This window comes from Phyllostomus discolor, chromosome 3 (genome assembly GCF_004126475.2).
Source record: "Phyllostomus discolor isolate MPI-MPIP mPhyDis1 chromosome 3, mPhyDis1.pri.v3, whole genome shotgun sequence".
In the NCBI taxonomy this organism is placed as follows: domain Eukaryota; kingdom Metazoa; phylum Chordata; class Mammalia; order Chiroptera; family Phyllostomidae; genus Phyllostomus; species Phyllostomus discolor.
In genome coordinates, this window is record NC_040905.2 from 115,653,971 (window position 1) to 116,174,911 (window position 520,941).

Below are 520,941 nucleotides of genomic sequence, written 5' to 3' on the forward strand. Positions count from 1 at the left end.
CACAGGACGCCGTCCATCTCCTAGCGCTGACCTGCAGGCCCAGACCCTGGTGTTACAGGCCAGGGTCGTTGTCCCACTGGGGACACCCAAGGGGCATGAGGTTCAAGTTCTTGACCCGGTGGTGGTTACACTGACACTCAGTTTGTGAGCATTTTCTGAGCTCACGGATTTTGTGGGCGTTTTTGTGTGTTTCGTTCTGGAGTGTCAGGCCCTGCTTCGTTCCCGGTGCTCTTGTCACAAAGAGCACGGGGCTGGGTGTCTGTCTTCACGGGCGTGTGTGCGAGAGTGTCAGCAAACAGGCCTGTGTCCACCCACCGTGACCCTCGATGTGACCCAAGTTTCACCCAACTTATTCTGTGTTTCAACTGACTGTGTTTTTTCTTTGTTTATTGCCACCTCTCCCCACCTTCCCTGTTCAGTCTTTAGAAACATTTTCTCTTCCCTCAGTTTTTTCTCTTCCCTCAGGTTGGCCCACAGTCCAACCTGCTGCGGCCCAGGTGGGGACTCAGACAGAGACTTGGAAACCCTAGATGCCCCCTCCCAGGGCATCTTGTCAGGGTGACATTTGTTTCTTCTGTGCACATAACTTGCTAAAGTCGTTTGAACCCAGCAACGCGAGCAAGCCTAGCAAAGCCCCACTCAATGGAGAAGAGCCAGAGGCCACCCACACCTTGCATTCTAAGGCTAAAAACCACGAAGCCTATGCTAGACAGAATCAGCAAGACGAGATGATGCCGCTAGTCTTTCCTCTCCTGTCAAGGGGCAAACGGACTCCACTGGTCCTCAGGGAGGGTCGTCCACAAGTCATCTCCTTGCGCTGGCTGGGGGGTGGGGGGTGCGGGGTGAGCTGCACCTGGGCCTCCAGGGCAAAAGTGCCAGCCCTGCAGCTGCAGGCCTTTCAGTGGTGGGCGTGCATTTGCATCTCAATAACTCCTGATTAATATTTAAGGAGCCAGCTGTCTGGGCCACATGGAAAAAAATGGGGAAAAAACACGCCTTGTTCCTTTAAGGGGTGGGCTCCAGGCTCTTCATCAAGTGGCCTCATCTCCTCACTCAGCTTTCACACTTACACAATTCTTCTAGATGAAAAAAATATGAAGCGCCATTAGCAAGTTATCAGGGACCAACTGTGTGTCCCCATCAATGCCCCTCAGTCCATTGTGGCCGCCGCGCAGCTGCAGGGCTGGCGCTGAGCAAGCCGCTGGGCTGGGCTCCATCTCTCCGTCCGCCCGCTGCCATTGGGCACCGCGTGCCCCGTGCCCTTTCACCTCGCTGTGAAACGGAAGTGGACACCACATTCAGAGCTTGTCGTAGGCTTGAGGGGATGCACCTTGGCCAACACCCTCACCCCACCCCCACCCCGACTCAGGGAGTTACAGGCCCCATCACGGTTGTCCCTCCCAGGTGGTTGCACAGCCCCCAGGGGTCCCAATCCTCCCCCAACCTGTCGCAGGCCGGCCACTAGGAAGGATGGGTGGTCCTTGTCAATCAAGTCGGGCCGCCCATGCAGAGGGCCCTCCTCTCACTGACCACAACCCCTGGCAGGGTGGCCTCTCACCGCTGGGTCTCAGCTCACTGGGTCTCGGCTCACTGAAAGGCCTTCCCCAGCCACCCCTGGGTGTCCCTCCGCTGCGCTTCTCTGGGTGGTATCACTGCCACCTTCTGCTTCCGACTGCCCGGGTCCGCTCACGGAGGCATCAGCTCCACCAGGAGGGCCCGTGGTCAGTTGTAGTGGGTTGAACAGTATCCCCCCAAATTCACAGCCACCCAGAACCTCAGCATGTGACCTTTGGAAATAGGGTCTTCGCAGCTGTGATTAGTTGAGAGGAGGTCGTGCTGGACAGGGTGGGCCCTAAACCCAGTGTCCGGTGTCCTTACTGTACGAGGAGACGCAGAGGCACCGGGGAGAGTCATGGGACAGCAGGAGAGACTGGGGCGATGCAGCCACAGCCCGAGAGTTGCAGAGCCTCTGGGAGCCGGAAGAGACAGAAAGGACCCTCCCCCTGAGGCCTCCAATGGAGCGAGACCCTGAGACACCCTGGTATCAGACCTCCAGCCTCCAGACAGTGAGATGACACAATGCTGCTGTTCTCAGCACCCAGCCTGCGGCCCTGCACTCCCCGGGCTCCCTGACCCACTCACCGCACAGCAGCGGGGCCGCGGCCCTGGCCGTGGGAGAGCCTCCAATGCCAGGGCATGAGAGTGTGCAGCCTGCTGCCGCCCTCCTCGCTGACTGGGGAGGCGGGTGGCTGGGTGCTTCTTGAGAGGATCAGGAGTGTGAGGCAGCAGGCCCCCCCATCAGCCCACCAGGAACCCCCAAGCATTGCCTGGACCCTCGATGTTCACGGGCCCAGGGAGTCCCGGCGCCCCTCCCAGCCCTTTACACCCAGCCAGAGCCCACGGGTCTGGTGCCTGTCCAGGGGCATATTGTCCTCAGTACACATGGGTTCCTGCCATAACAAGTCCCTAGAGGAGGTTGGACACTGTGGAGACCCCAGGGACCAGCTTCTACCTGGGGAAGGGGAGGGTCCCAGGCCCCAGCGCCTCCCTGCCCAGGTCCTGTACTCAGAGCCGGCAGGATTCTGCTCCCAGAGCTACCAGCAGAGGGCAGGTCTAGAGAGGGGACTTCATGAGCCCCCCTCCCAGACAGCACGGCTGCAGAGCACCTGCGGACAAAAATCACTCGCCAGGTTCAAACGCACCTTCCAGAGGTAGGTGGGCATTCCAGAGGTAGGGGTGCCCTCAGCCGTCTGGCACCTGTCCCCACAGTCTCACTGACCCATCCCCATGTCCTCACCAAGGATGCCTGGCAGCACTGTGTCCACCAGCCCTTCTCAGGAGCCAAGATGGCACCAGGAGGACACCATCTGGCTTCAGGGTTCCAAGTGCCCTGCTCACAGCTATGGCAGCCCCTGCGAGAGCCCTAGCCCATCTGGGCCTTCAACAACCGGCCCACCCAGGGCAGCTGTGGCAGCGATGAGCCCAGGCCAGAGCCCAGGGCCCCCACGGCACACAGCCCCCGGGCTCATTCCACATTTGCTGGTGTCACCGGGTCTTGGCTGGTGGGATACTGTTACCAAGGCAGGGCCCCCTCTATTGTCCTGGAGAGCTGGGGCAGGAATGGTGGCAAAGCCTGGAAGACCTCCAAGTGGAGGCAGCAGCTCTGGAGGCCTCAAGACAGCTCGCTTACTGAGACGTAGCACTTTAGTATTCCCCTTCTCATGCCCCCACGGCTGGCAGAAGGTGCCCTGGAGGGACTCTGAGCCTTCCTGGGCCCGGCTCTCCCCGGCCCTGCCGTGCCCTCCAGGCCCCGGGGCAGAGCTACCAGGAGAGCAGGTGCTGTCCACTCAGACTGTGGGGCACCTCCTCCACCTGGACCGACGGAAGATGCCATGGTCCCTGGACTCGGTGGAATGTGCCTTTCTGGGGGGTACCCGCCTCAGGCCTGAGGGAGTGAGATGTAAACGGAACTCGTCTTCCCCAGGCAGGTTGGCGAGACAGTGGGAGAGCAAGGACGCCTGGCACAAGGCTGTCCCTCTGTCCAGGGCGAACCCAGCGGGCAAGTGTTAAACGCCGCAGCGAGAGGGATGACACCCCACCCCAGGGCCGGGGGACAGCTGGCCCATCACCTGTCAGGGCTCAGGCACCACAGCTGTGCCGACAGCAAGAGCCCAGACTCCGACCCAGGAAAACAAAGTGCCCACGCTGTGCTTGGAATTCCAATCGGTGCCGACGCAGCTGGCAAGAGCTGAGGGCAGGCCTGCGGGGCCGCACGGGCTGGCAGCGCCCACTCTGGGCCCGGATGGACACCAGGACCACGCATGGGTCCCCACACAGGGTGGGGGCTCTGAGCCCAGGTCCCTGTGGACAGCAGGCAGTGCCACAGGCCTGCCCCTTCCTGAGAGGCTCCTGGAGACCCCACCACCAAGCCAAGCGCAGCCTCTGCCACTCCAGTGAAAACAGGGAAAGAAGCGACGGGAGACGGGCTGAAGCGCACAGGTCAGCACCGAGCTGGTCCTCCCCAGCCTGTGAGGCGGAAGCCTGAGCCCCCTCCCAGATGGCGCCGGAAGCCGAGGAACGGTACGGAATGACTGGCCTGCCTGACGATCCTGCGGCCAGAACCGTGCACTCAGAGAGCAGCCAGCTCTGCCTTTCCAGGGCCTGTGGGTCCAAACTGAGCCGGGAAGGGGAGGCAGCTTCATTTCAGCGTTAGCCCTGTGCACCCCACAGCTGGGGCACCCCAAAGAGCAGCCCTCATGGCCACTGCCAGAGACCCATCAGGGCAGGCTCAGCGGTGTGCACCCAAAGATGTACCATGTCCTGACTCCCAAACTCTGTGGACGTGACCTCATTTGGAAAAAAGGTCTTTGCATTTTCATTAAATTAAGGATCTCGGGACGAGATCATCCTGGCTTACCAGGACAGGCCCTAAATCCAAGGACCTGTGTCCTTAGAAGAGACGGAAGAGGAGAGAAGCAGACCCAGAGGAGAAGCCGCTTGGAGACGGGGGGGGGGGGGGGGGGGGGGGGGGTACGAAGTGTGGAGTGACACGGCCACAGCGCAACCCTGGGCTTCTTGGTCCCAGACTTCGGCTCCAAACTGGGGGAAAACTAAAAACTAGTCACTGTGGGTTTGGGCTACCTGGCTTGTGCCAGTTTGCGATGGTGGTCACAGGACACCCAAGTTCTGTTGGCACAGACAGAACTTTCAGGGTGACGGGACAGATGCACGCCCACTCCCCACCATGGTGTGGACCAAATGGGAGCACCCGCACCTCCCCGGGCCTCCTGTGACTCCCCCCACCAGCCTGGAGGTGCAGCTGCTCCTCGCAGCCCCGTCAGGACTCACTCTGGGCCTCTGGCTGCACCGGAGTCAGCTCTGGGGCTGGCTGGCTTCTCCCACCACTTTTGATAACTTAGAGGAAATGGAGGAACTCCTCAAAAACCACAAACAACCACCCCACCTAAAATGTAGTAGATACTGAGTAGTCCCAGAACTATTAAAGATACTGAATCTGCCGTTAAAAATGTGAGAGTGATGTCCAGGTCCAGGTGGTTTTACTGGTGCCATCTATCGAACATTTACAGAAAAAAATAGCACCAATTCTACCCAAATTCTTTCAGAGGAGAAAAGGAGGGAGCACTTCCCAGTCCATTTCGGCAGGCCAGCATCAGCCTAAGGCCACAGCCAGGAATACAGCACAAGTAAACTCCATCTCTCATGAACACAGACAGAAAAATAACTTCAGCAGAACATTAGTAAATGAGTCAGCAACATATACAAACAATCACACATCACAACCAAGTGAGCTTCACCCAGGAATGCAAGGCTAGTTGAACATTTCAAAACCAACTAAAAGACTAAATAAGAAAAGCCATGTGATCATATCCATAGATAAAAAAAAAAAAAAACAGACAAAATTCAACACCAATTTATAATTTTTTAAGAGCCCTCTCTGTAAACTAGGAATGGAAGCGAACCCCCCTCACCCAACGAAGGGCACCCACAGAGCCCCGCGGCTGTCATCGCACCTAAGCAGGGAGGCAGACGGCTTTGCCCTCGAGACCACAGCGGGACGAGGCCACCGGCTCGCACCGCTGCTGTTCCACACGGGGCGGGCGGGGCTCTCACCGGAGCAATGGGGGTGGGGGAGAGAAGAGCGCGGGCAGCGGGACGGGGCGCAGAGGCATCGCGCTAAGTGGAGGAAGCAGACCCCCGGGCCGTTTACACGCAGTTCCGGAACAGGTGGGTGGAGCCTACGGTGGCTCCTCGGGGATCACTGGTGGCACAGACAGAACTTTCAGGGTGACGGGACAGGTGCACGGGATCACTACCGATGGATCATTTGTCAAACACCAAACTCAGCACAAGACACTCGTGTTTCATCATGAGCAAGACACCTTGATTATTTTGAGGAGCAGATAGAGCAGGAGCCTCCGCATGTCTCTGGTCCTCTGTGGGTCTGTTTCCTCACCAGGACATGAGGGCACAGCCAGGTGGGTGCTAAGGCCTTGAGGGTCTCAGTGCATACCTGATCCCTCACCCTTAATTCCATCTGGAAAGACCATATTTCCAAACAAGGTCACATTCACAGGCTCTGAGGGACATATCTTTGGGGGGTACCATGCAGCCAGCGCAACCTGTAGGCCCAGAGGGTCCACGAGACTGGGGCCCCGGCACCTGGTGTGCCCCAGCTGCCCACGTGGAGGCAACGCCCAACCCTGCATGGTCACACGCAACCTGTGGGGCACAGACACCCGCCCCCCAGGCAATCCCCCAAACCCTGCTCCCCCCATTATGTCCCTTTTGGGACCACCCACACAGCATGTGCAGCAAAGCAGCCTCTGACTCCAAACTTTCCCCGTCCACCCTTTCCTTGTATTCACAAGGTCATCCTGATAGGCATCCCCAGCCGTGGTTTCCCACCCATGGGTCTGAGGTGCATGTGACCACCTGGGTGGCCTTTCAAGCTCATAGGTACACATCCAGGTGACTGGGAGGACAGTAGTACCATTTGTCCACACAGCAGTGGGCTGGGAACTGGCCCCTTGGTTCTGAGGAGCTGGGGTAGGGGCAGGAGGGAACAGTCCAAGAAAAGCAGGGTGGCCATCACCCCAGGTGGAAGAGAACGGCAGATGAGCACCATGTCGCAGAGTGTCACATGAGGGCCACCCGCCCCCGGCCAGGGCATGGAGGCCCAGGGCCCAGGAACAGCCCCCTGCATCCCTTGGCCTACTGCTGAGTAGAGCCTGCCGATGACTACTCCCCACCCCTGGGGCCTCAGGGGCCGGTGGGAAGAGGCTGCAGTCCCCAGAGCGGCCTCCCCAGATCCAGGCTCATTCTGAGTAAGGGCTCTTGGTTTGGGTGACCCTCAGAGGGGCATCACTGCGTCACCATGATTTAAGGGGACCATCATCCATGACAACTGGAGGTGAGAGAGGCTGGTGCCAGATCCTAAGGCCCCGCTTGACTGACTGGTTTAGGCTGAAGGGATCTGGCCAGGCTGCCTCTTCATCATCATTGCAACATTATGACATTCTTGCAAAGATTTTAATCCTTGTGAAAGCAAGACCTTGACAAGGCCTGTGCTTTACGCAGGACATCCCCTGGAGCCTCAGCCAGAAGGGCCATGACCGGCATCAGGCCCCGGCCTCACCAGGGACTACCACCCCACCCCCGGGGCAGCACTCGGGGACAAAGGTTTTCCAAGAGCACCGCCTCCCCAGCCCAAAGGAGCCGCTGTCCCAGCTCACGGCCTGACATCTCTTAAACCTGGAACAGAACCACAGTGAAGCTGCCTGAGCCTGGGCCTTCCTCTGTGTTAAGTTTCTAAATGACTAATTTAATCCCTTTATTCCTTACAGGTCTATCCACACTGCCTGTTTCTTCTCAAGTCAGTCTTGGTCATTGGTGTCTCCGTGGAAATTACCCATTTTATCTGCTATCTAATTTGTTGGCCTGCGGTTCTCACTGCGTCCCTTGATTTATGAAAGTGGCAGCGAAGTAGGGCTGACAGCCTCCAAGACGACATTCACAGAAACCATGAGAGTCGGTGCCTGGCCTGTTCTTAGTCTTACAGCAAAGCAAGCTCAGCTTCCACCATCACCTCTGACATCAAGGGGCCGATTTTTTTGACACACCCACTTCGAGTTAGTGACATGACATTCCCAATTCTCTAAGCATTTAATGATTAATAAAAAACGATTTACCATAAATCATTTTCTTTTAATTTAGGCATTGTTTTTTAAAGATTTTATTTATTTATTTTTAGAGACAAGGAAGGGAAGAAGAAAGAGAGGGAGAGAAATATCAATGTGTGGTTGTCTCTTGCACTGGGGACCTGGCCTGCAACCCAGGCATGTGCCCTGACTGGGAATCGAACCAGCAGCCCTTTGGTTCACAGACCATGCTCAATCCACTGAGCTACACCAGCCAGGGCCATAAATTGCTTTTGACAGTTATCAAATACTTTTTCAGCATTAGCTCACAAATAAACTGCACGGATCAATTTTTCTTTTTTTAAATCCTTTATTTTTCAGTGACAGTTAACATACATTATCATATTAGTTTCAGGTATACACCCCAGTGATTAGACATTACATAACTTACTTATTTACCCTCCCAATAAATCCTGCACCCATCTGACACCATACACAGTTGTTAGAATAATATTGACTATTTCCTATGCTCTACTTTACTTCCCCATGACTATTCTGCAACAACAAATCTGTACTTCTTAATCCCTTCACCTTTTTCACCCACCCCTCCAATCCCCTCTCGCCTGGCAACTGTCAAAATGGTCTCTGTATCCATGAGACTGTTTCTGTTCTGCTTGTTCATTAATTTTGTTTTTTAGATTCAGTTGTTGATGTATATGTATTTATTGCCATTTTATTATTCATATTTTGGGTCTTTTTTTTTCTTTTTCTTCTTAAAGAGGACCCTCTAACATTTCCTATAATACTGGTTTGGTGATGATGAACTGCTGTACCTTTTTGTTTACTGAAGTTCTTTTTCCATCCTTCGATCTAAATGATAGTTTTGCTGGATAGAGTAATCTTGGTTTTAGGTTCTTGCTTTTCATCACTTTGAATATTTCTTGCCAATCCCTTCTTGCCTTCAAGGTTTCTTTTGAGAAATCAGCTGACAGTCTTATGGGAGCTCCCTTGTAACTAACTAACTGCTTTTTTCTTGCCGCTTTTAAGATTTTCTCTGTGTGACTTCCAGCCAAGATGTAGGCATACGTAGATATACTTTGCTTCCTCACACAACCAAAAGAAAGACAATAACAAATTTGAAAACAAAAAATAACCAGAACTGACAGAAAATTGAACTGTATAGAAGTCCTATACCCAAGCAATTAAAGAAGAAACATTCATCCAGACTTGTAGGAGGGGCGGAGATGAGCAGCCAAGTGGAAAGGAAGTGCAGCAAGACGGCAGCTGGAGGACCACAGTGGGTGAGGCAGCAGCTGGTGGATCCAGCGGTCCCACATCTGCATGCAGACAAACCAGGAGGAACAACAGGGGAGCAAGACACACTGTACAACCCAAGGTTCCAGCTGGGGGAAATAAAGCCTCAAAACCTCTGACTGAAAAAAACCTGTGGGGGTTGTGGCAGAGGGAGAAACTCTCAGCCTCATATGAGAGTTCACTGGAGAGACCCATAGGGTCCTAGAACGTATACAAACCCACCCACCCAGGAATCAGCACCAGAAGGGCCCAATTTGCTTGTGGGTAGTGGAGGAAGTGACTGAAAGCCGGCAAGAGCTGAGCAAGTGGCATTGTTCCCTCTCAGACCCCTCCCCCACATACAGTGCCACAACCCAGCAATGTGAGTTGCCCCACCCTGTTGAACACCTAAGGCTCTGTCCCTTACTATGTAATAGGCATGCCAGTAAAAAAAAAAAAAAAAAAATGGCCCAAATGAAAGAACAAATCATAGAACTAAATCAAAAATAGAACTAAACAATGAAAAGATAGCCAATTTATCAGATGCCAAGTTCAAAACACTGATAATCAGGATGCTCACAGAAGTGGTTGAGTATGGTCGCAAAATAGAGGAAGAAGTGAAGGCTACACAAAGCGAAATAAAGGAAAATGTACAGGGAATCCACAGTGACGGGAAGGAAACCAGGACTCAAATCAATGGTTTGGACCAGAAGGAAGAAATAAACATTTAACCAGAACAGACTGAAGAATCAAGAATTCAAAAAAATTAGGAGAGACTTAGGAACCTCCAGGACAACTTTAAACATTCCAATCTCTGAATCATAGGGGTGCCAGAAGAAGAAGAGGAAGAGCAAGAAATCAAAAACTTAATTTGAAAAAATAATGAAGGAAAACCTCCCCAATCTAGCAAAGGAAATAGACTTCCAGGAAGTTCAGGAAGCTCAGAGAGTCCAAAAAAGGAAGCACACACCAAGGCACATCATAATTACATTAGTCAAGATTAAAAATAAGGAGAGACTCTTAAAAGCAGCAAGAGAAAAGGAGACAGTTACCTACAAAGGAGTTCCCATAAGACTGTCAGCTGATTTCTCAAGAAACCTTGCAGGCAGGAAGGGGCTGGAAAGAAATATTCACAGTCATAAAAGGCAAGGACCTACATCCAAGATTAGTCTACCCAGCAAAACTATCATTTAGAATGGAAAGGCAAATAAAGGGCTTCCCAGACAAGGTCAAGTTAAAGGAGTTCATCATCACCAAGCCCTTCTCATTTGAAATGTTAAAGGGACTTATCTAAGAAAAAGAATGTGATCAAAACTATGAACAGTAAAATGACAGCAAACTCAAAACTATCAACAACTGAACCTAAAACAAAAACAAACAAAGCAAACAACTAGATCAGGGTCACAATCACGAAAATAGAGATCACATGGAGGGTTTTCAGTGTGGGGGAGGGTGGGGAGAGAGGGAGGAAAAGTACAGGGAATAAGAAGAATGAATAGTAGGTGCAAAAGAGACAGGGGGAGGTTAAGAATATTATAGGAAATGGAGAAGTCAAAGAACTTATATGTATGACCCACGGACATGAAATAAGGTGGGAGGAATGCTGGTGGGAGGGAGGATGCAGGATGGAGGGGAATAAAAGGGAGAAAAAAGGAACAATTATAATAGCATAATCAATACAATATATTTAAAAATAATTTAAAATATTGTCTTTTTTAATAATGTGAATTTGCTTTTTTTAAGATTTTATTTATTTATTTTTAGAGAGGGAAGGGAGGGAGATAGAGAGAGAGAGAGAGAGAGAGAGAAACATCAATGTACAGTTGCTGGGGGTTCTGGCCTGCAACCCAGGAATGTACCCTAGCTGGGAATCGAACCTGGGACACTTTGATTCCCAGTCCACGCTCAATCCACTGAGCTACGCCAGCCAGGGTAAAAATACTGTCTTTAACATTTGGCACTTTAATTATGAGCTGTCTTGGTGTGGGGCTCCTTGGATTCATCATCTTTGGGACTTTTTGTGCTTCTCAATTTGGATGACTGTTTTCTTCACCAAGGTAGGGAAGTTTTCTGTCATTATTTTTTCAAATAGCTTTTTAATCTCTTGCTCTCCTCACTTTCCAGTGCCACCATGATGTGGATGTTGTTAACACTTGATGTTCCAGAGGCTGCTTACACTATTTTTTTATTCGTTTTTCTTTTTACTATTCTGATTCAGTGTTTTTCTGCTTCCTTATATCCCAAATCACTGATTTGATTCTAGGCTTAATTTACTCTACTGTTGATTCCCTGTGAATTATTCTTCATTTCTGTTGGTCTATCCTTCATTTCTGACTGGTCCTTTTTTATGCTGTTGAAGTTCCCATTAAGTTCATTGAGCATCCTTATAACCAGCGATTTGAACTCTGCATCTATCAGATTGCTTATCTCCAATTTGTTTAGTTCTTCTGGAGTTTTGTTCTGTTATTTCATTTGGGACGTTTCTTTGTCACTTCATCTTGGCAGCTTCCCTGTGTTTGTTTCTATATATTAGGTAGAGCTGCTGCCTGCCTGGCTTGGTACAGTGGCCTAATGTATTATAGTAGGTGTTCTGTAGAGTCCAGTAACACAGCCTCCCCAATCGTCCAAGCTGGGCACTCAAGATGCACCATTCCCACCCCATGTGGGCTGTGTACACCCTCCTCTTCTACTTGAGCCTTGATTGTTGTTGGCATGTCAGTGGGGGGTATTTGCCCCCAGAGCAGTCAGCTGCAAGGACTGGTTGCAACTACCAACCACCAACCTCTGACCACTGTGAATTATCAGCTGTGCAGGGTCAACTCTACAGAGCAGGACTTAATTCATCCAGGCTCTGGTGCCCACTGAGTCTGCCCCTTGATGAGTGTGTCACTTGTGGAGGTCGTTGGGTGGAGGTGCTTCGATGTGGTCTGAAGCTGTTCACTGGGTGTGCTGGCTCCAGAGCCTTCCAGAAGGTGCAGGCCAAGGTCAGCCACTGCCTGTGTTTTGCCCAGGGCCACCTGGCATGAGCTACAAAGCAATCTTTAGATGGCTGCTACTTGTGCTGGGCTTGGAGGTGCCCAGGCAAGGCCAGGCTATGAACCATGGCCAGCTGCTGCTAGTGCCCAGCCTGGAACCACTTACTGAGGGGTATAGGGCATGTGGAGGCCAGATGCTGCTTATTTGAGGCATTTTAGAAAAATCTGAAGCATGGGCCAAAACAGGCCATTTGTATGGAAAACACTGCAAACACTTTGGGTGGTCTGAAAGTTAGGTGGGGCAGAGCCTTAGGGAATCACCAGGATGAGGCAAACTATGTTAGCCAGATTGATGAAGTCTCAGATATGGTGCCCACCTGCCAGCTCTGGGGGGAGAGGACTCATCAAAGGAACAATGACCTCTGCCAGCACTTCTGTCTGAGAGCTGCCCGCCAGCTCTCATCTCAATGCCAAACAATTCAGTTCCTCCCCATATGTCCCTGTTGCCTTTCAAGCTGCTATCCCAGTGCTGGAGTTCACAGGGAGTGAGTCTGAGTGTGTCTGCGCATGGGCCCTTGAAGAGGAGCTACCTGGGACTTCAGAAACACTCTGTCTCCCTCAGCCTCAATCCCCACCAGCTTTTATGGCCAGAAGTTACGAGGACTTCTCTTCCTAGCCCTGGATCCCTGGGCTGTGGGGCCTGGTATAGGGCTGAGGCCCCTTGCTCCTCACTTCTCAGGGTATCTCAGCAGCCAAGATATCCCTCCCGATTTTTATCTGCCACACATGAGTGTGGGACCAGCCCATTCCGGATCTCTGCCCCTCCTGCCAGTCTCCGTGTGGCTGCTTCTTTAATTCCCTACTTGTAGGACCTCCATTCAGCCCAATTGCAGGTGGTTCTGAATAATGCTTGTTCTCTAGTTGTAATTTTGGTGTGGATGTGGGAGAAGGCAGGCACCGTGTTTACCTATGTCACCATCTTGACCAGAAGTCTGTACTGATCCATTTTTGATATGAAACCGTATTGTTGAATCTCTGGAATAACAACTTATTAAATAATGATACGCATGTTTATAAATTCACATTTCTAAATTATAAATATTTATAAATAGAAATAAAATTCAGTTTATTAAGGATGGCATTCTGATTTTCTGTATCTTTGCTTACTTTGTTCTGCCTGTTCTCTGAACTTCTTAGAGGGACGTGTTCGAGTCCCCAAGGACATTTCCACTCTGCTGTCCATCTCGCCTTGTCCCCAGTGGTAACCTGCCACAGTGGGGCAGGACAGGCACATGAGCCAGTAGTCCCATCTGTGTCATCTTGTCAGATTCCTGAGGCACTGCAGGCAACACAGGCAGTGTCTCCCCTTCTGGACTGCCCTTCCTACCAGTCTCGCAACATGCTTTGCACCTACCAACTGAGCCATCTTGCCCTAGGTATTGCTGTGAATATATTTATTCATTTCCTGATTTCTATTGTTCTCTGATTTTTTGTATTAACAAGGCAGTATTGCTGCCTTCTGCCATTGCATGGAGAAGTTGGAAAACCCAGGAAATGGAGAGGAATTACATCTGAGCCTGGCACTGAAGCAACAGATGAGATCAGAAAGTGGCAGACATTCGTTTCAAGTTTAGAGGGGCAGCCCACACCATCTTCAGGAGGACCAGGTCTGCCCTGGGCCTCAGGATAAAGGGAGCACAAGAAGCAGCAACCGTGGGGTTCTGGGTGGAGAGAGCTCAGGGGAAGGAGGGTACGGGTGCTGTTGCCCCTGGCAAACCTGCACAGGTGGGACCATTCACTGCATCTTCAAGGTAAAGTAAGCTTTTGACATAGAGAAAAGACAACGATAAAAATAACAAAACCTACACCGATGCAAGTCTTCCTTCAGCATCTTCTGGTCTGGCTTACACATGCAGGAAGCTGCCTCCTTCCTGGCTATTTTCTGACTGGGACTCAAACATCCTCTCTCCTGAATGAAGTCATCCCAAAAGGATGTGTGGGGAGGACTTTGCAGCAAGGACTTTGCTGAGCCCTGTCCAGAGCTGGTTTTCTGCTCAGGGATGCCTGTCTGTGGTCTCTGTCCTATCAGGACACCTCCAAAACAGGAGGGTGGCTGGTACCAGTCCAACAGCTGGTGTGTGGTCACCACTGGGAAGAAGCAGTTGGTGGCTCCCTCGGGGTGCAGACTGATGAAGGTTGGGGCCCCACAGGCCCCCCAGGGGGTGAATCCATGCTCCACTTGGCAGTCCTCTGACAACCAAGTCAGAGCCCCCCACTCGGCTCCTGCAGATGCCCGGAGTCTGCAGCAGCAACTTTCTGGGCAGGAGAACACAGCACCCACTCAAAGAGTGTCACAATAGGGGAGCCTATGCACAGCTGGGCTCTGAACCAGCCTCCCAGACAGCCTAAGCCAGACTGAGCCCATGTGGTGCTGGGGGAATGGCTGACCAAAGCCCCCCCAGGCAGCTCCCATCCTGCTGGGCACATCCAACTACTCGGTGACCCCTCCGCCTCACATCCAAACACCTGACACCTCTGTTTTCCCAGCTTCTCCCTCACCCCGCAACTGTCCCCAGCAGTTGCCACTGACCCCACCACAAAGCACATCCCCAACCTCAGCTTCTGCTGCCCTGCCAGGCCCATGGTCCCCAGGGCCATTTAGAGGGACTTCAGCCTTGCCTCACCTTGTTCTCCCACCTTCTTGTGGCACCCTGACAACACTCACCTCATTCCCTGTCTGGCCTCTGCCCGAAGCTCCCTGCTCACACTGACCCTGCCCAAAGACCCCTTACTCAGCATGTCATCTTTTGGGTGAGACCTTCCCTACATCTGTTAGCAAGGAGTTCCTTGAATTCACGCCTGTGTTCACTCAGTTTCTCCCCAATTCAGGAGACACTAAAGCAGATCAGAAAGCCTCAGTGTCTGCCACTTAGAAATAAATGGCTGCAGAAACTCACGGGAGTGCATAACCAAGTATAAAACAAGCCACCTCACAACACTGCACAGGTGTTCCCTGGGTGAACCTCTCACCTGCAACAAGTGGGAGACGCTGCAGCCAGGACTGTGCTGACCCCACCTGGGCAGCACCTGGGCAGCACCTACCGCAGGCACTGGTTGGGGTGGTGGGAAGACAGGCTGGGGAGGGGTACAGGATGGGGTTCCAGAGGAGGGAGGACGTGCCCCTACTAGTTGCAGCCCAGGCCCCACCCAACCTGCAGGCTGCAGCGCCCCCTGGTGCCCACCCAGCTCAGGGGCACTCCTGAGCCCTGGTTGCTCTTGGTGCCCAGGAGCAGCACCAACCCTCAGAGCTGGGGATGCTCATCTGCAAGCCCCCACCTGTGTCCTCCCACCCCTCACAGCTAACCCACACACCCTCCGTTCCCCCGGCACACACATACACTTGATCGCAGTCCTCTGCCCAGCCCTCGCAGCTCCTACCAAAGCCTCTTTCTGTGGAAGGAAAACAAGACACCATAAACAAGATTCCAAGGTTGCTTTGCTATTAGGAAATCCGTTAACAAAATTCAGTATAGGAACAGATCAAAGGAGAAAAATCATATGGTTTCTCTCCATTGTTGCAGAAAAAGCCTTTGACAGAAGCCTAATGTCCATTTCTGATAAAAATATTAAAAGTAAGGAAAATAGGAATTGATAGATATTGTCTCAACATAATAAAATATATGCCTTTTCCTAAGCCCACACCTCACTGAACGAGGCACTGCGGTGTCGTTTCCCTGGCATCCAGAGCAAGGCAAGCCCACCTGCTGTCTCCACTGCCACTCCTCACTGTCCGGAGGCATCGGCCACTGAATCAGACCAGAGGAACCGGTTAGGACTATAAGACTGGAGAAGGAGTGAAACTGTTTATTCGCAGAGGCTCCATGCTGTACCTGGGACCTCTACAAAAATGCTGTCCTGTTACACGCGTGATGATGGAAGCACCCCATATCCTCCATGTCCCCACCAGTCACATGCAGCTGCTGAGCATTAAAAATGGGGCCTATGTGCTGTTCTGATCTGCCATCTGTTGTGGAATCACCGCCAAAATGCAGACTTTCATGACAACCCTTATGGGGAAGACCATCACTCTCAAGGTTGAACCCTCGGATACAATAGAAAAATGTAAAGGCCAAGACCCGGGATAAGGAAGGAGTTCCCCGATCAGCTAAGACTGATCTCCGCTGGCCAGCCCCCCCGCAGACGGGCGCTGTGTCTACTGCAACATTCCAAAGGAGCCCACGCATCACCTCATGTTGAGACTTCGTGGTGGCGCTAAGAAAGGAGGAAGTCTCACCCCACTCGCCAGAGTGGTGTGAGCGCAAGTGAAGACTAAGCCTCAGTGAAAGGCTAAGCTGGCTGTGCTGAAACACTACAGAGTGGATGCGAACGGCAAAACCGGTCGCCTTCGTCGGGAGTGCCCTTCAGATGACTGTGGTGCCGGAGATTATATGGCCACTTTGCCAGACATTATTTTTTAATTATTTTATTGTTGTTCAATACAATTGTCTGCATTTACCTCCAACTATTACCCCCAACCCCAGCCATCCCTACCTCCCTCCCATTTCAACCCCCCCTTGGTTTTGACCATGTGTCCTTTGCAGTTGTTGCTGGAAACGCTTCCCCCCTCCCCCCTCATTCCCCCCCCCTTCTGATTACTGTCAGATTGTTCTTAATTTCAATGTCTCCGGTTATATTTTGCTTGCTTTTTTCTTTTGTTGATTAGGTTCCACTCATAGGTGAGATCATATGGTATTTGTCTCTCACTGCCTGGCTTATTTCACTTAACATAATGCTTTCCAGTTCCATCCATGCTGTCGCAATGGGTAGGAGCTCCTTTCTTCCCTCTGCTGTGTAGTATTCCATGTGTAAATGTACCATAGTTTTTGATCCATTCATTTACTGATGGGCACCTAGGTTGCTTCCAGCACTTGGCTATTGTAAATTGTGCTGCTGTGAACATTGGGGTGCATAGGTTCTTTTGGATTGGTGTTTCAGGGTTCTTAGGATATAATCCCAGCAAGGGATTGCCAGGTCAAAAGGCAGTTCCATTTTTAGTTTTCTGAGAAAACTCCATACTGTTTTCCACAGTGGCCTCACCAGTCTGCATCCCCACCAACAGTACACCAGGGTTCCCTTTTCTCTACATCCTCACCAGCACTTGTTGTTTGTTGATTTGATTATGATGGCCATTCTGAGCAGTGTCAAGTGGTATCTCATTGCAGTTTTAATTTGCCTCTCTTTGATGGCTAGTGATGTTGAGCATCCTTTCATATGTCTCTGGGTCCTCTCTATGTCCTCCTTGGAGAGGTGTCTGTTCCAGATTCTTGCCCATTTTTTAATTGGGTTCTTTGTCTTCCTGGAGTGGAGTCGTGTGAGTTCTTTACACATTTTGGAGATCAAGCCCTTGCCAGACAGTATGGTAGCAAATGCTGTCTGACCTGTTGTCTCAACAAGCCAGAAGACAAGTCACTGTATTTGGGTTAATAAAACACATGGAGAAACAAAATAAATTTTAAAAAGTAAAAATGGAGCTAATGTGACTGAGGAATCAAGTGCTTAGATTCATTTCCTTTTATTTTATGTACACATAAAGGTAAGTGGCCACACGTGACTGCTGTGTTAGACAGCAAGGACAACCCTACAGGATCGATGGAGGGAAAGAGACTCACACAATAAGCAAACTGTGCAAAATTAACACAGAAATCAAGAGCCTTGATATTGACACAAAATGAGTAGTGGGAGGATGGAATGGTAGAGAATCCGAGATCAGTGATGGAAATCAGAAGATAAAATACTCAGGAACAAAGCTGACAGGAAGTGTGCAAAAGTTATAACTGGGACAGAGATGGAGATTTAAAGATGATGAACTGCAAACCGGAGCCTGTGTAGAACCGAATCGGTGTTAACGTCCAGTGTGGACCATGGCACCCTGGTTGTGGGAGAACTCCCTGTGCTTAGGAAACATTCCCTGGGATATTTAAGGTGGGGAGCGCCATTCCGCAGCTACCCTCTGACGGAGCAGAGCGAACAGGCTGAATGTCAACATTGGGGCGACCTGGGGGAAGGAATACAGGCATTTGTTGCACTATTCTTGCAACTTTTCTCTAAATATGAGATTATTTCAAAATAAAATGTTAAAGAATTAAATTACAAGTACCGATATGGTAGTAAGGGGGTGGAATACAACACAGATTAAATCTTTTTTAAAAGCCAGACAAACAGGTGCCTCTGTACTGAGACCCAGAGCTCTCCTCCCAGGAACTCAGGCTCTTCTGGGGCGGGTGGGCGTGGCCTCCGCAGAGATGCACTCTTCCCAGCCTGCACTGTTCCAGTCCTTCTAAAGGTGGACTGACGGCTAAGTTGCCTACTTCCGTGCAGTGGCTCCTTAAGATGTAGCCACAATAAAACCTGGGCAGGTCCAGATGTGCTGATACCAAGTCCCCACCACATGTGGTTGGATGAAGAAAAGAATAATTGAATGACCTCCTGATGTGTGTGGAAGAAACAAGCAGGGCTCTGCTTCAGCGGGAGGTGCAGAGCAAGACACCCGTGGCACACACAGTCTCCACCTGCTTTCGTAAACACAGGCATCCTGCACACCCATGCACATGCACACACGGACACGGACACAGACACACCCCAACTTCGAGGGCTCACCAGGCACCGAGTTATGCCTTTAAATAAATGACTTTACTCCAGTGACAGAGGCAATGTTATTCTCCCTGATTCCCAAAGGAGGAAACCGAGGCACAGGAATGTGACTTTGCACAGCAGTTGGTGGTAGAGACAAGGTCCCCATTGGGAGGCCACACCCTCATCCTTGTTCCCTTCTGCCTTCTGAATCACTCTGAGCAGAAGCCAGGGAGACAGAACAGCTCTGCCCCTTTCTCAGTGCACAATCCTAAAACCCCTGGAGGGGCAAACAAGACAGGCATCCTCACTAGTGGGGCAGGCGTTGTGAGGGCGGAGCTGGGAGTCCGGTCTCGAATGGAGGGCAGAGAACACAAGTGCTCTGAGCCCCATGGGAACAAGATTCTCACTGCTGGGGTCTTTCATCACAGACACAGAGGCAGAAAGCTGGATGAGGCCTGTAGTCACGTGGAGCTGGAGGTATCAACACAAGAACACATACAAATGAGGGTGCGTGTGGTCACGTATTCTTTAGCTGTGTCCATCAAGAGGGCCTAAAAGCAGTGACACCCCAAAAGTTTCATTCACTGAAAGCTCCGGGCTCTCTGAAGAACAGGTGGTCCCAGTGCTGACAGAGACCCCAGGAGTACAGCCTGACGGTCTTCAGCCCCAGATAGTAAGGAAAGCCCCCCAGAACAAGAGGCCCCCACCAGCGAGGCCCCAACTGCCAGAGCAGTAAAATAAAATGGTAATTAAGTGAATGAATGGCAAGTTTGCTGAGGGACGGGACATTTGCAGAGTTTCGAGGTTACTGGGGGAAAGAAGCCTGGTGGACACCATGCTGATGGAGCGATCAAAGTGAACGCCGCCAGACACAAGCCACGCACAAATTGTGCCCTCCCAGTGGGACGTGCCAGGCAGTGACCCTGCTCAGGTGCACCGAGGCGAACCACCCGCCCGAAGCAGCACTGCTATACAGACCCGCTGGGGGGCCCACTCTTCAGTAGCCGACTGTCCGCAAGTCGATATCCACGGGAGCCGGCCCAGAGGGAGGGGGAGGGGCCCACACGGTCGGCCTGCTCCTCCAGAGCCCCCGGCACTCCGCAGACGTGCCCGAGTGCCCACTCAGTGGGCTCGGGGAGTGCTGACTGGCCACAGCTTCACTCCTCCGACAGAGGACCTACAGCACAGACCAACTCCTACATTGGCTTTACTTTGCTTTCTCCCACGAGTTTAGTGACTCCTCCCCTTGGCATGGAAACTCACCTCAGAATCCAGTCAGGCGTCCTGACCCAGAGGAAAGACCCCGGTGACTAGTCTGCGCACAGAGAATCAGTGGCTGGACGGTCACAGCAAGGTCAATGCTGGTCTGCAGTCAGGGCAAGTAACCACCTCCCAGAGGACAGAGAACCAGGGGGCCGGGGCGGTGGAACTGTCAGTCCCTTGGCCAGAATGCCCTCCCTCTTTTCCCAGCCACCCAGTGTGGCCAACGCAGGCGCTTCTCACAGTGTTTTCTAGGAAGCTGTTTCTCCATACTCTAGCAGGCTCTCCGTGGTGTTGAACAGCACCCCTGAGACACCATCACCTCCCTGTGGCCACAGCAGGGGACAAGGACTCGAGGCTTGCACAGTGCCAACAAAAGGATCCACCTCTAACACCTGACCATCAGCACAGCCTGACTGCGCATGGGGACTGTCCCTGCAGTGGCCCAAGGTGGGATTCTGGAAGCAAGGTGCCGGGCCCTCCGGCAGGCGCTGGCAGGCCAAGCTCAGCTCCCCCTGAGGGAACGAGCCCCCAGCTCCCCAGGCTCATCCTGCTGCCTGGCCCCACGCAGCTGCCTGGCGTGATCAAACCCACTTCTTCTCTTCTTTGTCTGTATTTTCTCTGGAGCCTGACTCAGGCTTTTCTGCATTCTCTTTGAGATAAAAATCAAAAACAAATCTTTAAAGGCCATCTCCAAAAACCACAGAATGGCTGGAATTAAATGAAAATAAAGCTTGTGGCTTTCCTCTCAGGAACTTCCTGCTTATCTGAAATGCGCCGAGTCAGCAGCAGCTCAGAGCCCAGGCGGCGGTTCCCGGGCCTCAGCCTCCAGATGCGGCCAGGCCTGAGGGCCACAGACAGAGCGCAGGCCGGACCACAGGCAGCAAGACAGAGTTCTCCTTCCTGCTAAAACTTCTTCCTAATAAAACGCCCTCACATTGTCATGCCTCAGCTGAGGGAAACGGGGGCCCGCAGTGCACACTCGGAGGCCCATGCACAAGGGCAGGCGCCACGTGGGACTCCGCCCAGAGCTCACATTCCTCCGCCTGGCGTACTTTCGGGGCGCCCAGCCTCCCGAGCCTCCCCACCTAGAGCCTCACTGAGTCAGAAGAGGGAAAGGCAGTGAGCCGAGTTTACTCACAGCCCTCCTGACACCAAATGTGTGGGTTTTCTCTGGACACCAACCAATTCCCAACTCTCTAGATACCAGCTGGGTGTCCTGGTATTTAACTCAGTTCTGACACTAATTGCCCGGCATTAACCAGACCCCACAAGCTGAGGGCTGAGCCAAGGCCGCCCCCACTTCAGGCCCCAGTCACAAGTCCAGGTTGTCGCCTGTGCTTCTGACTGACCAGCTATAAAACAGGGTGCCCACGACCCCTCCTCAGGTTCCATGATGTGCCGGAAGGGCTCCCAGAACTCAGGGAAACACTTTACTTCCGCTTACTGACCCGTCATAGAGGACACACCTGGGGAACCGCAGACGGCAGATGCCCGGGGAAGGTGTGGGAAGGGTGCGGAGCGTCCGAGCCCTCTCTGGGAACACTGCCCTCCCGGCACCTCACGCATTCACCTGTCCAAAGGCTCCCCAGCCCTTCACTTAGGGTTTTTATGGAGGTTCCATTACACAGGCTGATTAAGTCATTGGTGATTATCTCTGTCTCCAGTCCCTCTTGGGATTCTGGGGGTCGAGGGTGGGGCTGAAAATCCCAACCCTCCAATCACACCTTGGTCTTTCGGGCCCTCGCCCTCCCCCGCACAAACCAAGCCTAGGAGCCCCACCCCTTCCACCTCATTGGCTCACAAGAGACAGTCATCCCCCAGCGATGCCCAGGCTTTTAGGAGTGGGTGCCAGGAACTGGGACAAAGACCAAATACATACATTTTACTATTCCACAGTCATCTTCTGACAAGGTCCATGAACACTGTTTTCACCTACAGGTGAATAACAGGACCCCCGCAGAGACTGCGCAGGAAGGTGCGACTCCGCCTGTGGTCCTTCCTGCAGACGCTCTGCCTGGAATTGCAGTCTGAAGGCCGCCGCCTCCTGAAACCGGCAGCAGGAGACAGGCACCACGTGGTGCGGCCTCTCTTATCCCGAGGGCAGACCGCCCACCTTCACAGAAGGGGCCCCTTGGAAAGTTAAACATAGAATCGCTACATGGCCCCGAACCTCTGCTCCTGGGGACACCGGGGAACACGCAAGCTCATGCCCATGTAAGACTCTGTACACGATGTTCCTGCAGCAGGAATCGCAGCCCAATAGCCAGAGGCGGAGACACCCCAAGTGCCCACGGACAGAAGAACAGATAAACACAGTGCAGCCCACCCAAACAGGGGAATATTATTCAGCCGTAAAAAGGAAGGAGACTCCAACACAGGCTGCAATGTGGATGAACCTGGAGGACATCGTGCTCAGAAAAATAAGCCAGACGCACAAGAACAAATCCTGCATGGTTTCTCTTATGTGAGGTCCTGGAGCAGGCAACTCCAGAGTGCCAGGAGGTGGATTAGAGGGGACCAGGGATGGGGAAGGGGGGATGGGGAGTGAGTGCTGAGGAATGTGGGTTTTCATTTGGAGGATGAAATGTTCTGGAAGTCGATGTAGGTGGTGGCTGCACAAAGTGTGAATGCACTATAGCAGTGATGCGTTTTAGAAGTGTACGTCTGAAACCTGTGTAATTGTATTAGCCGATGTCACCCAGTCAATTCAATAAAAATGCAAAAATAAATGAATAATCCAAAAAACCATCGTGAATGTACCAAGTGATGCTGTGACTGGACGCCAGGCAGCCCCAGCCCAAAGAAAGACAGAGAGCCCTCTCAGCACACAGGCGGGCCCCTCAGCCTGCGCGTCCCCGTGAGGTCCCGCATCGGACCCTCGCAGACCGCAGACCTCCCCTCTCACGCTGTGTCACGCGCAAGCCCTTTATTTCTCTGTTGTTTTCTTACCCACCCCCACCCCACCCCCCATCCCCACACCACACACCCCAACTGACACCGTGTAAGGATGGGCCTGGCCCCAACCCCAGGATGTGGAGCACCAGCCTCTTCCAGGTGGAAGGTCAGGTCTCACACCCCAGGCCCCACACAGGTCCTCTCCCTGCTCTCAGCCTGGGGCCTGAAAAATGAATTCTGAACCCATTTGATCATGAAAGTCCTGGACGTGCAAATCTACCTTTACAAAGCCCTCTTGTGGGCAGAGGACTAATTCTGCACTTGAACGAAGACTTGGCTTCTGTCCCCTGAGCCCCAGGCATGTCACTCGTGTCACATGAATGCACCGGCCTGGGGACGGCCCTGAAAGGCTTCACCTGGGCTTTGGTGGCCCGGGTGGGGCTCCAGTGCGGTAGGGTCTGGAGGCAAAAAGCAAGGCTTCCTGGAAAGGACTAAAGGGGAATTGTGGAAGAGCCAGAGTCCCTCCAGGAGGAAAACAAAGCTGGTCTCCCTCTCCTGGGTGCAGACCTTAAGGAAGCGAAGGCGGGTGTTTCGACAATACCTCACCACCATCACAGCAGCACGGCCCACAAAGGCAGAGGCGACCAGTGTCCCTCAGCAGGGGAACAGAACAGGTGAATAAAACGTGCTCATCTGCACACTGGAGAATTATTAAGCCATAAAAAGGAATGGATAACATTTAAAAAACCAAACTATTTCATTTAAAAATAGGCAGAAGACCTGAATAGACATTTTTCCAAGAAGGACACACAAATAACATACAAAAAGATGCTCAACATCACTCATCATTAGGGAAATGCAAATTAAGACCACAGTGAAGGGAGCTGTCTTCCCCCGCCCCTGAGTCACAGAGGCGGCCACCTTACATGCCTAAACCAGTTACTGCAGGGCCGCAGCAGGACCAGGAAGCAAGCAGCCACAGTCCCCACACTCTGCAGACACCAAGGATTTAACTGGAGCCAAAACGTGCGTGGCCCTCCTCAGTGCCCATAATCGTGGGCCTTTGGACCCGTTAATCTGTAAAAAGAACTGGAGCCCTGGCCAGGAAGCTCAGTTGGTTAGAACATTGTCCCACTATGCCAAGGTTGAGGGTTCGATCCCCAGTCAGGGCATATACAAGAAGTAACCAATAAAAGTGAAACAGCAAAAATCAATGTCTCTTCTCTCTGTCTCCTCCTCCTCTCTCTTTCTCTCCTTTCCTCCCTCTCTTCCTCTCTCTAAATCAATAACGATTGTAAAAAAGAAAAAGCAGAACTGGAACTAGAGTTGTGGAATGGACAGTCTTAATGAAGCCCAGAAGCTTCTGGGAAGCCAGATAACCCTCTTTCTGCACAATAGATAAAATTCCTTGTATATAAAAAAAAAGACACAATGAGATATTGCCTCACACTTGTCAGAATGGCTATCAAAAAATCAACAAACAAGTGTTGGCAAGGATGTGGAGAAAAGGGAGCCCCCTTACTCTGTTGGTGATTGTGAACTGGCGCACCACTATGGAAAACAGTATGGAGAATCCTCGGAAAGTTAGAAATAAAGCTACCATATGACCCAGCAACCCCACTTCTGAGTATCCAAAGAAAACAAAAACACTAATTCAATAGATGCACCCCTATTTTCGTTACAGCATAACCAATTACGGCCAAGGTATGGAAGCAAGCTAGATGTCCATCAGTAGATTCAATAGATGAATGGATAGAGAAGATATGGCATGTGCGCACACACACACACACACACACACACAATGGAACATTATTCAGCAACAAAAAAGAATGCAATCTTACTGTTTGTGACAACATAGATGGACCTGAAGAGTATTATGCTAAGTGACATAAGTCAGAGAAATACAAACACCATTTGGTTTCACTTATATGTGGAATCTAAAAAAACAAAATAAAATGGAAACAGACACATAGATACAGAGAAAAAGCTGATGTTTGCCAAAGGGGAAGGGGGATGAGAATTTTTTAAAAAAGAAGTGAAGCACGGATACCCGCCACAACACGGACGAACCCTGAACACGTGCTGCCGAGTGAGATAAGCCAGGCACACGAGACCACGCAGCGCGTGCCTGGCTCCACGTACGTGACACGCCCAGAACAGGCAAGTCCGCAGAGACAGAGCGGAACAGGGGCCGTGGGGGTGGGGGGCGTGGGTATCGATGCTGATGAGTGTGCAGTCTCTTTTTGGAATGATGAAAGTATTTTGGAATCAGATGCTGGAGGTGGTTGAATAACACCGTAAGTGTGCCAAATGCCACTGAACTGCTGAATTTAAAATGGTTAATGTTATGGTACGTGCCCTTCGCCTCAATTTTAAAAAGGAGAAGAACCTGGTAAAAACCCACTTGTTCTGATTGGTGGAAAAGTGGCAGTGGAGGGAGTCGGAGGTGGAAAGGGGCTGGTGTGTCTCCCACCCCTTCTGTGGTCACCACTCAAAGGGGGAGGCCCCCGCAGGGGACGGTGCCGCTGGTTCCCACCCGGGCTCAACACTCAGCGGGCGGGGTTCTCGGGACACATGACTGACTCAGACAGTCAGGACGGGGGACAGGTCCATTTTCCCTGTGAGGCTGCCAGCCTGTCACTTCCCTGCCCGTCCTGGTGCTGCGAGGCCTCCACTGCCTGGGCATCAGCGGGAAGCCGGCCGGTCCTGACTGTGGGCCACGCGAGGCCCCTAAAGGCACATGAAGAAGAACAAAAGTTTGGGCCCTGGGGCCCTGGGCCCAGGGTCGGCTGCACCTGTGTGTGCATGTGTGTGGCTATGTGAACATGTGCTCACATGTGTGTGTGGCCATGTGTGCACATATGTGTGTGCACGTTTGTGTGTGATCATGTGAGCCACAGATCTAATTTTAAGTTTTCTACTAGCCATGCGCATTCTAAAAGTAAAAGGAAACAGATGAAATCAATCTTAATAATACATTTCATTTCAACTGACATCTAAAATGTTACCATTCCACCACGTGAATAAAAAGTTTATTAATTTGTTATCATTTTTTTGTGCTAAGTCTTCTCACCATGTGTGTGTTTCACATTCAGAGTGCCTTGGCCCAGACCAGCTGCATTTCCGGGGCTCAGTGGCTGTGTGTGGCCAGTGACACAGTGTGGGCAGCGTGACCCTGGGAGGCAGGTCGTCTCTGCCCACTGCTTTGTGCCAGGCTCCTCCTAAGGTGCCTGCATGGGGGACAGTGAGTGGGTAGCAAGTCGACCAACAACCAAACAAGACAGCACATGGCCACCGTTGGCCCCGCAGGTGATGACAAGGTAGGTGGCGGAGGAACTGTCAGAATGGCCACCGTGGCTCTCACCAGGCATCCTCATGCATGTGACTCGTCTTTAAACCCTGCGTGGCAGTCCCTGATGCATCCCCACCGAGATTTCCAGGGAAGACGGGGCGACCTGGGAGTCCAACTACTTCCTTAAGATCATCAGACTTCTAGATGGCTATCCAGAGTGCGTCACTGTGCGAGCAGACACTGGGGGCTCCACACAGAGGCAGCAGACCCGCGTGTCCCTCCCGAGAAGGCTGCGGGGCTGATGGGCAGGAACACCGCGATGCACAAATCCATCCGGGGAAGCTGGGAAACAGCGCAGCAGTTTCCCCAACCTCTGGAGAAACTGTTGCCTCATATCTGGGGGAATGTGGACTTTGTGTTCACCAACGGGAGCCACACTGAGATTAGGGACGTGCTGGGGGCCAATAAGGTGCCATTGCCCCCTGTGAGGTCATCGTGCCAGCCCAGAACGCTGGCCTGGGGCCCAAGAAGACCTCCTTCTCCCAGGCTCTAGATGTCACCACTAAGACCTCCAGGGCACCACTGAAGTCCTGAGTGATGTGCAGCTGATGAAGACTGGAGACAAAGTGGGAGGCGGCAAAGCTACACTGCTGAGCACCTCCCCACTCTCCTTTGGGCTGATCATCCAGCAGGTGCTTGACAATGGCAGCATCTACAACCCGGAAGTGTTTGACATCACGGAGGAAACTGCATTCCTGCTTCCTGGAGGGCGCCCGAAGTGCAGCCGGCACACGTCTGCAGATGGGTGGGTTACCCAGCTGTTGCATCAGCACCCCATCCTATCATCCATGGATACGAGTGGGTCCTGGCTTTGTCTGCAGAGACCGATGACACCTTCCCACTTGCAGAAAAGGCCAAGGCCGTCTAGGCTGACCCGTCTGCACTTGTGGCTGCTGCTCCTGCTGCCACAGCCCCAGCCAAGGTTGAAGCAAAGGATGAGTCAGACAAGGACATGAGATTTAGTCTCTTTGACTAATCACCAAAAGCAAACCAGCTCAGCCAGCTTTATTGTGAAACAAGGAAATAAAAACTTACTTCTCTTTAAAGTCAAAAAAAGAAGAAGAATGTTCGCCGTGACCAGATGGGCCCCAGTGTCTCGTCCCGAGCCCACGGGGCAGCCGGGCAGACCGCACGGCAGTTGCCGGATTCCTCAGTTCAGGGCCTCTGCCTCTGGGGCTTCACCAGTGTCCCCGGCTCCCAAAAATTTCCAAGATATTTGGGCAACGACACCAAGCAACCAATGAAACTGCCCACTAAACTCTCCTTCAGCTGCCAAGGGACACCCTTTGGGACAACATTAGAATTCGAGGGGGGGTGGAGGGAACGCCCTCTCGGTGGGTGTCTGTGAGTCTACAGCGACGGCCAAGACGCGCCGCAGGAGGAAAACAGCGCAGGGAAAACCGAGGAGGTTTCCATCCCTGGGAAAGTCGGCTCGTTTACGACCAGGTCGTCTGACCACAGCGCGCCCTGACCGCACATTCCTCTCCACTCGAGGGGAACACGCACCCCAGATCTCCCTGCAGACGGCGACCGCCCGCTGTCCGGCTGCGGCACAAAAGGCTCCTCTGCTGCACGTGGGCTCCTCCTGCCTCTGCAACGCTGATCTTCAAACTCGAGGAATTTAAGATGCTGCGACACGTCAGGGTGAGGCTGTCTGAAATTTGCTCAAGGTCTCCACGGAATTCCACACGGAATTTAATGTAAAGACCCTGCCAGCCCTCACAGGAATAACGCAGACATGTGAGCCGGCGGCCCTCGCACCCTCCGCCACCGGCGACCGCCTTCACGGTCTCCTCCAACGGACCTCAGCCCCCGTTTTCACGCAGAGTAATCCTTCCTTTCTCGTCCTGCTGCAGTAAGAAGTAACAGCTGTTTTTAAAATTCACCATCCACACACAGTGACAGGAGACAGCCGCCCATCGTCACCTGGCTTTGCTAAGAAGTGGCTGGTTGGGGTAAACTCTTAATTCTTATTTAGAGAGAAGGGACGGCCAGTTAACTGCCAAGAAGAGCAAGGCTTGGGAGAGACGAGGAGAGGCAGACAAGGAATCAGATTAACTTCTTTTGTGCACCACAGTGTTCTACCAGCTTACGACTGTAAAATTCTCACAAGCTTTAGAAAGAAAAGAAAAACCACACACACACACCCGATGTCTGCAGAGCCCAAGGCCCAAAGCTGTCCTGACTTGAAAGTTGGAGCAAAAGCAAAATCACACGTGCAGTAAAAGCACAGAGGCTTAAAGGAGACACAGGCACATCAGCGACTTTAATGAATAAACACCCACGGGTGCCTGCTTGCCGGGAACTGGGAAGAAGTGGAGGCTTTAGAACAGAGCAGAGGAGTGAGGGGTGGGCGGTGGGGACTAAGAGGCATCTAATTTTATCTGGCTCCTTTCCAACAATAAAATCTAATCCATCATTTTCTCCGGGTGAAGGCTCTTAATGAAAATTTAGAGAGTGTGACTGAAATTTAGAACTCTCTGGGGATTCTGCTGGGAAGACGTCTAGCAGCCTCGCAAAACTCGCTGCAGCCGAGCCTGCCGAGAGGACGGCTGCCTGCAAAGCCGTGGGGCTGGAACGTGGCGCCCCCTCTGTGTCCCTGGGCGTCACAAGAAACCTCCCTGAAGAGCAGGTCACAAGGCATTCACTCTACATCCCCCAGCCTCCCCTGGCCTGGGGAGGAGGCGGTGTCTCCTCCGGGACCTCAGTTTACAACTCTTGATCTGTGCAACCAGGTGGGAGGGGGACAGAGAGAGGCAAATTCTTGGCTCGCCCATCAAAGCCATAGGCTGTCACCCACGACACCGCCCCCGTCACCATCCTCACTCAGACGAAGATGGGGAAGGAGGTTAGCTCTTCCCTGCTGTGTAAATGCCCCTTCTATCCAACCGCCACTCCGATCTAGTCCAAACATTGCCACCACCCCAAAATGAAACCCTGTACCCATGGCCATCCCTTCCCCCAGCCTCTGGAAACCACTAATACCCTCTACCTCCCTGGGTTTTCTTGTTGGGACATCTCCTGCAGGTGGAGTCGCACTGACACGTGGCCCTTCGCGTCTGGGTTATTTCACGAAGGTCCGTCCACACAGCGCACCCGTGCTTCTTTCTCTTCACAGCCAAATAATATTCCACTGTGCGAGGGGCCCGTTTTGCTAAACCGTTTGTCCCCCTGGAGACATCTGGGGTGATCACTGTCAACAGTGCTGAAAGGGGCAGTTCACGTCCCTGTTTTCCATTCTCTCGAGGGGTCACCTGAAAGCGGAATTGCTGGATCACATGGTAATTCTATGTTTAACTTTTGAGGAACTGCCAGGCTGTTTACCACAAGCGGCTGCTCTATTTTACATTCCCCCAGCGATGAACGCATGTCCGTTTCCCCACATCCTCACCAGCGTTTGCTACTTTGCATCTTGTGTTGTGACCACGTTCATGGGTGTGAAGTAGTATCTCATGGCCGTTCAGATTTGCATTTGCTGAGCGGCTTTTCAGGTGCCCGTTGGCCTCTGCCTCTCTCCTCTGGGGAAACGTCTATTCAAGGCCACGGTGCCCTTTTCGATTGGGGGTGTTTGTCTTTTTGTTGTTTCCACTCATCTGTCTTAAGCCCCTGTAACGTACATGCTCTGGGCGAGATCCTCCCAGGGTCCAGATACGAGTGGGACCCCCGGTGTTCAGTGAGAGGCTTGCAGGGCCCCCAACCACAGCCCGCCCCCTGGAGTGTTGCAGGCTGGCTGAGGGGCAGCCACCGGTGGTCAGTGTCTGAAAAGGGCAGGTTGACACCTCCAACCAGTAAAACAGCCACCAGTGCTTCCAAACCATCAAAATGCAAGTTCACCACAACCTCACACCCTGGAAGGGTTGTAAGAACCAAGATGCGCCCTTAGGCAGAGGGAGAAAATGTTACACTGATGCCAATTGCCCAATAATACAGAGCGATACAGATGCACCAGTAAACTTAAGAGTGGCAAATGTGAAACCCAAAAGATGTTTTCTACTATTTCAAAGTTGAGACACCAAGTCTGTTCCCTGCACGGCAGGCTCACTATTTCTTTAATTTTTCTGCCCATGATAAACAGGCAATTTGGACTCATTTCCACAAAAGCAGGACCCACGTAATTCTCAACAGATGTGCTCCAAGCACATGAGATGCGAGAGAGCTGCGTTGAACACTTTGCATTTTAAACCTGCAGTGTCTCTCCCTGAAAAGCCAGCCTGATTTAAAAGGAGCTACCCAAAATTCAGAAACCACATTTTTCGGCATCTACATGAAAACACAGGCACGGGCCCTGATGCTAGCGGCCTGACAACAAAGTCTCTGATGATGAGCTCTGCAAGTCGTGTCAGCGTGCCTCCATCCAGCAAGACCGGGCTGCTGTGTGCAGGGCTGCTCCCAGGTCCCCCGAATACCAAGAGCTTCCCTGTAGCTGACTGAGACCCTTGCATCTCCTGATGGCCCAGGCACCGGAGCCACGGACTCCTGGTTCTCTCTGAGTAACAAGGAGTTGACAAGTCTGGATACAGCAGTGGCACGCAGCAAATCCCCCTTTTATTTCCTAGGCAGGACATTATCAATGCAATTAATACCACAAAAGAAGAACAAAAGCAATTTAAAAATTTCCAGTGTCTGTAGCCACTCAGAACCACGATGAGCGCCCTGCCCTGAGGAAGTGTGTATCCTGTCTCTTCTCCACCGGCCCCTTCTCTCCCTCACAGGGGACCTTTTCTCAGCTCCACGACACAATACTGCTTTTTTCCTAACGAAAAGTTGTCATTTGTCTGCCAAGGGGATCATGAGCACTCCTGATCTTTCCACTCAAAGTTTGATGAGCACGATGTCACACATAAGGGGAGGAGGGACAGACGAGGGTGCGGAGGTCCTTAAGGCCAGCACCCACCCTGACTCCTTCACCTCCCCACCCCCATTTCCGGCCAGGTCAGGGCCTCAGTGGTGAAAGAAGCTGTAGGGAAAGGAAAGCCTTTTCCTCTACCCTCTGAGGTCAGTGACTGGGGCCTGGGGATTAAACAGACAAACAGCAGATTAACAGAAGAAAAAAGTTTATCCACATGCACATGGTAGCTAACAGAAGTAGCTGGCTGGGTAAATGGTTTCAATTAGATGCTTATATACATGAGTAGGGATAAGGGAGGGGAAGGAAAGGGCTCTTATGAAAAGAACAAATATGTTTCCTTAGGGAAGACAAATGAAGTTTTAGAACAATAGGGACAGAAGCAAGTTCGTGTTACTGTCAGCCGATGCAGGTACAAGTGGTCCCCCTGTCTCCTTCGGGCAGTGCGACTCCCGCAGAAAAGGGATTTGCGACAGGCTTTTTCACACTCTCTCTGCGGGGAGCAGACTGCTGTGAAGGAGAAATTTACAGCAGCCTTATTTCCCAGAAGTTGCTGCTTTTAGTCTGATGAGGGAAGCTCCTAAAATGTTGCTTTCTGCATCTATTGATTCTCAATTGCGTTCACCTCAAAACAATCCTCATGCCAAAGCAATATACTTCAGGGTGGCAGATCCTAATGACATTTGCCCCATCACCCAGTGCTGTGACCAAGTCCCCCTGGGCCAACAGGAGTCACTGCTGGGTGGGCTCGCGCTGCCCTTTCCTCTAAGAGCAGGCTGCAGCGGAGCCACACAAAGGTCAGGGACAGTCGCAAGAACGTCCCCTGACTGAAACTGTTCAGCAGGCGGCTTCCCGGAGCCCCAGTCACACCAGTATGCTGAACACGCACCGACGTCAGCTGCCCTTCCATCCTCCCCCAGCGCCCACTCTCCCCTTGGTTCACTCCTCCAGTAAAACCGTGGCTGTGTTTAGGGCACCTGATAAAGTATCGTGACCATTACAAAACTCAAGGTTTCTGTCCTGACAGCCTGGAGTTTCTTCCACTTGGCAGAAGGTGAATAAATTCCCCTCCACTTCCAAAAAATACAGGCCTATCCCTGAAACACCAGGCCATTTGCGAGCCTAGCCCCCAGGCACAGGAGGCACGAGGGGCCACGGTGAGCGGGGCCATCCTGCTTTCCTGTCCCTTCCTCTCCCTGGTCTCACTGGGAGCTCAGAGCTCACGGGCAGGGAAATGGTTGCCCGTGTCACGAACAGAAAAGCTCCCCGCCCCCACAGAGAGGAAGAAAGGAGGTGTGTGCACTTCGAAATGGGAAGATCTACCTCTTCATCCATAGATAAAGCGATCCACAGGAGCCCCACTCAACGCTTGGTTTGCTTTTCTGAAGGCAGACCACAGAAGTTCAGCTTCTGGGGAGCAGGGCTCTGTTTCTGCTGTAAGTGCTTAAGGAAACCTCAGCTGGGGAGGCCACGGGGCAAGGGGCGCAGAAAGGTAGAGAGTCTGGAACAAGCTGTGACTTGACAGAAATGAAGGGTCAAGACACGCTCTCACGAAATGCTCTCACTGTGGTCACATCCCACCAGGCTCACGAAGGCACCGCAGCTGCAGGCCTGGAGACGGGGGTGTAAAATCGTCCAGCAGCCCATGTCTGAGGGACAACGGGAAACACAGGCTCAGTAAGAACTGTTAAAAGCCAGAAACCTCCACCACCATTGTGTCAGCAGAGAGTGGAACCCAATGCACTTTTTCTGGGAAGGACACAGGCTCTTCCACAAACCGGGTGCACCAGGAACAGCGAGGTATGAGGCCCAGATGGCCACAGGGTTCCAGGCTGCTCCCACAAGTGCTGAGCAGGGAAGAGGATGGCCTGGAGGTGGATTCTAAAAGTGTCAGGTCTCCCAGCACCTTCCCCACCTCCAAGTCCAACTCAAGCCACTCAGCCCTGAGTGTCACCTTGTCACCTCGTCCCCGCACACACGCAATCTCCCCTCTCCCCTCCTGCCTGCTCCTGCAGACCCGCCTCGGCAGAAACCGGTCACCCATGACCAGCAGCGGGCTACAAGAACAGCTGCCCTCTGCCGGGTCCCCTGCACCAGCAGGGTCAGGGTCCTCAACCCTCACCTGAGTCCTGAGAGGTGAAGCAGCACCTCAAGGCCCCGAGAAACGCCACCCCCCCAGCCGGAGTGAAGCCCCTAACAAGCCAGGCTGGCCGGGCAGGAATGCTCGTTGGATCCTGGGGGTCTGAGGGGCTCAGGCCCGGTGGACTGTGCTCCCTGGGCTGAGCCTGGCCACCAGGGAGTGGACAGCCCCTTGCCAAAGCAGAGCCTCTGCTCCCCCTGAAATGAGGCCCCATGCCGGGAGGGGCTGCAGGGTTCCCTCCAAGTGGTCCCTGCCAGGAGTTCCCGCAAGGTGCTCCCACCAGGTGCTTCCAGCCAGGTGCTCTCAGCAGATGCTCCCACCAGATCCACCTGCCAGATGCTCCCACCAGATCCTCCCACCAGGTGCTTCTAGCCAGATTCATTCACTAGGCACTCCCACCAGGGGCTCCCACCAGGGGCGTGAGGGAGTCTGGCCCCATCTCAGCAAGACTGAGGGGGCAGTTTCTTAATGCCCAGAGTAATCCCAATTACAAATCCAACTTCTGCAAGCTCATTTCTCCCCATTAAATTACATGAAATATTTTATGTCTGACCCTCCTTGTCTTAAACAAAAGGAAGCAAAAAGCATAAAATCAATGTGGACAGAACATCAAAAAAGGAAATGAGATGGCCATACCTGGTCCTCACAGTGGATGTAGGACATGGGGTCTGAGGAGCCAAGATGCTTTTCAGGGGACTGAACTCCCACTCTCCTGAGAGTGTGCGGTGCTCCCCGTCATCACAGGCGGAGGGCAGCACAGAGCAGAGAACGCAGCTCTTCCTTTAAGAGATCTACATAAATGTAAAACAATGCCTCTGAATTTTCTGAATTTGTTAAGGGAAAATATAACTGTTGTCATTAAATGTAATGTTCACATACAGCGGATTTATTATTATTAGTTTTAAGTGTAAAGTAGAAATATAACAGATTTCTCTATTTTCATTTCTAACACGGTAAAACACCCCTAGGGATGACCACGAAACAGAAGCTTGAAATGCATAGGCACGTAGGAGCGTTTCAGGGTCCTGAGTTGGACCGCCAGTGGGCTGACAGCCATTCGAATCCGGAGTGGTGACGATGTGGGCCTGCAGCTCCACCTAGAGGCGAGAGCCAGGCAGCTGGGAACACAGCTGACCACAGACACTACCCATCACACCACCTCAAGAGGCTTCTGTTTTCAAACTCTATCTGGGCAGGGCTGCTGGGACCCTCCTCCAAGACCTGACTGTGCATACCCTGGCCTCGGGCCTTGCTCAGGGTCCTACAGATACCATGGAGAGCATTTTTCACAGTGCACCACTGTTAGATAGGGAATCCCAGAAGGTGGGACTTGGCGGTGTGCACATCCCTGACCTCGCCCAAAGGCTGGCCAGAGGCTAAGGAGGGAAGAAAGGCATGTGTGAGTACATACCGACAGGTGACAGGCGGGGACATAGAGGGACTCAGGATCCATCAGGATAGGACAATGGTGAAGCCACTTGGGGTATGTGGGTGTCGAGTTGCACGCCAGCCTCCAACCACTAGATGGCAGTAGCACTCCAGTCGTGAGGGGCAGAAATGCACCCAGACCTGGCCCAGGATCCCCAATAGACCAGACAGACCAGATCACCACCTGCACCATGTCACAGATGGTGCTGGGCAGGATGGGACGTGGGTCACGGGGAGAGCAGGCTTCGCAGGGTACAAATGCCACAGCTCCTTTTCTTGTGTCTGACTAGACTATTCTTTCTCCAAGCCACACCTCCCCGCTTGCCAGCAACTTGCCCTCACAACCTGCCTCCTCAGTGTCCAGAGCCACCAGACCCTCAGGGACATCACCTGAAGTCCTTGGATCGAGTAACGTTGGGAGACAAGCTTTGCCTACTGTCATCCACCTGTCCAGCATGAAAGTTTTGCACACTCGACTGCCTGGTGTCTCTGAGGAAGACCTTCCAAAAATTAACTGTGAGCAACAATTATGTAGCCCACTCAGGTTTCTAGAACAGCCCTTTAGGAGAAAAGAATGGTGTCCACTGCCCTTCACCAAAAAGGCCCTATGGGTGAAGAGACCTGAGTGGAGAGACCTGAGTGGGGAGGCGTGAGTGAGGAAGCCTGAGTGTGGGGAACAGGGGTGAGGAGACCTGGGTGGAGAACATGAGTTAGGAGACCTTGGTGAGAAGACTTGGGGTAAGAACCTGGGGTGGGGAAATCTGTGGAGAGACGAAAGTGTGGGGGACCTGGGTGGGGAGACCTGGAGTGGGTAGATCTGGTGTGGGGACCTGGGTGGGAAACCTGAATGAGGACACCTCAGTGGGAAAATGTGGGTGGGAAGACCTGAAGAGGGGACCTAGGTGTGGCCTTGCGGGCCTTTGTCATCTTTCTCCAGTCCTGCTCCACTTCACACGGAATCTCAACCCACTCGCTCACAGGGCCAATGGCGGAAGCGCCTGGCTCCCTCCAAGGCCTTTTGTCAAAATCGTGTCAAAATTTAACACAAATCTGGAAAATCGCTATGTCCAACAAATTCCACACACACAGAGGTCAACGTGGACTTCACCCCAACTCCACCCTTCCGCCCCCGCTGACACCGCTGCCAGGCTCCAAGGTGGCTGCCTCGTCACAAATGTGCCCCTTTTGTCTTTGACCCGGAAGTAATCTCCCAAGGTGGAGGGAGTGCGCAGGGATCGGAGGGCAATTGAAACAGCGGGACAGCACTGGCGGAGGCTGTAGTGCACCTTAGGACTCCACCTGGGCAGGGCAGAGCCGGACCAGTGTCCTTAGAGGGAAAGCTGCAGGAGAGTTGGGCCGTGGTTGGAGGGTCCCCACAACTACCTGGAGGATGCCTGCGCAGGTGGGGCGTGTACTCGGTGGGGCTGACCAGACAAAGGGGCACGGAGGGGCGACAGGTGAAGCTGGGGCTGGTTAGCTTTCAAGAGCGGATCCAGAGGAGGCGGAGGTCCCGCAGCTTGTCTCTCATTTGAGCTACCAGGCATCTCTGCCCTTTTTTTAAGGACAAGGACAGAGACACAGTTAGGCAGCCAGTGCTCAGTCCAGCCTCCCTGTAGCGAGGGCAGAGCCACCCAGACCCTTTACCTCCCTCTTCTCCAGCTTTTGTCCCTTCTTTTCTGAATATTCTCTAGCCGGAGTGGGTACTGGGCCTGTTTTAGTAAGACCTTTGAGCTAACAGTGATTTTTTTAAAAAAACAAAACAACAAAACAGAGCCTAGCATCCATTTCTACACAGGAGCCTCTCATGCAAACTGCAGGTCAGGGCACTGAACTGCATGTCTGCATGTAGTTTCGCCATCTGAGCATGCCTTTGTAAAGGAGTTCCTGGATTCCTATTTCAACCAGTAGGACTGAGGCCTTCCGCGTGGAGTGGGGAGCTGCACAGCTATTTCTCCGTTCAGGCCCTCTCCCCATCACCTTCTTCACCAACCAATCAGAGCTGCTTCATTCTGACAAATCAGAATAGTGCCTTTTGGACCAATCAAACTGTAAATACTTGGAGGTCTCATTCACAGGAGGATGGGCCAATCAGGGACCAGGGTTGAGGACATCTGTCTATATAAGTAAGTTCCATTCTAGCTGTGGAGCACCTTTTTCCTCCCAAAGTTGAGGAGTGTGGTTTTTCTTCCTGGAGCTGAAGATGTGTCACCAGAGCAGACCCGCACAGAATGGAGCACACCAGAGCAGAGTGGAGCAGACAACTGCAGGGCGAAGCAGACCAGCACAGAGCAGTCTAGCCAGAGAGGAGCCTGGCCCCAGGGCCTCCTCACAGCTGTGCTTCATCACAAGTGAGCTGTTTAGCACTGAATAAAGTTTCCTTCACCACACCTCAAATTGGGGGTTCCTCTTGGCATTGAATTAGTGCCAACGACCAGTCTGTTCTGCAGCTGCTACAGAGCAGCTTCTGTCTTTGCCCTGGCTGAGTGGGGCTATTTCCTATCCTAGAGCTTGGGAGAGGTGTGCAGAGCACAGCTGTCTGTCCTCAAGGTCTGCGCCTGGTGGGTTTGAGGTTGGAAAGGGGCAAGGGTTCAAGGACGCAGTGCCCTGGCAGGTGCACTCTGGGGTAGGTGGTCTCTCCACCCCTGCTGGTTTGGGCTGTCCTTGGTGACTGTCCCTGGTGTTTGTATAAGGGCAAGTCAGCCTGGTTTTCCAACAGAAGGAGTTTGCCATCTGGCTGGGCACCAACAGGTGCTGGGGCTCTGACTGCCGGCACCATGGGCCCAGCAGACACTGTCCTCGACAAGTCTGTGATTTGGACCAGTGTCGATGAGACAGTGTGGACACAGCTTTGGAAACCCCACCCTTCTGGTGGAGCCTTCTGGTATGTGGTGCAGGCCAGGGCAGTTTCACCCTGGATATGGTGTTGTGGGTGACCTGTAGCTGCCTCTGCCAGGCTGGTGAGCTGGGTGCATCCGAGGGGCCAAACGGCCCTTCAGGGAACCTCCCAGAAACACCCAGCGTGTGTTCATAAAGCAGTGCTACAAGAGACTCACGCAGAACACTGGGGGTACACTCACTGTTCAGGTAGGTGGCCCAGCCCAGCAGGGCCAGCTTCGGGGCCCAGACAGGGTGGGAAAGGGCCCAGCACCACGTCTGGGACTTTTTCACGGTCCCGGGGTCCTCCGAGGACCCTGGCACGTTTGGCAATTAGACAACTGTGGCCACAGCATGTTCCCTGTCTCCTTTCCTGCTGATGTGGTCCTGGAGGAGAGGCCACCCGAGGAGCTCATGGACAAGGAATGCGAGCTCACAGCAACTTTCTGCAGGAGACAGAGCGTGGTACCCCACTCAAGATACACATTGGAGGGCGTCTGCCATGGCCAGACCCACCAAGGGGCCTGGAACCTGGTGGGGGCCATTTCTCACCAAACCACCCCTTCGTCTATAAATCTTGTAGGTTGTCACGCCAGCTCCATGTGTGACTTCTCGGTGTGGTTTCCACTGGGGCTGCATGTGTTTAGACTTTTCTAAACTAAAAATATTTTATGTTGAGCACCATTACACTAAAGGTCATTACAAAAGGTACCAGAACCTTTATTTGGCTCTAAGTTCTCCGAGAAAATGGACTGTCAGCCTCTGTCCTAGAAACCCTTTGTCTAACAGACACCTTTTAACAATGGCATTGGTTACAATACAGATGGTGTGCTACAGAACTGTACACCTGAAACCTACATGATTGTATTAATCAATGTCACCCCAATAAAGTCAATAAATAAAAACATAATTAGTACATTTACAGAAATTTTATGAGATAAGTATATAATTTTAAAAAATTAAAAAAAGACATTTATGCTGGCTGGTGTGGCTCAGTGGATTGAGCGCTGGCTGCGAACCAAAGTGTCGCAGGTTAGATTCCCAGTCAGAGCACATGCCTGGGTTGCAGGCCATGACTCCCAGCAACCACACATTGATGTTTCTCTGTCTCTTTCTATCTCCCTCCCCTGCCTCTCTAAAAATAAATAAAAATAAAATCTTTAAAAAAAAAGACATTTATGGCATTGGGATTTCCTGTCAAAATTCCTGCCTGAAGGAAAATTTGTAGGAATAAGCCAAGGGTGCTGGCTGGGCCTTGTGTATGGCCCACGAGTGCTCTAGTCCCACGTGTTTCAGGCAGACTGAGAGTGCGACAGCCCTTCCCATTGGCCAGAACTTGGACACATGCAGCCTGTGCTACTGCTGCACCTGTGACAGGCCCGCCTCCAAGGCGGGTGTGGGCGCGGAGCCAACGCAGGGTCTCTGGGTCTGCGGCTCAGGCACGGGAGGCCTCGACGGGGAGGGCCTTGCCTGTGCAGTGGGCTCATTTCCAGTGGGATGCGGCTCCTGGTTCAGATTAGCAGTCCTCACAGGAAACTGGGGCTCCCTTCAGTACTGTTCCCCAGGTCATTGTGAAGCTCGGGTGACATTTCCAAAGTGTAACAGGTTAGTTTTAGGTGAAGCTGCGGAGTAAGCCTGGCACACCTCAGGACCATGATGAACCTGGGGAAGGCCAGCCTGTCTCCCCACCCAGGCAGGCCCTGCCATCTGGGGCATGGTCTGAATGAGGCCACAGGCCTGAGTTTGCTCCTGTCAGGCACTCCGGTCAACTTCACTCTCTCCCATGTCGGAGATACCCTCCTGGGAGGTTTCACTGGAAATGGAGATGTCCAGATTCCTGTAAATCTAGTGTCTGCCTCTGAGACCAAGTTCCCCACCCTGACCAGCAAAAAGGCCATGCTCTGTACAGGCTGCATCCGGGAAGTGGCAGACAGGACCTGGGCAGGTAGAGGGAACCCCACGCTGAACCCATGCTAGGGAGGTGGGTGAAAGTCCACAGTCCCCAAAGAGACCCCTGTCACCCAGGAGTCCTGTCCGGGAAAAGAGATTTTTGTGATAGTTGAGGGTCCCATTCAACCATTCGGGCTGTGCGGTCACTAAAGCTTCCCATCAGCTTCTGATGAAAAAAAAAATAGACAGCCAGGTGTCCAGATGTTTGAGGAAAACCACCAATGTGAAAGACACAAAAGCAAAAGAAAAGGCCCTGGGGGTGTTCTCAGAGAGGACAAGAGTTGGTGTCCAAGAAGCAAGGAATGCAGATGTCGCAGAGGAGCAACAGGACAGAGTGCTGCCTTAGTCTCCCGGGCTGATGTGACCATCCACCCCAGGCAGGGGCAGGGTGCAGCCTAAGACTGCAGAGCGGCCTAGAGTACAGGTCAAAGTGTCAAGGGGGCACACACGCACACCTCCCTGGAGCCCTGGCTTGGCTGCTGTCCCCCATCCCCTCGGAGGCCTCAAGAAATGGTGTTTTCTAAGTATGTTATCTTTACCAGCAAGAGGCATTCTTCACAATGACTAAAGCGGCTTCTGTGTGCATCGTGGGAACGTTCCCGGGCAGCATGAGTTCAGATCAAAGTGTAGCCCTGGCTGAGCTCAGTGCTTGTGACACGGCTCTGTCCAGGGCCCCCTCCTCCACCCCTCAGTGCCAGTTCTGGACACCATCAGCCCTGTAATGCTGCAATGCCCACAAGAGGAGGGGCTGGCTGGAGCAGCGCAGCCTGTCACTGGCAGGCATCCGTGTCACCTTCAACTCAGAGCTCTTAGAGATTGACAGAGACCTGTGGTGTGGGGTTGAGCAGCTGAGCGTGGGCCCCAGGTGTCTGCAGGGTGCCATCAAGGTGCTGACAGCCAGCCCCACCCTGCCCCTTCCAGGAAAGCGTCTGCTGCAGTTTGTGCAGGAGCTTGCCATGCTGTACCCACATCACCTCCACGGAGCGACACCACAGGACTCACAGGCCTGCATGTGTCAGTTATGGCCACACTCGAGATGGTGCCCTCTCCACCAGCAGTGCCAGGCACCTGTGCACCCAGGGGGTGGCTGCCAAGCGTCTGGGTGTCAGGACCAGTGGTTACATGGAAACGGACTGTGCCCCTAAGCTCCAGAGCAGAAAGTGGTGCTCCCTCCGCTGGCGGGTGGGGAATGCTCCCCTGCAGGCACCCACGGTGGCCTCATAGGTGGGGATCAAGGACAGGCTCCGAGAAGTCCTGACAGCTGCCCCCAACTTCGGGGGTCAGTTTGACATTTAGCATCCAGAAATGGGGCTGCTGAGTGGTGCTCCTGCTTGTCTATCAGTAATGCCTCCTTAAGTTGGAAACCATGTAAAGGTAAACTTACAGTGCTCAGTTACACCTAATATAAAGGAATTGGGCACTTTTTAACTCTTGGGACTCTGGGGTTGGGTTGGTTTTGTTTGTTTGTTTTGGTGGTGTCTTCGCTGGAAGCCAGGCACAGCAGGAGCACCACAAGGCATCCGCCATCGCGCTGTTGGGAGACCTTAAGGAAACCGCACCGCACGAGGACACTTCCCTGTAAGCAGTCCCTGTGCTGCTGCCCGTGTATGCCCTGGCCCTGGCCGCGTGCCAAGGATGCTTACGTCCACAAGTGGTACCCACTGTGTCCTTTCACAGTGTCTCAGCAAAATGCTAGAAGCCCCGAGTTGGCAGTGCCTGTGCTCATGGCCAAGTCCGAGGGCCTGAGATGGCTGTCACGCCTGCTCTCCGTGCAGGCAGCTCCTGCTGGTACTATGGCCACAGGCTAAGCCTCAAGGGCCAGCTACAGACTCTCAGGCAGGTGGCCTTCTGCAGTCTTGAGCAGGGGACCTTTCCAGATTTCCCTTCTGGCTGTGAGATGCGTCCAGGTGTTCTGTTGGACAGCCAGTGCCCACACTTCAGTTTACAGGCATTCATTCTGGGCAGTTAGAATCTGTCTGTGCTCTTGTGCTGCAGGGTGTGTGTGTGTGTGCATGAGGCATGTATGTGTGTGTACACACATGCAAGCCATGTGTGTTTAGTGTAAGTGTGCATGGGAGATGTAAGTTCACACAAAGCCTATGTGAATGCATGAGTGTGAGATGTGTGAGGCATGCACGCATAGTGTGCATGTTTAAGGCATCACAATATACATATTTTAGGCATGCACACATGGAAGGCATGTGTGTGTGCCTGTGAGATGTGCAGTGTGTGAGGCATGCATGTGCACATGTATGACTCACATGAGGTGGAATAGCCCTCACAGGCTCACATAGTCACCTCCCCGCCCTCTGGAGCTGAGTCACAGTCTGGAATGCAGTGGTCCAAGGAGGCAGCGGGAGGGGGGTCCTGGCCTTCACTAGCAAAGGAGGCACCTCTTGACTGTTCAAGTGGCAGGTCCCTGGGCCCTCTTCACCAGGGTTCTGTCTCACTCTTGCTCATGGTCTGCACAGGAGATGGTCACTGTGGCCTGCCTGAAGCCCAGCGCCAGCCCCTCCTCACTCACCCAGAATTACGTGACACCTCCAGCAGACAGTGGTGCTCAGTGACTTCCCCCAAATTCTGAGAAGCTCACCTGCTTCTTCTAGTCAGTCTCCCTCCCCGATTTCTCTCCCCCAATCCCCTGACTGTCCCTTCACACTGCTTCAGCTTCACAAACTGGTGAGTGAGCAGGAGGGGGCTTCTTAAAACTCTGAGGGCTGTGGTGGGCTGGCCCAGCGGCCCTGTCTGTCTGCTCCACATGCATGCTGACCCTGACTGGCTGGGCACTTGGCTCACTGTGCACCCAGCTCCCTGGGTAAGTGGGCCCTGCTGTAGCCTCTGCTCACTCTTTGAGCCCATTTCCCAGGTGGACGGGCAGGTGGGCTTCCGCGCTGACTGTGGGCTGATGCTCTGGTGGACCCACTGCCTGCATTCTCTGACCCTGTGGAGCAGCCAGCAGTGGAGCTGAAGGCAGGGCCTGGGCGCTGCTGGCCTGGGCGCTCACCATCCCTGAGCAAGAAGATGAGGACTCGTTCCCAGGACCTATTGCATCTGTCCACTTTTCAGTGTGAACATTGTGCTGTGGGACCACATGCTGCTGACCACAGTTTGAAAAGGCCAAAGCACTACTAGACAACTGAAAAAGAATGGAAACCAGGAGTTTCTCTGGAAAGTTTTCACTGTCAGCAGAGCCAAGCAGGATCAGTTGGAAAGCCAAACGGGGCAGTAAGTTCTCAAATTCAGTCCCAGGTGTGGCTCTGTGGGGGTACCACAGGGGCAGCTCTGCCTGTCCTGCCTGCCAGTGCTGGGCAGCGCCTGCCGGCCCCTGACCAGCACCTGCCAGCACCAGGCGGCAGCAGTCCACGCAGTCTCTGGCTATGATGTCCTGGAGCCCCCTGCTGGGGGACCTTGGCGCAGGGGCTGTTCTGGGCAGTCTGGACCCCTCACGTTCATGGTGGTTATTCATCTCCCGAGCTGGGGTTCATGCAATACCAGGAGCTCTGCATATTGTCAGTTATAAAACTAGCCCTCACAAAAATCTGTGGCCTGGGCAAGGCCTGGGTGGGCCAACTCTTCACCCCTACCCGCCCTGCTGTTCCGAGCCCCAGAGTGGGCACCGAGGTCCGGGGAAGCTCCTCTGGCCCCTCCCTGCCCGCTTCCCCCGTGTGACCTGGTGCACACGGTGTGGCTTAGCTCCCCCACACACACACCCTGGGGTTCTCTCGGGCTTCCAGACACAGGGACGGGTGGGGAGGGCCCTGGCATCCAGGAGTTTTGCCGGTTTTCCCGTGGTTTCATCTGCATCATGCTGGTTTGTGAAGGCAGCAAACACCTCGCACCCTTACTGTCCGCCATTCTTCCCAGTATGTACTCTTTACTTCTCTACAGAACTCTTTAGTGTTGTCTTCTGCTCCTGTTCCCAGTTCTGGGCCCTTCTTAGAAAGGCCTTCCCTGCTGCAACATTATCAAGAACAACTTGCTATGTTTTCATCCAAAGCTTTCCCACGGAATTTAAAGCCTGCATGGCCCCAACTTTATCTGAAGTCTAGGGCTCCAGCCTGCACCAGCTCAGGGTGAGAGGCTGGTGTCTCTGGGGCATCTCCTCCCTCTCGCTGTCCTACGCACTGGGGATGACGGCCATCAAAGCCCACACGCCCACTCAGTAGCCACGAGGGTCCTCAGGGGTGTCTTGGTGACAGGGTTACCTCTTCCTGCCTCGGTTCAGGTACAAAGAACTCCTCTGCTGCTTGAAAGCCGTAAGGTGTGAAATGCCATTGGCTGAGAAAGGAGCTGATTTCTCTCTACACATGTCCCCTTTCTTCTCAAGTCTACGTGGCCTTTGAATCCAAATGATAGTTGTCACAATGAATCCCAAGTGGCTTGTGCAGAGAGGTGTGTGCCCCTCCCCAGAGGCCCCTCCTCCCTCCACCCGAGGCTGCAGGAGCCCCTTCTACTTGCGTGGTGCAGGGACTCCGCCGTGCTGACTGCAGGCCCCTGGCGTCCCTGAGCAGCTGGGCCTGCTGCGCCACCTGCCGGCTCACGCCCGCCTACTTCCAGAACTACCTGAGGATGCTCTGGCTAACCAGCATCCCCACAGGAAACCACCTCTACAGCCGAGATAAGGGGGTGGTCCACAAAGGTGACAAGCTGCTCAGAACAGCACCCCGGTTTCTGACTGTGTCTGTGCCTGTCTAATCGGTGCCCACAGAAGGGCACCAAACCTGCTGAGCTCGACCCAGGCTTCTTGGCCCAAGGCCCCCAGTAAAGCTCTGGGCCGTCATGAAGCAGGCCCCGAGGGTACACTACAGGAACCTGTCCCTGTACAGAGGCAGTGCTCGCCCTACACACCCTCCTGCATCACCAGGCAGATGTGGCTCACACATTCCCTTGGAAGCCCGACGGGGGCCCCTCGGGCCGCACCCACTGAGCACCTGTGTCACAGGGCGTCCTGCTCTCTGTCCTGGGCTGCAGTCCCACCCAGGAACAGCATGCCCCCCTGACCTCACTGGCCCTGCAGGTACCCCGGCCCTACTTGCAGATGGTAAGCTTCTCCTCCAGCCTGGGAAACATTGTCCAGTTACAGCAAACGTGGTGTCTGCACTTGGAGGCACCCAGGCCCTGCACCCCTGGGGTTGGTGGACCGTTTGGTGTCAGGCCATGGCTGTGGCAGTTGGCCTCCTGAGTCACTCCTCCATCCCTAAGCCCTTCCCAACAACGGCATGAGGGGCCAGTCTCTGGAGAACCCAAGTGGCACTGTGCCCCCACATGGAGCTGCAGCTGACAGCAGCTGGGTGTGGCACTGGGTGGCTCAAAGGTGACCTGGTGAGAGACAGGCCAAAGGTCAGAGCCACCTTGGGAACAGGTGGGGACAGCACCCGTGTGTGGGTCCTGTCTGGTTGGGGAATTTCCTGCCCTTCCTCTCTGAGCCCTCCTCAGGACCCTGCCCAGAAGGCGTCAAAGCAACCCATGCACATGTTTTGATTCTTCCTGAATGCAGAAAGCATCACTGCCACAGGGCCTCACTGCCCCTGCCTCCTATCCTTGCCACGCCCCCTGGGAGGCCTAACCCAAATCACCTTTCCCATGAGGGGCCTCTGCAAGCCTGGGGTTTGGAGCAGCCGTTTCTAGGCCAGCGAGGAGCTCCGCTGGCTCTCACCAGCAGCCCAGTTACTGGAGCTAATTTCAGAAAGGCGGTTGTCTCCCTGGACCCACTCTGGGAGTCTGTGTGTTGGCACTCAGCCGGAGGACAAGCTGCCCCTGCTTCTTTGAGCCTCCCCCTCCCACAACGAATCCTAGAGCCTCTGAGCACTCTGCACCCACCCAGACCCCACAGGCGGCTCCAGCGAGAGGGGCCCTGGACCTGGATGTGATTGGGGCCACCAGTCCGCCTCCCAGGAAGGTGGGGAACAGGAGTCACAGGGCTCCCCAACTCTCACCTGGGGGCGGCTTCATAAGCTCACACAAGCAGATATTCTCCAGCTTGGCCCCCAAACAGCTGTGGCCTTCATCACATGGGTCCGCCTGAGTCAGCTCAATGACCACTTCCTGACCCCAGGTGTCTCCACAGCAGCGCCAGAGACTGTTCCAGCGTGTGGTGGGGAAGTGCTGCACCCCACACAGCTCCCCTGCAGGCCCGGGCCCCGCTATGCAGAGCCGAGGACATCCTGGAGAACTCCGGCACTGTGATCACGTAGAACTTTCTCATTCCACAGCGAAGAATCCAAACAGCACCTGAAAAGCAGGCCCCTGGAGCCAAGCACAGTGGTCCACACCTGGTGAGATCACACCAGGGCTTCTCTTTCGGGGGGGTCTCTTGGGATACTGTCGGGCCACAACCTGTCCCGGATGCCCATCTACTTTGCCATCCAAGGGGAAGGTGTGATGAGGCAGTGGAATCTACGCAGCCTAGGTCTCAGTCCAAACCCTGAGCCAGTCTTGGGGACTGACAAGAACCCCTGCCCTCAGCCTCCTACCAGTGTGAGCAGGGCCCCCAAGTCCCAGGAGAGGCCCAGGCAGCTCAGTCAAGGCACCAGAGGGGCCAGGCAAGTAGGTGAGCGCAGGCCCCAGGCGGTTGGGGGATGGGGGGGAGCGGGGGGAGGGAAGCCAGCACTGTGGCCATCTGCCCTGAGAACGAGGACGCTCTTGGGTCTAAGCCCTCACCCCCACCAAATCCATAAAATAATCCCTATTTTCCCCGATATGCCCCAGTTCCAGAGCGCCTCTTGATCTGCCATCGAGTACAGGCTCGAGGGACCAGGAAGCATCACTGGCTCCTTTTACAGAACCACAATAGGAAGGACCTTGGTGTCTGAAGGGGCAGGGGCACCCCTCCTGCCTTCCAGGTGAGGCAGAATTGCTGGTCACAGACCCTCAGCCCAGGGGAGACCACAGGAGCACTTGCTAAGGACCTGGTCCAGGCCTCACCTGCCCCAACCGGGGAGCCTCAGGTCCAGCCTCCTTAGAGACCTTGGGTGGAGAGCTGGGCTCTGCTACCTGGGAGCCTGCTCAGGATACAGCCTGGCACCTGCGTCACCCAATGGCCCTGGGGGCACAGCTTCCCTTAGAGTAAGGCACAGGAGCAGGCCCACTGGGCATGCCCAGGGCACCATCTGAGAAGGGAGTACAGTTCTGGCCTGGGTGGCATCTACTGTGAGAGCTGGAGGGCCAGGAAGGAGGGCCCCACCTCTCAGGGCCAGAGCTAAACTCACCCTGCATCTCCCACTCTTGGAGACTAGCAGGGCCAGGCCAAGTCCCCAGGGTCAGCTCAGCCCTGAGGAGGGCGGGTGGAGGGTGGGGGCGGGACCAGGGCTGGGCCCCAGGTGGCGGGAGTGGGCGGCACCTACTGGGCTCTGCCTGTGTGCCAGCCTCACTCACCCATCATTTAGTACTTGCTGTCACTTTGCCATCACTTGGCCCTCATCATCACTTCTCCCTCACCATCACTGCCCAAGGTAGGTCTGATGGACGGGTGGTCCCTGAGGCTGAGCGGGGAACTGAGGCCCGGGGTTCCGAGACTTGCCCTGGTCTCACTGAGCTGACCTGGACAGACCTAACCCAAGACGAGACACCTCTGCCTGTGTGTCTTTCAGCCCAGGGCAGCCGCAGAGTATCCCAAGGGACCAAGCCAGATGCTGAGGAGGACCCCTCTGTCTGCGGGCAGAGTAGGGTGGGGCAGCCCACAGGAAGGGGAGCGGAGTTTGCCCCTGCAGTGCCTGCCAAGTACCTGGGGGGGGGGGGGGGGTGCAAGTTGAGGGGCAGGCAGGGTGCATGGGGCTGCAAAGCCAGGCTCAGCTGCACACAGGTAGGGCCAGGTGGCAGCAAAGGGGATTGTGTATAGGACCACTACCACCTCCAGACTGCAACGCCCCGCACCCCCCAAATGCACGTAGTTGTCCACGTGAGAGCCTGCTCTGGGGGTTGAAACTTGGGGTCTCTGGAAGAGAAGCCACTGCACACCCCCTCTTAGATGCCCGTCAGAGCCGCCCCACCTCCCTGGGCTCTCACCCTCGCTCCCAGCTGTCCCACAGCCGCTCCCAGTCTGGCCACTTTCCCCAACCACCACAAAGACCAGGGCCCATCCCCCCCTCCCAGGATGGAGACCGTCCACCGTCTGCAGCAGGCAGGGTCACGCTCCTGTCAGCCTGCGGCCTCCCGGCCCACCCTCCCAGTCAGGAAAGCCAGTCCCCTGGCTCTCAGACTCAGGGATGAAGTAATGAGGCTCCCTGGGCTGCTGGAGTGGGGAGGCAACAAGTGACTTGCCCTCACGTGTCCCAAACTAGGTGGTCTCCTGGGGGACTCGTGGCTTTACCAAGCAGGTTCACAAAGTAGCCCCTGCAGTTTGTGAAGCTCCAGGGGAGACACTGGGCAACAGATGTACCTATTCCGAGTCTGGATCTACTGATCCCCCAAGATCCCCAATATCCCCAGCCCCCAACCAGAGATGCAAAGTGCAGTCAAATCTCCTAGCCCAGGGATTAAGTTGCATTCAGTGGGGGCTTTGCCCATGCAAAGCACGGGAGGCTCACAACAGGGCCCGGCAGGGTCCCGTGCCTTACATGACAGTCCAAGCTCCACCTCTGCAACCAGTAGGGAGTGGGCCTCACAGTTGGAAGGTGGGGGGACTGGTATAGCTTCCTGGGAACCTGTTTGTGCTGTGCCAGCCCTGCTACCTCCCCAGCAGAGACAGTGCCCCAAACCTCTGCAACCCAGAGGCTCAGCCTTGGTAAGGCTTTGATCAGATGAGGATGCAGCTCCAAGGGTAGAAAGTTCCCTCTGCAGTTAATTAGCCCCTTGGGGCAGGGCGGTCCAGGCACATGGGACCTCATTAGTGGGGCCTCACATCCAGGCCCTGCACCCCGTACTGCACGAGCTGGTGGTGTAGCCCCCAGGGACAACCCCAGACAGCAGTTTGGGTGTTAGTGTGCAAGGATGGGGCCCCTCCCTCCTTTCGTGTGGAGGTCTCACCAGTGGGGAGGGACCACCTGGGGGTGATTAAAGGCCAACAGCCCCGAGGCTCTGTTACTTCTTCCCATGTCTTCCCACCCCAGGCTGGCTACTTCCGAAGCCCCCGACGCCATGGAGGAGTGGGATGTGCCCCAGATGAAGAAGGAGGTCGAGAGCCTCAAGTATCAGCTGGCCTTCAAAAGGGAGATGTCATCCAAGACCATTCCTGAGTGAGTCCCCAGACCGAGCCTCGGCCTCACCCCAGCCAGGGCCGGCTGCTGATTTGCATATCACTTCCCCGCCCTGCACTCATCTGCATAAGCCAAGATCTATCACTCTCACAGCCACTGGGCAGCTCTGAGGGCCTGCTGCCTACCTGCTCAACCCCATCTCCCCACCCACAGGCTTCTCAAGTGGATTGAGGACGGCATCCCCAAGGACCCCTTCCTGAACCCTGATCTCATGAAGAACAACCCGTGGGTGGAAAAGGGCAAGTGTGCCATCCTGTGAGACCCCCACACTCCCGGGTTCATGCCTCTTTGTGAAAAGGACAACTCTGTCAAGGTGTGACTTTTATAAAAACTTCCGGGGGTGTCTGTGCTTTTGTATATTTTCTAACAGAGAAAGCAATGCTGGGCATCTAGCGTGGATCTGGGGCCAGACGCAGACGTCAGGTTATCTGGGAAGGACACTTGGGCATCTGGTGTAAATCTGGGCATCGGCATGGGTCTGGGTGTCCACGTGGACCACAGCGCCAGGCATGACCCTGGTCGAGTGTGGCCTGGGGTGTCTGGGGTGACTCAGCTATAGCAGGTCCCTGATATGCAGGCTGCGTCGCACGGCGTTGGAGACGCCCTCTTTGAAGCGGAACCAGACGTCACTCCTGCCCACCGCAGTGCCCATGCGCCACTCCACTGCGTCCGTCTCTGGGGCTGTATCCTCTGTGGGGCCACAGGGTTGGTCTTCTGCCTGGCCCAGCCCCTCCCTCCACAGCTCCCACCCCACACACACCTGCGCTCAGGGCTGCTGCTCTCTTGATGACCACACGGCCGAAGAAGTCCCTCTCGGTCTGAAGAGGAGGGTGGTCAGGCTCATGGGAACAGACAGAGGACACGCCCCACCGCAAGGGGAGAGTGTCCCCTCGAATGAGGGGAAATGGGTCTCACGGCACCTCCAGACAGCGGCCCAGGGTGGGGAGTAGACACCTCCCCCAGCCCCTTCCCCTCATTCTGTGCTGCCCTGCTCAGCAAGTGTCCCCTCTGTCCCTCACCACCCTCATAGCTGCCAGCTCCATCGGGGCCAGGGCAGGAAGTACCAATAGAGCCCACCCTCCTGCCCAGGTGGGAAACAGCCCACGTGAAACCCTGCCCGGTCGAGTGGTAGGGGAGCTGCACCTCTACGTGGGCACCCAGAGCTTAGAACCAGGCTGCACCAAGGCCACACAGCCCCACCCTCACGGCCACCTTCTGGGCCCCAACCTGGTCCTCTAGGGCTTCTCTCTTCAGGATACGCTCCAGCCGCTGCTCATGGCTGCGTGGAGTGGGTAGCTGTGCCTCTTTTCCCCCAGCACCCCTCTGTGGACCTTTGGCCCTCGGGGGACTCTTGTCCGCCTGCAGAAGTGAATACAATGAGAGATGACGGGCAAGGCCAGTCCAAGGGCAGTGTCCACTCGGAAGACACTGCCCTACCAGGCACTGCTCTGCCCAAACCAGAGGTGGGCTCACCTGGGGGCTGTCGCCATCTCTGACCAAGGCCTCCGCCCGCCGCATCTTTTCCATTTCGATCTCACGGGCGATGAGCTGCTTCGCCTGGTAGGTGAGGGGCTTCCGGGCAGGCAGCTCAGGAAAGCGGCAGACCTCCTCCAAGTTCCTGCTCAAGGTGGGCAGGGCAGGACACCCGGGCACCCACTCAGTGGTGATGGGCGGGGGCAACTCACACCACCACCAAATGCCAAAATTGAAAAGCTGCAGGGTACGGCTTTGCCATGCCCCAGCCCCAGGCCAGCAAAGGGATTATCCCTGAACCTCAGTTTCCTCAGCTGTGTGTGGCCGTGAGACGGGACCTCCTACCTCCCTGGGGAGGGAACAAGAACACGTGGCAAGTCTGGGCCAGTGCTCAGGAACCACCGTCACTGCCTCCTCGCCATCGACACGGAGGAGCATCTGCATCCCAGACGCACTGGGGGCCCTGCGGAGCAGCAGGACCCCAGGGCAGCGCTCCATCCCCACAGCCATCTCAGGACAAGGAAACAATGCCCTCGGGAGCACGAGGGTCCTCTAGGGAAGCTCCCAGGGCACACTCGGGCAGTGAGAGGTTCTGCAGTAAACCTCAGGTCCTGGAGCTCTGCCCAGCCTAAGGGCCCACTTCACAGTCAACATGAGGGCAGGAGCTGAGCAGGGATGCCAATCCCCAACTTCTGACAAATGGGGACACTGAGACTCACACACCTCACCAAGGCGACGCTTTCCAACTCCCAGCCCAGCCCCCCGGCACCCCCATTCCAGGTGGCGCACAGACTCACGGCTCCAGCCTGTAGACATACTGCCCATCAGGCGTGCGCTCCTGGCGGTAAGTGAGGCTGTAGGCAAGCATGGTGCCCACGAGGGTAGCCAGTTGCAGCTTCTCACGGGCACTGTACAGCTGTGTGCTCACCTGTGGGCAAGTACGCAACAGGCAGGAATGCTAAACACACCCAAGAGCCCAGTTCTGCTGGGAGCCACGCCCTCCCCTCTTGGGTAAGGCACTCACAGGGCGAAGCTTAGGCATAAGGATGTCCAGCAGCAGGCAGAAGGTGTCCAGGACAAGGGTCTGCCGTGCCATTCGGCTGCGGGTGGCTGGTGCAACACCAGACACCAGCGTCTGGATCAGGTTCTGCATCTGACTTATCCGGTTCTGGGCCTGGGGTGGAGGACAACCAGAACCAGATCAGGCAGGACACCCCCAGAGCCCGGGCCCAGCCCCAACAGGGGCAGGGTGCAGGGCACACCTCCTGCTGGCTGCTGGGGAAGGCAATCCTCGGCACATGGCTGGAGGCGAACAGCAGGTGGAAGGCCACGGGCAGGAAGGGCTGATAGCGCAGCAACTGGAAGCTCTGGCTGTGGTAGGCGGCCTGGCCCAGCAGGTCCTCAAAGGCCAGCCAGTCGAGGGCCACACACACGGTGCCGAGGCTGGAGTCCCGCAGGCGCAGGCGCAGGAAGTTGTCAAACAGGCCCTGTGGGCGGTATGACCCTGAGCCCCTCCGGCACCGTGGCTCCCCCATAGGGGGCCCTCACCGGGCCCGGCACTGCCCATCTGCCCAGCCGAGTCCGGGGTCTCAGGACAGCAGCAAACGCCAGTGAGTGGCCACAGATCACTGAGTGGGGGACCAGGAGGGCCCACCTGCTGCCCCACTCTGGTTTCACCAAGACCTGGGATGTACAGAAAAGAACCCCCACCCTCACCCCTACATACAAGAAGTTCTGTCCACAGAACTGAGGGACGAGCCCCCACTCTCCTCCCATGAGGAAGTCCCGCCCTCCTGCTACTGCTCTGTCCTCCTCACCGTGGATTTCTGGATTTGCATGGGTCCCTGACCACTACCCCAAAGCAGCTTAGAGATACAGCTTAAGTTGGGCTTTTGGGGTAGAGGGACATATCTGCCGCCTGCTCAGATAGGCCAAAATCCCCACCTGCCCTCTAGCCCACATGTCCCCATTCCCGCAGCTCATGTGCAGAATCAAGCCCCCCCCCGCGTCTGCCGGGTCACTGGATCGGGCTGCCCAGCTGCTCCTGCTGTCTCTCCTGTTGGTTCCCAACTGGCAGCCAGTGATCCCATCAATCAACGCCCCACACCCCCATCCCCAGCCCACTGCCTCTGCCTCCTCGCCCACGCTGGTGGCCATTCCCCTACTACCTAGCACTAGCCAGCCCCTCCTCCGGCCCTCTGCCCTGTTCACAGGCCCTGCAGAGGGCTCCCTGATGCTGTTTCCGCCCCGCCTCACTCCCACCCCACCTGCTTCTCCTGGAGCCTGGCATTACCTGAACCGTCTCCTATTCACTGGGAACAAAAGAACACACCCCCACCCCACGCCCTGAGAAGAAGGTTCAGGTAGAGTGTGGTTACCTGGACTACTTTCTCGTGCTCGCCCGCAGAGGTAGCCACATGCAGGATGTGGTAGAACCGCTCTGCAGCCATGGTCAGGGGTGCCTCGGCAGCCTGGTGCCCTGAGCCCGTGAGCCCATCGCCCAGCAGGAGCGTGTGGGGAGGCAGAGTGGGGTCCTGGCCCACACGTCTCCTGCAGAGGGGGTGCTGAGGCTGGAGTGGAGCCCCCACCCACCTTCTTCCTCCTGGCAGCACCCTCCCAACCCGAGATGGCCCGAGGAAGGGGCAGTGGGGGAGGCTGAAGCACAGCCTTGAAAGCAGGGCCCAGGCAGGTCTGGGCCTGTTGGCAAAGGGGGGCCAGACTGCACATGTGGGGTTTGGTGTCCAGGGCCAGGGCACCACAGATGTCCAGGTGGAGGCTGGACCACCCGCTCATTCTGTCGCCCCATCTACCTCTGGGCCCGGGGCAGCTGGAAGACCTCCTGCCACACGGAGAACAGCCCCTTGCGCTGGTCCTTGAGGCCGACTCGTGTGGTCTGCACGGCCCGGACACTCAGCTCCCGCTGGCCCCGCCCGTGCAGGAACTGGACAGAGGGTGTGGGAGGTGAGAGATCATGGACCCCTGCCCCTCCCCACCACAGCCGGTGTCCCCCTACTCACCTGCAGGGTGTTGATGCAGGCACGAATATCATTGTCCGTCTTCTCACACAGGGCTGCCAAGGCACCCGGGTCAGCCTGCAGGCCCTGTCGTAGGGAGATCTGCAGGAGACGAGAGCATGGGTATCTACATCCCCTCCCAACGCCCCCTTATGGCCACGTCCTCCCTGGAAACAGGTGAGTAGCTGCTCTTGTCCTAGAGGAGACAATGGTTGCATGCCCTATGAACTGGTCTTGTTCCCTGCTAGGGACCACCCACCACCAGAGACCAAAGTGACCCAGTCACCCTTCACCCTCAGGACCTGGGCCAGCTGGGGTAGGGGTAGTAGCAGTGACAGCAGCAAAGGGGATGGGGCCCTGGATGCAAGAGGGAAGGAGAGGGAAGGCCATATCCACACCCCATCATGAGATAGGTGGCCTGGGCTCTGCCCCCCCCCCCCCCCCCCACAGACCTCCTGCAGCCGCTGCACGAGTCTAGCGGGCACTGTAGGTGGAAAGTGAAGCAGCAAAGCCTGCTGTTTCAGCTGTCGCAGAGAGGGCGCAAACCTGCGGGATGGGCACAGAGTGTGGGGGAAACCACCCTGCCAGATCCCAGCCTCAAATCCACCGGGGTCCTCCACCCCCCTGTGGAAGCCCCGCCCAGTGAAACACCCTCAGGCCCCCATCCACCCCCCTGCCCAAACTACTCACTGGTCATTACAGATACAGATGACTGGTCTCATCAAGACACCCCCCTCTGGCCGCAGCCGCCGCCCCTCACCGGCCAGCATGGCCAGACTCCCTGGCTTCGCCTCCTTCGGGCCCTTGCGCTCAATGATGCTGAGGAGTACGTTGATGGCAGCCTGCGGGAAGGTGCAGAGGATGTGGTGAGCCACAGTCCCCACTGCCCGCCCACCCACCAGTCAGGCCCCCTGGCTCACCGTGGAGGCCCCATCGATCTCGTCAATGACCAGGCAGTTGGGCTTCCCACCAGCACCCAGCACTGACTCCATCTGTGTCGCTGCCTCAATGTGTGTGCGGAAGGCCTCGGGGCTGCGGTCGTCACTGGAACCATGGAGCAGGGGAAGGGCCATCAGGGCAGCTGTGGTCTGGGCAGGGCAGCAGCCAGTGGCAGCAGCCAGTGGCCATCCTGGCAGGATGATCTCCCAGTGTGGCCAAGCTGCCACACTTACACCTTGAAGCTAGTGCAAGCGGAGAGCCTGCAACATGGCTGCCCCAAATCCCAGAGACCCAAGGACCCCAGCCCCGCCTCTAACCCACCAGTCTCCCAGACTCAACCAGACACATGAGGATAGACGAGAGCCCCAGAGACCAGGCCTTCTCTTCCACTCACCTTGCATTCATTTCCACCACACAGTACCCAGCATGCTTTGCTATTACATGGGCCAGGGTGGTCTTGCCCAGCCCAGGGGGTCCACACAGCAGCGCCACCTGCAGCCGAGACACGAAAACAAGCTGCAAGCTGCACCACATTTAGGTCTTCACAGCCCCACTACTAAGGCTGCTAATCCTGTCCTGTGAAGCTTGGTGCTGAGGAATGTCCTCCCTACCTCACCTGTCACTAGGTGAGGACCCAGCATGTTTGTGGCTCTGAAGCAGCACTTTAGAATGAGAAAGCCCTGAATAAAGCCAGTGACGGGGAGGCCTGACAGGAACACATCTGTTACTGATGTGACTGACCCCCCAAACCACCCACTGTCCATCACAATCACCCTTTGGGAGGCACAGGGCCCTTCGAGAGACACTGACTTTACCTAAGTCATTAAAAGAACAACTCAAGTCTCACTCACGTCGCTGACACCCCACACCAACACATCATGCCCACAGCCATGGAGGCGGTAAATGTGCGGTGGCCCCCAGATGTACAAAGGCACCAGCCAGTGAGTATAACCCCGGGCTCAGGGGTGTATACAGTGCAGACAGGAAGGGCTCACTTTCTGCCGGGGCCGCCGGCTCTGGTCCAGCTCAGCCTCCAGCATCTCCTCCAACACCTGCTCGTGGCTTTTCCACTTGCTGGTGGTTGTGGCCTCCTTGCCAGCCCGGGCTGACTCCACACTGGGCCTGGGCTTCCGGGCCGGCCGCTCTTGGCCAAACACCACCTGGTCCCACAGCTTCAGCCACTTGAGGAGGCAGCGGTTGGTGAACTGTGGGAAAGGAGGCATTGCCTGGGGGACCACCAGTGCCAGGGACCCACCACATCTGTCCCTCTAGCTGACATAAGCCCAAGGACACGCACATGGAAGCTGAGGCTGAACAGCAAGTGACCAACACCCACTAACTCTGCTGGTGAGTGGCAAAGTGGTGTTCACTGAGGGGCCTCCATCCCCACAGTCCTGGTCCTGACCCCTCCAGGAGCCCCCACCATACCCAGGGGCATCCCACCCAGGGACATCAGCTGCTAAAAGGAAAGAAAACAGAAGCTCCAGGCATGGGGTGCTATGGATCCCCAGCCTGTGTTATAGGTGACCAACAGCAAGCTGGCCCTGTGCTGGCCTGTTTCCCCACCTACCATTCAGCAAGACAGACCAGAGCCGTGCCCTTCCTTCTGACAGCCCCGTGGGCAAGCAATATGTTATTTGGCTGGACCCTGAATTCCCTTCTCTCAACAACAAGAAAGCCAGTCAGTTAAGCAAGTACAAAGTCTCACATCATCACTGAGCAGCTCAGTGTAGCGCTGGGGTGCAAACTCATCCACCCAGAGGCAGTGCTGGGAGTCATCTTGGCTGTCGGCTGACACCTCCTCAGGAACCTCCTGCTCCGCCTCCTCTGTCCTGAGGCTGAAGAACACCGTGCCCTGAGCTGCCCTGCCTCAACTCCAGCAGGGATTACCGCTCACCCAGAATTCAGGCTGGCAGTCAACAGTTCAAGAACCAATGAGGTTCCCAGGAGCAAAAGGACCCAGTGAATCACCTGTGGAGTGTATCTGAGAGCCGCTGGGCCTCTTCGAGTGACCGCTGCCGTCGCTGTACACAGGAGGAGTTTCAATCAGGATGGCTCAGACAGCCACGGTCACCCCAGGGCTACATCACCCCTCCCAGCAAACCCCAGCAGACCCCACCTCACTGTCAACCTGTTCCTTCAGAGAGGTGAAGGACACACCCAGCAGATCCAGCTGGCCACGTCCACGCCACTGGATGTCCAAGAAAGGGCTCTGGGGGAGGGAGAGTAGCAGTCACCTCTGGACGCCCTCCTAGGTAGGTCACAGGGCTACCCACGAACCCCTCCCAACAATGCTCCGGGACCCAGGTGGCATTCCCGAGCAGCAGCAGGCCTAGGGATAGAAGAGCTCCCTCTCTACCCAGGGACTCAAAAAGGAAGAGCTATTGGGGAGGGGGGCAGCTCAAAGGAAGTGAAGAAAAGTGGAGGAGGAAAAAAAGGGGAAAAAGGAGAGAGAGAGAGTGCCCCTTAAGTCAAGTAAATTCCCTGAGCAGTCCCCAGGGTCCCAGTGTGGATATGCTGCCCGGGACCCTTTCCTGGGCAGCATGAAGCCTGCCAATCCCATAGGAAGGCTGTGGCCAGCTTAGCTAAGCCCCATGGCCAAACGGCACCCACCTGTACCCCAGTGCCCACTGGGTCAGCCCGTAGCACCAGAAAGGCCCGGTCACCACCCGTGGAAGTCACATTGATGTAGTCCTCCAGGACAGGGGGTCGCCTCAGGACCGGGTTACGAGTGGCTGGCGAGGCTGGTATAAGACCCATGTCAGCTTCAGCATCCACAGTTCTGAGAAAAAAAAAAAAAAACAGAGCTGTCTTGGGACTCTTGCCTCCTGTTACCCTCAGGCCAGAGGACCAGATCCACCCTCTGCTACCAAGCCTTCCCACAGGCCTGCAGCCCCAGGCTTGGGAACCTGTGTGAGGAATGAGACCCTCCTATGACCTGGGACACCTGTGCCCAAGCTACACACCCCTTGCCCCACAGCTCAGCAGGGACCTCAGGACTCGGTGGGGGGGTGATGTCCTGAGGAGGAGAATCAGGAAGCAGCAACTCTTCCATCTCATCCTGCTCGAAGTTCAACCTCTTGACTGCCTCCAGCCTGGGCCGCTTGACCCTGGGACCTGGGGAGACACACACTCTGGGAAGAAACAGAGGCACCCCACTCCTGCATCATCACACCCCACCCTGTGGGGACTGCAGACATACTGAGGGGCGGGGATCGGTCCCTCTGCACGGCAGTGGCCAGCTGCCTCTTGCTGGCACCGCATTTGCGGTTCCCTGAAGGTCCAACTGGAGAGCCGAGAGCTGCAGCGTCCCCTCTAGCTATGGCCTCCTCAAACGTCCGCCGGCGCCGGCCCCTGGATGGTGATAGGGCCGCTGTCCCTGCTGGGAGAGAAGATTCACGGCAACCGCCTCAGCGCAGCCGACATCGACAGAGAGCTGCCCTGACGCTGAAAGGCCCTTCTCTCTCAGATGCGCCCCCGCCCCAGGTCACGGCTGCCTCCAGCCGTCGCTCTCCTACCCTCCTCCGAGTACCCATCCCCGCCGCGGCGTGAACCCGGGCCCACCTTCCAGCTCGGCCAGCACCTCGAGCTCGGCAGCGAACTGGCTGTGGAAGTCGTCCTCGACGCCGTACAGCTCCCGCTCGTAGTCCTCCATGGCCACGCGGACCAGCGGACTCCTCTAGGCTCACCATCCACTCCGAACCTCCCGCTACAGCACCGCGCGACGCTCCCGCCTGCAGCGTCCCAGCGCCGCCAATCAACGGCCGGAGTCCCGAACAGTGCTCGTCATTGGTCAGTGGGCGGGTTGGGGCGTAAGCGTGGCTGCGCGCGCAGGTCGAGTGGGGCTGTGTTATTGCTTAGACTCGCCGCTGCAGGTCTCGGGACCTCACCATTGGCCCTCATGGCCGTCCGTCTGGAAGCGTGGGCGGGGCTGCGCGGGCTCCCTGGACTCGGAGAAACGCAGCTCTATGTAGTCCGCGGGCCTTCGGTCGCAAGGCGCCGGGACGCGGAGGCGGGATCCGGAGCAAGTCTGCGGCATCCGGAGCCCTGACGACAGAGCCAGACATCAGGTCGGTTCCGGAGTGGGTGGAGTCGTGGGAGGAGCTTGCAGTAGTGGTCCTTCCGAACCCCTCGGCTTGTGCCCACACACGCAGGAAGTTGGGGCTTCTGCGGAGAGCAGGTAGGGGATGAGTGCCTGCGTAGTGGGATGTAGGTGGGCAAAGGTAGATTGCACCCAGTGCCTCTCACCCTTGCATCTTGCTGACCTGTGCCACCCCCGATGTGGTGGTGGGGGGGGGGGGGGGCGTAGTAACCTCTTTCTATGACCCTATCGCCACTCAGAAAAAGGTCCCAATCGCGCACTCCTGATCTGTTGGGAAGGGTCGGTGGGAACCGGCTGGAGAGCAAGACCGCTTCCCGGGACTTCGGAACTGCCCCATAGTCAGAGCAGCACTGGCTTCCCTCACCTTGGCTACACTCTCGTCGTATCTGACTCTCCTATTTGCTTCAGGGGTGAGAGTAGTAAGGGGCCCAGTGGATGCAGGCACAGGGGAGGTGCATATGCTTGCCTGACACAGACTCTGTGGCTTCAGATCCAGAACTGGGGAGAGCAGTAATTGTCCGTTCCCGTTGGGCAGAACCCTGACATGGGTTGGTCACCCCATGAACCACCACTTCATATGCTTGCCCTGCATTGCAGGCCCCTGCCATGGAGCCAGGCAGCATGGAGAACCTGTCCATCCTGTACCAGAGCCGTGACTTCCTGGTGGTGAACAAGCACTGGGATGTGCGCATCGATAGCAAGACGTGGAGGGAGACGTTGACCCTCCAGAAGCAGCTGCGGCACCACTTCCCAGAGCTGGCTGACCCAGACACCTACTATGGCTTCAGGTGTGTAGGAGTGCAACACAGGCAGCTCAGGGCAGCTTCCACTGGAGGGAAGTGGCCACCACCAGCCCAGCCACTTCTTTTCCTTTGCTCTGTGCCAGGTTCTGCCACCAACTGGATTTCTCCACCAGCGGAGCACTCTGTGTGGCTCTAAATAAGGCAGCTGCAGGCAGTGCTTACAAGTGCTTCAAGGAGCGGCGTGTCACCAAGGCTTACCTGGCTCTGGTAAGGGCCAGGGCATGGGGCCTCCAGTGCTCAGCCCGCTTTGGCAGGCCCTGAGTGTCAGGGAGCCTCCCCTGCCTTGCAGGTTCGGGGGCACATCCAGGAGAGCCGGATGACCATCAGCTATGCCATTGGCAGGAACAACACAGAGGGTCGGGCCCACACCATGTGCATCGAGGGCACCCAGGGTACAGTGGGCAAGGGGGCAGGGGCCACGGGGCATGTTTCACCCAGAGAGACCTTTGGTGAGTAGGGCCAGCCCCAGACAACGGACTTGTGCTGGCATGGACTGGGGCCCCAGGGCTGGCCTAACCAACCCTCATAGCCTCCCTTTCTCCTCCCCAGGCTGTGAGAACCCAAAACCAAGCCTCACGGAGCTGGTGGTCCTAGAACATGGCCTGTATGCAGGTGATCCTGTCTCCAAAGTGCTGCTGCAGCCCCTCACAGGTATGTTCAGGAGCAGGGGCCAGGAAGCTCCCCAGGCCGCTCACTTTCAACCGTGTCCTGCCCCTGGTGTGGTGGGTGCCTGATGTCGGCATTTTCTCAAGTAGCGCCTTGCAGCATCCTTGTTACACAGGGAAGGAAAGGGAGTCCCAGAGGCGGAGTAGCCTGACTGGGGCCACCCCAGCCATTGCTAGCAAAGCTGATCCTCTCCCAAACACTTAACTCTGCAACCTGCAGCCCTTGACCTACAAGTGGTCTTGCTGGTCTGGATGTGAAGCAGTGAGAAGTCTGGCCTGAGTTCTCCAGTGGACTGAGTCCACCCTGGCTCTGCCCTCACCAGAGGTGACCCCAAAAGTTGATTCCCATTCCGAGCTTTTACCCTTGTCTGTAGCAGGAAGCAGGGAGGGTTGCTGTCCCCGGGCAGTGCCTGAAGCAGTAGGTTAGCAGCTGGGATCAGTGGATGGTGATGGATGGTGATCGTGGAGTGGCACCCCCATCTCACTGACCCTCTCTCCCCACACAGGCCGGACACACCAGCTGCGTGTGCACTGCAGTGCCCTCAACCACCCCATTGTGGGGGACCTGACCTATGGGCAGGCCTCGGGTCGGGAGGAGCAACCGTTCCGCATGATGTTACATGCCTTCTACCTGCGGATCCCCACACAGACTGAGTGTGTGGAAGCCCGCACTCCGGACCCCTTCGTGCCTACCCTCGACGCCTGCTGGAGCCCTCACACTCTGGTACAGCCGTTGGACCAGCTTGTCCAGGTCCTGCAGGCTGCTCACGACCCTAAGCCCACAGAAGGGGACACTGGGCCCTGCAGCCCCTCCTCATGCCTGCCAGGGCCGGGCCGGCCCCCACCACACCCTGCCACTCCTCCTGAGACAGAGGCACAGCGGGCCTCATGCCTTCAGTGGTTGTCAGAGTGGACACTGGAGCCGGACAACTGAGAGTATGGGCCTGGTGTTGGGGTGCAGGCTGGAACTTCCAAGTGGATGGGGGCTGTGGGTCAGAACCCTAATCGTATCATCCCAAGGCACAGGTGTCCCAGCCACTGAGGACTGAGACTCCACCCCAAATGCAGCAGCCAAACCTGGAAAAGAACGGACAGGGCCAGCAGGGGGAGCCAGGCAGCCATGATTATGGAAGATGAAGGACTCATGGTGGTGGTACCAGCCCCCAGGGGAAACCTAGGCCTGTCTGTCGTCCCAGAATGTTTTTCTGGCTCCAAAGCTTCACCTCCAGGACCAGTTTTGTAGATTGTCTGAGGGTCACCCTGGAAAAGGAACTGGCCAGCCCTTTCCTGGGCAGGCTCCTCCTGGGCTCCTACTCCACCCTTAGAGCACCCTGCTCCCAATTCTGCTCAGACCCCCTGTGATATCACCCCAGTTCCACTGAGCCCTGCAAATCCTCACTTGTCCCCTGCCTGGCCAGTCCTGCTTTGTGCCTTGGCTTCTGCCAAACTCTGTCTGTAGGCCTCCTGCCTCCACCCACTTCCGGCTCATCACACATGGGGGAGGGTCTGTCTGTCCCTTGTGGCCTGACATAATGCTGCCTGGGGGGTCCTCCCACACAGCCACCCATTATTAGACTGCAGCCTGGGAGCCAGGGGAGCCCAGCCTCCACCTCTGTGCCCCATGACACGCCTGTATCACTCCAGCCACAACTGGGCTCCAGGACTTCAAATAAAAGCTCAGTGACTAATCTTGTGAACAACCATGAATAATTCTAATGTGGGGGGTCGGGGGAAGCCCAGACTTCTGCCCCCTTCCCTACACCAGGCAGAGCTTTGCCCCAAACTCCCCTGTAAGAGCCAGGACTGCCCTCCAGGCTGTGCCCCCGTGCAGTGAGCATCTGCCTGCCCTGCTGGGGAAAAGCTGGAGCACCCCTGGCCCTCCCAGCCGAAAGCATTGCAGCATCCGTCTAGTCTCCCAGGATCCCTCATAGAGCCCCTGCCCCGACTGCTATTATATTGGCTTAGTTAGGGCTCTCCACCATGTCAGAATGCCATGGGAGGGCCATCACCTGGACCACCAGCCAGTCTAAGGTCATATGCTATGCCCTTGCACCTGGCTGAGCTGGACTCCTCTTGCTGGGTGACAGGTCCTGTTTTGAGGCTCCTAAGCTAGATTTACCTGGGATCACAGCAGGAACTCAGTTGGGGTGGAGCCAGCAGCAGCCACCATAGGGCTTCTGCAGAGAGCCAGCTCCCAGTCCCTGTTGCCTGTGCCTCTGTTTCCTCATCCTTATTGGAAAGGTTCCACAGGGTGCCAGAATTGGTAGCCCAGATGGTTCCTGTGGTGTGCCCAGCTTGACTGGCCAGGGGTGTGATGGGATAGCTTCACCAATCCCCAGCCTGGCACACCCTGCTTTTTCTAGTTCTCACTCTTTCACATCAGGACATATCACCTCCTTGCTGAGACCTGACCCACCTCTCCCCATCCACTCTCTGCCCCTGTCCTCACACCCATGCTCCCATCACACCCCACACGCAGGTGCCCAGCCTGGCCACAGGGTCTGATCGTGCTCCCCACTCTGCTGTGTGGCCACAGGGAAGTTGCTCAGCCTCTCTGGGCCTGAGTTTCCTCATCTTTGAACTGGGCATGGGAACTGTTCCACGGGCCAAGGCCAACTCAGGCATTGCGTGGAAGAGCCAGGGCAGGATGCAACTCTCCAGCCCAGCGATTGCTCTGTGGCCAAGGTCATTTGTGTGGCCTAGGCCTGGGGCTGCCCTGCCATGGGCAGGCCAGCAGGTGGCCTCCCGCACACACTGCCTGCTTCCTGCTCTTATCTCTCCTGACCTGTGGGAGTCTCCAGCCCTGAAATGGGTGGAGACTCCACTACCACATGACATTCTGCTACCCCCAAATCCCTAAGTGTGTAGAGCCCTAGCAAGCCAAAAACTGGACTTCCATGGGGCCTGTGTACAGCCCAGGAGCGATCCGCAATTGGTCCCTCCAGCTCTCGGCCCGCAGGCTCAGGTTGGTGCCTCTGCTTGGCCATGAGGCTGGCTTGTTGGGCACATACGACCATGTGATGCAGATGGCAGTCATCCAGCAGTGGGACCCGGGCATGGGCAGGTGGGGAAGTCGTTCCTTCAGGCACCCCTTCTGCTGAGCCTCAGGCCTGCCTGGTGGGTCGGCCCCAGGGTATGTGTGGCACACTCTCCACCATCAAGGCTGCCCACCTTGTACCCACATACCCTCCCTGCTTCTGGTGTATGGCCACACGTGCCTGGCTTTGCTCCAGCACCCACAGAAAAGAAATGCACCCACACATATCAATAAACCTAAGTGCCACCTTGAGTCTGCGTATGCCTCATACCCCTGCAGGGGACACACACGCACATGTGTGTGCTCCCAAGCATGTGTGTATAGGCCCCATGTGTACACACACCAGCACACACAATGAAGGCAGGGGGTGGTGTGGACACACACACAACCCTCTAGGCACAACACCTCGGTGGGAAGGGGGAAATGCTGGGCAGCTGCCAACCATGTGCTCAAACTCCCACTCTCCTGGGGCTGGGAACAGGTGCCTGCTGTGCTGGGCCCCAGGGGCTGACACAATAGCGTTGCCTGGCACAGCCTCAGCCCCTGCCCTGTGCATCAGCCGGGTGGACGTCACTGCAGGAGTGGGTGGCTGCACAAGAAGGGAAATGAGCGGGGACCCTGGCGCCCCAGCCCTGCACCACCACTGTGCCCCAGGGCTTGGCTGCAGGGACGGACACACTCAGTGGGCTGAGACTGCTAGTGTCTGAAGTGTGTGGTACCTGGTTACAGCCCTCTGCACCCAACGGCTGCTGCCTGGTCCCGGAGCACCACCCGCTACCACAGAAGGTCTTTGTACTCAGGTGAGGGCTAGGGGCCGGGGTGGGGGCCATTTCTAGCTGGACCCACAAGGTCAGGCTTCTAGTCTGGTCTCTGCAGCCCTGGGCAGGTAGCTGAGCCTCTCTGAGCCTCCATTTTGCCCACCTGTATGGGGTAGTAAATGCCCTGTCTTTCTCCTGGGCCAAGTAGAATCCAGAGGCCCACAGTCACCCCAAGCTGTGAGACTGTGCAAGGCTGTGCCAGGGAGTGGGCAGTGTGGCCAGGCTCCCTGATGCTTCTCACCTCCCAGGACCTGCATCCCCAAGCCTCGCAGCTTTGGTCTCCACCACAGCCAGGGCTACCCAGGGGCCCATACCATGGGTTGTATCTGGGGCCAGGTCTCAGTCCCACAGAGGGACAGAGAGCTGTGTGGGCCACCCAGGTGTGGGGGTGAAGCCATGGCCGCCCCAGGGCAGGTTGGGTAGCCACCAGGTCTCTCCTGCAGCTTTCTGTGGGGACTGACTGGGACAGCTGTCCCCTTCCCTGTAACTCAAGAAGAGATCTGTTCATTGGAGACACCACACTCCAAGCCACAGCCTGTGGTCCCCTGAGCCCCAACCTGTGATAAGAAAGGCCTGGCTCCCCCTCAGCAGCTCCCTTTTGTTGCAAAGAGGTGTTGTTTGTGGGGTTGTGCCCCTCCCCAAAGACAGGTAGACACAGCTGTGGCCCAGCTCAGGTTGCCTGCCCTCAAGGCACCCATCCTGCGTGATCCTGGATGGCACCCTCCTAGTCTGTGCCCCTCGGCCAGAGCTGGTTGGGGAAGACTGTGGGGCTGGCCTCATCGCTTTCTGTCTCCTCTCCAGCTTGTTCTGGACCTGCTGCCCGAGACCCCGCGCCTTCCCGCCGGAGCAACCTGTGCACGTCCTGCAGCCATGGGCCCCAGAGCAGGTGATGACTCCCCTCAGGGAAGGGGCTCCCGGGCAGCGAGATGGCAAGTGTGGAAAGTGCTTACACTCCAGCCACCACGTCCTCCCGGCCTGTAGTCCGGGCTCCTGCCCCAGGGTGCCCCCCTGCAGCCAGCTGAGGGGTCCGGGAAGGGAAGGAGAAAGGGAGGCAGGGCACTGGGCCTGGCTGTCCAGGAGGGGACAAGGCAGGCACAAGAGGGTCATAGCTAGCAGGGGCTCAGGAGGAGGTGAAAGTTGAGTCACTCTGCTTGGCAGTCTTGGGGCTCAGACTGTGAGGACAGAGCCATGAGGATGGGAGGTACCTGTATGTAGGTGCACACTATATGTCACATGTGTACATCATCACACATGTGTGGACACCGTCAGGAACACATACACATTATCACATATGTGCATACATGCTTACACACACACACAAAGGTACATACCACCAGCTACACATGGGAACACATCATCACCCATGTATGCTACCATTCATCAGACACTCCTCAGGTGTACTATATTTGGCAAGCACACCACAACAGGTGTGTACACACCACCACACATATGTGTGTATCACATATGTGCACTATTAGGAACACACACATAAAATGTCAGGCAGACACGTATATAGCCAGACACACTCCCACACGCACATCCATCTGGTCGGACACAACCCCCCACTACTCAGGCCCAGGCTGCTACACACAGGTGACCAGGCCACATGGCTTTTGAGGTCTCCATTTGGGGGCAGCCACAGACCCACCCAGGACACAAGGACCCCATTCACACACTTCCCCTCAGGTGGGGCTCAGCCTCTTGAGGAGCTAGTGGCTGTTTATGGCCCATTCTGTTCCAGGTCCCCGGGTGAGCCTGGGTCTGCTCCTCTTTGTGTGGCTCACTGTCTACTGCTCTCGTCCCCAGGCCGCGGGCTTCTCCCAGGAAGGGCTGGAAGCCAGCAGGGCCAACCTGTGGGCCAAGTGAGTGCCAGCCTCCGCTGCAGGCTCTGCGTCCACAAACCATGTCTCCTGCAGCCGATTCCCTGGCAGGCCTGGGGTGGGGGCGCTGAAAAGGGAGGACCACCTCCAGGGTCTGCACGTGCCAGCCCAGGTGCGGCTGTGGCAGGACCGGTGACTCCCGGCTCTGACCTGGGGAACCTGGCCCGGCCTGCCTGCCTGCCTGCCTGCCTGCCTGGCCCACCTTGCCTTGGCATGGCCCAGAGTTTGGTGTCCTGCATCAGGGTCATGTCCACATGGCTGACAGCAGCTGCCCAGGTCATCATAGCTATCTGGGTCCAGGGTCCCTCCTGAGTTCTCTGGTGCTTGCGCTGCCCTGCTTGGACTGGCAGGCAATTACTGCCCATCCTGAGTCCTCATCCTTCCTGTACCCCGAGACTTTGCTGTCCTCCCAAGCCCCAGAACAGAGTCTGCATCACTTCTGTGCAGTTTCCAGGGGTTTCATGCTTAGGCTCAGCTGTCCTCTCCTTCCCTGGGGGTTGGAGTTCACTGGTCAGCCATCAATCAATTGATCAATCAGTTGACTGACCCAGCAAGGTTGGGTGCCCAAATTGGACCAGCTGGGCCCAAGTTAAAGTCCCAAGAGATCCCCTCCTCATGCACAAATTTTATTAGACTCACACCGTGAGGAAGGCTCAACGAGAAGATGCACCTGGCTGCAGTGGCCCAGCAGATGCCCAGGCCACACCTTTAAACACTCAGCCACTGCTGGGACCAGCTGGGAAGAAGCAAAGACCCAGCATCTGGGCAAGGGACACCCCTGCTCAGAGCTCAGAGCCTGAACGGGGTGCTTATAGGAGGAGGGAGGAGGGGCAGGTAAAGCAGGAGTCTTGCCTGTATCGAGGCCCTGCCTGCCACACTTCCTGTGTCTCGTTCCTTCAGTGTTGGGAGTCTGACCTCCACCCTGCATGCTGCAGTCCGGACTGCCCCTTTTGCCCCCACCCCCACCCCTCACCACCTGCTTCCTTCTGCTCAGTGCCAACGCCTCCCTTCTGCAAGGCTTCTGGTGCCAGCCAGCCAGCCAGCTGTCCCGGGATGAGCTTTCGGCTCTGATCAGGAGGATGGCGTCGCAGCAGGTGCTCCTCAAAGCCTGGCAGGTAAGAAGCCCTGGTTGGCATGAGCAGGTTGGGGTGTCGAGGGCAAGAACAGGCTCCAAAGAAAAGGCGCCTGGAGATGGGTAGGAAGGGAGTGTCCCCAGCAGAAGACACAGGCCAGCAAGGACCAGGGCCATTCGGCCGGGACACGGTGTGCTCACAGGAGTCCTAGGGCCGTACTGGAGACACTGCACACCGTTGTCTCTAAGCCAACCTGCCAGTTTCACAGCCACCTAAGAGGCCTCTGAGGTGACAGAGCCTGCCCACCCCCTCGGGTGGTTTTCCTGTACATTCCTCTTTGGACCATTTCTAGGACTCCTTAGCCAGTTGCCCAAAGACCCCAGCCTCCTCTTCCTGGTTGGGTAAGGGGCTTGGCCACCTGGCCTGTGCTGGCCCCTTCGTGCCTCCATCTGCCATACTGTGCCCTCTTGATGTCCTCGGGCCGCTGAGGTAGATCTCCCAGCCTGCTGGCCTTTCCCCAACTTGGGCCATGAGAAGGGTCAGCTGAGCTCACCTCAACTGACAGCTGACCCACGAATACCCTGCCCTGAGTTGGAAGGAAAGAAGGAAGGAAGGAGGGAAGAAAGGAAGGAAGGAAGTCATTCTGTCTCATTATAAAGTTAGTATAAAACTAGTAATAAAAGGAAGAAACACACACAAAAGAAAAGAAAAGAAAAAAAGAAAGAAGAAAAAACACCAGTAATAATTTTTTTTACTCCTCACCCGAGGACATGTTTTTCATTGATTTCAGAGAGAGAGGAGGGAGAGAAAGAGAAAGAGAGAGAGAGAGAGAAACATCAATCAGTTGCCTCCCATATGCACCCCAACCAGGGCTCGAAACCACAAGCTAGGTATGTGCCCTGACTGGGAATGGAACCCATAACCTTCCGGTATATGGGATGACGCTCCAACCAACTGAGCCACTTAGCCAGGGCAGAACTAGTAATAAATTTTAAACAACCCCAACATAGGCTAGGCAGGACAAGAGGTCTGGGCATGTGACATCGGGATGAGCTTCCATGGTGCAGTGGGGCTGGGGGTAAACCCAGGGCCTGAGTGCCCTCCCGGGGTAAAGGTAGGGGTGGAGGGGCTGGTAACGTTCAGCCTGGGTTTGACCCATTCTGAGGCCATTCTGATGCGGAGATTGAGACAGGCAGAGGATGACAACTAGTCCAGGTGACACAGAGCAGACAGGTGGGAGGAGGGAACTGGGTGAATGTGGGGATGGGAGTAGGGGGAGGTGCTGTGACAGAGCGGAGGGGCTGGGCAAGGCAGTGATGCGCCCCCCACCTGCCCAGCTCTGCTGCCTGGCCAACCTGGCTGCCCTACGTGGCCTCCAAGGTGACTTTTTGCTCCACCCGCCCGATCTGTTGCTCTTCTACAAGTGAGTATCCCCCACCGGGCCACCCGACATCCAGCAGTCCAAGCATGCCTCTCTGGGTCCCGGGAACCCCAGCTCCCCATGGGCACCTGGGCCACCCTAGAGGACCCCTGGCTGGCCCCACCCTCCCAACAGTTCCCCACCTGCCTGCAGCCTGGAGCAGGTAAGGGAAGCTGACTGTCGGGCCTTCACTGGCCGTGCCGCCCGGGGGGACACAGAGCTGCTGGCCAACCTGCCTGACCAGAGGGCCGCCCTGCAGCATGCAGCCTTAGCCTGCCTGGTAGGTCCTGGGGTGGGGCCAGAGGGGTGGGAGGGTCAGGGGGCCTAGCTCTCACCAACCTTCTGTTTCCGCAGGGTGGGCCCCACCGACAGCTCAGTGCCTCAGACCTGCTGCTCCTTGGGGTCCTGGTGTGCGACATGGATGCGTCCAGCATCGTGGCCTCGGACCCCCAAGTGCTACAGAACCTGCAGCGCTGCCCCCAGCTGACCCCTGCCCAGCAGGCTGCTATCAACACACTACTGGCCAGTGGGAGGACCGTGCTTGGGTGAGTGGGGGCCCCACCCCCTCTGCCCAGGCCTCCGCTCCTGGAGACGAGACCAGAGGCAATTTAGGGTTCGGGCCCAGGAGTTCACCGAGTTCCAGAGCCCTGCTGACCTCCAACTTCTGATGCAGCTCACAGCCCTTCTCAGACCTTAGAGCCTTTGGGGCACACAAGTTTGGGGATGCTACCAACACCAAGCGGGCCCCTCAATCCCCCTGCTCCAAAGCCTGAGTCTGTCCTGGTCAGGGAAGGTGTCCCACCAGGTCAGGCCCTGGGAATTGTGCACTCAGGGAAGGGCAGGTGGCCTCCAGGGTCTGGGGTGCTGCTCCAGACCCAGACACAGCTCCCTCCTTCCCCACACCAGGCCCCCTGTCTCCTGGAACCCAGCGGGGCTGCAGGCTCTGGGACCGCTGGCCACCTACATCAGCCCCAGCCTGTGGGCACAGGTGCAGGAGGTAGGATAGTGCCCTGGGGCAAGGTAAGGGAACTAAACTAACCCTAGACGTAGGGGGGAGTGTCCAGACGACCATTCACCAGCCTGGTCAGGCCTGAGGGTTGTTCACCATACAACTCCAATGCCCACATGTTGTCCCCGGTCGCTCCTGTCACTGGGTTTTCTCAGTGGGGCGGGAGGAGAAACCAGGTGGCTCCAGGGTGCGGAGCCTCCAGCACCCTCTGCCAGGCCGTGGGCCTGGACTTCTTCGGCAGTATGGTGGCCGCATGCCGGGCAGGACAGCTCAGCCAGCGTGATGCCAGGCGCTTTGTCACCAGCTTCCTTGAGGCTGAGACCAAGGCCAAGTCGATGTCCTCACGGCCCAAGAGGGGCACAGGTCAGTGTGGCCACAGTGGCCTGGGGACACTGGTCTGCACTCTGGATTCTGGGGTGGGAGCACCCAATACGTGGCCCACCTGCTGCCATACCTCCCGAGCTCAGCCCGGCCATCCGTGTCTAGCACAGGGAGGCTCAGGCTGTGTGGCTGGACTTCAGGGCCAGGTCCTGGCTAGGAGCTGAGGTCAAGGTCAAGCTTGACTCAGTCTACTCTGAGCCAGGTTCCCGGCTAGAAGTCAAGCTTGGGGACAGAGTCAAGGGTGGGTCAGGGTTAGGAGCGCTGTAGAGCCCGAGGTCAGCCGCAGTGGCCGGCTCAGGCCATGGCTGGGTCGTCAAGCCCACCCCACCCGCAGCCACAGTGAGACCCTGCATCCACGGCAACATCACGGCGGCCACACTGCGGGATGACCTCTTCCTGGTGCGCTATGACTGCTCACAGCTCGAGTCCTGCCTGGGCAGCCAAGTGCTCAAGGCCAACCTGGACCCCCTGCTGCAGCACCCACTACCTGCCGAGTGCCAGCGTGTCATCAAGGCCAAGCTGGCTCAGGTGCACTGAGGACTGGGTGGAGGCCAGTGGGTCACGGGCCCTAGGGGTGGGATCTGACCCTCTCGTTGGTGCAGATCTACCCGAGCAGCGTCCCAGAAGAGCAACTTCGTCTCATCACCTCACTGGTCTACCTCTACACTCACGCGGAGATCAGCCTGTGGAACATCACATCTCGGGACACAGTCATGGCCCTGCTGGCCTCAGACGTGGCCCTGGAGAACCAGACAGAGGTGAGGGCAGTAGAGGTGGGGCAGGTGGCAAGGATGGGGGGTAGGGGAGCCCGCTGACCCTGGCCCAACAACCCCAGCCCCACCAACCCCTGTCCTGCCCCCAGGCCATCCTGCAGAAGTTCCTGGACCACAAGGGCAAGATCACCAGTGCACTGCTTGTGGCTATTGGGGGCTCCCGCCTCTGCTGGATGAGCCCCCAGCAGATCCAGGCCATCAGGCCCTCAGAGTTCCGGTGAGCCCCACCCCAGCGACATGTTCGCTGCACCTCGGCGTCAGCTCCACTGCTCCCCACGGAGAATTAGAGGGGAGACTGAGGCTCAGGAGTGGTCGGGGCCAGGCCACCACAGGTGTGTTAGTTTCCTACAGCTGCCAAAGCAAAGTACTTCGAACTGAGTTTTAAAAGAACAGAGATGCATTCTCCCACAGTCCAGAAGCCAGAAGTCTGGGACTAAGGTGTCAGAGGGGCCGGGCTCCCCCTGAAACCCGTAGCAGAGGTGTCTTCCCGCCTCTTCCAACTTCTGGTGTTGCCGGTAGTCCTTGGCCGTTCTTGGCTTCTGGCCCCATCACCCCATCTCTGCCGCCATCATCATCGCATGGCTGTCTCCCCCACAACCCGTGTCTGTGTCTGTGACACCAGGCGCTGGATTTTAAGGCCCACCCTAGTTCAGTCAGACCTCGTCTTACTTTAATTATATCTGTCAATAGAAAAGACCCTATTTCCAAATAAGGTCATATTCTGAGGTTTTGCGTGAATGTAAATTTTGGGGAAATGCTATCAGCCCAGGACATAGGACAAGGGGACCCCTGTGGTTTAGGGAGAGAGGGCCAGACCCAGCCAACCAGACAACCAGGGCTCCCAGCCTGCCCATCAGCTTCACCCCCTCCCCAGGCTGGCCGGGGCCCTGGATGTCTCCTCCTGCCCTCAGAGCCGGAAGGATGTGCTGTACTCCAAGGCCCGAGAGGCCTTCAGCAGCACCAGGAGCTCAGCTGCCTACTACCACTTCATTCGCCCCTACCTTGGTGAGACCCCGCCCTGTGTGCAGACACCTTTCCTCCTGAAGCCCCCCTCCCCCCTCACCGCTTCCACCCCCAGGTGGTGCCCCCTTGGAGGATCTGCAGCACCTGGCCGAGGCCAACGTCTCCATGGACATCCACACCTTCACCAACCTGAACCCCCACGTGCTGCAGGTGGGCCCTGGGGGCTGCCTCTTGGGGGCGTGGGGCAGGCTGGCCAAGCCAGGGGAGCCCCAGGCCACAGGTCCGCGGGCACCCCAAAGTGGGCCTCAGGTCACTTCCCTGGGCTGATTCTGCCAGTCCTCGCCCCCGCGCCCACTCCTTGGGTGGGCACTGCCTGTCCTGCCTTGGCCCCGAAGCCGGGCCCCTTCATGACTCTCTGTCCCTTCCCACCTGGCCGCCTCACTTCCCTCAAAGAGCCTGAGTGTCGACCACGTGACGATGCTGCTCGGGCAGAACGTGGGGGACCTGCAGAAAGCACGCAGCCACCCGACCGTCAGCTCCTGGCTCCGCAGCCTGAACAGACTGGCTCTGGGCAAGCTGGGCCTGGACACGGACCCTGCCAGCCCTGCCAGCCCCACCGGCCCGGTCCCCTCGACCCCTGGGACTCGCGACACAACCCTCTGGGCGTCCCATCTAGCCGCCACATCGGGCGGCTCTGGGAATGATGGCCCCTACTCAGGTACAGCCTCACACCCAGGCTACCCTGCCTCTGCTCAGCCCTGTCTGCCCACGGCCTCTATGGGCCCCAAACCACTGCTCATGCCCAATGTCGTACTCCATTGGCCAGCTTTTGCCACTTGCTTCTCGGGTGACATCTGAGTGACATGCTTCACCCCGTATCTTCCATTGACTTACTGAAGGACACAACTGCCTCCTCCAGACCCACTGACTGCATAAAGTGGGGACCAGACACCAGGGAAGGGGAAGCTTTAAAATCTTTGTTGGGGTGCAGAAGAGTGGTCACACATGGCCTTTCCCACCCACAGGGCTGGTGTGAGCCCGGAACCCAGAAGGAGGGGCTGCCCACAGCTGCCAGGACAATCCTGGGTGTGGCTCCCAGCCAGGACTGATGGGTGTTTCCTCTCTGTTCCACCCACAGGCAGCCCACCAGCCCACCTGAGGTGTCTGCCACTTGCTGTGGCCCTGCCCTCCAGCCTCCTGTGGCTGCTGTACTGGGGCAGCCTGGGGCCCTTTGGGGACTGCTCACAGGGCGCCTGCACAGCGGCCTCTGAAGACAGCACTATGCTGGCGCCACATGCAGGAAAATCGGGGCCGGTAGGTGGAGCTGGATGCCAGCCCGGACCAGGGCACAGGCCCCAGGTCCAGGGAACCCGACCATCTCCCACATCCTAGGAGCCTGCAGGGCAGGGTCCCACCCACATCCAGCTCCTAGGACCTAGAGCTGGTCCGAGGGCCCGGGCAGAGCTGGGACTACCGGGTCACCTGGGCCAGCTGAGGGAGATGCTGCCTCGGCCCTCTGGTCTCCTTCAGGACAAGGAAATGGGGCTGGAGAGGGGGAGGCTATGGCACTGCGCTGATTTTAATAAAAGACAAGGTGGTTTTCCTGTATGTATCCCTTTGCTCTGGTCCCGAGGAAGGGCACGGAAACCCTCTTAGCCAGGAACAGGACTCTCACCCACCATCTCCTGGGGCGTCACCAAGGCCACCCTGGGTTTCTCGGCCTTGCCTCAGGAGAGATGGGAGCAATGGAAGGGCATCAGAAGGCCGTAGCCCTCCCCCAACGCCTGCTTCGGGTCCCTGCCCCGCCTCTCCCCACCCCACCCCCACCCCGCTTCCAAGCACAAACTGGAGGGGCTGCAAGTCAGGGAGTCTTGTCCACAGGGTTACAGCCCTCAGGCCCCCACCTCTCAGAACACCACAGCCATAAAGGCCTCCCACGCTGTCCCCAGAACACCACAGGTCACCTCTTTGGAGGAGGAACATGTTCTCTTTTATTAAGCTCCTGTCCCCTAGGGTGGGGCAGGGACCACCCAGGCAGGCCTACTCCCCCAGGTGGGAGTCTCCACAGCAGGGCCCAGTTCAGCATCCAGAGCATCCTGCTCAGTTCAGGTTCAAAGCCAGGAGCAGAGCTGGGATCATAATGAACGCATATCCAGGTCCAACGAGGTGGGATCCCCCTGAGAGGGCCTCTGCACAGAGAGGGGGTAACTCAGACCCTCCACCTCACTGTCCCAGCCCCACCCAGCCAGCCGCCCCAGCCCACCTCGAAAGCTGAGGTCTAGGACCATATAGCCGTTGGGGATGCCGCCATGAAGCCCCAGCCCCAGGCTGTCCAGGTCATTCTGCTGTTGTCGCAAGATCCAGTCCCGCACGGGGCTATTTCCCTCCTCTGCCTTCAGGCCCTCCAGGTTTGGACCCAGAAGTTTTTGCACCTCAGCAATGGTCAGTGGCTGCCAAAGCCCCAGGTAGCCGTCAGGGTCTCCCTGCCTCTGTCCAGAGGGCTGCTGGACTTTGCCCTGTCCAAGCCACCCCATGCTTCCCTAGCTCATAGACCCTGCCAGCACCTCCAGGCTTTGGAGCAGGTCCTGGCTTAGCAGCTGCTCCTCCCAAGACCCCGCCCATTCATCAGCCCCGCCCACCCATGGACAAGCCCTTCTCCTCGGCCCCTCCCTCCCCTCAGCGGCACCTTCCAATGGCCCCCCCCTCTGGTGGCCATACCAGTAAGGCCTCTTTCCTTAACCTCTTGAATGTGGCCATGTCCATGCTGATGTTTTGCGGAATGAGAGCCTGCAAGTCCTCCGTGGAGGCCCCACCTGTGGCCAGGGAGAGGGAGCCCTAAGTGTGAGAACTCACAACACTACACCCACTCTCACCCTCTGAACACAAGCTGTGAGAAGCCTGCTACCTTTACCAAGATTCCCTTTTCCTAAGGAACTCCTGGGCCCTGGTTTGCCTGGTGACCACCTGACTCTCCCAGAGTCAGGGGAGGGGCTGGAGGTGGTCAAGTGCATGAGCGGGAGTCAGAACTCACAGGACCTCAGCCTACACACACACTCGGAAGGATGGAGGGCACCCCGAGCCCCGGTCCCAGCACCAGGGGAAGGCAGCACCTATGGGGACCTCCGGCATCCCGCTACCCCACGTTCTCCCGGCTCACCCAGGAAGGGCTTGATTCTCGCAAAGTACATGGACCCGCTCATGTTCCGGAAAGCGATGTGGGCCTTGTGATAGAGGACGTCCATCTGCAGTGGGTGGCACGCATCCAGGTCCTGGGGCCTGACCCCCCTGGAGGGGCAGTATGGTGCTGGGAAGCGAGCTCGCAGCACAGCACACCCCCCCCACGGGCAGACCCCTGGGACTCACCGAAGAACATCGTCTTGCACGAGGCCCAGCTGCTCAGGACTGAGGGAGCAGAGGTAGGTGGGATGAAAGCTGGCCAGCATGTCCAGGGTGACCTTGTCCAGCTGGCCCCCTCCCATCACATAGCGGGCAATCAGGGCAGCCACCTGTGGGAGGAGCCCAGTGAGGTGCCTTGGGGCGGGGAGAGAAGCATCCCCCAAGGCCTGCACAGCCTCACCCTCTGCGCTCCCCTCCCAACGGGTGATCACCTGAGGATCCATTTTCCGCCCTTTGCTGACTTTGAGCAGAGATTTCACTGTCTCCAGGGATGTCACATTCCATTTGTGGATGTCCTCGGGGGTGACCTCAAGGAAGAAGTAACTCAGGTTCTGGATCAGGGACTCAGGGTACCCCTGTGGGTAGAGCTGCCGGGGAAATTGACAGTGAGGGCCACAGCCATTCCCCAGTCAGTTGGGGGAGGCTTTGGCATCTTCCGCAGGCAGAAGCCAAATCATGAACTACCTGGTCCAGTTTGTGCTTTAAAATGGCAAGCTGCTCGTTGGTAAAGGGAAGTGCGTTCACCAGGTTCATTTGCTCGGCCAGCAGGGCCCCGCTCACACAGGCCTCCAGCTCCCACTCCTCATAGAAGACAAGGTCTTCATCCACCATGTGGACCTCCTTCCCTGAGGGGCAGGCCTTCTCTACAGGGGCAGGCAGGGGGTCAGGGGGCTGGGCTTTTCCAGTCAACCTCCTCTTCCTTTCACACCACGCTGAGACCCTGGGCAAATCATGACCCTCTCCAGGCCTCAGTTTACTCATTGGCAAAATGAGGAGATTCTGTCCCCTCTCCAAGGTTTTCACAATTGAATGTGCTGAGCAGCCAGAAAAAGCCACAGCATTAGCTGGTGAGACCCCATAGTGCCAGCCCCCACCCTCAGGTCTCCCACTCGACGGGGCTGGGCCCTGTGCTCACTCTCTGTGCCCTGCAGAGCCCTTGGGAGGACGACGGCTCGCTCAGGCTGCTGAGCCCAGGAGGTGCGTTGCAGCCATGAGGTCGTGACACCCTGAGGACACAGCAGGGTTGTGGCTGAGCCATGCGTGGCCCAGCATCCAAGGACCCCCACCGAGGGCCAGATAACCCTCCCCTGTCTCCCCAGAGAGTCCTTACCTGTCCTGTGTCTGCAGTCTTCGCCGTGGAAGGTAGTGCCCACCCTGCAGGGCAGGAACACAAGGTTCAAGAGGGCGGCTGAGGGCTTCTGGGTGTGCCTGCTGCAGGCCCTACCACGGGGAGGACAGAGGCAAATCCAGCCTCTCCCTGGCCCCCAGCCCTGTGCACACCCCACAGGTGTGGAAACAAGGTCAGGCCCCTGTACCCCATATTCGAAGTCCCCCATGACTTACCCCAGGCCAGGGCCTGCACCCCACCAGGGAGCACAGGCCTCCCACATCCTTCTCCCAGAACCCCACTGCTCTGGGCAGTCAGACACCTAGCCCACAAACACCCTCCCTTTGGCTGGAGGCCCCATCTCAGCGCTGCCCTAGTTCAGCCTGCAACCCTATGGGGCAGGGCAAGAAGAGACGTGCCTGACACCCTGCCCACAACTCAGGCACCCGCTGAGATCTGTGACACCTGTCAGAACTTGAGCCACCTCCCAAGGATGGGGGCACTGTTCACAGACCTGGGAGGAGGCATGGGGCAGGTAGAGCCTCTCCTGAGGTCCCCACCCCCAAAGAACCCTTGGCTGCCCTCCAGCGCACACTGTGCTCTGGCAGTCCAACCGTTCGCCGCAGCCCACTCGCATTACTCACTGAGGCTGAGAAGCAGAAGCAGGAGGCTGCCTCGGGTGGGGGTTCTGAAGGACCCCAGAGTGGGTCCAGAACTCTGCAAGGCCATTGGTCTGTGGAGGACAGCCACTCTGTCATTCCTACCACTGGCCCACCCGCGGCCCTGGGCACAGCCAGTGAAGGGGTCTCAGAGCCCCAGAGGGGTGCCAGACCAACCTCGTCAGTCCCCTGCAGCAGTGTCTGCGGTGCCTCCAGCCCTGCGGCCCTGCTCTCCAGACCAAACAACCCACCTGGTCTGCCCCTTTCCGGGGAAACAGGCCCCTCCTGCCGGGGGCTGTAGAGTCTGAGTCAGCTCTGCCCCCGCCCCCCCCCCCCCCCCCCCCCCGTAAGGAGGGTGGGCAGGCAGACAGCTGGCCCCACCCCCTCTCTTGGCAGGGCAGGGCAGGGAAGGCAGAGGGAGGCAGGGCTGCCTCTGGCTCAGGCTGGCCTCAATTTCCCCATTCACACCAGGGGAGCTAAGCAGCCCAGGGCTGGGAGCCCTGCTGGGTGCCCCACCTCAACTAGGGGCTGCCCCCTGGCTGAAGGCCATCTGCCCCCTCCACACCCACAGCCGCAGGCACTGGCCTTTGTGCAAACCCAGGGCCCTGGCAGGTGGACAAAGCTGGGTGGGGCCCACCTTCCACTTTCCCTTCTGAAGTCCCTCTCAAAACAGAGGCCGGGGTGCGTGCCAGAGGGCGATGCTGCCTCCCACTTCACAGCCCCCTGGGTGAGGCGGTGAGTGGGTAAGCGTTCCTGTGGGGGGTGGGAGATCCCCTTGCACTTTCTACAGTGGGGAGATGGGTGGGGAGGGTTGTCCCAGGGTAGGGTGGGGCCTGAAAAACACCAAGCCTCTTGTACACTTGCCCCTCTCAGGGAAGCCCAGAGCTGGAGGCTGCAGGTGGCCCTGCGGAGCAGAGCCACCCCTCCCCCAAACCTTTGTCCAGGCCTGTGTCAGCCGTACCCCTGGCTCCTCAGAAGTGGCAGGTGGTGGGGGGCGGGGAGGGGGCTCACATTCATGCTTTAGCAACCCCTTTCAGTTGTGCAAATAGCCAGCCTGTAGGGAATGATGTTGGGGAGCAGCAAGGCCCCAGAGAATCCCTCTCCCCTCCCCTCTCCCACCAGGCCCCAGAGGAGGTGGGAGAAAACCAGGCCCCAGACCAGAAAATAGGCAGGGAGTGGGACCAGGCAAGAGCTGCACCTCCCTCTGCATCTCCCCTCAGCCTGCACCCAGCATCTTATAACCAGGGGCCCCCAGCACCCCAGGTGGGGCCCCCTGGGAGCCTCTGCAAGCCACTGTGGGCCCTGGAAACAGCATCCTTCCCTCCCCACCCAAGGCCAGGTTGGGGCCACAGAGACACCTCAGCTGTTTCAAGGCCACAGCTTCCAGACTGGCCAGAGTGCCACAATCGAGTCATGGTGTCTCAGCCAGTTCAGGGCATGGGTATTTACATGTGACATGGAAACAATTCCCAGGCAGTGTGGTGGGTCCCAGCGGGAGCAAGACAGGATAGGACCTAGCATGGTCCCCTCTCTGACCCTGAGTCCTCCAAGACCAGCATCCACCTGGTCAGCTGTTACTCATGAGCCACCTGCACACTCACTTGGCACCTACTGCATGCCGAGCCCTGCTCAGACACGGGGGCTGGAGTAGGAGAGATTCAGGCTCTGGCCAGGACCCTGGATGTGGGGCCTGGCCACAGAGAGGGCTGGCCCTGCCCTTGCCCTCCTGTCCCTGGCCCTGCTGCAGCCATTGGGGTCTGAGTAGACCCTGAGCTCCTCAGAGGAGAGTGCGAGCTAAAGGTGACTGCCTGAGAGGGAGGAACGGCCAACTCCTCCCTGACCCTGAGAGTCACGAGCTCACAGTCTCTGTCAGGTGCTTGGCTGCAGGACACTGGCAGAGGCTGTCCCCGGCCCCTCCTGTCCCACGCCCCTGCAGAATCTCCCACCCCAGCCCAACCTCAACCCCAAGGTGTCCCACCTCAGCCCAGCCTCAGCCCTCAAGTGATGGAATATGGTCAGACCATATTCCCTGCCAACCACAGGCCTCTCTGGAGAGGGTGGGCAGGGGAACGAATTATGGGCTTAGGACAGGTCTGATATACAGACGCCGTGCAGCAAGCCCAGGGGGCTCACAGCACGTCAGGAGCGACTGGTACTAGGACAGAACTGGTGCTCCATGTACAGAATGAGAGGTGGGGCGGGGTCCTCACTGCTCTCCAAGTGCAATGAGGACTCAAGAGGGGGTATCCATGGAGGCAGAGGCGATGGCTGCCCCACCTCCCCCAGCTTGCTCATTTGGGGTGGTCAGGGGCCCCTCCCGGGTGGATCCCAGTACCAGCCTCAGCCCACCCCCTGCTCCCACCCAGAGCTGCTTGGTTCCAGAAGGCGCTGACAGGGTTTTCCTGGCCCTCACCTCCCTAGGCAAGACCACACACATGACCCAGACCCTGACCAGGCCCCTAGCCACCCCCTAAACCCCACAGATGAGGTGTGGTCAGCCCCTCTCGAGCCTTAACACTGAGCTGGGTACCGTGAGGCCCCTGGAAAAAATCCTGGTGTCCCCAGGTACCTCCCCAGGGTCCAGGTAGGCCCTGCTTTTGGCGGCTCTGATGTTCCAGAGTGATGAACCAAACCTGAACCTCCTCTGCCTCGGTTTCCTCAATTGGTAAATGGGTGGTCAAGAGGCCGGCAGCCTCTCAGGTCTGTCGGGAAAAGAAATGAGGCATTTCTGATGCAGCTGAGAGCAGCGCCGCTCATGCGCCAGGAATGTATGGGTGGGGACCCCGAGGAGGGGCCGCCCAGGGAGGAGGGGTGCAGGGTAGAGAGCTGCCTCAGCCCTTCCCTTGGTGGGCGTGGGTGGACGCTCGGGCTGACCATCATGTACCAGGCATGTGTTGGAGCCAAGTCCTTGCTTCCTGCTCTCTTACCCTCCTGTTTCTCAGGTGGAGAAACGAAGGCTTGATGAATGGCCAAAACCACACAGCACAGCCAGGGCGTGGTCTCCCAGTGGTGCCCTGGTAGGGTCTCCACAGGCCACCCCACAAAGCCATTCTCCGTGGTGGCCACTCAGAGTGTCAGCCACAGTGTGATTTCTTTTGAGTGAGTTCTGGGCTCATAGCACTATAGTGTGGATGTCACCAGGGGGTGAAGTGGCCGGATGGGGGACTGCAAGAGTGCAGGTGTTGGGGAGACAAAGCCAACCCAGCTAGCCGCAGTGAGCACACAGCACTGCCCCCCATGATGGTGGGGCCAGTGGGAGCCCCCCCGCTGTCTCCCAGGCAGAAAGAGGCCTCCTCTCCAATGTTCTGGCTGCTGGGCGCTGGGCGTGGACAACACGCACCTCTCTGGCGGCTGGACTCCAGGGCTTGCTCACCAATTCCTGACTTTAGCCCACAGCTTTCATGGTGTGACCTTGAAGCCGAGGTCCCTGGAAGCTCCCTCACTTCCCCTGTGACCTCATTGATGATTTCCTACACAGGAGTTCCCTGTGGGGGACTCCTATGAGTTTAACACCTGAAGATATTTCTGTTTGCTGAGCTGAGTACGTGCAGCTGCCCCATCTCTGACCTTTTCTATGGGTGGGTTTTTTCTCTTTTTTTTTTAATCATTTTTTTATTGTTGTTTGAAAACAGTTGTCTCCATTTTCCCCACCCCACCCACCCCTACCTCCCACCCTCAGTCCTTCCCCCCTTTGGTTTTGTCCATGGGTCCTTTATACACGTTCCTTGACAAACCTTTCCCTTGTCATCTCCCTCCCCCCGCCCCTCTGGCTACCGTCAGTTTGTTCTTTATTTCCATGTCTCTGGTTATATTTTGCTTGCTTGTTTGTTTTGTCGATTAGGCCCCACTTAGAGGTGAGATCATATGGTGTTTGTCTTTTACCACCTGGCTTATTTCACCAAGCATAATGCTCTCGAGTTCCATTCACGTTGTCAGGAAGGGTAGGAGCTCCTTTCTGCTGCGTAATATGCTGTATGCAGTTAAACCAAATGCTCATTAAGTAGGCATGCCTTGTTTTCTTTTGCTTCACAGATGCTGCTTTTTTTTTTTTTTGACAAATTGAAAACAAGACCCTTCACTAGCAAAGATGAATGACCTGCTGTGTTGCAGCGGTCTGGCACTGAACCCGCAACATCTCCAGGGTGTGCCTGCATGAAATTCAGCGAGGCTGCCAGGTACAAGAGTCAACTTACGGAAGTCGATAGAGAAATTAAGTGCCTTTAAAAAGCCCTGTGAACAGACAACAACTGCAAAGTTTTGCACAGAATGTGAAACTCCCACTCCACAAGGGCCCTGGGGAGTTAACAAAAGTCAGATTTTGGAGGGGAATTGCTATCTGGGGGAAGATGCCAGTCTGGAGAGGTTTTCTCCGTATGCGTGTGGCTTTGCCCTACAGACAGCTGGAGGCATGGCCACGGTGGTGCGAGCACTCGGACTCTACCTGAGACTCTTGCTGGCCCCTGAGTCAAGTACATGCAGAGCAGACTGGAAACAGCTCAGCCAAAAATGAAAAATGGGCCGAGACTGACCTCTGCCCACCTCAGGAGCGGCAGAATTCACAGCTATAGTCTAACGAAGTTCATGGCCCACCAAAACCAAAGAAGAAATAGTCTTCACAGGAATATGATGATTCAGTGTCTATACAATGTAATCATCGCTATGTTCATGAGAAAATCCACAAATATTCAGCATAGAAAAAGCCAGGAAAGTGTGACCCATCCTTAAGGGAAAAGGATCAGCTGAGGCCAATGCCAAATTGAGTCAGTCAGCTATTAGAATTATCGGACAGGGATTTTAAACAGGCTATTGCAACCACATCCAACGAGGTTGTGGGAAGTAGGCTCTCATGAATGAGAGGTAGAAATATGTTTTTTAAGAGAACAAAATAGAAAATTTTAGAAATGAAAAATTCAAACTCTGGAATTTTAAAAATTCACTGGATGGGCTTAATAACAGGACTAGTCACTTCCAATCGAGGGTTAAGTGGGAGCTTCTCAACAATTAAATGGATTTTAAAATGTGGAAATTTCCTTTGTGTTTGCACCGAGAACAATAGTTAGAGCTCAAAAGTTACAGCGGCTGCACACGTGCGTGGGAATGAAGAGTTCACTGCTTGTTTTAACTGTGACAGCTGGGAAAGTGCATGAAGCGTGCCACTTGTGAGTCACACAGCATTAGTTGTCAACGCAACGGCGACCCATCGCACATTTTGTATGTGAGTGCTGTTTTCCCTTGTGATTTTAGGTCGTCATTATTAAGAAACATTATCAAATCTGAAGCGAATGTTAAATTCCAAAGATATTCAGTGTTCTGTAATTCAGGTTAAAGGAGGGTCTTTGTGAATATACTGACAAACATTGAATTGTACACTTTGTTTAAAAAATTCATTTATTTTTAGAGAGGGGGGAAGAGCAGTAAAGAAACATTGGCTGGTTGCCTCTTACACGCCCCCCACTGGGGACCTGACCCACAACCCAGGCACGTGCCTTAGATGAGGAATTGAACCTGTGACCTTTGGGCCCATAGGCTGGCAATCAATCTGCTGACCCACACCAACCGGAGCAATCTGTATTCTTTAAATGGATGAGCTATATGGTGTGTGAATATCTCAGTAAGCTGTTTTTAAAACACAGGTTGATGATCTGAATGGACATTTCACAAAAGATGTGTGAATGACCAATCAGCACATGGAAATATGCCCAACATCACCACTCATTAGGGAAATGCAAATCAAAACCGTGGTGAAATATGCTACACACCCACCAGAATGACTACATTTAAAAGGACTGACAATGACAAATGTTGGCATGAATGTGGAACAACTGGAACTCTCAAACACAGCTGGTGGGGGTACAAATTAATGTGATCACTTTGGCATTTTTTTCTTTTTTAGTTACATTTTACATTCAGTATGATTCTGTATTAGTTTCAGGTGTACAGCATAGTGGTTAGACAATCACACACTTTACAAAGTGGCCCGCGCTCAATATTTCAAGACCCACCTGGCACCATACGTAGTTATTATAGTATGATTGACTACATTCCTTATGCTGTACTTTACAGCCCCGTGACTATTTTGGGATTCCCAATTTGCACTTCTTATTCCCTTCACATTTTCGCCCAGCCCTCCAAGCCCCCTCCTCTCTGGCAACCACAAGTCTGATCTCTGTCATGAATTGGTTTCTATTTTGTGTGTTTATTTATTTTGCTCTTAAGTTTCCACATATAAGTGAAATCACATGGTATTAATCTTTCTCCATCTGACTTATTTCACTAAGCATAATAGCCTCTAGGTCCACCCATGCTGTCACAAATGATGAGCTTTCATTCTTTTTTATTTCCTTGTAAAGCATATTTTATTGATTATGTTATCACAGTGGTGACATTTTTTCTCCCCCTTTTTAAAAAAAGATTTTATTTATTTATTTTTTAGAGAGGGGAAGGAAGGGAGAAAGAGAAGGAGAGAAACATCAATGTGTGGTTGCCTCTCACGCACCCCCTACTGGGGACCTGGCCCAAAACCCAGGCATGTGCCCTGACTGGGAATCAAACCAGCAACCCTTTGACTTGTAGGCTGGCAATCAACCACTGACCCACACCAGCCAGAGCTTTTTTCTCCCCTTTGTCCCCTTCTGCCCTGCACTTCCACCAACATACCTCGCCCCCCCCAACACACCTTAGTTCATGTCAATGGGTCATACATACAAGTTCTTTGGTTTCTTCATTTCCTATACTATTTTGACCTCCCCCTGTCTATTTTGTACCTACCATTTATGCTTCTTGTTCCCTGTACCTTTTCCCCCCCTCTCCCCCTCCCACTCCCCACTGATAACCCTCCATGTGATCTCCATTTCTATGATTCTATTCCTGTTCTAGTTATTTGCTTAGTGTTCTTTTCTAGGTACAGTTGTTGATAGTTGTGAGTTTGTTCATAGTTTTTATCATATTCTTTTTCTTAAATAAGCCCCTTTAACATTTCATATAATAAGGGCTTGGTGATGATGAACTCCTGTAACTTTACCTTAGCTGGGAAGCACTTACCTGCCCTTCCATTCTAAATGAAAGCTTTGCTGGATAGAGTATTCCTGGATGCAGGTCCTTGCCTTTCATGACTTCAAATATTTTTCTCCAGCCCCTTCTTGCCTGTAAGATTTCTTTTGAGAAATCAGATGATAGCTTTATGGGAACTCCTTTGTAGGTAACTCTCCTTTTCTCCTGCTGCTTTTAAGATTCTCTCCTTATCTTGGGTAATCTGATTATGATGTGCCTTGGTGTGTGTTCCCTTGGGTCCAACTTCTTTGGAACTCTCCAAGCTTCCTGGACTTCCTGGAAGTGTATTTCCTTTGCCAGATTGGGAAAGTTTTCTTTCATTATTTTTTCAAATAGATTTCCAATTTCTTGCTCTTTCTCTTCTCCTTCTGGCACCCTTGTGACACGAATGTGGGACCTCTTGAAGTTGTCGCAGAGGCTGCTTATACTGTCCTTGTGTTTTCTGGATTTTTTTCTTCTTGTTGTTCTGATTGTTGCCTTTTGCTTCCTTATGCTCCCAATCATTGATTTGATCCTCACTTTCATCCACTGTACTGTTGTTTCCCTGTAAATTGTTCTTTATTTCAATTAGTGTATCCTTTGTTTCTGACTGGATCTTTTTTATGCTGTTGAGGTCCTCACTATAAGTTTTGAACTCTGCATCTGATAGATTGCTTATCTCCATTTCATTTAGCTCTTTTTCTGAAGTTTTGATCTATTTTCATTTGGGCCATATTTCTTTGTCTCCTTGTTTTGGCATCCTCCCTGTGTTTGTCCTACGTATTAGGTAGAGCTGCTTTGACTGTGTGTATCTTGGTAGTGTGGCCTAATGTAGTAGGTGTCCTGTACGGTTCAGTGGCACAGCCTCCCCTATCACCCAAGCTGCATACTCAAGTGGGCCCTTCATGTGGGCTGAGTACACCCTCCTCTTGTAGTTGAGCCTTAGTTGCTGTTGGCAGATTGATGGGAGGGATTTACCCAAGCCAGTCAGCTGCAAGGACTGGCTGTGACCACTTACTACCAGCCTCCACCCTCTGTGGAGGATCATCTGTGCAAGGGCAGGGTGGCGGTGCTCCAGCATGGTCTACAGCTGTCCACTGGGTGCACAGGCTCTGGGGTTTCCCAGGTGGTGCAGGCCAAGGTCACTCCCACCTGTGTTTTTCCTAGGGTTCCCCTGCCTGAGCTATAAAGCAATCTGAGATGGCTATACATATGCTGAGCTTATAGTTTCCCAAGCAAAGCCAAGCTGTGAATCTAGGCTGGCTGCTGGTAGTGCTGGGCTTGAAGCTCACTAAGGCCAGCTGTTGCTTATTTGATAGGATTTTTTTTTTAAGATTTTATTTATTTATTTTTAGAGAGGGAAGGGGAGAGAGAGAGGGAGAGAGAGAGAAACATCAATGTGCGGTTGCTGGGGGTTATGGCCTGCAACCCAGGAATGTACCCTGGCTGGGAATCGAACCTGGGACACTTTGGTTCCCAGCCCGCGCTCAATCCACTGAGCTACGCCAGCCAGGGCCTTATTTGATAGGATTTAAGAAGTTGTGAAGCATGAACCAAGACCAGCCATTTATATGGAAAAGCAGCTTGGGTGGGCCTGTAAGTTGGATGGAGCAGAGTCTCTGGGGATCTCTAAGGGGGGGGGGGGGTTCAAACAGTGTTAGCCAAGTTGATGTAGTCTCAGATATAGTACAAGTTTTCCAGCTCTGTGAGGGGAAGGTTTACAAAAGAGACAATGACCTCTGCTCACCTTGATGCCAAACACTGCAGTTTCTCCCTGTACGTCACTGGTGCCATTCAAGCTGCCACCCCGGTGCTGGAGCTCAGAGGGAGTGAGTCTGAGAAGGTGAGTCCATGTGTGAGTTCTTTAGGAGGAACTGCTGAGGCACCAGAAGTTTCTTCCAGTCACTCAATCCCAACTGGTTTTTACAGCCAGAGGTTGTGGGGACTTACCTTCCCGGCACTGGAACCCTGGGCTGAGGGTTTTGTGGAAGGCTGGGACTCCTCACTCCTGAGATATCCCTCCCAAATTTGTGTCCACCACATGTGGGTGAGGGATCAGCCTGTTCTGCATCTGCACCCCTCCTACTAGTCTGGATGAATATGTTTGCTTTAATTCTGTAGTTGTCAGACTTCCATTAAACTCGATCTGTGGTGGTGGTTCTATATTTTAGTTGTAATTTTGATGCGGTTGTGCGAAGAGGCGAGCCACGTCTGCCTAGCTGCCATCTTGACCAGAAGTTCCGCAACTTTTTCTTTTTCCCAAATAAACCCTTTTTGGTTACAAAACCCCTACTTGATATTATTTTTCAGTAGACAAAACAAGCAAAAGAAAATGGACTCTCAGTTTAGCACCAACCCATAGGTATACCAGCCTTGTCGACATCTTGAGACAGCTGTTTATCTCTGACATCAGCAGCTTCTTGTCCTCTAGGAGTCTGATGTCCATGGACAAGGGCAGATGCCCACTTAAGATGAGGTCCCTAATAAGGTCCCTTCCAATGAAGTTGGAGAGTGTTTTTTATTTGATGTTCTTCCCAATAAATAAAATCTCCATGTGTCAGTCAATGATCTTTAAAGTCTTTCTCTCCTGGGAACTTGTTGTGAAAGGCAGTGGTTACCAATTTGGCATTTTCTTCAACTGACTCTACCAAACCTTGGCAGTAATGTAAGGTGTCTCCTTTAAATAACATCAGCTTAGCCCTAGCTGGGTGGTTTAGCTGATTGGAGCACTGTCCTGTACACCAAAAGGCTGTGGGTTCAGTTCCCAGTCAGGGCACATTCCTAGGTTGCAGGTTTGTTCCAGGTCGAGGTGCGTACAGAAGGCAACCAAACGATAGTTCTCTGTCACATCGATGCTTCTCTCTCTATTTTTCTTTCTCTCTTCCTCTCTCTAAAATCAATAAACATATGCTTGGGTGAGGATTAGCAATAAATAAATTAAATAAATAAATAAATAATGTCAGCTCATAAGTTCTCATCTAAGTCCAGCTTAATGCACTGTAATGATGCCAGGGAGCCGGGAGGAATGAAGCAGGGGTCTGAGTTTCCTACAGCCTTGACTTCTTTAATTTACAACCACTGTGTACCTACCCCACACACCCCAGAAGTTTTTCATTACTTACTTTAGAATGCTTATAGAACTAAAGCTCTTGAGGCATTCCAGGGGCCCTTCGGAAACACTGCAGTATTCCTACCTACACTGAGACTGCAGCCCTTAAAGCCTCAAAGTCTAATGAAAACCAAGAAATAATCAGCATTCTTTAGCTTGGCAGGTTTATGGGGACATTTCATGCCTCTAAAACATGTTCTAGAGTCAGGAAAGTTAGTTATATTAACATTGGGTTACTTTTGTAAAAGCCAGGCAAAATAAAGGCATGTCTGTTTTATTTAAACCAACAAACTTAAGCTAGCTTTTGTTTACTAAAGATTAATCCTAGATCACGTGAACTTGAAAAGCATTTGAGTTAGTTTCTATATTTCTGAGAATATTAGAATAGTCACCCCTTACAAGTGCTTGCCTTTAAATTAATTTTAACAATACCATCCAGAGGTAGAAAATGATGTCACATTGACAACATACACTAAGACATACACAGGCAGACACAAACAGAACAGCTGGATCCAGATTTTTGTCTTGGAGGCATTTACAATTCGTACCTGTCCTTGGCAAGTCAAGTTCCAAGTGACTTTCCCCTTCTAAAACAAGGACAACCATGTTCATACCTCCGAGAACTGGGCTGACCTCTAAAGAGCAATGCGGCTTGATCCCTGTATCTCGATCCTCTTTCGAGGATACAGCTTTGAGAGACCAATTAAACCTGTTTTCCAGTCATCCTGCCTAATTTGATAGCTGGCTTTTTTCTAATTGTGTACACCAAAGACTAACTTTAGAAGTATCAAATGATTCTTATCTTGGCCAGCTTCACATTAACAGGAGGCTGACCGCCCTGGGCCTCGCTGGCCTGAGAGGCACGATTTCCCGTGTTCCTTTTGAGATCTGCGGAGTCTGAAGGAACTTCTAGGGGGATCCAGCCCTTATGTGCACATCTGCAGATGCGCCGAATGCACTGCATATCCCCATAGGACTGCTTTCCACCTTAGAGGGAACTTCTCAGACAACCCACAAAGATTCTTAGCCCCCTGAGAATACCCAAGCAAGGGCCAGCAAGAGCCTACCAGCTGCCCCTCGAATCATAATGCTTTGCAAGGCATGGGCCCCTCTCTCAGGTCCCCTTCTCAGGGTGAACCCATTCCAGGGCACCCTGCCCTTCTACCTCAGGCTTCTCTGGAACCAGCTGTGCCACTGCACCGAACAACTCCTGGCACCCACCTCCACCACTCCCTAAGTGGGGCTCTGAACAGTTATCACCACCCACTGGCTATTCAGGCTGGGAAAGCAAGTGGCCTTTCTCTTTCTGAGCTAAAAAGAGTTCTGTCTCTCACTGAACCAGCAAAATTATTGCTCAAACTCTCAGTAAGCAGTCCAATTAAAAAGCCAAAATTAAAAGAAGCAACCCATTTTTTCCCCCTTTCTCTTGGTCATCTCAACCCTTATCCATCTCAAGGATTTTCTAAGAACAGCTCGAACAAACCCATGGCCTACTACTTGAAGCACGAAGGCCTGAAACTCCAGAGATTCAGCCGAGCTCACATGATGCAAAGCAGGGCAGTATGGAGCACAATGGGCCCCCCTACTCAGCCGCAGGCCCAGGCCCCGGGGTGGTCCTGGGTGGGCTTCTCCCAAATCCTGCCACACTGTGCCAAGTAAGTTTTGCCATAAGAAATGTCCAAACTATAGAGAATTTTTATGAGTGTGTTTGAGCCAAACGTACGACATATGCCGAGGAGCAAGACCTCAAGTGCTCCTGGATTGTCTGCTGTCAATGAATGCCTTTCCCGTACATAGATTAAACCATGATTAAATTGCTTTAAAAATCAGCAGCATAACAACCCTTGGTGAGGATCTGCAGAGAGTTCGGCCCTGTGCACTGCTGGTGGGAATGTAAAATGGTGCCACTGCGGGAAAACAGTGTGGAGCTCCCTCAAGAACGTAAACACAGAATGACTACATGACCCACCGATTTAAGATATTTGAAAGCTCTGACAGCAGACACCCCAACAGACACTTGTACAGCCATGTTCATAGCAGTGTTTATCCACAAGAGCCAAAGGTGGAGAAACCTAAGAGTCCATTGACAGGTGAATGGATAAACAAAATATGACATATACATACAATGGAACATTATTTAACCATAAAAAGGAATGGAGAGAGGGGAAGGGAGGGAGGAAGAGAGGGGGAGAAATGTCGATCAGTTGCCTCTCATACACACCCCAATAGCAGGGGCCAAACCTGTAACACAGGCATGTGCCCTGACTAGGAATTGAACCAGTGACATTGCTTTGCGGAAGGACACCTAATCAACTGAGCCATACCAGTCAGGGCTAGGAATAGAGTTCTGATATGTGCTACTGCATGGATGAACCTTGAAAACATGAACCTTACTGGAAGAAGTCAGACACAAAAGGACAAATATCACGGGACTTCATTTACATGAAAGATCCAGATTAGGGCAATCCACACCGACAGAAAATATAATACAGGTTGCCAGGATGTGGGGAGGCAAGGGAAAGGAGGGAGTCAGCATTTCATGAGTGCTGAGTTTTGTTTGAGAAAATGTAAAAGCTCTGGAGACAGGTGGTGGTGATAATGGTACGACACTGGGAATGTGCTCACGCAACTGAATCATACCCTTAAAAATGATTAAAATGGTAAATTATATTTTACGACAATAAAACATCAGTAGCACTTCTTTTTTTTAAGGTTTTATTTATTTATTTTTAGAGAGGGAAGGGAGGGAGGGAGAGAGAAAGAGGGAGAAAGAGAAACAGCAATGTGCGGTTGCTGGGGGTCATGGCCTGCAACCCAGGCATGTACCTTGACTGGGAATCGAACCTGCAACACTTTGGTTCGCAGCCCGCTCTCAATCCATGGAGCTACGCCAGCCAGGGCCTCAGTAGCACTTCTTTATGTCAGCAGTAATAACAAATTTAATAGAAAACATGTCATTTCTAATAACAACAAAATCCACAAAGTCCTATGAATCAACCTAACAAATAATGCAGAAGACCTTTCCGTGGAACAACCCTGCAGGACAAAGAGGTTAGTGCTCCTGAAATTATTCTATAAATTCAATTCAATCTCAATAAAAATTCTAGGGGATTTTTTTTTTCAGGAACAAAACAAATTCATTCAAAAAATAAAGAAAATAAATACCTGTGACCTCCAAAGAAGCAGCAAGCTCCCAGATGTTAAGACAAAGCCATAGTAATTAAGATAGAAACAGGCAAAGAGACAGACCAGAGACTCCAAGCAGAAAATACCCACATGCACGTGAGGACTCCGTACTTAGAAGCGCGGTCCACAAACAATGGCAGGGAGCGCGGGGAGGAGCAGATCTGCAGGACAGACTGAGTTGAAAACCTGACTCAGCCTTCTCCAACATCGAGGCGCCCTCAGGGCCTGCGGGGAGCAGGACTTCTACAGTGATAACCATGTCTGGAAGGCTGTGGCCCGAGGCCATCTTTGCCACCTACAAGCAGGGTCTCAGGAATGAGAGGGAGCACACAGTCTTCTTAAAATTGGAGGGTCTCGAGATGAAACTGAATTCTATCTAGGCAAGGGATGTGCCCATGTGTACAAAGCAAGGAACAACACAACGACTCCCGGCGGCAGACCAAACAAAGCCAGAGTCAACTGGTGAGGGGTGACTTGTGCTCCCGGAAATGCCGGCCGGGCTCATGCTAGGTTCCGAAGCAGCCCTCCTGCTAAGGCATGGGACACAGAATCTGTGTAATGCTGTGCCCCACAAGGATTTAAACTTATGGAAAAGTAAACAAATAAAATGGATTTGTAACATACACACACAACACATTGTGTCAAGAAAAATAAAGCAGACCCCTAGCTGACGTCATGTATAGGTTGGATACCAAGTGCATTAAAGACATGCTTGTGACCAGGGAAACTATATGGATAGAAAAAGACTTGGCAGAATGGAGGAAGATGCCAGCACAGCGACCGCACTGCAAAGGGTGGGGGTACATTTGACTTCATCAGAATTTAAGATTCCTATTCAACAGACAAATTGGCAGCTAACAGAGAGGAGCGATTTCTATCACCTAAAAGCACCCATGGCTTGGTAAGGGAGAAAACAAACCACAAATCAACAAGAAGAACAGGAAACCAACAGAAAGGGGACAAGGGGATAAGCAGGGATTCTCATAAGAAGAAGACGGGACGGCTAGTGGTTTATGAAGACAGGCTCAACCTTTGTAGTAACCATGGAAATTCAGATTCAAACAAGGGTACTTACAAAATTAGAAAGGTAGATAATAACAGGTGTTGACCATTTGGAGAGACAACTCCAATAATCAATTTTTTTAAATAAGCAAAAGTAAGTGATGATCATTAAAGAAGGAGTAAAAATTTGCCCTGGCTGGTATAGCTCAGTGGATTGAGCACTGGCCTGCTAACCGAAGGGTCACCGGTTCAATTCCCAGTCAGGGTACATGCCTGGGTTTCCGGCTAGTCCCAGTAGGGGCATGTGAGAGGCAACCAACTGATGTTTCCCTCACACATCGATATTTGTCTCCCTCTCTTTCTCCCTCCCACTGTCTCTGAAAATAAGTAAATGAAAGCTTAAAAAAAAAGATGTAGTAAAAATTTGGACTGTGGAAAGAAGACATTTGCCCTGGTTCCCATCTCCCACTCCTGCAGCCTGGAAGTGAGCTTCCTTCTGGTCTTGGTTTAGCACTTTTCAGGCGGCCCTGGGGCTCACAGCTGGCTTCCTGCACACCTGTCATCACTTACGCGATCCCTGCTAGTCCTCGCTCTCCCTCAGGGTTGGCCACTAGTACCTGCCCCCGGGCTACCGTTGGCCTTTTCCCTCTGAGTGAACAAAACTTGGGGGTTGTGCATTCTGTACATATTTTAAGCTTTTTTCTTTTATTTTCACCTGGCTAACTCTGATACCTCCAGTCATGTCTGAGAAGTCTGGCTTTGCTGCTCTGATTGCTGGTGTGCACACATTTAGCTCTAATGTGATCATCCCCATGAGGCCAAAGGGGACCAGCCAGCTCCCCAGGCAGGGCCATGTTCTCAGAGGGCAGGAGCTGTGCCCTGAGCTCAGAAGATTGGCTCCTGCTCTGATTTCTAAAACAATAAAAACTGTACCCCAACATGAGCAAAATAGAAAAGGAGACCAGAGTCCAGTGGCCTGGAGCCTGAAACAGACCTGTCATTGGAGTGCCGCCCTAGGTTGCCTCTTCCAGGAAGCTTTCCATGGTTAGCCAAGTTGTCTGGACTCTGGGAGCTCAGTCCTTCCCCCCTCCTCCCAGGGGGCTGCACTGTGGTCCTAGAGGCCACATTCCTCTGCTTTATGTCAGGTTCCACCTCTCTATGGCCACCACTGACCTCAGGAGCTGGTTCTGAGGGCCACTGACCCTCTTCCTGGCTTCTATGGCCCCTGCCCTGTTCATTTCCTTGCTCCCATCTGGAGACCATGTGCATCCCCTCAACAGGTGTGGGGCTATAGGCAGAGCTGGGACTGCTTCACCCAAGGTGGGGATCACAGGCCAGGTCCCCAGGTGGGGGTTGTGGGCCCACCCGGGACTGCCCTCCTGGGCTCTTCTGGGACTGCCAGGACCTGAAGTGGACACAGGCTGGGCAGAAGCAGCCATCCAGTCTGAGCGCCTGCCTGCCTGCTGCCACTGCTGCCCAAGACCTGGGCTGTGAGGCCCAGTGGAGCCTATGAGAGTTGCCCCTGAACCCGTGGTGCTCCGGAGGGCTGTGAGTTCCTGGACCCTCACCCAACCATCCCCCTCACCATGACTGTCCAGGATGCAGCCTTCAATGCTTTCTTGAAGGAGCAGAGAAGGCTCATGCACAGCTGGATCCAGGGCCCAGGCCACCCCTAATATGACATGGCAGAGTCTGGTAGGGGGCACAATCCTGGGGTTGACCCCATTCTCTGCCTGGGCACTGCTGACCCCAACCCAACCGGCTGCACTGGCTGTGAGCCCAGCGTGCTGGCCCAGGAGGGGCAGTGCCCCCAGACACTCCTCCTTGCCCTGGCCAGTTTCTCAGACAGGCTGATGCACATGAGCGGCCATCCTGAGTTGTTGGGTACAGGGAGGGAGGGCTGCCATTTACCCAACTGACCCCTGTCCCACAGGCCCAGCTCCCGTCACTGCCCCAGCTGCTGCCTACTGGACCGCTCCTGCACACTCTGGCCCCTGCCTCCCAGGCAGTGGCGCCAGGACATGGGGCTTCGGTTCCAGGCTTGCGTACGGCCCTTCCTGCAGGCTGTGGGCAGTGCCATCCTGGCCCAGATCCAGTGGACATCTCCTGTGACACCCTCCAGCAGTTGTAGAAGTGAGAGGGGTGGGGGGATGGGTGACCCCAGCACTAGGTCTGAGAGAGACTGGGTAATGACCCCACCCACATGCCCTGACCCGAGAGTGAGGGGCTACAGAAATTTCCTGACCTACAAGGCATCTAGGAGTGAGGGAAGATGAGGAGGGCCACCCTAACCCTCTGACCCCCCCACCCCCCAACCGTCTGGACCTGGGACAGTTGCTGGGGACAGCAGATGGGCAGGGCTCTCGGGGGCAGTCCTGGCTGGGATCAGAAGCCAGGCTTGGACCCCGACAGTCCTGCTCTAGGGCTTAGGCTTGGGGGCTGCCCACAGCCATAAATCTGAAGCACACTGGGCTGTGAAGGGCCCCCCCAAGGACCCTCACGCTCACACATGTCCCCATGCCCAATGGCATGTGGCTGTATGAGCACCTGGGAAACAGTGTCTTCAACTACCAGCCACCTGCTGCACTGGAACCTGAGGCTCAGTGGTGTGAGCCAAGGGAGGGGACAGCTAGGGGAAGAGAGCGTGAGGGGAGGGGTGCTCAGCGGGGATGGGTGCCTTGGGGTAGGACAGGTGGCTCACTGAGTGCCAGGAGGACAGACTCAGGGTGTCAGGACTGGGGAGTGGCCAAGGTGGTGGGGCAGTGCCTGCCACCGGCCCAGGCCCTGGTTTGGCTTATACCAGCCCAGCTGGCCACCTTCCCCGTAGCCTCGGGCACCATCCTTGGGACCTGTATGTGGCCAGGCACTGGACTAGCTCTCCTTGGAGCACCCCCAGTGGGTCTGAGGACTGGCCCCTGGCCTCGATATGACAGGTGTCTTCAGACAGAAGTCTGAGGCCACTTCAGCCAGGGCACTCAGAGGGGCTCACCCAGTCCCTCCCACCTCGCTCCCAGGCTCAGGTGTACCCCACCCAGCACTGCAGACCTCACAAGGCTGTCCTTCTTCAGCCCCCTCCTTGCCTGCGATAGCCTTGTTTAGCTCCAGGACAGCTTCAGAAAGCACCTCACCAGGTGCTGGCCAGGGCTGGCCCTGGTGGCCATTGGAGGGTGACTTTGCCTCCCCAATGTCCTCTGGCTCCTGCCGTGCTCCCCCCAGGAGAACACATGCCACGCACACTCACAAACACGCCTGCCTCCAACGTGACCACCCACCGTGTGCGGTCAGGATGCCTCCAGGAGCAGGAGCCAGGCCGGGCCCCGAGCTCTCCGGGGAGAGTCAGAGCTGGAGCGTGTGGCTGAGCCCAGAGGCGGCCCCAGGTCGCCAGCTCCACACCTACCATGGACGGGGAACAGAGACCAGAGATATCGAGAACCAGTACCTCAGTGGAATTTGGGTGAAGCAGTAGGAGACACCATGGTGGGCACACAGAGTGGCTCCCTACACCCCCTGCACACACATACACACACACCAAGGTGGCTGGCTCCCTTCTCTAGAGTTTCCAGAGCCCCCACCATGAAAAAGACCTCTTCTTCCACAGTGTATGGGAGACCCCCGGCCTACTCCCAGCTTCTGCAGCTGAACTGGGTGAGTTGGGGGACAGCCACGAAGGAGGCCGTCAGGGGCAGAGAGAAGGGAGCCCAGGCGGGGTCTGCCGGGGAGGGCCCACGATCTCATAGGCAGGGAGCTCCTGAGGCCAGGCTGCAGGGGGCCAAAGTGCACAATTTCCAGGGTGACCCTCTCACTGGCAGCAGGCCAGGCCTGACCTTCGCAGACCAGTAAAAACGTCACACAGAGAAAACCAGCCAGGCTGCCTGGGACCGAGGGGCTCCCAGTTTCCTGGGCCTAAGGGAAGGCCCTGGAGCTGGGGGCTCCCATGGGGCCCCCGGCCCCACCCAGCCACCCCACGACTCTGTCACAAGGAACATGCTTCCTCAGATGCCCAGATGGTCCCCGTGTTGACTCGAAGGGCTGAGCACAAAGTGTGAGTGCAGTGGCACCTCAGGGACCACTGGCAAGCCCAGCCTGGATGCTCCGACACGGCGGCCGTGACCATGATGTTGTGACACCGTGGGCTGAGGGAAACACCCCCAAACAGTTAGCCTGCTGCCACTCATCCCAGACAGGGAGTTGAGTAAGCCCCCCAGAGAGGGCTGCTCTGCACAAGCTTGCTGATGTGTGACTGGACTCTGCCTCACCAGCTGTGTGTCCACTCTCCTGAAGGAGCAGACCAGGCGGCCTGGCCAGCCCAGGCCTGCAACCCAGAGGCCCATCAACAGAGCGGGGAGCTGCTCTGCCCCCGGACCCTCCTGCACTCTCCCTCCAGCATATAGTCAGGCAAAGAAGGGGGCTTCCTCTCTCAGCCTGCTCGCTGGTACTGCTCAGTCCACTGTACCCACAGAGCTGTGGTCCCTGTGTCCCCTGCTGGGCCTCGAGGGGCCGGGACAGAGCCAGCCTCACATGCCCGAGGACAGGCGTGCAGTGCACCTGTCCTCCCAAAGGTCTTGAATGTCCCCACTGCACAGTGAGGCCCTCTCCACAACCTGCTCTTTCTGCTGCTTCCTGTAGCCCTGCCCGGGTGGGAGCAGAGGGAGGGCCGCTGACAGGCCGCTGAAGGGCCACGGAGCTCTCTCTGAGCCTCCGCCCTGTGCTAGCCTCCTCATTAGCCGCTAATTGCGGTCTGTGCGGGGCCTCCCAGGGCTGTTGCCCCCATCACACCTGTTGACAAGATGTGGCGGCCCCAGTGGGAAGGTGCTGCATGTTGATTACGGCACTAATGGTGTGCTCATCGCCCTTGGTAATTCCCCAGACAAAACACCGTGTCTGGGATGCATATCTTGCTTATAAAGTGGGGGGTGAGGGGCTGGGTTGTGGCAGCTCAGGCTTGGGCCAAATCACCAGTGCTTACATGTTTTCCTGGGACAGGCCACTTTCTATCTCGGATTCTGAGAGTGACGGGCACAGGGACTCACACGTACAGGCGGGCTGTGTGGCTTTCTCACCTCTCCTTCCTGCACCCAGTACTCAGGGCCTGGAGAACCCTCAGAGACGTGTGGAAGGGTTTGCAGAGACAGGCCCGGAGGCTGTACCACTACATCCGCCCAGACGGGCAGGGGTCAGTGCTGATCTACCCAGAACACCTGAGCGCGAAGACCCCCTTACCATACGGAGACCCCTAGAGGGCCACCCACACTAACAAACTAAATAGCCCCTGGTTTATGAAAAGCATGGGGGTGGGTTTGGAAGGCGAGAGCCACCCAGCTGGGTAGGAGGCCAGCCCTGTATGCAGAGGGTTGCCTGAGCCGGACCTCTGAGAAACCAATCCTCTGTTCCACGGGGCTGTGTCCCCACAGGTGGGAGCTCATAGATCCAGCCCACCCCCACTCCTCCCACCTGGCAGTTCCTGGGCCCCCAGACTTAATATGGGCAGTTCTCAGCAGCTTATCCTGCAGTGCCGGGGACAGCAGAAGGAAGCCTTCTCACCCATGGCCGCGGCTGCCCCTCCCTCACCTGTGCCGGATACAGGGGTATCTCGGTGGATCCTGTGGGCCTCACCCTGGATGCACATCCCTCCTCCTACAGTTCAGCCATGCAGAGCAGGAGAGGAGCAAACCCCACTCTGTCCAATGTCTTCAGGAGCCTTGACCCACCACACAGTAGCACTGGAGCATGCAATAAATGTTTTGAAATCCCATGTTTAGGGTAAACTTCAAGTTATTTTGGAAAAGACAAAATACCTTTCACTTGTCCCCACCCTGGGTCATTTCACACAGGTTCACTGCCCCAGAAAGACACCTGCTGACCCAGCCCCGGCTGTGCAACACAGCCCATGGGACTCGGAGCCGCTGGGATGGCCTGAGCTGTGTCCCCTCTGTCCACCAATTCCCTGAGGGCTGGCCCAGTCCTTGGGAGGTGGGCTGCAACCTGGTGAGATGCGTCCCGTCACGTAGCTGTCCTCCAACCCCTGAGGATCCCATGAAAACATAGACGTGTGGCTGCAGTGGGCTGCATGTGACCCCTCAAGTGATATGTCCAACCAGAACCTATGAATGGGAACCTATTTGGAAAAAATAGTTTTTTGTAGATGTAATAAAGAATGCCTAGATGAGGTCATTCTGAGTTAGGGTGGGCCCTACATCCAATGACAAGTGTCCTTACAAGAGACGGGAGGACACACAGGAGCTCCATGGCCAGAGTGAAGGCAGAGGCTGCAGTGATGCTCCCCAAGCCCAGGCCACCTGGAGACGACAGAAGCTGGACACAGGAGAAGGAGCCTTCCCTGGGGCCTCTGGAGGGGGCACCAACCTGCCCACACCTTGCTTTCAGATTTCTGGCCCCCAGAACTGAGAGAATAAGTTTCTGTTGTTTTGACTACCCCCACACCCCCAGTTTGTGGTCCTCTGTTACAGCAGCTCCAGGACACTAACACAGGGCCAACCCCTTGGAGAGTGAAACCGACACCCAGTTGGGGGGACAGACAGCTCTACATGCTTGGTGGGAACCACACCTGCACCCACCAGGGGTCAGCTGGTTGTATTGGGCAAACCTGTGGGCACGTGCAGAGCAGAGGCCAAGCTCTGCACTTGTTCCAGCTCAGGTAAGTGGGCACACACACAGTCACCGCGTCACGGCAGCTGCACAGGCTGGCCAGCTGGCCTGGCCACAGGAGCCATGGCCTCTCCATGAGTCCTCAGCTGGCCCCTGAGTTCCTGCCCCCCACCACATGTGTAAACTTATTGCACATGGGAAGACGTGCACAGCAAATACTCACTAATGATGATGATGAAACAATTTGCAAAATGTGAGAGCAGGCACACCAGAGGTGAGGCATAATGTTGGCGCTAGAGCCTGAGGGTCTCTAGGGACACAGTCGCCCTCACCCAGACACTCCTATGGGACCAATGGGTCAAGCCTAGGCACACCAGATGTGCTTACTCTGTGGCCTCTTGGGGTCACCTTGCAGCAGCCAAGTTGAGTCTAACCCCCTTATTTATTTACTTGCTTACTTACTTACTTACTGTTTTAGAGAGAAGGAAAAAGAAAGGAAAACATCAATCAATGTGTGGTTGCCTCTTGTGCGCCCCCTACTGGGCACCTGGCCCTGAAACACAGGCAAGTGCCCTGATTGGGAATCAAACCAGAGACCCTTTGGTTCACAAGCTGGTGCTCAGTCCACTGTGTCTCACCAGCCAGGGCCGGCCTCTTCATTTTTAAAAAGAGTTTTACTAAGATATCAGTTCACATATTAAACAATTTGCCTATTTAAATATTGAAACCTACCCTGCACACCTACTTGTTAAACTCCTCTTCTCCAGTGTTGTGGGAACTATCTCCCTACCCCAAATGGAGACCACCCTCTACTCCCCAGCCAAAGCCAAAGACCCCTCCACTGTAAATCTTTTCCACCACACCTGCCTAACTGATCCCTATCCTGTCCCCAATCCCAACAGCACTTGTCACTGTCGAGAACTTTTGCAAACCCACTCTGCAGCATTTCAGTGAAACTAAGTTTATCTTGGGCTCCACTGGTTGTAATAATTAGTGGGACTGTTCAGATTTCAGAAATCACATCTCAGCCCTTGCTCAAGTATAGCCAAGACAGGGAGGATGGGCGTGGCCTGGAAGCCTACCTGGGGCAACTGCTGGGAAAAGTTCTGTCCTGGGAGCCAAGGGGAGTGGCTGCAGGGCTTGAAGAGGTCACACCAGCAGGTGGTCTCGGGTCCCTGTGTTACAGTACAAAAGGGGGGGCCAAGGACAGCCGAGGCAATATACTATTACCCGAAAGGAACCCCCCAGGTTCGTTATGTCCACCGCCAGAGGAAAGACATCTCTCAATGCCAGAGATTCATGAAAAGGAATTTATTATTCATTTGAAATAACACAAACTAAAGTTCCCCACAAATGCACAGTCCTCCCAGCACCCTCCACGTGGCAAAAGGGAGCACTTCCAAAGCCTTGTGGTCCCAACCAAGACACCAAAGCCGCATGGTCCTAAACAGATGTGTGGTCCCAGAAAGACAGACACCCGATGGCTGCTGTGCCTTTGTTTAAATCCCAGCACTAATCTTCCTCTGCAGCCCCATTGCTGGCTCCTCTCATAATTGGCTACAGCTGCCAGATTCTGGGCAGCTGTGGCCCTGTGGTGTGGAGCCAATTATTTCCAAGCTCTTCTGGACCCTATTACAAATCCCTATTTGGGGCTCCCCTCTTGGCTGCACCCTGTTACACCTGGACCATGCAGTAGACTCATAGGCAGGTGTGGGAGTCATCAGGTAGTATTGACCTCAGGGCAAGAACCCCAAGAGCAGGCCCCCAAGCTAGGCTGGCCCCTCAGAAATTTCAGATTACCACCAACATTCTGGGGCTGAACCTGCCAGTGCACCTACAGGGCTGGGCCCACCTGGAGCCCAGGGACGGGCCAGACTCAACCACTGCAACTTTCTGAAAAGCCCTATCAAAAAGTGTTAATTAAGAGTATAACTGTACTTAACACATTTAACAAGGGGTTTAAGATTGAGCCTGACAGCGGCTGTTTCGGGTTTTAAAATCTTACAGGGAGATGGAGTTTTCTCAGACTGGTCTCCAAAAATAACAGGAGATGGTGTGGAAGCCACGCGTGAGCCGCAGAGTTGTCAGGAACCGCTCCCTATCACTGTCACTTTCATTTTCTTCAGTAATGTCACCCTGGTGTGACAGGAGCCCTTCTGGGTTCTTGGGCTACAGTCGTATGTGAGAGCAGGAACACCAGAAGCGTGCCTCCACCAGCTCCCGGGGTTGGAGACCCCGTGGCCGTGCACCTGGCTGGCGGGTGAGCCCTGGGTGAGTGAGGGAGATGTCATTCGTGTCCACGCAGTCCCTTCAGTCGCTGCCCGGTAGGCTGACAAGGTGTAGGGTAGGAACTCGGCTCCACAGCTGGATTGAGTCCGTCGGCAGGGGGCGCGCGCCCTCCAGGCACCCGCTCAGGGGGCCATACGCGCATGCGCCTAGCGGGGGCGCTTTCCGGCAGTGTGGCGGAACTACCCAATGGTTTTGCGTTGTTTGGCGATCCCCGCGCGTAGAGCCGGACGGTAGTGTGGCCACCATGGCGTCGCCCTTCAGCGGGGCCCTGCAGCTGACGGACCTGGATGACTTCATCGGGCCGTCTCAGGTGGGGCGGCCCAGGTGGGCGGCATACGTGCGGGGGGATTTAGAGGAAGTGGTAGCCCCATCCCGTCTCAGTTTGTCCCCCTGAGAAATGGGATAGGGACCCGGAAACCCCGGCCTGTGCCCCTAGGGCCTCTGGCCCTCTGGCCAGCTTCCTGCCAACTGGGAAACCGAAGCCAGTTTCGAGAGGGTGGTGCCCCCACTGGGTTCCTGTGCTCTAGGCCAAGTCCACGGGTTTGGGGTCGGAGGTTTGCCATCCTACACAGCCTAATGAGACAAGTAGGAGCCAGTTATGATGCCCTCAGGACGACCAGGTTAGGGGAGCACGGTGTCCCCCTTCACGGATGGGTACACGGAAGCCTGAGGATGCCAGGCAGTTGCCGCCAGAGTCATCAGCTGGATAGTGGTGGGCTCTGGATTGGGGTTGGGAAGACCCTGCCTAGCTTGTCTGAGCCCTTTTCTAACGTGTAAACAGGCAAGACATCCCATGCCAGTTGTCAGAGCAGGGAAGCTGGTCCGTTGGAATCTCGCACGTGATTGCCCAGTAAATGTTAGGGTGTGTGGTCACTGGCATTGCTGTCTTTCTGGAGGACAGAGCTTGCTCCTAAAGGAGTCAGGCAGCTGCCCATCAGTTGCCTCCAGTTGTGCAGGCCCAGGGCTGTGAGGGCCATAGTTGAGTCCCAGGAAGAGGGTGAGTGTAACACCCCTGAACAGGGATGAGCTGGGACAGGCCTCCTGCCAGGCCTTTCTGGGGCTGGTCGTGTTTAGAAAGACCAAGGTCAATGAGGCTCTCCTAGTAATGATGAATCAGACAGGAAGGTGAGGAGAGAGATGAACTTTCTTTCTGGGGCACTAGGCAGGGAGGTGAAGTTCAAGCAAAGCATTCTTGCCAACTCCTAGGCTTCCTCTCAGTAGCCAATTAACACTGGCCACTGGCTGTCTGGGGGGGTGGCCATGCCTCCTGTTTACAGTAAGAAGGGTAAAGGTCAAAGTTGGCAGGTGTGTGCTGACAGGTTAGAATACAGACCCACTTAGCACCAGTCTTTCTTTCTTTCATTTTCTATCCTCACCTAAAGACATGTTTACTGATTTTAGAGAGAGGGGAAGGGAGAGAAGAAGGGAAACATTGACAGGTTGCCTCTTATATGCGCCCCTACTGGGAACCGAACCCACAACCTAGGCATGTGCCCTGACTGGCAGTTAAACCTAAGACCTTTTGGTTTGCGAGACGACGCCCAACCAACTGAGCCACACCAGCCAAGGCAGCACCAGTCTTCATCTGACTCTGAGCTGCAGCGACCCTCAATGCAAGCAGGGTATCAGAATATGTGCCCAGGGTGTAAGCAGGCCACCCCTCTTCTTTAGGATACTCTGCCCACTCAGGCCTGGTTTGGGGTGTCTTTCTGGTATAGGACTGCATCAAGCCTGTGAAGATAGATAAGAAGCTGGGAAGTGGCGTGGCGAAGATCCACATCGAAGATGATGGGAGTTACTTCCAAGTCAGTCAGGTAGGTTCCAGCTCAGGTGATCTGAAAGTCCTTTCACCGTTCTGTCCAGTCACAAGTACAGTGGCTGTGAGACCTTCCACGTCTGCTAGCCCTCTGTCACGGGTCAAACTCACTGACTTTCAGGAAGCCTGAGAGAGCAGGTACGGGAGGGGCCGGACACAATAGAAGCTGAACATGGAGCTTGATTTGTTCTGCACAGGAGGCCCTTTTTGCAGAGATGGTGGTTCCCGTCTTTCCATGTCTCCGTTTCTGAGTTCTAATTGCATAAGATTTTCCAGTTCAGACTGCTTGTTCTTAGTGAATACCTGCTTAGGGTATAATTAGCAATGACAAAATCCTGAACTAATGTTGTTAAAATTCACCCCACCTATCTGCCATTTGGACTTTCAAGCACATCTGTGTCATCCCATGGACTGCCCCTGGCCCAGGAACCCTTATGAGCAGGGGAAAGAGCCCCAGGGTGACTCCTGGTGGGGACAGACAGTATGGACCAAGGATTTACAGGGAGAGAGCTGGCTATTCGCTTGGTGCAAGAGGGTGAGCCAGCAGCACAATAGGGCTCCCGCCCAAGCCTGTCGCAGCACGGGGTACTGGGTCCTTTTTAGGGAAGAGACACCTCAGGAGGGGTCCCACGAATGAAGGGACCCAACTGAGGCAGGGGTGCCAGTGTGCCCCGCTGTCCAGAGCAGCAGTGCCTCATTTGGCGGGAAATCAAATAGCCACTCAGCTCAAATTATGTGGTTTTGTGAAAAGTGCAGGCCTGTGAGCCTGGCTGGGAATTTCAGTCTTCTCAGCTCTCTGATCATATTGTCAGCCCTGTAGCTCACCTGGCCTGGGTTCAGATCACTCCTGCTTTTGCAGGAGTAAAGGGGCTCAGCTGGGATCATCTACATCTAAGAAAAGTCGCTACATTTCAGTCTGGAGGCTTAACCCAAACTCGAAGCTCTGTCTGCTTGGTAGAGTCTGACTTGTTGCTGTCTGCTGTGTTCCTCCTTGACGCCGGTGCCGGTGCCGGGTGGGCAAAGCCCACGGACACAGGTTCCACCACCTCCTCCCTCTGCCCTCTGTCCTTCTTCCTCCCTCCTCTCCCTTGCCTTTCTCTTCCCCTTTCAGAGCCTGCCTTTGGCATTTTTCTGTCCTCACAGCCCCAGGAGTACAGCCTGGGGACCAGCAACTCCTCCAGATCTCTGTGGAGGGTCACAGGCCTCCAGCTGAGTTTGTACCAAAGTCAGAATTTGATGGTGCTATTTAATTCTAGAATGTGTGTGAGTACTCCTGGAATATGTAACCTTTGACAATTTAGCCGCACACAAAGCCAGCCAACTGCCGTGTTGGCTGTGGTGTTGCGTAGGGTCCCGTAGGCCCTGTTATCCTGAGAGCTCGGTTTCCTCATGTGGACGGGCCCTCTGCTGACCAGGTTCTTGTGCTTCCAGGACGGTGGGACGCGGAAGCTGGAGAAGGCCAGAATCTCACTGGATGACTGCCTGGCATGCAGTGGCTGTGTCACCTCGGCAGAGACTGTGCTCATCACTCAGCAGAGCCATGAGGAGCTGCGGAAGATTCTAGATGCCAACAAGGTAAGCAGCGGGCAGTCTTTGAGACTCCACTATAATGCAACATCAGCCGCAGCAACCTTCATCCCTGCTGTCGGGGGCAGCTCCTCCCTGGTGCTATTTGTCCTGCATCTCCAGGTACCCCCCACCCCTGCATTTTTAAGTCTAGTCCATGGGCTCTCAGAGAGTTACTCATCAGTATTCCGACAGTGAAATATCGGACCCTAAACTTCGGGTCCTACGTACACAAAGATGACACCCTGATGGAGCTGAGGCTGCTCTCGCCACTCCTGGCCCACTGAGAATCCGTGTGAAATGCACAGTGAGCAGTGCATCCTTTGCTTTGCAGACAGCAGCGCCTGGTCAGCAGAGGCTGGTTGTCATTTCCGTCTCGCCCCAGTCCAGAGCATCCCTGGCTGTGAGATTTCAGCTGAATCCTACAGACACTGCCAGGAAGTTGACTGCGTTCTTTAAAAAACTAGGTAGGTGAGGAACTTTGGGTGCAAGCTGCAGGGCGGAATGCGGAGGCACTGGCGGGGTGGGGTGGGGAGGGCTCTTCACACCTCCGAGTCACGGAACTTAAACATGTCACAAACTCTATTTTGAGTTTGACTTCAGCTTGAAGTTTTTGCTTGATGTTTGGAAGCAGTACCATTAAGAAAAAGCCTGACTTTGCAGTCTCCCATTTCTTAGATTCCCCCACTTTTTGTATTGCTTCTGAATTATCATTATCAAGGCACGTTTCCCAGGCCCGGCTCAGGTTGAACGTGTATGGGGAGGACGTGGGGTAAGCCCGATGCAGACCAAAGTCCTAGGCAAATGAAGCCAGTTGTCACACGCAAGTCTCCCAGGCAGCGGCACAGGCTGTCCACAGCATCAGCGTGTCCTGTGACACTAGAACAGCATGCTTTCTGTGGCCACTGTGCAAGGCAAGGCCCCTGCTGCCGGCAGCATGCTCAGCAGCACCTCACACTTAGGCCATCCTTCATGGGGCTCAGAGGGGTGCTTGCCTTCCAGGGGCGCACTATGTGTTCGATACTGCCTTCTCGAGGAACTTCAGTCTCCTGGAGAGCCAGCGAGAGTTTGTGCGGCGATTCCGAGCACAGGCCGACTCCAAGCACGCCCTGCCCGTGCTGACTTCCGCCTGCCCAGGTATGCGCACATGCTGACAGCACGTTAGCTGGACGTGGGTAGTGGGAATGCTGGGTGGGGGTGAGAGGGTTCTGCCAGCCTAGGATGGTTCCTTTAGCAGAAGGAGCTACTCTGAGAGTCACCTGTAGTCATTTCAGGTCCCCAAGACAGTAATCACATGGGTGCTAGAAATAACAGAGTAGAGATGTTCTTTAGTGGGAGGGACTCCTTGTACAAATCAGTCCGCCCCCAGAATGTCATGTCACAGCCAACAGTGAGAGGTGACTTATGAGCCACCCCCATTTGTTCTGTGTTGGCTTTAGGCTGGATCTGCTATGCAGAGAAGACCCACGGGAGCGCCATCATCCCCTACATTAGCACCGCCAGGTCCCCACAGCAGGTCATGGGCTCCCTGGTCAAGGACTTCTTCGCCCAGCAGCAGGTAACAGGGACAGTCCAGCCCTGAATGATTCAGTGGCATTGTCTTGAAAGATGAGCCAAGACCTGCAGTGTCCCAGAACCCACTGACAGACTCATGTCACTCCCTGGCTGTTTCAGGCCATGCCTGCAACGTCAACCTGTGTCACCCTAACGGGACCCCTTTACTGCTGGGACCAGGCAGTGACTCCATGTTTCCACATCTCTCTGTGCAGCATGTGACCCCCGACAAGATCTACCACGTGACGGTGATGCCCTGCTACGACAAAAAGCTAGAGGCATCCAGGCCCGACTTTTTCCGCCAGGAACACCAGACGCGAGATGTGGACTGTGTCATCACAACAGGTGTGGGTCCTGCCACCCTGAGTCCCTGCACCTCCAGCTGTGGTCCCCACAGCCAGGGAACAGCTCTGGCCGGAGCGGCCATCCCCTGTGCAGAGTGCCTCGAGGCTTGGTGCAAGGCAGGGGCCCTCCCTCGGAGCCTGGTTGGCATTTGCAGCTGTCTAGTCTCAGGGACCCGAAGCACACAGCGCTCTCAGCACTAGTGTTTGCTCTAAAATAGTCTGCAAGGGGATGGGTAGAGAGTTTTGTCAGCCCTTCTGGCTCACGTCGTTTTCCCCATTTCTGAGTGAAGCAGCCCCACAGAATCTCCAAATGCTTAAAAAAAAAACCCAGAAAAGTAAATGCTGGAGAGCTGAGTCAGAGGAAGGGCTACATGCGTGAGCACATGCCCAGATGTGATGGCGCACCGCTGTAGGAGCTCCTGGGAACAGGTCGTCGGACTCTGCCAAGTCACCGTGGGGTGGGTGCGGTCCCAGGGCAGCACGGCAGGTCCCCTGAGGTCTTCCGAAGTGTACCTTCCCCCTCACCCCTGTGGCCGGGTTTGTCTTCTGCCCACAAGCCAGGGAGTGGACATCAGGCCTCAAGTACCAAATTACAGGCTGTGAGGCAGGCAGATAACACGGTGTCCTGTGACATTCTTGGTTTTTGCTGAGATCCCAGCTTATGAGCATCTGTGCTGTGGTTCCACCACAGGAGAGGTCTTCAAGCTGCTGGAAGAAGAAGGAGTCTCATTAGCAGAACTGGAGCCAGCCCCCCTGGACAGTCTGTAAGTCACTGCCTGTGCAGTAGAAGGGAGGAACCTGCGTGGGGTGTCAGGGCCCTCTCGACACTGGGGTCACAGGTGTCCTGGCAGGCAGCTGCAGCACACAGTGATGGGCAATGTCCTCTCCCTACCTCCTCCCACCAGAGCTTCCTTCTGATGGGTTCCACGCCTGCCCTGGGGGTCTGTCTCAGTGTCCACAGAGGCAGTCACCATCGAAGCTGACCTCAACTTGATATAGGTCTGAGGTCACCAGGTACAGGTGACTCAATGGAAGGGGCCGGTCCTCTCCCACCTCTTGATACACCAACAAAGCTCCCAGGGGTCCATGACTCCTTACCACTCAACCATGAGAGACAGAGGCCACCTGGAAGCCTCAGCAGGTAACAGCCCCACTGCCACCTAGGGCCTTACTCTCTTCCCCAGGTACAGCAGCACGTCTGCCCAGGAGCCCACCAGCCATAGAGGTGGGGGCTCCGGGGGCTACCTGGAGCACGTGTTCCGGCATGCAGCCCAAGAGCTCTTTGGAATCCACGTAGATAAGGTCACCTACAGACCCCTGAGGTCAGTGGGAAAGGCTGCAGTTGGGAGCATCGTAAGCCCTGGGTCCCCTTGCTGATGTGGGCGTGGTGGAAGACAGTGCACTGGTGTGGTGCAGATCCCGCGGCACTGGATAGGGGCTGGTCCCCCCTCCAGCTTGCCTGAATGGGCTTTCTGGGCCTTGGTCTTCCCATTGTAGAGGTTGGTGACCCCTGCCCATAGCAGTCCAGAACCCCAAGGGGCGAGTGGTGGCAGGGTGGTGTGCCCAGTACAGGATGTCCCACTGGGACCTCCTGTCCCACAGAGGGAGGTGAGGGCTCTGAACTCACCACGCTGCACAGCCATTCTTGGGGAGCGGGGTTGCCATTGTACAAACCAGGACACCGAGCCTGGGGGTGGAGTCACCTGCCAACTTGTGGAATTCAGCTTTCTGCCCTCCCTCCCTCCCCGTCACTGCCCTCCCCCGGGGAGCTGGTAAGGTCCGCAGCCGCAGCTGTGGGGGTGGGGACAAGTGCTGTCTCTGCCCTCCAGGAACAAGGATTTCCAGGAGGTGACGCTAGAGAGGGAAGGCCGAGTCCTGCTGCACTTTGCTGCAGCCTATGGCTTTCGAAACATCCAGAACCTGGTGCAGAAGCTCAAGCGAGGGCGCTGCCCTTACCACTATGTGGAGGTCATGGCCTGCCCCTCAGGTATTCCTAACAGGCCCACTCTGCACAGACAGTACAGGGGCCCCTTCTGGGAACATCCTGAAGGGCAGGAGGGGTACATGTGGGGCCCTGACCCCTGGCATGCGAATGCCCTTCCCATGACCATGCCCTCACCCATCCTGCTCTGCCACAGGTTGCTTGAATGGCGGAGGCCAGCTCAAGGCCCCTGAGATGCCCAGTAAGGAGCTTTTCCAGCACGTGGAGAGGCTGTACAGCATGGTCAGGACGGAGGCGCCAGAGGACGTGCCCGGGGTCCAGGAGCTGTACCAGCACTGGCTGCATGGCGAGGGCTCGGAGCGGACCGGCTCTCTGTTGCACACGAGCTACCACGCGGTGGAGAAGGCCAGCTCCGGCCTCAGCATCAGGTGGTAGGAGTGCTCACCGTAGCCAGGACCCCGAGACCCCGGGGTTCACCTCTAAAATGCGAGGGGAGCTGCGAGGATGTGCTAGAGCCCACACGGAGACGGGCCTCTGGGCCTACAGCCTGTGGAGGTGATGTCCAGCCTGCGCTTGCCCGGACCCCCCGGTGTAGGCCAGCGTTTCCACAGGGCGCCGGGACCTCGCCACAGGCCCACGTCCACGAGCAGCGCCCTGCTCTTCCTGGTTGTGGTGACCCAAGTGTGTGGCGGTTTCAGCCAGTCCCATGAGGGAAACTGGGGTTCCTCTCCCCCATTTCTAGATTTCTCCTGAAGCTGGGGTAAAGATAAGCCAGACCCGCCTGGCTGGTCCAGCATGCAGCCCAGCACGGGGAGCCCTACTGCACTTGGCGGCCAAGGACTCTGGCAGGGAGGGGTGCACAGCCTATGACACCCGTGCTGGGGACACGGTGCCCACTCCACCTGGTGGTTCCACTGGAACCAGGTGTTTGTGTTGAGGAAGCTGTGGCCCCTGGAGCCAAAGAGCCTCAGTTCTTCACAACTGGACCCCCACTTACCAGGGCGGGGAAGGGAGGCAGAGAAGATGAGCCCTGCCTGTCAGGCCCGCCCCTACTGAGCTCCACCTGTAATAAACAGGCCTCCCTCTGAAAACAGCTTTGCTCTAAAAGCTTCTGCCAACAATGAAAAGGGCCTTTCAAAGCTTTAAAGTTCAACAGCCCAATGCACTTTGCTAGACTTTTCCCCCAAACACTCAGGTCTTAGGGCTTAAGTGCACCACAGAGAGGGACCCATGGGCCCACCACCAGGAAGTACCACAGTGCCCACCCTCCGAGGCCGGGCAGCCAGTTGGGTGGGGCTGGGACCTACTACCTGGCTCTATAGCAGGTCCACGAGGGACTCGCTTTGATCACGGTGTGTTCAGGGCCACCCTTCTGCATCACCAAGAGGGCCTGGGACTGCGGCTGCCGTGGTTCAGCCTGCTGGTCAAAGCCTGCCCGCTCCTTGCAGCGCACCTCCAGGACCTCAGCTGAGGCCACCTTCCCAGTGCGTCTTCGCAGGCTCCTCTGCCGGGAGACAGGGTGCCGTGGCAGCTCAAAGGGAACTACTGGGCAGGTGCTGGCAAAAGACACTTATCGAGCAGCTTCTCCCCAATGCCAGTCAGCCTGATAACATGGGTCCCCCGACACGTCCCTCCATGTCCAAATGACTGCCAGGGAGTCCCCACAAACTGTGGGCTGGCTGAGTCAGCTGGCTCTGAGGGGCAGCCCCTGGGGAGAGCACAGGACCTCCCAGGGCACACTAGCTCAGGCCTTGCCATACGCTCCTAGCCTGCCCCACAGGGAGGCCCGGGACACTGGGCTCACACCAGCCTCCGAAAAGGGTCGTGGAGGAGCTCCTCCCCCAGAGGGGATGGCACTGAGGGCATGTCATCCCCACCCCTCTTCGAGTATAACTGCAGGTCCTTGCTATGGCCTTGTCTGAGAGCACCAGCCAACCTGCCTCAGCCCCAGGCTGGCCCTTGAGGGCAGCCACTCATGAGCCGGTCCAACAGGCTGCCCCACTCCCTGTCCAAGACCCCAACCCTTCCGCACACCAATGGGAGCCTCCACCCCAGGATACCCCAGGCTAAGCCAGGTCTGGTCACCCTGGGTGACCCTGCAGTGCTGCTGCTGGGTCCCCACCATCCTCCAGCTCTCACCACTGGGAGGGGAGAAGTGGCTGTGCCTTGGCTCCTGACAGCTTTACTTTCACGTGGACATTGCAGGGCCCCACAGACTCAAGGTTGCCAGTGTGTTCTCATAGCCACAGGACACCTGGCCGGGGCAGCTCAGTTGGGTGTCATCCTGCAAACCAAAAGGTTGTGGGTTCAATTCCCAGTCAGAGCACATGCCTGGGTTTCGGGTTTGGTCCCCAGTCAGGGTGCGTGCAGTGTTCAGTGTTCCTCTCTTCCTCCCTTCCCCTCTCTCTAGAATCAAAAACAGAAAAACTTTTCAAAAAGTAACACCTTCTGGAGAAAGGAGACATGTGGGGGACACAACACTGCCACAGGCAGATAGGGGACGGGCACTCACCCTGGCTGGCCTGTCCAGGCCCATCCCCAGTCCCCAGCACCCTCCTGTGCACCCATCACCACACCTAGCCTGCCCTGTCCTCCTGGCACAAGTTAGGTGCACAACCTGTGGGTTGTGCTAGGAGGCTAGACCCCAAGAAAGGAGAGGGGACGGGCCACTCACTCTCTTGGGGCAGGGTGCCCAGGGTCTCTGCCAGGCTCTGGTACATCTGCTGAGCCGTTCTCTCTAGGTGCCAGTTGGAGGGAGATGGGTCAGAGAAGCTGGAGCAGGTGGATGCAGGGCACCTGTATTGGAGAAGAGGACAGGCAGGTCGGGGACACTTGTCTTCCCACAGGAAGTAGCTCAGGTAGCTGGAGGTTGGCTGGGCCTCAGGAGGCAGCACACAGAATGGCACCAAACTGCCACAGATGGGTGGGTGGGTTAGGTGGGCAGACCCGGCACCCTTCTGGCCCTCCAAGGCACGTGCTCATGGGGAATTTCTCACCATGTTCCAGCCTGTAGGTCAGCGCACAGATGTGTTCATTGGCGTCCAGCACCAGCCCAGGCCACAGATAACTCCATCTCTGCATGTCCTTGCTCCTGGTCCCTGCAGACAGGTGGGAGCAGAATCACACAGTGGCTAGGGTGGAGTGAGACCAACACCCTTGGGCCTCAGCCCACCCCAACCACACTCAACAGTGATGGTGAATGGTCAGTATGGTGGTCAATGATACCCCCTTCCAGCCCACAATCTCCAGCTGCTGAGAGGAATGGGAGTTAAGGAGTTGCAAATACTCCAGGTGCCCCTAGCCCATATTGGGGCTCAAGGTCTGGTGTGCACAGTCCCCCAGGCAGGCCGTTATGCTGTACGGGGGGAGGTCTAGCAATTAATTACTAAGCTCCCAGTGTGTATGGAACAGTTAGGCACCAGAATAAGGAAAAAAGAAGGTAAGAGTGGTTTTAACCCCAGGGGAGACCCAAGGTACTATCAAGGAAACCTAAATGCAAAACAACCACAGATTAGAGAGCAGAGGAAGGCTCTGCTCCAACCAGGGTGGGTGGTCAGGTGGGGAGCCTCTTTGAAGGGGCACTGTCTGGCCAGTTGCTGCCCAAGATGCCTGGGCCCACCTCCTACCCTCACCCTCTTGAGCATCGTCATGTCCTTGGCCACAGCCAACCGTGTGTGCTCCTTGATGATTAGGTACATGTAGTTGTCCTCAAGCACAGGGATGGCCTTGACGTTCAGCATTGCAGAGCTCAGCCACGCCGTGCCTCCTCCAAAACAGGCCCACAGCCTTCCTGGCTTCTTCCTCAGGGTGGGGCTTCCCTCTCCCGAATTTAGGCAGGGCTGGGTGCTGTATGGGTCAGCTCCACAAGCATAACACACACTAGGGGCCAGAAGAGGAGACCTGCTCCCTGCCCCAGGGATTCCTGGGAGGGCCCGCGTGGAATCCCTCACGCCTGGTTCAGCTGACCCGCAGCTGTGGACTCTTGCCCTTGGTCACGCCACTTCTCGCTGCAGACCCTGCGCCCCTTGGGCCACGCCCCGAGTTTGTCATCTCTGCCACGCCTTCTCCCCAGCCCCACCCCAGCCTAAATCTGGGACCTGGCGAGCCAGGCCGCCTCCAACGGGCCCTGCCCCTACCAAGGCTTGCCCCGCCCTCCCGACGCCTCCATCGGCTGTGGGATCCCAGTCCCGGACAGCTCCCTTCCCCCGCCGCCCACTTAAACCGCTCCAGCTGCATCAGCCAGCTTGCGGGCTTGCGGACAGCATGAAGGGCGCCTGACAGAGGCGGACTTCGGCACTGGTCACGGGACCTGGACAGAGCACACTGTTCAGCTCTGCCACTGCGAACAGGCCCCACACCACCCGGCTTTGCTCCTAGCAGGGAGCTCCTTCCCTCAGACTAGGGGATGCGGGGATCTGTCCAATTTGTTCGTCTACCGTCTGCCCATCCCAGAGCTCAGCCACCCCCGGAATGCACACAAAAGGCTTCTAATGAATATGCGACCCCATATTGTAGGGTAACAGGAACAGCAGAGGAAGGTCCTTTTCGTGAGCACTGTCCCACAGCTGCCCAGGCTGGGCGTTTTCAAGCACCCCTGGTTTCTTTCATCCGCGCCCCAGATAAATGGAACGTCTGCATTTCTTAGGTGAGGAAACTGAAGCCAGGGAAAAAAATGGATTGCTGAGAGTTCTTCCCACCTCCCCAACCACTGAACACCCTGTCTGCCTGTGTGTGTGTGTGTGTGTGTGTGTGTGTGTTAGTAGGCAGGAGACTCCTGGCGACCAACAGGGACCTTGGCAACACAAGACACCTTGTCGCAGCAACAGACCAGTAGGCAAGGCTGCACTGGGCTCCTGGCAGCCACAATTCCCTTTACCTATGGAGCGCGCAGCAGCCCCAGGCCCCAAGCTAGGGGTCCCATCTCAGGCCATTGAGAATGTGAGTCCTCCCAAGACACTGCTGCTTCTTTCATGGGGTTGGGGTTCCTCCCTGACCCCCTCAGGGGCCAGGAGGGGTGCGAGTACCCGTGTCCTGACCCTAATCTTGGCTATGGGCCTGGTTTCCCCACCTCTGCTATGCTAGGTGTGTGGGAGTGGATGGCTCTAGCTCCACAGGAGTGGAGGCCACAGCCAAGGCCTGAGACCCACCTGGGGATGGGTGGTGGTTCCTCCCCAGGTTCTACCCCTGGCTGAGGGCTGGCTGCCAGGAGTCCCTGGAGATGCCCCAGCCTGGGCCACCAGTCTTAAGACAGAGCTTCCATCAGATCTAGAGCTGAGTGAGGAGCACCAGCTGCAGGTGAGTGTGGGAGCCCTGAGGAGCTAGGAGGCAGCATACCCACAGGATCGTACAGGTACCACTTCTCACCCTGGCCACCCACAGATCTCCAAGGAGCTGGTTGACATGCAGATCACAACGCATCGTCTTCAGGTGCAGCACGAGGCTGAAATCTTTGAGCTGAAGAGTGAGGTGGGTGCTGATGTGTGCCCACATGCGCCAGCCTGAGAGCGCTGGGGGGTGCATACACAGGACCAGTGCTGTTGGGGGCAGGGGGCATGTATGCCCCATGTGACAGGGAACTCACACAGTATGAGTCCCTGAATGTCCTGCACGTATTGTATGTCCGTGTATGCCCAAGTGGATGTTGATTTGGCCCAGCAGGCAGGCGCACCTGCTCACCCTGGTTATCCACAGGTCCTGCGGCTGGAGAGCCGGGTGCTGGAGCTGGAGCTGCATGGAGACCATGCAGCCTCAGCAGAGGCTGGTCCAGAGCACCTCCAGGCATTTGCACAGGAGCTTGAGCAAAAGGCCAAGGGTCAGGGACATGGCAACCACCACATCCTGCAGGTCACCACTTGAGTGTGTGGAGGGCCTGGTTGGGTGGGAGCCAAATAGGGATGCAGCAGGGGTACAGTGAGGCTAGGACCCACTCTCCCATACAGGCAAAGCCTGAGGACTCCCAGCCCCCTGCAAATGAGCTGCAGAAGCTAGGAAATGGCGTGAGTATGCAGCCACCTCACCCAGGGATCTGTCCAGGTTTCTCTCAGCCCAAGGATGGGTGGGGCAGCGCAGGGGACCCAGAGCTTGGAGTCTCATGCAGCCAGTCCTGTGTACTCTGCAGCTGCAAGGAGAAGTGAAGTGGCTGCTGGAGCAGCATAGGATCAGGCAGCAAGCACTGGAGAGGCACGTGTGAGTGGCCACCTTACCTGTCACAGTGCACGGAGCAGCTCTTCCCAAGGGGCAGAGGGAGTCCTCTACCCTGAAGCCGACTGAGCCTCACATCCATGTCTGCAGGTCAGCCCTGGGCCGGCAGCTGCAGGGAGCCCAAGAGGAGGTCAGAATAGCTGGGCAGCGACTGGCTGTACAAGCTGTGGTGAGGCCCAGCCGTACCCACTTTGAGACCCAGGGGAAGGGGTCCTACAAACTTAGCAGAGGTCTACCTCAAGGAGTATAGATTCAGGGCTGCCTCTGTTCCCCAGGCGTTGTCCACCTGCCAAGGCCAACTCCGCCAGGCTGAGGCCGAAAATGGCCGGCTACAGCTGCAACTCAAGAGGCTGAATGAGGAGTACACTGTCCGGCTGCAGCGCTGTGCCCGAGCCCTGGTGGTGAGCCCTGTGCAGGATGGCCCTATTGTGGGTGGGTGGGCCCTGGGTCCAGGGAAGCCCAAGCCTGGCCTGGGTTTGCTGGGCTGCTTCAGGGGCTCCCTGGGCCTCCACTGCTGAACTGCAGGGCCTCCACAGAGCTAGAGGGGAGCAGTATGGACCCTACCAAGCCCAGGCCCCACCCCACCTCCTCCAGGAGTATGCAGATGGTGCAAACCAGGCACCAACAGCTGGAGGAGCCCTTCAGACATTCCTGGAGACCACTCTGGAGGACATCCGAGCAGCACACCACAGCCGTGAGCAACAGCTGGCCCGGGCTGCTCGCATCTACCGCAAGCGCCTGGCAGATGTGAGCCGGAGACATGAGGAGCTGCTAGGTGCCCACAGGTAGGCCCCTCCCCTGAGATGTGAATATGGGGCAGGGTGGCTCTACATGACCTCCTATGTGTTTCAGTGTGCAGCAGGTGCTGGCGGACCTACATGGGGCACCTGGGATCCCCAAGGCTACCTCTGATGCGGTTACCTCAGACCTGGAGCCACTGCCCCTGCCCCTGGTCACTGAGCCTGGCCACCTTCAGAAGGATCAGACAAGGCTGGAGACACAGTTCCAGAAGCTCCAAGTCCAGGTCAGCCCTCCCCGCTGCCCCACACTGGCCTTGGGGCACACAGCCCAGAACCCAGTGGGGGCCCATCCTCGGCTACGCAGAGCCCCCACCCCAGGGCCTGTGGGCAGCCCACCTTGTTCAGCTGACTGAGAATCCCTATCATGCAGCCTTATTCCAGAGGCCTCAAGATGCTGCTCTTGTTCCCACAGAAAGGACCTGACGAAGCCTCCCCGGGGAGCACATCAGAGCCACAGTGAGTGCCCTGATGTGGGTGTGGGGGCAACCTGCAAGGGGGTAACTCATTTATCCTACCAACTCTGCACTGCGGGGTGGGGTTCTGGTTGCAGCAGTGAACAAGGTGGTAGGTCTGTGCCCTCAGGTCTCAGTCTGTATGGGAGACACTAATAGTCACAGAAAAACCAAATGCATGGGGTGACAGGAGAGGGGCTGACCTTGAATGGGTTAGAGAAAGCCCTAGAAAAGATGTTCCAGTTGACCCCACAGGACAGGGCAGCAGCAGGCTACCCGGTGCCCCTCATGGCCCTCGCCCCTGGGCCTCTATGCTTCCAGCTGTGCAGTGAGCAGGGGCTTATGTGGGCCCGTCTCCCGGGGTTTTGAGAAATGAACCCCCAGCACAGGGGAAGGCCCTCCATCAGCATCCTTAAAAACACTGGGGTCACTTTCCAAGCTGGGCTGTGGCTTAACTGTCCCTGGACATGGCCAGTGGGTTCTTTTGGCCCGGCTGCCCTGCCCCCCAAGCGCAGATGGCTCCCATGCTGGCAGGGTGGGCCCATGCTGTCCTAAACTAGCCCCCAGCAGGGGATCTAGGTGCCTTGAGGATCTAGGTGCCTCTACTTGAGCAGGGTCACTAGTCAGCTCCCAGGACTACACCAGCCCTTGTGTCTACCCCACTTTTGGCTCGCAGGAGCCTGGAAGCTGCATCCTGGGCCCAGATCTACCAAAAGCTCCAGAACTTCTACCGTGACACTCAGGTAGAGTGTGGGCAAGGCCTGGCCAAGGATGCTTCTTCATAGTCTGTCCTGGCTCATGGCTTATGCCCCTCTATGCCAGGCAGAGCTGGAACGGGAGCGGGCACAACTGCTAGTCCGAGCCACCAAGGCCGAGGAGCAACTTTCTGAGCTTCAGGAGTATGTGGACCAGCACTTAGGAAGGTACGCTCTGGGAAAAGTGGGATGGGGATGGGCCCCGAACACCAGAGGCGGGGTCTGTTCACAGCCAGGCAGGGGACTAAACTTAGTCCTTCCGAGCAGGTACAAGAAGGAGATCCTGAGGCTAAGGAAGATGGTGGGTTCAGGAGACACCCAGAAAGTGGGGGCCATGCCTCCAGCCAAGCCTCAGCGCCCCAGGACCCGCAGCCGCTAGCCGGTCATCAGATAAACTTGGAGCACAGCTCCTCCCAGCCAGCATGGAATCCCCGCAACAGCCCCACCTTGGGAAGTCCTGTGATCCAACCCTCCACACAATAAGAGTCAGGGTAGAGCCCACTGAGTCTTTATTGTGTCCACATGGTCAGCCAGCCTGAGGATCAGGGGCCCTAGGGACCGAGGCAGGACTGGGTGCAGGGGCAGCCTGACCAGCTGGCCCACCACTATGGATGTCATAGGCCCAGACACGGTCCACGCCCTCACCAACCACAGCCACAGGCTGCCAGGTGGGGAGAGGGAAGCGTCCTGACACCACACGGGCCCCCTCAGGCAGTTCTGCCTGCAGCTTTTTCTCCAGCAGTGGGAGCTGTAGGAGAGAGCAGAAGAGTAGGGTGGGCCGGGCAGAACACAGCTGTCCCCTCCCAGCTCCCCCTGGGCATGGCAACCCCCAGACCTACCACACTGGGGGCCAGGAACACAGACACATTGTGGCAGTCCCTCAGGCTCACCTGTAGGAAGAAAAGGTCACCCCAGTAGGGGACGGCACTCCAGCCCTGAAAGCGTTCTGACAGGCATGGGGTTACCTCAACTTCTGAGTGTCTGCCCCCTGCCCACCCAGGAGGGAGGGGCATCTGGGGCTCTCAGCAGGGTAGCCAAGCCAGAACTGGAAGAGTGGAGATCAAGTGTGGTGTCTGAAGAGGTACAGGACTCCCCAAGTTACCTTCCAGAGGTCCTCACGGTGGTAGCAGACGCTGCCAGCACAGCCTGCCCTCCAGGCATACAGCCTTGCCAGCCCCACCAGCCATGGGTTTAGCTCATAGCCCACAGCTGGGCGGAGACCGCATCTGTGGGCCGCCAGTACCTGCGGGCACCGCCAGTATCAGAACCCGAAGGTGGAGAGGTGCGTTGTGAGGAAGGTCCAACCCCCCCCCAATCCCTCTACTTACAATCCTGCCATCTCCAGAGCCCAGGTCCACCAGCTTTCCAGAACGGCCTCGCAGCAGCGATAACGTATGCTCCACCTGCCTCACACTTGCCCCAACATAGGGCACCTGGGCACCGAGACGTGGCTTAGAGGGCTAGAGTCCATGAGCCACTCAGGCTCTTCACATCTCTGATCCCAAACCTAAATCTCACTGGTCGCAGGACAGAGCCTGCCTCCTGGGCTCCTTTCTTTGAATGGGTTGTTCTGCCCCACCCAAAACAGGTCCCAACCCACAACCAGGCTGGCCCTTAAATGCAGCACCTTCCCGGCTCCACCATTACGGGTCTAGGAGCCTCAGTTTGGGCCCCGCCCCCAGACTTGGCCCCGCCCACTGGTCCGAGCCTGGGGCCCTCACCGCCGCAGGCAACTACTCTTGTTGGTCTGCCCTGAGTCGTCCCTCCGTAGGCCCGGCGCCTTAGGTCCTGCCCCTCACCTGTAGCCGCAGCGGCACCCGGCGGAAGCCGGGCTGCAGTAGCAGCGCCCACACGGCGTAGGCGGCCAGGCCCGAGCCTGCCGCCACCTGCAGCAGTTCAAACGGACCCAGTCGCCTCTCACGCAGCTCGGTCAGCGCCTCGGCCGGGTCGTCCTGCTCCATGGCCGCGGAACACGCTGCTGTTATCCTTCCCGAGGTCCGAGACCCCACACACACCAGCAACGACGCCCGCCGGAAGTGGCTGCGCCAAGGCTAAGGCCGGGCCCAGGCCCGGGCCGGGGGGCGGGGCGGAGCGCAGGCGGTGGCGGCTGGTCCCTGAGCATTCCGCTCCGCCTGGGCCCAGGATCCCGTGTGGCACTCACCCTAAAGCAGCGATTTTCAACCCGTGTGCCGCAAGAATGTTTAAAAGATGCAATACCTGACTATTTAGTCCGGGGCACTGACCTCTTTTCCCTTAGATTGTCTAAAAAATGACAACAGCCAACACAATACCTGTCTGTGTGAATGAATCAAAACTATACCTATTCTTCTGTCAGATGGGGAAAAATATATTTTTGGTGTGCCATAGAATTTTAGCAAGTAGTTTATTTGCTAAACTACGTGAGATGAAAAAGATCGAAAATCACTTCCCTAGACCATCGTGAACGCCATCACCCCACAGGGTTCTACAGCCAGCAGCTAAAACCCTGTGAACACAAGGATAACCCTCTTGCCTCAGAATCCTTTTATTTTTTTAAAAAGTACAGCCAGTGTCATTTTATTTTTTAAAAAGACTTTATTTTTAGAGAGAGGGGAAGGGAGTAAGAGAGAAACATGGATGTGAGAGACATAGATCTGCCACCTCTCACGAGTGCTCTACCATGAACAGAACTCACAACCCAGGCATGTGCTCGGATCAAACGGAATCGGTGACCTTTCTCGCTTTGAGGAACATCACCCAACCAACTGAGCCGCACCGGTCAGGAACCTGCCACGGATCTTTTAGTTCAGTCCACTAGAATCATCATGGGATCTCTCCCCCAGGGCCCCACTAGAGGCCCTCCTGCATTCTCATCACAATGTTTCTGCCGGTTGTCTCACCTGTGAAATCCTCCTGCTGACAGATCTTCTTGTAACTGTCTCATAGCTTTCTCACTGTCTTAATCTTGATGGGGCTATTATCCCTTCCTTCACTAGTAAAAGCCCTCAGGACCTTTTGACACCCCATGATAACTTATAGGTGGTTCCTTCGACCAGTGTAGATTTTGCCTGGTTTACTGCTGGTTCTTATTTACACGGTAAATATTGGGCTGGGTATGCTACTGTAACTACTTTTCAAGTTATCAAGGCAGCACCTTGGCCTCTGGCTACCTCTGCCCAGCAGGATGAATTATACATTTGCTCTGGCTTGTGTTCTAGCCAAGAGCAAAACCACAAAACTTATGCCAATAGCCACTATGCCTTTAGGGTTGCTCATGACCTTGGAATGCTATGGAAACCTCAAGATTTCCTTACCTCTAATGGGGATACAATTCAAAATAGCTCTGAAGTCCAAAACCTATTAGATGCCATACTCCTACCAGCTGCCTTGCTCTTATACCTGTACATTCCAAACCTGAGTCCCTGGAGGCTAAAGGAAACCACCTTGCTGATGGTCCAAAGGGACGTTCCCCCAAATGATAATTCAAAAAGGTTGAGTAATACCCTGGCCAGGTAACTCAGTTATGTTATCCCAATACACCAAGGTTGCAAGTTCAATCCCCAGTCAGGGCACATACAAGAATCAACCAATGAAGGTATAATTGGCACAACAAATTGATGTTTCTCTCCCCCTCTCTGTAAAAGAAATTTTAAAAAATTTTTAAATGAGAAGAAAAACTGACTAGCAATGCTCTAAAATTGGCTCCAGAGAAGGAAAAATATTGGAACTCTAATAACTGTTGGTTTGAAAAAAAATCACTCTGGCTTTCCCCCACTCCTGCCAGAATCTCTAAACCCCCATTACCGACTGTCATGCATACACTGCAGCGCTGGTCGACTGGGGATCTGACCAGCCTTATAAACCAGTCCTGGGGTGAAGAGGTCAAGAAGGCTGCAAAAAGCACCTACTTTTCTTGCCCCACCTGCCCCCCAAAAAATCCATAGAAAAGTGCCCACACCACCCCTGGACATTTTATTTATTTATTCATTCATTCATTCATTCCCACCCGATATTTTTTTTTCATTGTTTTTGAGAGATGAAGGGAGAAAAAGGTAGTGGAGAGAGAGACATCAGCTGGTTGCCTTCTCAGATGTTCCCCAACCAAGGACCAAACCTGCAACCTGGGTATGTGTCCTGACTGGGAATCAAACTCGTGACCTTTTGGTCTATGAGACAACTCTCCAACCCAGCAGCACAGGCCAGGGCCACCCCCAGCTATTTTTAAATTGTCCAGTGGAACATTTAAGAGTTGGCAAACGGCCTTTATTCATCTACCCCCATCTTGTGGGGACAAGTATGTTGTGGTAATGATTTGTGTTTTCCTGTTGGGTCAAAGCCCTCCCAAGTTGACAAGCTACATGCCTCTTCAGTGCCTACTGGGGGGAAAGACATCATCCCTACCTGGGGGACTCCTCCTGAGCTCCACGGAGACCAGGGAACCAGTTTTACTGGTCAAATATGGCAAGACTGTGCTTTTTGGCCAGTACTATAGAATTTTTGCTAATCATCCTCAGTCCTCAGGACTAGTTGAACCAACAGCATCATCAACACTCAATGGGCAAAATTTGTGGAAACCCTCCAAAACCTTGGCCAAAACGTTGCCATTGGTCCTTCTAAATCTCAGATCCACCCACTTTGGGAACTCATAAGCTCTCACCCTCCAAGAGCGCCACGGGGTGCCTGATTCATCTAGCCCCTGCCTCTTTTTTTTTTTTTTAAGATTTTATTTATTTATTTTTAGAGAGGGAAGGGAGGGAGGGAGGGAGAGAGAGAGAGAGAGAGAGAGAGAGAGAGGGAGAGAGAGAGGGAGAGAGACATCAATGTGCGGTTGCTGGGGGTTCTGGCCTGCAACCCAGGAATGTACCCTGGCTGGGAATTGAACCTGGGACACTTTGGTTCCCAGCCCACGCTCAATCCACTGAGCTAGCCAGCCAGGACTAGCCCCTGCCTCTTTTGATCCACAGCTGATAAAAGGAGACACATACACCACAATGTTGCAAAAGTCTAATTATGTCCATTGAAAAGAACCACATTTCAGTTTGCAATAGCAAACACCATCTACGGCACACGGATACATTCTTCAGAAGTAGAAACCCAATCACACAGAATTAGGGAACGAGCCCATTGGTTACAACAAATTTCACCAGGTTCTCCATGGTCCTCTGGCCTTTATAGCTGATTACCTCAGGCTTGAGCTCCTGACTTAGGGACCATTATACAAACTGGATTTTATTCTGCTCATTTTTTTTGTATACTTTTCAAACATGGTACCTGCTGCCTGTCAAGCTTCGGCAGAAAGGATGCACTAAATGATGCAGGCTCAATGCTTTGAGATGGTCTGCAGCACTTGTGACCCCTGATAAGATAGACTTTAGATGGGAATGCCTGAGCATCCTTCCTCCTAACCTTCCTTGTCACTCAAACGTGACCTCAAACATTTCCAATCTCTGTATACTTTTCCTCCTACATGGAGCATGACAACCAGGAAAGGTCCTTCCTGACACAGAGGAACTAAACTGCTAACTGTGAGAAAACTGGTCAGTGGTGCTTTCAGAAAGGTCTTGATCAAAGTGGAAAATGTAAAGGTGAATAAAGGAAACCTCATAAAATCAAGTCAGGAAGCTTTGCACGGGACACCGACCTGCAGTTACTGCATGCTGCAGACTGCAAGGAGAAGCCTACTTTACCACTCCAGCAGTAGGAAGAGTTTTCTCCTTACCCAGCAACAACCCAACCAATGAGAAGCCACCACCACCCTGAATCCTTGCTCTCTTCCAATGATCCATTGCTTATAATGGCATCTCCCAACTTCCTTCTTTTTCTCTATAAAATAACATCTTCCTTTGTTCTCCTAACTTGCCTGTGGCTCACCATGGAGTGTATGCCCAAAATTGCACTTCCTCTGCTATTCCCAAATAAACTCTTTTTTTTTTTTTTTGCTGGTAAAAGTTATTTTAAGGTTGACAGCAGGAATTGGGCTCACTGGGGGTGGGTAACATCCAGGCCTGACTACCCTGAGTCACAGCCAGGCCCCATACAGCTGTCTCTGGGAGGCTGGTGGGGGCTCTGCCAATCAGAGGACCCCAAAATCCAGCCAAGCCTAGGAGTAGGAGCAGCTGAAGGGAGAACACCCTTTGGGCTCCCTCTCACGGTTGGAGGCCATTAACCCAAGTAGGCAGGAAAGAGAGGATATGCTGGTGTTTGCGGGAGAGCGGCCGGGGAAGTTGGAACTCAGCCAAGGGGCAGGGAGGAGGGAGCTGATGTGAGGAAGATTGAGCAGACACAGGAAGACAGATGTTGGCTCTCTGTGCGTGTGGTGGGAGGAGGCTGGACGTGAGGGCTGTTGGCCACTGGCCCAGCTGTGGCGGTTGGACAGAGAGAACCAAGAGTCAGGGAAACCATTCTCTTCTCCAGACAACATCAACAACAAAAAGATGAGTTCCCAGAGGTGGCCTGACAAAGCCTGGGGGTAGGAGAGACAACTGGGGGGACAGAGCCCCAGATCAAGTGGTAGAGCTGGGATCTCCTCTTCACCCCACCCTGAGGCCAAATGGCCATGAATGTCAGGGGCTTGTCTGAACACAGGACCTGGCCTGGGAACCCCAGCAGGGACACAGACTGCTCCAGACACCGGCCACACCCAAGACCCTTGCCCCTACCTCCCAAGGGCAGAGCGCCTCCTGCGCTTGCCAGTACTATGTCCCAGCCACCACCAGTCCTGAAAGATAGGTGTCCCTGAGTGGCAGGAAACTGAGGTGCCCTGCTCCCAAGACCTTAGCCCTGGGGAGGAGAGCCAGCCTCACCTGGCTTAGAGTATCCTTAGAGCCCCTTGGGGCTGTCACTGTGCCCTCCCCAGAAAAGGTGTGTCCTAGACTCTAGGCTGGGGAAGTCTTGCATAGCACTTGTCTCTTTCTTTGCATTATTCCCAGTGCACAGAGCAGCACCAGCACCTAGCAGGCACTCCGTAAAAGCTTGTTGACTAAATGCATGCATCTAATTGGCCTCCTCAGCATACACACCCCACAACTCTCTCGGGCTCACACCTGGCACTCTGCTCCTCAGCCTTCAGGCACTGGGCAGCAGGGAGTGTGTCCGTGTGAGTGCACACACCGCAGGGGCCCCAAAGGGCAGCTTCCACAGCACTGGCCTGCGTGCTCACTCGTGCTGCTTCCCTCTGGCCACTTCCCCTAGGGCAGGCAAAGCCCCTAGCCCAAGACTTCCAGGGCTCCAGTGGCTGTTGGCCACACCCACTCCTGCCCTCTGTGCAGCTGAGGAGAGCACCGATTGCAGGCAGTGTGTTCATGGGCAGCTCAGGCATGTTGTGGGGCAGGTGGGTGGATGCCAGTGTTGAGCCTAGAGCCCACTCCACAGCAGCTGCCCATTTTTGTGAACAGGTAGTCCAAGGCAGTCCAGTCACTGCTGGATGTGGCCAGGGTCTCCTCCCAAACAAGAGGCTGCGGGGAGCTGGCCACAGAATGAGGGCAGGGCCAAGGGCAAGGGTGCTGATCAGGCCTGGGGGAAGCCCTCTGTGGGGCCTGCTCGAGACAGAGAGGAAGAGACCTGTCTGGGCACCCTCGCTTCCTCCTCCTCTGATCTTTGCTGAGATACTTACTCCCTGGTTGGGGGAGAGAGGCTGACCGGATGCTAGGTCTGCAGTCCGGGGGAGAGGTCCAGGCTGAAAACCAAAACATAAAGGTCATCAGCACATTGACAGTATTTAAAGCCATGAGCCTGGGGAAGTGAGGAGGAGTGGTAGGAAGCCTCAGGAGGGGAGGAGAGGTGGAGGTAGGAGGAAGCCCACTGAGGCCTGCCTTCTGGGGTGGCTCTGCTCCCCACCCCATAATTCTCACCAGCCCCCGTGAGTAAAATGACCGGTGCCCCATGCACATGCTTCCAGAGAGCCACTCTACAGGAAGTCCAGTGTTCCCCACATCCGGAGGAAGGGGTCCTGTGTGTGGGCCCTGCACAGCCTTGTCCCTCTCCTAACCTCAGCTCCTGCCTGGAAGACAGCAGGGCCCCTGGCTTCTACATGCACCCATAGCAGCACCCAGCAATGAAGGCAGGTGAGGATGGGAAACTGTTTCTAGGGTTCAGCCCAGGCTTCTCCCCAGACATGAGCTTTTTTTTTTTTGCCCAGGAGCTATGTGTTTGGGGTGAGTAGAGTGATCTCATTCAGGGTTCAGAAGCCCCGCACCCAGGGCGCTCTCAGTCTCAGGGCTGCCAGCTTTGTCCGGAACCACTGACTTTCCGTGTGACTGAAGCCAGGGGAAGGTGTAGGCAGCAGCAATGGGGCCTATGGAGGGAAATGCTCCTTCGAGGCCCTGTTGTGTGTGCCTGCCTACCAGAAACAGCAACAAACAAGACACCAAAGAGGTGACACCACACCCCCTGGGCTCTGCACCACATTAGGATGCTCAGCCCTTTGCAGGGCCTATGGATGGAGGGACCCATTCTTCCCTGAGGGCAAGATGGTGTCAGGATGACTGTGCTGGGCCCCCAGCGAACCTCGGAGGAAAGGTGCCATCCCACCAGACTGCAACCCCTTCCCCCCAGGCTGGGAACGATACTGGCCTTCCTGTCCCCACATGAGACAGCCTGCCTCAGACCTTGGGAGTTACAGCCGCTTTTCCACTACCACTGGGAAGCACCTGATGCTGGGGGCAGGAGTGGCAGAGCTGAGGTTCATGTGGCTGCAGAGTTCCTGCACGTGTCCCTGCCCAGCAGCAGCCCCATTCCAGGGTGTAGGCATGAGCCACTGTTCCAAGACATCACTGCTCTCAAGCCTCAGGCTCCAGCAGCGTAAAGCAGGCTGGCCTCAGGCACAGGACGCTCGACCTACGCTGACTGGTGAAATCAATGTCCTTATTGGTTATTGCTGCTCCCTCAGGAGCAGATGGTATTGAGGTGCCCTTTGGAGGTCACTCGCTCCCCACCCACCCTCCTCCTGGCTTCTCCCCAGAGCCCCGCTCCCAGACCCCTCAGTCCAGCGCCACCTCGCAGGGGTAGAGGTGGTTGGCATGAGCAGCTGCACAGGCACGGCTGAATTCCTGGATGCGGGGAGCACAGCCAAGCCAGGCCTCACCGGAATGGCTCCAGCCCATGAAGAGGAAAGTGCCAGGACCAGGGCAGACACCGCAGCGTAGCGGGGTTCAAAGGGAGGCCTGCACCAGGCCCCCAGGGCCCTTCACCTGGAACAGTGGCAGTGTCTGGTTGAGGACACAGGCAGCTGCCATGGTGATGACAGTCTCCTGCAGCTCTGTGTCGTGGGCAACCCCGTGGATGGTCCCATGGATCACTGCAGGTAGACATTGGCCCGTGGCTGGCGTGCAGGGGAAGGGAGGCCCAAGGCTCCCCCCTCCCCCGACTTGGCGTGGCTGGCACTCTCACCGAAGTCACTCGTGCACAAGGCCAGCAGGAACTCCGCATCACTGCAAGGCCTGCAGGCACCTGGGATGCAGGGCAGATGGTGAGTGTAGGCCCCGCCCTCTCCTGGACCACCCAAGGCCTCCTTCCACCAGCCAGAGGGAGAGGGCAAGTGATGAGACACTCCCTCAGGGCCATTAGGCAGTTAGAACCCCAGGAACCACTTATGCACAAACCCTGAAGACTCCCTGCATTTGGGGTGATGCACGTGAGCTTGTGTGTGCACCCCACACATTTGCAGGAGACAGGAGCTTGAGGGTTGTGCCCAGTACAAGAGGACCCACCCACCTGAAGCTCAGTGTCCCTGTGCATGCTCTGGCACACTGATGGGGTAACCCTGTGGCTCCCCAGAGCTGCCTCCAGGACCAGCCTGGGGTGGGCAGCAGGAGGGTAAAGAGGGCTCTGAAGTCTCCGCCCTGGAGCCAGGAGGCAGAGCAGAGAGACCCCTCATCTCCTATGGGGTCAGTTTTGTAAGCTCTAGGAGAGCAAAGAGTTGGGCCTGCTGCTTTGCCGGGAGGAAGAGCTGTCTCCAAGGTGACAGGCTCACACTGGACTTTTGTTATGTTTGGGCTGGGGGAGGGGAGGGAGGTCGCCCCAGAGGCGGGGCCAGGGAGTCCTGGACAGCGTTGGCCTGAGGTTTTGATCCCCTTCCCCATCCGCAGCCCCTTAAGGACCAGGGCCCGGGGTTGCCCAGTCTGGCCTCCCCTTCCTCCCATTCTGCCCCCTGCTGGCTCTTTCCCTAAAATGAGTCACGGGCGACTGCCCTCCCTCCCTCTGACCTGTCCTGGCACTGCTGCTACCACTCAGTGTGGCCTCTGAGAAGCGCTGGTTTCTCCCCGTGTGGTGGGGACAGCAGGCATTTCCCACCCGCCCAGGTAGGGCGCGAGTTCAATGATTCCTACTCCTCCGCATGCAGACCGTCACTCACCATCCTCATCCAGACCGTGGGCCTGCGGAGGCAGCTCCGGACTCCCATCCTCTCGCAACTCGAAGCGGAAGGAGGCCACAGGGCGGCTGATGTCACGGTGCAGGGTGGCCTTCAGGAAGAGGGCCCGGCGCTCGCGGGGACCCCAGTGCGCGAATCGACCCCCAGCTGGGCCCAGGCCCTCAGCCAGCAGCAGCTCCAGGACGCCGCCTGCCCTCTCAGCGAAGACCTGGACGCCAGCAAAGGGCCGCACCGGCCGCAAGCAGGCGATGGCGGAGCCGCGCGCTACAGTCAGAACTGCTCAGGGTCAAGCGCAGCGCACCAACAGGGTATAGCCACTCGATCCCGCCCTCTGCACAGGCCAGGGCCAGCCGCCCCACGCTGCTGGGCTCCTGGGTGAGACCGCTGGGGACAGTCGCGCGGGGTGAGGTGGGCATCCCGTGTCTCCTCCCCTGCAGCCGCTCCCTGCAGCCCCTCCCCGCAGCCACACAGCTGCGTCCACTCTGTGGCAAAAGAAATCAGACCTACTGTCCTCTGCACTCCAGTGTGAGGGCAGGGATTCACTGCCAGGGCGGAGCGCTCCCCCACCCCCAACCCTAAGGGCAGGCTATACCATCCCGCGGGCTCCTCCTAGAGGTGAATGCAGCGCCAGTGGCTGACCGCGGGGTCTTACCTGCCTCTCCAGCTGCAGCGATCCCCCGAGAAGCCGGCGCGGGCGGCCGCGGCCAAGTAGCAGCATCAGAACCCACAAAGCAACACAGGCGGCGGCATGACTCAGAGACTTTTGGCGCCGGGAGCAGCGGGTCAGCTGCCCCAGGCGCCATGCAGCCCACTGCCCGAGCCACTTGGTTGCGCAGCCCTGCGGGGCCCACGAGCTGCTTGAAGCAGGTTGACCAATCGTGGCGCGACCCTGGAACTTTCTGCCAATGGGAGCGGTGCTGGTGGGGCCGGGGTGACAATCCGGCGACCCAGGAGGTGTCGGGGAAAGGGCTCCTAGCTCTGAGTCGTCCCCTACCCCCCCCCCCCCCCGGGCACCCCCGCTTCAGCCCTGTGCACGCCATCCCGGTTGGCCTGCTGTTCTCCTCCGCTAGGGTGGGAGTGAGTATGGTTCCCAAGGGAACCTGGGGGCCAGGAGTCCGGTGGGGAAAAGGCTCCTCATGGGTAGCCCTTTTCAAGATTGTGACCTGGGCTCATCCCGCCCCAACCTGCGCCCAACCAACCCTAGGAGGCCACAGATACCCAAAGGAAAAGCGGCCAGTTGCTGGGGCTGCCGGCACCTGTTTCAGGAGCCGAGGGGCAGTCCTAAGACGCAGAATCAGGCCCCAGGAGGTCCTGAAATGGAGCCAACTCTTCAAAATGAATAGAGAGAAGTGTGTGTTGGGGGAAGGGGGGCTGTGCTCAGAGAGTTCCCACAGCCAGGATTCCCCCTGAGGGGAGGGGCTGGGTAGTGGCTGGCCAGTGGGGACTGGAGAAATTCCAGGCCTGTGCAAAAGGTCTGAGGAGGGCCAAGGGACCAGGGCCCTCAGCAGCCCAGGAAACTCCCAGGGTCAGCTCACACAGGCCTTAGACACAAAGCCAGAAGTCCAACTTCACGCCCAGTCACTTGGGGTCATTGAGAGCCAGCATAGACTCTCTGTCATCTGTGAGTATGAGCCCGCTGCCCCACTGTCCCCAAACCCCAGCCCCCCTGCTACCCCTGGGCCCGAGGGCATGGCTGACAGATGAGAGCAAAGGGCCCAAGGGGAAGGGGGAGATGGGAGCAGCTGCCCGGCTGAACCACCCAGTGCACTCTCCCCTGGTCCCAGGGCCCCCCTCCCCCCCTCCCTCCCCCTCCCCCGGGCCAAACAGGGTCGAGACACCTACAAGGCCCAGCTGAGGCAGGAGATAGTCAGGAAGGAAACTCCAGAGGCCCCGCAGGGCTGAAGTGGAAAACATCCATACATGACAAAGACCCCCTAAGACCGGTTGTTCCTGTTTTCTGGGATAACTCGGAATCATGGAATGCTCCTGCGCGCTACCCCTGATTCATTATAATAACATTATAATAAATTAACATTGTGGGACTCCCTTCTCCAGTAGCCAATCAAGAAAGTCATGGGAAACCACACATGCGCAGTAGCTTTGAAATCCAACTCCTTGTACCTGCGCAGGAAAAGCCCGCCAAAGACTAGCAAGGGGGCTTCTGCCCTATAAGAATAGAATCCCCCAGCCCACGTGTTCCTTCTCTGCTCAGAGTTGGCCCACTCTCATGTCCTGTGGAGTGTACTATCACTTAATAAATCTTCCCTCTTTCTTTATGCTATAAACTCTGTGTGCTCGGTTCAATTCTTTGTCCTCAATCACTAAGAACCTGGTTACCTGTGCACACCTGTGACAGTTTTGGCAAGCCAGCCTAGGAGAAGACGCCGGAGTGGTAAGTCCCTTTTGCTGCTCTGACACCCAGGATGCCCTTTTCCGTTGCCACCTATTCTGTTTCGGGGAGTCTGATGTTCCGTGATGGAAGGTCGGCCGCCAAATTGCGGGCACAGGTCGGGCAGTTAAAAGCCACAAGGGCGCCCGCCACTTGAAGACTCCTGTAACAGGATAACTTGGATGCGGAACGGGGTTAGCTTTAGTCCCCGCCAGGTACAAGAAAATGTCCGCACAACGGTCAGGCACACTGTGGAAAGCACAAAACACTGCCCCACCCCGCGGCCACTCCCCCAATAGGCATAGTCGGACCTTCCATGCGGGATATCAGTCACCACCTCACCTGCACTATGACTTCCTTTTGCAGCCTCTTCATCAGGCCCACAGATAGTGTTTTATACTTTTCCTCCCCAACTGACTTCTGGTCTTTATATCTTCACTCATACCCCTGCCTTTTTTGTATGAAGGGTTCCTGCTGTCTTTGTACTAAGATATCTACCTTGGGGTCATTGATAGGCTAGTGCTAAGTACAGTTGCAGGAATGAGCCACTCCCATCTTTGCCACGTGTATACTATCATTGTAAACAGCAACATTGCTCAGAACTGCACAACGGGTGCCTGCTGGTCACTGGTTACTAGAATGGCCATGTGGAGCCACTCTTACCTAATTAATTGAATTTGGAATTCTAAGATGGTTTATTTGTTCCCATAAAGGTATTTTAATTTCCCCTCTCATTTCATTGTCCCTCTGTGAGATCCACCTCCAGTATGAAGGGTGGTGGTATAAACATCTCTTGAGGTCCCTTCTGGGAAATTTCAGATGCAGGTACAATTTCTTAAAGCTCTGGAAAATTAGATAAAATACTTGAGGGTCTTCTTTGTGATCTGGAAAAGTCATTTTTTTTAAGATTTTATTTATTTATTTTTAGAGAGGGGAGGGAGAGAGAGAAACATCAATGTGCAGTTGCTGAGGGCCGTGGCCTGCAACCCAGGCATGTGCCCTGACTGGGAATCAAACCTGCGATGCTTTGGTTCACAGCCCGTGCTCAATCCACTGAGCTACGCCAGCCAGGGAAAAGAGTCATTTTATAATAAGATCATCTTGGTGCTCCTCTTAATGGTTTACAGGGCCAGAAACTATTTTTCTAGTAAGACACTTCCTTTGCCCCAGATCTGAAAGTGTACAGGAAAATGAGGGTCCCGGTAGATGAAGAATACAGAAATGGAAATGTACTTAGGCCATCAGGGTAGAGTCTGAGATTGTCAGGATTATAGGCAATTGCTCAAGAATGCTGGACTGGTTCCATCCTAATAGTTCTTTGCAGCCTGGACACTCAGTATAGGCAAATGGTGTCCAGGGAACTCAAAACCTCTGAATCACAGAGAAAGAAACAGAAGTAGACTGTGGTGGTTCTCTCAAGTCTTTTAGATTTCTGTCGGCCGACACTCACTAGGATTTCTTTCACCAGAGATGTCTGGTAGTTTGGTGGGATCCCAGGGTACGCCCATGGCCCACTAGGAAACCTCCTGAGGCAAGCAAAGAGGGATGCCTTTAGTCTGCAAAGGAGTGTCTTTGTGTTTCTTTTCCTTCTCTTTAGGATCGCCGCAGTCGAGATGGGAACTACATCTTCCATCCCTTCCAAATCACCATTGGGTTGCATTCTTAGCAACTGGGATAAATTTGACCCAAAACATTTGAAAAAGAAGAGATTAGTTTTCTTTTGTAACACTGTTTGGCCCCAATATAAATTAGGGGATGGAGAGATATGGCCTGAGAATGGGAGCAGAAATTATAATACTATCCTACAGCTAGATCTATTCTGCCGGAGGGAAGGCAAATGGTCTGAAGTTCCTTACGTGCAGGCATTTATGGCTCTGTACCGAGATCCCTCGTTTTGCTCCAGCCCCACCCTGACAAAACCTACAGGCCCAAGTGTTGATCAATTAGAAGATACCCTCCTTAGCTTCCCACCTGTCTTTCAAGGGAGATTAAGAGAACCCCAGAGTTCCGGAGTCTCTGCCCTTACCTTAGAGGGAGCGACCTCTCCACCACCTTATGCTATGGGCAACCTAAAGCCACCAGCTGAGGAAAAACCCAGCCCTGCAGGACATACTAGAAGTGGCACTTCTTATCTCCCTACCACTCCTGCACTCCTACCCTTGAGGAAGGTAGCAGGCCTTGAAGGTGCTATAAGGGTACGAGTGCCCTTTTCTATAACTGATTTACAACAATGTAAAGACAGGCTAGGGAGTTTTTCAGAGGACCCTTCACGTTTCACTAGTAATTTCCAGACTCTTACTCTAGCATTTAGTATGTCATGGAGGAATTTGTACATAATTCTGACCACCTGCTGTTCCCCAGACGAGAAACAGCGGATCTGGGAGGAGGCCCGTAAATATGCAGATCAGCTGCATACCCAGAACCCCGGCACTAACCAGCCTGCTGCCCAAGCTGTCCCAGACCAAGAACCTGACTGGGGATACAATACTCAGGCAGGGATCTGGAGTAGGGATGCAATGATAGGTTGCTTACTGGCAGGAATGAGAAACTGCATCAAGAAACCTGTAAATTATGAAAAGGTTAGGGAAATCACCCAGGGCAAAGAAGAGAACCCGGCTCTCTTCAGAAACAGACTAGTAGAAGCCTTCCAAAAATATACAAACTTGGACCCTTCATCCCCAGAGGGTCGAATCTTGATAGGACAGCATTTTATAAGTCAATCTGCCCCTGATATTCGCAGGAAGCTTCAGAAATTACAAATGGGCCCACAGACCCCCCTAGATCAGCTCATGGATACGGCCTTTTCAGTCTTTAACAATAGGGATTTGGAGGAAAGAAAACAGGGAAAGAAGGAAAGGGAGAAGCAAGCAGAGCTCCTTGCACTAGCCTTTAGTAGTGCCATTGGCAGAAACCAGCCCCATCAGGGGAGCTCGGGGAGGCCTCAAAAGAAACAGGGGCAAAAGGATCAGACCTGTTATAAGTGCAAGCGCCCTGGACACTGGTCAAAGAACTGCACTCAGCCACCTCCGGGACCCTGTCCTCTATGCAAGAACTTCAGTTCTGATCCCTGGCACTGGAAGGTAGACTGCCCCCATTCCCATAGTGGAAAGGGGTCATCTCCCAAGGCCATGGCTACTCTTGAGGACTGAAGGTGTCCAGGGAATAGTTCGGCCCCAGGGAATACTCATATTCCCATCTCTACCGAGGAGCCCCAAGTAACTCTAGATGTGGCAGGTAAGAAAATCAACTTTCTTGTTGATACAGGGGCCACTTACTCTGTCCTTAACTCTTACTCTGGCCTCTTTCCTCCATATCAGCTAAGGTAATGGTCGAAAGAAATCTTAAGGCATATTTCTATACATTCCCTATCACTTGCCAATTTTAGAGTCAAATATTCAAACACCCCTTTTTAATTGTTCCTCAGTGCCCTATTCCTCTGTTAGGTTGGGACCTTTTAGCTCAAATAGGAACCATCTTATTGTTCCCTGAAGTGCCACTTGAGTTAAGTAAGGTGATGATAATCAGTAGTGTTCAAAACCAGGAGGAAATCCCAAGTTCAGTTCTGGATGCAGTAAACCCACTAGTTTGGGAGTCAGGGATTCCTGGGAGAGCAAAGACTGCATTACTAGTTAAAACCCAGGTCAGATTACCCTCACAGGAAGCAGTATCCTATTAAACAAGAGGCTTTGGAGGGGTTACAGCCCATCATAACTAAATTTATACAACATGGGCTCATAGTCCCTTGTCAGTCTCCTTGCAACACGCCCATCTTACCAGTGATAAAACCTATAGGAGAATACAGGCTAGTTCAGGACCTAGGGTTAGTCAATGAAGCAGTAGTCCCTTTACATCCAATAGTAGCTAACCCTTACACCTTGCTCTCGCAGATACCAGATGATGCTCAGTGGTATTCAGTGTTAGATCTGAAAGATGCCTTCTTCTGCATCCCTTTGCATCCTGACTCTCAGTATTTGTTTGCTTTTGAGTGGACTGATCCAAAGACGATGATACATCAGCAATATACTTGGACTGTATTGCCACAAGGGTTTAGGGACAGTCCCCATCTCTTTGCTAGGGTATTAGAAAAGGATCTTAGAGATTTACAGCTACAAGGAGGGGCCATTTTACAATATGTAGATGACATACTAATCTGCAGCCCCTCCAAGGAGGCTCCTGATCAAAATACCATCCAGACTCTGAATTTCCTAGCTGAAAGAGGATATCGGGTATCAAAGAAAAAGGCTCAGGTGACCAAACGCAAAGTAAATTATTTAGGGTATATTTTGACTTCTGGGTGTAGGCAATTATCACAGGAAAGAATTAAAGCCATTACTGAATTAACTCCACCTGCTACTAAGCAGCTTTGCTCCTTTTTAGGAATGGCAGGATTCTGTAGGATTTGGATCCCCAACTTTGGGCTAATCGCCAAACCTCTGTATGAAGCTACTAAGGGGCCAGACACTGAACCCATTATATGGGAAAAAGAATGTGATCAGGCTTTTAATAAAATCAAGCAGGCTCTAGTCGAAGCCCCAGCCTTAGGCATCCCCAACTTAAACAAGCCTTTCTCTCTATACATAGCAGAGAAGCAAGGAATAGCTTTAGGGGTCTTAGTCCAATGACTAGGGAATGAACCTCAACCAGTTGCATGTTTCTCAAAAAAACTGGGCACTGTAGCAGCTGGGTGGCCTCCGTGTCTAAGAGCAGTTGCAGCCACAGCCATGCTAACCGAGGAAGCTAGTAAACTAACTCTCGGGCAGAAGTTCGAAGTCTTAACTCCACATCAGGTACAAGGTGTGTTAGAAATGAAAGGCCACCTCTGGCTAACCAGAAATAGACTGACCAAATATCAGGCCCTTCTTCTAGACACTCCTGAAGTAACTGTAAAGATCTGTAACACCCTAAATCCAGCCTCCTTAATGTCTACAGAATCATTCCCTGATTTGATCCATTCCTGCTCAGATGTCATTAGTCTTACTCAATCGAGCAGGACTGACTTATCAGACCAGCCCTTAGGAAACCCTGATGATGAGTGGTTCACTGATGGGAGCAGCTTTGTACAGAATGGGCAGCGAAAAGCAGGATATGCAGTAGTTAGTTTATATAACACCATTGAGGCACAACCCCTTCCACCCTCAACCTCGGCCCAAAAGGCTGAAATTATAGCCCTTACCTGAGCCCTCATCCTAGGACAAGGAAGAAGGGTCAATATCTATACAGACTCCAAATATGCCTTCCTTGTTCTGCATGCTCATGCTGCCATATGGAAAGAAAGAGGGCTCCTCACTAAGAATTCCCCTATTAAACATGGACCAGAAATCTTAAATTTATTGGAAGCAGTTAGGCTCCCTAAGCAAGTGGCAGTTATGCATTGCAAAGGCCACCAAAAGGATATGTCCCATATCTCTCAGGGAAATAGGAGAGCAGTCTAAGAAGCAAAGAAAGCAGCGCTAGGGACTGATAGGCAAATGGCTTTATTCCCCTCTGCAAACGTCTCAGATACCAAGCCCAACTATAAATCTGAGGAAATATCTTGGGCTTTGGAGTAAGGAGGTGTCCATGAAGGACCCTGGATATATATTAGCCAGAGGCTCTTCCTTCCTCAAGCCTCCCAGTGGAAGTTCTTAAAGGCTTTGCATGACTCCTTCCACATTGGAAGGGATGCTACAATGACGATGGTTAACAAATTATTCATAGGTAGGGGAATAGCTACTACCATAAAGAATATTTGCCAGGCTTGTACTCTTTGTTCCTATAACAACCCTGGGCAAAAGCCATCCCTACCCCCGCTGATAGAACCTATTCAGCGAAGAGGGACCTATCCTGGAGAGGACTGGCAGATTGATTTTACCAAAATGCCTCCTTGTAAAGGATACAAATACTTACTAGTCCTGGTAGATACCTTTACTGGATGGATTGAGGCCTTTCCGACAAGGACAGAAAAGGCCACAGAAGTAGTAAAGGCTCTCCTAAAGGAAACAATACCCAGGTTTGGTCTTCCACAATCCCTACAAAGTGATAATGGGCCATCCTTCACTTCTAAGATCACTTAAGCAGTTTCTGAAGCTCTAGGCATAAAATATTATCTTCACTCTGCTTGGAGACCACAGTCCTCTGGAAAGGTAGAACAAACAAATCAAACTTTTAAAGAGGACATTAGCAAAACTTTGTCAAGAGACTTCTGGGGCTGGAACGGGAGTAGGGGGGAGAAAACTGTACTTGAACAATGATTGAAATAAAAAAAAAAAGGAAAAGAAAAAAGCCAATCTCAAAAGGCCACATACTGTATGATTTCATTAATATAATGTTCCTAAAGTAGCAAAATTACAGAGATACAAGTAGTGGTTGTCAGGGCTGAGGGTTTGTGGCAGAGTAAAGAGAGACAGCATCAGGCACATGTTTGTACTGACAACATAATCCAGTATCCTGATAGCACTGTGCTTCAGTGAACCTCCAGGTGTAATAAAACAACTGAGAACTATACACATACATGGTACCAATGACAATTTCCTGAATCTGATCTTGTACTATAGCTATATGCACAATGTGAGCTTTAAGGGTAACTGGGTGAAGGTGACTGGGACCTTTCTGTATTATCTTTGGTCTTCCTGTGAATCTTGAAGTACTTTAAAATAAAAAGTTTGTTTTTTTTTGTTTTTTTGTTTTTTAAAAAGAGACTTCTGAAAACTGGGCTAAGTTGCTACCTATAGCCCTCATGAGAATTAGGGGCTCCCCTAAGGCCAATACTAAGCTCAGCCCATTTGAAATGTTATATGCCCAGCCCTTTCTGACTCTAGATCTAATATTTTATACGGAAACCCATCAAGCAATTAAGTATATAACAAACTTAGGACAAGTGCAGAAAGCTTTACAGGAATATGGAAATAAAGTTTTATCAGCCCCAAAAGGGAATTTTCAAACTACCATATCTCCGGGAGACTGGGTACTCCTTAAAACCTGGAAGGAGGGATCACCAGCAGACCATCTCAACCTTAAATGGGAAGGGCCTTACCAGGTAGCCCTGAGTACCCCTATGGCTGTGAAACTCTTAGGGGTCAATAGTTGAGTTCATATTTCCAGGGTAAAACTAGCCCCCACGGATCCCAGTCTGACTCAGGACCAGCTGGAGATCCAAAGCCCAGACTATACCTGCGAGCCACTGGAGGACCTCAGGTTCCTGTTCAAAAGGAGGAAGCCCTAAAAAGATAAGTAATAACCAATAACAGTGCACTAAAATCACCATTGTTCTGGATAGTTGCACTTCTTGAAAACTTCCTATTTATACTGGTTCTCTGCTTCATATAAAGGCTTGCTTACTTCCTTCTGGGTGGAATCATATCTATGATTGTCTAAAATGAAAATGTCTTTGTTGTTTCTATTAACCATTCTCTACTCGCCTGCACCCTGTATAATGGAATGGGATGAAAATTTTCTAGTGGATGCTTCTCGAACCTTAGCAGCAGGAGAAAACCTGGCCCAATGTTGGATATGTCATCCTAACCTGGAAACTCCTTCCAGATATAATGCTCATATAAAAGCCTACCCAATAGCTAATGAATCCTTAATCAGTGCTTTGAATTCCTCTGCCAATTACACGCATTCCTCTTTTTCTTTAAGAGTAACATGGGAGCGAAATCCTCCTTTGTGTTTCCGTATGACCCCACTAGAATTAAAGCCATTTAATTACTCCAGCACCTCTCTTAAATGCGACAGTATGATAGGATTCACACCATGTTATAATAATACTCATACAAGGGCCATTGACCCATTTAAAGCCCTCGCCTCTCTTTCAAGTTCCAGCTTTCTAGAGAATCTTTCTGAGGGAGAAATTTTCAAACCTTTAAATTGGTCACACATAGTATGCTACCCGAATTATGATTCTAACTGTGTTCCTAATAGTACCCATTGCTGTTTTGACAAAACTCACAATGCAGATACAAACAATACTTCTAAATGTGTTACTTGGAAATTGAACCAGTCCCTTCAAGGAGTATTAGCAAAATTTCTACCACCTCCTGCAGGAGGGGAAGATCAGGGAAATAACTTAGGCCCTTTTAAGGACTGCCTTTCCCCCTTGCCATATGCCCTCCTTAACAAATATAACTCCACCAATGCCACAGTTATTACAGCACCCCTGGGCCTCATCTGGCTATGTGGGACTCCCAATAACTGGCTAACAGATCATTCAGAACTTCAAGAAGCTATTGCTTATACACATCTCAGCAACTCTAAACATGGGGGTGACTGTACCTTAGGGACCTTGGCACCCCGAGACCTTACCATTATAAATATAACCATGGGTCCTGGGAGTCCATCTCTCAGCAGAAAAAAAACGAGCTTTTGGTCTAGTAGTGGCTGGAGCTGCTGCCACTATAGCCGCTGTAGCCCCCTGGGGAGGCTTCGCCTATCATGAGGCCACTCTAAGGGAACTCACTAAGATTATAGAAGAAATCTCCAAAAATGCTGCTAATACTCTAGCTGGACTCTCAAGATCAGTAGACTCATTGGCAAATGTAGTCATGGATAACCGCCTTGCCCTTGACTATCTTCTAGCAGACCAAGGTGGGGCATGTGCTGTTATCAATAAAACCTGCTGCACCTATGTAAATCTGGAATGGTTGAAACTAACATAAGGAAAATTTATGAACAGGCAGAATGGCTACATAAATGTAATCAACAGGGCCAAGGGATTAGGGAAGCCCTGACCTCCTGGTTCCCTGGCTTAACGTGGTTATTACCCTTCTTAGGGCCCTTAATAACACTATTGCTTTTACTACTTTTAGGACCTTGTTTATTTAATTTACTTGTTAAATGTGTTTCTTCTAGACTTAAGCAGTTCCACATCAAATTGATGACGCTCCAAGGTTTCCAACCAATCCCTGAGAGCAATGTCGAAGCTGACCAACATACAGCATCTGCGGTGGCCTCAGGAATTCCTCTTCAACCTCTAGATAGAATAGGGCGAGAGTTCCGTGGTTCTCAATAGGCAGGGTCTACTGTCCCATCCAAGCCTGAAGCAGCTATGGAAGATGGACCTTCACCCTTCAACAACCCCCAAAAGTTTTTTGAGAACCATGTCTCTCGGGGGTAAGTTGAGGCAGGAGATAGGAAGGAAACTCCAGAGGCCCTGCAGGGCTGAGGTGGAAAACATCCATACATGACAAAGACCCCCCTAAGACCACTGGTTTCTGTTTTCTGGGATAACTCTGAATCATGGAATGCGCCTGCTCGCTACCCCTGATTCATTATAATATCATTATAATGAAATAACATTGTGGGACTCCCTTCTCCAGTAGCCAATCAAGAAAGTCATGGGAAACCACACATGTGCAGTAGCTTTGAAATCCAGCTCCTTGTACCTGCGCAGGAAAAGCCCGCCAAAGGCTAGCCAGGGAGCTTCTGCCCCTATAAGAATAGAATCCCCCCAGCCCATGTGTTCCTTCTCTGCTCAGAGTTGGCCCGCTCCCGTGTCCTGTGGAGTGTACTATCACTTAATAAATCTTCCCTTTTTCTTTATGCTATAAACTTTGTGTGTTTGGTTCAATTCTTTGTCTTTGATCACTAAGAACCTGGTTGCCTGTGCACACCTGTGACACAGCTGGTGGGGTGAGAACCGCCAGCTGTCATCACAATAGCCAAAAGGTGGACGCAACCCAAGTGTCTGTCAGCAGACGAACAGGTAAACAAAATGTGATCTATCGATACAGTAGAATATATATAATTTGGCCTTAAAAGGGAAGGAGAATTTGACACATGGCTATGGTACAGATGAACCTCGAGGACATTACGCTTGTGAAACACGCCAGTCCCAAGATAACAAATACTGTATGATACCACTTCGGTGAGGAATGTCCTAATTCACAGAGATGTGGAATTGTGGGTGCTGGGGCTGGCAGAAGGGGTCTCAAGGAGTTAGTGCTTAATGGGACAGAGCTTTAATTTGGAAAGATGAAACGTTCTGGAGATGGCAGGTGGCAATGACTGCCTTACAATGTGAATGTGCTTAAGCCCTACTGAATTGTACAACTAAAGATGGTGGTTCTACATTGTGAGTATTTTGCCCAATTAAGAATAAAGACGGGTGGTCAGGACCTGGGGCTGGGCACTATAAAGCAAAAGAGGCTCTGTAGAAGGAAGGATGGGGTCAATGGGTCAGCTACTATGGCTGTCCCTGCCAGGGCAGTGGGTCCACTTATGGCTGGTCACTAAGGCCTTGGCAGCACCTGCCCAGGCCTCTGAGGGCAAAGAGTGGGCTCCATGCTCCCTCTAGTGGCAGCGTAAATAAACAGCCTCAGCCCTGGCTGGTGTCGCTCAGTGGATTGAGTGCTGGCCTAGGAACCAAAGGATCACCAGTTCAATTCCCAGTCAGGGCACATGCCTGGGTTGCAGGCCAGGTCCCCAGTAGGGGGTGCACAGGAGGCAACCATGCACTGCTCTCCCTTCCCCTTGAAAAAAAAAAAAGAAACAGCCTCAGTCCCACCTCCAGCCAGCCTAGGGCCCTAGGCTCCTGAGTCCCCACCCCTATGGGTCAGTGTCTGTGGGTGCAAGGGAGAGGTTCCTGACAGTGACCTGGTTCAGAAGGGGCACACCTCTGGCTCTGAACTGTCTCCACCAGGCTTCCCCTTCCTGTGCCCCAGACTCAGCTTTGAGGGGCCCAGCAATGATGTAACCTACAGAAGACCCAACCGAACAGGGGCCACCTGTCCTCACACTTGCATATTGTTACAGGTTTGGGTCCTGTTACAGGACAGGGAGCCCAGAAGGCCTTGTCTGGCCTCCATTGCACCTGATTGCTGTGGGTGCAGAACCAGACACACTGCAGGTGCCCAGTAAATACCTGAAGAATGAGTGTGTACACCAATGAGTGAATGGTATTCCAGACCACAGGCAAATCCCCTGGTGTCTATGCTCAGGCTGGGAGCTCCTTCGCACATCCCCGCTCCAGACCCTCAGCACCCTGACTGACTCTCTCCATTTCCACACAAAACCTAGGCACTGGCAAGGGGCTGGCACTGATACTGGCACAAGCAGCTCTGTCTGAGGTGAGCTGTGCCCCCAGCAATGCCTGGGACAAGTGGCACCACCCTCCAGCAGGGGAGGCAACCCCACTGGTTGAAGGGCACCTGCCAGGAAGCCTGTAGTGCTGGGGGTACAGGCAAGGAGCAAGGCAGGGTCTGGTCTGTTCAGGGGCCTAGGGGAGCAACACAAAAGCCAAGAGTGCCCCAAGGCCAGAGAACAGAGGGCAAGGGCTCCAAGGCCAGAACAGAATGCAGGGCAAACCAGGAGCCATAAAGGTAGCCAGTGGGAGGTAGGCTGGGCCAGCCCCACGCCCATTGCCTAGGGAGAGTTTGAACTTGGTTTTGAGAGGACAGCAAACAGAGCCCCTGTGGAAACAGAGAGATCCCAGAGGGATCAAGCCTCCTGCTTGCTCAAGACCTCTGCCTTGGGCACCCACCCCAGGAAAAACAGGGCAGGAGAGATGTGGGCCAAACAGAGGCCAGCCCCATCCGCGTCACCAGCTGAGCCTGTGGCCACCCAGAACCATGCAACCAGGACCATCTGCACCCCTGGATGGGGCTGGGGGCTAGAGACAACAGGTACTGTTTCCACGGCTGAGGGCCAGGGGATGCCAGGAGCCTGCCAGGACCTGGGCTGCCCAGTGACCTACACTGGCGGCACCATGAGCACAGGCCTGGGTCCCCATGCCCAGCCTGACCTCGGAAGCCAAGGGTGCTAAGGTGGTCAGTCCTCCCAGAGACCCTCATCGGGGAGATGGCCTTATCTGCCAACTCCTCTGGGCAGCCTGTGCAACCTCTATCTGGCTCCCCTCCACCTGCACCCACTCCCCCACATCACTCTGGTCAGAATCTGGTCTCACAACCTATGAGCCTGCACCTTGGGACATGGAGCAAGTTCTGTAGCTGGCATGTGTTCCTCCCTTTGACAAGAAATACACACACACACACACACACACACACACACACAGAGGCACACCTTACATCTTCTCCGGGAGCCAAAAATGCAGTTGCCATTGATTTGCAACTGAGCTAAAAATAACTGCCAGACTCTAGCCAGGACTGGGAAAATATCCCATTGCTAGGAGACATCTGTTACCAGGAGACTGCCATTGCTAGGCGACAGGGTTGCCTTAGTGACAGCTAGGCCTGAGTCATCCTCAGCCCTAGCTACTCCGCCCCCTTCCCCCGGTAGGTGGGACCTGGGTCCCAGGAGGAGGGGGAAAGAAGGCCAGGAACAGACTCTAGAAAGTGGCAGAGAGACCCACCACCTGCCATTGTCCACCCAGGGCCACCACGGCCACCCCAGGCAGGGAGGTTCTCATTCTTGTAGGCATCCATTCCGACTGTGGAGTGTGGAGCACCGCCAGAAACATCTGAGGCCTACCCACCCCACAGGGCCCTTCCCCAGGCACTCTGGGGACCCCTACCTCTGGGCAGGGCCTGAGGCAGTGAGGACACAGTGTCCATCTCTTGGCTGCATAGTAGGAGGCTTCAGAGACATCCTAATTGCTATCGGGCATGAGGCTCTCACCGTGTGCTGTCCTGGGATCCTCAGGGCACCCCTGAGACCCCAGAGCCATTTCTAAGGGGGGAATACTTGCCTAAGGCCCCACTCAGGGAGAGATTATTTGGGCCTAGGCAGGTGGCTCCAGGACACACGTACCACCCCAGAGCCCCCAAGGAAAGGCCTGATGCCCTCCTGTGAGGAGGCTCAGGGTGTTTCAGAGCCACCGCCCCAGACCTCGAGAGCCGTGAGGTGTGACCCCATTAACGGCATCCCCATTCCCTGAAGTGACAGTGGCTCCCTCTCCCTTAGTCCCAATGCCTAACGGCAGGACGGGTCAACAGCCTTCAGTCCTCTTTCCCATGATTCCAGAGCTGGAATCCCCCAGCAGCCTGTACTGGGGAGACTCCTTCATGCCCAGGCACCAAGATAAGGGAAGGGTGCTCCAGGTGAGATGTGGTCCAGGTGAGTTCATGCTGTAGATGAGGCACTTAGTACCCTCCTGCCCTGGAGGAAGGCCACATGGTGGAAGCTCCAAGAATAAGGGGCGAGTCTGTGGGCTGGCAGTTCTGGAGACTCAGGGCTTGGCAGTCTGCAGGACAGAGACTCAGGAGGAGGGGGACCACATGTGCACTATAAAGTGATGCCTCCACGCCACGGGGAGAAGAGGTAGGGGACAACAGGGTAGACCAGTGAGGAGGAAGCTGCCATCAGCCAGGGAGAAGAGGGACGCTCGGCACAGGGAGCGGTGACAGAGATGGAAGGCAAGCCACCCACAGGTGTTCGGGAGGCAGGCCTTCTGCAGCATGTTTCGTGTCCCTCTGAGTAGCTCCTGTTCACTCAGATTTTTCCAAGACAGGAGGACTTCTCTGGTCCCTTTGGGGGCACAGCTTGCTCTCTGCCTGAGGCTCTGACACCTGCTGAGGGGCAAGAGCCACCCTTCCCCCAGCAGTCACTGAAACCCCGCCCGCCAGGCGGGGCAACGCCCATGAGGGGCTGTGCCAGCCTGCACCCCGGCACGTGGGGTAGAGGCTGAGCTGGAAGGCCAGATGCCAGACTCGCTCGCACTCTGGAGGTGACTGGATGGGTTGGACAACTCTCTTTTTCAGTCACCCCAAATGTCCTCAGGCATCCCAGCCTGCCTGCCCACGCCACACTTCCTCCTTCGATTCGTGTCAGCACAGGGACGAGACTGACTCCTCAGTCCCTGCCACACCACACAGCCACCTGCACCAAAGCCAGCGCTCCCCACGCAGCAAGAGCAGCGCCAGCCCCCAGACCAGCCAAGGTCCAGCCAGCCCCGCTCCCCCTGCTGCCTCCCCCATCTTCGCTGGGCCCTGCTTCCCGTTATAACACTGCAAACACCAAACACCAGCTGGCTTCAGTTCTGTGAAGAAACTCTCCCAGGGGGCCACTTTCCCCACCCTGAGGCTCTTTCCCTGATTCGAAGACCCTATTCTGCTCTCCTCACATCTGGCCTCTTTCCCTATCTCTGCTCCCAAGAGACCTCGGAATCCATACTATTAGCTTCCGACTCCCTCCCCAAGTCTGCTGGGAGGCCTGGCAAGATGGGCCAGACAGTCCTCCACACCTACTTGCGGCATCCCACCTCCTCTGCCTTCTCTCTCAGCCTGGTCCTTACAAAGCAGGCGCCGCCCCCGCCTCCAGTCTATTCCAGAGGGAGCTTGCCAGGCTCCTTAAGGCCTCTGCACTTTCACACCCGGTCCTGTACCACTTCACTATTTCACCCTTGGGGTCTCAGCTCAGGTGGCAGGCATGTCCTCAGGAGCCCTACCATCACGTGGCCCTCTTCAACTTCCGTTGCACTCAAAATAAATCACTCAGAAATTATCTGCTGGTCACTTGTTTTTGAGCTCTGTGGGTGTGTGTTCCCCACTAAGGGGTGTTCCTGGGGCCTGACGCCCAGCAGGTGCGCACATGTGAGGGCCTTGGAAGGGGACTGACCGCCCACTCTGCAGGAGGTGCGGGAAGAGTAAGGGTCAGACCCTTCTTGTCCCTGCAGGTGGCAGCCAAGGGTTAGGACTATCGGGCCGGCCCTTAGCAACACAGGACCAACCGGGCAGCCCTGAGCCAACCGCCGGTGCCGAAGGGCTTGAGTCTTCTTTGCACCTCAGGATTGGGGGTCCCCACCGCTCCGCGGAGCCAGGGCTAGCTCCAAGTCCGCTTTCCGGCCACACGCGCTGCCCTCCCCTCGCCTCCCTTGCTTTCTTGCCCTCCTCTTGCCCTTCCCTCCTGTCCTCGCGCAGCCGCGCGCCCGGGTTTGTTATTGTGAGGGCGCCCGCGGCGAAGGTGGGGGCGGGGTGCGTGCCGGAACTGGCGCGTGCCAGTGGGCGCCGTGGCGGGAGCGCGGTGCGCGCGGCAGGGCGGGGCGGGGCTCGGCATCTTCGTTGCTCCTCCCGGGCTCCCCAGCCCGGATTGGCTCCCGGCACCGGGAGCGCGCGAGGGCGCGGCGTGTAGGGCCGGGCGGGGGGCGCGCGAAGCGCGGAGGAGCGTAGGGAGGAGGGTGGAGGAGGAGCGCGGGGAGGAGGGCGAGGGGAGGGAGAAAGCGCCCGCCTGGCTCCCTGCAAAGCGGCCTTATTTATCTGGGCACAGCCTCAGCCTCCCCGGTGGGAGGCTTGGGGCGACTGATCCTCTCCCACCGGGGAGCTTCTCTCGGGGTGCAGCCGAGGTGGCCGAGGTGGCCGGCCAGGCCGGGGCACAGGCACGGGGTGCGGCCGGGCCCTGCTGGCCAGGCCAGCACCTCTGCCGCCTTCCCGCTTCGCCAGCGCCCATGCCGGGCTCCCCATGACGGGAGGACACCCGGCAAACAGCGTGGCATGAGCCAGGAGTCCGGGCCGAGGTAAGGTGTGTGCTCCCGGACAGGCTGCGGGGTGGGGAGGGGCCAGGCTACCCCACGGAGGCGGCCACAATGAAAGGATGGGGAGGGGGCTTGAGACCGCGCCTCTGCCAACCCCCCCCCCCAGGGCTTACGTAACCGCAGCCCCTTCGCTGACCGTGGCCGCTGGGCGTGGGGCCCTGCCAGGCCTTGCCACAGCCCCCTTACCCCAATGGAGGGCCTGGTCGAGGCCCACTCCCCATAGCAACTGGACCTAGACTATGGGTCAGTGCCATCTGACCATGTCCCGTGGCAGTGGAATTGCAGGCCCCAAGGTGGCCTGGCTAGGTAAAGTCCTGGACTGCCGCTGAGCCCTGTGCTCCCGCCTCAGCACCATGAGCCCCTGGGCCTATGAGAGGTGTTACACTTCGGTTGGAACCTTAGCCTGAGAGGCTGTCTGTCCCCTGAACACCTGGCCCTGTATGGAGCTGCCACAGTAGGAGAAGGAGGGGACAGGAGGGGGCTGGGCACATGACTGGTTCTGGAGGAAGGGTCAGGCCATGGCCAAAGCTAGAGGGCCTCACAAGAGGAAAGGGGTACCCTTAGACTTGTTGGGGAGGGGTCCTGTACTCCTGGAGTTTGAGTGGGTGGGGAAAATGGCACATCAATCATTCCGGAAGGAGAGAAGTCCTGGCTGTTGGAGCCTTAGGGAGCCCACGGCCCAGTGGCCACTCCTCCAGCCCCTCCCCGCCTCTGCATAGGAAGCCTTCCCTCCAGGGAGAGAGCAGATGGTGGATGCCACCTCACCTGCCCCCTCCATCAGGTCCCTCCCCACGGCAGCCACCTCCTAGGGTCCAGTAACCAGAGTCAGCTTAGGGCCTCCCTGGTGCCAGGTGGGCACAGGGCCCCTTCTTCCACCAGAGTTTTCTGAAGGCTGCTGGACAGCTGCCTGGGCACAGAAGGCCTGGTCTGGTTTGGGGTCCCACAGGCCAGGGCAGGAGCCCAATGGAGACCTGCTGCTTCAACAGGGGGTGACTGCAGGGCTGGGCCAGAGCTGTCTGAGAGGAGGAAAAGCCATGGCCCCATTGTGAACACGGGCAGTGCAGGGCAGGCTGTTCAGGCCCCGGGGGACCCCAGGGTGCAGCTGCCCCAGCGCCTGCTCCCCCCACCTCAACCACCCCTCGCCTTGGGCCAAGCCTATGGGTGCCTCTAACACTGGGGAGGTTCATGGGAGAGGTGCCACCCTCTGCTCTGGCTCACACCCACTTCCAGGGCACTTGAGCGAGTCCTATCTCCCACTGATGAGAAGAAAACAAGTGGACCTGAGGTTGGGGGACCTGGCGCCCTCGAAACAGCTGGGCCCGGGCCCAGGACGGCCTGCACTGCTGAAACCCAGAGAGACATCTCACCCTGAGGTAGGGGAAGGAGCATCTTGGCTGGCCTGCTCTACTGCCCACAGCCCCTGTTTTGTGACATGCGTCTCAGAGGCTGGCGTGGGGGAGGAGTGGAGGTGACAGTGAAGGAAGGTCTGTGGGGTCAGTGGGTAGCCCAGAACATTCCCTTCCCACCAGTGGACTTTAGCTTCAATCAGACCAGGCCCAGAGGGTGGGCTTGGACCACCTCTCCCCACTTGGCAGGGAAGAGAGGGAGGGATCAAGGCAGCTGCCCGAGCAGCATACACTAGACACCCCAGGCCTGGGCCCTGGGGGGACCAGGTCGTTGGGAGTAGAGGGTCTGAGACGAGGCCTGGAACCCAACGTCCACTCCCCAAGGCACCCAGTCTCACATGGCTGAGCTGCCCTGAGTGTGGCCAAGAGACTGTTGGAGCATGAACCCCAGTCTCTCTCCGGGCCGTGCTCTCCCTTCCCAGAGTCCCTGGTGCCTGGGTGGGGCAGCCTGCACCCCAGCAGCATCTCCAAGCTGGGGGTGGGCGGAGAGCGCTGCTGGCAGGACATGTGCAGAGTGGCAGGGATGTGAATATGCCTGAGTCACGGGCTTGTCATGGAGCATGTCAGTCCGCACCACGCCCCCAATCCCAGGCTGCCCTGGTCGTCACCCCAGCACCTGGGGCTTCCACCACAGATTGATCTACGTGAGCTTCCCTGGCTCCGTGGCCCTCAGAAGGCAGGGGCAGCTGGTCAGCGCGGGCTTTGCTGGGGCCGGGTCAGACTCTCCAGGACAGGCTGCATCACATGGGGGCATCGCGGACGGAGGAAGAGTCCTCTGAGGTGGGGGTCACAAGGGGTGAAGAGATTTTTTGAAGTGAACAGTCTAGAAGAAGAGTGTCCCCGTAGTGGACGTGCAGCTTGCAGCCCCCGGAAGGAGAGCAGGGGTGTGACGGGGACAATCGTGGGAGAGAACACCGGCCCCAGGATCCCAAACTGGGAAGGCACAGGGATGGAAGGGCAGAACAGGGCAGAGAACGGAGGCCACAGCGGGTGTGCCTGGCCAGCGACGGGCCAGCCAGGGGTCCTTGGTTGCCCTCTGGACCAGTGTGCTTGGCTTGCACTTTGGGGGTCAGACAGATGGAGATCAAATCCCCATTTGGGGTCGAATCCCAGATTTGTGCAACTTCTGAAAATTCACTCTCTGAGCCCTGATTTTCCCATCATGGTCAGGCAGTGCCTGAAGGGCTCAGGCCAGCAGTGAGGACCGTGGTGCTGCAAAGAGAAAGATCACTAGCTTCCCTCCCTCCTGGTGGTGCCTGTCCCCTTCTCCTTAGGTCTAGCCAGATTACAGGGGACAGGCAGCCAGCTTCCTTCACACTGCAGCTCCAGAGGGAGTCTCAGCCAAAAAGGAGATTTGAGTTGTCCTCCTCCCAAGGGTCTGAATAACTGCAAGGCCCACCCCAGGCCTCAGGGGGCCTTCTCAAAGGCTCTGACACAAACCCAGTCCCAGTGGCCTCCTTCCCTTGTGGACATTGGCCTCTGTCATATCCAGTATTAATGAACTGAGCTGCAGCTCCCCCACTAACTGCCCTCCTCTTTCTCTAACCTGTCCTCCATCAAGCCTCATGGGCCTCGAGAAGCCATACCCTTTCTGTGACCCTGCTGACTAGACTGCCATTTCTCATTCATTCATTCATTCATGAAGCACTGGGAGGTCCCTGAGTCATGGTGCCATCTGTCCTCAAGGAGCCCCTTGCCAAGGGGAAAATCCAACAGGTGTACAGTGATGGTAGCACAGCTATGACTGAGACCCTGGAGATCTTTCTCAGTGTTGGGGGGGCGGGGGTCCCCCGGGGGAGGCAGGGGTGGTGCTTATACCAAAGAATGGAGGAGAAAGAGCTTGCAGGGTTAAGGGGCAGAGGCCTACTGAGCAAGCAGGAGGACCAGCATGTGCCCAGACAGAGATGGGACGGGGAGGAGGAATGCAGGACCAGAGGCAGGGCTGGGGAGGTGTTAGGCGAGGCTGTAAGGTAGGCTTGCTGGGTCTGAGGGCCTAGTGAGAAAAAGAGCTGCAAAAGAGGCAGCTCCTTATGAGGCCCCAGCATGGCTCTCTGCAGACTGGCAGCCTGGAAGTCACGAAGTTCCAGAGTCCTCCCAGGAGCCCCCAGGACCCCACCATGCTCCCTGAGTCCACTGGCCCCGTGCTTCACCATATGTCTGCTGGGAAAACACAGAGGCTCTCCCAAGTGGCACCCTCAACCAGCTCTGGCTCAGGCTGATGGGGACAAGACAACGAAAGTAGTGGCCACTATCCCCCTCCTTGCCCTGTGGGGAGCCCAGGAGCCCTAAGCCCCCAGGACCTCCCTGGAATTCTACTACACACTGAGAGAACAACCCACGGGGCTGAAGCTAATGATGGTGCAAGTGTGGCCACCTTTTCAAAGAGCCTCTTTTCACATCATTAGCTCCTGGTATTTATCCCTAAAGGGGGAGGCAGTCACCAGTGGACTGGCAACTGCCCCTACCCCTTCCTGGCAGGAAACTCCAAGCAGGCCCTCCAAGCCCCACTAAGTGTAGTCACAGGTACCAGGAAGGTAGGTGCCTGCAACCATCTGGCTAGGTGGATGGGGCTTGGGCCAGGCAGAGGGACCCTTGTCCTAGCCCCCTAGGAACCGCTTGCTGAACTGGCAGGGAGACCCACCTCTGACCATGCATGAACTCACCTTTCTCCCAAAGCTCTGGCCCCTGGGCCAACGTGTGGCTGTTATCGATTTTGAGCTACAGAGTGGGGGAGTCTCAGGCCGGGTCAATGAGGCTGGATTGTGAGGAGCAGCTGGAACCCATCAGGAAGGACCCCGACAAGGCTGAGGAACAGCAGCAGAGCTGCCTTTGTAAGGAGGGCTGCTGGACAGGCCGGGCAGTACCTTCTGGCCAGGGATGGGGGTGTGGGATGAGGGGCAGACTGGCCTCAGACACTCCCCCCAGGCTGCTGAGGGTCATCTGGGCCTGGCCACTCCGTCCCATGGGCTTTCACCCAGGGGCGAGTTTATTTTCACCAGCTCAGCCTTGAGCCCCAGAGGGTGGCGATGGGGCCATGGATGGGAGTGTACAATGTGAGCTCCAGTTGGGGACAGGAAGGCTGCCTCACTGTTGCCGGGGCATCCACGTGCATCCCCCACCCATCTCAGGAGCTCCACGTGAACACCCATGGCTAGGAGCATTTTCAGCCTAAATCTGCTCTTGAGTTATTTCTCCCCTTGTGCCGCCTCCGCCGCCTCCTTGGGATCTTAGATGAGCGGGGCAGCTTCTTTCCTTTCCCTTCCACCTCCCGCCCCCCTTCCACCTCCAGGGCCCCACCCTGCTAAGCCTGGTTTTCCGGATCCAGCCCCTACACACCACACCACCAGCCGCTGTCCACGGTGGAGGCAGCTGAGCCTCACCTCAGAGCACGCGCACAGCGGCTGCAGGGGCGCTGTCCATGGTGCTGCGCGCTGAGGCCCGAGCTGGCAGCGCCTCGTCTGTGGGAAGCAGCAGAGATCGGATGGGCAGCGCGCCCTGAGCCGTGAAATCATGGAACCGTGTTCCATGGACACAGGAGGTGCTTGAGCTTGGGCTGCCTCTGTGTACTCAGCAGCCCAAAAGGAGTTATCGCGACATCCTTTTCCCTAGACAGAGGAGTGAGGGCCAGTTGTGGGCTTCATCCTGTTCCTCCATGAAGCACTGCTGGCCACGATGGTCCCATCCTCCTGTACTGGCATTAAAGGAAGCCCTCATGTTAGATCACCCCCACCACTGTGTGCACACCGTAACTCCTTGGAGCCTCAGGCCCCTAATCTGGCCCCTAGAGCTGCTGTGAGGCTGACATCCATGACGATCCCAGTGGGCGATCAGCAGCCGTTATGGATGTCATGTCGGCCTCTGTGAAGTCACAGACTGCAGTGAGGGGCCAGTGCAGGTGTAGGAGCCTCTTCTGGGGAGGGCCCAGGGTTGGGTTGGCAGGCATGACAGCCACATGTCCCAGGTCTGTGCCCCCTCTCTGGATGTGGAGTGCTGGCTAAAGTTGTCCTGTCCAGGCTTGGAAACAGTGGAGGGCGTGGTGCTGGAAAGAGCAGGGTAGGACTGTCACTTACCTCCCTCGTTCCTGGTGGCTCATGTCCCCCTCAACTCTGGCAGGCCATGGGGCTCAGAACCAATGTCCATGTCACTTTCCACATGCTCACTGTAGGCCATGCCCTTTGCACATGCGGTCCAATGACAGGATCATGTCAACTTCTAGGCATCTTTGTGAGGAAAGTGAGGCTTGGAAGGGAAGGCCATGCCCAGGCCACACAGCCAGCATGTGTGGCCATGTGGGTGAACACAGCAGACAGCCTCTTCACGGGTGTCTGGTGGGGGTGGGCAGAACATCTGGAATGTGGAGCAGAGGGTGGCACTGTGACGGACCCACTGCGCCTTCCCTCAAGAGCCATCTGTGGCCTGTGCCCTCTGCCAGCCATTCACAGCTTTGGAGGCTTAAGAGGAGCCAGGTGGTCTCAGCCCCACCACTGACTATGACCTTGGGCAAGCAATTCACACTGTCTCGGCCTTGGTTTCCTCATCTAGTTAATGGCTACAGTCACCAGAGCATCATCCTCAATGAGGTAGGTGGGGGATTAAAGAGAGAGGTGTCCAGGGCTCACTGCTGGCATCACAGTAATCTCTGGGAAAACACCTGCCTTGCCCTTTCTTTGGGTAGATTCTTAGCCACAGAACCTCCTGCAGCCACTGATATTCTTAGGGACTGGTACGTGAATCTCAGAGTATTAAAACTACTCCAGAGAGCCATGCTGGCAGCCCACAGTGGAGGGGCCAGAGACTGCCCCAAACCTTCAGTTATGCAGTGGAGGCAGGCCCGGCTGGCACTGATGGTGGGCATCAGGGTAGCAAAGGGAGCTGTCATGGGTGAGTCTTGCTTCTCTCCCCCTCTGTTCTCTCATCTATAAAGTGGGAACTGTTGTACCTAGGTGTCACAAGCTCTGTGAGTGGGAGCAGGGTGACCTCAGTGCACACAGTAGGCACCAGGGACCAGACCTGTCCTGCTGCTGCTCTGTGGGGGGAAGCTTGCACTGAGATCCTTTTTGTCAAGCACTTCTGGAGTACCATAGGAGAGGGCTCCCAGGGACAGGAAGGGGCCCAGCTCTGCCCTGCCCCCCAAAGAGAGCATGGAACTCACTTTGGGCCTCTATCTGCAGAGTGACGGAGGAAGATGTCCAGCCCCGGAGTTGACGGCGACCCCAAGCCCCCATGCTTGCCTCGAAATGGCCTGGTGAAGTTGCCAGGCCAGCCCAATGGCCTGGGTGCAGCTAGTATCACCAAGGGCACGCCGGCTGCCAGGAACCGCCCCTGCCAGCCGCTGCCCCCACCCACTCTCCCACCACCCAGCCTGGCTGCTCCACTGCCCCGAGCTGCCCTGGCTGGGGGCCTGTGCCCCACAGCAGGGATCCCTCTTGGTGGACCACCCTCCGCCCCGGCACCTGGGCCCCCAGTGGAGCGGCCACCGCTGGCCACAGATGAAAAAATCCTCAATGGCCTCTTCTGGTACTTCTCGGCCTGCGAGAAGTGTGTGCTGGCCCAGGTATGCAAGGCCTGGCGACGTGTGCTCTACCAGCCGAAGTTCTGGGCAGGCCTCACGCCTGTGCTGCATGCCAAGGAGCTCTACAACGTGCTGCCTGGTGGTGAGAAGGAGTTCGTGAACCTGCAGGGCTTTGCTGCTCGTGGCTTTGAGGGCTTCTGCCTAGTCGGAGTCTCTGACCTGGATATCTGTGAGTTCATCGATAACTATGCCCTGTCCAAGAAGGGTGTCAAGGCCATGAGCCTCAAGCGTTCCACTATCACTGACGCTGGCCTGGAGGTATGTCCTGCTGCTAGCTCACTGGCTCAGAAGGGACAGGGATGCGGGGCAGGACCAGGCAGCAGCAATGGAGCAGGGGTGAGGGTAAGGGGAGGTGCGGGGGAGGGAGTGATGTAACTGAGGGCTGAGCTGGTGCCCTGAGGGGGATCATGGCTCAGGGAAAGCGAGGAGGCAGGACTAGTTATATAATTTGAGCACCCCAGCCCAAAACGAAAATGTGGGTCTCTTGTTCAAAGATGATTAAGAATTCTAATACAGCTACAGAAAAGAAGTTCATTACGTGTGAGGCCCTTCTGAGCAAGGGCCCTGCGTGCTGGTGGGGAGCATACTGTTGGTAATGGGGGAGCAGGGGCAAAGGGCAGAGGTGCAGGCAGCCCCTTCCCCAGGACCTGGACCGTGATCATCAGATCATCGACACAACTGTTCTGGGCACCTGCTGTGGCCAGACCCTGGGTTTCCAGTTCCCCTGTACCCTGCCACCTCTTTCAGAGTGTGGCTGAGGTGTAAGACACACCGCACAGTGAACTTGTCTGAGAGCACAGCTCCGTGTATGTTTACGCATTGGGTTCTTTCCACCCTACCTCCTCCGCACGCCATGTGGGGAGGGCCACACCCGGCAACCTCGGTGGGTTTGAAGGTCAGGTCTCTGACTCCGAACCTGCCTGTCCACAGGTGATGCTGGAGCAGATGCAAGGTGTAGTGCGCCTTGAGCTGTCCGGCTGCAACGACTTCACTGAGGCGGGGCTATGGTCCAGCCTGAGTGCGCGCATCACCTCGCTGAGCGTGAGTGACTGCATCAACGTGGCCGATGACGCCATCGCAGCCATCTCACAGCTGCTTCCCAACCTGGCTGAGCTGAGCTTACAAGCCTACCACGTGACGGACACGGCGCTGGCCTACTTCACGGCGCGCCAGGGCCACAGCACGCACACCCTGCGCCTGCTCTCCTGCTGGGAGATCACCAACCATGGAGTGGTCAACGTGGTGCACAGCCTGCCCAACCTCACGGCACTCAGCCTCTCTGGCTGCTCTAAGGTCACAGATGATGGTGTGGAGCTTGTGGCTGAGAACCTGCGCAAGCTACGCAGCCTTGACCTCTCATGGTGCCCCCGCATCACTGACATGGCTCTGGAGTACGTGGCCTGCGACCTGCACCGGCTGGAGGAGCTGGTGCTAGACAGGTGTGTGCACCCCCACCCCTAGGCCAAGGAGGGAGGGATTGGAGGAGGCCAGGGGAGCCGGTTAAGCAGGCAGCCTTGGTTAGTGAATGGATCTGTAAGTAGGGTGGGGCTGCAGTGAGGGTGGGGAGTGGGTTGAAGGGCAGGCCCTTAAAACTCTGGCCTAGTGTGTGAGGCAGAGCTGTGGAAAGGAAGGAGCTATTATGAGTAGGGCAGAGGGTGAGTTCACACCAGCGGCGCTCCAGGGAAAGAAGTAAGGGGTTGGAGCTGAGGGGCGAGGAGAGGTGTTTTGAAGGTGGGCAATTCCTGCTGTGTTGCAACCACAGGTGTGTACGCATCACGGACACTGGCCTCAGCTATTTATCCACCATGTCGTCCCTCCGCAGCCTCTACCTGCGATGGTGCTGCCAGGTACTGGCCCTTCACGCCTCCGGAGACTGGGGAGTAGGTAGGGGAGGTGGGGGGCTCAGGGAGTGACCTCCCCTGGACAGCCCTCTGATCTGCTCCTGGCCCACTCAGATCCTGTAAGGAAGTCTGGGATTCCTCCATGCCCAGCAGCCAACGTAAGCGGAGCGTGCGGAGTCCCCAGGGCCCTCAACGGCACTCCCCAGCTGCCTCCTGGCTCCCTGGGGAGCTGAGGAACCCCCGTTTTGAACCCCGCTCCCTGCCCCTTCAGCAGCTGCAGGCCAGCAAGCAGCCTGACCCAAGGAGTGGGGCTCCTACAGGGCACAGCGGAAATAGTTAACTCGCTCCGCCCTTCCGCCCAGGTGCAGGACTTCGGGCTGAAGCACCTCCTGGCCATGAGGAGTTTGCGTCTCCTGTCTCTGGCAGGTGAGACTCCCCACTGGCCGCCCTGCTGGACAGTGACACACACCCCCGCCCTCCCCACACACACTGTTCAACTCCGCCTAACTTGTGAGGTCCCTTGTGCGTCTTTGTACTTGGGGCCGATTAGCTGTCTCAGGTCCAGGTCAGAAAAGAGGTCCGGATCCACATTAGGCTGGGCCCGCCCCTGCCCCCACCCTTCCACGGTCCTCGTCCACTTAGCCGCCCCCCTCCCACTCCGGTGTCTCCCAGGATGCCCACTGCTGACCACAACCGGGCTGTCGGGCCTGGTGCAGCTGCAGGAGCTGGAGGAACTGGAGCTGACTAACTGCCCCGGGGCCACCCCCGAACTCTTCAAGTACTTCTCACAGCACCTGCCCCGCTGCCTCGTCATCGAGTAGCGCGGGGTCTCCTCGCCCCCGTCGCAGGAACCTGCCAGGCTCTGGGCGGGGACGCGAGGGCGCCACTGAGCCCCCTCTCTCCGCACCCTCTAGTCTAGCGCGAGAGGCGGAGCGAACCAAGGGAAAGCCCTGCCCTGCGCCCGCTCCTCTCCTGGCCGCGCCCAGGCAGGGAGGGGCGACGGGCGGTGCCCGCCCCACGCACGCACGCACACTCGGGGATTTGTGCATGCCCCTCGTGCCCGCCCTGCACGCCCGCCCGCCCCGCCACAGCCACCTCCCAAGATTCGCCTGCCCGCTGGGAGGGTGGGGGGCCGGGCCTAGTCGTGGGGGGCGCTTTAAGCTCGTCAGACAGCCGTCCTTACCGCCTTCCCTGCCACACCCCGCTGTCTCCCGGCTGTTCCCCCGTCTCGGGCAGGGCCCAAGGGGATGAAGGGGGGCTGGGTCCCCCAGGACACAGGGGCCTGGAAGAGCCCCATGGGCTGCCCTCATCTTCCACCGCACGGCGCCTGGAGCCCTCCAGAGGTACAAGGGGAAACAGGCCTCCGCCAAAGCCATGGCCCACCGAGGAGCCCAAGTCCCACCCACCCTTCCACTTCACGCCAGCCTGACCCAAGCGATCTCCCCTCTTCCTTGCCACTGTGTGAGACAGTTCCCTGCTCGCCCCACCCCCACCCGCAGGCCTACAAGTCCTTGGGCCCTGGCTAGACTGGGGCTGAATTTGGTTGGGAGAGGGGCAGAGTGTGTAACAATAACCTTGGCATAATCAACGTATCCAGTCCATCTCAGCGCAGAGGTGGTATAGCTACCTTGAGAGACCCCAAGCTGGAGTGACACTTAGGGCCCACAGGCCTTGGGAGAAATCCTGGGTGGACCCTACACTGCAGCCCCTGTAGCCAACTGGGCCCAGGCCCCTCAGCACCATATTTCACCCTGGGCAGTTCTCTGTCAGGCAGAAGCTAGTAAAGTGGGCCCTGGCTAAGGCTCAGGGTCAGCGGCAGCCAGTGACTTAACCTGCCAGCGGCCAGCACATCCTTAGCACCCAGAACAGGGAGGGCTCCTTTCTAGCCACCCCCCCACCCCCTCTCCAGCTTCCCAAACCTGCTTGCCCAACTGGGCTCTGACCATGTTCTGCCCCATCCCAAGACTTGGAAGTCCTAGGGGATGCTGGCACATCTTGGCAATTGCTGAGGAGGGGGCTGGGACCCCTTCCCTTCCCAACCTTGAACCCCAGGAGATACAGTGCCCACATCTAATCTTGGGACACCCCACCCCCATCTGGTTGGAAGAGAGTAACCAGTTTCCAGAGAGAGAGAGAGAGAGAGGACGAGAGAGTGAGAGAGAGAGATGCCATTGAAGCAGAGAAACAGTTCAGCAGCCCAAAGATCTCTCTGCCCCTGGAGTGCCCGCAGGAGACTCCTGGGCTGAAGTGGTCAGAAGCCAGTTTCTTCAGCCTTCCCCACAGCTCCTTAGTGGGGAGGTGGCAGCTGTCCATTTGTCCAAAGTATTAATGCAACTGAAGCTGTGATATTTCCAACGACTGTAGGAGGAAAAAATTTAAGGGGAAAGAGGAAAACAAAACCAACCAACCCCTAAAATCATTTTCTTATTGTACATAACGACCTCATTCTCCTGTATATGCGGAAGATATAACCTTATATTTGGTAAGTGTTTCTTGTGCTATTTTATCATGTGACCTGTTTATAAAAATATATATTAAAAAAAGTTGTAAAAACACGTGTCTGAGTTGTTTTCAGGTCATCAGGCCCTGGTGGGGAAGGTATATCTGCCCTGAAGGGCCTAAGTCTCTGGATTCTAATGCACCTCTCAACAAATCAAACTTATTGGTTCTCTTAACAAACAGGGACTGGAGGCCACAGTGCCAGACTGGAAACCCAGCAGTGACCAACAGAGGTCCCTAAGCTCCCTGCTTAAGGGGGAGAGAGATACTAAAGTCATTACACATACTATTCCCTCCAAAATACCTAGGATCTAGCCCATCCTTTCAGAAGGGGAAAATGAGCCCTGTTTCATGCACACGGTAAACGAGGTTAATAGAAAGCAGGGATGTCCTAAAAGACCACATAAGTGCATCAGGGACAGATCAAAACTCACCCAGGAAAAAAAGGGAGATTCACGGAGAAGGGTGGTCACTTGAACAGGGTTGCGTGAACAGGCAGTCAGGCACTGGAGTTTGTGGAGACCAAATAGGTGTGATGACTGCCTGGTGGAGCTCATATTCTTAGGCAATAGACGATAACCGGTAAACACAGGAACGAACGGGTTGTGATAAGTAGAGGTGGCAGTGATTGGAGAAGCCACGTTAGACGAGATGGCCAGAGAAAACCCTTAAGAACAGAACACTTAAGCTGAACCCTCAAGGGTGAGAAGATGTGTTCTGGAAAGGAGAGAGCCTACCACAAGTGGTTTCGAGACAAGAAAGAGCTTGGCTGGCTGCAAGAAGTAATGGAAAGCACTGTGGCTGGGGGAACGCAGGGAGCGGTAGAAGCCAGAAGCTTGGGATTTATTCATGATGTGGTGGGGAGCTATGAGGCGTTTTAGTCGGAAGAGTAGTACCTGGCTGCTGTGCGGGGTTCAGATCACGGGGAGCAGGGGCCGGGGAAAACCTGATTTTGAGTTTCAGGGTAGTGGAGGAAGGAGATAGAGACGATTGGAAGGATTCCGGACTTGTTTAGTGATGCATGGACTTGCTGAAAGTCCACGGGGAAAAGATGAGCACCGGTAATAAACACTGCGATAAAAAAAAGACCAACCACCGAGGCAGAATTGGGGAAACCCCTCCTCCTTAGCCCTGAACCAAACCTCTGCCTTCACTGGGCCTGGTCCCGGATCCGGAACTGTTGCTGTGTGGGAGCCGGCTTCCGGCGAGGAGCTGACAAGAGAGGACCACTTCTGGCGATGGGCGGGAAAGAGACAGGCTATTTCCGGTGCGTGGGTTCCGGCTCGGCTGGGCAATTTTACTAGATGGTTTGGGTGCCCGCAGAGGAAGAGGGCTCTTCGGTTCCTCTGGCAGTGTTACCGCTGCCGCCGCTCTCCCAGGTCATCGCAACTTCTAGCCAGCGGCGCCAGACCCCTCAGGCTCCTTAAACGGCTCGGTCTTTACGCCCCTCCGGGACCCCTGCGCCTGTCCTTCGGGCCTCCCTAGCCCTTCTGCTTCGTCCCCGAACACTCCAGCCGACTGCGTGGATGGTGGTAACCACCTCACTTCTCTGTCGGGATTGACTGATCGAAGGTCCACTGACCGCCTAGATTTGACTGGGGGAGGGGCGGGTGGAGGATGGAAAGGTGGGCTGGGCTGGGACTGACCATGTAGGGTCTTCCCCACAAGTCAGACATGGGACTTACCAGCTTCAGGGCAGCTATAGCACCTTCTGACCGCCTGGCCAGGGTAATGGGACTTGCCTGTCAGACTGACTGACTAGCCCAGGTCTAAGCAGTTTTGGGGTATCCATTCAGGGGGAAGGATTTGAACTGACAGTCCCCCTGCCCTTATGGTGACCAGGCCAGCCAACTTCACTGACCTCCTCCTGTGTCCATTACCTGTGCAGCCATGGAAAAGATGTCCCGAGTGACCACAGCCCTGGGTAGCAGTGCACTGACAGGCCATACAATGCACTGCCACCTGGACGCTCCAGCCAACGCCATCAGTGTGTGCCGTGATGCGGCTCAGGTGGTTGTGGCAGGCCGCAGCATCTTCAAGATCTACGCCATTGAGGAAGAACAGTTTGTGGAGAAGTTGAACCTGCGTGTGGGCCGCAAGCCTTCGCTCAATCTGAGCTGCGCTGATGTTGTCTGGCACCAGATGGATGAGAACCTGCTGGCCACAGCGGCCACCAATGGTGTGGTAGTCACGTGGAACCTGGGCCGGCCGTCCCGCAACAAGCAGGACCAGCTGTTTACAGAACATAAGCGCACAGTGAACAAAGTCTGCTTCCACCCCTCTGAGGCCCATGTGCTGCTTAGTGGCTCCCAGGATGGCTTCATGAAGTGCTTCGACCTCCGCAGAAAGGACTCTGTCAGCACCTTCTCGGGTGAGGCCCTCAGAGGCGGGTTGGGCAGGTGTGAGTCTTTGAAGGTGGCTGGCATGTGCAGGAGGTTAAGAAGTGCTGCAAGCATCAAAGGCACTCAGATGTGCTCCCAGGGGGCTACCTGGAGGACGAACCAGCTGAGCTGAGACTGAAAGAGAGGGTCGAGGAACAACAGGGGAGGGACCGAGGCTGACCTGGTTGAAGTGTGAACAGTAGCTGAAGTGTGGCTGCAGTTCTCATGCACCCAAAGGGCCAGCAGGAGTTGAGGCTACGAATGGGATAAGGAAGAGGACAGAGCCAGAGCAAGCCCACAGCCAACGTGGGTGGTTGAGCAGATGGTGTTTCACTGCCTCTTCCCTTACCTCAGAGCTCCAGGCTGCCTCATTGCAGGAAGTCCTCTGGGATTTCCAAGGTCCTCAGCCCAGGGATGCAGAGGAGGTGGGGTGCACTGCCTGATCCCCGCCATGGTTCTTTTCCCAGAATGCCCAGCTCCCTGGCAGTGGTATTGAGACAGTTCTCCCTTATCCACCTTGATGGAACCAAGTGAAGCACAGGGCAGAGGCCTTGGAGAATTGAGGGTGGAGGTCTCTTAAGACAGACCCCGAGCTACCTGTGCTGGGGTAAAGCAGGACACTGCTCTCAAAGGCTCTTGGTTTGGCAGTTTATGGGGGTGAATATGGATCCTCAAAGCTTCCAGTCCTCTGGAGTTGACCGGGAGCTCCAGCTCAAGGTGGAGGGACTGGGAAGAAGCTAGGGTACCCTCATCTCTGCCTCCTTTGGGGTCCTCAGTACCACTTATGGAGTGTAGACAGGCGGCCCAGTGAGGCTCCTGTTCACCCAGTGCTCTGATAGCCAGTCCTGAGGCTGGGCCCCAGCTTCGTGCAAGGACTGACATCAGAGGAAGAATCCAGGAAAAAGCAAGGTCCAGGAGTTTGTGTCAGAAACTACCAGATGTCTGGCCCTGGCTGGCATGGATTAGTTGGTTGAGCGAGGTCCTGCAAGCTGAGAGGTCGCCAGTTTGATTCCTGGTCAGGGCACATGTCTGGGTTGCAGGCTCCATGCTCTGTTCCTGGGTGGGACATTTGCATAAGGCAGCCAATCACATCAATATTCCTCGGCCTCTCTTTCTCCCTCCCTTCCCTTCTCTAAAATAAAATAAAATTAAAATATATTTTTAAAAAGAAACCACTCAATGTCTGGTGTCCTGCTCCCCAGCCCAGGCTGTTGTGTCTGTGAGGCCTCTCCTCTTGGAGGGTCCACAGCCGCTCCAAGGACCCCTTTTTGGCCACTCTCCCTCCTGGAATGCCCAGTGGGCTGTCCCCCTCATCTTCTCTCTCCATTGACGTTCTGCCCACAGGCCAGTCTGAGAGTGTGCGGGACGTCCAGTTCAGCATTCGGGACTACTTCACCTTTGCCTCCACCTTTGAGAATGGCAATGTGCAGCTCTGGGACATTCGGCGCCCTGACCGTTGTGAGAGGATGTTCACAGCCCACAATGGGCCTGTCTTCTGCTGTGACTGGCACCCCGAGGACAGGTATGGGGTGCGCTAAAGGCAGGGGCAGCAGGGCGGGATGGGTGGTGCTCACGGAGGGGCTCTCTCACTGCCTCAACTCCTGTGAGCCAGAGAGTCGGGGAGCCATCTCATCCTAGGAGAGGAAACTGAGGGCTTCATGGGCCTTCCATAGGGGCTGGCTGGCCACAGGTGGGCGTGACAAGATGGTGAAGGTCTGGGACATGACCACGCAACGTGCCAAGGAGGTGCACTGTGTGCAAACCATTGCCTCAGTGGCCAGAGTCAAATGGCGGCCTGAATGCCGCCACCACCTGGCCACGTGCTCTATGATGGTAGACCACAACATCTACGTGTGGGACGTGCGCAGGCCCTTTGTGCCTGCAGCCATGTTTGAGGAGCACCGAGACGTCACAACAGGCATCGCCTGGCGCCATCCACATGACTCCTCCTTCCTGCTCTCTGGCTCCAAGGACAGCACACTGTGCCAGCACCTGTTCCGTGATGCCAGCCAGCCTGTTGAGCGTGCCAACCCTGAGGGCCTCTGTTATGGCCTCTTTGGAGACCTGGCCTTTGCCGCCAAGGAGAGCCTAGTGGCCACTGAGTCTGGGCGCAAACCCTATGCTGGTGATCGGCGCCACCCCATCTTCTTCAAGCGCAAACTGGATGCTGCTGAGCCCTTTGCGGGGCTCGCCTCCAGTGCCCTCAGCGTCTTTGAGACAGAGCCTGGCGGTGGCAGCATGAGCTGGTTTGTGGACACTGCTGAGCGTTACGCCCTGGCTGGCAGGCCACTGGCTGAGCTCTGTGACCACAATTCCAAAGTGGCTCGGGAGCTGGGCCGAAACCAGGTAGGTGGGGCTGGGCTGAGGTGGGCCCAAGAGCCATGGCCTTGGGTCAAGGTCAGGGGGCTTTTCCAACTGCTGCACCTAGACGCTGTCCCAAGTTCAGTCCGCTGACCCTCAACCACCCCAATAACTGATAACTGAGGGTACTTAAGACTGCAGAGCCAGGCAGACACCAGTGCCACCCTGGGGATACAGGTCTGGGGCATCAGAGGGCTTAAGCCCCCATCCTAGCTTTGGACTTCCCAAGGTCCACTCTGTCATTTTCTCCCTGGGACCCCAGGCTCATTTTGATATTGGCCAGCTCCCACATCTGCTTCCCTCTGTGCCCTGCAAGATAGGGGCTGGGATTTTTTTTTATCATTCCCATAGGCCTTGGTTTCCCTACCTGGGGTGGGCCAGGACATTGGGTCATTGGGGCGACTGAATGCTGAGAGTTTTGGTTCCATCCAGGGTGGGGACCTGCATGGGGCAATAGGGCCCATGGACCTTGTGAGTGACTGGTGTCCACCCCTAGGTGGCGCAGACGTGGACCATGCTACGGATCATCTACTGTAGCCCTGGCCTGGTGTCTACTACCAATCTCAACCACAGTGTGGGCAAGGGCAGCTCCTGTGGCCTGCCACTGATTAACAGGTAGATCCCTGGTGGCGGCTCTCTCAGAGGGTGGGGCTGCTGGAGCCTACCCACCCATCAGCCCTCCCTGCCCCCAGTTTCAATCTGAAGGATATGGCCCAAGGACTGGGTAGTGAGACCCGGCTTGACCGCAGCAAGGGTGACACACGGAGCGACACGGTGCTGCTCGATTCCTCAGCCACACTCATCACCAATGAGGGTAGGCTGGAGGGCAGCACAGGACATTGCTGGGAGTGGGGCTGGGGCATCCCAGAGCAAGCCGGCAGTGGGAATCCCTCCCTCCCCTGGCAGATAATGAGGAGACCGAGGGCAGTGATGTGCCTGCCGACTACCTCCTGGGCGATGTAGAGGGCGAGGAGGACGAGTTGTATCTGCTGGATCCAGAACATGCACACAGTGAGTCGGGGCTGGGAGGGGCAGAGCTGGGAGGCAGGACCAGAGGCTCATACCTTGCCTTACTGGCCCCTGCTTCGCAGCTGAGGAGCCTGAGTACGTGCTGCCCCAAGAGGCCTTCCCCCTGCGCCATGAGATTGTAGACACGCCACCAGGCCCTGAACACCTACAGGACAAGGCTGACTCGCCCCACGTGAGCGGTAGTGAGGCAGATGTGGCCTCCTTGGCACCTATGGACTCCTCTTTCTCGCTTATCTCTGTCTCACACGCACTCTACGACAGCCGCCTGCCACCTGACTTCTTCAGCGCCCTAGTGTGTGACATGCTACGCTTTTATGCTGAGCAAGGTGACGTGCAGATGGCCGTATCTGTGCTCATCGTGCTGGGTGAACGTGTCCGCAAAGACATCGATGAGCAGACCCAGGTTGGTGATTGGGCGGGGGACGGTCTCCCTGCACACTTGTGTTTGCACCCAGCACGCTGGGGTGAAATGCCTCAGTGTGCCCACAACCCTGCCCCCCCCCCCCCCCCCCCCGTCTCCCTCCTCCCTTCCTTGCACCACCAGGAGCACTGGTACACGTCCTACATCGACCTGCTGCAGCGCTTCTGCCTTTGGAACGTGTCCAACCAGGTAGTCAAGCTCAGTACCAGCCGCTCCATCAGCTGCCTCAACCAGGCCTCCACCACCCTGCATGTCAACTGCAGCCACTGCAAGCGACCCATGAGCAGTCGTGGCTGGGTGTGTGACAGGTGCCACCGATGTGCCAGCATGTGTGCAGTCTGCCACCACGTAGTTAAGGGTTTGTTTGTGTGGTGCCAGGGCTGCAGTCACGGGGGGCACCTGCAGCACATCATGAAGTGGCTGGAGGGCAGCTCCCACTGCCCGGCTGGTTGTGGCCACCTGTGCGAGTACTCCTGATCCACTCGTCCTGTGGGGGAGGGGAGAGGCTGGGGCTTGTGAACCAAATAAAGGAAATGGAGCCACAGTATGAAGCCGCCTGTCACCCTGTCGGTAGCGCCACAGGTTACCCAGTAATCACTGGTGGGTGGGGGGCAGTGTACCCATGAGAACTGGCAGAAGTCACTAGCATCTGCCTCATCTTTGCTTTGCTTTCCGGAAATTCCGCCTTAGTAGGCGGGCCAAATGAGGCGGGTTCCGGGAGTCGTACCAGTGCCCGGGCTGTTGCCATAACAACGGGGCTCCCGTCATGCCTCGCTGCGAGGGGCTCATGGCGCCCAAGGTGCGTCCTCTCTTGCTGCTCATGCTCTGGATGCTGCAGGCTCCTGCCCAGCTCGATCCCGCAAACGAGAACGACGGAGGGTGGTGAGCGCGGCGCCGGGCAACCGGGGGAGGGGAAGCACCGCCGGATGGCCCGGGTCGTTGACTGGCTATACCCACAGGCAGCAGCGTGGATCCGGGGCGCCGGCAGCCGTGGCGGAAGAAGAGCATTGCACAATAGAGCGACGGGCCGACCTCAGCTATGCCGAGTTCATTCAGCAGTACGTAAGCCTTCCCACACACCCACACCTCCCAAGCCCGAAAACCTGTCGAGGAGATCCGTCACCCTGAGTCGATGCTGGCACACTGTTTGCCTGCCGCCTATTGGCTCTTCCCGAGGCCACCTCCCGATGACCTCCTCTTCAAGTGACTACGTGGGGGCGGCAGTGGGTGAGACCCGACCGTGATTCTGCCCTTTCTTCTAGCTACGCCTTCTCCAGACCTGTCATTCTGCTGGGACTCACGGACAACTCAGTGAGTGCTTGTTACCCTCTGGCCAAATTTCACCCCCCGTGGAGTTGGGTGCTTAAGTCTTCTTTCCCCCACTTGCCTGCAGAGGTTCCGGGCTCTGTGCTCCCGCGAAAGGCTGCTGGCCTCATTTGGGAACAATGTCGTGCGCCTGAGCACTGCCAATACCTACTCCTACCAGAAAGGTGAGCTGCCCCACCTCCCTGCCTAGCCTGCTGACCAGCTTCCTAAAGGCAGCATCGGTCAGTCCTGACCAGCCCTTTTCTCACAGTGGACGTACTCTTCCAGGAGTATGTGGGGCAGCTGCTGCACCCCCAGGATCCCAACTCCCTGGGCAATGGTGAGCAGTTGGATTGGTGGTAGTAGGGTGGAAAGGAGGCACTTGGGAGTGCTCAGGTGCCAGGATCCCTGCACCCTCCTGTGTTCTTTCTGGCAGACACCCTGTACTTCTTTGGGGACAACAATTTCACTGAATGGGCATCACTTTTTCGGCACTACATTCCACCCCCATTCAGTCTGCTGGGTACCACTCCTGCTTACAGCTTTGGGATCGCAGGTGGGTGCTTTTAGGACCAAGGGGTTTGGGGGACGGGTCTTGCACTTGAGGTTTTGTCACCAGCTGCTCATAAATGACCCCATAGGAACTGGCTCTGGTGTGCCCTTCCACTGGCATGGGCCTGGCTTCTCAGAAGTGATCTACGGTCGCAAGGTCAGCCCAGGGTGGTAGCTGAGACTTGGGGCTCACTAGCCACAACCCAAAGAGTAACCTTGCTGCTCCCGCCCTTAGCGCTGGTTCCTGTATCCCCCTGAGAAGACACCTGAGTTCCACCCCAACAAGACAACTCTGGCCTGGCTGCAGGATACCTACCCCACCCTGACACCATCTACACGGCCCTTGGAGTGCACCGTCCAGGCTGGTGAGGTCAGTGGCTGGCAGGAGGGAGTCAGCCTGAGTCGGACTGAGGACCCCCCACTAATCCCCGTGCCCCACCCCATCCAGGTTCTGTATTTCCCTGACCGATGGTGGCATGCCACATTCAACCTCGACACCAGTGTTTTCATCTCTACCTTTCTCAGCTAGCCAGAGCGGGCAGCTGGCGAGCACAATCGCACACCAGCACACACCCCTAAACTGCTCACAGGTTTTATTACTGGGACAGTGGTGGCAGCAGCAGCCTCAGCCCAAACCACCCTGGCCTACTATTTCCGGCCCAGAAAGAAGATGGGGGGAGGGGGGGAGCACTCATAGCCTACCAGCAGAACTGATGGAAGACAGGATAGGGACACCAGAGCAGGGATCCAGGTACACAATGTGTACAGGGGCTGGGGGCTCCTGCCCCGAGGCTCTCCCAGGCCAGGGTGCCAGGCAATGTGGGACGATTGGCCCTCCCACTTGCCCTGCCTCAGTAGTCCTCCACCCAGCCATTCTCAGAGATGAACGCATCGATGACCTCTTTCATGGCCAGGTTGGGGATGAGCTGTTCCTGGGTCAGAGGGCTCCGGGTCACAGGGTCAAAGTGGCCCACACGCTGCAGTGACAACAGGGTCAGAAGGTGCTTGGTGGGCCCAGGCCCTGCCCCCAGCGCCCATGTGCCCTCACCTGCAGGTGCTCCTCAATGTCCTTTCGGTCATAGGTGATGCCGCTAGGTGTGATGCATGGCTCCCGCATCAACTCAAAGCTGATTTTGCCACACAGATAGTCAGGGATATCTCGCTTCTGTATTACATGGGGTGAGGACAGGAATCAGGAACGGGACACCACTCCAGTTCCTACTGCTTGTAGGCCCCAGGCCCAGAGAACAGACAACTCACCTTTCTCTTCTCATCTACCTGGGAGAAGAGCTCGTCCATGTCTGCTAAGTACTTGTCCTGCAAAGAACCAAGCAGCCATGCATGGGCCAGACATCCTGTCTCCCTTCCCCAGTCACAGACCCAACAGAAGCCAGGGACACCCTCATGTCTCGTGCACGCAAACACATAGACCCACACATGGGCTGGGGCACCCTCACGTGCTTGGCCTCGATGCAGGCCTGCTGGGCCCGGATGTGGCCATCATCCTCATCACCGTCGTGGTTCCGCTGACACTCTTCCAGTTCCCTGGAGGTTGACCAGGAGCTGGTCAGGGAGGTCTGGCCATGAAAGGTCAGACTCCACCCCAACCTCAAGCTTGTTCAAACTTTGTTCCCCTGCCTCTTGTTCACCAGGGTTGGCCTTCAATAAACACTTGCATTCATTCATGACTTAAAGTGGTGACTTGGTGGGAGTGGGGGGGTATTGTTCCTAGAGGCTGTCACCACAACCCACCTCTCACGCTCGGCCACGATGAGTCGCGTGAGGTAGGAGTGCAGCTCGTTCTCCTGGTGGATGCGCCGTTCCTCAATGCTATTCCAGCGCTTCTTCTTGGCAATGCGCAGAGCACTGGGGATGTCATCCCCAAAGTTGAGCCGCTGCTCCTTAGCTAGATTGTAGGCTGGGGGAACAGAAGCTTCAGGTCACCTGGCCAGTCTACCTGTCTGGTCCCAGGTACCCCAATAACCAGTCAGCTTGTAGGCCTACCTCGCTGCAGGTTGGCAATTGCCTCATCGTAGCTCTCCATCTCCAGCTGGCATTGCCCCAGGAAGAAGTGTGCCTTCACAGACTGCCCATCCAGCTCCAGGGCACGCCGGCAGTCAGCCAGGGCCTGCTCGTGCTGTTGCATCTTCAGGTAGCACAGGGCCCGGTTGGTGTAATATACTGCCACCAGGGGATTCCGGGTCTGGGTGCCAAGGCAGGCCAGTCAGCATGAGAAATGAACTCACCTGCCACCTCTGTCCCAGGCCCTGTCCTGGCTTGGGGTCCACAGTTGGAGTCAAGACATTAAGGGATTTTATAGCTTCAGAGGCTCTGAACCCTGAGAATGGGTGGAGGACGGTGTCTGGCCCTGATACCTGCCTGTGCCCTCTCGACTCTAGTAAGTTTTGCAAAGGTAAGTTTCCCAAACTTGTGAAGATCAGCTTTTGGACCTGGGCCTCCCTGGCTCCGCCGGCCTCAGGGGCCCTTAAGCTCCCACCCGTCGTAATTCTCCAGCAACCAGCACTAGGTTTAAGAATTGCGGCCTCGGAATCCTTGAGACAAGACCATCACTGAGTCCTGAGAGCCCAAGCGCCCTTCCCCGTTGAAGCCAAAACCCTCCGAAGGTTCTACGAGTGTGGCTGGGCAGGCCCCACCCCCCTCCCCTGGCCCTGACGCCGGTTCCCTCCCCCGGCAGGGGTACACTCACGATGGCGCGGCCGTAGCAGGCCGCCGCCTCCGGATACTTGCGGCCCACGAAGAGCCGGTTGCCCTGCTCCTTGAGCTCCTGCGCACTCGGGCTCTTCTCCGGGCTTCCACCAGCGGCGCCCAGCCGCGCGCCGCCCTCCTTCTCCTCTTTGCCCTTCATGGCGCCGCGCGGCACAGCCTGGGCTCCGCTCCCAGACTCCGCTCCTGGCCTGTCCTGCGCCCGCAGCACAAGCTCGCAGCCCGAGCCCGCGATCCGCTCGGGCCCGGTCCAGCGACCCGCCACCGGAACTTCCGGCCGCGTGGGGCGGAGTAAGCGCGACGGACCGACAGGAGCAGGTGGGCGAGGCCACGCTTGCGCCCCACGCTCTGCGGGGCGGGGCTGACGAGCTTCTGGGGTGGGACAACACTAACCACGATGTCGGAAGTCTGGAGCAGCTCCCAGGGCTACCCTGGCAGGTCCGCCCCTCACATTAGGGAGGTGTCCTTCCAGAAGCCCGCCCCACCTACGCCCCGCTACCTCCCACGCCCACCCAAGGCCCCGCCCGAGAGGGCCAGAGTGGTTAGGCAGCCAGTCTGGCAGGCCGCAGGCAGGTGGTGTGGACTAGCACGGCCCCCAGTAGTAACTGGAAGCCCTGGGCGTACAGTAGGGTGGTGGGGGCTTCGGTAAGGCGGGTAGTCCCCGTTGCTCAGCCTACCATCACTGCCCTACCACAGGTATCGAGAGGATTTGCAAGAAGCCATCGAGGGCTGAGCGCAGAGAAGCACGTGACACCAGACGAGCTGAAACGGCTGCTGGCTTGGAAGCTGGCGGTGAGGGATTTCCACATAGGGGGCGGGACCTCGGCCGGCTGACCCGCCCCCTGGCGTTGGGGGCGGCCCCTTGCGCCATGGGGTGGGGCTTTCGCCTGGGGGGTGGTTCCTTGCTTGTGGGGTAGTCCCCCCTGTTGAAGTCCACTACCAGTGACCACCCACCTAACCCAAGTCTGCTGCAGGGGGGCCTCAGTGAGGAGAGCTGATTACATGGACGTGGCGGGTGGAACATGTTAGTGTTGTTGTGATACGAACCAATGACCATGTCGGTAACACAGAGGGTCACTGGGAATGGCACCCCACACTGAAGTGGTTCTGATACTGGCGGGGTCTGAGTGCTGGTCCTTCACTTCTTCCAGCAGCCTTCATGTCTGATGCGGCAGTGCCAGGCCTGCCAGCCCTGCAGTATACTCTCAGGTACTACCTGTTGGTACCTGGGCCAGGCGCAGGGCATGCCATAGACCAGAGCTGAGGCGAGGGGGCTGTTGGTGGGCCAGGAGGGCATCCAGGACTCCAGTCAGGGTGGAATGTGCAGATCTGTCCTGCAGGGCAGGGTGGCCAGTGCCCCGAGCCCCAAACTCCCTGTGCTCTTCCCTAGGCAGCACATTAGGGTTGTGGACCCCTCACCAAGTGGCAACAGCATGATGGACCTGGGCTGTGGGGCAGAAGCTGTGCCTCAACCTGTTCCCTGACCTCAGCCCTAGCCCAGCAACCCCTGAGAATACCAGGCTAGCCAAGAAGTGCAGGACCCAGGCCAACTGAACTTGGCGGTGGCCTGCTTACCTGCCATGTGACTGTCAGAGCTCAGTAAAAGCTTGCTGGACTCACTCAACTATAAGGTTCACAGCCCCTCCCCAGGGGCTCCCACCTCCCACACAGACACACCTCATACAGGTGCAGAGGAGCAAGGAGGAATCCAGGCTGCCCACACGAAGAGAAGAGCCCTCATAGTCTGCTCGGTGAGTTAGGGGGTAGGCCAGACCAGCCCCCAGAGGCCCGATACAGCCACTTGGTGCTGTGTAAAATATTTATTTATTCTCCAAAAAGGCTCAGACTGCAAGTCCTGGGGGGGAAAGGCCAGGATAGGGTCACCTCTGAGGCCACCCTTGGGACCTCCACTGCCCGGCCTGGCCCAGCAGTCCTAACCCCCACCCAGGCCTGGCAGGGGGGCCAGAGCTGGTGTAAGGCTTGGCCTGGACTCAGCAGGCCACAGGGGCCATCTGCCCTCATGGAGAAGCAGTCTTGAGATGTACATTCACAGAAGGTGGACATGCAGGCCATGCCCTAGCCCATGAGGCCCCCAGGAACCCCTCAAGGTGGTGGGGGGATGTGGGCACCCAACAGGTCATAGGCGAAGATGTTCCAGAAGATGGCGAAGAGCAGGAAGGTGCCATAGGCAAGCAGTACCACCCACCAGCCGCACTGGTCCCGGAGGCGCTCCTCATAGCTGCGCAGGATGGTCAGGCCCATGCTGACCCCCACCACTGCACCAGCCAGGTGCGCCATGAAGCTGGGCTGTGGGCCCGAGGCAGGCAGTGGTGGGGAGAAGCGCAGCCACACAGCCCGGCCCACCTCGGAGCTCACTGCAGAGGGAGTTGGCACATAGGGAGGTGCCCTGGCCCTGGGCTCAGCCCTCCCTCCATCCCCCTGCCCTGACACTCTTTGCCCCTACTTACTGCACACCAGGGCCAGCACCATTCTCAGCAGCTTGTAGGGACACCTCATCCCAGCCCAGTTCTGATGGGGCATGAGACAGGCCATGAGGCTAGCCTCGTGGGCCCCTCCCACACCCACCCAGGCTGTCTCATTACCATGACGACGTTGGCCAGGTGTGCAGAGCACAGGGCGTAGACTCCGCCAGAGCCCCCCACCACAGGGGCCCGCATGTCAGTAATGGAGACAGTCAGGGAACCTGTGTGAAGCAAGGGGGCAGCTATGAGGGTGAGGCCTGTCAGTGAGGTGGCCAGGGGCTATGAGCCTGCCTCACCTGCCAGCACGCCAGCCAGGTAGAGCAGGCTGATGCGGAGCAGGCCGTGCACCATCTCCAGGGGCACCCCAATCATTAGCTGTAGGAGTGCGTTGAACCCCAGCTGCTCCAGCCTGGCCATGTGGGGGCAAATGGGTATGAGGGGTGGGAACAGCCATCAGGCCCCCAGCCACAGCCACTTCTAAGTCTGGGTGCCAGAAGTGGGCCCTCACTCACCCGACGTGCATGAACATGTAGGTGAGGAAGCGCCAGGCCCGGGCACGGTGGCCAGGATGGTATACGAGGGGGCTCTTCATGTACTCAGGGTGGTAGGTCTGCAGCACCCACTTGTTGAGGCGGGCCCCATAGCACAGGAACACGATGATCTAAGAGAAAATGACTTTAGGACTGGGCCAGGCCAGGGATGTGGGTGGCGGACAGGCAGGCAGGCTCACCTGGGCCAGGGTGACCGAGGCCATAAACACAGGTGGTGGGCAGCTGCGGTGCCGATAGAAGTACCAATGGCGGTCCACCTCTCGGGGCAAGATCTCATAGGCCACGTAGCGCACAAACCGCTTATAGACACCCAGGCCTGGCTCATCTAGCATCCCATCCTGGGGCAGTGCCCGCTGTCCATTGGCGATGGCCCGTTTAAAACTGCTGGAACGCTTGCTGCTGATCTGGGGGGCGGGGGACATTGTACCACCCTCATGACCTCCATGCCCGCCTGCTCTGCCCAGCTCCTCACAGGGTGTGAGGCCCCACCCCATGGGAAGGGGAGGGAAGAGGAGCCACCTGCCCACCCAACTCCAGCCAAGGCACTATGCTGGCCAAGTCCTGGGCCCCCACCCTGCTGCCTACCCACTGTAGCACTGACCAGGTCCACCAGCTCCTGGTAGCAGACCTGGCCCCGCTCGTTGCTCTGGGCCAGGGCCACCAGCATGTCCAGCTTGGCTGGATCCAGGGGCAGCTCATGGCTGTGCACCAAGCCAGTGAAGGTGTCCGCACCGATGAAGCCTGTGTTCTCAGGGTCCAGCTGCTGGGGTGGGGGTGGGGGGTGGGAGGTGGCGCTGGCCAAGGCCTGAGGGTGGACCGAGCCCACAGACCTAAGGGCTGTGGCAGGCCAGCTGGAAGAAGCAGTCTCCCAACACCCTTGGGCTAGATCCCTGTGCCCACATGGTTCTAGGAGCTGCCAGGGAACTGGTGCCTGGGTCCCAAGCCTCCAGTGGGCTCCCTACCTCATTTTAGCCCTGCCCATCCTGACAGGGTAGGGCTATGGTCTGAGAACAGTCGCCCTCCCTCCTGCTCCTCCCCAGGCCCCCTGGCCTGGCTCACCCTCTCCTGGTTGGGGGGGGGGGGGGGCTCAGGCTGCGGGCCAAGGTCATGCAAGAAGGGGTTTGAGGAGTGGACACGAGTGGGGGGCTGGGCTGGGGCTCTGCGAGATCCGTTTGCTCAGCCGAACCCAGTGACGGAGGGGCGCGGCAGGGGCGGTGCCGGCGCCCCTCTTCCCCAACGCACCTGCTCCTGAATAAGCTGCAGCAGCGAGCTTCTGTCCATAGAGCCGGGGCCGGGGGCCGGGGTCGACGGCCACGGCCGGGAGGGGCTGCTCTGCGGATGACTCCGCTCCGCCCCGGCCCGTGCGCTCCGCCCGCTCCGCCTGGTGCCGCGTCACGGAGCCGCCCGCCCCTGCCGCACGCGTGGCCGAAACACAGGCGTGCCCTGCACGCGGATAGACGCACTCCCAGGATGGGGACAGATTAGCCACAGCGCCTTGTACCCCTCGCCTACTCACCGCATCCCAGTTCCCCCAACCCTGACTCCCTCCCTGGCGGCATAGCTGCTCCTCCCGAAGGGACAGCAGCTGGGAAACAGCCACAGGCGGCACGCAAGCCCCTCCTGCGCACGCCCTTCTCCTGGAGTTGAGGCTTCAGCACCCACGCCCTCTCTTTGGGGAAGCCCCTGCCTGCCACACATGCTGGTCCATCCGCAGTAGGGCAGCCTAAAAGGCGCCAGGGCCCCACCTATGGATGCCAAGGCCAACAGGGCAATCAGCCAAGGGCAGAGAAAGCTCCTGCAGCCACAGCGCTGGCCAGTGACAGTGGGGGCTGCAGCCCCAGGAGGGCACTGTGGGGCCCAGGCAGAACCTTGGGTATTGGGGCAGAGCCCCCAAGGGGCAAGGCTGCAGCTGAGATAGAAAGGGGCCATATTTCCTGGGGTAAGCAGGTAGACCCCCTTCAACAGAGGTTACAGACTAGGGATGTTACCACAGCAACCCTTACACCGGCTACTCTAAAGCCCAGAACCACGGAGCCATTAATCCTGGCAGCTAGGCCTCAGAAGGATAAAGGCCCAAAGAGCAAGAACACCTCAGTAGCTGTGAAGATGGTAGGACGTTGGAGGTACTTCAAAAGTCTGACCCCAGACCTTTCACCCCTATAGGGTATGTAGCCCCACCCCCACCTCTAGGAAACAGCACTTTAGGTGCTGTTTCCAGTAGCTCCAGGAAAGACCCTCGTGTGGAAGGAGCTGTCCTGCAGGGAATGACCAATGGCAGGAGGGGCACCTATCTGCATAGCCAGGGTTTTCCACCCAGGTCCACTATGGGCTGTCTCTGCTCCAGGCCCCACAACACTAGCAAAGCAAGCTCCTGGGACAGATGCTGAAACATAACCCCAAGTAGGACCCCTTCCTCACCAAGAAGGGTTTTGTCCCTCTCTTCTTAGGCTGGGGCCTCTTGCTGACCCCAGCCAGTGTGATTGAGGCCTCTGGTCAGTGTGAGGAGGACGGGGCAGCTCCTCCACACCAGCAGACACCCCACACACGGGGAGCAGGGCGTTTTGGCACACGTCAGAATCCCGGATCCTCCCCCCAGCTCAGGCAGGCCGCCAGGGTAGATGCTGGGGCTTGGGGAAGAGGCAGGCATCAGGAGGCCCTCAGGAATCAGGGCCCCAGGAAAGCATGGACCTTGGTGTGGAGGCTCCCAGGCTGCAGCTGGGCCACAGGTGGACCTCATATGGGACCTGGAGGGGGGCTGTGGGGGTGATGTCCACGCCAAGATAAAGGACATGATTGAAGAAAAGCCGCCTTCAGAAAGTATGGTCCAAGATGGAAAAGACTTAAGTTTAATCAGGAAATCCAACCTCACATCTTCCGCAAGGGGTGCAGCCCTGGACCAGTCTTCCAGTGGCGGGGGAGGGACCAGCACAATAGTCCAGCCACTTCCTGCCCACACCTCCTTTGGCTCAGTGCTCTGCTCTCTAACCCCCCTCATACCCACTGGCTGCCTGGGACCATGAAGGGTGGAGCTCTGAGAATTCAGGTCTGGGTCACTGGCTTCCTCACCCCACAGTCTCTGCAACACCACGCCCACAAAAGCACCTGGGAGCCCACCAGTGGGGCTCGGCAGTGGGCAGTCTGCCCTCAGAAGCAACATTTAGACGGAAGGAAACGCCTCAAGGTGGCCTGACGGCAGCATCCTGGGGCCCTGAGACCAGGCTGCAGGGTACCAGGGCCTCATCGGCTCTTCACCAGGACCCTGTAGAGTGAAAAGCTGAGGACGGCAGCAACAGCAGCCCCGACAGCCCCCAGTGTCAGCCGGAGCCAGAAGGAGGTGGGGTGCAGCTCCCCATGGACCAGGCACCTGCAGGAGAGAGGCGCTGGCTGGAGACACACTCAGGGTGCTGCCTCGATGCCTGCTGCTATACCCCCTCACCCCTCACCTCCTGGAAGGTCACAGAGATCCACAGAGCTGCTCCCTGTCAGCGGCCAGCGGGCAGAACCATGGGGCAGCCAGTGAGACCAGGCCCCAGAGGGCCCCGCTACAGCATCAGCACCTGACCCGGGCCCACCCTGCAACCCTGGCCGACTCCCCAACCATTCCCCTCTCCTGGTGCCGGAGACCGTCAGTGCCCTGGGACAGGCCTCCCACCACAGGGGCTGTGGTGCTGGTACCCACGGGAAGGCGGCCATGGTAGCAAGCTGGGTGAAGATGGCTGTGTTGGGCTCTCCTGGGCTGGCACAAGAGAACACAGTAGGGGCAGGCAGCCGGTGCCTGCGGCAGAACTCAGCTGGAGACAGGCCAGGCAGTGAGACACCCTCAGGCAGGTCAGCCTTGGAGGAAACGAAGAGGCAGGGGGTCTGCCCATCCATGTAATGGCGCTATGGGGGGAGAGGCCACATGAGGCACAGTCCTGAGGCAGGCAATGTGAGGTGCTGGGGGACCCCCACCCATAGCCGCTCTGTCCAGGGGACCCTGGGGTAGGCGGGGGCTTGCCTTGTAGATGTGGGTGCAGAGCGCAAAGGACTGGAGATCACTACCATCAAACATCAAGCAGGCGACATCACAGGCGGCATCAGTAGCAGAAGACAGCAGGCTGTCTGCATCCATCTCACACAGCTGGACAAAGGGTGGCCTCAGGGGCAAGCCCGGGGCTCCATTCCCCAGGCTGCACCGGGACAGACCTGCCCACATGTACCTGGGGTCCACCCCAGAGACCCCCACCCCAGCACTCACTATGAGGTACTTCTCCTGCCCGTTGGCCTGCACCGTGTTGACAGCGTAGATGGCAGGCGGCCTGTGGAGCTGCCTGGGGTCCTGATGCTGAGGAGGGAGTTACCTAAGCTCACCGGCCCCAATGCTGCCCAAGCCCCTAACCTGAGAGACCCCAGATAGGAGCTGGGGCCCCTCACCCAGCAGACAGTGAAGCTCACCACTAGGCCACGGCCGAGGAAGGCCTGCAGGAAGGCAGACTTGCCCACTCCGCGGGCCCCCACCACCTTGCAAAGGAGGACGTTCCTCTGCGTCTGTCCCTTCTCCTGGTCCAGCCACTTCTCACGGGTGACTGTGGGAGGGTGGAAAGGATAAATGAGAGTGAGGGGCTGCCAGGGAGGAGCTGGGCCAGGACACTGTGAGGGTGGGCGCCCACCTGTGATGGCATGGGCCTGGGAGTCCTGCTTGCAGAGGGTGGGGTAGCCCAGGTAGCCAAGGTGCTCCAGACAGCGCCGGACGTCCAGGTAAGTCACCAGGCTGGGGCGTTAAGGGGGGGGAGCAGCATCACGAGAGGGCGACATTGTTTGGCGCGTGGGGGCAGGTGGGGGCAGCGCTTACGTCCACTTGCAGAGGTACCCGTGCAAGGGCAGACGGCCTGCTTTGGTTGGGACCTCTTGCAGGAGCTGAGGGCCCCAGGGGGCTGCTGGGAACACACTGAACAGGCCCTCCAGCTCCTCCGGGGAGAGGGCACCATCATGGTCCTGCAGGCAGAGGGTCTGTGGTGACAATGGCTGGGAGCCAGGATGGGAAACCAGGACAAGTAGCACAGCAGGGTGACAGCGCCCTCACCTGGTCATACTTCTCAAACACCCTCTGCACAAACTGGTAGCCAAAGTGGTTGAGCTCCGTGCTGCAGCCAGGGGGCACGTGGAGCCTGTGGGGTTGCCGTGGGGTTGCCGTCGCGCTCCACACACCTCCCACCTGTGCGACTGGACCCCCATACAAGCTGGACTGAACCCCCAAGGTTTCTGCATCCATCCCTCTCCTTTGGCTGAACACCACAGCAAAGAAGCAGGCAGGAACACGGTTGGGGCCAGGGCCCACCGGCTCAGCATGAGTCCAAGTTTGCCTGCCCACAGGCCATCCTCTGCCCGAGCACGGGCTCCATCCCCACCCTGGCACCATCAGACAAGAAGAGCCCCCTCCACCACTCACGGAGGGGAGAGGTAGTCAGCGGACAGCTCGAGCGTGTCGCCATAGCCAAAGCGCCGCAGGATGGTCCACGTGGTCTCGTGGCGGCCACGCTGGATGAAGAGCGTATTCAGGAAGAGAAAGCCTGCTCAGAAAGGGGCAGAAAGGGTGGCAGTGGGTGCTACCCAAGCCCCTCCCCACACCGGGGGGACAGGCAGGGTCCCAGGCCTCACCGTCCAGGGTCAGCCGGTCGTCCCGCACGCCTCCTGCCACATGCTTGCGCACCACCATCTTCACATCCTCTAGGGCCTGCGGGGCCAGGGGGTGCCCAAAACAGGACTTCTGCCTCCAAGACAAGGTTGCTGTTAGTCAGCCAGCCGTGCCATTGACTGCCTGGCCTGGTCATTAATGTCATGGAGCCTGGCTGCAGCCCAAGAAGAGTGGGCTCCACCAGGAGGTGGATGGGGGCCCCACCTGGAAAGTGTTGAGCTCCTCATCACTGAGCGCCTGGTCCAGATCCTGGTCTGAGAGCCTGAAGATGCGCGTGAGGGCCTGGGTGCACGCAGGCCTCAACTGTGGGGACAGCCAGCTCAGCACCTCCCCTCACTTCCACCCGTTAGCCACCCCCATCCTCGTCAGCTACCCACCTGCTTGGTCTCAGGGTCATAAAGCGGAGCTGTGGGGTGCAGCACGGCCTTCTGGGCATAGTAGAACAGCTCCGAGATGTTCCTCAGATTCTTGGCTGAGCACTGGGAACCACCAGGACAGACTCAGAGAGGTGCCCGATGCCTGGGGACTCAAAGGAGCCCCAACAAAGATGCAGGCAGAGGTGGTCAGCGGCCCCCACCCCAAGGAAGGCCTCAAAAAGACAGCTTGTCTGTCCCAATGTCCCAGGCCACAAGCACCGAGTGCCCACTGGGCAGCCTGGCGCTGCCCCTTCTCTTCTCCACCACAGTGCCCCCTGCCCGGCCCTGCATGCACGCCTGCTCACCTCCACACAGGTCTCGATCTCAGGGAACTGGCTCATGATGGGCAGCACAGCCTCCATGGAGCTTCCTGGCCGCAGGTCTGACTTGTTGCCCACCAGGATGATGGGGACCCTGTGGGGAGGCCCATGGTCATCTAGGATGAGGGAGCTGGAGGAGAACAGTCCTCTTGGGTCCTACTCATTACCTGGGGCCCTGCTCAGTCCCTCCATTCACCAGTGGGATCCATTTGGTTCGGATCTGAAAGGCAAGGGCTGGCATGAGGTGAGGGGGCTTGCCCAGCCCACAGCTCCTGATGGAACTTAAGCCCACCCAAGGGAGATGGAGGGAAGTCGAGGCCCACTGAGGGCCAAAGTCACAGCCACTGAGAACAGGTGAAGAGCACAGCTGACAGATATGACCTCATCTCATCCTAGCAATTCCCAAATATCCAAAAAGGACCTGGGGTCAGCAGCTCAGAATAGCCCCCTCTGCAAGCCTAAGTGGTTCAGACTCGTGGCTGTCTGCACTTTCTGCAGGAAGATGGGATCACAGGGGGCTCCCCGGGGAAGCTGTGGGGCCTTGGCCACAAGCACCCAGCACCCACAGTGGCTCCAGGAGGCTCCTTGAAGCACTAGTTAGAGGTGGGGCTGGCCGTGGGTGGGTCACCCCAGAGCCCGCATCAGGTGGGCATCTGTCTGGGGTCTGTGCTGGGGACAAGTAGATGACCCAGTTGGGCACCAATGGCAGGGACCCAGGACAAACAGCCACTCTCGCTCACCTTCTCGATGGTGACCTCCTTAGACACATCATACACCACACACACCACGTTTGCCTGCAGGGGAGGGAGCATGGCACAGCATTACCAGAGGCTTCCTGTCCACACCACCCCGGCACTCACAGGCAGGGCAGGGCAGGGCAGGGCCGGGCCCAGAGACCAGGAAGCCATCTTTCACTGGTACTCCTCAGCCAGTGCTCCTTGGCCATGTCTCTGGGACTGGTGGTCTGCTGTGCAAAGTTCACACAAGCCCTTCCCTGCTCACTTCCAGGTCCCGGCACTGCAACTTTGGTCCATGAGTCCCCTAAAGGGCTCAGGACAGACACAGCCACCCCCAAAACTTGGCACACCAGCTCTAGTCTTGATCTTCTACTTCTACGTCACTGTGGCCAGAGAAGATGAAGAGGACAACAGCATAACAGGCAATGGTGGCAAGAAGGCTGCTCCTCAGTAGCTGTGGCCTAAACCCTGGCCCAGTGGCACCCTTTGGACACAGTAGAAGCTGCAGAGGAACCGGGCAAGGCTGCAGGTGCAGCTTCCTCCCAGGGTCTTGCTCAGGCACATGTCCTCCTGGTGACAGGTGAACAGGGGCTGTGCAGCCTGCAGCCCTGGCCATGGCACTGTGGCCCAAAGCCCAGGACGGTGAACTGCACTACAAAGGGGGGGGCAGGTAGGTGGCCGGGGCACATAACTGCTCAAGGGGTCACTCTGAAGGATAATGAGATCTGTTCCCCAGTGTCCACTGAAAGAATAAATGCTGGGTGGAGAGAGCTGTGGGGTTGGCCAGCCGCGGGGGCAGGAGGGAGGGATGGTCCCCTTCTCCCCAGCTCCCAGCAGGGTGCATCACAGGAACCCCAAAGACTCAGTACTGAGACAGAAGAGTTATCGAGGCTGCAGAGCCCTGAGCAATTTAATCCAATCCCACAGAGAGAGAAGCAGGATCAGACCTAGGCAGCAGACCACCCCCAGGGCATAAGTACTAAACCCATCCCTCCCCCTTTTCCTGAGACCTCAGCACACTCTGTACCTTATGAATCTCATCCTGGAGTTCCTCCACCGTCTGCTCAGCTTCTGGACGGAAGAAGAGATGACACTGCAGCCCTCCTGCCCGAAATGCGGCTGCTGGGCAGAACCCTGGGGCGGGGAGCGGGGGGCTCTACCTGAAGAATCCACGATGTGAGTGGGCACCTTCTCTGGGGTGACGTCTGCGGGAATTGTGATCTCTTCTGCTCGGGGTGGGACCTGAAGCAGACCAGCCGTGAGGGTGGTCCAAGGAAGTCCGCCCCTTCCTCTGCGCAACCACAAGAGGAGCGCTGAGTACCACCATCCTCACCTCTTCGGGGAACTCCTCGCTCACCAGCGACAGGATCAGGGACGTCTTCCCCACCTGGGCTGCGCGGGGTAACAGGTCAGCGCCACAGCCAAGGTCGCGGCACCCCCACAGGCTAGGCCCAGCCCCGCTCCCGGTGCCTACCCTCACGCAGTCCCGCCCCCAGCGCCTACCCTCGCCCAGCAGCAGGATGCGCACGTCCCGCTTCATAGCAGCCCGCAAAACCTGCAGCTGGACCCCTGCCCCAGCCCGACTCCCGCGGAGCCCGCTTCGGGTTCTTTGCCCACGCTCTCCCCAGCCCGCACTTCCGGCCTCTTCCAGACGCCGCACTAAGCACTAGCGAGTTTACAGGGCCAGAGCGGCTGGGCTACGCGGTGGCGCCGCTGTGTGGGCATGCCGGGAACTGCTGGCACCGCACGGGACAGAAGGGCGGAGCGGTGGAATGGGGTGCCATGCTGCTTTAGCAGCTTTCCGCTGGACCAGGACTAGCCCAAGGGGCAGGATAGCCCTTGCAGGTGGACAGGCCAGGGCCTCAGTTCTTGGCAGGGAGCAGGAGGTCTGGGGTTGGGGCAGAGGCTGAGCTCCAGCCAGGCGGGAGAGCCAGGTCCAGGGCAGTAGGAGCCAGAAGTGACCAGCAGACAAGGCCGAAATGCAGTGACCATGCCCATGTTTATTTCAACTGTACAGGTGGAAACACAGAAAAGCACTGCGATGCCAACAAGCACTTTACACATGTTCGGGGTCTTGACAATTTACAGAGTCCCGAGCCCATCCAGTGTGAGGGGGCCCAGCCTCCTCAGCCTTCCTGGCCTTGTGCGAGGTTCTCCACTAACCCAGCTTCTCAGCAGAGCCTCTGCCCAGGCCAAGTATCCAGCATGACCAGCCTCGCACACTTGACCCCGAGGTCTCCACTTTGGCTCAGCAGTCTGTGACTTCCCACACCAAGATCTGGTTGTGGGCCACTGTGAAGAGCAGGCTGGCAGATGGGGCAAACCTACAGAGCTGTACCCCGTCATCATGGCCTGGAAAGTCCTGTGCCGCTCCTGACACACAATCCACCAGCCTCAGCACTCGCTCTGCAGGCAAAAGGTACAGGGTGGGTCCTGTGCCTGAGCCTGCAGGTCCAGGGTTCAAGGTGTTCCCACCCGTCCTGGTTCTGTCTCCGGCTGGACGCTGGTGCAGCTTAAGAGAATCAGTGTTGGATGGCCTGTGTCTTCCACACCCAGCGCCACCTGTCACTGGGACTGGGGCAGCAGAGCCAAGAAAGAGCCCATCATTGTCAGGGTGTTCAACAGTATGTAGCTTCTAAGGCCCCAAGCTGAGCTGCTGAGTCCCTCTGCTCAGTGCTGGGTACTGTACTCAGTACCCCACTTCAGAGATGCGGAGCCAGGGTGCAGATGTGAGGGGCATGTCTCAGTGTGGGGGCACAGGCAGTCTACTCAACCCACCTCAAGACAGGCTGAGTCAACGCCCACCAGCACTTACCAGCAAAGCCGACGGCCATGAGGCGGGCCCTGGAGGACAGGCTCAGGGACACAGCAAAAAAAGGCAGTGGGATCTTCTCTACCACCTGCAGGCAGTGAGTGTGAGAAACCGGGTAGGGGTTGCCACGGCCCAGGACTCTCCCTTCCCAGGGTCTCGGGGGTGTGCACATGCCTGCTTCTGACAGAGGCTGTAGAAGACCACTTCTGGATGTGGGCCGAGACCTGCACACGCCAGCAGTGCCCTGTCCCAGGGGCAGAAAGCAGCGAGGGAGGGTGGAGAGCAGTCTGGAGCCTGAGGAGAGGCACAGTGTGCTGCGGTGGGGCAGACAGGCACCATCCCCACCTGAGGTGCCACCGGGACCCTCACCTTCATGAGCGTGGGTGCTGGGAAGCTCAGCCAGTCCACAAGCTCACAGTGGTCCCTCAGCCAGTCAGAGGCCCAGATGCTGACCCGCTGGTCCCTGCTGGCGGCCAACCACAAGTCTGTGCCCTTCACCCCGAAGCCTCCATACTGGGGGGAAGGTAAGGGCAGGTGGATATCTCCTGCCCTACTTTGCCCAAACCCCTTCCCAGCCAGTACCCCCCCAGACGGGGCCCTGCTGGTTCACAATGCCACCTCACCTCCTTGCTCGTGCTCTGGATGGTAGAGATGGGAGCGCCCCAATGCTCTCTCAGTACTCGGAAGGTCATCCCTGTGCAGGGGCGGCTCACAGCCACGAGTCCATCCTTGTCTCCAGAGAGGATGGTCTGACCTGTGCCAGGCAGGGGATACTCTGTTACCCTGTGACCTGCCAGCCCAAAGGTGTGACCTAGGCCAGGCCAGGACCATGCCATCACCCTGTGAGACCCTGGCCCCTCACCGTCAGCAGAGAAGGCAATGGCCGTCAGTGCAGTCAGGTGCGGATGCATCTTGAGCTCCATTGAGATTTGGGAAATGCTGAAGACCCGCAGCGTGCCATCGCTGTAACCCGCTGCCAAGCGCTGCTGCTCTGGGCGCCCGCAGGATGGTGGGCTCCAAGCCAAGCAGAGACAGCTCTGGGGGTCCCCGGTGAGGAAACATTAGCACTCCCCTGGGGATTGAGATGGTGGCCCGACCCCAAGGCTGAGGACAGACACAGGCTGAAGGGAGGATGCAGCTCCCAGATCACTGCAGTGGACAGGCAGGGCCCCGCCCCAAGCACACTACCCCAGCCCCTGGTGCCCCGAGTACCTGGTTCAGCACCTGGAACTGGATCACCAGCTCCATGCTGGCCAAAGACCACACCCTCACGCTCCCATCGTCTCCGCATGTGGCACAGTGGGACTCGCTGGGGCTGAAGACCACCTCGTGCACCTGCAGGGAGCCAGGCAGCTCCACCTGGGGCCACTCGGCCCTCGGGCAGAAACAGGACACAGCGGGGCCACATGCCTCCTCCCCAAACCCACCTGGCCGCAGCCGCCCCCACGTGGAGTAAAGAAACGTCCTGACCCTCCTCCTCCTGAGCCCCTCACACAAGACCCGGATGGAATTTGAGTCACAAGGAGCCTATCGGCCATTGAACCTGACTGTCCTCTCGCTGGGGCAACAGAGACTTATTCTGAAAGGACCTAAAACGTGAAGGGACAACACATCCCCAGAGGAAGGCACAAAACACATTCCAGGACATTCCAAGACTCCAGGGCTGCACCCCTGGGGGTGCTTTTCCTGAGACTGTCCTATGTGCACTGAGGGAGAACAGAGGCGTGTGGTCGCTGAGAATCAGAATGTTTGGTGTGGAAGGGAAAAGGGAACACAGAAACCATACACCAATGAAATGGCCTAGTCCTGTATTAAAATTTCAAATGTAAGTACGAATTCATGATATATTTTATCTTTAAAAATAATAATTTAACTCTGGCTGGTGGAGAAGCGATGGACCCCTCTGGGAAGAAACAGCCAAGGCCAGTCCATGAGGGAGCTGCGGAGGAGAGCCTGGATGCCTCCGTATGTCATTCCGTAGGAGGGAGATTACCAGTGACCAGCAGCTGAGGTCACAACAGAGGACCCAAGTGCTCGCACCCTGATGGATGGACAAACACAGTATGTTCTGCCCGTGCCATGGAATGGCGTCTGGCCATAAAAAGGAGGCACTGACACATGCTACAACACAGATGACCCTGGAGAACATGATGCTCAGTGGAAGAAGCCAGGCAGAAAGGACCTCAGTGTGTGATTCTGTTTATGTGTAAAGTCTAGAACAGGCAAATTCATAGTTCGTGGTTGTCAGGGAATGGGAGGTGAGTGCTTAATTGATATGAGGTTTCCTTTTGGGGTGATGAAAATGCTCTAAAGTTGATTGTGGTGCCCTGGCTGGTGTGGCTCAGTTGGTTGGAGCATCATCCTGTACACTGAAGGGTTACGAGTTCTGTGCCCAGTCAGGGCACATACCGAGGTTGTGGGTTCAGTTGGGGTAGGAGGCAACCAATCAATGTTTCTCTGTCTCTCTGAAATCAATGAATATATCCTCATGTAAGGATTAAAAAAAAAAAAAAAAAAAAAGCAAGCCCTAGCTGGTGTGGCTCACTGGATTGAGCACCAGCCTGCAAACTGAAGTGTCACTGGTTCGATTCCCAGTCAGGGCACATGTCTGGGTTGCGGGCCAGGTCCCCACTAGGGGGCACAGGAGGGGCAACCACACATTGATGTTTCCCTTTCTCCCACCCTTCTTCCTCTCTGTCTAAAAATAAATAAAATCTTGAAGAAACAAACTGAAAAAAAATCTCTCATCCTGGCTGGTGTGGCTCAGTGGCCTGCAAACCAAAGGGTTGGCAGTTCCATTCCCAGTCAGGGCACATGCCTGGGCTGCAGGCCGGGTACCCAGTAGCAGGTTCTCGAGAGGCAACCACATACTGATATTTCCCTTTCTTTCTCCCTTTCCCTCTCTAAAAATAAATAAAGTCTTAAAAAGTAAAAATTTAAAAAATCTCTCTTTAAAAAATAAATACCATATTTTTAGGACCATAGATGTACCTAGGTTTTAGAGGAAGAAAATAGGAAAAAAATTTTGAAGCAAAAAATGTGGTAAAATATTTAAGAACCCATGACCCCACTCCACTGCCACCCCCCCCACCACAGTGAGCCAGGTAAGCTACATTCAGACTATAAGACACACACCCCTTTTCCTCCAAAATTTGGGGGGAAGAGCATCTTATAGTCCGAAAAATGTGGTAAATAATAAAATTGATTATGGTGATAGTTGTATAAACCTGTGAATATATTGAAAACTGACTCCTTTAAAAAAAAGAAAAACTTTATTTATTTTTAGAAAGAGGGCAAAGAAAGGAGAGAGGGAGAGAATTAACCATGTGTGAGAGAAACATTGATTGGTTGTCTCTCACGTGCCCCCCCAACTGGGGACCCAGCCCACAACCCAGGCACGTGTCCTGACTGGGAGTCGAACCAGCAACCTTTCAGTTCGCAGGCCAGTGCTCAGTTCACTGAGCCAGACCAGTCAGGGCTGAAAACCACTGACTTTAAACAGCTTAAGCTTATGGTGTATAAATTATACATCAATATAAAACTGTTACAAAAGAAAAAAAAACAGAAAAAATATATAGTCCTTACTCCTCTCAAACTTAATTTCTTTGATGGCCACCATTATCTCCAAATAAATAAATATTACCAAAAAAATAAAGACTTGGTAGCCAACTCAAAGAACCTGTCAGTAGCCACAGCCCGGGCTCAGGGAGCAGTGACCAGGGGTGGGGGTGGGGGGCCAATCTACATATACACCCACCTGCTCTTAAAGACTTGAAAAGCAGCCCTGACTGCTGTAGCTCAGTGGCTTGCGCATGGGCTACAAACCAGAGTTCTGGTTCGACTCCCAGTCAGGGCACATGCCTGGGCTTCGGGCCAGGTCCCCAGTAGGGGCCATGTGAGAGGCAACCACACACCGATGTTTCTCTTCCTCTTTTTCCTTCCCTTCCCCTCTCTCTAAAAAATAAATAAATAAAACATTTAAAATTAAATTAAAAAAAAAAAAGGAAGACCTGAAGTAAACACTGGCTGTTTTGTCAACAAAACCAACCCAATCTCGGAAACCTGCCCGCAGGGGACAGGACCAGCTACCCACCCAGGTGACCGGTCACTCTGGACCAGAGCAGCCCTGAAAGGCAAGCAGCCCCCATTTAGCTTCCTGGTGGGAGACACGGCTTCCAACCAGCCCTGACCCTGACCACATTCTGGCTTAAACTCCAGATTCTCAGACCCCAGGGAACAGGGAGTAGAAAGGCAGGCCCAGCTCTGTCTGTGGGAGGCTCGGGGATGGACGACCTGGTTTCTTCACCAAGTAAATTACGAGGGAAAAAAGCAACAGAAAAAAGAGGAAGGACTGAAAAGAGGCCAGGCCTGTGGCGCTGACACAAGTGGACACTGCGGACCATGCCAACACAAGATGGACGTGCAGTTCTCCAGTGAGTGGGACCCCTATTCCAAGAACCTGAGATGTTTATGTGGGAGCCACTTCAACAGCTGGGCTTGACTCAGAACAACCGGGGGCAGGGGGACACAATACAGAGGAGGGGAGACTGTGTGGCTCACAGCCCTGCCTCGGTCCAGGGTGGAAACCCCCTCGGATATCTCTGACAAGGAGCCAGTGACCCGGTGGCCTCACCTTGCTTCTGTGGCCGCTGATGAGGCGGGTACTGGTGCCCTCAGCCCAGCTGACATACCAGAGTGTGCCTGCCGTGGTGCCCACCACACCCATGTCCATGCTGTCGTGGAAGACGGCACTCACGATGGCACCATCCAGGGTCAGCTCGTGCTCCATGAACACGGAGCTAGACCTAGTGGGGAGCAGTGGGTCCTAAGAATGGTGGCAACGAGAGCCCAGGGAGCCGGGTGCATCTGTGTTCTTGCCCTGGCCTCATAAAGCATGTCCCCACAAAAGGCAGGCCCAGCGGGCAACAGAGTGCTGGCTTACAGCCCAAGGGCACCAGCCTGACACACAGGCTCACCTGGCTCCAGAGCCCTTGCGCCTCAGCTCTGGCACAGCTCCCACGGCCCACAGGCGCAGTCGCCTGGTGTTGCTGCCACTGACCAGCCGCGATCCTGAGCACAGCAGTACTCCTGGGAGGCAGGAGGTGGCATGAGCTGCTTCCCCAGACGCCCAGGACTCCAGACAGGGTCCGACCGCCCCAGCACTGGGGCTCTCGGGGAGAGGCCGAGTCCCTAGTTGAGGGGGGTCATAGGGGCTCCTCAGACACCCACCGATCTCACCGTCGTCCGCCTCCCAGGCCAGGAAGCAACGGCTGGCACTCGTGTCCCAGACACAGACTTGGCCAGCATTGGAGCCGCAGTACAGCAGGGGCGCAGCCCCATAGCACAGCGACGTCAGCTCGCCTGCCTCCACAGCCTCAGGGATGGGCTCCCGGTGCACCTGGAGAGACTCAGGGCAGTGTGGGTCAGTGACGTCCCAGAGCCCGGCCAGATCCCATCCCAAACCACCTCTGCACCCTGGCACCTGGAAGCTGATGTCATCTCCACGCAGCTGTAGGCGCCAAAAGGTGAGGGTGCCCTGGCCCACACAGGCAAGCTCACTGGCGTCCCAGGGGCTGAAGGCCATGCCGTGCACCGGCTCGGGGAGGCGGGTGGAGGAAATGAGCTCATAGGTGTCCATGTTCCACAGGGCCAGGGTTCGGTCACCATAGTCCCCTGAGGAGATGCATGGTGGTCACACCAGCTGTGCAGGGGTCTTAGAACAGGCTGGGGAGTCCAGACGCCACTGGTCTCCACCCCCAGCCCCAGCCCCAGCTGACCTAGTGTGACAAGGAGCCTGTCATCCAGTGAGAAAGACAGGGCTTGCACAGCGGTACAGTGGTGAGAAAGGAGCTGCTGGCAGTGACCCCCAGGCACATCCCAGATTCGGATCTGGCAGCCAGAGGCGGCGCCTCCGCATCCTGAGGCAGAGGCCAGGACCTGACGGGCCAAGCAAGGGAGAGTGGTGTCAGTGGGATGGGGGCAGTCCAGGGGCCTATCTGGCTCTGGGTGGGTAGGAAGCCAGAAGAGCATTCCCCGTGCTGCTCTGGAGGCCCCTAGAAGCCACACCATAATGCGCAGGACCAGCACCTGGGCGTCATGGCTGAGAGCCAGTGTAGAGATCTCCTCGGAGTGGCCGAGCCAGTGCTGCTGGGCGCCGGAGTGCAGGTCCTCCACCACCACCAGGCAGCCGTGCGTGTAGGCGAAGAAGCCTGCAGGGAGGGGGGACGCCCCAGAGCAGGCATCTGTCACCCGCCCTGCCAGTTTCAGTAGCCAAGGGGGTCACACTGATCCCTTCCAGGAAAATGCTTCGAGAGGGTACAGAGAGCATGGCTGGAGTAACAGGAGGTGTGACAGGGAGATGCCCCCGTAGCCCAAACCACCCTCCATGTGCGTGCTCACTCGCTCTCCTGGGCTCTGCCCTGCATCTTCAGGGCTGGGAGCCAGGGTGGGTTGTGACCCCTACCTGTGTCTGGCCGCCAGATCACGTTGGCCCGCCCATTCCCATTGTAGCCCACGACAGCCTTCAGGTGCAGCCACTCGCCCCCAGCAGGGGGGAAGGAGACATTCTGTGAGGAAGTGGTCCCAGGACGCTGGTGTACGGCCCAGCACCCAGCCACCCCACCTCCACCTCAGGCTGTGTCCCATCCGGCTAGAGCCCGGGAAGTACACATTCCCGGGATGGGACAACAGCAGGAGCCTCAGGAGACACATTCTCCTGGAATGGGACAAACAGCAACGGCATGGGCTTCAAAGCCTACACACGGGAGACCGTCTGGGCGTGACAGGATGGGAGCTGCGGGTGCAAACAGGGAGGGGGGAGTGGGAGAAGTGGGAGGTCCCTGGAGTCCCGGGAGGCCAGGCAGGGGCAGCAAGATCCAGGGGGCTCTCAGGGACAGAACACTCAAGGAGGTAGGAGGGAGGCAGGACCATCAGGCACAGTGTGGCTTAGCAGGACACTGCCCGGGTCCAGTCCAAGTGTCAGCATGGCTGCAATGGCACAGTGTGCAGGGGGGATGGGAACCTGTGTGGTGGCTACTGTTGAGGTAGGGACTGCCATCAGCTTTGGGAGCAGCCCCAAGGAGACCCTGGGGGACCCATGTATTAGGGAGAAAAAATGCTCCCAGAAACCACAGCATTGTGCCACCCTCAGCCCCAAGCCTCTGGAGCGTCCACCTGTGGTACAGTCTGTGAGAATCCCACCCCCGGCCAACCTTGGCCATCAGGGAGGCCTTGTAGCGCGCTGTGAAGTGCACGTAGGAGTCCGGGCGGGCAGCGGCCTGGGTCCTGGCTCTTCTAGTTCCCTGGATACCTGACAGAGAGGAAGAAGAGCTCACAGGAAGTTGAACTACCCACAACCACTCAGAGATCCTTTTCTGACAGTCTCCCAACCCAAGAGACGCTCAGTCAGAGAGCACAGGTGAGCCACACCCCTCCGCCGGGCCCAGCAGGGGCCTCAGGCCCGTGTACTTGTTCTTTAAATGACCAGGCCTCATCTCCTGGGGTGGACTCCAGTCTGGGCCCATGGGCACCTGCGCCAGGCACGGTCACGAGTGTCCCCACCCTACCCTGCTTACTGGGCTGGCCACAGGGGTAGGGCAGCATGCTGAGGCCCCAAGGGCCCCCTGCAGCCCCCCGGGGCCTGTCTCCGGCCCCACAGGCCTTCTTCTGCACCAGCATGGGTGGGCCTGAGGCCTGGCAGAGCCCCGTGATGCTGCAGTTCTCCTCAGAGGGTCGTTCTTCATCTGACACAGAGAAAGTACCTGGGGAGGAGGGGGGGCAATGAGAAGAGGGCACTGAACCCCCTGCACCCCTGCCCTTCCCCCATAGGCCTGGAGCAGCACCCAAGCATGCTGGACAGGAGCAGTAAAAACAAGCCTGCCCAGGTGCTCCGGGACCCCTGCCCTTACCATCACCGCCCTCCGAGGGCCCAGCACAGATGCTCAGCTGGGGCGGGGTTGCCTGGGATGGCACAGGCACCTGCTGCCGAGGAAGTCCCTTGGCCCCAGACACTGCATCCTCCAGCTGCGTTGCATTCTGGCCTGAGGACAGAAGAGGCCAGGCTGTGCTCAGAGCCTGGGAAGGCAAAGCGCAGAGGGGGAGGTGTGCCTAGTCCCCCCACCCCATGCACTGGGACCCCCAAGAGAGGAAGTGGCACCATGCCACTCCCAGTGTCTACAGTGCCGGCACCAGATGTCGCCACAGATGTTCCATCGTGGTGGGACCACTCACCAGCCTCACAGGGTGGGGGGGCCCCAGGAGAGCCTCGGGCACTGCAGAGGCAGTAAGAGAGGGTGTCAGGCGGGGAAGGTGCAGCAGGAAGCCTGGCAGACGCATGTCAAGGGCACTTGCCTTCCTGGGGGCGACCTCTCAGCAGAGGCCAGGATATCCCAGAGGAAGATGGCATCGCCCACACTGAGAAGATGCTGCTGGTCAGGGGTGAAGGCCACAGCCTGCACGGGCTCTGAGTGGCCGATGTACACCTGGGGACAGCACATGTCACATACAGAGACCTCACTATCTTCCCATGCCCAGGCCTGGCCAGGCTGCTGACTGGGTGAGAGGTCCTCATGAGGTGTACAGCCATGCAGGTCACCTTACACCCTCCCTCCAATGCACCTGCCTGTGCCCACCTGCGCCCACCTATAGCACACACCTGGCAGCTGGGGTTAGACAGCGTCAGGTAATCCCACACCTTGATGGCTCGGTCGGCAGCTGTCAGCAGGAAGTGGGCATCTCTACTGAGAGCTAGGGAGGGGCAGACCACAGGGTGGACGCCACACAGCTGCAAAAGAGCATTCTCATGGGGGAGATCAGAGCACATGAGTCCCCTGAACTGGGGAAGCTTCCCTTCTGAAAGTGCACGTCTTAGGAGTGGAAGGTGGCCCAGCGCCTTCCCTCCTCGAGGCCCTGTGGACACTAAGGTGGGCACCAAAGGAAGGCTAAGCGCCAGCCAGGACCCTGGACTCACCTCTCGGACCACTCGGCCCGAGGTGGCATCTAGCACCACAATCTTGTTGGATGAGGTAGAGACCAGCAGGTGGCTGGGGGTTGCAGGACTGAAGCAGACAGCCACAGCTGAGTCCACGTGGTCACTGGCCAGGTCCGGGGCACTGATATCAACCCGCAGCAACTGGGTGAGAGCAGCAAATAGCCACTGGCCATAACCTCTGGGCTGAGTTCACATCCCCAGAGACAGGGCACAGGAGGCAGGCAGCCTAGGGTGACCCCCTACACGCTGCCCTGGCCAGCCCATACTGGGCACACATGTCCTCTGTGCCTGCAAGTGAGGGCAGCAGGGTCTGGGCCTTCTCTGGAGTCAGCATGGCCTCCCACCCCCTGATGCCCTCGCAGTCCACGGGGGGCCAAGGAGAGGCTCCAAGTCTTGGCAGAACCCAGGGGAACCATGTGGCAGCTAACTGAGAGACCCACAGGTCTGCCAGTGAGGCCGGTGCTGCCCACCCACACAGGACACATGGAAGGTTCTGGCTGACTCACATCGTCCAGTGAGGCTGCATCCATGATGGTCACTGTGTACTTAAAGGGACCCACGAAGGCCAGCAGGCGGCTGTCCCCACTGACTGCCAGGGCATTGGCACTGGGGCGGGCATCCTGGCACACCACGTTAGCTGCCGGCAGCACAGGAGCAGGTGGTCAGCTAGGTGGGGATGGGGCGCCCACAGCAGACACAAAATCTGCCCGTAACCTCGGGAAGCAGCCCAGGGGCCTGGGCATCGGAGAGCCAAGAAACCTGGTCCCCAGGGACTGCCAGAATAGCTGGGGTTCTCCTGGGCCAGGAGTGACCCGAAAATGACCACCTGGCTGGCTATGGGAGGGGCAGATGCCCTTGGGTGGACTGACCCCCTGTGAGCCTCATGCCCAGGCTGCCCGTCTCCTTCTTGGGTGGAGCAGGTGCAGAACCTCAGACCTTTAGTTTTGAGGGCCTGGTGTGCCCTAGCACCATACTTGCCCTGGGGGTCTGTGAGGCCCCAGCGGGCAGTTTACTGCTGTCAATGGATACTAGGCAAGCCCTACCCCCCAGGTAAGGCCGGGAAGGTTGGGAAGCTGGGGTGGGGCTGGGCACAGGGGCCTGACCTGCAACGCGCAGGACGCGGCAGCAGGTGGCAGCACAGCAGTACTGAGCCAGGGTGCCCTGGGAGCAGGCACTGAAGAGGAGGCTGCCGTCAGGGCTGGCGACCAGGCCGGTGATGGTTCCTCGGTGACACCTGCCCACACAGGGATGCCCGCTGCCTTGGCCCTGAGCTGCACCATCCCTGACCTCCCGCAGTGGGGCCTAGCGGAAGCGTCCTGTAGACACCCCTCCTGCACTCCACCTGCCACCCACACCCCAGGGGGCCCCACCAGTTTCCACCACAGGCGTCCGCGGGGCCGGGGGCCAACTGGGCACCCACCTGTGCTCCACCAGGGCCACGGCAGCCTCCAGGCTGAAGGAGCGGAGGGCCCCCCTGCTGAAGCCACAGAAGAGGACTGGCTGCGTAGGATGGAAGGTGACTGCACACGGGGCTTCCTCGGGTGACACGAAGTCATAGAGCTGGAGGGTGGGGCCGTGTGAGGGCGGGCAGGGTGGCGGCTGCCAGCTGACCAGGAGAACCTGAGAGCTAGCCTCTCTTCAGGTGACCCAAACCTGAGGGTCCCCAACTCAGGACACAAAGCATGCCAAAGACCCTCCCCACCCCCTGCCCGCCTGAGCCCCGTCCCCTGGGCCTCCGAGTCAGTGGCCTGTGGCCCTCTAGTCCTTCCCTCCTGGCCATACTCTACCTGTTGCAGGGTCGCCAGATCCCAGACTCGGACGGTGTGGTCCTGGGACACAGTGGCCAGCTGCCCCTGGTTGTACTCGGTGGCAAGGGCCAGCACCGGGGCCATGTGGGAACGCATCAGCACACTATACTCCCGGGACGGTATGTCCAGGAAGCCCAGGTGGCCCGAGGAGGTGGTGGACAGTACACGCAGGCCATCAGGGCTCAGGCGGACCGAACTGATAGGGCCTTCATGCTCTGCAGGTAAGGTGGGTGGGTGACCTCACAGACCCGAAGCGGAGTGGGCTGGGAACCGGTGCAGGCTGGCCACATCCAGGCTGCACCTCCCGCCCAGCCCCGCAGACACAAACCCGCTTCCTTACTGCCAGAGCCCCATCTTCCTGTGGACAGGGACACGCAGCTCCCCCAGGGCTACCCACTCCCGGGCTCAGCAATGGTGGAGGTCAGGATGCAGCCCCTCAGAGCCCGGTGACTGCCATCTAGCCCAGGGGTGGCCCGGGGATGTGTCCCCCTATGGTGACCGCGATGGTGAGGTGCCGTCTTGCTCCTACCCGCCTCCAGGAGCACAGAGGAGAAGTCCAGGGGCCAGAGGCGCAGGTAGCCATCCTCCGAGCCCACGGCACACTCAGCTTGGGAGACACTGAGGCTGCTGATGGCAACGCCAGGACCTGGGGGACAGGCAGTGTCAGCGTAAGCATCGGGACCGCTCCTCCCACACAACAGAGGCCACCTACCCGAGCTGAAGGTCTGCTTTTGTGGGAGGGGGCTGCTAGGGGTGTGCGTGGACAGGAGACGGCGAGTGTGCCGCACAACCATGCGCTGGTAGTCCATCTCCAGGATGTGGCCACTGCGGCTGCAAACGTACCTGCCCGGGAAGGCGACAGGTGAGGGCCGAAGGGGCAGACAGGGCAGAGCCTGACTAGTTAGGGGAGGAGAGCGGCACTCACAGCGTGCAGTCATCCCGGGCCTTCCCAAAGGCCAGGTCAGTGAACTCCAGAGCATGATGCTCCCCCAAGTCCACAGGGCAGGAGCGCAGGGCCCCACCTCGAAGTCGCCACAGCCGCACACTGCCTCGCCCACACGATGCCATCCTGCAAAGGTGTGTGAGGGCGAGTGACTTCCAATCCCTGTAAGGAGACTGGGCTGCTGTGCACAGGGGCCCCGAGCCAGAGAAGGGCACAGGCTCGGTGGTCTGGCCCCCATCCAGGCCCAGGTGCTGTCAGGCCCTCATCCGAGCACTTCAGGTGGGCAGGAGGGCCAGTTACCTGGTTTCATTAAAAAAGGCAATCTCAAACGCCTGGATGTCGATGTCGGTGTTCACCTTCGCAAGAATGACAGCCTCACCGCCTCGCCCCACCTGGTCGGTGCCCCACGCCACTACCATCTGCAACAAGCCCCTGCTGAGCTCCTGCTGTACCTGCTGGCCCCACTGGACCCTGCTAGGCTTCTCTCTCCTACGGGAGCTGGCCTGAGCACTTGGCTGGGGAGGACTTGGAGAGGGTGGCCCCCATGGGCCATGGGGACCTACATTTGCCCAACCGTTTTCTGCAGACATGTGAAGCTGACTCATTCGCAAAAACAAACAGAAAACACTGACCCACAGGTAGAGAGGAGGTCCAGTCGTGAGACACCACTCAGAACCTGGCTGCCCTATGACTCGAGAACATCCCTCCCAAGAGAGTAAGGCGAGTTGTTTAGACACTGACTCCATCCATAAGGAGTGTAAACACAAGACACCCTGCAGTGTGCCGGGGGCGGGGCCTCCCGCTGGGGCCAGGGTAACGCCACTTCCTAAGTGGTTTGGATCAACCCCCAGCCCACCGTTACCGTTTTCCCGTGGTGGTCCTTGCCCACACAGCAGAGCAGCGCCCCGCTGTCGGAGAAGCTGTGGATGTGGAGGAGACAGTCAGTGCTAGCAGGGCTGGCTCCCACCCCCCTCAGAGGTCCCTCGCCCACCTGAGGGAGCAGACAGTATGGACGGGGCTCTGGAACAGGGATAGGCAGCCCCTGGTCTGGAAGTCCCAAAGGCGCAGCACGCTGGGGGCCCGTGCCTGGGCTGAGGCCAGCAGCAAGCTGCTCCCATCCAATGCCAGGGCAGAGACCTGGGGGGCGGCAGGTTAAGAGAAGCTGTGTGGCCTGCAGGCACAAGCCTCCCCTGGGCCAGGCGGTACCCACCTTGTCCGTGTGGCCGAGGAAGAAGCGCTGCTCCCGGGTGTCAATATGCAGGACCACGATGACTGCGTGGCAGGGGTACACGACGGCAGCCCCATCCTTCGTCCACAGGGCCTGTGCATGGGGGCCCGAGGCTAAAGTCACAGGCTGGCTGGCTCTGTCTCCCCACCCTGGTACACCCCTTCCTGTGTAATGTCCACAGGAACTAATGGGATGAACACACCAAAAGGACAGAGAAAACTTACAGACTTGTGAACATGCATGCATGCACACTCACACACATGCAGACTTTCCTTTGAGCCCTGTCTGCAGTACAAGAAATGTTGGGGTTCAGGCAACAATAAACCAGAAAGCCCACAAAGTCTTAGAACCTGCATCCAGGAGAGCCTAATAATCCCAGGGCCCCCTCCCACACTGCTTCCCACCCCACCGGGACCCACAAGCCATGCCCACACTGGCCCCACATGGCTGCAGCAAAGCTCTAAAGGGTGATAGTTCGAGGGTCTCTGGAAGCTCAAACACTTAGACCAACACTGACCCAGCCAGCACGAGTGAGAACAAAGGGACACGTGGGAGTGAAGGTCACTGAGGAAGCATTGAGCCACGGTGCAGATGTGGGCAGGGCTGGGTATCCTCGCAGCAACCTGAGGGGGTCAGGGCCTTTCCACCACTGTCTCCCTCTGTGTATGTGGTACTCATCCAACCCAGCAGGACCACAGGACCCCTTACCCATTTGGTGCTGTGGCCTCCAAGGCCAATGACTCCCTTGAGCCTCAGAACAGGATCCGGTAGGAAGCTCTGAAACAGGCCAAGTCACAGTGAGGCCCCAGAAGGCAAGACCCCATCCAGCCAGGGCTGCCCCACTGGGCTGGTTCCTGCCTCTCAAGAAGCTGCTTAGTCCTAGGTAGCTTCTGTTGGCTGCTCTGCAGCAGGAAGCCAAGATTCTGGCCACATTGCCAGACCTTCCAGGGACCCCAGGTGCTGCCCAAGGCCCCCATAGACCTCTCGGAGCTGGGAGTTGGGGGCTAGGAACCACCAGCCCCTCTTCCTTATTCTTTGCTGAAAGGGATTTTTGCCTGCTCTGCTCTCTGCCAGGGGGCTGGATAAGAGGGGGCACTCAGAGGCCCATCTGCCCCCCACACACAGTCCATGGTGGGCACAGACCAACTGCCCTTACCCACACCTCACCAAGGCCCACCCTCCTCTATGGCTTGGTCAACCGCTGCCTTCCACAAAACGTGCACTCACCTTGTGCTTGCTCACATTCTCTGGGGCTGTGGGCACCACAGCCAACTTGCAGACAGACATCTGAAGGCCATTGCCAGCAGCATGTTTGTCAGTGGCCTTCATGCAGGCCAGGAACTCTTGGTTATTGCCATTGGGACCACCCACAACGGAGACTTCTGAGCACTCACAGGACAGGCCATCCTCTGGAAGGAGCCCCAAGGACTGTAGGGAGATGGTGGCCGTCAGACCCTGGGGCCGCCTCCCCTACCCCCATCTCTGAGAGCACAGGCACTTACGGCTGTGGGGCCAAGCAGTGGAACCACAGAGGACGGGCTGTCCTGCCTGGACTTGGTGAAGGCCACCAGGCGAGGGGGAAGAAGCTGTGGCACGTGCTTTGGGAAGACTGCAACAAAGCAAAGAGACACAGAACCTTCTGAGCAGAGTGCAGAGGCCTGAGGAGGATGAGCCGAAAGGCACCGGGCAGGGCAGCACTGCACCCAGGCTCCAGAGCCCTTCCCAGCTGGAGAGCTTGAGGCCCCTGGTATCCTACCCACAGCCTCAGGGTAACTTTCAGGGTGACCTTCAGGCTAGCCCCGGCCCCTGCAGGCACTGCACCTCCAGGTTCACCACCCCAGACCCAGTGCCAGGACCCCTCCCGCTGAACTCTGTACACCCCACAGGCCCACCTGCATCAGGAGGGGAACAGCTCCTCTGAACTGGCTCGGAGGCTGCTGAGCTGCCGCTTGGAAACCTCAGGTGGGTGGAGGGAGTCAGTGTAGGGGCCACCCTACCCTCCCCCGCCAGCCTCCCTGGAACAGGCACAGCTGCTTACCAGATGTGGATGTAGTGGTCGTGCCAGCTCTCCCCCTTAGGCACTGGGAATGACATTTCTCGAGGCATGGGGGTAACAGGCAGCTTTGCCCGCCGGGCCTCACCAGCAGTGACAGCTACAAAGAGCAGAGTTGCTCCAGGTCCAGGGAAGCCCATCCAGCAACCTATCCCAGCTCAGGCGAGATTCAGCACTAAGCGCCTGCAGGGTATCGCCCAACCACCTGCACAGCCACCACCTCCCTGGGTGGGGAGTTAGGGGCTCAGAGAGCATGGCACAGGCATCTTTACCAAGTGACAAAGCCTCTCCTGGGAAGAGAATCTGGGGGCAGTGATGGGATTGGAGCAGCCCACATGTAAGCTGAGTGCAGGGCGTGGGGTGCAGCCCTCACCTGGGTCGAAGCACAGGTCGCTGATGTAAAGGCTTCGGACCAGCAGGTTGGCACACAGTCGAACACTCTTGAGGTGGCTGTAGCACCGGTTCAGGTAGACAAGGAGGATGTCATGGAGGTCCAGCTGCAGGCAGGTCCAGCGGGCACCAAGGGGAGCCACACCTGCCAGGTCTGCAGGAGGCAAGCCAAGGTCAGCAGTGCCCATCCTCTCACCAGGCAGCCCATGATGCCTTCTGTCCTAGGCCTGCCCCCATTCCCATGGCCAAAACCATGTGCCCCCATCCAGGCCACAGAGGAGCCTGTCTGGGCCTGCCCCACCTGCCTCTGGGCCTGCCCTATATCTTCCTGTCCACCTTCAGGCTGCCTCTCCTGGACCATCCCTATGCCATTCATGCCCCATCTTTGTGTCACCTTTCCTGGATGTCTCAGCCTCACAGATGAAGGGAAACTGAAGCCATGTGGCTGTGGACTTGAACTCCTTGAACAGGTTGGAAAGGGACACACGGATGACTTGTTTGTCCTGTGGTGGCAATGGGTGGCCGTAAGGAGACAAAAGAGGACACCAGGGGTGCAGTGCCCCTACCACAGACTGCTCCTGAGCTCAGCACCTCGGTGGACAAGTCCAGGTGGATGACAAAATGCTTGGTGGACAGGGGTCGGAAAAGCAAGTACAGGAATCGTCCAGTCAGGCCCAGGGACTGGGTGCTGGTTTTGGGGAGCTGGATGTAATTGCTGGCACAGACAGAGCCTCGAATACGATACACAGTGCACTTTAGGGTCTTGTCCTGGAGAAGCAAAATGATTCAGTGTCCTCCACAGAGTCAGGGAGCACCAGGAGAGGCGCTGCCCGCATGACTCTTGGGTGGTGGGGCTAAGTGTCTCAGGCAGAGAAGAGAGCCCTCACCCATCCTGCTGCCAGGTTCCCCCCCCCCGCCCCCCACTTACCATCACTGTGGCCACATCGCCCTCCTTAGTGGACCGTTTCCACTCATCTACCTTGAAGTGTCTGAAGACGTTGAGGAATGGGTGCTGCCACACTGGAGGGACAGGGAAGAGTGGGGACCTGCCCTAGGTGCCAGACCCAGGGAGGGGCCGCGGACGGGGTCTGCACGCCCCCAGCAGTGGACAGCAATCAAAGCGTGCGTACTAGGTTCTGTCCCATTCTCAGCACCAACCCGCCCAAGGCCGCAAGCTCAGTGCGCGCCAACCGCAGGACCCCACCCGCCCCTTGGGCTGCTTGCCCCGAGACCCCAGATCCCCACCCCAGGTCCGCGGGCCGCGAGTCTACCTCGCGCCATGACACCGCCACTCGCACTTCCCGCCTCGGCCGCCGCGCCCCCACGCAGGGCACGCAGCGCGCGCCTAGCAACGGCCGCCTGGCAACGGCGTCACTTCCGCTTTCTGTAAGGCGACGCCACGCGACCGCGGGGCCGCAGCCCTCACCTCAGCGGCGCCGGATTCCGTTTCTGCAGTCGTTTGGGGCTACCAAACGCCCTGCACCTCCTGCTCCGGCCACCCCTCCGCAGTCGTACCCTAGGGCAAGAGCCTTCGCCCCCAAGTTCCTGCGGCCACTCCCAAGTCAGGACCCTATTGGGGATTCTGGCACAACCAGCTACGGGATCCAGGGAGGTTCCTAACTCATTCTGGGGCCCATCTCTGTACCTGAAGTGAAACGCAACCCCAGGGGCGGTCCACACCCACTGACAGCCCAACCCTCTGAAGGGGCGTGCACATCTGGGTACTCCATTGCATCCTTTCAGCTGCCCAACTAGATAAGCAGTGCCCCAGAAGCCCCTAGAACCGAGCAACCCCCGCTCCCACACTCAAGCCCAGGTCTCCTCCAAATCCGTGGTGCACCTTTGTCCACTGTCCCATGCCAGATCTGGGAAACAGGACCATGGGTCCTGAGACCTGGCCCCAATCCTAGGGCTCTGGGACCCCACCCCAGGGCCAGTTATGTACAATAACATCTCTGAGCCTCCAAGCTGGGCTTAGGCACCTGCCAACACCAAGGAGAGGAAATAGGAATAGGGGTCAGGTGGGGTAGGGTGGGGTTCACAGATCTCCAAGGAAGATGAGCTGGCCCCAGCACTGCTGTTAGGACATAGGAGGGCACCCAGGCACAGCCAAGAGGACACTCTACCCCCCCCCCAATAAAAGCCACTCTGAAAAGACAGTTTCTTGACTTTATTAGTCTGGAGCTCCACCGTGCCAGCCCCAGGGGCTGGTCCCCAGGCACAGTGAGCAGGATTGAGGTCAGACAGGTTCAGCCCCTGGCACCAGGCAGCCTGGGACAGCTGGGCCAAGGGGTCAGAAGGTACAAAAGTCCAAAGCTGGCACTTCAGGTGTGGCCGGCATCCAGCCCGGCCCGGGGGAAACACGACCCGCAGCAGTGGGTATACAGGGTGCCATGGTCCTCTCCTTGCAGAGGGCCTGCCACAGAGCAAAGCCAGGCCTGTGCAGGCAGTGTTCCTTCCAAGGCAGCAGCTAGGAGCAGTTAGTGATTCTAGCCAGAAACTGCTGTGCCCACCATTCGTCCAGGTCGATAGGCACGAAGTCTGTGGGCAGAGTAGAGGGCTGAGCAGTGATGATGCCTCCCAACCTGTCAGCATCTCTCCCCTCAAGCCCCTCACCCCAACTCCAAATGTGGCAGGTAACTGTGAAGATGTGACTCAGGTTCAAGTCCCCTCTGCTATCCCCTGGGGCTAGGACATGGCAGGAACCAGGTCAGGGTGGGAGGGAGTGGAGGGGACTTCCTGAGGGTGGGGAAGGGCTCACTCTGCAGCCTGGGGTTGGGGGTCCTCTCCACATACTGCACAGGCCTCGGACTGCTGTCACCGGCTGGGCCACCACCCAGTTGCTGCTCCACTTGCTGCCAGGCTGTAGGGAGAGGGCAGACAGACTAAACCAGGCCCCTGGGGCCCTATCTACGCCCTCAGAATCTAGTGGCCACTCTGGACCACAGCCCAGAAGTGGGAGTGGGCAGCCTGCTGGATGGTCACAGGATAAACAGGCCCAGAGTCCGGAAAAAATCCAGCCCTCTGGCAGCTGCCAAGTCAGGTTACAGTGGGGAAGAGGACCAGTGGCCCAGGCCATACCCTTGGGCCTCAAAACTACCTTCGGACACAAAACGGACGTTCTCCTCGTGAGCCAGTGTGTAGGTCTCCTGGGTTGCCTCGATGGATGGGGATGTGGTGGGGGGCCGCCGGCCATTCACTCGATTGAACACGAGCCTCGGCCCTGGGCTGTGGAAAGAGGGAGGAGATGGTTAGTGACTGTCCAAGCCCAGGTAATGCCTGGGAGAGTCCCAGGAGTGGCTACAGGCTGCACCCACCACCCCCAGGCCAGGCCCAGCCTTGGCCCTTCCTCGAACCACAGCCTTCCTACAGCTGGTGGCCAAGGCTTCTCTCCTGCCAGCCTGCACCCCCAGCAGCTCAGCTCACATCTGCAGCCCCTGGCCGTGATATACCTGTGTCCTGGTCCTCCAGCAGGGCTCCATGCTCAAGGCTCACAGGTACCCTTCCAGAGGCCTCTCAGGCATGCCCTGCCACCTGCCTCCCACCTCTCCTGGACTAGCCAGGCCTCCAACAGCCCAGATTCTGACTAGAGCTGTGACCAGGTCACTCTGTCCCAACCCCACCCACCAGGCACGGTTCTTGGTCATCTTCTTCTCACAGAAGCTTCTCCATCTTGCCGATGCCCCAGCATGGGAAGAAGAGCCCAGAGAAGAGCCCATTGGCCTCTGCTCCAGGATCCATAGGGATGAGCCCCAAGGGATGGCACCCAGTATGGGGTGGGCCATCCTGCATGGGGAGGGTGTGACTGCAGCCCTAGCCCATCCCTGCAGGCCCCAGACAAGAGCAAGGCTCTTGCCCACAGGGGTGGGAATGCTGAATGAGGAGAATGCCCCCAGGTGCTGCAGCTTGGCCCAGTGGGCATACTATGTGCAGTGGTCCATTGGCCCCATCCTTGCCAGCTGGACCCAGGGCAGTGATGGGCCGTGGAGGGAGCAGGGCCGCACCTACAGCAGGAGGTGGGAGCCAGGAGTCCTGGGCTGCACGTGCCACTCCGCCAGGCACTTGCCTGCTCGCCATCCTGGGCTCAGGTGCCCCACCGCCGCTCGGACTTCCTCCTCGGCCAAGAGGGGCACTAAAATAAAGAGGAGCGTCTTGAGGGGGCACCAGTCCTGCCAGCTCCGGGCTGCAGGGAATCTAGAAGGGCAGAGCTCCTACCAGTCTGAGCTGCACAAACCAGAAGGCGTGACTTGGACAGCCTCCTGCCCACCCTGCCCCGCCCCCAACCCCCTGCAAGGCTGCAAACTTCAGGTAAGTTCGCAGGCTGGTAATTGAAGAAGCGAACACAGGAGGGACTTGCAGCCCTGGGCTTCAAATCACAGGGACCAAGGTGGTGGCTGTCACCCGCCTGCCCCTGCAGCCTGGCTGCCCCTCGCCCCCTGCGTGCAGTTATGGTGGTTATATAAAGCCCATACTCAGTCCCTCTGGGGGAAAGGGCTCTGGCTCCCACGTGCTCCTGTGGATGAGGCCACTCCGTGCCTGCTCTCAGGGACACTGCCAACAGGCAAGCTCCACCCCACAGCACTCAAGTCTCTGCTCGGCACCAACAGGGGCATCCTTTCACCTAATCTCCTCCATGACCCCCAAGGTAGACCACCTGCTGGTTTGCAGCCCAAGAACCTGGGCTCAAGAGGGAAGTGGCCTATCCGAGGTCACATGCTGTGAGTGGGTGGCAGCATCAGGACTTAACTGCACATCTGTCTGACCTCAAGGCCCACTGCTCAGCACAGGCCCCAAGCCCCCTTTACTACCTGCCTGATGGCTGTCCCTGGACTTCTGGTGGTCACCTGGCCCCATTTTATCTTCTCCCAAGAGTTTCTATCACGTCCATTGATCTAATTCTCTCCCCTGTCTGTCTCTGGCTGGGAAGAAGAGCTGTCAGAGGTACAGACCCATGTGGCCTGTTCACCACCATGAGCAGCACCCAGGCCCCATGACCAGATAGAACCCAAGCCCATCCATTTAGCAGGTCAGACACTGTATGCATCTGCAGAGCACCAGGCCTGCAGGGTGGATGTAGCAGTGGCCCAGACAGCCCCCTCCTCTTGGGCAAATCGGGGTGAGGGATGGGGGTTAGTGAAAAGGCTCTGCAGAGAAAAGAGAAAAAAGCAGGGAAGGTGGGCAGGAAGTCAGGGTGGTTAGCGAGTGGCCCTGTGAGAAGGTGTCGGAGTGGAGGAGGGCTGGCTATTCTGGCCTCCCAGTGGGGTCTCTTTAAGGCCAAAGGGACTGGGAGGGGGCAGTTCAGGGAAGGGGGAGTGACCTAGGAAGGAGGGTCAACCAGTACAGCCAGCACACACTCTTCCTGCTCACCACTTCTCTGTACCTGGCAGGACACAGGGTTACCCTGGATAGGCAGCCCAGCTCCCTCAGGTGCAGCATGGCAGAACCCTACTGACCCGGGACCTGTCCCGGCAGGCTGTATGTGCCTGGCTGGCTCAGGGCATGCTGAAAGACAGGTCAGGCCTCTTTGGGAGGTTTTTTTTTTTTTTTTTTTAATTTATTTATAGAAAGGGAAGAGGGGGAAACATCAATGTGTAGTTGCCTCTCATGTGCCCCCTACTGGGGACCTGGTCCAAAAGCCAGACCTGTGCCCTGACTGGGAATCGAACCTGTGACTCTGGTTCATAGGCCGACACTCAATCCACTGAGCTACACGAGCCAGGGCAGGAGTTTTAAGGCCTCTGTACTATCTTTCCCACATCCTTTGTCAGCACTCCCAGCCCTGCCACATGGCCTTCCTCAGCAGGGGGGCCATGGTGAGGAAGGCAATGAGTTTCTCTAGGTAAGAATGTAGGAAGCACTCCGGGCCATTCCAGCCCCAAGCTCCCTGACTGGGTGACCAATGATAGCTCACACCCATGCCTTACTTCCACCTCTGGGAGGTAGGGTGGCTGTGATGACTGAGGTCCAGGACACAGAGCAGTGTCACAGCACAGCCTGGGTCCCAGGAAGCAGGCCTGAAGGCCTGCTCACCTCCCTCCCCAGGAGGTACTTGTGGTTGGCCTAGAACATTCTCCTCACCAGGATTGTACCCCAAATTATCAAAATGTCCCTAGCAGAAGACCCCTGGAAGGAACTCAGCCCAGAAGGGCCCACACAGGGTGCCCCCACCTGTGGCATTGGAGGCTTGTAACTGAGGGAGAGGAGCAGGCTGAAGGCCAACCCAACCCCCCCCTTCCTGCATGTGCACCTACACATCCCTGACCTCCTGGCCAACCTTGGAGGCTGTTGGTCCTCAACTTGGGAAGACCCCTCGCCAGCACCCTCCCCCTCAGGCCCTCCTCAGCACTGTCTCTGGGGGCCCTGAGTGTGCTGCTCTCACCCACAGCCTAGGCCAGGAGCCCTCAACCTGTGCAGGCCTAGACCAAAGCCAAGAGCCCAAGAAACGCATAGATTACTTGAAGCCAAGGCCAGGACTTGAGCCAAGTAAAAACTTCAGCTGGGGGTGGAGTGAGGCGATGTGACCACCAGGTCCCAGTAGTGTGGAGGCCAAAGCGTCTAGCACTGAGCCTCCTGTGGCTAGCCTCAGGCTCTTGGCACCGGCAAAACTGCTGGTCAGAAAGAGCAAAAACTGCTGCCTCCAGCAAGCCCTGATCATCTGCGGGGCAGCCCAGTATGTTTGGGGTGAAAGGCAGAGGAGGACAGTGGTTTGGCAGGGCCAGAGGGAACTACGTGCACCCTTCACCCAGTGAGCTCTGCAAGTAGGAAGCTGGTAGCCAGAGACAGCATCCTTGAGGGCCAGCGCCCTGGCCCTGCTGTACCCGCGGAGTCCTGAGCAGCTCGCCTTAAACCCTGGCCTCTAAAAGCCCAAGGTCGCCGGAACATCTGACTCAGACGCCGCCTCAAGTCCCTCCGATCTTGGAGTTAGTCGGATTTCTTCCGGGGTCCCACAGGGCCCGCAGTAGGGGTGTCTAGCACACCGAGCCCAGCCCCCTTGGACACAGTTAGGTGCCAGGTGAGGCAGAAACGCTGAGGTGTCGGGGCCAGAGAAGCTCTCGAGGGCGGGACGGACCGGGTCATTCTGCCCCGCCTCTCTGTGCCCGCCCACCCCCAGCACGTGGTCGGGTCTCCACTAACCTTTCTCCAAGGTCACCCTCCCGGCCCCAGGACGGCTGAGGGGGAAGGGAAAGTTGGACTCCGGCCCGGGCTGCACGAGTCTTACCTTGACAGGGGCCAGGGGCCTGGTGGCTGCGCCCGCGTGGGTGGAGGAGTGGGCGGCGTGGGCTGCCGGCATTTCAAGAGCTCGCCGAGCCTGCTTTCCACTTGCTGCTGCGTGGGCCCTGCGGGTACAGGGAGGGCAGGTCAGCCGCCACTGCGCTTGGAGCTTGGGCTGTCCAGACTCACAGACCCCTATCTGGCCCAACCCGCCGCCTGCCCCTGGGCACCTGTGCGGCGCTGCGCAACCAACTTGCTGGGCCCCTTAGTAATGGTGTACATTGTGCGGAGGGCTGCGCCCGCGCGTTGCTTGGACACACGCCCTCGCCTTCCTGACCCGCGGGCAGGTCCCGCGCCCTCCACCCGAGCTCGCGCTGGGCGAGCGCAGTGGCGCTGCCCCTTTAACTGACGTCCAGGCGCTGCGGGGAGGGGGCGGGCCCGCTACACGCCCCCTGGCTCTTAAAGGGCCCACGCGCGCTTCTATTTGGCTCCGGCTCTTTGCCGGATTTGACCAGAACTGACGCGGGGGAGGGCACAGAGCAGGCGGCAAGAACAAGCGTCCCGCCCCACATGGCCAAGGGCCAAGGCAGAGGTAGTGTCATGGGACCTGAGACGCGAGTCCACTAAGCTGCCTGGAGGCCAGGTGAGCCAAGGGGTGAGCCTCAGAGAGTAGATGAGTCTCTCACCCAAAGGCCCTTGCTGGGTCAGCAGTGATGTCCAAGAAGCCGGTGTCCCTGCCGTTGACAGGCGCTGCGGTGCTTTGTGTGCACCCTGGAAGGGAGGGTACTCCCACTTTTGTCGGTGGCCTCAGCCAAGGCGCCTGGGTGGGCGGGGCCAGTGTGAGGGGTCCTTCTTGGCTTGGTGTTGGGACTGGGGGGTTAGAGAGGAGAAAAGGGGTTGGCCCACTGGGTTTGGGCAGTTAACAGATGCCCTGGGAACCTTCCTTCCTCCTCATGGGACAGGAGCAGTGGGTGCATTCTGCTCTGTGTCTAAACCTCCATGCACACGTGCACCCCCAGCTCCAGGGTTGGGGAGGCCATTTACCAATCCAAGAGCCAAGTGGGACATGGCATGTGGCAAGAGAGAAGGTGGGTGAGGCCACCCAGCTTTCCTTTCATTTTGCAGGGAGAGAGCAGTTACCCTCCTACCCTCTCCAAGGCAGTGAGGTCTGCCACAAGACCCACTGCACTGACATAGCCTCAAGGCCCAGGAACCAGGCCTGGGGAGGAGGGGGTGGTGCTGCACCCTAACCCACCTGGCAGATCTATCAGAGAGAGTTCTACCCCACAGGGTTCTTTCCTGAGAATCAGATAAAGGTGACCTTCCTCCCAGCTCACAGGCTGCTCAGGGCTGTCCCAGCCTGTGAATGGAGGACCTAGTGCGGGGAGGAGGAGCCAGAGCACTCTGGGTTCCGGGTTTGTGAGCCAGAGGGCTTAGTCGTTCTGCATTTGTTCCATATTCAATCCTTAATATCCTCTCACCCAAGAAAACAAACTCTGCCCTGCATTGTCCAGGGGTGGTTGAATCTGCCCCCAGGCTTATGCAACCACTTCAGGCCTCCTGCATGGCTCCTACAAATATTTGAGGAGGCTATGGACAATTGGTACCAGGGCCTGGGTTGTCCAATGCGGCCTTGCCACGACCTTGGAGTAGCTGCCCCTGGGGAAAGGGGGCTTTCCCTCAGCATAGTGAACCAGTGGCTTTCTGGAGCAAACCCAGCCCTTTACCCTACACTCCCACCTTCAGAGCAGAATGGTTTGAAGCCTCCCTGCCAAGCAGAGCTGAGAAGCCAGGGCAGACAATAGGCAGAGGCCACAACGGGAAGAGGAGAGGGGTGTAAAAGAGAACAGACCAGCAGGAGGGACCCATCGCCCCACATGCTCTGTGCTGAGTCCCTCCCAGGCCACCCCAGGTGCCTGTGTAGGGTGACCAAGCCTGCTCAGAGACCCTCAAGGGAGCTTGCTTGCATCCCAGGGCTGACTGGGCCGTCTTTCCTGTCATGCCTGCCCCCCACGCCCCCCACATACACACAGACTTTTAACCCTGCATCTTCTCCTAAGCAAGGCTCAAGGATAAATGCAACCCCCCCACCCCCAGCTGCCTCCTCAGGCTGAGCTAGGCCTGTGACCCTGAGGGGCAACATGGGGCTGGGCCTCTCAGACAAGAGTGTGGACAGGGAGCCCAGGATTCCCTTTCCGCCCCTGCAGTGCCCACCCTTCCCTGCAAAGCATCAAGGCCATGGTGTTCCTGCGTCATCTGTGCTGGCCTTTGTGGTGGTCTGCAGCACACTGCTTACTCACACTCTGGGGAACACACCACAGGGTGAGGGTCTGAGGGGGCCTGTGTCCTGAGGGTTGTGTTCCTGGAAGAGGGAGCAAGCCCGTAGAGCACATCCCCACCTGACTCATGGGTTCTCTGAGAGCTCCTCCTCCCCAGGCACCTCCTCAGGCTGGCCTGGATGAGGGGAAGGACAGGGCCCACTAACAAGCAGACAGTCCCAGCCTTTGCTGAAGCTGGTGGCCAAGGCCCCAAAGCTGTAATGTCCCGGCCCTGCCCACAGGCCTTGTCTGAGGTCAAGGTTTGGTTCAGAGCCCTGGGAAGGGCCCTGGGGAAACCAGCTCGACTGGAATGATCCTGACAAGTGGGAAGGGAGGGGGTGCAGGTCAAGCAGGGGGCTGGAGGGGTGTGAGAGAGCCCAGTGGTGTCCAAGAGACCCTAAGCCAAGAGGACAGGGAAAAACAAGGAAAGAGGAAGGCCAGGTTGTGCGGGGCACCTGCCAGGGGGGCCCAGGCCTCCCCCAGAGGGGCCTTACCAGCTTCATTGCTCCCAGAACCTTATGAGCACAAGACACGCCCTGGCCTGGGGACAACGCCTGGCATCCAAGGGGCACAGCACGGGATGGGTCTGGCCAGAACCACCAAGAACTCAGCTGGGTTCTCCTGAACCAATAGGAATCCCAGTCAGAACAAGGTTCTGCCCTCCCCTGCCCCGCCCCGCCCCCACCTCCCTGGCCTTCCCCTGTGTAGAGAGACTGTTCAGTGACTTCACTACTGTGGGACCCTTACACTAGATCCAGCTGGAACAGAAATTTCTTCCCCTAAATCCCTTCAGAGACTGTACAACAGACCCTTCTCCTGTGCTCCAGGCATGCTGGGTTGTGCTGGTTCCCAGAACAGGCCATCATCGCCCTTCCCCAGGTGAGCACGTGTTTCTTCCCTTAGCTTGGGCAGACTGCACACCAGTACCCCCACCCACCTTCCACTGTCCCATATAACCCCTTACCCTGCCATATTAATTGTTAACCTCTCTCTTTGCTCTCTCAGCCCCAGGAAATTTTATGTAACACTGGATCATCCCGTCTGTAACGTTGGGCCCTGCCAAGGCAGCGTTTTGCAGCCAGCAACTTTCCCCTATTAGAGACGTTAGAAACCCACCCTGGAGTTGGACAGGGAGGGGCCTCAGCCAGCATGCAGAAAAAATGGTTGTTGGAGTAAAAAGAGGCCTTTGCCTCACAGACCCCGGTTATTGTAATAAAAACAGGCACCGCTTTTCTCTTTACAAAGATGCTAGGGGGCTCTGTCTGGAGCATACCCCCACCTTTCCCTCTCAGGCCTGCATCTTCACTTTTCTTCTAAACTCCAAGGGTCTCCTTGAGACTTGCAACCAGGAGAGCAAACAGGCAGCAGCAGCAGCAGCAGCTCATCTGGGGCTAACCCTCCCCCGCCCCAAACCTGTCCCCAAGGCCCCCTTTCCTCTGACTTTCCAGTGAGCTAACAGCAGCCCTGTCTTGTCTCACTTCTTTCCTATTAACATTTCTAGAAAGCCAAAGCAGAGCACCGCCTAGGCGCTCTCCCGTTGTATCTTCTACCCTAAAAAAGAGCCCTGGCTGGCTGGTATAGTTCAGTGGATTGAGGACGGGCTGTGAACCAAAGGGTCACTGGTTTGATTTCTGGTCAGGGCACCTGCCTGGGTTGCAGGCTGGGTGCCTAATGGGGGTCACGTGAGAGACAACCATACATTTATGTTTCTCTCCCTCACTTTCTCCCTTCCTTCCCCTCTCTAAAAATAAATAAAATCTTAAAAAAAGTTTCTAGATACAATACTAAAATTTTATGTAAAAGAAGAAAGAAGTTTACCTTTTCAGTCATCCTTAATCACTTTCCAGCTCTGAAAGCCATGCCCTCACCAACCCAGACTGGAGAATGGACTCCTGCTAGCGGAGGAGTGGCCAGTAGCCCGCAGAGAAAGGTTCTGGCTGGATGCTCCCACATCCACTGTCCAGCTTCTAGGGACTGCCCAGTCCATTCCCAAACCCGAGTGCAGTGGGTTGAACGGTGGTCCCCAAAAGACATGTGCACCACAAACCTCAGAATGTGAACTTACTTGGAATAAATAAGGTAAAGTTTGTGAGATACAGTCATCCTAGATTAGGGTGCGCCCTAAATACAATAAGTGTCCGTGTAAGAGAAAGGAGAGGGATATTTGGTCATAGAGACACACAAGGCGATGGCCAGGTGAAGATGGAGGCAATCTGGAGTGAGGTGGCCGCAAGCCCAGGAATGCCGGGAGCCCTCAGGAAGTGGTGAGGAAGGAAACTCCTATGGGCTTTGCGGGAGTTGACACCTTTTTAAAAAATTTTTTAAAAGATTTTATTTATGTATTTTTAGAGAGGGAAGGGAAAGAGACAGAGAAACACCAATGTGCAGTTGCTGGGGGTCATGGCCTGCAACCCAGGTATGTACCCTGACTGAGAATCGAACCTGCGACACTTTGGTTCGCAGCCCACGCTCAATCCACTGAGCTATGCCATCCAGATGAGTTGACACCTTTATTTTATTATTAGTTTTTATCCTAACCTGAGGACATTTTTTCATTGCTTTTAAAGAGGGGTGGGGAGAGAGAGAAACATCCATCTGTTGTCTTCTGGTACACGCCCCATTGAACCCACAGCCTTTAGGTCTACAGGATGGCGCTCCAACCAAATGAGACACACCAGCCAAGGCTAACATCTTTATTTTGGATTTCTAGTGTCCAGGACTGAGAAAATAAATAAGTACTGTTTTAAGCCACCAAGTTTTAGGGTAATTTGTTACAGCAGATATACCAAGGACAATGAGAGTGGGCAAGGAAACTGGAGGGGAAGCACCCAGGGTATGTGAAGGACCTGGGAGGAAGCGAGGACCCCAACTGGGGTGGTGAAGGGGGCTCAAAGAATGGTGGGCACATAGGCTTGGGCCCTGCTGTTGGCTCTGGCTATCTTGGGGCCAGCACTGAGGGTTGCTTCCTCCACAGCCCCTTTGTGGGGGAGTGTGATAGAGGAGGTAGGCGACCTTGCCCAGGAACCTCTTGGTCACTGGGCACCTCCTGAGCACCTCCCGTGCACAGGCCCCAAGACAGGCCTGGAGGTGAAAGTGCAGTACTGGATGTGCCTCCCTTGAAGGAGGAAGTGAGTCCGGGCCCTGGGCTGAGGCCTGAGGCCAACACCAGAGGGAGGTGCTGCGCTGTGGGCACTCCGAGTCTGACGCACATCCAAGATGACCCAGAAAACATGTGCTCACATGTGTTCACATAAGCTCATCCATGCACACATTCACACTTTCCAGCAAAGGCGGCCACTCAGCCTCGTCCAGCTGCATCTGTCCCAAGCTGAGTTTGGTGAGTACTGAGGGCAGATATTAGCTCACACAGTGTCCAGCCTAGAGTGATGGACGAGACAGGTAGTTATCAACCTGAGATCAAGTACTATTAAGCCAAAATTGTTGATGGGCATTTGGGCAGTTCCTTAAAGCAGCCCATATGACATGGGGGAAAGAGGCAGATGAGTCAGTCTCAGGGTCCCCCCCCCAAAGGGCATGGGGTATAAAGGAAAACTTTTTCTATATAACGCTTCTGACATCAAATGTGTCATCACCAAGCCGTTCTCCAGTTCCCTGTGCTTTTGACAGGCCAGCTATAAAGTGGGGTTCCCACAACTGACCTGCTTGGATTCCATAATCAGAAGGGCTCCCAGAACTCAGGGAAACACTTTCGTTCTGTTTACTGACCTGTCATAGAAGACACACCTGGGGAACCACAGACGGTAGATGCCCGGGGAAGGTGTGGGAAAGGTGTGGAGCATGTGTCTTCTCCAGGAGCGCTGCCTGCCCAGCACTTCACGTTTACTAACCCAGGTTCCCAAACCCCTTCATGTAGGGTTTTTATGGACATTCCATTACACAGTATGGTTGATTAAGTCATTGGTCATTGGTGATCAGGTCAGTCTCCAGCCCCTCAACCTCCAGCGAGGTCAGGAGCCGAGCTGAAAGTTCCCACCCCCTGGCAAGGTGCATCCCCCTGGCAACCAGTCCTCATCCTCTAAGAGTCGCATCAGCGGTATAAACCCAAGGTACAGCTGAAAGGGGCTCATTAATAACAGAAGCTCCTCTCACTCCATCACTCGGGAAATCTCAGTGTTTTAGGAGCTTTGTGCCAGGAACTGGAACAAAGACGGAATACGTATTTATTATTTGACAATATCACGAGGTGGCCGGTGCCCAGGGAATCCCAGGTGAAGCCAGCAGGAAGCTGGTGCCCCCAGGTGGACTAGGAATGTTGAGGGGCCTGGGTGGTGAGAATTGCAGGCAGTGAGACCACCGGTGACCGTCACTGGTCACGGGTGAGGGGAAGGGATGTGCATTGAGAGACACCTCTCTCCACCCTGAGACACGCAAAATGCTCAGCCCACAAACCGGGAGAAAGTGAGGCAAAAAGCGAGTCAAGATTGTTAAATGGGAAAGAACACACTTCAAGTCTAGTGGTTACAACGCGGAATGCCAGCGGGTCTTCTGGGAGGGCGGGAGGCCCGCCCGCCCGCTAAGTGGAACTCTCCCAGGGGGCCTGCCCCGACCAGCCAACCCCGCACCACTCAGCTCCCTCCACGTCTGACCGGACCCACACCAGGGCCCCTGCTCAGACCTTGCACGCCCCCTGGCGGGAAATCCCAGGCTCGGGTCTGGGCTAGGGTCTGAGAGCCGTCGATTAGAGGGTACCGCTCGTAAAAATCTTCCAATCAAAGGAGATAAGCTCGTCTTGACTTGCAGGGCACGGCCCTCAGCCTGCGAAAAAGGGCTCCTGTGAAACACAAACCCTAAGCTGAAACCGAGGAAGGACTCTGGACACAAATCAGCCTCCAATTTGATTTAGGGGTCACAGACCCCTCACAACATCTCCCGACCCCGGGCTAGCGATGGTCACCTCAGTGTCACACACAAACCGTGAGAATCACAGAAACCCCTCCCTCAGGCCTGACCAGTTCCTGCAAACTGGGACCACCCGCCCAACCGCAACCTCCGAATGCTCCGCCCCAATAGGAACCCGCTGTGGACCCCCGCCCCCTTCGGCTCCGGAAACCCCCCGGTTGCCATGGTTTCCAGAGCATAGGTCAGAATTCCGGCAGACCACATTCCGTGTGTCTCATCCCTTCTCCTTCCCCTCGAGCGCCGCGCGCCTAAGCGACACTGCCACTGCGAAAATTCCCACTACCGTAGACGCTAGCTGAACGGGGCTCCTACCCTAGTTGAGGGCTGCGACACACTAAGCTCTGCAGCGACTGTAGCGGTGTCGCGGCGCGCGTTTGAACGTTAATGAGCGCGAGGAGGTTGCATCATAACCTCCTAAGTCTCGCTCGCGGTAGGCGACGCAACAGGCGCCGCTGGTGTAGTGGTATCATGCAAGATTCCCATTCTTGCGACCCGGGTTCGATTCCCGGGCGGCGCACTTCCTTACTTTTAGCTTTTTTCCTGCCCATCTCAAAAACAAACAAAAAAACAACCAAAACAAAACCAACTATGGGAGACAGCAGAAATTTCGAGACAAGAAAATTGGAAGTATATGGGAACCATTCATTCCGGAGCAGCACGAACAACAGCTTCAGGGTCACAAGTTCTCTGAAAATGTTGGGGTAGCCGTGGCGAGAGGGCGCTGAGCCGAGGAGCGTCTACACTCCAGCGGCCCAAACTCTTCACCCGGTACCCCACTAAAGATGCCACTCCCGGCACACCTCCAGAGGATTGTCTGCCCTTTAAGCCGCTTCATGTGTCCTGCTGGGAAGTGTAGTCCATGGAGGCGAGTTTTGAGGCCGCCGGACTACAACTCCCGGCGGGCCTCGCAGCGAGAGGACTACAGCTCCTGGCTTACTAGCTGCGCGGTCATGATGGTAGCTGCGGCCGCCGAGCGGAACAAGGAACCTATCTTGCGTGTGCTGCGGCAGTACATGGACCCAGCCCAGCGCGGCGTCCGCGTACTTGAAGTGGCCTCCGGCTCCGGCCAGCACGCGGCCCACTTCGCTCGGGCCTTCCCCTATGCTGAGTGGCAGCCGTCCGACGTGGACCAGCGCTGCCTGGACAGGTGCAGGGGAGGGCGGGCCCCCGCGTGGTGAAAGTGGGCCCAGTCCCCGAACCCCGGCCTCCCACGCCACTGTGACCTCTGTGAGCTGGGCTGCAGGTGGTGTCGGGAACGGGTGTGCAGACCACTCCCACAGTCCGGCTTCCTTCCGACAGCATCTCGGCCACCACTCAAGCCCAGGGGCTGTCCAACGTGAAGGCCCCGCTGTACCTGGACGTGACCTGGGATTGGGAGCACTGGGGCGGGATCCTGCCACAGTCGCTGGATCTGCTGCTCTGCATTAACATGATCCACATCAGCCCCCTGAACTGCACCAAGGTCTGTGGGAGCATGGACCAGCCACCCAAGGGCCAGCCACCTGCTCCATGCGTCACCCTTTCCTCTGCATTGGAAGGGAGCGGGGTGCTAGGCTTGCCCCGTTTCATAAGGCACTGAGGCCTGGAGAGATCAGGTTGAGTCTCCAGCCCCAGACAAGTGCTCTTTTGGAGGCCTGGGGGAAGTTTCTCACCGCCATCCTGCCTCTCCCCTCCCCAGGGGCTCTTCAGAGCAGCAGGACGCCTGCTCAAACCCAAGGCGCTGCTCATCACCTATGGGGTGAGTGCTCCTGCCTCAGATGGAACTCCCCTGGCCAGATGATTACAGCCAGCCTCAGCTGTCCCCTCCTTTCTGGACTCCTATCTCAGTATTTTCAGTTACTTTCTCTCCCACTACCTGTCACCATTGAAACAGTTCCAGATCTTCCCCTCTCCAACAGTCTCCTTGGCCCTGGCTGGTGTGGCTCAGTTGGTTGGAGTATTGTTCAGTAGACCAATCTAGAGCCATCCAAGTTCACTTCCAGTCAGGGCACATGCCGGGAGGCAGCCATTGATGTCTCTCTCTCTCTCTCTCTCCCCCTTCCTTTCTCTATGGAATTTACAAAAAAAAAAAGTCTCTGTGCACCCCCTGGACATCCAGGGGGAGCAGTGTGTCCTTTTCATCCTCTGGGCACCAGTCTGCCAGTCTGCCCAGTGGCCGACTGAAGAATATCTGACCCTGGGGCGGTGGACAGAGCTATGCCCTGTCTCCACAGCCCTATGCTGTCAACGGGAAGATCTCTCCACAGAGTAACGTGGACTTTGACCTCACCCTCAGAAGCAGGTTAGAGCTGGGAGGGGGAGGGGCCTGTCTGGGAGGGCAGGTGAGCAGGGTGACCCCCCTAACTCTACCTCTTCCCTTCCTGCAGGAACCCAGAGTGGGGACTTCGGGATACAGCCTTCTTGGAGGACCTGGGCTGTGCCAGTGGCCTGCTCCTGGAGAAGATGGTAGGTGGGAGGGCTGGGGGGGCCTGGGTGGCCACCCTGGGCAGCTTCTCCAGCCAAGCATCTCTCCCAGGTGGATATGCCAGCCAACAACAAGTGCTTGATTTTTCGGAAAGAATAACCCCTCCTTCTCTCGCACGCCTGTGTCCCCAGTGGGCCTCTTCTGGGACAGACCCAGACAGCCAGCCCCTGCCTCCCCAGACCAGGTCATGGGGACTAACCCTGCCCATTTGGGGGCCTCTTGGTCAGTGTCCACAGGGCTGCTGAGAGCCTGGGAATAAAGTGCTTCCTGCTGTCCTATGAGTCTACTGTGCCTCCTGGGAGCACCTCTGGTGGTGCTACGTGGGCAGGCTGTGTCTCTAAGGCCTCCATTCCTGGGGGCAGGTGGGGTCTAGCCTGTGGGGTCAGGGCTTGGGGACGTCTTGGGCCCTGCTGTTCCACTCAGGCAACAGAGAAGGAAGGGAGAGGACCCAGGGACTGCTGAGGCAGGACTGAACTGGCTACATGGCCCTACCAGCAGAAGTGGTGCCCACCTCCAGGCCTGGTGCAGGTCTGTGCTTCTGCAGGGAGACAGGAGGCTCCCCAGGAGGGAGTCTCTGGTGATCTTGGACTGGAGCCAAAGCCCCAGTTTGGTGGCAGGACCCCAGCTGGATTACAGACTGAAAGAGGGAAAAATAGTAACCCTGGGAGGCTCAGCACCAGCATCCACAAGTTCCCTCCTGGGAAACATTTTTATTTGAGGGGGCTGGGAGGACTGGATGACAGGGACAGGTAGGTGGGGCTAGTCCTGGAAGCGGTTGAGTAACTCACAGGCCCTCTTCTCTAGCAGCTCTGAGATCTTCTTGATGCGCTTCTCGCTGGCAATGCGGACATAGCTGCCAGCATCTAGGACGGCCACACCGTCTCGCACTTCACCCATAATAACCAGTGGACCATCACCCGCTGTCACATTGGGGCAGGGGCAGGCCCGGTCCATGCCACTCAGCGTTACCTCCAGATACTTGGTGCCCAAGAACCTGAGGCCCATCTTGTCATCCTTGAGCACATCATCTAGAGCCACGCGGGCAATGCTACTGCCACCCGCCTCGGACTCCTCCACTACCTCTGTGAGCCGCCCTACAATGGCAAAATCACTGCGGCACAGGCTCAGCGCCAGCTTGCTTCTGAGACGGCAGGCCCGGCAGGGTGGCATGCGCGGCACGGGACAGGCATCCTCACAGCTCTCTTGGCTCTCGAAGTTGTTGCCATTGCCTTCACAGCCACCATACACGAAGGGGTGGCACTGCTGCAACAGTGGGCTGTAGGCCCAGCGTGGCTCCCAGCCCTGGCAGGGGCCCTGCACGGCCGGCAGCACACAGTTATCCCCGGGTCCGTGGGCACAGGTTTGCTGGCACTCCTCGTAGGTCTCAAAGCCCTGGGCATCTCCATCACAGCTGCCAATTGGGAAGGTCATGCAGCCACCCCGCTGTGGGTCAAAGTGCCAGAGGACACGGCCAGAGAGGGGGCCAGCACAGGCCTGTGTGTTGGGCAGGCACTCAGCAGGGGTGCTGGGGGCCCTGTCCCTGGCTGGATCCCGCTGGACCACGGAGAGTGGGAAATCAGCCCGCAGCAGGCCAGCAGCGTTGCGCGCAGTGCAGGTGTAGAGACCAGCATCCTCAGGCCGGGCATTGTAAAGCACCAGCTGCCCAATGCTGGTGACTACCACATTGCCATACATCTGGTCTGGCCGCATGATCAGGTTCTCCCGCTGGTCACTCTGCTTCTCCCAGGTCACAGCGGGTGGTGGACGGCCACTGACATCGCAGTGGAGGCTGGCAGTGCCCCCTACATACACCACCTGTGGGGAAGGGCTGCTATAGAGGGCAGGTGGCACAGGGGTGTCCCCAGGTGTCGGGCGGGCAGTGGTCTCAGGTGGCCCTGGGCTGCTGGGTGGCCAGCTGAGGATGTGTTTGCAGGGCACGACGTGCAGGCGGAGGCCACGCAGGCAGGCCTCCGCATCCATGTAGCAGCGATTGTAGTAGGTGAGGCCATCTGAGGCACAGGTGAAGCTGGGCTCCTTCTCACAGCGGTCACGGCAGCGGCACACAGGCTGCCCGTCCCAGATGTCGCAGTCAGAGCCCTGCTGCGGGCACGAGAAGCCCTCGCACGAGGCCACCAGCACAGGCGTAGCCAGGCCACCCTCTGGGAAGCGGGCAGCCACACAGCTCTGCAGCCCGCACACGTTGGTGCAGCACTTCTCAGTGGCCAAGCAGTCCTGAGGGGTGGGGGGCAGCTCAGCAGGTGCCCAAATGCCCCCCAGCCCTGCCCAGGGCACTGGCTTTGCCAGATAGGGTGTGCCCCTAGTGTGTCTACCTGAGCCTCCGTTTCCCCTCTGGAAAGCTGAGGTTTGTACAAATGTGCTTTATATCCAGTGCTACAGCTGCCTCCCTGACCAGTCCTGTGTGTCATCTCAGTGAACCCTCAGACCTGCCTCCAGAGCAGGCTCCGTTATTACTCTCAGTACAGATGAGAACCCTGAGGCCCAGGGAAGGCAGGCAGCATGTTCAAGGCCCCTTCCGGGGACGCACAGCCGGGCTGTGAAGGTGGGACTTCAAAATGTGTCTCCTGCCTTTCTATCTGGCTAGTCCTGAGACTGAATATGCATAACCTAATGGTGGTATCTGATTAACTCAATTAAAAACAATACACACGGAGGGGAAAAGACACTCAGAGACTATTTTTCTTATTGATTAGTAGGGATGGGCAGGTTTGGAGTGATGAGGACAAAGACTGGGGGTCCTTGAGACCCTCATAGGAAGCATGGCCTAAAACCCCTGCAGGAGTGTAGGAGGAAGTGGACTGCAAAGGCTGGGGGCAAGGGTGCGGTCTGGGTTCCCCCCTGGTCACTCTGGTTTCCTGGAACCCCCACCCTGTGGGTGGGTATGGTGCCCACACTCACCTGGTCCCCGACGCACTGGCGCTCACATGTGCTCTGGGCATCCACCCACAGGTTGGGGCTGAGCTGGTTGGGGCACACGCCTGGGTGGCTTCCAGGCCCCTGCAGCAAGCTGGCCCCCGAGGTCAGCCCAACCACGAGGAGTAACGGCAGGAGCAGCCTCGGGGCTGACATGGGGACCACGGGCCCAGGGGCAGGGGTGTGTGGCTGCCAGTGCTTCAGGCCCTGCTTTGCCTGATCCTTTCAGGCATCCACCCTCCCAGGCCTGTGGTCAGCGCCCCTGACCCTGGGCCCCTAGTCGATCCTCTGGGCTCTTCTTTGGACCCCCAGGTCTGAGCCCAAAGCAGATGCTCTCAACGCCCTTATACGAAGGGCTGGCTAGGTTCCAAATCTCTCTGAGCTCTGGCTCGACCCCTTTCCCAGCCTGGCCCCTCCAATCAACCTAGGGCAGGGGCGTTAGTGGGGGGAGGGGCTGAGGCCCCGGAGCAAGGAGGCACTGGCCACGAGGGTTACCGAGGGGCGGAGAAGGGCCGGCTATGGCCGGAGTGGGGAGGGGAGGGGACACTGTAACCCGAGGCCCTCCTCCATCCAGGCCTTGGGCTCTGGGGATCAAAGCTGTCTCGTAGACCCTCCCAGCCCGGGTTCAGGACCTGGAAGGAGGGGGAAGGGAGATCAAACACAGGGGCCGCCAGAATCGGCCCTTCCAAGCCCTTCCCTGGGGTCTGGGGCCCCAGGAACATCTGCTTTGAGATGGAAAACATCCCTGAGACCCTGTGTCTGACCTTCTGATCCAGGAAGCAGGGTGGTAAGAGCTTGGTCTGGTCAGAATTAAGACCAAGAGACACCCCATATTGCAGAGGACACCACTGGTCTGCCCTGAGAGGGGCCTCAGGCATGGGGGTGGGGGGGCACCAGGCCAGATTTTGGACAGAGCTCAAGGCTCAGAACCCTCCCACAAAGCTGTAGCCTGAGTAGGCCCCAAGAATGGGGGTAACATTCAAGTACTACGGGTGTCCCTATCCCCACCGACCTCCAGGGCGTCCAGTGTAGCCCAGGGCCCCACTCCTCAGGGCTGAAGTCTCAGGGCCGGCCTACCGCCTGCATCTCTGGGTCTGTGTTCACCGCCCTCTCGGGCAGCAGTGAACTCACCAGTTAGGCCCTGCCAGGCCCTCAGCAAGGGTTCAAGCTCCCAGGCTCCAGCCCGTGGGGACATAAGGAAGCAGATGGTACCCCAAGCCATCTGCTTTGCTACTGAACAGGGAGGAACAGGCTGGGAGGGATGCCTACCTGGCCCACTGAGAAACATAGCTCGCCTGTAACCCGGGAGGCTGAAGCAGCCACACTTAGGCCTCACGGCCAGGGTGTGTACCCTGTCGGTGAGATTGGTAACAGGCAATGGAGGGATCCACAAAGCAGTCCCAGATCCGACCCATCCTGTGAGAATGCAAACCCACTCCACCACATCACACCTCCAACCCACCAGCCAGGTAAAACCAGAAACTTTAATTCACATAAAATGTAGCCTGAAGGTCAGAACTGAGTTACATTTACTGTACAAAGAAAAAAAAAAATGTCCCAAATGAGCTCAGGAATGGTGCCAGTGTCAGCAGCAAAGGGTAGTGTTTATGTGGTGAACGCAGGACCGTCCACACCCTCAAAATAAAGTCCAGGTTATTTGGTTCAAAGTCCACGGAAGGGGCTCCACTGGCAGGACAGGACAGCCGGAGCTCCTCTGCCTCACCCTGCTGGTGGCCAGGCCTCGGTCAGGGTCCCCAGGCGCCCCAGCTCTCGTGGGCCACAGCCCCTGCCCAACTTGCCTCCCGGAACAGCAGGGGAGGGCTCCCCCGGGGCACCCACCGCAGAGGAGTCCCAGAGTGAGGGTGTCGCAGGCCCGGGGAGAGCCCAGCAGGAGGTAGAGTTGAGCACCAGTGACCAGCAGCCATGTCACGAGCCAGGCAGGCGGAAGGAGGCCAGGCCCCCAGCTCAGGGCTGGCTGCCAGGTCAGGAGGAGGGCCCCTGCTGTGACTGCTCCAGGTGGTTTAAGAACTGGGTCAGAATGGTTCTGATGAAATGTGACCTCAAGGAGGGGCAATCCTGGGCAAGGAACAGCTATGGGGTGACACCCAAGGTCAGGGAACAGAAGCTGGCGAGCCTGCGAAGCCCGGAAGGCAAGTGGGCTGTGACTCAGTCCGAACCTGCAGAGTGCCTGGTGGCCCCTCGAGTGTTTGTCACCTACAGACGGCTCTGCATCTCTCTACACAGCGAGGCTGAGCCTATCTCACATAGCGACACATGTAAAAGTGACCAAAGGTGCCTCCACGCAGGGAGGGATGTGGGGTGCACCCCACTTCTCCTCTCCCAGAAACACTGACACCCTGCTTGGAGTCCACGGCTCTGCTACACTTAGGGACGTCACCCAGGAAGCTGCAGCCCCACTGTGCGGACTGTTGAGCCCATACCCGCACCACTGCCCGCACACTAGCCACCATGCTCAGAGGCCAGCACGGGTAGCAGGGTCCAAGATTGCTGCCCAAAGCTCCATGTGTCTCCATTGGCCCCTACATAGCCCACATCCCATGTGAGGTGTATGTGACAGCAGATTCCTTCCCATCTTTGCCTCCAGTCCCACCATCTCATATGTCCCCAAGCTCATGCCCACAAGCGAACATGAGCTCACCCCGTGGCTGCATTAAGGCTTCCCTGTCGGCCCTTAAAAAAGGTATAAAAGTGGTGAAGTATCTTCTATATAAATAAGAAAGTGAGCAAGGCCTGCAGGACCTTGAGGTGGGACCGGCAGAGCATGTAGGGACTTGGGCTTGTTTCAGAGCGCGGCCTCTGCTGTCCTACGGGCCTGTCTGGCCAAGACCACCTGCCTACTAGGTGTGCCCCACGCTCCCGGGAGGGGTCGTGTGGCCAAAGTCTTCCCTGCACACGGTGAGTCCCAGCGCCCTGGCAAGGAGCTTCCCCAAGCCTGAGACCTCGCTCCCCGAGCACGTCCAGATGGGCAGCACCTGCCTGCCCTGCTAGGAAATCTTGCAGTTGCTCCTGGAGCAGTTCTGGGGGGGACTCTGCGGGGGGCGGATAGACTTAGACCTCTTGAGGCTGTTGCCCTTGCTGCTGCCACCCCCCGCCCCACTGGCCAGCGAGTAGGAGCGCCCGTGCATCATGACGGCGTTCATGCCATTGGCCATTGAGAAGGACTTGAGGTGGCTCTTGATGGTGACGGGCAGCGGGAGCTTGTCGATGAGGTGCACAGGGGTGCAGGAGACGATGGCTCGGCAACAGAGGTCCTGCAGGCTGAACACTGTGGGGGGGTCAGAGAGGGGGAGTCAGATGACAAGGGTCAAACCATGGGGGAAGGGGGTCAGTGATGGGGAAGGTATCAGGCGGCGGGAGGATCCGACTATGGTGGGGGTCAGACCACGGGGAGGGTGGGCAGAAGAGGGGGGTTCAGACTGAAGGGAAAGGCAGTGAGATGTTAAGAGATCTCGGAGCCTAAGGACCTAAGGTGGGGGAAACACTGAGGAACCAACTGCCATCTGTCCAGATGAGCACAAATGATGCTCATTGGGGGCTGGAGGTTTCCAGACCAAGAGTCTGGATGCTCCACTACTCCACTCCGTGCCAGGCACCATCGGGAGCAGCCCCTAGATGGCGCCCTGCTCATGCTTTCTCCCTAGAGCTGCGTACTGAGAAGTGTCTTTTGGGACCTCACTTCTGAGGGCTTAGCCAGCCCACACCCACACCTAAAGACAGCCTCAGCACCTCGCAGGAGGCTGAAGCTTCCAGGAACACTAGCACCTCTGTGGGATGTGGCTTGAGCCTGAGGGACAGGGTAGTACACAGGGATTAGAAGCCATCCCCCTGCTTGCTCTAGGACACACTATGGCCCACAGCATCCGCCCCACAGCACAAGGGCATCATCGTGATGCAATGCACAGTTCCCTCTCATAACTCTGGGGCCCCCATTCAAAGCACATACAGGATGGGACAGCTGCAGTGCATTGTGGAAGTTCTACATCTGGGGAGCCTGGACACCTGGGAGGGACCACAACCTCTGAAGGTCACCTGTCCACTGCCTGCCACACTCAGGTCTCAGGCGCAGCGGCCCGCCTGGCTGCACCTCACCTCGGTTGGGCCTCCAGATCTTCTCCATGCCATGCCGCATGAGCACGATACGGGACAGCTCAGTGAAGGACTCGGTGACATTGAAGTTGCACAATGGGCTGACCTCGAAGAAGGTCATGCAGTTCTTCTCTGCATAGGCACGTGCCTGCTCTGTTGGAACTTGCCGCTTGAAGGCCAGGTGCAGCCGGTTCCCGACCAGGATCCGGGGGACCCCAGGTGCATGCTTGAGGGGGCAGAGGACTCAGCACAGGCATGAATGCAGAATGCCCCCCGCCCCTGAGCTGTCCCCATCCCCTGATTCTATGACAAGGTAGGGCTCAGACCCATAAACCATAGCTTTTTGAGGCATGAGACCCTGACCTTCAAGTGCAACGGTGATCAGTGTAAGGAATGACAGGCAGCACATGGGAGCGAGAGGCTCCAGTGGGGGATGGGAACACACGTGCCCTGGGAAGGGGGTGCCCATGGAAGGGGTGTCTTCAGGGATACCTACCTCATCGATCTCCTTGATCCACCGGTCAATGCCATCAAAGGACCAGCGGTTGGTGATGTCATACACCAGGAGGATCCCCTGCAAGGAAGACACGGGTGTCACCAGGCTGAGGGGTCAGCCAGATGGAGGCCTCTTGTTCCAGCACAGACTCCCTCAGGGACACACATCCTTACTCCTAGCAGAGGCAGGGTGCAGACACTTGGCACAGCCAGACAGCTTTCAGGAGATCATGCAGGTTACTTAACACATGGCAGTGTGGACCACACACTGAGGCGTCCGGTCATATTTAAGAGGGGTCTCTGGTATTGGGCACTGTGTCTCCTCGCCATGGCTGGGCCCACGTGACCCTGGATACCCTCATGTGGGATGGCAGCAATGTCACAGATAGTCAAGAATGTCACAGGCTCGATGCTGTCTCCTCCCTCTCCTTGGTGGCTTGGCTGGAACAGAACTGACAGTTTTTTCAACTTTTTTCCTCCAAGCACACCATAAGCACTATCCTGTGACCACGTAGAAGTCACAGGAGCTGAAAAGAGGCGCGGCAGATCTTGGGTGACAGGCAGACTCTGTGGACAATCCTGGCAGGTGGGTGTGGACAGTGCCCCTGACACTTTGTCCAGCAGCATACTCTGTTTTGGGGGCACCGGGGCAGCCAAGCAAAGGGGTTTGAGTTTCCTGCCCAGACTTGCAGAGCAGGACATCAGTCACTCAGGCGGCTGCATGTGCAGCCCCACCGGCCAGCAGAGGGTTTGCTATGGGACTTTTTTGTCGCATCCCTTAGAGATTAGTAACTCAGAACTCAGCTCTGGGCTGTCTCCAACTGCCCTGAATGTCTCAACAGTGACCTGTCACAGGCACGCCTCAGACCTCGCGGTGGGAGCGCCGGCCCCAGACAGCACACACAGTGTGTGCTGTAAAACAAAAAGATCAACACCCAGCATACCGCACGGAAAACGTTTCCAGGACGTAACCACATTTTGAAAGGTTGGATGAAGGTTTATCTTCTTGCTTATGCTTACCTATTAATATTTAAAAGCTTAAACTAGCCCTGGCTGGTGTGGCTCAGTGGATCGAGTGCCAGCCTTCGAATCAGGACGCTGGTTCCACTCCCGGTCAGGGCACAGGCCTGAGTTATGGACCAGGTCCCCAGCTGGGGGTGTGTGAGAGGCAACTAATTGGTGTATCTCTTGCGCATAGATGTTTCTCTTCCTCTCACCCTCCCTTCCCATCTCTCTAAAATAAATAAAGAAAGTCTTAAAAAGGGCCCAGGCTTCCCCTCTGGGCTGCCACTCACTAGATTGGGGTTATGACAGAGGAAGACCCCACCCCCCAACCCACCAGTCCCAGGAAGGAAGGGTACAGAGCTCATCATATGCAACAGGGACCACAGTGACCGTGCAGTTAGCAGGGAATCGATGAGGGTCTTCAGTATCAGAACCACGCCCCCATGGGGGTCACTCGTGTGTCTCAGAGAGGCAGAAGGAGGATGGCAAACAGATTCTCACTCTACTCCACTTTTTAACTAATATAAGGAATACATGCTCACATTTTAAAAAATCGGTGAGCCTCCTGCCAAGCTCGTCAGTCAGTGCTGCCACTGGCTCTCAATTAATTTCACCTTATTCTCATATAAACCTCTGAGTATATGTAGCTCGACCTGTAAGAAGTAGAACTGCTGGGCCTAGAAGTGGGTACTCTTGTTGTCAAAGTTACTTATGAAAATGCCATGTCAATGTACAGAGGGTCAACAAGAACCTCCAGATTAAAGTGAGGGCAACGACAAGCACAACCGACTGGACGGATGCTTTGGAGAGAACCAGGATGTGATGACATAGCGTTTGCGTCCCCCAAACACTCATACGGGGTATCCAACCTGAAGCCTGCAGGCTGCATGCAGCCCAGGGTGGCTGTGAATGCGGCTCAACACAAAATCATAAACTTACTTAAAAACATTACAAAGTTTTTTTGTGATTACATGCTACAATGTATTTAATGTGTGGTCTGAGATAACTCTTCTTCCAGTGTGGCCCCGAGACGCCAAAAGTCCAGACACCCCTGCTCTGGCCGACGCCCTAGCTGGTTAGGTGCCCCTAATTAGCCGAGCGTGAGCGAGCGCCCGTGCCCTGCCCCTGTCCCTGCCCCGGGTGTGCAGGCAGCTGAGCTTCTCAGGGTTGGTCTCAGTGCCCTCTGACGTTTCCTGATGGCCTTTCATTCCTGCCCCCCTATCGCTCCATTTTCTTTTTTTAATCACAAAGTCATCATGTGTTTGTCATAGAAAAATGAGGAGATATTCTAAAGCAAAAGGAAGACAACAGAACTCAGTCGCCCTGTTGTTTGGGGCGACCAACACTGCCACTTGGAATGCAGCTTTCTCATCCCGTATGCAGAAAATCTTTTTTTTTAAATCCTCGCCCAAGGATATGTTTATTGATTTTAGAGGCAGAGGGAGAGAGAGAGAGAGAGAAACAGACAGACAGACAGACAGACAGAGACAGAGGGAAACACTGATGTGAGAGAAATATTGATCAGCTGCCTCCTGTATGCATGACCCGACCAGGGATAGAACCCACAACCCTCGGGTGTACAGGATGACACTCCAACCAACTGAGCCACCTTGCCAGGGCTGCAGTCACTCCTTTAAAAATAAAGAGGGACCCACAGTACACACTCATTTGAAAGGAAGTGGATTCTGCAGGCAGTTCTTGCGACTGAAGCCCACCTCTGGTGCAGAAGTGGGGTGCTGACAGATGCCTCCAAGTGACCCATGTCCTGATTGTTTAGGGTCAGCTGCTCCAGGTGGAACTGTTCAGTGAATCATCACCCCTGCAGGACCCCCAACACCAGCACAAATGGGGGGACCATCAAGCTAGGGCTCCAGGTGCCACCATGCACACCTGTGCAGGAGCTCCCAGGACAAGAGGCGCCAGGACCTGGGGTCCTCGGCACCCCCCTTCAGCAGAGAGGAAGGCCGCACTCAGCTTCCCGCTGCCTCCCACCATGTCTGAAAGGCCCCTTCGAAGGCAGGCCCTGGAGGAAGATGCAGGTCAGAGTCCCCAACACCTAAGCAGATTCAGCCAGGCCACTGCCTAAGCCCGTCGGGTCTCACGCAGCAGAAAGATCAGCAGGAGTGCAGAGTGCCAAGGTGGCCGCAGACTTCACCAGTCCTGACTAACAAAGCAAAAGGGAGCCCAAGCCCGAGTGAGGGGGTGACAGGAAGCCCCATCTCCTGCTGACTACAGACCCATGTGGAGTCACACCCCACACAACGAGAGGCCCCAAAACATGCCCAGGGGCCCTGTCTAACACCAGTACATGCTCTGGTGGAGAACTGCACCTGGTGCATAGAGCAGGGCTGGGCAGGTCTGAATTTGGGGGTCTCCTAGGCAATTCCAGAAGTCTGAGGGCATCATGGCCTGCTCTACAACGTTACAGACAGGACCAATCAGACCCCTCATGCTGACACAGCAGCGACAGGCTACAGCTGGCCTGTCCATGCAACGACTTCTCCCCTCTCCTTCAAGCCTCAGGTCATACACTGATCCACTCAGCACACAGGCATGCTCAGGGCACCCCAAGGACACAGAGAGGTGCAAGCGAGCCCTCACGTTCTCCCCTAGCGTGCCCCTGCATAGCTTCCAGGGTGCCCTCCCACCCCTGCACATCCACCCAAACTTGGGTGCACTTCCATGGCAGCCCTGGGATAGCCCTCATCTCCTGCTCTTCACTGACACCCTGCCTCTATGAGCAACCCCTCCCACAGTGGCTCCAATGCTTAGGCCCCACAGTCCTATGTGGGGATCCAGCCCAGCCTGCCCGGGGAGCCCCAGCCCTGAGATAGACCTGGCTGCCCCAGGAGCTTCCTCACTCCACACATGGAGGTTCTGGGTGACCAGGAACTCACTTTGGGTTCCTGGTGAACCAGATGACCAAGTGGTGTCCCCACAGACAGGGTCTCAGCACCAGCCACTGGAACTGGTGGGGACACATAGCAGAAAACAGTGTGAGGTCACAGGGACCTGGTGCCCTCTGACACCTGTGGCCCCTCACTCAGAGGGCAGCCTAGTGGAAGGCTGATGTCCCAACATCAAAGCTTCTTAGAAGGAGCCACGCAGGTGGGGTCTGACAGCACAGAAACATGACCTGTCCCTCTGGAGGGCAGCACCCGCAGTGTCGCTGGTCTTACCTGTGCACCCCTGGAGTAGGACCTGAAGATGGTGCAGAACCTGCCCTGGCCCGACGTGTCCCTGAAACAAGGGATAGTCAGTGAGACGCAACGCTGGAACCATGGCTTGTGCAGCACGATCCCTGCAAGGCACTCTCCCTCCCCCACAGCTTACACCAGCCAGCCTTGGTGGGCTTGAGTGCCCTGGGAGACCACTCTGTCAGGCTGGAGAACCCCAAACCTATGGGAATTTACATCTAGATTTCAAGGTTCTGGAAAATGCTCCTTAATGTGTAGCCCTGTAAAGGGCAAGAGGAGAGGGGCCATGGCTACTGTGGAAACGAGTCTTTGTGGGCAGAGGGAGCAGGGCTATATCAGAACAAACAAACAGCCCTGGGTCTTCTGGCTTCTGCAACGCAGAGCAGAATCCATTCCCCATTTACACAGGATCTCTTTAAACAACCATTCCACATAAAATGTACACAGGACTCCTACCTTCCTGTTCCTTTAAGGGTTCTTGACCTGTTTCATTTAGCTTCCAAAGCTCTAGCAATAACCCTGAAGTGCTGTGGCCTCCCACCCCAAGGCACCTCAACCCCACCCAGCCCAACTCACCAGAGCTCCAGCTTGACCCGTCGGCCGTCCAGCAGGATGGTGGTTGTCTTGTAGTCGATCCCTGCAAGGAAGCAAAGGGCAGCTGGAGACGACGCCTGGAGATGAGCCTGCCAGGACCCACCTCTCCAGGGCTCAGTTTCTATAGTGATGTCAGATGGAGGGGCAGGTTACCCCCAGCTGGAGCCTTTCTGGTGGCTCCAGCCCAGGAACCAGGCATTCTGGGCACCACAGCACTTCCGGACAGGAAGCTGGCACAGAAGCGGAGTCCAGCAGGTCCATCTCCAACTGACCTGCTTTGTGTGGATCTCAAGTTGATACATTTCTGGGTTCTTGGGTTCACCATAGCCCCCAGGTACTGACAACTAGAGTGTACTTGGAGCATTATTAAAGGTAATTTCTAGCCCTGGCCAGTGTGGCTCAGTAGACAGAGTGCCATCCTGTGAACCAAAGGGTTACTGGTTCGATTTCCAATCAAGGCACATGCCTGGGTTGTGGGCCAGGTCCCCAATAGGGGGCACACAAGAGGCAACCACACATTGATGTTTTTCTCCCTTTCTCCCTTCCCCTCTCTCTAAAAATAAATAAATAAAATCTTTAGTAAATAAAGGTAATTTCTAAAATGCCATCTCTCTGAAGAGCTAGGGAGCTCTCCTATGCAGAACCTATGCATGCTATAGTTTTTAGTTTTTTACACTTTTATGGGAAAAAATTAGTCCAAAGAAGTTCGTAGGACCAGTGCTGGATATACTACCTATAGGACATGTAAGAGCTTCAACTGGTTTACGGACCGTCCAGAAACTTCCTAAAAGCCCAGTGTTGCCTCCTCCATTCTTAAGCTTTAAAAAGGTCATCAGTTTTGTGACTTTTTGTAACACTTGCTCTAAGAGGGCTTGGAAATGAGCATTTAACATAAGTGTTTCTCTCACACAGTGTGTGTGCGTGCGTGCATGCATGCGTGCGTGCAAGCCAACCTCAGTCTGCGCAGAGCACCTCCCGGCGCCTCAGGCATCGGTGCCTCTACCCCCACTGTGCTTCTGCCGGCCAACTCCTAACTGCAAGTCTGACACTGGCTCCCATGTCCCAAATGACACTCAGCAGAAAGAAAATGCAACCCCTGAAATGAGAGAAAATATCTGGAAATAACCTATCTAACAAGGGATTGCTATCCAGAATATACAAAGAAATCCTACAATTCAACAACAACAACAACAACAACAACAACAACAAAACAATTAAAAATTGGGCAAAAGATTTGAATAGACATTTCTCCAAAGAAGACATGCAAATGACCAGAAACACACGAAAAGATGCTCAACACCACAGATCACCAGAAAAATGCAAATCAAACCACAATGAGAGATCACCTCATACCCACTGGATGGTTCTTATCAAGAAAAACGGAAAATGCCAAAGGCTGGTGAGGATGTGGAGAATTCGAAATCCCTGTGCACTGCTGGTGGGAAAGTAAATGATGTAGTCACTATGGAAAACAGCACGACAGTTCCTCAAAGAATTAAACACAGAGCTACCACACAATCCAGAAATTCCACTTCTGGGTTAATGTCCAAAAGAAACGAGAGCTGGAAATCGAACATGTATGTATTTGTACACCCGGGGTTCCTAGGAGCGTCACTCACAACAGTCAAAGGTGGAAACAACCCAAGTGTCTGCTGAGGGTGAATGGACTAACAAAGTGGTCCATACATGCAGTGGGGTACAATTCATCCGTAAAAAGGGGTGAAGTTCTGACACATGCTATGGCACGGATGAACCTCAAGGACACTAGGCTAAGGGAAACACGCCAGTCAGAGAAGAGCAAATACTGTGTGACTACACTTCTGTGGGGTCCCTAGAGTCGTCAGTTTCATAGAGACAGAAAGTAGGTTAGAGGTTACTAGGGGCTGAGGGGAGGCAGTATTTTAAAAAGATTTTATTTACTTATTTTTAAAGAGAGAGGAAGGGAGGGAGAAAGAGAGAGGAACATTGATGTTAAAGAGATACTCTGATCGTTGCCTCTCAGATGCACCCCAACCAGGGACTGAACCTGCACCCCAGGCATGTGCCCTGACCGGGAATTGAACTGGTGACCTTTGGCTTTGCAGAACGACTCCCAGCCAACTAAGCCAGACTGGTCAGGGCTGGGAGTCAGTGTTTAATGAAGACAGAGTTTCAGTTTGGGAAGATGAAAAGTTCTGGAGATGGAGGGTGGTGACGGTCACACAAGTGTAAATGTACTTATGCCTCTAACCTGTACACCTAAAAATAATTAAAATGGTAAATTTCATGTTATGTATATTTCACCACAATGTTTTTTTAAAAGTGAGAGAAGACTGCTATGGGAGTAAAAGGCAGAAAACTGTACTTGAACAACAGTTAAATTAAAAAAAAAAAGAAAAAGAAAAAAGCAAGAGAAGATTCTCTTACACATATTCTCACGTGAAAGAACTATTTTTCAGGAAGAAACAAAACTCAGGCCTGTCTCTACTGTACCGCCTCTGCATTTGCCCTTCACCCAGCTCTCAGCTGCTGATAACCAGCTTCTTTGGCTGAAAGCTCCTGGAATTCTGTCAAACAAGAAGCACAGATTTGGTCCAGGACTCCCCTCTTCTTGGTCCTGTCTTCACAGCCTCTGTGAGACGGGGCCCTATGAGAGTAATTTCAGGAAGGCTGTGGATGTGGATGCCCATCCTCTAGGCAACATCAGATCTACCTCCATGTGGCAGAGCAGCCCCCAGACTGCTCTGCTCCACTCCCCCAGGCCAGCCCCTTTGAAAGGAGCTGCCCTACAGCCAAGCAGCCCAGAGGTGGCACTGTGGCCCAGTGGCCTGGCAGGGAACTGGGCCACTGGGATGAGAGGAAACTCAGGAAGGGCTCAGGGATGAGAGGGAACCCAGGTAGGGCTCAGGAGGAAACAGGGTCCAAGGAACTGGCTCCACCCTCCACCCACCTCTAAGCTTCCTCCCATAACCCACATCGTAAATGTTGTGTGTCCTGGACAGCCTGCTGACCCATCTGCTTGAATCCCACCCAGGACAATAGGATGTGAACTTTGGTCGGAGTCAGAAAGGACACCTAGTCTGTGCTCTCCAGCAGCTCTGCCAAACACACCCGTGGGACGTGGGGACAAGCACTCAGAGCTGGGACCTGGTAATGAGATGGGGCCACTGTCATCCTGACAGCCCTCCTGCTGCACAGTCCTCAACCCCCACGCCTGCTCATCAGAGGGTTCATTAGAGAAGAAGCTTTCTCAGCGAACACTGCAGAGGAGAAGCTGGAGTTCAGCTGGATGTTTAAGCAACATCACCACTGAAGCGATTTAGACTGAAAGACAGTGACTGCTCTCTGGAGCCCTCTGCTGCTGGCCCTGGCTTCCAGGGAAAGGTGGTCCCCATGCCTGGCACCAGCATAAGCATCCCCAGGAAGGCTGAGGCCTGTGTGAGAGGACTAAGGAAAGTGGGCATTAGGTCCCTAAAGGAGAGAGCAGGGTCCAACTGAAAGCTGCAGACAGCCCCATAGCCAAGAGGTCAAAAGGGGAGGGGATGGTGGGAAGATGGCATGGGCGGAGAACCCCTCAGCTGACATACTCACTTGGATATCGAAAATTCAAATTCAAACATATTCTTCATGCTTTGCTCCTCACCTTGCCACATCCCAAATCTGGGTAAAAACTGTTTTTTAATTATATTTTATTGCTTGTGGTATTACAGTTATCCCAATTTTTTCCCCTTTGTCTCTCTCTACCCAGCACCCCCACTCCCTCAGGCAGTCCTGACACCATTGTTCATGTCCATGGGTCATGCTTATAAGTTCTTTGGCTACTCCATTTCCTGTGCTGCACTTTACATCTCCATGGCTATTCTGTAACTACTTCTGTAAGTACTTTGTACTTCTTTAAAAGATTTCATTTGTTTTTAGATAGAGGGGAAAGGAGGGAGAAAGAGAGGTAGAGAAACATGGAATGATTGCCTCTTGCATGCCTCCAGCTGGGGACTTGGCCCACAAACCAGGCATCTGCCCTGACTGGGAATCGAACTGGTGACCTGCAGTTCACAGACTGGCACTCAATCCACTGGGCCACACCAGCTGGGGCTATCTGTACTCTTTAATCCCAACCTCTTACCCATTCTCCCACACCCACTCCCATCTGAAAACCATCAAAATACTCTCTAAATCCATAATTGTCTCTGTTCTTCTGGTTTACTTTGTTTGTTTTTTAGATTCAATTGTTGATAAGTATGTATTTATTGTCATTTTATTTTTCATAGTTTTAACCTTCCCTTTCTTAAATAAGTCCCTTTAACAGTTCATATCATAATGGCTTGGTGAGGATAAACTCCTTTAGTTTTTTCTTGTGGGGGAAGCTCTGTATCTGCTCTCTGATTCTAAGTAAGTTTGCTGGGTTGAACAATCTTGGCTGTAGGTCCCTGCTTTCCATGACTTTGAATATTTACTGCCAATCCCTTTTAGCTGACGAAGTTTCTTTAGAGAAATCAGCTGACAATCTTATGGGAACTCCCCTGTAGGAAACTAATTGCTTTTCTCTTGCTGCTTTTAAGAGTTTCTCTTTATCTTTGGCATTTTGATTATGATGTATATTGGACTAGGCCTCTTTGCATCCATATTGTGTGGGATTCTATGTGCTTCCTGGACTTGCATATCTATTTCCGTTACCAAATTAAGCAAGTTTTCTTTCATTATTTTTTCAGATAGATTTCCAATTTCTTGCTCTTTTTCTTCTCCTTCCGGCACCCCTATGATGTGAATGTTGGACCTCTTGAAGTTGTCCCAGAGACTTCTTACACTGTCCTTGTTTTTTTGGATTTTTTTCTTTCTTGTTTTTCTGATTGTTGCTTTTGGCTTCCTTATATTCCCAGTCATTGATTTGATTCTCAGCTTCACCCACTCTACTGTTGTTTCTCTGTAACTTGTTCTTCATTTAATTTGTGCATCCTTCATTTCTGACTGGATCTTTTTCATGCTGTTGAGGTCCTCACTAAGTTCCTTGAGCATCCTTATAACAAGTGTTTTGAACTCTGCATCTGACAGATTGTTTATCTCCATTTCCTTCAGCTCTTTTTCTGGAGTTTTGATCCATTCTTTCATTTGGGCCATGTTTCTTTGTCTCCTCATTCTGGCAGCCTCCCTGTGTTTGTGTCTATGTATTAGGTAGAGCTGCTTAGACTCCCTGTCTTGGTAGTGTGGCCTAATGTAGTGGGTGTCCTGTAGGGTCAAATGGCACAGCCTCCCCTATCATCCAAGCTGGGTACTTGAGGTGCACCCTTTGTGTGGGCTGAGTACACCCTCCTCTAGTAGTTGAGCTTTTGTTGCTGTTGGCAGGTCAATGGAAGTGATTTCCCCCAGCCAGTCAGCTGCAAGGACTGGCTATGACTACAGAGCACCAACCTCTGCCCTCCGTGTAGGATCAGCTGTGCGGAGCAACGTTGCTCTGACGTGGTCTGTCACTGTCCATTGGACCACTGTCACTGTGCAGGCTTTGGGGTTTCCCTCGATGATGCAGGTCAAAGTCAGCCCCCACCTATGTCCTGCCTCAGGCCACCCTGCCTGAGTTATAGAGCAATCTGAGATGGCTGCTACTTGTGCTGGGCTTGGAGATTCCCAGGGGAAGCCAGGCTGTGAATCTAGGCTGGCTACTGCCAGTGACAGGCCTGGGGCCACTTAGCTGTTGCTTGTTTGTTAGGATTTAGGAAGTTGTGAAGCATGAGCCAAGACCAGCCATGCATATGGAAAAGTCACGGTTAACAGCCTGCATGAGTCCATTAGTTGGGTGAGGTGGAGTCTCAAGTGATATCCAGGGCAGGGCAATCAGTGTTAGCCAGGTTGACAGAGTCTCAGATATGGCACCCGCCTGCCAGCTCTGTGGCTCCAAGAGGGGGGAGGGCTCAGAAAAGTGACAACGGCTTCTGCCTGCCTTTCTGCCTGCTGCCTGCTGGGAGAAAGCTGTCCCCCAGCCCCTTCCTTGATGCCAGACTCTTCAGTTCCTCCCTGTATGCCACTGTTGCCCTTCAAGCTGCTACCCTGGTGGTGCTGGAGTTCAGAGGGAGTGAGTCTGTGTAAGTCCATGTGTGGGTTTTTTAAGGGGAATCGCTTGCAGCTCCAGAAGTTTCTTCCACTGACTCAATCCCTGCTGGTTTTTGCTGCCAGAAGTTATGGGGACTTATCTTCCTGGCACTGGAACCCTGGGCTGAGGCTGGGATTCCTTGCTCCCAAGGTAGCCCTCCTAAATTTTTATGCACCACATGCAGGTGTGGGACCAGCTCATTCCGCATCTGCACACCTCCTACCAGTCTGGATGGGTGTGGTTTCTTTAATTCAGCAGTTTGGTCAGGCTCCCATTCAATTTGATTTCTGATGGTTCTAACTGATGGTTGTTTTATATTTTAGTTGCAATTTTGATGTGGTTGTTTCAGGAGGTGAGCCGTGTTTATCTAAGCTGCCATCTTGACCAGAAGTTGTTCTTCAATTGGATAAAAACTTACAGTGTGCTTTTAAAGCCATAGAAAATATAGACATAGCAAGTCCATAGAGAGGCCTGTAGGTACAATCTCCCTGTGGTAAAAAAGATAGGGTCCAACCAAACTTCACTATGAATCAGCCCTGACAATTGTTTTGTCTGAAGATTTGTTGCTAAAGAATTTCAATCACCTACCCCAGAGGTGTCAAACTCATTTTCACCAGGGGCCACATCAGCCTCGAGGCTGCCTTTGAAGGGCTGAAATAATTTTAGGACTGTATAAATGGAACTACTCCTTAGCTGTTAAGGAGCTGAATTACATTTGGCCCTTTGAAGGCAACTGGGAAGCTGATATGGCCCCCGGTGAAAATGAGTTTGACACCCCTGACCTACTCCCTCACTTCACCCTCTCAGTCCTTAAATATAGAGCAGCTCTTTGAAAAATTGATGACCAGAGATGTCCTTCACAACATTTAATGGCTTGTACAGCACCATTGTGACCATTCAGAACAGAAATCGGCCATTGGGTGCCAGAACCGCTGCTGGCGCACAGGGCTTGACCAGGCCTCTTGGGGACTAAAGCAGCTCACAGATGGGGAGGGGTCACATGGGATGACCAGGTCTCAGACCCTAGGACAGTAGACACTCCTTGGATGGACAAAGGGCTTGCACAGTGGCAGGTGACCAGAGGCTCTCAGAGGAAATGGTGTTCTGCTTCTTAGCCCTTCTTACAGGACCGTTCACTCTGGAAGTTCTCAGGACTTTATCTGTCCAGTGTTCCAGGGGTTATTTTTCACTTTCTATGCTGGGAGCCCAGGAGTCCTTCAGGTCACCAGTTCACCTCTGTTCCACATTCTGGCCTCCTATTAGCTAGGGAGTGACCTGTGGGCTAAAAAGCTTTCTCATCTTTTCCATCATCACTGTCTTTTTTATTTTATTCATTTATTTTTAGAGAGAGGGGAAGGGAAGGAGAAGGAGAAAGACAGGGAGAGAAACATTGATGTGCGAGATACCCAGATCAGTTGCCTCTCACAAGCCCACCATAGGGGACCTGGCCCGCGACCCAGGCATGTGCCCTGACTGGGAATCAAACTGGCGATCCTTTGGTTCACAGGCCCGCACTCAATCCATTGAGCCACACCAGCCAGGGCTGGAATATTCCTTTCTAATAGCATCTTGTCCTTGGTTCTTGGATGCAGTAATCTCCGTCAACATTAATTATTAAATTGTTAAGGTTCTTCAATATCTTTCCTCACCTTGTGGTAGCCCTTGGTTGTCCATTCACCCCTGAGGAATCTTAAAAACCCATAGGAAGTTCTGGGTGACTTGGTCTTGTGAACTGGGTTCATAGTGAACCTGTCAGGTACCTCGGGGAGTGTGGAGCTCATGTATCTTGGACTGATAACTATTCCAGCAAAGACTGTTTGCTGCCACAGGGCTCCTATCTCAGCACTAGGGGTGAGAGGTAGTCAAGATCTCCCCATTTGGAATGGACTTATACTCAGCCCTCTATTCTGCCTGATTCTCCCAGAGGGGAAACTGCCTATGTACTTGTGGGCCATCCAGCCATTCAGCCCATGCCGTGATTTCAGTCTATCCTCCTTACACTGTGTGCAGAGGGGCCTGGGGGTGTGGGGTCCAGGGTCTGGAGCTGCAGGATCCCTGCTGGCCCCTCACAGCCCAGGCTTTAGCGCTGCACTCAGGTGTGCAGTGGCACCTGCTTCCCAAATTGTCAACTTCTCTCACCTGATGGGTTCACAAGTTTTCTATTGTTCCACAGGGCTCTGAAGGGAGTGGTAATCCAACACCAGGCACTGTTCCAGGAGCTAACGGGCCTATGCTGCCCAGCAGCCCTGTGCCATGTTTTGCAGAGCTGCCAGCACCTTGCAAACCACAGGAGACTAGGTTTTGTTTGATCAGAATCTTACCAAGAGTTGTTTAACAGCCCTAACTGGTGTGGCACAGTGGGTTGGGCATCATCCCACAAACCAAAAGGTCACAGTTCGATTCCCAGTCAGGACACATGCCTGGGTTGCGGGCCAGATCCCCAGCTGCGAGCGTGTGAGAAGCAACCGATCAATAATCCTCTCCCATGTCGATGTTTCTCTCCTTCTCTTTCTCACTTCCTTCCTTTTGCTCTAAAAATAAATAAAAATCTTTTAAAAGCTAAGGAGTTGTCATCATTTTAGAAAAAATCTCATCACCCACAGTGACACCTACACCAGATACATTTTTATTGTCACTTAATGAGCATCTAGTACGAGCAATGACCTACTGAAATTCAAATGATCTTATGACACCTTGCACTGCTTTCACTCTCCTTTATACTGCAGATACATGTATATGTGCATGTCTGTTTAGTTCTGAGTGTAAGTAGAATTGATTAGCTATGAATTTCATTCCCTTTTTTAAAAAATCCTCACCTGAGGACATGCTTATTAATTTTAGAGAGAGGGGAAGAGAGGGAGAAAGAGAGGGAAAGAAATATCAACATGAGAGAGAAACTTCAATCAGTTGCCTCTTGTACATGCCCTGACCAGGACAGAACCTATGACCTAGGCATGTGCCCCAACTGGGAATCGAACTTGCAACCTTTCAGTTCACAGGATGATGCTCTGACCAACTGAGCCACACTGGCCAGGGATGAACTTCATTCCTTTTCACCACGGTGAAGGGGATTAGCAAAGCACTGGTCCAGAAGGACATGCCTGGGCTCAGCACAGCATGTGGTGGAGGCCTCCCCACACTGTGCCCATGCACCACTGGCCTTGTAGCCTAGTGATGTCCCTCATGACCCTGTTGTCCCCTGACAACAGCCAAGGCAGGGAAAAGCACAAAGCAGTTCACCCACTCCAAAAAATCGCTGATGGAGGCTGGAGTTGCAGGAACATCGTAATTACCTGTCTGTTGACTGCCATCCTTCAAAGAGGTATTTCAAATTCAGAGAAAGGAGGTAGAGGAAGGAGGGATGTATCAAAATGATCATTAAAGTCTCAATTTTCTGGAATGGCACTTCATTTTCTGACAGTTGCCACATCCTGGTGATCTGGGGAATTTACCAGGGCAGCCCCTCCTGCCTGCTGGGACCCACTTCATCAGGAGCTGTAGGCAGAGTTGTGGGGACACAGAGGAGGAAGGCTAAGGGCTGGGTGGCACTGATGAACATGACATCAGCTGTCTTCACCTGGCCACCCGTACTCAGGAGTGGGGCATCCACGGCTACATGGCCAGACTGTCAAGGACAATCTGGTGCTCAATCCAGTCTTCCTGGGCCAGCCACTCTCCAGCACAGCACAGCAGCCGCTCTGCCGGCTGAAGTCAAGGCATAGTGTTCCATCAGAAATCTCAGGGCAGAGCAGGCCTGAAGTCACGAGTTCCTCCTGCACATCCCTTCTTTCAGGGTTTCTAGATGCTCTCATGTCTGTTAGCACTGATGCAGGACAACAGACCCCCGGGAACCCACGCTCACCACAGCCCTAGGACGTTATGAGGTAATCAGGGCAAGGGACCGACACAGGTGAACAGGAACCAAAAGTTCTCAGCTGTCGGTTGAGATCCTCCCTCTCGGCTCTGTTTTGGGTGCATGAATCAAGATTGTTGGATGTTTTTAAGTTCAATGTTCCGGTGTTCAGTGGAAGCAGGGGCCAGTCAGAATAGGGACCGCTACTGACGCCCTGGCAGTCCTCTGAGTGAAGGCACTTCCCACACAGCTGCCCAGGTAACACTTGGGCCGTCTGGAGGGGCCGGCTGGAGAGACGCTGCCTGCCTGGATGGCACGTTTGCAACCCCCTCTTTTCCAGCAATGGTGACCCCCCAGTGTGTAATGATGCAGCTATTTTCCAACATGATTAAAAGTCACAGGGAGACTTTTTAAAAATCCCTAACAATGAACAAAAAACGAGTAATAAAAAATTGGATTTAAGAGTGAAACAGAAAATGCTAACCAATGTCCTCTCCTGAAGTGTTTAAAGCAACCACCAGAAACTACAATGCTGGCTAGTGGCTGAAGGAAAGGAAACCATTCCCAGTAGGCTCTCCCCACTGCAAGGCTCTACGATGGGGCTGGGAGCACCCCTGGGCCAGGGGAACTGTGAACATCATGCCCTCACGGCGAGGCAGGTGACCCAGCGGAGCCTAGGCCACCTAGTGACTTCGGGGAAGGCTCCGTGCAGCGTTGCCCCTCCACACTGGCAGGCGGTGCTGCTGGGCTGAAAGCCCAGGCTGTTCATAGTTCCCAGATCTCACCTCCTGGGAAACACGGTCCCAGCCAGGATGTCTGAATGAAGTGCACTCCTGTGTTTTCAAGATGACATCCAATGCCCAGAGTGAGGGTACCACCCCCAAACCCAAGACAGGATGCTGTTTCTTAGTGTTACTTCTTAGGCAGGGAAAATAAGCCCCGAAAGGCACACAAAAGGAAAAAAAAAGGAACCAGAAAAAGCTTTTCATAACACAGGGAGACACAGGGAAGTGTCCTGGGATCCATACAGCAGCCATCCAGGCAGGCTCGGGTGGCCATCCTGTACGTGCATGCAGCCCAAGACACATTCCCCTGGCCTGTGAAGCCTTCACCTTCATGTGCTATGGCCAAGGAAATGTGACTCACACCATAGGGCGCGCTTGGGGACAGAAAAGGCAATTCTACAAGTCTCAGTGGGCACACAACTTTGTGCAACCCCAAGGAGGCAATACTAAGCAGTGTGGTGGACACTCTCAGTGGGTCCAGGATCCTGCCTCCTGGCAGTCATGCCTCTGGGTACCTCCCCTTAAGGGTAGTAGGAGCTGATACTTGCTTTTGATCCTGAGTAGGGCCAAGTAATAGATGCCCCCTCTGTGATCACATTACGTGAGACTCCTGTAGGCTGATTCTCTCACTTGATGGTTCTATGAACAAGCTGCCGTGTAGAAAGGACCATGTGGCCAGGAACAGAGGGTGGCCAGGTGCTGCCAACAGCCATGTGGGTTTAGAAGGGATTCTGTCCCACGCCTCAAGTGACTACAGCCTGTGAAAAACCCTGAGGCCCTGTAAGGACCTAGCTAAGTTGTGCCCAGATTTCTGACCCCAAAAAACTATACACTAATAAGTGGGTGTTGTTTTAAGGTAGTCAATTTGTGGTAATTTCTTAGCTGGCTTGGGATGCTATAACAGAATATTACAGATCGGGGAGCCTATAAATGACAGAAACTTATTTTGCACCGTTCTAGATCCTGGAAATCCAAGACCGAGGTACCAGCAAAGTCAGTGTCTAGTGAGATCCCACTTCCTAGTTCACAGACGGTCAGCCTCTTGCTGTGTCCTCACGTGGCAGAAAGGGCAAGGGAACCCTGTGGGGTCTCTTGTAAGGTACTGTTTCAATTCACAAGGTTCTCCACCCTCAAGACCTAGTCAACTCTCCAAGGCCCCAACTCCTAATACCACTGCCTTGGGGGTTAGGTTTCTACATATGAATTTGGGGGCAGGGGGCGGGTCCCAAACATATGGTCCATAGCAATAACTAATACCAGTTATTGCACACATACACTCCTCTGAGCAGCCACTATACCTATGAAAACCCATCAGAACAAAACAACAAAAGAACTTTTTATAAAGGTGTGGTGTTGGAGTAACAGTCTGGAGATGCCCACACCCTAATCCCTGGGACCTGTGAACACGCTTCCTACAGGGCTGAGGTACTTTGCAGGTACCACTGAGGCCATGGATCTTGAGAGGGAAGAGGATCCTGGATTATCCTGGTGGGCCCAATACCATCACATTTGTCCTTAAAGGTGGGGACCCTTTCCCGCCTGAGTCAGAACGATGAGTTTGGAGGCAGGAGAGACTCAAAGCCCGGGAGGGACCTTGATCTGGCTTTGAAGATGGAGGAAGGGGAACACAAGTGAGGAATGTGGGCAATCTCTAGAAGCTGGCATGGCTCTCAGTTCACAGCTAGCAAAGAACGGGGACCTTGGTCATACAGCACAAAGAACTAAATTCTGCCAACAACTCAATGAACAAGGAAGAAGACCTGCAGAAAGGAACATGGCCTGTCAACACCGTGACTGTTGACCTAGGGCCTACATACAGAACCGTCAGACAATGTTATAGCAGTAACAAAAAATTAGTATCTAGGTATAAAAGTAAGTAAAGGCTATCTACTACTTACATAAGTCTTTTATTATAAGTAAACTGGATACAAACTAAAAAAATCCATCCACTGTGGAATGTTTAAATAACAGAAGGTGACCCACAGAGCAGAGCATGTACGGCCCTTACAGAGAAACAGGCAGCTGCTGAAATGAAAGCAGGATGTGGGGCAAACGGAACTTTTACACCCTCCTGATGGGACAGAAGTTGTTCGGCTGCTTTGGAAAACTGTTTGGTGGCATCAACTAAGGCTAAACATATATATACCCTACAGCCCAGCAATCCCACTCCTCAGAGGACCCCCTGCCAGAAACATGTGCATATATCCATCAAAAACACATACACATAAAAAACACATAAGACTTTGTATTATTGTTCTACACAGTGTGTATTTTGTTTTTTTAGATTTTATTTATTTTTAGGGAGAGGAGAAGGGAGGGAGAGAAACATCAATGTGTGGTTGTCTCTCATGTGCCCCTTACTGGGGACCTGGCCCACAACCCAGGCCTGTGTCTTGACTGGGAATTGAACCCACAACCCTCTGGTTTGCAGGCTTGGCGGCAATCAATCAATCCATTGAGCCACACCAGCCAGGGCTGGTATGCCTTTTTTACAAACTAAGGCAACACTTTCCACCCGAAAAAAGATTACAACTTGCTCTACGAAGGCAATCTGGAACTGACCCTGCAATATTCCTGAGGTGTGCCTGTGTGAGAATTTCCATAGGAGCACTATTCAGAATAACCCCCAAACCCCCCTGCAGAAAGTGTGAAGTCTACACAATACAAAGGAGTGAACTACAACCACACATGATAACGTAGCCGAATCCCACAAAAACTGGAGACACAAAGAAGCCAGAGACACAAGAGTACAAATGGTGGGATTCCATTTACAGAAAAGCTCTAGAAATGCAAGCCAGTCTATAACACAGAGGTCAGCGGCTGTCAGGTTGGGGGCCAGAGGGGCTGGCGTGCAAACAGCACAAGGACGGTGTGTGCACACCTGTCAACGCTCCTTCTACTTCTAACTTTAAATGCATACAGGTTTTTGGTACATAAATTATACCTCAATAAAGTTTATCAAAAGAAAGAAAGGCTGACAATATCAAACGGCGGCCAAGGTGTAGAGCACGGAACCCTCATGCCTTGCAGGTGGGAACTCCCAGTGACAGAGTGACTTTAGGACACAGTCTGGTGAGTTCTTGTAAGTTAAGCAGACACACAAGGACTTGTGCATTATGAATGTGCTTCAAGAACCTGAATCACCTGGCTGGCATAGCTCAGTGGATTGAGCGCGGGCTGGGAACCAAAGTGTCCCAGGTTCGATTCCCAGCCAGGGTACATTCCTGGGTTGCAGGCCATAACCCCTAGCAACCGCACATTGATGTTTCTCTCCCTCTCTCTCTCTCTCTCTCTCTCTTCCTCCTTTCCCTCTCTAAAAATAAATAAATAAATAAAATCTTAAAAAAAAAAAAAAAAAGAACCTGAATCATACACTCACAAGTGGCCAATGTGATAAATATGCATATTTTACCACAAAAACTAAATTTTAAAAAGTGTTTAAAGGACTTATACAAGAATGTTCACAGCAGCATTATTTACAATAGCCAACAGCAGTACCGACAGGTAAACAGAAAAACAGATTGGGATATATTTATGCAAAGGAAGGTAGGAACAAAAAGAAAGGAACGTGAGAATTTCACATACATTATGCTGAGTGAAACAAACCAAAGATAAGGAAAACCTTATTGCATGATTCAATTTACAGGAAGTTCTGGAGAGGCAAAAGTACTCTAGAGGGACAGGAAGCGGACTGGTGAGGGCTGGGGCCGGGGGCCAGACTTTCAAGGGGCAGGAGAGAACCTGAGGGGTGGGGGAGGTGGACATATTCTAGGTCTCTATTCCAGAAGTAGTTATGTAGGCGTATACACTTGTCACACTCACCCGACTTACACGTGCACTCTGAATAGGTACATTTTATTGTCTGTCAATTATGCCAATAAAATCTATTTTTAAAAAAAGTAAACCCACTGGATATTGACCTGCTCAGAGTTTAGATTAGTAGGCCTTTTGACCACAAGGGCCTGAATCACCCCACAAGATAAGTCTGAATACAGAACAGAGCCAGGTGTGAACACCTGCCCCTAACGTGCTGATCACATAGGCATTCTGGGGAAAAGGACGATCCTCGGGTGACCCATGCCTGCCCTTCTACAGGCGAGGGTCTACCACCACAGGCGCACGTACAAGCCGGTCGCTCGGGAGAAAAGAAAGGGAGCTGCCTGGTGAAGGACGAAAAGAAAGCGGAAGTTACCTAATAAATTTCAAAATGCTTTTGTGTCTCCACTGGCATGCTGGGTTTCAAGAAAAACGCTAGGGCAGTGAAGAATTTTCCTTAATGCCTTAAAAACCACACCAGACCAATTCAAACCAAAGCTTTCTGTTGTCCATAAAGGAAAACAAGCACGTCTGTACGCAAAACCAGGGGAAATACAGGACAGCTGCAATTAGTCATAACCCCCAAATACACAGATAACCACCGTTTATGTTTTCGTGTATTTCACTGCACGATTCTCTTTCATCTGACACTCACTGATACACTATATAATTAAGCATACTTCTTTCCCACTTAAGATTTCAGAGACTACCCCGTATCACTGAATATGCATTAAATATTCCTCCAAATCAGCATTTTAAAAGGCTGTATAATAATCTGACCCTATGACTATGCCATATTTCCACTCTTGAATGCGTAGGCTGTTTCAGGGTTTTCATTTTTAATAAAAAAAACAAACCACAAAGCCTTGATTTTTCCTAGCTGTGTCCCCTATCATTCCCCAGGAGAGATCCTAATTACTCGGTCAAAAGGGGAAGACTTCTTCAGGCTCTGGGTACAGGCCATGGAGTCCCTTACTGAGAGCACCCCACACGCGCTTCTGCGGCCCTCTGTGAGCGCCGTCAGTGCTGAGTGTTAGCGGACTCACTCTGTGACCGACTTGCAGGCGATTGTTCCATCCTGTTCAATTTTAAGGTTACACATCTTTCCATGTATTTTTCATCACAGCGATTTCCACCTGGTGCACTGTGGCAGGCAGGGTGGTATGCCACGGGAATCTTTACAACATGTGGTACCTGACTACTGAGTCAGCCTCCCTTAGACTGTCCAATCCAAAAAGGATGATGGCCAACACAACAATAACAACCCGGTATGAGTGAATAAAATTATACCTATTTTTTGGTCACACTGGCACAATATATAATATAGTTTTTGGTGCGCTGTAGAATTTTAGTAGTTTATGTGTGCCATGAGATGGAGAAGGTTGGAAACCGCTGTTTCATTATAATCTCCTCTCTTTGACTCTTTGTGTGGCCAAGTGACTTAAAATAAGGAAAATACTCCTACTGGCAACACCACCACTGAGGGGCCTGGTCACCTCTGACCTGGCCCCACTCAAGTCACTGCCAGCTCCAGTGACCAAGAGTGCATGCCGGCATGAGTGTGTGTGTCAGCCTGGGGCCGCCGACTCCTGCGGGAGATCTGTGTCACGGACCAGTGCAGCAGCTTCTGCAAGCTGCTCTGTCATCCGCACTGCTCCTGAGATCTGCACCAGGGACAGGCCTTCCCCTGCCCAAATGGTGACTTTAAGAAAATCGGACTCAGCTCCTGAAGCCTTTCAGCAGTTTGAGCACTGACAACAGTGGACCAGAAGAGAGCGGACCAAACAACGGAAAGCAGAAATCAATACAAAGTGATTACATAACAGTGCAAACACAAGTGCTAAGTGTGCATCTGTAATAGCCACGCAGGGCCCAGAGGCTTTGAGGCGGGTACCAGTGATGGTGCACATGCTGGGTGGACGGTCATCACTGCTGCCAAGTTGCAGCAACCGACTCCTATGCAGTGATTCTTGGGCCTGCACACAGAGCCTCGGCACCCCATTAGATGGCACCATGTTCCTTCAGTCACTCAAGGCTGTACAAAGCATCGAAGTCCTGAAAACATCACTTCACCTGTCACCCATCCCTCCCAGCAGAGACCTGAGTGGCAGGCACTTACCCTACCCTGGCCCCGTCGACAGGCAACTGCTTCCTGGGAAGGTCCAGGCTGGCAAGACACAGCTTATGACCCCAAGAAGTGCCAGATGGAACACAGGCCCACCTCAGCCACAGTGCTGCCACCCAACCTAGGAAGCACCTGGTGGCTTCTTGGGCTCACAAACACATGGTCCTCACCCAGCTGAGTAGTGTCTAGGACTGACACTAATGTACTTGCCCAGAGATCTGGCACCTGTCTGCCTGTACTTTGACACTTTTCAAAATCTGTAAAGTACCTGCCTTTCCACACTTGGGCTTTCTTCATTCTCTGCTCTTCCTCAAGGATGCTGGGATGCCCTCTCTGAGTGGTGGACTCCCTCTCTCAGGATGCCGGCCTCCTGATACTACACCCTCTGCACTACTTGGTTAGGCCACTCCTCCTTTTCCCTCCCTCTTTGCAACCCCGAAGGCCTGTCTTTCCTAGCAACCCCAGCCCCACATGAATTGCTTCCCTCTTGTGAGTTTAGACGAGGTGCCACACCCCTCTGCCACGTCAGCACCAGCACCTTGAGGGGGCAAAGCTTGTCTGGTCCCACCCACCATCCTGCTCAGGTCCTTGGATCTTTCCCTTCTCCATCAAATGCTGAGTTTACCGGTCCCTGGTCCCTCTTCTACCCTCTGAAGGGCATGTGGCCACAGCCGGTGAGATTATCTTCCCGTTTTGGCAAAAGACAATCGCTGTGGATATCAGAGTTTGCCTGTCACTATTGGCCCTATACGAGCACAATCATAGCCAGGAAACCTCAGAAACCTCGGTTAAAAGTTCAAGTTCACTTTACTCACTTGTATTTACCCTCATGTCCCATCCTAATGATGAACCCACACACCTGGTGTTGGCTCAGCCCCTCCCCTGGTCTCTGAGGCCTGTGCTCACAGTCCCAACATCCTGCTCCTGAGGGCCCAGGGCAGGAAACCCTGCCCCACAGGCCAGCTCCCCTCCCTCTCCCATTCTTTCTGCAGCTTGCTCCAGGCCAGGGTCCCACACACTGACACTTTTCCCCACTTTCTCCAAAACACCCAATGCAGGACACCCTGACTCATACAGCCCCAGGCCCCACAACACCCCATCGAGGGAGGGGCATGCCACCTAACTAGGTGCCGCCCACAACTCTGGCCTGGCTACACTCCATCCCTTCTCTTCCCCCTCACCCAGAGCAGCTCAGTGGCCAGGTTCTCAGGAACCAACAATGTCACATCTTGCCAATGACAATTCATTCAGAACAAGTGGCAAAAGTGCCTGCAGGACCCTCTCGCTTTCTTCTTCACTTCCTGTAACATGTTTCTATTTAATTCATCATCCAAGCCACAAACATTCTTGGTAATGGGAATGGTGACGTTAGACATACACAACACAACAAAGCAGTGTCACTGCAACCACACAACCTTGAAAGAGTGACCCAACTCTGCACAGGAGTGTGCCTGCCATGGAAGCACTTACCTGTTACCTGTTTAGCTTACGGAAAGTGCTAAAGATTGGGAGAAACTTAACATTGAAAACATTCTACCTACTCAAATGTTTTCTGAAAATTTAGGAATGGTCATGCCAGTACAAATTACACATCAGCCCAGTTAGCATAACCTGATGCAGATAAGGACATCTGTCTCCCCCTGCGCCCCGGCCTGCCACCATCTCAGGTGGGGCGAGTTGATCTTGACACCACACACAGCAGCTGAGTGCCTCTGGCAACAGGGCCAACAGACACAGACAGATCTGGAATGGCCCTTCACAGTCTTCTGGAAACCTCTCTGGAAACCCATGGTTTGCTGTCCTGGCCGGTGGCTGACCTGGGAGCTCTCAGGGCTCTGCTGCTCTGCTAGATGCAGGCAGGAGGGAGGCAGAAGGGCAGAAGCAGTGCAGTGAAAGGAGAACAAACGAACCTCAGTGACTGGTCCCGGGCCCCAGAGCAGAGGGAGGAGGCAGCCCCAAGACCAGGACAGAGGTGCCAGGAGAAGAAAAGAGTTCAGTTTGGGATGCACTGAAAACACACGCCAAATGCACAGGAGGCACCAGGGAGGAGGGCTATGATCACCAGAGAGAGGAGCCAGGCCCAGGCCCAGGGTGGAGGTGAGGGCAAGGGCACAAGGAGAGTGCCCAGCGAAGAGGGTCACTCTCACTACTCGAAGCACCGAGTTCCTTAAGAAGGGGGTCAGACAGCCCACACGAAAGAAGACAGGGGTTCCAGGCTGTGTGCTGCCCGAGAGCTGCAGGCCCTCAGTGTGCCGACCCTTGGCTCCTCATCCACAGAATGGAATGGTGAGGACACCTCCACCGCAGGGTAGCAGTGAGAACCGGATGAGGAACAGCGCCGAGGGGCTCGGCCCCACCTCAGACCCTGGCATCTAACAAAGAAAAGGCAAAGCCCAATAAACTGCCCAGAAAATGGATGAAGGCCAGACATGTGAGCCCAACCAAGCACAGAAAGAGAGAGGGACTGTCAGAATGGGGACGCTACACACAAGCTGCACCTTCATTCAGAACACATTCAGTTAGCGCCTCCTGTGTGCAGCTCTCATGCCAGGAGTGTCGAGGACAACACCGTATCGACTACACCAAATCTTCCTGTTGACCCTTGTCGTGAAGACGTGTGGGAACCAAGGCTCAGAGGACACGGCCGTTTTAGTCAGGACCTTCACCACCCTGGGAAAACAGGACGGGCTGCGAACCAGGGTGTGCCCAGCACACCGCCTCAGGAAACAACAGCCTTGGAGCAGAGTCAGATCTGGCAGTGCACTCGGGAGCAGAAGCTGCTCGTGGAACACTCTGCCTTCTTCCTGCCAGCTTCCACAACCCAGACTCTTTAGGGCTTATGTTCTGGAGCACATTTCCCTAGCAGATGGCCCAGTGGAACCTCTACACAAAGTGTTCTGCTCTGTTGAGGAGAGCACAGGCACTCTAAAATCACTCCTGTGCAGTTAAGAAAAAGGGAAAGCAAACCTCCTGAGAGGAAGGTCTCCAGATCTACGGAAACCAGTAAGCCCAGAGCACATTAGTATCACCAGACTCCAAGAGCCACTGTAGGCTCCTGCACGGTTGGCACATTGTCACGTGTGGCTCGTCACTACTGCAGGCATCAGTTCTAATAAAGGCTGTTTGGATGACTCATATGTTTATAAAGCAAGGAGAGCAACATGCACTCATGTACATGTCTGAGGAACAAGCTAGACAAGACTTCCATGTGGGTAAGTCATCTGAGTAGCCCAATGAAAGGGGTTTGGTTGCATGCTTGTCACTAGTGGGGACCTCACTGCCATGGGTCACCTGCTCCTAGTCAGAAGAACCATGAAACTTTAGGCTGAAAACAAGAAGGCTAGAGACGTGCTGAGGGATTTTAACAACACAGGGGAAAAAGAAATAGCGTGTATATCCATTGTAAGAGGATCAGAAATTTTAAAAAACTCTTGAATATTACAACTTTTTAAAAAAAGGTTTTATTTATTTACTTTTAGAGAGAAAGAAAGGGAGGGAGAAAGAGAGGGAGAGAAACATTGATCAGTTGCCTCTCACACGCCCCCCACTGGGGACCTGGCCTATAACCCAGGCATGTTCCCTGACTGGGAACTGAACCAGCGACCCTTCGATTCGCAGGCCAGTGCTCAATCCACTGAGCCACACCAGCCAGACCATGGATATTACAACGTTTTTAAAGGAAAAATTCCCATGTTGCTGAATCCTGAGAACCAGTTGCTGCAGAGCTTCCCAAACCCCCAGCAGGTTCCCTTAGGAAGCCTTAGGAGGAGCAGAGAGTATGCACATGCCCACCAACTTCACCCTGATAAAGAACAGGGGGCCCTTAGATCAGTGAGTGGTGGCCCTGAGCACAAAGGCCCACTTCTCATATTGCATACATCTCAACCTCAGGGACCCCCAGACACAGGGGCCAGGCACTCTGCCTTCTCTTCTCTGCTTACTGCTATGGGGAACTTGCAGTAACCTGTGAGTATGTCCTGGCCTTAACAGCACATGGAACCTTTCTAAGAGTGGTTTCTTCTCCATTTCTGGCAGGTGGTCCTCGGTGGGACCAAACACCTTCGCTATCCCAGGCAGGTCTCTAGGTTTTACTCAGTCAGCATGTCATAGGAAGTGTGGCAATGCACTGCAATCTGACAGAGGGGACAGAAGGTGGTTCCTATCTCTCCAGCTAGGCTCTGTGTTCCCTGAATGCTCACCACACCCAGCTGGAGTACCTGATGGTGAGGCTAAGCTGACCCTCAGAAGTACAAATCTATGTCCCAGGAAAAGATGCCCCTGAAGAAGCCCAACCCCTCTCACACTCTTCTCACATCCCACCAGCAGCCCAGAGGCAGCACTCCAGGAAATAACACTGCCACTGGAAAAGCAACTCAACCACCTACTGATTGAGTCATGAGGGGCACCCCTGACAGTGGCTGCCAAGTGTCCATAAAGGTGGCAGTGGCTGGTAGAAGCCTCAGCAAAAGCCCTCCCTCTCATGTCCCTGGCTGGCCTCATATTTTCCTCACCTATAAACAAATCCAGAGTTCCTCCTTTCTTGCCCTTCCAGGTGTCTTCTCTCAGCTAGGACTGAAAGCACATACTTTGGGAGGTGGCACAGCGTGCATCTAGCACAATTGCCCAATGCTGAAGCTGTTACAACAGGAAGGGCATCCAGCCAGTTCAGGTGATCCAACAACCTTGACAAGTCCTAAATCGAAAGGGTCGGAAGAGCTGCGTCCGCACTCTCAGCTGCCCAAAGGTAAGCAATTTGGCAAACAGTAAACGCTCAGAGCAGTCAGACAGGACTGACAAGAGCCCAGGAAACAAAGCAACAAAGAGTGTGGAGGGCAAGGACTTGAAGTAAAATTGGTGGGACAAGACAGAACTGCCAGAAAAACAAAAGATCCTTGGAGAGACTGGACACTGACATACTATAGGCAGAGTCCCTGGTTCTCCTAAGGAAACACCCTTTGTGGCCTGGGACAAGGGCCCCATCGCAGAGTGGGGATAGGCCACACTGCTTCTTGACTGAGATAACTATGTTTTTCTACATTAAACATGTGAATTAAGGGGAGCTCAGACAAGTGCTGATGATGTGTACCTTAGCCATGCAACCAGAAATTTTAATCCTCACCCAAGGATATGTTTTTTTATTGATATTTTTTTTTAGAGAAACATCGATGTGAGAAACAGATCAGTTGCCTCCTGTACATGTCCTGACCAGGGTTTGAACCCACAATCTAGTTATGTTCCCTGACCAGGAATCGAACCCTCAACCTTTTTGGTGTATAGGATGATGTTCCAACAAGCTGAGCCACCTGGCCAAGGTGCAACAAGAAATTTTAAAAGAAATTTTAATAACACCATGAACGGGAGGGGGGGGGAGGGTGTGTTTTCTTCCAGCACAAAGTGTTGATTCCCCTGAGCAGTGAGTAAACATTTCAGGGGAAAAGCCTGCCTTTGGGTCCCACACCCCCATCTGTGCACACACCACAGGGTCGTGAGACAACCCTGGCCGTCCACCACAGAACCACAGCCTCCATGAGACTACTGGATGCTCCCCCCTCAGGTACATCCTTTCTCAATCCCCCGAACATTTTCTTCACACACCTCCTAGGTCAGTTGTCACCCAGCAGCCACCAAGCTGCTCTGTGATTAAAACCCTTCTCCAGGAAGCTCACAGCAGAATCTCAGCCTCCCATTAAGCCCTTAGCCTCTAAAAAGGCCCCTAGGCCTCGAGCTGATAACTCAAACTGCCAAGTTGATTATACAGAATCCAGCTGCTTTTTCCCAGCCTCAGGCCTTTATTAGAGTTGAAAATAGTGAGAAAGAAAACAGATTGCAAATTGCCACAGGCTTGCTCCTTGCCAGGCAGTGTTAGGCTTTAACCACAGTGAAGAGATGAAGAAAGGCAAGGCGCTGATCCTTGGCTCCTAATTGCAGTCTAACCGGGTAGGGCAAATGGCTGGTTGGCGCAGTTCTCATTACAGACCCGATGTGACAGGAGGTGGCAGCTCAGGTCCACCGGGAGAGGCACCTCCCAAGCCAGCTAACTGTGGGGACTGCGTGGTGCTCACAAGGCTTCCGAGCAGCCTTGGGCCCAGCAGGGAGAGCCCCGCATACGAGGGCCCTGCGCCCTTCCCGGGAGGGGACGGGGAGCGGCTCCCCGAGGACAGGCCAGCTGCGGGGCCTCCTTACCGTTGCTGTAGGCGTATGGGGATTCGGCCGCGCCGTCCTGCAGGCTCTCCAGGATCTCGCCCTTGCCCACATCGCTGTCTCCCACCAGCAGGAACTTGAGCAGGTAGTCGTAGCTTTTGACCGGGCTGCCCTGCGTCCCCATCCTAGCTCACGCGCGCGCAGGCCGCACCCGCATGCCCACGGCGCCAGCCGCGGGAGCACGGCGGGGAGGAGGCCTCTGACCGACCTGCGGGGACCAGGGGTGGGTGAGCGGGGGCCGGCGAGGCTCGGTCCGCGAGGGCCCGACCGCACCGACTGCCGCCCCGACCGCCCGGGGCAAAGCGCCCGGGGCCCGCACCTGCTCCGCCTCCCGCTTCACCTAAGCGCTGCCACCGCCCCGCTGCTTCCCGCACAGCGCCGCGCAGCCCTGCCTCGCCCCCAGACCACGCGCCACCATTGGCTGCCCGCCGCCTACCTGCCCCTACCCATTGGCGCGCGAGCACGTCCTTCGCGTCTGCCCGCCCCCACCGTTTCCCACACACCACAGCAAAGCCTCCCATCGCCCCACCCCATCACCGCCCTATCCCACCTCCCTTGGATCGCCGTTGGTCACCCACCGCCGCTTTCTCGAGATCACTGGCCTCTGTGCACGTCCGTCATGACTGCCCGCCCCCACACTGTTCCCCACACAGCGTTGCAAAGATTCCAGCCGCCTCTACTCGTCGCCGTTGCCGTTGGCCACTCTCCCTTTGCTTTCCCAGAACCACTGGTCCGCTGGCACGTCAGTCAGCACCAACAGCTCCGGAGAATCCCGGAACCACCCACAACCCCGCCCACTGCCTCTACAAACCTTTAGTCCTAGCCCGCCCTGCCCCTCCCCGCCGTCATTGGCCACCGCCGCGGATCTTCCCAGAGCCACTGGACCATCAACACGTCGATCAAGGCCTTCTAAGCCCATCTCCTATTTCCCACTGCTTTCCCTATACGCTTACCAATCAGGGGCTTGTAACTCCAGGTTGTTTGCATACGCCCCCTTCCGTCCCGTAGACCGGAGTTGGATAGTGGCTGTCCCGGTGGTGAGGTGATGCAGCTGTAGCCCGGAGGACTAAACCCTCTAGTAAGCTGCGGCCGTCTGCTTCCGCAGAGACCCCAGAGAGCGCAGGGTGGCCCCTGGAACTGCGCTTGCGGAAGCCGACTTCCCGCGACGGGGGCGTGACCCAGGAGTGGCGGGGCTAAGGCAGCCAATCGGCGCTGGGGATCCGGGAGAAACTAGGCTTTCGCCTCCAGAAGGGGACGGGGTCGAGAGGGCTTTGGTTGGGTCCGGGCTGTGGCGGGCCGGGACAGTGGGCGAGGCCACTCTGAGCTAATTAAGCGAGCTTCCCGGGGGTGCAGGCCGGGGCTTATGCCCTTTGCCCCGGTCAAGGCTGTAGGCCACAGCGCGTGGCTGTGAAGTCTTAACGTTCTAGAACCACGGTGGCTCCGCAGGTGGATGCCGCTTTAGCTGTCAGAGGTGTTGGCAGCACAGGCTTCAGAGGCAGAGTGACAGGGCTCTGCCCCCAAGTGCCCGGGGCGGAGCCTAGATGTCCAGCTGAGTCCGTGTCAGGCTAGGTGAGGAGATTCTGCAGGGCCCACAAGGCGAGTCAGGACGTGGGACTCCAAACCTTGACCATGGAGGCCTCCAGGAGGAAGTGACTTTGGGGTTGTTTACAGGATGCACGGGTTATTTTTCTTTTTCCTTTTTTTAAGTATATTTTATTGATTATGCTATTATAGTTGTCCCAATTTTCCCCCTTTGCCCCCCTCTGCCAGACATCCCCTTCCCTCCAGTAATGCCCCCCTCCCTTAGTTTATGTCCATGGGTCATGCATATAAGTTCTTTGGCTTCTCCATTTCCTATACTATTCTTTTTTCTTTTAGTTTATTTTTTAAAATATTTTATTTATTTATTTTTAGAGAGGGGAAGGGAGGGAGAAAGAGAGAGAGAGAGGCATCAATGTGTGGTTGCCTCTCATGTGGCCCCCACTGGGGACCTGGCCTGCAACCCAGGCATGTGCCCTGACTGGGAATCAAACCTGCGATGCTTTGGTTCACAGCCTGCACTCAATCCACTGAGCTACGCCAGCCAGGGCTATTTCCTATACTATTCTTAACCTCCCCCTATTTTGCACCTACCAATTATGCTTCTTATTCCCTGTACCATTTCCTCTATTCTCCCCCTTCCCCCTACCCATTGATAATCCTCCAAATGATCTCCATTTCTGGGATTCTGTTCCTGTTCTAGTTGTTTACTTAGTTTTTGTTTTTTTAGATTCGGTCGCTGATAGTTGTGAATTTGTTGTCATTTTACTGTTCATAGTTTTGATCTTCTTTTTCTTAAATAAATCCCTATAACATTTCAAAAAATAAGGGCTTGGTGATGACGAACTCCTTTAGCTTTACACCTTGCCTGGGAAGCATTTTATCTGCTCTTCCATTCTAAATGATAGCTTTGCCAGATAAAGTAATATTGGTTGTAGGTCCTTGCTTTTCATCACTTTGAATACATCTTGCCTGCTCTTTGTTGCCTGGCAAGTTTTTTTTGTTTTTGTTTTTGTTTTTAGAAATCAGCTGACAATCTTATGGGTGTTCCTTTGTAGGTAAATGTCTCCTTTTCTCTTGCTGCTTTTAAGATACTCTCTTTATCGTTAAACTTTGGCATTTTAATTATGGTGTGTCTTGGTGTGGTCCTCTTTGTGTCCAACTTGTTTGGGACTCTCTGTGCTTCCCAGACTTGTATGTCTGTTTTCTTTCACCAAATTAGGGAAGTTTTCTTTCATTATTTTTTCAAATAAGATTACAATTTCCTGCTCTTCCTTTTCTCCTTCTGGCATCCCTATGATTCAGATGTTGGTACATTTGGAGATGTCCCAGAGGCCCCTTAGACTATCCTCCTTTTTTTGAATTCTTGTTTCTTTATTCTGTTCTGGTTGATTGTTTATTTCTTCCTTATGTTCCAAATCTTTGGTTTGAATCCTGGCTTCCTTTCCTTCACTGTCGGTTCCCTGTGGATTTTTCTGTTTCACTTAGTGAAGCCTTCACTTCTTCCCTTATGCTTTTGTCATGCTCAGTAAGTTCTCTGAGCATCCCTATTACCAGTGTTTTAAACTCTGCATCTGATAGGCTGGCTATCTCCATTTTGCTTAGTTCTTTTCCTGGGGTTTTGTTCTGTTCTTTAATTTGGGCCATATTTCTTTGTCTCCTCAATTTGGCAGCCTCCCTGCATTTGTTTCTGTGTACTAGGTAGGGCTGCTTTGACTCCTTGTCTTAGCACACTTGTTAAGTTGTATTGGGTGAAGCCTTAGGTATTTGCCAGGGTAGGTAACACACTTCCCTGCTTTGTGGCTCTATATGTTGGGGAGGGGTCGGAGAGAGGACAATGCCACTGTCTGGCAGCTAAAGGCTTGCTTGGCATTCATCCTGTTTTCAGTCACTTCATCCTCTTTCCATATGCAACTGCCAATCCTCTAGCTGCTACCCTGGTGGTGGTTCCCAAGAATGGGTGGGTTTCCGTACATTCTAGGACTGTGCAGACCCTTTAAATGAACTCTCCTGAGAGACCAGCAGTTTCTTCTGCCACCCTAACCCCCACTAGTTTTTACAGCCAGAAGTTATGAGACTTTATTTCCTGGCGCTGGAACCCTGAGCTGTGTGGTCTGGCCTGGGGCTGGGCTGGGATCACTCACTCCCAAGGTGTCCCTCCCAATTTTTATCTGCCACACGTGAATGTGAGACTGCCTCATCCACCCCTAGCTGCCACACCACTTCCTCTCCACCCTGGCTCCTTGGCTCCCTCCTACTCTTTTGGATGAATATGGCTTCTTTAAGTCCTTGGTTTTCAGACTTCCATACAGTTCGATAGTCTGGCAGTTCTGGGTGTTTTTTATTTTGCGGTTAGTTGTGATCTACCTTATGGCTGTGCAATGAGGCAAAGCATGTCTACCTATACCTCCATCTTGACTGGAAGCCAGGGTTATTTTTCTTAATGGGCAAAGAAGTATGAAAAGCCTGTGAACATGTGTGAAGATAAGTTTCACTCTGTGAAATGGAAATTAAAGCAAAATAATATTATTTTCACCCATCAGAGTGGCAAAATCTCTTGTGGGCCAGGATGTGGGGAACAGCTCTCAGGGAGGTAAGTTGGACTGGCTAATAATTCCACATCTGATTTAGCATGGAGAAATCCTTAGAAGGGAGCTCGAAGAACTCCATTGCAGCATTGCAGTGATGGTGAACATCAGAAAACTGACAGGGAGCTATTCAGTTAACAAGGTGAGCAACACAAGGTGCAGACAGCACCCACCAGAGTGGAAGAAGGCACATCAATGGGTGAACAAAATGTGATTTATCCACACAACTATATCCATCCATAAAAAGGAATGAAATACTGTTAAATGCTACATTCCATTTATATGGAACTTCCAGAATAGGCAAATTCAGAGACAGAAAGTAGATTAGTGGTTGCCAAGGCCTGGGGTAGGGAGAAATGGTGAGTGACTGCTTAAGGGGTATGGGTTTCTTTCTAGGGTGATAAAAATGTTCTAAAATCAACGATGGTTATACTACTTGGTGAAGTTACTACAAATCATTCAACTGTTTACTCAAAATGGGTGAATTTTATGATACATAAAACATGCCTTCCATACAGCTGCTAAAAAAATAATAAAAGTTGTCAAAATGGAGCCAAATGCAGCCCTTACTAGACCAGGCACAGAGTGGTGTATGCTAGGGAGAAGCCACACAAGAGTTAGGGCTTCCTAAAAATCCGATCTGTTCAGAAGGAACAACACCACAACCAGGCCCCAGTGTGCTGCACAAAGGGCAGCCTGGCTGGCATTCCTCCCGGCAGGCGAGGAATGGGCAGTAGGAACTTTCCTCCCAGTGGGTCACTGCATCTGTACCATGCCTTCAACAGTAGGTGGTCTTTACAGAGAGCAATCCCCTTCATGGGCAGCACCACACCGAATGACCTCCCATCCTAAAGCTGACAACAGCCTTTACTGGCCAGCAAGCCACATGGATGCTTCCTTTCTGTTTCAGTGTGCTGCCGGGGGAGACTTCCTAAGGTGCAGGTCCCTGCCTTAGATGGGCAGAACCTGATGAGTTCCTGGGCCTTCCTCATCTGCCTTTAATAAGAGGGTATCTAGGTGTCCTCTGGGCCCTTTGGGGAAGCAGGAAGCAGAAGCAGAAAGCTGGGACACTTGAGGGCAGGGCCACTAGGAACCTTCATGGTCCTGCTTGTGCATTTCCTCCGGCCATGTCCCCTCCCCCAGGAATGGCTATTCCCTGGATGTCAGATTACAGCAGACACTGCCTCCCACGTTTACAGAAAGGGCACACCCACCCACAACACAATGTTTACAGAAACAGCCAGCAGGCGGTCTTGGTGGCCCTCAGCTGGTCAGGGGTGGGGGACTGAGTCCCCAGAGGGGCTAGGGACTGAGCAGGACTCATGGAGCATAGGGGAAGCCAGCAGCTTGCGCTTGCTCACCCTTGAACAGGGAGGTTCAAGGTCAGATAGGGCCCTTGGGGTCATCAGGTCAGGGTCTCTGTGCCCAACCTTGAGCCTACTTCTGCCATGGCCCTGTCCACTCCCTGCTCTAAAGCCACCCAGTCCCCTCATCAGGGAAGCACTGTGGTGTTAACTTTTTTCTCACACAGGGACTTTTTTTTCATTGCTCTTAGAAAGGGGAAGGGAGGGGGAGAGAAGGGAGAGAAACATCGATGTGAGAAACCTCCATCAGCTGCCTCTCTCACACGTCCAACCTCAGGCAGGTGCCATGACTGGGAATCAAACCTGCAACCTTTCAGTCCATGGGACGAAGCTCCAACCAACCTAGCCACACCAGCCAGGACAGCATGCACATATTCTGACTGGGCCTTTCCCAGCACAGCCTGTGGAGCAGGTACAACCATCATAGGTTGGTAGCCTATCCATGGGGTGTGATTCTGGGCAAAACTGGGTAACCCCCTGGCAGGGGCTTTCAGGTTCTTTGCTGGGATCCTACATTTCAGACACCCAGCCACAGAGCAAAAAGGCACCACAAGAACCCATAGGGTCTGAGGCAGCAGGGCCCAGTTGAGGAAGGATGCCAGAGGGGTGCCACTGCCTGGTGTTCAGGAGGTCTTGCAGAGAGAATAGCTGGCTTCCCACTTAGCAGCACGCCTTTGTGCAAGGATGTCCTGGGGCTGAGTGCCAGGCCTGAACTGGGGACTGAGAAAGGGACAAGACAGTATTCTAGCCACTGAGGGACCTCAGGCCAAAAGCAAGGCAGCTCACATAGCCTTCTGCTTGCAGGCCCTGGGTCAGCTGTGCTTGGGCACTGCATGTTTGGTGTTTGAGGAGGCCTGGGAATCATCTCCCTCATGGTTCCTGCACCCCCTTGCTCTGGGCAGGATGGGGACAGGCCCCCAGACCCAGCCTCTGTTCAGATATAGAGTGGGGATACAAGGGGAGAGGTCTGGGGTATCTTCGCCCCTCCCCTCCAGGAGAAAGATACCCAGGCCCTCCCCCCTGAGAAATATCTAGCGTTTAACCAACCAATAGGGCAAATGGACATTGGCCTTGAAGCTCTGGACAGAGGCTCTCTTGAGCACCCACAAAGGTTTCAGTTGTTCTGGATGCCCTGGCCCAGGTTTGGTGCCATGGAGAGGCCCCACTAAAGTCCCACAGGTGGAAAGAGCCAGAAACCTGTGTCTGGCAAGAACCAGGCCTGGAACCAGAGCTGTCACTCAGGAAATGGGCAGGCAGCCCAGAACCTGGCAGAGGGTCGCAGCTGCCAGGCTGACCTGTGGCATGGCCACCATGTTGTAGTGGCCTGGGCCAAGCAGCAGGACCCTCATCTGACAGGGGCCCCAACAGGAGTGGTAAAGGGCAAAGGTGGGCAAAGGATGAGCAGGTTGGCTAGGGAGAGGGGGGGAGAATTCAGCAAATTCCAAAAATACAGGTGTAGAGGCTGTTTTCAGCAGGTGACGGAGGCGCCTGCCCACTAGGACGTGCAGGGGCCCACTGTGGGTGGAGATGCAGGCCTGGGAGTTGCTAAGTGACTTCTCTGGGTCAGCCCCTCCCTATACAGTCAGGACAACAGAAGCAGGGGAGGCTACCTGATTTCTGGAGACTGTAGGACAGTCAAGGAGTACCTGTGTAGAGTCCTTGAGTTTCAGGTGATGACATATTCATCAGAGCCAGGTGTGGCTCACACCTCAACCACAGGAGGGCCTGTACCCCTGGCCAGGGAGACCCCCCATGCAAGGGCAAGGCTGACACTAGAAAGCAAGTGGCCCTGGGTCCACCCACCCACACTAGGACATCTTCAAGGGGCCAGAGCCTACACACCCACCCATCAGACTTGCAGAGGCCTGCTCTAGGACACAGGGTGCCCAGTGCCCCCAATTGGTATCACCAGAAAAGATGTGGTAGTCAACTCAGAATAAACAGTGAGGACCAGCTGTCCCACCACCCCAGGAGAAGGAGGTTTCCCACTCTCATTGCATATAGGGTGATGAAAAGGCAGTGTCACACTCAAACACACGAAAGGCTTTAATGTCACAGCAGAGAAAGGCGGAGCCAGGACTGGTCCCACCAGATGGTAGGGACTTCCCCAGCAGCCCCCTGTATGGTATGTAGCCAAGGAGTGTGGGGAGCAGAAGTGAACAGTCCTGCATGCCCATGATGGACAGGGAGTATCGGCCACCCCCGCCCCTGACTATGGCACAAAGTTGCCAACTCCAAGATGACAAACTTCATGTGATGCAGCCGTACCTTCAGGCTTCCTCACCCTGGGGATTCTGTGACTCACACCCACACAGATCCTACAGCCAGCCAGCAGGCAGACGCAGCCTGAGTATCAGGACCCTTCCCCAGAGGGGCACAGAAGCATCTGCCCAGGACCTGCCTGCTTTGTTAGGAAACTAGTGAGGGGAGATGGGAGATTTGGCCAAGAGGTCTATTCTTCAGGAGCATAGGACAGGAACTGGGCACACACTCAGCTTCTAGCAAGGCAGCTCTGAGTACCCCATATAGCCTGGCTTCACATAGGGACTTCCAAAAGCCGTGAGTAGCTTCTCTTGCATAGCAATTTCCCCAGGAAGCATCACAAATAACCCTGTGCAGTTCAGGGTATAGGGGGCACTGCCTCATTGGGGGTGCCGGTTTGGTCCAGGGGTCAGTGGTTACTTGGATCCCCCATATTGGCTGGCCACTGCCCCACTGAGGCAGCTGGGATGTACTGGGGACCCAGAAGCGTGTCTGTAGAAAAATACCCAAGGAAAAGATGCTTGAGAATCAGAGTCTCAAGAACTATTGAGTGCCACCTGGGAGGAGTCCCCCCACCCCATGACAAGGTTGAGCCACCATGGAGCATCCAGGGAGACATGTCAGCTCACCCCACTAGAGAAGGACTTGGTAGGCAGAGGTGGGGCTCTGCAAACCCCTCCCAGGCAGGGCCTGGGTCTGAGGGAAGTCAGTGGGGGATTGGACTAACAGCATCATCATGACAGATAGCAAGCGGATCCTGAGGCAACAATGCTCTTTATAGAGCACAGGCCAGCTGACCTGGCTGGGCACCCCCCACCCCCAGCATCCTCCTGCTCACCACCCCATGACCTCAAATTCAACCTCGTAGTTGGGACTATATGCAACAGGCAGGGCCTGCAGAGGTCCCAGACAATTCGGGGCAGGAAAGTCAGAGTGAAGGGCCACATGCTGCCTGACAGTCAATACCACCCAGGGTAGAGGGCTGACCGTGGTCGTGCAATGGTGCTGAGTGGGCTGGTGGCCAGGGCCCCTCAGTCCTGTTTGTCCCCTCTCTGCCTCCAGGGGTAGATGAGCTCCCCGAAGAAGAGCTTGCGGCACAAGGAGCCCCAGGAGTGCTTGGGGTGGCAGCCACAGCTGGGGAGACGGTAGGTGTGTACCACACGATTGTAGGGCAGGGGGTTTATCTGAAAGCACAAGAGCAGCAGTCAGCCTGAGCAAAGCCCCAACTCCCTGGGGCTTGAGGTCTCTGGGCCTCAAAAACCCTTGTGGGTTTCCCTGGGTTAAACAATTGTGTAGCAAGGCCAGCTCTGTGCCAGATGGGCTCTCACCAGTGGTCCATGTGGTAGGATGAACAGCTCAGGAGGGAATGATCTGCTCTGAGCAGGCTATAGGGAGGAGCCATGGGCTGGGCTGGCAGACTGCAGACCCCTCAGCATCTGACCTCCCCCAGTGACACTCAAGCCAACCCCACCTGCCTAGACCCAACACTGGCACCCAGTGAGTCACCAAGGGGGGTCACCCAGCAAATAGCCTGCTCCCTCCTGAAGGCTGGAGGCTCCAAGACTTTTTCAAATAAAGGAGTCTAACAGAAAACACATGTGTGTCCTGACTTTTGCCAAATCGGTGCTATTCTCCCTGGAACAAAAGCTCTTGGGGCTCATGGCAGGATTTGTGTACCCAGGGACAAGCAGGCAGGAGTTCTAGGTATTTGACAGTGCAGGGGATCCCGTCCAGGGGCTCTGCTGGGCAAGGTCCCAGGCAGAGATGGTCATGGTGCCCAGAGGCCTTGGGGGTGGGAGAATCTCCCCTTGGGCCCCACCTGTCAGCTCTGCTGGGCCCTTTTGGTTGTACCTTACCCTAGGCCCGTAATGTTCCCAACCCAGGGAAGCACATAGAAGCCTGATCCCAGCTGCCCAAGAACGTGAGCAGTAACGTGGCAGGGGGTGGGGGTGGGGGGAATCTGTCCACAGGCAGTAGCACTAGTGGTACATGGAGGCCTTACCTGCATCAGGAGACGGAGGGGCCTTCCAGCTTCATGCTCCAGGACTCGAAACTTCACACCAGCTGGAGGGGAAGCAAGGTGTTCGTGAGGGAAAGGAGTGGCCCCCCAGACCTCAGCAGGCAGCCCCCATTAGTCCTCCTACCCTGTGTGTCAGCAGAAGAAGCATGGACAAAGGAGCTCTGGCAGTGAGGGCCCCTTTGTCTCTGGGTGGCACTCAGAGGCTACCTGGACTCTCCCACCCCTCCCATCCTTCCCATCTGCTGCTGGGCAGATATCAAAGCCTCCTGCACAACTCCACTGAAAGGAAAAGGCTGAATGTCTGGCCAGCAGGGAAGAGCAGCTGGGCTGTGGAGCACAGCCTGTGCTGTCTTCTGAATGAGGACTGGGTTTTCCCACAGAGCCAATGGGAACTTGCTGGGTGGCGACTGTCCTCCTGGCATCTACATGTCTTCCAAATTCTGTGTGCATGGCCGACTAGGACCCACCACGCCCCTGGCCTGCAGTCTGGATCCCCAAGCCTGGGAATTCCCAGGCTGAAGGTTTTTTGAAAAGAGAAATGGGAGCTAATTATCATTTGATGAAGAGGCCCAAGGCAAACTCAGGGAAGAAGAGAGGAGGCACCGGCATCTGCGGCCTTTCAAGTGAAGTTAAAACAACTCTGCTCTGGCAGGGAGCCAGGGTATGGGGGAGGGGGATGCCGAGTCTCGGGCTCTCCATTTGCATTGTCCAAGCATTCAGAGGTGTGGGTGGAGACTAGGGGCTGAGTGACCTCGGACAGCACAGTAGATGGGTCCCTGGCCTGGCCACCAGTAGGGAGAGTGCCTTGGAAAGAGGATTTGAGGGTGTTCGGCAGGCAGACTTCAGGCCCAAAGCCTGTAGAAAACCACATTCACACACTCTGGCTCAGAGCTGTCTGGGAGCAGCCACCATGAGCTGCAGGGTGTGCCCTAAGCTGCCCGGTTACAAACTGGTTGCAGGGCCTCCTTGGCACTGTGACTGTCTCAGGGGCCACCTGAACAGCTGCTAGATAGGGGCTGTGCTGGGGCTTCCTGAGCTCCCCAACATGTTCAACGTCCCTGCGCCAACCCCCAACCCCGGAATGGGTTAGGTGGGCCTCCTGAGGTCTGAAGTGGGGCAGCCTCCCCTTGCGGGCATGTGACCAACAGAGTGGTTAGTGTCGGCGTGCAAACAAGCAGCCACCTACACTGGGGATGGCCGGAAGCGGCTGGGATCGGGGAGTGCTGGCCCAGCAATTAGTGGTGTGCTGGGTACAGAGCAGGAGGCACTCTTGTCACACAGATCTGGCCAGCCCAGTGTCCTCCGCCCAGTGTCCTGCTGCCTCCAAAGTTGAGGGGCACCAGCAGGCACACACAGCCTCACACAACCACACAGGGACACATCTCTGAGCCACATTCAGGTACCGCCTACACCACTGTGGACAGATCTCAGGGCCGATATTCACGGTTGTCACAGGAAAAGGTGAAAACAAAGAATGGTCATCTCTATGGCCTCTAAACCTGAGCACCAACTGAGCCCTCCACCTCCAGCTTAGTGCAGATGCCCTGGGACCAGGTGTCTCTGTCTTCCCTGCCCACCCACCCTATGAGCACCACTGCTTCCAGGCAGGAGGCACATGTGGTGCAGTTGGTGCTTTTCCAGGGCCCACAGGTGTGTGTCTGTCCACCCAGCACACAGACCTACCTGCGAGTCTGTAGGGCCGGCAGAGCCGGAGGCCGAGTGCATACAGCGGTAAGGAGTTGATAAGATCCACGAGCAGATGGATCAGACCCTGCACAGTGACCACCAGGAGCCGGAGCTGCAGCATAGACAATGGTCAGGGCCTCTGAGCTGGGACCAGGGCCTGAGCCACACTGACATGCCCATAAGCAGAGCAGCCCAATGGGTCCTGGGCCACAATGAAGGGTGATCAGAGCCTTGGGAGAGCACGAATCCCACCCTGAGGAGGACACAATCCCCGTCTAGAACATGAAGTCCAAGCATGAAAAGGCAGGGAAGCGGCAGGCAAGAGTGGTTGGCCCTCCCACAAAGTCAGAGGAGATGGTGCTCTGATCCAGCAAAATGAGTCACTGGTCCCTTGGCCCAGACTACCTAGGTGCTGCTCCCCTCCTTCTATCTGAGCTCCCACCCCCATGCCAGGCACTAAGGGGAGACCACCAGTATGACCCACCCACCATGGGTCTTGCCTTCCCTGTTCCCAGCTGAGTGTCCAAGAGTGGTGGGTAGTACTCTCCCAGGGTAGGATCCCTACCCACTCCAGGGCCCAGCATATACTGCCCAGAGAGTCTAGAACAGCCATACCCCACATGGCCTGCAGCAGTGGATGGCCTGCCCCAAACTGCCAGACTGGCAAGCACAGGTAGCAGTGACCACTCTAAGCACTGTGGGTAAGGCCCCTCAGCCAGGCGTCACACCCAGAGTCTCCCACAGCTCACCAGGGTGAACACCAAGTAGTACAGGGCCGTGGTGGGCAGCAGGAAGACCAGGACGGTGAAGAGCAAAGTCCCAATGAACAACTGCCGGGAGAAGAGGCACCCTCAGCATCAGCTGGAGCTCACGCTGAGGAGAGCCCCACCAGCACTGGCCACACCCCTGCTTCCCGTCCCCACCAAGCCTATCCTGTAACTGAGAAGAAAGGGGGGACGCCTGCTGGTGGGACACTGGCTTCCTAAGACAAATGGGAAAGCCCACTCATGACACTCCTGTCTGGTACTGGGAAGGGAATGACTGTGTGCCCTCCAGACCCAGTGACACCTGGGGGTGGGGAGGAGAGAGGACCAGCCAACAGGGTGTACAGCAACGTGCACCAAAGACTAAAAGGTTGTAAAAAGTAGGCAAAAACAAAAGCAAAACAAAACAAAACAAACAAACAAACAAAAAAAACATGCCTAGAGGGCACTCCTCAGGGAGGGCCCACATGTTAGGTCTGAGCAAGCTAACAGGACAAGCCAGAGCCAGGCCCTGTGCCTGGGTTACCTGTAGGCCCACTGCCCAGGTCACCTCTAGGCCCCCTCCTGGGTCATCCTCAGGTCCCACTGCCAAAGTCACTTCTAGTGCCCACTGACCCACTGGCCTCTTGAGAGCAGGGTCCCCCTTCCACCTGGGGCAAAGTTCTGCACTAAGGGCCCCACATTGGCTCTGTCCCTTGCAGACCCCGCTGCAACAAGTGGACTTCAGGACAGGACAGCAGCTGCTCCCACAGTGCCCACTCAGCAAGGTCTGTTGCACTGGTGCTGGGAGGTCACACTGGCCAGTTGGGGCCTGGGTGCCCCCTCCCCTGCAGTTGTTCCCAGTACCTGGTCTAGGTCATAGGAGCAGGAGTCCACCCGCTGGCGCAGAACATTCCACTTCTTCCCCCGGAACAGGCGCCAGAGTGAGGACAGGCCACAGATCTTCAGGCAGTAGAGCCTACAGGACATAGGCACCATCAGGGCCCAGCCCGGGTGCCGTACCACCCCCACAGCAGCTCAGTCCAAGAAGCCTGTCTGTGGTGCCCAGGGCGTGGAGGGCCGCGCCGGACCAGCCTTCGGGGTTGGGAGCACACACCCACCTGGCACCATAGACATAGAAGCAGTAGATGTGGAAGGTGAGGAGGGCGATGATGTCCGACAGGATGGACAGGGCAACTGTGAGGCCCAGGCAGGCTGAGAGGCCCACATGCCACAGGATTCGCTCGATGAAGGGGGACATGAGGTGGATGTAGCCTGGCAGGAGGGGGTCAGCCCTGAGGGGGTGCTCAGGAGGTCCTGGTCCCCCCAAGTCTTCACTGAGGATGGTGCCCGAGGTTGCTGCAAAACTGAGTGACAGACTATGCCACTGGCCATGCTTCAGTAGAGCAGCCAACCTAGCACAGCAGGGCCCCACACACAATGGACGCAAGGAGGGCAGGAAGCAGGGACCAAGGGGATGGTGCCAGGTCTGGGCCCCACTGCCCTGCTCAACCAGGGCTTGTATCCCTGGAGTCACACACTTTAGGAGACAAATCAGGGGTCATTGGGAAGTACCTTGGCCCACCCACCCACAGCACTCACTGATCCACAAGTGGATGTGGTACAGGAAGAAGCGGCCTAACACCTGGTCCAGCGCCCGGTTCATCTTGAGCCCAGCAGGTGCACCCATCAGCCACTGCAGCAGATGCTGGAGCTCCTCGGCCACTCGCTGGGAGGACACAGAGGGGCGTGTTGTCCACACACTGGGCCAGCCCATCTGTGTGTGCCAAAAGTAGACTGGGCTCCTTCCTCCAGGTGTCTGCACTGCCATCTCCAGTCATGACTGGCACACGGGGTTTCCCACACTTGTCTGGCCATGGAAGCCCTCCCTATATATGTTCTGGGATATGGGGTGGGGAGACACAACCTACAATGCTGACAATCTTCCCCTGGCCTTCTAGACAGGTAGCCCCTGATGGGAGTCAACCTCTGCATAAAACGTCCTTTCCCCATCTCACCACCCTGGCCACTACAGCCACAGGTACCCTTGGCCCGAGGCTCCAGGATGTGGGACAGACCCAGGCCCACTGTGAACCTTTGAGGGGGAACCCACAGGCCCACCCAGTCTTCCTTTACCAAGGACCCACCCTACCACTTGCCCAAGCAGAGGCCTGGGCCTGCCCTGGGTGGATGGCCTCAGGTGAGGGTAAGGGTGTCAAGCCCACCAGGGGCCCAGGTAGTAGGTAGGAGGGCAGGACTGTCCCCTAGAGGGAATTACAGTGGGGAACTCAGAGTCAAATCGATGTTGAATGAAGGCCAGAGACATCACAGGGCGTCTCACAAGCAGGCAGAGAAGCTGACCATTGTCCCAGCTGCCCCAGGAGGAAAGCCAATGTCCACGTGCCATGCTGGCCCCAGGGGGTGGGCCCTGAGGACTCACAGCCTCTTCACTGACGCTGAGGCCACAGGAGTAACAGCCCTGCCGCACAGTCAGAGGTCTGCCACCACCCCCCTACCCTGCCACCCTGCTCACCTTGCAGGCCTCTCCCGGCCCTGCATGAAGGCCTTAGCCATGGCAGGAGCAATGAGGAGGGGAACAGAACATTCTTTATAAAGAGAGCTTATTTAATATTTAAAGGATAAGAGCTTGGCAGCAGGAAGAAGCTTTCATTTTTAAATTAAATATTTATATTTCTGAGCAGTTTTGCAGAGGAGAGGTCTAGGGTGAAGTTGGCCACAGGCAGAGTGCAGAGGAGGAGGCGAAGCAGCGAAGCCCCTTTCCCAGCCCTCAGACTCTCCTTCCTCCTTCCGTCAGAAGCTGGGCCATGCCAAGGAGCCATGAACACTCTCAGCCTGTGAGGGCTCCTGTCCAGAGTCTGGCCCTGCCACAAGTAGGCCCAGCAAGCACCCATGGCTGGACACTGTCACGGCCTATAGGGGCTAAGCCCACGTGGGCCACCCAGTCAAGCCTCAGCCACTCAACCACAGGAGGTGCCTGGAGAGGACTGTGGGTAGGCCAAGGGATCAGAGGGACTGCCTTAAGCAAGAAAACCAGCTTCCAACAGAAGTGACAGGGCCTTCAGCTCTGAGGAAGGGAGGCAGAGAAGCTGAATGCAGGGAAGGATGCTATGGCAGGGAGGAGGGGGATGGCACCCAGGTCCTAGAAGCATTGCCCAGATGTGCAAGGCAAATCCAGGTGCACAACAGATGAGCTGGTACCTCTGGCTATCAGCACGGGAACTACAGACTGATGCTGGGAGCGATGTGACCACTGAAAGGTGGGAGGCCAGAGCTCAACTGCACACAGACAGCCCCAGGCCCATGAATGTTTCCCATGACGGGGACTGAATAGAGGTGCCAAGCCAAAGGCCAGCCAGGAGAGCAGAAAGAGTCATGCACCGGGAGAGGCAATGGGGATAATGTGATACCAGGCTGGGTGGCAGGAGGTGGGTTCCTGCTAAAAGCCTCAACCGCAGGGTGGCCCCCATACACTACCACCTTCGGGAAGAGAAGCTGGAGGCCAGGAGCTGCAGTGTGACCCAGCTTGGGAGCATGGGCACCTGGCAGACCCAAGCCTCTGAAGCTTTCAGGGTCAGTGCCAAGGGCTGTTCCAATGGCCAAAAAAGTGGAGGGAAAGAGCTGCTCTGGCTGGTGCAGCGGCCTCTGCTGCCCCCAGGAAGGGCCCCACCCCCACCCCAAGAAACCAGTGCTGGAGTCCAGACCTGGCTCCACCCCATCCAACTCACATCAGCCACAGGTACTAGGGCATCGGCCAGCTGCCCAATTCGGTCTTTCCTGTGGAGCCAGGACAACAGCGCAAGACCTAGGGCCACGTCAAGGAGCACGGAGACAAGCATGTTGGCCTTCCTGGAAGAAGGGGTCCAACAGGAGTGGGTGGTGAGGGCAGCCTGGCTAGAGAGGGTCAGCAAGGATGGGTCTGGTATGGAGAAGCAGGTGGGGGAAGGGCCTGGCCTATGATGCCTCTGGCCACTGCAGAGCAGACCCAGGAAAGGCCCCGAACCTCATCAGCTGGGAGGGGTTCTCGGCTTTCTGGGTGCTGAAGATGAGTGTCAGCTGCTCCAGCCGGTGCCTGAGCTGCTCACATGTGGAGAGCTTGCTCCAGATGAAGGACAGTGGCCACAGCTTGAATACCCTGTGAAGGAGCAGAGATGGATGGGCCTTCAGCTCCTCCTGGAGCTCTCCTGCCTACCAGGGAGCAAGGGCTGCCTCCATGTGGCCAACAACCCTCACTGTGCAGACAGGAAGTACCACGCCAGCCTTGGCCAGAGTAGCTAATGGCTCCAAACACTGACGGCCACACCCCTGAACTCAGCAGGGCAGGAACACAGGTGAGAGGGCCCAAAGAGCAGCCCAGTGGGGCTCATGGTACATTCATGACCATTAACTGGGAGACCAACCATCGCACAAAGTGCTAACCCCAGGCCACCTTAGTAGTGACAGAATGTGCTGTCTCACCACCCAGCACCTTGCTGTGTTGGATGGGTGACCTTTGTCAAGGATCTCTGGGCTGACCCAGCTGTCCAATGAGACTGATTTCTCTCCAGGCAAAGGACACACTGAGATGCTTCCACAGACATTCTAATGTTGAGGGCAGTTGCTTGCAAGCAAAGATGAAGAGAGTACTGCATTGCAACTCAGCCATGCCCAGAGCCCCTTTCCACTCACGACCTTGCTCTTGCTGCCAGCAGGGGACACAAAGGACTTGTGCAAAGTGCAGAGCCACCAACCAGCAAGCACTTAGATTCTTGGGAAAAAAGAGGTCTAGACTTAGAAAAGTTTAAAAGCTTCCTCTCCAACCAAGCAGCTTTAAACCAATGCCAAGAAATGAAAAGAAAGAAAGGGAGGGAGGGAGCAGGGAGAGAGAGATAGAGAAAACACATTCAGCATACACCCCTCCCTGACCAACTCCAATCAAGTGGCAGGTAGCCTCGTACTGGCTGCACAGAGACCCCTGCTTGCACAGCAGTCCCCCCAGTGTTAAGACCAGCCCTAGGCAGCCTGGGCCCCGACAACACCCCTGGGCCTGCCCCAGAGAAACAAAGCAGCTTCATTACTGCAGTGACAGCCATGACTCACGTGAACATGGCTGTGCTGACAGCCACCGCCAATCATTGACCAGCCCCGACAGACAGGCTAGTCCATATTCGGGTGCATGAGCAGTTCTTAACTTTTCTTGGTCCTTTGAAAGCCAATAAAAGCTAAGAACCTTCTTCCCCCAAAACTGTACCTAGGCTCAGATGCACTTTGACATACTTCATTCCAAAGGAGTCATGAGACTCTGCAATCCACCCATCCCCTGCAGTACCTACAACCCCAGGCATGCCCACCCACAGCTACCAAGGGCTCTTGCACTGGTGAGCAGGCAAGGCCAGTCCCAAAACCAGACAACTTGAACCCTGGACCTAAGGAAGAGGGTGCCTGGGGGTGTAGCATAGCTGCTCCCCAGCAGGGAGATGGCTTCTCACAGAAAGAGGGGTCCTACAGCCCAGCCAGACACCCTGGTGCTGCCCCCAGCATTCCCCAGGGTCCTCAGGGACTTTTGCAAATCCCTTGGCCAGGCCTGTAGCCAGGAGTGTTCCAGCTGATTCTAGAAAGTAGTCAAGGCTAGGGATCACCACCCCACACCCATGGCTGTCAGTGAATAGGTGCACGCCTGCAGCCTCCAGGGCTGCCTGTCCTCCTATGGGTGCCCAGGCCAAGGAAGTGGGCAGGTCTACATGTGTTCAGGAGTACAAACAACACCCAAGCAAGACAAACATCAACTGTCGGCCAGCAACTACCCCATCGCCTCATCTCCCTCTCATGAGCTGGAGCCGTCTGAGGTTTACCCAGTACTCCCCCACAGTGGGGCCCACGCAAGCACTGAGGTTGTCAGGAAGCCTAGCTCTTCCTCGGGAGTGAGGGCCACCAGAACAGTCCCCCTCAGGACATCCTCTGAAATACCAGGGGTGGGAGTATGAAACAGCTGAGGTGTGGGGGGCAGCTATGAGCCTGAGGAGGGCTGGTCTGGGCCTCCACCCTGAGGGGTGGGCCTAGGACTCAGGAGTCTGACTTCTTCCCACCCCAGCCCCAAAGGCACTTACCGGCAGGTGCTGGCAGCTGAGATGAATGACAGCAGGCAGGCCAGCAGCAGGCAGACGGGCCCCGAGGCCTGCTTGGCCAGCTCCACAAGGATGCTGGCTTCCACACCCTCTGACTGCCAGTGGCTCAGCCGCACAAGGCCCTCATCAAACTGGTCACTTCGGAATAGTGCCTTGCTTCGTGACACTGTATCAAAGACAGCAGCCAAGCCACAAGCACTGGCTGTGGCATCTCCAGCCTGGTGATCAGGCAGGGCTGCAGGCGGGTGCAGCTGGGACAGCAGCACCTTGCGCTGGTCATAGAAGATGAGCATGACCTGGTCCTCACTGTGGGCACCAGGGGAGGTAGGCACCTGCTGATAGGTGGCCTTGCAGCTCCAGAACTTGCTGTCCCTCTCCCGGCACAGCTGGAGCCAAGGCTCGTGGGAGAAGATGGCACCCAGGCCCTCCAGGAAGTGGCCCAGGCTCTCCTCAGGCTCCTGCCGACGGTGGCACCAGGTACCCAGCACAGCCACACCTACTTGGCTAGCCTGCTGCACCTGCGCTAAAAGCTCCTTGACCTGGATGGGGATGAAGGGAAAGTGTACCACAGCCAGGACCACGGCGCTGCTCTGCTCTGGGACCCATCGTCCAATGAGTAGGCCGCTGTCTGCTGAAGCGCAGCACGTGGGGAAGAAAGCTTTAAGCACCATGCTGGAGACACTGGAAGAGAGGGGAGTGGCTTAACTCAGAGCTGCTGCCACCACTGCTATGCCTGCATGACCCCAGGGTGGCTGGCAGCACTGTAGCTACAGGCCACAGCCAACATGTGGCACAAACACCCTGATGGGCACATCCCACATGGCCACATGGTTGTGGTGTTTAGGTTTGGGATTTGGTCATGAAGGGGGGGGGGGGGGGGTCCCTGGCTATCCATCTCCCGAGGGCAGTGCCCTCACTTTGCTCTGGGCTGTTGTAAGCACAGACCCCAAATCACCATCCTCTGCCCCCCCCCACCCAAAGCACATCAGTGCTTTCCCCCATCTCAGAAATAAGCAGGCTGAAACAGGGATGAGGTTGCATGGCCTTCTTGGTACAACTTGCAAGGAGTGTGGAGATGAACAAGAGGTTTTATCTTTTGTTTCTAAAGAAACTGATTAGTTTTTTTATGTGTAGCACATGGAAAAATGTAGTCTCAATAACAAAGCAATGCAAATTAACACTCTGAAGAACGCTGATTTGCTTACTAAGCTAGCAAAACTAAAGGTGAAAACTTAAAGAAATTGCTGCTGGGCTGAGGGAAACCGGACACATGCACACTGCTGGTGACTTGGGCACCAGTGCAGATGCCCCAGAAGATGCCCGGAAAGACGCCTGGGAACCTAGGCCCACCTCTCTGCCCAGTCAGCCTCCTGGAGGAGCCTCAGTGCTTAGAGAACAGGCTCACCTGTCACAGGCCTTTGGCCTATGCTCTAAGCCCCCAGCTGGGCCTAACCTGCCCTGGGAGCCCCATCCATCCGCCACTTCACAGCAGGGCTCCCAACAGAGGAGTGTTTCCTCTTGTCACAGCTGAGCACCTCCTTTGGGATGTATTCTTCCAACCAGGTAGCTATCCACAAGTGGGAGTGGGAGAACTTCACCAGCCCTGGGGCATCAAGAGATACCATCATCTTCTCTGAGGGTGAGGGACACCAGCCTTCCTGGCCCTCACCACCCTCACATAGACACCCCCAAGCAGCTGCAATTCCTGAATTTTGTGGGATCCTAAGCCTTAACTTGCCCAGAAGTAAGCTCAATGGGGATGAGGGTTTCCCAGCAAGAGCCTCATTCTTCCACCTGAGCCCTCCCAGATGAGGCCAAGCAAGCAGCAGGACCTCACGCAGCAGGGACTGGGGGTATTCAGCTTGAGGCGTGCCCATTCCCAGACACTGACTGCCCCACATCATAAAGGGCAGAGCAGCCACCCTGAGCTAAGATCCCCACATTGGAGCCTGAACCAGAGGGAGAAACACAGGCCTTGGACTGAGCCTGGGCCTCCAGATCTTGATGTTCACCACCGCCTTGGGGACAACGGGACAGAGACAGACACACATGTTGGAGCAGTGTGACATTGTAGAAGGCACAGGGAGCCTTTTCCTGAAGATCAGGGGGCACTGGGAGGCCTCACACAAACAGAAATGCCCAGGGCTTAAGAGGCCACTGATGTAGCTGCTTTCCTCCCCTGCAGGCAGCCCAGCCTGGGGCTACAGGGTGAAGGCCTCTCCCAGCCATCTTGGAGAAGGGACCTTTCACAGCTGTGGGTTCCAGCTGAAAGGGTCCATCTGAGTCCAGCAGCAGCAGGACTCCCAAATACACAATTGGTCTAATGATGAATAGATGCTCTGGGGGAAGCTGGGTACATGGTGTTCACTGTGGGAAACTGCGTCGCATTGTACACTCTTTGTACGCATTATGCTTCATCTACAAAGTTTACTGAAACAGAAGAAAAAAGCAGCAACTCCTCATGTCTAAGGAACAGCAGAAGGCAGAAGTTGATGTTCTTATCCGTGGGGTAGTGAGAAAGAACTCTTAACAGATTACGGGGCAAATTCCCATTCTTGCTCCCACCTCAGCCTCTGGGAGTGAACACAAAGGAGTCTGCTCACATCACAGAGCCAGAAAGAGATGAAAGAGCAGGCAATCGATAGCAGAGGTGCAGATGGGAGAAAGCAGGGCAGCAACTTAGGCAACACGCACATCTTTAAAGACTGTGATTTAAAAAAAATAAAAATTAAAAAAAAAAAGAGGGAAGAAAGAAAAAAAGGACACACGCCTGGAAAAGCCTGCCCTGTTAAGAACGACACCAAGTTCCCTTGTGAAACAAGACATTCCCAGATCAGTCGGGATCTCTAGGATGCCCCTTCCCACAGAACCACAGGCCAACAGTCTACCTTATTAAGTGGGAGGTGTACTTTCCTCTCATCCTTTGCATGGACTGATTCCAGGGAAAAGCCCAGATATGACTGGCCAGGGACATCTCACTGGCTGAAACCCTCCTCTGTGAAGCCTCCCAGTCACTGTTGTTCAATAGCTCACAATTAGTTTTTACCCCATGTCGTTTGTGTTTTAAAAACATTTTTTCCTCATGCTTTGTGAATAGTGCTTTCCTCCCTATCATTTCAGAAGAATGGATTCTATTTTTTGTCCTTTACTTCAGTCAGGGACAACTATAAAGTTCCTCTGACCCTGAATGCCCTTCCGAAGAGTCCACAGCCGGGCCCAAGTTGCATGGGTCAAAGGGAACCAGCCAGGCGCCCTTCACTCTGCAGGGTATTGGGACCAGGCTCCTGGCCAAAAGAACCCACGCGACCCTGACACAGAACCTCCCGGTCTGGGAAAACGCGCTCCTGGGGCAGGCGGCGGGTTGCAGGCCGGTCCTAGGCCGTGGCTAGTGGCGTCCCCATTTCATGGATGATGAAACAGAGACTCCGAATGGCTAGAGGAATGCGCCGGCCCCGGGAGAAGACTCCGGTATACCCTTTCGCTCTCCTTCGCCTGAGCCCAGTCCCGCCGCCGCCAGGGAGTCGGGCCCACAGCCGGTGCCCCGGGCCGGAGGGGCAGCGCTTTAAGGTCACACCACGCGGACGCCGGCCCTCCCCGCGAATGCTCACCGGCTGCTCCCGGGGGAATCGCGCCCTCGGGCGGCGGGTTCGGGGTGGGGTTGGGGACAGCGTTGGGCCGGCACGGGCGGGCAACAGTGGTCCCAGCTCCTACCCCTACTGCAGCAGTGCTGCGGGACGCGAGCCCCATTTCCGCTGGCTCCTATCGTTGCCGCGCGACGGTCCGGCCCCCAAAGGCGCTCGGACTGCCCGCCGGCCGTGCCCGAGCGTTCCGCGCACGCTAAGTTCCCGTTCCCAGAGCCCGTGACTGGCGAGCGCAGCGTCCTTGTAGCTCCACAGCCTCCTTGTTACCCACCCCCGCAGCGTCCTTGTCCCTTCATGCATCACTTTGTGCTCCCCTCAGCGTCCTTGTCCCCCCGCATTTACTCTACCCGCAGCATCCCCAGCACCCCTCCCCTATAGTCCCTCCACCTTCCCACAGTTGCCAAAGCTCCCCGGGATTTCCTCATCTGAAGAACCCAAGCTTTTGAGAGGCCCCCACTCTCCCAGAGTGATAGTGCCCCGAGGCCCTACGTGTGATTCCAGAAAGAGCTGCCTCCCCAGCCCCAGGCTGCCCCTTCCCTTAGCACATTGGTCTCTATAGAAGGTCGCCCCCAGAGCCCATCCGGACCCCCACCCCTTGCCCCAGGAGCAGGTGGACTAGGAAATGGTTGGGTCCCGGAGGATCAGCCCAGAGGCTTCTGCCATTTGATCATCAGGGGGAGCTCCTGGCCCCTCCTGCCCTGGGGAACAATCACACTAACACCAGCCTCAACAACTATTGAGCACCCACTGCACACACTTGACATTGACCCATTTAATCCCCCTCCCACAGGGCTGGGACGTTTGGAGGGAAACTTATCAGATGTGAATGTCCTAAAAACCACAGACCCCCAATGTCCTGGTGATAAACAGGAGCACCCCTTCATCAGCCCTTGGGGTCAGGACCAGGCACTGTCCCCTCTTGATGAAGACCCCTCACTGGGACTAGGAGCCTGGCTAGGCACCAGACTCAGAGTCACCCCACACTTCCCCACCATTTTGGGGTCTCATTTCCATGCTCCCTTTTTTATTTTTACTTTAAAAAATAGACCTGGCTGGTGTGGCTCAGTGGATTGAGTGCTAGCCTGTGAATCAAAGGGTCACTGGTTGGATTCCCAGTCAGTGCACATGCCTGGGTTGCAGGCCAAGTCCCCAGAAGGGGGCACGCAACAGGCAACCACATGTTGATGTTTCTCTCTCTCCTTCCCTTCCCCTCTCTAGAAATAAATAAAATCTTTAAAAAAATAATGTTAAATAAGATTTATTGATTTTAGAGAGAGAGGAAGGGAGAAAGAGAAAAAGAAACATTGATGTGAGAGAGAAACATCGATTTGCTGCTTCCCATACGCACTCCAACCTGGGATCGAACCCATAATCTTTTGATGTATGGGACACTGCAACTAGCTGAGCCACACTGGCCAGGGCTCCCTGCTGTTTTTAAGCAGCAGGAGTCTGTCCTCATAGGAAGGCTCTCCTTGACTTGACCACCACCCGGAACCCTCCCAGTACCCCCACCCATGAGCTTGGAGCTGTTCGGCCCTGGTTTACAGAGGAGAAAATGAATGATTAGAGAGCCTGTGAGACAGTCTCACATGAGAGAAGTGGCCAGGGCCATGGAGGCTCCCAATCCAGCCTTGTGACACCCCAGAGTGCCCCTAGGGTGCCTCCAGGGTAGCCCTTCCTCTGCCTCCCCCTTACCTCAGCTAGTCCCAGAGAGGCTACAGGAGGCTTGGAACCTGACACGTCTCTGAGGATGAGGGACTGTTAGGGGCCGCACCCTTGCCCAGGTCACCCAGCCAGCCTAGCCTAACCCAGCCCAGCCGCACCCTCCCTGTCTGCCTGTGACTGATTATGATACTGGGACCGGGGCACCTGGTGGGAGAGCCTGTCTGGGTAAGTACTGGCTGTTGGCCTAACACACCAAAGATCTCCAGGCTTCAGCTGCTGGCCCCAAAACTCAGGTCTCCTGGGCCATAAGCCAGCAGGCCAGGGCCTGAGAGGACATGGGGGCAGTGAGTGCTGGGGCACAGTGAACTGGGGCATGGAGAGGACTCAGCTTTGGAGGCTGGGAGGCAGCTGATTTGTAACTTCTGACAAAGTCTGAATTCCTTCCAAGAGGAAGACAGGTGGCCAGCCCAGGGCCTGGCCCAGTAGGTGCTCAGCGAATGTGCAGGGTCAGAAAGGCATGTCTGGCAGCCCTGAAGGACTCTGCCACCCTGAATGCTTTTCTCATAGTGGTCTGGGAACCAGGGGGCTGGACCTATGCACAGTGAGGGGACTGCTGCCATCTGAGCCCATCTGGTCAGGCCAGATACAAGTGGTACTGGTGTTACTGGGCAGGGGCCTGGCCCTGAGAAGGTCCACCTAGGGCCAGTTGTAACGTGTGGGTTCTTGACTTCATGTGGGAAAGATTTCACAACACAAGTCCGGGTGACTATGAGGATACATGTATTAAAGCTGGGGACAGCGAAACAAGGAAGGGCTTAGCATAGAAGAAGCAACAGGAGAACCTGGTCTGGGCTGCCGTAGCTCACTGGAAAGTCAGAGAAAAGGGGTCTCAGGGGACAGGTTCAAGGGATCAGCCCAGGACAAGCTGCTGCTGCCCATGGCCTTAGGGTTTAAGAGGCAAGTGCCTGTGAAGAAAGAAGTGGGGGGTGAAGAAGGGAAAGGGAATGGTGTGGGCTGCTCCCCAGAGGGAGAGCGGTTCCAGCTGGGTCCTTCCTCTTGAGGCTTTTTTCTCTCTCTTATAGGCAGGAATCTTAGGGAAGGTCTCAGGGGGTTTCAGAAGAATAATCATCAGTTCTCCAGGTGCACCCTTGCAGGGTCATGCTCTCCACTGATTGGTCAGTGACAGGGCAGGGGCTCTCTAGTCACTGCAGTTGGTCCTGGCATCACCCACCTGGTTTTGCTGCTTTTCTGGGCCTGGAGCTGAAACACAACTGAGGCCTGGATGTTGTCTCCAGGGAGGAAAGACCAGGAAAGAAGAGGTTATTCTGGGGGCAAGGTCCTCATTTTCCCAGTTTGCCCCCTGCCAGACACTTGGGTTCCCCTCGTGACCATCTGCACCTGTCTGTGAGTTGATCAGCCAGTGTGTTCAGCTGTCTGTCTTGGTTTCCCTATTCCACTTGCCAAGGAATTTTCCTAGCTTCTTACTATCCTGCCTCACCGGTACCTCTTGATGTAGCTGCCTCTTGCATCCGCCACCATGAGCTGGCCCTGGGGCGCACAGGCCATGCCCAAGGGCCGCCCCAGCCCCTTTAACACCAAGCAGGTAGGTGCCGCAGCCCAGGGAAGCAGGGGCAGCTTGGCACTGCTGCTTGTCTGTCACAATGACATTACCCTCTGAGTCAGTGCACACACAGGCTGGGCTGCCAAAGGCAGGCCCTGGCAGGCCCCCCGGGAAGCCCAGGGGTGGCAGAAACTTCCGAACAACCCCGAACTCCTCACTCACAGCAAAGCCCCCATCTGGCCCCAGGCCCACCCAGCAGGGGCCCTCCAGACGCAGCATGGAGGCTGAGGCCAGCAGCTCCAAGGTGGGGACTGATGTGAAGCTGTGTACAGCCCCAGGCCTATAGTCTGTTACCAGGAAGCAGCTAGTGGCATCCACAGCCAGCCCCTGCGGGGCCAGGAGGTGTCCACTGTCACCCAGTGGCCTTGGGGGTTTGGGAAATATGTCCATGAGCACATGGACAGCCCTGTGGACAAGGTCACTGACCACCATGAGCCCAGCAGCTGTCACAGCCACATCCTCTGGCAGGAAGTCCCTGACCCCTGGAACTTGGCAAGGCAAGTGGCAGTCTCACAAGGTCCAGCACATAGATGTAGGGAGCAGACCCAGCTGTCAGGAAGGGCAGGCCATTTGCAAAGTAGTGCAGAACCCTAGGCCCCTGTCCAGGTCCTGAAGGCACCTGGACCTCCCTGAGCAGCCAGGAGTGAGTAGAGTCTCCAGGTCGGTCCAGAGTGAGGTGAAGGCCCTGAGGGGCAGATGATCAACTAGTGGGGAAGGCCAGGGGGGTCAGAGCAGGAGGCCAGAGGGTGGATATGCTGGCTTCACCTCTCTGAGGTAAGTTACTACAGTTGAGTCGAGTTTGGGGCAGCTAGAGAAAGAATGCCCCACTGTGCACCAACCAGCAGCTACCGAGGTTCCCCTTTGTCCGCCCAGGCAGTGCTGGTGTTCTCCTGTTTTATAGATGAGGCAACTGAGGCACGGGGGTGGGGGGTGGGGGAGCTAGATTCAAACTCAGTTTCACCAGGCCCTGAGTCCAGCTCAGCCTGCAAACCCAGCAGCCAGCTGTGTCTCTAAAGTCCTGTTCTCCCAGGTGTGATACCTGGGAGACAGTTCCAGGAGACATGGACCCATGAAGATCACCGTGAGTTTTTCTCTGATGCCTGAATGAGCTCAAGGGCATTGAGATGTCCCAAAGTGGAGGTTGGGGTGACAGACGAACAATTTCTCAAATTCATCAGCCCACAAAACCCTTCCTTCCTTTAGGCAGGGAAAATGACCCTTCTTGGGGGACAGCCCAAGCCCCTGTCCCCTGCCCATTGCCCTCACACAGTCCCCGGGGACTTTCCACCTCCTCCCTGAGAGGAGGCCGGGGTCCTGTCCTAGGCCTGTCCACCTGTCCTTACCCAGGGAGGCCAGCAGGAAAGGTCTCCTCCTACCTGGGGCCAGGTCCTGGGGCCAGGTCCTGGGGCCTGCTCCACCAGCAGCTACTAGGGCCTGAGGAAGTGGGAGGAGCCACCTTGACGTGGGCAAAGGAGGAGCCACCGGCCCCAGTGGAGTCCTGACACTCCAACGCCAGGGACTCCCCAGTGCTGCTACATGCGTGCCTTGGGGACTTTGCACTGGCCTCTGGGACATTCTTTCTGCTGCTCCTGCTTGGTTGAATGCCATTCATGGTCAGCCCAACAAACCCCTCCACAGGGAGGCCCCCACAGCCACCCACACCCCACGCTCCTCTGCAATGTCAGTCATGGACAGCCCCACCCACCACCACACGCCCCTCTCACAGGGCCACAGTCCAGGCTGGAGGACCACCAGGGGTCCCTCTTATCCCCCCACCCCCACACTGGGCAGGTTGGATCCTGTCTTCTGGATCCCTTTCCTGCACCTGTGAAGCTGGGGTGATCTCCCCCAGCAGGCAGGCTCCCGTCTGCCCTGTGGCTGGTGAGAAAGCAAGGAGCAGCAGACACCACACTGGCAGGTGCCGATGGGAAGCTGAGGGCTCAGGACCTGGGGGTTCTCTGGACACTTCCTAGCTCAGCCCACAGTCCCCTGCAGCTCCTCCAGGAGGCCCCAGGCAGGTGGAGAATCAGCCTCTGTCTGCGATTCACAGCTTTCCCCACTTGGCTGGTCTACACCTGCCTCGTGGACACTGGCTCTTAACGCCCTTGGTGGGGAGGGTAGCCGATGCTATCTGCTGCCCGGTGCAGTTAATGGGGCAGCCACAGGTCCTGCTCCGACTGGCTTCAGCCCGGCTGGCCCAGCTTGGGGAGCCAGGCTCAGGCAGGAACTGCCTTCCCTGGGGCCATTCCTGAGTGGGCACAGGGGTGTGGCCACCTCACAGGGAGAGAAGTGATTAGCTGGATCCAAGGGTCCCCTGGGAACCCCTTCTACCTGCCCCCCACCCCTGCCTGTGGGAAAGGCCAAGCCAGGCCCAGCTCTGCTGGGAGGGAGGCAGCGAGCTGTGAAGGCCACCCGATGCCTATCATGGCTGCAGGGCCTGGCGGGGGCCCAGTGGAGGCCATGCTGGGCGAGCAGCCCTGGGCCACAGAATGTGGGGGGCACCTTTTAACCACAGTGGGAGCGGCTTCCAGCACGAACCTGACATGAGGGCTGTCCTGCCAGACTCAGGCTGCAGGCATACCTGGAGGGCCCTGCCCACCCCTGATGTACCAAACCGTCCGACCAGCCCCGAGGCCACACGCACCCGCACCCGCCTTTCCTTGCTCTGCCCCCTCTGATGGAAAGCCCCCCCTCTATCCCCAGATTCTTCCCCCTCCCCAGGGAGGGCCCAGTCTACGGGAGGCAGGTCAGGACCTGAAGTAGACACCCGGCAGGGAGGCCCAGGACACTGCCCACCCCGGATGCCCGGGCCAGGTACATTTCCATGAGGAGAAGGTGTTCTGCGGGTGATGGCGCAGCAGCAAAGGAAAGAGGAGGCTCAGACACAGTGTGTGAAGGTGGTTTCTATTTTAATGTCCGTAACTGTGATCAATAAAAAACCATGGTTCTCTGCTGTCCCTGTGTGGCCCCAGAGACAGGCCACGGCCATGGTGGGTGGGGTCTGTCCATGGGCATGCTGGGCAGGCTCCAGGCCTCACCCCAGGGTCTGAGGCAGGTAGAGGGCCAGGGGGTGGGCATGGGGTTGGGAGAGGACCTCCGGCACGACAGAGGTGGTGGCAGGAGCTGCAGTCAGACCTCCGCGCCTGGGGAGCTCTGCAGGCCGGAGACAGCCTCCGAGGGCCAGGAGCCCCCCGCCCTGCCACGGGGGCCCCAGCTACCGCCAGGAATGACAGGGTCCTCTGGGGCTTGGAGGGGGAGTCCCGGAGGTGGGACACTGGAGTCAGCCTCACACTTGGTGGTGTGGCCAGAGAAAGGCTCAGCTGCCGTGGGGCCCAGCACTCTGGGGGGTTCGGGGGCCCCCTGGACCAGTATGGAACCCAGCTCTGATTGCCCCCAGGCTCCCGAGGTCACCTCGGGTAACTTGGAGGACGTCCGTTTCACAGAGAGGTCAAGGGGCACGTCCGGGGGCCGCACGGCCTGCTCTAGCACCTGGTGGATGGTGAGCAGCTCCCGGCGGATCTTGCCCAGCTGTTCCCGAAGAGGCCGTGGAGCCAGGCCCCTGGCAGGTGCCAACTGCCCCAGGCGCTGCTCCACCCTAGCATAGTCACCGAGGGCGCGTGTCAGGTCCTCGCACACATGACCAGGGACCACCAGCATCGGGCCCGATGGCTGCTGGGGCAGGGGGGAGACAGGGCCCGGGGTCTCGGGGTCGCCTGGCTCCTTGTCCTCAGGCCAGAGAATCACAGAAGGGCCAGTCCGCAGGCTAGGGAGTAGGAGCCAGTCAGAGGCTGTGCTGTGCCCCCAGCACCCCCAGCCTCTGTCCCTCTCCCCCTGTGCCCCCCATGCAGCCTGTCTCCCTGGCCTAGAGACTCAGAACCCCAGAATGACAGACAGGCTGGCTTTCTGGTCTCAGTAACCTGTCTGTGGCCTGAAGCCTATAATCCTGGGCACTGAGCTCAGGACAGGGGCCCTGCCCTCCTCCCCCAACCTCAGCCTCCTCCCTACATGACTGGGGGGCCCTGATACCTACCTGCTCTGGGAACCAAAGTTGGCCATTCTGGAGGGGGCCTTCGGGGGCTGCAGCCTGCTTCCCAGGGGCAGCTTCCTCTTGGGGTCACTCTGGGCAGCAAGCTCCAGCCCACTCTCCTGCCCTGGGTCCCTGGGGGCACCACAGAGCCAGGGCCCAACCAGCCCAGGTACTGGCACTTTCAGCAGCCCAGGGGCCAGAGTTCCAGGGGGTCCCTTGGGAGGGGCAGGGGGCTTGGCAGGGGCAGCCTTTCCTGACTGCAGCCCCAGGCTATGCTCCAGGAGCAGAGGGTAGTACAGGTGGGGAATAGGGGTGGGGTGCTCGGGGGGCTGCAGGGCAGGGAAGGCAGAGGCTGGGGGAAGCAGGGGGCTGGCTGAGCCCAGGAAGGGCATATGGGCTGCGGCAGCCAGGGAGGGACCCAGGTAGGAGAAGAGGCTGGGGCCAAGAGGGTAGTTGACTCCCAGCAGGGATAGCTGGAGGCTCTGGGCCTCGGGGAACTCGCTGGAAGCGGGCGGAGGGTAGCAGGGGATGCCGCTCTCAGGGCCCACTGCAGCGGAGTCCACCGTAACTGAGCTCCTGGGGCCCCTGCCTGGCCTCGGCTTCCATGATTCAGCCAGGAGCCCACCAAGGCTTGCACCCTTCTGGGCATCCTTGGCCACAGGGGGTGGCGTACCTGGGGACCCCTCAGCCTCTGGCTTGGGGCCCCCAACTCGGCAGTGCTGGGAGAGAGTGTCAGTGACAATGAGGTCGGGTGAAGTGGGATTATCTGGAAGCTCAGCTCCTCGGGGGTGCCTGCCAGGGTCTGCGGGGCCAGAGGGACAGTCTGTGGTGGGCCCGGGGGTCCGGGGTGCGGTTGGGGCCCTGCGGCACGCCCAGTCTGGAGAGTCAAGCAGCAGCGAGAGGGAGTCCTTGCAGAGGCTGTACTTCATGTGGTTGTACAAGTGCGACTTCTCCAGGCAGGTGAACGGGCACTGGAAGCACTTGTAATTGTAGGGCTTGCCCCAGGGCCGAGGGATGTAGTGTGGCTTCTTGGGCTTCCGTGCCCGGGCCCGGGCCCCAGAGCCCAGGCGGCATGAGCCTCCCACCTCTCGGGACATGGCAGACCGCTAGCAGACAGGCCACGGCACCATGACCACCTGCAGACAAGGGGACCTTGGTCAGTGCCTCTGTCAGTTCCCCGAGCTCCAGGAGCAGAAGCCTGGCATGGCGCTGCCTCCATGCTGCAGCCTGGGCCTCCCTGGACTTAGCACACACAGCCCCCTGACCTGGAATGCCCTCCCCGCCTCACCCTTTAGTTCCTCTCCATGCGCACGTCTAAGGTTGCCAGGTGTAGCTCATAAAAACGTAGGCTGCCCAGTTACATCTGACTCAAATAAACCACAAATGCTTTTTCAGTATAAGTATAATCTCTAGCCAAAATTTGCAATGTACTAAAAAATGTTTGTTGTTTACCTGAAATTTACATTTAACTAGACACCCTGCATTTTATCTCTGCCCCAGCCCCAGCAGCCCCACCGCATGGTGATTCCACCCAGGCCTGTTTCTGTCCACACTGCAGGCATTTGGTGAGTGACTGGAAGGAGACAAGGATGACCAGGCACATTTCTGGGGGACATGAGCTCTTCCTTGTCTTACTCCCCTCCAGAGCCCCCCTGCCCATGCCAGGAAGCCGAGATAAAAAGTCACTCAGATGAGAAAGCGGCAGAAGGCTCCGAGCCTCTGTGCGCGCACCAGTGTGTGCTCTGGCTGGGTACTAGAGGTCTCTGGGGGGGTCAGCCTCACGTGGGGCTAGACCAGGCTGGGGGGCGTGGACGTCACAGCACGGCCCCACAGCACGGCCACCTGCTCAGCCTGGCTCCATCTGGGTGGCTTCGGGCAGGTCAGCAGCCGAGCCTGCAGTGGCTGAGCTCGGCCAAGACCTTCCTCTCCCCATGCCCTGCATGTTCACTCAGAAGCCGCTCTGCACTCCATCTGGGCCGCCACCTGGGCTGGCCGCCACCCTGGTGCATGCCTGCGTGGGGCACAAGGAGAGCGTGTGCACACGGGCCTGTGAGCCCCTAGATGACCCTCACTCAGTGTCTTGAGGGACACCTCTGCACAGCTGGGCTGACTCCGAACAGAGTGGACCACCAAAATGCATGGGGCCTGGGCACACGCCCACACGAGACACCACACTCAGAGTGGACATGGTAGCTGCACGTGAATACACTCACAACACAGCACAGGTGGGGTGTGAGCAGACGCTCACACACATTCAGACAACACATGCATACTGTACACCCAAGGGCACACACGGTTACAGACACCCCCATGGGTATGGACGGGCACATTCGTCCTGCTCCCCCGGGCTCAGGGCCGGCCAGTGGGTGAACAGGGGGGCTGGGGCAGCTGGGCAGCCACTAGAGCGGGTTGTCCTCCCTGCTGGCCTTCGGGCTCTGCACATGGCAGGCAGTCATGTCTGCTCCCCTCAAACACTGGGTGGGCTCCCCCATTATGAGGACAGCCAGAGGGATAGAGAGGCCTCTTCACCCGAGGAGACCCCTGAGAGGGGCGTCAGCGTAGTTAAGGCCAGGACGTGGAAGGTAGGGCAAGCAGCGACTCTCTGCTTGTGGTTTGTGGGTGTCGCATCTGGGAGGGGATGGGGCTCCAAGAGGGGTACGGGGGTTGGGAGGAGGGGGCTGGGCCCAGGAAAGGGCTTGGGGCTTCCCAAGAGGCTGCAGAACCCCCTGGACTTGGTGGTGGGTGCAGAGGCAGGCCTTCCCTGAGCCCCCGGCCCCCCCTAAGACACAGATGACAAATGGGCATGTGTGCTGGGGAGATAGAGACGGCTGCGCTGGGGCCATCGATCACCCAGCCCTGGGAGCCACACAGCTGTGCCGCCTGGTGCCACCACCCACCTCACCTCCCAGCCCAGCCCCTGGACTGGGGGGGTCTCCTTCCAGGCCTGACAGCTCAGGAGGTGGGGGTGGAGCAGCTTGTTCAGGAACCACCTCAGCAGCTGCTGACCCCACGGGGACCCAGAGGACGCCTGACGCCCACCTCGTGTGCTTGTGCACAAGCAGAAGACAGCCCCAGACACCAGCACACACCCATATACACCCAAAAGCACATTCATTTGCACACGTGTCCCTACCCGTGACTGCGTACATGGTTCCAGAGGGGCCTGCACCCACATTCTGCCAGCCAGACGCCCAACCCCACTAATTCCTTGTCTGGGGAGAACTGGTGGCAGGCCAGGAACTGGAGTCCTCACGCCCAGCGCCTGGAGCGACCACTGGCCACCAGAGGATTACAGCTCACCCATGCCATTGGCCCCTTTGGGACCTGGGGAGCACCCCGCAGGGTGTGGTGCAGAAGGGATGACCAGGCTTCTCCTAGGCTGAGGACCGAGACCCCCAACTCCCTCCTGCCTAGCCCTCCCGAGCCTCTTCCTACAGAGACGGGGCTGCTTCGTTCAGACGATCCGGGTGTAAGGAAGGAGCCTAGACGCTGGGAAGTGGGGGACGTAGGGGCTGGGGTTGCCTGGAACGCGCCGGATACTCCCGGCGTCCCACCGCCCCCAGCCCCTAGCCCTCGCGCCCAGCCCGGCCCCATGCACCCCCTGAACTTCGAAAGATGCGCTGATGCTTGCGCCCGCCCTGCCTGCGCCCTGGCCAGAACAGAGCCTGGATCGACCCAGGACTAAGGCAGAAACTTCTCGCCGCCGCCCCACCCCGAAACCTTCCCCATCCACCACCCCCTGCTCCCCGATCTCCTCCTCCCCCTGCCGGCGCCCGCCACCACTCCAGATCACGCGAAACCTGCTCAGGTTCTTCGGGGCAGCGTCGCGGGATCCCGCAGGGGAAACTGAGGCCCGGTGCTGGGAGCGGCCCCCCGCGCCGTCTGTAGTCACTCACTTGACAGCGAGTCCCCGAATCCTCCGCCACCGACTGCGTCCCCCCGACGCCGACTCGCACCCACCGAAGTTGGCGGCAGGAGCGGCCGCGCGTGCGCCGCGGCGCCGGGCTCCGGCTCCGGGGGGCGCTGCGACCTCCGACACCCGCTGCGGGGGAGGGGGAGAGCAACCGCAGGTTGCGGTCTCGCCTTGGCCACCTGGTGACCCGCTTCCTCCCCAGTCCCCGTCTCTCCTCCTCCCACTTGCCCACAGTCACCCCCTCGCGTGCACTCACCAGCCTGGCTTGCCCAGGACCTGCTCAGCTCTCTCCGCAGCGCCGTTAACTCCTGGATAGAGCGGTGGCCGGTGACACCAGTGGCACCACCAGGGAAAGCAGCGTCGCGGAGGAGCCAGGAGTGGAGGCGCAGGTGTGCAGACGAATGCGGGGCGCCTGGCACCGTCCCCGCCCCCCGTTGCCTGCAGGCTGCCGCCGGGGTGCGCAGAGGCGGCCAGGTCTCCCGGGGTCCCCGCAGCGGTGTGATGGGGTGTCAGCGGAAGAGGGCACATGGAGAGCGGCCGTCAGCACTCATCCGTCAGGGCAGGGCTCTGGCCCCTGACAGCTGCCCGCCTGAGCCAGGGCCTGGGGGCCAAGCCCCAGGACAGGAGGTGTTATGGGGAACAGAGCCAGCCTGGGGAGGGCTGCAGCCCAGCCCAGCCCAGGTGGAGACCGAGCCTAGCCCTGGAAGGGTGGGAGCCCTCAGCTGGGTGGCATAGCCCAATGCATAGACAGTGGGAGCAAGAATGCTTTTCTGGCCAGCTCTGCCTGGCCAAGCCTTTGCCTCCAGTGTTGTTTCCGCTTCTCCAAACAGGAGGCTGAGTGGATCTGCACCCCTCAACCCTTTCCCTGCCCGCTGACCCATTCACTCATTCCCCGCTTCCTGGAAGCATTACCACCTCTCCTGTTCCAGGCTGGACTCCTCGCTCCCCTGGCCGGTGTCCTAGGAAGACTGCATAGCCAGGGCTCCTCCCCACTTCCGGAGGGCCTGGAACGGGTAAGAGGCGAGGCCAGGGAAAGGCTTGGACGTTGAGGACCCGCCATGATACCTCCTCCCTCTAACGCCCTCACGGCCACAGCCGCTCCCAGCCCTACCCAGGGCATACCAGGTTTCACCTTCTTCCCTGAGCTACCAAATCTTAACCGTCTGGGGTCCCACTGCTTTCCAGCTGGGTCCTTGTGAAAATTCCTCTGGCCAGCCAGTCCCATGCTGGACATAGACACAGACATGCCAGGATAGGGCCAGGCCGTGTTCTCCCAGCAAATCTGCCTCATCCAGGGGCATCCCAGAGAGGCGTGATGGTGCCGTTTCAGGCAGGGCATGGCTCTGGCAGCCAGAGGGGCGGCTGCAGCTGCAGCCGGCTCTCCGGAGGCTCAGAGGGCCCCAGGACCATTCACTCGGCTCTCCCTGCAGGCTTAGCTTAGGCTTGTTGGGGTATCCCCAGCTCAGTTTGGGGGGCAGGAGCACACTGGGAAAGGAAGGGGTCCCCACTAGGGGCTGTTGCATCTTCACTGGGGAAAGAAAACTGGACAGAACTGGATCCAGAGTCTAATATGTCCTGGGCCTTGTAAGCCAGGCCTCAGTTTCCCAAGGAGGGTGACAAGCCATGGCCCAGTTATTGGCACAGGTCTCCCTCTCCGACTACAACAGGCATTCACAAGGAACAGGGCTCTGTGGCTCCGGGGGCACCCGGTGTGCAGAGACTGATGTGAGGGTCAGTGCCCCACTGCCACCTCCCCTGATGCAACTTACGGTGGCTCACTTCTTCCCTTCAAGCCCCCAGGGCAGGAAGGGACCACTGTGGGTGGCACAGCCTGCCAGTCTTCTCCTCTCTGCCTGACTGGCCTGGCCCGTGGCTGACCAACAGACCATGCAGGCAGCCCCAGGCCGAGAGACAGCTTGAGCAGCCATCATGCCAGCAGCCCTGTGAAGAGAGGGGGCCAGGAGGCCTGCCCCTCCTGCACACAACCCAACCCTGGACATGCTCAGCCAAGCCCAGGCCCTTCACCACAGACACTGTGCAGAGAGGGCAGGGAGCACCTTGAAACAGTGGGAGGGGGGATCCTGGGCCTTGGCCACTTGGTCCCAGGAACAGCTTTCCCCACCACTCACTGGCTAACCCCTCTGAGGAGAGGCAAAGGTCACCATCACAGGATGGACTGGTTGGATGCTCTTGCCATCCCTCAGGGAAAGGAAGGTCATGGATCAGGAAGTTTGCTCAAAGCATGCAGAGCGAACAGACCAGTGAAGTCTAGGTGACCAAGGAGCCCCTGGGAGGAGGGAGGAAGCGAGAACTCTGGGTTCTGGGAAAAGGGGGAGGCCAGGGAGGGTGAGCTCAGCACCAGGCATGGCGGCCGTCATTGTTGCTGTTTTTTTCCCTGGAAATTTGGGTGAGAGGAGAGGTGGCAGCACCTCCAGAGGAACTCAGCACCCAAGGGGCATGACCTGGGCACATTTCTAGGTTTCCAGGAGGGTTTTCTGGGCCTCCAGGAGGCATCTGTGTAGGGGGCACAGGTGGGCCATGAGTTTGTTGCCTGGGGCTGGGGGTTCCTAGAGCTCGGGTGCAGCAGCAGCCGGGCGGCCCATGCATGGGCATGCAAGTCGGGCCACCCCAGCAGGTGCACAGATGACCACCCCCACCACACGGGAGTGGGTGTGGCCAGGACGTCAGTGCCAACCCCACGAGCCCCTGTGCTTTCTGCTCGAGGCTCTCCAGGCACATCTGCTCCCTCGCAGCTGGCACACATTGTGCCTGGGGCCTGTCCCACTTTCCACCCAAGTGGGGCGTTACCCTGAGTCGGGAACCCTTGCCTCAGTGCCCTCACCTGCAGAATGGGCGGTGGAGACTTAGTCTCTGGGTGCTCCTGGCACCAGTGAGGTCCTGGAGAACAGCCTTCTCTCTGCTCAGCTGGTTCCAGGGCAGGGTGGTGTGGTGACACCCAGCTCCTTCTTCTGCCTCCAGCCAGAGCTCATCTTGGCCATTCACCTCTGCCCAGCTTGCTCACAGCCCCCCACCTGTCCCCTCCATTAATGCTGATACGTGCGTGCTGGGGGTTGCAGGGGCAGAACAGACGACAGGCCTAGAGAAGGTGGAGGAGGGTGGCACGGCGCCCCATAGGCCTGCCTCATCCCATCAGTGTACACACACTGCCCTGGATAGAGGCAGGGGCTGGGCCAGCCTGCACCTGCCCCATGGGTGGAAGAATGAGGGGCAGGAGCACCCAGGTGATGCCTGTCAGCCCCTGGGAGGGTCAGCACCACGCAGGCTGACGGCCACGGCTCACATTCACCCACTTGCTGATAAGCCCTGGGACACACGGCAGCCTCAGTGTTGAGAGCCTCTGGGCCCAGAGCATGGATCGCCTTCGGCACTTCTTCCACCTTGCCCATTTGAGGTGGCCTCAGGGACCCAAGGCAGAGAGGGATGGGCCCAGGGCTTGGCTGTAAGGGGGGGCATGCCTGAGGCCACTGATCCCAAGAGCACGGGGAACCCACAGTAGGGTTGTGAGGGGAGAGGCAGAGCCACAGTGATGGGTTTGGGCGACTGTGTGGACAGAAATTCAAGCAGGTTTCAGGCCCCCTGTGCAAGCACTTGGAGGGCTGGGAATTAATTCCCCAGGGAGTCTGTGAGGGGGGCTGTCCAAGCTGGTCCACCCTGAAGGAGAGGGATCCAGATGGGAGACTTTTTGATACCAGGGACCCTAGAAGGCCTGTCATCTGCTCTCCTGGATCAGCAGACTCTGCAGGGTAGCTGGACCACGCCTGCTTTGCTGTGCCTCGATTTCCAAAGCTCCAGAGTTGTCCTCTTTGGAAGCCCTGATGGCCCTCATGTACTCTACCCCTGCACCCACTAGGTCATCAGCCACCCTGGTGTGGGGGCCCTCTGTATGCCTCAGACTGCGGTGATGGAGGAGAGGGTCTGTGCTGGGAGTGAGCTCCCCATCGTAGGAGGCATGCAAACTGGGGCAAGAACTTTTGGATCAATGAGGGAGCAGCCTGGCCAGGCAGGTGGGATGAGAGGCTTGGGCCGCCAGAGCCCCCACCCGGTTTTGGAGGCAGCACCGGCCAAGCAGCGCCCTGGGCCGACAGCAACCATATGTTGGAAGAAGAGCTGTGTGCGTTGTTCCTCGGGCCCCCGGGGCCTGGCCTTCCTGGGCCTGTCACAGCCGATTTTCCCTGCCTGAGTGGCAGTCTGGCCAGCGGGTGGGGGCTGCAGAGCCTCTGCATGGCTCGTTTGTCCCCCATTGCTCTCAACACCGGACCTGGCACTGAGGGTGGGTCCAGGTGCTGCTCCCCAGTATATCCCTGCACATCCTGCCCTCTGTGGTCCCATCCAGGTGAAGCCGGGCCCCTGAGAAGAGCCCTGGTGTCTGGGGGCCACCCTCCTGCTCGGTCGTGGGCGGGCAGCCAGAGGTGCACATGGGCTGCGTGGCCCTGGGGCAGGCGGGAGAGGGCCCGGAGCCTTGGCCCTGTCAGTCCAGCGCCCAGAGCTGTGCAGAGGGAGGCGGGAAGCAGAGGCTAATTTGTACACTAAGTGCTTTTGACAGGGATGCTTCACAAGTGAGAACACATCACCGCCCGCCCTGGGAAAGCCGCCATAGCCAATGGGTGGGCAGAGGAAGCCTGGGTGAGGGGCTGGGAGAGATGGCCACGGGACGCGCAGTACCGAACCAGAGGCGGGGTGGGGGTGGGGGGAGGGCAGAGACGTTGGGAAGGGGGGATGAGGAAGAGAAGGGCAGAAGGGTTTAGGGGATGGAGATGTGCCCAGAACCAGAAGCCCACACTGACAGAGGAAGGGAGCCAAAGCCAAAGGTGAGGAGGGGGACAGCCCTCCCACCTCGTGTCCTCTCCCTGCTGTGGTCATTTGCCCTGTCCACTCCTCACACCTGGCCTGGGGCCCAAGGGCCACCCTGAGAGGGCTGAGGGCACGACTGAAGTCTACCTCTCAGGCAGGCCTGGCTGGCGCCTGCATCATCTCTCACCACCAGTCCCCTCTCCCTGAACCTGACCCTGGCCAAGGCCCCACTTGGGCCCTACTAGTGTTCTACCAGTGCCTGCACCCCCCTCGGTCCTTAGTGCCATGGCTAAGGATCTTGTCTGTGGGACCTCCCAACTTCTCAGACACTGTGCCCTCTGGGGTTGGGGCACAAGGCCCCCCTCCTCTTACCCCTCCCTGTTGGAACCTCCCCCCCACCAACAGGCTGGGGGGTCTCCAGGTTGGCCAAGGGGGTAGACATGCAACCCCCTGCCTCACTGTGATGACCTCTGACTGGCCCGACACTGCAAGGGTGTTGGGTGCCCACTGGAACACTAGTCTAGGCTTCCCAGAATGCCTGGGCGGGGTGGGGGGGGGGGAGGCTCGAGCTCTCTGATGACTGGAGGGTGGACTCAGCCTGGCCCCTGCCCGACAGGAGAGGGGGAGAGGGTCTGGTGTGGCTAGCGCAGCCTCGGTGAATCAGGGCGGGCAGTCTTCGGGCGTCGATGCAAGATGTGTTGTGGCAGCTCCCCCGCCGCCTGAGGCCCGCCTGGAGCGAACACTGCTGGTGGCTTTAATTGCTTTCACATTCCATAGGCTAGCCTGTGACAGGCCTCTTACACCCGCCGAGTGCCGGCCTCCACACCCCAGCCCCCCACTCATTCAAACCGCAGGCCAGACAGGGAGCTGCTGGACATGCCCGGCCTCAGTGGCCACCTGCGAAATGGGGATGGTGCCTCCCAGAATGAACAGGAGGGGCCCAGGGCCAAGCAGGAGCAGGCTGTACCCACCGGAGTGAGAAACTTTTCTCCCTCTGTGTTCCCCCACACCTGCCCACCATGTTCCACCTGCTCCTGATGACTGATGGGTTCGGACAGACATCCCCAGGCACAGACGTCTCACTGGGAAAAGCCACACAGACATATCCTTCTGTCTGTGTGAGACAGAGGCTGTGTGGGGACCAGCCTGCCGACCACCACAGGGTCTGGCCCAAGCCGCTGCCCTGCCTGGACGCTTGGTCTTTTCTGGGGCGGAGGCAGGGGGGCCTGAAGGCCAACCTCGAGCACCAGAAAACCACCCCCACTGTCACCAGGCAGGCTTGGGTGTCCCTCAGCAAGGCTCTGCACACACAGGGGAAGTAAGGACCCCATGACCTGTGGGAGGAGTAACGGACAGATGAAGAGGCATCATTACAAAACAAAACATTTTCATTTGGTCCATCAGAGCCTGAGTCTGGAAACACCCATGGAGAATCACCCTACAAGGCTGGGAAACAACTGATAAAATAGTTTCTGTGTCAGAAGAGCTGGCTGTATGTACAGGGTTAAAAATATTCACAGCTCAGAGTAAAAGGAGCAAATATAAAGGAGGCCCAGAGGGGAGTGTAGTGCTTCCTGGTGTTTCTCCAGTGGTAAAAACCCTATGACGCCACGGCAAGTGCGGGGCGGTGGGCAGGGCTGCCCACGTCCTGGGGGCTGGAGGGTAGCGAGGCCGGGGGGGCCTCTGGGAGTCGGCCTCACACATCCACAGGCAGATGCAGGACTTTGAGCAGCTACAGGGGAGGGCAGCTGGGAGGCTCGCTGCAACCTGGGCTTCCGACACAGGGGGAGGGCTGGAGGAGCCAGACCCTGCCCTGTGTGCGCCTAGGCGGGGCTGGCCCAGGATTTCTGTCGACGCTGGTCCTCCTGGCAGAGGTCAGGTGGTGCTGAGGACAAACCACCTTACCAAACGGCAGCTCCTGTCCCGCGGCCCTTGGGGCATGGCTTCAGTCCTGACCAGTGCTCCAGGAATTGCATAGTGTAGCCAGAGAGGGCAGCTAGGACTCTCCCCATCCCTGGTCCCTAGCCCAAGGTCGCCAGGCACCTGCCTCCTGGGATACACTGCTGAGACTCCAGTGACCTCAGCTCGTCTTGTGGGAGTGGAGGGGGTGAGAAGGTGGGCTCCTGGGGCAAGCTGCGGAGAGAAGGCTCGTGCCCCACAGAGGCCGTGGTCCCTGCTCAGCCTGCGATTCTGGCCTCTGACCCTCAAAGGCAGTGGTCCCTACCCATCTCAGGGTCCCAATCTCTGGTCCCCACAAGGGGGTAGTCCCTGTCTCCTCACCCTGGAGTCCTGGCCTCTGACCCCAAGCGGGGGAGGGTGGTCCCTGCTAACCCTTGCGTCCTAGCCTCTGACCTACCCAGATTTGGTTTTGTAAATGGAGCGCTCGACTGCCTCACACAGGCAGGAGCCCCAGGCCCATGGGAGAGGAGCAGCCTCACCTCAGCCCTGGCAGTCTGAACCTGACCCGGAGGCAGGCTGGCCAGAGGGGCTGGCGCGTAGCCCCCTCATGCTAGAAGCGGGGTGGAGGTATTCTGCTTGGCGGCCGGGAGGCCCCGGACAGGAGGGAGGGGCGGGGAGAAAGGTCCAAGGAAAGCTGTGGTCCGTGGCTGGCAGCTCCCTGGGCGGGGTCCTGAGATTCTGGTTCAAGCGTCCTCTGTTGGGGTCTCCCTCCTAAAGTGCATATGGGGGGCAGGCGGGCGTGGGTGTGGAGGTCACAACGGCCGGGGCACGTGCAGGCCAGCGACCTCAGGCGTGAGTGGGGGGCTGTGGGTGCCCCTGGAGGCCGTCCAGTCGCTGAGGAAGGCCTGGGCGGCCTTGCGGTGTGCCAGGCGGTGGGTGATGGAGAAGCCGGCGTTGCCCTCGAGCTGGGACAGGATCACCAGGACCTGCCTGGGGGAGGGGGCTGGTGAGGGCCGGGGGAGGCCAGGGAGTCCGGGGGTCTGGGGCGGCGCCCACCTGTGCAGGGGCGGCACACTGTCCTGGGTGCGCAGACTGCCGCGCGTGGACACCACGTTGAAGCTATCGGAGCAGTCACACTGCACGTGCAGGTAGGACTTCGGGTGGCGGTTCTCCACCACCACGATGAGCCCCGCCCAGCCATGCGTCAGGTAATAGCAGGTCATGCCCTCACGTCCCTAGGTGCAGAAAGAGCAGGTGTGGGTGGGGTGAGGCCTCCTCCCTGCCCCCTCCCCTTCGCCGCCCACCTCACCTCGTGCCGTTCCCCCCGGCTCTCTGTGAGCAGGATGATGGCGTCCGCCAGTGTGGTTGGCTGAGCCTCCACGGGCTCCACCATGACCAGCCTGGAGCTGTACACGGCCAGCACGTGGCCGGGTGGCTCCGGGGAGCAGCGTGGGCTGGAGGCTGTAGAAGGTGTGAGTGAGGGGAGCCTGGGGCACCGTGGTGGGGAGGGCCGGGGGTCAGGGTGGGGAGGGCAGCGTTACCCTGTGCAGCAGCCGGGGGGCCCAACATGGTGGGGCTCCAGTGGTTGAAGGCACAGCACACCACGGCGTACTCGCCGGGCTCCAGCATCACGTCACAGTTGACAAACTTTTTGACAGCTCGCTTGCTGTGGGCCAGCAGGCGGCCCAGGCTCAGGCGGCCACCGCTGCCGAAGGAGGCTCGGAACACCAGGACGCACAGGTCCAGGAGGTGGCTGTCTGCTGAGTCTGCACGCCTGCAGCCAGACCCGGGAGGGGTCACGGGCAGCACCTGCTATCTGGCCCCACGGGCCCACAGCCTCACCCTGCACCCCTGACACATCCCCTGGCTCCGCCTACCCACCCCAACCAGTGCTCTAGCCCCACCCTGCCTCTCCCCCCACAGCCCACAGCTGCCTTTACCTGCTGCCCTCCTGGAACAGGGCAAACTCCAGGGATGCACGCTCCAGCACGGTGAGCGCTGTCACCCCCACGGGCCCGCTGGCCGAGGTGGGGAAGCAGCCCTGCACACGTGCCTCCTGCCAGTCTGAGTGCACTTTGCAGATGTCCACGGAGTCGAAGTACCTGAGCAGCAAGAGGACGCTCTGCTGAGCAGCTCCACCCCAGCTCCAGACATGGGAGCCACGCAGGAGTCCAGGTACCCCCTAAGCCCCTTCCCCAAGCCAATCTCTGCCCCTCTGTGTCCTGGGCCTTTCTTGGGACCAGTGTCCTGGAAGCCCTGGTCCTGGCGGTTCCCCATGGACACCACCAGGGGGCCCAGGCCCTAACAATGACCTACAGAAGACAGAGTCCTAAGGGTAGAACTTGACTTCTCCCCACCCCCTGCCTTAGGTCTGCAGAGGGACAGGCCAGACTTCCCAAGCGGGACACACTGTGGGTCAGGGCAAGGGGTCAAGGGCACCGACAAGTCAGGTGGGCCAAACAAAGGTGGCCAAAGCACAGGGAGGCTGTGCGGTAGATGTCGGACGCCCACTTCCCGCAAAGTTCAGGTACCTGATGAAGTCACTGTACTCCATCCAGAAGACACCTTCACTGCTGCCATGGGGCATGAGCTCGCCACGCAGGTGCCCCGGCCAGTGTGGCCACTCATCTGACCAGCTGCCATTCCAGGAGAAGCGGCCCCATGGGTTCCGGAGGCGCAGGAGCCTGTGGACCACGGGGCTGAGGGCCACGGCTTCCACCACACATCCACATGCCCTGGCTACCCACGGCCAGCCCAGCCCTGCCCCTACCTGGAGCCCTGGACATCTCGGACATCCAGGATGGAGTAGGCATGGCGGGGGCGCAAGCCCAGGCTCTCGTAGGCAGCATCGTCCACCTTCATGTTGCCCCCACCACAAGAGGCGCCCATGAGGAACCTGCGCAGGCAGAGTGGCCTGACTGACCGGGGAGGCTCGCTGACCAGGGGCCTTTAACGAAGGGTGCCCCTTAGTAACCAAGGACCTCACTCACGGAGGAGGGCTCACTCACCAGAGGACCCCTGTCGGCCCTGAGGCTGGGGAGTCCTTCCCTGACTGTGGGGGAGTGCAGACCCCAGGGACCCAGGAGAGATACACAGAACTCAGGAAGTGTTGGTCTGCTCCCTACACAGTGGCCTAAGAGCTCGGAGGGTTTGGGGCTAGGGGTTGGGTAGGCCTGGGTCCTGCTGGCTCAGGGCTGCGGCCCCCTAAGGGACTGTGGCAGCGGTGATGCCCAGCATCAGCCGAGGGCAGGGGGTCTCGGCACCAGTGAGCCATCTCTCTCAGGCTTAGGGTTTTGGACCCCCCTTACAGACACGCTGGCCAATTTGGGCCGGGTCTCAGAAGGCAGCCCACTCCCACCAGGCGCCTCCATGGAGCTTGCTCCACAGAGCTCCAAGGAGGTGCATCTGATGGCCATCACAGGCCCAGGTCGGATGAGACCTTCCAGGTGAGGGCTGATCAGCTGTTATTCTGCCTGTTGCCCTGGCCTGTGCGGGTGGGACCACCAGCCAGCAGTGGGAGATCACAGGGCTGCAGGCCCGGCCTCCTAACTGCGGTCAGCCCACACCGGAAACATCTCGTGAAACACAGGGTGCGTGTCAGAGGACACCTGCCTCTGCATCTCCCGCCACTCTGGGCCCGGGCCTGGCTGTCCCCTAGCCTCGTCTCTCCTCTCCTCCCAAAGCTGCTGACCGCCAGAGCACCCGCCCCTCTTACCCAGCCTCCTTAGAACTCAGCATTTTGGCCCAGATGAGGTCAGTGTCAACGGGCTCCTCGCGGGGGTTAGTGGAGCTGACCTGCAGCGCCAGGCTCTCACAGGGGGCACCGGTGAGTGTGGCCAGGCCTTCGATGGCGCGCCCTGCCTGGAGGGCAAAGTAGGAGCCGTGCAGCTTGGCCAGCGCCTTCTCGATGAGGGCCACCCACAGCTGCTTCCGCTGGGCCTGCAGGGAGGGGCTGGAGTCACGTGGCCCTCCAGTGCCCGCCCCTCGCCCACCTGTGCCTGCCCACCCTGCCACCTGTGAGAAGAGGAGGAAGCCAGCCTCGTCGCAGGGCAGCATGTCATCCACCAGCACCGTCGTCCACGTGCCGTCCTTGCAGAGCCGCACCTGGTAGGCACCCTCCGTGCACAGACTGCGTGTGACCATCACCCGCTCGACCAGGTCGGGCCGCTCTGCCAGCACGGCCAGAGCACTGAGAAACCTGTGCGGAGCCAGAGGCCTGGAGGTGAGCACGACCAGACCAGCCTGCCACTGGGCCTGAGAGGATGCCCCACACTCACCAACAGTTGCCCAGCAGCCCCTGCAGGATGTCCGAGGGCCGCAGTGTGTGGAACACAGACCAGGAGGTGCTATGGTCCCTGAAGACGGAGCAGTTGATCTCATGAGGCCTTAGCCACTGCTTAACACGCTGCTGGACGCTGTCACCTGCGGGGAAGCCCACAGACTCGGGCCCGGGTGGGAAGCTGTCATCCACGAAGTTCACGTTGTTCTGCAGAGACCACAGCCACACACGCTCAGGCTCAGCTGGGTGGCCCCGGGCCAAAGACGCACCTTGCTCCAACTGGCAGCCCGAGACAACACCCTGAAAATGCTGCCTAAGTCCCAGAGGAAAGGGGGTAGGCACGTGTACAGTTACCCTGACCCGTGTGGAGAACTCAGCTGGGGCCTCGTGTGACTCACACTACCCTACGTGGGCACGGGGGACCACAGCCAACCAGGGCACTGCAGGCTGGCAGCGGGTCAGTGGGAGGTATGGATGCCCCAAGGAAATGGAAAAGCCCCCCACTGCAGTCTGGACACTGCAGGGGTGGTAGGCACAGAAAACCTGGGCAGCCCCCCGCCTAGCCCATGGCCCAGCGCACCAAAAGCCCGAGGTGAGGGGACCTGGCTAGGTGGGGGAAGGCAGGACACAAGACTGGCCGAGCTGTCAGGATGGGCTGCAGGCAGTGATGGGGCTGCAAACCCCTCTAGTTGACCTAAGGGTGACACTGCCCTGGGCTCAGGTCTCCCACAGGTCCTTGGGCAAGAGAGCATGAGGGGATGTCCCAGCCCCAAGTTTTGGCTGGGTCTGCACAGCTGGAGAAAGTGCCAGGCCTGCCTGCCGGCATGAGGCCTCCAGCTGTGTCCCTACCTCCCCGTGGCTTCAATGTCTATGGGAAATCACACCTGGCGGGGGGGGGGTCAGGACCACTGACTATGGGGCTATGGACTCATAGAGAACAAGGGGGTAAGATGTAGACAGTGGGGACCAGTCACACTCAGGTGAGGGGTGATTCGGTGCCAGACTCAGCACCTGGGGAAGGGAATGCTGCCTCTCTTGCCACTGGTTCCGCCCCCTCCCTGGCTGGAGAAGGGACAGCAGAGAAGGACAAAAGATGCAGAGCAAGGCCCATGGGGAAGGGAGCATCAGCCCTGGTGCATGGCCCACTCTCCTGAGGGGACTCACCTCCCGGCAAAAGGCCACGATGTTTTCCCAGAGAGCCTTGGCCTCACCCTCATCAGTCTGCCGCCGCTTTTCCACGTGCATGCTCTCCCTGCGCCTCAGGGGTGTGGCGCCCCGGCGCTGGGCCTCCAGGAGCTGGGGTGTGTGGCAGGCGGCACAGTGCTTAGCCCGTGGTGCATTGAGCAGTGTGCAAGCAGGGCAGGCCCACTGACCTGGGCGTTCAGGTGGTGCCTCGGGAAAGAGGCGGCTGGCCTTGTGGGCGGTGCAGAGGCCAGGCTTGTCCACGCTGCAGTCAGGGCAACGAGCAGGAGGCTCGCTGTGCTCCTGGAAGCCATGCAGCTTGGAGCAGCCACACACAGTGCACCTGGGGGCTGCTGTGGGGTTCTTGAGTGTGCACTTGGCGCACGACCAGGTGGTGAAGTCGGGGCTGGAGGGGCTCGCTGGTGTGTAGCGCACAGTATCACCGGCCAAGTCAATGACATCGCTGCCCGGAGCAGTGCCACAGGCCTCACACAGGCTTGCAGGGCTGGGCGAGGAGCAGGAGCTGCACCGGCGCAGCACGGTGCCGCCCTCAGCCGCCTCCTCCTCCAGAGCACTAAGTCGCTTGCCGGAAAGCAGCTCTGCCAAGCGGGAGGCCCCAGCAGAAGTCCGCCCTGGGCCCTGAGGGGGCCCCTTGGAGCCAGCAGCGGGGGAGGGCTGGGTGGCCTCAGGCACCGGTGGCTGCAGCTGGGGGGGTACCTCACGGCGGCTGCGAGGCACAGGGTTGTTCTGCAGGGTGGGTGAGAAGGGGCTGAAGGGTGGCATCCGGGGCGGCTCCTGCTCGGCAGCAGCAGAGGGAGGGTCAGCTTCATTGCCTTCCCCAGGCTGGGGTGGAGCAGGTGTGATGTGGAAACCGGCGGGGGCCACAACTTCGGGGACCACCAGGGCCTCAGGAGGGATCCTGGGCAGTGAGAGTTTCCGGGGGCCCCCACAGGCAGAGCAGGAGCTGGCAGTTGGCGTGTTGTGCAGTGTGCAGCGAGGGCAGGCCCAGCCACTCCCAGGTTCTGCTGTCCCCTCCTCCTCTTCCTCGGGCTGCCCCCCACCTGGCTCCAAGGCCACTAGTCCCTCTGTCCGTGCTGGACCTGCCTCCTCCTTGCAGCTGCCCTTAGGTTCCACCAGGATGGTGGGCGGCTTGGGTAGGACCCCGTTGATGACTGGCAGCAGGGAGGTGCCGGGCACAGGCTCTGGGGCAAAGCCACACACCTCACAGGCCTCCTTGCCGAGGAAGTTCCGGAATGTGCATCGGGCGCAAGGCCATTTCTGCTCCTCAACGCTCAGTCGCAGGATCTGGTCAAGATCAGGCTTGTGCCGGGGAGCCTCGCAAATGGAGCACTGGCGCTGGCCGGCCGGGTTCAGGAAGGTGCAGCGCGCACAAGACCACTCTCCAACCGTGGCCATGGACCCAGGCGAGTGTGTGTGGCTGCAAGGGATGGTCCCAGTCAGTGCCGGCCCAGAGGACGGGAGCCCGAGTCACTGCCTGGGATGAGGGGGATCAAGCCAGCAGGATCTGTGTCCTTCTGGGCTGTGACAGATGTCAAGCTCAAGAAGGCAGCCTGTGAGGGGCTTGAGGACTCTGAGGAGTAAGAGGTCCTCCAAAGCCTCCAAGGGACCCCAAGGCTCTATCCTCAGACCATTTCTGGGGCGGTGGGCCTGTGGGAAGGGAGGGATGGGGCTGAGCCATACCACCTTAGTGGCCGTGGGGCTCCGGCGTGAAGGTAGTCTTTGATAAGTCACAGTAAAGAGTGTGAGTGAACTTCCTTGACAGGACAAAGGGCATCCACAGAACACCTGCAGCGGGTGTGGGCCCGCGGTGAGACGGAATGCCTCCCCCCGGTCCGGAACACAGCAAGGCTAGTCCAACACTGTGCTGCGGTGCCGGCCAGAGCAACCGGGCAAGAAAAAGATAAAAAGGCATCTAATTGGAAACGAAGAAATAAAAGTCTCTCCATTTGCAGACGACATAATCCTAGACAAACTCTCAAGAACCTACAAAGAAAACAACTAGGGCTAATAAACAAATTCAGCACGAGACCAACACAAAAAAATCAGCTGTGTTTCTATGTCGGCAATGAATAATTTGAAAAGGAAGTTAAAAAAAAGCAGTACTTAAAATAGCACCCCAAATAATAAAATACCTAGGAATAAATTTAAGGAAGTAAAAGACTCATACTCTGACAGTTATAAAAATTGCTGAAAGAAAAAAGACCTAAATAAATGTAAAAACATCCCACATTCATGGATTAAGACAATATAGTTATGATGACAATACTACCCAAAGTGATTCAATATAATCCCTATGGCCTTTTTTTGTGTGTGTGCAGGAATGGAAAAAGCTGATTCTAAAAATCGTATCACCCTGGCTGGTGTGGCTCAGTGTATTGAGCACTGGCCTGTGTGAACCAAAGGGTCACCAGTTCAATTCCCAGTCAGGGCACATACCTGGGCTGTGGGCCAGGTCCCTAGTAGGGGGCGTGTAAGATGTAACCACACACTGATGTTTCTCTCCCTCTCTCCCTCCCTTCCCCTCTCTCTCTAAAAATAAATAAAATCCTTAAAAAAATAAATAAAATCCACATGAAATTCCAAAAGCCCCTGAGCAGCAAAAACAATCTTGAAAGAGTTAGAAACTCGAGACAGTATGGTACTGGCATAAAGACAGACTACATGTATATACTATATGGTCTTTTTAAAGCAGACTTTATTTATTTATTTTTAGAGAGAAGGGGTCTCTCTAAAAGAGAAAGAGAGAGAGAGAAACATCACCCGGTTGCCTCTCACATATGCCCTAACCAGGGACAGGATGCACGGCCGGGCATGTGCCCTGACCAGGGGTCAAACTGGCGACCTTTTGTTTTGCAAAATGACACCTCTCACAGCATACTATGTGGTCTTCACACGACCAATAGAGTAGAATGGAGAGTCTAGAAATAAACCCTCATGTATACGGTCAAGTGATTTTTGACAAGGGTGCCAAGACCACTCAATGGGGAATGGACGGGCTTTTAACAGATGGTCCTGGGACAACTGGGTACAAACAGAAAGGAATGAAGGTGGGCCCTTACCTCACACTGTAGTAAAAAATACCCTGAAAATGGACTAATGACCTAAATGCAGGAACAAAAACTGTAGGACTCTTAGAAAAAAACATAGGTGAATTTTCATGACTGTGGATGTTAGCAATGGATTATCTGACATGACACCAAAAGCATGGGAAAGTAGAGAAAAAAATGGATGTTGTCAGAAAAAGGGGAAAGGCAACTCACAGAAAGGGAGAAAATGTTTGCAAACTGTATGTCTGATGAGGACCTTGCATCCAGAATATGTAAAGAATCCCTAAAGCCAAACAACAAAAGAAAAACAACCTGTTTTAAAAATACACAAAGGACTTGAATAGACATTCCTACAAAGGAGATACACAAATGGCCAATGAGTACCTGAAAAGATACTCATCCCTGGTTATTAGGGAAATGGACACGGAAACCTGCCGTGAGATACCACTTTACACCCACTTGGACTGCCAGAGTCAAACCCGCAGACGTTAACAAGTGCTGGCGAACCTGAGGAGGAACCAGAGCCCTTCCTGACACTGCTGGTGGGAATGCAAACAGCACAGCTGCTCTGGAAAACAGTCCAGCAGCTCCTCAAGAAGTTACACTGACCCACCACACGACGTAGCAATTCCACCTCCAGGTATCCACCCTAAAGAATTGGCACACGTTCACAGCAGATCTACTCACGACAGCTGAATGGGGAAACGCCCCGGAAGCCCACCAGTGAATGCACGGGTGAGCCACAGGAAAGAATACAGTTCTGATACATGTGTTGAAAACCTTGAAAACATGCTAAGTGAAAGACACCAGACACACAAGACCATATGTTTTATGATTCTATTCCATGAAATGTCCAAGGCAGGCAAATCCATAGAAGCAGAAAGACCGGTGTTTCTAGGGGCTGGAGAGCAGTTGATTGTATGGTGTGCATGAGGCTTTCTTCTGGGGTGATGAAAACGTTTCAGAACCTGGCATAAGTGATGGCTGCATGCTGTGAATGTACTAAAACTACTGAATTGTTCACTTTGAGATGAGTAGGTTTTTAAAAAGAATGTTTTATTTATTTATTTTTAGAGAGAGGAGAAGGAAGAAAGAGAGGGAAACATCAATGTGTGGTTGCTTCTCTCACACGCCCCCTACTGGGAACCTGGCCCACAACCCAAGCATGTGTCCTGACTGGGAACCGAACTGGCGACCCTCTGGCTCACAGCCTGCACTCAATCCACTGAGCCACACCAGCCAGGGGTTTGACCAATAGTTTTATGTTACATGAATTTCATCACACACAAAAAGTCTGAGTACATGGAGGGCCAGGTCACCACGCACAGTCCTCTCCATGCTGGAGGTGGGGTCACTCCTGATCCACAGCCTCCTGATGGGTCCCCCAGCCTGGCTGGCTATCTGCTTCTGGAATTTCTAGGAACCCTCTGGGCAGGGGCCAATTCTGACACGTGCTGAGGGCTACAGATACCTGATCATGAAATACAACCTAGCAGTGTTCATGGCCAAGTGAGTACACTCCTGCCTAGCAAAGGACACAACCCTTCCATCCAAGGTGCTTGGACTGACCCAACTCCTGTACTTCAGCAGCCCCTATTGAGGCCTAGCCCTTGGGCACAGCCTGAACTCTGTGGGTACTGAGCACCCTCTCCTCACCTGCCCACCTGGACCACTGTAGGCCCAGTTCTGCTCGGCAGAGGTGAAAAGAGGTAGCTCAGCATCCTGCAGCAGCATGCAAACCCTCTTCCTCTCACCGTGTACTCCCACAGACATGCATACACAGGTGGGGTCCTAGGCTGCCTCCACCACGACCCCAAGCTCACATCCTGAGGTGGTGGGGGCCATGGTAGCCCATGGGGTGGGGTTAGGGGCAGGCTGCTCAGTTCCGGGATAGTGAGGGGGGATGGAGGAGGAGGAATATCCAAGATCAAAGGAGGTGGGAGAAGGGGCCAACACCAGCCTGTTCGGAGTAGCCTATGCCAAAGTGCTAGCCACACCTGGACCTGGGAGACCCTGCTTGCGACAGGACATGGCCTTCCTGGGTGGATGGAGACTGGCTGGGGGAAGGCACCTGTATGTGGCTGCAGGGTGGACAACACTCAGAGGGGGCTCCACCCCACCTGGAGCTCCGGTATCAGGAGGATTCTGGCTGTGCCTTGGGGGGTAGGTAGGCTGCTGCCAGACACATACAGACTGGGTCTACACCTTAGGGGCATGACAGACCCCACAGGGAGAGCCAGGAGCCACAGGCCAGGTGTGGCCAGAGGACATGGTACTCCAAAACGTTGCCAGGCCCAAGGAGGCATGCATGGCAGTGTGGTAGGCACATGGAGAGCAAAACGGGAAGGCCTGAAGGACTGGGAAGCGGGAGCCAGGAGACTTGCACCTGGCTCCCAGGACCTTGCTGGTGGTGCAGAGCAGGCAGGGCATCCACCTTCCACTCCTCCAGGGTCCCCTTCCACAGCCTGCCCTGCAGGCCACCCGCGTGTTGGAATGCAGCCTCCTTTGTTGGGTGGGTTCTTGGGTGCCTGGCCTACCCACCTTCCCCAGGGCTGGGCCTCTGCTTCTCCCAGGTGCAGAAGAAAGGCACTCAGGCCCACGGCAGAGCAGGTGGGATGCTCCGGAATGGTTCCTCCCACCCAAGATGGGTCTCGTGTCTACGCTAAGGGCAAGGCTGGCCCATTGGCCTGCCTCTGAAGGGCTAATCTGGGCTCGAGGTGGCGTCCACGCTTCACAACACACTCTCCTGAGCCACTGCTCTGCTGGCAGACAGATCAATTGTTCTTTACAACAAGACACAAAGCTTGTGATTCTAATGCTATCTATATTCACGTCAAACCCTTTTGGTTCAGGAAGAAAAAAAAACTTGCCTCTTCAGTAATAAAAAAATCTACCCTGGGCAACACGACTGTTTCCCAAGGCCCAGAGCAAACTCTGTAAAGCCACCTTCCAGCGTGGACAGGCCCTGGGGTGTGTGAGAGGGCCCCCAGCACCAGCAGAGTGGGTGTGGCCAAGGGCCAGGTCAGCTTTAACATTGGTTTCTGTGAGGTAAAGCCTAAAAAATCTTCCTGGACACTACCAGGGGCCCCTGCTTCCTACCATTCCCCATTAGAGAAGGGCCCGTGGTCCAGGTGTGGGGTACCGTGTACCCCCACAGACATGCATACACAGGTGGGGTCCTAGGCTGCCTCCACCACGACCCCAGGCTCAGAGTATGGCCACATTCGCCTTGTGCACCTCACCTAAGCTGAGAGGTCTCCAGAGGGAAGACTCAGGTTCCTGCCCCATCAGGAAAGGTGGGCCCCGGTGTCCCTGCTGGTCCCAGGCACACTGAGCAAGGAAAGCCTTGCAAACACTGCAGGGAGGTAGAGGGCAAGGAACCCAAGTCCTGTTCACCTGTGTAACCTGCCGGCTGGCCAGTCCCTGCCTTGGGCTAGCTGCACACAAGGCAAGGTGTCTGCTGCCCCGGCCCGCACCCGGGTGGGACCAGGACAGGTTTCACAGCTGCCCTTGTAGACATGGACAATCTGGAAGATTCTGTCTCGAGTTCAGAAAGGTTTAAATGAAAACAGTACCTAAAACTCAAATTTAGCCCTGGGGAACCAGAGGAGAGCTGGGCAGAAGCAGCTGCCCCTCTGGCTGGAAGGAGGCTCTGGGGACGGTGGCAGTGGCACAGCCTCAGGGCAGGCACGTGCTCCCTCACCAGCCCCAGCGACCCTCACTTCACAGTCTGCACCCCTGTCAGTGCTGACGGGCGGTGGGAAGTGGCTCAGGGGTCAGTGACAGCTGAGCAGAGGAACCCTGAGCAGGGGAGCAGCTGCTCTGGTCTCTGAAATGCCAGGGCCACCCTCAACACCCCGGCAGACACTCAGCGAGGCCCAGAGATCTGAAATCCCCGGAGTGTCCAAAGGTGAGGCTGGGCCGCCAGGCAAAGCTGGGAAGAGAAAGTGGGGAATCTGGAGTCAAACCAGACCCTCAAACAAAATGTCCCCAAGTTCCTGGACACTCACTCAGAGGCTGTCACCTGTGCTCCAGGACACAGAAGCAACTGCTTCTGGGGAGAAAACTGGCTGCTCGTGGAAAACAGCCTGAGTTACTCCTTACAACAGAGAGGCCACATCAGGTGGAAAATACAGGTAACTGCCCGGAAAAATTCCATAACACATACCCGCTCTACCCTCATTACCTGAGAGTTGCCAACACTCAGTTCTCATTCAAAAGAGAGGGGTGGTTATGGAGCTGCCCTTGGGGCTCACCATGAGGCCCCCAGGACATGCGTGTTCACAGGGCTGTGGTTGCGCAGCCCCGTCCTGGGCGATGGCCTTACACCTCCCCAGGAAAGTCGAAAGCAGTAAATGCTGTCCACACACAGGCCTCGGTCGAGCCACCGGGCCTGAGGCTGGGCTCCTGGGCAGGCCGTGCCACCAGATGCAGGTGCCACGCCTAGCTATGGTGGCCCAACCCTGGAGCCCCGGTTGGTTCCAGACGGTGCTGGGGGCCTCCCCTAGAGGTCACCTCCAGCCAGCCTTGGGTCATTCTCCTTGTCTCCGAGTCCCGGGGGTGGGGTGGGGAGCAGAGCTTGCAGCAGCCAGTGCCCCCACCAATCACTTATTAAGATGAGCAGCTCCTGGGACACCGAAGTTCCTGCTCCCAGCCTGGCAGTGAGTTATAGGAGGTGTGCCCACGCCCAGCTCTCTCGCCTTCAGGACTGCAATGGGGCGGGTGCTCCCAGCCAAGAAGGCCGCGTGCTGCCAGGAGGCAGGGGCTGCTGTGCTGCCGGCTTCTGCACGTGCCCTTCCAGGCCCTGATGCCCGTCAGAGCTGCGGAGTGGGTCCTGTGCACACTCCCAGCTGCCCCTCCAGACTGTGGCGAGTGTACGCCTGTGGGGAGGGTGTCCTGCCAGGGGCGGCGCACAGTGCAGCCATGATGCGGTGGACCCCCTGCCTTCTACACCTTTCCTGCCATTCTGTCATCTCTGGTCTGGATGCCTATGAATTCCTCAAGGTCATTAACGCCATTTCTTCCCCATCTGTTTTTGCCCACTGCTCCCAGGGGCAGAGAGTGACCACCGTGAAGTTGAGGCCCAACTACAGCTCCATGAAAGGAGCTGCCTGGCTGCACCAGCCCGGGGCGAGGCCTGGTGGAAACCAGAAGAAGACACAGTGATGTCAAGCCACCAGGCACTTGGCTTAATGATGTGAGTCAAGGTCCAAAGTCTACTGCATACACGCGTCCCTCAGAGCACTCATGATGCCTCGCAGGGAGCTGCCTGGCAAACCCCACGGGGTCCACAGGGGAGCTGCTGCTCGGCAGGGGGCCAGCCGCCTTCCCTGGGACCCAGTAATTCTACTCCCGGCAATGTATCCTAAGGAAATGAATGAATATAAAAAGACGTGTGTGGAGAGATGGGAATCTGCAGGGAGCTCAACATCACTGACCGTCAGGGAAATGCCAATCAACCACCGCTGAGCACCACCTCACACCCACGGGAAGGGCCAGGATGCGGAGAAACGGGGGCTGGCCCTGCACTACTGGTGGGAATGCAAAATGGTGCGGCCACTTTGGAAAACAGTGCAGCAGTTTCTTAGAAAGTTAAATATAAACTTGTAATAAACTTCAGCGATTCCATTCTCTGTCCAACAGAAATGAAAATGTGTCCACCCAAAAATGTATACACAAATATGCATGAAACACAAACAGGTAGACAGGGCGGCCTGCCCAGACGAAGGAGTGTCATGCAGCCAGAGGGAGAACGAAGCACCAACAAACGCCGTGCACACAGACCTTGAGACGGCGCTCAGTGCAAGAAGCCAGGCATAGAAGAACACACATCACAGGACTCTGCTCATGGGAAATTTCTAGAAAAGGCAAATCTGTGGACAGGAAGCAGGGAGTTTGGGGACAGGGAGGGTAGCTGACAGGCAGGATCTTCTGGGGGCATGGAGATGCTAAACCACCGTGTGACGGTGATGGCTGAACTACTCTATAAATGAACTACCAGCACGGGACCGTATCCTTGTGAGGGGTGAACCTGACAGCACGCGTTACATCTCAGGAAGCTGGGACATAGCAACGTTCACTAGTACGTTGTCAATACGGTAACAAGGAGATACTCTTAATTCACTACACCTCATTCCCAACTTCCCGCCTCCTGGCACACCCCTCTGGACCTCAAGCTCCTGACTCTTGCCCACCAGGGTATCTTACAAGACCTCCGAGACTCCCACCCACCTGCGCTAAGACCCTCCGGCACCTTTCCAGATGCCTCCTCTACTAGGGACTCAGGCCGCAGCTCCGCTGTCATCCCAGGGGGCTGGGCCCACACCTACATGCCTATCAGGGCCCTGCCTGCTGCCCGCCCGGCAGGAGAGCCCAGGATGTGCTTTTGACAGAGGGAAGATGTCTGTCACCCACTGAACCAAGGCCTGGGCACCCGGAGAGAGCAGGGGCTACCCATAACTCTGCCCTGAGGTCTGTGGAACCTGAGTGTATGCTGAGCACCAGGCACGCCCCCCCCAGCAAGGCCACAGGACAGAGTGAAAGCAGGGGCGTCAGTGCTGAGGTAGGACGTCGAAACTTGACCTGCCCTCACGTTGGTCACTGCACAGCCTCTGAGGGGAGGGTCTCCAGGTGATCCAACGGACAGCCTGGGCTGAGAAACCTGGGCCGAGCCCAGCCACAGCCGGGGGGGCTGGCAATGTGAAGGCCCACCCCTGGGGCCTCATGACCCCCCACTGCCTGGCCGGCAGCCATGTTAGAGCAGGGGCATTGCACAGATGGGGTGTCCCCCAAATCCTGCAGGAAACAAGCCAGCATCCTCAGCACAAGCCGGTGCCACTCAGACCTGGGGCTGGCAGGCTCCCCACCTGCAAGGCTAAAAGCTCCAGAAGCTGCTTCTTCACGAGCACCGGACGGAGACACAGGCTCAGTGGGCTGAAAGAGGGCCGGTCTCCCAGACCTTCTTCACCAAGCGTGGGGCAACGCCAGGGCTTCTCAGGTCTCGTGCCATTGAGGGAACGTGAGCTGCCATGGGACCCTAAGAAATGGGGATCCCACTTCTCTGCAAGCCCCTCTGCCAAAGAGGGGCACCCTGACGGAGCAGCACTCCCAACCCTTGGGGCCCACCCAGCTTTCTTACCTTTGGGCCTGGGGGCGCAGGGTCTGGTGCTGCCGGGTGACCAGGGCAGCGCCCCAGACAGGCCCCCCAGGGCCGCTTCTACAACAGCTGGCTGCTGCCGGGGACCCTGGGAAGGGCGGCCCCGTGGGGAAGCCATGGTCCGACTCAGTCTCGGCGGCCAGCGAGGAAGCGGAGCTCCCCATGGCCCCCGTTACGGTGGCCACACTGAGAGCCGGGCCTGGTCACATGTGGCCAGAGCATGGAGGGAGGGGAGCTCCCACACAGGAGACAGGGCTGCCGGGCTAGTCAAAGTCACACAACAAAAATAAACAGAGAGAGAGAGAGAGAAAGAGAGAGAGAGAATAAAGAGAAAGAAGAAACAGCATGATTCACAGGAACAAAGCCCCAGGAGCTCTGGAGGTTCCCCAGTGCAAGCAGCCATGAGGCGGGAAGGGGACAGCCACGGAGCAGGGCTGGGGCCTGCGCCTGGCCCCGCAGCACCCACCCCAGGAACCTCCACTGTAGAGGCCCCCACAGGGCCAAGGCCCACGCAGCGGCAGAACCGAGCCCCGTCCTCTGCTCTTAAAAACCCACACCAGCCCATCAGCCGCCCAGAGGGGAAGGATGATGGTGTCACCGGGCACTGGCCTTCAGAGACAGCTGTCTTCAGTGAGAAGTGACACAATTTTGCTTTATTGTGGAGGGAAGAATCAAGGGGATGTTTAACCAGAGGAAAAGGAAAAACAGGGGAAGTGAACAAAGCAGAGCTGGCACAGCCCTGCAAAGCCTGGCAGAGGCCTGCGCAACGCTATGTCCGCCAACCCACCCTTCTGAGGCCTTCCTGAGGAGCCTCCCTGACCCAGAGAAGCCTCAGGGCCCGAGAGGAGACGGGTGGCCTGAGAGGTGCCCGGGAGGCCAGCCAGGCCTCCAGTGGGAGACCATCTGCACACTCCAGGGCAGGCCCCTACCTCTACTGGCCAAGGGGAGGAATGAAACACAGCCCAGGAGCATCCACCCTGAGACAGAGCGGGACACCTCATTTCAAACGAGCCATGTCCCAGTCAGGTTACGGGAGATGCCCGCCTCCCCTCCCCTCCCCCAGCCAGCCAGCCTGCCTCTGGGCCAAGGTGGGCATCTGCTTGGCTTTCCAGGCCCCTACCCCCAAGTCCACTGGACACGTGTCTCCCAGCTCCCAACTAAGTCCCGAGGTGATGGCGGCCAGGGCCTGCAGTGGAGCTGGGGGACGCATCCTTGCAGCACAGGCAGGCTGGTCGGGGCCACGGGCACAAGGTGGGGCTGTGCGGGGCTCCCTGCGTGAGAGTGAGCAGCAGCAAAGACATCGCTCTGGAAACCGCAGAAGCCAAGGGCCGTGGGATCTGGGACAGTAGACACCTGGGGCCCCCGCCCCATAAGAGCTTTGGTCTGATGGGCCGAGTGCCCCTGGAGCAATGATGTTGCTGGGTGCCTTTTCTCCAGGGGACATGGGTGGGACAGAGAAACACCAGCCCTGACTGGCCTGCTGGTCCCACAAGTCACCTGACACTCAGGCCCTCGCCACAGAGCACAGTCAGAGCTGAGCAGTGGGGCAGAGACCCTGTGGGGGCCAGAAAAGCTGACACTGTCCCCACCTGGCCCTGAAAGACTGTCTGCCAGCTCCGGCCTCCAGCAACACAGTCCAGTAGGAGCATCGCATGAGCCACGGGGTTTGTTTCCAGTCCACCAACAGCCATGTAAGAAAGGTACAACAGACAGGCTGTGGGAACCCAGCAATGAACCCCATGGAATCTTCCACACCCAGAATGTTATCGTGTCACTGTAAGACCGGGTGAAATCGTTTGGGAGCCGTGTGACACCATCTTGGGTCAAGGACTTTGGACTCTGCGGTGGTTCACGCTCACCCTCCGAGTGGACGGGCCACACTCTGGGGTCAGCAGCCACATGTGCAGGTAGCTCCGCTAACAGAGCATGCTCAGGAAGGCACAACGGGAGGCCTGAGTGCACGCAGCTGAGGTGCACGGGGCACACCCACGGTGGTTTCACACCAGCCCGAGGCACCGGAGACACCTGCCTCCCCCATGACTGCACGTCAGACATTAGAACGAGAACAGCCCCCCGAACTTTTAAACCCCACTCTACACAAGCCCCTTTGGGAGGAGGGCCCCTTTCAAGGCTAAATCTTGAACAGGTGGGTGGCAGGGAGGGAGGCAGCCGGTGAAGGCAGTTGAGGGCTTGAGCTGGAGCCTTGCTCAGTTGTGACGCCCATGGAGCAGGAGTGCTCCTGACTGGGTCCAGAGCTGGTCTGTCCCCGGCGAAGCTTTGCCTGTTTCCACCCGGACAAGAGGACTGGGCAGCATGGGGAAGCCTGGCCCAAGAGCCCCCACACCAGGGGTGGGGGACAGGGCACAGAGTACCACTTGCAGCCAGGTCAGGGCTACCACATGCGCCTGACTCGGGCAGAGCCAAAGGGAGAGCCAGCCGCCGTGCAGAGTGAGGACATGGCCCTGGGCGCCCCGGAGAAGGCAGGGGCCGCACCAGTCCTTGCTCGGAGCTCAACAGCAGGGACAGAGAAGGGAGGTGGCTTGTATGGGCGAAGATCCCAGGGAGCAACTGGCTCCAGAAGGGCCTCTCCAGGGATTTCCAGGGCTGCCAGCACTCCAACATCCCCAACACCCCATCTTGGCCCGAGGGAGTGGGGAAGAGGCCCCAGGAGTGAGACCCATGAAGGATCACCCTGGCTGGGCATGGCTTGGCCAGGCCGCCAAGCAGTGTGGACTCTGCTGCCCCCAGCCCACCTGAGGGTCCCACCTGCACATGCACCGTGTGGGAAGCCCTGCCAGGGTAGGGTGGGCCAGTCACGCTCCGCCCTGACTCCCCGTCAGAATGACCGAGGATGGGAGCTTTTACGAATATCACCACCCAGGTACTATCCTTTGTGGCGGAACCCCAGGGTGACGAGCCTTATACAACCTTCTCCTGCAGGAGCTGCTGCTCCTCTCATCCCAGGTGAGACCTTCTGCCAGCCCTGCAAGAGCCTACACCCACTCATTTATCCCTTTGCGCACCCTCTAATTCTCCAGCAAACGCCCACTGGGGCCCTGCTGGGTTGCAGGCCCGCCTGAGGCACTGGGTATGGCGATGCTCAGGAACCCTGGTGGTCACTTTTTGGCTGCTGTGTCTCACAAAGAGCCTCATGCACAAAAGGTCTCCAGGCAGGAGCCAGAGAGCGGACGACGGTAGCACCAGCCTCCTGGACTGTGCAAAAGGGCAGGATCCCAAGACATGGCGGCTCAGGATAAGCAACTGCCCCCTCCCCGAGCCCCTGCTGGCTCTTCCTGAGCTCGTTTGGGAACCACTGCCCTGGATCTAAGTGGGGCAGTGACCTAGATCTGGCCTTGGAAGCACAAAGGTGGTGCTGCTGCCACGCCCAGGGGGCAGGGTGTTACTGTCCGCCAGCCCGGGCTCGAGGCATGTGCCTAGCATGGCCCTCTGAGAGAACAGCCGGGGACCACCCCCGAGAGTGATGAGCACAAAGAAGGCCAGGCGAGGACAACCATCTCCACAGGACACTGCATGGGGTGCACCTCAGTCATGGCAGCTTGACCCCAGCAGCGACACCCCGCCATCCCTCACCCCAGCTCACCTGCCCCCACTGCCCTGTGGGCCTTCAGCATGTGTGGGAAAGGGAAGGGGGTGCTTCTCTGTGCTCCCACTGAGTGAGGTTGCCTGGCCCAGGGACAGGGGTGAGCAGACACCAGGAGCCTGCAGCCATGGAGGCCACAGAGGGCAAAGGGTGGGCCACACCCAGATCCCAGAGGGGAGGGACTGGGTGTTCACCCTACCTCTCCCTCTGGGGGCTCCCTGTGCGTCTGTGCCCACACATGAGCCTGTGTGACACAAGCCCCATTAAGATTATCGAGACCCACGGCCCCACCCTGTAGTGATGGTCCTTCACCACCTGCAGCGACCCGATGGGCCAATGAAATCAGCGCCAGGATAGGGACCCGGGAAAGGGACAGAGGGCGAGTGGCCCACCCAGGGGACACCAAGCTTTTCTAGACCACTGTTCCCTGTGCCCAGGGTGCTCACGGCCACCCACCACACGTGAAGCTGGGAGCCTGTCCGAAGGGCCCCCACAGCCTGGGGAGGGCTGCCACCTGGGCAGAAACATGAGGACGTAAAGCTCCCGCCTGAGTGAGGGCAGCCTTTCCCAACCCTACCAGAGAACAGAAACCAGGCTGGGGCCCCACCCTGGAGAGGGCCCAGACCTTGACCTCCCGGGCTGGGACTGGCAGGACAGCATTCTCCTGCCGCCACCTTCCTCACTGGGTCAGCAGCTCACCTACATCAACAGCTCCCCTAGAGGTGGGAGGACAACAGGGCACAGAGTCAGGGGATGGGCCCTTGGGGATAGAACACTCACGTGGGGGTAACACCAAAGGGAGACAGGCCCAGCAACATGTGGGTGCCTTGTGGTGCTCCCCAGAATGACAGGAGCATGACCCCAAGCCTCAGACGCACACGCTTGCAAGGCCATGAGAACCTGGCTTTGTCAGGGCAGGGGCCTGGGCAGATCTTGGGGGGTTCTGTGAACCAAGGGTTCTGCGGAGAGACTCTGGCACCCCTGCAGAGAGAGAGGGGCCCACACTGCACTCCAACCCCACTGCTCCACCACGGGTCCCATAGCCCCAACTAAGCCATGGTGCCCAGGAAGGGACTCGCCCCTACTGTGGACACGCCTGAGCTCCCTTCCATGCCTGTGTCAGTGGTACAGCGAGTCTGCCAACAGCATGGCCACCCCAGGCTCATACCCCCAGGCTTAGTGGTCCAGGCTCAGTGACTATGTGGCTCTTGTGCTGGGCTGTACCCTCACCCGCAGGCCAGGGCTGCATGGACAGCTGCCCCACTGCCAAACACAAGAGCCTGGACAAGGAATTGCCCTCAGTCACTCTGAGAATACCCCTGTGGGAGGTGGCTCAGGGACTGCATTCCTTTTGAAGCTACACCTGTCCCTCACCCAGAAGAGGCCTGAAGCCCCAGGGGAGAGACTCAGCTCAACCAGCTCCTCACTGCCTAGCCCACGCCCCCAACTGTCCCTGGGCCAAGTAGGGTGGCAGGCGGACCTGTTCGAGATCTCAAGGCAGAGGCAGAAGGGGGCTCCCTTAGCTGGCTCTGCACACGGCAGGGGCTGCCAGGGAAAGGTGTCCAGGTGGGGCAGGGCTCTGGGCAAGCAGCCAGGCATCAACCGAGATTCACCCAGACCCGGGCCCTAGCACCATCTGGACACTCTCACCTCCAACCACTGCTGCGGGCTGGGTGGCTTTGCACTCATGCCCCCTCCTGTTCTCCCTAGGTGTGGCGTGAGGGCACCGGTGCCCACCTTGCTGCAGCCTCCCCCATTCACTCGCCATTGTCCTTGGGCAAACACCAAGGCTGGCCACTCCCTGCCCACAGGGCCTGCCACTGCCAATAGCAAAAGTCACAACACTGCTGACCTCTGAGAAGCGGACTGAAGAGGTTCTGCTGAGAATTATGATAAACGCCCACTCAGGAGCAAGGTCCCGGAACAAACGCTGTAGGCTCCAAAAGTATGACCGCTTCCTATCAGTAAACCTGGGAAGAAACACGCCCGCCCCAAACACCGGCCCACCTGACTGGGATCCGCTGTCCAAACATGCCACATGGCAGTCACTGTTCTTGGCGCGTCTGGACTTCTCTGTATGTCAAGTAATTTGGCCCCTGAAGGTTCTGGCCAGTGGCTCTAGGACAGAAGTCAGGGCTCCTCACCGTGCAGCCCGCCCCCATTTCCTCAGCCCTGGGGAATGGCTCTGAGCCCCCCCGAGACACCAACTGACCCCATTCATTGCAGCGAACCAGCAGCTGGTGGGTTGTATTCACTCATCTTTCTGAGGCACCCGCGTTCTGGGGTGGGAGGAGATGGGCCCCTTAAAGTCGAAAGCACAAGTGAGGAGGCTGGAGGACAATTACACAGGAGGATCCTGGGGCTGCCTCCAAGGAGGGGAATGGGGTGACTGTGGTCCTCTCGTGTCTTTGAAGCCATATACCACCTCAGCTATGTGTAGTGAAAAAAGGAAATTGTTTTTCATACAGTACTATCAGAGGAACAGGGACACTCTTAGTGTTTCAGTTTCTAGTTCAAAAATTCAATATTAGATGTTGAATACTATTTTTAAAAGATTTTACTTATTTATTTTAGAGGGAGGGGAAGGGACAAAGAGAGGGAAAGAAACACCAGTGTGTGGTTGCCTCTCATTTGACCCCTGCTGGGAGCCAGGCCCGCAACCCAGGCATGTGCCTTGACTGGGAATTGAACCAGTGACCCTTTGGTTCAGGCTGGCATTCAATCCACTGAGCCACACCAGCCAGGGCTGAGTACTATTTTTAACAGGAAAAGAGAAGGTACCAGACAAGCACTCTCATTTTTGGCACTTCTTTCCTACATTTCTGTTTGCCAAGTGGCGGCAAGAGCAGCTCTGGCCCAGGCAGCCCGGCAAGCACCCGCCAGCTCAAATCGTCTCACAGGGAGATGGGTGCTCAAGCCTTCGGCTCACTAGAAAGGAAGGCATTAGGGGGATGGGGCGGGGGAAATTCTCTGGAAACACAGGGGCTCCAGGATGTGCTGCCTTTCCTGTGATGTGGCAGGAGGGCAGCACCAGGCAGGTGCAGAATTAAATTCTGCCTCTGTGAATTTAATTCCAAAGGGCAACTCTTCGGAAAAAAATGTGGATGTGAGTGGGGACTGGCTTAAGGAGGAAGTCTCTCTGCTTCGGGTTTGGGCTGTGACAACACAGGCGGAACAGGAAGCTGTAACAACTGCCTCCCTCTGGATGCAGACACACGCGACAATTCCCAATAGCGGCTATTGACCTGCTTTCCTCCTGATACCTTGCAGCACAGCTCAGGCACATCCCCCAGCTCGGTCACCAGGGAGGTGGGGACACAGCCCTAGAAGGTCCCCCAAACTCCAGAAAAGCCAGAGCAGGGTGTGGGACAGCTGCTAGAGTGGTGAGCAGCACGCCTGAGGCCAGACCAGAGGCAGCTCTGTCCCAAAAGGCCATGACTGTGGGTAGCTGGCCCCATCAGGCTCTTCACTGATCAGCTGGGGCCCATAAATGATATCTAGCTTTTGGAGCACTTTTAGGGCTGCTTCTCAGTAAAATGGGGCTTACCGGAGTGCAGCCTATGAGACAGGGGCCTGGAGAGCACAGGGCCTGGAAAGTGCAGGGTCTGAGTGCAAAGGCGCTTTAGTGAATGTTACCACTGTCCTCTCTCTCTGGTGAAGGACAGAAGGACTCTGCATGGCTGGAGACGAAGGAGGGTTCTGTGTGTTGCAGGATTAGCAGACCTGGTCACTTCTGCTCTCAGAGCCAGGGTCTGGTGGTGGGGAGGGGTGGGGGGAGAGTTGCTCAGAGCAGATACAATATCAAAGAGCACAGGTCCCTGCCTAAAGCCATGCAGCCACTAAGCCTTGGGCCCAGCAGGGCTTAAATCTGGTTTTTGGAAGGTCATGAGGTCATGGGCCTATCTGCTCAGGAAAAGCAGCTCCAGAAATTTTCAGACGCAGAGGGAAGGGAAGAGGGAGAATAGTGCTACTCCTGGGAGCAGAACGACCTGGGAGGAAGTAAGGTGTGCCCATTCCCAAGGCCAGGCTGCATGGGCTTCCTGCACGAGCACCAGCCGGGCCACAGAGCTGGGATCCAGGTTTCCCTGTGCCTCTGAGGCTCTCCTTCCAAGACAGGCTGGGAAACACTATCTCTTTTCACATTTGAGAGAGTCATTCAGAGAGGAAGGATGGAATTACCCCACCACCTCAATCAGCTTCTGGGGGCTGAAGATAATCACTCGCCACACCTAAGTGACACACACAGGACTCCAAACCTGGACAGAGGGAGGACCCAAGGGATCCCCAAAGAAGGGGCTCTTGGGAGGAGCTCAAACCCAACTCAGCACCAGTCTGAGTACGTTTTCCTCACAGGATGCCAGGGCTCTAGGTTGCAGGACCCCAAACTCCCTACCTGGTCTCGCAGAGATCCTGTTGCCTGCAGTCTAGTTACAAAGTCCTGTGCATTCAGGGGTCCCCAAGAGGCACCCAGTTAGGGCTATGTGACCACACAACAAACCTTCACTCCTCCGGACCAGAAGGACTCCTTTGTGGCCAACAGGAAAAACCGGGTTACCCCCGCAAATATTCTCAGGAATAAATCCCCTGTAACTTCCCTGTGTTGCTCCAGCGCCAGCCCAGGGAAGAACAGGGAAGAGGAAGTGTTAGGGTGGCCAGTGGGCACACAGGGCGCACCTGCACACACCCATTCCATGGAATTGCCCTCAAGTACCTTAGTGGGGAGGGCTGCGGGCACCACGGGATGCGTCCCCTAATGCAGCCGAACCAGGACGCAGCCTGGAAGATAAGGACACTCAAGGGCAGGCAGAGGCTTAGGCCACCGCCAGTGTCCGCAGCACCCCTGGGATGGTCTGTCAGTGATTCAGATGACCCCGTCCCCACCGGCTCCCCTCTCCAAGCAGCGCACCCAGCCCAGTGAGGGCTCGGGCAATGCCCAGGAGGCGCCAGCGAGGCAAGAAGCAGACCCTGGATCCAAGGCTGGCAGCCCTGGCGCTGAGGGGCGCTGCCTGCCAGGCCCGGGCTCCGGTGAGGGTCCAGGCCGCGCCCCCACCCCGGCTGGCTGGACTCACCTCCGCAACCCCGCGGCGCCTTCTCTGTCCGTGCGGCCTGGGCGGCGCGGCCCCCGGCCCGCTCACCCCTGCCAGCCGACCTACAACTTCTGCCACTAACCGCACTGCCCTGCCGGCCTCCGGCACTGAGTGCAGGAGCTGCTGAACGCCCAGACCCGGCTGGACCGGTCCGCGTCGGGCGCCCAACCTACGCCGCCTCCGTAGCGTAGCGCCCAGCCAGGGCCCCGCGGCTACGGTGCGCCCAAGGCGCACGAGGCGCTGTGAATCGCGCGCGAGGACTACTGTTCCCACAGGGCCGCGCGGCGCCGCCAGGCCGAAAGCTCGGGGCGGTGCCCTGCGCGCGAGGGAACCCGGGAGTTGTAGTCCACGGGTTGGCGGCCAACAGCAGCCCAGCCTGGCGCCTTCCAGCGGCCACAGACTTCTTGGACCTTCCCCTCCATCAGCGCCATTAGAGATAGCCGAGCCTCGGGCCCCAGGGAGTGCTGCGTGCTGGATTTCGTAAGTGGGGAGGGGGTGCGCCGTGTAGAGGACTGCGACTACACCTCCCAGGATGCCCTGCGCAGGAGGAAAAGGCCTCAGTGTCCGGCCCAGTCAAGGCGCTTCCGGCTGTGCCTTGCGGGCAGTTGCGCTAGTCTGCCGTCACTTCACCCCTTGTCGTTCAGCTCCGCTTTGACTCTTACGTGTCCACGGGGCTCGTAGACCTCCTTAGCTTCCTTCAGGACCTCTTCAGTTTCTCTTCCAACCCCTCAATCATCTGTGCAACTTCTCGGTTCCCCTTAAGGACTTCACATTCAAAAGCTCTAGTTTTGGTGGGACCAACCTGATTCTAAGACACGGCCTTGGCGCTTCGAGTGTGACTAGTGTGGTTGTGGAATCACTTAGAGGGCAAATTACTTCTGAGTCTCAGTTTCCTCCTCGATAAGAGGGAAACTGGGATCTAATTAGACCATTGGGAGGACGAAATGAAATACCACCACAGAACGTGTAGCCAAGTGCCTGGTAGGAAGTCAGTCCTGGGAAGCGGTGTGATTCCTGTGTTACTCCATAGAGACGGCCGAACAGAACCCGCCCCCCTGCACGAGAGGCTCCTCAGGTTCAGTTTCCCTTTAAGTTCCCTTTCTGCACTCTTGAGGTCACACACACCTAACAGTCACAAAACTGGAGCCCCTCTGCCATCTGTTGCCTAGATGCCCTGGAGGTAGCAGGAGGTGCAGAGCTGTGGTGTTGAGTTTGTTAGATGCAACCAAGGCACAGAAAGGCTGCAGTGGGAAGTGAATGCTGAGGGCAGAGCCCCAAGGACTGTGGCACTCAAGGACTAGTGAGGAGCCTGAGAAGGCACAGACCATGCAGAAGGAGTTACAGAAGCAAGGCTCATCAGCTAAGATTCAGGGAGTATTTGGTTGTGGTCCAATTCTACCTCGAGATGGAGTGAAGTTTGATAAATTTGAGGTTGGGTGATGTTTGCTCCAGTACTCGTAAAAGCTAAACTGACCTCAGTAGTACCTCCACGGACAGGGCTCTGTCCTCCTGCGAGGCCATTCAAGCCTAAGGCAAACCTCTGTTTTACTCTCAAGATGCTGCAGTATTGAAATGTTGGGGCCTGGGCTTTAGCTGCAACCAAGACAGAGTTGCTTCCTGAATGCTGAGGTGACAAGCTGCCTGCAAGGCACTGGGCTGTACAGTGACTCAACCCACCCCCAGCTTCCTTTCCTGCATGAAACTGACAAGGAGGCTTTGACAATGTGTGGCTGTGGAATCCCGTGAGAGGACTAAGTCAAAGGCTGACTCCCATGGCTTTCCTCCCCAGCCCCTTTCCCTGGACACTGTTTGGAGTGGGTTGAATCAAGACTGGTGTCCACAGCCCTGTAACCTCTCAAGAAGAGAAACAGCTGATGTGGAGCCTGGTGATCTGATGGCCCAGGCTCCTGACAGCTCACTGCAGGTTTTTGAGGAGCCAGGGCCTACATGGGGGCGAGGAGTCAGCAGGTGCATCCCAGTCCTCTCCAGTAAGGGACCAAGGTCTGTTGTGGGGGAGAAAGCCCAACCACCAGAAGAGGGTCTCAGGAGTCATCTCCAAGACTGTTGAGGTGTGCACTGTCCCAAGAGAAAGTGTTGTGGCCAGGTACTTCAGGGTTGGGGGTCAAGGGTCCCCACGTGGGAGGGATGCACTCAGGCCTGGGGGGTACAGGTCCTGATACTGGCCTCACAAGTCCCACCGTGGGCCCCTCCAACACAGTCTCTGAGGCCTGCCCTGGGAGGCCCCCCTCCTGACCCTGTCCTCAGCCACTTTCTGGAAGAAACTCTCCAAGAAGCCCTGCCTGGGTGGCAGCCAAACACTGCCCTGTTTCCACTTACAGCAGATTTTCCTCCCTTGTTCTCCTGCCCCACCCTCTCCCAAATGTTTCCACTTAGGGCTGAGACCACTGGAGGGCCAGGGCAGGAATTTCTGCACCGCTGCTGGTGGGCCCCCATGTGTTTTAAAGAGTGGAAATGAACTGGATGGGCAGGCGTCAGTGGAGTAACAAGGAGAAAGGAGCAGCTCCTTTCCTCCCCTTCCCACTTCCAGCTTCTCCTCCTAGGCAGAGGTGGGCCCTGCAGGTGCCAGATGGACAAGGGTAGGTGGGAGGGCAGGTGTCTTCTGGCGTCAAAGCAGAGGTGCTGGCTTCTTCCTGGGTCAGCAGAGACCCTTCAGTGCAGCCAAGCTGGGGACAGGGAACTCTAGGACCCCCACTGACATTCTGAACTCAGTGACAGTGCTTTGGCGCCCCCCAGTGCTAAGTGGGCTCTCTATGCAGAGTTCCACACCCCAGGCTGCAGCACAAGGCTGCCCTTCCGGTGACGAATGGGCCCCACAGGTGGGATGGTAACCAGAGGGTGCTGACCATCTCCCTCTGAGGGCAGTCTGGGGAGCTACACCTTCTAAGCACCAGGAAGACAGGTGGGGACCTGGCAGGCTAGATGTGCAGTGTTCCACATTCTCTTGCCCCTCACCCCCCGGAACTGGTGGGAGGTGGGCTCCAGGCAGAATCTCACCCTCCAGGTTTCTTATTTAGTGCCCCTGCACACAAGGTCCAGGGCCCCAGGGCCTCACCCTGGGGACCCCTGGAGTCCTTCTGCTACACCCCCAGCTGATGAGGCCTGGGGGCCCTACTTGCTGCAGGCCAGGCTGTGCCCACTATTACCATCCTCAGGTTATCCAGCCCCATGGACAGCAGTCGGGGCCAGCAAACCTGAATGCAACTCCCTTCTTTACTAGCTGGGTGGTTGGGGGTAAGGTCTTTGGCCTCCCTGTGCCTGAAGTTTCTCCACCCGAGTCTGGCCTGCAGGTCCTCAGTGTGAGGGGTGGGGGCAGTAAATGCAGTTTGCCATTCCTGTGGACACCTGGGCAGGGGAGTCCTTTTGGGGACTTTTAGCTAACAACCCCTGCTTTCAAGTCAAATTTGGTCACTTACCCTTAGTAATCTTGCTGGTGTCTGTGACTGTGGTGGCAGCTGAGCTCTCCTCCCAGCCTGCCTCCCCACCTTTCGTCCCTCCCGCTGAGCGCAATTCTGTCAGGGTCTTGGCCTTGTCTGTGCCTTCGGGTTGGTACTCAGCATGTGGCGTCTTCTGGGGCCCATCTCTTCATCCCCAAGTACATGTTCCACAAGAGCTGCATGTTCATGAACCCGAGACTTGCAGTGCTGCCCCCTCCTTGGCTCAGCTGGCCCTCAATGCCATGTTGGCAGCCGGGCTGCAGTCAGGGACCAGGTCCTGCCATGATCTCATGGCCCCTGGGGCCCATCACATGGCCCTGCCTGAGGAGTGCCTCTGGACAGGCTCTTCTGGGGCCCAGCCTGTGGGTGCCATCCCAGGGCCTCTGAGAGGTTTACAGGGAGACCAGGAGGGGCTGGCTTGACTAGGTGGTCTCCTGCCATCTAAACTCAGATGACGCATGGCTCCCAATGCCCCAAACACCATAGGGGGTGCCTAGCCAGGCCCACGGTACCCCTACCCCACCCCTCACCCCCACAGAGGAAGAAGCTGAGCTGTGTGTGTGCAGCGACAGCTTTCATCTGTGATGACATTGTTCTGGCCTTGTCCTTCCACATCCAGGCTCCTGTCAGTGCCTGGAGAGTCCTCCTTGAGAGGATGAGAGCAGGGTCAGTGTGCAAGCCAGTGCCTGGCTGTTTGTGTGAGATGTCTTCTGGCAATTTGTATTTACAGTTAGTGTTGCTGAGTGATGGACAGAAACAGACCCCAGACTGTGTCAGTAGGGTGAGGCTGGGCACAGAAAGCAGAGTTCCCATATTTATTATCATACATACATACATACATACATATATATATATTTCATGTGTATACACAGATAGTCTCTCTTGGAAGTATTAAAAAAATTGATCAACCTTCAATCTATAAAAAATACCTACTCTACATGATAGAAAAATCTCTCTTCCAAGTTTACACTGATTTACACCCAAGGCTTTCCCCAAAATATACAATACGAGGCAACATCTTAAGTCTTAGTGTAGAAGGTGGGCCATGTGGAGGATGAAGGGTAACACACATGCTTACACACACACATGTGCATACACCTCACATACGCACTTGCACGCAGCAGTGGCCAGTTTGTGTGTGGGGTCTTGGCCCACCTGGGAGCACCTGGAGGCCTGTGGCCAGTGCTCGGGCTCAGGTGGGCAGCAGGCCCAGCATCCCTGTGGGGGTGACACTGCTGCTCCTGGTAGCACAGGTGCCAGGCAGTGGCAGAGTACAGCTAGGTAAGGGTTTCCTAAAAGGAACCTCCAAGCCGCTGGGGAAGCCTTGTTATCTGCTCCTGATCTCTCTCTTTGGAGAGCCTGCCCTGCCCAGCGTCCTGTAGAATGCACCTCGGGAAGAATGATGACTGCTAATGATTTAGATTCCCGGAGGAAACATTTGGACTCTGGCCTGGGAAAGTGGGACTTTACCGGGGGCAGCCAAGATCTGCACAGAGAGGGTAATTCAGGAGGCCAGGAGGGCCTTACCCATGGGGAGGCCACACCTCACCATGGCCCTGCCTGCACCCCAGGAGTCAGAGAAGGCTGACAATGTCCCCCTCCATCCAGATAGTACTTTCCACAACATTAGATTCTCAAGTACTGATTTCAGAGCAGAGGCTCCTGCCCCAGCCCCCACAGGAGAATGAGAGCCCCCAAAGGTTATTGTAGCAAGGGTGCAACTGGAGACCCCTGGGCCTGAAGCTGGACTGAGATGCTTCTGGCTGGGTGGTGGCCTGAGCAGCTCAGGGAGACAGCCCCAGAAAAGCTTGTGAGAAGGGGGGCCCTGCTGGTCAGACCCTGACTTGTATCAACTTCACTGCCTGTCTTTCACCTACCACGGCATCTGGTGCAAGGGCCCTCGGGTCTCTAGATTGTCCAGGAGTGGCTGAGATGGGTGGCACCATGTCGGGGTACCTGTGAGGACACAGATGGCTGCACCCCAGGTGGCAACCCATTTCCTTCCTTTCTCTCTGACAGGGCAGGAGAGCAGGAGGGTCTACTACGTGGGAGGGAGCTCATGGAGGGGCTCATGCCAGCCTGAAACACCATCCCCACATCTGCAAACAGGAGGCGGCCAGAGCTGAGAGCAGGCCCAATCCCACCTGCACCTGCTGTGGGCTCAGAGCACTGGGCTTCCTTTTCCTTCTCCTTCTTCCACCACCCTGTCTTTCTGTGCTCCAGCTCAGCTGTGTGCTCTGGCCTCAGTGGGTATGGGACCTGCTATTCTTGGCCCATGTGTGCCATGGCCATCTCTGGGGTGTTGGTGGAGTCCAGAATCACCCTGGGCTAGGCTTGTCTGCCTCTACTTGACCTCCAGGATGGATGGGTTGGTCTCCATGATGGCCACAATGATCCTGTCGATGTAGTCCTGAAGGCGGAAGTTGATCTCTTCCTGCTTCTGAATCGCTTCCATGAGCTGTGGGAAAAGCAAGGGGTCAGCACTGGGCACACTGACTGGGGATGCTGTAGAGTCCCAGGCGTGGGGGAGTGGGTACGTTACCTCATCACGGGAGACTGAGCTGATCTCTGCGGCCAGAGACTCGGAGAAGGATGTGGAGAAGAGGTTCTTGGCACCCTGGATGCTCAGGTTTATGATCTGTCCATTGAGCTCATCATTCTGCTCCTTCAGGTTCCGGTTGTCCTGGGGTGGGCGGCACAATAGCATGATTCCTGGGAGTGACTCCCCACGCTCCCCTCTCCCCATGCTGGCTGTCAGGAGGCTTTTTCCAGGTAAAAGAGTATCTGCCCAGCTGTACCTGCTTCAGCCTGCGGACCTCCTGCTCCAGCTCACTCTCCCGGGTGCGGCTATTGTACTCCTGCAGGCCTACGCTGCTGCTCCGGCCCCTCCTCTGCTCTGCCTCCAGCTTGAAGAGCTGTAGATGCTCCAGCTGCTTGCGCAGGTCCTCAATTAGCTGTGTGGGACAGCAGAGTGAGCAGTATTAGCCCAGTCCCTGGCTTCAGAACCTCTGCATTTGTCTGAACACCATTTTTGAGGAGGATGGTGACGCCACACTTCCCAAATGCCACCATGCACCAAGCCCCTCTGTCCAGCCTGACAGTTAAAAGCAGTGGGTCTCCAGCTCATTCCAGATAGGCCCTATGTATCTGGGAGCTCACTGAGTGACAGCCAGGGCCTCTGGGCTTGTGCTCACCTCCTGTGTTGCCTCCTTGTCCTTCTGAAATTGGTGCCTTTCGTGACTCAGCCTGTCACCTAGCTTCCTCCTGTTTTCCTGCTCATCACTGAGCCGCAGCGACAACTCTTCAATCTCATCCAGCAGCTTCTGCTTCTCCTGCAAGGTGAAACACTTGCCATGGACATGCCTCACCTGCCAGCCCACACACTGACTCAGGTGCATGTCTTGAGAGTATCAGCTTGCTGACGTCCACGGGGCTGCACCTGAGTTTTCTTTCCTGTGAAAGCCGAGGTGCATGTACATAGGCATGCTCTCTCAGGGCCTGTGCTGACTGCAAGTGCAATGCACATGGAAGGTGAGCCTGGGGCGCTCCCGATGGAGGGCGCCTCCTCCCAACAGTGCTGTTTCTAGGGGAAGGCAAGAGCAGGACCTGACCAATGGCCACTCAGTAGGAGCTGCTCACAGCAGCCAGAACCCAGGTGGTCTCCAACCTGCTCAGGGTTCAGAGCTTCCCAGGAGACACTTTGCAAGAAGCGGAGGACAGGGAAGGAGAAGCCTCTCAGTGAACATCTGCAGAATGGGGCATGAGGGGTCTAGCTGAAGTCAGCCCCTCAAGGACATCAGCCCTAGGTTCAGACCACAGGTCAGTCAAAGCATGAACCTCTGGGCCCAAGGATCCCACGTCTGTGGAAAAGCTGGGAAGCAGGGAGGCTCCAGCATCTTCCAGCAAAGGGGTGGTGGCCTAAGCAGAGCTTGTCCCCTCACACACAGGTCTGGTAGGGCCCAGCACCATCAGCCTGCTCTTTGGAGCAGCATAATCCCCTGGCCTGTGGTGCACCCCTTGACTGGCCACACTCCTGCAGACTCATTAGCTGGTCACATGATTGCCCTGCTTTGGGGAACCTATCTCAGCGTATCCCGATCCCCCAACAGGCAGCAGACCCAGGGGGTATAGAAAAGCACACAGGCCAGCCTGACGGACCTTGGCTCAGCGTTCTTCGTTGGCAGCTTACCTCCTCTAGGCGTTCGATGTTGGCCTTTAGACAGGGTGTGCAGGATCTCAGCTCACTGTTCTCCTCGTCCAGTTGCTGTAGCCTGGGACACAGAATGAGGCTGGGACCCGTTCCCCAGGAATGCGCCTCCTTGGGGTGAGGGAGGCCAAGTGTCTTGGAAACCTTGTTAGGGGCTGCCCAGGATCCACAGAGGCTAGCCTCCAGTGCCTACAGCCCAGCCCTTACACACATAAATGCTCTGGGCAAAAACTTTTCATAGGCCAGGATGGTTGTTAAATACACTTTGGGTATGGGGAGAATTTCAGGTTTACAGAGCAGTTGCAGACACAGTGCAGAGTCCCTGTGGACCTCGGGCCCTTTGAGCTTCCCCTGGAAGCATCTGCTCATCACTGCAGCAGGTTCGTCACAGCCCACGCACCCACATCGGGACGCTCTGGTCACCAAACCATGGATGCGATTCAGCTTTTTCACAAGTGCCTCTCTCTGTCCAGGATCCCTCCCAGGACCACACTGCACTTAGTTAGCACCTTTGTCCCCTAGGGTCTAGGGCAGTCTCTCCAGCTTTCCTGGTTTTTAATGACTTTGACAGTTTTGACAAGTTTTGATTATGTATTTAATAGACTGTCCCTCGAATTGGGTCTTTCTGGTGTTTTATCATGATTAGATGGGTTATGGTTGGGGGAAAAATTCGACGGAAGTGAGGTGACCCTCTTATCACATCAGATCAGAGATGCCGAGTCCACATGACTCATCATGGGTGATACTGACCTGGATCACCTGGTAAAGGTGTGTCTGCCAGGTGTTTCCTCTACCAAGTTCTACTTTTCAAATCTATTCTCTGAATCTGGAAGCCGGTCACCTAGTCCAGCCCACACTCCAGAGAAAGGGAGGACACAGCACCACTCCCCAGGAAGGGACATCTCCATGTACTGTATTTGGAATTCTCTGTGAGGAAGGTTTGTCTTCTCCCCATTCACCAACCATCACATTTAGTTACACTCTGGGTCATGGTCCAATAGTATCATTAGTGTGTTGCTCAAATTGTCCCACCTTTGATCTTTAGTTGGCTCATGTCCCAGGTATATGTACACGTCCCAGGTACATGTCCCAGGTACCTGAACCTCTGGGCCCAAGGATCCCACGTCTGTGGAAAAGTTGGGAAGCAGGGAGGCTCTAGCATCTTCCAGCAAAGGGGTGGTGGCCCAAGCTGAGCTTCTCCCCTCATACACAGGCCTAGGGACTGTACCTAGGTACCTACATGTACCTATCACTGTGTGTGTATGCTCTTGTTCAAGCACTTCCCTACTTTCTGGTACTACAAGATGATGCTCCAGGCTCTACTGGTCTATCCTGTCCCAGCTGCAGAGTCAGTCCCTTCTCTAAGGAGCCCTTGTTTCTTTCTGTAATCTAGTTGTCCTCACCGCCCTGTTACTCTGTAGCCCACCTCATTGAGGAGTGTCTTCCTGTACACCATAATGGACCAAGGCCATGATGGGAAGGTTCTTGTCCTGATGACCCAAGGCTGCAGGGGCCTCTGAGGGCCTGGGCAGCCCCCTAAGAACCCCAGGCTTCCTCTGCCCCCCACCACACTCCCAGGGAGTTGCAGGAGGCCAACAGAATCCAGGTGCACAGAGCCACTGACCCTCGGTGCATAGGGCAGGCAGCAGGTTTGGCCAGAAGAAAGAGTGAGTCCTGCCTCACTCCCCTAAGGCCACGGGAGGCCCCGTCTGTGGTATGCCCCCCCAGGCTGCTATCCTGCAGGACAACCCAGCTGTGCAGGCTCTGGTGTGGACAGATGTGGGAGGCAGGATTGTCTTGCTTCTCAGCACCCACAGCCCGTGGATAGGGCACAAAGGTAGCCCTACAGCAGTCCTTTGGGAGACGCTACCAGCATGCACATAGGAGAAACTGCTTTGAGTCCATTAAACAGCACTGTCCTGATGGCCCAGGCCTGGCTGCCCTGGGTGGTGGCATCCCACTGTGTCTGCATGTAAGGGACCCTGGCACAGCTCTACGTGCAGCCTACTCCTGCCATTCCACTTTTGAAATGCCCTCCTAACTCTTCTTAGATAAAGTCAAAGTGTATCTTCCCAGCTTTAAGAGTTGGAGAGGAACATAAACTTAAGAAGAGTCCTTTCATGAATATTTAAAACTACTGTATTTTGTATTCCAAAAGTGGTACTGACTCAGCTAAAAAAACGTTCTATGAAATCCCCCCCTCCCACGGCCACTCAGGGGAAGCGCTCTGGGAGGGGGCGCCATGGTGACCTTCTTCATCTTCCTCTGCGGTGGGCATCTAAGTTATCCGTGGGTTTTCTCTACAGAGTTTTAAGAGAACCATCATTCCCATGTATAATTTTATGCATGTGCCACTCGCCTCCACCCCGAGTGCCTGGGTGTGGCACTGCCGTCTCTGGGTAGCGTGGGACCACTACCCCTGCTGTGCTTCCCGGGTGCACTTCACGTACAGTGTGCTGACCCCTTTAGTCCCCTCCTTTCCTGACTTATGTAAGGCTTCTGCCTCCAGAGAAGTATAAAGGTAATTTTGTCAAGTAGCCTTAGGAAAAAAATTGGTATTTTCACTCAGATAACATCGATTAGAAAGAGATTTAGAGAAAATCATACCCATGTAAGTTCAGTCTTTGAATTCATATCTTTTGTGGCCTTTAGTAGAGTTTTACAGTTTTCTTCACATAGGTTTTCTACTTTTTCTAAAATAAAATTTATTCCTAGACACTGTGCCTTCCTGGGGTGCGGGGTGGGGTGTAGCGTCTACCGCATTTTCGTGTTGTCACGGACGGCTCTGGAGAGCCGTGGTGGCTTAGCCTACCTGGCCTGCAGGTTCTCAATCTCAATGCTCTTCTCTCTCTCCATCTTGCATAAGAGCTCCTTCTGCTTCCGTGTCTCTTCCAGGACCATCTCACAAGCTCTCAGCTCCTGTTCCTTCAACTGCTCCTCGAGGGCATTGGCTCTGTGAAGGCCAAGGGAGGATGTGAGAGACTTTCTGCCCTTCCACCAAGGGCAAGATGCTGCCTCAGGACCCGGAGAGAGCTGCCCCTACCTGGAGGAGGGATAGGAAGGCTGTGAGACTTCCCACCCACAGCTCTGATTAAAGGCAGTTCTGAAGGAGGAAGTGCCTCCCCCCCGCACCCCGTCTCCACTCCCTGCAGTGAGGGTGGTGTGTGGACAGGAGACCCTCTGACGGACACAAGCCCAGGAGCACTGCCAAGGTACCTTGCACTGACACTCTAGGACCTGGTGTACAAACCAGCCCCACCCACCTCGTCTCAGCAGAGACAGAAGCCAGGTGTCAACAAGAACACAGGGACAAAGGAAATGTTCTCACGGGGGCCCTGACCTTGCCCCCTTCCCAGACCACTGTGCCCACCCACAGAGGCAGGAACTGATCTCCCAAAGACAAGGGCTCCTACACCCTATTTATGGACAGTGTCGAGCCCAGAAGCTGTCCCCGCACACAGGGCTTCCCATCTGCTTCTTGGTGCCTCACACCGAAGAGTACACAGGTAGCCACAGATCCCCAGCTGCCACAGGAAAGCTTTTAATACAACATGGCCAAGGCCAACAGAAAAGGACCTCTAAGAAAATGTATATCACACAGGAAATAGGAGGAAAAGCCCTGTAACTGACAGAGGCTAGGACACCACATCCACAAAATAGGACTGATGTCACAGAAGGAACACACGACAAAAAGTAGCTTAGAAATTAAATATGAAAAACACTTATGTTCAACAGAAGAGCTGAAGAAGAAAAGCAAGGGTATTACAGAGAATTAAAAAAGAACAGAGCCCTGACTGGTGTGGCTCAGCAGCTGGGAGTCATCCTGCAAACCAAAAGGTCGCCAGTTCGATTCCCAATTGGGGCACACGCCTGGGTTGCGGGCCAGGTCCCCAGTTGGGGGCATGCAAGAGGAAACCAATCAGTATTTCTCTTGCACATCGATGTTTCTCTCCCTCCCTTCCCCTCTCTCTAAAAAAAAATTAAATAAAAATAAAAATATTTTTAGAGAGAGGGGAAGGGAGGGAGAAAGAGAGAAACATGGATGTAGTTGCTTCCTACACACCCCCTACTGGGGACCTGGCACCCAACCCAGGTATGTGCCCTGACCGGGAATCGAACCAGCGACCCTTTGGTTCACAGGCCAGCACTCAATCTACTGAGCTACACCAGCCAGGGTAATATGAAATATATATTTTTTAAAAGACAGAGGATAAGAAAGTCCAGAAAGCCAGAGGAAAGGTCTAATATTTTATGAACAGAAGTTCAGCTAGATAAGAAAATGAAAGGCATTGTATGGAGAAATAATTCTAGAAGCCTTCCTCAAGCTGAGGGGCACACTTTCCACGAAGTTGAAAACCTCGTGCCCAGCGCGGAAACAACAGGAAGCCCTCGGGTGTTAGCATGAGAACAGGGCAACACAGCGGTGCCAGGCGTCCAGAGCACAGCTCGGGTTGGAGGCAGCGGGGCCACTGAGTTCTCAGGGAACCTACTTCCATGCTGGGTGAAACAGTCTCAGATATGCAAGGTCTCAAAGAACCTGTTCCCATGCACCCTTTCCCAGGCAACAATGGGGGATATCCTCTTCAGAATGTAAGCGAAAAATAAAAAAGAAGAAAATGTGGGATCCAGAAAATTTTAAAAAATCAAATGCAGGGAAGCATTTGGAATTCCTGGGATGGAGGAAGAGTAGGAGAGCTGTGCGGCAGGGCTGGCGCAGGCTGACAACGTTCCATGTGGGGAACACCAAGAAACTGCAGCAGAAGCGCGCTGTTCAGGAGAACTGCTGCCGACACCAAAAGAACATCCACAGGAACTGGATGTGTCTGACCTTGGGAAGGGATGAGCCACAGAACATAGGCTTTCAATTATTTATGTGGATAACTGGTAAGTGCCCATCGGATTAGACTAATCTCACCAGTCAGCTTGAGAAAGGAGTCTGGTGATCTACTCAGACTTCCCTGGACAAGGACAGAGAGGGAGTAACAAACGTCTCCAGAGACGAGGCACATACTTGGTGCCGCACTGCAGCCCAAGCCCCTTCACAAATGTGGCAGACCCTGCCCTGGCTCTGCAGCAGGGCCTGGGGCAGGCCCTCCCGTGAGAACCCTGCGACTGCACAAGAGAACTAGTTTTAATTCCATAAAGTGATCAGTAGCTTCCAGGATGAAAACATCACAACAGGAGCTGAGCACAACCCTGGAGCACGTGAGGCGCATGCCAAGTGAGTGTGTGCAGGCCTATGTCCCACAGTGTTCAGAGCGCTCGGAGTGCACTTGTTCAGGTCATGGGTGTGGAAACCGGGGCTTTGAGGACAGGGCTCTTCTTGCCTGAGGTCACAGAATGTGTGGCAGAGCCGAGTTTTGGTTCCAGCAGCCTGGCATGGGCAAGCCGCTTCTCTCGTGGAGATCCCAACATACCACACTTCCTGCCTCTCTCAGGCCCCTGGGGGCTCCCCAGAGCCTCGCCCCCACAGCACCAGATGTACTCAGGTAGCACAGCCCGACAGCTGCTGCTTCTGGGCCATGCTCCTCATGCTCTGCACAAGAAGCATATTGCTGCAAATGGCATGAGGTTACACTGAATGACTAGTTTCAAAACACTAAAACTCACACAGTATTCTATAAAAAGTCCACAAAACAGGAGAGGGGAGATAGCCCCCACCCCCTCTGTGCAAACACAGTAGCTAACCCCTACTTCACACATCTGTTATTTCTTCCTCAGTGCTCTCACTGTTAGAGTCAGACTGTGCATTCTGCTGTGAATCCACCAGTCCCCACTTGTTTCTTGTTTCTGTGGCTAAGCACCTGTAAGCACCTGCATGCCCCAAGGATGGGTCATGCTCCCACTGCAGGGGACTCTGAAGGCACTGGACCCCACTCCCAAAGCCCTCACTTGCTATTTGAGGCCCTGGGCATTCATGTGAACTCCCTGAGCCTTGGTTTCCTCATTTGTTAAATGAGGACAGTACCTGAGCCACAGGGATCATAAAGGTGAAAGCAGATGACGTGGGTGAAGTGAGCAAGGCACATCAACTGTCAAGGTCAAGGAGCCCGTGTCCAGGAATGAAGGCCTGTGGTTGGCACTATTTCCTCTGGATGGGCTCTCAGAAGCAGGGACACAAGCCAGAGGTCTGACATTAGAATCCTGGCACACATCCTCTCCCCACGTAGCCTCTGCCACCCCTGAGGTCAGGCCTCCCTCCACCAGGCACTCTGTGCAGGCGGTGTGAGTGCTGGCCTCAGCTGCTCCTGAGAGATCGGTGAGGCAGTGTCCTCTCCTATTTCTTTCCTATGATGCCCTAAATTGGCTGGGGATAGTACTAAGTTGGAGCCATGCTCAAAAAGGTACCCAGAACCATCCCCTGGCTGGCTCCCAGCTGCAGGATGGAGGGCAGCTCCAGGTGAAAGCCGACCTCTGTGCAGCAGCCACGCTCCATTCTGTGAGGTAAAGGGAACTGTGCCATGCTCACCTGTGCACCAGCTGGAGATTTTCCTGCCTCAGCCGGCTATGTTGCTCCCCATTGGCAGCAGTGTCCTTCTCCAGCTCTGACACCCGCTTCTCCAAGAAGACAACCTTGGGAGCAAGACAGTGTTCACTCAGCTGGAATTGGGTCTACCTTGTTCATGGACACTATCCCCATAAACGACATAGTGTGGCCCCCACAGGCATCAGTGTGAACAGCGAGGATTCCATGGCCTCAAAACCGCAAGTGCAGATGTTAGCAGAGGGCTAGAGAGGCCTGAGTGACCTGATAGCGCCTTTGTGATGACTCTGTGATAGTGCATAGGGGAGCCAGGCTATGGGCCCCCCCGCAGGAAGGGGCACCTGCTCTCCACCAGACCCAACCCACAGAGGTGGCACATGCCAGGGGACTCAAGGACAGAAGAGCCTCAGGGATTGATTCCTTCCTCTCCAGGGAGCTCACTAAATAGATGGGAGACAGACATCTACAAAAGTGGTAGGAGGAGTGAAGGCCACCAGCCTTGAGAGCCAGAGAAGGCTGTGCAGAGCAGATGCTGGAGGTGCTATAGAGAGGAAGTGAGGGGAGTCAGGAGGAGGTGAGAAGGGACAGGATGGGGTGAGGGGGACAGGAGGAGGTGAGGGGTGTGTGCTGCCACCCTCCTCTTTCCTTCTTTCTGGAGCTGGTCCTTCAGAAGTTTGGGCCCATTACCACCGATGGCTGTCTGGCTTGGCTCCACATAACCCATAACCCAATTACCAGGCTTCTCTCTTGGAAAAACCCATTCCACACAATGTTTGGTTCTGCCATCACTTTAGGCTAAGTACCCTCGCCCCCCAAACCTCCAGTGCCCCCTGATCCCGCCTCCACGGGCCCTGCTGAGCACAGTCTCTGAGTGTCAGAGCACCCAGAACTCGGCACATAAAATTCAGGCTGAGAGCCACTGGCGCTCACTGTTCTGTCCCCGTCCTCTTTCATGTACGTGAAATGCTGGAGAAAGGCAGGGCTGGAGCAGGACCTAATTAGCACTTGCAGTGCCATCACCACCTCCTGCTGTGCTCTATCTGTTCGCCAGGATGTGGCCAGGTGCCCCACAGGCACCTCACCCAACATACCCCCATGTGCCCATGGTGGGCCCACACCCCAGGGCCATGGTACCCGGCACGAGTCCTGAGACTGAGACCTGTTGTCTACACGCAACCCCCTAGCCCCACCATGCAGGGCCTACCTTGTCCGCAATGTCCTCTTCCATGCCCTCCACGGGGTCTGGGGGCGGATCCTGCAGGGCCTCCATGGTCAGGACCCCTGACTGGTGCAAGTGTCTGTGGAGAAGAAACAACAGCCCAGTCCAGAAAAGGTCCTTAAGCAGATTAAAGAGAGAAAAGAGTGGGGAGCCCAATGCAAGTTCTTCAAACGTGAGCATTTCCAGGTCTGAAAAGCAAACCCAGTAGCCTGGGTTTCCACCAAAGGGAAGTCCAAGCAGGACGTTATTACCGAAGGGCTGGAGCCACTAGCTGCACTGTGTCTGCAGAGTCCTCCCGCTGGTCTTTGGAGCCTAACAAGCCCAGCCTCCCTCCCCACCAGCTGATGGGGCGAAGGTACTTTGTACTTAGGTAATAAAACATGACGTCTTTCCTCCCTATGATACGACATAATCTCATCTTCCACTGTGGGCCCGTGAAATATCAATTAAGGATATGACTTTTACACACAGCGTCACCCACATACATGCATCTATATCTGATTTTTCAAATACACTCCCAATGGCAGCAACAGTGAGAGACCAGAGGGGTCTCTCTCAGGCTGCAGAGGCGGGACTGTTGTCTGCCACAGCCAACTCCAACCACTGGCCCCAGTGGACATAGGTCTCCAGCAAAGTGGGCCACACTGGGCGGCGTGCAGTCCGGGGTGTGAGTGAGCACTAGCCCTGGCCGTCCTGAGAAGGAAGCGGCTCCACACCCTGGAGCTCCTCCTTCGCTCCTCAGCCACCGGAGCCGCAGCAGCTTGGGCCCTTCACGTCCCAGATGGGGGCCGCGAGGAGATGGCTCAGCTAGGTTTCTGCCTTCCTTAGTTTCACCAGCAGTAGCTTGACTGGGGCAAAATATGAAACTAAGGCAGAAAGTAATGTTGAAATTGTAACAAAGTGTGGTTTGGAATTAATATTATATTAGTAAGAACACGGATGCTTTTCTGAAAGGGGTGATGTGACAAAACAAGTGGAGAAGGTAGACTGATGACGTTCACCTAAGCTGCCTCTGGACTCCAAGCCCTTAAGATGATAGAAAAATAAATAAATAAAAACAAAATGTTTATATCCCCAAAGAGGAAATGGCACCAGGAAAGAGATGTCCAGGGCACTAGGCAGTAGGGGGCAGAGGCAGGAGGACCACAGCCAGCCGCTGAGACACAGGAAGCTGGCCTGTTTGCTCTGGGGAACCCAGGAAGGACCGGCACCTGAGAATGGGGCGGCAGGGATGAGCACAGAGGCTGGGAGGGGCAGTATCCACCATACCCTTGAAAAGCAGGACTCTCCTAGACCAGGAGGAGCCCTGGACTCAGGACACAGGGCCTACAAATGGAGTGCACCCACAGTCTACACACTACACGGTGGGCCCAGCACAGCACCCCAAACGCCCGCAGTCAGGCAGGACTCTGTACTAGGAAAATCGGCCAGCCTGGCTGGAGAAAAGACCTGCTGACACAAGGGCTTGTTCACACTGCCTGTTGGCCAGGGGCTGCCTGCTGGCTGTGAGCAACCCCTTCAACATGCAGAGGATTTACTGGATGTCAAAAACTCCAGTTGTTTAAGAGAGATCTCCAACAAGAAGGACAGCCAGACGAGAATTCACAGAAGAGATGGGAAGGGCTGGTGGTGTGCACGTCACGGCAGGCAGAGCCAGAGCAGGGAGGCACGCGGCAGCAAGGATGGAGGCATGAGGGGCCACAAGCAGGAATCCCAGAAGGAGCAGGAAGTGGCACAGAAAATAATGTAAAAAAAAAAAAAAAAAAAAAAAAACAACAACCCCCACCCCCCGAAAAAAAACAGGCAGAACTAAGGGACAGAAGCTTCCAGACTGAAATAGCACATCCTTCATTCAGCCTAGCATAATTAATGGGAGTGGGAACTCACAAGACTCATCATAAAATTTCTTAACTACCGAGATACAGAAAACAACTTATAAGCTTCCAGAGAGAGAAAATGGTCACAAAGAAAAACCAGAAAGCATTAGACCTCTCAGTAGCAGCCCTAGTATTAGAAGACAATGAGCAATGCCTCCAAAACTCTGAAGGAAAATTAGTTACAACCCAGACTCCTATTCCAAGCCAAACTATAAGAATAAAATATCTAGCAAGGTCCCCAAAATTTATCTCCTGGGCACCTCTTTTCTCAGCAAGCTACAGGACTTTTGCTGGACAAAAGGATGAGATGAAAAAACAGGAAGACAGAGTATCAGGGAACGAGAGGGTCCAACACCTGAAACAAAACATCTGGTTCACACAGTATGTGTGTGGGCGGGGGGTGGGGGGTGAGGACAGCAGGACCACCGCCACCGCCACGCAGGCTGCACACACCTGTGCTGAGGGCGGAGGCTCTGGGAGGAAAAGACCAGACAGGCACAGGGCTGCCTCGTGGCCCTGCTGGAGGGAGGGGCAGTGGAGGCAAGAGCAGCACAGAAGATGAAGCAAATAAAAACATGAAGACAATTACTGACTCCAGGGGAAACAATGACTTATCTTAAAAAAGAAATACAGTGACATATTACATGGCTTCCTATGAAGAACGCTGGCACCTTATAAACCCTGTGAAAATTATTTTTAGAACCAGCATGTCAGGGGAGAGGATGAATGTATGAGCTGTTACCTTTCACCATAGGACTCTGTAAGTAGTATCCAAAACTGAAAAGTGGAGAAATGGTCACAAAAGCATGTTCTCTAGAAACCCAGCATTAGGCACATCTCCTTTCTCTTCTCCTAACCTTGGGGAGCCGGCGGGGGTGGGAAAGGCACAGCCTTTGATGGAGGCAGACCCAGACCCCGGCTCCATCCTGCTCTGGCTCTCTGAGACCAGGGCCCTCGTGGCTTTCTGCCAGTGAGTGGGTTAACCTGCAGCAAACATGCAGGGACATGGGCCCCCTTGTGGAGAATATCAATAAAATAGGAGGGATGTCAAAAACTCTCAACATCTACTTCCCCATCACAAATTCAAGTCCTAATCCACAGCTTTGGAAATTCTTTTCACAATCTGTCCCCTCAAATTATTTTGAATCCCAAAACATGAGAGGCAACTGACAAGTTTTAAAAAATAACTTGTTTTTTTTAAAGAGCTAAGATTAGCAATACATCTCAGAATTCTGAGTATCTTAGTAAACAGACAACGGTTTCCTACCTTGCCACCTTCTTGCTGGAGAGCCGCTTCGTCGGACTGTGCAAAATCAAAATAAACAGGAAAATTGTGTTAGAGAACAGACGGGGAGGAAACAGGAAGTTCAGGCTGCAGAGATATGGGGATGGGGGTGCGTTCACAGGCATGCAGCACCCTGCTTGCGAGGCCAACTCCATGCACAGAAAGGCCCACTCAGCAAAACATTCAGGGACATGGGAACAATCTCAAGGGCTGGTCAAGGCCTCAGCAAGTCACATTATTCCACCCCCTCCAAAGTCATTTCCAGTAGAGCCACAATCAAATCACCATTCAGAGGATGACCCCAGTGCCTGCACCCACCAGCAGGTTGCACTGGCCAATGCCATATCTCCACGAGGGCCAAGACTGAACAGTTGGCCCCCACATGAAACATGACATGGGCTGACACAGGCCTGTTTGTAACAGCCAAGCATTGCCATCACTTTTAACTTCACCGCTAACACTTAACACTCCAAAGTCCTACCTGGACAGCTTCCCCAGTGCCAGTGCCCAGCAGCTTCCCTGACACATGCTCTGGCAGTTTTGTAGCAAAGTACTTCTGGCGAGACCCCTCCCAGTGAACAGCTTTCTAGGCAGCCAGAGAGCAGACTTCTAGTAAGTTCTAGAAGGCAGATTCCTAGTAAGTCGTGTCTCTAACCCTCCCAACCCCTGTGAGGCACCACAGTGACATGTCTGCCACCCAGCTTGCCAGGGCCACACCCTCTGAAGCAGGGTCGGATCTCAGCCTTGGGTGGGCTGGCTGCTCCCTACAGAGTCTATTCCTCCCTTCTTCCGGGTTCTCTCTACTCTTACTAGCTGATCCTGGTGTAGTTAGTCACTCTTTTAATTACACTTACCCTGTTCAAATCACCATGTGGCTCCCTCTCCTGACTGGACCCTGACCGATAACACAAATCTAATTTCATCCTAATAATACAGAGACCCCCCCGAAACAAATAAGCTACAACAGACACACCACTCAGTCTCCCTAACGGGCCTCTCAGGGAGTGGGCGGTAGTACAGTGACAGGGTTTAGAACGTGAAGATGCACCTCTGGGTGAAGCAGACTTCTACACAATTTTCTACAAAATGAATTGCTTTTACAGAGGCTCCCAGGTAACCTGGGAGATACACTAGCTATCAGCATCTTCTAAGGCTCACTGATTAGGAATTCTATATGATGTCAAAGCTTCCAGATACAGTTTGGACTAAATCACATTTTATTTTCCACAACTCAAGACAAAATACATTTATTCTGAGGCAAGTCTATGGAAACCAAAAGGCAAGATTCAGATCTTTTCAACTGAGTGTTTAGGGGGGAATTTCCTGACTGACAGTTGTGTCCTTACTCCAATAATGATTTTAATGGTATGTTAACCAACCTTGGTAGTGTCTTTCGCAGGGAACTTTCAGAGGGGAGACCCCACTGGACTTGCCGGCTATATTTAGCCATGTCCCTGTCTGTTTTCTGCCTCACAAAGCCTAACAGAAGTGACCACAGCCGTTCTGGGACAGATTCTCCACATGGAAAAAAAAAAATTTCTATGTCAAAAATCTTCAGAGAATGAGAGATGTAAACCTGTACTGGAACCCACTTAGCAGGAAGGCAAGTCTTCACATGGAAAGAAAAAATGACCCCTCACCAAAGCACCCAAGAAAACATACACAAGAGGTGAAACTGGTTTTCCCTAAAAAAGAGGCCCGCAGATCTTTGGAATCACCATACACCCCATTTTCTCTAGTCTCTCTGGCAGGCCTCCCCCTAAAAACCACTTCCAGTTTCTCATCACGGCTGCTGGACCCCACCAGGCTTCCCTCTGAAGCTACTGATGGGCCACAGATGTTGGGGTCTCGTTGTATCGTCTCCACCGAACTGGGCATTTGCTGCACTATCACCTGTGTTGTGAGTGTTGCATGGAACGTAAGAAAAGGAGTCAAAGACATTATTAAATGCACTGGAATAGGAACTAGAGGAAAAACAACAGGTACAACAGGACCAAGGCCATGGGACCCAACAGGAAGACTGAGCTGGCCTTGGCTGAGGCTCTAAAGGGACAGGCTCCTCAAGATACTAAGTGACCTCTGACTGGTGTGGCTCAGTGGGTTGGGCATCGGCCTGCAAACTGAAAGGTTGCTGGTGATTCCTGGTTAGGGCACATGCCTAGATTGCAGGTTTGGTCCCTGGATGGGGGCATACAAGGGGTGATTGGTAGATGTTTCTCTTGCACATCAATGTTTCTCTCCCTCTCTTCCCCTCTCTCTAAAAATAAATTTTAAAGATCTTTAAAAAAAAGATACATAAGTGGTTTTTAGAGGACTACTCTAAATCTTAAGTCATCAAGATGGTTCACATTTCTGCCATCTTTTATGTAACTTCCCACGAGTCTGAGACTCCTTCTTACAGGAAGTCTCCCTGGATTATTGCATGGTAGCCCACAGGACTGACTGGCATTGGCACGTACCAAGTGGCTCACCTAGGGGCTTGCCCATACGACCAGCTAAATCAACAGTATGCTTAATGGGCATGTCAATATATGAAAACTACCCAAAAAATGTTTTCTATGACGGAGCTTGTGAAATTGTGAGGAGCCAACAAAAGGAACCGTCTCCTCTGGAACTCTGACTTGAGCTGAGATTGGGTAATGGAGGTGGAAAGGGAAGCAAATGGTCTAACACAAACTGGGCCCAGGAGGTGGAGAAGGCAGAAGAGACTGTTGAGTGCAGAGAGCAGCAGTACATGCTGGGATCCTGGTGGCCTGTTTCAAAAACAGGACAGCAAAACTGGATTCTTCTTTTAATGGAGTCTGAGGCAGCCTTACAAAAGCAAGTTCGGAGGAGGGGCTCATCTACAGAATGCATACCTGATTTAAACCAACACTCCTGAAAGCTGACTGCAAAGTTGTTTTTAAGGACCAAATCTTACTTTAAATTTCCCATGCTGTTTCATGTGACTCCCAATTAAAGAAATATTTCAGTAAAATTTAAAAAGTATCTCTTTGTCAGCAAAGAGTTTCACATGGCTAGATTTCCTCAAGCAGGATACACAGTGTCTAAAGGTCGTCAGCAGGGGGAGAAGCAGCTGATTAGACTGCGGCATGCACACAGGAGCAAGTAGGGCGAAGGGCGCCAAACACAGGCTCAACGCATGCAGGGCGGGGCCAGGGAAGAGTCCTGCATCTGCACGCTCACCTTCAAACCACAATTCAGGCCCAGCTTCCAGAGGGAGCACCCCCAGAGTTGGCTAGACCGAGTGAGTGGCACCTGGGATAAGAACAGCCAGGGGCAGCTGTGGACAAGAGTCCCCCTCACCCTTGAACACAGACCAAGGCCAGGCACTACATCAGTTACCTATTCTTTTCAAGATCATTCAGGCGAGCAGAAAGATCCTCTAGGCGGTTGATTTGTTTATGGCACTGGCTACAGTAAAACTCAAAGGCCTCATCAGTGAGGATGCTGTGCAGCTTTGCGGCAAGCGGGTCGGTGCTAGAGAGACAAGAAGTGTCAGTTCAGGAAACAGCAAGGACTGGTCACGTTACCTGTGACTCCACACGGGGCTGGAGTTAGCCAGGCAACAGAGTGTTGTTAGGTAACTGACTGTGGAAGAGTCTCCCTCTTACTTTCAGACTGCTGTGAACCCACCTCCCTCAACACCACCCATGAGCCATGACGTGCACTACCAGCTCAGGCCACGGGGGGCTCAGCCACACACCTGCTCCTTCCTGGTCAGGTGCTCAGAGGAAACCACTACCAGCTCAGAGGGTAGTCCATCAGCTACCCTTAGCAGGAAGTATGTGCCTCGATACGCTGCATCCTCCTTTGTCAAAAACTCATCCATGTGAGAGCAAAGCATGTCTTCATGTGGAGTGTTACTCACTGTACTGTAACTGCTTTAATAACGGCTCTAAAAGCAACCAATATCAAAGACTACATGTGAATTATAAATTAGCAATAATTCTGTCTTTTTTAAAGACCTCTGTTAAAAAGTCAGAATACTAGCCCTGGCCAGGTGGTTCAGTTGGTTGGAGCATCCTTCTGTGCACTAAAAGGCTGTGGGTTCAATTCCCAGTCAGGGCACACAGCTTGGTTGTGGGTTCAATCCCTGGTTGAAGCATTTACAGGAGGCAACCAACTGATGTTTCTCTCTCACATCAACATTTCTCTCTCTCTCTGTCTAAAATCAATAAAAATATCCTTGGGTGAGAATTAAAAAAAAATAAAGAATTCTAGTAGCCTCCCTGGGCTTTCAGGGCACTGATGATACACCTGCCAGAAGGCAGCAACGTCCCTGGGGTGTGAAGACCCACAGGCTTTGAAAAGCCAATTTGGAAGTTCAATCTGAAGAAAGGTTAAAGGAAATCATCGATTGTAGCATAGATGTCGCACTTGGGACATAAAACTGAAACAGTGGACAAAAGACAGGAACAAATAGGAAGAGATTACCAAAACAGGACAGAAACACACACGAGGCAGTGCCAAGTCCTTTGGCCTTGATTTCAACACGACCGTGAGTGTGGGTATGGGCAGAGGAGAGCTACTGAAAGAAAGCTCACCGCTTCACTCTCTTTCATTCCCAGAGACACCTGTGGAGGGCTCCTCACCCTTCCCTGGTGGGCAGCTCAGAGGGTGGCACATGAAGAAAGCAAGGGGGACCCTGTCAGGCAGACCCTCCCGGCACTGGCCCCGACCCAGGTAGGTCCCCTAGGCCTGGGTAACAGTCTGGGCGAAGGAAGAATCTTATAGTTGCCAATTTCAAGATACTTGGGCTTTGTCAGCAAAGATGGAGAATTTCAAGAACTGAAGTGCACAGGAGAGAGGTGACTGTTCAGCCAGGCAAGGATCCCACCTGAAGAGAGCCATGCTCTCTGATGGGCCGGCCACCAGTGAAAGGCTGCCAAGCCCACAGGACAAAAAGTGCCGGTTTTCTCCCAGCGCCTCCTCTGAGGAAGGACAGCTGGGAGCAACCAGCTCCGTAAGTGAGAATCTTGCCCTTTGGGTATTATAGTGGAAAGCCAGAACTTCCCAGACAGTATGGGGATGTCAGGTCATTATAAGGAAATACATCCAAAGAACTGTTTGTGATGTTAAAGGCTCCCTCAGAGGCCAGTCAAACCGCACAGATTTTCAGCTACAGAAATAAGGTCCGAGAGTCTAACGCACAATGCGGCGACTGCAGCTGACAGCACCATGACTGGAATGTCTGCACACGCATGCGTGCCCAGCTTCTCGCAAAGCCAGCCAAGCAACCACAATGAGGTCACAACTAGTGGCTCAGGGACCCACAAAGCTGAGTAGCCCGGCATAGGCTCTGTGCCATGTGGTTCAGCTGAGGCCTCACAAATGTGGAACGATCTGGGAATACAACTGGACAGGAGAAACTTCAGCTAACGTTCACCAAGGCATGAATCTTGAGATTTGACGGTATGTTATACCACAGTGAATAAAAGAAGTTCCCTCTTACCAATTTATGAACCAAAGGGGAAACTTCCCCACAACTAAATACAGGGAGACAGATGCAGGAGGAGGACACACACACCAGTGCAGGGCTGCGTTACCTGGGGGCAAGAAAAGCAGCATCCGCGCAGCCGGGCTCCTCACTGCAGAGAGTCTCTGGGGACAGTTCCGCCTCACTGCCCTCACCATAGTCCTCGAAATGCTCCTCGCCACCTATCACCATGACGACAGACTGGCTGTGCAGGTGGGATCTGAAAAGACAAAACAGAAAAGACACCTTCTGACTCATGGCCATGAGCAGCTCCCCCAACTGAGGATGTGACTCGCACTTTCTAGCAAAAATGCTATGAGTCACATGTGTTAAGTTCAATGTTCTGGTAGGCACCTCAGGGAACCAAGATGACACCTGGACATTGGAGGAATGGGGAATCTTTTCAAAATAAGGTTGAAATGATTGAATATCAATACAGGAAAAATTATCCCTACCTCACACCACACACACAACAGACATAACAGTCCTGGCTGGTGTGGCTCAGTGGACTGAGCGCCGCCCTGCCAACCAAAAAGTTGCTGGTTCAATTCCCCATCAGGGTGCATGCCTGGGTTGTGGGCCAGGTCCCCAGTAGGGGGTGCATAAGAGGCAACCACACTAATGTTTCTCTCATTCTCTTTTGCTCTCCCTTCCCCTCTCTCTAAAAATAAATAAATAAAATCTTTAAAAAAAAGATGGGGAGCAACCAGAATCCACAGCATTGGCAGACATGTAACTACTACTGTAAGTCCTGACTATAACTGTCTGAACTGCAATAAGCGAAATAACTTCTAAAGCTGAACATATGTGTTCCAGATGTACCACTAAAACACATGCAATGTTTACAGCAGTTTTTTTTTGTTTTTCATAAAACCCAAACTGTTAACTACCCAAGTGCATATCAACAGTAAATTAAAAGGCTGCAGCCCTGGCTGGAATGGCTCAGTGGACTGAACGCCAGCCTGAAAACCAATGGGTCACTGGTTCAATTCCCAGTCAGGGGATATGCCTGGGTTGCACCCCCACAGGGGGCACATGTGAGACAACCACACATTGATGTTTCTTTCCCTCTTTCTCCCTGCCTTCCCCGCTCTCTAAAAAAAAATTTTTTTTTTAAATCTGCAGCATGTTTATACAATGGAATGCTCTAATAATGAAAGTAAATGAAAAAAAAATGGGTAAACCACACAGCCACAATGTTAAATGAAAGAAGCCAGGTATAAAAGGATACTTCAATGTAATTACACATTATGTAGAGTGCAAAACCAGGAAAAGCAATGCTGCCATTACAAAGCTAGAGAGCCTGGGAGGGAGCAACAGGGGGCCCCAGGTGCAAGCATGTCTGTGCACCTTTGACAGGTGCTCTCATGTGTCATTATGTAATACTTCAATTAAACAGAAAAAACAAAAAACTGTGAGGACCAAACAAGAAATTAAATAAAACAAGCAAAACAAAATAAAAACCAACCACTTCCAAGGTTGCTAAGCACAGTGGCTTTCCTAGTAGCACAGGGCAAAACCACAAGCTATGATTTGGGCCCACATGAGCCACCAGCACCGCTCCCACCCTTCCCCTTTCTTTCACTGGTCCTCAAGTGCATGGGGACACCTCAGGTCGGGGGAGAAAGGAGTTCTGATTAGGGAGGCCATAAAGATGAGGTTCTAAGATCTTGACAGCAGACATTTACTGAATATTGCATTGTGCCTGGTTTATAAGAGCTATGATGACAAAATCTAAAAGACCAAGTTGTTCTCCTAGAATTCCTGTCTCTATATAGTCAAAGTAGTTGTGTAGTGTTCGTAAGTGCTATCATCCACCATCAGCAAGAGGGGCATCTCCTGACAGGGAAGGCAGCTGTGACCAGGATATTGCATAGGCCATCTTGCAGGGTCCACACTCTCTCTCATGTCCTGTGAGGATTCTAAACCACTCTGACATGAACCCCTCCATGAACTCAACCTCCCATCAGACATGTCCACATGCTACCTTATGCACAACACCAAGGCCTTGCTGGGGAGGATTACAGACCTGCCTGGGAGCAGCAGCAGAGCACCATGGCCAGGCTCCTCCATGGCATCCAGGCATTCGGAGGGCATGGCCGAGCCACCCGCACTGTCCATGTCCCCTTCAGGCTGCAGCTCGGGATGCACCAGGGTGCTTGTGTCCTCATCGGTGAAGGTCTCGCACTCGCTGTAGGTGCTCTCGGAGCCCATGTACGCGCTGTCTGTCACCTCATTGGCCTAGAAGAGAGTGCCAAGAAGTCAGTCCTGGCACCCTGGAAATACTGATGCCCACATGTGGTATTCGGTGCAACAAGGCCCAGTGCCCCACACAGCACAAGGCTGCTGTGGGAATGGAAATGAAGACGTGGGGAGGGAGCTTTCACGTGGGAGGAGTCCCTACTGTATTTCTAAGCAGAAAGATTAGCTCATAATACAATTAAATATTTTTTTAAATGAAAAAATAGGGCCCTGGCCGGTGTGGCTCAGTTGACTGGAACATCGTCCTGTAAAGTGAGATGTCATGGGTTTAATTCCTAGCCAGGGCAGAATGCTGGCTTGTGTGCTCCGTCTCTCTCATACTGATGTTTCTCTCTCTCTCCCCTTCGCGTCCCCTCTTCTAAAATCAATAAGCATGTCCTTAGGTGAGGATTTAAAAAAAAAAAAACAGGCATATGTCCAAGTACACAAATCTACTAGAGTAATTTTTAAAGTTGGTTATATAAATATACCTAAAAGTGATACAAAGCATCCCAACACATGATAAATCCCAGGAGAACTACCCATTTTGTGGCTTCTAGCAGCAGAATTATTTATCTCCACGAGCTGGCTGCTGTGGCTCTATGGACTGAGCACTGGTCTGTGAACCAAAGGCCACCAGGTGGATTCCCAGTCAAGGCACATGCCTGGGTTGCGGGCCAGGTCCATGCAAGAGGCAAATGACTGATGTTTCTCTGTCTCTCTTTCTCTCTACCTTCCCCTCTCTCTAAAGTAAATAAATAAAATCTTTAAAAAATAGATTCTAGAATTATTTATATCCAAAGAATTAGCATTCAAAAGTATAAAAGTATGCCTTTTTAATTTAAAAAATCACCATGAATATCTCTTCCATATGTTCAGGATATTGCTTTGAAATTCAATTACGTGGTCTAACTTCAAAATACTAGTTAATGAATTATTTAATCAATCTATTATATTCACTGGTTAAATGTCTACTTTCCCACTAAACATACCTTTATTTTTACCCATATGGACTCGGCATCTAGCACAGGGCTGGCACACAGCAGGTATGAAATATTTGTGAATTGTACATATGAAATTAAAATAAAAGAGCCATTAAGCAGGCCATTTTTAATTTGTAATCTCAACTTTAATTAAAATGCAATTTCATTCGTTAAGAAACATTGCCAACATGTCATGCTTGAAAGATTCTGAGTTTAACAATTTGCAAACAGGTTAAGATTTCAGAAAGCAGCTGGAGAAAGTTGTACTTTGTACTTGGGTTCAGGTATCACAGAGGTGAATAGTCTGCTTGGATATGCTGTGGTAACAAAAAGTCGAAGTCCTGCCCTGGCTGGTGTGACTCAGTGGACAGCCTGAGAACCAAAGAGCTGCCAGTTCAATTCCCAGTCAGGGTACATGCCTGGGTTGCTGGCCGGGTCCCCAGTTGGGGGTGCACGAGAGGCAACCACACATTGATGTTTCTCTCCCTCTCTTTCGCCCTCCGTCCCCTCTCTTTAAAAAATAAATAAAACCTTAAAAAAAGAAAAGCCGAAGTCCTTGGCTACCTTTGGGGGTGGCTAGAAGGCCTCATACCGCTGTGCTAGAGGGGGCTCCTTGCCCCACTGAAGAAAGGCAAAGGGCCGAGCTAGAGGGAGCCTGGTGTTGCTCGTGAGAGGCCCAGTTCCACCCTCAGTCTGCTGTCTACCAGCCATGTGACTCCAGACTGGGGTCTCCGCAACTCTAAGCCCTGTTGTCTCATGTGTAAAAGGTGGGACTGTAAATGCTCACCTCACACAGTTGCAATCTATCAATAGAGATCCCAAAGGCAGGTCCAGAAACAGAAAGTGAAAGGCTGTGAGATTCATGTGTCACTGGTGGGTAGAATCCCTGCTAGCTGCTTATAGGGCCAGGACAGAATAGGGAAGGACATGAGATGTACCTACTGAGGTGTTCAACAACATCACTCCTCTTTTTAATGGAAAACCCAATCTTCCTCAGAATCTAAGGCAACTAAGTTCACTTCAAAATCTGAAACCAGGAAATCACTTCAAAAAGTGCTCGAAGTGCTAGTCTAGGCGGCACAGGCAGAGACGAGCCACCTGGGCCAGGCAGGAGGCACTGGTATGTCAGGAGGGGGCCCAAAGGGGAAGCCCAACCAAACAGGCACAAAATCCCAGTCAACTCCTGACATACTCTGAGGCGTGGCTGCTGACTGGTGACCCACTGGCACTGCTCACTCACATGGGATGCTCCCCAAGAACCGCCCAAAAGCACGAGGAAGACCCCTGCCCCAGACTTCCAATGCTAATGACAAAGACCAGTCAGCTACTCAATACTCAGCTGAAAACTCCTCCAAGAGCACTGCTTCTTCACCTGCAGGACAATCCCGTGGACCTCCCCCACCTCAACCTCAGTCCTCAGGCCCAGGAAGCAGGCAGGGCCCACACACCATAATCCTTACCACACAGGACCATCAGGGACCCCCTAGACATGACTGGGGACCCTCATAATTGGTTTTCTGTGGGGAACAAAACTTGACTCTTGAGTTCAGCTTTTAGAAAGTCAACCAGCCCTGACCAGAACGGCTCAGTTGGTTGGCCATCGTCCCGCAAAGTGAAAGGTTGCAGGTTCCATTCCCAGTCAGGACACACGCCTGGGTTGCAGGTTCTGACTCCTGTTGGGTATGTATGAGAGGTAACCTATTGATGTTTCTCTCCCTCCCATCCCCTCTCTCAAAAAAATAAATAAATAAAATCTTTAAAATTAAAAAAAGCCAACCAACCAGCACTTCTAACAGATGCACGATGCTCCTCTTTGAACAGCATGGACCCCATGCCCTCGATGGCAGCTCAGCATCTATAAGAGCAAATCAACTCAGCACCTAGCCAGCATTTGTCCCCAGTGAAGGGAGGAAGGTCCAAGCACTTGGGCCTGTTCATTTCACCCGCAAGGAACTGCTATCAATCGTGCAGCTGAGGCCAGGGCTGGAGCTGAAACCCTCATGGAGATTGTCCAGGACCGTTCAGGATGGAAACAGTTCTCCACTGACACAGGAAAAATAAGGCAGAACCTTTACAAACCTGAGTGCTCAAGTCAGGCACTCACAGACTCCATTCTGGGCATCTCCCCACCCTTCAAACAGATGGGGAGGGGAGACCACTCCTCCACCTTCACCTCCCTTTCTAAAGCCAACCTGTTCCCCTGCACCAAATGAGAGTCTTTCAGGGATGAAAACTGTTCCCCACTTCACAAAAGGCTTTATGTTTGCACTTACACCTTAACTTGCCCCAAATTATAAACAAATGGGGTCACGGAAGTCCTGTCCCCACAGCACAGCTATAAACACTCAGACACCCTGGTGGGAGTACTGGTAAACAGCCTCTTACCTGGCGCTTCCTATGAAGACTGAGGGCACAGAGAGAGGCCCGAAGGGAACAAGAGACTGATGGGCTCCATGAGCACCTAGGACAAAACCCAGGGAGAGCCAAGCGACCAGGAGGAAAGGGATAGATCATTTCCCAAGTGCTGCCCAACCTGTGCGACTCCTGAGGGTCAGTTTCTACTGGTAAGGGCTGCCCTGAATAAATGTCAGCCAGCAGGTAGTTCTCCAGGGCAGCTGGGTAAACACCTGTTTTTCGAGAGAGGCAGAAAGTCATCTTAGACATGGTGCATGCTCACCCACAGTCTACGACACAACGTAAGAGCAGCTCACAGGCAGGCCCCATTTGTTCATACAAGTCACCAGACAGGACCTAGTTTTGCCCAAAAGCCCAAAGTCTATGACACCAACTATAAAAACGTTTACAAGTCACACACATTAAGATGAACTCACATAGAAATCTAAGTGCATCTTAGAAAATTTCACTACAAGTTAATGTTACCTTCACCAATTAACAATCTGCCAACAGACGGACAAGGAAGGCCGCGTACAGAGTCACCAGTGAGGAACACGCGTGGCCAGCCCTGCCTGGGGTCCATCTCTACAGGCTGCAGTCCCTCAGAGGGAAACTGACTGCTGGGCACGGTGCGAGCCGGTGTCCCAGCATGACACAGCCTCCTCTTACCCTCAGACGCTCGCCCGGGCAGCTCTGCAGGCTGAGCCTCGCTCCATACACCAGCTCCAGCCAGGACATGCTCCCAGAGACGGCCTCCCATTGTATCGGATGTTCTAGGGCCTTCTGTCCAGACTCTCAACTGACAAGTTGTGTTGAAGTTTCTGCCAAACCTGTGTGTTCACCTGAAGATACATCACTGCCAGGAAAAAAGTTTAACCTGCTTCCAGACACGCTCTGTTAAACCTCCTGGTATGGCAGTGGAGGGGGTGGAGGACGTGGGGGTAGGGTTGAAGTTCAAAAAGTATCTTTGCTGGCTTTTTAATGAACAGTCATGTCTCAAAACAGAATGGCTTTTGTTCTTGACGCTCTAACCTTTCTGATAACAGTCTGCATAAAAGACACATTCTCCTGGTATTTTATTAAGGCAGCTCTTTTCTCTAGATGCTGGAAGTGGGAGAAAGAGGGAGGCACAAGGAGGCACAAGGAGTCACACAGCGGGGACATTTCTTATCAGTTCTGTTTGCACCTGTCCCGTGACTTTCCCGCCCCTTCCAGAAATCCTGATACACAAGATCACCCCCTGCAGGCCTCTAACTCCCCTACCTCACTCAGGTTCTCAGGCCAGGAGTTTTCTTCTCCGTCTCTGAACATCAGCAACAAACCTTAAGTTACCTCCTCACCCCTTCCCCTTCTAGACACACCACATCAGTGGCTTTCTCCTAGGAGTTCTGTTACAGGCGACAAGCCAAAGGGATGCTCAGGGAAATGCTGGAGCTCCGGGACCCACTGAACGGCCCCGCTGGGAAAAGACCAGAAGCAGCAGCCCACCAGCAGCTCCCTGTGCCAGGCCCCCTGCCCGACACTGCTGCGTGTCCAGCCTGAAAAATCCATTAAAAGGCTTATTTATCTCTCAAGATCTCCAGCAGAGGATCTCCAAATGTAGGGTTTGGATATAACGTACATATTCTCTACTCATATTTTAAACAGTATTAAAATGTACCAGCATTTTTTTTAAAAAGAGAGCAATCTTTCTATAAGTTTCACAGTACTGAGTTTCGACTCCCCCCAAAATTACATCTAAAAACCTTAACAAGCAGAAAATGACATGGAGAAACCTTAAACGCGTATTACTAAGCCAAAGAAGCCAGCCAGCAAAGGCTGTACACTCTGATTCCAACAATCTGAGGAAGGCAACACTATGGGGGCAGTAGAAGATCAGTGGTTGTTGGGTCCTAGTGGGGGCAGGGCTGAATCGCGGCCGCAGAGCACTGTTAGGGCAGTGACACTACTCTGTACGATATCACAGTGGGGGGTGCCTGACATTGTACATTTGCCTAAAACCACAGACTGCACCCCACACCAAGAGTGAACCCTCACGTACACTGTGAACGCCAGTTAATAATAATGCATCAATATTGGCTCATCGGCTGTAACAAACATACCACACTAAGGCAAGATGTTCATGATGTTTACCGTTAGTGTGTGGGGCCTGTACCAGGAACTCTCTTTCCTGCCTGCTCCATTTTCTACAAACTTAAAACTGCTAAAGTATAAATAGTATTAATTTTTTAAGTAATGAAGAAACTTATAAAAAGCATTTCCTCCAAAATGCTTTTGGAGGAAAAAAAAAAAGGATCTAAAAGCCTGAAAAGCATTCCTTTTGCGTACTCTTTGAAACGTTCAGGTTCCCACCATGCCTTCCAAAGGCAAGAGGTAGGGGCTGGCACAACCTCAGGGCCAAGACCACAGAGGTGGGAGGGCCACAGTCATGTGGGCTAAGGGGGATCCACCCATTTAGAGGACAAAATGGGGCCACGGTCACACAGCACCCCTGCCTGCTCCACCCAGGTACCAGGGGAGGCAGCCCTACTGCAGTGGCTCACTCTCAGACCAAATGGGAACTTTAAATACAAAATGTGTTGATGCCTTTTACTATCCTGAATAGTTTCCTGTGTCTGCTATATTGAATTGCCATAAACTGGGCAGCTTAAAAGAGTAAGAATGTATTCTTTCAGTTCTGGAGGCCGGAAGTCCGAAATCGAAGTGTCAGCAGGGCTAAATTCTTCCTTCCTGTCCCTTCCAGCATCTGCAGGCTCCTGGCGTCCCTGGGCTTGTTGCTGCATCACTCCAGCCTCTGCCTTAGCCTTCATACCGACTTTTCTGCCGTGTGTCCCCTCCCTTTCTCTTCTCAGGACACTCCACTCAGCATGAGCTATTTGATCTTGAGATCATTAAACGTCATTATATCTGAAAAGACCCCTTCTCCATATAGAGTCTCGTTCACAGGTTCTGGGTTATGTATCTTTTGGGGGACCACCATTCAACCCATTACACCCACCTACCCATAAAATATTTAAAAAATTGATGCAATGCCCTAATAGAAATATGAGAGGAATAAAACAAAAGACACTGATGATAAAGTGTATGCACTGGGAGGCATGGACCCTGCAGTACTACTGGGAAGGCAATTCTGCAGATGCTCCCAACAAAAAAGGAAGGCTTTCCTCCTGACCTAGCTGCATTCCTGGAAATTTCCAAGATATGTCAAACCACAGAGTCTTCCTACTCAGGCCATGTAAGCAGCCTCTTCACAGTTATGGGAGCTGGCAATTCCTCTGAAAGCTGACAAATCAGTCACGCACACTCGAGGTCCCCCGCCTGGCCAAACTGTGCCTTGCAGTCAACACAAGTCTCACCCTCCACAAGCCAGGATGGAGCCTGGCCCCACCCAGTCATATCCAGAATGAATACAGGAGACAAAAGGTGATTGGCTCCTGCCTTTGGCAGGGAGTGGTGCTCAGGCCCACCTGGTATTTTGGGACAGACATGTGAAGAGTGAACGTGCTCAGGTGGCCTGGGGGGTCCTGTGCTGCCAGAGGTGATAGTCAGGAAGTAAGCCTGTATTATCTGAGGGGTCACCAATACCTGGGGCAGCTTCTCAGAGAAGGGACACAGACACAGAAGGAAAGCAGTGGATCCTGTGGTGAGTTAATATTGTGGAGGGACTTTCTGAAACTATTCTGTGCAACCCCCTCATTTTACAAAGGAGATGAGGCTCAGAAGACTGCCATGCAGGGCCTCAGGCCCACTGGATCACAGCCTAACCCTGCTCCCCTCACTGGGCAACAGAGTGCTGACGGGCTGGAGGTAGCCACCATGGCCTTCCCCAACAGTTCTTCAAGGACTCAGGAATTTCTCATATATTTAAAAAAATAATTCCAGATCCAGCCACCTTGCTCTCCCAACATCTGCTGCCCAACCCCCTCAACTCATGGAACACAAAGCAGTAATTTGTCTTCTGCGGCTGTGTTCACAGGCCTTCCCCAAGCCTTGACAAAGAAAAAAACACCCCACATTACTGGCAACACCATGTAACCATTGCAACCCTGGCTTTTTCTGGGGGTGGGGGGTGCAGTAAAGCAAGGCATCAGTCAAAGGTCTCTAGCAGACCCAGAAAATGGTTTGGAATTTGATAAAATTAAAATCTCATGATGAGTCCCCTGCTCTAGCCCTGCTTGGCAGCCTGAGAGAAGGTGACAGCATCACCAGAGACCTAACTGCTCAGCCTGTCACCCCACTAACAACGGGCCCAGGGGCATCTCCTGCTAAGGGTCTCCAGTGTATAACACAGTGGACAGCCACCGACTGTGCGCTGCAGCCACGAGCCACCCCCCCAAAGCCCAGCACCCACCAACCATAGCACCCCCCACAGTGCACACAGGGCTGCAGAGTGAGCCCTGCCCTGTCCTTCCAGCCCAGGGAACCACGAAGAGAAGTGGGACTTAAGAGTGCACAGAGGAGGAGGTGTAACGTCAAATTCCCTCTCAGCTCTCTCATGAAAATCACTTGCCTCAAAAGTAACGAAGTCCTCGAACTCATCAGGGCAGGCCTGCGACCCCTCGTCCTGGGCAGGTACAATGCTGCACAGCTGGCCATCAGAATCTGCGGGAGAGAAGACCCAGACTCAGCAGGTGACCCAGACCATCCACAGAGGTTGAGTGGGAAACTGCATGAACAGTCTATGGAGCCTGGAACGGCTGTGAGGAATACAGGGGGCAGTAAGGCTAACATAGGGAAGCAGGTCTCCCACCGAAATGACACTTTGTGCCAGAGTTCCCAGGCAGTGGTGTAGAAGCCAAATGGTAACTATTTCTTCAAAGACTTGGACAGCACTGTAAAATAGAAGGAGCACAATACTAGCTCTGTGACACTGCTCACGGCTTTAGAAAGTAGTAGATGCCAAACTTGAGTTTCTGAAAAACTGTACATGTCGGGGAGGCGTGAAACAGTGCCAAAATAACAATACCTTGTCCTCAGGGCTGGACCTACAGGCAGTTTTTATTTTCTTCCTTTTTGCTTAAGTTTATCTTCTACAGTAAATGTTTATTTTTATAATGTGAAAAAGTTTAAAGGAAAAGCAATCTTTTCATGATGGACAGACTATAATTCTGATGTTAGCAATAGAAATATCACTTTTCTCAAACACGACCAATGCCCACAAAGAAAAGGCACTGGTACCCTGGCTGGTGTGGCTCAGTGGATTGAGCACCAGACTGAGAACCAAGGGGTCACAAGTTGAATTCCCAGTCAGGGCACACTCCTGGGTTGCAGGCCCGGTCCCCAGCTGGGGGAGCGTGCAAGAGGCAACAGATAGACGTATCTCTCATACATCAATGTTTCTCTCCCTCCCCCTCTTTCTAAAAGTAAATAAATAAAAACTTTAAAAAAAAAGAAAGGAAGAAAAGGCACTGGCTTCTACAGTGTCCTGGCCATGTTCAGATATAACACTTTCTAAAGAGCATGGAAGTGATGGAATCCTGAATCATGATGTTGTCTCACTACTGTGATGCTGTCATTTCATAAGAGATATTTATCTGGTCTTCATCCCCAGTCCTGACACACAGGAGTATGTGTTGTTACTCATCAACAAGCCCCTTTCAACCTCACCTGGGTTTAAATTAATGGAGAATGGGGGCTGGTTAGGGAAACTGACCTGATTAGAGGTGGAACTTTCAGCTCCACCCCCACCTCTTTGGAGAGGGAGGGGCCAGACACTGAGCCAATCATCAATGACCTATGACTAATCAGGCCTGTATAATGGCACCTCCATAAAAAACTCAAAATGAGGAGGTCTGGAGAGCTTCTTTCTGGGTTAATGAACACATCCATTGGGAGAGTGGTGCACCCCGAACTCCACGGGGACAAAAGCCCCTGTGTTGTGGACCCTTCCAGGCCTGCCTATATACCTGTTCATTGTAACCTTTACAATAAACTGGTGATAGAACTAAGGTTTTCCCTGGGTTCTATGAGCCATTACAGAAAATTATTGAACCTGAGGAAGGAGTTGTGTTAGACGGAAGTATGGATAACCTGGGCACCTGAAATGGGGCCTGTGCTAACCCGGGCAATTGGTATCAGAATGAATTAAATTATAAAACACCCAAGTGGGAACTGCAGAGAATTAGAGAATTGCTTTGTGAGGAAAACCCACACACTGGGTGACAAGGCGTGAGCAGAAAGCAGATCACATAGTACTTATTTAAAATGTATCAGTGGCGCCCTAGCTGGCGTAACTCAGTGGATTGAGCTCAGGCTGCGAACCAAAGCATTGTAGGTTCAATTCCCAGTCAGGGCACATGCCTGGGTTGCAGGCCATGGCCCCCGGCAACTGCACATTGATGTTTCTCTCTCTCTCTCTTTCTCCCTCCCTTCCATCTCTAAAACTAAATAAATAAAATCTTTAAAAAACGTATCAGTCGCTTATTCAATATATTTCACATACTCTTAACATCAGTCACTTATTTAAAAAGTGGAGTAGAATCTTAGAGGGCTAAATGGAAGAGCAAGCCTCCCTGGACGCTCCTGGGGAGAGAGTACTTTGAAATGGCCATCACCGGCTTCCTTGCCCAGAAGACATTCTTTGGCAAATAGACCATGTGGGGAAAATGCTGCCCCGCCCCCCAGCCAGGTTCTGAAGGGTAGGGGGTTTGAAGTCACTATGATGGCCATTTTAATTAATGGGAAAGGAAGAATGAATGTTGAAAGACCCTCACTACAGAGCAACAGCTACATACATGGCTACCCTGTCCAGTTTCTAAAGAGCTCTCTCCATTCAAACAATAATACTTTCCCTCAACACTATGCAAGTTCAAGCATTTATGCATTCAGTAATTGCATTCAATAAGGCACCTCTGCCAATTCAATACTGCTTTGTAGCAGGGATTAAGGCCCTTATCCAAAAATCCCTTATGTGGCTATTGTTTTGTATTATTTTCCCTGGAAGCGTGGCTAAACACCTGAGTGCCTCAGACTACAGCTTAAGTGGAAGAGCCCCAGAGCACGGCAGCCTGGATTCGATGCAGAGGGTCAATGGCCTTTGGCTCCTGCACTTGAGCCCCACCAAGCAGGCTGACAGCCTTGGAACCCCTGCTCTGGAGGTTCGGGTCTTTGGTGCAGGTGAACTACAGCAGAGCAATATAAGCTCTTTTTGAAGGGGGAGAAGATTGCTACGGACAGAAGTTTTTTAGTTTCTGGGATAGGAAGTGAAGGAGGATCATTATCCCACTGCAATTTGAGATCACACACACATTTTGTAAAAAGCTAGACTATCTTTAGCCTATTTCCCCCCTTTTTATAAAAAGATTTTATTTAGTCATTTCTAGAGAGAGGGGAAGAGTGGGAGAAAGAGAGGGAGAGATACATGGATCACATACCCCCAGCAGGGAACCTGGCCTGTACCAGACATGTGCCCTGATGGGGAATTGAACCAGCAAACTTTCAGTTCACAGGCCAGTGCTCAACCCACTGAGCCACACCAACCCGGGCTATTTTTCTCCTCTAAGTGTGAACAGCCTTGCTTGCACTTCCAAAAACTGAAACAGAATTTTAAACTCTTAAAACTTAGCCAATCACTGCAGACATGCAGACCTGTGCTCAGATTCCAGTGGTGGGCATATAATCCAGAAGTCTGGCCTCACATGGCGAAGAGGAAGATGTGAACGTCTATCTGGTATTTTTATATTCTTGATGGGACTAAATAGGACTCTTCTATCAATTTTCTCTATAAAAACTAAAACAGTGGAAATTTTTAATGTGCATTTATCTCATTCTTCCACAGCCTGGGGAGGGGAGGAACAAGCCAGAGCAATGGCCTATTTGTAACAATTCCCTATCTCATTCTATTCCTGAAATAAGGCCTGTGGTTATGACAGTAGCAATCTCTTGCACTCTTCCTGCAAACTGGGTCAATACGTCAAGTCACTTGCTATGCCACTCCTGGATGCAGAATAAAAGTCTGACAGACCAGACAGCTGTGTGCAGCTATGATGGTACACTGGAGGGAAGCTCCAAACTGAACTTGAGCTGAAATTCAGTTCAAATAATCATGCTTTTCACTATTCCTAATGCTGTTAAATAACATTTCAAAATCATCTTTGACTTGCTTTTCCCCTAGTTTTATTTTCACTCTCCTTTCCAAACAAAAGCTAAATGATAAAGTCAAATTACAGTCCTGACTCTTGTGGCTCAGTTGGTTGGGCATCACCTTGCAAAGTGAAAGGTCAATTGCCAGGATTGCGGGCTAGTCCCAGGGTGGGGGTATGCGAGAGGCAACTGATCGATGTTTCTCTCACATGTCAATGTTTCTCTCTTTCTCCCTCCCTTTTCCTCTCTAAAAATACACAAATTTTTAAATCTTAAAAAAAAGTCAAATTACAAAAAAATTTGCAAATAATCAAAAAGGTAAAGCCAACCCCACCGCCTTAAGCTGGACCAGCGGTACACCGAGTGCACGGGATGGGGTATCTCCACCAGCACTGCCTCAGCCAAGCCACGCACTCCAAGAGACAGTCCTGCCCTTCTGGCACTGAGCTAAGGAGCCACTCTACAGCCCTTCCAGAGGGAGCCTGGGGCTGGGGTTGAACTGTGAGGCCTCTTGACGAGAAGGTCAAGTCCTCCCACAGTGGCCACAGCCCAGCCATGCCCATACCTTCTCATCCTGGTTGCCCAAACCAGCCACACTGACACCTCTTCGGTTCCCATACGTGCAGGGCATGCTCCCCACAGGCCCCCCACCTGCACCCTGTTATCCCTTCCCAAACTTTCTCAAGGAGGCCTCTACTGACCACCTCTGGCTTCACCCTCCTCCTGAGCTCCTGTCACTGCTTGTAGCTATACTGCCTCACTGTTTGTGGGTGTCCTCCAGTAGGACACCAGCTCCCAAGGGCAGGGGACTGTGTGCTTCCCAGAGTCTGAGAAGATAGTCTGGCTAGAACAGTCCAGCTCCACAGTGTCCGTGCCCACGGTTATTACAGGTCTCACTGTGCCCTCCCTTGGCTGCTACCCTCCATCCAGCCTGACTCAAGATCTCACCACTAAAGCCTCCCCTCAGCACACCCACTCAAGGACCTGGCCCCATCTGCTGGAAGGCCAACCCCCTCACCAGCCCTGTCCAAGGCCCCCAATCTCTCTGCCCCATCAACCACACACCCCAGCAGTAGCCTATCCCCCAGGGTCCAAGGTCCATTCCCTCACTTCAGGAGCAGGGGTCTGCTCTGCACAGGCTAAACTCAGGTCGGGGTGGGGGACACCACCTACAATGCACCCCATAATGTGGTATCATGTTGAGACCTGGCCTCACCTTCTGAGGATGCTGCTATTCCAGAACTTGCCATTGAAAAAACAAGTACCATTTCCTGAAGAATCCATGCTAACTCCAGAACTGGCCGGGGAGCGGGCTGGGGGGCGGTGATTTTAATTAAATCAAAGTAGAAATATTACCAAAAAGAATGAAAAGACAAAGAGATTCGAACAACCCTAGAGGGCTCAGTGGTGTGGGGGGGCTGGCCAGAGGCAGGACTTCCCCTAAGTGAACTGATTTGGGGGCTCACAGTAGCAGGGGGCTGCTCCCCCTGCTCCCCCATACAGAAGGAGGAGCAGCTGCAGTGAACTGGGTGCCTTGGGGATGGGGACAGACCAGGTGTACCAGGCCAGGTGAGCCAGGAAGAGGTTCAAATGGGAGAGTGGGCTGCAGAGAGCTCTGGGTGGGGACACAAGAGCCCTGGCCAACTCCTCCAGGCAGAGACAGAGAACCCAAAATCCCTCCCAGGGCCTTGCCTTTGGCTCCTTTCTGCCAACCCCTGGGAAGGGCAGAGAGTACCCAAGAGAGAACATCCCCGGTAAAGGCAAGGAAGAGGGCGGAGGGCTGGGGAGTGCAGGCAGAGGCCCGTCTCAGAGCATCAGGGTAGATGGTTAACCATTGAGGAAAGCTTGGGACTGAAGGAGACAGGTCATTCTCAGGCAACCCTTTGCTCTCACTGGATTGATAAATATCTAAGCACACCTTAAGTCGCTAAACTACAAGACATATGCAACCTACAACATGACCACACAGGTCATCTGAGCCAGCAATCCCTCCTGCTTGACAGACAGAGAATCAGCCGCTGTAGAAACAGCTCCTCTCCTACACCAGGCAGGTCAATGGCCGGAGAATTTATTACCGTGGACTGGGTTGCATCTGCCTGAGTCACAAGTTTTCTGGGAGCACGTGCTGACTTTCAGGACACAACCCCCCAGGAACTCCTGCAAAGGAGCTTGCTCCATTTCACACTAACTGTGGCCCAGAAGAACCAACCTGGACTTTGCCTAGAGAGGGCCTCAGAGCCACATAGATGGCCCCAGCACCATCTCTCGCTGGCCACTGCCCTGGATTCCTTCTGGCCCACACCCAGGGGCCCAGTTGCCACGACTGCTCCTAGCTTGACACTTGAAAGGAATCTGGGATCTTCAACCACCTGAATCCCAGGAAGCCCAGTCTCAACCCCTGGTTGGAAGGTGCAGAGACCACAAGGGTCATGTCCAAGGCCCAGAGCTTCTCATGGTCCCTTTGGTTTTCAGTCCCAGGGAACACAGTGATGCCATCATCCCCTGTGGGTAAGGTTGTACAGCTTGGCCCCAACCCCAACCTGTCACAATGACAGCAGCAGCACCCTGTTGTTTCCTCCCTCACTGTGTGCTCTGTACGCCCAAGGACCCTGGCCTTGGGTTCACCGCAGGGTCTCTGGGAAGTGCTGGTGTTCCCACATTCGCACTGACTGGGTGAAAGAACAAGCAGTAACATACAGGGCTCCACACACACAGAATGCTACCCAAAGCCATCTGGGTGTTTTAGGAAACCCAGGTCAAACATGCCACTGCTGGGGAGATGACAGACAAGACAGGTGAGACTCCATCAACAACTGCTAATAAGACCTGGGATCCAAGGGCACCCCCTTGATTGAGCCACCAGGATGAGAGTGGGTCCTGCTGAGTCTCTTTATGTCCCTCATTCTCCAACAAGGTGCAGGAAGGAGGGAAAAGGCCTGCAACTAGTGACTTCCCAGTACCGTCACCCCCACACCACCTGACTGAAGACAGAGAATGAGAAGGAAAGGTCTACTCGGAGCTTCAGAGTTTCATTTGAAGAGGACAGTGTATGGGCAACTGGTCAGAGAGTGAAATGGTACAACCACCTGGAAGAACACCTGGCAGTTTTGTAAGAAACTAAACTCACGTGCATGTGACCAGTCACCCCACTGCCAAGTACAGGCCCCAATGACATGCAAACTGTGTCTACATAGATTGGCACACGAATGTCACAAAGCTTTATATATAGTCCCAAACTGGGAATATCCTAGCCCCAAACTAGTGTCCGCCCCTGGGGTACAAGCATACGATGGAGCACTACTCCATAACAGAAAAACAGGCTCCTGATACTTAAAACAACAAGGATAAATCTCAAAAATATCACATTCAGGCAAAAGCCAGAAAAAAGAGCAGATACTGATAATCTTACTTACATGAAGTCCATGACTTGCAAAACAAATCTATGGTGACAAAAATCAGCAAAGGCACCAGCAGGGCCTTGGCAGGTGTGGCTCAGTGGATTGAGTGTTGGCCTGCAAACTGAAAGGTCACCAGTTCAAGTCCTACTCAGGGCACATGCCTGGGTTGACGGCCAGGTGCCCAGTTGGAGGCAAGCGAGAAGCAAGCAATCAATGTATCTCTCGCACATCAATGTTTCTCTCTCCCTCTCCTTCCCCCTCCCTCTAGAAATAAATATAATCTAAAAAAAAAAGAAGAAGGTACCAGTAGGAAGGAAGGATTACTGTAAGGCCATGAGGGTAACCGTCTGTGGTAATGCCAGTAACTCTTGATAGCAATTTGTATTATCAGACATAATAAGGCTTTGTCAAAATTCACACAATGGTACCCTTAAGGTTTCACTGTAGGTATATTTTTACTCAAAAAAGACTGCAAACAGCCCTGGCTGGTATGGCTCAGTGGATTGAATGTTGGCCTGCCAACCAAAGAGTCAGCAGTTCGATTCCCAGTCAGGGCACATGCCTGGGTTACGAGGCCAGGCCCCCAGTAAGGGGAGCGTGAGAGGCAACCACACACTGATGTTTCTCTTTCACTCTTTCTCCTTCCTTCCCTTCTCTAAAAACAAATAAATAAAATCTTTTGAAAAAAATTTCCCATTAAAAAAAAAGACTACAAACAAATACGGACTCTAGGTAATGACTGATATACATGTGGTGGTCTTCAGGCTGAAGCGTATGGACGTGCACTGATTTGAAGTGCATCCCACCAGAAAAAAGGAGAACAGACTGTTGGACAGGTGGGAAGATGGATGGATAATGCAGACACAATAAACACTGTCTGCAGAATACATATGACGGATACGATACATACGGGTGTGCACTGTTTGCATCTTTCATATGTTTCAAAGTTTCCATTAAAAACTCCTTGGGGAAAATGGCAGTAGTTTTCTAACATTATGGACAAGTAGTTGAGTCCGTCAATTCTGGAAGACAGGGTATGTAAGGAGCAAAGAATAAGAAACAAGAGAGAGCATCCTGAAACCTGGGGCATTTTAGGGGCTTCAAAGAGAAAGGAAGAGGTTAAGTTCAGCACAAGGAGTCTGAGGAGTAAGGGTCACTGATCGGGAGTGGCTGAGCGAGAGGGAAGGACAGTGGTGGAGTGAGGAAGGGGGGAGGCTACGGAAGCACAGAGTGGGGAAGACTGACCTCCATTTCTGATGGCTGCGATTCCTCGGCAGAAGTCTTCAAAACTGATCACGCCGAGCCCACTGGGATCCAGGTATTTCGTTAAGTCCTTCACCTGTAATTGCCAAGTGAGAATATGTTACCCAAACCTTCACAAAATTGGGGGTGTATCAAGCACTTGACCTTTCACAACATTCAGAGAAGCAGCCTAATTGCAAGGTGCCGTGCTGAAATTAAGAGCCACTGCTTCCTCTGATTCAAAGGCCATCACCAAGCCCTGGCTGGATAGTTCAGTTGGTTAGAGTGTCATACTGGTATTAAAAGGTTGTGGGTTCGATCCCCAGTCAGGAAACACTCACCAATGAAAGCATAAATAAGTGGAACACCAAATCAATGTTTCTCTCTCTCTGTCTCAGCCTCTCTCTCCAAAAATCAATAAATATTAAAAAAAAAAAAAAGGCCACCAACAACTCCAGAGAAAAGGTGGTATCCTAAGAGAAGGTGCCAATAGCACCTGGGACCACGAGTCATAGAATAAAATCCTGCTCTTGACTTCTGGCCAAGATGGAGGCATAGACAGATACACTTTGCCTCCTTACACAACCAAAAGAAGGACAAAAACAAATTTAAAACAAACCAAAAAAACCCAGAACTGCCAGAAAATCAAATTGTATAGAAGTCTGACAACCAAGCAGTTGAAGAAACATTCGTTCAGACCAGTAGGAGGGACAGACATGAGTAGCCAGGGTGGAGAGGACTTGCAGCAAGGCTGCAGCTGGAGGAGCTAGGCAGGCAAGGTGGTGGCTGGTGAACCGGGTGGTCTCACATTTGCATGTGGATGAACTTCAAGGACCAACTGGTGAGCAACACAGACCGTGCAACCCAGGGTTCCAGCAAGGAGAAATAAAGCCTCAAGGCCTGTGACTGTGGAAAACAGTGGGGGCTGCAGCGGATAGAGAGACTCCCAGCCTCACAGGAGAGTCTGTTGGAGAGACCCATAGAGTTCTGGAACGTGCACAAACCCACCCACCCAGGAATCAGCACCAGAAGGACCCAATTTGCAGGTGAGTAGTGAGGAAAGTGACTGAAAACCAGTCAAGAGCAGAGCAAGTGACACTGTTCCCTCTCAGACCCCTCCCCCCATACAGTGCCACAAAGCAGCAACATGGGTTGACCTGCCCTGACAAATATCTAAGGTTTCCCCACTTACTATATAACAGGTGTGTTGAGACAAAAAATATGGCCCAAATGAAAGAACAGATCAAAGCTCCAAAATAGAACTAAGCAACGAGGAGAAAGCCAACCTATCAGATGCAGAGTTCAAGACACTGGTAATTAGGATGCTCACAGAATTGGTTGAGTATGGTTGCAAAATAGAGAAAGAAGTGAAGGTTATGCAAAATTAAATAAAGGAAAATGTACAGGGAACCAACAGTGAAGGGAAGGAAACTGGAACTCAAATCAATGGTTTGGAGCAGAAGGAGGAAACCAACATTCAACTAAAACAGAATGAAGAAACAAGAATGCAAAAAAAATGAGGAGAGGCTTAGGAACCTCTGGGACAACTTTAAATGTTCCAATATCTGATTCATAGGGGTGCCAGAAGGAGAAGATGAAAAGCAAGAAATTGAAAACTTATCTGAAAAAATAATGAAGGAGAACTCTAATCTGACAAAGGAAAGAGACTTCCAGGAAGTCCAGGAAGCTCAGAGAGTCCCAAAGAAGTTGGACCCAAGGAAGCACACACCAAGGCACATCATAATTACATTACCCAAGGTTAAAGATAAAGAGAGACTCTTAAAAGCAAGAGAAAAGGAGACAGCTCCCTACAAAGGAGCTCCCACAAGACTGTCAGCAGATTTCTCAAAAGAAACCTTACAGGCAAGAAGGGGCTGGAAAGAAGTATTCCAAGTCATGAAAGGCAAGTACCTACATCCAAGATTGCTCTATCCAGCAAAGCTATCATTTATACTGAAAGGGCAGGTAAAGTGCTTCCCAGATAAGGTCAAGTTAAGGAGTTCATCATCACCAAGCCCTTATTATATCAAATGTTAAAAAGACTTATCTAAGAAAAAGATGATCAAAACTATGAATAGTAAAATGATAACAAACTCACAACTATCAACAACTGAACCAAAAACAAAACAAACCCAGCAAACAACTAGAACAGGAACAGAAACGGAGATCACATGGAGGGCTATCAGTGGGAACGGGGAGGGGAGTTGATGGGGGAAAAGGTACAGGGAATAAGAAGCATAAATGGTAGGTACAAAATAGGGGATCGTTAACAATAATATGGGAAATGGAGAAGCAAAAGAACTTATTCATACAATCCATGGACATGAACTAAGGTGGAGGGATGCTGGTGGGAGGGGGCAGTACAGGGCGGAGGGGAATTACAGGGCAGAGGGGAGTAAAGGAGAGAAAAAAATGGGACAACTGTAATAACATAATCAATAAAATATATTTTTAAAAAATCTTGCTCTCAAAAGTCAGCAGCCATGTTTCCTGAGTGGCAAGATCATCAGTGGTGACATTTTAGATATTATTCTAGCCAGTATCTAGACTATTACACATAGCATAGATCTACCCATCCATTCCAACAGCTGTGCAGACTCCTTAGGAAAAACAAGTTGAGCAAGTAGACCTAACAATCATAAAAAGTAAGTAGGACAATTCACACATGGATGTTATAGAGAATGAAACTCTTCAAAAAGAAGATACATTTTTGCACTTTGAAAGACACCAGTCATAAAACTAAAAGACACAGACTAAGAAAATAAAGATTTAAACAGTTATTTATCAAAGAAAATATACAAATGGCTTATAAGCACACAAAAAGATGCTCAAGATCATGAGTCCTGCCCTGCCCAGTGTGGTGCAGTTAGTTGGGCATCAGTTTGATTCTCAGTCAGGGCACGTGCCCAGGCTGCAGGTCCAGTCCCTGGTCAGGGCTCACGCAAGAGGCAACTGATAGATGGTGTTTCTCTTCCTCTCTTTTTCCCTCCCTGTCCTCTCTCTAAAAATAAATAAGTAAAATTTTTAAAAAAGATCATGAGTTCTTAGGGAAATGCAAATTAAAACCACGAGCTATCACTCCCTAGAAGAGCTGTAATCAAAGGTACTGACAGTAACAGGGGTTGGCGAGGATGTGGGAAAACTGGAAGCTCATATATTGCTAAGAGGAATGTAAAATGGTCTGGCCAATTTGGAAAATCATTTGGCAGTTTCTTGAAAAGTTATACATAAGCTTATCATACAACACAGCATCTCCATTCTTAGGTATCCACCCAAGAGGAAAAAAATATCCAAAAAACGATGTGCAAATATTTAGAGCTAGGCAGCATTATTCACAATAGGAAAAGAGCAAAAGCAATCCAAATGTCCATCAACTGAGGGATGGATAAATAAGATATAACCTATGCATACAATAGACTATTATTCAGTCATAAAAAGGAATGAAATACTGATACATACTACAACATGAATGAACCTCAAAAACATTCAGCTAAGTAAAAAAGCCAGACACAAAAGACCACAAATTATATTCTTTCATTTACAGGAAATTTCAGAAAAGACAGGTCTATAGAAATGCAAAGCAGATGAGTGGTTGCCTGGAAATTGTGGATGAAAGTGGGACTGACTGCTAACAGCACGAGAGACCTTTCTTGGGTGGGGAAATACTATAAAACTAAGCTGTAGTGATGACTGCAGAACTATAAATTTACTAAAATTCACGTATTTGTACACTTACAGTGGGTGAATTGTATGGTACATAAATTATATTTCAACAAGTCTTAAAAATAAATGAATAGCCCTGGCTGGTGTGGCTCAGTGGATTGAGCGCCACACTGGGAGCCAACAGGTCGCTGGTTCCATTCCCCATCAGGGCACACACCTGGGTTGTGGGCCAAGTCCCCGGTAGGGGGTGTGCAAGAGGCAGCTGATAAATGTATCTCTTCCTCTTTCTCCTTCCCTTCCCCTTTCTCTAAAATAAACAAATAAAATCTGTTAAAATATAAATCAATAAAGAGATAAAAAGGATTCAAGAGAAAATGACAAATAATGAAGGCAAAGATATATGAGGATGGCTAACAGAAGTCCCTGAGAAAAAAATCAAAACAAAGGACTCATGGACATGGACAACAGTGTGGTTGGTGATTGTGGGGGGAGGGGGAGGGGGGAAAGGGTACAATGGGGATAAGTGGTAATAGAAAAAATACAATAAATAAATGAATAAAAAATTTTGAAACCTGTATTTAGAAAACTTCCCTAAAAAACATTAGCTACATAGTGGAAAAGGTACCTAAGAATATCAACTCCTAAACCCAAAATACCTACTCCAAGACTTAATCTGGTAAACTTTTTGGACTTTATTTTTTTAAAATTTATTTATTTATTTTTAGACAGAGGGGAAGGACAGGAGAAAAAGAAGGAGAGAAACATCAACGTGTGGTTGCCTCTTGTGTGTCCCCTACTGGGGACCTGGCAAGCAACCCAGGCATGTGCGCCCTGACTGGGAATTGAACTGGCAACCCTTTGGTTCGCAGGCCAGTGCTCAAAATCTACTGAGCCACACCAGCCAGGGCTGGACTTTAAAGGAAAAAAAAAATCCTTTGAATAGCTATGTGAAAAATCAAGTGACTTTATAAAAGAAAATTGGATTATCATTATACTTCTCAGCAGCAACACAGGAATATTCTAATCCCATTATTCCAAGTGTTGTTGAGAACTGGGATCCTCCACATCACTATTAGGTATCACTCATCATGTATTAAAAACAAAATAAAAACTAATTTATGCAATTAACAGTGAGCACCTGTAGCAGCTAGGTTATGGTATTTAAATTGTACTTTCATTAAAAGGAGTCAGGACCCTTGTAGAAATGCCAGGACATAGCAAGTTGAGCCTGGCATATATTGTCATACCTGGAAGCAAAGCAGCTATCAAAGACTGTATTAGGTCACATCAAAGAACTCAGGAGCCAACCTAAACAGGATTTCACAGACAAAAATGAGACAATATAAACACTGATAGGAATGGAAAATGCAACAGACTGAAACACATCACATTTCAATCAATGAAAGCAAAATTCCAGTGAAATATAACCACTCATCCTTGGAGGATGCTAGTGAACCAATTTATCATTGTAAAAATTAATAAAGGGAAGGAACCAAGCAGTTCTCCTGCCTTTGCTATAGACACTGTTACTCAGGTTAAGCAATGGTAGTCATGTGGGGAAGTGTCTCTTTAAGGAGAGATCCAGCCAATAATAGAAGAAGGAATGATGGGATTAGAATGTCACCATCCTGCATTCTTTGATGAAGTAATGGACATGATCAATGACCCAAATGCCTCCTGGTGAAAGCATGTGACACCACCTAAATCAAACCTGAATCCAACTACCAATTTACAGGAAATACAATGATTAAAGCAACATGTTTCAACAATATCGCAGGGATATAGTCAACAAAACCCAAAGCAGGAGGACTTTGAAAGAAACAGATAAGTGACCTGCTATTTTCAAGGAGAAGAAAAAAGGATACAGAAAGTAGTAAACCTTCTTCAAGAGACTTAGAAGATATATCAACCTATTGCTTCCATGCAAAGGACTTTTTGGGATCCTGATTCAAATAAATTGCTTTTTAAAAGTCATAAGATAGTTAGAAATGTGAATAGTGATCCTGGATATTGAATACTGACTGAATATTAGATATTAAGGAGATGTTGTTAATTTAAGCACCTTGCTCCCCCCCCTCAGCTGAAGACATGTTTTATTCATTTTTGAGAAAGAGGAAGGGGAGGAGGAAGAGAGAGAAACATTGACTGGTTGCCTCCTGTATGTACCCTGACAGGGCATTGAACCCACAAACTTTTTGGTGTACAGGACGACACTCCAACCAACTGAGCAACCTGGCCAGGGCAGCACATTGCTTTTCTGATATACTAACTCAAATATTTAGAGTTCCTTAAAAACCTGGGACTAAGGTACATATATGGATACACACATGTAACGAAATGGCCATGACCAAGAACCACTGAGGCTGGGATACTGGGGAAGCATTACACTACTCTCTCTACTTTTTTTGTATGTAGTTGAATTTTTCCATAATGAAAACTTTAAAGAGAAAAAAAAATAAAGACAAAAAGACAAAAAGAGCAAAGAGCAAGAAAGCAACTGGAAGATAGGGGGAGGGAGAGGGGAAAAAAGAGGAAGCGGTTAGTTAGGGAGAGGTGACCACGAAAGGAGGGAAGGACCACATGGGAAACCAAGAAAGGCAGGAGGGTTTCAGCTTGTGGTTCCTTAGGGGTAGGGTGCAGGAAGGGTGTTTCAAAGGTGGAGAATCAGAACTAAGACTGCAACAGGCATGAGGCCTGGCTGAGGCCAAACCCACATCCACATCATCCACAAATATTCCTCAGGGCCTCCTCAGCACCAGGCAGGCTGGCAGATGCTGTAACATTCAGCCCTTTCAGCATCGTTTGTTGACGGATTGCAACATAAAGCCAGACTGAAACTGGACTAGCTCAAGCTAACTCACCCCAACAGTCCATGATTCTTGAGCTAGAGACAGCATCTCCCTTTTCTCTCTCCACAATGGGGAGAGATGACAGCCACCATCCCTCCATCTCAAGGCCCTAGGTGTTTGAGACACTGGGCTTGAAGGTCCCTGCATCAGGTGACTTCTTCAAACAGCTGACTGACTCCCTCTTTAACTCACAAAAGCCTTCATTCCTAAAGCACATGATGTCTAGTGAGAATCTTGCTGGGTATTTAACCTGGACTCCATACTTAAGTGTCCTTAAGGTTTCTAAGAATTGACAGTGAAGTTCTGAACACAAAATACCAAGTCATTCATTCTGAAACATTAACCCAATGCTTTATAAATAAGTAATTAACCAAAGAGGCCCTTTTATAGGTTACCATGTTAGAATGAGCAAAGATTAATCAAAGTATACATTTTTTAGAAGTACACTTTATATTTCCTTCCTGGAGAATAAATCAACAATGATTTGGTGATGGTTCAAATGATCGAAGCCCAAAGTTATCTATTCACAAGCTTTCACAAAAAAAGAGTAATATTGTGAGCCCTGGCCAGGTAGCTCAGTTGGTTAAAGTGTCATCCCAATACTCCAAGGCTGTGGGTTCGATCCCCAGTCAGGGTACATATAAGAATCAACCAATGTACTTAAATTAACAAGCAAGGTGCTTAAATTAACAGAGGAACAACAAATTGATGTTTTTCTCTCTCTCTCTCAAATCAATAAATAAAATTAAAAAAAAAAAACAATAGGACTAAAATATAAGAACATGCCCTTTCTTGGAAAATTAGCAGAACCTAGAAACCAAGCCAAGAGCAGTCAAAGGAAGCCAGCACTCTGTCCCACAAAAGGACACAGCAAGTTACAGGAACACCATGGGAGAGGAACCCACCCTGCAACCAGCTGCCAACAGACAGGACTGGTTCCTGCAGGATGATTCCAATATGAGAAATTCACTAACAAATCGTATTGTTTCTGCTACAGACGTGAAGACAATTTACAGCAGACGGCAGGACAAGCTTTGTAACCATAGTTAACTTCAACTATAGAAGCACGGCTCACAGAAATCACAATGAAAGCACAGCACTTCACAGGGAGAAACTATCCCCATTTCTGAACCTTGTTGTGACAAGTACATTTGAATTATAACATTTTCAACAAAGCTTATCCTATCTGACGCCATGGTGATACTACTATAAGCACCTCAACCTACTTAACATTTACAGAATGTTTCAGCCAATGAAAGCAGGACACACATTCCTTTCAAGCAAGTGCTCCTGGGATATTTACCAACACAGACTATCTTCTGGACCATAAAATAAGTTTAAATAGATTTAAAAGGATTCAAGTCAATATTAGCCATTAGGGAAATGCAAATTAAAACAATAAGGTACATACACATCTATTTGGATAGCTAAAATTAAAAAGATGGGCCCTGGCTGGTGTGGCTCCGTGGAATGAGAGCTGGCCTGTGAACCAAAGAAAGGGTTGCCTGTTGGATTCCCAGTCAGGGCACATGCCTGGGTTGTGGGCCAGGTCCCCTGTAGGGGTGCACAAGAAGCAACCACACACTGATGTTTCTCTCCCTCTCTTTCTCCCTCCCTTCCCCTCTTTCTAAATATAAATAATAAAAAAAAAAAAAACAAGAAAGATGGGCCCTACTGTGTATACCAAGTTTCTGGAAGCATGTGGATGTACTGAGATTCTCATACACTGCTGTTGTGACCATAAAATTACACAGCCACTCTGGAAAACTGTTTGGGAATTCCTTAAAGGGTTAACCATGTATCTACCCCATGATCTAGTCATTTCACCACTCCTAGGTATTCCCTCAACTTAAGACTGCATAAACAAACTGTGGTATTCCAAAAGACTTTTTTTAAAAAGCAGCAGTCATGGTACTAATAAGCAGAATGTTCCTAGGGACTCCCTTAGCTATTCATAAACTTCACACCAGATTTGCAGGTGGGGAACAGAAGCAACTCTCAAAAGCCTAATTATAGGTCATGTCTAAATGTCCACAATAAGGCCTGCAGCTTGCCTACCTCATGGCACCTGCACTTTTTTTAATTAATTTTTTTCCAATTACAGTTTACATTCAATATTATTTGGTATTACTTTCAGGTGTACAGCACAGTGGTTAGACAATCACATACTTTACAAAGTGTACCCCCTAATATTTCCAGTACTTACGGGCACCATACATAGTTATTACTATTACTGACTCTATTTCCTTCACTGTACTTTACCTCCCTATGAATATTTTAAACTACCATTCTGTATTTCTCAATCCTTCACCTTTTTTCACCCAGTCCTCCAATATCCCTCCCCTCTGCCGATCTTCAGTTTGTTTCCTGAATCTATGCATCTGTTGTCTTTGTTCGTTTATATTGTCCTTCAGATTCCACATATAAGTGAAACATAAAGTATTTGTTTTTCTATGATTGACTTATTTCACTTAGCATAATACCCTCTAGGTCCATCCATGCTGTCACAAGTGTAAGATTTTATTTTTTTGCCCTGGCTGGTGTGGACAGCGGATTGAGCAGTCTGTGAACCAGGTCTCCGGTTCGATTCCCAGTCAGGGCACATGCCTGAGTTGTGGTCCAGGTCCCCAGTTGGGGGCATGTGAGAGACAGCCAATAGATGTTTCTCTTGTATATCATTGCTTCTCTCCCTCTCTTTCTCCTTCCCTTCCCCTCTCTCTAACAAATAAATAATGTTTTTTTAAAAAACTGTCCTCAGCCCTGGCTGGCATAGCTCAGTGGATTGAGCGCAGGCTGCGAACCAAAGTGTCGCAAGGTTCGATTCCCAGTCAGGGTACATGCCTGGGTTGCAGGCCATGACCCCCAGCAACCGCACATTGATGTTTCTCTCTCTCTCTCTCTCCCTTCCTTCCCTCTCTGAAAATAAATTAAAAATCTTAAAAAAAAAAAGTCCTCTCCTAAGGATAAAAAATATCTTTTAAAGATTTCATTCTTTTTATTGGCTATTTATGATTCATATTTTTGACGATTTTTTTAACTTCTTCTTAAAAAAGACCCTTTGACATCTCTTGTAATACTGGTTTGGTGGTGATGAACTCCTTTAACTTTTTCTTGTCTGGGAAGCTCTTTATCTGTCCTTATATCCTAAATGATAGCTTCACTGGGATTACTATCTTGGTGGAAGATTTTCCTCACTCTGAATATGTCTTGCCACTCCCTTCCAGCCTGCAAAATTTCTGTTGAGAAATTAGCTGACAGTCTCATGGAAGCTCCTTTCTACAAAACTAAATGCTTTTCTCTGGCTGCTTTTAAGATTATCGCTTTGTCTTTAACCTTTCGCATTTAGTTATAATGTGTTTTGTGTGGTCCTTGAGTTCTTGCTTGGGACTCTCTGTGCTTCATGGATTTGTATGTTTATTTCCTACACCAGGTTAGGGAAGTTTTCTATCATTATTTTTTCAAATAGGTTTTCAATTTCTTGCTCTTGTTACCAAACAAAAAAAGGGGAGGGGGGGAAGGATTTGGTTGCCTTTTGCCACAAATGCCACACTCGTGAGGCAGGTGCTGATACAAAAGGAAAAGGTTTCATTTGGATGCTGCACCATCTTGGAGAATGGAAGACTCCCCGTCTCAAAGCTCATCTCTGCAAAACCCCGCCATCCTCTGCAAGACCAGAACAAAAAGGCAGTGCCCAGAGTTCCTGCTCCATTTTAAAGTACTGTCCTTTAGAGCCCAAGGCAGCTGCTAAGTGGTCATCCAGATAGCTTAGCTTGTTCCCAGACACTGTTTGGCTTCAGGGCCCCGACCTGGAGGCTGTGTGTGGAGACAGTGCAGCCATAGCCACAAGGCTGCTAGGACTGCAAAGCCACTTGCCCATACAGGGGAGCATGCAAGCACGCCAGTGAATCCTTCACCAGGTGAGCGAGAAAGAGACTCCCTCCTGGAGGCCATGGACCACATAGCTACTAAGGCCACATGGCCTGTGGAGGACAGGCCAGTGCACTGTCCAAGTGTAGGTCCAGAACAGTGAGTGATGAGTGACACGAGCACCAAGCAAGAGGGCAGATCCCAAGCAGTGAGTGACCAGCAAAAGGAGTGCAGGTCCAGAACAGTGAGTGACAAGGAAGAGAGAAACCACAATTAAGAGAGCACAATTAACTGTTTCTTTGTTCCCCTGTATGTGTTGGGTATGGGACCCACCACCTGCTTTCTCAGAAAAACCAATTAACTTCCTAAACTTTAGGTGTTTTGGGTGGGTACACCTCCCAACTAATCACTTCTTTCCCCAGGCTAGACAGACAGGCCTCTTTGTTTCAGCACTTCGCCATTCTGACTTCTAGGGTGCACATGCCTGTCTTCCCTTGGTCCTACCCCTAACCTGGTACCAGAAGGGTGTAGGCAAGGGCTTTTCCCCTTATCCAATTATCTTTCTAGCTTTTGGTACCTCGGGCCCTATCCATTCATTCCTCTAGCTGTTAGCATGCTGGGTCACACCCATTCACCTTTCTAGCTTTCCAGGCCTGCCTGGGGCCCTGTCCATTTATCCTTCTAGCTTTCAGCCCACTCAGTGTAAAAACATCCCCCTGGTCACTAGTGGGGGAGACTCCCCTGACTCTACTGCATCTGAGATTGCCCCACTTCCCAGACTTCAGGGCCTCAGGCCACACTGCAGTGGCTCAGCCATCTCCGGGTGAATGCTCCACTGCAGCCAGGCCCAACCACCACTCTAACTAGGAGAGGGAGCGCCCTGCCACTGGCCACGCCTGCCACTAGTTCCCACTGCCTCTGGGCTGGGCAGTTATGCAGCCAAGGTGCCATGATCAGCTGAGTCTCCAGACTCCTTCCCCACCTGCAGAAGGGCACCCCCTCTTCTCTGCAGCTCCACACAGTCTGCTGAGCATCAGGCGCCCTGGCTCGCTGAGAAGGGGCCAGAAGAAGGTATGAGCTCATCCACTGGTAACACTGTCTCTCTTCTCCTTCCAGCACCCCGGTGACACCAATGTTAGTATGCCTGAAATTGTTGTAGTGACTCTTTAGACTATCCTCATTTTTGGGGGGGGGGGATTCTTTTTTCTTTTCTCTGTTCTGATTGGGTGTTTTCTGCTTCCTTATATTCCAAATCACTGATGTGCTTCTCTGCTACTTCTACTCTATGGTTGATTCCCTGTAATTTATTCTTCATTCTTCATTGCACCCTTCATTACTTTTTCATGGTTTCATTATCCTTTTCATGCTGTTTAAGTTCTCACTAAGTTCCTTTAACTTTTAAATTCCTTGAGCATCCTCTTAAAAATAAAAGATTTTACTTATTTCTTTTTAGACAGATGGGAAGGGGAGGAGAAAGAGAGGGAAAGAAATAGCATTTCTTTCATTCATGAAAGATCATTGATAGGTTGCCTCTCACATCCCCGCAACTGGGGACCTGAACTGCAACCCAGGCATGTGCCCTGACCAAGAATCAAACTAGTGACCTTTTGGTTCACAGGGCAGTGTTCAATCCACTGAGCCACACCAGCTAGAGTATCCTTGAGCATCCTTATAAGCACTGTTTTAAAGTCTGTATCTGGTAGTTTGCTTGCTCCATTTCATTTAGCTTTTTTTCTGGAGATATCTTCTGTTCTTTCCTTTGGGACATCTTTCTTTGTCTCCACATTTTGGCTGCATACCTATGTTCGTTCTTTGGGACATTATGTAGAGAGCTGCTACATCTCCTGGACTTGGTAGAGCAGCCTTGTGTAGTAGGTGTCCTGTAGGGCACAGTGCCACAGCCTTCCCAGTCAGCCAAGTTGGGTGTTCCAGGTGTGCCCATGTGAGATGTTTGTGGTGTCTTGTTGTAGTTGAGCCTTGATCACTATTGGCATCACTAGGAGGGACTGACACCCAAGGCCAATTGGAATTGAGGACTGGCTGTGACTATAGCAGAGGCACTGCTATGCAAGAGCCAACCCTACAGAGCAAGACTTGCATCAGATGGGCTTTGGTGCTTGCCGATTCTGTCCCTTGAGTGTGTCACTTGTGGAAGTGGTAGGGTTGTCACTCGGCATGGTCTGAAGCTGTTCACTGGGTGCACTGGCTCTGAGGCCTAGGCCTCCTGGGAGATTTAAGGTCACCACCACCTGTGCCCTGCCTGGGGCCACCTGGCATGAGCTACAGGGAGATCCTCATATGGCTACTTGTGTTGGGCTTGGAGGTGCCCAAGCTGCAAACCAAGGCCAGCTGCCACTAGTGCTTGGCCTGGGGTCACTTAGCAGAGGTACAGAGCACACAGAAGCCAGATGCTGCTTGTTTGAGAGATTTTAGGAAATTCCAAAGCATAAAGCAAGAGAGGCCATTTGTATGGAAAAGCCCCTGGAAGCAGCTTGGGTGCACCTACAAGTTGGATGGGGCTGGGTCTCAGGGATCACCAAGGCAGAGCAAACAGGTTTAGCTAGGTTGATGAGATTAAGATACAGTGCCTGCCTTTGGCTCTGTGGGGGGAGGGCTCAGAAAAGGCACAATGGCCCCTGACAGCACTTCTGTTTGAGGGAAAGCTGCCCTTCCAGCTCTCACCTTGGGGCCAGACAATTCAGTTCCTCCCTGTGTGTCCCTGGTGCCTTTTGAGCTGCTACCCTAGCACTGGAGCTCAGAGTGAGCAAATCCAAGTAAATCCATGCATGGGCCTGTTAAGAGGAACACCTGGGACTCAAGAAGCCCTCTGTCTCCCTTAGCCTCTATTACCACTAGCTGTTTTTGTTTTGTTTTTTCACTTTGTGGCCCTTTGTTTTGCAGCCCATGCTCAATCCACTGTGCTTCACCAGCCAGGGCTGTTACCACTAGTTTTTACACTATGGGAAAGTTATGGAGACTTCTCGTTCTGGCACTGGAACCCTGGGCAAGGATCTGGTGTGGGGCTCAGGCCCCTCACTCCTCAGGGGGACAATCGCAGCCCAGCTATCCCTCTCAATATTCATCTGCCCCATGTAGGTGTGGGAGCCACCCATTCTGCATCTTGGGACCTCCTACCAATCTTGATGTTGCATCTTCTTTATACCCTTAGTTGTAAGACCTGTTCAGCTAGATTTCAGAAGGTTCTGAAGATAGCTGTTCTGTAGTTTAGTCGTAATTTTGATATGGTTGTGGGAGGTTCAGAGTACCATGCTTACCTATGCTGCCGTCCTGAATGGCACCCCTGCACCTCTTTTTAAGGACATCTATAAAGCAGCTAAATAAATGTACATGGATTTTCTCTGCTGCTTCTGAGAAGTCCTCTTAGCTGTGCTGAACTGCACACCCCAGGCACCTACCTAAAGGGACCGGCCAGTGTCCAGGGCATCAAGAGTTCTCTGGCACAGAAAGCTCCCTCCAGTTTTGCTCTTGCAGGCGTGGGCCCTGGCCAGCACCAACACTCAAGATGCCATTTCCAACTTTCCTTGCCAATTCCACGGAGGAGCAAAAACTAACTCATTTTTATAAATCCAGAAAAGACTAAATGTCATGTAATTTTTAAAGTTTATAAATAAGAGACAGGAAGGATATATGTCCCGTTTTTTACTGACACCCTTGGAAATAAGCCTGGAGTATTTTACATAGAGCTATGATTTTCAGGATAATTTTATGGTTGTGGTTTTCTTCTGGGAGATGGTGAGAAGGAGAGATGAGGAAGAAAAAGGGGTGGATGAGGCTACAACCATGTCTACTTTCTTAAAAGTAGATATGCACTTGAGTGCGGGTTTTGCTGATTGGTTCATTTTAATGGAGATAACTGAAGGATTTTTAGAAATGTAAGGAAGTTTGTTTGGTAAATAGTAACACACTTAATATAAAAGCAGAAAAAGCTGTGTGCTCATCAGAATGGGCACTGTTTTGAGTTCCTAGATGAAAAAAAAAAAAGGAAGAGAAAAAAAAAGAAATGCCACAAACTTGTTCTCAGGGCCTTTGAAAGGTAGACACACGTGATAGATGAGTCAAGCTTCCTTCTCAGCAGCGGTGGCTTTCTGTCTGTAACTGTCTAGAGAACTGGGTAAGAGCTCCCTCTGTGTAACATTTCCTAAGCCTGCAGGAACTGCCACACTACGGCTCCAGGACCTGGGACAGCGCCGGATTTTTTTTTTTTTTTCTCCTTTTAACATCTACTTGGCAAACAATTTTTTCGGGGGTTATGCTCAGCAATTTATGCTTGAAGACTGCATTCAGAGATATCCAGATACTTAAAAATTTCCAAGCTGTTTGGACACAAAATGAAGGCTCATTGTCTCCCTAAACACCTTAACTAACCCTCTGGAATTACTGGGTCCTGCTGGGGAAAATAAAGTCCTAAGAGTATACATCTAATGTTTACTTTTTGGCCAACTTAAAAGGCAAGGTATGTCTATTTCCAAACTTAAATTTTAAAATACGACAATAAAATAAGGTTTTCCAACACTGCGTGTGCTCATTTGGAACTGTTTTTTTCTGCCTAAAGTATAAAAATAACTTTTTACGTCACCTGTGATGAACTAATTAACCAACCCTAGTTTAGGGAGTAGGGCTTATAAAACTCTGGAATGAAAGCATTAAACTGGTCTTACATGGACAAGATCATTCCACATGCCTTCCAAGGGGCACATATGCCATCCAGTTCATTTTTGTCTTTCAGAAATACGTGTTGCAATGTCACCAGCTGTGCCTTCCATCACTGGAAGGAGCCTGCTCAGCACCCAGTTGTAACCAGAGCTTAACTAGCTATTTTTTTTTAAGACTTAATTTATTTATTGTTAGAGAAAAGGGAAGCGTGGAGGAAAGAGAGAGAGAGAGCAACATCAATGAGAGAGAGAAACATCGATCACTTGCTCATAAGAGCCCCAACCAGGGACCAAGCCAGCAACCCAGGCATGTGCGCCAACTAGAAACTGAACCAGTGACCCTTTGCTCTGTGGGATGACGCCAAACCTACTAAGCCATGATAACCAGGGCTTGGCTAGCTCTTCCTGATGTTATTAGGACAGGGCCATGGGTTGCCTCCAACACCAGAAGCTGCTTTCTTCCTCCTCTGTCAACAGTGGGACTCTGGCAGACTGCTACTCTCCAACAAGTCCAACACCCACTCTGCAGATTTCAGTTCAGCAGGGGTGGGGTGGGGTGGGGTGGGGTGGGCGGTAGACAGGCCAGGGTCTAGGACAGTGTTGACTCCCATGTTAGTTCTCTTAACAGCTTTATGGAGATATAGTTCATATATCACTCAATTCACCCATTTAAAGGGTACGATTCAGCGGTTTTTAGTATACTCACAGTGCTGTCTCTAAAGACAATAAAATCATAAAATGCACATGAGAATATTCAGAAAAAGTCAACTGGACACAATCAAGCTTTATGCAAACACACTGAGGACATAAAAAAGAATTTACAGAAGTTACCAAAGAACACATGCATTCAACATTCACGTAACCACGTTAATCTGAGGAAACAGTGGCACTTCAGGAAACAGAAGCCTCTCTGCTTGTTCCTGCATTTCATGTCTGGTGTTGGGGAGGGCCAAGGGTGCCAGAGGAGGGAAAGGGCGCAGCTCTTGGACAGGGTCACTCCTGGCCTGTGCTGCGCTCCAAGAATCTATAAAAATGACCCTTCCCTGGCTTTTCTCTGGAATGCTAACCAACTGGATAAAGGGCGATTCAGCTCACAGAGCTCCACGCCAGGCTGTGCAAGGGCGGCATGCCCTTCAGCTTTTCTGAATGATGTCTCTGCACGCGACAGAGAACTGAAGGGTTCGTTCCTTACAGGGACACTCCTAGACCCCTGAGAATAACTGTAAAGGAGGAAAAAACAAAGCAGAAAGTTATCAAGCACAGGTACATAGTTCAGAAAGTCAGTGCTGCAAGACCTGGAAGCAGACAGCAGCTCCTTCCCCTCTCACCCACCTCACCCTGCTGGGAGAAGCCCTGCTTTCTACTCTTTAGCTTTTGGGGAGGGTGGGGGGTGTTCACTGCCTCCATGCCTCAAATTTACATGTTGCATTTTGGCCTCCTATGGTAAAAAAAGAGAGAGAGAGAGAGAAGAGAGAGAGAACTTAGCACTTTCCCCACACTCTCCCAAGCTTGGCTAGGTCTTCTGCAGTGTTTACATCATTGATGACATAAATATCTTTCTCTGCTAGACCACATTTAAACTATAGCACTGCCTTTCTTATGTAAATTTTTCCTATACTTAGCAATTCCCTTGCCTTTCATTGCCCGAATTTTCTACATACCTATTGCTCTAACATCTTTGCAGAATTACATGCCTCACTTAGACCATTCCCACATGACTAGGCCCCTGGGGCCTCATGCCTGGCTGCTGCCCCTGCATTCCCTCCTCTGTGTGGGCAGTTCTCTAGGCACTCCTTCCTGGAAAAATGTGTGGTATGCACCTTGAAAACCTTCTTATGTGAAGCACCTGCACTCTTCCCTCCCTGGCCAGTGCCTGTACACAAACAGCTGTAGGCTGGAAATGGGTCCTGCAGCACTGGAAAGGCTGCTGCCCCAGCCTCATCTCACTCCTGCTGGAGCTGTGGAGTCTGATGCTGCCCTGTCCTGATGGTATGTGTGGGGCATGTTTTAATCTCTGGAAGCTGCTGGGAACCTCCTCTCTACCAGCAGAATTCCCTGTTTGCTGGGGATACTTTCTCCTCATTGTACTGCGCATAGGAAGAGCTCTCTCAGACAGAGATACAGCCTGGAAGAGTCCCTGAAGGAAGAGTTCCTGAAGGACCCTTTTGATACGGACGCTGCCTACCTCCCCAGCAAGGCTGTCAGGCAGTATGCCTAGTCAGTCACGTGCTTTCCTATCTTTTATCTCTCATTCTCTCTGCTTTATAAAGAACTTTCTGGGATATGGTAAATTTTGTTCCCTAAAATTTTAAAATCAATTTTAGAGAGAAGGGAAGGTGGGGGTAGGCAGAGACATCGATTTGTTGTTCCACTCATTTATGCATTCACTGGTTGATTCTTATATGTGCCCTGACAGGGGATTGAACCCTCAACCTTGGCATATAAGGATGATTCTCTAACCAAATGAACTACCCAGCCAGGGCTTCAGATATATTCTTGACTTGATCTTTCTTTTTTTCTTTTCTTTTTTAAAAATATATTTTATTGATTATGCTATTACAGTTGTCCCATTTCCCCCCTTCTCTCCCCTCCACCCTGTACCCCCCTCCCACCCACATTCCCCCCCTTTAGTTCATGTCCATGTGTCATACTTATGAGTTCTTTAGCTTCTACATTTCCCATACTACTCTTGCCCTCCCCCTATCTATTTTCAACCTACATTCTATGCTAGTTATTCTATATACCTTTTCCCCCTCTCTCCTCCTCCCACCCCGCTGCTGCTAACCCTCCATGTGCCCTCCATTTCTATGGTTGTGTTCCTGTTCTAGCTGTTTGCTTAGTTTCTTTTGGTTTTGCTTTAGGTGTGGTTGTTAATAATTGTGAGTTTGCTGTCCTTTTACTATACATGTTTTTTCTTTATCTTCTTTACTTAGATAAGTCCCTTTAGCATTTCATAAAATAAGGGCTTGGTGATGATGAACTCCTTTAACTTGACCTTATCTGAGAAGCACTTTATCTGCCCTTCCATTCTAAATGAGAGCTTTGCTAGATAGAGCAATCTGGGATGTAGGTCCTTGTCTTTCATGACTTGGAATGTTTCTTTCCAGCCCCTTCTTGCCTGTAAGGTCTCTTTTGAGAAATCAGCTGACAGTCTGATGGGAACTCCTTTGTAGGTTACTGTCCCCTTATCTCTTGCTGCTTCTAGGATTCTCTCCTTCGTTTTTACCTTGGCTAATGTAATTATGATGTGCCTTGGTGTGTTTCTTCTTGGGTCCAACTTCTTTGGGGTTCTCTGAGCTTCCTGGATTTCTTGGAAGACTATTTCCTTTGCCAGATTGGGGAAATTCTCCATTATTATTTCTTCAAATACGTGCTCAATTTGTTGCTTTTCCCCTTCCCCTTCTGGTACCCCTATAATTTGGATGTTGGAACGTTTAAAGATGTCCTGGATGCTCTTAAGCTTCTCCTCGTTTTTTTTTTTAATACTTATTTCATCATGCTTTCCTGCTTGGTTGATTCTATCTTCTTTCTGGTCCACTGTATTGTTTTGAGACCCAGTTTCCATCCCTTCATTATTGGCTCTCCTCCGTATATCTTCCTGCATCTCTTTTATGGTAACCTGCATCTTTTCATCTAATTTGTGGCCCAAATCAATCAATTCCGTGAGCTTTCTGATCACCAGTGTTTTGAACTGTGCATCTGATAGATTGGCTATTTCTTGGTCGCTCAAAAGGATGAGTCCTGGGGGACTGATCTGTTCTATTGGAAACACGTCTCTCCCTGCCTCTCCTTTTTTTTTTCTTTTTTCTTTTTTTTCGGTCTGGTCGCTCTTGTTAGGTGGTGGGCAGAGCCTTAGGTGTTCACCAGGGCTGGGCACCCCAGTCACTAGATTGTGACGTTATATGTGGGGGCGGGGGGAAACAATGGCGGTAGTTCTGTTCTCCTGGGATCTCAGTCTCTTCCCTGGGATCCTGGGCTGCGAGCTCTGCCCTGGTCCGCAATCACCGCCTCACTGGGTCCGGGAGCTGCAGCTTGCGTACTCAGGGACCCCCGCTGTGTTCTTGCACGCCGGATGGCTTTTGCGCTGATTTTGCGCCCAGTTTTCCCCGACCTCCGCGCACCGCCGACCCGCACCCACCGGGCTCGTCCACTCCTACCAGTCTGGATGTACGGGTCTACTTCAACTTCTTGGCTGTCTGACTTCCATTCAGATAAATCCTCTGTCAGTTCTGGATGTTCTGGTTGTAAACTGTTGTTGTTCTAATCTTGGTTGTGTGAGGAGGTACGGTGCATCCACCTATTCCTCCATCTTGCCGGAAGTCCCCCTTGACTTGATCTTTCAATCCTTCAACTGGATGCTTTTATTTCATGTTTAATTTCTGGGTATGCTTTCTAGTTCTCTGAATGTAATGTCTTCTTTAATCTGACAATATAAATCAAGTTTCATTTTCCAAGTTTTTTTCTGCTCTCTGCACTGACTTTTCCCTTTAAGTGCTTTCTACCTTTATGTTGTTTTGTTTTTAGTGTCTCCCTTTCTTGTGGGCTTTCCTCAAGTACCTGAGGCTCCTGACCATTTCTTTATACTTAAAAATGCTCACTAAAAAGCTGATGTAAAGCTAGGACTGCCTAATGGGCTTGTCAACTAGGGGTCTTACTACAGGTGACCCGGGCAGTGACCTGGCTCCTCCTGTGTCGTCAGCTACTCCAGAACGGCCACTGTGGGGGCAGGATCCTGAGAAGGCTTACACGGTAAATGTGATGAAACAGCTGTGCATCACAAATTCGATGAGCCAGTCACTCTGTGCATGTGTTAACTACAGCAGAAAGCCGGCCACAAAGGAAAAGAAGCAAGCAGCCATGCCATGGGAGGGTCATATGGCTGGGCCTGAGGGTGCCAACTGGGACCTGAGGGCTGTTGCACACCAACCATCAGCAAGAAAACAGGAATCTCAGCCTTACAAACACAAGGAACTGAATTTTGCCAACCACCTGGTTTAATGTGGTGGGGAACCCTGAACTCCAGGAGAGACCCTGAGCAGAAGAGATGTGAGACAGAGTGTCTCAGACAAAGGGCACAGCCAGTGCAAATGGCCTGAGGAGGAGGGTGCCTGTAGAATGCAGGGATCCTCAAGGAGGCTGGGTATCTGAAGCAGAGTGAGTAGGGGGTCGGCAGCAGCAGATGAGAGGCCCCAGGAGAGTTTTGAGTACAGGAATAACATGACTTGCCTCCAGTGTATTTTTTAGTGTCTATTGAGAAGAGATGGGGAAGCCCTGGCTGGTGTGGCTCAGTGGATTGAGTGCCTGAGTGCAAACCAAGGGTCACCAGCTCGATTCCCAGTCAGGGCACATACCTTGGTTGTGGGCCAGGTCCCCAGTAGGGGGCACACAAGGGGCAACCACAGACTGATGTTTCTCTCCCTCATTTTCTCTCTCCCTCCCCCTCTGTCTAAAAGTAAATAGTATCTTAAAAAAAAGATGAGGGAGAGCAAGACAGTGAGCCATGGTGGCTCGTACCACAGAGTAATAGATGAGGCCTGGGAAATGATGGGATTCCAGGTGTACTCTGATGGTAGAGCCAGCAGAGTTTCCTGAGAGAGCTAATGTAGGGTGAGACAGAGGTTCTGGCACGAGTCACTGGGAGGATAGGACTGCCATTAACTGAGATGGGGAGACTGCAGGCGGCACTCAAAGCCAGGTGAGTCTGAAATGTCCATCTGACATTCAAGTATGAACCCGGAGTTCAAGACTGGGCTGGGCCAGAGATGTGAAATTGAGGTCATTGGCACAGAAGCCACATTTAAAGCTGTGGGTCTGGGAATGAGTGCAGATAGAGGAGGAGTGGGAGGACCCAGGACCAGCAAAGACTGGAAGGAAGACTCCAGCGAGTTAAGACTAAATGAGTGTGGTCCCAAAAGCCAGGCGGAGGAAGAGCAATCAGCAAGCTGTGTTCACTACTGTGGCAGGTCCAGTAAGTGAAACTGAGAACCATGAACTGGATGTAACAGCACAGGTGCTGTGATGAGGCAAAAGCCTGTGTGGACAGTATGTATGGCTTTCGACACATCTCCCTGATGGAGAACTAAGGTTGCTTTTGTTGATGCCTTCACTCTCTGAAGCATTTTAATATCTATTGTTACTTTCTTTACCTTCAGAAAGGCTATGAAGGTATACTTTAAAAAAATACTTTATTTACCTTTAGAGAGAGGGGAAGCAAGGAGAAAGAGATGCGAGAGAGAAACACCTACTGGTTGCCTCTTGTACACATCCCAACTGGGGACCAAACTAAAAACCAAGGCATGTGCCCCCACTAGGAATCGAACCATTAACCTTTGCCTTGCGGACGGATGCCCAAACAACTGAGCCACATTGGTCAGGGCCTGAAAGTATACTTTAAAAATATCTTTTTTGCCCTGGCCGGTGTGGTTCAGCGGCTGAGTACCAGCATACAAATCAAAGGGTCACCAGTTCGATTCCTGGTCTAGGGCACATGGCTGAGTTGTGAGCCAGGTCCCCAGTATGGGGTGCATGAAAGGAAACCACACATTGATATATCTCTCCCTCTCTTTCTCTCTCCCTTCCCCTCTGTAAAAAATAAATGTTTAAGAATATCTTTTTAATTGTGATAAAATATACATAACAAAATTACCATTTTTAGGTGTACAGCTCAGTGGCATTAAGTACATTCACAGTGTTGTATGACCATCACCACCATCCCTGTCCAGAGCTTTTTCATCCTTCTCAGCTCAACACTAACTCCTCACTCCCCCTTCCCCAGCCCCCAGTAACTTCTAATCTATTAAGATGGCCAAAAAGTTCGTTTGGGTTTTTTTTTCTATAAGATGGGTACAGTAGCACTTAGTTACCTTTAACTTCATTTGATTGTATTGTGGCAGCTGTCCTATAAGAGTGCATTTAAAAAAAATTATCAAAATTGGTAAATTTTTGTGTAGCCATTTTAATATTGAAGATAAAAAATATGTAACCTTTTTACATACTATGCTTTACTATTTCGAAAAACGTAAAAACTCAATGAAACGCAAAAAAAAAAAAATTTGTGCAGCCCTGGCTGGTGTGGCTCAGTGGATTGAGCACGGGCCTGCGAAGCAAAGGGTTGCTGCTCAATTCCCAGTCAGGGCACTTACTTGCCTGGGTTGCAAGCCAGGTCCCCAGCAGGGGGCATGCAAGAGGCAACCACACATTGATGTTTGTCTCTCTCTTTCCCTTCCCCTCTGTCTAAAAATAAATAAACTCTAAAACAAAAATGATTAAAAAAAAAAAGATTTGTGCAATGTATGGAGAAGGTGCTGCTGTGACTAATCAAATGTGTCAAAAGTGGTTTACAAAGTTTTGTGTTAGAGATTTCTTGCTGGATGATGCTACATTGTCAGATAGACAAGTTGAAGTTGATAGTGATCAAACTGAAAAATTAATTGAGAATAATCATTATACCACCCAAGATACCCAACATACCCAAAATATGCAAATCAATAAAGTTATTGGTAAAAATGAAAAATGTCTTTTATTTTTTTAAGTATATTTTATTGATTATTCTATTACAGTAGTCCCATTTTTTCCCCCTTTATCCCCCTCCACCTCCCACCTGCAATCCCCCTCCCACCAGCATTGCTCAGCCCCTTAGTTCATGTCCATGGATCATTCATATAAATTCTTTGGTTTCTCCATTTCCTATATTATTCTTAACCATCCTGTCTGTTTTTGTACTGACCAATTATGCTTCTTATTCCCTGTACATTTTTCCCCATTCTCCTCCTGCCCCCTCCTCTCTATGTGATCTCCATTTCTGTGATCTCCACACCTCCATGTGATTCTGTTCCTGTTCTACTTGTTTGCTCAGTTTGGTTTTGGTTTTGGTTTTGGTTCAGTTGTTAGTAGTTGTGAGTTTGTTGTCATTTTACTGTTCATAAAAGTTTTGATGTTATTTTTCTTAGATAAGTCCCTTTAACATTTCATATAATAAGGGCTTGGTGAGGATGAGCTTCTTTAACTTAACCTTATCTGGGAAACACTTTATCTGCCCTTCCATTCTAAATGATAGCTTTGCTGGAGAGAGGAATCTTGGATGTAGGTCTCTGCCTTTCACGACTTTCTTTCCAGCCCCTTCCTGCCTGCAAGGTTTCATTTGAGAAGTCAGCTGACAGTCTTATGGGAACTCCTTTGTAGGTAATTATCTCCTTTCCTCTTGCTTTCAAGATTCTCTCCTTATTTTCAGTCTTGGGTAATATAATTATGATGTGCCTTGGTGTGTGTTTCCTTGGGCCCAACTTCTTTGGGACTCTCTGAGCTTCCTGGACTTCCTAGAAGTCTATTTCCTTTGTCAGATTGGAGAAATTCTCGTTCAGCAATTTTTCAAATAAGTTTTCAATTTCTTGCTTTTCATCTTCTCCTTCTGGTACCCCTATGATTCAGATGTTGGAATGTTTAAAGTTGTCCCAGAGGTTCCTAAGCTTCTCCTAATTTTTTTGAATTCTTGTTTCTTCCTTGTTTTAATTAAATGTTTATTTCTTCCTTCTGCTCTAAATCATTGATTTGAGTCTCAGTTTCCTTCTCTTCACTGTTGGTTCCCTGTATATTCTATTCATTTCACTTTTCATAGCCTTCACTTTTTCCTCTATTTTCTGACCATACTCAACCATTTCTATGAGCATCCTGATTACCAGTGTTTTGAACTCGGTATCTGATAGGCTGGCTACCTCCGCATCACTTAGTTGTTTTTCTGGAGCTTTTATCTGTTCTTTCATTTGGGCCATACTTCTTTGGGTACACCTGCTACACTGTAAGTGGCAGGGCCTTAGGTATTGAGGGGGCCAACCCACACTGCTGCATTGTGGTGCTGTATGTGGAGGAGGGTCTGAGAGGGAACAATGCTGCTTGCTCTGCTCTCTGGGCGCTTTCAACCACTTCCCCTGTTACCCACAAGCAAATTAGGTCCTTCTGGTGCTGATTCCCAGGTGGGTAGGTTTGTGTACATTCTAGGACCCTACAGGCTGGCTCCTCCAACAAACTCTCCTGTGAGGCTGGGAGTTTCTCCTCCTGCTGCAACCCCACACAGGTTTTTACAGTCAGAAGTCTTGAGGCTTTCTTTTCCCACACTGGAATCTTAGGTTGTACAGTCTTTCTTGCTCCCCAGTTGTTCCTCCCAATTTATCTGCACACAACTGCCAGCCACCACCTTGCCCTGCCATCTCTGCCCCAGCTGCCCATCTCCACCCCTCCTGCCAGTTTGAATCAATGTTTCTTCTTTAACTCCATCGTTGTTGGACTTCCATACAGTTCAATTTTCTGGCAGTTCTGGTTGGTTTTTGTTTTTAAATTTGTTGTTGTCTTTCTTTTGATTGTGCAAAAAGGCAGAAGTGTATCTACCTATATTTCTATCTTGGCCAGAATTCCAAAATGTATCTTTTATTTTATGGAAGAAGTGAAACAACTTTTTGGCCAACCCAATACTTCCTGTTTCTTAAATCTGACTATTCATATGAATGAATGAAACCATACAGCATCTGTCTTTTTGTGACTGGCTTATTTCACTAAGCATAATGTCCTTAAGGTTCATCCATGTAGTAGCATGTGTCAGAATTCCCTTCCTTTTTTAGGGTTGAATAACAGCCCATGGTATATATATACCACATTTTTTATCCATTCACCTGCCAATGTATGCATGAGTTGCTTCTATTTTTTTACTATTATGAATAGTGCCACTATGAACATGGGTGTACAAATACATAACAGTATACTTTTTAAAAAGAAAAAAATGTACGAGTCATGTAATTACAGCACACCAATATTTGGCTACCTAGGTAAATATTATATTTGTTCTCGAAAGAATATCTGTGTAAAATGGTAGTGGTGACTTCTTCCCATTTCCAATTCTCCCTCCACAGCTATTGAAATGCTTTGAATTTATATCTCCTGTATGAATCTGGCTGTTTTTCTTTCTTGGACCAAGTAAACATTTCCTTATTGTGTTAGCTTCCTGTTGCTGCAGTAACAAGTTACCACAGACTTCATAGCTTAAAATAACAGAAATTTATTCTCTTATACTTCTGAAGGCCAGAGTTTCAAAGTCTTACAGGCTAACACCAGGGAGTCAGCAGGGCTGGTTTCTACTGGAGGCTCTAGGGCAGAATCCATTCCTTGATCTTCCCGCCCATGTTCCCCGGACTGTGTCAGCACCACACTAGTCTCTGCTTCCATCATTGCATTCCCATCTCCTCCTGTGTCATCAAACTTCCCTCTGCCTCCTTCTTCTGAGGACTGTTGTGATTATATTTATGGCCTACCAGGATAACCCCATCTCAAGACCCTTACTTTAGTCACACTGGCAAAGCCCTTCTGCCATATGAAGGAACATTCACAGGTTCCAGGGGTTATGACTTGGGTATCTTTGGGGACATTATCAGTTATCATCCTTTAATACCTACCTTACTTATTTAAAAATATGTTTTAGATATAACTTTACCCTATTCACTGTATTTTTAAAACAAATTCAGCTTATCTAATGCTAATTTTAAGTCTTTATTCTCACCTTTTCCGGAAGACCACTGATACTGATATTGATCACATCAATCAGGCAGTGATTCTGAAGGTGATTCTAAATAACCTTTGGTAATAAAGTACACAAAGAATTTTAGGTTAGTCTTTGAACATCAGTCATATTAGCTTACATTTGATGTCATAAATATGTACTTTTCCCTGGGGCCAATCATCAGGTGAAGGATTTCTTTTTTCTAGAATAATGTTTTTGATGAAATGCATGGAGAAAATATGTTTTTAAAGGTTATTTCATAGAAAAAAACTATCTGTTTTGTTACTGAATACTCTTGCACTTCATAGATACAGTGTATCTAAAACATTTAGAAAAAAACTGGGATTTTCCTCCATTTTGCTCAATGCTGTACCCCAGGGTGAGAATAATTTTACTTAACTCAAGAGGCCCACCCTTGTGGTGCTCTTTTTAAAAATGAGACCTGGCTGTTGCAAGGTAGTTTTGTTTACTTGCAGCAAGTAGACAGGGGAGATCTGGCCAGAGGCTCAGTCAGCTGGAGCACTGTCCGGTATGCCAAAAGGTTCCGGGTTTGATCCCCAGTCAGGGCACATATTTAGGTTGTGGCTTTGGTCCCTGGTCTGGGTGTGTATGGCCAGCAATTATTTGATGTTTCTCTCTCCCATTGATATTTTCTTTCTTTCTCTCCCTCCTCCTCTCTCTCTCTCTCTCTCTCTCTAAAAATCAATAAACATATCCTCAAGTGAGGATTTTTAATTAATTAATTAATTTTAAAAAAGACAATTCACATATAAAACTATGCCTCCCCTAAAGGGAGGTTAGCTATTGCTTATGTATATTATTTGGTCAACTACACACTGATTTCCTCTTTACAACTGGCTACATTTATCAGGATGGATTCCAGTAAAGCTTATCCTGTTTACAGCTGGTCTACAAAATACTGTGCTACATTTTAACATTTAGCAAAGATAGCATTTAGTATAAAAATGGCCCAGACCTTGAGACCCTTGTCCTATCTTATAATAGTGCCTAGTCCACAGCGGGTGCTCAGTAAATATTTACTCAATAAACATTTCACTTCAGTTGAATAACCAACTTCTGAAAGGAGTGATACATCACAGTGATAAGAAACTGGAGGCATCAATGGGATGCTTGCTGGGAGACTTAAATCAGTTCATCACCACAGTGGGACTTCCTCTGGCCAATACAAACCATGCCCTGGAAGAATGCTGGCTTTTCCCGGAGCAGGTGGCTGCCTGGAGTAGACTTTAATGCCCCCCCTTTATGGTAACAGACCCCACCTCTCCACTGGGAAATGCAATGCCCTTTCAGATTCCATGCTCTGCCTCAGAAAAGGGTCCCTCTCTCCCTTGATGAAATGGAACCCCAGTGCTGCCATGCAGGGATAGCCTGCCTAAGAAGACACCAACCACAGAAGTCCAGGCTCATAATGGTCCCTCCTGGACTGAGAATTAATGAGGCTGGCATAGAATGCTCATAACAAGGTCTGGCATGTCATGAGTTGTCATTAAAAATAAGCTCTTACACAATTAGAAATAAGACATAGTACGAATATTTGTTTTGTTTCCTGGGAAGTTATATACAAACACAGAAAAGAACTGGGAAGACACACATTTCAGTGCTCTCTAGCAGGAAGGGATCCAGAGAATATGGTAAAGCCTCTGACTTGAATATGCTTACTTTACTAAAGAATAGCTACATATGCCATTTGAAACAGACGAAATCACTGTAGTAAGGTACCTAACCACCCGCTGCCCCCTGGACGCTCCAGACATGTCCAACCCAAGGTGCTGGATGAGCACAGCTGAGAACCTGAAACTCTTTCCCTGTGCCTTTAGCTCCCAACCTGGGTATGTCAGAAGGTACAAGTTCATAAACAACACAGAAGTTTCACTATGTGATTTTAAACTTAAAGTCATTCTACTGAAAACCAAAAACCAAAAACGTGAGGCCTTGGTCTGGTAGCTCAGTTGATTAGAGCACACACAAGAATCAACCAGTGAATGCATAAATAAGTAGAACAACAAATTGATACTTGTTTCTTTCTTCCTTTCTTTCTCTTCCTCCCCAATATCAGTTTTAAATTTTTTTAAAGCTTTGAGATACATGAATAAGCAGCACCGTGTGGACGCACCATCACACCCTGCCATACTCAGGAGCCATCCTAACGAAGATGTGTTCTGAAACACATCTAGACCCTGGCCCGCAGCGGCAGAGCTCTCACCTGTGGCTGGCCCTGTAGGCGCACCAAGCCTCTCTGCCCCACTGCAAGCACGCCTAGGTGAACAGTAGCAAGGGCCACTCTGGAAAGACAGCCCCCAAGTGTCACTCGTTAAGTCCTCCTGGAGGAGACATCCTCTACCAAGGAGAGCCTACCCTACAAAGTCATCACCAGAAACAAAGCAAACCTTGATGCCCCTGCCCATGAGTGGCACCAGTGTTTTGCTTTAGTTGGACAAGCAACTTCTGGTATGGGCCAGAGAGGTAGAGGCAGAGGCAGAAGCAGAGGCAACCTCTAAGGAAAGAAATGACAAGGCAAAAAAGCACCCTCTCCTGCAAGTCCAGGATCACCAGAAAGACCAAAGCACCCCCTCCAATATCATTAGGATGCAACTCCCCCAACTGCCATGTTGCACCCTGATCTCTGTACCCAGAACAAGTTCTTATCCTCACCGGCTCCACCTCAAGCACGCAGGGGCTACTACCCAAACTTCAGGGTATATTCTCACCCAGAGAATATCTTTCCTTGGTAGGCTTCTGGGTATATACATCCTAATGTTCCATGTGCTCATCTGCCTCCCTAGGCAAGTACCGGGCCTGTCCCATCCACCTCTGGTGGCCTATACCTGGCCCAAGGTGATACAAAGCACACCCTGACAAACACACTGCTGAGAAGGAATGGGTGAGTGCCTAAGAGAAGGCAGGTTCTATTCTGAGGCTCCCTCAGTTCTCCCGGCAGGAACTTCCTCCCCACGGGGAACCCAGTAAAGAAGCCAGCCCACAACAGGTAGTCAAGCCTCTGGTCGGCCATCTGAGTGGGAACGATGCCCCGCAGCCCTCACTTGCCAGCACCAGACCTGATCAGAAAGACACTTCTGCGTAGTCCGTGGTTGGTTTTTGGTTTTGTTTTTGAGAGTTGGTTTAAATCTAGAGGTAACAGTTCCTAGATTAAGATAATGCCCAGGATCCAATCTTGAGAGGACCAAGACATTCCAGAAGCTCTAAAATGATGAGCGTTAAACCTTGGTGTATCAAACCACCACTAATGAATGAAGTTAATTGTAGAACTGCCCTAATGTCTATGACTATCTTTTTTTTTTTAATTACCCAGAGACCAATCAACAGCGGAAAAAACTTTAAAGTCAACACAGAATGAAAATTCTTCAGGCTCTCACTCTGCCCAACCCCATCCAAGTTTTCTCTGCTTACATATTCTGTACTTGGCTCTTTAAAAACAGAACGTTAAACCAAAACAGTGTTTATTTCTAATTTAATGACATAAAATAGCACATAACTGAAACTTATGAGAAAGGATAACACCACAAAAGAAAGGAATACCAACAGGAACAACATTTTTAGGGCTCCACAAGGTTTTAGAGGCTGCCTGAGCCAACCTGCACCTCACAGATTAAGGAACGGAGGCCTCAGGCCAGGTGACACTCACGCGATGACGCAGAAGACACACACGCACTGAAGTCCTTATTCAGTAACAGTTTTCAAAGAACTTCAACTCAAACACACAAGAAAAAGGGAAATCAAATGATAGAGCATTTTTCCTTTATCGAATTGGCAATACTTTTCTAGTCCTTTAAACTCTATATATCTGTCACTCCTGCAATTTCAGTTTTAAGACTTTAACTTAAGGAAGTAATAAAATTTCTCAGGAAGATTCAGCTACAATAAAACTTGTAACAGTAGAAAGGCAAAACCTGAAATACCAAACACAGAAGGTTTAATCAAATAAATTCTAGCTCATCCATTCATATATTAAAACCAGCCATAAAAAACATGTTGTAGAAGTCGATATACTGATGTTGCTACTGAAAACACACTGATTTAGAACAGGTTACAGCCCTGAGAGCTTAGTTCAATTGGTTGGGCATCAGCTCACAAAGTGAAAAGGTCACCGGTTTGACTCCCGGTTAAGGCACATACTTGGGTGGTGCACTCGGCTCTGGTCAGGGCACATATCAGAGGCAACCATTGCTTGTTTCTCTCTCACACTGATGTTTCCCTCTGTCAAAGAATAAATAATACTTCTGGTTGAGAGAGTAGCATAGGCAGACGTGGCTTGCCTCTTCATACAACCACATCAAAACTACAACTAAAATGTGGTACAACCAACGCTCAGAACCATCAGAAATCAAGTTGAATAGAAATCTGACAACTATGGAATTAAGGAAACCACATCCATCCAGACTGATAGGAGGGCACAGACAGGGAACGAGCTGGTCCCTCACCCACATGTGGTAGATAAATATTCAGGAGGGGTATCTTGAGAATGAGGAGTCCCAGACCCACACCAGGTACCCCGGCCCAGGGTTCCAGTGCTGGAAAGATAAGTCCCCACAACTTCTGGCTGCAAAACGCAGAAGGATCACTGAGTCAGTGGAAGAAACTTCTGGAGCCCCAAGCAGTTCCCCTTAAAGAACCCACACATGGACTCACTGACCTATTCAGATTCACTGTCCCTAAGCTCCAGCACCAGGGTAGCAGCTTGAAAGGCACCAGTGGCATACAGGGAGAAAGAGCGGTGTGTGGAATCAAGGCAAGAAGAGGCCATTGTCCCTTTCCTGAGCCCTCCCCACACAGAGCCAGGAAGCTGGTGTCATATCTGAGACTCCTTCAACGTGGCCAACTATCTGACCCACCTTGGAGAGCCCTAGAAACTCCACCCCACCCAACTTATGGCCCACCCAAGCTGCTTTTCCATATGAATGGCTGGTCTTGGCTCAAGCTGCACAACTTCCTAAAGCCTACCAAATGAGCAACAGCTGGCCTCAGTGAGCCCCAGGCCCGGCACTAGCAACAGCCAGCCTAGATTCACAGCTTGGCTTCACCTGGGAATCTCCAAGGCCAGCACAAGTAGCAGCCTTCTCAGATTGCTTTACAGCCCAGGCAGGATGGCCCCTGGCAAAACACAGGTAGGGGTTGACCTTGGCCTGCACTACCTGGGAAACGCCAAAGCTAGCGCAACAAGTGGACAGCTGCAGACCACATTGGAGCACCACCACCCCTGCCCCTGTACAGCTGATCCTCCACAGATGGCAGAGGTTGGTGGCCTATGGTCACAGCCAGTCCTTGCAGCTGACTGGCCTGAGTAAATCCCTCCCACTGATTTGCCAGCAGCAACCAAGGCTGAACTACAAGAGGAGGGTGTACTCAGCCCACACAACGGGCACACACCTCAAGTACCCGGCTTGGGTGATAGGGGAGGTTGTGCCACTGGACCCTACAAGACACTTACATTAGGCCACACTACCAAGACAGGGAATCAAAGCAGCTCTACCTAATAGTTCTACACAGCAGCTGTAGCAGCTCTACACAAACACAGGGAGGCTGCCAAAATGGGGAGACAAAGTAACATGGCTCACATGAAAGAACAGATCAAAACTCCAGAAAAAGAGCTAAATGAAATGGTGATAAGCAACCTATCAGATGCAGAGTTCAAAACACTGGTTATAAGGATGCTCAAGAAACTTAGTGAAGACCTCGACAGCATAAAAAGGATCCAGTCAGAAACAAAGGATACACTAACTGAAATAAAGAGCAATTCAAAGGGAAACAACAGTAGAATGGATGAAGCTAAGAATCAAGTCAATGATTTGGAACATAAGGAACCAAAAACAACCAGTCAAAACAACAAGAAAAAAGAACCCCCCAAAATGAGGATAGTATAAGCAGCCTCTGGGACAACTTCAAGAGGTCCAACATTCACATTATAGGACAGGCAGAAGGAGAAGAGAAAGCAAGAAACTGGAAGTCTATTTGAAAAAGCAATGAAAGAAAACTTCTCTAATTTGGTGAAGAAAATAGACATGCAAGTCCAGGAAGCAAAAAGAGTCCCAAACAAGATGGATGCAAAGAGGCCCACCCCAAGATAACATAATAACCAAATGCCAAAGGTTAAAGATAAAGAGAGAATCTTAAAAGCATCAAGAGAAAAGAAGTTAGTTACCTACAGAGAAGAGTTCTCAAAAGACTGTCAAGTGATTTCTCAAAAGAAACTTTGCAGGCTAGAAGGGTTTGGCAAGAAATATTCAAAGTCATGAAAAGCAGGGACCTACAGCCAAGATTCCTCTACCCAGCAAAGCTATCATTTAGAATCGAAGGGCAGATAAACAGCTTCCCAGACAAGAAAAAACTAAGGGAGTTCATCATCACCAAACCATTACTAAATGAAATGTTAAAGAGATTATTTTAGAAAAAGATCAAAACTATAAACAATAAAATGGCAAAAAATACATATCTATCAACACAACTGAAACGAAAAAACAAACTAAGCAAACAAAAACAGAGACAGAATCATAGATACGGATATTTTAATGGTTGCTAGATGGGAGGGTGTGTGGGAGAATGGGAGAGAAGAGTTGAGGGGATTAAGAAGTACAAATAGGGCCCTGGCTGGTGTAGCTCAGCAGATTGAGCGCGGGCTGCGAACCAAAGTGTCACAGGTTCAATTCCCAGTCAGGGTACATGCCTGGGTTGCAGGCCATGACCCCCAGCAACTGCACATTGATGTTTCTCTCTCTCTCTCTTTCTCCCTCCCTTCCTTCTCTTAAAAAAAAAAAAAAGTAAGTAAATAAATAAAATCTTAAAAAAAAAGTACAAACAGGTAGTTATAGAATAGCTATGGGGGTATAAAGTACAGTATAAGAAACAGAGTAGCCGAAGAACTTTTACACATGACCCACGGACATGAACAATGGTGTGGGGATTGCCTGAGGGAGTGGAGGTTGCTGGGTAGAGAGAGGTCAAAGGGGGAAACATCAGGACAACTGTAATAGCATAATCAATAAAATATAATTTTAAAAAAGAATAACATCTTTTAAAAATAAAATAGCTTAGAACTGAAAATATATTGATTTAAAATAGGTTGAAACTGTAAATTATGACTCTGATTTTATTTCTCCTATACAAATAATAATTTAAAAGCCTAGAAGATTGAAAAGATATATAATGCTAGATGGGATTTTTGTTTTCTCCCTTTTTTGTATACTTTTCTTTAAATCTATATTTTGTTATTTCTTTTTGAGTTTCTTCTTACTGATTTAATGGCAATAGCAACAATGAGAACAGGTTCCTTATTCATGTATCACAAATGCTGTGATTCCTCCCACTGCAAAGTTCCTAGTGTGTGAGAGAGCCCAGTGTTCTCCTGAGTGCTGATTAGGCATCACTAACTGGGACTTCCTGTGAAATGCATTATAAGGCAGGCTTCTTGAGGGATGTATCTTAAAAATAAAATCACCCAGAGGAAAGTGTCTGGCAACTTAGTGTCTTTTCAATCCTCATCAGCTAGAGTGAATCAGGTTGATAAGGATGAACTTTCTCATAAAAGGGCTTTGTGTTTCCTGCAGCAAAAAAAATGCAACCTTGTTTTTCTTGGATTTTAGTAAAGTAAATCAACCCGCCCAATGCTGGAATGAAACAGAACTTTGTAAACAAGCGAGAAAAGAAGGGTGAGAGAGGGCTGGAGGAGGAAAAGAAGAGAGGGAGGAGCAAACACTTGTGGAGGTAACCTGCTCTATCCAGCATGGTCTCTCCTTACTCTCCCAGATAATCATACCCGACTGGAAAGACTATCCACCTGTCCCCTTTGTGTTCAAAGAGCCACCTGATAAAGCAGCTAGGTGGAACCTGAGCTCCTGCCCACAAAGGGTGGCTGCCCTTGAAACCTGAGCATAGATGCGAAACACCATCTCTGTACTTTTGGGCAGCTCAGCAAATAGGACTTGACTATCACTGAGTGCTGCTCCAAAAGCAGAAATGCAAAAAAGCATTCAAATATCTAGAATAAGACAGAGCTGAACAGGAAAGGGACGGCTGCTCCTGAACACAGCCCAGGGCAGTCTTTGCCTCCTTTGCAAATATCCACAACCTTCATGAGCATTATCACAGGCTACAGAATGAAAGAGAAAAAAAATACTTTGTTTCAAAGCATGTACTCATGCACCCACACCTATTCTGTCCTCCTAATTTCTCCTTGAGCACCCTTCACACTGACTGGGCCTAAGCATGGCAGGGGGCAGGACCCAGCAAGGGAACCTCTGCAGTGAAAATCACAAAGGAAGCGTGTGCCCAAACACCGACTTTTAAGCCTGACCACAGAACAAAGTTTAAATTTACTGAGTACTTACTGGCAACAAAGGCCCCACTGACTGACCCAGGCTACCAAGCCCCCACAGACCACCCAATACACAGCTCTGAGAAGGCAATAGCTCAAAGTGGAAAGTAATTGGACCTTGGATTTGACAGTTTCAGATCTAAATTCAGCCTCTCTCACCAACTGTCTTTTTGACCTTTTTAGAGCTTTTTCTCAAACAAGTCACCTGAGCTAAGGTGACAGTCCTCACCCACAAGGCAGTCTGCACCACTCAAACCTGCTCCAAGTTCACGTGCTCTCACCCGCCTGAGAAGGACAGAGGTTTTCCTTCACAGCAAAGTTCTCAACTTTGCATAGTGTAGAACAAGGAGATTTCCTGCTCTCTTCCTAGTCCCAACTCCAGAGAGTCTCAAACTGTCTTCGGCACAGCTCTGCTGGTAATTCTGTGTGCAGCCAGGATCAAGAACTACCTGGGAACTGGTTAGGAACACAGACTCTTAGGCCCCACCCAGAACTTGCTAAAAAAGAAAACTGCTGATGAAACCTAGCATGAGCTTTTTAAAAATTAATTTGAGAGAAATAGAAAGATAAATATCAATTTGTTGTTCCCCTTATTTATACATTCATTGGCTGTTTCTTGTATGTGCCCTGACCGGGTATCGAACCCACAACCTTGGTGTATTGGGATGACACTCTAACTGACTGAGTGATCCGGCCAGGGGACGTAGCACTGAACCTGGCACTGAGTTTTAACAAACCCTCCAGGTGGTTTGATGTCTCTGGAGCTTGAGAACCCCTGATGTGGAGGAGGGAGGAGCAGAGGCTTTAGTTCAAAGATCTCAGTTAAGTATGTAACTCCAACTAACATCCCCAAACTCCCCACCAGCAGAAATACTGACCCCATTTCAAGAAGTAGTACCATGTAGGGAACTTCATATTTCACAGGTTGTGAATATGAACCTGGATTCTTCCTTCTTTAAATACACAAGTCAAAAAAATACATGCCTGACCATCAGTCACTCAAAAACTGTGCTATCACATCACAGGAAGAGAGAATGGGGCCTGGGCATGGGGACGTAAGTGTGTGTCTGCTGAGTGGTGGAACGCAGCAGCGCAGGGCAAAGTGCACCATCTGGTGGGTAGCAGCACTGGCTGTGAGGTCCCGCTTCCAATTAGGGTTCATGTACACGAAATCATTTTGTAGCAGAAACTACAGAGTATCAGGCATAAAGGATTATTTTATTACTACTACAGCATATTTCATATACCTAGTTTATTTTCATCACTTGTCTACATGTAGGCCTTTAAATTCATCAGGAGCACTTTATGGAGAGTGAATGTGGAGAAAGGTAAAAATTTATCCCAAGTAAGAACACACTGCCATTTGTTAATAGTGACTCAGAAGATTTCATACCCTGTGGTATGTGTCTCTGGAACACTTGTTTGTTTTTTTAACAGTCGGCAAATATGCCTTTAGTTATCAGGAATATCAAAGGTTAAAGAATGATGGACCCAAGTTCATCTTCCTCCGTTCTAAAGGAGGCTGGATGAGGAAGAACGTGGATGCACCAGCGTGGACAGAGGTGTCTGTTCTCACCTCCTTGTCCTGCCTCCCCTCTCAGCTCTCAGCTGTGCCCACAGGGGACATGAGGGGGCCTCCTTCCCCATCCACAGATGGCTTCCCTGGTATGGCTGGTCTGAAGCACTGACATCCCGGATTCGGCACGTAGCATTTTCTTTTCTTTTTTAATTGTATTTTTTTTTCTCAGCATACAGCATTTTCAGAAATAAGTCTCTCCTTCCTTAAAGGATAAAATAAGTTTCACTGTGTCTTTGAACACGTTTGTGAGGAAGACGCATCTCCTGCCTTCTGAGAGACAGCAGGCAGAGTGCTGGCGGCAAAGCAAAGGGAGCTCTTTCAGCAAAGAGAACGTTCCTTTAGGTAGTTGATACGCCAGGCAGGCCTAAGGAGAATGCCCGCCAGTGATGGCATCCTCTGGGAAAAGGGGGATAAAAGGGAGGAGAGAGAAGCTGCCCTGGCCCAACTTCTCCCTGTACTTCTGCTTTCCACAGAAAGCAGTTTCATGCCCAATATGATATCACAAGTTCTTTAGGCCATTTAGTAGGTCTTTCATAAAAAGAAAAGGAGCACAGAAATTTATAGTGCAGAAACACTGACACATGGTTTCAGGTAAACCCACAAGCCACAAATACACATGCAGTTACTCTAAGTTCCTCCGGAAACATCCCAGAGGGAAATTAAAATCCTGAGAACACTTTGCACACAGTGAGCCTTCAATCACTCTGGCTCTTACTCTTTACAAAGCACTCTCTCAGTGTCGGGATGTGTTTAATTACAGCTGCCTTATGCACTGCTCACAACCACCGTGAACTAGGAACCACTAAAATCCTCATTTACAGAGAAACCTAGAGTAGGTGAGTAACAGGTCAGGGTCCTTAGCCTACCTTAACAAACACCACCCTCTGCCCCTCAGCCTCCCCTCCTCAGCTTCTTTTGCAATGTCTATTCTGTGACCTCCACCCTGCTTCCTCTGCTCCTCCGGCTGGCCTTCAGTGGTGTTTTCTGAGCTATCTACTGGTGACTCCAGCTGAACACCATTGTTCACTGCCAGCTGGTCACCAACACTACTCACCCCCTTTTTCTTGCTGACAGACCCCAATTTTGTTCAGATCTTCCTCCCTTCCTTTAGTTCAGCAAATATCTAGGAGTGCTACTGCACTCGGGCCCACCTGGCACATTCATGGTGGGTGGGTGGGAATGGAGGCAGAGACAACAAATAGGAGAATAAATTAAAACAGAGTTTGCTAGATAACGGTAAGTGCTAAGGAGAGCAGTAAAGTGGGGAAAGGGGAACAGAGAGTGTTGAAGGCAGGAGAGGCCCAGCAGGGAAGGCTGCCTGTAGCCAGGCCAGGAAAGTGATCCTGACTGGTTTAACTCATGGTTCTCACATTCACACGCTCCAGCGTGGGTGCTGCACTCCTAACAAGCCCCCAGACAATGCCAATGCTAATGGTGCTGCCAGTGGCGGTGCAAGGACCCCACTTTGGAAAGCTCTGCGCAAGCCAACTGTGGTTCCTCTACCTGGTTCCCCTGGCAGGTACAGGCCTGGACAGCTGTGAGCAAAGATGGCCAACAAAGGGGAATAGGGGCAGTGGACCTGGGGAGGACTGTAGAAGAATTTCTTAAAACAGAGACTCAGGAAGAGTGTTCTCTTTCTGCTTCAGGATGCTGTCTGCTGTAGCCACAATGAAATCAGGGAGGCAGCACGCTGAGCAGCACAGACAGGGCTGGACTTAAGGACGCTGTTAAGGTGTCACCTACCTAGTGCTCGTCCTGAGAAAACGTTCATAATTTTTAGAGCCATTTATAGTCCAGGTTTCTGTTACTTTCTGCTGGAGTCCTTCTAACTACTGAACTCTCAAGACCGTATTTCCAGCCCAGACCTCTTCTCTGAGGTCCAGGCCCAGAGAGACTGGACAGCCCATGGGTATGTCCAGAGGTTCACAGCAGGGCTCCCACCTCCCTAACCCCTCCTCAGCATCCCCACCTTCCCACTCCCTCCTCAAGGCCCCCACCCACACCCATCCAGCCATGGGGTCACATCATTATTGCCTCCCAGAGCTTATAGCCCCCTCTCCGCTCCATCTCCTCGAGCACCACCTCGGGCACCACCTAAGTCCAGGTCGTCGCCAGCCCCGCAATGGCCTCTCGACTGGTCTCCCCCACCTACTCCTGTCCTCTCCACATGGAGGCATCCTTTGAAAAAATATATCTTATTATCTACCTTCTCTACTTAAACATTTTTTTTATTTTTTTTTATTTTTCGATTACAGTTGACATACAATATTATATTAGTTTCAGGGGAACAACATAGTGATTAGACATTTGTAACTTACAAAGTGATCGCCCCAATAAATCTAACCCATCTGACACAGTTATACAATATTATTGACTATCATCCCCTGTGCTACACTTTATATCATCATGACTATTTCATAACTATCAATCGGTACTTCTTAATTTCTTCTCCTTTTCGACTCTTGCCCCCAACCCTCTTCTAATCTGGCAACCATCAAAATGTACTCTGTATCTATAAGTTTGTTTCTGTTTTGGTGGTACGTTTATTTTTAAAAAGATTTTATTTCCTTACTTTTAGAGAGTGGAAGGGAGGGAGGAAGAGAAACATCAATGTGTAAGAGAAACATCCATTGGCTGTCTCTCACACGCCTCCAACTGGGGATGGGGCCCGCAACCCAGGCATGTGCCCTGACAGGGAATCAAACCAGCAACCTTTTGGTTCACAGGCTGGCATTCAACCCACTGAGCCAGCCACACCAGCCAGGTCTGTTCATCTTGTTTGATATATTCCACATAGAAGTGAAATCATATGGTATTTGTCTTTGACCTATTTCACTTAGCATAATGCCCTCTGGATCCATCTATGTTGTTACAAATTGCAAGATTTCATTCTTTTTTATGGCTGAGCAATATGTCACTGCATAAATGTACCACTTCTTTTTTATCCATTCATCTATTGATGGACATTTTGGTTGCTTCCACAACTTGCCCATTGTAAATACTCTGCAATAAACATATGGGTGTGTGTATCTTTCTGAATTAGTGCTTTGGGTTTCTTTAGAAAAATACCCAGTAGTTGTCTTTGGATAAACACCCAGACAAATTCTTTGTAATTGCTGGGTGTTATAGCCTTTGTTGTAAAGTCTATTTTGTTTGATCTAAGTTTTGATACCCCAGTTGTTTTCTTTTCCATTTCCCTTTATCTTTTCCAACCCTTCACTATGTATGTATCTTTCAATCCAAAGTGAGTTATTTCAACTCTGTAATGCCTTCAAACCACTGTGGGACTAAACACCAACAACCCCAGTGCAGCCCTGTGAGGTCTGGCCCACTATCCCCTCCAGCCTCACTGCTCTTTGTCTTTCTCAAGCACCTTATTTCCTCCCCTTCAGGCCTCTCTATGGCTGCACCTCCACCTGGAATGCTCTGTCCTCTCCTACCCTTTGCCTTACGAATTCTACTCAGCTTCAGAATGTCAAAAGTTCTCTCAAAAAGAAAAAGAATCAAAAAATTAAAGAGGGACTTCCCTAAGGTAAACTTTTCTAAGGAGGTCAGATTCACTGTTATACATTCTCAAATAATCTCTGCTTTTCCTTCACTGCATTTCTATCAACTTGCAATTACTGGAGATTACCAGTTTAATAACTTGAGAAAGGACAAGAAATGTTCTCGCTTCTCATTGTGTCTCCAAAACCTATTCCACCGCCCGGCATGAGGAATATGCTCAATCAACATCATCACACAGACTTCAGGCCAAGATGGAGGTGTAGGTAGATACACTTTGCCTCCTCGAACAACCAAAAGAAGGGCAACAACAAATTTAAAAACAAAAAATGACCAGAACTGCCAGAAAATTGAACTGTATGGAAGTCCAACCAAAAGGAGTTAAAGAAAACACATTCATTCAGACTGATAAGAGGGGCAGAGAAGGGCAGCTGGAGGATGGGGTGGGTGAGGCAGAGGCTGGCAGACCAGGTGGTCCCACATTTGCAGGCAGATAAACCAGGAGGAACAACTGGGGAGCAAGACAGAGCACACAACCCAGGGTTCCAGCACGAAAAATAAAGCCTCAAAACCTCTGGCTGTAAAAACCTGTGGGGGTTACGGCAGCAGGAAAAACTCCCAGCCTCACAGGAGAGTTCACTGGAGAGACCCACAGGGTCCTAGAAGATACATATACCCAGCAACCCGGGAATCAGCACCAGAAGGGCCCAATTTGCTTGTGGGTAGTGGGGGAAGTGACTGAAAGCCAGTGAGAGCAGAGCAAGCAGCGCTGTTCCCTCTCTGACCCTCCTCCAGATAGCACCACAACGCAGCAATGTGGGTTGCCCCACTCTGGCAAATACCTAGGGCTTTGCCCCTTACTATGTAACAGGCACACCGAAACAAAAAAAAAAATATGGCCCAAATGAAGATCACAGCTCCAAAAATAGAACCAAGCGATGAAGAGATAGCCAACCTATAAGATGCAGAGTTCAAAACACTGGTAATCAGGATGCTCACATAAATGGCTAAGTATGGTCACAAAACACAGGAAAAAGTGAAGGCTATGGAAAGTAAAATAAAAGAAAATGTACAGAGAACCAACAGTGAAGGGAAGGAAACCGAGACTCAAATCAATGGTTTGGAGCAGAAGGAAGAAACAAACATTCAACCAGAACAGAATGAAGAAACAAAAATTCAAAAAAATGAGGAGGCCTAGGAACCTCCCAGACAACTTCAAACATTCCAACATCCGAATCACATGGGTGCCAGAAGTAGAAGAGAAAAAGCAAAAAAAAAAAAAACTTATCTGGAAACATAAGGAACAACTTCCCTAATCTTCCTGAGCTTCCAGGAAGTCCAGGAAGCTCAGAGAGCCCCAAAGAAGTTGGGCCCAAGGAAACACACACCAAGGCACATCATAATTATATTACCCAAGGTTAAAGATAAGGAGAGGATCTTAAAAGCAACAAGAGAAAAGGAGACAGTTACCCACAAAGGAGTTCCCATAAGACTGTCTTTCAGCTGATCTCTCAAAAGAGACCTTGCAGGCAAGAAGGGGCTGGAAAAAAGTATTCCAAGTCATGAAAGGACAAGGACCTACATCCAGATAACTCTATCCCGCAAGGCTTTCATTCAGAATGGAAGGGCAGATAAAGTACTTCCTAGATAAGGTAAAGTTAAAGGAGTTCATCATCACCAAGCCCCTACTACATGAAACGTTACAAGGACTTATCTAAGAAAAAAGATCAAAACTATGAACAGTAAAATGACAACAAACTCACAACTATCAACAACTGAACCTAAAACAAAAACAAAAGCAAACTAAGCAAACAACTAGAGCAGGAACAGAATCACAGAAATGGAGACCACATGGAGGGTTATCTGGGGAAGAGGAGGAGGGAGGACAGGGGGTGGGGAAGGTACAGGGAATAACAAACAAAAACGATTGGTACAAAATAGACAGGGGGAAGTTAAGAACAGTACAGGTTATGGAGAAGCCAAAGACCTTATATGAAGGACCCACGGACCTTCATAAGGGTGGCGGGGGAAGCGGAATGCTGGTAAGAAGGTGGTGCAGGTCAGAGGGGAATAAAGGGAAAAAATGGGACAACCATAACAGCATAATCAGTAAAAAATATTTTTAAAAATATCATCACACAAACCTGCTGAATGAAAGAATGAGAAGTGGCTGAGCTAGAAACAAAACCCAGGTCTATCTGACTCCAAAGCCCCAAGGACACCCTTTGATTTCCTTTAATGTTACATATAACATCCATTTTATAGAAGGAAGCACAGCCCTTACATAACTAATCACAAAAGAACATGATTCCCAGCGACACTTGGCCAGAATGCCATCACCTACAGCACCTATTCCTCAAAGCATTCATCACCCACAACAGCTCATCAGACACTCAGGTCCCCAGCACCCAAGCACCCACGACAGGGCCCAGCTCCTGCAAACTGGGCAGGGGATGAAGATGCCTGCAGCTGCTCAGCTTACAGATTCAGGGACTGTATTTAGAGCCAGTAACAGGAAGCTCTGGCTGAAACAGATGAGGTATTTCCAGAAACGCAGCCAAGGACTTCTGCCTCCTCCCTGCATTACCTCCTCTGATGCCACAGAAAAAGCTCTGAAATGCTTAAGAAAGCCTGATTAAACTTCTTCCAAATATCTACAACTTCAAAGTCCAAGGCAATATCCCCGATAGCCCCAGCACAAAAAGTAGGTCCTGCTATCAGTTAGGTATGTGAAAACTAACCTGTATGGCTGGAGGTGTGGTGGCATTACCCCTAGTAGAGAAGAACTGGACAAAATAAATGCCTAGCAACCACGGTACACCCACATAATGAAATACTCCAGGGTTACAAAAACCTAATTTCAAGTATGTGGACTTTGTGAAAAGTTGAAAACACTCACACACACACACAATACAAGGTGAGAAAAGCTAACCCAAGTAATTTGTTGACACAGATTTCCTGCAGATCACAGTCCAGGGAGGACAGAGAGGGGCAGCGGCGTCTGAGTCTCTGCCCGGCCACCCCCAGCTTTGTGGCTCCAACAAGTCCTGCTCTACTGTATCACAGACTACAGTGGGGGCGGTGCGGAAAGTGCACAGACAGATTCCTAAGCCTGGTCTGATAGCTACACGTGTGGGGTGTGGAGGAGGGAGAGAAGCTTAACAAAGCTAAAGGGTGAACACGAGTTTCTCTCCACTTCCTCCTGAAAGCCCACTGGAAAAATGCAGCTCCAGAAGAAAGGCCCCAAATGTTCCAGAAGATGGACAAGGGGGAACTCAGAGCAAAAAACACATAAATGCCCAATGATCCAGCAAAGCACAGGAAGCAGGATGGGCATTGGTGTTGAACCTGATAAAAGAAAGCCCGGTTAAATGTCTGACATGGAACCTCAGGCAAGAAAGCTAAATCAGAAAAGAGAGGCCCTGGCCCAGTAATTCCATTGGCTGGAGCCCAATACGCCAAGGTTGCAGGTTTGATCCCCAGTGAGGACACATACGGGAATCAACCAATGAATGCATAAATAAGTAGAACAATAAATCGATGTTTCTCTCTCTCTCTCTCTCCCCCCTCTTCCTCCCCCCCACTAAAATCAATAAACTTTAAGAAAAAAGGAAAAAGATGACCAGGGATGCTCCCAAAGCAGGACACTGGGCCCAGAGTACAGGGGTGGGGGTTGGGGCAATGAGCCCCTGTGTGGAACAGGAGCCAGTACACAACAATGGAAGTCCAAGGGTACGTGCTGAATGATGAGACTCCTGAGACAGACTACAAAGAACTATTGATAGTCTGTAGAAAACTAAGCAAGCAAAAAGCATAATGTGACTACTAACTCCAGGAAAAGCAAAAGCTGTATTAGGAAATGTAATCGCAGCATACCTAACAGCTATGAAAAATATCCACAATTAAAATACAGTAAGATAAATACAGAATGTCTATTTAGCCAAGATTACGATTAACTGTATTGAAATAATGGAGGAGACAGAGAAACATGTACTTTCTACAAGAGAAAATCAACAGAAACTACCTAAAACGGGGGGCAGGGGGACACTAGAAGAAAATAGACAGGAATCTGAGAGTGCGAAGTAAGGAGAGTGTAGCTACTTTTTTTTTAATACAATGTTTAGTACACTACTGACTTTTTAAACTATACATATGATAAAAATTAAATTTAAACCAAAATATAAAATTAAAATTAGTACAAAGAAACTGCAGCAAGCTGAGGCTAGAGCATAAGTGGTAAACACAAGGCCCTCGAGCCGAATCCGGCTCTCCACCTTGTTTTGTCTGGCCTGGCACCTTGTCTCTCTCTGCCTGTTGGCAGCGCCGAGCTCCTTGCCCCTAGTTAAGGAGTAGTTACATTTACACAGTCCTAAAATTACATTCGGCCCTTTGAAAGCAACCACGAGGCTGATGTGGCCCCTGGGTGAAAATGAGTTTGACACCCCTGGGCTAGAGGATAGCAGGGACATGTCAAAAAGAATGGGCCAAGGTATACAGACTTCCAAGTCTGGTTTCTGGTTTTTCACCTGTGCTTTTCTACTAGACAGAAAACAGCCCTGGCTCGTGTGACTCAGTGGACTGAGCACCAGACTGTGAACCAAGAGGTCACCTGTGCGACTCCCAGTCAGGGCACATGCCTGGGTTGCAGGCCAGGTCCCCAGTGGGGTGCACTCGAGAGGCAACACATTGATGTCTCTCTCCCTCTCTTCTCTTTCTCCCTCTCTTCCCCTCTGTCTAAAAATAAATAAATAAAATCTACTAGACACAAAACATTGAGGGCAGAGGGCATCCCTGAGGCCTTCTGAGGAGCTAGCAGAGTGGATCTCAAGTAAACATTTATGAAATTAGCGTTTAGGAATAAATACATCAGTGAGGAAAAGAGTGATGTTAAAATAAAATATAACTGGAGAGGGGAGGATCTTTAAAGAGATGAAAACATTTTCAAAACTGTAGAAAAGCAGCTCTCTGAATGAGACACGGGGACCAACAGCAGTAGCACGCCAGGAAGTAAACAGAGACATATTGCATTTTTTTAAAATTTTTATTTATTTTTACAGAGAGGAAAGGGAAGGAGAATGAGAAGGAGAGAAACAACATGTGTAAGAGATATGCTGACTGGTTGCCTCTTGCACACCCCCAACTGGGGACCTGGCCTGCAATCCAGGCATGTGCCCTGACCAGGAATCAAACCAGAGACCTCTCGGCTGAGGGACAGTGCTCAATCCACTAAGCCACACCAGCCAGAGCAGAAGCACATTTCTTATCAGGCCCCACTCAAACCAGACAAATCAGGCATTCCGCGGTGGGCCCAGCACTCAGTCAGTCTTAACGGGACCTCTAGGTGATTCTGGTGAGAGCAAGTGTGTGCAGTCAGGCAACAGCTGGGGCACTTCACAGCATAGTAACACTCATTCTCAATAAGTGGTCTAAGAGTCCCGGGGGAGATGGGTGTCCTGGGGGTGGGTATCCAAGATCAAAATGAGTTTTATAACATGCTAAGACATTCTTTCTTTCATCTCACTCTCTCACGAATGCACAGTGGCATTCTCCAAAGGTGACATGACACAACAGATTGCTTCCAGAGGCTGATGTGAGAATCCAGGAGACTTGCAAAAATGCAAAACAATGCCACTCTTCACACTATTTTATAAAGTAGTTATTTTCCATAAAAATTCCATTAATGTTAACATGTAATGCATTATTTTTAATAGATTAGTAAAAGATGTCTTAGGGTTTTTTGTTTTTGCTTTTTCATTTTACTTTCTAACATAGCAAAGATCAAGAGATGTAACTCACATAAGCAAAAATTCTTCGGTATTCAATAACATTTAACAGTGTAAAGGGGTCTGAAACAAAGTTTATGAAGCAGGAGTCTCACAGGCTTCGACAACCTAAACAAGGACCTTCCTGACCATCACAGCATGTATCTAAACCAGTCTAATAACTTTCTATGTCACTAACAGTGGGAACAGGTAAATTGGTGGCTTAAACCAAACCCAAACCACAAATCCGATTTTACTGCACTTTGCTGATACCCAAATCTACAATGAAACCCCTATAACTTCTGCATGTAACACCACGTCACATACACTGAACACTCTACAACAGCATCTACCTGACCACTATCACACCAAAATAAAACACAAAGCAGAAAATGCAGTTGCACTTAACAAATTAATTTTTAGGTACCCTAAGCATTTGTTAGCTCTTTTCACACATTTACTCAAATCTGGATTTATCTCATTTGAATATTATCAATAGGATGGGAAAGAGTTCTCTCTTAACTTCCTTTAAGGGCATCTGTATGTTGGACAAGGTATTTACATCTCTTCGGGAGCACCATTCCTTGATAGAGAAGAGCATGGTTCAATCACACTCCTAGTGTTAAGAGGAGTTGTTTGAATTTCCCATTTCAGAGAGAGTGGTCATTTTACACCCTGTGTACTCCATGAACCAACAAATGCTGGACTGGGTATCAAATTAAAAACAAAAACCTGTGTGCCTATGTGTAACATTCCTTTACTTATTTGGAACAAAGGGGCTTTTTGTTTTTGTTGGTTGTTTTTTTTTTAACTTTTTAAAAATTTTTATTTATTTATTTTTAGAGAGGGAAGGGAGGGAGATAGAGAGAGAGAAACATCAGTGTGCGGTTGCTGGGAGTCAAAGCCTGCAACCCAGGCCTGTACCCTGGCTGGGAATCGAACCTGAGACACTTTGGTTCACAGCCGGCGCTCAATCCACTGAGCTACGCCAGCCAGGGCTGTTGGTTGTTTTTAAGATTAATAAAAGCCACACATTCTAACATACATTACAAGATGAAGTGTAAGTTATCATCAATAAAATTCCCATATTGTGTTTTTCCTTTTCATTCTGAAATATGCTGAACTCACTGCAAAGTTCAAAGAGTATAAGAAACATGTATATATCCCTCCCCTAGATTCACCAATTACTAATGTCCTTCCACATTTTGTTTATATCTCTTTCAACACACATGCACTTTTTCTGTGGAACTATTAGAAGTAACCTACAGACATCAAGATACTTCCCTAAATTCTTCTATCATATATTTCCTAGGAGCAAGGGCTATCCTCCTACATAATTACAATACCATTATGACACCCAAGAAATTTAACACTGATATTATCAAATATTTTGTCTATGTTCAAATTTTCCCAATCATCCCAATAAGAGCCTTTATAGTTTTTGTTTTGTTTTTTGTCCACTGAGGCATTTTATCTGAATGTACGTATTACATCCCTGGAAAAAGAATCCCAGGATTTCCCTCCTGTGTGTTTTCGTCTTGCTTCTTCACGGTCTGTGAGGCCCACTGAGGCTGTCAGCACAATGAAACCAAACTGACGGGATGGAAGCAGGTTGTTCTGCCCTTTTCCTAAGTCTTGGAGTTGCACATCAAATCAGGGCCGACTACTCCACACCTGTCTAACCTGCTGTGAGGTTCACTACAGCTTTTCCAGCTCTGTGGTCATCGATAGTATCAAACTGGCCAATGTAACCATGCTTTGTCATCACAGAAACCAGACAATGACTTCGGAGCACGGCCTAGTAAGAACCTGGCACGGCCTCTCTTTTCAGCATTGTCAACACTCTTGAAGCCATCAGCCAGGACATTCATGCACACCATTGTGGCTCCACGGAAAGATGGCAGAAAGAGCTGTTTTGTTTTCTTTTAATTCGGGATCCAATCAAGGACCAGGCATTAGTTGTCACAATTCTTTGTTCTGCTTCAATCTAGCAGGGTCCCGACCCTTTTTATGACACCGATATTTTCAAGAGGCCAGGCAGCTGTTGTATAGAATGCCCTATAGTCTGGGTTTATCTGATTATTACTCATTAGGAGACTCAAAGTAGACATTTTTGGCATCCCATCCAGAAGCACATAATCTACCCATTATTAGGGAGTCTGAGTTTGATCACCTGGTTAAGGTAGAGTCTGCCAGATTTCTCCAATATAGAGATTAACTTTTCCCTTTTGTAATCAATCATCTGTGGAATGATACTTTAGACTGTGAGAATATCCTGTTCCCCACCCTCATCCCTCGCAAATGTTTACACAATGTTTTTTGACAACCATTGATGATTCTTGCCTGAATCAATTATTACCTTGGTTGCAAATACTGATTTTCTATATCTTTCACTCTTTCTACTTTCACCAACCCCCTTTGAAGTATCATTACAACTAATTTTTACTCACTATGTGATGTGAACTTTTAAACTCAATATATCCTCTATCATCATTATTCTTAATTTTTTAAATTTATTTTTTAGAGAGAACGGAAGGGAAGGGGAGAGAGAGAGAAACATCAATGTGTGAGAGAAACATCTATAAGTTGCCTCTTAAATGCCCCTAATTGAGAACCTGACCCGCCACCCAGGCATGTTCCCTGCCTGGGAATCAAACTGGAGACTTTCGGTTCACAGGCTGGGCTCCGTCTACTGAGCCACACAAGCCAGGGCTATCATCATTATTCTTTTTTGATGGTCAAGATGTCCCAGATTTACCTAGCAGAAACCCATTCAAGCTGCTCCTTTTTCAACATGTCCCCATTAATTTTTGAACACTTCCTTGCTTTCTGATACAACACAATCCAGACTCACAGTGAATTTTGCCTGCCCAAAACCTGGAATATTTCTCCAAGGATCCTTGGTTCCTTTCGTGGGAAATATTTGACAACAAAGATCTGGGAGCTATCGGTGTACTCATTGCTGTTGGGGTGTAATTGTCCCCAGGTCCTGTCAGAAGACAGATCTAGAAATTTTTAAGTCATATATTCACACTGATATGTCTAATTTAAATCCCAAAATGACAGGATTCTTCCCTCCCTTTTCCATGCTATATTTTTATCTCCTTTTTCCCAGAGAACCGTGGCTCCCAACACCAACTAATATATTTATTAATTTACACTATCCCAAAATACACTGAAAGTAATTGCAGAATTACTACTGCTGATCTATCAACAACAACCCTAACTTTGTAGTAAGTTTCTTTTTCTTTTGAATATATTCCACTAAAAGTATACAAAGTACTGTATTAATGTGATTTGGATTCCTTTCCATTGTGGTTATGTTATTAATCCAATATACTCCTAGGTTTGTCTCTATTTGAATTCAGTTTAGGTTTGTTCTATTAGTGTTGCTTTAATTTTATTTTTTGAGTATGCAGAATATTTCCATGGTTCAAAATTCAAAATTATATAAAAAGGCATACTCAGATATCATTCATATCCCTTATACCTTGTCCCCACCTACTTGAATAAGTTATTTAAAATTAGTTTCTAGTGTAGCCTTGGCCAAGTGGCTCAGTTGGTAGGAGCATCGTCCCATACACCAAAAGGTTGTGGGTTTGATCCTCAGTCAGGGAACATACGAGAGGCAACCAATTGATGCTTCTGTCTGACACCAATGTTTCTCTTTCTCTTCCCCTTCCTCTCCCTAAAATCAATTTTTAAAAATCTCCTCAGCTCTGGCTGGTGTCTCTTAGCAGATTGAGCCCTGGCCTGCGAACTGAAAGGTCACTCATTCAATTCACCACCGCGGCACATGCTGGGTTACGGTCCAGGCGTTACAAAAGGCAACCAATCAATGTTTCTCTCCCTCTCTTCCCCTCTCTCTAAAAAATAAAATAAAATCTTCTTTAAAAAATATCGTCAGGTGAGGATTAAAAAAAAATCAGTTTCTAGTCTATCCTTCCCATGTCTTTTTGCAAAAAGCAAATATATTCATATTTTTATTCCCCCTTCTTTCTCATTAGCTGCATTTTCTTTTTCTTTATTCTTGCAGTCAGACCCTGCTGGCCTAAGCCTGTCCTAGAGTCTGTGAGCACAGAGACCTTAGGTGGGTGGAGGATTCTGACTACATGACCAGGAGGAGAAGGGTAAGAAGAGACTTGGTTTGGGGATTGTAAGGTATGGTTTCTTACTCTACTCATGAATTCCCCTTCCTCTGAGCTGAAGTCCATCACTTGGGGTTCTAGGCCTCAGAACCTCATCATTTTTTTTAAATTGTAGTAAATTAACCATTTAAAGTACACAGCTCCATGACATTAAGTACATTCACACTGTTATACAACCATCACCTTTATCCACCTTCAGGACTTTTTCATCATCCCAAACTGAAACTCTACCCATTAAACACTAACTCCCTATTCCCCCCTCCTCTGGCAACCACCATTCTGCTTCCTGTCTCTATCAACTGACTGCTCTAGAAGCCTCTTACAAGAGGAATCATACAATACCCATTTTTTCTTACCACCTATCATGTATATTAATTTGCCCTTTTTTCCACTCAATGTATCTTGGAAGTCACCCCCTACCAATTCATAGGACTCTTCCCCTTTTCTTTTTGCAGCTGCACAGCTCTGTTATATAGACGTACTTTGGTTCACTCATCCTGGATGGTTACTGGGTTGTTTCCATATTCTATATCACAGATAATGCCGCCATGAATACCCTTGGGCACCTGTGGTCTGTATTTATGAAGGTATATTCTAGAAGTGGGACTGTTAAGGTCAAAGGATAAATGCACACACAAATACTGTTAAATTCCCCCTGATGAACATTGTACCATTTTGCACTCTCACCAATATGAGAGTGTGCCTATTTCCCAAGAGCCTCACCAACAGAAGGTGTTCATGCTTTTACACTTTTTGCCAACATGATGAGTGAGAAATGCTATCCCAGTGATTTTAATTTCCACTTTTCTTATCATGAGTGTAGCTGAGCACCTTTGTTACCCAGCAAGGGCTCACGGTCTGACAAACATAGAAGCCAATAAATGCTACAGCACCAGCTTTTCAGAAAAGTCTTTATTTGCGAGTTGACTGGCAGGGAAACAGGAGGCAAGGCTCAAATCTGCCTTCCTAGACCCAGGGTTAGGGGCAGGATTTTAAGGTGTTTCACCACCAGATCTTCTGGATAAGAGTCCCACACTTTTGAAAGGATTTGGGTTCCCATCGGGTTCCAGCCCTTTGGTTCTATGAGGAGGAGCAGTTAAGGGTTCACAAGCATTACTCATAAATGGTGTAGCCAAGGTTTAACTTTGTTTCTGGGTTTTGTTAGAAACAGGACAGGACCACTACGAGCTGGTTCTGCAGTTACATTTTTTGTATGTTTAAGGGTAATTTATATATCTCTTTCTGTGGAATGTCTTCATATCTTTTGTCCATTCTTTTATCAGATTTTGGTCTTTTTTCCCTGGGACTTTTCTTTTAAGAGTTTTTGTATCAACCTTTTATCACTGAAATAGGGGATAGTCTGACAGTGACCAGAGGGGAGAGAAGAGGGAATTTCAGGGGGGAATGGGTAGGGTTTACAGGAACAAATTTGGAGGACACATGGACAAAAACTAAGGGTGGGGGTTAATGGGGGGGAAGGGGGCAGGGTTCGGTGGGTGAGCTAGAATGGGAGTGGGGGGAGAAAACTGTACTTGAACAATGATTAAAATAAAATTTTAAAAAAAAGAGTTTTTGTATCAACCTTTTATCAGTGACTCGTGTTTTTATTAAATCTTACTTTAGAACACACTGGGCCACAGCTGGTGTGCCTCAGTGGATTGAGTGCCCACCTGTGAATCAGAGGGTCGCTGGTTCAATTCCCAGTCAGGGCACATGCCTGGGTTTCAGGCCAGGTCCCCGGCGGGGGGGTGGCACATCAGAGGCAACCACAGACTAATGTTTCTTTCCCTCTCTGTCTCCCTCCTTTCCCCTCTCTCTAAAAATAAATAAATAAAATCTTAAAAAAAAAAAACGGCCCTGGCTGGTGTAGCTCAGTGGATCGAGCGTGGGCTGAGAACCAAAGGGTTGCTGGTTCAATTCCTGGTCAGGGTACATCCTGGGTTGCAGGCCAGGTCCCTAGTGGGGGCCATGTGAGAGGCAACCACACATGATGTTTCTCTTCCTCTCTTTCTCCCTCCCTTCCCCTCTCTCTAAAAATAAATAAATGATTTTTTTTAAAAAAGCTTAATTGCTTTAAAAAAAAACAACACTGGTTAAGCTGGCTATACCCTATGAAGATCTGAGATGTCTCCACTGACATAAGCAGGACCAGGAATCAGACTACGCACAAGGAAGCTAGCCATCCTCTGCTCCAATCTTTCCCACAGCGCACAGCCTTCTACCCATCCCTCGTGTATTTCAAGTTAGAAAACTATTCTCACTGGCTGAAGTTTTTAAAAGGTACTTTATAGGTTTTCTTTTGTTTCTTTTTTTAAGTGGAATAGGGATACAGAGACAGGAAATCTCAGATAGTAAGCCACCATTTTCAAAAAATTGATCTGAGAGAGAGAGAGAGGAAGGGGGAGAGAGAGAGAGAGAGAGAGAGAGAAAGAAACATCGATTTGTCATTCTACTCATTTGCATTCATTGATTGATTCCTGTACATGCCCTGACCAGGGACCTGGACAACACTAAAGAACTGAGCAACCCAGCCAGGGCTACTTTAACAGGTTTTCAAAGGAAATGCTAATCTCTCTAATCAATGTGTATTTTTACTTATTTTTATTGTGGCTCAAGCAATCTATTAATAAATTTTAAATTACTATTTAACTTTTAAAAATATGATTTATCAAGTTCACTGGCAAGTACCTCAATCTAAAAAAAAAAGTTTATAAAATGATCCTGGATTGCAAGTAACAGTAAAATGTACTGTTTACCGACCCAGTGTTTTACAGCAATGAAGGTCTTTACGACAATGAACAAAGACTATACTGTCGGGGATCATTTCTATAGTTTGTTACAATACTGAACAATTCCTCTTGTCAGAACAGACAAAACACCTACAAACAGACTTAGCCAACAGCCACCAATTCATTCATAACCTGAATTTTAGGTTTTAAACTGGTTAAACTTGTTTAAAGACAAATCAGAATAAATTACGTTAAATGAAAAAGAACAAGGAATCATAAAAGTCTCTGCTATCAACAACACTGATAAGCTACCTACCCATACCGTGAAGCCCTAGCCAAAACAGGGACACGAACAGGCAAGCTCACTTTTGACTACAGCAGGTCTGTTTACCTGTGGGCACAGAAGGCTCTAACAGGGGGTGTCCAACCAGCGGCATGGGCTGCATGCAGCCCAGGATGGCTATGAATGCACCCCAACACAAAATCATGAATATACTTAAAACCATTTTTTTTAACTCATCAGTTTTCATTAGTGTTTGTGAATTTAATGTGTGGCCCAAGACAACTCTTCTTCCAGTGTGGTGCAGAGGTGCCAAAATGTTGGACATTCCCGCAAAAACTTTTGTAAAAGTTTTGTGAAATTATCCAACAAAGTTAACAGTAAAATAGATCATTTAACAAACTAGAATTCAGGAGGTGTGCATCTTAAAATCCTTCTGAAAATATGGGTCTTTAGAAAAATAACTAGGATTTCCAGCAAATAGCTAGGAATTTCAGAAACAACAAGTTTCAAGTTATCAACATATAAACGATGTGTGCAAAAAACGACTTAAAATAATGCACAGGGATTGTGCTTCCTCTGTTTACAGCTAACAATGCTAAAATGTTATTCAATACTTGGCCTTTCAAACGTCTCATATTTTGAAGCATCCATCCATGACATCATGCCCACAACATCCCTGCAGGAAAGGGCACAGCACCCATGCAAGGCCTGCTGTTGCCGGCCCAAGGCTCTGTCTTCAAACCACTCTTCAAACTAATTAAAATAAAATCAGTAACATAACAGAAAATTTGGCCAGTACCTTAAATAAAACCAAATCCCATTCCCGCCATACATTCCCCTCCTACAATTACATTTACCCAACACATACACACAACTAAAAATAATTTTTAATATTTCTGCCAAGACTATTTTCACATGGATTATTTTACAGTTATAACTGTGGCATACATACAACTTAGCATACCCCTATCTTCACTTATATCAGAAGCACTAATCTAAATTATATTGGAGACTTTGTAATTATCACTTTTGAAGACCACATAACAGCCTTCAATGGATACCTCTTTGTTTAATATTTCGATTATAACTAATGTTTAGACCCTATTTTCAGAATTCAAATAAAATAAGCGTTTGGAAGGGAAGGAGTCCATGGGCTTGGTCCCCTTACAACCTTGTCTGTGTAGTCTAAACATGGAATTAAATTCTTCCTATAAGTTAGATCTAACACTGGAATAATACCTAACAATTTAGAATATTCCTGGGACAAGTAAACTTTAGACTTCCTTTAAAGTATACACTTAATATCAGAAACCTTCAATTTAAAAAAACTGGTCAAAGAGTAGGATCAACAAAAATAACAAAAATAAATAAATAAAAAGCAGGTTCAAAACAAAAATATGGTGCTGTGGCTGGTGTGGCTCAGTGGATTGAGTGCTGGCCTGCGACAGAAACATCATCGGTTCAATTCCCAGTCAGGGCACATGCCTGGGCTGCAGGCCAGGTCCCCGGTTAGGGGTGAGCAAGAGGCAACTGCTCAATATTTCTCTTACATTACTGTTTCTCTCCCTTTCTTTCTCTCTCCTTTCCCCCTCTCTCTAAAACTAAATAAAACCTTCAAAAAATATATGGTAATTATACAATTTTAGTACAATGAACATTTATCATATGTTTTTATTTTTAATTATTATTTTATTGACTATGCTATTACAGTTGTCCCAATTTTCCCCTTTTGCCCCCCTCTACCTAGTAGTAATCCCACACTCTGTCAGGTAAACCCCACCCCACTGTTCATGTCCATGGGGCATGTGTACAAGTTCTTTGGCTACTCCATTTCCTACACTGTACTTTACATCCCCATGGCTATTCTATAACTACCAATTTGTACTTCTTAATCCCTCACCTCTTCACCCATCCCCCCCACACCCCTCCCATCTGGCAACCATCAAAACATCCTCTGTGTCTCTGTTCCTTCTGTTTGCTTAATTTTTTTTTAGATTCAATTGATGATAGATATGTACTTATCACCATTTTATTGTTTATAGTTTTGATCTTTTTCTTAAATAAGGTCCTTCAACATTTCAGTTAATAATGGTTTGGTGATGATGAACTCCTTAGTTTTTTCTTATCTGAGAAGCACTTTGTCTGCCCTTTGATTCTAAATGATAGTTTTGCTGGGTTGAGCAATCTTGGCTATAGAGCCCTGCTTTTCATAACTTTGAATATTTATTGCCAATTCCTTCTAATCAGCAAAGATTCTTTTGAAAAATCAGCTGACAGTCTTATGCGAACTTCCACGTAGGAACCTAACTGCTTTCCTCTTGCTGCTTTTAAGATTCGCTCTTTATTTTTAACCTTTGGCATTTTAATTAAGATGTATCCTGGTGTGGTCCTCTTTGCATCCAACATAATTGGGACTGTCTATGCTTCCCAGACTTGCATGTCTATTTTCTTCACCAAATTAGGGAAGTTTTCTTTCATTACTTCTTCAAGTAGATTTCCAATTTCTTGCTTTTTCTCTTCTTCTGGCACCCCTATGATGCGAAGTTGGACATCTTTAAGTTATCCCAGAAGTTGCTTACACTATCCCTGTTTTTTGGATTCTTTTTTTATCTTGTTGTTCTGATTGGTTGTTTTTTTGCTTCCTTATGTTCCAAAACGTTGACTTGATTCTCAGCTTCATCCATTTTATTGTTGTTTCCCTGTAAATTGTTCTTTATTTCAATTAGTGTATCCTTTGTTTCTGACTGGATCCTTTTATGCTGTTGAGGTCCTCACTAAGTTTCTTGAGCATCCTTATAACCAGTATTTTGAATTCTGCATCTGCTAAGATTGCTTAACTCCATTTCATTTAGCTCTTTTTCTGGAGTTTTGATCTGTTCTTTCATGTGAGCCATGTTACTTTGTCTCCCCATTTTGGCAGCCTCCCTGTGTTTCTATGTATTAGGTAGAGCTGCTTTGACTCTATCTCTTGGTAGCATGGACTAATGTAATAGGTGTCCTGTAGGGTCCAGTGGCACAACCTCCCCTATCACCCAAGCTGGGTACTCAAAATGTAACCTTTGTGGGGGCTGAGTACACTCTCCTCTTGTAGCTGAGCTTTGGTTGCTGTTGGCAGATCAGTGGGAGAGATTTACCCAAGCCAGTCAGCTAAAAGGACTGGCTGTGACCACATAGCACCACCCTCCGCCCTCTGTGGAGGGTCAACTATGCAGGAGCAGGGTGGTAGTGTTCCAATGTAGTCTGTAGCGGTACACAGACTCTGGGGTTTCCCAGGTGGTGCAGGCCCAAGTCAGCCCCCACTTCTGTTCTGCCTGGGGCCACCCTCCATAAGCTATAAAGGAATCTGAGATGGCTGCTACTTGTGCTGGGCTCAAAGGTTCCCAGGTGAAGCCAAGCTGTGAATCTAGTCTGGTTACTGCTGGTGCCATCCTAGGGCCACTTAGCAAGAGGTAAAAGAGCTAAGGGCTCACTGAGGCAGGCAGCTGCTTCTTTGAGAAGATTTAGGAAGTAATAGAGCATTAGTCAAGACCAGCCATTCATATGGAAAAGTCACTTTTAACAGCTTAGGTAGGCAAATAAGTTGTATGGGATAGAGCCACAGCCAATCTCCAGGACAGAGAAAACAGTGTCAGCCAGGTGATGGAGTCTCAAATATGGCACCTGTCTGCCAGCTCTGTGACTGTGGGGGAAGGGCTCAGAAAAGGGACAATGGCCTCTGCCTACCTTTCTGTCTGGGAGAAAGCTGTCCACCAGTTCTTGCCTTGATGCTAGACACTTCAGTTCCTCTTTGTATTCCACTGTTGCCTTTCAAGCTTCTACCCTGGTGGTGCTGGAGCTCAGAGGGAGTGAGTCTGAGTAAGTCCATGTGGGATTTTAAGAGGAACTGCTTAGGACTCCAGAATTTTCTTCCACCAACTCAATACTCACTAGTTTTTGCAGCCAGAAGTTACGGGGACTTACCTTCCTGGCACTGGAACTCTGGGCTAGGCGGGAAGTCTGGTGTGGACCTGGGACTCCTCCCTCCCAAGTTTTTATCAACCACACATAGATTTTGCACCAGCCTGTTCCATATCTGCACCTGTCCTACCAGTCTGGATGGATGTTGTTTCTTTAATTCTATAGTTGTCAGACTTCCATTCAACTCAATTTCTGACAGTTCTGAATGATGGTTGATCTATATTTAGTTGTAATTTTGATGTGGTTGTGGTAGGAAGTGAATCGTGTTTGTCTATGCCTCCATCTTTACCATAAGTCATACATATATATAATTTTTTTAATTTATGTATTGAGCACTTAAATAGCTATCTTATAGATGGTGGTACTATGCTGATTCTTATTTTTCTGATAATGCTTACTAGTATTATTTATTTTCATCTTTTTATTTTTCTTTTTATGTATTTTATTTTTTTTAAACATGGAACACCTCACAAATCTGACTGTCATCCTTGCACAGGAGCCATACTAATATTCTCTGCCAATTTTAGTATATGTGCTGCCAAAGCAAGCACTACTCTTATTTTTTTTTTTATTTTTTAATCATTGTTCAAGTATTTTCTTAGTTTTATCTTTTTAAACAATGAACATCTATAAAAATAATTTAGCTTCTACCCAATATGAACTCAATTGTGTACTTCTTTAGACAGTCGTGTATGTGTGCCTATGTGTGTTTAAAAAATGTCTAGAAGGAAATGTACTGAAATGCTAATTGTATTTTTCTCAGAATTGTGGGACTATTGGTCATTTTTTGTTTGTATTTTATATCACTCTATTTTCCAGTTCTTTAAAAATAATAAGCATGTGTTATTTTATAATACTGCAAAGGTGCCCTGGCTGGTGTGACTCAGTGCACTGAGTGCCAGCCTGCAAACCAAAGGGTTGCTGGTTCGATTCCCAGTTAGGGCACATTCCTGGCTTGCAGGCCAGGTCCCCAGTAGGTGATATGCAACCTTACACTAATGTTTCTCTCCCTCTGTTTCTCCTTCCCTTCCCCTCCCCTGTCTAAAAATAAGTACATAAAACCTTTAAAAAAAAAAGTTGCCTATGATCCAAGCACATAAAGGAATGTCACCTGCCTTTTAGCAATCTATCCAACATGTAGACCAAGAGTTACACATACAAACACACACACACACAGTTTTCACATTCATCTGCTCTTACCGGTTCATTCTCTCTCATACACATCAGCTCCTATGACCTGCTCAAACACACTCATTGACTCTCACTCATGCACACAGACATGCTCACACACACTCAAATTCAAGGCCAGGGTAGAAATTGGAAAGGACACTGAAGTAACTAAAAAGTGCAGCCAAAAGACAGAGACAAAAAAGGTGCAGCCAAATGTCCCTAGGGACTTCTAATTCCCACCAACAGAGGTGGAGAATGAGAAACTAGGAGACCTTCTGAGCATCAACACTTCCTTCAGCAGCCTACTTATGCAAGTGCTGTACTGAAGAGCACAGACAATGTCTACAAGGTTCCTGAAGGGCATTCAGGCTTATATGGGGAGGGTTCTCTGGAAAAGATCAGTGACTATCAAAATAGAACTGTGTAACTGTGTGAGCATAATAATACAACGTGAAGATAATTTTTACAATTAATTCCTTTGAAAAATAAAACCAAAATAAACCAATCATCCCTCACAATACTTACAATTTATTCTATAATTTCTACTTTACAATGAGTTAGTGGTGACTGCAAAAGCATCAGTCCTCTCAGTATGAAGGGGTCACGTTGATGAGGAATCTTCAGAAATGGTCGAGGCTGTTAAAAATAACCTATTCAAGTTCACAACTGGTGCCTGGGCACATCTGACTATCAATTACTGTTTCAACCAGAAAGCTCCACTGTAGTCCTCTTTCTCCTTTCCTCTGCAGATTCCTCTTAACACTTATGTTACACCACACCTGATCTACCACCGGGTGATGTAATGAGATCCAGACACACTGTGACATTGCTGAAGAGGAACACAAAGCCATCTGTATTATAAATGGGAGCTGCTTCTAATAAAACTTCAGATACAGAACTTAAATAATTTAAAATGCTTCCTTTATAAACAGATTACATAAAATACTGAACATGCTACCTTTGAAAATTTTGCAATTAAGATAATCTAGTTGATATTATCAAGGACAGTAATGTGACCAGCCTAACAGTCTCACACACTCAATATTCTGAAATCTCAAAGTGGAAAATACAAAAACTTAAGGTCTTTATTTCCGTTATCCAGCTTATCTGAACAGTTTCTAAGGTTTTAAAAAATTGTGAATGCTTTAAAAAGAATCCTTATCTTTCAGAGATATGAACTGACATATTTATGGATGAATAATATGTTACATATGTTTCAAAAATAATACGGGGTTGGGGGGTTTACAGGTGAACCAAAACTGCTGAAACTGAGCAATGGCGAAGGGGCAGAGAGGGAGTTCACTAGACTAGCCTTTTCTGTCTACTTCTGTATATGTTCAAAACTGTTCTTTTAAGATTTTATTTATTTATTTTTAGAGAGAGGGGAAGGGGAAGAAAAAGAGAAACATTGATGTGGGAGAAATAACATCAAGTGTTCACCTCTCATACAACTGCGGACCTGGCCAGCAATCCAGGTATGTGCCCTGACTGGGAATCGAACCAGTGACCTTTTGGTTTGCAAGCCGGCACTCAATCCACTGAATTGCACCAGCCATGGCAAGACTTTTCATTTAAAAGTTTAAAAGTATTCATCGTGAGATAGAATTCTTCACTTTTCTTTATATTACTTTACTATCAGAGAATATTTCCTTCATTTGCTCCTCTATAAAGTATTCTCTTTTTTAAGATTTTATTTATTTTAGTTTTAGTGAGGGGGAAAGGAGGGAGAAAGAGGAGAGAAACTTTGCCTGGTTGCCTCTTGTACACCCCCAACTGGGGTGCCTGGCCTGCTACCGAGGCATGTGCCCTGACTGGGAATAGAACCTGAGACCTTTTGGTTCACAGGCCAGCACTCAATCCACTGAGCCACACCAGTCAAGGCATCCTTTATAATGTATTCTGATAATGGACTTGGAAAAAGCAAGCCTAAGTAATAATAAAGGATTGCTAATCTTACACCAACAAAAGTCACCCTTTCATTACCCTGTGAATTATCTGCTCCAAAACAGATCTCCTCCACCATCCCAGGAAGCTCACTCAAGTCTGGGTACTTAGATCAAGTCTAACACTGCTTCTTGAACAGCCTGGGAGAAGAGACAGAAGGGGCAATGCCACAGGTTCCTTACACTCGCCCATCGCCACCAAACCGTGAATCATACAAGTCTTACAACTAAATTAGAAATTCCACCAGGAGCTAACAGAGCAAAGAATTTTGACTCATTTCTACTTTATGATTATAAGAAAGTTCAGCCCCAAATAACAACCCAAAGTTTTCCCCATTGTGATCAATAAGGACAGTCACAACAAAAGGTGTTTCTTCAGTGAAAAGGATTTTATGAAATTCAATAATATGAAACTTAGTGGGAATATTTTGAGCCGCCAAATCTAAGAAGTTGAGCCCTGGCTGGCATGGCTCAGTGGATTGAGCAGCGACTGCGAACCAAAGGGTCGCTGGTTCAATTCCCCACAGGGGCACATGCCTGGGTTTTGAGCCAGGTCCCCAGTTGGGGGCACACCTGAGACAACCACACATTGATACTACCCTCCCTCTCTTTCTCCTTCCCTTTCCCTCTGTCTAAAAATAAATAAATAAATCTTAAAAAAAAAAAAAAAAAAGAAGAAGTTGAGAGCCACCTAAATGTTATTAGCCAAAAAACCTAGTTCTGGTCCCTATTCTAGCACTGACAATTTAATTTCTGAGCTGTTGGGAAAGTTGTCTAACCTTTCAGGGCTTCCATTTCTTACCTGTAAAGTGAGATGAAGCCTGCTTGCCTACTACTACCTCAGAGAAAGGTGGTGATGATCCAGTGAAAACATAGATCAGCCTCACATAGGCTGTAAAGTACTCTATCCGTGTCAGGTTATGATTAAAACAAAAAAAACACACACACACAAATGGGGTATTTTTAAAACATTTTTGGTGCAGTGAAAAAGGGTATATTTGGAGAGAAGACCCATCACACTAGTTAATAACAACCAACGATGCCCAAGGTGCTCTCCAGCCCAGGGGCAAGAAGGAAAAGCACCAAAGAACCTGGACCAATAATCACTATCCCCGCTAACCACAGAGGAAATTATATATTTCTATGCCCATTAGATTAAGACATGGGAGACCCATCTGAGCAATGTCTTCCAGCCCAGCGCTAAACACAAGCACATGCTGATGGGAGCTGACTGGGGGCTGATGTGGGCACACACATCTTCCTGGGCTCAAGGAACATTGTGAATACTGGGGATGGGGGGTGGGGTATGGCACACACGTCCCTTATGAAGGTTCTTAGTTACAACACCCTAAATACCAGGGTGTCAATTTTACCTCTTTTCTCAAAAATCTCTTGGCTTAAATATGCATCTATACTTGAACACCCACTTAACAAATGTCTGCATGTGTTGAGAAGTCAATAAAATACAAAAACTAGAAGATCAGCATTTTAGGGATTTCCTACTACTAAGCAAAATATTTAAAAGCGAAAACCAGTAACCTATTTCATGCTTACCCAGTTATTAGCAGAACACACACAGCCCTGCTGTTATCTCCACCAATTTTCATGAGTGCTGAGACGGAAAAGAAAGGCTGGATCTTGAGACCCACCCACTCCCAGAGCAGCTGCAGCCCCTGGACGCTGCGTGGGACCCACGTCACATTGTACTGTGCACTCCCATGGTCGGCTGTCTATGTCTCACCTCTCCTACAAGAGTGGAGGTGGCCCTGATGAAGTTCTGCTCAACTTTGTATTCACCATGAGGCTCTCAGGCTCATCCCCAGCCCTCCTCTCCTCCCTTCTACACAGAAGGTACATCATTCCCTTTCCTTCTACACAGAAGGTACAAAAGTGAAATTTTTTAGTGCTCACTGTCTCCCAAACAATAAAAGATAAGTGTCCGTAGTACATATGCCAAAAAGGTGTCTATCACCATGATCTTAAGCCGCCAAGCAGAGTCTGGCTTTTGAGGTCTGAAGGAGTGAATTACTTCAGCCAATCCAGATCTGGGCTCTCAGTTAGAGGGACTGCCAGGCACTTCATTCAGGGGGCACTTCTATCAGGCAGCTGTCACCGTGTCCCTACGCCAGGAGCTCGTGTGGCGCGCGCGGGGGGGGGGGGGGGCGGTTGCAGGGCAGTGAAAGAAACAAACTCTCTAGAACAGCACCTCTTTAAAAGGAGAAAAAGGAGCTTTGGTAAAATTGAACCAGGAGTGAGGGGAAAAATAAATAAAAAGAACAAACGGGCCCACTGATCCTAACCATGCATTTCGCGAACACAGCGGACCGTGTCGGCCGGTGGAAGCGCGCAGGGCCAGGCTCTCGTGCTAAGGGCCCAGGCGTGCTCGCCGAGTTACCTGCTCTGCTCCGTAAACCGTGGCGAACTGGACGAAATCCTCCATGCGGACGAAGCCGTCCCCATCACCGTCCAGGGCATCGAACACGGCTCGGAGGCGAGGGCCGTCCTCCGCACAGCCCGTGGGCTCGCTCGTGAGGGAGCGGGTCTGGCTTAAGTCCGACGGCTGGTGCGCGTCCCCGGGACCCACCTCCAGCGTCAACTCCACCGTTGGCGAGGGTAAGGAAGGGAAGAAGTCGACCTCGCCCCTCCCGTGGTTGCTGTGGCTAAAATCCTGTGCGCAGAGAGACGCGCTCTCCTGGCAACTTTGGGGCCCATAATCCTCTGGCTCTTTAGTCCAGAAAAAAAGCGGGCCGAGTTCTGTCAGCTGCTGATCAGGGTCAGGATCGGGGTCAGGGCAGTCGGCCTGAATCCGCGGCAGGTAAGAGGCCCCCGGAACCCGCTCGGCGCTCAAGTCGGCGGGGTCCAGCGAGCTGAGACCCGGACGTGGGGCAGGATCGGCGGACGTAGGGGGGACCACCGGCCAGTCGAGTCCGCCCGGCTCCGGGTCAGGGCACGGGCCGCCCGTGGGGGAAGCCGGTCGGCCCGGCTCCATCTTCATGGACGCGCCCCGGGCCGCAGCGCGGGCCCGCGAGGCCAGTGGTGCGGCGGGCAAAGCGGGCGGCAGACAAAGGCTCTCAGGGCGCGGCGGCGGGCGCGGGCATCCCCGCGGCGGCGCGGGCGTGCGCGCACGGGGCTCCCGGGCTGCTCGGGCTGGCTCTCGGGCCCTGCTCCGTCCTTGCCCATGTTGGCGCGGCCCCTCAGCTGCCCTCGGCCCAGCAGCGCGGCGGGCGACGGCCCATGGCGGTAGGCACGGTGAGGGCAAGGAGGAGGACAGGCGGCGGCGTGCGGCCCAGGGGCCAAGGAGGGCGACAGAGAGGACGCTGAGGAGGACGCAGAGTAGGGTGAAGAGAGAGGATGGAACGCCGGAGGTACCCTAGCGAACGCCGCCGCCCTTGCCCCGCCCTCTGTCCGGAGTTACGTATACACGCCGCGGCGCCCTCCGGCCCCGCCCCTCGCCGGCTTGCTACAAAAGGCATGCGACGGGCCGCGGGACCAGGGGATACGGTGGCAGTGTGCGGTAACCTCAACGCGAGCGGTGTGGGTTCTTATTCTCTTGTTGTTGAGCGTACCCTGATTTGGACCCCGACCCTCAGACTCAGGAGGCCGCTGTCCTCGGAAACTGCAAAGGCATACGTGATGTCACTGCCGGGCATGCGGGGATAGCCGACCCACGCACGGTGCGGATGAAAAAACTGCGCTGAGGGGAGAACGAAAAACCCCTATGCGGACCTGTCCCAAAGGGTCTGAGTCCTGCCTGCGTAAAGCGCTGTCACAAATGGATAAACAAAGAACACCATCCAAGTGGGATGGGGTACTGCGCGTGGCACTGAGCACAACCCCCACGTGGCACCGCCTCCTGGCACACGTGCGTTGCTGTGCCCGCCCCTCTCCTCCCACAGCCCGCGCCCCTCCGCAGATGCCCACAGCGCGAATAGGTCGCAGGCTTTACCTGCGGTGGCGCGCAGAGATTGGCAGAAGCAAGACTTGGACCGCGCTATCCCCGTACGAGTGTGGGAGAGCACTGAAAATGCTGTTTATCTCACTTCTAACCGAAGGTACACGTGGTCAAACACTGAGATTTTTTAAGCCTATGAAAAAGGTGTTTTTCACAGGATGTACAGTGTTGATCACCAGTCAGCAGCCAAGCCTCTCAAGCAAAGTGGCTGTCTTTGACAACTGGCATCTGTTTCTCTAGATGTCACTTTCATCAATGAGGACACGGGACGCCAGACAGGAACATGGGCACCCTGCTGCAAGCATGACAGTGGAGATATGCCAGTTAGGAACAGGTGAACTGCCGGCCCGAGGCGACATTCTAAATTTAGCCTGTAATGAAATGAATCAAGGGAAAGTATGAACTGGTATTTTTATATGCCGTGGGCACCCAAACCAGATATGTTTCATAAGCAGCTTTGGCAAGAACCAAAGGAAACTGAACCTCTGTTTCCAAGTGTACAGTGAGGAGCAGTGTGTTAATTAAATGAGTCACCTCCCATGACAAAATCCCAGGGCATGTGGTACTGGATTTTGTGAGGTGGGCATTAGAAAAAGAAAAGCAAGGGATCCCCTTCCCCAAACTATATTCTCAAATTCTTTGAAGAGCTGTTTGCTCTCATCAGGAAGATACTGTGTTCAGAAAAAAAAAAAAAAATCTCTGGTTTTGGCAAGAATTTGAAATGGGACTGTTGCCTTTGGCCAGACAAAATTTTCAGAGGTAGTTATAGTGATGTGTTCACCTTTCTAAATAACCTTGTTAATGTGGGTGTGGTAAAGAAAAAAAACCGACAGGGCTGCATCCGAAGGAAGCAGACACTCCTCCCCTGCTGCTGGGCTAATGCCAGAAAATTCTGCATTCACTGGCTGACTGATATGCCAAAATGGAACAATGGCATTGTGAGTATGCACCCTCCTGTTTGGACCAATTCAACAGACTCTCTGTGAAACATTAAAAATGATCATTCTGGGTCAGTTATTAAAACCAAGCATCCCCTTTGTGGCAGATGAACATTTTGGTTGGGTAACGTCACAGATGAAATGAACCAGCTCAGTAGAACCCTTGCTGCCGTTTCTCCATGCCTACTGCTATGCAAGTTTTAATTCAACCAGGTATCAGGTACACAGGAGAGGAAGGGAGGATGGGGGCAGCTCACATCCAATGGTTTTTTAGTCTGGGTGACTGTGAAAACCCCCCTCTTTGAATGTTTTCTTTTCAAAGTCACTTGAGATAAATACTTATCTTTGGAACTCTCTAAGCAGCTGGGTTTCCTAATCCCTCTTCCCTGGTGACCTTGGCCTGTGCGAGAAAATAGGAAGGTAACTCAGCAGATTCCTAGCTGTGTGTCACAGCCCTGTTGGACCTGCCACGGCGGTAGAGAGAAAGTGGGTCAGGAAACCTTAATCGAAGTAGGGCCTCTCCATCATCTGGGTGAGACCTGGCCGCTGACAGAGGTAGGGGGAGGGGTACAGGCAAGCTCAGTCTGATCACAAATCTGTTTTTTAACATACATTTTTTATTTTATTTGTTTTCAGAGAGAGGGAAAGGGAAGGAGAAAGAGAGGCACATACAATGTCTTAAACAACAGACATCGATGTGTGTGAGAGGCATATCAATTGATTGCCTCTCACACGCCCCCACCTGGGGACCTGGCCCACTACCCAGGCATGTGCCCTGACCAGGAATCAAACTGGCAACCTTTCAGTTCCCAGGCTGGAGCTCAATCCACTGAGCCACACCAGCCAGGGCTAAATGTACACTATTTAAAACCAGGAGGAAATACACCAAATTATAGTAAACATTACATATAATTTCTACTCTGATGAACTTAAAATGCCATCTCATTTTCCCTCTTTTGAAAAACATTCTCACTCAAGGATGTGTTTTCACTCATTTTAAAGAGAAAGGAAGGGAGAGAGAGAGAAAGAGAAACATCAATATGAAAGAGAAACATCGATTGGCTGCCTTCTACACAATCCCAACTGGGGATGGAATCTGAAACCCAGATATGTACCCTGACCGGGAGTCAAACCTCGCAGTTCTTTGGTGTCTGGAATGATGCTCCAACCAGGCGAGCCACCCAGCCAGGATTCATTTTTCTCTTATTCAAACTTCACTAAATGCTAACGTTTCTTAATGTATTTAACCAACTTGGATCTCACATCTGTGAATTGCCCAATTGTACGCATGTTTATTTTTCTCTTGGATTCTCTGACTTTTTCTTTAGGTAAAATCCCTCATTAGTTTTTGATGTTGGAAATATCTTCTCCCTGCCTGTCACCCTTTCGTGAACTCTGTCTGTTGGGAAAATCAGACAGAAATCTTTCATTTTGAGTAGTCAACCCATTAATTTTATCCTTATTGGCTTTACTAATCATAAAGAAAGGATAGACTTTTCATAGCTGGTGCCAGTTCTCTACTGAGAAATCTCAGAACTAGATCCTTATATCACATCAGATACAAAAATAATTGCAGACTAATCAAAGCCATAAAGGTAGAAAGTAAAACTTTAACACTTTTAGAAGACTTGGAAAATATACTTATGACTTTGGAGCAGGAAATTTCTTACACAATTATAAAAATCACAAACCATTAAAGAAAAGAATGATTCAAATTTAAATACATTAAAATTTGAGCCTTCCAAAAGTATAAGGACAAAAATCAGATCAGTGAGAGCTGGGGGAGAGGGGAATTTGCCTGAATGAAGAAACTGTTCTATGTCTTGATTGTAATGGTGGTTCTGTATTATATGCGTTTGTCAAAATTCACAGAATTGTTCACTACAATGGGTAAACTTTACTGTGTGTAAATTACACTTTAGTAAAAAACAGTATTTTTAAAAATTAGCCTCTGTTTGACCAAAGACATCATGAACTGCTGTCTTAGTCTGCTCATGCTGCTGTGACCAATTGCCATGCACCGGGTGGCCTAAACAACAGACGTGTATTTTTTACAATTCTGGAGGCTGAGAAGTGCACGATCAAGATGGCAGCAAATTGACCCTGCATGGGTAGCTCAGTGACTTTAGAGCATTGCCCCCATGCTCCAAGGTTGCGAATTCAATCCCCAGTCAAGGCACATCATACAACAAGCAACCACTGAATGCATAAATAAGGGGAACAACAAACTCATGTTTCTCTTTCTCTCTCCCTCTTTTTCTAAAATCAATTAATAAGTTTTTTTAATGACAACAAATTTGCTCCTTTTGAGAGCTCTCTTCCTGGATTGTGGTGAGGGCTTCTTTCTAGGTGTAGCCTCCCATGGATACCATCAAATTGAGGGCTAGGGAATTTTGGGGAGCACAATTCAGTCCATAGCAACTATGAAGAGATTTAAGATTTTCTTTTTTACTTATTTATTTTTAGAGAGAGAGGTGAGATCAACTGCCTCTCACACACCTCTAACTGGGAACCTGGCCCGCAACCCAGGCATGTGCCCTGAATGGGTATCAAACCAGCGTCCTTTTGGTTCACAGTCTGGCACTCAGTCCACTGAGCCACACAAGCCAGGGCACAACTGTGAAGAGATTTAGAACAGATTTAACTGACAAAGGATTTATTTCCAGAATACACAAAGATTCCTCAAAAATCAATAAAAGGACAGCCACCCAGTATAAAAATGGACAATGAATGTAAATAAGCAGTTCCAGAGAAGGAAACTCGCATGGCCAATAAATATAAAAAAGATGCTGAACCCCACTGGTACTCAAGGAAATGAGTAAAGATAGCAATTGACACCAATCAGAGTAAAGCTTAAGTCTAATCCCAACAGAGTATAGGGATTTGCATTACTAATATAGCACTTCCACTTCTGTACCTTCCAATGCTCAGGCTCATGAGGAGACAGGAAGGGAATGTTCAGAGGCTCATGAGGACACAGGAGAAGAATGCTTTTGTAGCACTGGTTTTCTGTTGCTGGTGGGAATGGGGTCCTTGTGGTGTTGCAAAAAAAGCATTCTGGGGACCACACATGGGAGGATGGGGTATGAGGTATGGTGATAAGATTTATTGAAGCTGGAGCAAACACAAAAGACAGTCCCAGGTTCAGCTCCAATCCCACTGTGGACAGAATCCAGCCTAGTCTTTATCAAGTCCAGAAGAAAGGCCAGGTTCCAGAAATTCTGTCCCATTGGCTCAGTCCATGTCAAAGCTTAGTCCAATACAGCCTTTGTTCCTGTCCAGCTAGCATAGTCTCTGTTCCCAGCTACATTCCTGCTGGCACTGTGTCATTGTATCCAGGCTCACACTTGGAACCCATGGTTGGAACCCATGTAGCTGCTGAGCCACAGGAAGCAACTAGGCCCACCTGGCTGCTATGGTGAGAGAATGCACAAGCTAATGAATGCATGCCTGTTACGGGGGTGAGAGGTGGGGCTTGCCTTTGTTGAGTTCAGGTTATATTATCTCAGGTTTGGGAAGGACCAGGCACAGTATCAGACTAATCAGTCAACTTCCCAATCCTTCCTGGGCTGGTTTTGGGCTCTTACCCTAACTAATCCATTTCCTAGATATTTCAGGGTTCTGTGTCCATTATCCAATCTGATTCTTTTCCCAAGCCAGGCAGACAGGCCTTTATGGTCACCAACTTGGCTCCTACTGCACATCAGCTTACCTCCCCTGTGCCATCTTGGCTTCTACTGCATGTGTGCCTAGGTCCTCCTGGGCTTCTACTGGGTATGTGCCCAGCAGAGGAATTTACCCTTTATTTCTTATTCCTTCCACCTCCCATACTCTGGACAAGTGGACTGGTTGTACCCTGAGATTGGAAAGCCGGTCTTTTCTCTCTGCATGGAGAGGGAGGGGTATTAATCTCCTTAGTGGGGTAATGCTGAGATCCTGTGGGGTATCTGAAGTGGTAACTTCCAGACTTAATCAGGCTTATTGTCCAATTCAGCTTCCTAGTTGACTAAACTTCTTAGTGTCTGATTCACATTGCTTCCTTATCTTTTATTAATATCAAGATACCTATGCTAACATATTCCCCCTGAAGAATCTTGGGCTTTTAATCTTACAAGTATAAATGGATGAAGATCTCATCTTCTGTGCCTTCTTCCTGCTGTCAAGGGATGTAGTCATGCGTATCCCAAGGCCTAGAGATTTTTGCTATCTGCCAATGATAGGAGCAAAAGAGAAGGGGAACCTTCACACAAGGGAAAGTGGTTTTGTAAAGTCCAGGTAACTTTGGTGTTTTCCTTGGGAGGTGGCATATGCAATATCAAGAGGATGGCACTGCTGGACAAGCTGGCATCTTTGTTATATTCTAGAGGTAACAAATTTGACAAGAAGGTTTAAAAAGGCATAGCCCCAAAATGAGGAGAATTATAGCAACTAAAGGTCTGAGGAGAGGTTAGAATCAAGTGATAGAGGGAGTGTCCCAGATTAAATTGTAGGAGGGGCTTTCCTAGACAAAAGTGTGTCACACCTGTCTGAAGCCCTCTTGTTTACTGTATTTAATTCAAATTAGACTAAGGAAAACACTCTATAATCATCTTTCTTTTTTAAAATTTATTGTAATTGTACTTTTTCCATTACCATTTATCCCACTTATACTCTCCTCCACCTCCAGCCACTGCCTGCATCCCCACACAACCACCACACTGTTGTCCATGTCCATGAATCCTTTTCCTTTTTTGCTCAATCCCTCCTTCACCCTCCTAACCACCCCTCCAGAGCTGTCAGTCTGCTCTCTATGAGTCTGCCTCTGTGTTGCTTGTTATTTCAGGTTGTTCATTAGATTCCACAAACAAGTGAAATCATATGGTATTTGCCTTTCTCTGACTATAATCTTTTTCCTCAAGCAGGCCTTTTCTGTCTAAATTACTTGGGCAGAAAAGGATAGTAGTTTCAAGGTGGCAGAACTTTGGTCATTTTAGTCCTGCCTTTTCAATAATAAAGTTTTGCATTCTAGAAGTGAAGCCAATAGACCACCCCATACTTCACTGACTTCACCATCTAATCTTGACAACAAATCGGTTCGGCCAAACTGCCGAGTCTCATTTCAGGAGGCAGCAATGCAGACTGGCTTTCACAGTGAGGTCTATATTGTATAAACAAGCAATTAGGTAAATAAGGCTTATGTCTATGAAACAGAAGAAAACACAAAGGTTAATGAACACAGCAAATTATAAACCAGTTTCTGAGTCTGTAAGACTGTCATTTGAGAAGATTTGCTGCTGGAATAATAGCAAGCAGTAACAATCTGATAAATGCTCCTTGTCTGCTGTTTGGCCAAAGCTGGTGATGTCACTAAATACTTAGGTAAATGCTGCATGGCAAACACAGACACAGCCTTAGAAAAAGTTTAGTTCTCAATAATTCCAAGTCAAAGGATGGGAAAAAAAAAACTAAATATTAGTTTGTAGCGTTGAAGAAAACTAGAATAATTCAGGAACCAGTTCAATTTATAGGTGAAAAACAAAACTTTGGAAACGATTAACTGAATTAGAGTCTAGTAGCTAAAATTGGGCATTGAGATTTCTATTGAAACACAGTTTCTCTCCCAAAATCACACTCGTTTTTATCCAAGAGACTTCATTAAGTCCAGTCTCAATTTGGCCCAAATATTTGCATAAACCCAGCAACAGTAGCAATTGATCATAAAGGTTCTTTTAAATCTACTTAGCTGGACTCTCATAAGGAATCTTCAGGCTGAGTTTTAATCAGCCACTCCAGGCAAAAAGTCAAGTCACAAGCCCTGGCTGGCGTAGCTCAGTGGATTGAGTGCGGGCTGGGAACCAAAATGTCCCAGGTTCGATTCCCAGCCAGGGTACATTCCTGGGTTGCAGGCCAGAACCCCCAGCAACCGCACATTGATGTTTCTCTCTCTCTCTCTCTCTCTCCCTCCCTTCCCTCTCTATAAATAAATAAATAAATAAATAAATCTTAAAAAAAAAAAAAAAGTCAAGTCACACAGTTGCCATTAGGCTTTGCCTATAATACCTATAAGTTTGGGTAAATTCCTCAGGTTCTTAAGGTTTCCCCAAAATGACCTGAGTTTTCTTCCTTGCCATCTTTCAGGAAAGCAACCTTCACTTCTTACCTGGAAAGACTACCATGAACCACATGAATAAGGAAGGTACCAGGATATTTCTCCACTGGGCTTTTATCAGCTTCTGATTCAATCTTAATTTCTTAAAGCTTTCTGATGACATCCAGAGTTCAAATATACCTCTTTTAGATGTGATATTCCAGTCAAAGTCTTGGTTAATAAAACCACAATTTGAAATTGGTTTTATGCATCCTATTATAAAAGAACAGATTCTTATTTGATTTATGCAAACAAACATATTGCTATTACTCAGAACTGTCAAATTCTGGAGGGATCAGGTAGCTAGAAAAATATAAAGCAAAAGGAAAGTCCGTGTCTCTTTTTAAAAAGTGTCAGTCCTGGGCTGGTGGCTCAGTTGGTTGGGGTGTTGTCCCATGCACCAAAAGGTTGTAGGTTTAATACCCACTTAGGGCACATACTTAGGTTGTAAGTTTGATCTTTGGTCAGAGTGTGTACAAGAGCACGAGAGGCAGCCAGTTGATATTTCTCTCATATCAGTGTTTCTCTCTCCCTCTCCCCCTTCCTTCTCTCTCTAAAATCAATAAACATATCCTTGGGTGAGGGGAAAATACAGGACCAAACTCTAACTGTATTAGACAGCTGAAAAGTAAGCAATTAGCATTCTTTAGATTGGCAAAGGAACAGCTGAAGTAAGTAAAATTGATTTGCTCAGATGGCTAAGGTTTTTATCTCTTGATAAGATTTACTTCCCATAAATTTGCCTTTTAAAAGGTGGCCCAGATAAGAGTTCTTACAGACCATGTATTTGCATTTCAAAGGTACAGACTTTGGTTTCATAAAGCCAATTATCTATCAGCCCTTTCCTTGAGGGCCCCAGAGTCAAATTTTTGCCAGCTGGCAATTATGCACCCCAAAGCGGGTGTCTTGAGGCACTATGGATTGGGCAGAGGTGGTATTGCCTATCGTCTTCAGGGAGAGAAAACTGGGTGGCTAAGGGAGGCATGCATGAGCATCCTCAGTGCTTCCTAGCTCTATGTCACAGACTGAAACCCAGGATGGTGTGTGACTCTTTCTTTTACTAGACCTTGGTGCCCGATTCCTTTGTTGTCCATAGTATCCCATGGCGTTGGTCTTGCCCCTCCCCCGACAGGGACAGAAACCTTCCCAAAGAACACAACACGTGTCCAAGAGCAGAGTGTTACCCAGTCTTCTGAGGGCAGACTCACTGTACCAAAAGTTGCAGTGGTGATCAGGCTGGCTAGTTGGGCTCCCTCTGCTTAGTCAAGTGGCCTTAACTCCATACGGATGATTCTGATGGTACCCCTACTGACTCAGGTGGAAAAACTAGTCCTATAACTGGCCTTTAGTACTTGGGCTAGTAACCTATTTCCCCGCCTTTCATATTTCCTGTAGCCCCGATCTTTCAAGAGGCCTAGTAAGGTTGGGGCAGCCTTCTCTAGGAGGGAAGGGAGCGTATCTATTAAGCTGTCCTAAGGATTAGCTGGGCCAGACTGACAGAGATAGGTCCCCAGACCCTGGGGGCAAAACCTGCTGGCCTCTAGGAAGATCATAAATTGCTGAGTACCCCTGGGTATGAGAGGACACAAAAATTGTGTGAAAAATTACCATTCACTCAGTCCTCAGTCTATAGATTAGTTTTTTGTTGTGGAGGTTCTTTTAAAATTATAACTTCCCAGTTAGTTTAATTTCAACCTTACCATTTCTGTGAGTACTTTCAAGTGAAGGCTTTCTATTGATTTTACACCTGTAGGAGCATTAATGAAGTGGGATTTGGATGTTGTCGGCCTCGGAGGCACAATTTCCGAGGTACGGTGCACAGCTATGGAAACTCAGTTGCCCTGGCCCTACATGGCACCCCCCAGGGCACAGATGAGTAGCTTCATTTGCAGCAGAAGCCAGAAGCATGGCAGTGGACCACAGCCCCCAGCAGGGCACTCCATCCATGGTGGCAGCCCCCATTTCACTGAGTCCCAAGCTGCACAGCAGTGGGTCATGAGACTAGCAACTTGTGGTTGCCAGGGACCACTCCCAGATTGTGGGCATGCCAGGGTGGAGGCAGAGAAGAAGAAAATTAGAGCAGAGCTGTGCGCTCACATGGTGTCCTGCTTGGCTGGGCTCAATTGTGACTGTGGGAGGCCCCTGGCCAATTCCCTGAGCACTTGCAGCTGCAGATAGGGAAGGGGCAACTGAGCGTGCTTGAGGTATTGTGTGCCAGGAACAGCACCACAGCATCAGTAGGTGCATACACTTCCTACATTGTGCATCCCCTGGCACCCATCAGCCTATCACCCTGCAGGGACCCACAGTGCTAGGGCTGGTCTGTGCACAGGATGGAGGTCTGAGTTGCAAGCCACTGTGACAGTGCTCAAAACAAGGGGACTCTGGGGCAGGCAGATGGAAAGTGGTCCCCATGCTCACTGGAGCACCGTGCTTGGGTGGCAGTGGCTGCTTGGGGCACTAGGCAATGAGGCAAGGCTGTTCAACCCACACTCACGAAGGTGTGGCCAAGGGGAATTCCATACATGGAGCTGAAATGGACAGTAGGAAGAAGAGAGAAAAGAAGTAGAAAACATACACAGGCAGCAGCAGAGGGGAGAGAGAGAGTCAAGTGAGGGAAAGACCTTCCATCACAAGAGGAGAGATCTCATCTTTCTTACCACAAGCTAATATTCCTTCTGGAGCCCCACATTGGGTGCCAGATATTGCCCGTGGAAATGGGGTCCTTGCAGTGTCATGAGAAAAACATTTCAGGCACCATGCACGGAAGGATGAGGTATGGCGGTAAGATTTACTGAAGTTGGAGCAAGCACAAATGACTGTCCCAGGTTCAGCTACACCCTACTGTGGACAGAGTCCAGCCCTGTCTTCATCAAGGCTAGAAAAAAAGCCAGGTTCTAGAAATTCTGTGTCGTTGGTTCATCCATGTCAAAATTAGTACAGTACAGCCCTGGCTGGCGTAGCTCAGTGGATTGAGCGCGGGCTGGGAACCAAAGTGTCCCAGGTTCGATTCCCAGCCAGGGTACATTCCTGGGTTGCAGGCCATAACCCCCAGCAACTGCACATTGATGTTTCTGTTTCTCTCTCCCTCTCTCTCTCTCTCTCTCTTCCTCCCTTCCCTCCCTTCCCTCCCTAAAAATAAATAAATAAAATCTTTAAAAAAAATTAGTACAGTACAGCCTTTATTCCTGTCCAGCTAGCATAGTCTCTATTCCTGGCTGCTCTGGCTGGCACTGTGTTATTGTTATCCAGGCTTGCACTTGGAGCCCATGGTTGGAGCCCATGCAGCTGTGGAGAGAAAATTTCAAGCATGTGAATGAATGCGTGTTACTGAAAGAGAGAGTGAGAGAGTGCGCATACTTGCCGTTATTAGGCTCAGATTATATAATCTTGAGCTTGGGAAGGACCAGGTACTCTTTCAAACTAACCAATCAGCTTTCCAATTTTTTGCAGGCTGGTTTTGGGCCCTCTCTCTAACCAATTCATTTTCAAGATCTTCCAGAGTTCTGTGTCTCTTATTCAATGCAATCCTTTTCCCAGGCTAGGAAGATAGGTTTTCACGGTTGCCATCTTGGCTCCTACTACACATGTGCCCACATCCCCCTGCATCATCCTGTCTTCTCCTGCATGTGTGCTTACCTCCCCCTCCTTCATCTTGGCTTCTACTGTCCATTTGCCCAGCAGTGCAATTTATCCTTTACTATTTATTCTTCCCCCACCCCCATAGTCCAGCAAATGGACCAGTTTAACCCTGGGGAGATTGGAAAGCCAGTCCTTCCTTCCTACACAGGGGAGAGAAGGGTGTTCATTTCCTTGGTGGGGCAATTCTGCAATTCCCTGGGGTATCCAAAGCTGTAAGTTCCAGGCTTAATCAGGCTTATTGTCTGATTCCGCTCCATAGTTGTCTAGTCTTCTTAGACCTCTTAATGTCTGATTCCCTTTGCTCCCTTCTATGTATTAATATCTAGCTACTTATGCTAACAGTTCCATAAAGAGACAGCTGACTGGCTGAGGTGTAGTCTGTTGTAATGGAATACCAGTATTATGTAGTAGTTTCCATGAACAAACCACATCTGCCACATCAACATGGAATGACTTCTAAAATAAGTAAAAAAAGCAAGAAAGCAAGAAAAGAACTGTGCAATACCGTTTTTGCAGAGTATAAAAAGACATCCTCAATGATGTCTGCTGTTTTCAAATACCTTTATTGGTAGTAAAAACACCAAAACAAATATGGGAATTATATTGAGGGGGACAGAACAGGAAAGGGGTGAAAGGTAAAATTTAGTTCTACCAGTAAATTTTATCTCCTTAAAAGACAGACTGGGAGCAATCAGGGCAAATGATCAACATCTGATGAACCTGGTGGTGAATATGTGGGTGTCTCTTGGTTTTGTCTTGTTATTAAATCTTGTCCACATATTTAAGAATTTGGTAATCAAACACTTTTAAAATTAAGCAAATAAATCCTCTACCCACTCTCAAAGATATCTGCCTATATTTCTATTTTTCCCATTCACGCTATGTCTTTAATCTATTTGGAGTTTTTCTGTCAGGTAAAGTTGGGTAAGTACCCAACTTTATTTCTCTCAATGAGCCAGTTTCCCAACCTGTTTGTGAGGTTACCTCTATCAGCCATTTTATTGTAATATTTGAAAGTAATTTGGGTCAAAACTGAAGTGATACTAGGAGTCCAGATCAGAGAGTTGGGGAGCAGGCTCTGGGGGGTTGTCCCCAAAGGGGGCCATTCCAGATGTGTCTGTGACAGGCTCTTCCCTCAATGAGCACTGTGGGCCATTCGGGCAGGACATTGGTGCTTGTAGAGAGCTCTGCATCCCAGGGCACAATAACCAGGGCTGAGCCAGCCAGTCACCCCCTGGGAGCCTCATGCAGGGTGCTTTGGGGGCAGCTGACCAGTGGTCCTAAAGATGTGACAGGGTCCAGGGTGGGGAAGGAGCAGGGCCACCAAACAGCCTGCGCTTGGCCCCTGAAAAAGGGGTCCTGGGCTCAGCTGAGTGCCCCACACTTCTTCCTACTATTCCCACCTTTCAGCCAGATGCCATAGATCCACCTCCTCCTCATGGAGCCTTTCCTCCCATATGGCCACCCTTTTTCTGGCTGGTCTTGCCCTCCTAGCCCCTGAGCTGTCATCCTGGATGGCACACCAGTTCTTCCATACTGTCACCTGAGGATAAAGGGGAGGGGAAGGACAGGGGGAGGATTTCCAAGGGATGGGAAGAGGTAGTTCTCAGGTGATGGGTATGTACCTTATTGTGATTTTTGTGATGGTTGCATGGACATATGTCAGAACTCACCAAATCAGACACTTTCTATAAGTGCAGTTTCTTGTGTGTCAATTATATTTCAATCAAGCTGTGAACAAAAACTGCCAGCCAATTGTAAATCTTAATTTACAATTTTGAAAACAAGATGAACATTTGCTAGAGAGAAGACCATTTTAGATCTAGATCACACTCTCCCCCAGTAGCCTTAAGCAGTTGAGAGCACAGCTCCACTCATGTTTACTGATATTCGATTCAGTGGGACAGGATTTTTTTCTCACCTTCAAATTTAGTAAAATACATTTCCTAGATTAAAAATAAAACAAAAGTTTGAAAGGCACAATTCCTCCTGACTCAGTCAAAGTTTGGATGGTTTTCCTTTTTTTACCATCTCACTCTGAAGTTGCTGGCACCTGCTCCTGTCTTCCTGTGGAGACAGGCACCTCTAACCCCCAATGTACCCAGAGCGCTGAAAAAGGGTGTACACACCCCCCAACACAAACACACATTATCAGCTTGTTGGGCTACACATCGATCTTCAAGGAGTTTGTTTAGTGTGACTCAGGACCCACATGAGATGATCTGTTATAACACACATTTTCCAGAAGCAGCCTTTCTCCAATCAAGGTCATGGCTGCAGTGGGAGCTGTCGTGATCATATGGTATGATCAATCCTTGGCCACAGTTTAATGAACAAGAGTCGGATACCTGACCCAATCCAAGTGGACATGCACCTTTCTTCAGGAATTTGGGTGGGCCTGACAGGAGAAATGTCACCTTTCTCTTCAGGGGGCTGGACTACAGCTTATGCACACCGCTGGCTCACAGGGCCAGGTGGAGCTGAGAGAAAGAAGGGTCCCCAGAGCCCTCAGTCCAAGCTCTGCCCCTGAGCTCCAGAGTATCCTACCCTTGGAGCCAGGTCTTCCCCATACATTCCCTCTCTTTGGATCTGAACAACTAGAGTAGGTTTCTGTCATGTGCATCCAGCAGAGGTCAACCTAAGTATCCTGAGGGAAATGCTGAAGGGGCCCAAGCCCAGCCCCCTTCCCAATATGGGAAGCCCTGTACCCAAACAGCCTATCTGCCTTGCGCAAGAGGATGTCACTATTCAGCCGCAGCACTGGGCAGAGCCAGGGAACAGAAGATACTCACCTTGAACTTGTAGTCCATGGTAGGTGGCTTTCCTGAGCCTCAAATTGCAGTACTCAGGGATTTGTCACCTCTCTCTTCCTGCTTCACTCAGTGAGGATGGGAAGCAGAGAAGTTCAGAAGGGTAAAAGTCATGTCTGGGTTCCCAGCTGGAGCTCCGGGCAAAGCGTGGGCTCAGTGTGCATAGAAGGAAAAGGGAGAGGAAAACATAAAAGACTGGGGTGGGGGTGGGGATGAGGTGAATGGCTCCGAGGGATGGAGTGGGGAGGTGGGTTATGACAACCCAGCAACTGAGAAAACAGTGTGGCCTAAGTCAGGCATTTGAGAAACCAGCACTAGCACCAGGTGTCTAACCTCCAGGTCCTCCAGAGGTGACCTGAAGGACAAAGCTAGCGCACGTGAGCCAGTCAAATTTTACCAAGTTACCACAGGAACAGGAGGAGTCAGCAAAGAGAAAGGCCCCCAAATTAGCACTGGTTATTTAAGGCAGTTTAAAGATCTCCTTTACTTTTTGTAAATACAAAGATAAAGTGTGCCCAGATATTCATTGCATTATACAATAGCAACGTTTCAGGAATAATCTGCGTGACTCACAACAGCATAGAGGGCATTCATCTACTCATTCAATACAGCACACAATGCTTTTGTATGTGTGTATCTGCTCCCTGAGAATAAAAAGACATGGAAAAGGGGCTGTAAGGCTGTACCCCAAGTGGTAATTTTTTATGGTTAGCAGCCCTCTGCTTTGGCTGATTTTATGTATAGTTTTGAAAGAATGAAAGTAAAACACCCTGACCCCATCAAAAGGGAAGCAAGGCCTGTAAATCAGCTTCCACAGTTAAGGTTCAGAAAACTCTGACTAGGGTTCACATATTTAAGCATTATCCTTCCTCCCTGGCCTGGTAGCTCAATTGGGTAGAGTGTCATCCCAGTACACCAAGGTTGCGGGTTCAGTCTCTTGCCAGGGCACATACAAGAAGCAACCAATGCATGCATTTAAAAGGTGGAGCAAAAATCAATCTCTCTCTCTCTCAAATCAATTTTTTTTAAGTTGTTAAAAATAATTACCCTTCCTTTCAGGTAACCTGGCATCTTCTAGGGGAATTTTAGAGATTAATGGGAAAGGGCATAACCTAGTTCTCTGCCAAGTGCCTCTGCTGGAAATGATGTCACACCCTGTGTACTGGCCCTCCTCACCAGCCCCACAACCCGACAAGTGATGACTGCTGGACTCACCTGTACCCATGAGCCCCCAGTGGCCATCCCATACCTGCAGGATGATACCTGGGCTGGTGGACTAAGCCAGAAGCTGATTTCTCATAACCAAAATGACCATCACATGCAAGTGATGAAGGAGCAGGGAGACAAACTTTACTGTAACTTTTATGTGTCAACTTGAGTGGACTGAAGGATGCCCAAATAGTTGGGTGTCTCTGGAGGAGATGAGCACTTGCTTCACTAGACAGAGTGAAGATCCACCCTCACTAATGTGGGTGGCATCATCTAATCCAATCCACTGACAGCAGACTTCTCTCTTCTGCCCTCAGCCATCAGAGCTCCTGGTTCTCAGGACTTTGACTGATTACACCATCAGCTCTCCTGGGTCCCCAGCTTGCAGATCATGGGACTTCTTGGCCTCCTATAATTTAATCCCTCTAATAAATCCCACTTGTATCAGTATATATCCTATTGTTTCTGTTTCTCCTGACAGCCCTGGCTAATAAGTAATAAAAGTCTTAGCAGACTTCCAGTTAAGATGGTGGCACAGGTAAACACAGCTTACCTCCTCACACAACCACATTGAAATTACAACTAACCTATAGAACAACCATCATTCAGAACCATCAGAAATTGAGCTGAATGGAAGCCTTACAATTACAGAATTAAAGAAGAAACCACATCAGGACTGGGAGGAGGGGTAGAGACACAGAACGGGCTGGTCCCACACCCAGGTGTGGCTGATACAACTCAGGAAGACTATCTCAGGAGCGAGGGGTCTCAGCTCCACACTGGGCTCCCCAGCCCAAGGTTCCACTGCCAGAAAGATAAGCCCCCATAACTTCTGGCTGTAAAAATCAGCAGGAATTGAGGCTGGGGAAGACAGAAACTGCTGGAGTATCAGGCAGTTCTTAAAGGGCCCATGCACAGACTTACTTAGACTCACTTCCTCTGAGGTCCATCGTGGGAGCAGCAGATTGAAAGGTATCAGAGACATACAGGGAGGGACTGAATTGTCCATGGCATTAAGATAAGAACTGGGGTACTTCCAGCAAGATGGAGGAATAGGTGGATGCACCGTACCTCCTCGTACAACCAAGATTGGAAAACCAATGATTTACAACAATAATTTACTATCAGAATAACACCCAGATCCGGCAGAGGATTTATCTGAATGGAAGTCGGGCAGCCAGGAAGTTGAAGTAGACGCGTTCATCCGGACTGGTAGGAGAAGACGAGCCGGCGGGCGCGGGGCTGGCTCGGGTCAGCGGCGCGCGGAGGTCGGGGGAAGGTTTGGCGCGAACTCGGCGCAAAAGCCATCCGGGGGCGCAAGAAAGCAGCGGCGATCCCTGAGTACGCAAGCTGCGGCTGGCAGACCCAGAGGGGTAGCGATTGTGGACCAGGGCAGAGCTCGCGGCCCAGAGGCCCAGACAAGGGTCTGAGTCCAGGGGAATGGAACTACCGCCATTGTTTTCTCCCGCCCCGCTCCCGCTCCGCCCCGCCCCCACTTATAACGTCACAATCTAGCGACTGGGGTGCCCAGCCCCAGTGAGCACCTAAGGCTCCGCCCCCACCATAACAAGAGCAACCAGACCGGAAAAAATAAGGAGAGACGGGGGGGAAAAAAACCATGTTTTCAACAGAGCAGATCAGTCCCCCAGGACTTATCCTTTTGAGCGACCAAGAATTAGCCAGTCTATCAGATGCACAGTTCAAAACACTGGTGATCAGAAAGCTCACGGAACTGGTTGATTTTGGACGAAATTTAGATGAAAGAATGCAGATTACCATAAAACAGATGCAGGAAGACACGCGGAGGAGAGCCAATAGTGAAAGGAAGGAATATGAGTCTCAAAACAATACAGTGGACCAGAAGGAAGATAGAATCTACCAAGCAGGAAAGCATGATGAAATAAGAATTCAAAAAATTGAGGAAAAGATTAAGAACATCCAAGACACCTTTAAACGTTCCAATATCCGAATTATAGGGGTACCAGAATCAGAAGGGGAAAAGCAACAGATTGAGCACGTATTTGAACAAATAATAAAGGAGAACTTCCCAAATCTGGCAAAGGGAACAGTCTTCCAAGAAATCCAAGAAGCTCAGAGAGCCCCAAAGAAGTTGGACCCAAGAAGAAACACACCAAGGCACATCATAATTACATTAGCCAAGGTAAAAACGAAGGAGAGAATCCTAGAAGCAGCAAGAGGTAAGGGGACAGTAACCTACAAAGGAGTTCCCATCAGACTGTCAGCTGATTTCTCCAAAGAGACCTTACAGGCAAGAAGGGGCTGGAAAGAAATATTCCAAGTCATGAAAGACAAGGACCTACATCCCAGATTGCTCTATCCAGCAAAGCTCTCATTTAGAATGGAAGGGCAGATAAAGTGCTTCTCAGATAAGGTCAAGTTAAAGGAGTTCATCATCACCAAGCCCTTATTTTATGAAATGCTGAAGGGACTTATCTAAGAAAAGAAGATAAAGAAAAGACATGTATAGTAAAAGGACAGCAAACTCACAAATATTAACAACCACACCTAAAGCAAAACCAAAAGAAACTAAGTAAACCATTAGAACAGGAACAGAACCACAGAAATGGAGGGCACATGGAGGGTTAGCAGCAGGGGGGTGGGAGGAGGAGAGAGGGGGAAAAGGTATAGAGAATAAGTAGCATAGAATGTAGGTTGAAAATAGATAGGGGGAGGGCAAGAATAGTACGGGAAATGTAGAAACTAAAGAACTCATAAGTATGACACATGGACATGAACTAAAGGGGGAAAGGTGGGTGGGAGGGGGGTACAGGGTGGAGGGGAGAGAAGGGGGGAAATGGGACAAATGTAATAGCATAATCAATAAATTAAAAAAATAAAAAATAAATAAAAAAAAAAAGATAAGAACTGGGGGGTCAGCTTTCTCCCAGAGATGCTGGCACAGGATATTGTTCCTTTTCTGAGCCCTCCCCACACAGAGCCACAGAACCCACAGGCAGGCACCACATCTGAGATTCCATCAACTTGCCTCACAGTTTGCCCCGCCCCAGAGATTCCTTAGGGCCCTGCCCCACCCAAGCTATTTGCAGTGGTTTTTCATATGAATGGCCTGTTTTGACCCGTGCTTCAGATTTTCCTAAATTCTCTCAAACAAATAGCATCTGGTTTCAGTGAGCCCCTTACCTCTCACTAAACAGTCCAGCCCAGCACTAGCAGTAGCCAGCCTGGGGCCAAAACTTGGCTTCACCTGAGCACGTCCAAACCCAGCACAAGTAGTAGCCATCTGCAGATCGCTTTATAGCTTATGCTGTGTGACTCTGGACAGAACACCGGTGGTGGCTGACCTTGGATGTGCCAACAGCAATCAAAGCTGTCATTTAGAATTGAAAGACAGATAAAGGGCTTCCCAGACAAGAAAAAGCTAGAGTTCCTCACCACCAATCCAGTACATGAAATATTAATGGCTGTTAAGATGAAAAAATATGAGCAATAAAATGGCAATAAATACACATCTATCAACAATTGTTTCTAAAAAACAAAATAGCTCTGGCTGGTGTGGCTCGGTGGTTGAGTGCCAGCCTGTGAATCAAAAGGTCACTAGTTTGAATCTCAGGGCACATGCCTGAGTTGCCACCCAGGTCCCCATTAGGGGGCACATGAGAGGCAACCACACATTGATGTTTCCCTCCCTCCTTCTCCGTCCTTTCCACTCTGAAAAATAAAATCTTTTTAAAAATAAAAAACAAAATAGATAAGCAGAACAGAAACAGAATCATAAATGGTTGCCAGTTGGGAGGAGTGTCAGGCGGATGGGCAAAAAAAGTGAAGAGATTAAGGAGTACAGATTGGTAGTTACAGAATAGTCATGGGGATGTAAAATACATATGGGGAGTAGAGTAGCCAAAGAACATATACGCATGACCCATGGACATAGACAACAGTGCAAGGTTTGCCTGAGGGAGTAGGGGAGGCCAGGTGGAGGGGGGCAAACGGAGGAAATCTGGGACAACTGTAATAGGATAAAAAATAAAATATAATTGTAAAAAAAAGTTTTATTGCTGAAACCTGGACCTCAACTGTGTATCCCAACATTCAAAAGCAGGGCCTGATCATTGATGGTGGTATACCCTCCCCAGCCAGGCCGTCCTCCAGGGCCTGCTCTTTACACGACAGCATGCCCAAGCTCTCTGGTCTGTGAGAAGGGGGGTTCAGGACTGCCTCTGCCTCTCACTGGCTTGGTGTCCCCAGTAAACTGCTTTCACTGTTCTCTCTTTCCCCCAAGAAATATCCTAAGAACCCATTCTGCCTTGCTGGTGAACTTGATGCCACCACATTCTGTTCTCCCTGACTAGGGGAAACTTTAAATAGCAAAAGGTGCCCTGGCTGGTGTGGCTCAGTGGATTGAGCACCAGACTGCGAAGCAGACGGTCACTAGTTCGATTCTCAGTCAGGGCACATGCCTGGGTTGCAGGCCAGGTTCCCAGTGTGGGGAGTACAAGAGGCAACCACACACTGATATTTCTCTCCCTTTCTCCCTCCCTACCCCTCTGTCTAAAAATAAATAAAATCTTTAAAAATAAATAGCAAAAGGTGCTCCATCCCAGCTGGTCTGGTGCTGGGGTTTCCCTGTCAGTCCCTTTGCACCTGTGGAGAGGCAGTCTCTTTTCACAGAATGAAGGGACTTGAACAACAGACAAGAGAACTTGGTCATCTGGGGCAAAGCTCACACTCAGCACCGTAGTGGCAGTGGGAACTTACTGAGAACAAACAAGGACCCTGCAGGGTTAAGGCCCCCTACCCCCAGGGGGGCAGACAGCTTCTCCTTGCCTCAGGGTTGGATCCAAAGGCCTCAGAACGGGAAAGGACTTCAAGCATTAGGTAGAAAGTGTTTTCCTAAACTCTTCACAAGAAAAAGACAGCAAAGAAACAAACCCCTACCTGTAAATGACCAGATCACCACTGATTCTTTTCAAGTAGCTTCCTTTTTCCTTTTAAAAGCTTTTGCGATTTCCAATAAATAGACTTTTGTGGTTTTTGGTTTAAGATTTTATTTATTTTCAGAGAGCGAGGAGGGGAGAGAGAAAGAGGGAGAAACATCAATGTGTGGTTGTCTTCTCACGCACCCCTCACTGGGGACCTGGCCTACAACCCAGGCACATGCCCTAACCAGGAATGGAAGCGACTATCCTTTGGTTCTCAGGCTGGTGCTCAATCCACTGAGCCACACCAGCCAGGGCTGAATAGATATTTTCACAGTAAAAATATTTTTGAAGGAAATGCATTTTTTGGCAGAGCTCTAGGATCTGTGCTTATACAAATGAGCAGTAACAACAAGGCAGGGAGGAAAGGTATGTGCCCACCTACCTTTCCTACAGTGGGCTGACCTACAGTTTTGAGGGCTTTGAACCTCGGGGCACCTACTGGACACAGGCTGGGGCTAGGCAGAGCAGGCAAGTGGGATTGCCCCTAACCCTAGGGCAGGGGGTAAGGGGCATATCCCAGCATCTGGTCTGTACCCTCACACTCCAGGGAGCTCTGGAATGCCAACCGCCCCCTGGCAGACATCTGTGTGGTGTGTGCAGGTCAGCAGGCTGGCCCTAATTGCTTGGCCACTCCCACCCGTGCACAGGAGGTGGGGCCATGGGAAGGCAATGTAGACACAGCACAGCTCCCAGAGGAGGGGCCAGTCTTCACTTCAGATACTCTGCTGGGGTGGTTGGTTTGGGGCTCTCAGCTGAGGGAGAGGCAGGTCCTAGGAATCCAAGAGTAGGCTGTGGGCCAGTCTCCCCTTCAGAAAGCCTTCTTTGCCTCAGCTGTCCAGCGCCTGTTAGAAATGCCAGCAGACACCAAGGTCACAGAGGACTGAAAGGCACCAGGGCCATCTCTACATAGCCTAGGAGGCTGTATCTGCCACCTGGGCAGCACCCACAAATGGCCGGGAGAGGGCATTGGGCAGCCAAGCCTTGTATCCCCCCTGGGGGGCAGACACCAGCAGTCCCTCCTATCTTCTTCCAGAGCCTTCCCTAGATGAGTGTCCCTCACCCCAGTGACTGGTTTACCAGCCCAGGCTCCCAGCCCCCACCACCCCCAGCTGTCTGGTCGCTCACAGGGAGTCAGAATGTGTCTGATGGCAACCAGACCACAGAGGGCCTCAGAAGACAGGCTTCTCAGCATCACCTGTGCCTACAAACCCGTCTCCAGGGAGGAAGGCTGGGGTGGGGAGAACATTGCTGAAGCCTGCTCCAAACCTGGCTTCACAGTATGACTGAACTGTCAACTCCTGGGGTGCTCCTTCACCATACACGCCTCCTCAGATGGAATAGGAGACAGCCGAAGTCCTAAAGCATTCCACCACTACCGTGCATTGGGGACCCAGGGAGTTCAGAGGACAGAAGGGCTCAGAGGCACAGGCAGGACCTCAGCCCTCCTCAGAGGAAGCTGTTACTCAGAGAGCCAGGGTGAGTGGGCCTCATGCAGCAGCCACACTACTGGGACTGGTGGGAAGGAAGGGAAGGCAGCGAGCAATGGCACCCTTTCCCTGTCCCCACGGGCTCAGCCAGCCCTCAGACCTACAGAGAGGGTCACCCAGGGGAGGTCCCGAAGAGAAAGACACTCCTGTCTGCTACAGGCAAACAATGCCCATCCTGGGCTGCAGGTGTCCCTGAGGTCTAGGGTGCAGCTCTATTGGGCTGGACCCCCTCCCGGTGCTGCCCAAGAAGACCCCTCCATAGCCCTGCCCCACACATGGCCTGGTCTGTTGAGGTAGTGGAAGCCCAAAAGTGCAGAAGGACACATCTAGAAATGTGCCCAAGGAATTGAAGGAAAATGAATCAGGGCGCAGAGAGTGACTACCAGCCCACCAGGCGGGGGTTTGGGGAAGGGTGCTATGGACACAACTGACCCCCTTGAAGGCGTGAGTGACATCACCTAGAGCTTAGCAGAGAAGGATGCAAAATCCGCCATCAACTTGATGTCATTAGGTTGCATCAGCCATGTTCCGCCATCGACCACCAGCAGGGCCCCCGTCACGTAGGATGCCAAAGGGCTGGCCAGGTAGAGCACACTGTGGGCGATCTCTGTCTTGTTCCCCAGCCTCTGCAGGGGGCTGGCCAGGACCTTGCTGGCTTTAAAGTCACCTGGGAGGTCAGCCTTCATGAGTCCCAGGACGCCAGGACTCTCCACCCTTCCCTGCCCAGCTTTCCCTAAATCACATCTGAGAATGTCGTGGGTCCTGCTAGCATCATCCTGGCAGAGGAGGATAGGCCAAGGACTGAGTAACACTGCCACAGGGTCAGCACAGGGCTTTCGGATGTACACCCTGCCAAGGTTCTGGAAGCTTCCATGGGAGCCCCACTCTGTGTCCAACTCACACATCAAGACCAGCAGCTCTGTGGCCTCTACCTCAAGGGAACAGCTGCCCAAGTCTGGCTGATCATTAGTCCACTGCAGCTGTGTGCTAACTACAAATGGCCCTGACCTGACTTGAGGACAAACTCTTTACCAGCCCCAGGGAGCCATAAAAACTTGGCACTTGTCCCAGGCTTGCCCCAGCTAGATGGGAGGGGACCCCATGGAGGCACTGTGGGGCCTGTGCCTAGGGGATCATCCCAAGGGGCATGCTCTCCCTGAGAGCCTTACCTACTAGCCGCCGGAACCCCTCCGTGCCACTGATAGGGCCAGGGGCAAGGCTGTTGACTCGAATGTTTTGGGGACCCCACTCCACAGCCAAGTGCCGTGTCATTGCATCTGCAAGGGAGGAAGACATCGTGAGGGAGAATGCAGGGATGCTCTGCCTTCTGGGGCAGCCTAGGTGGAAGTGGGGACTCAGGTCCAGGGCTAGGCCTCTCCACTGCCTACTCGGACACTGTTGACCTCCAAGGATGAGCTGGAAAGAAACCCTAAGGAACCCAGGAGAGCAGATCAGATGAGGTGCCGTACCCACAGCCGCCTTGGCAGAACCTGCATGCAGTTGGAGCACCTGCCCACGGATACCCAAGGTAGCTGTGATGTTCACAATTACTCCTCCATGATCCTGCAACACATGATGTGACAGGGGTGTCAGTGAGCAGAAGGTCAGAAGAGGGGAGGTCCCAGCCAAGAGAACACTCACCCGGAAGAACTTCTCGTAGAGCACGTGAGACACATTGAATGTGCCTAAGGTGTCAATGTCCATCACAGTCTTGAAGGCATTGAAGGACAATGCACTGGCTGGGCACAGGAAGTTACCAGCCGCACCTGCAAGGAGGAAGGAGACGTGGATGGTGCTAGAGCCCTGGGAAATCAGAGCATGTTGATGTCAGGGTGGTCCAAGGTGGACAGGGAAGAAGGCCTGAGAGTGCCCCTGACTCTGATTCAGCAGAGTTCACAGTGCAATGACTCAGAAGGAGCAGAGTTGGGCCAAGACAGTGGCCGGGAGCCTGGAACAGAAGTACTGGGATCTCCAAGTAGGAAGGTCTGGTATTGCTGACTCATCAGAAAACCCCATCCTTGCTCGAAGTGACTCACAGTTTATGAGAATGTCAATTTTGTCAAACTCCTTCAGTGCCTGGTCCACGGCAGTCATGATGGCTGGGGGAGCTCGAACATCTAGAGATAAAGGGAGACACCGCTGGCCAGTGGCAGCAGACAGCTTTTTGGCAGCCTAGAAGCCAGACAGGGAGAGAGAAAAGAGGTGAACAGTGGCCAAGTGGCCTCAGCCTGGAGGTAACAACCCTTCAGAATGTGAGGAGGGCCCTGGTCGGGCAGCTCAGTTGGTCAGAGCATTGTCCTGATATGCCGAGGCTGTGAGTTCGATCTCTGGTCAGGGCACATATAAGAAGCAACCAGTAAATGCATAAATAAGCAGAACAACAAATCAATGTTCTTGCTATCCTTTCCTCTATCTGAAAAAAAAAAAAAATCCGAGGAGTATGTGTCCAGGTGTGTTCTGCTGGGAAGCCAGGGTTTGTTGCTAGACTCCAATCCTGGGAGGTACAGCTACTGTGCAATGATTCTCTGGGTCCGCCGCCCCAGCGGACATTTCTAAGACATTCAACCTCTCTCCTCCACCACCTGCCCAAGTTTCCTCCCTCCACATCACCTTCCAGGACAATCTAGTTGGCTTCCAGTCCCTGCCCAGAGACACACTGTGGCAGTGGTGAGACCCTCCTCCTGGGTGTGTGGGACATGTGGACTACTACTATAACCCCAGTGCGCTCAGAGATCTCTCCTGGCGGCAGTACCACTCAATGTGACAGTCCCTCATAGGGCACAATATTTAGATTAAAAAAAAAACAAAAAAACCCTGGGGTGTCCTGGGAGGCAACTTCCACTGAAGCTCAAGATTTGGAAGAGGAGCGGATTTTGGTGTCTGGGCTTCAGGACCCTCCAGGCCCAGGCTCTGGGTCTCCACAGCCACTCATGGATGGGGTGGGCACAGGAGAGACCCCCCTCACCATCAACAGTCTCGGAAGGCTTCTGCTGGCGATGACTGTGTGGCAGCCGTGCCTGCAAATCCAGAGGGCAGGAGTGAGGATGACAAGGTACAAGGGATACACCTAGGTGGGCTCCTGACCAGAGCTCTAAGCAGAGCTCCTGTCCCCCAAGGGTCTCTCAGGCCGAAGTACCCAGCCTGGGACAAAAGGTACAGCTGACAGAGGACACAGGGGTCTGAGCAGGGCGGAGCCACTGTGGTAGGACTTCAGGTGAGTGCCCTAAGTCCTACCCCCAAGGTTTTTGGGAGGGACTCTCTGGTACCAGGATATGGGACCTGCCCCAAACACTACATGCATAGCAAAAGCAGCTGTGAGCATCAGATGGAGCCCAGGCATCTGCATGGGGCCTGCTGGGTCCCCAGGCACAGCCACACAGGCCCCTGCCCTCTCTCCCTTTGATGTTGGAGTGAGGACAGAGAGCCCATTCTGACGCCAGGGGCGCCTGCCCTGCCTTACCTCCTGACAAACCCAGCCACCTCGCTATGGTAGTGGTGACAACTGCAGCTATCACCTGCTCAGTAGGTTCTACCTGCTCCTCCAAATGACCCTTACCAGCTTGCCATGTTCTGTTCAGAGAAGCAACATGCCCAAAGCTACCAGGTAGGAAAACAAATTCACCCATAAAGAATGAACCCCCAAATCTTGTCCAGCGGGACTTACCCTTCTGGTATGAAAGATAGGGGTCCAAGAGAAACTAGAGAGGGTTCCAAGGATATCAACAGGATTCCTCTCCCCAAACCACAGCCTAACTCTGGGCCTTTCCAGGACTGGGGTGACAAGTTGCTGACCTGGACCCGAGGCCACAGAACTTATTTCTCAAGAGACACTATGCTCTGCGTCCAGCTGGGCCTTCCATGGTCCTGGCTAAGCGAGGCCCCAGGGGGCTCTGCAACAGAGTTACCTCGACCTGTTGAACCCCACCTTTGTATAAATGAGGGTGTTGATGCCAGAGCTACACAGTCCCCACTAACATCTAGGAGAGGGCTCTGGAGTCCCGCCTCCCCTGGGACAGCACTAGACTCCTTTCAGATGTTCTCCTATGGCTCACTGCCTAGAAGGGTTCCCACACCCACCAGCATCTTGCCCAGGAATCCCAGGATCCAGCTGGGAGGTGTGAGAATCAGTCTTGGGGGTGGGATGGGATGATGGGCACAGAGCAAACAGAACAGTGCTCACCGCATAAAAATCTCAGCAATTCGAAACCCTATTCCAGAGCCACCACCTGTGATGAAGGCGACTTTGTCCCTGGGGGAAGAAAACAAGAGGCTCTTTAAAGATATCCCCGGTAACTGAGGAGTGGGGGAAGGCTGCTGCTCTGGAAGAACTTTGACCCTTTGAACTAGTCAGCTCTATCAAATTTAGACTGTTGACAAGGAAAGTGAATGATTTCTGTAAGAAAATGCAACACTGCAGCATGCATTCCTAGGCTTTCTGGGTTTTTGGGAAATCCTATTTCAGCCTTAAGTTCTATTTATAAAGTTGTCAGTTTAGTGAGTAATGTTTTCAAAACCTACAAGCCTTGCTCTAACTGCCCCTCACTACCACCCTCCAGAACACCATTAGGAATTACCACCACTGGCCAAGACAAACAAAACGTGCTCTCAACAGGACAAAGACCAAAATGGAGGAATACTTGGACACGCCGAACCCCGGGCTCCACTCCCCGGGCTCCTCCAGTCTCCGGCCCCGTTCCCCGGCACCCCCAGTTCCTTGACACCGCTTCTCGAGAAGCCTGGAACGTAGGCCCGGACTCAGCCCTCACCGGAGTAGATCCGGGCAGAAGAGGTGGCGGTACTCAGGAAGACAATCGTCCTCATCGACATCGGGCGGCGGCTGGGCCATGGCGCTCGGTTCAGACCCGCAGCAGCGAGGACAGCAAGAACCCGCTTTGAATCCGAGCACGAGCCTCCCACCACCCGGGCAAGCGGCGCTCTAGTGAGGTCACCTCCGCCACCCACCGAGCCCAGACTTCACGGAAAACCCGCCCATTCACCCCTCCCACAGAGGCCCTAGCTCCTCCCAGGACGCCCCACCCACAGCTGCCTCCCCGCGGCTCTCAGGAGGCCACGCTCCACCAGCCCGCTAGCCCCACCCACAGGGGCCTCCTAGCGTCTTCCAGGATGTTTTGCCCTCCGCGGCCGCAAGGCCTGCTGAGACTGGGGGCTGGCTAGTCAGTTCCAGAACCACGGTGAGCACAAGGGCAGTTCTGCAGGCGGATTTCCATGGCTGCCAGGTGAGCGGTCCTCGAAACCGCCCGCAGGACTGGGTCCTTCCCACAAGATTGGGTGCCGTGGTTGGAACTAGCTGGACTCAGCGGACACTCGGTCTCCAGGTTAAGGTCAGGCTAGCGGCCGGCAGGAGAGCCGCTGGGCTGCCCACACCACTGCTGGCTCAGCTGTGCGTTTAAAACACCTGGTACCCTAACAACGTGTGCCTCTGATTGGGAAGGCGTCAGGCAAAAACAGAAGGTCGCTGGTTGGAATCCTGGTCAGGGCGTGTGCGGAGGCAGCCTGGAGATATTTCTCTCCCTCCCTTCTCTTTCTCTAAAAAATAAATAATTTTAAAATAAAACTAAATAAAATAGGCCCTGGCTGGTGTGGCTCAGTGGATTGAGTGTTGCCCTGCAAACCGAAGGGTTGCTATTTCGATTCCCAGTCAGAGCACATCCCTGGGTTGTGAGCTGGGTCTCCCATTTGGGGCATGGGAGAGGCAACTGATCTATATTTCCCTCCCTTCCCCTTTCTCTAAAAAATAAATGAAGCCTTTAAAAAAACAAAACACCTGGTTTGAGTAATGCTGTGGGAGGTGTTCACCATGTAAATACCCTCACCTCCCAGGCACTGCCCTCCTGTTGCATAAATGTCAGAAAGAAGGAGGTAAGGAGACTCTAGCACAGAAAAGCCATGGAAAACAAGAAAGGCCTTTACTTCGTTTGTCCAGCTCCAGTGCCATTTCCCAAAATGACCCATTTAGAGAGCGATAAACGTAAGGGCACAGGCTAGGGCATCCATCATCAGAAGGCAAAAGAAAAAGAAAACGAGGACCAGGTCAGTCTCAGGAGATGTAATGACATGCAGTGTCCAGGACCTGTCACAAGTAGGGACACCTGAGGACCAGGAGTGAGGGGTGAGATATAGTGTCAACATGAAAACAAGTGGACACCAGGCAGCCACAGGAAGACATGAAGGGGGGAAGGCCATGGTTAGCAGGCTCTTTGCACTGAGGGTGGTCTCTGTCACTCCTTCCTGCCACCTCCAATCCTGCCCAAGGCAGGTGGCTCCTCCAGCAGAATCAGACCAGTTGGAGGTGGGGACAGCACCAACTTCATGGAGGTTGGATTCCCCAAAATTTTAGGTTGGAGGTCTCTGGACTTCTGCCAAAATCATACATTCTACAGCTACTGATCCCCTATAGGTTTATGAGATGGTAAGTTTCATCTCTACTCTCAAACCACTTACAACTTTGCATAAAGGCCTGATTCATACCCAGTCTTAATAAGCACTCCACCCCCACGCACGGCACAGTGAGTTTTAATGTCTCCCCTTTGGGGGAGTGGAGGATAAACTACCCATTTCTGGAGACACCCCAAAGGTGGTCTGGCATTGTGGTATGGAAAGGATTTGATCCAATCTCTTGCTGGCTTAGAATACAAAAGGCACATAAAGTTGGCTCAGCTGATCTGGGCTGGGGCGGAAGGTAAACAGGGAAGTGGTCTGAGACAGACAGGCAGAACACAGGGGTGGGCTCAAGTTCATGTGGACAGAGGTAGTTGGTCCCGAGTGAATGATGGGACAGCTGAGGGCATCCTGAGGCTCAGGATGGGTAGAGGCTGCTGCGGTAGCCTTCGTCTGCCCAGTCTACCAGCTCATTGCTCTGGAACCACAGCCGGATCTCCCTCTGGGCCTCCTCCACGGAGTTGCTGGCATGGATGACGTTCCTGTGCCAGGTGATAGGTAGCAGAGGTAAGGTATAGGCTTGAAATGTACCTTGGGTGTCCTGGGAATGGCCCGCTGATTCCCTACTGTCCAGAGGACTAAGACGGGTGATTATGTAGGGGGAAAGGGAGAGGGGAGCTAGGAAACTGGGTTCCAGCCTGGCCTTGGCCTGTTACCCACAACCTCGTGGACCAGCTCAGACTTACTCGGAGCCTCTTTTTCCCACCAGCCCTCCCTCAGGGTATCTGGCAGGATATAGTCAGATAACGACAATGATGGCAGAGTATTCACACAACACAGGGAATGCTTTACCTCCCTGAAACTAGGAAATAGGTTGATGTCCCACCATCACAAGCCTCTTTTAGATTTACTTTCATCCAGCAAGACAAGGAGCTTGTGGCTGAATGTGTCAGGGCTCCTGTACCTGGTAATGTGGAAGCTGAAGTCTCCTCGAATGGTGCCAGGAGCAGCCTCAGCTGAGTCAGTGTGTCCTATCATGGCCCTTGAGGTGCAGACCACATTGGGGCCTTCCCAGACCTGCAGCACAGAGATAAAGGTCAGGAAAAGTGGGGATCACCAAGGGCTCGGCGGCTCTGGGCTCAGTCCAAGGCCCTCCACCCCTTCCACCAGGCCATACCATGGCCACCACAGGGCCGGAGCTCATGTAGCTGATGAGGGCTGGGTAGAAGGGTTTCCTCCGAAGGTCATGATAGTGCTCAGCAAGGACGCTCTCCGGTGCCTGGACAGTGTTGGGGGAAAGAATGAAAGCAGCCTCTGGAGAGGCAACCCCACTGGGCACTGGGGCGACGACTGCAGATAACACCGACGTGGGCTGGTTCACCAACCACAGTAGTGTAGGATAGATACCACCTCTCCATCCCTCCCTTTCTACTTCTAACAGGACATTCCTCCTGAAGCGGGGCTAAGACATGAAGGGCTCAGGTCCTCAGCTCTGTGAGAAGCCCTACCCCTAGTACCCTGAGGGACACCCACAGGCCAAAAGTCCTGTTACCTGAAGCATCTTCATCCCCACCAGCTTGAAGCCCCTCCTCTCAAAACGCCGGATCACATCCCCAACAAGCCGCCGCTGCACCCCATCTGGCTTCACGGCCACCAGGGTCTGCTCCCAGGTCCAGGAGGGCCCTCCTTTAGAAGAGGAGGGGTCAGGGATGCAGCCTCACCCTTTCACATCTCCCGACCTGTGTTCCCCTGCCAGGACCCAAATGGGCCAAGCCCAGATGATTCTGGACTTCAGTGTCTGCCTTCAGCAGAGCAGCTCTGGAGGGAAGTGAGGTGCCCACGCCAGGAACTGCCCAGTATGGTGCTGCCTGTCTGGGACAACCAGGGCACTGGGTTCCTGGGGGCTTCCAACCTGTCAGAGGGACCATGGCTCCTCCCAGGCAGTAACAGAAGCTGCCCATGATGGAGCTGGTGTACCCTGAGGAGGCATCTTGGAGAGCCGGAAGGCCCAGGAAGGCACAGAGATACCACACTGGGAAGAAAGCATGACTCTTGGCTTCACTTTTGATTCCTGTCCTTGGGGGTGATGGCACAGACACTGTCTGAACCTCCACCTGCCACGTCACCAGGGACCCTCAGCCCGTCTTCTGGGTCTAAGGTGAAGAAATAACAGGCCACCAGGGAGAAGTGCAGTATACTCCCCCCACCAGGTAGGCCATGGACACCAGAACAAAAGGGACCTGGGGATTGAGAAGGAGGGTAAAGGGGTTTCTGTCTGCAGGTAAGGGAATCTGAAGGGCTTCTCTTCTTACACCTATTGGCCAGACAGGAACACTATACCGCTGTGGAATTGCAAGGCAAGCAGCTTCCAGACCCAGGGAGAGGGCACTGAGCTCTCTCCACCCACAGCCAAGGAGACCAGAGGCTGCAATACCCTCCAACAGCCGCAGGCCACTTCCAGAGTTATGCAAACCCTCAGCATGGAATCCAGGATCAAATTTTTAAGAGCCCAGATCCTGGGTGTCGGGCAAAGTCCTTTAAAGAGAGAACTGGTGGAGACAGAAGAGTAGGATTGAGGCTGGCCAGTATCCCGGGGACATCTGCAGTTGCCTATTCCTCATCCCCAGGAGGAGAATTAACCAAAACCTGTGCTATGGGTGACCACCACATCCCTTCAGGGCTGAATGAGGCCCTCTGGGGAAACCCCCCTGGCTTGTTTGGTCCCCCCAAACTCAGAGCCTAGGGGACTCCTCTGTTTAGCCTGGCCTTGGAAGATGGCAATTCACTCTTCCCAGCGTTTGGAACACCATCACATCTGGCTCTCAGCTAGAGTGGAGAACCAGTTATAGTACAGATATGGGCTCCAGGGCCCCAAATAGGTACGGCCAAGGAAGACTTCGGCCTGGAGAAAACGCCCCAAAGACAGTTTTCGTGGAAGGGGTTTTCATTTGCTGAAAACTGACTCCCCCTTCAGGGAGCCCCAAGTCAGCAGGGACCTTCATTATCACCCAATGTGGCCACTAAGCCTCCGGTTCCTTCCAGCTCCAGAGCTCCCGGTCCCTCTGCCCCGAGACAACCTGGAGAGGAGGCTTGCCGGGCTGGAGGGCAAAGGTGCGGAGGTCTGCCCTGGCCCCGGGCTGGTACCCGAGGAGAACGCTGCTCCAAATGCACCTTCCCATACAGCCGAATCACCGCGTGCCCCTCCCTGACCAGCAGAGCCCCAAGGCTTCCCAGTGAATCAGGAGAGCTACGCTACCGGGCTCTGGCCCTCAGGCTCACCGCCCCACCGCCCCGCCCCACCCCCATCCCCCAGGCTGCCCATTCGGCACAAGTGCTAACCAAGGCTGAGAAGCGCAACCCACCAGCCCCCTCCGACGACTCACCCGAGCTGGGGCGCACTAGCAGACTGGAGACCGGGGTCCGCAGTCTGCACAACAGTCTCCGCAGCGATACGCGCCCTAAGAGGCCCGTCATGGCGCCCGACCCCGGGGCGCAGCCTGAAAGCTGAACGAGCGAGCGGGACTATAAAGCTTCGAGGGAGGGAAGAAAGGGAGGCGGGGCAGAGGGTGGGGGGAAGAAAGAGTGGAGGGGTGGAGGGAGGGATGGAGAGGAGTAGGGAGGGTGGGCAGACCGCTGGAAGTAGTGGCCAACTCCCCATCTACCCCCGCCCCTTCCCCTGCCCAACCCCACCCCAACCCTACCGTCTACATCCCCAACCCCCACCGTTCAAACCTTGCAAGGCTCGTGGAAAAGTATGTCAATTTCTGTTAAAGCCAGAAGAAAAAAGTATTTTTTTTCTTTAATATATTTTATTGATTATGCTATTACAGTTGTCCCATTTCCCCCTTCACTCCCCTCCACCCTGTGCTCCCTCTCCCACCCACGTCCCCCCCTTTAGTCCATGTCCATGTGTCATACTTATGAGTTCTTTAGCTTCTACATTTCCCGTACTATTCTTGCCCTCCCCCTATCTATTTTCAACCTACATTCTATGCTACTTATTCTCTATACCTTTTCCCCCTCTCTCCTCCTCCCACCCCTACTGCTAGCCCCCCCATGTGCCCTCTATTTCTGTGGTTCTGTTCCTATTCTAGTTGTTTACTTAGTTTCTTTTGGTTTTGCTTTAGGCGTGGTTGTTAATAATTGTGAGTTTGCTGTCCTTTTACTATACATGTCTTTTCTTTATCTTCTTTTCTTAGATAAGTCCCTTTAGCATTTCATAAAGTAAGGGCTTGGTGATGATGAACTCCTTTAATTTGACCTTATCTGAAAAGCACTTTATCTTCTCTTCCATTCTAAAATGAGAGCTTTGCTGGATAGAGCAATCTGGGATGTAGGTCCTTGTCTTTCATGACTTGGAATATTTCTTTCCAGCCCCTTCTTGCCTGTAAGGTCTCTTTGGAAATCAGCTGACAGTCTGATGGGAACTCCTTTGTAGGTGACTGTCCCCTTATCTCTTGCTGCTTCTAGGATTCTCTCCTTTGTTTTTACCTTGGCTAATGTAATTATGATGTGCCTTGGTGTGTTTCTTCTTGGGTCCAACTTCTTTGGGGCTCTCTGCGCTCCTTGGGTTTCTTGGAAGACTGTTCCCTTTGCCAGATTGGGGAAGTTCTCCTTTATTATTTGTTCAAATAACTTTTCCACTTGTTGGTCCTCCCCTTCTGGTACCGCTATAATTCGGATGTTGGAGCGTTTAAAGGTGTCCTCGATGGTCTTAAGCCTTTCTTCGATTTTTTGAATTCTTATTTCATCATGCCCTCCTGCTTGGTTGATTCTATCTTCGTGCTCGTCCACTGTGTTGTTTTGAGACTCAGATTCCTTCCTTTCACAATTGGCTCTCCTCCGTGTGTCTTCCTGCATCCCTTTTATGGTAATCTGCATCTTTTCATGTAATTTGGATCCAAAATCCACCAGTTCCGTGAGCTTCCTTATCACCAGTGTTTTGAACTGTGCATCTGATAGATTGGCTATTTCCTGGTCACTCAAAAGGATGAGTCCTGGGGGACTGATCTGTTCTGCTGGAAACATGTCTTATGTCTTTCCCTATCTCTCCTATTATTTTACTTATCTATTTATTTTTTCTCTGGTCTGGTCGCTCTTGTTACGGTGGGGGGCGGAGCCTTAGGTGTTCACCGGGGCTGGGCGCCCCAGTCGCTAGATTGTGACGTTATATGTGGGGGCGGGGGCGGGAGCGGGGACCGGAGGGATCAAAGGCGACCCTTCCATTCTCCTGGAGTCAGACACTTCCCTGGGCTTCTGGGCCGTGAGCTCTGCATACTCAGGGATCACCGCTGCACCGCAGCACTCCCGCGCCCCGGATTGCTGTCGCGCCAATTTTGCGCCAAATTTCCCCCGACCTCCACGCGCCTGCCCCGGATTGCTGTCGAGCCGATTTTGTGCCAAATTTCCCCCGACCTCCACGCGCCTGCGACCGGCGCCAGCCCCACGCCCGCTGCTCAGCTCGTCATCCCCTACCAGTCTGGATGTACAGGTCTACTTCAACTTCTTGGCTGTCCGACTTCCATCTAGATAAATCCTCTGACAGTTCTGATATTATGACTGCAAATCATTGTTGTAAATTATTGTGGTTCTGTTCTTGGTTGTGCGAGGAGGTACGGGTGCGTCCACCTATTCCTCCATCTTGCCGGAAGTCGGAGAAAAAAGTATTTATAATAATATGAACCCAGCATAGATTATATTCATTTTCACACCAACGGAGCCGTTAAATATTGACAAAAACTGTATATATTTAATATGTACGATCTCGTGAGTTTGGAGACAAATATATAACTGTAAAACCACGACAGCATATGCCATAAACATACCCATCTGTATTATTGTATCTCTTTGTTAAGACAATGTAAGATTTATCTTGTTAGCATTTTTTTGTCATTCAAATTGGCTGGCAACATCCTCTTGGTTTTCTTTTATCTAAAATTGTTTTCATTCTTCTATTTTTTTAAGTTGATATTTTAGAGGAAGGGAAAGAGACAGAGAGACATCAGAAACTATTTGTTGTTCAACTCCTTTTTTTTTCCAGTTTCAAACCTTTACTAATCAGTGTAAACCCCAACAGAATACACCCACATGATTTCATGCATTTGGAGGGTTAAGTAGAAAACTGTGCAGATGACTTCTGGAAGACCTTCATTTTCAGCAGCTTTATCATGAAATATTTCATTTAGAACTCGGGACCTTTCTTCAGTTTGCTGTAATCTACATTCACTGAGTAGAATTTATCTTGCTCATTGGGACCCAGCTTGTTCTAGAGTTCCAGGTTATTCTTTTTGTCCCGACAGACATCTGGATGGAACAATGCCAGGCTCGCCACCCACTGCTCCAGCACCCCGGCTCCAATAAATACAAAGAGGGAGACTAAGCCCGGATGCTTCTTGGACTGACTGATGATCTGAGGGAGCATGGTTGTGACAGGGGGCCTGAAGGCAGAGAAAAAGAAAACCTCATGGCCCAGGAGCAAGTAGTCAGTGCCTGTTGTTCCACTTCGTGATGCCTTCATTTGTTGATTTTTGTGTGTGCCCTGATAAGGGACTGAACCCACAACCTTCGTGTATCGGGATGAGGCTCTAACCCACTGAGCTACCTGGCCACGGCTGTCTTCATTCTTAAAGGATGTTTTCTGCTAGATATACACTTATGGATGGACAGGAGTTTTTTTCTTTATTCCAGCACTTTAAAGATGACATTCCACTGTCTTCTGACCTCTGGGGTTTCTGATGAGAAGTCATAAGTCATAAAAATTGTTGTTCCCTTGAATGTCATTTTTCTCTGGCTGCTTTTAACCTTTTCACGTTCAGTTTTCAGTAGTTGGCTGTGATGCGCCTGCATCTGTTCTTTGTATTGATTCTTCTGAGGCTTCACTGAGCTGCTTGAGTCTGTAAATTAATGTCTTTCACCAAATTTGGGACTGTTTGGCTATTATTTCTTCACTAATTTTTCTGCCTCCCCTCTTTCCTGTCCTCTTTTGGACTCTAATTTTTTGTACATTTTTTAAATTTGTCATTCAAGTACAGTTGTCTCCATTTTCCCACCACCACTTTTCCTTACCCTACCCACCCCACCCACCCCCACCTCCCAGCCTCAATCCCCCCCACACTCTAATTTTAGGCATGTTAGACCTCTTTTCAGGTCATTGAAGGGAGGAGCCAGGAAAGGTGGGCTGCTTTCTCTAGGAGGGGCCCCAGATAGCCTCACCCCCACCTGCCAGCCCAGGTCAACTGGTAAGGGGCACCCAAGGGAGCCATCAAATCAGAGCATAATTCTTGGGGCCTCCTGCTCTGGCAGCCATCTTCTGCCCCTATTACCCTCTTCCGTGACCCCTTGGAAGGGGACCAGGAATTTGCTCTGGTCACCATGCTCTAATGTAGCTGGACCTTATTCCCAGTTCCATGTGGGCCAAGAGCCCTGAGGGCACCATCTGTGCCCTTCATCTTCTGGTTCACAAGTACCTAGATCAAACGGGGATAAACAAGACCTACATGCTGAGCTTCAAAAAACAAAACCAAACTAACCTTCATTTAAGCATAATTCTAAGGATATGTACTTCCTACTTTTGGTTGGAAAATTACTTTTTTTTTTTTCTCATTAAACTTTGTTTGAATGGGCCTCAAAATTCTGTGAGAAATTTTTGGTCAAGTTGTTCCCATTAAAAAGTAGTGATTTTAGATGTAGGGGAGGGGAATTTTTTAAAAAGTACTGATTTTAGCCCCGGCTGGTGTTGCTTAGTGGATTGAATGCCAGCCTGCAAACCGCCTATTGGATTCCCAGTCAGGGCACATGCCTGGGTTGCTGGACCAGGTCCCCAGTAGGGGGCGCTTGAGAAGCAACCATACATTGATGTTTTTTCTCTCCTCTCCCACCTTTCTCCTCTCTCAAAAAATAAATAAAATCTTTAAAATATATATTTATAAAAAATACTGATTTTAAAACTAATAACTTAAAAACTACCACATACCAAAAAAACCCAAAATGATCCACAAAATATTCTCTTTCCTTCTGAAGATTTTACTGTACGTTGTAATCATTAACCAGTCTTGACTTAAGCGACTAATTGACACAGACAATTCTGAGACCACTGAAAATGATTTTTCTTTCTGAAATGATAATAATAGATCTTAACTGGACCTAAGAAAAACTTTGTTTTGGTAAAATATTCAGAAACCCTGCATTGTTCATAAAACTTTTGGGAAAAACTATTTCTACGAAATCCAGATGTCTGGGCACCCTGGTCTAGTTTATGCTGGTGCCCCTATATACTGGGGCACCAGGACAAAGAGGGAAAGTGACTTCTGCACCCACCCCTCTATGCCAGACCACATTAAGGTTTGACCCAGTTCCTTCCTTCAGGAAACCCACTGTGGGGTAAGTGACAGGCTACCCCACGTCTGTAGATTAGCCTTGCACACGGGATGCACCTGGAGAAAGAGCCCAGGGTGGGTCAGAGACAGACAGGGTGCAGTGGCAGCCAGGGTGCCCAAGGGCCTCAATCATTTCTGTAATGTGTGCAGAGCTGAGCACCGGCCTACAGCCAGAAGGGAAATGGTAGGAGGTAAGGCTGGGTCCAGGGCAGTGGCACCAGTGCCTGTAGTAACCAGGAAGGAAGGAAGGAAGGTAGGGAGGGAGGAAGGAAGGAAGATGAGGGAGTGATGAGGAAGATGAGGGAGTGATGAGGCAGATGGGAGGGGAAGGGCGGTGAAAAGGCACTGGCAGCACTTTTTCCTCCTCCTCCGCTGGGTGGGTAGAGAGGCCTGATAGGGAAGCCCTGAAATCCAAGTGCTGTAGCTCTTCCAACAATTATTTGGATAAAATTGAATTATAGTGGGGCTTTTTCCCTGCTTTTGTTAACCTTTAGAATTTTTATTCAAAGCAAATATAATAATGCTCATTGTGGTCAGGCACAGACTGTCTGTGGGGAAATGTTCACGTGCTCCTCGCACCCCTCTAACAGCCCTCCCCTCTGCAAGGGCAGACAGCACCCCACCTGGTCCACACTCACAGAGCTAGTGAGAGGGTCCAATGGTGTTCTGTTCTGGAAGTGGGATGTATCCACATTATCCAGCAATTAGATTTTCCTACTTTATTAATATTCCTTCAGAAGACCCATAGACCTATGTAAACATTCATCATATATCAATATATCATAATTTATTCGCCCACCCCCCTCACAAAGTTCCCAAGTTTCTGCAACTACAAATGTTGGTGGAAATTCGGTTCTTCCATGGGATGACAAGGAAAGCATTCCAAGGACCCACTCACAGGAGACTGGTGTGGCATGGTTTGTGCATGTGGAGAGTGAAGCTGCCCCCTGGGTTTCCACTGTTCTACTGAAACTGGAAAAGCCAGCATTCATGCTGCCTGTCACCACCACCCAATAAGCAAAGACAGGGACTGAATCTTTACAGGCGCTTTATTCGGATGGCTGGCAATCTGAGAAGAAGGCAGGTTATGTGCCCTAAAAGAATGTCTGACACTTTCTTTCAAGCTAGCCTTTTTTATAAATATAAGTCAGGGATTTGGAATTCAAGAAAGAGGTTAATCAGATGAAAGTTGCAGTCTGAGAATTTCCCTAACATCCTTTTATCTGTGTCCTGGGCAACTGACTCTTTTTTTTTTAAGATTTTATTTGTTCATTTTTAGACAGAGGGGAAGAGAAGGAGAAAGAGAGGGAGAGAAATATCAGTGTGAGGTTGCCTCTCAAGCACCCTGTACTGGGGAGCTGGCCAGCAACCAGGCATGTGCCCTGACTGGGAACTGAACTGGTGTGGTGACCCTTTGGTTCGCAGCTCGCATTCAGTCCACTGATGGGCAATTGATTCTTTATCTGTCTCCTATGTTCTGTGTCCTGGACTGGAATATGTCTCTCCCTGGAACACAATGGCTCAGATACCTTCTTGATTGCTTGCAGTCCTCCTAGGGTACAAAGGTGGAAATATTTTCAAGTCCAGTCCAGCATTTGGCCAGCTTAGTGTGTGTTTCCAGCTGTAGTCCATTTCAGGCTCTGACCAGAGCCTGCCTGTGAAATTGCATGGCTGCTGGGGCCACACGGCCATGGAAAGAACAGGCAAGCGCATCATACAAAGTCATGAGCAACAGAGCAGCTTCTTCATTCCCTCTGGGATTACATTAGAGTTTGGGGTGGACCAGGTGCTTTTCAAAAGAACCAATCAACTTCCTAAACTTTCAAAGGTTTTAGATGGGTTTACACCCCCTAGTCAGACTGGCTGGCCTCTAGGTCCAGCACCTCTCCCAATGCCCCCCAACAATTTGGTAGTGGATGGGGGAAGGGAGGAGTATTAATTCCCCTTGGCAGAGCAGTGCTGTAATCCCCTGGGGTATGAAGCTTTAGCTTCCTGGCTAGCAAGTAGGCTTATGTTCCCCATTTTATTAAGCTCAGTGTCCAGTTCCCTTTGCTCCCCTTCTCAATATCTAGGTAAACTCTGACAGTAACACAAACACTTCTGCAGCCAACACCCTTGTGTCTGTCCTTAGGTTTTCGTGCTTTCTATTACATTTTCAGATTATGAGACTGACGCACTGCCTACTGAGCTAAGAGGGCACCTTTCTGTTACATTTTAATGTTGCCACAGTAACCTTCAAAAAGTTGGGGAGTTCACATTCCCACCAGCCAAATGTGAGGCTCTGCATCCTGAGAAGTCTACCTGTGCTGCTTTTGATGAGGAGTCAATCTTGTTTTACTTTGTATTAAAACGAGTGCAAGGGGAGGAGAAGGGGAATGCCGGGTGGAGGAGGGGGAGAAAGGGAAGAGGCAAGAAAAGGAACATGAATGGAAGATTTATGGCCACAGACAGTGGGGGATTGACTGGGATTGCGGGGTAGGGGTGAGCAGTGGGGAAGAAGGCGGGAGAGATGTAACTGAACAGTAAAGACAAACAAGTGCAATCTAGCAGCATTTCATGTTAGTGCCATTTGCATCTTCTGTAAACTGCCTTTATATATCCTGTATCAAATTTTCTTTCGGGTCTTTTTTCAATGTGTAAATTTCCTTTCTATACTAAGTGTATTAATCCTTTATCATAAGCATAGCACATATTTTCTCCCATTTGTCTATTAACTTAATTGATGATTAGCATGCTTTTTACTTTCATACTTTTTATAGTTACTTAACATTTTTGAAAATGTTGTAAAATAAGTAACATTTCCTTCATAGTTTCCTGTCCATCTTGGTTAAAATATTCTTTCTTATCTCTATATTCTAAGTTTCTTTTCAACATTTTGATCATTTTATTCTTGGCAGCTGACCATCTAGTCTGGTCTAGTTGGAATTCACTTTTCTGTAGGCTGTGAGATAGAACACAACACTGTGTATATGCAAAAGTCTCCAGACAGACCCCTCTAGTCGCTGAGCCTCAGTTTCCCGTCTTGAAAATGAAGCCCCTCAAGGTGGGCTCTAGGGTTCTTTCCATTGCTTATGCTCTTATTTAGCAGAGGTCTCCAGGCTCCAGTCTAGGGCTCCTTGTCCATCTACTGGTTAACCAGCCTCCTAGATGGAGCACTGGAGTGAGGGGTGTCTGCTGCCTCCCCTCCTACCTGGTAGGGAACTTGAGCACAGGAATGTCAAACTAAGATGGCACACTCAGGGGAGGTCCTTGGAGTGAGAGTGAGGTGGTGGTGGGGGCCTCTGAGCCCAGCCTGGGGTAGAGGATGGGTCTTGGGTGGAACAGTGCCCAGAGCTGACCACAGCTGCTGTCCCCAGCATAACTGGGTCAGCGTAGTGCACTGAAATCACAGCTCAGCAAATCCCAGAAATGATCTCTGTCTCTTTAAATTCAGAGCTGCAGGAGCCCCACCTCTAGGGCCCAGCCTAAATTCCAAAGGAACAAAGGGTCTCTTTTGTGCTTTACACCTCCGGTTTTCTACCTCCTTTGGCTTCCTTCTTTCCTAGACCTCCCCCACTACCCCCCCTTCACTAGCCTTAAGTGGCCTTGGGCTTGGTGGGTCAGCTTCTCCTCCCTCCCCTCCAGTTAACCCTCACCCTGCCTCCCACCAAGTATAAAGTTCAAAAGGTACAAACAGGTAGAGTACCCCCCATCCCATCCCATCCCTAGCCATGTGGTACCCTCCTCAAGGATAAACCCATGCCATTGCTGCTGGGCACTTCCAGTCATTCTGTGCCTTTGAAACATGCAAATAAATTAAAGAAAATTTTTTTCTTTCCAAACCAGTACCTTTCTTAACATTGTTCTGATCTTTCCTTTTCTGAGCTAAAGCTAAACCTAGTAGACCATTTCCAACCAGTGCAGAGATTCCTGATTTCCTTCTGCAGTCACACTGTTATAATGGTGTTTGAGTCACAGTATGGGCGTCTGGGAATCGAATGCCCCATCATCTCATTACCAAGATTTGGGTTCCCTTCTGCGAATGTCTCCGCAGGGAAAATGCACAGCGGTGGAATAACTGATGCAAGACTATGTACTCAGAGTCCAGAGGCTTCTCCAAAGCTCACTAAACATGTCTCTTGGCTCACCCTTGAGGTTTGATCAGACTTTCCGATCTTTGCAGATTTGTTAGGTGAAAGAAAAAGGTCTCTCTGGGTGCTTTTACATTTGAATTTCAAGTTCTAAGAAGGGAAGTTGGAGCCCATTCTTGTTCATTTGCATTTCCTTTCCAGGAATATTCTCAGATAGTTTTGTATTGCAGGGTGGGTCTTTTTCTCATTGACTTGTGTAGGAGCTCTTTATTATTAATCTTATTAAAATTTGGACCTTTGTAATACAAGGTGGAAGCATGTCCTCTCCAGCTTATGACTTGTATTTTGACCGAAGTAGTTTTGCTCTGTAGAAAACAATTGATTTTCACCTAGTTGAATATTCCAGTCTTGCCTCTGGACTTCTGAGTTTGGGGCCATATGTAAAAATGCCTTCCCTTACCCAAGACTCGAAAAAATGTACCCGAGTTTTCTTCTAGTCTTGGATCGTTTCCTATTTACGCTTAAATCCTTAGTGATCTATCCCTGTGTAAAGTGTGAAGAGTTAGTCCCACTCACCAATGTGAAATTCTCATATGTCCATGAAGCCTTTCATCTTAAATTGTAGTTTACACACTCTTGGCAGCTTTGAGGAGACAGCTAGGGAGTTCAGCTCTGTGAGGGGCGTAGCAGTGGTCACCAGCACTGGAGAGGCAGAAACGGGTGCGCGACCCGCCAGTCTGTGGTGGGGTGCCTCCCCCAGTGCCCCTCCGCGTCCTGCACCGCCTCAATTGGCCCACGGTTCAGTGAACCCACAAACACTTGCGTCCCGTGGGACCACCCAGCGCCTCCAGGAAGCATTGGGGCTCTCTGAGTGGCCAGCGCCACCTGGAATCTACTGCGCGTTCTAATTCAATGCCCGGATTCCTGCCTCTGACGCCGGTCCCCGGCGCTTACCACAAGATCCTCCCCCAGCCCTGCATCCCACCTCCCTCGCGCACCGTCCCCCTCCGTCGAGACCTCTGTCTCCGACCCCTTTCCCTCGTGCACCCCTCCAGTCTCCATGTCAGCCCAGGACTACGCCTGCCCGCACCCCCCCCCCGCCCGCCCTCCCTCCCCGAGGCCTCGGATCTGCCCCCCGCCCTCAGGTTGGCCTCGCAGCTCCTGGACCCCGCGTCAGCCTATACTATATAATAGGCACAGATCGCTCCTGACTCCACATCGCACCCCGCCACGCGTCGCCCCTTCTCCCATATAGCTCCCGACTCCGCATTGCCCCCAGCATCGCACACCCCCGCCCTCGTATTCCTTCGGATCCCAATCCTCGTGCCCCCCAGCTCGTCTCTCTTCGCCGTGCCCCAGCCCCTCTTCAGCGGGCTACCGGCGGGGCGGGGCCTCGCAGGCGGAAGTGCCCGGGGCGCCGGTGGATGCGAGCTGCCCGGACGATGGGAGCCCAGGGCAGCGGGGGCGGCGGCAGGGCCCGTAGTGGCGGCGGTGGCTGCCCGGGCGGCGGCGGGGGCAGGCGGCCGGAGACACGGTCTGTGTAGCGCTGGGCCAAGCGCTGAGCCATGGGCGGGGCTGGGACCCGGACCGGGGGCGCGGCGGTGGTGGTGGCAGTGGCGGGGCCGCTGTTGCTGCTGCTGCTGGCTTGGCCCCCTCCTGCCGCCTCCGGCGACACCAGGAAGAGTGGTGAGCGCGCGGGGATGGACCGACGCCATCCCGGGGGCACAGGCTTGGGGGAGGGGCGGGAGCGGCGTTGGGGGGGGGGGAGGGCCTGGGATTGTGACTCACCTGGAGGCACCTGTGCGCTCACCTGGAGTGGGCACAGTGCCCAGGTCCTCACCCTGGGTTGTGGGCTCAGGTCAGTACCTTGCGTGTGCGAGTGATCGGGGTGGAAAGTATGTGCTGGACCCCTGTGTCGCCAGGGCCGAATTCGGCCAGACCGGCCCTTTTGGAGTGTTGCCTTCCCTTCTCTCTTCCTGTTTCCAATGCGTTCACGTCGGCACGACCGTCGCGCGTCGGGATGTCGGGGTGGAGGGGTCCAGGGAGACTTAGCCTGGACTCCAGCAGCGAGGCCGTTGAAAAGAAGGGTTAAGCAGTGTGATTACAGAGGGCAGGGGCATCTGGTCTGGGAGAAGGGGCAGAGTTGGGAGAAAGTTGCATAGATCCTGGAGTAGGGGGTCCAGGTGGATATCATGTTTCCACCCCTCCCACAGAGACCACCAACCTAGTGCTGTCACTTTCAACAGCTGGTCTTGCTTCTTGGATGCACTCAAGGTGGCCCTGACGAGCCTGGTAGGCTAGGGTGGTTCTGAGGAAATGGGTACTTAAGTGGTATTGATGAACTGGCTTCCCTCCCTTTGCATTTCTTCTGTTCAACACCCAAGATAGTGGCTAGACCTTGAGGTGCCCATCCGGGTTCTGCCTGGGGCTTGGGGGTGTTGAGTAAGTAAGCTCCCCTGACTTCTATGGCACAGGACTCCTAGAGGGCCATGTGACCAGGTTGCAAGGGCCCAGATGCCCCCCACCCCCCTGCAGTTGGGCAGTTTATCCAGCATGATTTGAGACTAGCTCCCCTTGATTCTTTTGCTCGCAGCCCCTCCTCCGTGTCTGAAATCTTGCTCCTCCAAGCTCCTATTTCTTTGAAGACTGTGACTTTGGTTTCTGAGCTTGAAATGAGAGGCAATTTCCTGGAGATGACTCCTGATTAAGTTGCTCAGTTAGATACCGCCACTCTGATTTTCTCCATCCTGGAGGGTGGGGTAAGACGAGGGGGTCACTGGTGGGCTTTTTATAGAGATGGAAAACCTGAAGCAACCCAGCCAGGGCTGGGTTGCTTAGTTCATTGAAGCATTGTCCAGATACACCAAGGTTGCTCGTTCAGTCCCCAACCCACATGGGAAGCAACCAATGAATGCATAAGTAAACATAACAACAAATCTCTCTCTCTCTCTATCTTTATCTCTCCCTACCTTCCTCTCTGTCTCTAAAAATTAACAAACTTAAAAAAGAAAAGAAGACCCTGGGGCAGCTCCTCACCTCCCAGCCCTGCTCAAGGGGCAGACAGCAGTGTGGCCCTGGCTTCTGGGACCTGTGGGTGTGCAGGGGCTCTGCACAGAGTGCCAGCCCCGGTTTGGAGGGTATGGAACAGGCTGCCCTCACTCAAGTTCCCAGGACAGGCTCAGGGACTTTCTTTGTCCTCCCCTCAACCCTGTCTCCCTGTAGGGTGCTGTGGGGCAGGGCAGGGGTACATGTGGCCCTTGCTTCCTGTTATCAGAGATGTGACTTCCGCATCTGGCTCAGACCGATGCATTAATGGTTAATGTGTTGGGTATGTTCACGAAGATAACAGTATGGGTATCTTGGGCAAGGAGATGGGGCTGCAGAACTTAGGGTTGGTGCTGGAAGGGCTGTGTAGCCTGGGGGTGGGGGACCACTGGATCTTAGGGCACCTTGAGCACATCTCTTATCTCTTGTGCACCTGCTGAAACTTTACAGCCACCAGCTGTGTTCCAGGTATCCTCAGGCTGGTACTCCAGGGCTGGAACGGGGCCAGAGGGCCTGCCTTTCTCAAGCTGGGGCTCTACCTCTAGGGGCTGAGTGCCTCACTGGCTGACTGTTTCTCTAAGACCCCGTAGTCCTGAGGTAAGGGTAGGGAGCTATCCTGCCTCATCTACTAGCACTTAGATTTTTTGGTCCTTGTCATGTTATCCTCTCAGGAGAAAAGTTTATATTAGTTCGGTGGCTCCTAGCCTCCCCAGGCCACAGCCTGGTGAGTGGGAACTCGTTGCTAGCAGACACCTAGAATGTGCCCTACATGGTGCTTACCTCTGCATGGTCTCCGAGTTGGGCTCCTCTGGAACTCAGACTGGCTTGCAAGTGGGTTGTTATATTTTCTCAAGGTTCCTCCATTGGAGGATCAGGAGACTGCTCACCTGGCTCCCTTACCTGCTCACCTGGCTCTCACTGAAGGGGCCCAGAGCCTGCTGCTATGGTTGTGTGAGCCAGCAATTCTCCCAGCAGGGCAGAGGAAGGCTGCACACTGTTGTGTACAAAGTGTATTTCTTCCAGAAGCACTTTAACATCCATTAACCTTGGATGGAGGGGCACCCAAAGGGAGGTGCTATTTACCTCAGGAGCCTGGAGCACAGAGCGGGGAAGGGACACTCAAGGTCACACTGGGCACAAGGCCTAAGCTGATACTGGGGCCAGGATCCCTGCCATCCAGCTCAGGCACCTTGTGGCCAGACTCCAGGCCCAGTGGTATATCCATGGAAGTGCAGAGCATGCCTGTTCTGTGGGAGCCCCAATAGAGAGGGTCCTGGGTGGGCATCCTCACCCACTCATGGGGTAAGCAATTACATTGTAGGACCTGGGCCCATGCTGTCATGGAGGTTGTGCCCTAGTCAGTGGACACTCCAGGAGGGGCCTCACCCAGGTGGGGTCTAGGCCTGTGTGGTGAGCCCCAAAAGATCCTCAGAGCTGATCCAGGAAATGCTGGTATGATAGGAAGTGAGGAGTGAGGGCAGATTTTTGGAGTGTGTGGGGGAAGGGAGTAGGGACCTGAGAATGACTGCAGGGAGTAAGGCACAGGGAGCCCCAGGTGAGGCCATGGGCAGTCTGTGTGCCATGTGCCCTGCCTTGTCCCTGTGTCATTCTGCATGGGCACATGCCCATGGGAGAATGGGAGCCAACTGACCCCTGGTCCTTATAGCTGGCCAGGCGTTCAGCCTGGGGTCCCCTCTACCCCAGTGTCTCTGCCTGCTGCCTCTCTGGGTAAGGAGGAGTCAAGGTTCAGTCCAGCTCTGTCCTAAGTCGTCATGGGCCTGAGTAGGTAGGCAGCCTCCAGACCCAAACTCCATCACCTGTCAAGTGGGACAAGTTGCCAGAGACAACTGCCAGGAGCTGGAGGGGTACAGTAACCTTTGCCAAGGTCGAAGATGAAGTGCTGGGCATCCCAGGGGCTCTAACCAGCCCACCATGGTTTCCCTTGTCCTATCTCTCTGGGGCTATGCTGGGGCAGAAGGGCCTCTCAGTTTCTCTGTCTGCCTCCCACATGGAGGTGCAGACACCCTCAGGGCACCCCTGGTCTGGCTGACAGTGCCTTCTTCCTGCAGACATCAGGCTGGTGTCTGAGCAGTTCTCGCAGTCCCCGCAGAAGCTGTCTTTCTACAGCTGGTATGGCAGCGCCAGACTCTTCCACTTTCGAGTGCCCCCGGATACCGTTCTGCTGCGCTGGCTGCTGCAAGTGTCCCAGAGTGGCGGCCCCACATGTGCAAACGTGGAGATCACTGTGTAGGTGCCTGTCTGCCCGCCTGCCTGAGCCCAGCCCAGGGCCCAGATCTGATGCCTACCCTGCCACCCCATCTCCAGGTACTTCCGCTATGGCGCCCCTCCGGTCATCAACCCACTGGGTACCAGCTTCCCTGCCAACACCTCTGTGCAGCCCTCCTTCTTCGTCAAGATGTTTCAGAGCAACACTTCCATCAATGTCTCCCACCCAGCACCTGGGGACTGGTTTGTGGCTGCCCACCTGCCCCCCTCATCCCAGAAGATTGAGGTGAAGGTGAGGGATCTGCTTTCCAGGGATGGAGGGGCAGGACACTTCTATGCAGGAATGACTGGTCCCTCTTATTGGCTCTGCTGCAGCCCTCCCATTTCCACGCCCGATCCCCACCAGGCCCGGGGTCTCTGGTCCTGCCCCATCCCGTGCCTATGCATGCCCACCCCTACCTCTCATTCTCTTTCTAGGGATTTGTTCCCACCTGTGCCTACATCTTCCAGCCTGACATGCTGGTTATGCGGGCAGTTGAGGTCTCCATCCTGGAGCCTGACATACCCTTTCCACAGACCCTCCTTTCCCACCCCAGCTACCTCAAGTGAGTGGGGACCTTGGGGAGACCCAGCCTCTGGTTTTGATGAAGTGGGTGGTAATGCTGTCCTTAGTGCGGGTGAGAAAGGTGGGGTTCTGGGTCTTGGGGTCATGCTGGAAAATGAGGCCACCACCCTGAGTGTGAGCAATGAGGGAAGGTCATTGGAAGCCACAGAGCCTGAGTGAGTCCATCCCCTTTGGCTGCAGAATCTTCGTCCCGGAGTACACCCAGGAACTGCGGCTGGAGCTGCAGGGCTGTGCGTCCAATGGGAGCCTGGGCTGTCCTGTGCGCCTTACTGTGGGCTCAGCTACCTTACCTAGCAACTTCCAGAAGGTGCTCACCTGCACTGGCCCCACCCAGGCCTGCCACCTGCTGTTGCCTTCGCCGCCCTGGGACCGCTGGTTGCAAGTGACAGCCAAGAGCCTGGCAGGGCCCCATGTATCGGTGGCTTTCAGTGCTGTAGCTGCTCTCACAGGTGGGTTGTGTAGGGAGGGCAGTGGGTACTGGCTCTGGCCCCTGCCTTTGATCCCCAGCCATTTCTCCAGCTGAGCCCCTTGTCCTCCTGACAGCCTGCAGGCCTTGGATTGTAAACTTCCAGCATCTTCTGCAGAGTAGCCCAAACCAGAGCTGCAACACTTCCACTGGTCTGCTCTCCCCAAGCCCTGGCTACCAGGACCTGGGCAGGAACAGCAGTGTGGGTGGTGGCCCCTTCTGCCTCATGAACTACCAGGTCATGCGGGAAGACACGGATGTGGTGTCTGTGCACTTCAGGCCCCTAGACAGGGTCTCCGTGCTGGTGCAGTCAGACATGCCTTCGGTGATGCGGCTGCAACTCAACACGGCCATGGACAGTGGGGGCTCCCTCACCATCTCCCTGTGGGCCAACAAGGTACCTTAGTTTGCCAGTGCCTCGTGGCTGGGCTCAGCTTAGGGCTCAGACCCTTCCAGACTGAGCGATGCTGCTCAGGCCTTCCTGCATTGACTTTATCGTGCACACTGGGTTAGGGTGGCCTTTCAGGCAACAGAGTGACCCCAACAGGCATTGGGCCATAATAGGGGCAGCACTCACAGAAAAAGGGGTGTTTTACAGGTCCCTCCAGCAGGAAGAGGGTTGGGCTTGAGGAACTGGGACTGAGGGTGGATCAGAGTCTGGGTGTTGCCAGGCCTGGAGGGGAAGTATCCTGAGTAGGCCCTGGGCAAGGGGAACCACAGACAGTACCAACCAGCAGGCTGGGAACTTAGTACTGATACGGTGTGGCCACTCCTTCCAGAGTATGATTTCCAACAACACCTTGGTAATGGTCTGCGTGAATGCCGCCTCACCCTTCCTCAGCTTCAACACTTCGCTCAACTGTACCACAGGTATGGGCAGGTGGCATCTGGCTAAGTGACCCTTGCCAGTCCCTCCAGCCCCCTCTTACCAGGCCTTCCTGCTCCTCTTGCAGCCTTCTTCCAGGGCTATCCACTATTTTTGAGCACCTTGTCTCGCAAGGCCAACCTTATCATCCCATACCCAGAGACAGACTACTGGTACCTCTCCCTGCAGCTTGTGTGCCCCCAGAGTCCTGAGTAAGTAAACTTGGAGGCTGCCCTGGCTGGGTAGCTCAGCTGGTTGCAGTATTGATCTGATACACCAAGATTGCAGGTTCAATCCCTGGACAGGGCACATACAAGAATCAACCAATGAATACATGGATAGGTGGAACAACAAGTCGATCTCTTTCTCCCTCCCTCTCAAAAAAAAAAGAAAAAGAAGAATGTGGGGGCTAGGATGGGGACCACCCAGAGCTGCCGGGTGACTAAATCATTGCAATCAGGGCTATGAATTGAGCTGCCTGCATCTGAGTTTGGAAGTGACCCAACTTCCTGTAAGCCGCACAGGGTAAGTTGTCTTCCAGGAGTTACAAAGGACTCCCTTCTCTACCTGGTCACCTCTCCCCAAGCAGCCTTGGGAGCAGGACACAAGTAAGGGGACTGGTTCAGGACACAGCCCTAGACAGGCTGGCATGCAGTACGATGTAAAGTGGAAGGTGCCCCTCAACTTCTGCAGATCTCACGCCTGCTGTCCTCCAGGGCCTGGAGCCGGGGGCCTCAGTGCTGGGTTCATGTGTCCAAGATATTGACGGGAGCCCTGGCAGGGGCTGGTCAGCAGACCTCAGCAGCCAGAACTCCCATGGCCCCTTCCTCGCAGGGAGTGTGAGAAGGCCTCAGTCCTTGTGGAGACCACCTTGTACTTGGTGCCCTGCTTGAATGACTGTGGCCCGTACGGCCAATGCCTCCTACTGCGCAGACATGGCTACCTGTATGCGGGTTGCAGCTGTAAGGCAGGTGAGGGCCAGGCCTGGATACGTGCGGACACTCCTGTCCTTGACTTCCCAGCCTTGTGCCTTTCTTTAGGAGCCTATCCCACTCTGTCAAGGCTGGAGAGCATCCTCACAGAGCCAAGGGCAAATGCCTTCTCCCCACTCCTGCCACATAACTCCAATCTCCTATGCAATCACAGAAAGACCCCTAGAGATAGTATAGCCTTCTGACGTTGGCCTCCCCTGCCACACATGTCCCATACCTGACCCACAGCTACCCACATCTGCTCCATACCTACATACATGTATCCCATACCTGTCACATCTGTCCTATGCTTGTCCCATACTTGTCCACACCCGCCCACATCTGCCCCACACCTGTCCCATGCCTTCCCCACATCTGCCCTCACATGCACACATCTGCCTCATACCTGCTCCACACTTCTTTAAACCTGCCCATGCCTGCCACATAGCTGTCTGTGCCTGCCCACACTAGCCTATACCTACCCATACAAGCCCCACACCTGTTCCAGCCTGCTTCTAGGGTAGAAAGGGGCTTCTCTGGAGGGCCTTGGGTGAGGGTTGGCCCTGAGGTTCCAAAGTGCCTCCCCACAAGCCTGGCCTCAGTCATGCCCCCCTCAGCCCCCTCAGCACTGCTTTGGCCCACAGGCTGGCGTGGGTGGAGCTGCACAGACAACAGCACAGCCCAGACCATAGCCCAGCAGAGGACAGCGGCGCTCCTCCTCACCCTCAGCAACCTCATGTTCCTGGCTCCCATCACCCTCTCTGTGTACCGCTGCCTCCTGGTGGAGGCCTCCGTCTACGCCTACACCATGTTCTTCTCCACGGTAGGCTTGCCTGCTCCCACGGGGATTGTGGGGAGGTCTGGGCCTCTGCTTACTGCCCTGCCCTGCAGTTCTATCACGCCTGTGACCAGCCAGGGGATGCGGTGCTGTGCATCCTCAACTATGATACGCTGCAGTACTGTGACTTCCTGGGCTCTGGAGTGTCCATCTGGGTCACCATCCTCTGCATGGCACGGCTGAAGGCATCCCTGAAATACGTGAGTGACTTTCTGACATGTGGATCTGGATTCTGAAGGAGCAGCGGCCCTGCTGCTCTTAGAAAACTCCCTTTTATAATGACCAGTCTCCCTCTGGAAAAAGCCTCTGCCAGCTGGAAGGGACTATGCTGGCTGCTTGAAGCATTCTGGGAAAAGACAGTGGAAGACAGGGCTAGGCAGGGACCTTCCTAGCCCATTTCTCTCCCAGGGCTCTATTCAAAGAGGAGGGCTGAAGCCTCAACCCTAGGCTACACCTCCCTGAGAAGCCCCGAACTGTGCTCCTGGAGTCCCTGGTGCTGGGAACACTTCAGGGCTTTTTCGGCCACAGTTGGGCCTGCCTGATGGAGACATGTGACCAGTGCCCTGCCTGGCTAAGCTGTGCCTCAGAAATTTACTTGTGGATGAATCAGTAACTAGAGGAGGGGTGCCTCCCTTCCTGCTGGCAGAGCAGAACAGTGTGTCAGCAGCTCCAAGAGGGGGCAGGCAGAGGTGCTGAGGAGCACTGGGGTGATAGTTCCTGCTGGAACTTGTGCGATCACAGATGACCCTGGCCTGTGACCCTGTGGTTGTCCCTGTGTCTTGCTCAGGTTCTGCTTCTGCTGGGCACGCTGGTGTTCGCCATGTCTTTGCAGCTGGACCGCAGGGGCGCCTGGAACATGATGGGGCCTTGTCTTTTTGCCTTCGTGGTCATGGTCACCATGTGGGTAAGGAGCTCTTACCTAGACCCCCTCTCCTGGCAATTGGAGTAAGAAAGTGTTGGCTCCCCACAGATTCTGCTCATATTCCTGGTCCTGGGTCTGCGTCCTCCCAGGGCTGAGGGCTGCCAGTGACTCTTGTAGGGCTCAGTGTGGCTTCATTCCAAGGCCAGGGCCTGAGGACCTGTCAGGTCTGTGTGCCCTTGAGCCCTTTCCAAGTAGCGCACATCTATGGTCCTGCTACCCAGATTCAGGCGGGCTCCTGGGAGCTACAGCTGCAGACCTCATGCCAATGCTGTCATGGCGGTTCTCTCCAGGTGTATCGCTGTGGACACCGGCGCCACTGCTATCCCACCTCGTGGCAGCGCTGGGTCTTCTACCTCCTGCCTGGCATCTCCATGGCTGCTGTGGCCATTGCCATTTACACCTCCATGATGACCAATGACAACTATTACTATACACATAGCATCTGGCACATGCTTCTGGCGGGGAGCACGGCATTCCTACTGCCACCACGTGACAAGCATGCTGAGCCCTGGGCCTGCTCACAGAAGCTCACCTGCCACTATCAGATCTGCAAGAACCACAGAGAGGAGCTGTACACGGTGACATGATGCAGCCAACTCAGGGACACCTACAGCTTTGATGAAGATCTCTCCAGCCAGGGGCAGGACCAAGGGAGAGGGACCCTGTCCAGATGGATTTCCAACTGAATAAAATTGCCTTGTGCACCCATTTGTTTCTTCCTCCTGAGGAGAGGACCACAACCTCCAATTCCCTTGTACCTTCTGGCTACCGGCTGACTCCATCCCTCTGCAGGTCACAGCTAGTGTCTGCAGTGGCCCCTGGATCTAGGGCCTGGCTGCCTGGAGACAACAGGTACTGTTCAGTGGCAGACTCTGTTCTGCTGGCCTGGGGACAATTGGAGATGTGGAGAAATATTCCCCCGTCACCCCGTTCCCCTGTGAGGCTGTGTTATGAGAGCAGGAGAAGCAGAGGAGGCTTGGGGCCACCTCTCACCAGCCCCCCCAACACCACTGAGGCACAGAGCTGTGTGCCTGAATGCCAGTCTACCTCAAGCATGGGATTGCCCCCTAACGATGAAGTTGCCATGAGGAGAGGTGACTGGCCATCAGAAAACTCATGGGCCCTGGGGGATGTAGGGTCTAACTGCCATGAGTGATGGCATGGGAGAGGCTGACTTCTGGCTGTGGTGTCCTGGTTCTTTCTCCCTTTTGTTCTCAGGTTTGAAGGTGCAGGCCCCTGAGAAGAACTTCCTGGAGGGAGTGCTGAACTGTTCTGTGGGTGCCAGCAACACAAGGCACACCCTGCCCCAACTCTGTGTTCCCACTCTTCCCTTGGGTTCTTGGGCCCTTGTCTGGGGAGCAACCTCTTGAGTTGTTCTCAGGAGTGGCGGTGATGGCTGCCACTCTGCACTGGCCCAACCCTTCTTCCATTATGGGGGAAGCAGGGTAAGGGGGCTGATTGCTCTGAGGAGCAATGTTCTGCCTCTTCCCAAGGCAAGAGCTCAGGGGACTGTTGTCTATATGAGGGATGTGGAACAGGGCCATGGGAAGCCAGGAGTCACTGAGGCCAGGGTCAGCCCTGGAGGCTTCTCTTCTGGGCCCTGTCCAGAATATACCCTCCCTAGGGGTCTCTCCCACTTCCAGTCACTCTGCATGTGGTCACCATAGCATTCACTAGGCTTATAAAGGGGAACCAACCCTGGCTGATGTGGCTCAGTGGATTGAGTGCTGGACTATGAACCAAAGGGTCACTGGTTCGAGTCCCAGTCAGGGGCCAGGTCCCAAGCAGGGGGCATGCAAGCAGCAACTACACACTGATGTTCTCTCCCTTTCTCCTTCCCTTCCCCTCTGTAAAAAATAAACAAAAATTTTTTTAAATTTTTAAATAAAAATAAATAAAATATTTCTTAAAATAAGGAGGAAACATTTGTATATGGTGTTCTGGGGGTAAACAATTTTAAAACATTAACATTTTAAAAATATTTTATTCATTTTTAGAGAGAGGGGAAGGAAGGAGAAAGAAACATCAATATGGGAGAAGCACACAGATTTGTTGCCTCTTGCAGGTCCCCAACCAGGGATCTGCCCTGCAACCCAGGCACATGCTGTGACTGGGAATCAAACTGGCAACCTTTCAATTCGCAGGCTGGCACTCTATCCACTGAGCCACACCAACCAGGGCAAACACATTAACGTTTTTATATAGCGCTCACACCACTGATTGGTGAATTTAATATTCTATAGTATATGTATAATTTTTATGAGTTTATTTCAGCCAAACTACTGAAATGCCAAGGAGCGCTATCTCAAATTTTCTCTCTACAGTTATGTTTTAAGGTCAAAGTTTTACATCGTTTTTTTGCATTTCTTCTGGGAGAAAAAGAAGTAGGGCCGAGAATGACAAGCCCTGTCCCCGGGCTGCTGCTGGCGGAAAACGGGCGCACTTGACTACGGTGCCTTGGGCTGACGCGATCTTCGAAGGGCGTTTTTCCATGGTCCCTAAAGGTGGGAAGGTGGGCGGGACAGTGGTAGACGGACGGGCTTTGTAGCCAGTCTGTGTCAGGTGGAGAGCAGTTAGTGCAGCATAACTTCCGGTTCCGGCAGGGCGCGTTGCTGCTTGAGGTACGGCAAGTCCCTGGTTGGTACCTCGGGGAGAATCGAGGTCGGGAGCCTGGTTAGTGCCGGGATTTGAGGCTGGGTTTAGGGGTTGGAGCTGCGCGAGGGTCCGGGGGCCAGCCAGGCTGCAGCGTGACTGTGATCTGCTTCCCGCCAGGCTGGCCGCGATGCCCTTGCACAAGTTCCCGGTCCGTCTATGGAAGAAGCTCCGGCTGCGGGAGGGCATCTACTCTCGCCTGCCCCAGCACTACCTTCGCTCACTGGAGGAGGAGCGGACACCCACGCCCGTGCACTACAGGCCACACGGGGCCAAGTTCAAAATCAACCCCAAAAACGGGCAGCGGGAGCGCGTGGAGGACGTGCCTATTCCCATTCACTATCCCCGTGAGTCCCAGCTGGGGCTCTGGGGCGGCGAGGGCTGGATCCTGGGCCACAGATACATCAACAATGACAAGGTGGGTGAACAGGGCAGGCTTCGGGGGGACTTCTGGGGCTTTACTGCTTTGCACACCGTGCTGGGCTCCGGAGGTACCTGGAAAGCACAAGGGAGACCGACCAGCCCCAGCACGGCTTACAGTCTGGTGGGGACAGTTCTCTCAGTTCTAGGGAACGATATTCTTTGTGAAACCATCTGGGTATTCTGAGACAAAGTGGTCCATATCAGGAACAGCAAGCGCAGAGACTCTGGGTTGTGACCCAGATCAAGTGTATTGGTGGGGAGGCCTGTGTGTTGAGAGGAAGTGGGGAGGGGTGTCTGCAGTCACCTGTTAGCTTGATTGGCTAAAGTTTGCCTCTGACACGTCTCTTGACACAAGGTTGGCACTACCACCTCCTTATCACACTTTAAAAGACTGAGACACTCACCTGGGGCAGCTCTCTGAGTCTGTGTTCAACACCCGCTGCCTTTGGTAGGAAACATGGAGGAATTGCTGAATATTCTGGGGGCGATCTCTCTGCTGGTGTCTCCCTTTGCCTTCTTGGTTCCTGGTGTGGAATGTGATGACTTGTGAACCACGGAGTTACGATTGTGTGTGTGGTGTGTCTGGAACACACACCAGCAACCTCAGCAAAGTCTGGGGTTGCCAAGCTGGCTGGGGAGAAGTTGACTTCTGGATGGGCAACCAGGTCTACATCCTGAGTCTCTGCATCCTGGGCCTCACTTGGCTCTGTCAGGAGAAGCAGCAAAACTCATGAGAACTCTTGCTCTCTCAGCTCTCAAAGAGGGTGAAGAAAGTGTGGAAGCCACAGCTGTTTCAGCGCGAGCTCTACAGCGAGATTCTGGACACGAAGTTCTCTGTGACTGTGACTATGCGAACCCTGGACCTCATCGATGAGGCCTATGGGTTTGACTTCTACATCCTGAAGGCAAGAGGGGTCTGACTGCCAGTCGGGGGAGGCTAGATCAGCACCCACTGAGGCACACTAGTCTCGGGAGTGGAGGACCACCAGTGAAATGTGAATGGGACAATGCCCCTTTCTGGGCAGCCTCAGTGGGATCTTTCTGCCCACAGGAGAGTTTGTTGCTGTTGGCGCTGCGTTGCCCTCTAGGGCCCAGGGGACTACAGATAGACCCCTTTTCCCTGCTCTTGGCTCTTCCTTCCTCTCTTCTGGCCTGGGGGCTGCCAGTTACTGGGGAGCATCCAGGTGGGGCTGGCTGGTGGGGTGGGTGTGGGACCCTGTCAGCAGCACCTGGCCGTATTCATAGCTTCCCACCAGACCCCGAAGGAGGACCTGTGCTCCAAGTTTGGGATGGACCTGAAGCGAGGGATGCTGTTGCGACTTGCCCGACGGGACCCCCAGCTGCACCCGGATGACCCCGAGAGGAGGGCGGCCATCTATGACAAGTACAAGGTGAGAGCTTGGGCCTGGACTTCCTGCTTCTTGTAGGCCTCAGTGGCTGGCCACCTGGCCTTACCACATGCCGTTTATCTGCCTGCCCAGGAGTTTGTCATCCGGGAGGAGGAGGCTGAGTGGGTCGGCCTGACACTGGATGAAGCTGTGGAGAAGCAGAGGCTTCTAGAGAAGAAGGTGAGCATGTGTGAGTGCCAGCTGCCCTGCCCTGTAGGGTGGGCGCAGCGACTAAGCAGACGGATGGGGTGGGGAAGTGCACTGCCTTATGGGTAGCCTGGATGAGGGGCTGCCACACCAGGTGGGCTTGGGAAAAAGCTGCCTCTGCACAGGTGCCCAGCTGGAGCCATAGTTCTCTGGATCCCATGTGGCATATTTCCTTCCCTCCTGGTCCTGACCCTCTGGCCCACTTAATAGATTTAGTACAGAAAGACTCTCTGACAAGCTGGAGTATTGGCACCATTGGTTAACTTGCCCACTTAGCATTCCCCAGGTCTTCCCGGTTTAGACCTTCCTGTTTCTGTCCTCTAGGAAGGTATGGAGCCTGTGGTAGCTGCTGGGACAGAGAGCCCCCACCCATGGTGCAGCAGCTGGCTGCCCTGTTCCCTCTGCTTCATTTATCTGTGACCACAGGGCCCCACAGCAGGGGAACCAAGGGCAGGCACCTGATTCCTGTATTCCCAAGGGAAGGTGGTGCCTGTCTCATGGACAGGGCACTACCATCTGGTCTGAAGCCTGAGGGGTGGCAAGCAGCCTCATTTGGCCTTGTGGCCAAGCCTGAGGGGCCCAGTTCTCTCATGCCCAGTTCCTCTTGGTGTTTGACTAAAGGCAGCTGGATTTCTGCCCTCCCCGGAGTGCCTCACTGTGACCCTGTTTTGCCCCTGTAGGACCCTGTCCCTCTGTTCAAGGTCTACGTGGAGGAGCTAATTGAGCGGCTTCAGCAGCAGACACTGTCTGAGCCAGCGGTGGTGCAGAAGAGAGCCAGCGGGAAGTGACCACATAGTGACTGACCCATGCCTGATAGCCAGGCTCAGTGTCCCTTGTCCCCCAGCTACTCCACTCTTCTGCCTTTTGGCAAACCTGTAGACAGAGTCTGGGGCGGTGCAAGAACCACTCGTGAGCAGTGGGTGAACCATTCTTGTGTATGCTGGCTGTGAAGCTTTTGGGTGGGGTGGACTTTGTGGTGGCCCTAGTGGGCCTGTGGTCGCAGGATTCCCAGTGGCCTGGGGCCTTCTCATAGCCTCTGAGAGGACCCCACCCCCCAACCCTGCAGTGGAGGCCCAGCTGAATCAGGTTCACCACATTCTGAGGACAGCATGAGTAAAGTCTGAGCCGGGCCATGTGTGTGCTGGTTTGCTTGGAGGACCGGAGCTTTCCTGCTTAGTCCTTGACCCTGTCACCTCACCACCCCAGAGACCCTGGATGTGGCTGAGATGGGTGGTGGTTCCCAGCTGAGCTGTGGGACTGAGGTTTATTTTGGTATTTTCCTTTACTTTGGGAGAGAATCCTGAGACGCCGAAGGTGGTCTATGATAGGGCAGGATGGTGCTTGCCCCTCTGTGTTGCACATCCCTGCCTGTTCTGGAATGTTTTCCATGGCAGAGGCAGGGAGGCTGTGGCCTGCCCTGGGAGTGACCAGGAAGTGTCTGTACTGGTATGTCCTTTGATGTAGTGAACGCCCGAACCGGCTCAGAGGTGCAGGGGCCCTCAGAGGGCACTGCAGGGGGCAGTGTCTCACAGCAAAAGCCTCGAGTCAGGAACTCTGTCAGCGTAGCCATGTGGGCCTGCAACCTGTGTGCCCCTCCTCAGCTGACCCACACTTGATTTTGGGCCAGTCTACCCTGAGGTCTTTCTGGTTCTGAGATTTGGGGATACCTTGGCCCTTGGCCCTGCCATGTTGAATGGGTCTCAACATTCACCTGGAAGTCCAGCATTGAGACCCACCCAGGTCCCCAGGAGCACAGGGAGGGGTTCCCCTGACCTGGTCCTAACAACTAGCTGAGAGGTGCCAGGCTTATGGGGTCACTGATGGTCAGGATCTGCCTTGGGGTCAGTGCCCTGGAGAGAGGAGGGGGTGTATCCATGAGATCTCTGTCCATTGCTGAGTACACTGTCACAGTGCCCACTTCTGCAGTGTCCTCTTGCTTCCCATACACCAGTGCTTTCTCATGAATGTCCCTACTTTGTGAACAGTTTTTAATATTTAAAAAATTTTACCAAAAGCTGAAATTCCCAGCCTACCCCTAACCCCGCCCCTACCCCTGCCCCTGCCCTGGTAAACCAGCATGGCCCAGCCCAGTTGTCCAAACTGCAGCCCCTGGCTCCAGGCAGATTGGTGGTGTTCTGGATGGGCCAACCCTCCCCATGTTCATGTCCACATCACAGTTCCCATGTTCAGCCTTGAACTGAATCTAACTGATCCCTTTCCAACCCCTCAGCCTGTCACCTTGGTCCCCCTTTGGTGTGCACCCCAGATGTCCTCAGTTCATTGACCTTGGCTCTTAGTCAGCCATCATTAACCTTTCCACCCCAGCAAAGGCTACAAGTAGAGGGGGTTCCTGCCAGGACTTGTAGGGCTCATGTGTCAGATTCCTGGGGTCCCGAACAGACCTGGGGCTGGCTCAGCTTTGGGGCAAACTTGGGGCTTAATCTCCCCGTCACACTGGTGGGCCAGGGGAGAGTGTGAGAGCCCTGGCTGGCTCTGCTCCACTAGGGCCCGGGGGATACCACAAGGGTGGCCCAGGATGCCTTCTGGTGCCACTGGCCTCCCAGTGGGAGGAACTCAGCATGGCTTCAGCAGGTCACTTTGTAATTTGAGTCTCAACTGAGGTGACAGTCTGAGTTTGGCCTTGGCCCTGAATCTCTGAAACGTGAGCTCTTTTCTGGAGGGAGGCAGCATCAGTTTGTTTCCTCAGATTCTCACCAGCAAAGGTTAGGAAGCCCTCAGTGATTGACAGGCTTATCCTCCACCACAAATAAAACAATAACCCAGGTCTGGGACAGGCCCCTGGCAGGCTGGATCCACCACACTGTTTCACCTTCCAGTGGGTGGGGAAGGGGACATGCTCTGTACACACTCACATGTCACACAGAACCAGGAGCTGAGCCATTGAAGCCCATCTGGCCACATGTCTGCGCACCCTAGTCCCCCCTCTAGGCCCTCCCTGGTCAGGCCACCTGAGCCGCCATCCTCATTTCTCCCCCCACATCAACCACCCTTTGCCCGCCTCTGTTGACGTGTCTCTGAAACCCTCCAGTTCCCCATCAGTGAGGCCCTGCAGCCCTTCAGTCCCTGCATTGTGGGGGTCATTTGTACTGATGAAGGTCAAACCTGCAGAAATCAGACCTGTCCTGCGCTGGCCCACATCCCTATCCCTGCACCAGCTGGGTCAGACCCTCCTTGGCCCTGGAGGAACTCTCAGGCAAGCTCCCATGGTCCATGTGTTTCCTAGTGAGTGGCCGAGCCTGTGTTTACATGACAGCACAGTCCACCAGTCAGCTTCAGTATTAAGGGCCATGGCTGAGCTGTGGACTGTCACTGTGGCCATGGGCTGGGGAGCGGTCCCTTGGAACTGGAGCAGTAGAGCCCTCTGACAAGAGTAGCCATCAACACCATGTTATGTCCAGTCTCATTCTGGGGTCTGAGTCCCAGGAAGGGTGGGGCCCAGTCCAGGGCTCTGCTCCTAACTTCATCCTGAGGGTTACCACCTGAGTCCTGCTCTGGTGTGCACTGGCTGCATGCTGGTGGATGTAGAGAGATCAGGCAAGATCAGGGTTCCTTTGTCCCTGCTGTGAGTCTCATCAGGACGCTGGGAGCTCAAAGGAGCCACTGTGAGGCCCATCCATATGCACCATCTGCCATTCCTTGAGCCTGTGCTTGGACTCCATCTCCACCTTCAGCATCCACTGCCACCCCGTTGAACATTCTGCCAACTCCAGACTCCCTCCAATTTCTCTCCCCTCCCCCACCAACTGCCCCCAACCTGGTGCCCTGGGCCACAGCAACCCCCTTAGCAGCCTCAGTCCTATGCTGCCCTGCTCTGCACTCTGCCACAGCACACCACAGCCCCCAGCTTACCCTGACCCCCAGAAAGGAGCTCCAGGCCCTAGACCCTTTACCCCTGTCAGCTGTCCCAGGCCTTACACCTGGGTAAGACCTGTCTGTTGGTGTCCTGCTTTGCAGGGGATCCCTTCAAAGCTGGGGGCTCAATATTGTGACTGGGCAGCTTGAGTGGGGCCAGTGTGAAGTGTAAGAGCAAGTTCAGGGGGATACAGAAGCAGCTGTTCTGCCCTGTGGCTCTGGTTCCAGCCTGGCCTGCTCCGAGTCCCTTCCCTTGCATGTGTGACCCTTGTTAATCCCTGTTCAGTCTTCCTCTAGCTCCTGGGTCTTCTGGCCTTGGCAGTAGCCTCCTCAGCAGCCTCTGGGCTCCCAGGGATGCGCCTCAGTCCTGGCCTCTTTCAGGGTTTTGAGGTTCACACCTGCTCCCTGGAGCCCTGCAGCTGTTCCTTAGGCAACCTTGTGTTCAATAGGTGTGGGCTGGGCCTGGGGCAGGAAGCTGGGCTCTCAGATGGCCTTCATGGGGGACTTGACCAATTGGTGCCCAATCCCAGGAGCATTTAGACAGGCCAGGGTCTGCACAGAGATGATCTGCAACACCCAGGAATGACGCTGTGTCGTGCCCTTGCTGAGAAGTCCTGGGCTTGAGACACATGGCAAGGCCTCACCAAGTGGCCTGGGGGTGCAGGTCATAGGTGTGTGGCCAATTTTCATAGGGTGGTAGAGTGGCTGCTTAGTGTGACTGAAGTTCCAGAGTCTTGCAGGTGGAGACACAAGGTCTGTGGGCAGCAAAGCCATGCTGGGCCTTCGAAGTCTAAGAGGGGACTGTGTAAGTGTGTTTGTGTGTTCAACAGACTAATGAGAGTTCGGAGGAAAGGTTGGCAGGCAGAGGTAGAGCTGGCTGGCTCCTTGGGGTCTGAGGTGGATAAAAAGGGCAGTTCCCCCTGCTATTCCTTCTGTTGCCCTCACCCATTTTCTCACAAGAATAGGCCTGGCCTTCAGCCCCTGAGGCAAGCCTGACCTGAAGTCCTCCTCTTAGCAGGGGCTGCAGGGACACTTTCTGCTTCCACTAGGGGGTCAGGCGGGGTATGGAGCAGTTTGGGATACGTCATGAGAGAGGGACAGCAACCCTTCATATTGGACATTGATGAAACACACGCATACATGAAAACACTAAACTGGTACAGGAACAGCCACCATCCAGCTATGCCTGACCCAACCCTCCGAGGGGACCCTGACGTGGACCCATCAGCAGCACTGCCTGCTCCCTCCTCAGCTGTCAGGAGTGGCTTGGGGGTGGCGGTATCTAAAGGGGCTGGTTGCCATGGCTACCATAGGGTTCCGGAGCCCGTCATCTGGTCCCTGCCTCAGCCAATCGGTGGTGGGAGCCCGAGCTGCAGCCTAGAGTCACGCTTCCTCCCAGCCACACAGTGTCCAAGAGCAGGACTCGCTTCCTGGAGTGGATGAAAGTGCTCAGACGGACTGCCAAGCCCATCATGGCGGACTGCGGGATGGTGGGGCGCCAGCAGGCACACAGAGCCAGGCAGGTGAGGTAAGCTGGGTGGGCGGGCAGGCGGACAAATGGACGGAGGGATGGACAGGCAGACAGGTGGACATGCTCCCTGCTGCCCTTTGTTCTTATGGCAGAGGCCCTGCCCTCTGCACCCTACATGCACATACACACATGCGCGCACTCTCACCCCGAGACCCTCTCCCCAATGTCCCAAGGAAGGGTCATGGGAAGAGAGACAAAGGAAACAGCATGAGGCAGAATGAATCCACCGCACCATGGTCCCGAAAATCGCTCTCAATGTCTTTCACATTAGATTTCACATGGAGGCAGCATCAAAGACCCCCAACTGGCCAGGAGGCCCTTGGCATAAGGGCCACCTGCCCCTCTCCCAGCCTCCACTCCCAGGGCTAGGTGACAAGCCATGTCAAGTCAGTGAGGTTTAAGAGACATTTTTTTTCAAGAAGAAAAATAAAAGCAAAAAAGAAGAAAAAAAAAAAAGGAAAAAAATGCCCACCTATAATGGGGAGCGGCTAGCCCAAGATGGATCAGAGGCGCCAAATCCCATTACTCGGGACTTCAGAGGACAGGCCCCAAAAAGACAGCAGCGATTAAGAGCTTGTAAATGGAGTGTCCTTTGGAGATCAAAGAGGGATACGCTTGTGTGTGTGTGTGTGTGTGTGTGCGTGCGCGCGTGCGTGTGTGTAGAAACATACGGCGGGGCGACTGCAGTGGGGCTGTGCGCCACAGCACGGTGAAGCCTGGAGTGTCACCTGCCTGGCACAGGCATCCTCCATGTTGCTGTATCCTTGGTGCTGTGTGGATGTGTGGACATGCCTGGGGTGGGGGCGGGGCAAGGCTGGGTGCAGGTGAGGCCTGGTCTGTACCACCCACACCTGGCCTCATGCAGCCAGCTCTCTAGAAGGTGGTTCTGGCTGAGCCTTCTTCCCCACCTGGGCCTCCAGCATCTCTTAGAGTCTGGTCCCACCCCCAAGTTCAGCCGAGATGGGCCTGGCAGGAACCCAGGAGCACAGGCCCAGCCACAGACAGAGCTGGGTGTGAGGGTGGGTAGTAACTGCCTTTAATGGCCCCAACTACTATCTCACTGCCCGAAGAGGCCAAGAGCTCCCAGATGGCCTGGAGAGTGTGTCCAGAGGTTCAAAGCCTCTGTCGGCATGATTGTTAGGTTATTAGGTAAACTCTGAGAAGCAAATCTTTTAATCCACTGTGGCTAATCCAGTGCACTTTTGTTTGTTAGGACAGATTCTGCAGCAACAAAGGGGCCAGGGGGGAACCCCAGCATACATAATCACATACTTATAACTTGGCCATGGCCACGCAGGGCTCCTAGGCAGCGGAGAGAGACATCATAGGACAGCAAAGTGCAGGGTGGGCAGCGGAGGGGCCAGGCACATGCGGAGTCTGACCTGGACAGCATGTGCTGTGGGTGAGGGCAGCTAGCCTGTCTCCCATCACAAAGTCACCTAGTTACCAGCTCAAGAGATTGCCCCTGGTCCCTGGGACCGTGCAGACTTTGGGGAGGGGGTAGCCTGAATGAAATGCATCATCAGGTGGAGGAGAAAAGATAACCTGCAGAGGGGTGTGAGAGCTCCCAGCACTGGGAGAGGCCTTTGGGGATGGAGTGGCCAGGATGGGGAAGGGCATTCCAGGTGAGAGAACAGTGGGGACCAAGGAGAAAGCTCACCCAGTGTAAGGGTCAGTGTGGCAGGAGGGAAGTCATGCCTAAGACCAGAAGGGGAAGTGGCCTGAGGCCGACTGCAAAAGTAGGACTTCATCTGCTGCTTCCAGAAGTCTGGCCGAAGCCCCTCAGACCCAAGTCCCCTCCACTGGGACACCACCTTCCCTAGGAAATTAGTGCTAGGGTAGGGGGAGGCCAGCAGCCCTTCCCTCTGCTTGTGACGTGTCTGAGTCACAAGATATGGGCCACAGCCAGCTGCGGGCTTCATTTTATGGCCCAGTCCCATTCACAGAGAGTCTCACAGGGACCTTTGAGGCCAGTGGGGCTGGGTCAGGACCCTCACTTTGCTGAGGAGGATATTCTGGCTCAAAGAAGTACCCACCTTGCCCAGAGCCACCAGCTGGCCCAAGACACAACAGACCATCAAGTCTCCAAGGAGGCAGGAGCTGGGCCAACCTTGGCTACACCATCGATGTCCCTGAGGCTCCCAAGTTGGGGAGGCACTGGGTTGATGGTGGGCATGCTGCCCTCCCCATCTCCTTCCAAGGTCCCTGCGGCAGGCAGGGACCTTGAGTCCTCAATATTCACCCTCTGGCCCTGAGCCCACTTGACCATCTCCTGGACCCCTGGACATATTCCTAAGGTCAGAGACTTCCAGAAATGTGGTACAGGAAGGAGTCCCTGCTGTGCCACTTAACCTTGAGTGACAGGACCCTTCTCAGGACACTGAGGGTGAAACCTCAGATGGGGGATAAGTGGAGGGGCTCAAATACCTGCTGCCATGCCACTGCTTTTCTGTTGGTCTTGGGGCCTGGTCTTTGACCCATGGGGGCCATCAGTGATGTGGGGGGCTATATCATATCTAGTGCGTTGTCCATGCAGAGGACACAAGGAAAGCAGAAACCATTAGGGCAGGACAACATACAGCAGCAGGGTTAGAAGAAGACAGTCATGCCAGGTGTCATACATGCAGCAGTGGGCACTGAGCTGACATGGAGCCCGCTTGTTTGAGGCGAAGCACTATTCCTGTCCCCATAATTCCTCAGCTTGGCATTGGGGTCAGGATCACTCCTGGGGCATCTGCTGCTGGCAGTTTCAGGTGAAGAGCAGGCAGGAGAAGTTCAAACAGCAAGAGGGATGCAAAATGTCATCCTGGACAACACGTCTGCCCCACAGATATGAGGGCAAGAGGAGCCAAACCCAGGAGAAAAGAGGCAGGGGGTACTGCCCTATACAGGGTTGGGGCCCAGGGTGACCTCAGCCTCAAGTGCCCAGAGGTCAGCCCAGGAAGCTTTAGATGACATCATCCCATTGTTCTTGGGGCCCAAGTTGGGGCAACTGTAGCAGTCATAGGATGGCCTGCCAGGGTCAGCTCTGTCCTGTCTCCCAGGATCTTTATCCCTGCCAGTCTTGCTTTGATCACTGAAAGGTGTCACCTGCTGCAGAGCTTTGTGGTTTCCATGTGATCATAATAGTGATATTGTGTAGAACTTCTTCCTGAATGCACAAGAAAGAGAATGGAACCCATACCTAATTCTTCCAGCTGTAACCTGTCATTGATGCCCTGAGATAGTTCATTAGTCCTCCTGCCTTCATATGCATATGTTCTATATTCACAAATATGGGCACTCTGTGCAGTCTTCCAGCTTTTCCCCTGGTGTTCTCTCTTGTGATCTTGGTGCAATGGCTCCACATCATTTATTGGGCTTGGGATGAAGGCTCAAATAGCACCTGGTCCCCGCTACCCAACCAGCTCAGAACTGATGGAAAAAGGATACTCAGGGAGGACAGATGGAGTCCAGGGCTAAGCTTATGGTTGGTAAGGCAGCTGGCCAGTGCTTCTGGAGTTGTGCCTCCAAAAGGAAGTCCATTCCTCTTTCTTCAGAACTGGATAAATCAAGGCCTTTCCCTACCTGCCTACCTACTCCCACCTCCCACACCTGTGGTCTGGGCAGAGGGTTCAGGGAATGGACAGCCTAGAAGGGGCTCAGTCTGAGGTTCCCATCTCCCTATGGAGGTCCGAATCAGCACATTTCCCCTTGTTTTCTCCTTTCAGGGGGATGATAGGGATCTGCACAGAATTCCATCTCTGCAGCTAGTCCTCTACTGCTGGTTTTCACCATCCTGCATTGGCCACACCCCCATGCTTCAACACACCTCCTTGGTACATCTGGGAAGGTGCCTTTAGAATCCTTTTTATAAGTTGTCTTCCTCAGCCAAGTGCATGAATGCATGTAAGGCTTCAAAGACCAATTTATTTCAAAGTATTCCTTTTATGTCTAAATTGAAGAAAATAATTTCATTTCTGCTCCAAAGTTTTTGCTTAGTTCCTGGAAAGTGTGAACAAATGCCATTAATGGTTAATCAAATCAAAGTGTCTAGTGGCAAACTCCTGCTCCTGGGGAAGGGTGCTTCATTTGAAAGGACCTCTATAATGAAAAAGTCTACCTGTTCAGAAGTGAGGTTCCTGCAGATGTGCTATATTGGTCTCAGCTCTGGGTGGCTGGTGCAATGCTGCTGCTAGGTCACCCCTGCTTCATTCATTGCAGACCCCCAGTGCTGCCTTTCTCTCTTCAGAGTTTTTCTCTAGCTGCTTCGTCTGGTCTCCTCTACCTGCACCTTGCTTGGACAATTTCACCTCGAGGCCCACAGCCATAACCCACCCTACAGCACTGTTGCATTTCCTCCAGGCTTTCTGACTATCTTCCTGTCCCTGCAGGATGGGGGCCCTAAGGAGCTGGAGGCCCAAGGGCCCTGTTCTGGTCCTAGGGCCTGGGGACATCTGCCACCATGGGCCAGGAAGAGGATAAATGTGGACAGAACCCCAGGAGCCTGGCATGGCCACAGCAGCAGCTCTACAGAACCAAGGCAAGCATTGGGGGCCCATGTCTGGGAGTAGGGTGGCAGTCCAAGGGCCAATGTCTGGGAGGTACTACTGTCTGTCTGTCCACCCTGGACTCCTGCACCCCAAAGAGAACCTGCTGTGCCATGAAGGTCACCCACTCTGTCTCCTCTAAGCCTCTGAGGCTGAACAGGAGAGATGAGGGGCTGCATGGGCATCTTCTGTGCCCAGTACTGTGGGGCCTGGGGTCATTCTAGCAAGTGAGAGACACCCGCCATCAGGACCCTAGTGGGGCCAGTCTGGGTTTAGACATGCAGCTGCTGTAATGTGCTATCCTCATCTGCAGCCTCAGCCCCTGCTCAGCCTGCCCCTAGGCATAATGATGACTCTAGGAGATAGCCTAGGTCCTCAGCAGGCTGGGGATGCTTCTGGTAGCCATCCCCATCCCTCACTGCTCCCCTTTCCTACAAAATCCTGGGCACTGGATGCTAGGCTATGTGCTGGGAGAGGCAGGCACTACTGGTGGGCAGCTGGGTGGGAGGTAGGCTGGTGGCTCAGGCAGCCCCAAGAGTAGACTTCTGCCCCTGCCTGGGAGATATATAGGATAAGGGTGGGCAGCAAGGGTAAGCAGTGTTGGCAGAAGATGCGGTGACATTAGAAGTGACCTGGGGGCAGTGTAATAGAAGCGCAAAGTGGGTAAGTGACCAGATGCACTTGGGAGGGTGGCGTGGAGGAGACACTAGTGAAGGGCCCTGAAGGGTTGTGTGCATCAGAGAACAGGCTAAGTGAGGGCTGTTGGGGGAGGTGTGGATGGATGAGGTATCAGGGAGCCCTGGGGCAGGAGGAGGTGAGCAGGCAGCTATGTGGCCTAAGTGGCAGCTTCATTGTACAATGCCAGTACAGTTACTTCCTGTAGGTTACTAGGAACATTTCTCCAAGTGTTAGGCCCAATATGGCTGTGCAGAGGCCAGGGTCCTGGTGGTCATAGGTGGTGGCAGAAGCAATTCTTTATGGGCAGTAATCAGTTTCTAGTGCCAACATCTTTCCCTCAGGGAGGGGCTGGTGGTGGGTGTGCAACATAGAGTTCACTGGCTGGGCTTGCAAGTCAGGCAATGGCTGCCATGGTGATAGTGATGGAGAAAGGGATTGTGGGTGCAGAAATCAGGACACCCATAAGCCTTTGTTCTCAGGCTGGCCTGGGCCAAGTGAGACCTGAAGATAGTGGTAGGAAGGGGAGCACTTTTCTGGATCTTGGATGGTGGGTGAGAGAAATTGAGGCAAGTGGGCCCAGCCAAGGTGGAGCCTCAGCCAGTGTCAGCCCACAGCTCTTTGGAGGTTGGGCCTCCTAACCAAGTGGCGGCTAGCATTTATAGGATTTACTGCCTACTGTGTGTCGTGGCCCTGTCTGAGTCCAGACTGCTTGGGGACTAAGGAAGGGCAGAGTCCCAGACCACCTCCTTGGCTTCCTGGCCAGCTGTGGGGCAGTGGGCATGGAGAAGGAGGAGATACAAGCTGGACATCACCAAGGGTTCAGCTCCTGGTCAGCCTAGTTCTGCCTTCCAAGTGCCCTGGTCCGGGGACGAGCTGCTCTACCTGAGGGCCTGTGGGTGCTGACCTCAGTAACCCAAGATTGGTGGACACCCGTAAGGGCAGCAGAAAAAGGCTGCAACCTGGCAGACGCCTCGCGGTGTCGGGTCGTCCGCTTGGTGCACCGGCCTACGCCTTCCTGGTGACCACAGTAGTTCAACCCTCCCGGGGCGTGGGGGGGGGGTCTTCCCACGTCATTCTCCTGGATTCTACAGCCCAAGGGGACCAGGGCATTTTCAGGCTGTCCCCTCTCAGGTCCCCTTCTACGGCTGCGTTGCTCCGCCCACGCCCTGCCCACGTGGACGTATTTAACCGTGCCCACTCATTACGGCCCCGCCTCGCGCTCCAGGTCTGTCTGAAAGCTCTTGGCCCCGCCTCAAAACTCAGGCACAACCCTTAAGCCCTGGCCCCGCCCCCCACGGTCGACGCCCCACCTCCAAGCTCTTAGCCTTTCCCACGCTCCGGTTCCGTCTCGCGCTCACGGCCCAGATTTCTCTCTCTAGGCCCCGCCCCACGCTCTCGGCCCCACCCCCACGTTCTTGGCCTCGAGCACGTGCCCCGGCCCCGCCTCCACTTTGGAAGCTCCACCCCCACATTCTAGGGCCCTCCTCCACTCTCCTAGCTTTATCCCTACGCTCTGGTTCCGTTTCACGCTCTCGGCCCAGTTCTCACTTTCGGTCCCACCTTCACGTTCTTGGTCTTGTCCCAACGTTCTTGTTCCACCCCAAGGGTCGGCACCGCCCCACGCTCTCTGTTCCACCCCACGCTCGCGGCCCCGCCCCACGCTCCGGCCCGTCCCTCGCTCTGGGTCCCGCCCCGCGCCCCGGCCCCGCCCCCGCACTTCCGGGTGGCGCCGGCGGGGGCGCTCGGGCCTGGGCTTCGGCACTCTGGGCTTGGGCTCCCCACTCCGGTAAGTGATCGGGGCCGCTGCCGCAGGACCGGCCGCAGTCCGGCCAGACCTGTGTCCTTGCGGAGCAAACCAGTGCAAGCAGGCGTCCGGCCTCGGTGGCGCCCCCGCGGCCTGCCTGCGCCCGCCTCCGGGCTGCCGCACCGCCGCCGCCGCGATGGGGGCCGCCCCGGGCCGCGCCCCCGCTCTGTCCCGCCCGCCGCGCCGCCACTGAGCGCATGGGCCGCGCTGCGCCGCGCGACTCCCGGAGCCGGGCCTGGGCCCCGCCGCCGCTGCCGTCGCCGCGCGCGGGTGAGTAGTGCGGGTCGGTAGCGCATTCCTGAGGGGCGCGGGTCAGTGCAGCCGCCTTTTGTAGGCCGCATAGGCCGGGCCGGGCGTGGGACCCGGAAGAGGGGCTTGGCGGGTGCGGGCGAGGAGCAAGTGAGGGGAGGCTGTGCGGGCTTGGAGGGCGTGTGAGGGTAAGGTGTGAGGGCCGGGAGGGGGTAAGGGGAGGCTGTTGGGGCAGGCTGTGCGGGATCGGAGGGCGTGTGCGGGCAGGCGTGTGTGAGGGGAGGCATGCTGGAGTTCTCAGGCTGTGCATGAAGGTTGTGCAGACTGTGGTTGCGTAGGAGAAAGGTTTGTGTAGCCTAGGCTGTGAGGGCAGGTGTGCCAGAAGGCTGTGCTAGCAGGGGATAGGAAAGGCAAGGGTGGTTGACATTGGGGTAAGAGTACTGGGTTTCGTTCAGAAAGAGCAGACTCTTGCTCTATGTGTGTGGAAGGGTGTAAGGAAGACCCAGGATTCTGAGAAGGGGTGGGAGTTTCTTCTGTAGAAGGTTGGTTTCTGCAGCTGATGTGTTTGGATGATGCTGGGTGCCTGCTGTGGTTTGTGGGCTTTGGGTATGTTTCAGGGTGTGGGTGGTGTGCAGAGTAAGCTGCTGGGGTGAGGCAGTGTGCGCAGGGATTCTGGAGAGAGGTTGGACAGTGAAGTGTCCCTTTCCCTTACCCGCAGCAAAAAGTAGGAATGAGTGAGTTTGAAACCCAAGGAGGTCACTCCTGAGGCAGAGGTAACTTAGGCTGGGTCCAGGCTGTTGTTTGGCTCATCAGAGTGGCTGTACTCTTTCAGGTTGATGCTCTGTCTCCCAGACTCTCTCTTGAGTGTGGGTCATAGATTCTACTTCCACACCACATTTTGTAATTCAGGACCCCATGAAACCAGAGCTGTTCAGCCATAGCAGTGAAACTTAGTTCAGCACTGAGGACAGTAGAGAAAAATAAATTCCCTTGGGACTTTTCTCAATTCATCTCTCAAATTTATAGAGTTCTTATTGTGCATCTTAGCCCCTCCCCTTTGATCGCATTTATGTTCTCTGCTTCTCAGGAAGAGTCTCAGGCATAGTTGGACCCATAGGCCCTGTTTTAGAGAACACACACAGTCTAAACCTGACCTTCCAAGATAGCAGTATCAGGTTCAGTTATTTACTTATTTTTAGGGAGAGGGGAAAGGAGGAAGAAAGAGAGGGAGAGAAACATGATGTGCAAGAGAAATAGTGATCATTTGCCCCTCTCTCACCCCCAACTGGGGACCTGGCCTGCAACCAAGGCACATGCCCTGACCAGGAATCCAGTCAGCAACCTTTTCATCCGAGGGCTGGTGCTCAATCCAGTGAGCCACACTGGCCAGGGCTTGAGTTCATTTTTAAGAACTTCTATTCAGGAACAAGGATGAGAAAGCATTACAAATACAGTGTTTCCCCTGGCTGGCATAGCTCAGTGGATTGAGCGCGGGCTGGGAACCAAAGTGTCCCAGGTTCGATTCCCAGCCAGGGTACATGCCTGGGTTGCAGGCCATAACCCCCAGGAACCGCACATTGATGTTTCTCTCTATCTCTATCTCCCTCCCTTCCCTCTCTGAAAATAAATAAATAAAATCTTAAAAAAAATAGTGTTTCTGTTTGTTTTTCAGCAGGTGTTGGTGTTTCTTGGATTTTTAGTTTCAGAAAAGCTTTTTGGGGGGTTATATTGGTTATTTAGAATTTAGGTGGTGAGGGAATGGATTACATGTAAAATGGTAGCCCTTACTTAACTTTTCAAGAGTTTAACTAATTGACAGTTGGGAAAATGTCAGAGTCATCCTGTATTCCACATTCCACATAAACAAGAAGGTCAAAGTTATATTTGAGCTAAATGAATAAATATATATGCATCTGTATAATCAAGCTGACTGCCATTGTACACAGGGGATCTGTCTTGGCAGTGACCAAAGGAGATTTTAAATGTGGTATCAGAGTTGTAGATTCCTTTTATGGAATCCTTTTATTGATGGTGTTTATATACTATTGGCTAGATTCAGTGCTTATGGGCATTTGACTCCAACCTGAGTTAATACAACTGCTTTATGTGTGGTATGTACGTGTGTATACACTAAATGCTTGGTGTGCTTCCCTGGAAACCTGGAGGTTGAGGGAATTGGAGGACATTTCAGTAATGTCAGTAATTTGGGGAGATGTTCATGTATGTCTAGAGACACCAATGCTCTTGGACAGCCAAAAATAGATGTGAATTATAAGAAGTGTTTCTTTTGAGCAACAAAAAATAGTTTAAAATAATTAGGGGGACGTGTTCACATGTGAATTAAAATATTAGTCTTTTAAGACAGCTCTAGTTTGGTAAAAGGGCCAGATCTTGAATTTACTGCCCTTTCTACTGCATAGTGGTTCAGCATCCGTAAAGAGGTAACATTTGGCATCTGTGGCAAGTGTCATTTTCCTCTATGCCAATGAATTAAGTGTTTATTGGTGTCCATTACTTGCCAGACCTTGTGCTAGGTGCTGTGGATCCGGCAGAAATGTTTATAGGCTGCTACAAATAATTTACACGGAAGTCATAAGCACATTAAGAGAAAGTGACAGTGATCATAATTAGCTTCCTATTAAAAAACAGTGACTTGGTTCCTTCTTTTTTTTAAAAAAGAGTTTATTTATTTTTTAGAAAGAGGAGAGGGGAGGGAGAAAGAGAGGAGAAACATCGATCAGTTGCCTCCTGCATGCCTCCAATTGGGAACCTGGCCTACAACCCAGGCATGCGTCCTGATTGGGAATTGAACTAGCAACCTTTTGGTTTGCAAGCCGGCAGTTAACCCACTATGATATACCAGTATGGGCTTGCTATTTTTTTTAATTGATTTTAGAATGAGAAAGGAAGAAACATGGATTTTTAAAAAGATTTTATTTACTTTTTTTTAGAGGGGAAGAGAGAGAAAGAGGGAGAGAAACATCAATGTGTGGTTGCCGCTTGCACGTCCACCCACTGGAGACCTGGCCTGCAACCCAGGCATGTGCCCTGACTGGGAATCAAACTGGTGACCCTTTGCTTTGCAGTCCGGAGCTCAATCTATTGAGCCACAGTAGCCAGGGTGGATTTGTTGTTTCACGTATTTATGCATTCATTGGTTGATTCTTGTATGTTCTCTGACCTGAGATCAAACCCACAACCTTGGTGTATCAGGACAGTGCTCTAACCAACTGAGCTCCCTGGGCAGGGATGACTTGTTTTTTTTTTTTTAAGGTCAGTGAACTATGGAGTATCTCTAAGGGTAAGGCTCAGGGGGCCGGGTGCGGGCCCTCTTTCTCCTCGGACAAGAAGACATTAGATATCCGCAAGCTGGTGTGGAGCTGATATACCACAGATACTCGGTCCATGTTGGTGGTGCTCAAAGAGAGCAACCTTGCAGTTGAAGTCGTCCATGAGCAGCAGGCTGCCGTAGCGCATGGGCCTTGACCTTAAGAAACAGGCTGTTCCTGCTGAGGCTGGAAGTTACAGCCTACCCAGTAGTTTTCATAAAAAGTCATTAGCTGCAGAAATGTCGCTTGGCGCACATAATTGTGACCCAGCCTCCATCTCTGGATGTTTTTCACTTCTAGCTGTCAGCGGCTACTGGCAGGTGAAGTGTGTGCAGTGTGAGAATGCAGGTGTTGGAGGTGGATTACATGTAGGCCAGGGCCCAGGGTATGGACTGATGGCCAGGGAGAGCTACCCTTTGTGTTGGTACCAGATTTTAGTTGGTACTGGATTTATTTTGCTGCTTCTGGTTTGTTCAGTGCTCCAGCCATTTTGGACCTGATGTGCTTCTCTCCAGCTCACTTCTAGGCAGACCACTTACATCATGGCAGGCTGTGTTGCAGTCATTGTCTTGGCCAGATTGGGGGGCATAACCCGAGCTTGTGGGCTCTAAGAGCTCCTGTAGGTTGTAGCAGAGAGGACTGAAGACTATGGCAGAGTGCTGACCCAGGAGAATCTTCCCTCATACCCAAGGTAGACTTGGGCAGCCGCAACAAAAAACCTATGGTCCCCTGACCTCTAAGAGGGTAGGTGGTTTGGTTTTCAGCTTATGGAGTTAAGTCATGCGAGCTGTATGCTGCCTTAGCGAAAAGTTATATTAGATTTCATTTTTTTCCTACCTTCCCTGTTCCTCAGAGTACCCATGGCCATTGCCATCAGTAGGATACTTTCTGTATAAAAGCAAGGTTTTACAGGTTAAGTGCAGTTTTCTGATGGGAGCATTTTTAAGATGGTCCACATTGGTGACATGAGAAGGCTTCTGTGCATGTGGGGAGTGTTCTTTGATCACCTGTTGGAAGGTGTTGAGGGTGACCCACAATTAACTGCTCTTTTAAGCATGTACTGAGAGTGAGAGGAACAACTCACTGTGCGTTTGCACACGTTTTGAGGCACACCAAGCGTGAAGTGGTGGGGTAGGTGGAAAGCATAGTGGCTGTGGGCCTAGAGGATGCAGGGAGCAGACACAACTAGTGGTGTGTGATGTGCTGCACTTTTCATATCTGAGTCTCATGGTAATCCTGGGGAGCAGGCAGGGCAGTCATTTTTATCTTGTTTGAGGGATTGGCTTTCACCCAAGTTTGTAGAACTAGGAGGACTAGAAGTACCTTTCTTTCCTCCAGGCATGTGTTCCTGGAGCTTGCAGAGAAGGACGAGTCTTTCAGTTCTGTAGGTAAGATGGGAGGTCCCCAGGCTGCTGGTCTCTGTGATGTATTCAGAGAATGGCACTTGAAGGTTGTGGTACTCTCCATGTTCTGGGCAGTCACTCCTTAGTGCCAGAGGCATTTCTGTAGTTGTTTCTAGAAATTGTTTTCTTATAGCACAAACCTTGTGATGAAAGATTGCAAATTTAAACTGAATTTCTGGCTTTAAGTTTGAGAGGGAGGGCATCGTTGCGAGTCTTGTCTTGAGAAAACCTCTGTGGTCATGTTTCCATGGACCCACCTTTCCTAATCCTTGTCCTCTTAATGGTTTCAACAGGACAGATTGATTCACTTTGGAGCTATAAGTACTGATGTATTAGGTTGCAGCGCTCATTGTTCATTGACGCAAATTCTCACAATGAATATTCAAGAGCAGGGTTTCTCCTTGGACCTCGGAACAAGTTTCACTGAAGATGCCCCCAGACCCCCAGTGCCTGGTGAGGAGGGTGAATTGGTGTCCACAGACCCCAGGCCTGTCAACCACAGCTTCTGCTCTGGGAAAGGTGTCGGGATTAAAGGCGAGACTTCCACAGCCACTCCAAGGCGCTCAGATCTGGACCTGGGGTACGAGCCTGAGGGCAGTGCTTCACCCACCCCGCCGTACTTGAAGTGGGCTGAATCATTGCACTCCTTACTAGATGATCAGGACGGGATAAACCTGTTTAGGACTTTCCTGAAGCAGGAGGACTGTGCTGACCTGCTGGACTTCTGGTTTGCCTGTAGTGGCTTCAGGAAGCTGGAGCCCTGTGACTCAAATGAGGAGAAGAGGCTGAAGCTGGCCAAAGCCATTTACCGAAAGTACATCCTTGATAACAATGGCATCGTGTCCAGGCAAACCAAGCCAGCCACCAAGAGTTTCATAAAGGACTGCATTATGAAGCAGCTGATCGATCCTGCCATGTTTGACCAGGCTCAGACAGAAATCCAGTCCACCATGGAGGAGAACACCTACCCCTCCTTCCTCAAGTCTGATATTTATTTGGAATACACGAGGACAGGCTCAGAGAGCCCAAAGCTCTGTAGTGACCAGAGCTCTGGGTCAGGGACAGGGAAGGGCATACCTGGATATCTGCCCACTTTGAATGAAGATGAGGAATGGAAATGTGACCAAGATATAGACGAAGATGATGGCAGAGACCCTGCTCCCCCTGGCAGGCTGACACAGAAGCTGCTCCTGGAGACAGCCGCCCCTCGGGCCTCCTCAAGTAGACGGTACAGCGAAGGCAGAGAATTCAGGTGAGTCAGACACAAGGAGTCTGTTTCTGTGCTCACCTCTGAGAGCTGGAGAATTATCAAGGAAAGGTGTTGGTAAGGAATGATCTTGTCTTTCAACCCGAAGTGGGTATACTTCTGTTTCTATACTTCTGGTGAGTTGTGGTTTTAGTTCTTATTCATTATACTTTAACATTTGTCATTAGATATTTTTAATGTTTGTATGTTGAGGATATTTTGATCAAGAACGGACTAAAATGTATGACTTTGTAAGTCATTAGGGATATTGGAATCCTTAGAAGTCGTGACATTTAACACCTGACCCATAAGCCCTAAAATTTGTATCCTCTTGCATAGAAGATGTATTTACCTGGTAGACATAATCCTTTTGGCTTAATAAAGGGAGGTGTGGACATTTTAAATGCATCAATACTTAGAGAATTCTGGATCATTGTATTTTATAATGGTTTTCTAAGATTCTCCCTAGAGGTTGGGAAGTGGTGGTGAGGAGGCTGCCATGCAGAAATTTTCCTGAGCACTTTGAGAACTTCTGTGGCTATGGTTGCATTTCTAGGATTGGACCTTTCCCCTGCCAACAAAAGGAGTTAGTGCTATTGTGTAGTCAGTTCCCAGCAGCCCAGGGGCACTGGGCTCTGAAGTGATCACAGCCCTTGCAAGCAGGCACACATACAACTCGGAGGCATGAAGTGGTACTATGAAGAAATCGTTAAGACTTAGAAAACCTGTTTCTTCTTTTCTTGGTAATTCCTTTTGAGGTTCCTGGAGGCATGTTTGGTTGTGGCTGGAACCTGTTACTGATGTTATTAGCAGCGCGCTCCTCTGTATCCCACTCATTTCCCTTTCACTGGTTCTAGAAACTTCTGCCTGTGAAACTTTGAAAGTCCGGAGTTCATGTGCCCCTGCTGATTTTACCAAGAGTCTGAAAACACATCTCCAGGTGTTGGGATTTTCCCAGAGTTATTAAAACCCTGGATCATTTATCCAAGCTCACTGTGGTAGAGAAATCGGCTACTTGCTAATAAACACAGGCTCAAACATTTCTGAGGTTTACCCATCCTTCAAGTGAGGTGATTCAGGATACACTGAGGTAATTTTTATGTGCCTTTTTGCTCACTCTCTTTAGCTAAATGCTATTGATTTAGCAAGCTTTTTATTTCTACTTTTTTTGGAATTTTTATAAGAGTTTATTTGGGCCATAATTGATGACATATGCTGGGGACCAAGATTTGAAATGCTCCTGATTTAGCAAGCTTTTTAGAACAGAGTATATTGTAAAATTATTCTGTTATATGTGGCTAATGATACAGTTTTTAATACCTCACCTAAAAGTTTTTATATTTCATTAGAATAGTTTTAAGTTGGGATTAAGTTTGAGTACTGGGCTTCAGGAAAAAAAAATGGAGCTCAATTCTGATTTCTGAAATAAATTCCTGAGGGCTACCCCTCTTCCAACCAGCCCCAGTCTGCACACTTTTCAGTTCTTGGGTTTTAAACAGCAGTTTTGCCTTTTCTTTGGTTCTATTTATAATAAGTAACCCTTGCTATCCCATTAATAGAATGTGTTGGCTTCATCTGTCTGATAGCATTCTGCTGTAAGGACTGGGGCACATTTTGGTTTTAACTTGCCTGCCCTGGAGCTGCTAGTAGCAGAGGGAGCCTGGAGTTCAGGAGTCCTGTCTGCAATTGAATGTTCTCCCATTTGAGGTTGCCTGTGGTAGTTTTGTGGGTGGAGAATTTTAGATGTTGGGTCATCATTTCTGAGCACTGATGGATGGAGTTCAGCATGTTTGTTTGTTTGTTTGTTTGTTTAAGATTTTATTTATTTATTTTTAGAGAGAGTGGAAGGGAGGGAGGGAGCGAGGGAGAGAAACTCCAATGTGCGGTTGCCTCTTGCATGCCCCCAACTCGGGACCTAGCCCACAACCCAGGCATGTGGCCTGACTGGGAATCAAACCAGCAACCCTTTGCTTCACAGTCTGGTGATACATCCACTGAGCCACACCAGCCAGGGCTGGGATTCACATTATTTATCCTGCAGGGTGTGCAGTTAGGATGCAGTAGGTTGGAAGTAACATAAAATACAGCCCAAGCTGGCTTAAACAGTAAAGGGGATTGGCTGACGCAGATAGATGAAAAGTCTAGGGGCAAGGCCAACATCAGATATGGTTTGATCTAGATTTCGACCTTTTTTTTCTTTTTCTTTTTTAATTTACTTATTTTAGAGAGAAGGGAAAGGAGGGAGAAAGAGAGAAACATGCGCGAGAGAAACATTGATCAGTTGCCTCTCACACACCCACAACTGGGGCCCTGACCGGGAATTGAACCTGCAGCATTCCAGTGTGCAGGCTGGTGCTCAATCCACTGAGCCACACCAGCCAGGGCAATTTTTCTTTTAAAGATTTTATTATTTTTTTAAAGCAGTTTTAGGTTACCAGCAAAATTGAGAGGCAGGTACAGAGGCTTTCCACATCCCCCTTGCCCCACACATGCACAGCCTCTCCCATTGTCAACATCTCTCACCAGAGTGGTTCATTTGTTGCAACTAATGAACCTCCATTAACACATCATAATCACCTGCAGTCCATCATTTTCATTAGAGTTCGCTCTTGGTGGTGTACATTCTGCGGATTTGGACGAATGTGCAATGACGTGTATCCACCATTAATGATATCATACGGAGCATTTCCACTGCCCTAAAAATCCTCTGTGCTCCATCTATTTATCCCTTCTTCCCTTTTACCCCCTGGCAACCACCGCTCTTTTTATTGTCCTCATACTTTTGCCTCTTCCAGAACTTTATATAGTTGGAATCATGGTATGTAGCCTCTTCAGACTAAAATGTATATTTTATTTTCCTCCATGTCTTTTCATGGCTTGATAAGCACGTGCGCGCTCACTCTCTCGCTCTCTCTCTCTCATTCCCTCTCTCTTTTAAGTGCTGAATAATAGTACTCCATTGTCAAGGTGTACCACAGCTTATTTATCCATTCGCCTACTAGAGGACATCTTGGTTGCTTCCAGATTTTGGCAATTATGAATCATACTGCTGGCTAAACGTCCACGTGCGGGTTTTTGTATGGACATAAGTTTTTACCTTTGGGTAAATACCCAAAAGGAGTGTGTTTGCTCAGTTGCATGGTGGAACACATTTAGTTCTGTAATAAACTGCCCCATTTCTTAATGCTTTTTTGCTTCTGCCTTCCTGTGGCCAGCTCTGCTCTTTGGTTTACTCCTTTGTTGGTGTTGGAGATGGCTGCCCAATAACCTTGGCTTTGAGCTCTTGTTTTGTAACAGATGCTTCCTACAGCATTAAAGGAAGGTCTTGCAGTTTGGTCTGAGTGACCAGGGATGCTGTGTGCTGCTCTGCCCTGCCTGTCACCGCGTGATCGTTGTGTAAGGGAGACTGTGCTGCTGAGCTTACACCAAGTAGGGCCGCTCTGGAAATTACATAGGATGCCCCACCCCAATAGTATCACCTCTCCTGAACTGGAGAGAATGGTCTTCCAAAGGAAGATTGGGTTTAACAGGAAAGGGAAAAAGAGAGTGGGTGCTGAATAGGCAGGTTGTGAGTGCCAGCTGTGAAGAGGAGTGTAGGGGATGCATTTCCCCTTGTTGATTCTCCCAGTGCCTAAGTGTTGATTCTGCTTGGGGGGAATGTGTCACGTGGGCGGGGAGCGTATCTAGGACGGAACAACTTCGAGGGTCTCGTGAACCTAGAGCTCCTAGTTCCATAGGCTCTATAACATAAAGCTCTTCCTATTAGTCTCCCCTTACCAGACATAGGTACTCCCGGGTCCCTGATAGGAGGTCAAGCGTGGGCCCTCATTTGGCTTTACATGTGTACACATGGTTGTTTTCTTTATAAAAAATTCTAATCCAAGGGTATGTTTATTGATTTTTGAGAGAGAGGAGGGGGGAGAGAGAGAAAGAGAAAGAAACATTGATCCAGTGTGTGTCCCGACCAGAGATTGAACTCGTAACCTAGGTATGTGCCTGGACTGGGAATCGAATTCACAGCCTTTTGGTGTACAGGATGACACTCCAACCAACTGAGCCACTCGGCCAGGTCTCGGTTGGTTTTCATATAGTTGACTTAAGACAGGTTAAATGAATTCTTACTTGGGTCTCTGTTAAGGTCGAGAAACAGCGATGCTCCTGACCTTTCTCTGCATTTTATGCTACTCACCTGGGATCATTTGAGCCCCTGGGCTAAGGGATCACAAATTTCCGCCTTGCTCATTCATTCTGCGTTTCTCTGTGTGGAAGACTTTGCCAGTCAGTATTACCCATTATCAGTGGAACTTTGATGAAATTGTGGTTGATTCATATCCACTATTTATTTTGTGTGAATTGGCAAAGGGTCGGTCTTTTGGTGATGTGGGTGTTTGGCTAGTTATTTACTTAATGATTTGGCATTAGGGCCCAAAGACTGTAAGACATTGGCTGGCAGGCTCAGTTTTTACTCCTAAACAGTTTAGCTTGGCCTGCCAGGTGCCGTTCAGGGCCTGCTTGTGGGAGGGCTGCCCTTGGTCAGGCTTGAAGCCAGGCTGTCTTCCTCAACCCTTCAAGCACCTGCACTTAGTGAATACTAAGTTTTTGATATCTAACACCAGCAAATGCTTTCCATTTCTATTTACTGCCCTTACCTTCCTCACTGGTTGAGATGTTCCCCAAGGACAGAGTTGCATGGCTATGTTCTTGCATCTTTCTGGTGGGTTGGTCCAGTGAGGCACTCCTGGTCAGGGATGGTTATCAGGGCTGTGGCCAGAGAGTGCACTGTGGATGCTGTTGTTCGCAGCAGAAGCAACTCAGCAATTTGTGAGTCCTTTAAAGGGTGGGTGGCCAGCCCTTATTCTCTAGAATAACTAAAAGTTTTAACTAAGGAAATATCTGACCTGTTTGTTGGTTTATTGACTGTATTTCTGCTAGTGGTTTAAAAGGTCAAAAGAAGAAATGTAGAAAAAGGAAGCACCCAAAATGTGTATAAGTTCCTATGAAAGGCAGAAAAGTAAGAATGGTTTGGGTTTCTGATTGGAGTTTTAATGGAGTGGTGTAGGGTTCGGGGTGGGTGAAGGGTACCTAGCTATAGAGGAGCTCTGAGTCAACAGGGTAGAGTCTTTGCCTGCTGTGCTTGAGGTGGGTGGGTGGCCACAGGCTCTGGGTGTCTGAGGACACACTCGTTAATAGGGACCCTGTTTGGCCTTGGCTGGTATGGCTCAGTGGTTGAGTGCTGGCCTGTGAATCAAGGGGCCGAGGGTTCCATTCTCAGTCTAGCGCACATACCTGGGTTGCGGGCCAGGTCCCCCAGTAGGGGATGCACAAGTGGTAACCACACATTGATGTGTCCCCCTCCTTCTCACTTCCTTCCCCTTTCTAAAAAATCAATAAATAAAATCTTTTAAAAAATGAGCCTGTTTGATTTGCCCTTTAGCACATTCTCTTCACTGTCAAATTTTTAGGTCATTTGTAATGGAAGGTAGCTCATTTAAATCTTGCTCACCCTATAGCCCTCCCCTCCTTTTCTCTACTGCTGTGCATGTAGTTATCCTGAGTGGGGCGCACGAAGCTTAGGGAGATTGTATGGCCCTGCTGCTGTTCCCCTGCCATCATCTTCCAGATATATGACTTATGCAACTGGATGAATTCTTTTAACTGAACAGCTGATCCCAAAGTAGGTGACTGGACATGTTTTTGTACAAGGCTTAGTATGCTGCTGCAGAGTTCTTGAGACAAGAGTTTAAAAATCTTCTCACCTTGCTGGCTGGATGGGGAGAACATTAAGCTTGGTGGTTTAATTTAATGTCCCCTCACTTGATGACTTTTCCAGTAGGCAGTGTCTTGAAGGGTCAGCATTCTCGTTGTGTACTTTGGAAAAGTTGCTAAACTTCTCTGGCTTATCTGTAAAGTGGGGAGGATAAAGTAAGGACCTGCCAAATGACGTTGTCATGGAGTTCCTGGGGGAGGTGCTTGGAACAGCTAGTGCCTGCACACAGCAGGTGCTCATTAAATTTCAGCTCTTGCTGTGGTTCTTTGTCTTCATCATCATTATCATCTGAATTTAGTGGTCTGCTAGATGTTGAAATTAGTATCTGGGTTGATTTCAAAATAGGGTAGAGAAGGACACAGTCAGATTTTAATAATCGTGTTTTCTTAAAATGAGACATAAAAAATTTAACTTCCCACCCCAAACCTTTTCCTCTTACAATCATCCTGCCTCCAGAAGTGACACCACCATCTAACAGGTTAATCCTTGTCTTGCTGACTCCTCATCCATGGCTGCGGCAGTGCATGTTGAATCCCTGTGCTTCTCACTGTGCACTCTAGCTCCCACCATCTCCTGGACCACTACATAACATTCTGGCTGGATCTCTTCTCCCCACAGCACCAAAAGGATCTTTTCTAAATGCAGGTGTGATCACACTGTCTCTTCTTTCAGTACTCCCTTCCCACTGCGCCTGGAGTTAACCTCAAGCTCTTACGACACGACCATGCCCATGGTGGATTCTGTCCCAGAAGCACCAACATGCCATATGCCTTTTATATACCTGTCACTGGCATAGGACTGGCCATTACAGTTTTTTAAAACTAGTTACTGGAAAATCTAAAAATATTTTTTCTTTGCTTTAGTCATATAAAACTCCATGGTCTTTGACTGGTTTCATCAAAGTCCAGGAAGGTATCGGTGGTTAGCCATCAGAGAAAAATTCTGGAATAGAGATGCCTCTTTGCCTGGGTCTTTGTATCAGTAGGTTTATGAAAGGAAAGTGCTTATAGGGAGCAGACAAGCAAATGGTGACTGACGCCCTTTGTGTGGACCATGCTGCCCATGGCTCTGAAGTGCCGTAGCTATTTCAGGAGAATGTGGGGTTGGTGTGATTACGTGATGTTCAGCACAGTGTGCAGGCGTGCAGACCTGCCTTATGTAGTTCTTGGAACTGAGCCATACCCATCGGTCAGCTGCCCGGTGACCACCCCATTGTCAAGGTAATATGCCAGCCAGTGCCACAGAGATTTGAATTTTACTCATACACATGGCTTTATTAACTTTTTTAAAAAAGATTTTATTTATTTTTAGAAAGAGGGGAAGGGAGGGTGAAAGACATGGAGGGAAACATTGTTTTGTGAGAGATGTGTTGATCGGTTGCCTCTTGCACGCCCCCAACTGGGGACCTGGTCTACAACCCAGGCATGTGTCCCGACTGGGAATCGAACTGAAGACCTTTTGATTCTCAGGCCAGCACTCAATCCACTGAGCCACACCAGCCAGGGCTCTATTAATCTTATTAGAGTCCTGGCTTCATTTATACCAGTTTACCCTGCACTTGCTAGAAATATGGGGTTTGGCTGAATAGTGGTAGTTCAGTTAGGAAAGGAAGGCTGTCTAATAATTCTTTCTTCAACTGTGACCAGTGTGAGGCTGAAGTGTAGAAGAAAATAAGTGTTGCTTTATTTTTCCCCCATTACACATTAGTACAAATGCACAGTTTTGTGAGCCCCTCAGGGTCCTCTCAGAGCCCATTAATTTCAAAAAGTGTTTGATCTGAGGAAGAAACTCAGTAAACCTCTTCATTCCCTACCTGGGACTGGGGCTGGCCTCTACACTGTTCCATCATCTTAAAGCAGCCACACAGAGGCTGCATAGGGTTTTTGCATGTGAAGGGGTTCAACCTCTCCCCTCCACATCCCCTCCCACAGTGGACCCATGTTACTGGGTGGATTATAGCCTTGGCCCTCGAACCTTCTCTGAACTGTTGAACCTTTTTGTAGCAGCTGGACTCAGCTCTTTTGTTTGGACCAGACTCCTCCAGATTTGATGGGCAGAGGTGTGCTGTGTCTGGGTGGGCACCATCCTCAGTCCCCCAGCAGCAGGGGCACTGCTGCTCCTTTCTGGGCCCTCAATTCATCTAGTGTTGTGACCTTAGAGTTATTTAAATGGTTTATTTATTTAGTTTTTTGTATTGCCCTTCTTTTCTTCAGTCTGTAATAGGGCCAGTGTCTTCTCTTGAATTAAGATTGAAAAATAATCATAAAGAATGTTGCTTGCAGCCTTGCTTGTAATAGAGAACAGAAAACTTGAATGTCCCATAGCAGGATTAATTGCACAGGGAATTTTTGGTTTTGTTTTTGTTTTGGTATGGTTGGAGAATATAGGTTTTTTATTGTCTTTTTTTCTATATTTTCCAAATTCCTATAAAATATATTTCTTTATAATTAGAAAGTATATTATTAAAATAGAAAAAAGGTATCATAAGAAGATCTGAATTTTATGCAACTTTTCAAACATTTTTTCTTTAAAGAGGATGCATGTGAATGTTTCTTTTTAGTGTGATCTTAGGTCTTCTTAATGTTTACACTGCTATACCAATATTTTAAATTAGTCTGACAAAAAAAATGGAGGCAAGGAAAAATTCAAATAATGCTAAAAGGCTGGTAACTTAGCAGCTCCATGTCACCCCTGGCCTTTCCAAGGTGGCCACGTCCAGTTGTATCTTACTCTAGTGTGTTAGTCTGCTTAGGTTACTTATAACAAAACATTCTCGACTTGGGGGCTTAAAGAGCAGACATTTCTTTCTCCCAGTCCCAAGTTAAGGCATCTGTAAGGTAGGTGTCATTCCGGCGCCTTTCCTCATGGCGTGCAGATGCCTGCCATCTGACTGTGCTGACGTGGTCTTTCCTCAGCGTGTGCATGTGGGCAGAGAGGGCAGCTGCCAGGTGTCTCTTCTGATAGGGTCATTAATTCTCCCAGATTAGGGCCTTCCTCTTAAGACCTCATTTGACTTTTATGACATACTTGGAGGCCCCATCTCCACACACAGCCACAGTGTTGGTTAGGGCTTCAATATATGGATTTTGTGGGGACACAGACTTTCTGTCCATCACACCCTTCCTTCTGAGTAATGTGCTGTTTTTAGGCAATCTTTATTGGTATTTTCCATTCCCTACCCTCATCCTAATTGTAGTTGATTCTTGAACAACACAGGTTTGAACTCTTTGAGTCCATTTATACGTAGATTTTTTCCCAATAAATACTGTAAATATGCTTTTTCTTCCTTATGATTTTCCTAACATTTTCTTTTCTCTGGCTTACTTTATTGGAAGAATACCATATGTAGTACTGTAACATACAAAAATCTGTGTTAATCAGCTGTTTATTATGTTATCAGTAAGGTGGTAAGCAGTAGGCTATTAGTAAGTTTTTAGGGAGTCAAAAGTTATATGCACATTTTCAACTGGGCAGGGGCACTGGTGTCCTTAATGCCCATGTTATTCAAGAATCAACTGCGTTAATACATCCTAGGTCTAGTTTAAGTCCATATGTGGTGTTTTCATTGCTGAGCCAAGTTTGGTCAAGCATTCTCTTTCTTGTACCATCTTTTAAAATATTTTTGAGTGTAATTGTTGCATTTTTTAAAAAGTTTTTATTTATTTCTAGAAAGAGGGGGAGGGAGGGAGAAAGAGAGGGAGAGAAATATCAATGTGTGGTTGCCTCTCATATGCCATCTACTGTAGACCTGGCCTGCAACCCAGGCATGTGCCCTGACTGGGAATTGAACCAGTGACCCTTAGGTTTGCAGGCTGGCACTGAATCCACTGAGCCATACCAGCTGGAGTTGCATTTTTTCATTTGATTAGATATTTGACTTTCTGAAAAATCTTTCTTTATACTACATTACTTTAAAAAGTCTTGTGGGTGTAATTGTCTAACCACTATGCTGTATACCTGAAATTAGTACAAAATACTATTTAAAAAAAGTCCTGTAAATATATACTTCTCCACATTATGAAGCCACTCAGATAAACTTTTTTCCCTAAGAGACATGTTACAAAACCTTCCCTGTTCCCACTCCATGTGAGAGTGTTGCTCTTCGGGTGTGCTGTGTGGCTGCTATGCCTTGCTGATGCAAAAAGTACTTGAAGGAGAAATTGGTTGGGTTTAAAATTCTAGATTGAGTGGCATTTCCCTCAGAAGGATTTGCTTCATTGCCTTCTGCCTTCTGAAGTTGTACTGGAGAGGCCTGACTCCATTGTAGGAAAGAGAGGAAGAGGGGAGAGAGAGACAAACATTGATGTGAGAGAAACGGCAATTGGTTGCCTCTAGTACGTGCCCCAACCATGGCTCAAACCCACAACCTAGATATGTGCCCTGGCCAGTGATCAAACATGCAGTCTTCTGGTGTGTGGGATGATGTTTTAAGTAAGCCACCTGTCCAGGGCTCTTTTTCTTTTTTTCCCTTTTCTTTTTTAAAATTTTTCAGTTACAGTTGACATGCAATATTGTGTTAGTTCCTTTTGTACAATCTAGTGATTGGATATTGTATAACTTCCTAAGTGATCACCCTGATAAATCTAGTATCTACCTGACACCATACATAGTTATTAGAATATTATTGACTATATTCCATATGCTATATTTTACATCCCTGTGACTATTCTGTAACTACCAATTTGTACTCCTTAATCCCTTCAACTTTTTTACCCATCCTCCCCCCTCCCAAATCTGGCAACCATCATAATGATCTCTGTATCTTTGAGCCTGTTACTGTTCTGCTTGTTCATTTATTTTGTTTTTTTTAGATTCCACATACAAGTGAATTCATATGGCATTTGGTCTTCCTCTGTCTGACTCACTTCAGTCACCACAATAGCCTTTAGGTCCATCAATGTTGTTGTAGATGGCAGGATTTGAGTCTTTTTTTTTATGGCTGAGTCATATTCCAATGTATATATGCACTGATTCTTTATCCATTCATCTATGGGCACTTAGGTTGCTTCCATATCTTGGCTATTGCAAATAATGCTACAACAAACATATGAATGTATCTGTCTTTTTGATTTAGTGTTTTGGGTTTCTTTGGATACATACCCAGAAATAAAATTGCTGAGTTCTCATTTCTGGCTGTGTAGTCGTTGTTTTAAAGTTTATTTTGTCTGGTATAAATATTTCTACTCCAGCTTTTGTTTGTCTATTTCCATTTTCATGAAATATCTTTTCCCATCCCTTTACTTTCAGCCTGTGCGTGTCTTTTGATCTGAAGTGGGTCTCTTGTAGATAGCATATGTATCCATTCAGCCAACATATGCCTTTTGATTGGGTTTTATGCATGTTAAGTGCAAACTTAATTATTTGCATCTGGAGTAATTATTGATAGATATGTATTTATTGCTACTTTATTCATATTTTTTATCCTTTATTCTTAAAGAAGACCCATTAACATTTCTTGTAATACTGGTTTGGTGGTGATGAACTCTAGTTTTCTCTAGTCAGGGAAGTTCTTTATCTGTTCTTTGATTCTAAATGGTACCTTTGCTGGGTAGAGTAAGATTACTAAATTGTTGTAGGTCCTTACTTTTCATAACTTTGAGTATTTCTTGCCAATCCCTTCTGTACTGCAAAGTTTTTGTTGAGAAATCAACTGACTGTCTTATGGAAGCTCCCTTATAGATAACTAACTGCCTTTTTCTTGCTGCTTTAAAGATTGTTATATGTCTTTAACCTTTAGCATTTTAATTATGATGTGTCTTGGTGTGGGCCTCTTTGGGTTCATCTTGTCTGGGACTCTTTGTGCTTCCTGGACTTCTATGTCTATTTCCTTCACCAGGCATGGAAAATTTCTATCATTATTATTTCTTTTTTTTAATTGATCTAGAGAGAGGGTAAGGGAGGGAGAGAAACATTGATGTGAGAGAGAAACATTGATTCGTTGCCTCTTGCACATACCCTGACCAGGGACTGAACCCACAACCCAGTTGTGTGCCCTGACTGGAAATCGAACCTGTGACCTGTTGGTTTGCAGGATGATGCCTAATCACCTGAGCCATACTGGCCAGGGCTCTGTCCTTATTTTTTCCACATAGGTTTTCTCTCTTCTGGCTCTGCCATGATATGAATGTTGGTACACTTGAAGTTATCCCAGATACTTCTTATATTACCCTCATTTTTAAAAATTCTTTTTTCTTTTTGCTGTTGTGATAGGCTGCTTTCCATTTTTTTGTTTTTTAATTTTCCCAATCTCTGATTTGATACCCTGCTTCATCTGCTCCACTGTTGATTCTCTATAATGTATTCTTCATTTCAGACTGGTCCTTTTTTTAGGTTTTCTGTCGCCATTTTTATGTTTCCTAGCTCTTTGTTGAAGCTCTCACTAAATTTATCTATTCTTCCCCTAAGTTCACTGAGCATCCTCATAACCACTGTTTTTGAACTCTGTATCTGATAGAGTGCTTGTCTCCATTTTGTTTAGTTCTTTTTTTGGAGTTTTGTTCTGTTCTTTCATTTGGGAACTTTTTTTTTTGCCTCCTTATTTGGCAGCCTCTTTAATTTGTTTCTCTGTATTAGATAGTGTTGCCACATCTCCCAGGCTTTATGTAGTAGATGTCTTGTAGCGTCCAGTGGTACAGCCTCCCCAGTCACCTATGCTGGACACTCTAGGTGTGCCCACCTGTGTAGGCTGTGTACACCGTCCTGTTGGAGTTGAGCCTTGATTGCTGTTTGTGCCTCAGTAGGAGGGATTTATCTTCAGGCCAATTGGCTGGGGCCACTGTGAGGATCAGCTGTGTAGAGAATGACCCCATGAAGCAGGACTTACATCAACCGGGCTCTGGTGCCCACTGAGCCCACCCCTTGTAGAGGTGGTTGAGTGGTGCTTCAACATGGTCCGAAGCTGTGCACCGGCTCTGGGCCTTCCTGGGAGGTGCAGGGCAAGGTCAGCCCACCTGGCATGAGCTGCAAAGCCATCTGCAGATGGCTGCTACTTGTGCTGGGCTTGGAAGTGCCCAGCAGAGGCCTGGCTGCAAACCGAGGCTGGCTGCTGCTAATGCTGGGCCTGGGGCCACTTAATGAGAGGTACGGGCATGCAGAGGCCAGATGTTGCTTGTTTGAGAGATTTTAGGAAAGTCTGAAGCCAGAGTCAAAACAGGCTGTTTGTGTAAAAAGCCAGTGGAAATGGCTTGGGTGGGCCTGCAAATTGGGTGGGGTAGAGTCTCAGGGAATGACCAGGGTGGGTAAACAGCTTTAGCCAGGTTGACTGAGATATGGAGCCTGCTTGCCAGCTCTGTAGGGGAAGGGCTCAGAAAAGGAACAATGGCTTCTCTCTGGGAGAAAGCTGCTCCTCTACCTCCTGCCTTGATGCCATACAACTTAGTTTCTCCCCATATGTCCCTGAGGGTACTGCTCCAGTACTGGAGCTCAGAGCAAGTAAGTCTGAGGAAGTGTGTGCCTGGGCCCTTAAAGGGGAATGCCTGGAACTCCAGAAGCCCTCCATTTCCCTTAGCTACAATCTCCATTGGTTTCTGCAGCCAGAAGTTACGGGGACTTATCTTCCTGGCACTGGAACCCTGGGCTAGGGGTCTTCGTGTGGGGCTGGGACCCCTTGCTCCTCAGGGGTACCTGTGCTGCCAGGATATCACTCCTAAATTTTATCTACCACACCTGGGTATGGGAGCAGCCTGTTCTGGGTTTCCACCCCTCCTACCAGTCTTAATGTGGCTGCTGCTGCTGCTGCTACTTTTTTTTTTTTTTTTTTAATTTATTGATCCTAGAGAGAGAAGTAAGGTGAGAAACAGAGAGACAGACATTGATTTGTTGTCCCACTTATTTATGCATTCATTGACTGATATTGTATGTGCCCTGAGTGGGGATCAAACCTGTAACCTAGCATTTTGGGACAAAGCTGTAACTAACTGAACTACCCAGCCAGGGCTGTGACTTCTTTATATTCATAGCTGTAGGACTTCTGTTTAGCCAGATTTCAGGTGGTTCTGAATGATAGTTGTCATGTAGTTTATTGTAATGTTGATGTGGTTGTGGGAGGGTTCAAATACCACATTTACCTATACCACCATCTTGACTGGAACTGGGGCTTTTTTCTTTCTTTCTTTTTTTAATATATTTTATTGATTATGCTATTACAGTTGTCCCATTTCCCCCCTTTATTCCCCTCCACCCTGCACATCCCCTCCCACCCACATTCCCCCCCTTTAGTTCATGCCCATGGGTCATACTTATAAGTTCTTTGGCTTCTACATTTCCCATACTATTCTTACCCTCCCCCTGTCTATTTTCTGCCTATTGTCTATGCTACTTATTCTCTGTACCTTTCCCCTCTCTCCTCCTCCCACTCCCCTGTTGCTAACCTTCCATGTGATCTCCATTTCTGTGGTTCTGTTCCTGTTCTAGTTGTTTGCTCAGTTTGCTTTTGTTTTTGTTTTAGGTGTGGTTGTTAATAATAGTGAGTTTGCTGTCATTTTACTGTACATGTTTTTTATCTTCTTTTTCTTAGGTAAGTAAGTCCCTTTAACATTTCATATAATAAGGGCTTGGTGATGATGAACTCCTTTAACTTGACCTTATCTGGGTAGCACTTTATCTGCCCTTCCATTCTAAATGAAAGCTCTGCTGGATAGAGCAATCTTGGATGTAGGTCCTTGCCTTTCATGATTTGGAATAATTTTTTTGAGCCCCTTCTTGCTTGCAAGGTTTCTTTTGAGGGATCAGCTGACAGTCTTATGGGAACTCCTTTGTAGAAACTGTCTCCTTTTCTGTTGCTGCTTCTACGATTCTCTCCTTATCTTTAATCTTGGATAATGTAATTATGATGTGCCTTGGTGTGTTCTTCCTTGGGTCCAACTTCTTTGGGACTCTCTGAGCTTCCTGAACTTCCTGGAAGTCTATTTCCTTTGCCAGATTGGGTAAGTTCTCCTTCATTATTTGTTCAAATACCTTTTCCACTTGTTGCTCTTCCTCTTCTCCTTCTGGTACCCCTATAATTCAGGTGTTGGAACATCTAAAGATGTCCTGGAGGTTCCTAAGCCTCTCTTCATTGTTTTGAATTCTTCTTTCTTCATTCTGTTCTGGTTGAGTATTTATTTCTTCCTTCTGTTCTAAAGCATTGATTTGAGTCCTGGTTTCCTTCCCATCACCGTTGTTGGTTCCTTGTACATTTTCCTTTATTTCACTTAGCATAGCCTTCATTTTTTTATCTAAACCAATTCTGTGAACATCCTGATAACCAATGTTTCGAACTCTGTGTCTGATAGGTTAGCTATCTCTTCATCGCTTACTTGTATTTTTTCTGGAGATTTGATCTGTTCTTTCATTGGGGCCATTATTACTATTATTATTATTATTATTGTTTCTCTGTGCCTGTTACATAGTATGGGGTGGAGCCTTGGGTGTTAACTAGGGCGGGATAACATGTCACTGTGTATGATGCTGTAGGTGGGGGAGGGGTCCGAGAGGGAACCATGCCACTTGCTCTGCTCTCTGTCGGTTTTCAGTCACTTCCCCTGCTACTCACAATCAAATTGGGCCCTTCTGGTGCTGATTCCCTGGGTGGGTGGGCTTGTGTATGTTCTAGGACCCTGTTGTCTCTCCAAAAAACTCTCTCATGAGGCTGGGAGTTTCTCCAGCTGCCGCCTAAACCCCACAGGCGTTTTCAGTCAGGTTTGAGACTTAATTTTCCCACTCTGGACTCTGGGTTTCAAGGTCTCTCTCGCTCCCCAGCTGTTCCTCCCGGTTTATCTGCGCTCGAATGTGGGACCACCCAGTCTGCAATTCACTGCCTTGCCTGGTCTACTGGCCCTGGTCCTCTAGCTGCCCATCTCAGTCTGTCCTGCCAGTCTGGATGAATGTTTCTTCTTTAACTCCTTGGTTGTCAGACTTCCATAAAGTTCAATTTTCTGGCAGTTCTGGTTGTTGTTTGTTTTTAAATTTGTTGTTATCCTTCTTTCCGTTGTACAAGGAGGCACACTGTGTCTACCTATGCCTCCATCTTGGCCAGAAGTCTCCTTCTTTCTTTCATTGTGCTGAAGAAACTTGTCCTTCTATTCTGGGAATTTGTTAAATGTTCTTTCTTTTTTTTAAAATATTTATTTTTAGAGAGAGGGAAAGGTAGGGAGAAAGAGAGGGAGAGAAATATCACTGTGAGAGGGAAACATCAATCTGTTGCCTCTCATATGGGCCCCAACTGGGATCCAAACCCTCAATCTAGGCATGTGCCCTGACCAGGAATTGAACCAACCACCTTTTGCTTTGCAGGATGGTGTTCAACCTGAACCACAGTGGTCAGGGCTATTAAATGTTATTTCTTTGATAACTTCATGTTTTCTGTTTTCTCATTTTAGAGCTCCTATTGTTTAGATGTCAGACCATCTGGAATGAGCCTTCAAATTTTAAATCATATTATCCTATTTTCCATTTTCTAAAATTGTGATTTCAAATCTATTAAATGTCCATGCCCTTGTTTTCTGAATATACACTCTTAAAAATTTATTTTTTGTTCATGGATTAATATTTTAAAATCTTTTGGGAGAGGTTAATTATATTTTGTTAATTGTTGTCCTGCTTTCTGCTTAGTAAGGTGTTTGGGTCCTCTGAATTTCTTTGTTATGGGTTTGGATTCTGTCTTGCTTGCTCAAAGTTTTATCCAAATGATGATTCTGGCTGTCTGTTTTTGTTTAAATGTGAGGCACTGGAGATGCTGGTTGAAAGCTGTGTGGGAGGCCGTTTTGATTGGTGTGCTTGGTGTGTTCAGGCTGCCAGCTGGCTTTTTGCTTGGGTGGGGGTTCCCCAGATTTCAGTATCTTTAGGTCTTTTGTCAGGGGTGATTTGCTCTCCCCTGAGAGGGAAACTTTAGTCCCCTTCCTGTGGGACTGGCTGTTACATTCCAGAGCTGAATAGATGAAGGAGTTGGGTTTCCCACTTGAGAATACAGACTTTTCACGTGATTCATCAGTTTTTAGTCCAAATCCCTGTATCTTTCCCTGCACCTGATTTTCCCAAATCAGGAGCCTTTCAGTTTCATTTTTATTGAGACTTTGTCCTGTGTGTCCTACAAGGGTGTGTGATAGAGAATTATGTGATTATCCTGGATGTGGGTGAGGACAGGATGCTATGGGTCTAACTCCCCCTAAACATCCCTCAGAAAATTTCTATTTGTAGTATTGTGCTCCCTGCCCATTCCTCAGTAGGGCAGCATTTTTAATTAGTTTGCTAAGAAGTCCTGCATGTGTGTAGAAGAAAGACTGCTCTCTGTTTCTATGATTACAGAGTTGGGCCATTTGCAAAACTTATCTTTTGAACACAAAAGGAAGAGAATGAGTCTTTGAGAAGAATTCAGTGAAAGAAAAGGAGATAGGGAGCTCAGCTATTTAGGGGAGGACTAGCGTGACTGTCATAACTATGTGATATGGAGGTGGTAGCATTGTGAAAAGACTCTTTCTTTTTAATGAAAATTAACTTCGGGAGTTCTGAGCCCCGCCCATGGCTTTGCTGCCCCACTGTCTGGCCCTTCAGACCCACTACCAACAAATCAGCCCAGCTTTTGCGTGCACCTTCTGCCTGGTTCCTCCAGTGTTACCACTATAAAGAAAGTGGTTCAACAGCTCCAGCTGGAGACGGGCCTCAACTGTGTGAAGATTTCCCAGAAGGCTGCAGGTTTGAAACAATTCTGTCTGCAGAATGCTCAATATGACCCCCTGCTGACTGCAGTGTATCCAAGTACCAATCCCTTTAGACTCCAGAAAGTCGGTTCCTTTTTTTAGTGAAGTGAATCTTTCTTTTAAAAAATGTATGTATGTATGTATGTATGTATTTTTAGAGAGGGGGGAGGAAGGAACGAAGGAAGGAAGGAAGAGGGGGAGCACGTCAATGTGTGGTTGCCTCTCATGTGCCCCCTACTGAGGACACAGCCTGTAACCGAGGCATGTGCCCTGACCAAGAATCGAACCATTGATCCTTTGGTTAACAAGCCTGCACTCAATCCACTGAGCCACACCAGCCAGGGCCTAGTGAAGTGAATTTTTGAAGGTGTTTTGAAACCACTTTTTATGAACCAGTGAATATTTGAAGAGAGCTAAATTTGAAGCCTGTACAAAAAGCTTATCCCTGTAACGTGCCACACTTTAGAATTCTGCTTTTGTCAGTCCTTAACATCTGCCTCTCAGAATATTCATGAATTTCTATTTCACAAGGATGATTATTTTACATACACTGGCAGCAACAGACAAATACTGTATTTTTGGACTATAAGATGCACCCCCCGCCCCATTTGGGAGGAATAATGGTTGTTAATGCTGCTATTGAGTTATGTTTACATTTACATGAAATATTATGTGAAATATTATGTTATTTATGTTACTAAATATTTTACCACATTTTTTACTTCAAAATTTTTCCCCTATTTTCTTCTAAAACCTAGGTGTGTCTTATGGTCCAAAAAATACAGTAAATACTTAGTATAAAGGGGGAAAAAAAGAAAATTCACTTTGGGATGTCTAGTTAGTACTGTTGAGATCCACTTGGTGAATAAAAATTATATGCACACATAAAACTTCTCAGGAGCTCATTTATTCATGTGTTAGCCCTCCTTATGTTGGACATAGATGAAGGGTTGGCATTTTGAGGTAGACTGATTCTCACTCTTGTGTAACTCCTGGGTTTCTTACTGGATCTTCTTGAGGGCTGTTTGTTCATCTTAGAGAGGACAGTTGATCTCTGTTCTGGTAATGGACTATCTATTATGTGATCATAGTGTTTTGGAGTTTTGGAAAACAGAGGGAGACTAAAGGGTAATGGTGCACATGTTCAAGAAAACCTGTGTCTGAGCAGACAAGAAAAGGTATGTGTGTTGTGTTGCCCAAATATAGCTGCCCCTTTAAACAGAGAATTGACAGAAGTACAGATTCATTGTGTACCCTCTTCGTGCCAGATACTCTTCCAGGAGCTGGAGATTCCGACGTGACCGAAACAGGCAAAAATTCCTCCATTCATGGGGTTTACATTTTAACAGGAGGAGGTACAAGATGAAAAAATAAGTGAACTACAGTGTTTCAGATGGTGACAAATACTATGTACAGTAAAGTACCATCTGGCCAGTCGGGACAAAGCGAGGGTTGCCATTTTAACAGGAAAAGCCAGAGAGGGTCTTAATCAAGAGGGTGACTTTCAAGCAAATCCTAAGGAAGGTGAAAGCACAAAACTATGTGCCTGGTGGAGGATGATACCATTCAGAGGGAAAAGCCAGATCTCAAAAGCAAGAAAGGCAGCAAGGCTGGAGCATAGGCAGCATGGGGAGAGTAATGGTGATGAGCTCAGAGAGGTTTGGTGTTTCTGAAATTGGGTTTAAAAATCTACTGCAAATGGGGAAAAAATACAACAAAGATTAAATTTTTAAAAATCCACTATAGCTTCTGCTTTGGTCTCTCAAGCAATCAGTATATTGATGCTGTTTAGAGCCATGAGCCTTGTTGAGATCCCCAGTGAGTGAATATAAATAGAGAAAGAAGGGGTCAAGAAATCCTCCAAGAGAGAAGAAAATCACTGTGAGAGAGCAGCATCAATCGATCACTTGCCTCCTGTACACGCCCCTACCGGTAATCGAACCCTCAGCCTAAGTATGAGCCCTGACCCAGAATCGAACTTGTAGCCTTGTGGTATACAGGATGATGCTCTAACCAACTGAGCCACCTGGCCAGGGTTGATTCTGTTTTTCTTTTTTAACTTCCAGTTCTCTGCTCAAAATCTTTGGCTTGTCTTTTAACTTATTGAACATGTTAATCACATATTTCAATGTCATATCATTTCAAAATTGGAGTATTTTGTGGTTCTGATTCTATTCTTTCTCTTGTTTCTTAGTCATATGGTCCTGTCTCTTGGTATGATGGGTGATTTTTTATTAAATATCAGACATTGTACTTATATATGAAATATTTAAAGCTCATTTGAAGTATTTGACCTTTTTTTTCCTTCTATTAGAAAACACATCACTTTCCTCCAATCAGGAACCACTCTGGTTGGATGCTGAGAAGGATGGTCTATTTCAGATTCATCGCTTCTCCCATCTAGCAGCCCATTGGGCTCCCAGCTGGAAGACTGAGGTCTGCACCAGGGCCTACCTCTCTGTGTACTCAGACCACTCACTTAAGAATTCTGGGGAGGCCCTGGCTGGTGTGGCTCAGTGGATTGAGTGCCAGCCTGGGAACTGAAAGGTCACTGGTTCAGTTCCCAGTCAGGGAACATGCCCGGGTTGCAGGCCAGGTCCCCAACTGGGGGTGTGTAAGGGGCAACCAATCGATATATTTCTTGCACTTTGATGTTTCTCTCCCTGTCTTTCTCCCTCCCTTCCCCTTTCTCTAAAAATAAATATGTAACATCTTAAAAAAAAAAAGAATTCTGAGAACTTCCACATTCTCAGCCTCTGAGGTACCACTTGATAAACTCAAGGAGAAAAGGGGGACTAAATATTGGACTTACATCTCTGTCTTCCCCTTTTCTGTCATGTTTTGGCCCCTTAAGACCTCATTGCTATGGTAGTTCTCTGGTGCCTTTAAATGAGATGAAAATATTTTTGTTTGTTTTTTTCTGATTGTCCTTATAAGGGGTTTGGTGCACCATAAGTTAGTCTACCTTGCAAGCAGAAATCCAAGGCTCACTTTATATCAGCTATTTATTTAGGGCTTGATTTTGATGAATCCTTATATTATGTAATTCTGTTCTGTGGTTTTAAAATAGGAGTCAGAAAAGTCTGTGGAGAGATGAATGATGGCTGATGGGTGTTCCCATCTCTCTGGGTCCTTCAGATGACCTCTGAGCAGAGAGGCTCTTCTGCTTCAGAGTGGTTGTGTCGCTTGCCCCTCAAGTGGCTCTCCTTTCACATGCTGTGTTGAAGGCCTGCTCTGGTCAGGTGCATAAGCAGAAACTGAAGTCAATGTTCCATGGGTTATAAAACTCAAATGTTTTCCAGGGGACCCCCCCACCCCCATTCTCCCTCTTAACATTGCCTATCTGCCCTGCTAGAATTCACCATTCAAAAATAAGTAATCTAGATAAATTATGTGTGTCTTTCCAGAATGTCTTTATGCATATACAGGTTAATACTAACATATTCTTAAATTTTTAATACTTAACATTTTAAAGTAGAAATTTCTATAAGAAATAGATGTGACCTAAAAAATAGGTCGGTCTCACCGAATATGGTATATGTTGACTATAAACTTAGATTGTTTCATATATATTCATTTTCAGATATAAAGATGATGTTTACTAATAACTATAAACATTTTTAGGATTTTAAAAAAGATTTTTATCTATTTTTAGAGAGAGGGGAAGGAGAAAGAGAGGGAGAGAAGCATTGAATGATTGCCTCTCCCAATTGGGGACCTGGCCCGCAACTCAGGCATGTGCCCTGGCCTGGAACTGAACCTGTAACCTTTTGGTTTGTGGGATGATGACCAACCCACTGAGCCATACCAGTCAGGGCCATTTTTAGGATTTTTTGTGTTTAATTACATTGCTTCTGTCCATTCAAGTATTCTTTTTTTAAAAAATTTAAATTTATTGATTTGAGAGAGAGAGAGAAACATCTATTTGTTCCACTTATTTATGCATTCATTGGTTGCTTCCCATGTGTGCCCTGGCTAGAGATCGAACATGCAACCTTGCTGTATCAGGACTATATATACTCCAACAAACTGGACTACCAGCCAAGCCTTTATCCATATATTCTTGCCTTATGACAAAGGTGACTGGATGTATTAGTGGCCAAGTTCACTGGGGAAGAGGGTGAATATAATGAATGAATACCAAACTCAGGGCTTTGGGGAATGTAATGGCACCCAGCAAACACATACCACATAGCTTCAGCTCCACTGCCCTTATGTGAAGCAGGGTATGTATACATGCCACAATATGGAGGCGCTGTGCTCAGCATCTGTCCAACTCTCTTTAGCAAGCTAAGCATTTAGACGTGTTGAGCCCATGTCACTGACTATTGCTGGGGCGGGGGACGGAAAATGAAGACCCATAGGTGCTCCTGTGCTGGAGCCCTCCCTACCCCCACCCTCAAGACCACCTCTACAGTCTGCAGTGTGGAAACAGCGGTATTAAGCAGGACCTGATGAGGCCTGCAGCAGAGACACAGCTTGGTGGAGATCCCAAGGATGGAGGGAACAGGGCTGAAGGAATGTCATACTTCTGCCTTGGTTCTTTGAAATTCCATTTGCTTTGGAATGTAAGTTTTATGGTGTCACAGTAGAGCTGTGTTGGAGATGGCTTTAAAGATAAAACATTTCCATGGTGAACAAAAAGATTGGGATATGAAAGCCATCCAGGCTATTTATTCTTCCCTGTTTCAGTTTTTACCATGCATTCTCTGTACATACAAAATGATTACGTAGATCCTGAGTAGTTCAGCTTTTTCATAAGGTGGTCGTATTAAGTTCATTTGGATAAAGTTAAACTCCTTTAAAAGGAAAAAAATCCTTTTGAAACATTGTGAAAGAAAATGCAGCCTTGGCTGGTGTGGCTCAGTGGATTGAGTGCTGACCTGAGAACCAAAGAGACGCCCTTTCAATTCCCAGTCAGGGCACATGCCTGGGTTGCAAATCAGGTACCTAGCAGGGGCTGCACATGAGAGGCAACTACATATTGATGTTTCTCTCGCTTTCTCCCTCCCTTCCCCTCTCTCTAAAAATAAATACATAAAATCTTTTAAAAAGAAAGAACATGCAAGTGCAGAAAAATCAAATACCTCTTATAGAAACAAAATACCCAAAGATTTTCTGTTCTTCTCCCCAGGTTTTCAGTCCACACAAAGACTCAGAGTCAAGGAAACCAGACACGAAGTTCCCGTGGGGGCAGGGCTGCCACACAAACTTAGCTTAGAGAGAAAGAACCTCTTGAGAATTATCTGATGATGTCAATAAGTAAAGAGGTGACTTAAAGCTTGGAATAGTGATTTCTGAATAAATCTAAGGGAACAAGTCATACTGCTTTATGAACAGAATTTTAACTTTGATGAAATTTATAATTATAATTATAAATAAACATTTAAAAAACATTTAAAAAATTTTTTAAAAGATTTTATTTATTTATTTTTAGGGAGGGAAGAGAGAGAGGGAGGGAGGAGGGAGGGAGGCATCAATGTGCGGTTGCTGGGGGTTATGGCCTGCAACCCAGGAATGTACCCTGGCTGGGAATCGAACCTGGGACACTTTGGTTCCCAGCCCGCGCTCAATCCACTGAGCTACGCCAGCCAGGGCTACATTTAAAAAAATTTTAAACCACGTTTTTTAGAAGTTGCTATTTTGGTCTTCTTATAGTTTTCATGCTGAGAACTGGTCTCCTGACCAGAGTTTTGTGGGATGTTGGAATGTGATCCTAAGCCTTTTGCATTTTGTTTTGGGTTATTGACTGATTCCGGCCTGTGTTAAAAGGTTGCAAGTCTGACACACGATCTGCTGTTTTGAAGTCAGCAAGGACCCAGGTCTAGAGTCTCCTGTGGTTCTCTCGTTCATGTCTGAAAGACCTCAGAGGGGTAGGTGTAGATAACTTCTCAGTAAATTACTCTAAATTGCCTGCAATTTGTTGGGAATTGCCATTTTTATTTTTTATTTTTATTTATTTTTTAAATATTTTATTTATTTATTTTTAGACAGGGGGAGGGAGGGAGAAAGAGAGGGAGAGAAACATCAGTGTGTGCTTGCTTCTTGCGCACCCCCTACTGGGAACCTAGCCTGCAACCCAGGCATGTGCCCTGACTGGGAATTGAACCAGCGACCCTTTGGTTCACAGCCTGTGTTCAATCCACTGAGCTACACCAGCCAGGGCAGGGAATTGCCACTTTTAAAAATTTATTGCTACTGTGGCTATTTGAGTTTATGAAATATGATTGGCACTGGTAAATTCCTTGGAGCTTTTATTTGAGGTATCAAGGCTGGAATGAGGGGCAGGGGTCTCCAGGGGAGAGCATTGCCAGGTGCAGGCTGACCTTGAGTTGCAGTGAAGTGGTTTACTAAAACGTATGATGACATACTCTTTAAAACTTTTTTTTTCCCCACTTTTTAACCACTACCACATATGAGGCCTGTCCAGAAGGTATCCAGGCCATGTAATAAGAAAAGAGACATTTATTGAAGAAGATACAACACATAAGAAACATTGTACATAGGACAATGATGCCTCAGTCCTCTTCAAAGTAGGCACCTTAGGACCTCACACAGTCTCCCAACTGCCATCAGCTGCCTCATTGTATTTTCCTGAATCTCATCGATAGTCTGAAATCCATTCCCTTTCAATGGTGATTTAGTTTTGGAAAAACCAGAAGTCATGGGGCAACCAAATCTGTGCTATAGTGGGGCTGAGTCACCTGGGTGATTTGGTGTTTCGCAAAAAAACTTTGCATGAGACATGATGCATGAGAGGGCACATTGTCATGATGAAGCTGCCAGTCACCAGTTGCCTGTAGCTGAGGCCTTCTGAATCATCTGAATATTTCTGTGGAGAAATGTTCAAGCTTAATGCAAAATTTGACGCAGATTCGTTGCTCTACTTGCTCAGTCATTTTGAATGTGATGGCCACACAGTACACATGCTCACTCAACAGCATCTACCATCCCCACCGACTAGTACATTGTTGACACATGTGCATTCCAGTCCACTCTCCTTGGCTGCGGGTTACATCAATGTCGCATGCAAATCGTTCTCGTTATATTAACAATGGCTGAACTTTTTCCGGACAGACCTGGTAAAGTAAGTTCCTCATCAGATCTATGTGAACTTAAAAATCTGATGTGAAAACAGTTTGTGAAAGTCCAGGCCCTGAAGAGACCTCTGATATTTAAGAAACTGGCGGTGCACAGGGTAAAGCTGACTTAAAATGTGCAGTTTGCTGAGTAGAGAGGAACAGGATCTTTAGTTTTGTTAACTCACCATGTTTGAACTCTCACTACTAAGCTCCATAGGTGACTTCTGTATAGTGCTTTATAATTTTCAAAGTGGTCTTTATATATTGTTCCATACATTTCAATAACTGCTCTGCAGAAATAACATGCACACCATTGTCAGTTATACAGGCATACCTTAGAGATATTGTGGGTTCAGCTCCAGACCACTGCAATAAGACAAACATTGCAATAAAGTGAGTCACAAATTTTTTGGCTTCCCAGTGCATATAAAGGTTATGTTTACACTATTGCCTATTAAGTGTTCAATAGCATTATGTCTAAAAATGTATGTACCTTTTTAAAAAATCTTTACCCAGGACATATTCATTGATTTTAGAGAGAGAGGAAGGAGAAAAGAGAAACATAGATGTGAAAGATAAACATTTATTGGCTTCTTCCCCTCTGCCCCCCTCATGTACCCCAACCAGGGATCGAACCCACAACATAGGTATGTGCTCTAACCAGGGGTTGAACTCACAACCTTTTGGTGCATGGGACAATATTCCAACCAACTGAGCCACATGGCTGGGGCAAAAATTGTACATATCTTAATTAAAATATTTTATTGCTAAACAAAGTGTAACCATTACTAAGCCTCAATGAGTCATAATCTTTTTCTGGTGGAGGTTCTTACATTTAATTTGTAAAAATGCAGTATCTGTGAAGCACAAAAAAGCAAAGCACAACAAAACAAGCTGTGCCTGTATAGGAGACACACTGGTGCATTAGAGATTCTCTATTAGAAATTAGAGAATCAGGTAAGCAGAAACATGACCTGCTATCCCACTGCTCGTGGTTAGCACTATTTTATCTAGATCCTCAGGTGTCTTCTTGGCACGTATGTAATCTTTTTCCCCTTTGAAAATGGGACCCTAATTCAGAACATGTATCTTCAACATATATTTTAAAGTGTTACTAATTTGAGTATTATAGCTACCTGTGAGAATTATGGTAAAGAAAAAGTGACACCAGGTGGGATCCACTCCATGCCTTCTCTTGTGTGACTCTCATACCAGCTGCAGTGGGCCTTTCCAACTGTGAGCTAGGGTTCCCCTGAGTAGGATGTTTTTCTGGTAGAGTTTATAATCTGGGTTGTTAGCATTTGTATCAACTCTCACAGAAAGATAGTTTGAATTGTGGGATTTAACTGCCACCTGTAGCCTTTACCCACCCAGTTCTTCTCCCGCTTGATGTGAGGACCCTGCCCAGGAACTGGACTGTATGGTGGCCAGTCTGTGCTTCGTGTGTGCTGTTCCTGAGACTCTTGGAACCCTGATGAAGAAGCAACCATTGTCCCACTTTGCAGGGAAGGAAACGGTGACTTGCCCAAGGTCAGTAGCTGGCAAGTGGTGGTCCTGAGAGCCTCTCTAGAGCCAGGGTTCTCTGCTGTCCATCTCTTGGAGGGGGCAAATGTGGGATGACCAACCCAGCCTGTGCCTGTTCCACTGAACACACCATCCTCTGGTCTTACTGTTTGATCTTGACATCGTTGCCTTTGATGTGGTGTGCAATTTAGAGTTCATTCACAGTGGTGGCGGGGTGCTCCACGCTATATAATAAAAACAAATTCAAAGCCTGCAGGAGTGTGAAACCATGAGGTGACCTCATGGCACAGGTGACTGATGGCTGAACAGGAAGCGTGCACCTGGTACAACCAGGTGACTCATTTTCTCAGCCTTTCATCTCCAATCCTGAGTGATCTCTGAGCTTTATCAAAGAGTCAGTAAGTGCTCTGTGGTTCCTGTTCAGCTTCTGATATCACCTGTTCCTGCCCCCAGCGGGAACCCCAGGTGTCTGTTATCTAAGTAGAAACTTACTGGAGGATATATAAGTAGGAGTATAAGGGGGGCTTCATGGAGGGGCTATTTATTACCTTGCTGATCATTTGCCTAAAGGCCAAATTCCTGATTTTTGTATGGAGGACATAAAATAGAGATATAAAAATAGAGCTGACATTGGCTTGGATTTCTATTGTATTTTTTAATATAAACTTTTTGACCTTTGCATGCAAGGTAACGATATTGTTTATATGTGATAGTGTTTATTGTGAACATGGGCAACATGCACCTAAGTCATCAGTAGTGCTAAAACAAAACAAAAAACCAGAAGTGCATCTTATCGGTGGGTCGGTGCCCTGCCTTTTGTACAGAAGCTAATTTGAAAAGAAGTGTTCATCCTAACACCTGGCACCTTTGTCTTGGTCATTTCCTTGTGGCTTTGAAGACTGCACTGTGAGAAGACAGAGCTCTAGGAGTGAATTGCTTGGTTGGGAAGCAGGTTCCCCTTTCTTCTTCCTGAGGGTCAGGCTGTGTGTGAATAATGGTATTCGGAAGGCTGGTGGTGTCCCTTTGGGTGATGACTACTTGCTCGGTGGCAGCTCCTTGAGGGCTGTAGAAACAGCTTGGTCTCGACTCCAACACCCCCTGTGACACAGCAACGGAATGGAGTGGGAACTGGTCCTGCCAGTGTGAAGTGCTGTCACTGTGGGAGGTGTATACCCTTCAACTCCAGGGACAACTCAGGTGGCCGTTGCCAGGTGGGTGGTAGGAACAAGCGTCGTTCCATAGAATACCAGCAATACCAGCAATACCAGCTGGCACAGAAGGGATGACTATGATACGAACAGTGACCTTCGTGGATCTCAGATTCCCTGTGCGAAGTTAAAGAACCCCAACAAAGGGAGCATGTACTCTCGTGTGGTGCCATTTATACAGGATTCTAAAACACTCAGACTTCTAGTGGCAGTGGTTGGTGGAGGGGGACTGGACAGAGGAGTTACAAAGGTGAGCAGGGAAAGTTTGTGAGTGATAAGTACTTCATTATCTTGTTCTTGGTGATGGTTTCATGACTGTAGACACACCACATCGACACTTCTGCAAAGCAGTTTATATGCCTTCATCTAGGGAATCTAGGCTTTCAAGATTGGAGGGTACAGCGGTGTTCATTTTCCCTAAAGGCTTGGACAGAACCCAGCTCTTTGCTTCCAGGGGCGGTGACAGGTGTGGCTTCTGTGCACGAGGGCTGCCAGTCAGGTCTCAGTGAGGACCATGCTGTGATGCAGAATGGCGTCTTGGAAGGTGATTTTGGTAGGAGATAGTTGGTAACACATAGTGTTGTTCTTGCCTACACATCTGCTGGCTGCTGGCTTTGTGGGTTCAGATTGATGACAATTGGTGCGGGGTCTGAGCTCACTGGGATGCCCCTTCCCTCAATGGATATTGTTGACAAGTCAGTCTGGAATCTGCTTGTGGTCACGTGGTCCCTGCAGACTGTACCAGATGGCCACCTGCTAAGTGGTGCCTTGTGGCTGAATCTCCCTCCAGCAAGTGCTTTGTTTCCTGAGCCCCTTTCCACCCTCCTCCCCGGGAGGCTCAAACAGGAAGGCACACTTGATGTCATCAGAGTCTGCGCTAAGGTGGCCGTGCACTTGTGCTGGTCGTAACATGATCAAGAGCCATGCTCTGACACTTGGCATGGAGGCTTCTCAGCTGGGCAGCGCATCCTGGGTATGTTAAATCCGGCCTCTGTGGACTGTTGCACACTCAGGTTCTTTGCTCTGTGCCAGTGTTCAGTCCTCTCGCATAGTTTATGCCTGTTTCACCCTTGTCCCCAGGGCGATGATGGCCACCTGCCCTCCCTTCTGTGGTACAGGACAATATACACAGAGTTCAAGCTGTACTCCTTGGTTTCCCTTTCTGGGAGCCAGTGCTGGTGTCCTAGGTTTCTGTCTGCCCAGTGACTGTCCCCTGCCCTTCTGGTGTCACAGCCCTTCCCTAGACACGGGGGTGTGGAAGAGGGTGCTGTGGTGGGAACATGGCCAAGGCCAGTCCCTTAAGGTGTGGGCTCTAGGCTAGGACAGGAGCGGGTCTGAGAGAATGACACCAACACTTATGAAGGGGCAGGCCTTGGGCTCCCAGACTCACCCACCTGCGTTCTGTGGCAGACCCCATTCTGCCTGTGTTGCTTGGAGGGGATTTTTTACATCTCGCTGACAGCAGGGAACCCGTCCTTGCTAATGCTTGCTGTATGCCAGAAAGCTGAAGGGTTTCACCAGATCCAGCAGTTTTCTGCATCCAGATTTCCACCTTTGACCTGACCAGGGTCTTGGACCAAGATGGGTGGAGATGCATGATGAGGACTCCTGAGGAACAGACAGATCATGATGGGGGCACAGAGGGCTGGAAAGCACGTGGGGTATGCTTAGAGGATGGGTGGCCAGGTGAGGCGCTGAGGTGGGGTGTGGCTCAGTCAGAGACAAGCTGAAAACCAGGCCACCTGGTGAAATCCCAGCCTGAGAGTGGGGCACTTTCCTCCCAGGCAGCCCTCGATTGGCCCCCTGGAGCCCAAGAGCGGCCAAAGTTTCCCGCTCGCCTCCTTTTAGTTCTGAACCTTTTCCCTGACCAGGACTGTCATTCCTTCCTGCTTGGTTAGCGACGCAAGGTCTTCAGTTGGGTTAGAAATATATAGTTCCAGCGTTTCTGGTTATTCTCAGCAAGAGGTTTGCCCTGAATCACCTGGTAGGATCCCATCCCATTGTTGGAGGAGGCAGAAACCCAAAATACAGCAGACTTCCAAGGGCCTGCATCCCAGCCTGGAATCTTGCAGTTATATGACATTGGGTCATACACACGCGCTGTGGAGAAGAAAGTGTCATCCTAGGCTAGCACTTCAGAAAGATTTCACACAGTGTCTGGCCCTCCATCCAGCATAATGAGATAGTGGAAAGTAGTTAGGCCCTCAAGGATACAAGACAGAGGGGTAAAAAATGAGAGGAAGAAAACTGTGGGGATGTAGATGATGCAGTTAACAGATACCAGCTTGGTGAAAACCTGTCAGGTCCAGGGAAGGAGTACTGGTTGAGCTGGGACCCCATGCCAGAGAGCAAGGAAATGTTCACAGATTGATGGGGCTGTGATTGGGTGTGAGCAAAAGTGGAAGGAATGGATTATAATCTACTGGATAAATAAAAATCGGAGGTCCACACTGATATAAATAAATGTGGTGAAGGTAAAGTCTTTCTTACAGTAGAACGCCAATAAATACAGCTCAAACGATGGCATTAGAAAAATCACTGGGTGTTTAAATAGAGTATGTGCATAATCTCAAAGTCTCTCCTCATGAATTGTGTATTGATTACAAAGGGAAAGTAGTAAATTAAGAGTGGAAAAACTTGGCAGTCGCTTGGTTTGCTGCCAGTGTGGGACCAACCAACACGATGTTCTTCTACATGTGATACAGCATCATGTCTTTCACGTGTCTGCCAAAAATTCCCGGCGTCGATCTCACAGCGAGGAAACAACAAGAAGCCCAACAGAGCAACTGGCCTGGACTCATGAGAACTTCGCGCTCAGGAAGGGTGAAGATCGAGGACCTCCCTGGTGAAAGAAGACAGAAGACACCTGATAGTCTGTGTACACTGAGGGCCTGGATCTTGGGAAATAAAAATAGTTCTAAAGGCAATACTGGGACAGTGGAGGAAATATGAATTGGGCCTGTGGATTAGTGACTGGTATTGTATGGGTTGAACTGCCTCCTGCCCTTGGCCTGTGGTGAGAGCAAAGACACTGTGAGTTACAGGTAAGGGAGTGATACCTCACCTTAGCGCTGAGGAAAGGAGGAGGCGCTATCAGCCAGTCTCAAAGTCTGCCTCCCGTGTCCACAGAGGGGCAGGCAGGTGGGACTGGCACCTCATCACCTTCTAAGAAGTGAAAGGTATAGAAGCTGACAAGTGACATTTTCAGAGTACCTGGGTGTACAGCTCTCTTAGACCCCGCTTTCAATTCTTTTGGACGCATACCAAAAAGTGAAATTACTGGTTCATACTACAATTTTTTAATTTTTAGGAACTGCTATACTGTGTTCTATAGTGACTGCACCATTTTATATTCCCACCAGCAGTGCACAAGTTTCCATAGAAATTGAAAATAACCACCAACCTAGAATTCCAGCCTAATGAAAATGTCCTTCAAAAATGAAGGGGAAGTACAGTTTCAGACTGGCAAACACTAAGAAAGTTCTCACCATCAGCCCCTTACTAAAGGAGGTACCTAAGGATGTTCTTCAGGCAGAAGGAAAATGCTCTTGCGTAGAAACTCCTGGACACAAAGAGGAAAGGACAAATGTGTGGATAACTCTAGGTGACTCTCAATTGGTAAAATAATACTGATAATGTCTTGTGGGGTTTAAGAAGTATATACAGTTAAAATACAGGATGCCAGGGAGCACATCAGGGGTGGGGAGAGGTGAATGGAGGGAATTCTGACCTGTGCTGCTTGGGAAGAGGTAAATGCACTTAATTGGACTTTGATACAACAAGGCTCCCTATTGTAATCTTTACGGGAATCATTCTCTGAGTAGTAAAAGGGTTAGTTTATTAGAGAGAGGAGATAGAACATGAAAAATACTCAAAGGGCAAGAAAGAATAAAAGAAAATAGAACAGATATGACAAAGCAAGATGGTGGCCCCATTCTCAGTAATCACACTTAATGTAGCAGGACTGAGTGATGTAATTAAAAGAAAAAAACTCTCAAACTGGATCTTAACAAAGACATAAAAGTAAGAGAATATAGAAAGGTTAAATGTGAAAAGATGGAAGACAAAAGTCCTGTGAACAGCAGCCAGAGAACAGTCAACACGGGCAGGACGAGGGCCAGGGGACATGTTTGTGTGGGTCCCGTCAGGTTTTATTCTGAGAACTTCGAGAGCTCCAGAGAAGTTAGATGTTTCCCTGGGTGCACCACTTGGGGTGTTGCCCATATTTGCTGTGCCCCATCAATGCAGGAGTTGTGTCTGCTCACTAGCACACATGTGCATATGCATGCACAAGCACACGCACACCCTCCTGCCTCTGGTCCCTGAGTCCCCCACATGACATTTCCTCTCACACATCACTGGCCAGAATTTTCTTTGTCACATCAGCCTGCAGTGCAGGCCAAGCAGCCCTACTTTCCATGGCAAGAGGTGAGCACTAGCCTGTCCCAAGAGCCAGCTTCATGCTTAAAAGGCAAACAGGTGATGGTAGTGCTTCCTCCTTTCTCTTCTCTCTTCCTTTTGTTCTCTTAACTTCGAATTCATTTATATAGTGAGATTTGCTCTGCACTGGAGGCGACAGAAAAATTAAGAATCCGTGTTTGTCCTGATTATCAACTTAAAGATGAATTTTCTGTATGTGTGCAAGACATGGCTGGCTGAGCTGTCAGAGGAGGAAGGCAGACAGACTTGGACACATCAAGGTCCGAGGCTCAGTCCTGCCCGGTTAGGTTCCTGCCCATGGGAGAAGGTGAAGGCGGGCGTGTGGGTGTGCAGGGCTCTTCAGTGTGATCTGTGGGCTTGTGCTTCCATGAAGTAAGTGCTGGGACACCTTTTTCTCTTTAATTTGAATTTTTTTTTGTTTGTTTAACCAAATGGGTGTTCATAAAAAGTTACCAAAATTTAATATCTCTTAAATGTAAAAAGGAAATTGAAAAAGTTTAGCACATAACCTATAATTTGAATTTCAGTACGGTGGCTGGTAGGTGACAATATTAGTGGTTTTAATTTTTTATGTGCCAGAAGAATAACTGTCATTTTAAAAATAATAGTTTCGATACTTAAAGCAAAGAAGGTGACATGGCATATTCCTGTCACTTTGTCTGCTCTGTGTCAGGTACAGTCTAGACAAAGAGGTGTAAACGGAGAAGACCCAGGGATAGCCTGTCCTTATCTCTGAAGATGTCCTCGTCCTTCCCGTTAGTCTTTGGGCCGTGACATGTTCCTGAGAGCCTTTGTAACCCTGCCTCTGCCCTCTTTGGGCCAGAACGTGTTAGTGGCCTCCAAGGACGTCCTCAGGGTGCACTGGGTGGGTCAGAAATACTTTGTGTGCTGTTGGACAGTGACTGGCCCCCTGGGGGTAGTTTCCCCTCTGTGGTGCCAGAATGATGAGCATCTGTTTCCTGAGCTGGTGGGTAAGTTAAATGACT

At 52.8% G+C, this 520,941-nt stretch overlaps 32 protein-coding genes, 2 long non-coding RNA genes, 1 other non-coding gene and 4 pseudogenes across 98 annotated transcripts in view; 15 read left to right on the forward strand and 24 right to left on the reverse strand.

Annotated features, from left to right (window-relative positions):
* Positions 1 to 26,134: 26,134 nt before the first annotated feature.
* Positions 26,135 to 27,111, forward strand: LOC114508225 (annotated as a pseudogene).
* Positions 27,112 to 46,580: 19,469 nt separating this feature from the next.
* On the forward strand, positions 46,581 to 48,843 carry GNG13 (G protein subunit gamma 13). The gene is made up of 3 exons (XM_028514197.2): positions 46,581 to 46,758; positions 48,355 to 48,480; positions 48,655 to 48,843. The coding sequence occupies exons 2-3, from the start codon at positions 48,383 to 48,385 to the stop codon at positions 48,758 to 48,760; spliced, it is 204 nt and encodes a 67-aa protein (XP_028369998.1). The 5' UTR covers positions 46,581 to 46,758; positions 48,355 to 48,382; the 3' UTR covers positions 48,761 to 48,843.
* Positions 48,812 to 57,706, reverse strand: CHTF18 (chromosome transmission fidelity factor 18). Of its 4 annotated transcripts, none has more exons than XM_036021107.1 (22): positions 57,511 to 57,706; positions 57,130 to 57,309; positions 56,894 to 57,044; positions 56,541 to 56,709; positions 56,047 to 56,139; positions 55,899 to 55,951; positions 55,636 to 55,765; positions 54,923 to 55,132; positions 54,322 to 54,419; positions 53,909 to 54,032; positions 53,679 to 53,830; positions 53,441 to 53,534; positions 52,992 to 53,090; positions 52,785 to 52,915; positions 52,353 to 52,524; positions 51,237 to 51,461; positions 50,999 to 51,148; positions 50,772 to 50,902; positions 49,975 to 50,119; positions 49,729 to 49,860; positions 49,262 to 49,319; positions 48,812 to 49,191 (listed from the first exon to the last, which is right to left on the reverse strand). In XM_036021107.1, exons 1-22 carry the CDS (start codon positions 57,617 to 57,619, stop codon positions 49,055 to 49,057), a joined length of 2,943 nt encoding a protein of 980 aa, XP_035877000.1. In that variant the 5' UTR covers positions 57,620 to 57,706; the 3' UTR covers positions 48,812 to 49,054. The 4 variants fall into 4 exon arrangements, with proteins under 4 accessions (XP_035877000.1, XP_035877001.1, XP_028369980.1 ...); XM_036021108.1 differs by having other exon boundaries at positions 57,130 to 57,306; positions 57,492 to 57,706; XM_028514179.2 differs by having other exon boundaries at positions 57,492 to 57,706.
* Positions 57,707 to 57,914: 208 nt separating this feature from the next.
* RPUSD1 (RNA pseudouridine synthase domain containing 1) lies at positions 57,915 to 61,185 on the forward strand. Of its 4 annotated transcripts, none has more exons than XM_036021112.1 (6): positions 57,915 to 57,955; positions 58,627 to 58,817; positions 58,916 to 59,039; positions 59,122 to 59,224; positions 59,382 to 59,483; positions 60,004 to 61,185. In XM_036021112.1, exons 2-6 carry the CDS (start codon positions 58,636 to 58,638, stop codon positions 60,429 to 60,431), a joined length of 939 nt encoding a protein of 312 aa, XP_035877005.1. In that variant the 5' UTR covers positions 57,915 to 57,955; positions 58,627 to 58,635; the 3' UTR covers positions 60,432 to 61,185. The 4 variants fall into 4 exon arrangements, 3 of the variants coding, with proteins under 3 accessions (XP_035877005.1, XP_035877004.1, XP_028372398.1); XM_036021111.1 differs by having other exon boundaries at positions 57,943 to 58,136; XM_028516597.2 differs by having other exon boundaries at positions 57,945 to 58,107.
* A 1,892-nt stretch (positions 61,186 to 63,077) lies between these two features.
* On the forward strand, positions 63,078 to 72,456 carry LOC114508129 (mesothelin-like protein). 5 transcript variants are annotated; one of them, XM_036021113.1, is made up of 16 exons: positions 63,078 to 63,334; positions 64,154 to 64,238; positions 65,094 to 65,214; positions 66,227 to 66,347; positions 67,643 to 67,728; positions 67,861 to 68,005; positions 68,080 to 68,270; positions 68,632 to 68,722; positions 68,950 to 69,097; positions 69,450 to 69,643; positions 69,718 to 69,873; positions 69,951 to 70,105; positions 70,763 to 70,893; positions 70,967 to 71,061; positions 71,305 to 71,569; positions 71,990 to 72,456. In XM_036021113.1, exons 2-16 carry the CDS (start codon positions 64,223 to 64,225, stop codon positions 72,241 to 72,243), a joined length of 2,169 nt encoding a protein of 722 aa, XP_035877006.1. In that variant the 5' UTR covers positions 63,078 to 63,334; positions 64,154 to 64,222; the 3' UTR covers positions 72,244 to 72,456. The 5 variants fall into 5 exon arrangements, with proteins under 5 accessions (XP_035877006.1, XP_035877008.1, XP_035877007.1 ...); XM_036021115.1 differs by having other exon boundaries at positions 69,978 to 70,105; XM_036021114.1 differs by having other exon boundaries at positions 67,879 to 68,005.
* Positions 72,457 to 72,818: 362 nt separating this feature from the next.
* Positions 72,819 to 78,794, reverse strand: LOC114508036 (mesothelin). Of its 4 annotated transcripts, none has more exons than XM_036021124.1 (11): positions 78,648 to 78,793; positions 76,000 to 76,088; positions 75,359 to 75,402; positions 75,164 to 75,254; positions 74,713 to 74,891; positions 74,460 to 74,615; positions 74,218 to 74,357; positions 74,009 to 74,139; positions 73,570 to 73,664; positions 73,115 to 73,301; positions 72,819 to 73,040 (listed from the first exon to the last, which is right to left on the reverse strand). In XM_036021124.1, the coding sequence occupies exons 2-11, from the start codon at positions 76,082 to 76,084 to the stop codon at positions 72,952 to 72,954; spliced, it is 1,197 nt and encodes a 398-aa protein (XP_035877017.1). In that variant the 5' UTR covers positions 76,085 to 76,088; positions 78,648 to 78,793; the 3' UTR covers positions 72,819 to 72,951. The 4 variants fall into 4 exon arrangements, with proteins under 4 accessions (XP_035877017.1, XP_035877016.1, XP_035877014.1 ...); XM_036021123.1 differs by having other exon boundaries at positions 74,009 to 74,136; positions 74,215 to 74,357; XM_036021121.1 differs by having other exon boundaries at positions 74,009 to 74,136; positions 74,215 to 74,615; positions 78,648 to 78,794.
* A 20,605-nt stretch (positions 78,795 to 99,399) lies between these two features.
* CIAO3 (cytosolic iron-sulfur assembly component 3) lies at positions 99,400 to 107,554 on the forward strand. 2 transcript variants are annotated; one of them, XM_028528723.2, is made up of 11 exons: positions 99,400 to 99,545; positions 100,954 to 101,049; positions 102,483 to 102,626; positions 102,952 to 103,084; positions 103,620 to 103,754; positions 104,057 to 104,175; positions 104,387 to 104,516; positions 105,207 to 105,279; positions 105,700 to 105,837; positions 106,345 to 106,502; positions 106,654 to 107,554. In XM_028528723.2, exons 1-11 carry the CDS (start codon positions 99,480 to 99,482, stop codon positions 106,890 to 106,892), a joined length of 1,431 nt encoding a protein of 476 aa, XP_028384524.1. In that variant the 5' UTR covers positions 99,400 to 99,479; the 3' UTR covers positions 106,893 to 107,554. The 2 variants fall into 2 exon arrangements, with proteins under 2 accessions (XP_028384524.1, XP_035877013.1); XM_036021120.1 differs by lacking the exon at positions 105,700 to 105,837 and having other exon boundaries at positions 99,419 to 99,545.
* A 235-nt stretch (positions 107,555 to 107,789) lies between these two features.
* On the reverse strand, positions 107,790 to 111,129 carry HAGHL (hydroxyacylglutathione hydrolase like). The gene is given in 5 exon segments (XM_036020093.1): positions 107,790 to 108,397; positions 109,039 to 109,382; positions 109,384 to 109,555; positions 109,646 to 109,709; positions 110,090 to 111,129. Coding segments are annotated over 5 exon segments (828 nt in total). The 5' UTR covers positions 110,198 to 111,129; the 3' UTR covers positions 107,790 to 108,257.
* A 103-nt stretch (positions 111,130 to 111,232) lies between these two features.
* On the forward strand, positions 111,233 to 115,075 carry CCDC78 (coiled-coil domain containing 78). The gene is made up of 14 exons (XM_036021119.1): positions 111,233 to 111,395; positions 111,633 to 111,752; positions 111,837 to 111,923; positions 112,149 to 112,301; positions 112,397 to 112,453; positions 112,576 to 112,643; positions 112,749 to 112,827; positions 112,934 to 113,059; positions 113,253 to 113,443; positions 113,511 to 113,682; positions 113,829 to 113,914; positions 114,587 to 114,653; positions 114,733 to 114,833; positions 114,933 to 115,075. Exons 1-14 carry the CDS (start codon positions 111,336 to 111,338, stop codon positions 115,042 to 115,044), a joined length of 1,479 nt encoding a protein of 492 aa, XP_035877012.1. The 5' UTR covers positions 111,233 to 111,335; the 3' UTR covers positions 115,045 to 115,075.
* An 84-nt stretch (positions 115,076 to 115,159) lies between these two features.
* On the reverse strand, positions 115,160 to 116,933 carry ANTKMT (adenine nucleotide translocase lysine methyltransferase). 2 transcript variants are annotated; one of them, XM_028518173.2, is made up of 5 exons: positions 116,465 to 116,929; positions 115,994 to 116,098; positions 115,768 to 115,908; positions 115,505 to 115,555; positions 115,160 to 115,413 (listed from the first exon to the last, which is right to left on the reverse strand). In XM_028518173.2, exons 1-5 carry the CDS (start codon positions 116,624 to 116,626, stop codon positions 115,192 to 115,194), a joined length of 681 nt encoding a protein of 226 aa, XP_028373974.1. In that variant the 5' UTR covers positions 116,627 to 116,929; the 3' UTR covers positions 115,160 to 115,191. The 2 variants fall into 2 exon arrangements, with proteins under 2 accessions (XP_028373974.1, XP_035877019.1); XM_036021126.1 differs by lacking the exon at positions 115,505 to 115,555 and having other exon boundaries at positions 116,465 to 116,933.
* Positions 116,934 to 122,201: 5,268 nt separating this feature from the next.
* Positions 122,202 to 125,988, reverse strand: METRN (meteorin, glial cell differentiation regulator). Its single transcript, XM_036021127.1, is given in 5 exon segments — positions 122,202 to 123,939; positions 124,032 to 124,091; positions 124,996 to 125,263; positions 125,265 to 125,397; positions 125,666 to 125,988. Coding segments are annotated over 5 exon segments (876 nt in total). The 5' UTR covers positions 125,764 to 125,988; the 3' UTR covers positions 122,202 to 123,622.
* Positions 125,989 to 142,421: 16,433 nt separating this feature from the next.
* Positions 142,422 to 154,176, forward strand: FBXL16 (F-box and leucine rich repeat protein 16). Of its 4 annotated transcripts, none has more exons than XM_036021134.1 (7): positions 142,422 to 142,789; positions 144,033 to 144,175; positions 149,380 to 150,038; positions 150,711 to 151,219; positions 151,543 to 151,627; positions 151,984 to 152,047; positions 152,294 to 154,176. In XM_036021134.1, the coding sequence occupies exons 3-7, from the start codon at positions 149,394 to 149,396 to the stop codon at positions 152,440 to 152,442; spliced, it is 1,452 nt and encodes a 483-aa protein (XP_035877027.1). In that variant the 5' UTR covers positions 142,422 to 142,789; positions 144,033 to 144,175; positions 149,380 to 149,393; the 3' UTR covers positions 152,443 to 154,176. The 4 variants fall into 4 exon arrangements, with proteins under 4 accessions (XP_035877027.1, XP_028370054.1, XP_035877028.1 ...); XM_028514253.2 differs by having other exon boundaries at positions 142,422 to 142,784; XM_036021135.1 differs by lacking the exon at positions 144,033 to 144,175.
* A 947-nt stretch (positions 154,177 to 155,123) lies between these two features.
* WDR24 (WD repeat domain 24) lies at positions 155,124 to 160,853 on the forward strand. 3 transcript variants are annotated; one of them, XM_036021128.1, is made up of 9 exons: positions 155,124 to 155,692; positions 156,009 to 156,491; positions 157,846 to 158,023; positions 158,175 to 158,847; positions 159,359 to 159,477; positions 159,555 to 159,676; positions 159,769 to 159,873; positions 159,954 to 160,294; positions 160,436 to 160,789. In XM_036021128.1, exons 2-9 carry the CDS (start codon positions 156,011 to 156,013, stop codon positions 160,787 to 160,789), a joined length of 2,373 nt encoding a protein of 790 aa, XP_035877021.1. In that variant the 5' UTR covers positions 155,124 to 155,692; positions 156,009 to 156,010. The 3 variants fall into 3 exon arrangements, with proteins under 3 accessions (XP_035877021.1, XP_028374439.1, XP_035877022.1); XM_028518638.2 differs by having other exon boundaries at positions 155,131 to 155,652; positions 160,436 to 160,853; XM_036021129.1 differs by lacking the exons at positions 155,124 to 155,692; positions 156,009 to 156,491 and adding an exon at positions 156,950 to 157,031.
* A 70-nt stretch (positions 160,854 to 160,923) lies between these two features.
* JMJD8 (jumonji domain containing 8) lies at positions 160,924 to 163,851 on the forward strand. Of its 2 annotated transcripts, none has more exons than XM_036021137.1 (9): positions 160,924 to 161,194; positions 161,272 to 161,370; positions 161,575 to 161,623; positions 161,706 to 161,802; positions 161,889 to 161,957; positions 162,054 to 162,173; positions 162,259 to 162,326; positions 162,405 to 162,534; positions 162,618 to 163,046. In XM_036021137.1, the coding sequence occupies exons 1-9, from the start codon at positions 161,079 to 161,081 to the stop codon at positions 162,632 to 162,634; spliced, it is 765 nt and encodes a 254-aa protein (XP_035877030.1). In that variant the 5' UTR covers positions 160,924 to 161,078; the 3' UTR covers positions 162,635 to 163,046. The 2 variants fall into 2 exon arrangements, with proteins under 2 accessions (XP_035877030.1, XP_028365914.2); XM_028510113.2 differs by having other exon boundaries at positions 160,930 to 161,194; positions 162,405 to 162,539; positions 162,618 to 163,851.
* Positions 162,748 to 165,189, reverse strand: STUB1 (STIP1 homology and U-box containing protein 1). Its single transcript, XM_028510110.2, has 7 exons — positions 164,877 to 165,189; positions 164,174 to 164,372; positions 163,922 to 164,087; positions 163,627 to 163,714; positions 163,430 to 163,486; positions 163,218 to 163,334; positions 162,748 to 163,146 (listed from the first exon to the last, which is right to left on the reverse strand). Exons 1-7 carry the CDS (start codon positions 165,033 to 165,035, stop codon positions 163,021 to 163,023), a joined length of 912 nt encoding a protein of 303 aa, XP_028365911.1. The 5' UTR covers positions 165,036 to 165,189; the 3' UTR covers positions 162,748 to 163,020.
* Positions 165,190 to 166,698: 1,509 nt separating this feature from the next.
* RHBDL1 (rhomboid like 1) lies at positions 166,699 to 170,629 on the reverse strand. 5 transcript variants are annotated; one of them, XM_028531537.2, is made up of 8 exons: positions 169,170 to 170,629; positions 168,529 to 168,687; positions 168,107 to 168,331; positions 167,889 to 168,037; positions 167,673 to 167,785; positions 167,497 to 167,597; positions 167,362 to 167,422; positions 166,699 to 167,268 (listed from the first exon to the last, which is right to left on the reverse strand). In XM_028531537.2, exons 1-8 carry the CDS (start codon positions 169,206 to 169,208, stop codon positions 166,997 to 166,999), a joined length of 1,119 nt encoding a protein of 372 aa, XP_028387338.1. In that variant the 5' UTR covers positions 169,209 to 170,629; the 3' UTR covers positions 166,699 to 166,996. The 5 variants fall into 5 exon arrangements, with proteins under 5 accessions (XP_028387338.1, XP_028387353.1, XP_028387330.1 ...); XM_028531552.2 differs by having other exon boundaries at positions 168,513 to 168,687; XM_028531529.2 differs by having other exon boundaries at positions 168,529 to 168,690.
* A 121-nt stretch (positions 170,630 to 170,750) lies between these two features.
* Positions 170,751 to 176,732, reverse strand: RHOT2 (ras homolog family member T2). Of its 5 annotated transcripts, none has more exons than XM_036021131.1 (19): positions 176,578 to 176,732; positions 176,408 to 176,466; positions 176,235 to 176,316; positions 176,102 to 176,145; positions 175,078 to 175,131; positions 174,505 to 174,557; positions 174,323 to 174,431; positions 173,979 to 174,080; positions 173,806 to 173,904; positions 173,565 to 173,673; positions 173,356 to 173,476; positions 172,990 to 173,074; positions 172,759 to 172,901; positions 172,577 to 172,677; positions 172,362 to 172,492; positions 172,165 to 172,251; positions 171,925 to 172,047; positions 171,603 to 171,809; positions 170,751 to 171,291 (listed from the first exon to the last, which is right to left on the reverse strand). In XM_036021131.1, exons 1-19 carry the CDS (start codon positions 176,612 to 176,614, stop codon positions 171,085 to 171,087), a joined length of 1,953 nt encoding a protein of 650 aa, XP_035877024.1. In that variant the 5' UTR covers positions 176,615 to 176,732; the 3' UTR covers positions 170,751 to 171,084. The 5 variants fall into 5 exon arrangements, with proteins under 5 accessions (XP_035877024.1, XP_028376711.1, XP_035877025.1 ...); XM_028520910.2 differs by having other exon boundaries at positions 171,607 to 171,809; positions 176,578 to 176,731; XM_036021132.1 differs by lacking the exon at positions 175,078 to 175,131.
* Positions 176,733 to 177,054: 322 nt separating this feature from the next.
* WDR90 (WD repeat domain 90) lies at positions 177,055 to 194,633 on the reverse strand. Of its 2 annotated transcripts, none has more exons than XM_028525205.2 (42): positions 194,569 to 194,633; positions 194,226 to 194,317; positions 193,889 to 194,065; positions 193,692 to 193,800; positions 193,281 to 193,451; positions 192,893 to 193,007; positions 192,747 to 192,811; positions 192,357 to 192,463; positions 192,082 to 192,282; positions 191,563 to 191,631; positions 190,837 to 190,947; positions 190,618 to 190,763; positions 190,489 to 190,546; positions 189,927 to 190,045; positions 189,609 to 189,752; positions 189,396 to 189,526; positions 189,213 to 189,329; positions 188,663 to 188,898; positions 188,296 to 188,435; positions 187,979 to 188,109; positions 187,382 to 187,512; positions 186,855 to 187,016; positions 186,540 to 186,668; positions 186,236 to 186,366; positions 186,116 to 186,156; positions 185,794 to 185,925; positions 185,461 to 185,646; positions 185,098 to 185,195; positions 184,350 to 184,452; positions 183,974 to 184,095; positions 183,664 to 183,823; positions 183,369 to 183,559; positions 183,116 to 183,284; positions 182,863 to 182,974; positions 182,520 to 182,691; positions 179,099 to 179,221; positions 178,749 to 178,923; positions 178,510 to 178,640; positions 178,256 to 178,399; positions 178,061 to 178,180; positions 177,890 to 177,974; positions 177,055 to 177,480 (listed from the first exon to the last, which is right to left on the reverse strand). In XM_028525205.2, the coding sequence occupies exons 1-42, from the start codon at positions 194,576 to 194,578 to the stop codon at positions 177,323 to 177,325; spliced, it is 5,424 nt and encodes a 1,807-aa protein (XP_028381006.1). In that variant the 5' UTR covers positions 194,579 to 194,633; the 3' UTR covers positions 177,055 to 177,322. The 2 variants fall into 2 exon arrangements, with proteins under 2 accessions (XP_028381006.1, XP_028381004.1); XM_028525203.2 differs by having other exon boundaries at positions 185,452 to 185,646; positions 194,569 to 194,588.
* An 819-nt stretch (positions 194,634 to 195,452) lies between these two features.
* Positions 195,453 to 200,918, reverse strand: MCRIP2 (MAPK regulated corepressor interacting protein 2). Of its 4 annotated transcripts, none has more exons than XR_004902100.1 (6): positions 200,740 to 200,914; positions 200,517 to 200,634; positions 197,306 to 197,429; positions 196,398 to 196,525; positions 196,059 to 196,160; positions 195,453 to 195,838 (listed from the first exon to the last, which is right to left on the reverse strand). XR_004902100.1 is itself a non-coding variant. In XM_036021138.1 (6 exons), exons 1-5 carry the CDS (start codon positions 200,789 to 200,791, stop codon positions 196,115 to 196,117), a joined length of 468 nt encoding a protein of 155 aa, XP_035877031.1. In that variant the 5' UTR covers positions 200,792 to 200,918; the 3' UTR covers positions 195,453 to 195,838; positions 196,094 to 196,114. The 4 variants fall into 4 exon arrangements, 3 of the variants coding, with proteins under 3 accessions (XP_035877031.1, XP_035877032.1, XP_028386991.1); XM_036021138.1 differs by having other exon boundaries at positions 196,094 to 196,160; positions 200,740 to 200,918; XM_036021139.1 differs by lacking the exon at positions 197,306 to 197,429 and having other exon boundaries at positions 196,094 to 196,160; positions 200,740 to 200,909.
* A 7,275-nt stretch (positions 200,919 to 208,193) lies between these two features.
* TRNAG-CCC lies at positions 208,194 to 208,264 on the forward strand. Its single transcript has one exon. It is a non-coding gene; the product is annotated as a tRNA-Gly (tRNA).
* A 128-nt stretch (positions 208,265 to 208,392) lies between these two features.
* On the forward strand, positions 208,393 to 210,499 carry METTL26 (methyltransferase like 26). Of its 3 annotated transcripts, XM_028516125.2 has the most exons (6): positions 208,590 to 208,894; positions 209,047 to 209,209; positions 209,426 to 209,485; positions 209,961 to 210,028; positions 210,114 to 210,192; positions 210,263 to 210,499. In XM_028516125.2, the coding sequence occupies exons 1-6, from the start codon at positions 208,698 to 208,700 to the stop codon at positions 210,308 to 210,310; spliced, it is 615 nt and encodes a 204-aa protein (XP_028371926.1). In that variant the 5' UTR covers positions 208,590 to 208,697; the 3' UTR covers positions 210,311 to 210,499. The 3 variants fall into 3 exon arrangements, with proteins under 3 accessions (XP_035877039.1, XP_028371935.2, XP_028371926.1); XM_028516134.2 differs by lacking the exon at positions 209,426 to 209,485 and having other exon boundaries at positions 208,408 to 208,894; positions 210,263 to 210,453; XM_036021146.1 differs by lacking the exons at positions 209,961 to 210,028; positions 210,114 to 210,192; positions 210,263 to 210,499 and adding an exon at positions 209,820 to 209,954 and having other exon boundaries at positions 208,393 to 208,894.
* Positions 210,500 to 210,554: 55 nt separating this feature from the next.
* WFIKKN1 (WAP, follistatin/kazal, immunoglobulin, kunitz and netrin domain containing 1) lies at positions 210,555 to 214,562 on the reverse strand. The gene is made up of 2 exons (XM_028529634.2): positions 213,128 to 214,562; positions 210,555 to 212,443 (listed from the first exon to the last, which is right to left on the reverse strand). Exons 1-2 carry the CDS (start codon positions 213,296 to 213,298, stop codon positions 210,971 to 210,973), a joined length of 1,644 nt encoding a protein of 547 aa, XP_028385435.1. The 5' UTR covers positions 213,299 to 214,562; the 3' UTR covers positions 210,555 to 210,970.
* A 46-nt stretch (positions 214,563 to 214,608) lies between these two features.
* On the reverse strand, positions 214,609 to 246,535 carry RAB40C (RAB40C, member RAS oncogene family). 6 transcript variants are annotated; one of them, XM_028519263.2, is made up of 7 exons: positions 246,335 to 246,534; positions 245,364 to 245,589; positions 222,523 to 222,583; positions 221,929 to 221,989; positions 217,746 to 217,823; positions 217,253 to 217,475; positions 214,609 to 216,428 (listed from the first exon to the last, which is right to left on the reverse strand). In XM_028519263.2, the coding sequence occupies exons 2-7, from the start codon at positions 245,503 to 245,505 to the stop codon at positions 216,148 to 216,150; spliced, it is 846 nt and encodes a 281-aa protein (XP_028375064.1). In that variant the 5' UTR covers positions 245,506 to 245,589; positions 246,335 to 246,534; the 3' UTR covers positions 214,609 to 216,147. The 6 variants fall into 6 exon arrangements, with proteins under 6 accessions (XP_028375064.1, XP_035877036.1, XP_035877037.1 ...); XM_036021143.1 differs by lacking the exon at positions 246,335 to 246,534 and adding an exon at positions 245,960 to 246,113; XM_036021144.1 differs by lacking the exon at positions 246,335 to 246,534 and adding an exon at positions 245,818 to 245,834.
* A 6,365-nt stretch (positions 246,536 to 252,900) lies between these two features.
* PIGQ (phosphatidylinositol glycan anchor biosynthesis class Q) lies at positions 252,901 to 269,066 on the reverse strand. Of its 4 annotated transcripts, none has more exons than XM_028521142.2 (11): positions 267,314 to 267,475; positions 263,688 to 264,386; positions 261,605 to 261,736; positions 261,330 to 261,450; positions 259,186 to 259,312; positions 258,705 to 258,858; positions 258,451 to 258,562; positions 257,590 to 257,670; positions 256,838 to 256,952; positions 255,137 to 255,198; positions 252,901 to 254,318 (listed from the first exon to the last, which is right to left on the reverse strand). In XM_028521142.2, exons 2-11 carry the CDS (start codon positions 264,374 to 264,376, stop codon positions 254,166 to 254,168), a joined length of 1,746 nt encoding a protein of 581 aa, XP_028376943.1. In that variant the 5' UTR covers positions 264,377 to 264,386; positions 267,314 to 267,475; the 3' UTR covers positions 252,901 to 254,165. The 4 variants fall into 4 exon arrangements, 3 of the variants coding, with proteins under 3 accessions (XP_028376943.1, XP_035877033.1, XP_035877034.1); XM_036021140.1 differs by lacking the exon at positions 267,314 to 267,475 and adding an exon at positions 269,042 to 269,066 and having other exon boundaries at positions 254,166 to 254,318; XM_036021141.1 differs by lacking the exon at positions 267,314 to 267,475 and adding an exon at positions 267,180 to 267,241 and having other exon boundaries at positions 254,166 to 254,318.
* A 945-nt stretch (positions 269,067 to 270,011) lies between these two features.
* Positions 270,012 to 271,438, reverse strand: NHLRC4 (NHL repeat containing 4). The gene is given in 2 exon segments (XM_036020042.1): positions 270,012 to 270,646; positions 270,648 to 271,438. Coding segments are annotated over 2 exon segments (558 nt in total). The 5' UTR covers positions 271,065 to 271,438; the 3' UTR covers positions 270,012 to 270,505.
* A 2,082-nt stretch (positions 271,439 to 273,520) lies between these two features.
* PRR35 (proline rich 35) lies at positions 273,521 to 279,595 on the reverse strand. 8 transcript variants are annotated; one of them, XM_036021152.1, is made up of 5 exons: positions 278,829 to 279,595; positions 278,556 to 278,701; positions 275,948 to 276,022; positions 274,663 to 275,795; positions 273,521 to 274,227 (listed from the first exon to the last, which is right to left on the reverse strand). In XM_036021152.1, the coding sequence occupies exons 4-5, from the start codon at positions 275,754 to 275,756 to the stop codon at positions 273,762 to 273,764; spliced, it is 1,560 nt and encodes a 519-aa protein (XP_035877045.1). In that variant the 5' UTR covers positions 275,757 to 275,795; positions 275,948 to 276,022; positions 278,556 to 278,701; positions 278,829 to 279,595; the 3' UTR covers positions 273,521 to 273,761. The 8 variants fall into 8 exon arrangements, with proteins under 8 accessions (XP_035877045.1, XP_035877040.1, XP_035877042.1 ...); XM_036021147.1 differs by having other exon boundaries at positions 273,521 to 274,395; XM_036021149.1 differs by lacking the exon at positions 275,948 to 276,022 and adding an exon at positions 277,960 to 278,148 and having other exon boundaries at positions 273,521 to 274,395.
* Positions 279,596 to 284,753: 5,158 nt separating this feature from the next.
* On the reverse strand, positions 284,754 to 309,899 carry CAPN15 (calpain 15). Of its 5 annotated transcripts, XM_036021155.1 has the most exons (13): positions 309,639 to 309,888; positions 308,963 to 309,094; positions 290,727 to 292,182; positions 289,561 to 289,769; positions 289,298 to 289,481; positions 288,999 to 289,222; positions 288,054 to 288,179; positions 287,815 to 287,967; positions 287,224 to 287,385; positions 286,825 to 287,057; positions 286,593 to 286,744; positions 286,340 to 286,518; positions 284,754 to 286,273 (listed from the first exon to the last, which is right to left on the reverse strand). In XM_036021155.1, the coding sequence occupies exons 3-13, from the start codon at positions 292,158 to 292,160 to the stop codon at positions 286,096 to 286,098; spliced, it is 3,234 nt and encodes a 1,077-aa protein (XP_035877048.1). In that variant the 5' UTR covers positions 292,161 to 292,182; positions 308,963 to 309,094; positions 309,639 to 309,888; the 3' UTR covers positions 284,754 to 286,095. The 5 variants fall into 5 exon arrangements, with proteins under 5 accessions (XP_035877048.1, XP_028368000.1, XP_028367990.1 ...); XM_028512199.2 differs by lacking the exon at positions 308,963 to 309,094 and having other exon boundaries at positions 284,754 to 286,269; positions 309,639 to 309,899; XM_028512189.2 differs by lacking the exon at positions 308,963 to 309,094.
* Positions 309,900 to 313,889: 3,990 nt separating this feature from the next.
* RAB11FIP3 (RAB11 family interacting protein 3) lies at positions 313,890 to 414,427 on the reverse strand. 2 transcript variants are annotated; one of them, XM_028512081.2, is made up of 15 exons: positions 413,415 to 414,427; positions 352,006 to 352,099; positions 343,791 to 343,882; positions 335,692 to 335,903; positions 333,733 to 333,882; positions 331,529 to 331,663; positions 328,166 to 328,201; positions 325,007 to 325,100; positions 323,788 to 323,891; positions 320,131 to 320,271; positions 317,301 to 317,382; positions 316,306 to 316,443; positions 315,910 to 316,065; positions 315,654 to 315,794; positions 313,890 to 315,569 (listed from the first exon to the last, which is right to left on the reverse strand). In XM_028512081.2, the coding sequence occupies exons 1-15, from the start codon at positions 414,012 to 414,014 to the stop codon at positions 315,456 to 315,458; spliced, it is 2,289 nt and encodes a 762-aa protein (XP_028367882.1). In that variant the 5' UTR covers positions 414,015 to 414,427; the 3' UTR covers positions 313,890 to 315,455. The 2 variants fall into 2 exon arrangements, with proteins under 2 accessions (XP_028367882.1, XP_035877049.1); XM_036021156.1 differs by lacking the exon at positions 331,529 to 331,663 and having other exon boundaries at positions 413,415 to 414,426.
* Positions 318,267 to 320,115, reverse strand: LOC118499603. The gene is made up of 2 exons (XR_004902104.1): positions 318,559 to 320,115; positions 318,267 to 318,415 (listed from the first exon to the last, which is right to left on the reverse strand). It is a non-coding gene; the product is annotated as an uncharacterized LOC118499603 (long non-coding RNA).
* LOC118499604 lies at positions 337,365 to 339,283 on the reverse strand. The gene is made up of 3 exons (XR_004902105.1): positions 339,272 to 339,283; positions 338,367 to 338,369; positions 337,365 to 337,485 (listed from the first exon to the last, which is right to left on the reverse strand). It is a non-coding gene; the product is annotated as an uncharacterized LOC118499604 (long non-coding RNA).
* LOC114503397 lies at positions 398,222 to 399,312 on the reverse strand (annotated as a pseudogene).
* LOC114513985 lies at positions 408,358 to 408,457 on the reverse strand (annotated as a pseudogene).
* Positions 414,428 to 434,930: 20,503 nt separating the features above from the next.
* DECR2 (2,4-dienoyl-CoA reductase 2) lies at positions 434,931 to 441,161 on the reverse strand. 3 transcript variants are annotated; one of them, XM_028514870.2, is made up of 9 exons: positions 440,912 to 441,157; positions 440,326 to 440,394; positions 439,111 to 439,162; positions 438,182 to 438,317; positions 437,787 to 437,911; positions 437,615 to 437,708; positions 437,315 to 437,422; positions 436,604 to 436,812; positions 434,931 to 435,500 (listed from the first exon to the last, which is right to left on the reverse strand). In XM_028514870.2, the coding sequence occupies exons 1-8, from the start codon at positions 440,989 to 440,991 to the stop codon at positions 436,604 to 436,606; spliced, it is 873 nt and encodes a 290-aa protein (XP_028370671.1). In that variant the 5' UTR covers positions 440,992 to 441,157; the 3' UTR covers positions 434,931 to 435,500. The 3 variants fall into 3 exon arrangements, with proteins under 3 accessions (XP_028370671.1, XP_035877051.1, XP_035877050.1); XM_036021157.1 differs by having other exon boundaries at positions 435,411 to 435,495; positions 436,601 to 436,812; positions 440,912 to 441,159; XM_036021158.1 differs by lacking the exon at positions 436,604 to 436,812 and having other exon boundaries at positions 440,912 to 441,161.
* Positions 441,162 to 442,662: 1,501 nt separating this feature from the next.
* On the reverse strand, positions 442,663 to 446,135 carry NME4 (NME/NM23 nucleoside diphosphate kinase 4). 2 transcript variants are annotated; one of them, XM_028515199.2, is made up of 5 exons: positions 445,928 to 446,132; positions 444,097 to 444,230; positions 443,722 to 443,823; positions 443,509 to 443,621; positions 442,663 to 443,086 (listed from the first exon to the last, which is right to left on the reverse strand). In XM_028515199.2, exons 1-5 carry the CDS (start codon positions 446,016 to 446,018, stop codon positions 442,963 to 442,965), a joined length of 564 nt encoding a protein of 187 aa, XP_028371000.1. In that variant the 5' UTR covers positions 446,019 to 446,132; the 3' UTR covers positions 442,663 to 442,962. The 2 variants fall into 2 exon arrangements, with proteins under 2 accessions (XP_028371000.1, XP_035877055.1); XM_036021162.1 differs by lacking the exon at positions 443,722 to 443,823 and having other exon boundaries at positions 445,928 to 446,135.
* A 2,447-nt stretch (positions 446,136 to 448,582) lies between these two features.
* LOC118499606 lies at positions 448,583 to 449,591 on the reverse strand (annotated as a pseudogene).
* Positions 449,592 to 456,404: 6,813 nt separating this feature from the next.
* On the forward strand, positions 456,405 to 465,655 carry PGAP6 (post-glycosylphosphatidylinositol attachment to proteins 6). Of its 2 annotated transcripts, none has more exons than XM_036021161.1 (13): positions 456,405 to 456,675; positions 460,104 to 460,281; positions 460,360 to 460,552; positions 460,738 to 460,865; positions 461,066 to 461,334; positions 461,429 to 461,748; positions 462,131 to 462,221; positions 462,305 to 462,428; positions 463,051 to 463,187; positions 463,805 to 464,010; positions 464,079 to 464,225; positions 464,813 to 464,929; positions 465,238 to 465,655. In XM_036021161.1, exons 1-13 carry the CDS (start codon positions 456,555 to 456,557, stop codon positions 465,532 to 465,534), a joined length of 2,328 nt encoding a protein of 775 aa, XP_035877054.1. In that variant the 5' UTR covers positions 456,405 to 456,554; the 3' UTR covers positions 465,535 to 465,655. The 2 variants fall into 2 exon arrangements, with proteins under 2 accessions (XP_035877054.1, XP_028376991.1); XM_028521190.2 differs by having other exon boundaries at positions 456,407 to 456,675; positions 463,832 to 464,010.
* A 1,868-nt stretch (positions 465,656 to 467,523) lies between these two features.
* On the forward strand, positions 467,524 to 470,748 carry MRPL28 (mitochondrial ribosomal protein L28). 2 transcript variants are annotated; one of them, XM_028513350.2, is made up of 6 exons: positions 467,524 to 467,620; positions 467,720 to 468,017; positions 468,775 to 468,927; positions 469,279 to 469,413; positions 469,504 to 469,590; positions 470,298 to 470,748. In XM_028513350.2, the coding sequence occupies exons 2-6, from the start codon at positions 467,730 to 467,732 to the stop codon at positions 470,403 to 470,405; spliced, it is 771 nt and encodes a 256-aa protein (XP_028369151.1). In that variant the 5' UTR covers positions 467,524 to 467,620; positions 467,720 to 467,729; the 3' UTR covers positions 470,406 to 470,748. The 2 variants fall into 2 exon arrangements, with proteins under 2 accessions (XP_028369151.1, XP_028369159.1); XM_028513358.2 differs by having other exon boundaries at positions 467,551 to 467,568.
* An 11,186-nt stretch (positions 470,749 to 481,934) lies between these two features.
* Positions 481,935 to 520,941, forward strand: part of AXIN1 (axin 1) — a 97,029-nt gene continuing 58,022 nt past the window's right edge. For 2 of the 4 annotated variants that reach the window (XM_028511649.2, XM_036021159.1), the window contains exons 1-2: positions 482,165 to 482,302; positions 487,307 to 488,265. In XM_028511649.2, the coding sequence (XP_028367450.1) occupies positions 487,388 to 488,265 (878 nt within the window). In that variant the 5' untranslated portion in view covers positions 482,165 to 482,302; positions 487,307 to 487,387. Of the gene's footprint in view, positions 482,303 to 486,336; positions 486,355 to 487,306; positions 488,266 to 520,941 lie in introns of those variants that run through there. The other 2 variants (XM_028511639.2, XM_036021160.1) reach the window with 2 other exon arrangements.
* Positions 505,504 to 505,803, forward strand: LOC114503354 (guanine nucleotide-binding protein G(I)/G(S)/G(O) subunit gamma-5-like; the record flags this gene model as incomplete). The annotated part of the gene is made up of 1 exon (XM_036020012.1): positions 505,504 to 505,803. A coding segment is annotated over one exon (300 nt), but the record flags the coding sequence as incomplete, so codon positions are not given.

Excerpts from the sequence above, each read along its gene's own strand:
- GNG13 (XM_028514197.2), top strand. The coding sequence starts at position 48,383 with ATGGAGGAGTGGGATGTGCCCCAGATGAAGAAGGAGGTCGAGAGCCTC. Across the intron at positions 48,481-48,654 it reads TCATCCAAGACCATTCCTGA|GCTTCTCAAGTGGATTGAGG; the intron begins GTGAGTCCCCAG and ends CCCCACCCACAG.
- CHTF18 (XM_036021107.1), bottom strand. The coding sequence starts at position 57,619 with ATGGTGAGCCTAGAGGAGTCCGCTGGTCCGCGTGGCCATGGAGGACTA. Across the intron at positions 56,710-56,893 it reads GCTGAGCTGTGGGGCAAGGG|AACTGTGGATGCTGAAGCTG; the intron begins GTGTGTAGCTTG and ends TTTTTTTCTCAG. Across the intron at positions 52,916-52,991 it reads CCTGCATCAACACCCTGCAG|TTCCTGCACGGGCGGGGCCA; the intron begins GTGAGTAGGGGG and ends CCCTCTGTCCAG.
- RPUSD1 (XM_036021112.1), top strand. The coding sequence starts at position 58,636 with ATGGAGCCAGGCAGCATGGAGAACCTGTCCATCCTGTACCAGAGCCGT. Across the intron at positions 58,818-58,915 it reads GACACCTACTATGGCTTCAG|GTTCTGCCACCAACTGGATT; the intron begins GTGTGTAGGAGT and ends GCTCTGTGCCAG. Across the intron at positions 59,484-60,003 it reads GCTGCTGCAGCCCCTCACAG|GCCGGACACACCAGCTGCGT; the intron begins GTATGTTCAGGA and ends CTCCCCACACAG.
- LOC114508129 (XM_036021113.1), top strand. Across the intron at positions 67,729-67,860 it reads GATCTGTTGCTCTTCTACAA|TTCCCCACCTGCCTGCAGCC; the intron begins GTGAGTATCCCC and ends CCCTCCCAACAG. Across the intron at positions 71,062-71,304 it reads TGAACCCCCACGTGCTGCAG|AGCCTGAGTGTCGACCACGT; the intron begins GTGGGCCCTGGG and ends CTTCCCTCAAAG.
- LOC114508036 (XM_036021121.1), bottom strand. The coding sequence starts at position 76,084 with ATGGCCTTGCAGAGTTCTGGACCCACTCTGGGGTCCTTCAGAACCCCC. Across the intron at positions 74,616-74,712 it reads TAAAGCACAAACTGGACCAG|CTCTACCCACAGGGGTACCC; the intron begins GTAGTTCATGAT and ends TTTCCCCGGCAG. Across the intron at positions 73,041-73,114 it reads CCTAGACCTCAGCTTTCGAG|AGGCCCTCTCAGGGGGATCC; the intron begins GTGGGCTGGGGC and ends CTCTCTGTGCAG.
- CIAO3 (XM_028528723.2), top strand. The coding sequence starts at position 99,480 with ATGGCGTCGCCCTTCAGCGGGGCCCTGCAGCTGACGGACCTGGATGAC. Across the intron at positions 104,176-104,386 it reads ACTTCTTCGCCCAGCAGCAG|CATGTGACCCCCGACAAGAT; the intron begins GTAACAGGGACA and ends CTCTCTGTGCAG. Across the intron at positions 106,503-106,653 it reads GGTCATGGCCTGCCCCTCAG|GTTGCTTGAATGGCGGAGGC; the intron begins GTATTCCTAACA and ends GCTCTGCCACAG.
- CCDC78 (XM_036021119.1), top strand. The coding sequence starts at position 111,336 with ATGGAGCGCGCAGCAGCCCCAGGCCCCAAGCTAGGGGTCCCATCTCAG. Across the intron at positions 112,302-112,396 it reads GCAACCACCACATCCTGCAG|GCAAAGCCTGAGGACTCCCA; the intron begins GTCACCACTTGA and ends TCTCCCATACAG. Across the intron at positions 113,683-113,828 it reads TCCAGAAGCTCCAAGTCCAG|CCTTATTCCAGAGGCCTCAA; the intron begins GTCAGCCCTCCC and ends CCTATCATGCAG.
- ANTKMT (XM_028518173.2), bottom strand. The coding sequence starts at position 116,626 with ATGGAGCAGGACGACCCGGCCGAGGCGCTGACCGAGCTGCGTGAGAGG. Across the intron at positions 116,099-116,464 it reads GGGTGCCGCTGCGGCTACAG|GTGCCCTATGTTGGGGCAAG; the intron begins GTGAGGGGCAGG and ends CTCGGTGCCCAG. Across the intron at positions 115,909-115,993 it reads GCTCTGGAGATGGCAGGATT|GTACTGGCGGCCCACAGATG; the intron begins GTAAGTAGAGGG and ends CGGTGCCCGCAG.
- FBXL16 (XM_036021134.1), top strand. The coding sequence starts at position 149,394 with ATGTCCAGCCCCGGAGTTGACGGCGACCCCAAGCCCCCATGCTTGCCT. Across the intron at positions 150,039-150,710 it reads TCACTGACGCTGGCCTGGAG|GTGATGCTGGAGCAGATGCA; the intron begins GTATGTCCTGCT and ends GCCTGTCCACAG. Across the intron at positions 152,048-152,293 it reads GCGTCTCCTGTCTCTGGCAG|GATGCCCACTGCTGACCACA; the intron begins GTGAGACTCCCC and ends GGTGTCTCCCAG.
- WDR24 (XM_036021128.1), top strand. The coding sequence starts at position 156,011 with ATGGAAAAGATGTCCCGAGTGACCACAGCCCTGGGTAGCAGTGCACTG. Across the intron at positions 156,492-157,845 it reads CTCTGTCAGCACCTTCTCGG|GCCAGTCTGAGAGTGTGCGG; the intron begins GTGAGGCCCTCA and ends TTCTGCCCACAG. Across the intron at positions 159,478-159,554 it reads GGCCTGCCACTGATTAACAG|TTTCAATCTGAAGGATATGG; the intron begins GTAGATCCCTGG and ends CCCTGCCCCCAG.
- JMJD8 (XM_028510113.2), top strand. The coding sequence starts at position 161,079 with ATGCCTCGCTGCGAGGGGCTCATGGCGCCCAAGGTGCGTCCTCTCTTG. Across the intron at positions 161,195-161,271 it reads AACGAGAACGACGGAGGGTG|GCAGCAGCGTGGATCCGGGG; the intron begins GTGAGCGCGGCG and ends CTATACCCACAG. Across the intron at positions 161,958-162,053 it reads TCCCAACTCCCTGGGCAATG|ACACCCTGTACTTCTTTGGG; the intron begins GTGAGCAGTTGG and ends TCTTTCTGGCAG.
- STUB1 (XM_028510110.2), bottom strand. The coding sequence starts at position 165,035 with ATGAAGGGCAAAGAGGAGAAGGAGGGCGGCGCGCGGCTGGGCGCCGCT. Across the intron at positions 163,715-163,921 it reads ATCGTGGCCGAGCGTGAGAG|GGAACTGGAAGAGTGTCAGC; the intron begins GTGGGTTGTGGT and ends GTCAACCTCCAG. Across the intron at positions 163,147-163,217 it reads ACATTGAGGAGCACCTGCAG|CGTGTGGGCCACTTTGACCC; the intron begins GTGAGGGCACAT and ends TTGTCACTGCAG.
- RHBDL1 (XM_028531529.2), bottom strand. The coding sequence starts at position 169,208 with ATGGACAGAAGCTCGCTGCTGCAGCTTATTCAGGAGCAG. Across the intron at positions 168,691-169,169 it reads TGCAGCTTATTCAGGAGCAG|CAGCTGGACCCTGAGAACAC; the intron begins GTGCGTTGGGGA and ends CCCCCACCCCAG. Across the intron at positions 167,423-167,496 it reads ACCTGGCCAACGTCGTCATG|AACTGGGCTGGGATGAGGTG; the intron begins GTAATGAGACAG and ends ATGCCCCATCAG.
- RHOT2 (XM_036021131.1), bottom strand. The coding sequence starts at position 176,614 with ATGAAGCGGGACGTGCGCATCCTGCTGCTGGGCGAGG. Across the intron at positions 173,477-173,564 it reads CGACCGGCTGACCCTGGACG|GCTTTCTCTTCCTGAATACG; the intron begins GTGAGGCCTGGG and ends CTTTCTGAGCAG. Across the intron at positions 173,075-173,355 it reads GCTGACTACCTCTCCCCTCC|GCTCCACGTGCCCCCTGGCT; the intron begins GTGAGTGGTGGA and ends GCAACCCCACAG.
- WDR90 (XM_028525203.2), bottom strand. Across the intron at positions 186,367-186,539 it reads TGTCTAACCCCAGCTGCCAG|GTGTACATCGGCCACTCAGA; the intron begins GTGTGTGCTATA and ends TGCTGTCCCCAG. Across the intron at positions 184,453-185,097 it reads AGGCCTCCCTGATGGCCAAG|AATGTCTCCTTCCCCCCTGC; the intron begins GTTGGCCGGGGG and ends ACTTCCTCACAG.
- MCRIP2 (XM_028531190.2), bottom strand. The coding sequence starts at position 200,791 with ATGTACACCATTACTAAGGGGCCCAGCAAGTTGGTTGCGCAGCGCCGC. Across the intron at positions 200,635-200,739 it reads GGTTGCGCAGCGCCGCACAG|GGCCCACGCAGCAGCAAGTG; the intron begins GTGCCCAGGGGC and ends CTGTACCCGCAG. Across the intron at positions 196,526-200,516 it reads GGCCCCTGGCCCCTGTCAAG|CCCAGGGCCGAGGCTCGTGT; the intron begins GTAAGACTCGTG and ends CTCTTTCCACAG.
- METTL26 (XM_028516134.2), top strand. The coding sequence starts at position 208,530 with ATGCCACTCCCGGCACACCTCCAGAGGATTGTCTGCCCTTTAAGCCGC. Across the intron at positions 209,210-209,960 it reads GCCCCCTGAACTGCACCAAG|CCCTATGCTGTCAACGGGAA; the intron begins GTCTGTGGGAGC and ends CTGTCTCCACAG. Across the intron at positions 210,029-210,113 it reads GACCTCACCCTCAGAAGCAG|GAACCCAGAGTGGGGACTTC; the intron begins GTTAGAGCTGGG and ends CCCTTCCTGCAG.
- WFIKKN1 (XM_028529634.2), bottom strand. The coding sequence starts at position 213,298 with ATGTCAGCCCCGAGGCTGCTCCTGCCGTTACTCCTCGTGGTTGGGCTG. Across the intron at positions 212,444-213,127 it reads GCCAGTGCGTCGGGGACCAG|GACTGCTTGGCCACTGAGAA; the intron begins GTGAGTGTGGGC and ends CCCACCCCTCAG.
- RAB40C (XM_028519263.2), bottom strand. The coding sequence starts at position 245,505 with ATGGGGACGCAGGGCAGCCCGGTCAAAAGCTACGACTACCTGCTCAAG. Across the intron at positions 221,990-222,522 it reads CGGGTCAAGCTGGAGCTCTG|GGACACGTCGGGCCAGGGCA; the intron begins GTGAGTTGGGCT and ends CCCTTGTTTCAG. Across the intron at positions 216,429-217,252 it reads GATCTGGAGGCCCAACCGAG|TGTTCAGCCTGCAGGACCTC; the intron begins GTGAGGTGCAGC and ends ACCCCCCCACAG.
- PIGQ (XM_028521142.2), bottom strand. The coding sequence starts at position 264,376 with ATGGTGCTTAAAGCTTTCTTCCCCACGTGCTGCGCTTCAGCAGACAGC. Across the intron at positions 261,737-263,687 it reads TCAGCTGCCAGCACCTGCCG|GGTATTCAAGCTGTGGCCAC; the intron begins GTAAGTGCCTTT and ends GCTCCTTCACAG. Across the intron at positions 257,671-258,450 it reads GCTCCTATGACCTAGACCAG|TTGTTCATTGGGACTTTGCT; the intron begins GTACTGGGAACA and ends TTCTCCCGGCAG.
- PRR35 (XM_036021151.1), bottom strand. The coding sequence starts at position 275,756 with ATGTCCCGAGAGGTGGGAGGCTCATGCCGCCTGGGCTCTGGGGCCCGG. Across the intron at positions 274,396-274,662 it reads AACTTTGGTTCCCAGAGCAG|CCTGCGGACTGGCCCTTCTG; the intron begins GTAGGTATCAGG and ends CCTACTCCCTAG.
- CAPN15 (XM_036021153.1), bottom strand. The coding sequence starts at position 301,132 with ATGGGGAGCTCCGCTTCCTCGCTGGCCGCCGAGACTGAGTCGGACCAT. Across the intron at positions 287,968-288,053 it reads CGAGATGTCCAGGGCTCCAG|GCTCCTGCGCCTCCGGAACC; the intron begins GTAGGGGCAGGG and ends CGTGGTCCACAG. Across the intron at positions 286,274-286,339 it reads AGTGTGCCGCCCCTGCACAG|GCAGGTCCTGGTGATCCTGT; the intron begins GTGGGCGCCGCC and ends CCCCTCCCCCAG.
- RAB11FIP3 (XM_028512081.2), bottom strand. The coding sequence starts at position 414,014 with ATGAAGATGGAGCCGGGCCGACCGGCTTCCCCCACGGGCGGCCCGTGC. Across the intron at positions 328,202-331,528 it reads AATGATCTTGAAAAGAATAG|TCCGACGAAGCGGCTCTCCA; the intron begins GTAACTGATGTA and ends GATTTTGCACAG. Across the intron at positions 316,444-317,300 it reads ACATCGAACGCCTAGAGGAG|GAGAAGCAGAAGCTGCTGGA; the intron begins GTAAGCTGCCAA and ends TTCACCTTGCAG.
- DECR2 (XM_028514870.2), bottom strand. The coding sequence starts at position 440,991 with ATGGCCCAGCCGCCGCCCGATGTCGATGAGGACGATTGTCTTCCTGAG. Across the intron at positions 438,318-439,110 it reads GCCTTCCGAGACTGTTGATG|GCTGCCAAAAAGCTGTCTGC; the intron begins GTGAGGGGGGTC and ends TCTGGCTTCTAG. Across the intron at positions 436,813-437,314 it reads GGGGTTCCGGCGGCTAGTAG|GTGACTTTAAAGCCAGCAAG; the intron begins GTAAGGCTCTCA and ends CTGACCTCCCAG.
- NME4 (XM_028515199.2), bottom strand. The coding sequence starts at position 446,018 with ATGACGGGCCTCTTAGGGCGCGTATCGCTGCGGAGACTGTTGTGCAGA. Across the intron at positions 444,231-445,927 it reads GCTAGTGCGCCCCAGCTCGG|GAGGGCCCTCCTGGACCTGG; the intron begins GTGAGTCGTCGG and ends CCTCTTCTAAAG. Across the intron at positions 443,087-443,508 it reads TTCAGCTTCCACATTACCAG|GAACGTCATCCATGCCAGCA; the intron begins GTACAGGAGCCC and ends CACCTGGCACAG.
- PGAP6 (XM_036021161.1), top strand. The coding sequence starts at position 456,555 with ATGGGCGGGGCTGGGACCCGGACCGGGGGCGCGGCGGTGGTGGTGGCA. Across the intron at positions 460,282-460,359 it reads GCAAACGTGGAGATCACTGT|GTACTTCCGCTATGGCGCCC; the intron begins GTAGGTGCCTGT and ends CCCCATCTCCAG. Across the intron at positions 461,749-462,130 it reads TCTCCCTGTGGGCCAACAAG|AGTATGATTTCCAACAACAC; the intron begins GTACCTTAGTTT and ends CACTCCTTCCAG.
- MRPL28 (XM_028513350.2), top strand. The coding sequence starts at position 467,730 with ATGCCCTTGCACAAGTTCCCGGTCCGTCTATGGAAGAAGCTCCGGCTG. Across the intron at positions 468,928-469,278 it reads TTGACTTCTACATCCTGAAG|ACCCCGAAGGAGGACCTGTG; the intron begins GCAAGAGGGGTC and ends GCTTCCCACCAG. Across the intron at positions 469,414-469,503 it reads CCATCTATGACAAGTACAAG|GAGTTTGTCATCCGGGAGGA; the intron begins GTGAGAGCTTGG and ends CTGCCTGCCCAG.